This window comes from Alternaria postmessia (assembly GCF_024291825.1).
Source record: "Alternaria postmessia strain BMP 2775 chromosome Unknown scaffold_7, whole genome shotgun sequence".
NCBI lineage: Eukaryota > Fungi > Ascomycota > Dothideomycetes > Pleosporales > Pleosporaceae > Alternaria > Alternaria postmessia.
In genome coordinates, this window is record NW_026260080.1 from 2,791 (window position 1) to 542,392 (window position 539,602).

At 51.2% G+C, this 539,602-nt stretch overlaps 182 protein-coding genes and 3 non-coding genes across 185 annotated transcripts in view; 98 read left to right on the forward strand and 87 right to left on the reverse strand.

Annotated features, from left to right (window-relative positions):
• Positions 1–73: 73 nt before the first annotated feature.
• J4E82_001760 (uncharacterized protein) lies at positions 74–1,147 on the reverse strand (the record flags this gene model as incomplete). Its single annotated transcript, XM_051728068.1, has 1 exon — positions 74–1,147. The coding sequence occupies one exon, from the start codon at positions 1,145–1,147 to the stop codon at positions 74–76; it is 1,074 nt and encodes a 357-aa protein (XP_051591950.1).
• Positions 1,148–2,011: 864 nt separating this feature from the next.
• J4E82_001761 (uncharacterized protein) lies at positions 2,012–3,478 on the forward strand (the record flags this gene model as incomplete). Its single annotated transcript, XM_051728069.1, has 2 exons — positions 2,012–3,073; positions 3,134–3,478. The coding sequence occupies 2 exons, from the start codon at positions 2,012–2,014 to the stop codon at positions 3,476–3,478; spliced, it is 1,407 nt and encodes a 468-aa protein (XP_051591951.1).
• Positions 3,479–3,808: 330 nt separating this feature from the next.
• On the reverse strand, positions 3,809–4,460 carry J4E82_001762 (uncharacterized protein; the record flags this gene model as incomplete). Its single annotated transcript, XM_051728070.1, has 2 exons — positions 3,809–4,345; positions 4,398–4,460. The coding sequence occupies 2 exons, from the start codon at positions 4,458–4,460 to the stop codon at positions 3,809–3,811; spliced, it is 600 nt and encodes a 199-aa protein (XP_051591952.1).
• Positions 4,461–5,333: 873 nt separating this feature from the next.
• J4E82_001763 (uncharacterized protein) lies at positions 5,334–6,626 on the reverse strand (the record flags this gene model as incomplete). Its single annotated transcript, XM_051728071.1, has 1 exon — positions 5,334–6,626. The coding sequence occupies one exon, from the start codon at positions 6,624–6,626 to the stop codon at positions 5,334–5,336; it is 1,293 nt and encodes a 430-aa protein (XP_051591953.1).
• Positions 6,627–6,967: 341 nt separating this feature from the next.
• Positions 6,968–10,194, reverse strand: J4E82_001764 (uncharacterized protein; the record flags this gene model as incomplete). The annotated part of the gene is made up of 5 exons (XM_051728072.1): positions 6,968–8,989; positions 9,039–9,665; positions 9,712–9,898; positions 9,944–10,020; positions 10,072–10,194. The coding sequence occupies 5 exons, from the start codon at positions 10,192–10,194 to the stop codon at positions 6,968–6,970; spliced, it is 3,036 nt and encodes a 1,011-aa protein (XP_051591954.1).
• Positions 10,195–11,018: 824 nt separating this feature from the next.
• J4E82_001765 (uncharacterized protein) lies at positions 11,019–11,987 on the reverse strand (the record flags this gene model as incomplete). The annotated part of the gene is made up of 3 exons (XM_051728073.1): positions 11,019–11,297; positions 11,346–11,747; positions 11,802–11,987. 3 exons carry the CDS (start codon positions 11,985–11,987, stop codon positions 11,019–11,021), a joined length of 867 nt encoding a protein of 288 aa, XP_051591955.1.
• A 449-nt stretch (positions 11,988–12,436) lies between these two features.
• On the reverse strand, positions 12,437–14,341 carry J4E82_001766 (uncharacterized protein; the record flags this gene model as incomplete). The annotated part of the gene is made up of 1 exon (XM_051728074.1): positions 12,437–14,341. One exon carries the CDS (start codon positions 14,339–14,341, stop codon positions 12,437–12,439), a length of 1,905 nt encoding a protein of 634 aa, XP_051591956.1.
• A 1,535-nt stretch (positions 14,342–15,876) lies between these two features.
• J4E82_001767 (uncharacterized protein) lies at positions 15,877–17,431 on the reverse strand (the record flags this gene model as incomplete). Its single annotated transcript, XM_051728075.1, has 3 exons — positions 15,877–16,826; positions 16,874–17,323; positions 17,383–17,431. The coding sequence occupies 3 exons, from the start codon at positions 17,429–17,431 to the stop codon at positions 15,877–15,879; spliced, it is 1,449 nt and encodes a 482-aa protein (XP_051591957.1).
• Positions 17,432–18,098: 667 nt separating this feature from the next.
• On the forward strand, positions 18,099–20,861 carry J4E82_001768 (uncharacterized protein; the record flags this gene model as incomplete). Its single annotated transcript, XM_051728076.1, has 1 exon — positions 18,099–20,861. The coding sequence occupies one exon, from the start codon at positions 18,099–18,101 to the stop codon at positions 20,859–20,861; it is 2,763 nt and encodes a 920-aa protein (XP_051591958.1).
• A 137-nt stretch (positions 20,862–20,998) lies between these two features.
• J4E82_001769 (uncharacterized protein) lies at positions 20,999–23,357 on the reverse strand (the record flags this gene model as incomplete). The annotated part of the gene is made up of 3 exons (XM_051728077.1): positions 20,999–22,834; positions 22,883–23,160; positions 23,210–23,357. 3 exons carry the CDS (start codon positions 23,355–23,357, stop codon positions 20,999–21,001), a joined length of 2,262 nt encoding a protein of 753 aa, XP_051591959.1.
• A 770-nt stretch (positions 23,358–24,127) lies between these two features.
• Positions 24,128–25,207, reverse strand: J4E82_001770 (uncharacterized protein; the record flags this gene model as incomplete). The annotated part of the gene is made up of 3 exons (XM_051728078.1): positions 24,128–24,314; positions 24,366–24,798; positions 24,847–25,207. 3 exons carry the CDS (start codon positions 25,205–25,207, stop codon positions 24,128–24,130), a joined length of 981 nt encoding a protein of 326 aa, XP_051591960.1.
• Positions 25,208–25,808: 601 nt separating this feature from the next.
• Positions 25,809–26,707, reverse strand: J4E82_001771 (uncharacterized protein; the record flags this gene model as incomplete). The annotated part of the gene is made up of 2 exons (XM_051728079.1): positions 25,809–26,042; positions 26,111–26,707. 2 exons carry the CDS (start codon positions 26,705–26,707, stop codon positions 25,809–25,811), a joined length of 831 nt encoding a protein of 276 aa, XP_051591961.1.
• A 358-nt stretch (positions 26,708–27,065) lies between these two features.
• J4E82_001772 (uncharacterized protein) lies at positions 27,066–29,401 on the forward strand (the record flags this gene model as incomplete). Its single annotated transcript, XM_051728080.1, has 4 exons — positions 27,066–27,375; positions 27,429–28,180; positions 28,866–29,136; positions 29,226–29,401. 4 exons carry the CDS (start codon positions 27,066–27,068, stop codon positions 29,399–29,401), a joined length of 1,509 nt encoding a protein of 502 aa, XP_051591962.1.
• Positions 29,402–30,977: 1,576 nt separating this feature from the next.
• On the reverse strand, positions 30,978–32,854 carry J4E82_001773 (uncharacterized protein; the record flags this gene model as incomplete). The annotated part of the gene is made up of 2 exons (XM_051728081.1): positions 30,978–32,731; positions 32,848–32,854. The coding sequence occupies 2 exons, from the start codon at positions 32,852–32,854 to the stop codon at positions 30,978–30,980; spliced, it is 1,761 nt and encodes a 586-aa protein (XP_051591963.1).
• A 964-nt stretch (positions 32,855–33,818) lies between these two features.
• J4E82_001774 (uncharacterized protein) lies at positions 33,819–34,742 on the reverse strand (the record flags this gene model as incomplete). The annotated part of the gene is made up of 1 exon (XM_051728082.1): positions 33,819–34,742. The coding sequence occupies one exon, from the start codon at positions 34,740–34,742 to the stop codon at positions 33,819–33,821; it is 924 nt and encodes a 307-aa protein (XP_051591964.1).
• A 1,153-nt stretch (positions 34,743–35,895) lies between these two features.
• Positions 35,896–36,453, forward strand: J4E82_001775 (uncharacterized protein; the record flags this gene model as incomplete). Its single annotated transcript, XM_051728083.1, has 2 exons — positions 35,896–36,001; positions 36,053–36,453. 2 exons carry the CDS (start codon positions 35,896–35,898, stop codon positions 36,451–36,453), a joined length of 507 nt encoding a protein of 168 aa, XP_051591965.1.
• A 1,001-nt stretch (positions 36,454–37,454) lies between these two features.
• On the forward strand, positions 37,455–38,168 carry J4E82_001776 (uncharacterized protein; the record flags this gene model as incomplete). The annotated part of the gene is made up of 1 exon (XM_051728084.1): positions 37,455–38,168. One exon carries the CDS (start codon positions 37,455–37,457, stop codon positions 38,166–38,168), a length of 714 nt encoding a protein of 237 aa, XP_051591966.1.
• A 466-nt stretch (positions 38,169–38,634) lies between these two features.
• J4E82_001777 (uncharacterized protein) lies at positions 38,635–40,605 on the forward strand (the record flags this gene model as incomplete). The annotated part of the gene is made up of 4 exons (XM_051728085.1): positions 38,635–39,040; positions 39,086–39,291; positions 39,341–40,389; positions 40,437–40,605. The coding sequence occupies 4 exons, from the start codon at positions 38,635–38,637 to the stop codon at positions 40,603–40,605; spliced, it is 1,830 nt and encodes a 609-aa protein (XP_051591967.1).
• A 536-nt stretch (positions 40,606–41,141) lies between these two features.
• Positions 41,142–42,434, reverse strand: J4E82_001778 (uncharacterized protein; the record flags this gene model as incomplete). The annotated part of the gene is made up of 1 exon (XM_051728086.1): positions 41,142–42,434. The coding sequence occupies one exon, from the start codon at positions 42,432–42,434 to the stop codon at positions 41,142–41,144; it is 1,293 nt and encodes a 430-aa protein (XP_051591968.1).
• Positions 42,435–42,781: 347 nt separating this feature from the next.
• J4E82_001779 (uncharacterized protein) lies at positions 42,782–44,498 on the reverse strand (the record flags this gene model as incomplete). Its single annotated transcript, XM_051728087.1, has 4 exons — positions 42,782–43,412; positions 43,460–43,862; positions 43,912–44,291; positions 44,341–44,498. The coding sequence occupies 4 exons, from the start codon at positions 44,496–44,498 to the stop codon at positions 42,782–42,784; spliced, it is 1,572 nt and encodes a 523-aa protein (XP_051591969.1).
• A 1,896-nt stretch (positions 44,499–46,394) lies between these two features.
• On the reverse strand, positions 46,395–47,064 carry J4E82_001780 (uncharacterized protein; the record flags this gene model as incomplete). Its single annotated transcript, XM_051728088.1, has 2 exons — positions 46,395–46,505; positions 46,555–47,064. 2 exons carry the CDS (start codon positions 47,062–47,064, stop codon positions 46,395–46,397), a joined length of 621 nt encoding a protein of 206 aa, XP_051591970.1.
• Positions 47,065–49,741: 2,677 nt separating this feature from the next.
• J4E82_001781 (uncharacterized protein) lies at positions 49,742–50,755 on the reverse strand (the record flags this gene model as incomplete). The annotated part of the gene is made up of 2 exons (XM_051728089.1): positions 49,742–49,944; positions 49,993–50,755. 2 exons carry the CDS (start codon positions 50,753–50,755, stop codon positions 49,742–49,744), a joined length of 966 nt encoding a protein of 321 aa, XP_051591971.1.
• Positions 50,756–51,418: 663 nt separating this feature from the next.
• On the forward strand, positions 51,419–52,168 carry J4E82_001782 (uncharacterized protein; the record flags this gene model as incomplete). Its single annotated transcript, XM_051728090.1, has 2 exons — positions 51,419–51,760; positions 51,818–52,168. 2 exons carry the CDS (start codon positions 51,419–51,421, stop codon positions 52,166–52,168), a joined length of 693 nt encoding a protein of 230 aa, XP_051591972.1.
• Positions 52,169–54,921: 2,753 nt separating this feature from the next.
• Positions 54,922–56,505, reverse strand: J4E82_001783 (uncharacterized protein; the record flags this gene model as incomplete). The annotated part of the gene is made up of 1 exon (XM_051728091.1): positions 54,922–56,505. One exon carries the CDS (start codon positions 56,503–56,505, stop codon positions 54,922–54,924), a length of 1,584 nt encoding a protein of 527 aa, XP_051591973.1.
• Positions 56,506–58,801: 2,296 nt separating this feature from the next.
• On the reverse strand, positions 58,802–60,652 carry J4E82_001784 (uncharacterized protein; the record flags this gene model as incomplete). Its single annotated transcript, XM_051728092.1, has 3 exons — positions 58,802–60,154; positions 60,205–60,533; positions 60,595–60,652. The coding sequence occupies 3 exons, from the start codon at positions 60,650–60,652 to the stop codon at positions 58,802–58,804; spliced, it is 1,740 nt and encodes a 579-aa protein (XP_051591974.1).
• Positions 60,653–61,167: 515 nt separating this feature from the next.
• Positions 61,168–68,391, forward strand: J4E82_001785 (uncharacterized protein; the record flags this gene model as incomplete). The annotated part of the gene is made up of 2 exons (XM_051728093.1): positions 61,168–63,199; positions 63,272–68,391. The coding sequence occupies 2 exons, from the start codon at positions 61,168–61,170 to the stop codon at positions 68,389–68,391; spliced, it is 7,152 nt and encodes a 2,383-aa protein (XP_051591975.1).
• Positions 68,392–70,669: 2,278 nt separating this feature from the next.
• On the reverse strand, positions 70,670–71,848 carry J4E82_001786 (uncharacterized protein; the record flags this gene model as incomplete). The annotated part of the gene is made up of 3 exons (XM_051728094.1): positions 70,670–71,492; positions 71,546–71,741; positions 71,845–71,848. 3 exons carry the CDS (start codon positions 71,846–71,848, stop codon positions 70,670–70,672), a joined length of 1,023 nt encoding a protein of 340 aa, XP_051591976.1.
• Positions 71,849–73,210: 1,362 nt separating this feature from the next.
• INO80 (putative DNA helicase ino80) lies at positions 73,211–78,434 on the reverse strand (the record flags this gene model as incomplete). Its single annotated transcript, XM_051728095.1, has 4 exons — positions 73,211–73,368; positions 73,419–77,658; positions 77,713–77,937; positions 78,051–78,434. 4 exons carry the CDS (start codon positions 78,432–78,434, stop codon positions 73,211–73,213), a joined length of 5,007 nt encoding a protein of 1,668 aa, XP_051591977.1.
• A 1,091-nt stretch (positions 78,435–79,525) lies between these two features.
• On the forward strand, positions 79,526–80,551 carry J4E82_001788 (uncharacterized protein; the record flags this gene model as incomplete). Its single annotated transcript, XM_051728096.1, has 3 exons — positions 79,526–79,615; positions 79,666–79,724; positions 79,783–80,551. The coding sequence occupies 3 exons, from the start codon at positions 79,526–79,528 to the stop codon at positions 80,549–80,551; spliced, it is 918 nt and encodes a 305-aa protein (XP_051591978.1).
• A 205-nt stretch (positions 80,552–80,756) lies between these two features.
• On the reverse strand, positions 80,757–81,611 carry J4E82_001789 (uncharacterized protein; the record flags this gene model as incomplete). The annotated part of the gene is made up of 1 exon (XM_051728097.1): positions 80,757–81,611. The coding sequence occupies one exon, from the start codon at positions 81,609–81,611 to the stop codon at positions 80,757–80,759; it is 855 nt and encodes a 284-aa protein (XP_051591979.1).
• Positions 81,612–82,211: 600 nt separating this feature from the next.
• Positions 82,212–83,285, forward strand: J4E82_001790 (uncharacterized protein; the record flags this gene model as incomplete). The annotated part of the gene is made up of 1 exon (XM_051728098.1): positions 82,212–83,285. The coding sequence occupies one exon, from the start codon at positions 82,212–82,214 to the stop codon at positions 83,283–83,285; it is 1,074 nt and encodes a 357-aa protein (XP_051591980.1).
• A 1,595-nt stretch (positions 83,286–84,880) lies between these two features.
• J4E82_001791 (uncharacterized protein) lies at positions 84,881–86,295 on the forward strand (the record flags this gene model as incomplete). The annotated part of the gene is made up of 2 exons (XM_051728099.1): positions 84,881–84,884; positions 85,463–86,295. 2 exons carry the CDS (start codon positions 84,881–84,883, stop codon positions 86,293–86,295), a joined length of 837 nt encoding a protein of 278 aa, XP_051591981.1.
• A 311-nt stretch (positions 86,296–86,606) lies between these two features.
• Positions 86,607–88,244, reverse strand: J4E82_001792 (uncharacterized protein; the record flags this gene model as incomplete). Its single annotated transcript, XM_051728100.1, has 2 exons — positions 86,607–87,590; positions 87,648–88,244. The coding sequence occupies 2 exons, from the start codon at positions 88,242–88,244 to the stop codon at positions 86,607–86,609; spliced, it is 1,581 nt and encodes a 526-aa protein (XP_051591982.1).
• Positions 88,245–88,806: 562 nt separating this feature from the next.
• On the reverse strand, positions 88,807–89,459 carry ADI1 (1,2-dihydroxy-3-keto-5-methylthiopentene dioxygenase; the record flags this gene model as incomplete). The annotated part of the gene is made up of 3 exons (XM_051728101.1): positions 88,807–88,944; positions 89,005–89,376; positions 89,430–89,459. The coding sequence occupies 3 exons, from the start codon at positions 89,457–89,459 to the stop codon at positions 88,807–88,809; spliced, it is 540 nt and encodes a 179-aa protein (XP_051591983.1).
• A 700-nt stretch (positions 89,460–90,159) lies between these two features.
• Positions 90,160–90,832, reverse strand: J4E82_001794 (uncharacterized protein; the record flags this gene model as incomplete). Its single annotated transcript, XM_051728102.1, has 2 exons — positions 90,160–90,474; positions 90,521–90,832. The coding sequence occupies 2 exons, from the start codon at positions 90,830–90,832 to the stop codon at positions 90,160–90,162; spliced, it is 627 nt and encodes a 208-aa protein (XP_051591984.1).
• Positions 90,833–91,386: 554 nt separating this feature from the next.
• VRG4 (GDP-mannose transporter into the lumen of the Golgi) lies at positions 91,387–92,685 on the forward strand (the record flags this gene model as incomplete). Its single annotated transcript, XM_051728103.1, has 4 exons — positions 91,387–91,626; positions 91,675–91,762; positions 91,812–92,195; positions 92,246–92,685. The coding sequence occupies 4 exons, from the start codon at positions 91,387–91,389 to the stop codon at positions 92,683–92,685; spliced, it is 1,152 nt and encodes a 383-aa protein (XP_051591985.1).
• A 2,097-nt stretch (positions 92,686–94,782) lies between these two features.
• HTZ1 (histone H2A.Z) lies at positions 94,783–95,375 on the reverse strand (the record flags this gene model as incomplete). Its single annotated transcript, XM_051728104.1, has 3 exons — positions 94,783–95,112; positions 95,216–95,298; positions 95,357–95,375. 3 exons carry the CDS (start codon positions 95,373–95,375, stop codon positions 94,783–94,785), a joined length of 432 nt encoding a protein of 143 aa, XP_051591986.1.
• Positions 95,376–96,885: 1,510 nt separating this feature from the next.
• Positions 96,886–102,772, forward strand: J4E82_001797 (uncharacterized protein; the record flags this gene model as incomplete). Its single annotated transcript, XM_051728105.1, has 6 exons — positions 96,886–96,979; positions 97,045–97,329; positions 97,384–99,228; positions 99,313–99,521; positions 100,254–102,595; positions 102,646–102,772. The coding sequence occupies 6 exons, from the start codon at positions 96,886–96,888 to the stop codon at positions 102,770–102,772; spliced, it is 4,902 nt and encodes a 1,633-aa protein (XP_051591987.1).
• A 348-nt stretch (positions 102,773–103,120) lies between these two features.
• On the forward strand, positions 103,121–106,740 carry J4E82_001798 (uncharacterized protein; the record flags this gene model as incomplete). The annotated part of the gene is made up of 2 exons (XM_051728106.1): positions 103,121–106,267; positions 106,381–106,740. 2 exons carry the CDS (start codon positions 103,121–103,123, stop codon positions 106,738–106,740), a joined length of 3,507 nt encoding a protein of 1,168 aa, XP_051591988.1.
• Positions 106,741–107,469: 729 nt separating this feature from the next.
• RPL33B (60S ribosomal protein L33B) lies at positions 107,470–108,082 on the reverse strand (the record flags this gene model as incomplete). Its single annotated transcript, XM_051728107.1, has 4 exons — positions 107,470–107,589; positions 107,641–107,714; positions 107,776–107,845; positions 107,900–108,082. 4 exons carry the CDS (start codon positions 108,080–108,082, stop codon positions 107,470–107,472), a joined length of 447 nt encoding a protein of 148 aa, XP_051591989.1.
• Positions 108,083–109,604: 1,522 nt separating this feature from the next.
• On the forward strand, positions 109,605–111,632 carry J4E82_001800 (uncharacterized protein; the record flags this gene model as incomplete). The annotated part of the gene is made up of 8 exons (XM_051728108.1): positions 109,605–109,651; positions 109,845–109,917; positions 109,969–109,989; positions 110,039–110,383; positions 110,439–110,721; positions 110,770–111,426; positions 111,476–111,544; positions 111,598–111,632. 8 exons carry the CDS (start codon positions 109,605–109,607, stop codon positions 111,630–111,632), a joined length of 1,530 nt encoding a protein of 509 aa, XP_051591990.1.
• A 659-nt stretch (positions 111,633–112,291) lies between these two features.
• SER33 (D-3-phosphoglycerate dehydrogenase 2) lies at positions 112,292–113,799 on the forward strand (the record flags this gene model as incomplete). The annotated part of the gene is made up of 2 exons (XM_051728109.1): positions 112,292–113,714; positions 113,771–113,799. The coding sequence occupies 2 exons, from the start codon at positions 112,292–112,294 to the stop codon at positions 113,797–113,799; spliced, it is 1,452 nt and encodes a 483-aa protein (XP_051591991.1).
• A 481-nt stretch (positions 113,800–114,280) lies between these two features.
• On the reverse strand, positions 114,281–115,723 carry J4E82_001802 (uncharacterized protein; the record flags this gene model as incomplete). The annotated part of the gene is made up of 1 exon (XM_051728110.1): positions 114,281–115,723. The coding sequence occupies one exon, from the start codon at positions 115,721–115,723 to the stop codon at positions 114,281–114,283; it is 1,443 nt and encodes a 480-aa protein (XP_051591992.1).
• Positions 115,724–119,980: 4,257 nt separating this feature from the next.
• Positions 119,981–124,998, forward strand: J4E82_001803 (uncharacterized protein; the record flags this gene model as incomplete). The annotated part of the gene is made up of 5 exons (XM_051728111.1): positions 119,981–120,115; positions 120,183–120,315; positions 120,368–120,557; positions 120,609–124,735; positions 124,796–124,998. 5 exons carry the CDS (start codon positions 119,981–119,983, stop codon positions 124,996–124,998), a joined length of 4,788 nt encoding a protein of 1,595 aa, XP_051591993.1.
• Positions 124,999–126,045: 1,047 nt separating this feature from the next.
• J4E82_001804 (uncharacterized protein) lies at positions 126,046–127,458 on the reverse strand (the record flags this gene model as incomplete). The annotated part of the gene is made up of 2 exons (XM_051728112.1): positions 126,046–127,395; positions 127,450–127,458. The coding sequence occupies 2 exons, from the start codon at positions 127,456–127,458 to the stop codon at positions 126,046–126,048; spliced, it is 1,359 nt and encodes a 452-aa protein (XP_051591994.1).
• Positions 127,459–129,440: 1,982 nt separating this feature from the next.
• J4E82_001805 (uncharacterized protein) lies at positions 129,441–130,643 on the forward strand (the record flags this gene model as incomplete). The annotated part of the gene is made up of 1 exon (XM_051728113.1): positions 129,441–130,643. One exon carries the CDS (start codon positions 129,441–129,443, stop codon positions 130,641–130,643), a length of 1,203 nt encoding a protein of 400 aa, XP_051591995.1.
• Positions 130,644–132,042: 1,399 nt separating this feature from the next.
• J4E82_001806 (uncharacterized protein) lies at positions 132,043–133,274 on the forward strand (the record flags this gene model as incomplete). The annotated part of the gene is made up of 3 exons (XM_051728114.1): positions 132,043–132,367; positions 132,419–132,797; positions 132,851–133,274. The coding sequence occupies 3 exons, from the start codon at positions 132,043–132,045 to the stop codon at positions 133,272–133,274; spliced, it is 1,128 nt and encodes a 375-aa protein (XP_051591996.1).
• A 1,195-nt stretch (positions 133,275–134,469) lies between these two features.
• On the forward strand, positions 134,470–135,843 carry J4E82_001807 (uncharacterized protein; the record flags this gene model as incomplete). Its single annotated transcript, XM_051728115.1, has 4 exons — positions 134,470–134,584; positions 134,667–135,377; positions 135,428–135,741; positions 135,793–135,843. The coding sequence occupies 4 exons, from the start codon at positions 134,470–134,472 to the stop codon at positions 135,841–135,843; spliced, it is 1,191 nt and encodes a 396-aa protein (XP_051591997.1).
• A 1,003-nt stretch (positions 135,844–136,846) lies between these two features.
• On the forward strand, positions 136,847–137,449 carry J4E82_001808 (uncharacterized protein; the record flags this gene model as incomplete). Its single annotated transcript, XM_051728116.1, has 2 exons — positions 136,847–137,032; positions 137,090–137,449. The coding sequence occupies 2 exons, from the start codon at positions 136,847–136,849 to the stop codon at positions 137,447–137,449; spliced, it is 546 nt and encodes a 181-aa protein (XP_051591998.1).
• A 170-nt stretch (positions 137,450–137,619) lies between these two features.
• J4E82_001809 (uncharacterized protein) lies at positions 137,620–138,538 on the reverse strand (the record flags this gene model as incomplete). The annotated part of the gene is made up of 4 exons (XM_051728117.1): positions 137,620–137,756; positions 137,837–138,018; positions 138,160–138,233; positions 138,356–138,538. 4 exons carry the CDS (start codon positions 138,536–138,538, stop codon positions 137,620–137,622), a joined length of 576 nt encoding a protein of 191 aa, XP_051591999.1.
• Positions 138,539–139,236: 698 nt separating this feature from the next.
• On the forward strand, positions 139,237–141,277 carry J4E82_001810 (uncharacterized protein; the record flags this gene model as incomplete). Its single annotated transcript, XM_051728118.1, has 2 exons — positions 139,237–139,604; positions 139,651–141,277. 2 exons carry the CDS (start codon positions 139,237–139,239, stop codon positions 141,275–141,277), a joined length of 1,995 nt encoding a protein of 664 aa, XP_051592000.1.
• A 1,026-nt stretch (positions 141,278–142,303) lies between these two features.
• Positions 142,304–142,375, forward strand: J4E82_001811. The gene has a single exon. It is a non-coding gene; the product is annotated as a tRNA-Thr (tRNA).
• A 575-nt stretch (positions 142,376–142,950) lies between these two features.
• On the reverse strand, positions 142,951–143,827 carry RPS1 (ribosomal 40S subunit protein S1B; the record flags this gene model as incomplete). The annotated part of the gene is made up of 3 exons (XM_051728119.1): positions 142,951–143,094; positions 143,145–143,646; positions 143,706–143,827. 3 exons carry the CDS (start codon positions 143,825–143,827, stop codon positions 142,951–142,953), a joined length of 768 nt encoding a protein of 255 aa, XP_051592001.1.
• A 1,090-nt stretch (positions 143,828–144,917) lies between these two features.
• On the reverse strand, positions 144,918–145,426 carry J4E82_001813 (uncharacterized protein; the record flags this gene model as incomplete). The annotated part of the gene is made up of 2 exons (XM_051728120.1): positions 144,918–145,009; positions 145,066–145,426. The coding sequence occupies 2 exons, from the start codon at positions 145,424–145,426 to the stop codon at positions 144,918–144,920; spliced, it is 453 nt and encodes a 150-aa protein (XP_051592002.1).
• Positions 145,427–148,980: 3,554 nt separating this feature from the next.
• URC1 (putative GTP cyclohydrolase) lies at positions 148,981–150,762 on the reverse strand (the record flags this gene model as incomplete). Its single annotated transcript, XM_051728121.1, has 5 exons — positions 148,981–148,986; positions 149,048–149,118; positions 149,173–149,799; positions 149,852–150,262; positions 150,315–150,762. The coding sequence occupies 5 exons, from the start codon at positions 150,760–150,762 to the stop codon at positions 148,981–148,983; spliced, it is 1,563 nt and encodes a 520-aa protein (XP_051592003.1).
• A 582-nt stretch (positions 150,763–151,344) lies between these two features.
• Positions 151,345–151,841, forward strand: J4E82_001815 (uncharacterized protein; the record flags this gene model as incomplete). Its single annotated transcript, XM_051728122.1, has 3 exons — positions 151,345–151,347; positions 151,401–151,442; positions 151,494–151,841. 3 exons carry the CDS (start codon positions 151,345–151,347, stop codon positions 151,839–151,841), a joined length of 393 nt encoding a protein of 130 aa, XP_051592004.1.
• A 351-nt stretch (positions 151,842–152,192) lies between these two features.
• On the reverse strand, positions 152,193–153,035 carry FUR1 (Uracil phosphoribosyltransferase, synthesizes UMP from uracil; the record flags this gene model as incomplete). Its single annotated transcript, XM_051728123.1, has 3 exons — positions 152,193–152,244; positions 152,295–152,825; positions 152,887–153,035. 3 exons carry the CDS (start codon positions 153,033–153,035, stop codon positions 152,193–152,195), a joined length of 732 nt encoding a protein of 243 aa, XP_051592005.1.
• Positions 153,036–153,684: 649 nt separating this feature from the next.
• J4E82_001817 (uncharacterized protein) lies at positions 153,685–157,022 on the forward strand (the record flags this gene model as incomplete). Its single annotated transcript, XM_051728124.1, has 2 exons — positions 153,685–156,690; positions 156,741–157,022. 2 exons carry the CDS (start codon positions 153,685–153,687, stop codon positions 157,020–157,022), a joined length of 3,288 nt encoding a protein of 1,095 aa, XP_051592006.1.
• A 1,346-nt stretch (positions 157,023–158,368) lies between these two features.
• Positions 158,369–162,033, forward strand: SES1 (Cytosolic seryl-tRNA synthetase; the record flags this gene model as incomplete). The annotated part of the gene is made up of 9 exons (XM_051728125.1): positions 158,369–158,423; positions 158,509–158,648; positions 158,817–158,945; positions 159,000–159,225; positions 159,278–159,413; positions 160,472–160,508; positions 160,575–161,102; positions 161,161–161,788; positions 161,867–162,033. 9 exons carry the CDS (start codon positions 158,369–158,371, stop codon positions 162,031–162,033), a joined length of 2,046 nt encoding a protein of 681 aa, XP_051592007.1.
• Positions 162,034–162,263: 230 nt separating this feature from the next.
• J4E82_001819 (uncharacterized protein) lies at positions 162,264–163,432 on the reverse strand (the record flags this gene model as incomplete). The annotated part of the gene is made up of 2 exons (XM_051728126.1): positions 162,264–163,142; positions 163,370–163,432. 2 exons carry the CDS (start codon positions 163,430–163,432, stop codon positions 162,264–162,266), a joined length of 942 nt encoding a protein of 313 aa, XP_051592008.1.
• A 753-nt stretch (positions 163,433–164,185) lies between these two features.
• SU2 (Eukaryotic peptide chain release factor subunit 1) lies at positions 164,186–165,650 on the reverse strand (the record flags this gene model as incomplete). Its single annotated transcript, XM_051728127.1, has 4 exons — positions 164,186–164,978; positions 165,027–165,370; positions 165,420–165,469; positions 165,521–165,650. 4 exons carry the CDS (start codon positions 165,648–165,650, stop codon positions 164,186–164,188), a joined length of 1,317 nt encoding a protein of 438 aa, XP_051592009.1.
• A 761-nt stretch (positions 165,651–166,411) lies between these two features.
• Positions 166,412–169,991, forward strand: J4E82_001821 (uncharacterized protein; the record flags this gene model as incomplete). The annotated part of the gene is made up of 4 exons (XM_051728128.1): positions 166,412–166,530; positions 166,585–167,606; positions 167,656–168,384; positions 168,841–169,991. The coding sequence occupies 4 exons, from the start codon at positions 166,412–166,414 to the stop codon at positions 169,989–169,991; spliced, it is 3,021 nt and encodes a 1,006-aa protein (XP_051592010.1).
• A 335-nt stretch (positions 169,992–170,326) lies between these two features.
• On the forward strand, positions 170,327–170,781 carry J4E82_001822 (uncharacterized protein; the record flags this gene model as incomplete). The annotated part of the gene is made up of 2 exons (XM_051728129.1): positions 170,327–170,444; positions 170,615–170,781. 2 exons carry the CDS (start codon positions 170,327–170,329, stop codon positions 170,779–170,781), a joined length of 285 nt encoding a protein of 94 aa, XP_051592011.1.
• A 487-nt stretch (positions 170,782–171,268) lies between these two features.
• Positions 171,269–172,031, reverse strand: 60S (60s acidic ribosomal protein P2; the record flags this gene model as incomplete). The annotated part of the gene is made up of 4 exons (XM_051728130.1): positions 171,269–171,599; positions 171,650–171,699; positions 171,793–171,848; positions 172,007–172,031. The coding sequence occupies 4 exons, from the start codon at positions 172,029–172,031 to the stop codon at positions 171,269–171,271; spliced, it is 462 nt and encodes a 153-aa protein (XP_051592012.1).
• Positions 172,032–172,224: 193 nt separating this feature from the next.
• J4E82_001824 (uncharacterized protein) lies at positions 172,225–173,097 on the forward strand (the record flags this gene model as incomplete). The annotated part of the gene is made up of 1 exon (XM_051728131.1): positions 172,225–173,097. One exon carries the CDS (start codon positions 172,225–172,227, stop codon positions 173,095–173,097), a length of 873 nt encoding a protein of 290 aa, XP_051592013.1.
• A 1,544-nt stretch (positions 173,098–174,641) lies between these two features.
• Positions 174,642–175,905, forward strand: J4E82_001825 (uncharacterized protein; the record flags this gene model as incomplete). The annotated part of the gene is made up of 2 exons (XM_051728132.1): positions 174,642–175,456; positions 175,512–175,905. 2 exons carry the CDS (start codon positions 174,642–174,644, stop codon positions 175,903–175,905), a joined length of 1,209 nt encoding a protein of 402 aa, XP_051592014.1.
• Positions 175,906–176,416: 511 nt separating this feature from the next.
• On the reverse strand, positions 176,417–177,050 carry J4E82_001826 (uncharacterized protein; the record flags this gene model as incomplete). Its single annotated transcript, XM_051728133.1, has 2 exons — positions 176,417–176,850; positions 176,900–177,050. 2 exons carry the CDS (start codon positions 177,048–177,050, stop codon positions 176,417–176,419), a joined length of 585 nt encoding a protein of 194 aa, XP_051592015.1.
• A 759-nt stretch (positions 177,051–177,809) lies between these two features.
• J4E82_001827 (uncharacterized protein) lies at positions 177,810–179,836 on the reverse strand (the record flags this gene model as incomplete). Its single annotated transcript, XM_051728134.1, has 7 exons — positions 177,810–178,019; positions 178,068–178,210; positions 178,269–178,388; positions 178,436–178,990; positions 179,037–179,070; positions 179,132–179,779; positions 179,828–179,836. The coding sequence occupies 7 exons, from the start codon at positions 179,834–179,836 to the stop codon at positions 177,810–177,812; spliced, it is 1,719 nt and encodes a 572-aa protein (XP_051592016.1).
• Positions 179,837–181,011: 1,175 nt separating this feature from the next.
• On the reverse strand, positions 181,012–182,848 carry J4E82_001828 (uncharacterized protein; the record flags this gene model as incomplete). The annotated part of the gene is made up of 3 exons (XM_051728135.1): positions 181,012–181,135; positions 181,190–181,975; positions 182,022–182,848. 3 exons carry the CDS (start codon positions 182,846–182,848, stop codon positions 181,012–181,014), a joined length of 1,737 nt encoding a protein of 578 aa, XP_051592017.1.
• Positions 182,849–183,276: 428 nt separating this feature from the next.
• J4E82_001829 (uncharacterized protein) lies at positions 183,277–184,571 on the forward strand (the record flags this gene model as incomplete). Its single annotated transcript, XM_051728136.1, has 2 exons — positions 183,277–183,409; positions 183,475–184,571. 2 exons carry the CDS (start codon positions 183,277–183,279, stop codon positions 184,569–184,571), a joined length of 1,230 nt encoding a protein of 409 aa, XP_051592018.1.
• A 215-nt stretch (positions 184,572–184,786) lies between these two features.
• Positions 184,787–186,570, reverse strand: J4E82_001830 (uncharacterized protein; the record flags this gene model as incomplete). Its single annotated transcript, XM_051728137.1, has 3 exons — positions 184,787–185,658; positions 185,723–186,344; positions 186,409–186,570. 3 exons carry the CDS (start codon positions 186,568–186,570, stop codon positions 184,787–184,789), a joined length of 1,656 nt encoding a protein of 551 aa, XP_051592019.1.
• Positions 186,571–186,851: 281 nt separating this feature from the next.
• J4E82_001831 (uncharacterized protein) lies at positions 186,852–187,890 on the forward strand (the record flags this gene model as incomplete). The annotated part of the gene is made up of 2 exons (XM_051728138.1): positions 186,852–187,004; positions 187,066–187,890. 2 exons carry the CDS (start codon positions 186,852–186,854, stop codon positions 187,888–187,890), a joined length of 978 nt encoding a protein of 325 aa, XP_051592020.1.
• Positions 187,891–191,688: 3,798 nt separating this feature from the next.
• J4E82_001832 (uncharacterized protein) lies at positions 191,689–193,770 on the forward strand (the record flags this gene model as incomplete). Its single annotated transcript, XM_051728139.1, has 2 exons — positions 191,689–191,858; positions 191,919–193,770. The coding sequence occupies 2 exons, from the start codon at positions 191,689–191,691 to the stop codon at positions 193,768–193,770; spliced, it is 2,022 nt and encodes a 673-aa protein (XP_051592021.1).
• Positions 193,771–198,082: 4,312 nt separating this feature from the next.
• On the forward strand, positions 198,083–199,983 carry J4E82_001833 (uncharacterized protein; the record flags this gene model as incomplete). Its single annotated transcript, XM_051728140.1, has 4 exons — positions 198,083–198,165; positions 198,214–198,429; positions 198,477–199,541; positions 199,590–199,983. 4 exons carry the CDS (start codon positions 198,083–198,085, stop codon positions 199,981–199,983), a joined length of 1,758 nt encoding a protein of 585 aa, XP_051592022.1.
• A 1,363-nt stretch (positions 199,984–201,346) lies between these two features.
• J4E82_001834 (uncharacterized protein) lies at positions 201,347–201,768 on the forward strand (the record flags this gene model as incomplete). The annotated part of the gene is made up of 2 exons (XM_051728141.1): positions 201,347–201,599; positions 201,653–201,768. 2 exons carry the CDS (start codon positions 201,347–201,349, stop codon positions 201,766–201,768), a joined length of 369 nt encoding a protein of 122 aa, XP_051592023.1.
• A 274-nt stretch (positions 201,769–202,042) lies between these two features.
• On the reverse strand, positions 202,043–203,096 carry J4E82_001835 (uncharacterized protein; the record flags this gene model as incomplete). Its single annotated transcript, XM_051728142.1, has 3 exons — positions 202,043–202,074; positions 202,125–202,789; positions 202,846–203,096. 3 exons carry the CDS (start codon positions 203,094–203,096, stop codon positions 202,043–202,045), a joined length of 948 nt encoding a protein of 315 aa, XP_051592024.1.
• A 507-nt stretch (positions 203,097–203,603) lies between these two features.
• On the reverse strand, positions 203,604–204,611 carry J4E82_001836 (uncharacterized protein; the record flags this gene model as incomplete). Its single annotated transcript, XM_051728143.1, has 1 exon — positions 203,604–204,611. One exon carries the CDS (start codon positions 204,609–204,611, stop codon positions 203,604–203,606), a length of 1,008 nt encoding a protein of 335 aa, XP_051592025.1.
• Positions 204,612–209,390: 4,779 nt separating this feature from the next.
• On the reverse strand, positions 209,391–210,510 carry J4E82_001837 (uncharacterized protein; the record flags this gene model as incomplete). The annotated part of the gene is made up of 2 exons (XM_051728144.1): positions 209,391–209,902; positions 210,270–210,510. 2 exons carry the CDS (start codon positions 210,508–210,510, stop codon positions 209,391–209,393), a joined length of 753 nt encoding a protein of 250 aa, XP_051592026.1.
• A 756-nt stretch (positions 210,511–211,266) lies between these two features.
• J4E82_001838 (uncharacterized protein) lies at positions 211,267–212,394 on the forward strand (the record flags this gene model as incomplete). Its single annotated transcript, XM_051728145.1, has 1 exon — positions 211,267–212,394. The coding sequence occupies one exon, from the start codon at positions 211,267–211,269 to the stop codon at positions 212,392–212,394; it is 1,128 nt and encodes a 375-aa protein (XP_051592027.1).
• Positions 212,395–212,523: 129 nt separating this feature from the next.
• On the reverse strand, positions 212,524–213,428 carry J4E82_001839 (uncharacterized protein; the record flags this gene model as incomplete). The annotated part of the gene is made up of 2 exons (XM_051728146.1): positions 212,524–212,583; positions 212,634–213,428. 2 exons carry the CDS (start codon positions 213,426–213,428, stop codon positions 212,524–212,526), a joined length of 855 nt encoding a protein of 284 aa, XP_051592028.1.
• A 1,677-nt stretch (positions 213,429–215,105) lies between these two features.
• J4E82_001840 (uncharacterized protein) lies at positions 215,106–215,732 on the forward strand (the record flags this gene model as incomplete). The annotated part of the gene is made up of 2 exons (XM_051728147.1): positions 215,106–215,321; positions 215,406–215,732. 2 exons carry the CDS (start codon positions 215,106–215,108, stop codon positions 215,730–215,732), a joined length of 543 nt encoding a protein of 180 aa, XP_051592029.1.
• Positions 215,733–226,537: 10,805 nt separating this feature from the next.
• Positions 226,538–227,882, forward strand: J4E82_001841 (uncharacterized protein; the record flags this gene model as incomplete). Its single annotated transcript, XM_051728148.1, has 2 exons — positions 226,538–226,544; positions 226,615–227,882. The coding sequence occupies 2 exons, from the start codon at positions 226,538–226,540 to the stop codon at positions 227,880–227,882; spliced, it is 1,275 nt and encodes a 424-aa protein (XP_051592030.1).
• Positions 227,883–228,566: 684 nt separating this feature from the next.
• On the forward strand, positions 228,567–229,139 carry J4E82_001842 (uncharacterized protein; the record flags this gene model as incomplete). Its single annotated transcript, XM_051728149.1, has 1 exon — positions 228,567–229,139. The coding sequence occupies one exon, from the start codon at positions 228,567–228,569 to the stop codon at positions 229,137–229,139; it is 573 nt and encodes a 190-aa protein (XP_051592031.1).
• Positions 229,140–229,656: 517 nt separating this feature from the next.
• J4E82_001843 (uncharacterized protein) lies at positions 229,657–231,717 on the reverse strand (the record flags this gene model as incomplete). Its single annotated transcript, XM_051728150.1, has 8 exons — positions 229,657–230,008; positions 230,067–230,337; positions 230,394–230,486; positions 230,536–230,807; positions 230,867–231,059; positions 231,207–231,520; positions 231,570–231,620; positions 231,671–231,717. The coding sequence occupies 8 exons, from the start codon at positions 231,715–231,717 to the stop codon at positions 229,657–229,659; spliced, it is 1,593 nt and encodes a 530-aa protein (XP_051592032.1).
• Positions 231,718–233,489: 1,772 nt separating this feature from the next.
• J4E82_001844 (uncharacterized protein) lies at positions 233,490–235,833 on the reverse strand (the record flags this gene model as incomplete). Its single annotated transcript, XM_051728151.1, has 3 exons — positions 233,490–234,677; positions 234,729–234,970; positions 235,023–235,833. The coding sequence occupies 3 exons, from the start codon at positions 235,831–235,833 to the stop codon at positions 233,490–233,492; spliced, it is 2,241 nt and encodes a 746-aa protein (XP_051592033.1).
• A 299-nt stretch (positions 235,834–236,132) lies between these two features.
• On the forward strand, positions 236,133–236,948 carry J4E82_001845 (uncharacterized protein; the record flags this gene model as incomplete). The annotated part of the gene is made up of 2 exons (XM_051728152.1): positions 236,133–236,243; positions 236,319–236,948. The coding sequence occupies 2 exons, from the start codon at positions 236,133–236,135 to the stop codon at positions 236,946–236,948; spliced, it is 741 nt and encodes a 246-aa protein (XP_051592034.1).
• A 383-nt stretch (positions 236,949–237,331) lies between these two features.
• On the reverse strand, positions 237,332–238,034 carry J4E82_001846 (uncharacterized protein; the record flags this gene model as incomplete). Its single annotated transcript, XM_051728153.1, has 4 exons — positions 237,332–237,466; positions 237,518–237,824; positions 237,968–237,978; positions 238,032–238,034. 4 exons carry the CDS (start codon positions 238,032–238,034, stop codon positions 237,332–237,334), a joined length of 456 nt encoding a protein of 151 aa, XP_051592035.1.
• Positions 238,035–238,730: 696 nt separating this feature from the next.
• HSP60 (chaperonin) lies at positions 238,731–240,600 on the reverse strand (the record flags this gene model as incomplete). The annotated part of the gene is made up of 3 exons (XM_051728154.1): positions 238,731–240,244; positions 240,298–240,439; positions 240,496–240,600. 3 exons carry the CDS (start codon positions 240,598–240,600, stop codon positions 238,731–238,733), a joined length of 1,761 nt encoding a protein of 586 aa, XP_051592036.1.
• A 366-nt stretch (positions 240,601–240,966) lies between these two features.
• Positions 240,967–241,770, reverse strand: J4E82_001848 (uncharacterized protein; the record flags this gene model as incomplete). The annotated part of the gene is made up of 1 exon (XM_051728155.1): positions 240,967–241,770. The coding sequence occupies one exon, from the start codon at positions 241,768–241,770 to the stop codon at positions 240,967–240,969; it is 804 nt and encodes a 267-aa protein (XP_051592037.1).
• A 5,335-nt stretch (positions 241,771–247,105) lies between these two features.
• Positions 247,106–249,822, forward strand: J4E82_001849 (uncharacterized protein; the record flags this gene model as incomplete). The annotated part of the gene is made up of 5 exons (XM_051728156.1): positions 247,106–247,109; positions 247,168–247,308; positions 247,489–248,169; positions 248,419–249,041; positions 249,088–249,822. 5 exons carry the CDS (start codon positions 247,106–247,108, stop codon positions 249,820–249,822), a joined length of 2,184 nt encoding a protein of 727 aa, XP_051592038.1.
• Positions 249,823–252,860: 3,038 nt separating this feature from the next.
• On the forward strand, positions 252,861–256,279 carry J4E82_001850 (uncharacterized protein; the record flags this gene model as incomplete). The annotated part of the gene is made up of 6 exons (XM_051728157.1): positions 252,861–252,871; positions 253,030–253,621; positions 253,666–254,133; positions 254,184–254,578; positions 254,627–254,663; positions 254,813–256,279. The coding sequence occupies 6 exons, from the start codon at positions 252,861–252,863 to the stop codon at positions 256,277–256,279; spliced, it is 2,970 nt and encodes a 989-aa protein (XP_051592039.1).
• An 851-nt stretch (positions 256,280–257,130) lies between these two features.
• J4E82_001851 (uncharacterized protein) lies at positions 257,131–260,168 on the forward strand (the record flags this gene model as incomplete). The annotated part of the gene is made up of 6 exons (XM_051728158.1): positions 257,131–257,305; positions 257,359–258,279; positions 258,331–258,483; positions 258,529–258,802; positions 258,856–258,923; positions 258,973–260,168. The coding sequence occupies 6 exons, from the start codon at positions 257,131–257,133 to the stop codon at positions 260,166–260,168; spliced, it is 2,787 nt and encodes a 928-aa protein (XP_051592040.1).
• Positions 260,169–260,656: 488 nt separating this feature from the next.
• J4E82_001852 (uncharacterized protein) lies at positions 260,657–261,491 on the forward strand (the record flags this gene model as incomplete). Its single annotated transcript, XM_051728159.1, has 2 exons — positions 260,657–260,715; positions 260,792–261,491. The coding sequence occupies 2 exons, from the start codon at positions 260,657–260,659 to the stop codon at positions 261,489–261,491; spliced, it is 759 nt and encodes a 252-aa protein (XP_051592041.1).
• Positions 261,492–261,738: 247 nt separating this feature from the next.
• On the forward strand, positions 261,739–262,956 carry CWC2 (Pre-mRNA-splicing factor; the record flags this gene model as incomplete). The annotated part of the gene is made up of 1 exon (XM_051728160.1): positions 261,739–262,956. One exon carries the CDS (start codon positions 261,739–261,741, stop codon positions 262,954–262,956), a length of 1,218 nt encoding a protein of 405 aa, XP_051592042.1.
• Positions 262,957–263,122: 166 nt separating this feature from the next.
• On the reverse strand, positions 263,123–264,352 carry J4E82_001854 (uncharacterized protein; the record flags this gene model as incomplete). Its single annotated transcript, XM_051728161.1, has 1 exon — positions 263,123–264,352. The coding sequence occupies one exon, from the start codon at positions 264,350–264,352 to the stop codon at positions 263,123–263,125; it is 1,230 nt and encodes a 409-aa protein (XP_051592043.1).
• A 440-nt stretch (positions 264,353–264,792) lies between these two features.
• Positions 264,793–265,752, forward strand: J4E82_001855 (uncharacterized protein; the record flags this gene model as incomplete). The annotated part of the gene is made up of 1 exon (XM_051728162.1): positions 264,793–265,752. The coding sequence occupies one exon, from the start codon at positions 264,793–264,795 to the stop codon at positions 265,750–265,752; it is 960 nt and encodes a 319-aa protein (XP_051592044.1).
• Positions 265,753–266,519: 767 nt separating this feature from the next.
• On the forward strand, positions 266,520–269,452 carry J4E82_001856 (uncharacterized protein; the record flags this gene model as incomplete). Its single annotated transcript, XM_051728163.1, has 9 exons — positions 266,520–266,592; positions 266,642–266,733; positions 266,790–266,911; positions 266,957–266,993; positions 267,085–267,347; positions 267,398–267,489; positions 267,536–268,334; positions 268,389–268,470; positions 268,850–269,452. 9 exons carry the CDS (start codon positions 266,520–266,522, stop codon positions 269,450–269,452), a joined length of 2,163 nt encoding a protein of 720 aa, XP_051592045.1.
• Positions 269,453–269,578: 126 nt separating this feature from the next.
• J4E82_001857 (uncharacterized protein) lies at positions 269,579–270,841 on the reverse strand (the record flags this gene model as incomplete). The annotated part of the gene is made up of 1 exon (XM_051728164.1): positions 269,579–270,841. One exon carries the CDS (start codon positions 270,839–270,841, stop codon positions 269,579–269,581), a length of 1,263 nt encoding a protein of 420 aa, XP_051592046.1.
• Positions 270,842–271,460: 619 nt separating this feature from the next.
• Positions 271,461–275,207, forward strand: J4E82_001858 (uncharacterized protein; the record flags this gene model as incomplete). Its single annotated transcript, XM_051728165.1, has 1 exon — positions 271,461–275,207. The coding sequence occupies one exon, from the start codon at positions 271,461–271,463 to the stop codon at positions 275,205–275,207; it is 3,747 nt and encodes a 1,248-aa protein (XP_051592047.1).
• Positions 275,208–277,883: 2,676 nt separating this feature from the next.
• Positions 277,884–278,969, forward strand: J4E82_001859 (uncharacterized protein; the record flags this gene model as incomplete). Its single annotated transcript, XM_051728166.1, has 4 exons — positions 277,884–277,930; positions 277,986–278,030; positions 278,083–278,845; positions 278,898–278,969. 4 exons carry the CDS (start codon positions 277,884–277,886, stop codon positions 278,967–278,969), a joined length of 927 nt encoding a protein of 308 aa, XP_051592048.1.
• Positions 278,970–279,183: 214 nt separating this feature from the next.
• Positions 279,184–279,966, reverse strand: J4E82_001860 (uncharacterized protein; the record flags this gene model as incomplete). Its single annotated transcript, XM_051728167.1, has 1 exon — positions 279,184–279,966. One exon carries the CDS (start codon positions 279,964–279,966, stop codon positions 279,184–279,186), a length of 783 nt encoding a protein of 260 aa, XP_051592049.1.
• A 614-nt stretch (positions 279,967–280,580) lies between these two features.
• J4E82_001861 (uncharacterized protein) lies at positions 280,581–283,601 on the forward strand (the record flags this gene model as incomplete). Its single annotated transcript, XM_051728168.1, has 3 exons — positions 280,581–280,797; positions 280,859–283,466; positions 283,517–283,601. 3 exons carry the CDS (start codon positions 280,581–280,583, stop codon positions 283,599–283,601), a joined length of 2,910 nt encoding a protein of 969 aa, XP_051592050.1.
• A 326-nt stretch (positions 283,602–283,927) lies between these two features.
• Positions 283,928–287,560, reverse strand: J4E82_001862 (uncharacterized protein; the record flags this gene model as incomplete). The annotated part of the gene is made up of 3 exons (XM_051728169.1): positions 283,928–285,007; positions 285,056–287,112; positions 287,164–287,560. 3 exons carry the CDS (start codon positions 287,558–287,560, stop codon positions 283,928–283,930), a joined length of 3,534 nt encoding a protein of 1,177 aa, XP_051592051.1.
• Positions 287,561–288,119: 559 nt separating this feature from the next.
• On the forward strand, positions 288,120–291,660 carry J4E82_001863 (uncharacterized protein; the record flags this gene model as incomplete). The annotated part of the gene is made up of 4 exons (XM_051728170.1): positions 288,120–289,319; positions 289,364–290,356; positions 290,404–290,978; positions 291,030–291,660. 4 exons carry the CDS (start codon positions 288,120–288,122, stop codon positions 291,658–291,660), a joined length of 3,399 nt encoding a protein of 1,132 aa, XP_051592052.1.
• A 1,179-nt stretch (positions 291,661–292,839) lies between these two features.
• On the forward strand, positions 292,840–294,630 carry J4E82_001864 (uncharacterized protein; the record flags this gene model as incomplete). Its single annotated transcript, XM_051728171.1, has 4 exons — positions 292,840–293,048; positions 293,098–293,722; positions 293,781–294,580; positions 294,609–294,630. The coding sequence occupies 4 exons, from the start codon at positions 292,840–292,842 to the stop codon at positions 294,628–294,630; spliced, it is 1,656 nt and encodes a 551-aa protein (XP_051592053.1).
• A 747-nt stretch (positions 294,631–295,377) lies between these two features.
• On the forward strand, positions 295,378–295,888 carry J4E82_001865 (uncharacterized protein; the record flags this gene model as incomplete). Its single annotated transcript, XM_051728172.1, has 2 exons — positions 295,378–295,462; positions 295,524–295,888. The coding sequence occupies 2 exons, from the start codon at positions 295,378–295,380 to the stop codon at positions 295,886–295,888; spliced, it is 450 nt and encodes a 149-aa protein (XP_051592054.1).
• A 2,362-nt stretch (positions 295,889–298,250) lies between these two features.
• Positions 298,251–299,339, forward strand: J4E82_001866 (uncharacterized protein; the record flags this gene model as incomplete). Its single annotated transcript, XM_051728173.1, has 1 exon — positions 298,251–299,339. One exon carries the CDS (start codon positions 298,251–298,253, stop codon positions 299,337–299,339), a length of 1,089 nt encoding a protein of 362 aa, XP_051592055.1.
• Positions 299,340–300,456: 1,117 nt separating this feature from the next.
• J4E82_001867 (uncharacterized protein) lies at positions 300,457–301,641 on the reverse strand (the record flags this gene model as incomplete). The annotated part of the gene is made up of 2 exons (XM_051728174.1): positions 300,457–301,207; positions 301,268–301,641. 2 exons carry the CDS (start codon positions 301,639–301,641, stop codon positions 300,457–300,459), a joined length of 1,125 nt encoding a protein of 374 aa, XP_051592056.1.
• A 1,140-nt stretch (positions 301,642–302,781) lies between these two features.
• On the forward strand, positions 302,782–304,382 carry J4E82_001868 (uncharacterized protein; the record flags this gene model as incomplete). Its single annotated transcript, XM_051728175.1, has 5 exons — positions 302,782–303,048; positions 303,102–303,368; positions 303,415–303,847; positions 303,896–304,288; positions 304,345–304,382. The coding sequence occupies 5 exons, from the start codon at positions 302,782–302,784 to the stop codon at positions 304,380–304,382; spliced, it is 1,398 nt and encodes a 465-aa protein (XP_051592057.1).
• A 503-nt stretch (positions 304,383–304,885) lies between these two features.
• J4E82_001869 (uncharacterized protein) lies at positions 304,886–308,188 on the reverse strand (the record flags this gene model as incomplete). Its single annotated transcript, XM_051728176.1, has 1 exon — positions 304,886–308,188. One exon carries the CDS (start codon positions 308,186–308,188, stop codon positions 304,886–304,888), a length of 3,303 nt encoding a protein of 1,100 aa, XP_051592058.1.
• Positions 308,189–309,811: 1,623 nt separating this feature from the next.
• On the forward strand, positions 309,812–310,893 carry J4E82_001870 (uncharacterized protein; the record flags this gene model as incomplete). Its single annotated transcript, XM_051728177.1, has 2 exons — positions 309,812–310,031; positions 310,082–310,893. The coding sequence occupies 2 exons, from the start codon at positions 309,812–309,814 to the stop codon at positions 310,891–310,893; spliced, it is 1,032 nt and encodes a 343-aa protein (XP_051592059.1).
• Positions 310,894–311,507: 614 nt separating this feature from the next.
• On the reverse strand, positions 311,508–313,850 carry J4E82_001871 (uncharacterized protein; the record flags this gene model as incomplete). Its single annotated transcript, XM_051728178.1, has 4 exons — positions 311,508–312,371; positions 312,524–312,834; positions 312,885–313,301; positions 313,472–313,850. 4 exons carry the CDS (start codon positions 313,848–313,850, stop codon positions 311,508–311,510), a joined length of 1,971 nt encoding a protein of 656 aa, XP_051592060.1.
• Positions 313,851–314,488: 638 nt separating this feature from the next.
• Positions 314,489–315,818, reverse strand: J4E82_001872 (uncharacterized protein; the record flags this gene model as incomplete). Its single annotated transcript, XM_051728179.1, has 4 exons — positions 314,489–314,782; positions 314,837–315,498; positions 315,560–315,673; positions 315,785–315,818. The coding sequence occupies 4 exons, from the start codon at positions 315,816–315,818 to the stop codon at positions 314,489–314,491; spliced, it is 1,104 nt and encodes a 367-aa protein (XP_051592061.1).
• A 1,160-nt stretch (positions 315,819–316,978) lies between these two features.
• CBF5 (centromere/microtubule-binding protein cbf5) lies at positions 316,979–318,627 on the reverse strand (the record flags this gene model as incomplete). Its single annotated transcript, XM_051728180.1, has 4 exons — positions 316,979–317,347; positions 317,396–318,254; positions 318,310–318,466; positions 318,519–318,627. The coding sequence occupies 4 exons, from the start codon at positions 318,625–318,627 to the stop codon at positions 316,979–316,981; spliced, it is 1,494 nt and encodes a 497-aa protein (XP_051592062.1).
• A 332-nt stretch (positions 318,628–318,959) lies between these two features.
• J4E82_001874 (uncharacterized protein) lies at positions 318,960–319,955 on the reverse strand (the record flags this gene model as incomplete). The annotated part of the gene is made up of 1 exon (XM_051728181.1): positions 318,960–319,955. One exon carries the CDS (start codon positions 319,953–319,955, stop codon positions 318,960–318,962), a length of 996 nt encoding a protein of 331 aa, XP_051592063.1.
• Positions 319,956–320,873: 918 nt separating this feature from the next.
• On the forward strand, positions 320,874–322,580 carry J4E82_001875 (uncharacterized protein; the record flags this gene model as incomplete). Its single annotated transcript, XM_051728182.1, has 1 exon — positions 320,874–322,580. One exon carries the CDS (start codon positions 320,874–320,876, stop codon positions 322,578–322,580), a length of 1,707 nt encoding a protein of 568 aa, XP_051592064.1.
• Positions 322,581–323,030: 450 nt separating this feature from the next.
• On the forward strand, positions 323,031–323,439 carry J4E82_001876 (uncharacterized protein; the record flags this gene model as incomplete). The annotated part of the gene is made up of 2 exons (XM_051728183.1): positions 323,031–323,304; positions 323,360–323,439. 2 exons carry the CDS (start codon positions 323,031–323,033, stop codon positions 323,437–323,439), a joined length of 354 nt encoding a protein of 117 aa, XP_051592065.1.
• A 481-nt stretch (positions 323,440–323,920) lies between these two features.
• Positions 323,921–326,056, forward strand: J4E82_001877 (uncharacterized protein; the record flags this gene model as incomplete). Its single annotated transcript, XM_051728184.1, has 2 exons — positions 323,921–324,039; positions 324,094–326,056. The coding sequence occupies 2 exons, from the start codon at positions 323,921–323,923 to the stop codon at positions 326,054–326,056; spliced, it is 2,082 nt and encodes a 693-aa protein (XP_051592066.1).
• Positions 326,057–326,353: 297 nt separating this feature from the next.
• On the forward strand, positions 326,354–327,871 carry J4E82_001878 (uncharacterized protein; the record flags this gene model as incomplete). The annotated part of the gene is made up of 3 exons (XM_051728185.1): positions 326,354–326,381; positions 326,563–326,890; positions 326,953–327,871. 3 exons carry the CDS (start codon positions 326,354–326,356, stop codon positions 327,869–327,871), a joined length of 1,275 nt encoding a protein of 424 aa, XP_051592067.1.
• A 776-nt stretch (positions 327,872–328,647) lies between these two features.
• Positions 328,648–330,457, forward strand: J4E82_001879 (uncharacterized protein; the record flags this gene model as incomplete). The annotated part of the gene is made up of 2 exons (XM_051728186.1): positions 328,648–330,316; positions 330,372–330,457. The coding sequence occupies 2 exons, from the start codon at positions 328,648–328,650 to the stop codon at positions 330,455–330,457; spliced, it is 1,755 nt and encodes a 584-aa protein (XP_051592068.1).
• Positions 330,458–332,445: 1,988 nt separating this feature from the next.
• J4E82_001880 (uncharacterized protein) lies at positions 332,446–333,363 on the reverse strand (the record flags this gene model as incomplete). The annotated part of the gene is made up of 1 exon (XM_051728187.1): positions 332,446–333,363. One exon carries the CDS (start codon positions 333,361–333,363, stop codon positions 332,446–332,448), a length of 918 nt encoding a protein of 305 aa, XP_051592069.1.
• A 553-nt stretch (positions 333,364–333,916) lies between these two features.
• J4E82_001881 (uncharacterized protein) lies at positions 333,917–336,582 on the forward strand (the record flags this gene model as incomplete). The annotated part of the gene is made up of 2 exons (XM_051728188.1): positions 333,917–335,140; positions 335,200–336,582. 2 exons carry the CDS (start codon positions 333,917–333,919, stop codon positions 336,580–336,582), a joined length of 2,607 nt encoding a protein of 868 aa, XP_051592070.1.
• A 260-nt stretch (positions 336,583–336,842) lies between these two features.
• On the forward strand, positions 336,843–339,280 carry J4E82_001882 (uncharacterized protein; the record flags this gene model as incomplete). The annotated part of the gene is made up of 3 exons (XM_051728189.1): positions 336,843–337,416; positions 337,468–338,166; positions 338,211–339,280. 3 exons carry the CDS (start codon positions 336,843–336,845, stop codon positions 339,278–339,280), a joined length of 2,343 nt encoding a protein of 780 aa, XP_051592071.1.
• Positions 339,281–339,871: 591 nt separating this feature from the next.
• On the forward strand, positions 339,872–340,483 carry J4E82_001883 (uncharacterized protein; the record flags this gene model as incomplete). The annotated part of the gene is made up of 1 exon (XM_051728190.1): positions 339,872–340,483. The coding sequence occupies one exon, from the start codon at positions 339,872–339,874 to the stop codon at positions 340,481–340,483; it is 612 nt and encodes a 203-aa protein (XP_051592072.1).
• A 1,047-nt stretch (positions 340,484–341,530) lies between these two features.
• On the reverse strand, positions 341,531–342,978 carry J4E82_001884 (uncharacterized protein; the record flags this gene model as incomplete). Its single annotated transcript, XM_051728191.1, has 2 exons — positions 341,531–342,427; positions 342,670–342,978. The coding sequence occupies 2 exons, from the start codon at positions 342,976–342,978 to the stop codon at positions 341,531–341,533; spliced, it is 1,206 nt and encodes a 401-aa protein (XP_051592073.1).
• Positions 342,979–347,877: 4,899 nt separating this feature from the next.
• On the forward strand, positions 347,878–350,201 carry J4E82_001885 (uncharacterized protein; the record flags this gene model as incomplete). Its single annotated transcript, XM_051728192.1, has 5 exons — positions 347,878–347,989; positions 348,045–348,144; positions 348,197–349,726; positions 349,829–349,912; positions 349,967–350,201. The coding sequence occupies 5 exons, from the start codon at positions 347,878–347,880 to the stop codon at positions 350,199–350,201; spliced, it is 2,061 nt and encodes a 686-aa protein (XP_051592074.1).
• A 3,541-nt stretch (positions 350,202–353,742) lies between these two features.
• On the forward strand, positions 353,743–355,103 carry J4E82_001886 (uncharacterized protein; the record flags this gene model as incomplete). Its single annotated transcript, XM_051728193.1, has 3 exons — positions 353,743–354,129; positions 354,194–354,278; positions 354,415–355,103. 3 exons carry the CDS (start codon positions 353,743–353,745, stop codon positions 355,101–355,103), a joined length of 1,161 nt encoding a protein of 386 aa, XP_051592075.1.
• Positions 355,104–363,961: 8,858 nt separating this feature from the next.
• On the forward strand, positions 363,962–365,226 carry DYS1 (Deoxyhypusine synthase; the record flags this gene model as incomplete). The annotated part of the gene is made up of 2 exons (XM_051728194.1): positions 363,962–364,174; positions 364,366–365,226. The coding sequence occupies 2 exons, from the start codon at positions 363,962–363,964 to the stop codon at positions 365,224–365,226; spliced, it is 1,074 nt and encodes a 357-aa protein (XP_051592076.1).
• A 797-nt stretch (positions 365,227–366,023) lies between these two features.
• Positions 366,024–370,305, forward strand: J4E82_001888 (uncharacterized protein; the record flags this gene model as incomplete). Its single annotated transcript, XM_051728195.1, has 2 exons — positions 366,024–366,428; positions 366,493–370,305. The coding sequence occupies 2 exons, from the start codon at positions 366,024–366,026 to the stop codon at positions 370,303–370,305; spliced, it is 4,218 nt and encodes a 1,405-aa protein (XP_051592077.1).
• Positions 370,306–372,066: 1,761 nt separating this feature from the next.
• On the forward strand, positions 372,067–373,389 carry J4E82_001889 (uncharacterized protein; the record flags this gene model as incomplete). Its single annotated transcript, XM_051728196.1, has 3 exons — positions 372,067–372,611; positions 372,661–372,986; positions 373,046–373,389. 3 exons carry the CDS (start codon positions 372,067–372,069, stop codon positions 373,387–373,389), a joined length of 1,215 nt encoding a protein of 404 aa, XP_051592078.1.
• Positions 373,390–375,181: 1,792 nt separating this feature from the next.
• On the reverse strand, positions 375,182–378,303 carry J4E82_001890 (uncharacterized protein; the record flags this gene model as incomplete). Its single annotated transcript, XM_051728197.1, has 6 exons — positions 375,182–375,750; positions 375,828–375,935; positions 375,989–377,433; positions 377,491–377,618; positions 377,683–377,986; positions 378,041–378,303. The coding sequence occupies 6 exons, from the start codon at positions 378,301–378,303 to the stop codon at positions 375,182–375,184; spliced, it is 2,817 nt and encodes a 938-aa protein (XP_051592079.1).
• Positions 378,304–379,611: 1,308 nt separating this feature from the next.
• J4E82_001891 (uncharacterized protein) lies at positions 379,612–382,533 on the reverse strand (the record flags this gene model as incomplete). The annotated part of the gene is made up of 2 exons (XM_051728198.1): positions 379,612–379,787; positions 379,836–382,533. The coding sequence occupies 2 exons, from the start codon at positions 382,531–382,533 to the stop codon at positions 379,612–379,614; spliced, it is 2,874 nt and encodes a 957-aa protein (XP_051592080.1).
• A 704-nt stretch (positions 382,534–383,237) lies between these two features.
• J4E82_001892 (uncharacterized protein) lies at positions 383,238–385,228 on the forward strand (the record flags this gene model as incomplete). Its single annotated transcript, XM_051728199.1, has 4 exons — positions 383,238–383,313; positions 383,366–383,425; positions 383,473–383,968; positions 384,016–385,228. The coding sequence occupies 4 exons, from the start codon at positions 383,238–383,240 to the stop codon at positions 385,226–385,228; spliced, it is 1,845 nt and encodes a 614-aa protein (XP_051592081.1).
• A 623-nt stretch (positions 385,229–385,851) lies between these two features.
• J4E82_001893 (uncharacterized protein) lies at positions 385,852–386,937 on the forward strand (the record flags this gene model as incomplete). The annotated part of the gene is made up of 3 exons (XM_051728200.1): positions 385,852–385,980; positions 386,053–386,235; positions 386,326–386,937. The coding sequence occupies 3 exons, from the start codon at positions 385,852–385,854 to the stop codon at positions 386,935–386,937; spliced, it is 924 nt and encodes a 307-aa protein (XP_051592082.1).
• A 565-nt stretch (positions 386,938–387,502) lies between these two features.
• On the reverse strand, positions 387,503–388,065 carry J4E82_001894 (uncharacterized protein; the record flags this gene model as incomplete). The annotated part of the gene is made up of 2 exons (XM_051728201.1): positions 387,503–387,850; positions 387,904–388,065. The coding sequence occupies 2 exons, from the start codon at positions 388,063–388,065 to the stop codon at positions 387,503–387,505; spliced, it is 510 nt and encodes a 169-aa protein (XP_051592083.1).
• Positions 388,066–389,294: 1,229 nt separating this feature from the next.
• On the forward strand, positions 389,295–391,028 carry J4E82_001895 (uncharacterized protein; the record flags this gene model as incomplete). Its single annotated transcript, XM_051728202.1, has 4 exons — positions 389,295–389,403; positions 389,460–389,839; positions 389,897–390,024; positions 390,074–391,028. 4 exons carry the CDS (start codon positions 389,295–389,297, stop codon positions 391,026–391,028), a joined length of 1,572 nt encoding a protein of 523 aa, XP_051592084.1.
• A 299-nt stretch (positions 391,029–391,327) lies between these two features.
• Positions 391,328–393,127, reverse strand: J4E82_001896 (uncharacterized protein; the record flags this gene model as incomplete). The annotated part of the gene is made up of 2 exons (XM_051728203.1): positions 391,328–392,674; positions 392,984–393,127. The coding sequence occupies 2 exons, from the start codon at positions 393,125–393,127 to the stop codon at positions 391,328–391,330; spliced, it is 1,491 nt and encodes a 496-aa protein (XP_051592085.1).
• A 321-nt stretch (positions 393,128–393,448) lies between these two features.
• J4E82_001897 (uncharacterized protein) lies at positions 393,449–394,185 on the forward strand (the record flags this gene model as incomplete). The annotated part of the gene is made up of 7 exons (XM_051728204.1): positions 393,449–393,499; positions 393,552–393,572; positions 393,641–393,647; positions 393,703–393,783; positions 393,833–393,875; positions 393,926–394,084; positions 394,134–394,185. The coding sequence occupies 7 exons, from the start codon at positions 393,449–393,451 to the stop codon at positions 394,183–394,185; spliced, it is 414 nt and encodes a 137-aa protein (XP_051592086.1).
• Positions 394,186–394,272: 87 nt separating this feature from the next.
• J4E82_001898 (uncharacterized protein) lies at positions 394,273–395,706 on the reverse strand (the record flags this gene model as incomplete). Its single annotated transcript, XM_051728205.1, has 1 exon — positions 394,273–395,706. One exon carries the CDS (start codon positions 395,704–395,706, stop codon positions 394,273–394,275), a length of 1,434 nt encoding a protein of 477 aa, XP_051592087.1.
• A 2,701-nt stretch (positions 395,707–398,407) lies between these two features.
• Positions 398,408–403,787, forward strand: J4E82_001899 (uncharacterized protein; the record flags this gene model as incomplete). Its single annotated transcript, XM_051728206.1, has 3 exons — positions 398,408–398,472; positions 398,585–402,945; positions 402,997–403,787. 3 exons carry the CDS (start codon positions 398,408–398,410, stop codon positions 403,785–403,787), a joined length of 5,217 nt encoding a protein of 1,738 aa, XP_051592088.1.
• A 903-nt stretch (positions 403,788–404,690) lies between these two features.
• On the forward strand, positions 404,691–406,884 carry J4E82_001900 (uncharacterized protein; the record flags this gene model as incomplete). The annotated part of the gene is made up of 6 exons (XM_051728207.1): positions 404,691–405,369; positions 405,440–405,481; positions 405,571–405,859; positions 405,930–406,453; positions 406,513–406,608; positions 406,664–406,884. 6 exons carry the CDS (start codon positions 404,691–404,693, stop codon positions 406,882–406,884), a joined length of 1,851 nt encoding a protein of 616 aa, XP_051592089.1.
• Positions 406,885–407,290: 406 nt separating this feature from the next.
• On the reverse strand, positions 407,291–411,744 carry J4E82_001901 (uncharacterized protein; the record flags this gene model as incomplete). Its single annotated transcript, XM_051728208.1, has 4 exons — positions 407,291–407,845; positions 407,897–410,387; positions 410,491–411,355; positions 411,642–411,744. The coding sequence occupies 4 exons, from the start codon at positions 411,742–411,744 to the stop codon at positions 407,291–407,293; spliced, it is 4,014 nt and encodes a 1,337-aa protein (XP_051592090.1).
• Positions 411,745–412,084: 340 nt separating this feature from the next.
• Positions 412,085–413,864, forward strand: J4E82_001902 (uncharacterized protein; the record flags this gene model as incomplete). The annotated part of the gene is made up of 3 exons (XM_051728209.1): positions 412,085–412,450; positions 412,508–412,654; positions 413,022–413,864. The coding sequence occupies 3 exons, from the start codon at positions 412,085–412,087 to the stop codon at positions 413,862–413,864; spliced, it is 1,356 nt and encodes a 451-aa protein (XP_051592091.1).
• Positions 413,865–416,160: 2,296 nt separating this feature from the next.
• J4E82_001903 (uncharacterized protein) lies at positions 416,161–421,157 on the reverse strand (the record flags this gene model as incomplete). Its single annotated transcript, XM_051728210.1, has 3 exons — positions 416,161–418,832; positions 418,887–420,828; positions 420,921–421,157. The coding sequence occupies 3 exons, from the start codon at positions 421,155–421,157 to the stop codon at positions 416,161–416,163; spliced, it is 4,851 nt and encodes a 1,616-aa protein (XP_051592092.1).
• Positions 421,158–421,720: 563 nt separating this feature from the next.
• On the forward strand, positions 421,721–423,656 carry J4E82_001904 (uncharacterized protein; the record flags this gene model as incomplete). The annotated part of the gene is made up of 2 exons (XM_051728211.1): positions 421,721–421,778; positions 421,828–423,656. The coding sequence occupies 2 exons, from the start codon at positions 421,721–421,723 to the stop codon at positions 423,654–423,656; spliced, it is 1,887 nt and encodes a 628-aa protein (XP_051592093.1).
• A 238-nt stretch (positions 423,657–423,894) lies between these two features.
• J4E82_001905 (uncharacterized protein) lies at positions 423,895–424,899 on the reverse strand (the record flags this gene model as incomplete). The annotated part of the gene is made up of 1 exon (XM_051728212.1): positions 423,895–424,899. The coding sequence occupies one exon, from the start codon at positions 424,897–424,899 to the stop codon at positions 423,895–423,897; it is 1,005 nt and encodes a 334-aa protein (XP_051592094.1).
• A 506-nt stretch (positions 424,900–425,405) lies between these two features.
• Positions 425,406–426,647, forward strand: J4E82_001906 (uncharacterized protein; the record flags this gene model as incomplete). Its single annotated transcript, XM_051728213.1, has 1 exon — positions 425,406–426,647. One exon carries the CDS (start codon positions 425,406–425,408, stop codon positions 426,645–426,647), a length of 1,242 nt encoding a protein of 413 aa, XP_051592095.1.
• Positions 426,648–426,946: 299 nt separating this feature from the next.
• On the forward strand, positions 426,947–427,035 carry J4E82_001907. Its single transcript has one exon. It is a non-coding gene; the product is annotated as a tRNA-Cys (tRNA).
• Positions 427,036–427,645: 610 nt separating this feature from the next.
• Positions 427,646–428,155, forward strand: J4E82_001908 (uncharacterized protein; the record flags this gene model as incomplete). Its single annotated transcript, XM_051728214.1, has 2 exons — positions 427,646–427,730; positions 427,800–428,155. 2 exons carry the CDS (start codon positions 427,646–427,648, stop codon positions 428,153–428,155), a joined length of 441 nt encoding a protein of 146 aa, XP_051592096.1.
• Positions 428,156–430,478: 2,323 nt separating this feature from the next.
• Positions 430,479–432,099, reverse strand: J4E82_001909 (uncharacterized protein; the record flags this gene model as incomplete). Its single annotated transcript, XM_051728215.1, has 3 exons — positions 430,479–431,618; positions 431,685–431,789; positions 431,839–432,099. 3 exons carry the CDS (start codon positions 432,097–432,099, stop codon positions 430,479–430,481), a joined length of 1,506 nt encoding a protein of 501 aa, XP_051592097.1.
• A 1,517-nt stretch (positions 432,100–433,616) lies between these two features.
• Positions 433,617–434,976, forward strand: J4E82_001910 (uncharacterized protein; the record flags this gene model as incomplete). Its single annotated transcript, XM_051728216.1, has 2 exons — positions 433,617–433,982; positions 434,074–434,976. 2 exons carry the CDS (start codon positions 433,617–433,619, stop codon positions 434,974–434,976), a joined length of 1,269 nt encoding a protein of 422 aa, XP_051592098.1.
• Positions 434,977–435,495: 519 nt separating this feature from the next.
• J4E82_001911 (uncharacterized protein) lies at positions 435,496–437,673 on the reverse strand (the record flags this gene model as incomplete). Its single annotated transcript, XM_051728217.1, has 4 exons — positions 435,496–436,419; positions 436,471–436,976; positions 437,024–437,078; positions 437,179–437,673. The coding sequence occupies 4 exons, from the start codon at positions 437,671–437,673 to the stop codon at positions 435,496–435,498; spliced, it is 1,980 nt and encodes a 659-aa protein (XP_051592099.1).
• Positions 437,674–438,564: 891 nt separating this feature from the next.
• MTS2 (26S protease regulatory subunit) lies at positions 438,565–440,155 on the reverse strand (the record flags this gene model as incomplete). The annotated part of the gene is made up of 4 exons (XM_051728218.1): positions 438,565–438,815; positions 438,866–439,937; positions 440,034–440,099; positions 440,153–440,155. 4 exons carry the CDS (start codon positions 440,153–440,155, stop codon positions 438,565–438,567), a joined length of 1,392 nt encoding a protein of 463 aa, XP_051592100.1.
• Positions 440,156–440,842: 687 nt separating this feature from the next.
• On the forward strand, positions 440,843–441,636 carry UBC1_1 (Ubiquitin-conjugating enzyme E2 1; the record flags this gene model as incomplete). Its single annotated transcript, XM_051728219.1, has 2 exons — positions 440,843–441,103; positions 441,157–441,636. The coding sequence occupies 2 exons, from the start codon at positions 440,843–440,845 to the stop codon at positions 441,634–441,636; spliced, it is 741 nt and encodes a 246-aa protein (XP_051592101.1).
• Positions 441,637–441,994: 358 nt separating this feature from the next.
• On the reverse strand, positions 441,995–442,497 carry J4E82_001914 (uncharacterized protein; the record flags this gene model as incomplete). The annotated part of the gene is made up of 2 exons (XM_051728220.1): positions 441,995–442,140; positions 442,224–442,497. 2 exons carry the CDS (start codon positions 442,495–442,497, stop codon positions 441,995–441,997), a joined length of 420 nt encoding a protein of 139 aa, XP_051592102.1.
• Positions 442,498–443,429: 932 nt separating this feature from the next.
• On the reverse strand, positions 443,430–445,505 carry J4E82_001915 (uncharacterized protein; the record flags this gene model as incomplete). Its single annotated transcript, XM_051728221.1, has 1 exon — positions 443,430–445,505. The coding sequence occupies one exon, from the start codon at positions 445,503–445,505 to the stop codon at positions 443,430–443,432; it is 2,076 nt and encodes a 691-aa protein (XP_051592103.1).
• Positions 445,506–446,238: 733 nt separating this feature from the next.
• On the forward strand, positions 446,239–447,945 carry J4E82_001916 (uncharacterized protein; the record flags this gene model as incomplete). The annotated part of the gene is made up of 1 exon (XM_051728222.1): positions 446,239–447,945. The coding sequence occupies one exon, from the start codon at positions 446,239–446,241 to the stop codon at positions 447,943–447,945; it is 1,707 nt and encodes a 568-aa protein (XP_051592104.1).
• A 146-nt stretch (positions 447,946–448,091) lies between these two features.
• J4E82_001917 (uncharacterized protein) lies at positions 448,092–448,940 on the reverse strand (the record flags this gene model as incomplete). Its single annotated transcript, XM_051728223.1, has 2 exons — positions 448,092–448,747; positions 448,799–448,940. 2 exons carry the CDS (start codon positions 448,938–448,940, stop codon positions 448,092–448,094), a joined length of 798 nt encoding a protein of 265 aa, XP_051592105.1.
• Positions 448,941–450,587: 1,647 nt separating this feature from the next.
• J4E82_001918 (uncharacterized protein) lies at positions 450,588–451,553 on the forward strand (the record flags this gene model as incomplete). The annotated part of the gene is made up of 1 exon (XM_051728224.1): positions 450,588–451,553. One exon carries the CDS (start codon positions 450,588–450,590, stop codon positions 451,551–451,553), a length of 966 nt encoding a protein of 321 aa, XP_051592106.1.
• Positions 451,554–451,874: 321 nt separating this feature from the next.
• Positions 451,875–452,741, reverse strand: J4E82_001919 (uncharacterized protein; the record flags this gene model as incomplete). The annotated part of the gene is made up of 1 exon (XM_051728225.1): positions 451,875–452,741. One exon carries the CDS (start codon positions 452,739–452,741, stop codon positions 451,875–451,877), a length of 867 nt encoding a protein of 288 aa, XP_051592107.1.
• A 686-nt stretch (positions 452,742–453,427) lies between these two features.
• Positions 453,428–454,630, forward strand: J4E82_001920 (uncharacterized protein; the record flags this gene model as incomplete). Its single annotated transcript, XM_051728226.1, has 3 exons — positions 453,428–453,444; positions 453,538–454,412; positions 454,461–454,630. 3 exons carry the CDS (start codon positions 453,428–453,430, stop codon positions 454,628–454,630), a joined length of 1,062 nt encoding a protein of 353 aa, XP_051592108.1.
• A 380-nt stretch (positions 454,631–455,010) lies between these two features.
• Positions 455,011–460,042, forward strand: J4E82_001921 (uncharacterized protein; the record flags this gene model as incomplete). The annotated part of the gene is made up of 8 exons (XM_051728227.1): positions 455,011–455,127; positions 455,182–455,246; positions 455,298–455,428; positions 455,479–456,935; positions 457,567–458,010; positions 458,089–458,610; positions 458,820–459,941; positions 459,998–460,042. The coding sequence occupies 8 exons, from the start codon at positions 455,011–455,013 to the stop codon at positions 460,040–460,042; spliced, it is 3,903 nt and encodes a 1,300-aa protein (XP_051592109.1).
• A 541-nt stretch (positions 460,043–460,583) lies between these two features.
• J4E82_001922 (uncharacterized protein) lies at positions 460,584–462,121 on the reverse strand (the record flags this gene model as incomplete). The annotated part of the gene is made up of 5 exons (XM_051728228.1): positions 460,584–461,214; positions 461,269–461,549; positions 461,605–461,720; positions 461,771–461,938; positions 461,995–462,121. The coding sequence occupies 5 exons, from the start codon at positions 462,119–462,121 to the stop codon at positions 460,584–460,586; spliced, it is 1,323 nt and encodes a 440-aa protein (XP_051592110.1).
• A 2,516-nt stretch (positions 462,122–464,637) lies between these two features.
• On the forward strand, positions 464,638–466,787 carry J4E82_001923 (uncharacterized protein; the record flags this gene model as incomplete). Its single annotated transcript, XM_051728229.1, has 5 exons — positions 464,638–464,859; positions 464,959–465,128; positions 465,233–465,359; positions 465,408–465,785; positions 465,834–466,787. The coding sequence occupies 5 exons, from the start codon at positions 464,638–464,640 to the stop codon at positions 466,785–466,787; spliced, it is 1,851 nt and encodes a 616-aa protein (XP_051592111.1).
• A 2,250-nt stretch (positions 466,788–469,037) lies between these two features.
• On the forward strand, positions 469,038–470,743 carry J4E82_001924 (uncharacterized protein; the record flags this gene model as incomplete). The annotated part of the gene is made up of 4 exons (XM_051728230.1): positions 469,038–469,268; positions 469,533–469,676; positions 469,729–470,580; positions 470,630–470,743. The coding sequence occupies 4 exons, from the start codon at positions 469,038–469,040 to the stop codon at positions 470,741–470,743; spliced, it is 1,341 nt and encodes a 446-aa protein (XP_051592112.1).
• A 994-nt stretch (positions 470,744–471,737) lies between these two features.
• J4E82_001925 (uncharacterized protein) lies at positions 471,738–473,918 on the forward strand (the record flags this gene model as incomplete). The annotated part of the gene is made up of 3 exons (XM_051728231.1): positions 471,738–472,132; positions 472,181–472,620; positions 472,747–473,918. 3 exons carry the CDS (start codon positions 471,738–471,740, stop codon positions 473,916–473,918), a joined length of 2,007 nt encoding a protein of 668 aa, XP_051592113.1.
• Positions 473,919–474,394: 476 nt separating this feature from the next.
• Positions 474,395–474,482, reverse strand: J4E82_001926. Its single transcript has one exon. It is a non-coding gene; the product is annotated as a tRNA-Gly (tRNA).
• A 1,259-nt stretch (positions 474,483–475,741) lies between these two features.
• On the forward strand, positions 475,742–477,915 carry J4E82_001927 (uncharacterized protein; the record flags this gene model as incomplete). The annotated part of the gene is made up of 4 exons (XM_051728232.1): positions 475,742–476,187; positions 476,236–476,930; positions 476,980–477,703; positions 477,756–477,915. The coding sequence occupies 4 exons, from the start codon at positions 475,742–475,744 to the stop codon at positions 477,913–477,915; spliced, it is 2,025 nt and encodes a 674-aa protein (XP_051592114.1).
• A 261-nt stretch (positions 477,916–478,176) lies between these two features.
• On the reverse strand, positions 478,177–479,769 carry J4E82_001928 (uncharacterized protein; the record flags this gene model as incomplete). Its single annotated transcript, XM_051728233.1, has 1 exon — positions 478,177–479,769. One exon carries the CDS (start codon positions 479,767–479,769, stop codon positions 478,177–478,179), a length of 1,593 nt encoding a protein of 530 aa, XP_051592115.1.
• Positions 479,770–480,637: 868 nt separating this feature from the next.
• Positions 480,638–482,003, reverse strand: J4E82_001929 (uncharacterized protein; the record flags this gene model as incomplete). Its single annotated transcript, XM_051728234.1, has 2 exons — positions 480,638–481,119; positions 481,169–482,003. The coding sequence occupies 2 exons, from the start codon at positions 482,001–482,003 to the stop codon at positions 480,638–480,640; spliced, it is 1,317 nt and encodes a 438-aa protein (XP_051592116.1).
• Positions 482,004–483,389: 1,386 nt separating this feature from the next.
• On the forward strand, positions 483,390–484,991 carry J4E82_001930 (uncharacterized protein; the record flags this gene model as incomplete). The annotated part of the gene is made up of 2 exons (XM_051728235.1): positions 483,390–483,397; positions 483,761–484,991. 2 exons carry the CDS (start codon positions 483,390–483,392, stop codon positions 484,989–484,991), a joined length of 1,239 nt encoding a protein of 412 aa, XP_051592117.1.
• A 1,245-nt stretch (positions 484,992–486,236) lies between these two features.
• Positions 486,237–490,489, forward strand: J4E82_001931 (uncharacterized protein; the record flags this gene model as incomplete). The annotated part of the gene is made up of 2 exons (XM_051728236.1): positions 486,237–486,326; positions 486,401–490,489. The coding sequence occupies 2 exons, from the start codon at positions 486,237–486,239 to the stop codon at positions 490,487–490,489; spliced, it is 4,179 nt and encodes a 1,392-aa protein (XP_051592118.1).
• Positions 490,490–490,992: 503 nt separating this feature from the next.
• On the reverse strand, positions 490,993–491,897 carry HIS7 (Histidine biosynthesis bifunctional protein hisB; the record flags this gene model as incomplete). The annotated part of the gene is made up of 3 exons (XM_051728237.1): positions 490,993–491,279; positions 491,339–491,525; positions 491,595–491,897. The coding sequence occupies 3 exons, from the start codon at positions 491,895–491,897 to the stop codon at positions 490,993–490,995; spliced, it is 777 nt and encodes a 258-aa protein (XP_051592119.1).
• A 154-nt stretch (positions 491,898–492,051) lies between these two features.
• J4E82_001933 (uncharacterized protein) lies at positions 492,052–492,930 on the forward strand (the record flags this gene model as incomplete). The annotated part of the gene is made up of 1 exon (XM_051728238.1): positions 492,052–492,930. One exon carries the CDS (start codon positions 492,052–492,054, stop codon positions 492,928–492,930), a length of 879 nt encoding a protein of 292 aa, XP_051592120.1.
• A 10,961-nt stretch (positions 492,931–503,891) lies between these two features.
• On the forward strand, positions 503,892–505,220 carry J4E82_001934 (uncharacterized protein; the record flags this gene model as incomplete). Its single annotated transcript, XM_051728239.1, has 3 exons — positions 503,892–504,311; positions 504,362–504,721; positions 504,771–505,220. The coding sequence occupies 3 exons, from the start codon at positions 503,892–503,894 to the stop codon at positions 505,218–505,220; spliced, it is 1,230 nt and encodes a 409-aa protein (XP_051592121.1).
• A 6,694-nt stretch (positions 505,221–511,914) lies between these two features.
• On the reverse strand, positions 511,915–513,386 carry J4E82_001935 (uncharacterized protein; the record flags this gene model as incomplete). Its single annotated transcript, XM_051728240.1, has 3 exons — positions 511,915–513,034; positions 513,111–513,133; positions 513,351–513,386. The coding sequence occupies 3 exons, from the start codon at positions 513,384–513,386 to the stop codon at positions 511,915–511,917; spliced, it is 1,179 nt and encodes a 392-aa protein (XP_051592122.1).
• Positions 513,387–513,715: 329 nt separating this feature from the next.
• ERG3 (c-5 sterol desaturase) lies at positions 513,716–514,821 on the reverse strand (the record flags this gene model as incomplete). Its single annotated transcript, XM_051728241.1, has 2 exons — positions 513,716–514,502; positions 514,553–514,821. The coding sequence occupies 2 exons, from the start codon at positions 514,819–514,821 to the stop codon at positions 513,716–513,718; spliced, it is 1,056 nt and encodes a 351-aa protein (XP_051592123.1).
• Positions 514,822–515,485: 664 nt separating this feature from the next.
• On the reverse strand, positions 515,486–516,874 carry RBG2 (Ribosome-interacting GTPase 2; the record flags this gene model as incomplete). The annotated part of the gene is made up of 6 exons (XM_051728242.1): positions 515,486–516,062; positions 516,117–516,548; positions 516,600–516,624; positions 516,703–516,717; positions 516,767–516,795; positions 516,846–516,874. 6 exons carry the CDS (start codon positions 516,872–516,874, stop codon positions 515,486–515,488), a joined length of 1,107 nt encoding a protein of 368 aa, XP_051592124.1.
• A 684-nt stretch (positions 516,875–517,558) lies between these two features.
• J4E82_001938 (uncharacterized protein) lies at positions 517,559–518,812 on the forward strand (the record flags this gene model as incomplete). Its single annotated transcript, XM_051728243.1, has 1 exon — positions 517,559–518,812. One exon carries the CDS (start codon positions 517,559–517,561, stop codon positions 518,810–518,812), a length of 1,254 nt encoding a protein of 417 aa, XP_051592125.1.
• Positions 518,813–520,692: 1,880 nt separating this feature from the next.
• J4E82_001939 (uncharacterized protein) lies at positions 520,693–522,392 on the reverse strand (the record flags this gene model as incomplete). The annotated part of the gene is made up of 4 exons (XM_051728244.1): positions 520,693–520,872; positions 520,924–522,151; positions 522,186–522,321; positions 522,386–522,392. The coding sequence occupies 4 exons, from the start codon at positions 522,390–522,392 to the stop codon at positions 520,693–520,695; spliced, it is 1,551 nt and encodes a 516-aa protein (XP_051592126.1).
• A 1,529-nt stretch (positions 522,393–523,921) lies between these two features.
• On the reverse strand, positions 523,922–527,179 carry J4E82_001940 (uncharacterized protein; the record flags this gene model as incomplete). Its single annotated transcript, XM_051728245.1, has 4 exons — positions 523,922–526,140; positions 526,186–526,622; positions 526,670–526,799; positions 526,855–527,179. 4 exons carry the CDS (start codon positions 527,177–527,179, stop codon positions 523,922–523,924), a joined length of 3,111 nt encoding a protein of 1,036 aa, XP_051592127.1.
• Positions 527,180–529,131: 1,952 nt separating this feature from the next.
• Positions 529,132–530,670, reverse strand: J4E82_001941 (uncharacterized protein; the record flags this gene model as incomplete). Its single annotated transcript, XM_051728246.1, has 1 exon — positions 529,132–530,670. One exon carries the CDS (start codon positions 530,668–530,670, stop codon positions 529,132–529,134), a length of 1,539 nt encoding a protein of 512 aa, XP_051592128.1.
• A 531-nt stretch (positions 530,671–531,201) lies between these two features.
• Positions 531,202–532,814, forward strand: J4E82_001942 (uncharacterized protein; the record flags this gene model as incomplete). The annotated part of the gene is made up of 2 exons (XM_051728247.1): positions 531,202–531,840; positions 531,900–532,814. 2 exons carry the CDS (start codon positions 531,202–531,204, stop codon positions 532,812–532,814), a joined length of 1,554 nt encoding a protein of 517 aa, XP_051592129.1.
• Positions 532,815–533,696: 882 nt separating this feature from the next.
• Positions 533,697–535,639, forward strand: ALV1 (5-aminolevulinate synthase, mitochondrial; the record flags this gene model as incomplete). The annotated part of the gene is made up of 2 exons (XM_051728248.1): positions 533,697–534,033; positions 534,114–535,639. The coding sequence occupies 2 exons, from the start codon at positions 533,697–533,699 to the stop codon at positions 535,637–535,639; spliced, it is 1,863 nt and encodes a 620-aa protein (XP_051592130.1).
• A 535-nt stretch (positions 535,640–536,174) lies between these two features.
• J4E82_001944 (uncharacterized protein) overlaps positions 536,175–539,602 on the forward strand; it is a gene marked incomplete at both ends in the record, with an annotated part of 7,079 nt that continues 3,651 nt past the window's right edge. Inside the window, one exon of the mRNA XM_051728249.1 lies at positions 536,175–539,602. This exon is cut by the window's right edge and continues 1,231 nt beyond it. Within this exon, the coding sequence (XP_051592131.1) occupies positions 536,175–539,602 (3,428 nt within the window).

The following is a 539,602-nucleotide window of genomic DNA, read 5'->3' on the forward strand; positions in this document are numbered from 1 at the left end:
CTACTAGACATATGAAACTGACTACCAGCACACATCACTCTGCCCTCTTGTATTGTCAACTTCGAAAAGCTTGTCACCATCTATAACCATTCGTCTTTCCAAATCCCTTGCCGTCGCTGCCCTTCGAGATCCTGTCTAGCTTGCGCTTCTTGCTTGTTGTTCGACAATGCGTCGTCCGGTCGTTGTAGCAAGCGTCGTCACTGACATCTCCAATGACACTGTCCACATCGTCTCCAATCACGCTGTGAGCACTGTCTCCAAGCACGCTGTCGCAAAAGCTGGCGACAGCTTCCATGGGTTTATCCTGGTTCTCAGAAAAATCGAAAGTTTGACTGATACCGGTTATGTTAACAAGAGCTTGTCGCTTCAGCTTGAGTCTGACAACGAGTGACTCGTTGTACCGGTGATCTCTGTTCGCAAAGTTCGTTGGTAGAGCGGCGCGATCTCCATCCTCCGGAATTGGGTTCATCACTAAAGCGGCGCTTGGAACCTTCCTCTTCGATGCCGTATCACATAATGCCATTGGAAGTTTGGATTGAGGAGCCTCCGTGGTCTCCAAAGTTCTGTCATGCTGGACTGCTTGCTTCGCCACCGGCACTCCAACGGTGGTGCTGATGTAGTCCAGGGCAGCCATAAGACACGCATCGAATCGCGGCCATCGTATAGCACAATCGCTTGATTCCGAGATGAGCCCATAGTAGAAGACAACTGCGCATAGCATACCGCGCCCGTCTTTGGCGCCCTCATCAAGTTCCTGCTGCAGAAAGCAGAACGGCGGTCGAAGTTGACAAGCTTTTCGTAGGAGCGATGATGCAGCGCGTGGATATAGCTGGGTCGTCATAGCACCTTTGGAATTGATCGGTACCTCATCGCGGAACACAATTGGTGGCTCGCCCCCGGTATGATCGTCGTAGATGTACGCCCATACAGTAACTGTTTTCCCATCACTCTGGTTCCGATATCCGAGAAAGACTCTCGATGCCCAACGACCGGAGAGAATCGAGTGATGAAATTCGAAAGTAGCATGTGAGAGAGCTTCATCCATGGCAACCAAGAGATCGCGCCGCTTCAGCAAAGCCCTCAATCTCTTGATATGACGCTGCGACCCGCGCGGCAGTGTACTCTGAGCTTCGTTTAAACTAGACATCAGTCCTTATCTGAGATGCCTTGTGGTGCTTTGATGATATTAAGGTTGTAGGTAGAGGCGATAGAATGGAGAATTGTATGAGTCAGTTCGATGTTGGCTGGTATAGGTGACGCAGAGATCAATTGTCCATTACACGCCCGAAGTTACGACGACAATCGTGTCATTCTTGATATTCACAACATTCATTTCACCATTCTTACATTACATAAGCTTACATAGCCTCTTCAAGCGACTCTAGCGACCAAACTCCAAATGGCAGTCAGGTTCCTCATGCTCCTGAGAGAAAAGAGGACTTGTAGTGTGCTATAGAAAGTGAACCCCTCCAGCTTTTAGGGAAGGTTCGCCAACTATGCCCCATAGCTTCCATTCGATGGCAATACGTCGAACATGTATGGTTGTACAAAGGGAGTGACTGCTGCGACGCTTCTCGTACTGGTTGGCCGTAGCCACTCGTTTTCACACGCTCCTTGTACCCAATCGATTCGCTAGTGAGGTCTTGATGAAACAACACGAACGGTTTTAAGCTGAGATGATCGGTATGGAACTTCTCGTTATCATCGTTTGTGGATATTTGACTCGTAGGTGCCCGTTATCACTTGGCATCACCAGGGCGAACCATAGTCTACATCTATTGGTCATGAGCTAGGCTATCATAGTCAATCCTGAAAAGCAGTGTGTACGTCCGGGAAAATTCTCAGCTACGCTATCCCACTTGATTCACCCGCCCTCTTCTGTGAAGCGCGCTAGTGTCACGCTAGTCGCGACCCCATCCACAAAGTGCAAACAATATGATCAACACACAACAAGACGCGACTTGTCAATTTGGAAGACTTTGAGATCGCCTGCGGAAAACTCATCGCCACTATGAGTAACAACGATGCTGCTCTTGAGGCGATTCGGGCTGCCTTGGGCGCCAGTGCCCCACTCCTCCAACATCTCCCGAGCGACAAGGTCAGGATTAAGTCCTTCGATGCCAAAAAGGGAGATCGCCCTAATACTATGCCAATTCGTATGCTCTTCGGCCAGATCAAAGAGGGACAAGACAAGGACAGCACTGTGTGGATATTGCTACAGCACAACCACTCTGCTGACCGCTCGCCCTGTCACTTCTTCAACATTTTCGATCGCTTCGACTCAATCGTGGGTCAGATCAATGTGGAGGATGCTGTACGGCGCACGAATCCAACGGCTCCTTTCAAATGTCTCAAGAAATCAGGCGACATAGATGGAGAGCAGCTGCGGGCAGTAACCAAATACTACTTCATCTCGAAAGAAGTGAATACTTCTTCTCCATGGACAGTTGGACCACAGTTCATGAAGTCGCTCAGGGCAGCATGTATATTGGCGAGAGAGTATGGAGTAAAGGTGGCTGCGAACCAGGAGAGGGAAAAGAGTCGAGAGGCAGCTGCCCAGAAAGAATGCGGGATCAAACTGAAGCTCGAGCCTCCGGCATCCAAGGCCTGTGTAGGAGAAGATAACGGTGTCTCGGTCAAGCTGGGTGAAGGATCAGCGAGTGTCACTTCATCCGTCACTAGAGTTGCTACTCCTCTCATCACCAAGGCTAGGAGGACTCCGCAGCCTCCGAAACCGCAACGCGCTCCCATAGCCTCCATGATACCCTCAACTCAAGAATCATCTGATTCATCTGACTTGTTCATTCCAGAGAATGACCATGTTCAGGCTGCTTTCGAGCCCCCCGTCAATAACACCCGAGTCAGAATTCCGGACATCTCCACAGTTCCAAAAGCCATGATAGGTCCATCATATCATATGCCTCCGCTTAATGCAACGGCCAATGTCTCTGATGCTCCAAATTTCAACAGATACTGCGATTTTCTCATCCGCTCAGATTTAGACGGGACGAATGATGACAGCGCAACCATGGACACTTCAAGGTCAACACCTGCGCACACAGAATCTGGAGAGGTACTTGCAAGTCTGATCAGGATACTTCGGGTGAAGGCGCATATACTAACAAGATAATAGACCGAGAAAAGCCCCAATTCCCAGTCGCCCGACAACTTCGTATCCGCTTACCGAAAGAATACTAAGGACAGAGACGCTATAAAGAACGAGATCAAGGCTGTTACGAGAGAGCAGAAGGCCGTACAGGAGGCAATGGAAGCTGAGTTGGCCGGTCTTGAGGATAGGAAACGAAAGCTGAAGGAAGTGCTTCGCTCGACCGGAGTGGCAAAGAAGCGTCTTCGGGAGTCACTCTCGGAGAAGGAACGCGGGCTGCTTGTTCTCGGAATGGAACTCGCAGAGAAAAGGTTGAAGCGGTTAAAGACAAATGCACAGTCAGAGGAAGGCACCAGTGGAGACGAGGACTAGGTTGCTTTGGAATTGTTCGAGCGTAAGATATTGAGATGCACTGTGCTAGTAGCCCTATCTTTGGACGTGCTTTATTGAAGGTCTTCCAGAATTTCGTGTAGTAGGAATTATGAACCAAAATGCTCAGTCCTATTAGGATCTAAATCACATAACAACAAACTCCTCAAAGCATCTGATGTGCTTTGTACAGTGGAACGACAATATAACCACGATGGAGTACTACGATTGGTATCATCCTTGTTGGGATGTCACTGCATCGCTCTTCTCCGCATTGTTTCCTATCGTTGTCCGCTTTCTCTCCACCGTGTCAGCAGCCCATCTGTCGAACCATTATAGCAAGACCTTTACTGGTATACATTCGCGCAAGTCCTCCACTGAAATACTATCGCGCATGCGCTCCAGATTAAGGGTATTCCGCGCTTCGAGTTTCGTAGTCATTTGCTCTCTCAACGCTTGCCTCTTTTTCTCAAACTTATCTTCGTGCCTTTTATTTAGTGCTGCTATAGCATGCTCTTGGTTGTCGAGCTCTGGGTGGAGCTCTGATTCGTACTTGATGTCTTGTTCCTCGATAATCGTTGTAAGCTCCTCAATCTTGCGATTGAGCACAAGCAGCTCTTGTTCAAGTTTCACTGCCTTAGCTTTCGATTCGAGATAGTGATCAATATTCAGTTTCGATAGAATATGAGGGACGGTCTGAAGTGAAGCCTGTTGAGAGGCTTCCGTGGGAGGTACTTGGGGCACCATGGCGGCACTACCTGCGACAGGGAGTTGGGAAATGGATACGGTGCGGCTAGCGGGCTGGACTCCATGATCGGGAAAGGTCTCGTTTTGCTCCAAGCTAGCTTCCATCGGTTCCCTTCTCATTAGCTAGATTGAAATCAGTCTGGGGATCGCCCTGAAGAGCTGGAAGCTCACTTACAGTGGTGGGCTGGGATTTGATACGATTGCGAGCAAGTACGTTACAAGGCTCTTTATCAGCCATGGGGAATGGTTAGTACCAGTTCTCTTCACAGCCGGATGACTGTGAACTGTATTCCAAAACCTGAGCGCGACGTGGAGATAGGTTGGAGGAAATCGTAGAATCGAGATGGTTTCAAACCTTTATATTAGTAGCCCCAGGTAGCGACTACCAGTAACTGTCGTGAGACATCGCTTGCATTGTCTCGTGGATGCGGGCGCCCGTCTTGGCAACATAGATGGTGTGTCCGAGACATGTAATGCAACTGCAGTAGAAGTATTGTAATGCTATGAGGTCGGTCTTGAGAACTCGGATAGCATATGTAAGCTATGTTTGAGGTCAGGACTAAGAGGGCATTAGTTGTGATATCAGTATCGATCAGGACACATGCAGGCGCGAGTAGGGTACGCACAATCACGTGAGTTCAGTGGTCCTGGGTACGGACAACGTACGGTGTAATCATGGTATCGGACCCTTGAGAAATTGGCATCCTGGATCTAGGAGAAGTAGCATCAGAAAATAGCGGCCACTGCGTCATGTGGCGTGGGGCTTACGGCAAGATTCCGCAGTGACGTGTCGCACTCGTCTCCCCGGAACAGAGTTTCATGTGCTGCTCACTACTTGGCCGACTCACTGTATCACATCGATGTCTTAGTAGAAGACACGTTGACTGGTTTGTCGTCCCGCCACAAATGAGAAGTGCTGTCGACATGCTATCATTAGAACCTAGCTGTCTTATAGTAGCTCCCCTACTCGTACATTTCCAAGTAACTCTGCATGCTCAGATTTGCCTAGCCCGACTTATTATTCTTAGTCTCGTACATGTTGGACCAAAAAAGCGTCTGTCTGACAGTACCGTTCGTAAGCGTTGTACCGTATACGTACATCTTTCAGAACTTATTCCATCCTCTGGCGCTTGGCCTCCATTCTTCGTCCTGCTTCGAAGCCGAAGTCAAGATGCTCGTCTTCGTCCAACTTAATCTGTAGCTTCCTCTTCTCCGCTCGCACGCGAGCCTTCTCTTCTTCCAGGTCTCCTTTGCGGTCATCGATCGCGTTCATATCCGCTTGAAGCTCTGCGACCTGATCAGCAATATTAGCACGCTTCATCTCCATGTCACCAATCCTTCCGTCGAGCTCTTCTTCCTGAGCCTTAAGTGCAATGTACTGATCCATCATGGTGTTTCGATCGATGTCGCCCAGATGGCCTTCACCTACTGATTGTTCAGACTCGAGATTGCTCTCATTGACTTGAGCTTCTTCCATATTCTCCTCAAGGGTATGCTCGGGAAGAGGAGGCGGAGCAGTCACAAGGAATGGCGAAGGTGGCTGTGAGTAGGAAGAAAAGCCGCCGGCCTTGTCCTCGATCGCGTTGCTTCGCCCTGGCTGTGTATGAGACTCTCGGTGCTTGGAGAACTGGGGTTGGTCAGGACTTGCGCTATGCCGGCGCTTACGACCCTCGACGCCACTCAGGCTCATAGCCCGAGACGAGCCGCGCGACAGCGCTCTTGATGACAGGCGTGACTGGACTGGAGAAAGCATCGAAGAAGCTGACGAAGAATGACCTGGGAAGGGAGCCTCTGAAGCTGCGCGCGAGGGCTCTTGAAAGCCGTGGGGTCGCGCAGGATCCATCCCATGATTACCGCCAGTAGTCATGATCGATGAACGCCGGCTTCCTGAATCTTGGCTCTTCAACTCATCGAACACTTCCTTGTAATGTTGGCATACGCGTACAAGACTATCTCGAAAAGGTGCGGACGATACTGGAAATTGGAGTTGCTTGTCGATACCTTTTTGAATGAAGAAATATTTGGCGACTGCCTCGACTGCTTGGTAACCTTGTGCATGCTTGAATACCTTTGATGCTTGTGCGACTTTCTGGATTGTACCTGGACGCACGCTCGCCTCGTGATTTGCAGCACCTTTGATAGTTTGAAAGGTCAACATACTCGCATAGTTGCTCCTTTGCTTATGATGAGAATTGAGGGTAAAATAGATCCAGAGCTGATCCTTGTTCTCGAGCATGTCGCCATACAGGAGTCGCTCGGGCGCTGCTTCGGGGATCTCATACTGGTGCTCAAAGGTGGCGCACCTATAAGGTAGGTATCTCAGGAGAGCCGCATCTTCTTCAAGGTCGCGCCAGAGCTTGTCGAGGGAAGGGTTGCTAGCGGGTCGAGGAGGCAGAGCTTCCATGGTCGTGAAGATTGAGCTAGATGTTCTTCGAGTCTCTATGCGGGGCAGAGTAGTTGAGAGTGTGGGTCGAGGAGAACGCAGGCGGTAGTGATCAGTTTTGAGATATTGCCACGTACCTGGCGATATACGCTAACCGTGATTTTGTTGCAGTGCGTACAGGTAAGAATTCACGTGACGAGAGGCTTCAATAGCTCCAGACATGGATGCCCTTGCACACCAAAAATGCTGCGGGTTAACGCTGGTATGCTCCAACAAGATCCATGATCATACTACAACAGTCGTGTATGGATACTACACCGCCATGTCAATCCGTATCTCTTTATCCGTTTCGTATCATATCGCTAATATGCGTTATCCCTTTCCGCCCACTGCTCCACCGGCGCCAGCTGAATTTCACCATACCCACTCTGCACCGGCATACCAGCCACCAACTCTATGCTGGTAGGTTTCACGGCCCCAGCCTCAAGTCCCCAAATACTTACAGCAATGTAGTTATCGCCGCGATAGTTCAATATACCCTCGGGTACCGGAAATCGTCGCTGTGGTCCGATACCGTTTGCGAACTTACCGAATTGATATCCGTTAACCCAGAGCTGGGCGCGCCACCCTCGACCTTGGCCATTGAACGCGTCGCCATTAAAGATGAAAGACAGGGGTATGTCCCAGCCGCCGGGTATATCGAGGCGAAGGGTAGTACTGTAAAAGCCGACGCCAGCGTGTGACAAACCAGTACCTGGACCGGCGCTATCGACCCAACTTGAAGTGGGTGCGGAGGGGAGATGGTAACCTTTTCGTTCGACCCAAAGAGCGCCTTCGTTGAGCGGGCCGCGCGACTTGTCCAAGTAGGCTTCACCCCCAAGATTACCTGTTATCTTCCACCTGATACCGTCATCAAGTCGCGACGCATTGGAAAGAGATGGGGTGTGGCCTGGGAAGCTGTATCCAATGATGCCACGCGGTGTCTTCATCTCGTTGTATCCAGCAAACCAGTTGCCATACTGCCCCATATGGTCGCTCAACACTGTCAATACATAGTGCTCGCCGCGATGCAATACGGGCATGTTTAGTGTCATGTTTGCGATGGCCGCATCCTTAGTTCCCGGCCACGATCCGATAAAGGTCTGGTTTACCCAGGCTGAGAAAGCGAACGCTGGTCCTCCGGAGACATTGAGATGAATCACATCCTCATTGCCTGTCGCGATGAAGTGGCCGCGAGTTATCAATGAGCCCGTATTGTACCCATATTCAGAGCCCCAGAGTACGGTTGGGGTGGTCAATGGCCAATACGTATTGTTGGTATCAGTGTGATCGGCAGCCGTCCACGTTGAATCGTCGTACGATGAGTCGAGTTCAGGTAGCGCATCCGTGTATCTCCAATCGAGAGCACTCAAGCTTGGCAGCTGGAGAGCAGGAGCTTGAAAATCTACAGTAGCCTTCAGGAAGCCATTTCTATCGAGCTTCGACTGGATCGAAACTCCGTTGAAGATGAGCCCCCCACTATGTGCATGGGCACCCCCAAGTACCTCAACGTCTGTTGTTGCATTGACGTCGCCAGAAAGATGAATATCTGCATCTGTCATCGTAGCATTACGAACAAGGTAGCCAGAACGAACGATAAGATCGCTGGATGGTGTCGCAACATGGGAGTAGCTACCTTCCGGTGACGTACTCACGGTCCAGTAATCGTATGCAGAATTGCGGTCAAGTATGAGGATGTACAAATTCGAACCGACGCGTACCGTGCGACGTTTTTCACTAGTGGTCCAGTGCAAGATGGTGTTGCCGTTGCGATTCGAGAACTTGACACCTGAGCCCTCCACTGCTGTTGCTCCACTGGTCTCAGCGACGGCCAACTCATGGGTTTCACCCATGCCTCCATACACAATAAGAACTGTTCTTTCTTGGTAGGTCTTCCATGTAAAGACTTCGGCGCTGGAGTAATGCAAGTTGAAGTCGCCTATGTTGTAGTCTGCGACATGGATCTTTGAGTCACGACCGTTGATAGACAGCTCCCCTCCAAGCTGCGGTACTGTAATGTTGCCCTGGCTGGTTTGAACTGTAAGCTTGTATGTCTCTGATGCGAGGGAATTGTATTTCGTTTGGCGTGCGACGTAAAACCTGGTCTTTTCGCCAATGAGCGGCGTCACCGTGATGGCCTCATTGGTCGCGTAGACTCCTGTCGTATTGTATCCAGGTACTGCTGAAGCTAGCGCGGGCGACGCTTGCACAAAGTGTGCAATCAGCTTGGCCTCGCTGTATTTCTCACGATGTACCTGACGTTCTTCCGTAATGACTGCACCGTAATCGTACGACATGTAGTTGCCAGCACCCGCCAAGTTGCCCCAGTTGGTGCCACCGAATGTCTACCAATGGTTAGTACGAAGAGATATCAAGAAGATGAAGAAGTCTTACCATGTACACGTTCGATATTGTAAGCCCTGCAGCGATGTTGTTCTTGTAAAATACGCGCTCAAACTCTTTTCCTGTGAAGAGGGCACAACGATCAAAACCGTCCTGTCCCCAGCCTTGATACGCCCCGCCTTGAAACTCTGGAATTGTGTATGGTGTATTTGCGCTCTGATTGAGATGTGTCTCCCTCCAGTTCGTGGGCAAAGCATCGTCGATCCAGTAAGTAGGATCAGTACAGTTCATGCCTAATGGATACGAGTCATGGCCGTAGATGTCAACCGGGGCATCTGTGCCAGGCGCGTTAACGCCATTAGGCCAAGCAACATTGTTGATGAAAGGTACCACAATGCCAAGGTCCCGAAATTGGCGCATCAGTGTGTTCATATAATCCGCGTCAGGAAATGTTACGTTGTTCGCACCCATGGAATACTCGTTCTCGGGCTGGAACAATATGACTGGGCCACCGTTGGTTATCTGTGCTTTCGCGATGATGGGTGTTATCGATTCGATATAGTTCTTGGAGGCTGCCTGATAGTCCTCATCTGGCGTCCGAAGATTACCGGAGATGCGCTGCAGCCATCCCGGAAAGCCACCTCCCGATACTTCGGCGTTGATGTATGGGCCGGGTCGCTGCCGAGTCAGTAGGATACACTCACAATGGAAGTGCTTGTCTTACAGCAATGAGATAGATTCCGGTTTTTTTCGCAGCCTCAAAGAAGGGAACCCAGTCAAAGATACCCTCAGCACGGAAGTCTCCCGGCTTGCCTTCATGAATAACCCACGCAGAGTAGAAAGAAATACCATTGTATCCCATGGCCTTGATTTTCTGGAAGACATCCAGCCAAAGGCTCGGAACAGGAAGGCTACCTACGTTAGGACCAATTCATAACGAACAATACTTGACTTACCGGAAGGGATGAAATTCGCCGCCCCAGAAAATGACACGCTCGCCGTGAACGAAGAGCGAATGCTCGTCCCACGTTACCTAGAGCTGCTATCAGATACATGAAAGCATGCCAGGATTTATAGAACCCACGATATCTTGCAGCGGTGCCCGCTCCTCCACGATCAGACTGCGTAAGTCTCCGTTTATTGCTCGTGCTGCCGCATAATGCACATAAACGGACGCGAGCGCAAGGCTCATGAGCCCGCGCAACATCTTCATTGTACTTGATCAAGCTCAAATGCAACGAAGAAAGAATCTAGATCTTGGATCAGGGAAGATTGGTCGTTGTAACCATGCCTACTGAATACTATAAGGTCGATCCTGAGATCGTCAAACGGCCGCTTGCCGTCTTTGGCGTGGCCGTTGTCCGTTTCCAATGGGGTTTAAGTCCATTTTCTTGCATACCTACGTCCCGCCATGTGCACGTTGACGCGACGACATCAGATGTTGGAGATGCAACTTAACGACGGAGAAATAGGTTCCAGTGCGGGGTAAGACAAATATTATTCCGGCAGCATCATAAACCAACTACAGCGAACTGTTTTACGATGTAATTGATGTGGTCTAAGCAGAAGATTGTTCAGGATGGGGAGAGATCAGGCACGAACGGGAAGAAGTGAAGGTGGCCAAGTCGCTTCTAGTTGATGCCGACGCGTTGAGAACGCGTGACGTCAGCGGAACGCGCTGCACCAATCTCGGGTCTAGCTTCCAAAATACCGAAGTCTACCCTAAAACCATTGCTCGTGGAATATTACTAATTGAACAAGACAGTGATCTCATGTAGTCAAAGGTATGTTGTCCATGATGGGTGTTGTTCTAACACATACGGGATCCTCCGTCTGCCTAGTAAAGTGAAACAACCTACGAAAGATTTCGTATTCTGCGGATCCTGCTCCCCCAATTCTTGGGCGAACCAATCTTAATGTATACATGGTACTCTACAGCTTCCTTGAGTACTGTACGGAGCATGCGATGATTCCCTGACCAGCATCTCAAATCTTTCTCATCGCGTAGTTTCCCAAAACCTCATCGAACTTTCAGCGCTTCTTCATCATCTCCCCGCCCAGCTTGTACGCTTCCATGGCACTCATGCCCTCCAATAACTGTTCTCGGCGAGCAGCAATCTTGATTAGCTTCTCTTCAATCACTCGATTCTTCTCTTCATCCTCCTGAAGTGTCTCGCCTATCTCTTGTAGGGCAAGCTTCGTCTCCGCTATCTCTGCTACTATCTTGCTCTGGGAATCTCGGAGTTCAACTTCTTCGTCTTGGAGTTTGGTGCGATCTTCGACCAACTGAGAAGCTGAAGCGCTGTAGGTCTGCTGAGGTGAGCTCCATCGTACGAGAATGTCAGCGTGCTTACTTACAGAAGCAGGTACCGTTGCAGGAGTGATCGGCTGGGCGGGCTCAAACGGATCCTCTGGAGCGTCACTGAGAACGCTATCCTCATCATCATCCACAAGCGTTGCTGATTGGGATCGCGACTGCGTGTCCGAGAGATTGGCTTTTGCCTCCGCCTCAAATTCGCGGCAAGCGGTCTTCAGCGCGTCGATAAGACTACGCGTGATGGGTATTGGTATTGCTAGGTCATATTGGCGTTCCTGTTCCGTCCACCTTGATATGATAATATTAAGGAAGTAGTACTTTGCCAGTGCTATATACTTGTTCTTCGAACCTCTCTTTGGTGTTTTGAAGGCACCGGCAATCGTGGTGATCGTAGCGCTGATGTTACTGTCGTCATGCCTGGTCTCAGGATCTAATGAGTGAAACTGCACCTCCGCATTTCCACCTTCTTTGTTTGGTGGGTATAGCAATATTCAGACATGTAGTAATTTCTTGGTGTACTTGTCGGTGATCTGACCAAACAGAAGCTTGAAAGGGACAGCGCGCTGGTCATGTGTCTGAGGTGCATATCTGATCTTTGAGTGCGGCGCGTAGTCAAGCAGGGCTTGGCCTTCGACGCCTAGCTCTTTGCGTAGCTGAGCCAGGTTTGCGATAGTGACAGTCATGGTGGAGGTCTCTGGCTGAGTGGTTGTGCGTCAGGATGTTGGTGTGATACTGTTTAAGATACTAATGATAAAGACCTGTGCGAGGGAACTATGATGAGATTGCGTCTAACTTCTGGCTGGTCGCGGTTGTGTTCTTATACTGCATGTGCTTTGTTTACGCGGCAGGAGTTGCGTGTGGACTTAGCCCCAAGAGTAGCAAGCGCTTGACTCAAACGCGCTAAGGATAGCGGTGGTGAAGAAGGAATGACGGATAAGTGCGCGCAAGACTTGAACACCATCAGCACACAATCTGTCGCGCATTTGTTGCAGGTATGGCAGAAATGCAGTTATGATATGATTTTCGAGAGGCTACGAATTCTAAATCTCGCACACATGATTGACTTGTCTTCAGCATGATTCTGTTGTCACATTCACTTGCAACATCCCTCCTCGCGAAGACGCCCTAGCCGCTACGCAGATCCACCTAGTGAAGGAGGCTCGCCAACGTCTTCAGTGTCATCCTTGTTGTTTTCACGGCGCTTCTTCTCTGCATGCTCCGCACCGATACTGGCATCCAAGAGGTATAATCGTCTAAGTCGGGCCTTGCTACTCTTGACGGCTTGAATTGCCTTCTCAATACGACCATTCATAACCCTCCTTTGCTCTCGAAGCAGAGAGGGCGATATGAAATCATTGTACGTCGAGCTTGGACGGCGATCGACAAACGAATTGGGAAATTGCAACGTTGACTTTGATATAGAACGCTCGTTGCGCTCCTTGGCAGCTCGTGGAGAAGATGACATTGAAGCTTGGAGTCTTTCCCAGTGTACTGGACGGTTGTATTTGACGGGCATTGGCTCGGATATTGCATAGCACGGCATTTTCGTGTGACTCCGATCCGTCTCTAACGAGTGTCGATCTAGGGAAGAAAGGCCGGCGTCGCTTGAATGTCGGGGGAAGCATTGTAGGCCATATGTGGCGACGAAATCTGTGTTTTTCTTCTCGAGATCGTGACGCATAAATCCATTAGAAGGTCGATTGATTTCATCGATCGTAAACTGGTGAGTTCCACTCGATCTATGTCGATCTGTCGATCTGGATTTGTCTGACATATTATTGCTTTGCAATTCTATCTCTTCAGATATTGCTTCCAAACCTGATGGCGCATTATCCCGCTGATTGAATGATTCACGAACAGTACCTCGATGGCGCCAGTTGTACGGTGGTGTTGGGGACAAAGTACCGCGTGTGTGGGATCTGGACGCTGTCTGGACATAGCCATCTCCCTCGTCATCGTTCCTTCGATAGTCCGGATTGTCAGCATCGTGGTAAGCAGTAGATGGCTCAAATTTTGGCGATCTATTCTCATCTTCTCCAAGCGGGTAGAGTCCCAGTACACTAGTTCCGTTATCACTCTTGGCTGGGTTGAGATTTGATGTGTCATCACTGTCTTCCCGATTTGGTCCAACCCTTGCTACGCCGGGTCGTTCCGCATAGCCTGGCGGACGCCGGCGGTCACGTTCCTTTCGACGCTTCGGAGGTGCTTTCGAATCATCGCTATACTCCGAAAACGAAGACTCCGGTGTGAGCAGATCTGGATCATAATGCTGGCACAAGCTGGTCAGATGCTGTACAAACGACTCGTTTACTGGGATGAAGTCATGTTGAAAGCCCTCCACTCTTGCCTCTACTGCCAGTAGGAAGTAGTATTTCACTACAGCATACAGCTCACCGTGTGTCATGGCTTGTTTGAAGGGAGGTTTCAGTGTAACCTCCTTCCTAAGTGAGCCCTCATCCCAGCTAACGTTCACGATGTTATGCCCACGTCCGTACTCTTCATCGCCCTCCATGGTGAACATGGGTCCTATGGAGCGATTTTTGTTTGGGCGCAGATATGCATATACAGGGTTTCCCCATCTCGTCAGAGATTTATCCGCAAAGGTACCGAGCAACAAGCGTATGTTCGCTATAGCCACTGGCTTACTGTGTTTTGAGAACTTCAGCTCACTTAGAAAGGGTAGCTTGGCAAGTAGACGTGCTGGAATGTGCTTTCGAAGAGCGGAAATTGCATGAGGGCCCGCCGAGATGCTTTCGATGTGAATGATAGGGTTAGTTTCTGGGGCAAACGAGTCGTCCGACCAAACTCCACTATCCGACTGTTGGTCATTTCCTCGGGTGGTCTGCGGTGTAGGAGTTTCCATCCGATCTTTGACAGCTGCTTGCATACCTGCACGGGTGACTGGGCCAGGTCCTACGTCTCGTGGTGGGATATCGATGTTGTCAAAATCTAGATCCCTGACGTCCGCTTGGAGATCAGAATCGTGGTAATCAGGCTCTTCATTCTGACGACTGTGGCGACGGGAGCCAGCTGCCATGTTCTCTGTAGAACTGGTAACGTGATATTGTCGTTCAGAGATTTACCGATGGGTGTGTTCCGGATGGGAGTCTTTGGCGCTCGATGGTTACTTGAAGCCTTCCTTTTCGGTCAGCAGGATAAGCTACAATGATGATGATGGCTTGACAGTTTCGGATTTGGGTATTCCAGCAACTATTCAAGGTATCCAGGCAGGTCAGTTGTGTGTTCCGTGAAAGGTTGAAATAACAACTTAGAAAAGCAAGAGTTTATACAAGAAGTGGAGATTCTTAAAAAGACCCGTGGAAGCCCTCTTCGGGTTCATTGTGCTGGAAGTGGCGAGAATCCTCATATACAAGGTCCGTTCTTTCCACTGGATAGGTCGTGCTTCGAGTTGCCTACAGATACGACCAGATCTGCAAGGTCCGCGTTACGCGCACGAGCCCGAGTTCCGGAATTGCCTAGGATCCACGCTGAGTTGCGAAACTCGCGGAAACTTGCTGAATTCTCTTGGCACGCCTCTTGGGGGTAACGCTGCCATCAATGGCAACCCATTTAGCAGCTTCAGCAAAGCGATCATTCGATGGATGACGAAGCTAACGAAAGTGGCAAAAGATCAGGACTCCAGGATTCGATGAGCGTATGGCCTTACTGCGGGAAACTTCTCTAGGATGTAGCGCGGCACCTTCTGCCTGATAGACACCCCTTCATGGTCGACAAACGAAAGACTTGAACCCTCATTAGGGCGGTTTGAGGGTGCGCTCTGGTATCTGTCTGGCAATATCGTGGAGCTTTCTTTGAATCCGCTGCGCCGGCCGGCATCCATACCATGGGGTCGCTAGGCGCTTCTACTGTAGATGTTCATGGTTCTGCTTCGAAAAACTGCCACGCTTCACGTGTTGAGATCGGTTTGGTACACCAGCATGCGGTTTCGACTACAAGGTAAACTCTTTCAGATATGAATGAGCATCGAAAAGCAATCGATAGCTTGAATCGTGACTAGAAACCCCATCTAGGGTGAAGAGAAGAACTGAGTAGATTGGCCTGTTCTCGCGGGCGTCCCTGGATGTTAAGCAGAGCCTTTCCATTTCAGGCACTAGCGCGATTCGGTAAGATCGCGACATCATTGATTCCGAGATTCGGCTTCGTCGCGTTCTCCTGCATACCTTGCGACATTCTCACCACGATGCGCGGAATATCATCTCCGCCTCCCGCCACCAATATCACCATCATGCACAAAAAGCCCGCAAATGGTTTTGATGATTCTGTTCGACGTGCCCCCTTCACGCAACTGAGCTGTCTCATCTCTCTAACATAGGAAATATAATCCGTATCGCAATGGACGAACACTGTAATTCCAGTTTGTATGTAGCATCTTCGATCGCCCAGAAGGCATTCACTGACTTACCGAAGGACATGTGATTATAGATAGACCGTGTCCATGCAGGTACAATCATTAAAGACATAAGCTACCCCCTACAACCTTCATTTGTACGATCCAACGCACCATGCCACACCGTAACGCGCCGAAGCGCACCGAACCAAACCGAATCACAATCAAGCTACTTCTGCGTGTAGTTTCTCCTCCTTTTCCATAGCCGCCGATGCCGCTGCGGGATCTTGCAGTGCATGCGGCACCAGCTGATCACCGAAGAGTTCGTCCATCTGTTCCAGAGTCTTGCCTTTAGTCTCCGGGTAGAAGAACCAATAGCAAAGGAAGGCGATAATGTTGAAGCAGAAGAAGACGTAGAAATACTTGAACTCTATGGAGCTTAATGCTTGCGGAGAGAACTGGGCGAAGATGAGGTTCACAACCCAGTTTGTGAATGTCGTAATGGCATTACCAAGGGCGCGGCACTCGATAGGGAAGATCTCTGCGGGGTAAACCCAGGATATAATACCGAGAGGTGTGTAGAAGAACGAAAAGAGGAAGTTCATGGCGACCATACTGCGCAGTTGTGGGCCGTTGTTGGGATCGAAGTACTGTCCCTGTACCGCGTTGATGAGCAGGGCTGTCGCTAGGCCAGCAGCTGATATGAGAAGGGGCTTTACACGTCCAACCTTGTCGACTAGCGCAAGCCCAATGGTACACCAGACGATCGAAAGCGCACCGCTGATACCAATGATCATGAGCGATTCTTGTGTCGATATTCCAAGGATCTCGTAGATACGTGGGCCGTAGTAGTTGATAACGTTGATTCCGGATAGAGGTCCAAAAGCTTGCACACCGCAACCGAGCAAGAGACGCTTACGCCATGAGGTCTTAGTGATGATCGAGGTCCAGCTAATGTTGCCCAGAGCCCGGTCCGCGATGATGACATCCCGAATCTCTCGGAATTCGAGGTCGATAGTCTCCGCGTCGTGGCCCCTACGGAGCTTGTTCAGCGAGGCCATAGCATCTTCATGGCGATCTTTCTCCATGAGCCATCGAGGTGATTCCTGGAGGAAGAAGATGCCAGCCAGCAAGACGAGGCCGGGGACGTTCTGGAACGCAAGCGGAAAGCGCCCTTACATGTATTAGGCCAAGCAGCACGTCGTGTACAAAGCGACTTACATGAAAATTGGGTGCTGTTGAAGGAGCAGCCATATCCGAGCCATTGGGCGACAAAGAAGCCCCAACTCAACATCCACTGTAGTAGACCCGAAAGGGTGCCACGATATTTTGCCTCCGAAAGCTCACCAGCATACATAGGAATGGTCGAAGTGAGCTGACCGACTGCGACTCCACCGATAAAGCGACCGACGATAAGCATGGCCATATTGACAGCGCCTGCTTGAAGGGAACTGCCCAATATAGAAATGACAGCCCCGACGAAAATAGTCCAGCGACGGCCTAGCATGTCCGCGAACAGCATATTGAAAATGGTTCCTGCAATCGCGCCACCCTGAAAGGCAGACACAATGCCACCAACGACATCGTCCGAAGGATCGCTGAAGTACTCTTTGAAGGTGTCGAGAGCGATGGTCGAGGTAATGATACCAGAGTCGTAACCGAAGAGGAAACCTGGGTACAAGTTAGTTACTGATCTCAGTAGCCTGCGACCTGCCACATGGATATCTTACCCCCGGTCGCTAGAAAGATAGCGGAGAAGACAGTGACTGCGAGACCCATCTTGAGTAACGATGTCAGATGCTGTGGAAAAGTGGATCTATCGCCATGCGAGACTACGCTTTATGTATCAAAGACAAGCATCGTCGCATGTTGTCTCCAATGCTATCCCGGGCTCTACTACTCCGAAGCCAGCATTGGCTGACACGTGCATGTCTCTAGCCGCGTATCAGGGAGACTCTTTGTCAGGGGCTGAAAAGCTTGTCATGCGCATCTTTAGTCAATTTTGCACGAAGAGATAGCGATGAACAGCAAGGGTTTGCTCTAAAAGTCCGGGGTCGGGATCGAGGTGCAGGCCAAGCGGCGATGCCTCTTGGTGGGGTCCCCGCGTTCGCCTCGGCAGCCTCTTCGGCACACATTTTACAGGTTGGATGCGCGATCTCCACTTCGGGACCACTTCGGAGCCAGATCTAGCTCAACGGTCGCATTAGATCTGCCAGACAGCGTTTGGTAGACGTCGCAGCGAATTCACCCGAGCCTCGCGACGATCTTATCACGAATAGTATTTTGACTGATGAACTGAAGCTGTAAATGACCGGTTGAGCCCTTCCACCATGAAAGCCACCAAATCTCCGCCTTCCCGATATCCCTATCCGCACTCGATTGTGTTTCGCTCACGGGGAGCAGTCTGAGTCCGCACGAAGCTGTTACCTCTTTACGATCAACCAACATGGTTCTGGAAATCACACGATGCGGCATACATGCTTTTCACGAAGTCCTTGGCATTGACACGGACATGATACGCTTCTTCTGGGTCCTGCATTCGGACCGCGGGGATAGTCAGCAAAAGGCGTATCGCATCGACGTTTCAATCCAGCAGTCATTTGAGACCCTGCTATGGGACTCTGGTAAAGTGGAAGGCGATAGGCAACGGAATGTGCTATGTGCACCCGAAGGAGGTTTTCACTCGGCGACTTTTCATTACTGGAGAGTCACGGTGTGGGATTCAGATGACCGGGCGACGACAAGCACAGTGAACGAATTCTTCACTGCATATCCAAGATCATCTGGGTTACTACCACCTTACAGCATGAACCAGACCTACATGCCACATACCAGCCTCATCTTTCGTACATGGTTTGAAGATGAACCAAACCGATGGAAAGGCGTTTGGATTGGCGACAACGGGGACAAGCCGCTGTACGTGCGCAAAGCGCTACGTCTTGATCGAGAACCGTCTCGTGCAATCGCCTTTGCCTCAGGTCTTGGTCATTGCAACTTCGTTTGCAATGGCAATCCCGCAGCGGCCAATGGCCACGTGCTGGATCCGGGCTGGACTAACTACCACCGCACCGTACAGTTCGTTGCATACGACTTGTCAAACATACTGACACAAGGGGAGAACGTAGTTGGCGCACACATCGGCAATGGCTTCTACGCTGGTGACCAAGGCGACGACCGTTTCTTCTGGCCGTGCTACGAAGATAACACATATGTCCGCTATGGGAATGAACTCTGCTTCTTCATGGAACTGCACCTCTTCTACGACGATGGCAGCCGGGAGACAATCACTACTGGACCAGACTGGAATATCCGGAAGAGCGCGACCACGCTGGCGAACATTTACTCTTCAGAAACCAAGGACTTACGTAACTACCCGGCAGGGTGGGATGCGCCAGGCTTTCAAGAAGACGAACAATGGAAGTCTGCGACGCCTGTGACAGGTCCAAGAGGAAAACTGAAGTATCAGAGTCAGCCACCCGTGGTGCTCCACGAGACATTCGAGCCACGATCGAAGAAGACTCTTGAGCCTGGCGTCGTCATGTTCGACTTCGGACAGAACATGACGACGATGGTGAAGATCCAGGTCAGCGGACCAGCTGGCTCAGAAGTCATTATCCGTTTCTCCGAGACCATTGGCGAGGATGGCAAGGTTCTCATGCCAGATCCACTGTTCAAGCAGTTTGAGACAGGCGTTTTCTGCAAATTTACTTTGGCTGGTACTGGGGTGGAGACCTGGGAGCCTGACTTCTGCTTCACAAGTGCACGATACATCCAAGTCGAAGGCGTATCACTCGAAGAAGCACAGGGACTACCGGTCGTACATCGGTTGGTTAGCAGACACGTATCGTCCGCTGCACGTCGTCTAGGCTACGTTAAGACGGATAAAGAAGATGTCAATCAGCTCATCGATATGTGTTGTTGGTCTTTCGTTAGTAACCTCTTCAGCTACCACACTGATTGTCCCCAGCTAGAGAAATTTGGATGGCTCGAAGTAACGCACCTTCTTGCGCCGGCCACCCAATATATTCGGGACATGGAGTCGCTCTACTCCAAGATCCTCGATGATATCTTCGATGCGCAGGAACCAAACGGTCTTTGCCCTACCATGGCACCCGAAATCAGATACATGTGTGGCCCTCTACACGACACAATCACCTGGGGAGGCGCCGTCGCATTACTTCCTGAGATATTGCGCTTCTACTACGACTCCACGCACGTGTTCGAGAAACTGTTCGACCCCTGTGTACGCTACATGGAGTATATCAAGACCAAAGAGCGGGACGGTGGGCTCATTGAACACGGCCTGGGTGACTGGGGACGCGACATAGCCTTTGGCAACAACCAGGCCAACATCGAAACTGCTGTATACTATCGCTGCCTCCGGAACATTCAACGCATGGCCCACGAGCTGAACAAGCCGGAAGCTGAAACGCGGTTCCGCGAATGGGCAGATCGCATATATCGCGTATACAACGAGCGACTTCTCATCACCGATAAGAAAGAGTATCCCTACGCCTTCTACACGTCTCGCGACGACCCCTCAAAACATGACCGCAACATGGTGGCCCAAGCCTTTGCACTTCAGTTCGACCTCGTGCCTACCTCCCACATCGCAGACGTACAGGCTGCCTTCCTAGCGGATTGCGCTTCCGCTGGCAACCGGATTCAAGCTGGCGAGATCGGTTTGAAGTACCTCTTTAATACACTCTCTGACCTGAACCGCCCAGACATCATCCTAGAGATGGCGCGACAAGAAGAGCATCCAAGTTACATGCGCTTTATCCGGAGGGGAGAAACGACACTGAATGAATTCTGGCAAGATAATTGTAGGAGTAAGTGCCATGACATGCTGGGAACGATATACGAGTGGTTCTACGAGGGTGTGTTGGGTGTCCAAGCGGAGACGGAGGCGTATAAAACGTGGAGGGTTAAGCCGCCGTTCGGAAGCGAGTTCGGGATGGTGGAGGGGAGTGTGGAGTGTCCGTATGGTAAGATCAAGGTCAAGTACGAGAAGACAAGTGGAGGTGGCAGCGAGGAAGCGAAGATGTGGCTTAATGTACCCACAAGCACAACAGCCTATCTGCTACTTCCCAGTGCGGACAGTAGCGCTGATCTAAGAAGACTCGGTCAAGGCGGGTACGAGGTACGGAAGAAGGGAACAAGGGTAACCCTAAAGCCGGGCAGTTATGAGTTGATGTTACATGCCTGAGCTTAAATTACTGAACCGTGGTAATGCTATAGATGGTACGAGATTGAATACTACAAATCTTATCAAACAGTAATTCATGGCAAATTGTAGAGACATGATAGCAAACACCCACTAGTGCAACACTAGAAATCCATCAACTACCAGAGCTGGCAAGTAGGTTCCTTAACCTTGCACTGGAAGCTCTCCCTGAACTCCCTTGAGTTCGCCATGGTGCCCAGAATGCGGGCCCACTTAGGTGCATGCGGGTCGGTGTAGATGCGGTTAATTGCGGTATCCTTGCGAGTCTTGCCACACCACCAGTTGCTGTAGCTGACGAAGAACATCTGCTCTTGAGAAAAGTGGTCCAAGCCAGGCAGGTTCTTGTTTGGTGTCTCAGCTGAGCGGCGCTTCCAAGCCTGGAAAGATGCTGACAGACCACCAGCGTCAGCAATGTTCTCACCAAGAGTAAGACGGCCGTTGACGTGCAGAGGCTTGTCGTCTGGTCCGGGGATGGTGAAGTTCGAGTACTGGTCGACAAAGCATTCGACCTTGTGCTTGAAGGCATCCACGGTTTCCTTGGACCACCAATCAGTGTAGTTGCCATTCTGGTCGTAATGGCGCCCGGTGCTATCGAAAGCGTGGCTAAGCTCGTGGCCAGCAACAGCACCGAAAGCGCCGTATGACATATAGGCGGGTACGTTGACATCGAAGACCGGGAATTGCATGATACCAGCAGGGAAGACGATCTCATTACCAGGAGGGTTGTAGTATGCGTTTACTGTTGGAACAGTCATGTCCCACTGGTCGCGATCGACGGGCTTTCCGAGTGCAGACCACTCTTCCTTGACAGCGAAGCGGCGCATCGCAAGGGCATTGGCAAAGAATGCATCTGATGATACATTGACAGTCTCGTAGTACTCCTCGAGTGTAGGCGGGTCCATAATGTCTGGGCTCTTCGTAGGGTATCCAATTTTCTGGACGATGTTGTGCACTTTCTCGACAGCCTTCTTTGTGGTATCCTTGTCCATCCAGTCTGCAGCATTCAGCTTCTTGGCGAACTCGGTCTTAATGTCTGTGATGATAGTGTCACCGAACTTCTTTGCGTCAGCCGAGAAGGCCTTCTCTACGAAAAATCGGCTCAGAATCCATCCTAGCCCATTGTCTACGTGGCTTACGCATGTGCGCCAGCGTTCAGGAGCGGAGTCCGGGTCCTTGCCTGAGAGGACGTTGACAAAGCGACGGTAGGGCTTGACAGCTTCCGCATCGACGTAAGAAGAGAAAGATTGAACCGCCTTCCATACAAAATAGCTTTGGAGAACATCTTTGGGCGTAGCTGCGAGTATTGCTGATAGATCCTTCAGGTAATGCGGGGTCATAACAATGATACGTTTGATGTCCGTACCGTGAGGCGCCTGGTCCGCGAGAAGCGCTTTCAGCTCGATTTCGGGAGCGATCGCAGCCGCTTCATCGATAGACATCGGATTGTAGTACTTCGTAACGTCTTCACGATCTTCTTCGCTAGGGGACGCAGCCGCAAGCTTCTTCTCAAGATCGATGATACCTTCAAACACGGCCTTGTCTTGCTCTGGGTACAGAGCGCTCAGTACTTCAACAGTCACACCACGGTACTTCTCGACAAGCTTGTCGTCTTCGTAACGCTCTTTGGAAGGTAGTCCGAAGTTCCAGGGCGCGCTAACAGACACGACGACGGTGTCTGGGTTGGTTTCGTCCGCACCAGTGCCAGCTGAGACGAGTCCAGTGACACCGTACTTGGCGAGAAGAAGGATGGCGTCCTTAATTGAGTGTGAGTCTGAAGTCACAGCAGGGTACACCTTTTTGATCTTCTCGAGAACATGCTTGAGAGGCTCGGCGCCAATACTCTTGATCTGATCTTCGTTAAGACAGGCATCGTATGCAGCCTTCATCTTGTCAAAGTTGACCTCATCCGCAGACTTGGCAACCGACATGAGCTGCATAGGCGAGAAGTAGGAATGCTATGAGGTATTAGTCCTGTTTCGTACATCAAGCAAGGATAGACTCACCTCAGAATCCTTTGGGTACGGTGCTTCAAGAATATGACGAAGCAGCATTTGTGAGTTTTCTGACATTATAGTCCCGGTAAAGGCATCACCCTGGTCGGCTCGCAGATCATGACGTTCTCTCCATCCGCCGCACACAAGTTCTTCGAAGTCATCGCACGGGTCAAGCTCTTTGTATTGAGGCGAGAGGTTGTAAAGAACCTCGGAAGCCGCATGGACACAGGCAGGAGTCATGCATAGTTCGCTCTCCTCTGGGTAGTTGCCGAGAGTCTCATCATCCACTTCACATCGGTTAGCTGCGACGTATGATTGAGAGAGCAATGTACATACATTGCGGAAGACCATAGAGTATGATCGAAGCCGCCGCAGCGATAGCGAACACCCTTCCCAACGCGTGACGTTTGGAGTAGCGTTGCACGTGGCCCGGCTGTACGGTGGCGGACGCGTCGGATGCGAGCAGTGGCGCCTTTTCAGCCATGGTGGAAAGCTGACAACGCTTGGTCAGAATGAACGCAATGGGGAAACAGTGGAAGTTTGTATGATGCCAGCCAGCTGAACACCGAGATGAACTGGTGATGGAGAGGAGGATTGAGGGAGGAAGCGGCGATGTAGGCAGCAGGTGGCTAGAAGTGGAGATCCGGGGTGCAGCTGACGCATGTTGACGCGGAAACGCTAAGCACGGGACCTTGCAGCTGTATGACTCGCGTATCTCTCCAACGTCATCTCAGATCACTCCATACTGCTCATCACAACACCAGAAGTCCATCACTTGCCATCTTGTACGCGCATCCAGCAATACGTCTTTATCTTCATACCGTACAACCGCGTTGCTGTATCATCCGAGATCCTCTAGGTGCAGCGCTGTGCACTTCTCGGCAACCACCGAATCGATGGCCTATGCGCTTGCGGCTCCGGTCCGGATTGCCTATCGGTGCGCACCCAGTTATCTAGCTCCGACTGCTGACTCTCATGCACAATGTGAACCTGCTCTCAAAAGCAATGTCGGAGTGCGGACGCCTCAGTCAGCTAACGTTCACGAGAAGCTCACATCACCAGCATCAACAATCATTGTTCGAAACAACTGCTAGGACGATCTATCATTCTGCAGCACCTATGGGCTCAACACCAGTCGTAATGCCATTAACCCAACCTAGGCGGAAGCTGCGCGGACCGGAATAGTGTCCGCGCAGAAATATGTACAAGAAGATTTGGGGCTGATTGATCAGCTACCTATGATCGCCAACGAGCTTACTCGCCTGAAGGTCCGGCAATCGTGGTACCCGGCTTCACTGGGGTCCCAAAGTTGGGAGTGCCGTCAGAGTTCCAGTTGACCTTTTGCGCCATTGTGTACCTGTTACCATCACAAGCTCCGGTTGTGATAGCAGTAGCGTGGTAAACGTTCCAGATTTCCTTACCATCAGGGCTGACAAAGAATCTATATATTCGTTAGCATCTGACATCTTGCGGTGTCGGTTATATAGCATACCCATTGTGACCGGGACCATAGTTGCCATTAGCATTGGTGAAAACTGGTCCGCTGCTCTTCTTCCAGCTGGCGGCGAGCGCTGGGTCCCCAGATCCGTTCCAGGTGAGTAGGCCCAAGCTGTAGTTCGGCGTCCAGCAGAAACTCGCCGAGTAAGCGATGAATGTTTTGCCGCCGTGGTACATAGCAACAGGGCCTTCCTGAACAGGGCTGCCGTTCCTTTCCCAAGACTCAGTGGGTGTAGAAAGAATCTTAGTGGCGCCGATCTTTCCAGGTGAGGTCATGGGTGCGATGCAGAGTGATTGGAGGTTGCCGGACATGCAAGACCAGGTGAAATAGTTGCCCCATTTATCGAAACGCACGATAGAGCCATCAATACCCCATACGTTGGTGAGCTGGGAAAGGTAGGTGTACGTGCCGAAGGGGTCCGCACCACCTATGACTTTGTCAGATTACGCTCCATATCTTTGTCAAACTGTCTTACCCTTGAGCACGTAAGGACGCTGAAGATCCAGGTTGTCGACACCATTGCGGCCGGCGGTGTAGTAGATGTACCAAGCACCATCAATGTAGTGCAGTTCAGGTGCCCACATGTTGCAGCATCTGTCTGGATTGCTATCCGTCCAGACTACTTTGGTCTCCCCTGTCTTCAATCCTCCCAACGTCTTCGCCCTCGTAATTGATAAGTTCGTCCACGTCGTGGTCATCATGTAGTAGTAGCCTCCGCTCCACGCAATGTGAGGGTCTGAGCCATCTTTTTGCTTGAGCGGGTTACTGAAGCTTGCTGCGCTGACGAGGGAGGAGAGGGCGAGCACACAAGTGCCAATGGACTGAAGGAACTTCATCGTTGTGGAGAGTAAAGAAACAAACTGCAACTGGTTGGAAGATACAATGTATGATCATGGAAGTTCATCTTATAGAGTTCGCTGACATCGTGGTCTCGTTGCACAAGGAGATTAAGGCTTGCGCCACAAAACCGGTCCTTCCGCCCAATGCTTGGAATGTCATGTACACCCAGCTTTCCACGAATAGATAGAAAGACTAGGAAGCTGCCAAGATACGTATAGTAACAATCCGGGGTAATGGGCGGAATTGAGAATAGACTGAGGAGCGGACCACTGGGTGTTTCAATCTTGGCTGCTGTGAAATGCTCCGATTGGTGCAAATTGCTGTAGCATGCCCGCATCCGGCACTTTTCCGCCCCACACAAAAAGTCCTTTCCATGCGCCGGTCATGGTAGTTTCTAAGACAGCTGTCAAGCGTCGGGAAGGGCTGGGGGCGCTCTCAATGGGCGTGCGGAGGATCCTAAATCCTGGGGCTGAAACGTAAGGCTGCTGCACAAACCAAAAAACGCTCGCCCGAGAAGTGCCGATCGACCGAGGTTTTCACACTTCTCAGCACTCTTCATCATCCTCTACCCGCCACCTAGTCGCATGTGCTCACGCGCTAACCGTTGACACTGGCACTCTTTGGCATACCAATACCCACCGCAGCTGTTGCACCAGCGTCAACAGGCAGTACCGCACCTGTCATCCATCTCGCATGGTCTGAAGCGAGGAATGTTACGGCGCAGGCTGCATCCCATCCGTTGCCCTCTGTGCCGAGTAAGCTCCTCTTCTTCCGAGCTTCGCGAGCTTCTTCGCTCATACCGCCTGCATACATCATGGGTGTGTAAAGCATCTACCTAGTGTCAGTCCGCTGTCGTACGGTAGTCATAGGGTTCATACGCCAGGACAAACACAATTTACCCTGATGCCATCAGGTGCATGATGCGCAGCCATTGCCCTCGTCATGTTTACCACTGCACCTTTGCTGGTCGGATACAACAGGTGTGGTGTTCCTCCTTTGAGCCCGGCGACTGAGCCCATGTTGATGATGCTGCCTTTCATTTCGCCATCATTTCGTTGCATAGCCGGTATGCAGTACTTCGCCATCTGTACCATGCTGGTCACATTGATCTCAAGTCCCTTCGCCCAAGTTTCCATGTCAACATCGACCGCGGTTCCTGTTGCACCAGCGATCCCGACGTTATTGACCAGAATATCCAGCTTCCCAAACTCTTCCAGTGCTTTAGTCACTGCTGCTTCGCAATCGCCAGCTTTGGTGACATCTGCCTCCATTGCGATAGCTCTTCCCCGGTGTGGTTTCGACGCTGCCATCTCTGCGGTCTTCTCCGCCCAAGGCATCTTCAGGTCCAAACACAGGACATGGCAACCCTCATCGGCAAGCATGATCGATATCGCACGCCCATTACCAATGCCGTCACCGTCGCATCCTGCCCCAGTCACGATCGCGACTTTGTCTTTGAGACCGCGTGGGGGAGGTTCTGATGGAACTGCCGCCATTATGTCGGTTTAGCTCAGGCGGGGATATGACGTTATCTCCAGGAAAGTGTCGCAGATGCCGTCCAAGGTCGTTATCTGCAAGAAACAACCTCTAGGTCAAAGATGTCGTGGCCAATGCACAATCTTATCACCGTGAACTAACAACGTTGAGAACTTACAACAGCCAATAGTGGTGTTGGTGGCATGTAGGTGTCAACCTCGGTACATGCGGGGTGACGCTAACAACACGGCGCATATGTCGCAGCTACCTAGGTAGACGTGACGCGTTCATGCGAGGCTCGTACGAAGTCAAATCACTTATTGACATCGTCTCGCTGGAGCATACCCTCTCAACCTCATCACTCTTCTCACATCGAAAATGGCTTTGGATTTCTCGCAGTATGGTGGGCCCTCCGAGGAGTGGCTGGCAGTGGAAAAGACATTGCCCGCGCGAACATACGACGTTACAATGGATCCGCATGTGCTCAAAGAAGCTGTCAATGCCGAAAGAGAAAGCCGAGCCGCAGAGGTGATGCCGCTGTTAGCACCACATGTTCAGGTCAAAGACTATACCATCCCAACTCGCGATGGCTCAACTATCGAAGCTAGATCGTATAGGTCGGTCAAGACAGACGCGTCAGAAAGGCTTCCCGTGTACCTCTACTTCCATGGCGGAGGCTTCATATTTGGTAATGTCGTTTCGTGTGTAGAGTGCAAGATGATATAACTAATGATTACATAGGCACACTCAGCAGCGAGGATCCTCTATGTGCGCAAACTGCCATTAAGACAGGGGCGATAGTGCTGAACGTCAATTATCGCCATACGCCAGAACACACCTTCCCAACCGCTTGGTACGATTCTCAAGATGCATTCGCCTGGCTGCACAAGAACATAGACGAAATTGGGGGAGATCCATCCAAAGTCGTCACGGGTGGCATTTCAGCAGGTGGCACATTAGCAGCATCCCTCACACTCGAGCAACATCTTGGAAAAAGCGAGGTGATTGCAGGTCTGCCCACTCTAGCCGGACAGATCTTGATCATCCCCATGGTTGCCCATCCAGCCACATACGACCAAGGGCCTGGCAAGCTGCTCAAAACCTCGTCTTATGTCGAGAATGAAAACGCACCAATATTGCCGAAGAAGATTGTCGACTTCTTCACAAAGCTTCTGGATACTGCTAAGGCTGCTTCACCAGATTTGAAAGACACCAAGTTCAACATGGTCAACGCGACAGCAGAGGAGGTCAAAGGTTTGCCTCCTACAGTGTTTGGTATCGCGGGCTTGGACCCGCTGCGCGACGAGGCTTTGCTTTATGCGAAGCTACTTTCAGAGGCAAACGTGCCGACAGACATTACAGTATTCAAGGGCGTTCCGCATGGTCATAGGCGATTTGGCAAGGCACTGAAGGCATCTGAACACTGGGATGAGTGTGTCGATGGAGGCATACTCTGGGTACTTTCTAAGCCGAAGGCTACTGGGAACTTTGACGTGAAATTACCGTAGTTCTCATCAGATGACGACCCGAATTGCGGTAGCCGATTGTAGATAGTTTCGTGTCGCATTGGTGGCGTGTACCGTTAGAAAGACATCCAATCGATTCGCGTCGCTTAGATTGCCGATGCATGATCAGGCGTCCTTCGCGTTTACCGAGTTCCAGCTGTAATTTTTGTAACGAGAAGCACACGCACATGCGTCCACAATCTACGGTATTGTTTAGCACTCTCTTCTCGTGACAGACCCCTCCGTGCATTGCATTAGAATTTCGTTCAGGAGGGACTGCGCTCAAGATATGTGAAGGGGGGGTCAAAGGTGCGCTGAAGGCTGAGCTCAAGGTGCAGTCCAGGCTGCAATGCCAGCTCACTGTGGGGGAAGCGCATAGCCACACTGCGCTCACATTTCAGCCTGGGGTGTGCAACTAACTCGCATCTTCGTCATCTCTGGTTCACTCTTGTGTTTCTATCTCTCATATGGCAATCACTTTCGGCTCGTTTGGCGATATAATCGCTGCAGTGCAGATCGTGTACAAACTAATTGAAGTGCTTAATTCCCAAAGAGGTGCCAAACGCGAATTTGGGGATTTTCTGGTGGACTTGAGACTTTTCCATCGCTATCTCGAACAGGTAAGATCCCCAAAGCCCATATTGGTTATCATTTCAGGTCCAACAGAATGCAGCTTCTCACGTTTTGGCAAACACGCCAAGAAGATCCTAGTCTCGAAGGTCTCTTCAATGTTTTGCAGCCATCCATTTCCGATACCAAAGGAGAGATAAGCTCATTTCTGAAGCGTATTATATCTCGATACGGAAAGAGTCTTCTCTCCAACTTGAAACCTAATTCTAAAGATGTGGGAAAGATGCTGCAATGGCATATGCTGGAACGCGACAACGTTGCGCGATTGCAAGACAAGCTTCGGAAGAGCAAGGAAATCATATTGATGGTTCAAAGTCAAGCCAATATGTACGTCTTGCTCCCTCCATCAGCTCTGGAGTGTGGGCAGATAAGATCTAACATAAAATTCCTCAAAGGATCTTAGAGGAGAAAGACCAGTCCATTTTGATTGAGAGAATGAACGCTCTAGCAGACGCTGAAACTGAGACTGCAAGACAGCTCAATGAACGTCTCGAAGATTTTGGAGGAAAGCTTGAGAAGCAGGGCGAGGCGCTCGGCCTAATCTCTCGTAGCATTGGAAGCATTAGCTCAACTATGTAAGTCAAGCTCGCAAAGACCAAATTATTTCTGACAACTTCTTCTGACAGCGCTCCAATCGCAAATCTTGTTGCAGACCTTCCAGGCATGCTGGCAAAGATACATGCCGAGCAGCTGTCTCAAAGACTTCTATTCTTCAGTCTAAATCCATTTGCCCAGAACTCTGCTATTGTAGAAGATGCTCTTGGTTGGAAATTCACGATACCTTTAGAGCTAATCAGTTCTTGGAATGTGAGTACAAGAAGAACATGACGTACATATCTCAATCTAACAACACACAGACACTTCACTCTATCCTCATCGATAGATTTTCGAATCAACCGGGTTACGACCTCGTCAGGCACCACCGCTATGCGATACGAGACGACGTCAGCGGATTGGACATCCGCCAGAATAAACCTCTCACCTATGTGATCCGTCCTGGTCAAAAAGTCAACATGTGCATGATCTACTTCAGCGGTGACAAGGACACGATGACGTGCCCTAGATGCAAGAAGTCGACTCTCCGCGCAAACAACCTAGCTTTCACATGGTGAGTGCTCTGATGGAGATTCCCTCATTCTACGGAGTAGTTCGTACTAAGGTTATATTCAGCTCAGATCCAAGATGTGATATGGAAATACAGCGCCTCGAAGAAGTACATGATGATACTACAGCTCTCAATGGCAAAATGGACGGCAGCGCTACACGAACCAATCTCAGAAAAGATGGCATCAGCACCCATCTTGATCATGAGGATGGATATCCAGCTGATCTAGTTTCCAAGTTCGACACAGAAGAAGGCCCAGAGGTCTTCAAACGAGTGCGATTTCTCTCTCGCTGGGAATTTCGACGTGAATCACGAGGATGTTTGTTTTCCAAAATCGGACATTACAATTGGTGGCTAGCGGATTGTCCCGAAGCCCTGGCAATGAACGTAACCCTTGGTAATGCGTTCAGAGAAAGTTCGGACGTCCCTTTATGGTTTCGTCCGGGGGCTGGCTTTGCGGAAATCATTGTCCTCTTCGGCGTATTCTTTGTTGGGTTGACATTGCAACAGTCGAGACCGGTGTTGGTCATGTTCTCCATGACGAAGAAGGCACGGAGGGAAGCCTGGAAATTCTGCACAGGAATCGACTGGATTAGAGCAAACCCCTCGCTCATCCTTCTCACAAGCTGGCATAGCATCTTCCATCCTGTCATTAGGTTGGCTTGTAAGAGACTATATGGCACACGCTTTTTAGAGGATAGCTGGAAGACAAGCGAAGATTGCGCTAAATTAGTATAAACTCACAAGGTTACTCTAGCGTAGAGATCTGCATCACTACTAGTCCGACCTGGAGGCGATCCGGGAACTACCCCAAAACACAAGCGTTCTTGACCGCTGCCAACAAACTCCAATACGCCCTTCACGTATCCTTCACGATTATCTCCCATCAGTCAGCAGGGGAGATTTCGATAGCCGAATGGGATGATTGTATAGTGGTTGGGAAAAGCAATCTAGTCATTATAAACTCGACACAGTGTTTCCAGATCTTATCAGATCTACTGAGCAGCTGCAGTGCTGCATTGTTCTTGTCATCTTCAAGATGCGCAAGCATTATCCTATCCGAACATCCCGTGGCGTCCAGTTCATCAGTGTGTCTGGGATGAACTTCTTTTCAAAGGATTGGTAGTGAACCATTGAATGGAATGCGACTTCGAAAAAGATTGAGTCGACGCGCTCGAAGTACGAAAAGCCTTCCGGTTGGTACAACACCAGGATATGTATATCGTCATCCCATTGATATGGGATCAACAGCGTGACTTTGAGCGAAAAATTGGCTTTCTGCTTTGGAGGATATGCAGTTCGTATCCGTTGAACAAGTTCACCATTTAGTCCAGGACAAATAGTTTTGATCTGCTCAATAGCACGACCTTCACCATCACCTGTGACGCAGCCGCTCTCCGATATATGTACGTCAAAAGCGGGTCCATGTAAGTGAAGGAATACGGGCGTTGATCCCAAATTCTCTCGATCGTGTATCCTGCTCTTATCTTCACTCCATGAGAGCACAGTTCCGTCGGAATATTCCATGTTGACACGCGCGACTGTCCTATGACCAGGAGATTCAAGGGAGCGTGGTAGTTTAGAGCGGAAGTTAACTCCACGCATGTTCCATCCTAGCCATGTCCAGCTTGGGAACTTCGTGCGCCGCGCCATGATAGGGTCATCTTCTGAGACATGTTTAGCATCCCAGGATAGACCCAGCACAAAGTGGTCAGATTCACTCGAGAGCGGCTCATTGTAGATCATTGGGATCCCGCAGAGAAACTGAATCTTTCCCGGAAATTTCCGTTCAAATGCAGCTAAGACACCCTTGATGGCATCTTGAATGTCGTTCTCGTTTGTAAGAGACCTTGTCAAGTATTCGTTGATACGTTCTTCGAGATCGTACGGGCTTTTCCCGAGTCCTCGAAGAGGGAAGACTCGGGAGACATCGATGCCATCCCGCATTCGAACATTCTTATGTGTATGCAAAGTCTCCAATGGTCCGTGTACGCTCTCTAGGCAATGCATGGCATTACATTGGAAATACACCTGAGTAGTCGTGAACACAAGTCTCCGTCGGGCGAGCAGCCCTTCTTGATAAGTCCAGCCTCGACTATTCCACTTCGAAGATAATATCTCCTCCTTCACGAATGGCGCATACACGAGAGTTCTGTTACCGATTTCTACTGTCGGTTGGCGTTCCCTTAGCACTGCACCAACTCCAGGTAACCCGTAATCAGGGTCAATGCCCGCCGCTGCAACCACCGTGAGTACGGATTGCTGGTAGATAATATCCATACTCTGTATTTGTGTTTGCCTGCTCATGTTGTCTTCCTGAACAATACAGTAACGGTCTATCCAAAGATAACGATAACCGAGTTTTGTCGTCAAAAGAAGGGTGTCTTCGATCGTGCGAGGTACACATTCTGGAATCACACCCTTTTGGAATATGACATCTTGATCTGGCCTACCCCAGACATAGCTAAGGGTTACATATTGCTTGTGGCCGGTAATGTGCTTCCAGAGAATGATCTTGCGCGTTGTGCAATCGATGACATGGAATTCTGCGGGAACTTGCAGATCGAACTTCTGGTTGCACAAAGCCCTGTGATTATTGTTACAGAAGTTCAGCCATCCTTTCATCATGGCAAGGTCAACTTCAGGTTGTATCTGATGACCACGGAAACTCTCTTGTGTTTCAGAGATGTCCATAATCATGCCATGAGGATTCTTCCTTGCATCGACTGAACGCAGGGCGGGAGCAACTCTGAAGCCAGGTGAATTATCGAACTGAAGCTTCCAAGCACCGAGTTCGTCCTTTGCTGGAAGGATGTAAAGATAGTAGCATGGGTGAGGAGAGGTGTTATCCGGTACTGGTTCTCTCACACTATAGAAGAACCGGCACAAAGTGCAACTGCTTTGGGACTTTATGTGAGACAGGTCATGCCGCATAAGACCCCAGATATAGTAGAGCTTTGGATGTCTCATATCTTGGTTGAAGATCTTTTGAAAATCCATTTTCCGACATTTCCGACAGGTAGAGTGAGCGCTACGCGCAGATTCTGCCGAGACCTGGATGCGATTCTCCTCAGAGTTCGAAGGTTCGATCCGTCGATGCTTCTTGGTCGGCAGGTTCGCATCGTGGCTTTGACGCTTCAACAAGCCACGCATAGATGTGTTTTGCAAACGTTTGTTTCTTTCTAGCGCTCGGGTAGCCTCTTGGTGGGGTGCAGAAGCCACACTCGAGGCCTGCGAAGTGGATGGCGCTCTGTCTTGCACTGAGATAACTGATGGAACCTTCGGCATCATTGATCTCCCTGCTTTTCTGTGGGTTTTCTTAGGGGAAACGATGGATCCGTTTAAAACATATGAGGTGCGAGAAGTTGTTCGGCTGGCTCGAGTGATTAGAAGCAGAAGAGTCCAGAGTTACGAAGTTTGAGGCATATTGCTGCCTGCTGCGCAGGCAAATCCAGCTCAGCCTCAGCCCCAGTAGGGTGCGAAGCAATGTGGCTTGAGCTGTAATGCATCATGCCAGTTCATGCGGAACAGTGGTCCTTGCGCAGCGCGTATATTGTAGACCCGAGTCCTCTGTAACCATCCCAGAATTGTTGATCGATTACATGCTCATCCATGTCAATATGAGGTCCTCAAAACGGTATTCTGGTGATCAGCATCATGTTGGCATAGAAGACTGGTTTTTGGGGGTAGGGTGATTCACTTTATTGCGTGTCGATCTATACCAGGATACAGAAACCCTGTCTCTCGATGAAACACACTTATTCCGCCAGGCGGAAACGACACTTACAACTCGCTCTTGGTCTCGAACTTGATTGTTTTCAGGCTTTCTCCCACTCCAGTCGTTGGAGCGCTAGTAGAGAAAAGTGTAAAAGGCGCGATTACTAGCTCATCTCAATACTTTTTAACAAACTCCAATACGCCTTTCACGAAACCCTCAGGGTTCTCTTCAGCGATATAATGCGCACTATCCCCAACAGTTAACATCTCTGCACCTTGATGATACTCCTCCGCCATGCTTGCCGCAGACTGTGCCAGCATGAACTCTCTTCCATTCATAAGCAATGAAGGTACAGCGACCTTCCCATGTTCAGCCACCCAACTTCTGTTCTCCTCTGCGTCCTTCTCAAAAGAGCGATAAACCTCAAGACCGGCTCTGATAGCACCAGGTTGCGAGTAGGCAAGCGCATAATGTTCCAGGTCAGCAGGTGAGATAGCTGCGCTATTGTACGAGATCTTGTCGAAGAAGTGCTTGAGATATTCTCGCTCTTTCCCAGCAATCAGAAATTCTGGTAGGTCAGGTACTCGATGGAAGACGAAATGGAAGACGTCGGGAGTGCCTTTGACGTTCTCGTAGCATGATGTACCGGGCAGTGGACATTCACCCCAAATGATGCTTCTCACGTCGTTGGGGTAGCGCGATACGTAGGCAAATGCGATCATGCCACCAATGTCGTGGCCTACGACGTGGATTTTCTCCTTGATGCCAAAGTGGGATTGGATCAATATGTGTAAGTCCTCCGCCATCTGCGTCTTTTGGTAACCGGTTAAGGGCTTTGAGGATTGCCCGGCGCCTCGGTAGTCGGGCGCAATAACCCGGTAGCCGGCATCTGCTAGAGGCGTGATGACATGGCGGAACTGATACGAGGTTTGAGGGAAGCCATGAATGAGCAATATGACACCCTTCTCTTCAGTCTTAGATACCGCTTGACACTCGATGTAGTTCAAACGTATCTCCTCGCCGGAAGTTGTAGTGATTGAAGCGATTCGTTGACAACAACGTGAGGTATCAATCGCTGAAGGCTGCAGGGTAGACATGATATGTGAAACTGCTTAGAATGAAGAGGGCGTTGAGAGATATGGAGATATCGACAAGGCATGTTTATACACTTGGGTATACCCGGTGGTGGAAATCCATCCTTGGATTTGTAAGACATGACGCTCTTGCAGCGTCATACCAAGATGCGAGATACATGGCTTGAAGCTGGGATCAGGTAGCTATCCTTGGACCACGACCTGAGAGACTATTGTTACGAGAGGGTGAAATTCTACTCGAGAACTGCAGTGGCTTATATCGTAGCGGTAGCTTTACTCAGATCCAAAGCGTTCTTCTTGCGTGGTACACGCCATTCCGTTTTTGGTATGGTATCTCCGGTCTGGTCGAAGTCGTAGACGAATTGATACATTGCTCAAAGACATCTGGCGCTATCATCAGTTCTGCACATTCGAGACTCATCGCACCAAGATGTATGGTAATCGGTAAATTCTTCCTTTGATCCTGGCTTTCCGATGTAGGCTCCTACCTAGGTGCTAAGCCATTAGGCCACGACACTTAACCTCCATCCTTTGCAGCGACAGCAATTGACAATTCGTTCGCTATCCTGTTCAACTACATTCACAAGGCATGCCTAGGCTGGGTAGATGAGATTTGTCCGCTCACGTCTCAGAAGCCATGAGTCAGTCCGAGGATCTCCCTTCCATGATATCCAGGTAGGCTGCGACCGGCATGACAACAAGACGCGGGAGAGATCGGGAGCTGGATAGAACGGCGCGAAGCATTGAACCGTTATGAGAGAAGGAATGAAGGACGGGGATCAATGGAAGATCTGAAGATGCGCCTGCCACACGCTAGGGGTGTTGCCCCACTTTTTGGCGACATGCCTGAGATGCGCCTAAGGACCCTGCCGAAGTGACCAATCAAATCATGCTCGTCCTGGTGCCACTGTGCCGGGAGACGTGGAGCTGCCGTAGAGTCTGTCGCATGTCGTTCTTCCATCAACGCCAATTGTATCAGTTCAGTAAGATGGCGAAATTCACCCCCGCGATGTCGCGACCCTACCGAGATGCGAAAACTACACGGCGCTTAATCAGAGGACAGCATGACGATATATAAGGTCAGAGGCTGTAATCGTACATTCCATAATACCCCCCATCATAACTACCATACGTTTTACTAGCCCCATTACCGACGATGCCGACCCACGGAGAAAGAAACCTGGAACTCGGGAATCAGGCGTATGCTGCCTCTTTCGACCAAGGCCATCTAGCACTTCCACCTAGCCAGAGATACACTATCGGTAGGCACAAACCAACGGTCTCTATCGTCATGTACTGACTTGATGCGACAGTAACGTGCATGGACGCTCGCATCGATCCCACCGCTGCATTTGGTATACCTCTTGGAGCCGCCCACGTAATACGCAACGCCGGCGGTTGTGTAAAGGATGCCTTCCGATCGATCGTCATATCGCAACAACTTCTTGGAACAAGAGAGGTGATACTTGTCAAGCATACGGGATGCGGTATGCTCACATTCGACAACGATATTGCGAGAGCCACGGTCATGAAGAAGAGAGGAGAAGTGGCTGCGAGAGAGGTGGAGACACTTGACTTTCACGCTTTCCGTGATCTAGAGATACAGGTCAAGAAGGACATACAATGGCTTCGGATCAAAGCGATTGAGGAGAACATCAGGTTCAGCGGCTGGATCTATGACGTGGAGACAGGGAAGACAACTCGGATTGTGTGAACTGGCTGCTTGGTCGTTCATTGAGTTTTGCAAATTATACCCAGGATAATGTAACAACATCTTATGAGCTTTCCCAGCAGACGTGCGCAACCGCTCTGTGTTCTTCGAGGTTTGGAGATAATTAATTTGGAGCTGCTCTAACAGCTCGCCCATTTCCTATTGGGGGCTAGCTTCCCCGCGGGCTAAACTCCCCGCAGCCTGACGCGTCGCGAACTCCAGTGACGTGTCGTAGTTTCCAAAGTTTACTCTTACACGCGACGACAACCTTCAATCTCCCCCGCCTGCACTCTCCGGCGTCCGCTCTTCGTGAAAAAGCATTGCATCTTTGTATGGCGGCCAAGACTGCGTCGCTTGGCGGGCTACCAGACGAGCTGGTACTGGAAATTCTGAATCATTTCCATACCATTCGCTCATATGAGACGCAATCCACAGCCTTCAAAGATCAAGAAAAGGAGAGAACACGCCAATCCGAAAATCGCATACTCAGACGATCGCTACGCAATCTCTGTCTAACGTCCCGTCATGTTAGCCGAATAGCCACCCCAATTCTGTACGCATCGTTCACGGGAGCTGTTACTCGACACGGTCTTACGCCTCTCAACCTGTTCCACGAAAGGACGTCGGCCTCTCATGTTCCAGGTCGCAAATGCATAGAGTATCTGCAGTATGTAGAAGTCCGACTCGAAGATGATCAAGGCAACAGTCTTCACGCCGATACTCTTGAGCCGGATGCCGTTTACCAGGCAGCATATTACTTTCGGTTACTAGCACATATTATAAGCTGCGCGCCAAACTTACAACATCTTTCTCTCGTCGTCCTCGAGACTGACAATGTTTCCTTTTGGAAACACATTATAACGGAAGAAGATGCAACGGCTGCGCCCACACAAACGACAGCGACAAGACAGGACTTCCATAAGCTGCGATTTCTGTGTATTCAGATGCATACAGACGTTTCCAACAACCATGGTTCTGGATCGTTCGACCAGATCTGCTCCGTTATGTCGAGGGCTCCCTTGCTTTCTGACTTCCTAGCTCATGGTGTGGCGACATTCGCGCTGCCAGCACAGCCGCTCGAGCTTAGCATCTTCAGTATGCTCAAACGTCTAGAGATCACCGAGTGCATGCTCGAGATAGAGGAGGTCGCCAAGATTTTATCGACCTGTAACGAGCTACAGCATGTTGTTTGCACATGGGCTTATCTCGATGACACGACCGGAACACTTCCAGATCTCTTCATCGCTCTTCTGCGTCACACTGAAACTTTGGAAAGCTTACGTCTCGACTTGCGTCAAGTCAGAACCGACGAAGATTTGGATGAGTCTCAATGCTTTGGTAGCTTTCTGCCGTTTAAAACTCTTAAGACATTGGCTGTATCGGACTATTGTCTTCCTGCGTTCTCTAATCTAATTCATGAAGAGAAAACACCCTGTTACGACAAGACGGTGCCTCCACCTTCAATGGCTGAGCTGCTACCACCGAGTTTGACAAGCTTCACAATGCTAACCGGGGAATCCGACGAATTTTCAGGTGAAAGCACAGATCTTTCGCCCGACCTATGGGTTTGGGTCAAGAAGTATGCTTCGTCAGGCCTAAACCTGAAACACTTCATCGTTGAAAGCCACGACTTCGAGATAGAGAACCCTAGTATAACGAAGGCCTTTTTGGACTTGGGTGTGCAATTTGAGGTTAAGGACATATATGGATACGACTAGACGGGTTTGAAGATGGCAAACGGTTGAAGGGCCGGAAGATTGTAACGACGTCCGCCTCTGAGAGCTGCGACATGTACACTGAATGAGGGAACAAACACGACCGACTCAAACGCACGTATCACGCTGTTATTCTATGCTTAATCGGAGAGGCGGTGTTGGTAACGCTGGGCGGTACAGATGCGGGCAACCTATAGCAAGGTTTACGTGAAGATTTACCTCAATCGCACTGCCGTCGACCCGACGACAAGATCCCACCTTTACTTCAGTAGTGACCATTGCGTCCAGGGACTTTCTCACGTGCCAGTGCCCCTCACTAGTTCCTGCACGTCCATATAAGCCTTCTTTCCTATTTCTCCAGGCTTTCTTTTCTCCTCGCTACCTGGTCAGCCTCCACCCGCTTGGGAAGCAATTGATCTTCGATACAGATCTGACAGCCGCAGCAGCAGCAGCATCAAGAGTTGTTAACATGGCCATTCCGAGCGACCAAGCCGCTCCCTTGGACGTCACTGCATTGTCTGACGAGAAGACAGCTGCCGCGAATATAGGGTCTCCCAAGAGAGAGCCTTCGAGTCAGGACGGCGTCCCGGTATCCGATTCTGTGCTTGACGTACCCGGAGGTTCTGTGCCCAAGTCCGAGAGGTCTGGAGAGGCCAAAGAGCTGGAGCGCGTCCAGGATTCAGCAGACATTGCGAAAGCCACTCTGAGCTCTGCCTTCTCATCACCCAAGCTCGTCGCGAATGACTGCGAGAGCATTGTCTCTTTTGGTGAAGGCCATGTTGTGAAGGACATGCATAGCAAATCAGCTGTAGCGAGCCCTGTTCCTATACAAGACCAGGAAGAGCGGTCTAGTGGAAAGGCAAAGTTAAAGCATGGTACGTCTCGTTTCTATCACGGAAAGCACTGACTGATCTGAGAAGAAGCGTCTCCAGTCGCCAAGAAGGAATCACTCATGACATCTGCCCCGCAAGCTCGGCGCGAGATCGTCGAGGTCGATACCGAGACTGACACAGACACGACTATCGACGCACCGAAGTCCTTCAAGCCGGCCCACAGTCTACCTCCTCACATGCGACCCGAGTTTCAACCACCACCAGCGCGCCAATTCGGTCTTAATGACTCAAGGGTATGCTCTCATTGAGACCTTCAGATACATTTATGACTGACACGTCTAGCACATGGTACCACCAAACGATGTCGCCCGATACAACGAAGGCCCTCGAGCATCTCGCTCCCACTATATGTCATATCAACCTAGAGGCGACCACGTGGATCGAGAGCAGTTTGCCCGTGTCAGCGCCCAGTTAACGAAGATCAAGCATGAACTTGATGTTGAGCGCAATAAGAACTGGCGACTTCGGACAACCATCGAGGCCGAGCAGCAGCAGAAGGTTGAAGCCGCGTCTTCGAAGATGCTTACCAACCTCCTGCGAGAGCAAGCTGAAGCTCTCACGCTCAAAGCCAAGGTCGAAGCTAGGGAGCGTGAACTTGACCTTCGGGAGCAAAGGATCTCACAGCAGGAAGTTTACCTTTCCGAAGGCCAGAAGCAGCTCTGGTTTTCTCTCGAAGCAAATGGCGTTCGCCCTATAAGTGCAGTGGATATACAGCACGCCCGGCAAGAAGCCGAGCTGAACGCTCAAAAGGCCATGGCTGACCTCAACGGAAAGCTTAACATCAAGATCGAAGGTCTACGTCTTCGTGAAGCAGCACAGCAGATGCGCGAACAGCAGTACAAGGCTATAATTCGCGATTCGCTCAAGGACGAACTCGAGAACTCGCTGACCGATGAGAAGGCTGAAGAGATTGCTGCAATTGAGTACAATAACGGATATGGTGCAGGAAAAGAGATCGGTAGCAAAGAAGCACAAGAAAAGTCTCGCCAGCGAGGTTTCTTAGAGGGCTATGGCGCCTGTCACCGTACTCAAATCACCCTGAGCAAGTGTCGCCAGGGTCTGATCGATCGTGACAGCCCCGAGCTGAACTTCCTCTACGACGCCAACCACCCACACAACCTCTGGAACATTGGCGAGCTGGTCGGTCGCCTGGAGCATGAAGACAACCCCGAGAAGATGAAGAACGTGTCAAAGAGGGAGTCTGCGGTCGAGAAGCCAGTCATCAACACCAAGACTGCCAATGTCGCTGATGAGCCCCGCGATATGAATGGCAAGGTCAACGGGTATACCAATGATACCATGATTCACAAGCGAGAGGAGACAAGTAGCAGGTAAATCACCCATCACTCTATCTTTCACTTACGCTTACACTCTGCAGAATGCCATTCGCGCGTCCCACCTTCGCCGCCGAGCTTCGCGGTCCCTCTGCTACACACAACGGCCACATCATTCTCGCTAACAACGTCGCTTCACCAGCCGCCAAGAAGACTGAACAACTCATCATCAAGGGTGAGGAGCCTGTCGTGAATTTGATTGACTTCGTGTAAGTCGGTCGATGGAAGGGCCGGGGCGTGGACGAGGAGTATTGGGATGGCTGGACGGAAGGGTCGTGGCATGAGGTTTGAGGGCGACAAGAGGCGCGTAGGTAACAATGGTTGTGTCCAAAGTTCAACAGGATGGCTACATTGCTCTGGCTACTCTACCGTCGCGTTGCGTATGCTACTTGGATACCTCTAAGCCCCTGCATAGCCTCAACCCCAGCATGCCGCCCGATCGGGTTAGAGTCCGCTTTGTGGATGGCGGGCGGGCAAGGACTAAAGCTTGTGTGTGAAATGAGCTACATGATTGAGTTGGCACCATTTAGGTACTGACTATATGGGACGAGAAGCTATATGCATATCAAGTTTCTAAAATATCCACATGCCAGGTTTGATGCATAAACCTTTCGTCTCATTATGAGCATTCTAAAAGTAGATTCTGACATCTACATTACTTTTCTCCATCTCTATCTTCCGGTCTAGAACATGTTGAATAACCCCCCTCGCCAGCCCAAAACCACACTTTTATGACCATCTAATATACCTCAATCCTGCATAACGCTCCACCCCTCGCCGCCTCTCTTTCCGCCAAGTCCTCTTCCACCCCTTACAACCGGCCCATGACCCCTCTCACCCAACATAGGTTTCCTCAGCACAGGGCCATTCGGTCCCTGACCAAACGCGTCAGCCTGCTCTTGAGCCTCCTCTGTCAACTTCGGTTCGTTTGCACCACCACCACCACCACCCTCCTTTGCCTCTCCCTCCTTGTTAGCAGGCCACTTCTTCGCAAAGTCCTGCGCCCCACCCCCAATAGCCCTCATCTCCTCGTTCTCCTGGCCATCTTCTCTTGCAGCATACTTCCCAACGATATCCAACAACTCCTTCTCTCCCTGCTTCTCACGCTCGCTAGACCAGTTTGCATACTCGTCCCACCACCAGCGATGCGTCTCTCCGTCTTTTCCTAGGTACCCTGCCGTACCATCTTCCTTGACACGCGCAGCCCACGGCTTATCCACAATGTAATGCAGCACAGCGACCTGGTCGTCGACCCAGATATTAGTGTGCCAATATCTCCACGTCTTCAACGCATTTGTTTTCCAGGACAAAGTACTCCAGCGGCCATCGAAAGCCTCGTTTAAGAAATCCTGATCAGGGAACTTCATAGCGCGGAGTCTAGTGTTGCCAATGTCCTGAAACTTCTGGAGAACAAACTCAGCTAGAGCTTTGCTAGGGCGATAGAGAAAAGTCCCCGAGTTGAAGTTGGACAGCGTGTACGGTTCTGGTCGCACTTGAGCGAGTTGATCCGGGGCTGTAAGTTTAGCCATGGCGCAATTCTCCGGGTTCCATTCAGCGGGCGCCCAGGAGTCGTGATCGAGGTTGCAGACACAGGTGTGTACGGCCATTGTTCGCATTCCGTCGCCGCCTTGCAGGTAGGCGTCGTTTTGCTTGTTGAAGATTAGGGGCGAGGGGTTGGAGAAGATCATCATGTCGGCGTCTAGCCAGCAGATTCGTTCAAACTTCTGGGGCATGTCCCAAAGGTCGAAGACGCGCAGTTTGGTCCATGTGTCGATGAAGCGCTCGGCGACCATGCCGGATTCTGTTCCATCTTCGGGAAGGCGGAGGTGTTCTACGGGGTGGAGGACGATGTTGGAATGTTTGGCTTCGGCTTTGAAAGCGTTGACTGAGGCCTCTGGGAGTGTTTCCGGCGTGTAGGTTATGATGAGGGGTGTGTTTGGTGAATGCTTGTTGAGTGTGTAGGCTAGGAGGATTGCGCCAGCGAGATAACTGGGTCGAGTGAGGAGTGTTACATATGCATCTTTTCCCTGTTGGTCCGCCATTATGAGTACCGATGGGCTCCTGGACCGTTATTGCTCTCTGATGTTTTCAGTTTGAGAGATATAATGACAGGGATATCGAGAGGTACATGCAGTCGCAGAGGTCTACACGAGTCCCACCAAAGCAAGAACGCGCTGACGTCACGACTTACGTTCCGAGGCCGGAATGCACAACTCTTGTGATCGGAACCTACTGAGGACGTACACATTTTGGAGAGGGAATGTACTGTGTAAATTGTCGTAGTAGGTTTCACAAAGATATATAGTGTTACAAGTTCAAATTACGGGTATCTCAAGAATCCTACTACGACAACAGCCATTTCACTACTCAAACTTATCATACAATGTCCTCAAATCTTCTTCCCATCCTCTTTCGCTAACGCCTTTCCCCAAGCGCTCTCGAATGGGTCATCCGACTTAGGAGCATCTACCTGCTGTACATCTTGTAAAGCTGCAACTTCAGGCACCACGCTTGGCTTCGTCAATTGAACAGGAGCGGGACGGTCCAAGGCAGTAGCCTCTGGGCTTTCGTACTCGAAATTGCTAGAGTAGACCACAGCAGCGAATGCCTCCAGACCACCAACAGCTTCGATAGCAGCTAAGTACTCGTTGTTCGCTCCGCTTCCGATACTATGCGCCTGTCTGCAGAACACCGCTAGACTGTTGGCGACCTTAGCCTTGACGTCGTGGCCAACGATCTCCTGCACACGAGCGTTGCTATCAGAGACGGGCGGGATCTTGTATGAGAGTTGCGAGATCTTCACATCGACGAGGTGGGAGAAGGCCGCATCGAGAAGCTGTGTAAGGACATGGGCAAAGGCAGGCGATTCGATGAGGTCGGAGGTTTCGTCGATAAGGCGACGAAGAGAGGCGGTTGTTGTGGGGGATGTCGACTCAGATGATGAGGTCATGCCGGACTCTTGAAGGACGTAGTCTTCCTGGTCTTGCGGTGGAAGTAGGAAAGCAAGCCACTTGCATGTTCTGTGGGGAGTTAGCTGATGTCTTTACGCGTTGGAGTGAACTCATACCTTCGCTCTTCCTCGGTCGCACCTTCGACTCTCTTGCGCACTTCCAGTGTAAGTTCAGACAGCCTCTCCAAGGTCATCTCTTCTCTTGGGTTCACAAGGCCGAAGACGTCCTTGACTGCAACCCTCACTTTCTCAATGAGATCTATGCATCCCTTGTGTAGCAGCCACCAGCTCAAACTAAGGTACCTGCGGTTTGTCTCGAAATCATTGCCGTACGCCTGCTCGAAGTTGTCGTCGTCGTTGTTTTCTAGATTGATTCTTGAGCCTTCAGTGGTCGGCTGCGGTGCGGCCAGGGACACGACGGATGCGAGGTAATTTCGACGGCCGAGGAGGTTCAGTTGAATGCGAGTGAGAAGCGTAAGGAGAGACAGGGTGTAGACGAGGGTGAAGGCTCGCGTTATTGCTGGTCATGTTAGTATCGCAACTCCCAATGCCATGTACGGGGCACATACAGCTAATCTTCATCTCACTCCATAGCTGTGCTTTGCTCTTCTTGGACCTCCTGTCCTCTCGGGGATCTGGACTGCCCTCGGCTGGTCCCGTATTGCTATCGCCCTCTGTAGCGATTTGGCTGGCATGGATGAAGCTGTCCGTCTGCAGACTCGAGCTTCTTGCGTCATCCTCGGGCGTGTCGGCTACACTTGGAGGCGCTGTACTCGCAATCTCGCTGGGCCCGACGCTACGTGACAGGCGCTCTGCCTTTTGTCTCTGTAGCTCTTCCAGCACTTGCTCCACGGGGATGGCATCGAGTATGTTCTCGGTCGCGGTCGGTAGGATGGCGAGGACGGTGAAGGTGCAGTCTTCCTGGTTCTGTTCGAAGCGGCGGCGGAGACTGTAGAGCCGTTAGAACGTGCTCCTTGATAAGAAAGTATGGAGCGCACTTCTCTTTCGCGATGCGATCATCGCTCATGCGCTGCCTCGCCTCCCCGAGCTTGCCCAGCACATACTGCCCCGCCAGATAGCCGGCGCCGAGCACTCCGGCGCCGATTGCGAAGTTTGTGCGGTTGCGCCTGAGCCAGCGACGCGTTCCTTGTATCATGTTGATGGTTGAGAGGGCTATGCAGCCCGCGTACTTGGGGGTGGAGCAGGCGTCAGTCGCGTGTGGGGAATGTCGGAAGACCACCCAAGATAACCCAGGGTCCCGGCTGCTGCTCACGGGCCTGTCAATGCACCGATGCGTGATACAAGGAATCTCTTTGTTCAAATACTCCTGTCGTAGCAATTGTCGTAATAAATGATTAGTCGTGACTGATAAAGCAGGTGCAGGCCTTCAACGTCCAGCGCATGCGAGGTTGGTCTCGGGTTACACCAAGGCTTCGTGATTGGGCCGAGGTCCATTGCCCAAAGGGGAGACCAAGCCCAGCGCCGCTTTCGCTCCGCACATGTTGTCATCGCCTCCAGACGCTAATTCATCTTCCCACTCAAAAGGAGAAGGCCTTCTGGCAGCAGTGTATTATGTATCAAACAGTACTATAATAGCGGCCTTCCCCTCTATCGCAGCTCATCGCATATTGCATCCAATTCGTGATAACAGAAAAGCAACGCGTCTTTCAATGTATTTATTGTATAGACAAGTCGAACATAACTGAAGCCAAAACATCAAGTCGTTACGCGAGTCGTGAGTCGTAATCCTTCAAACGTATAGTGCGTCATTCAAGCGGGCGAGATGTCGCAGTTGGTGTTGTTACTGTTGTCTCGGGCGAATCAGAAAGAGAAGTCGTACTCGTGATCGGAGACGAGGCTTCTGAGCTGGACGACCTAGTTGATGCTGACGACCTGTAGAGGCAATTAGAAGCTGTGCGTGGATTTCAATCTCGCTTTGCAGGCTTGGCCATAACATAGGAGAATGCCAGTCGGAACATATGCTAGGTGTAAGTAGCAAAGAAAGTGAGGAAGACCGGAACAGGATAGCCGGTGACGTTGAGCCAAAACATGAACAGGGCGATTCCCCAGCGAGCATACCGAAGACATGCTAGTAGGACTTGTGTCTACTAGCAATGACGGCAGCATGGCCCAGGGCCAAAGCCTAACAGGGAAAAGCCAGTCGGCAAACAGATGTCTGGCAAAGAGGGACAACGTTGAATGGATAGGAAAGGAGCAAAGGTCGGGCGATACGAACGTCTTGATTGTAGCGATGACTGCTTGCTTTTAGCCATTGAACGTACCCATTAATAACCAATAGACAGGTTCACTACTGCGTAGCAGCGAACCTCCTGAACTCTCCAAGACTCAATTAGGTATGCATGTACATCCCGACTTGATGCCCATAGCTCAATGACAGAAACTTCCGTATCCTTGGGCTATTTTTTGGGCCCTGGTATGCTGTGGTCCGAAAATCCTTCCTTGGATCAGAAGTCCTGGAATCAGTCCTCGCACTGGATATAAGAAATAAAGAAAAGCTTCTTGCATGACAAGAAGCAACGTAAACATGAATAGCAGTGAAGATAGTCAGGATAGCCTATCTCACTGTTCCAGTCCGCGGTGAAAGGTCGTGGCACCCAGTAGTAGTTCACCCTTGGTTAGCTGCAGACATGTAGTCTGTAGATGGGTTCCAAGGTCGTTCATACGAGCCTTGTGAATGCAAGAACGCAGAGGAATCTCCGGGTTGATCCTGAGGGTCTATAAAACCATCATAACTGGACTGAAACGACTGAGGTTCGACGAAGGGGGATTGATCGTTCCATTGGATTTCATGGTTGTTGTATGGAGATCTGGGGTAAAATCCAGTGACATGTGAAGGTACGTACCCCGATATCTCTGACTGATTGCCTTGCTGAATTCCCTGAGTCTCTTGAGCCCAATGCGGGCTGCTTGGTGCTGTGACCGACTGCGACAAGTCTTTTGCGTCCTTGCGAGCTCGAGCCAGATCTTGATCGTTGTGCGTGGCCATTGTAGCCGGCAGCGTTGCCTCGGGTCTTAACACATCGGCTTAGCATTATGATAGCTGATTACTGACATTCAACATCACTACTGACCTTTGCAAGGTAATGTCGTCATCCCGCAAGGTCTTTCCTACAGGCATGAGGGTTGCAATGACGTGAGTGCACTACATCATGTTAATTTTGGTCTGCCACGAACGCGGAACTGTCTCCTACCTTGCCCTTCTGGCGCTTGCACTTATCACAAGCACCGATTTTTCTTGTAGTCTTATAGGCAGATCGTTCTGCGGGTGTCATCTTGCGCTTCTTCTTCGGCTGAACCGCAAGGCCCCCATCCACAATACTGAACACATGTTGCTGACCAGTTGCAATCTTGGTGATGGTAGGAGATTGCTGTGGATGATGCTCCACAAGTGCCGGCGACCTATACGAATTGCTATGTGACAGGGAAGGCGAAAGGCTTCTTTGATGCTTGCACACGTCCAGTTCCTCGGGACCCGGATGGGACGCTTGAAGAAGCATAGCTTCGTTCTGCATCGACTCAAGTTCGCGGTTCAAAAAGTCTATGGCGGCCAAATGCTTCCGCTGGCGCATACTGGTACATTGTGGATATTGGCTTTTCAGAAGTTCGTGTAGAGCATCAGAATCGAGTGGCTGAGTGAAAGCCATGCCTGCCCACGGCGGAGTCTCGTCGCTCGTCGGGTGTATCCGCTTGATGGATCTCATATTAAGAAGCCTACAAAGATCACGGCGGTTAAGTGAGATATATCAGGTCGGATTCAGACAGATATCGCAAGACTCCTAGAATATGATACCCGTGTTTCAGCTATGCCGCGTATCAGTAATGTTTAAGCAGGGGGCGCTTGCAATCATACATAGAGAACACTGTCATTTTTCCTAGCCCAAGTGTGCTACTCCAGAGTCAGCATAATCATATTCATGGGCGAGGCTTTGTGGAGTGGTTCTATGTACAGACCGCAAGCCGTCTTCGCCGTGGTCATGACAGGAATACCCCGCTGATGATCACGAGCGAATCGTCGTGATCTCGGCAGACAGCAATCTAGCCTTTCTAATCCACCATATGTACTTACATGATAAGGTATGGTTCGTTCAGGGACGGTTTGTATTGATGGTGAGCTTGGAGGGGAATCGAGTGTGTAAATAAGTCACCGAGGTCACCAGACGTGTACACTACCAAGCCCCAGGCAACGATAGGATATACGGAAGGAACAGAACTAGCCGCACGGTGTCTCGACACGATCAATCGTAGGTTAGCCGGTAGCAGCGGCGTCCTAAACTGGCCAGACATTCTTTCTACTCCGTAGCAGTTCGGATATAAGCATTGCACCATCATAGCAAGCTTGCAGATGATTCGTGCGGAAGTCGGCATCGTGGATCATGTTCACCGTGTAACTGTAATGGCGTCGACTTGTAGGCGCAGCATCACGGAGGACCATCTCGCTTCTAGAATGAGGCGCAGTCAATTGGCCAACGAGCTTCAGCCTGCTGTCATCTTGGGCACTCTGACTTTGAAATTGGGCAGCGATGCAGACTCTGTGATCAACGCATATAATATCGACTTCTCAGTGGTAGCTGTGCTGCTCGTATAAATGAAGCGTGGTGGGTGTATCGTGATGCGCGTGAATCCCGCGGGAATGTGGTGCAGGCCGGGTACGCGTCATGACGGCGTCAGTTTCTTCTACCCTTTCATGGTAAGACAACGAACACCGCGCGATAGTAGAACGAGGCAGCATTTGTGTAGATGACGAGCGTTAAGTGTATGACAGCTGGTGGCAATGAAGAGGGAACAGTTGAATGGGTCCTGGTGACAACTCCAGTCCGGGGCTGGGCTAGACCAAACCAAGCTAGCGTCAGATCGAGATGAAGTTGCGACCAAGAAACGCGCTCATTGTTCTCCCTCCACCGCCTATCCATAAACCTTATCGTCCAGCCTCTGGAAAGATCTCGGACTAAATGGCCTTACAGGCTGCTTCATGAGCATGAGCGATGTGGTGTAACAATGGGTGGCTATCAAAACGAGACTGATCTTCTTCATGCTGCAATACCATGCCAACGTCGGAAGGGCTAGGCAGTATGCTCATAGAACAGGAGGAAGCATATTCTCGGTATCCTTGATCTTGTGCAAGTAGTGAATCAGAAAAATGGCGCAGCGGATTGGCGCAAAGTAGCAATGTTTGGTACCCCACCCACATCGCTTCCATTATATTATTGAGAACGCATAGGTCACATGCTGCGCAGCTCTTGTATTTTCTTTCGTTGATATAAAACGGTGCATCCGATTTAGGATCAGTCACTTCTCCCACACACGGACTACCAAGATGACCACTGCAGCAAGGATGGATACCTTCAGATTTCTCGACCTACCAAAAGAAATCCGACTAATAGTCTACGAGCAACTCCCCTTCATCAGACGACACTCCACGTTGATTATGCCATATACTCCGGACCACAAAGGCAGTATCGTTCTCGTCCTCCAAGTACTTCCTCTTGCTATCCTGAGAGTGTCCAAGATGATTCACGATGAAGCGTACGCCTTGCTCAAGCCTAAGATGTACGAGCTGCTCTATCGGCCGCCTCGACTTATCATATCAGCACCAGATATTTTTAAGATAGGAGCAGGCTTCGCTAAGTTCCTCCAGATCGCTAGACAACTGCTCCACAAACAGTCTATAGCAACACTGAGCTCTGGTGAGATGGTTTATTACCAACCAGGAATGGTATACTACGCTCAGGGAAACATTCCACTGATCATCACTCCCTCGCTCATCCAGTGGGCACAACACGCTGGTCTCTATCTTGGACAGATGAAGGTCCATCCTATCTTGGCTCGATTTGCAGCAGACAACCCGAATCCACCGATGAGGTCCGCTGGAGTCCAGTTGTTGATCAGCCAACCAGGTATGGGGCCAAAGTTATGTGAGACATGTCTCAAGGATCACATACCGCTAATGCACATACTGAGTCATTTTATGTCTGAAAACCTCAGCATGGCCCGAAAGAAGAACCCCAAGGTGAATATACTCCTTCTAGGTACGACTGTGTGCACTCCAGCTGCTCAGAACGGATTACATTATCACGGGTCAGAAGACTTGCAGGAAGAGCTAAACCGTGCATTGTGGTACTGGGACAAGTGTAGGTTGCAAAAGAATCGAGGACATATTGTTGAGCTAGCGGCTTGGGAAGGAGATTGGCAGGCTACACCTACATTGGGGATGTTGGAAATTTCAAGTGATGAGGAAAAGACGGAGAGTGCGACGTACATCAACTTCGTCCAACAACATGTAGCGTCTGATGGGAAACGAACATCTCGACACGATACACTGCCCTCGTATTAGAGAAGCCGCTTGGGCTAGCATTCAATTTGTGATCATTGAACCCAAATTTATGCGCTTCGTCCTGCGGCCGAAACTCCGCCTACCCTATAACCAAATTTGAGCAAGTCTTGTCCCTCTATCTGTGTCTTCTTTCCTAGCAATTCGTCGATATCCCATGTCGCACCCAGCAATCGGCCGTTCAACCACATCCGCTTCTCGGTGCTTAACCAAACACAAAAAGCGCCTCCGAGACCAATATCGTCTGTGAGATCTAGAAAGTCAGTATCCTTCATTGAGCTCATAGTGAAGATACACTTACAAGGTCGAAAGCTATCTGGCGTAGTCTTGTCTGCCATCTCCGTGTTGACGGCGCCAGGGTGTACAGCAACAGCCAATATACCATCCGCACCGTACTGCTCCGACAGGAACTCGACAAGACGTGCCTGCGCAAATTTCGAGATACAATATGCTGTGTTCGCAATGTGCCCATTTACGATACATGCTCCAAAGGAGTTGATAGCGATGAAGGTTTTAGCACCATCACCTTCCTTCAGTATCGGAATGAAGTGGTGCGCAACAAGGTATGTACCCTGTACGTTGACGTCGAACACATCTTGGAAATCTTGTGGATCTCCTTCCTCGACTTTCAGCACTACCGGTCCTGAGTATCCTGAATTGACAATGACAACGTCCAGCCTTCCAACTTCTTGTTTGACATCCTTCGCAAGCTGCGCAACGCTCGTATTTGATGTGATGTCGACCTCCAAGCTTTTGATGGATACCGACGGATTCAAGTTCTTGGCTTCTTGTGCGACTGTCGCTAGTTCCTGGCTTGAAGATGACCTCGCTGCCAGGAGGAGAGACGCAGCACCTGCTTGCGCGTAGGCATGGGCAATACCGGCTCCTATCCCGCGAGACGCACCAACTATGAGTACGTTGAATGGCTTTGGTAGTTTGTTGGAGGCCGGGTCCAGGGCAGCAGTGGGTTTGCTATGTATCGTCTTTGTGAAGCCGCTGGCGAGCGTAGTATCTCTTATTCTTTGTGACATAGTGATCGGTTCAAACATTCGTGATGGAAACATTTCGACAATTGCTGTGGCCGCCCCCTGATATACTGGCGCGCCTTATGTGCATCCTTCAGGCCGACTCAAAATGACTCATATTGAGCCGCATCCTGAAGGACAAACTCGTTTCGAGCAACGTTTCTTGTACTTCGCCATAGAACAAGCCGTTTCGCCATATTTTTTAGATGTTCTTGGGTGCTCGATATTCCGTCTCTCAGAAACATCGTCAGCACAAACGTGAGGTTCTAAAGCGGAGGCAGGCGTATGACGTGCCACGCTAATCTAGCGCGACTGAAGTGTGGGGTTCACCTTTCACTCATTTGGGAAAATGTCGTCTTCCTCTTCGATACGGGCTTAATCTTCTACCCTACACCCCACGACCGATGATGGTTCTCGTCGCCATAATGTGGTGCTGCAGCTAGCTTGGGTAAGCATTGTCGTATGTAAGCCCTATCCAGACATGCATGAACCCAGCCTATGGGATACGGACGGCCTGCATAACCATTATTCATATGCAGCTAGATGGTAGTGAGCGAGGCCAACGGAACTCTTGACGACTTTGTGATTGGAAGCGTGTACTACCACCAGTGAGAAGTATAAAGTCGAAGCGTCGCGCCATAAACAGAGACTAGCTTTCCATCGAGCAAAGCGTTAGATACTCAACACCTCTAGCATTCCGAGATGACACGCACTCTTATCCTTTTTGGCGCAGGACCTGGCATCGGCGACAATGTCGCCCTTCGATTCGCGTCCAAAGGTATCGAACACATTATTCTTCTTGCGCGCAACACAGAACGCCTTCAGAACGAAGATGCGCCTTTCGTCACCAGGAGCACATTCCCCGTCAAAGTCGACACACTCCGTATCGATCTCGCAGACACAAAATCCATCCCAAGTGTACTCAAGCAGCTTGACAGTATGACCTCAGGCGAAGACGTAGAAGTAGTGTTTTTCAACGCTGCTCGCATAAAGCCAAGTGAAGTACTCGGTGTCAGTGTTGAGGAGATTGACGAGGATTTCAAAGTGCTTAACTCCTTTTTCCAATATCAACAATACCGGGTATGCTAATGGAGATCATAGACGAGCAACCTCGCCCTCTACGTCATAGCACAGCATTATATTCCCAAACTCCAGAGCCTGGCTAAGTCTAATTCTACATCCAAACCTGCGCTTTTCGTCACCAATAGCCATCTGCCTTGGGATCCTATACCGCAGCTGCTTTCGTTAAGCTTGACAAAGGCTTCGCAGAAGAATATGGTAGAGAGCTTCAACCGTGCTTTCAGTGACAGTGGTGTGCACATCGGGCTGATACATATCGAGGGATCTGTGGCGCCTGAGAATAAAGTGCTAAACCCGAAGACGATTGCGGAGAGGACAATTGCATTCTGGGAGGGAGAGAAGGGCTTGGCTGTTCACATCAAGGAGGAGTAATGGCTGTGATACAGAATCATTCATTTCGAGGCGACCTGCTGCAGTTGTTCAGGTCGCTCGGCTTATCGTACATCCTTTCTCGACCACTCACTTCAATACTTGCTTTGCATCTTTCCTGCCTTCATCCACTCTTCCAATCCTTCTGGGAATATGATCCTAACGTCATAGCTTCGTTCACGAATCTACTTCAGCCTATCAGTATCCATCGTCTCGCGATCAACTTTGTCATTTGTCAACCTACCTCGTCCTGTTCTCCGGATCGCGAGTGAACAGCGCACAATCATGCAGACTCCTCCTCCTACAGATTCCCAAGTCAGCACCGAGAGGAAAACCATAGTAGGATGTATACTGTCAGGTAAACCAAAAGACATATAGATGATATAGCATAATCCTTGCCTCGGAATCCTCTGTAGGCCAGGTAGCCGATATGCGCCGCAGATAAGCATCATACTGTTGCTGGTTAAGATTTCTGAGATCATCTTCATCATACGTTGGCCGCACGATTGCATTTGAATATCACCGGGCATGAGCACCATAGTTGGAATTGCTCAACTCACATTCCCCATATCCCCAAACCCTTGCAGGATCAAAGACTACCGCGTTGTTCTCTTCTGTAACACCAATGTTATCTTCACTTTCTCAAACAACTTTTCGACCACTTCCTCCATCTCTGCTCATCTTGGCCCACTGATTTCAAGGTCATACCGCAGCAACCTTTCCATGTTTTGCGTGAAATTTCCTTCCCAGGTCGATATCCAGGCATTTTCTTGAGTAAGGTAGCCATCACGTGTAGTGAAACGGTAACCAAGCCTGCCCTCCGCAGGCCGACGCTCATGATCTCGTGCGAGCTCCTCGAAAAATACCGCGCTCTCGATATTCAAGTCTCCCAACCTCTGCATCATCGCATGCATATCCGCGGTGTTGGATTGTTCCATATGCACGAAATCCTCGAGATAGAAGTACCACTTCTCCTCGTCTTCAACCCCATCTTCCTTTCCGGCATCCCTTTCAAGAATCCCCCACCCCACACCACCAACACACAACCCTGAGCGAAAGCTTGCAATATCACCCGCAGCCTCGCATAGCCCCCCTCAGCATACTCATCCCATTTCTTCCCCACGCTAGTTTGACGAAGTAACTGCCTTCGCTCTGCTTACTCCACCCGTTCCATTCACATAGGCCTCCAACATCTCCATTTTCATATTCTTTCTCATCCTCCTCATCTGTAGTTCTACGACCCTGCATCCTAGCATCAACATGCCCACCGTCATTGTTGGTAGTCTTGGTCGGAGTAGAAGTCGAGGTGGTGTCGATGCAGAAACAATCTGTCCAGTGACTTTCGCCGTGGGGAAATATGCTTGTTATATTTGTGTTTGGCAGGAGGACTGGATGGTACAATTGGGATTAGGTATAGGATGTGTAGCTGCTGGGAGGCCTTTGAAGCTGGCTAGTGGTGGAAGATCAAGAGAATGAGGACATACGGTGTTGAAGTGTAGCAGAGGCAGCCATACGGTTTTCTAGGTCAGACAACTTTGTCATTTCCGCGGAAGGGGGGATCGTAGTGAAACACCGAGCGATGATCGCTGACAAAAGTACATGCGTTGTAGTAAAAGATGGCAAAAGTATATATGTCTAGTAAGAGGTTGCGAGATTACCATGATGAACATAGAAAGTCGATCCATACAATCGTTCGTAGGCTCTCAAACCCGTTTGCACATACTTCGTCCGCGATGCGAACAAAACAAGATACGCACCTGAATGCCATGTGAAGAGGCACAGTAAACCGTTTTCCTCAAAGTCAGCAGGGCTCCTTCCACTTTTCGTTCGAACGTGTTGCACAAACAGCATAATTTGACATGTGATCAAAGACCGTGTTCTTGTTACAATCTCAATTCCATCCTACGTATTCCACACCACCTATTCTAACGATATGACTGCCACACCAACAAGGATATACAGAAGCCTATCCCGTCCTCCCCACTCATCGCCTTTTCTCCGCCATCCCATCAGCCGAACGAACAAAAAAGTCCCGAAACAAAACCACCAACACACTCAGAATATATGAATCGAAAAAAAGAAAGATATTACCAATGCACGAACCCGCTACTACACGCCACAGACGCAAAGGGTAAGACAAGGGTGGCTCTCAGAGCCTCACCTGTTCGTCCTTTTTCCCCCACTCCGCTCCGCTCCCAGAATAGTCAGAAACAAGTTTCATGTAGACTCGGTAGATCGAAGCTAGGAAGGAGAAAAAAGAGAAAAAAGACATTTCAAAGAAGCAAAAGGCTTATCAGCTAGTTCATCCGGGAAGCCAAAAGCCAAGCGCTCGGAGCCGAAAGAAGCAGAGAAAGAAGAAGAAAAGAAAAACGAACATATGTGTTGTTACATGTTGGCGTGCGGGTGACAGAGGGACCGAGTCCGGTAGTCTTGGTGATGGTTGTTGATGTTTGTGTGTTGTGTTGCGTAGGATGATGGTGATGATACTGTGTTGTTGCCTCGACAGCCGTGTACTTTGAGGAAGAGAAGCTAAAGATTTGCATTGTTCGAATGGGATGGAGAAAAAAACGCCCTTGGCTTGTCAGGAATGGAAATGCTGGTCAATACGCCTGCTTGAACACATGAAGCTTCCACCCCGCAAAACCCTACGCCTTGCACTCCTTGAATATGTATAAAGTATCCAGCCGTTTCCTTCTAGTAGTAGATCATCAATGGGAAGCGTGTTGGAACGAGGAGAAATGATTATGGCGGGATTCCTATATCTCGACAGTCTTGAGATCTTCTGTTTCGGCGGTCGCAGCGATAGGGCTCTTCACCGACTTAGGGCTTTTCAGTGAAGAAGGCGCTTCAGGCTTGGTGTCTTGGTTCTCCTTGTTGTTCTCCTTATCGCTGCTGAGACTGTCGCGGGGAGTAGGTAGGCGGGCAGTGGGGAGCTCGTCACTGGGCCTTGGTGTGTCCATGGAGATCAGGTTCTCCGAGGGTGTGGCAGCCTTGGCATCGAGGTTCGTGTGGACGCGGATCGGTGCTGGGTTTTCTTCCGCAACTCGGGCGAGCGGGCTTGAAAGTTTGCCACGCGGGCTGACGCCTTTGGGTGGTTTAGAGAGGCGGTGGGGGCTTCGGCCGCGGTCTTCTGGTCCCATTACAGGGCTGTGGTAGGGGCTGCTCGCAGTGCTACTGGGGACGACCATACCCGGCGCGTTGGGGTTGACACGCAGACCGCTGTTCGGGCGTCCCTTGGGCCGCCGGCGACCGTGCTTCTGATCGCATCGCCAGCGGAGGACTTCTAGGTAGGGTGGCTCAACGTTCTGCTTCTTGAATGCCAACAGCTTCAGCTCGCCCGTCTCCTCATCCATGTGTACGTCCTTGGAGGCAAAGTCATCTGCGGCCATGGCTAGTAGAGCGCCCCACGAGCGTGCGACGACATATTTGCAGTCGTAGTCGCGGCCGAAGATGATGATCTGGCCCCATGTGCCATTGGGACCCGGAGCGAGATCGACGGCAAGGTAGTTGCCTCCCCAGTCGCGAGCCAGAGGGATCCATGCTGGGTGGGCGTAGGCCTTTTGTACGGCATTCGGGGGCTGCGAGTCCTGACGCGCGAGGAGGTCTTGTCGCCAGAGGGGGTTGCCTGTGCTCTGGACTGTAGCCACAGGAGGAGCTGTAGAGGAGCCGGCAAAAGCCTTGACTGGGATTTGCGGTGTTCGGTAGTCGACCTTTGTGGTGAGGTATTCCTCAGCGACCTTTCGCCAGTTCTTCCACTCCATGACAATCTCCTCGCAGTCGAGCAACATGAGGCCAAAGATGACACCGGTCGGGAGACCGCCGCGCTCCTGGCCGTCGTGGACCTGCAGCGACTCGCGAATGTCCATGGGGAGTGTCGCATCGAGCTCGTGCTCCAGCTCGTTCACGTCGTTCGATGTGCAGCCCTCGCACAAGTTGTCGAAGAGCTCTTGGTAGTGGTCCTCGACCCAGCGGTCGATACGCCTCCACGAGTGGCTAACAGGCGGTGGCGGGGGCAGGCCCTCGTTGAAGTCCTGCATCTGGATCTGGCCATTGGCGCCCTTGTCGAACGTGTCCGAGTCCATGGTGGCCTGGCGGCTCAGGGAGCCACGCATTCCAGGCGAGTAGGGGGAGCTGGGAGACATGGGGCCTTGGGGGGAGCCGATGAAGCCATTGCTGGTCGCGAGCTCGTCGTGCTGGTAGGGCGAGTGCAGGTCGGCGCGGGACTCGGCGCCGCTCGCCGTGATGGAGGTGAGGGCAGCGTGGCGGCTCTGGGGAATGGGGATGTGACGGCCGGTGCGGTACGGCGAGTCGTGCGAGGCGTGGCGGTCGTACGAGGTCATGGTGTGCCAGAAGTCCTTCAAGGACGAAGTTATTCTGGGCAAATGTTAGCCATGGCTGCCAATGTGGTGGTGGTTGTGTGCGCGGGGGGCGGCGCAAGGGAGGCGTGTGAGGCATGTGAGGCCGGGGTGTCGTACTGTTGTGCCATGGTGTCGACAAGTCTTGGGGGAGCGGAACAGCGAAAAGAGCGTATGGGTGCGCTCTGCGCTGTCAACCTGTGGGCGGTGTTCCGGGACTCAGCGAGTGTCGAGTGCTTGTCGCTAGGAGCAGCGGTCTGGGTCGAGTCTTGTGGTTTGGTAAGCGTTGGCAGGAGCTTGGATTGGGAATCGAGAAAACGGATTCCAGGTGACGTTAAGGGGTGCCGACGCGCCAAGACTAAAGCACGACCGGGATGGCCCTAGACAGATTGACGAGCGTTGAATGCGCAATGCTGGCCCACTGCTTCAGGACAAGGACGAGGAGCAGGTGACAGCCTCAGGGTGAATGCGCTCGAGAGCTTGTCGTGGCCGGCGCCCGCAATTATTATGGTACCAGTCGTGTTGTTGTTATGGTTCGTCGGCTGCATAACAAAGACCTGCAACCACTCACGCCGGCCTCTGGGCAACCGCGACCTATCTACTCCCTCCTCAATCTCTCCACTCTAACACCCCCCTCTCCCTCGACCACGGAGCCAACTTGAACTGACCCCCCGGCCATTGGCGTTTATTAATAGCCTCTTAGCACCCCTATGTATCGCCATTGCCACCCACATCACACTGACTTTCCTTCTACTTAACCAACAGTATCCCCATTTGGTCGCGCAATACCTGTTCGCTTTTGCCGTGGCCAATTCACTCCCTAGCCGACCCCCATGCGGCCTATTTTCGCCGCCTCACATCGGCGCCGTTCGTCCAACCGTGGGCCTGTTTCAGGCTTCGGCGGCGTCGTGCGCGCCAACGAGGGGCTCTACCGGGTGGCTTCGCTTGCCTTAGCTTCTACCGCTCCCTACCCCGTTGGAACTTAGGAGCTGCCTCTGCATCTATGGCGCCCTCAAGGCGGTGTAAAACGAAACGTGCCACTTTTATGCTCTTACCTCGTCTTAGCAAAAACAATCCGACACATGTGCGGCATATTTCCTCAAACACAACGTATCTATTCAATACTTCTGCCACGTACACAAGCAATTCCCTGACAACACCATCAGTAGCTTGACGCGCGCGCGCGCGTTTCTGTTTCGTGATTACATCGTCCATCTCCAATCTTCAGCTATGGAATCCTTCGACAGAGATAATGCGTATCCCCCGCTAGTCCTGCACCAGATCTTCAATTTCCGCCATAATCTCCTAAAGGGTTATGCCTAATCTTGGTCCATGATGCGGTCAGCACAGCTGCCTGTCTTCATGACGTAGACCGATAGTCGGCAAGCACGTATCGCCCGCGTAACGTTGACGACCATGCATGGTGTGCAGCAAACCAGAGTTAATTGCTATGACCTTGGGTATGTTTCATATTAACATGGCGGGCAGTTCCGATCAACTATCTGATCCGTAGCACCAATTGCGACTCGCCCTAAGCTTCCGTCATCTTCTACAGAGCTTGTCCTTGAACTTTGTACCTCGCCAAGTGCGTGTCCCTCCACTAGTAAAGCTTCGTGTTGCGCCCTCTCGGATCACGATATTGCCGCGCATCCGGGAACAGGCGTTTGTGGGTTGTGTGATGTGGTGAGAGCCGGCGGGGTGCGGGGTGTTGCAAGGCTGTTTGCTGATATTTTTAGCCGCCGCGCAACTCTCTCGCCACATCGCATGGTAACCGATGTGGCTATTGTGGAGTAACACTCATGTCCTCATTACGACCCCATCGCTCGACGTTCAGTTTGACTTCGGAGATTTGCTGCACTAGCCTGGCTTGGTTTACCCCAGAGTCGCACGTCGTATTGCCTGGCGCGTGGGTCAGATACGAGGTGATGTGCGTTGAGTAAGCGCCCTTCGTCCCGACCCGGTACTGTAGCGTTGAGGCGCGGCCGTGGTTTGTTTCTTCTAGTCTTTCGCTCGAGTATTGTTATTGAAACTTCAGCTGGATGTTGTGTATCATTTGGTCGCGTGGCGACCATAGTTCTTATGGTCTGTTGTTGGACCTTGAGCATTTTGGTGGTTTAGTCTCGCCATGCAAACATGATCGGAAAACGCCGTGCTGACAGGTTGGGCGCATTTTCTTGGTTATTCCTCTTCTTGTTCTACACGTCTCCAGCATCGTAGACTGAATCTTGCAAACCGATGCTGTGTTGGAACTGCTCTAGTCTTGTGCTGAAAACCTGTAACATTAGGCCAAAGTCTTGCCCAAGAACTGGTTTAGCTCCTCCTGCAACGGTAGTACGATATTCTCAACTGCAGCTTGTAGGCAGTTGGTGTCCTGTAAATTAACCGTGGGATCGACAGACTCTTTCATACAATAACTGACTGCACTTTGATAAGCAGCAGACAGTTCCCCAGCTTCGCTTTGTATCCAGTTATGTACCAACGTAAGGAGGTTGTATTTCTGATCTGCTGAAGCGTCACCAGTTTCGTTTTCAAACTCCGACTGGTGGTATTTTTCAGCAGTCGTCCCAAAGTAAAGCTCGAGCAATGCTACGGCTAAAGCGAGCAAGAAATTGTTCTTCAAAATCATTGGCTTGTAGCTTTTTGATCCGTTTTCAGAACGGTCAGCTACATTCGGAGCGAGGTATGCGCGATCGAGATCGATCGGACACGTGGTATCTGACGTTCGGTGGAAAAGAATGTCTCGCGCAGCCCATTCGTTGGCAAGCCAGGGTGTTGAGTTAAGGTAGAGTATACTGGACGCTAATGTCAACGCTAGGCTATATCTCTCTTTTCTGCTCAACTTAGAGCGTTTTCCGTTGATGACCGGTGGCCTCTCTAGCAGTGTCTCCAGAGATATCAGTTCTGTACTAGGAATCTGTGCTTCTGCTGTGTCGACCGAGTAAGCCCCTCGTAGTTTGCTTTTACTGTCTAACGAGAAGCCGATGGTCGGGGACTTCTTATAGAGTTGTTGAATAGATGCGCAAAGGTCTTTGACCTCCTCATATGAAGGTGGTGAAGTGGTCGCTGGATCTTGAACTGCGTAAGGAGGAAGCGATCCGAAGCTGACATTCCTTTGCATCCTATTCGGTTTGGGGGAGGCCATCGGTGAAAGACAGGCATCGTCCTCCTCGTCGACGCAGATCCTAGCGGCTTGAAAAGTCCACGAGACGCCACTGCTGTCAGGCGAAATGGTCGAAAAAGAGATATTGAAACTTGTCTTGTTATTGCGGAGCGCCTCCCGAAACTTCGGCGCAAATATGTCTCCGCGAGGGTCGAGTTGGAGACTTGCTGTATGGGAAGACTTGCATGAGCATGACCAGCACACACAAAGTGCGTCGTGTAGAATCTTGGCATAGCGCTGCAGCTTCTGCAAGCGTGTAGCATACGAAGGCTTGCTCGGTCTATGGTAGGTTTCGATCTTTTCACTCTTTTCCGTGAACCTCTCGAGCTGCCTGTTGCACTCATCAAGCTTCTCCAGAAGTGCGCTTAACTTCTTCTTGCTCATACCAAAACGAACACGCTTGCGGAATTCGAATTTGTCGTTGGACTTCTTAGGGTTCGCGGCAAGCAACGTGTCGAGATTATTACGAGTAAGCTACAAACGGCGTCAGTCAATGATGCACTGAACATACCATATGTATTTACCTCGGCTGCACCGTCCAAATCTAGTCTACTCGCGATGCTCTTCGTGATTTGTTCGATCTCCGCCATGATACTTTGATACGAGTTGTAAGCGTTTTGAAGCTTGTCTTGAAGCGCCGTTTCCTTGCTCTTCCACAATCCCCGAGATGCCATGGGATCAGTGGTCATTTTTGTCCATTCAGCTTCAGAGGTAATGGAGCCGAAAAGTATCCGGATTGTCAGCTCGTAGTGATCGTACTGGGCCCTGAGTTTCCTGAGAAGGGCAGGATACTCAATGTCTCGATCCCACATGCTCCTCAAAGTACTAAGTCCTTCTCTGTAGCTATCGATTCCTAAGAAAATAAATTAGTAAGCAATTTACTGATTGTTGGTCGAGATGAAAACATTACATACCTTGAATAATCAGCGGCAAAGCGCCAAGTACAAGGCCAGCTACCTCGATTCCGCTCATTGTAGCTTTCAACTTAGGATTCGGGATAAAGGTCGATGTTGCGCGTCATTGGCGAATGGTGGAAGAAACGAACGCCGAGCGGGGTTCGAGTCTGAATCTCTGGACTGGACCTCACGGTAGACACACGAAGAGATGCAAATGAGTCACAACTATTAGCTATGAGAGAACCATCCTTTTGCGAGGGAGAGTGAATGGGACGCGCGAATCTGTTGATTTGCGAAGGACACGAGGTTGCGAGAAGGTGCGGCTGTCTGCGAGGCGCCTGAACTGCGCCCCCCACCAATCTGGAAAGAACCTAGCATCGCCTCACCCCATGCAGTCATTAGGCTGCACAATGGCACAGGCGCTTACTAGCCAAATGCCATCTCGTTGCGGACCAGAATGAACAAAGAACATCTACCAGCTTATACGACTCGACTGTCTGGGTTCACGACACCTTTCTACTCCGATGTCTGAGACCCCTCAGAGCCGCAAGTCCCCGCTCGCTTCCGTCCTCGGCATGCTAAGCTTCCATAATGTCGACCCTTAGGCTCGCAACAGCTGCTAACATACGCGCTTTCCAAATTTTGACCGATGCTCTTAGTGCAAGCGACAGTAAGTCTACGGAAGAAGTAGACGGCGATGTGCTCGAGGACGAGATCGGAAGGTTCAGAGTATGGGCTGGTAATCTGGGTGCGCTGCAGAAAGGTCACAGCTCGCTAGACTACAGGCTACGCGACTCCCCGAATCTGCTTAGCAGTGCACTCAAGCTTCTGAATGAGCTCAAGCACAACCTCAATGAGACCTTCGCAGTCATATCCGGAGCTCGTCTACCTTTCGAGGCGCAAACATCGACGGAAGAAGTTGAGGAAGATGAAAACGACGATGGGTTCTTCAGCGAAGAAGACGACAGTGATAGTGATGGACCTAGGAGCGAGTTGAAGATGAGGTTTGAGGAGGTGGTTGACATCATCGACAATCTCTACAAGCTTAGCGTACGCATCAGAACGCCTAGCATACACTCAAGATCACTTAAAGCTTCCTCTTATATGCCAAAAGATCCAGAGACCGGAGTGGATATCCTTGATGCTTATGCTGAGTTGGACAGAAAGCATGTTCAGGAGCTACTCCTGCAATTACGAAAACAGCATCCTTCGGGGGCTCAAGAAGAACAAGCCTCTCTGGTTGAGAGGCTAAGCTCCTCTATCACGCTACGTAGGCGGCACTTCAAGTACTGGAAGCGACATCGTGACAAACTTGGCGCTTCCGCAATTCCTGAAGAGGCACCGGAGCCTGTCGTACCTGCTTCACGTGAGGCACCTAACACAACCCGTAATGACAACCTCGAAGCCTTTCCAACAACCCCGATGATCACCACCTCGAGACCGACGCCAAGCCAGAAGACCGGCAAGACTCTCTTGTCAGGCACGGAAGCGACACACCATCATCAGTCTCTAGATGACATAGTGGATACCAAGTCGGTGACAAGCTACGCTGTGACAGTGAGGGATCTGCACGGGAAAGGCATTGAATTACCGCCTCCGCCCAAAGCTGCCAGCGGCGACAAAGACTTCGAGTGTCCATATTGTTGGATCGTTTGCCCTGCAAGATATGGCAAAGGACGAGCTTGGAAGACGCATCTGCTACAAGATCTGCAGCCATATATCTGTACATACCAGGACTGCGAGAGCTCTCAACAGCTCTTCCGTAGTCGCCGGGAGTGGGCCGAACACGAAGCGACTCATCGTAAACTGTGGCGATGTCCAGAACACGCAGCGGCCTTGTTTAGCTCTGTTTCTGGTCTTGAGAACCATCTTCGACAAGACCATAATGGCAACTTCCCTGAAGATCAGATAACAGTCATCGCCAAAATCGGGGAGACGACAGCGATGGATACACGCACCAAGTGTCCGATCTGTTATGTACCCACAGATACTGCCGGTCTAGATGATTTACAGAGCCACATCGCAAACCATCTGGAACGCTTCGCTACCTTCGCACTGCCTCACGGGAGGGAAGACGACGCGGACGGGGCAAGCAGCGTCGCAAGCCGTGGGACTTCCAACTCTCAGTCTCTGCCCGACTCAGTCCGCACAGACACAAGCACAGACAAAATCGAGCTAGAAGATATAAAATTGGAGAATTCTTCTGAGGTCCGTCATGTAAACGAGCCTGGTCAGAGTTTACTGTCCGCAGAGAGATTGCAGCAACTTCCCGACGAGAGTCATAATCGGTTAGCGATGATCGCAAGCCAATCGAATGATCTGGAGGATTCGGAAGATGAGCAATCTGATGATCAGCAGGTTGACGAAGACGTATCGCTTTCACACAAGAAACACCTAGACCATGTGGAAGCATTCAGACAACATGTCCTGACCCTTCCAGGGGCCTTGTCCGTTCGATTCTATCGACGCTATGGTTCCTGGCGTGGCTCGATAACTTTCGCTGATGATTGGGTTGGTGAGGAGGCGCTGAAGGTCTTCGATACTCAGCGTTTCCCCAACATGGATTTCAAACCCAAAAAGGACACGACCAAGTGGAATTTCACCAGGATCAACCCACCAAATAGTAAGTGAATGAATGAATGGTGACTAGGCCGCTTGTAACTGTTTGAGCATACTGACAATATTACTCCTACAGAAAAAGAGCATACATTGAATCGCCAGTCAACGGCGGATACACAGGCTACCGAAGATGCTGAGACATTTTCAACTGGATCTGAGCTGTACGACCAAGAAGCTGAAGATTCAGAAAAACAAGCAATCATCTCGACAGCCGACATCCCCACATTGCGTTCCCTGTACCAATCTCGGCGGCTGTTGCAGCGCGATCAGAGCTTTGCGCCAAACGATGCCTATAACCAGATGATCTCGTTCTGTCATTACGATCTGACAAGGCTGAGAGTAGATGCCATCGTCAATAATGCTCCATCTAACTTCAAGGCCCAACCTGATCCAAAATCGTTGCATTATGTTATATACCAAAGAGGTGGATCAGGTCTCAGAAATGAGGCAAGATCAAAGCCTAGAGTCAAGGCGGGTCAGGTCGAGCTCACTCATGGACACGATCTTCCGGCTTCGTGGGTGATACATGCTGCAGCGCCAACATATACCGGTTCCAAAGGTGTCGGTCAATTCAACATTTTGAGCGCGTGCTATCGTGAGGCTCTGAAAACAGCTGCTACTTACGAACTCAAGACGATCGCTTTTCCTTGCCTAGGCACTGGAGGTTGCATGTTTCCGCCACGTGTTGCTGCACGCATAGCGCTGCAAGAGATCAGAGAATATCTGGACGCACATCCTGAGCATCGCCCCGAGCGAATTATCTTTTGCGTAAAAGCAGCGATCGATGAGAAGGCGTACACAGACTTCTTACCGGTCTTCTTTCCACCTACGCATGGAGATCTCGACAGAGCGAGAACATTGGACTGGTCAGCGAATCGCGCCGCGTTATCGGCTCAAATACTAGAGGCACGTTCACAGCTTCAAAAGGCCTTAACTGACATGTCCGATACCTACGTTTTTAGATCGCAGACTGCTGAGACTAACGCATGTGCCCATGATATGGGGAGGATCGATTTTGCGCTGTTGTCCATGCGCAACTATCTTTTGGGATCAAGGGAGCTTAAGCGGAGTCTTGGAGATCTCAATCTACTGTGCTCTGTCATTTCAACCGCATGTAGTACCATATCGGAGATCGCAGAACGAGCGAAAGAAGTAGGCTTCACCAAGGAGGAGCAAAATTTCTGGGACGAAGCCAACACTGGTATGCAAGCCAGCCATGGATTCGATCTTTCGACTCTCTTCGACTATTGCTGGATGTTTGCGAACAGCTTAGATGGCGTCATAGGAGGCGATAGGAAGGAACCGGATTCGATGGCAAGAGCACGGCAAGTCTTGGAGAACTACGCTGTCAAACAGAAAAGTCAAGATGCGAAAGGTATCCGCGATCATTTGGACGAAGTCATACATGTGCGCAAATCCGAAGCACCTATCTCGAACAATCGGGAAATCATCCAAGTTCATCAGATACCTTCCGTTGCGCGGCTCTATCTACTTGGCGACCTTGAGGCCAAGCCAACGATGGCGCAACCGTCCACTTCATTCAACCATACTGTCTGCTTGCTAAGAGAAGACATCACCAGACTTGCAGTCGACGTTTTGGTCAACTCTACTGACGTTTCCTTTTCCGGCATGGGTACCTTGGATCGCACGGTTTTCAAGAAAGGTGGGCCGGGACTACGTTGGGAAGTCGAAGCTGAGCAGATCGGACCATGCAAAGAAGGTGACGTCAAAGTAACTCCTCCTTTCCTCCTACCAGCCAAGCACGTTGTTCATGTCGTCCCGCCTGGTCAATTCAGAAAGGATACCAAGACGATCTTGAGAGGCATCTACCGGGAGATTCTACACACTGCCGTGGAACTGAGGGCGAGATCCGTCGCGATACCCAGCATTGGAACTGGTATGCTGAATTATCCGCGACGTGACTGCGCATCATTAGCCATGGAGGAAGTGAAACGATTCCTTGAATCCGCAGAACGGGCTAATGGTCTCGACAAGATCATCTTCGTGGTCTTTTCCTCCAATGACGAGTTCGTCTACAAGAGCCTTCTGCCGGTCTACTTTCCGCCGCCGAAACGCAGGGTTTCCGATGCATCACAACGCGAGGAGCAGACCTCCGCTCAACACCAGGCAGCGATGACCATAGATGACCACATGCGAAAAGAAGCTGAGCGAGAAGAGAGAAAACACGAGATACGAGGAAGATTTGCACAAGATACCTCACTTCCAGCGTCTGTTCGACAAACTGATGAGACCCGAGAAGACTCGTCTTCATCAAACCCATCTGCTACAATTCTTCCTGCCTCATCTGACTTGCGGAAGCTGTCGGAGGTCAATGAGGAAGTTAGACAGATGCGTTACCGACAAATCATTCAACAGACGCAGATGTGGACCCACGAGTCCCGCCCCATGGATAAAAGCGAAGAACATGCCTTTTTCCAATTCGAATCGCATGTTGATGACTGTGATACGTGTCATAATGGATTGTATGAGAGGCGCCATGAACTCTGCCAACAGGGCTACCGTCTTGGAGAAGATATATGGCAGCGTGTGGAAATGTCTCCACATGCAAACGTCCATGCCAGAAGAGATAGATACAAATTGGAGGTACCAGCGGATCGTTTGCCTAGCTCCATGCTTTTGCTCTCGACTATCGCGCAAAGCGCTACGCAAAGCACACAGATGGAAAGTGGCCTCGGATATCCGTTCTTCCAGACAGTCACACCTCGCGAGGCAAAATCAGAGGACCCAGCTCATGAAGATGAGAATGCATCACACCATTTCGCAATTGAAGCTGAGGGCTCCACTGCGTCAATTACAGAGCCACCTGCGGTAGTCCATGCATCAGTCCTTGCTCCGTTGACATTGGAGGATTGGGTGCCCTCCATTCTCTATATCTATCAGAGCAAGATCGAGCTATATCGTGCAGGTTATTATTCTGAAGGCAATCCGTATGCGACAATAGATCTCGCTGGCGCAAATTCATCTTTGACGCGAGGCGCTACATTGAACTACTCTAATCAGCAGGCGCAGGCTAGAGCCGCAGACTATCAGCAAGCGCTGGCGTACCACCACTGGATGTTGCAGCATGGCCACCCGAACCACCCACTGCCTTCCCTCCAAATTTTCCAAGGTCCAGATGCTTCCGCTGTGCGTCTACCTCCACATGCAACGTCTTTGTTTGTGGTAAAACGGGGAGAGATGGAAGGGAAAGGAACACAGGGAGTGAAGTTGACTCGAATGATGGAACGATGGCATTTTCTCGACGCACTAGATCCAGCGCTGTTCGACGCTCTTAAACGGCTTGTCAAGCGTAACAACAAGACCCAGAGAGATCTGGCAACGCTTTGGACAATCGGAGACGAAACCGACAAAGACTACCTCAATAAGCGGGACAAGGGCCTGCAGCCTTCCGCTCATGTCTCGAAAGATGTCGCGTCCAGCTCAGGCAGTGAACCAGATGATATGAAACCGACTTTAGAAGAGGACATAGAGTCCGAAAAGATTCTGGCATATCTTTCCCTTGATCTAAGGACACGAAGTGGCTCCTACATAGGGCAAACCACCAACATGATTGCTGACGCAGCTGATATTGAGGTTGGTGTGGTCAACACGGTATTGCACACCCTTGCTGCACATGGACGCGTGCACAACACTATCAATGACGATACCTGGGTTATCTCGGAAGAGGCTAAGGAGCTTCCTCCGATTGAACAAGAGCCCCAACCACCAGAACCCGAGATTGAAATCTTCGACCCCAACATCTTCAAGCCTCGCCAACAAGATCGCGACGTCTTACAAGACTGGGAGGACAGGTACTCTGCCGAGCCAGTCTCTCAAGCTGACTTCTTCGCGCCGAAAGAGCTTCTAAGCGATGATTACCTATCCACTTCAGCCAGTCCGCTTACTCTAACTCCAATTGATCAAATAGTATTATGCTTGAGTCGTAAAGGCCAAGGGCTATCTCTTAAGGATCTTGCCCTCGAACTTCAAGCTCCTTCTTCAAGAATTCTGACGATGATACATCGATTAGCACAGGACAGATACATCGCCAGTGGACCTGATGAACACACGTGGATTCTGACCGACTTGGGCGAGCAAAAGGCAGTCGAGATACGAGTGAGAGGGGAAAGAGACGCCATGCGAGACACTGAAAAGTTGACCCCGGATGAGAATTCATCAAGCGACCTATCCGAACGCGCGCTGTCTTACTTGAAAAGCCTGCCTGGATTAATCGAAAACATATCGAATCTCGCAACTACTTTTGATACCCCAGTCGCAGAGCTTCGACCAGTGCTCGACAAGCTGGAGTCTGAGGGTTTGGTAGAGAACAAGGATGATAAGTCCAATTGGACGGCGACGCTCTCAACAAACAACCAAGCTACTGTTCCAGATCCATCGATGTACACCAGGGATCTTCGAACAGCTTCACCGCAACCACAACATACACCGTCGCTGAATCTCATCTTACCTACGCCTCCCGGAAGTCCTACGGCTTCTGTGCATAGTGCATCACCAGTAGCAGATTCTGTCGTGGAGACTAGACACAACAACGACGTATCAAGCAGAGGAAAGTCCAGGGTAAGCTGGGGCGAAAACCAGTTCCATAACTTTGATCTCCCAAATCTACCGTCCTACCGCGAACAGTTCTTTTCTGATGACGACCTCAAGTCGCGCGAATCAAAGCATCCGGCCGACAGTGAGCCTGCTCCAGGAATTGACCGCGAGCAAGACCTCGCAACAATCGATCCGGAACCTAAATCCCCAAAGGTAGAGGCAGGACAGACACGACTAGAAGAGGAGGCTGAGACCCTCGATACGAGTAGAGAGAGTAGCTCAAAAGACGATAGCGGTGCAAATGAAAGAAAACAGACCGAGCGAGTCGCTGATGAGGCTCAGAAACATGTGGCACGTGTTTCGATCGAGACAAAAGGGTCTATAGAAGGATCCAGCTGGAGAGATGGAACGGGTGCGAAACAAAGGAAACAGACCAGATCCACTAGAGAAATAGCAGAAGATATTGAAGAAGATCTGCAAGCAGGTACAGCAAGTAGCTTGAGACGAGCCAGGATGGCAAAGGAAAAGAAACACAAAAAGTCGAGTAGAGCATCAGCAGAAGATATCGACGATGAATTGGAGTGCTACGATGGGCAGGAGGAAGACTACGTAGATAATGAGCAGGAGAAGGTGAAGGGTTAGTGCTGGCTCAATGAGAACTAGAGACCTGGAACTGTTCATCGGATGCATGTTGGTTCTGGGCATCCGTGTTGGTAAGACTCTGGTCCCTTCCTTCGGGACGAAGTATGTGAGACCGGGTCGTTTTTCGAGAATGAAAATGTGTTTTTTGATAAACATTTTCGTGGCCCCTGATACATTTGAATTTTCATCGATAGGTGTCCTTGTCAACCTCACTATCGCACACACACTCACGTAGCATGTCAAATGTAAACGATCAAGAAACAACTGAACACGCAAAGGGATGGACTTGGCGTGGGCATGTATACTCCCGAATTCACCACCTCCTTAACAAGCTGCACCTATAGATGTACTTGCTACAGCACTTTATACGCCTCACTTACGATGCGTTCAAAGAGGTGCATAATATAAAATGTGGATGGCCTTCGTATTGAGAAACGACGTGTAGAAAATAAGCCCAGGTCTACCCAACCACCAAACTCCTATCATAATCGTAAATCCATGCTACCAAATGCCCAAATGGTATACCAAAAAACGCCAATCCCAGATTACCCCATCCTGTCGTCTAACAACCACCACCACCGCCGCCGCCGCCTCCATCTCCTCCACCACCTCCTCCGCATCCACCATCTCCGCCGGAGAAACCACCTCCACCATCTCCTCCACTGAAGAAACCACCGCCGCCTCCGTATCCTGCTGCGTATGCACCGTGACCTCCACCATAAGTACCACCGCCGCCGTGACGGCGCTTGTTACGTTTTGTTTGGCGCATCGGAGGAGGGTATTCAGAAGGTGATTTGGACATGCCGCAGCCCATTTTTGCGATAGTTCGTTGATGTGTGTAGATTTGTTGGATTATGCGAAACTGTCGCTGATTACACGTATCTGACAGTTGGATACGTGTGGTGTAGATGTGTAAGATACGTAGGTTTTCGAGATTTGTATTCGACGATGATGCGTATGCGACGTTGATGAAAGTATCGCAGACACTTTACAATATGAGAAAGTGTTGGTATGACCTTGTAAGAACCGGTTTCGTGACGAGGATGATGATAATGATATCTCCCTGAACCACAGGACACCACAAACCCTATATACCTACCACGACTCCCATCTCACCCAACCATAATCATGCGCACATCATCTGCAAGCAGCCAAAGTCTGCCTTACAGAATGCGCAGAACTAGGCACAAGTCATCAGGCCCCCCAAACACAGCATCCACAATCGTCATATCTCCTACTCCCATCTGGGTCTGACGAAGCGAGGTATCCAGTCGCAATCCACCTTTTTCTCTCTCTAACATCAGCCTAAGCCCACAACGTGACCGGCGGCCTGAATTCACAGCCCGTTCGAAGCGTTGTACCACTACCCGATTGATGCGAGCGTGTCTTGCCCACTTCATCTGTCGCAGCTGCTTTGATTCGCCAACTCGCATAAGGCTCATAAGGCTCACCAGATCGCCGGTCCCTATTTACCCGAAGAGGAAGTAATCGAGCGCGCAGGGCTGAGTGGGAAGCCGAGTGCGGCTGTGCAGACAACATCACGTGGATTGCGATCTTCATCTCTCGGCCCGAAAATTGTGGTTCGCGTGGCTGGAACAGGTTAACGCCTTTTACCGGTGGAAGGCGCGAAGAACATTATTATGGGTTCGATGGCTCGAGTAGCTGGGGACATGTGGCTGTGGTTATTTCCGAATGTTTGGGTGTCGGTTTGTCGGCCGCAACAGTATGTGGATAGGGTACAAAGACCTGCGTAGCGATGTTGTAATGCGATACGAATGCACCTGTACGAGGCATACGACAAGTCTTTCTCCAAGGCCAAGGCAAGGCACACTTGTTCCAAACAGCTAGGGTATCTCAAGTCCATATACGATAAGCTGTTGAACTTTAAGAATTATATCATTGGAGTATATAGCGCCGTATTGATAAACATGATCAAGAAAAACCCCAGATGGTTAGGGAAGAAAAGATGCTTGCTACAAGCATAGAAAATGGGTCTCCAAACTCCCCGCTGCTGACCCCCCTAAGAAGAAGTGACCGGATGTCAAGAAAAGCGCTTTGGTGTCCGAACCGTGCCAATCTATCGTCGTCAAGTTGTTTTTGTAAGAAGGCGTAATCACTCGCCTAGCCCATTCTACGCATTGCTATCGAGCCCAATCCCAAAAAATGCGTAGCCAAAAGCGATGAAGATGTAAGGGAAGCTCCAAACCCAACGAATGCTCGTCGCGCAAACGGCACAAAGATCCGCATACACAGACAACATAGCATCTTGTCTCGCAGCTTACTTTCCGCCCTGCTTCTTCGCCTTGAGAGCAAGATGCGAGTACACCCAGCCACCACCAAGCGCGAGAAGTACACCAAACCACTCTCTGCCACTCAATATCTTGCCTTCGCTGTACCATCCTATACTCAAGATCATGATAGTCTTGAGGTGGCTGACAATGTTGAATGTGAGTGCACTCGTGCGACCGATGATCAAGAACTGGCTCAAGTTGTACATGGAAGCCATGATACCAGAGGCGCAAACGCTCCAGAGGATATCGGTGGGTACGGTTGAAAGATTCGGGATTGTGTCGAAGAACGGGACGAAGGGAATGAGGAGGCAGACGGAGATTGGCGCCTGGTTGAGCAGAAGCTGAGGTGGGGAAACAGCAAAGTCTTCAATCTTCTTGCCAATCCAAATCTGGTACAGAGCAGTGCTGCAGAATGCTAGTGTGGCCACGATGACACCGAAGAGCTGGGTCTTGGCAGCCTCGTTGATGGTGAAGGAAACACCAATGCATGTGGCCAAGATTGCAGCCAGCATGTATCGTGTAACCTGCTTTCGGAAGAGAACGAAGTTGATGAGAACGACGGTCGGTGTAGTCATGACCTTGGAGAGCTGGTAGAATCCGATCGAGTTGAAGGTCAAGCTAAGGTTGCCAAGCACAACGTATCCGGCGAAGAAGCCGCAGACGGGCAGCATGTTCCAGACGTTCAGTCGCACGGCCTTGAAGGCGTGGAAAGGTCGGAGGGTCGAGATGAAGAGGACGAGGCCGGTGGCTGTGAAATGCCACATGACGACCATGAGTTGACAGCCTTTTAGCTGCTTGTCGCTGAAGACTCTATCCGGCTGTCAGTAAAGTCGCACAATGGCTGAACAGGTGTGCTGCCATACCGCTTGCTCAAAAAAATCAAGCCCAGGGTTGAAAGGGTATTGAGCGCAATCCAGAAACATGTTATCAGCTTCTCCTTGAGCGATACTGGCGTGGGCTCGGTCACGGGTTTCTCGAAAGTGGGCAGCTCTTCGAGCTCGTGGGACTCTCGGGGGTCGACATTGTCGACGAGACCCTCGATTGAGGGGCGCTTCTCAACTGCATGTCTGTCAGTCCCTGACGTGTTCCATTTCTGACAAGTGGTATGCCGTCGACACGCGAAGTGTCAAGGGTCTAGGCGGTGTCCGGGGGCTCGACGTACCCATGGTATGCGATGCTGGATGACGAATGTAGCGAGCGACAGTAGACGGGCAGGCTCGTGTCGACTATGCCTTCATGCCAGTGGGAAGGTGCGAGCTGGCAATGCGAGGGGAGGCGTAAGACGAGGAAGGCGCGGGCTGATGGTGTTGTTGCACGGTAGTAGCGGGTGAGCCGGGGGAGGTGCGGCGGTGCAAGCAGATCGTCCGGTGTGGCTTCAGAAGCGACCGAGGTAGTTGCAGCGACGAGAGACAACAACAGAGAAGCCGGAAGATGAAGATGCGGTTGCGAAAGCGCGACCGAAAATGTCGAGAAGGGCGAACGAGGCGGGGAGGGCCAAGGGGGAACACGACGGAAGACCCGAGTGAGATGCTATCCAAAAGGGATCCTCAGACGCCAAGGCCAATGAATGTTGAAGGGGGCGAAGACGATGCAGGGTTCGTTGTTCAGGCACGTGCACGACAAGCCACCAGCCCCAGTCTCTAGGCCAATCAATCCTCTCCTAGCGTCACGCTGTCAGCCAAATCTACGAGGTTAATTTTAGGCCTTGATGCGGTAGCGCTACTGCTTTCGGTTCCGTGCCGTCAAGAATCCAGATGTTGACAAGCAAGAGTGCGCAACTCTGAACATGTCCATGATGCTGCAATGTCGATGTATCCTGCTCACGGCCTTGGCAAACTCTCCTACCCATATTTCCAAGACATGATGGTCGTCACATCGTTTGGGCATTGCTTCTGTAATGCCGACACATCCGGCTCTGCTCCGCCCATCATTCGGACAAAATATCTCCCCCGTCGCACCACTGCCGTTCCCCCAATACGAGTTACGGCGGATACAGCATACGCAACTCCTCCGCATCCACACATTGGTGCTACCTGCAGCTGCACGTAATCTTGTTGGTTGCGCGTCCTGGGCGCATACACCTAGTATCTAAAGCTTTTCAAGTTGATGACATGGCCGACTTTTGAGAGGGTATGCTTGCTTGCGAGCGGAAATTTAGCTGCTGACACCCCAGGGCCAATTGCACCGAGCGTCAAGATCTTCTCTCATCTTGTATTGCTGTTCTCGGTCAAACGAGGTCCCATCATTGCACAACAAACCAACCAACCAACCGCGTGTGACATAACAGTAACGTGTTCTCTTGAATTTTTCAACTCCCCAATCTATGCAGAGAGGCCTCGTAAATACTAGCCTTCAAGTGATCGACCCTAGCGCACAGAGAAAGACGGATAGTGTACACATACATGAATCCCACACCCTACAAGAAAACCAACATAATCGAGTAGCCCATCGGTAATACTACTCCTGCTACTGCCTTCGCATCGAATTATAGACATGTAAAGAAATATGTCGTCGTGGTGTTACAAAAATTATACCTCTCCGTCAGCGACAGCAAGGCGCTGCTTAGCTGTCTTCGCCTTTTTACTCAACCCACCCTTCTTACGCTTGCCGCCCGCAGGCGCTTCAGTGGGTGCGATGGGTGTAGCGGCACCACTTGCCTTTGCGCTCTCGTCAAAGTGTCCTTCGCCTGCTCCTAGTCAGTACATGTTTTCAATCAAGTGCGACGTAATTACTCACCCTCGTGGTACATGTCATCGAGGTTAGCCTCCGCCCGTTGCTTCTTCTTGCTGCGCTTCTTGCCTGGCGGAGCATTCTTCTCTTGCTCGGCCAACTCTGCCTCCTTCTTCTCGATCTCGGCAGCCTGGTCATCGTCGACGAGCCACATGGCCATGTCCTTGGTCCTGTTCTCCCTGGAGCGGGTGTTGAAATCAACTCCAGCACCACCGCCTCCAGAGATAACGACGCGCTGCACTTCTTCCTTCTGGAGGGCACGCTTGCGGATACGTTCTTCGATAGTCCCGCGGGTGATCAGTCTGTAAACAGTGACCTGTCGTGTTTGTCCGAGACGATGAGCACGGTCCATAGCTTGCGAATCAATGGTAGGATTCCAATCCGAGTCGTAGAAGATGACTGTGTCGGCTGATGTCAGGTTGATACCGAGACCACCAGCACGGGTTGATAGGAGGAAGACGAAGATGGAACGGTCGCTCTGGAAGTCGGCAACCGTATCACGGCGGTCCTCCAGCTTAGTGGATCCGTCAAGACGGCAGTACTTGTAATTCCTGTACGTCAAGTACTCCTCCATCAGATCCATCATCCTAGTCATCTGGAAGTACAGCAACACGCGATGATCATTTGCCTTCAACTCCTTCAACAATGCATCTAGCTGAGCCAGCTTGCCAGAGTCGGTAACGAAGCGCGACATGGACGGTGCTTCGATATGAGTGAATCGCGTCCGCTCGTTGGTAGGCGGTGGTAGCCTGTTACTGACAGTCAAACTAGAGCTCTCCTTCTTGCTTTCCAGCAGAGCTTGCTCAGTCGCCTCCGAAACACCGAAGAGTGCGGAACGGATAGGAGCATTGAAGAAGAGGCTCTGGGTCTCTGCGATGACACCCTGGCTAGCACAGTACAGCTCGACTGGAGGCGCAGATGCCTTTGGCTTGGCACAAGGCTCAATGACATTCAAGCCTGTCTTCTCGAAAGCTGTCCTGGCAACGTTGAAGAGACCCTGCATATGTCCCTCGGCTGTGATCTCAGCTAGAGGGGCGCGATCCTGGCGATCAACAATGTTCAACATCGAATGCTTCGGCTCCCATTCGCCGTTGTCATTGTCGTAGAACACGTTAAAACGGCCAACCTTGTTTGGCTTCTGCTCGGCAGCGAGAGCTCGCTGGAAGAGACCGCTCTTGGCGATTCTTGAAGCCTCAGTGGCGGACAAGTCAGAAAAGCGGAGCCACGAGAAGGCACCAGCTTCCTTGGCAGATAGGGCGATGTTGTCAGGGCTCCATACATTCATCAGATTGTCTAGGTAGCGTCCCTTGAAGCCAGCCTTCTGGTTGTCTGGTCCAGCAAGCTCTAGCCGGCCACCCTCACGGCCCACAAGTCGTGGCAAAGGGTACTCGATCAAGTTGCGTGTAGAGTATCCTATCCTGACATTTTGGCCTTCGCGTAGGAAAGAGGCAGTTTCGGCGAAAGAGGCGAAAGAGAATGGTGACCAGGTATCGGCTCGCTCAAACAGATCGGGGTGGTTGCAGACCTTTCTGAACTGCATGACCAAGTTCATGAGGGTTGCACTATCCTGCTCGTCTCCGACTGCCTTCTCGACTAGATCCATGATGTTGATCTTTGAACGGAGATTGGCGTAGTAAGCACGCTGTCGGTATGTCAGGTCGCAGTAGACGTCAAGCTCGATCTTGTCTCCAAGCTCCTTCTGCACATGCTTCTTGACACGACGCAACATGAATGGCTTCAAGATCATATGCAGTCGCCGCAGTTGATCTTCGTTGAGCTTGGTGTTACTCTGTGCGTGACTCTCAATGTCCTTGGAGAACCACTCGCTGAATTCGTCGTGAGAGTCGAACAAGCTGGGCATGATGAAATGAAGAAGAGCCCAAAGTTCCTGCATGTTGTTCTGGATAGGTGTACCCGTCAGCAGTAGCCTGTTACGAGAATGGAAACCGAGTAGACTCTTCCATCGAGAGCTCTGCGAGGATTTGATGGCTTGAGCCTCGTCGAGGATCATGTATTGCCAACGCATCTTCTGGAAGTATTGTGCATCCTGAACGACCAACTGGTACGAGGAGACAACAACGTGGAAGGGAGAGTCGCGGGTGTATGTAACGTGCTTTCTATCCCAGAGTTTACGGAGAATCTTCCGGTCCTTCGCGGTACCCCAGTAGGGGATGACGTTCAGATCTGGCACAAATCTCGTGATTTCCTGTTGCCAATTGTGAAGTGTCGATGCGGGCGCGATGACAAGGAAGGGTCCCCAGATATTGTATCTCTCAGCAAGATATGCCATGACCGATATCGATTGGACTGTCTTTCCAAGACCCATCTCATCAGCAAGAATACCGTTGATACCTTGTTCGTACAAGTTTACGAGCCAGTTCAGACCCTTCAATTGGTACTCCTTGAGCGTACAATTGAGAAGACCTGGTTGGGGAATCCAGTCTTCCTTGTTCTGTAGACCAGACGGGTTCTGGAAGTTCATTTCGCCATCTTCTTCGTCGTCGCCAGATTTATTGAAGGCGCGGGCACGGTCTTGAGCTTGTTGAATAGCATGTTGGGCATTCGCCATGGCAGCTGCGTTGAGGGCGGTCTCATCTTCGTTGTCGAAGTCGAGATCCTCGAAGTTGGTGACCTTGGCGCCTCCTTCCGCAGACATCTCTCCAACATCGATGCTAGGCTTGGCTGCTGCTTGTGGATCAGCTGCAGCAGCGTCGGCATCATCGGTCGAGCGCTCAATCTCATCTGTCCTGGCCTTCTTTCCGATGAAATGAGAGTAAAGTTCAGTCTGTGAGATAAGGAAGTTCAGCTTCCGCTTCTGTCGGTTTGCTTCACGATCGGCTTCAGCCTTCTTCGCATTCTCCAACTCTTGACGCTCGGCATTCTTTCGAGATTCGCGCTCATCACGTTCATTTCTCTTCCAGAAAGCAAGCATCTCACGCATACCTCGCTTAGCCCTAGCTTGCGTGTCCTTCTGGTTTTTGTTTGTACGCATCTGCCATCGGCGAGCCTCCTTCGCGGCCAGTTGGGCGGTCTTTCGGAGGTTCGATTGCTTTGTCGACAACGAGTTCTCCTTGATGCGGACAACCTTGGGAACATCCTTGCGAGCCAAGTCTTTGACGATCTGGTGGTAGAGGTTACGGTATACGGACGAGTCGTAGGAAGTCAAGACAACAGGGCCAAGGTCCTCTGTATAGCTACGGCCGCGTAGAGAGTCAAGGCGTGCTTCCTCGCGCGGCGCGATCACAGGAAGATCGTCTCCACGGTCGATAGCGGCCTGACCGGCTGCGGCAGCATCCTTTTCGGCCTGCTTTTGCTCCTTGCTCTTCTTAAGACGCCCGGTGCCGCGGTTGCCCTTGCGCTTTCCACCTGCGAGGTCATCCGAGGCTTGGAAGGAGCTCATAGTACCTCCCTCCATATTCGGTCCATGTGGAGTGACCTCGCGGATGTCCTTGCTAGGGGCATTACCTTGCAGAAGCTGAGTGGTAGTCTTGGCCTTGCGCTCGGCCTTCTGTGCAGCCAGCAGGTGTCGTTCCTTTTCTTCCTCGTTCTCAGCCTGACCTGCCTTTGCCAAAGCTTCTGCCCGCTTAGCTTCCTCGTTCTGTATGGTCTTCTCCCGCCTTCGCTTGCGCTGCATGTCCTTCTTGCGCTCCTTCTCTTCAGCGATCTCCTGGCTCTGAACTTGTTGCCATGCATCGCCCTCGTGTTCGACGTTGTATGAATGCTTTGCGTAATCGCGGTGGGCAGCGGACACGTCTTGATAGCGTGTTAAGAAAGCAGTGCGTCGCTTCTTGCGCTTATTCGCCTCCGCAGCTCCGACTTCTAGAAGACGCTTTTGGCTCCTCTGTTTGAAGTCTTCGAGATCGCGTGGGGTGGCTGATTCGTCGATGTCGCTCATCTGCTTTGTCTCGATGTGTGCCAGGGCTGCCTCAATTTCGGCTTCGTCTGGCGCAGGCAATTCGCGAGTTGCGGACTGCAGCGGGGGTTGTATGGTACCGACCGGCGGCATTGCATCATATCCTCGCGGAGCATACCCATTTTCCTGATGGGGTAAATCAGCAGGCGCTGGGGAAGGCATTGCTTCTTGCTTGACAAAGTGAGAGGTTGGCAGAGGTGTTGATGTCTGATACGCATCAGCGGCGAGGGGAAGGGGTGGCTGAGCCTTGGGAGGAGGTTCGTTGTCGGCGCCGGAGGACATTATGCTCGAGAGTGACATGGGGTCGGCACGCGTTTGCGTTTGCGGCGGTGCCTATAGTAGTGGTAAGCTGGGGTGATGGAGCGTCTGGATCGCGCGTTTACTTACCTCCTCCTTGAAGGACGGCCTCCTCGCGTAGTCCGGTGGCGGCTGTACGGCTCCTCGGTTCATCGACTGATAGACCGAGGGCGACACGGGAGAGTGAGACATGGCCTCCATACTGCCGACGTGCTGGTGTTGCGAATGGGGGCGCTGCAGCGGCGAGTGATGAGCGTATGTGGTCGTGACGGGTGACTGATAGACCTTGTCGTAGGGGGATTGTGCCGACCGAGTCTATGGGAGGGTTGATGTTAGCCGCGTGTCCCTGCGTTGGGGATGGAGCCACGATGGCGATGATGAAGCAATGTATAATAGGGATGACGGGGGCGTAGTGATGAAAGACGTACCTGTGCAGGATATTGGGTGTTGGTAGTGGAGTCGTAACGCGCCGGGTCCCTGGCTACACCTCGCTCTCCATTGTCAGAGGTCGGGTCGTAGTATCTGGACGTGTCGCGAGAATAGAGGGCCGTGCTGATGGGCGGCAGCTCGGTGGTGTTGGGAGAGTGTTGTGGAGGATGAGGGTGTGGATGGGGATGGTGCAGGTTTTGGTGGAGAGGCAAGGGCGCTGGTGTGTTTGGCGAATGGTGTTGGTATGGTTGGCCTGCCTGTGTCGGCGATCTGTGGTAAGCTGCTGGCGTAGGTTCCCCTTGGTGCCCTGGCGGCTTTCTTTCTCCTCGCGAATGCTCCTCCCCATCATCGACGGTCCGCCGCAGGACCGGATCGCGAAACATCAGGACAGCGCGTACGGGAGACTAGAGACGGCGAAACGGCTGCTCCATGGGCAACTAAATGCAGGCACTGGCGGTGGGGCGCGCAGGGAGCGCGGCGGCGACGGCAGGACGAATGCGCCTTGGGCGTGTGCCTCGAGATGGTCGTCTTGGGATTCGCGATGTGGATGCGACGGCGACAATGAGATGGAAGAGGGAAGATGGGATGGGGGTTGGTGTGGAGCAGCTTGCGCGCTGTCTAGATCACACACGAACGGTTGGCAAGTCAGCGTCTGCTTAGTGCGGCTGCGGCAACTATGTCCTGGAGCAGCTCCGGGCGTGATGCAGACCCGCGATGAGGTTTGATGGAGAGGCTGCGACCGGCTACGAGCAAGCAGATATGTATCACACGAGGCTGCGGAGCGCGATGAGGATGTCTGGCATGGCCGCATTACTCGTGGGGACCTTCATCGCGACTCTGCTCCGCTACTGGGCATGCCTCTTAACAAAGCACCTGAACCCCATCTCTCGTAGGAGCATACACGCCCAGATGGGGTGCATCGACCAATAATTCGCCTGCATGAAAACGGCGCCGTGCAGCGTGCAGCTCCTTCTCGTTTGTGGCTATCTGTTTCCTCTCTATTCCGAATCACCGTACACTGCTGCCACGCGTGTCCACGCCTAAGCTTTTCTTATTTCCAATCTCAGCACCTGCAACTCTTCTCTGCTCCGCGTGCCGGGTTGAGGCGTTGCCAGCTTCGGCTAATCTACCACGAGCCTCTGGAACCTGCGGACGTGCGCATCTCATTTCGTCTCCAAATACATCCGATTCCTGGATGCCGCCTCGTCCCACCCAGTCTTTCGTGCACGCAATGATACCAACAGCCGCGCAAAATGAACAGGGCAGAACGTTGGGGCTGCAACTTCCCATTGGGTGAAGTCTCACCACGACGGTGACGGAAGGCGCGACCATGCCGCGAAGTGCTCTAGCTTCTTCAGTATTAGCGCGGCCCGAGCGTAGATCGCGCTAAAACTCTGGGCGGTATCAATTCTCGAACTTTTTTGCAAAGGCGCATCCACACCGTCGAGCGCAGCAACAACCATACAAACTCGCCATGGCTTCCGTATACAAGACCCTGTCCGGCGCGGAGAAAGACGAGAAGGAGATGGGCGAGAAGAGAAACAAGCAGCGAGTCCTCATTCTGGTAAGATTTCACCCGCGGCGCAAAGTGAGACCCATGCTAATCGACGGTAGAGTTCAAGAGGTGTTACCTTCCGACACCGACATCTGCTACAAGACTTGTACTCGTTGATGTGAGTAATTCTACGCACCGCGGAACATCATTTACTAATCTCATAAAAGGCCTCACAGCCGGAAAGAGGCCAAACTCGACACCAAGACTAAGCTCTACCAACTCAATGAACTGGCAGAACTCTACAATTGCAACAATATTCTCTTTTTCGAAGCCCGTAAGGGTAAAGATCTCTACTGCTGGATGTCCAAGCCACCAAACGGTCCTACTGTAAAGATGCACCTGCAAAACTTGCACACCATGGAAGAGCTCAACTTCATCGGCAACTGTCTCAAGGGATCGCGGCCAGTTCTTTCTTTCGACGCTGCGTTCGACAAGCAGGCCCATTTGCGCGTGATCAAGGAGCTCTTCACCCAGATTTTCGGTGTTCCCAAGACGAGCCGAAAAGTCAAGCCTTTTGTAGACCACGTGATGGGCTTCACAGTCGCAGATGGCAAGATCTGGATTCGCGTATTTCAAATCAACGAAAGTGAGCCTGGAAAGAAGAAGCCTGTCGACGGCGAGGAGATGGATGTCGACGAGGCGCCTAAGAAGAAGAAGGGCGGCGAATTCGACGTCAGCCTTGTCGAGATCGGACCCCGTTTCGTACTTACCCCCATCATCATCCAGGAGTCCAGCTTCGGAGGTCCTATCATCTATGAGAACAAGGAGTTCGTCTCGCCCAACCAGATCCGTTCCGACTTGAGGAAATCAAAGGCCGGCAGATTCAACAGGAGGACCGATGCGCAGAGGGATACGCTACTCAAGCACCAAGATCTGGGACTTACGTCGCACGGTGGACGCAAGAAGGAGAAGGATCCGCTCAGCGACAATGTACTATTCGCGTAAGATTGATGGCAATGTTTCGAGGGAAGGCAAAAATGGCGTTTATGGAATGCATAAATATAGGTCGGCGTCGATTTCTGGCTGGGCACGTGCCTGTATATAGCGATATACCCAAAAGCTATCGTCTAATGGGTAGCTCATTATAGAGCCGCCGTTAACCCAAGTGTGATTGTGTTCTTGACGGTATCAGAATTCAGATCGTTCAAGACTAACCCGTTGCATTTTGCGCTGCCATGCTCTTTTCCAGAGCATCTTTATAGTCGTCATCAACACCACTCACAACTGGGTTCCTGACTCCATACAATGCCCTGAAAGGATCAAGCACTAGCTGTGTTTGCGCAAAATGATTCTCATCCTGTACTCGATGTACTCGTCCACTCGGGAACCTTACGCGACTTATCGCGCCATCTATAAGATGTATGTGCAGCCGATGCAACTGTGGTGCAACAACCAACAAATCAACCAACTCGCGCACCTTACCCCGTATACCGGCTGGCAAGCCCCTTCCACCGCAGTTGTATTTGATCATGCCCGTATAATCATCCACAGATTCAACATTAATGATATAATTCCTGATCCTCAGCAGATTCCTCTGCGAAAAGTGATCCAAGAACTGATACGTCCGATTCGGCGTAAGGTTATTTGCAGTGCGCCAGCGGTACCGAAAGTTGATCGCATCGAACGTCACATCAATCACAAATGTGTTATCTCCATATAGCATATCCGCTGCCTCTTCATGTACTTGTCGTGACACGGCTAGTAGGTTGGTACTTCCGCGTCGCCAGACTATGTCGTTGCCTGTTTCGCGCTCCGCCTTTGGCAGAGTGCGTTGCATGCGCCAGCCCCCATCACCGTTTTTCTGCCGCACGAAGGTCAGATTGTATTCGGATTTTGGGGGTGGGTCGGCGGGACGCTGGAAACGCACTTCGAAAGTTGTCGTGTGGGGGAGGACGGAGCTGTATATAAGGCGTCTGAGCTCGATTGGGAGGCGGAGAAGCGGGGGTGGCTGCGACGGCGTGTTGTTGGAGTAGGACTGCATCTTGCGCTCCTCGTGGACTGGCATTTGACCTGCAGCTGCGGACTGTGAAGCTATGCATGCCTCTGTGCAGTTTACTTCATGTTCGTTGACGCCATCGGTGCTGTCCCGCCTCTCCACGCTGATTGGCCCCCACAATCCGGGTTAGCCCCCCTTGGCGGCATCCATCACGTCCATAGTCGTCACGACCGATGCCTCCTTTCCTTCTCCCCAACCACTAACGATGACACTCGTTAACGACAGCTCATCGGAGCTCGCATTCACTTGCACCATGTCTTTCCAGAATGTCGTCGCGTTTTCTACTCATAGCCCCAACGGAGGGGTCCGATTTGTTTGAACCACGAGATACGTATCGGTGTAGAGGCAAGATAGCTGCACACCGGTTAAATCGATAGACCATACTCGAAGAAAGACTTTGAAAGACTGTGATAATTGATACAAATTTCTCGCTCTGTCACAGGAAAGAGCTCAGAACCCGAACGGGTTGAAACACACGTTGACCTGAAAGTTCATAGGTAAGTTCCAACGGTACCTATGATACTTCAGCGCATAATTAGAGAGACTCAATGCTGATGGTCAAAACTCCAGAAAATCCAACCCCAGATTTACCCTACGCCCGCCCTCAAGATGCTGTTCGAAGACCTCGCAACCGAACTGGTCGTGCAGGTGTTCTTATCATGCCGCTCTGTCACCGACGTAACAGCTCTATCTTCCACCTGTCGTCGTTTCCGCAACATCTTTACCTCGTCTCAAAAGCTTCTTATCCTCGAAAATGCCGCCGAAACGCAATTCGGACCTCTGGAAGACCTCACCCAGCTTCTCACCCATAATGCCAGCCAGCCTGCGCACATTGTTCGCACCGTTCCGTTCTCTTTAGCGCTGCTTAAGCAGATTGTGCATCATGGGCGTGTAGCTGAGAAGTGGTGCGACATATACCCGTTCAAGAAGTGGAAGCACAACTATGAACTACGTCGACTCTTGACCACGGAGGAGCGCTATGTTGTAAGGAGGGCCATATACAGGATTTGGCTTTATTCACGCGCCTTTCACAATCGCGAACACCCACGTGAATTCCGTGCAACAAGACTCGTTCTACTCAAGCGTGCGGCACTCCTACACAACTGGAGTACCTGGGAACTAGCCGAGATCGCCGACGTCCATCGCGTCATACGGGAAGTCGTACAGAGCAACGTCTGCCCATCTAACGGCACCATTGCGCGGAAGTTCAAGAAAAGGCATCCTGGCAACGAGCACTCTCTGCTATTCAACAACATCCACCTCAACTACCCACCCACAGCCCCCCAAGTTTTCAATCCCTTCACGCCTAATCCCCTCTCCACGCACTTTAACAACACACCAACCTACACCTCGCGCTACGCGGCATCGAAGTTCTCTCTCCACCCATCCCACGAAGTCGGCGCTGAAGGCTGGGGTGACGATATCCCCCATTACTACGTTATCGAGGATTACATGAAGCTCGATCCCGCTCAAATATTGTACTTGAAGGAACATGCACCACTAAAGGGCATGGTGGAGGGTTATGTGAGGAGCTTGTGTCCGGAGTATGATTGGTTCACCAATAATGGGGAGACGTGGGTGCAGACGTTGGAGTTTGTGCTCGATGAGCGTGGAGAGGATGTTGGAGATTTCATGGGGGCTATTGCGGAGGGTGAGGCTGGTGTTGCCGTCATCGAAGTGTAATTTCCCGGCATTTGGTGATTCATGAAGAAATGGAAAGTGTACCTTCGGATCTCACACCATCGCACAGTACGGCTTAGGCTGAATAGTATACGGAGATGTAACGAAACTTAGCCAGAGGCAAGTCACTATTACCCTTGTGTATCCCACTGGTTCTATCTTGATTTGGAGGTATTCCAGAGTCTCTAGGTAACTAACTAGTGCACACACATCCAACTTGGTGGCCTCATTCTGCGCTATTAGGCGGGTAGCCGTCAACGTCAGTCTCCTACAGCGCCGGGCGGCGAAGTGATAAAGAAAGCTAGATTGTCGCCTAAGCCTGTACGCTTGTACCTAGGATTGTGGCTTAGCAACGAAATGGGCGACATTTCTTGGATGAAAGAAGACAGATAAGCCGATCTTTTGCAGCAAGTCGCACGACTATTCGGGCCTTAGTATTTGCAACCTGCCTAATTCTGTGCCGGTGAAGCAGACCTTGAAGTCTTGCCAAGTCAGGTGGGGCGCTTTTATACGAACGCGACGTGTTTAAACCCACGCAACGATCTTGAGGTATGCTTCTGGAGAAACTCGTGTTATTGCTGGTACCTCAGTTTTTGTTTCCTCAAAAAAAAAGTTCTGCTACACCAGAGGTAGCTATAGACTGTTTCGCGTTTCTCACATTAGGAGTAATCTTGTCGGTGGCCCCTAGTGTTGGGCAAGCATCAATGACGTCAGGCACCCTGAAGCCTTCCCCAGCCACCACAGAAGCCGTGTCCGCTGCATCCGCAACATGCAGCATATGCCACCACTTTGCAAACGGCTATGAAACCAGTGTATCGGTCACGGCGTTTCTTTTCTCCGTAGGCGGCTGTCAAGGATGTTCCATCATTCTTAAGGCTCTTGATGCCGTTACCGATATTCGGCGACCAGAGTTCAAAACTATCAAGATCAAACGCATAGAGGCGGAAGACCATTGGTCCTTTTTGGACCCCAAGAATGTATTGCATGTACGATGTGAGCAGGAAGGTGAGCCATACGGGGGAAGGGTTTTGTTTGGGAAGCGGTATGTGGATTCAAGGCCAAACGATTATGAGATTTATACTCCAGTTGGTGAGTGCTTTCCATTACTATGATTCTTCTAAAGTTTACCAAGCAAACTGTATGTATATGGTGGCGATATGAGGCCATAAGGCTAAAGACCGAACAGGTGTGGGGGAAGACTCTGCCATTCCATGGCTAGGTTTGCGGAATGGTTCAAGAGATAGGTATCGAGAGCAGTCAAACAGCCTGGAAGACCGCTTGAATGAAGCGCGGATTTGGTACGAGGATTGCAAGGCCAATCATCCGCTTTGTGTGCCGCGCAAAGACGGATGGCCACGCCGAATTCTTGACCTCTCAGCTGACTCTGTTCGCCTCGTTAACACTGAAGCAATTGAGTCAACATCATCGCAACAACAAGAAGGCTACGCATGTCTCAGTTACGCATGGGGAACTACTGGGAATCTTAAAACTCTGAAAGACAATTTACAATCACACATGCAGGGTATCGATGTCCACACACTCCCCCGTACTCTCGCTGATGCTGTTCATGTCTCTCAGGCCTTTGGCTTACGGTACTTATGGGTAAGGCTACAGAACTCTACAAGAAACAGACCGGAGACTGACTGTGCAATAGATCGATGCACTATGCATCGTTCAAGATGATGTACAAGATTGGATGGATCAGATCCCACGCATGTCATCTATTTACCAAGGAGCCGAACTTGTCATTTCAGCGCAAGGTGCCTCCAGCGTCCAGGAGGGATTTCTCAGTCTAGGTTCAGCGGCGAATGCACCCCTGAAACGCATTGAGGTACCCTTCCGCATGCCAGACGGGACTTCTCGCACAGTCAAACTCTCAATTCGCGAACGAGAGCAGAAATATCATAACGTTCCGGCGCATCATTCGTCTCGACCGATGGTCGATGACAATACTCATATTGATGATGTCCTCGTTCCTCTCACAACCCGCGCGTGGGTTTTTCAGGAGAGCTTTCTAGCACGTAGGATTCTATATGCTACGCCATCTGAACTAGCTTGGGAGTGTAGCAACCACGAAAGATGCGAGTGTCATGTCTCTCCAACGGAAGGCTCCACTCGTCTAGCTCTAGATTTCGATGATTACGGACTTATACGCACATTGGGTCAACTAATTCGTGCAGATAGTCTCAGATCGGCTGAGCAACCCGTCAGTAGCAAACTGAAATTATGGGCCGAAGTTGTGCAAAGGTACTCAGACAAGAACCTGACTAGGTGGACGGATCGTTTGGCCGCGATACAGGGTGTAGTTGAGGCCTTGGCTCAAGCCATGCCAGATGATTTCAACACTGAGAATTACTTGTTCGGACTTTGGAAGCCAAATCTGGAGAAGTTCATGCTTTGGGGTCGACATCCAAGGACTCCGGGAGACTCTGCGAGAGCTGCGACGTTGAGACAAATTGCACCATCGTGGTCCTGGGTGTCAAGCGTTGGAGAGGTGTCGTACTATGACTCTATTTTCATGCCCAAAGCTCAGATCCATACACGTGTCATTCGCGTCGAGCGGGAAGAGTCTAATACCTTGGAGACCAACGTCTTCGGAGCTGGCCACTGTACCTTGACAATGTTCGGCTTTTGCATCCCAATTCAGCAAGAACCACTACATCGAAAACTCCACCAGGAACATCCCCTAGAAGAAGACAATCAGGGAGTACCCTTCCTCTTTCCTGAACGCTACACAGCGGAGTGGAACTATGGCCCTCCGATGATCGACATGATTCCGGATGACCCGACCGATGAAACCGTGTTTGACCGCGTGACACATTTTGTGCCCTTGGTCAGCGGTCAGCCATTTGATGAAGACGATCCGGATCCGAGATTGCAGCATCAAGGACTATTCCTGGAGATGGTAGCAGGCCCAGAAGAGGAAAAAGAACCCTACGAAATGGAGCACGAAGGTGTTGATCATGATATCAAGTTTGAAGGCACCTTCAGACGAGTTGGTTTTGGTGAGTAGATGCCCTGTACAAACTGCATGTGAGACATAAACTGACTTTGTACACCGGGTTCAGGCTACGATTATGTCTCTGAGGTACATCTTCACTGGTATGGTACGGAGGACTATATTAGCGAGCTCCGCGCTTTCAAGCTTGTATGAAGATAACGTAAACCGGTCGAAGGACTAAGACATCAAATAAGGCATTACTAGAGAGTATACCCCAATATACCAAGACATATCCCAGTTCACCTCTTGTGTCAAGTTTCGCGGCCTGCATCACATATAGAAAAACTACGTATTCTAACACTTCGATCCGATGGTCCAGTCTATCAGTTTTTTCCTCCTTGGTTCTGCTCTATAGATAACGCGATTTGCTCGGAGAAACTTCCTTGCTTCGCCTTCTTGATCAGTCGTGGGGAAAGCGAAGATGATGAGGCCGAAATCTCCTCTCCACAATCAGAGAATGCTTTCTTCCGCTTAGAACCTCGCGAAGCTGCAGAAGCAGGCGCCAGAGTCGCCAGCTTGAGTTCGTTTCCAATGGCGGCAGCGTGACTTACAAGCTCTGAAAGGGCTTCAACCTTAGCTTCGGCTTCACTAGACTCACCATAGGAGTCTGTAACGCGCCTAGCTAGGCGGTGATACCTAGGCTTCTTCGCCTCTTGAGTAGGGGAAGTAGTCTCGTTGTCTTCAGCCATGTCGATGACGACCGCGAACCTGTTCAACTTCCATGAGAATTTAGTTTCAGGCTCCATATTCTGCACATTGGCAGCGCGTTCACGTCGAACCTGATCTGCGGCCCGGGTTGCTCGAGCCTGTTGCTCCTCCACTGTTGAGGGCTTGTAGCGGTCCAATGGCTCGACGCGGACCCTGACGATATCGGTCAAAGCCCTGCGCTCCTTGTTTCGAGCTACCTTCTCTTCCGCGATCTGTCTAGGCGTCTTCCTCTTCTGTTTTGAAGGGCTTGTTCCTAGAGCTGAGTCTGGCTTTTCGTCCACTTCCGGCGTGTTGTTGTTGTTACGGTTCTTTGCAGCACTACCACGTTGACGTAACCGCTGGGCTGCTAGCCGCTCCCTCGCATCAAGCTTTATGTTAACAGCCTCTTCAGTCTTGACTAGCTTGCGAATCTCATGACGAAAAAGCTGAGAGTACATGTTGTGAACCTCTCGTAAGACGATACTGTGAGACGGTGGTCGTTCCGGCTCAATGTCTTTACGTCTTTCATCACGACCCGTTGTGTGGTGATCCCCCTGCTTCTCGAAAGCTTCTATGATACTACTGGCCATCTCCATGGTTAATCTCTTGACATCAACGCTCTTGGAGTTGCAGCAGGAGTGCTCCGTCATATTAGACCTGTCTTTATGGTCACGTACCCTAGATATGAATGAACCGTTGCGATTGCTAGGATCTTCAGGATCCCAGTAGATGACGAAGGTTGTATGATTGCACATCCTAACCTCAGACTGATTGACCTGATGATTTTGCTTCTTCAAGGATAGGAGAGCAGGAAGTTCATTGCTGTCCTTAACGCCAAGTGGCTCCCGCGAGACATAAGGCTCCTTTCGTCGGTATTGATCACGATCCTGTAAAGCCTTCTGAAGACGACTGAAGTCCACCGGATCAGAGATACTGGCTGGCACTTCTGAACTCGGTGTATCTGCGTGTGTATTTGATCGCTCACGTTCATGCTTCATCACCTTGTCTTCCTCTTTCTCCTCATGCGGCACAAAATCTTGACCACCTCTAGCCTGCGCCATGACATCTCTAAATGAAGATCTCATGTGCGTCTTGCGGACAACGGGCTTCTCATCCTCGGACTCAGATTGGTAGGCAGGCTCGGCAAGGTTCTGTAAGCCTGTGGTGTAGAAAGGTTGGAGCATACTTTTGCTCTTTATAAACGCGGCTTTGATAGCGTTGGGACCTGAAGCTCGGGCGGATTCAGAGCATGGCTCTACTATGTCATCAGGCATACTCGCAGGAGACTAGTGTATTGTGAGAGATCTGTGTTTTTGGGTGTAGCACTAAGTTTTGGTTGAGAATACAAAGAATCTGGATCGCGTTCAAGTCAAGTTTCACGGCATGATATTTGGACTGGTGTAGAAACGACCAGATGTAGCTGTGAAAGCTGAGACAGAAGATGAAGTAGGTGTGCAAGTGAGCGTGTGCGCACGCGAGTAAAGAAGCAATGCGTTCTGAGACAACACCATTGTAGACATCGGTAGCCCTGACGTAACATGATTCAGTTTCGTTTTCACTTCCGGAGGTTGTGTTGGCAAAAGGAGTGCTCGGAAGCATATGACAATGTCGCTGTCAACCATTAGAAAACCGCGGGAACAACTGAACAAAGACACAGCAAAGACTACCGCACTCGGTAGCTGTAAGGCTTCGCATGGAGTAGTCTGTCTTTGATGTACAGAATGTAGGATTGTCACCGGCAGGGACAGGCGAATCAATTGTAAGAGAAAGTCTAGGAAGATGTCATTTGGAACATACCAGAGAAAGAAGGGATCTAGTTCGCAAAGAGCTATCAGACTAAGCTGAGACGCCCTGTCTAGCCTTCAGATACTCTGTCAGATACTGCTTCCTGTATGGGTTGTCATCTGTCTCGCCACCCCGGTTGAGTGGCGTCCACTTTGGGTCTTCCTTGAACAGCCGCATGGCCTTGATGTACTAGAACCAGATATCAACACTCTGCCTTGCTTCGAGTCTTCAATTACGAGCTATACTTACGTTCTGCTCATCAGTGGTGAACCGATGGTAAATCCCAGGCGGCAAAACAATCAAATCGCCCTTCTCGAGCCGAATCCTCACCCAGTCATCACCTTCGCTCCTGACGTCGAAGTAACCCGCACCGTCAAGAATATATCGGATTTCCTCGTCCTCATGTAAATGCTCGTGGAAGAACGACTTCACTTTCTCTTCGTAAATGTCACCCATCTTCTCTGGGCTGACAGTGATTTCGTCCCGGTTCTTGTAGTTGCGGGACGTAGCAATGGGTTCAACATCGGGAACCTCTGGCACGCTATAGTAGAGGACACCAAGCTTTTCTAGGTAGTCTGGGTCGACCGAGCGACCGGAATCATGGGGTTGGCGTTGGTCGCCCTGCAGAGGTTAGGTCATGTGCCGAATGCAGAGACAAGAAAGTGGGGGCTTACGGGGAGGTTGTCGAACCAGTATGCCTTCATTTTGCAGTCGGTGATGTATTTGGGATGTGTATTTCACGACTCAAGCGTTGCCGTAACGTGTTGTGGAAGATGACTTTGCCGTTGGGTACGAAGGAAATAATTTGAGATGCCCAAATGCACGTGGCGAATGGCGTCATCGCGATTACCCAGCCACCATAATGGGGATAAGCCATCGGCTTGAGCGCGATGTTCACACAACTGCCATGCACAACATGGGGTTTTACCATCATACGTCAGCCTTCAAATCATAGTAGCAATACCAATCGCAGCCGCCTTTTGAGTGTGGCCTCAGTTCCTCCACAATGTGAGAGGCGAAGCACAACGCTATACATGATTCTGCTGTGATTAAACAACATATTAATCAAGACAAACGGATTGAGACCTCTCTAGCTATTCGCCTAGCTATTCAGGCCAGAATTGTTCGTCATGTTTGATTCTTTTGTGCTATCTGACCATGCGCAAGATCATTTAGGCGCAGTCTTTTCTTGATGGGATGTTTGTTTGGATGCTGGGCATCTCGAGCGCGTGATGACATGGTTGCTATGCGACAGCACCTTGCGTACTATCAAGATACTGTGCGGCAGCGTCGACTCGCATGTCCAGCCTTCCTTCCAGCGCGCGGATTCGCTCCCTGAGCTCTACATGTTATACAGCGACTCAACCTCGCTGACGCCTCAGCTGATCTGACACATAATGTCTATCAATCCCAGTCTAAGTCCTCATCGTCTTGCTGCTTAGCGCTGATCTTCTGCAGCCTTCGTCTCTCGTCCTCTTCATTGACCTTGTTTCTCGCTAAAACATTCGCACGGATTAGGCGCACCTCCAGGTCGCGAGTAGTGAAGCTCTGCTCAGTGTGACCGAGCCCCTCAAATCCGATGATGCGATCAGCTCCCACACCGTCGATAAAAGCAATGACGCATGGCAGGACTTGGATTCCCAGGCGTGTGACTAGAAAAGGGCAATTTTCCACATTGATCTTGAGGAAGCGGGCCTCATAATGTGATACTGCGAGTGACTGTTCATCTTTAGACGATATCTCCCGCAACAATGTTTGTTCTTACCTCGAGATGTGTGTCCATAATCCGGCAGCGGTTGAAGTCGGGCTTGAAAAAGTGAACGACACACAACTGCGTGCTTGTCGTGATGTCCATCAAGGCCTTTTCGTCCTTGATCTCTGTATACCTTCCATGCTCGCTCTCTTTCAAGCGCCGTGCCTTGTCAAACTCTTGATGTAATTGTTGAAGTCGTTGTTCACGGAAAGCATCTAGGTCTTCGTCGTTCTCCAGAGATGCTATGAGCGCATCCTCATCCGAGTCGTCCTCGCGCGCTGCACGGTCGACAAGTGAGGCGACTTTGGGATCCAAGGCGGCCATTTTTTTTTTTGAGTTTGTCTGGGGTCGCTTGTCGTGGATCAGGGGAAAGAGTACGAGGCTCGATAAGGAGAAGTCACGTGGCGATAGGCTGGCGGAGTGAAGAACGCCTTCGCACAGTCCCTCGCAGTAGTGGTGCGCAAAGCGCTTGGATCGTATACGACACACGCTATGCGCTGTATCAGGGTCTGGTAGTGAAAAATAGAACAAAACTCGTACAGGCTGCAGGGTGGTGCTGACAAGAAGTTGCTCGTGTTCAAAGGCGGCCTAGTGGCCCATGAAATTACCACTACCACAACAGAGCGACTCCAAGCCAGGGGAGAGGCCATCGTTGAGACCCACCCAATTCGCGTCCCTGCGCATCTCTCTTGCGACACCCGTCTCCTTCCTTCTGGTCCCACACTCCTGTCTTTTCTTCTTCTTTCGACTACAACCCCTCGTTTGCAGTCGTACACACGCCGCCACGTATCTGTCCTCTCCTCCGGACCTTCCCGTCGCTGCCACATATCACGACTCTACACACACGCGAGCGTGCACACGTCCCCCTCTCCACCACCATGTCTGACGACAAGAAGAGCGACGACTACAGGGTCGATATGCCTTCGGGCAAGGAGTTCCGCGCAGCGTCACCGATGCCTCGATCAGCCAGTTCAAGCCGCGCCGGTCCTGCGATAACAGAGAACCCCATTGCCGCCGTGCTGGCATACTGTGGATCTTCCATCATGATGACAGTTACAAACAAATACGTCTTGTCTGGCGTCGATTTCAACCTCCCTTTTTTCCTACTTTGCGTACAGGTACGAGCATAGCTCCGTGCAGTAGACCGCCCTTCTAATTCAGCGCAGTCTGTTGTCTGTGTAGCAGCAATCTCGACATGCAAAGCCATGGGCATCATCAACTACCGCGACTTCAACAGCGATGAAGCGAAGAAATGTATGTTTGAAAGACTTGCCGGAATACAAGAGAATGCTAACCGCACTAGGGTTCCCCATCTCCGTCCTGCTCATCGGCATGATCTACACCAGCACCTGGGCGCTCAAGTACCTTTCGATTCCCGTCTACACCATTTTCAAAAACTTGACCATCATCCTGATCGCATACGGAGAGGTTCTCTGGTTCGGTGGCGCAGTCACACCAATGGCTCTCTTCTCTTTCGGATTGATGGTGCTGAGTTCTGTTATTGCGGCTTGGGCTGACATTCAACACGCTTTGTCGAGCATGGGTCACGCTGCGGAGAAGACCACTGAGGCCATGTCGACCCTGCACACCGGATACCTCTGGATGATGTTCAACTGCTTTTGCTCGGCTACCTACGTTCTGTGCATGCGCAAGCGCATCAAGCTCACCAACTTCAAGGACTTCGACAGTAGGTTTACCAATCTACGAGGAACAAAGATGTTTGCTAACCTGAACCAGCCATGTACTACAATAACCTCCTCACCATCCCGATTCTGCTCGTTGCCTCCATCCTCGTAGAAGACTGGTCCTCCGCCAACGTCCAGAAGAACTTCCCCACCGAACAGCGCAACACCGTTATTATGGTCATGATCATCTCTGGTCTTTCCACCGTCTTCATCTCTTACACATCTGCCTGGGCGGTCCGTGTTACCTCTTCGACAACCTACTCCATGGTCGGTGCCCTGAACAAGCTACCCATTGCGCTCAGCGGTCTGATCTTCTTCGACGCGCCTGTCACCTTCGGCAGCTGTTCCGCCATCTTTGTTGGATTCGTCAGTGGTCTTGTCTACGCTCTGGCTAAGGTCCGCCAGAACAGCAAGCCCAAGACCGTTCTCCCCACTACCAACATCCCGCTGAGCGCTAGCAGCCGCAGCATGCAGGACAGCCTGAAGTCATAAAGAAGTCGCTAGGCACACTTTCTTGACACCAGCAGGCACGAAGGCAAATGACTCTCGTTCCTGTATTTCCCATGGCATTTTTGCGCTGTATTGTATACGAACAAATGTCTTTATTCCATTTCGCAACTGGCCAATAGGGAAGCTTCATTTCTCACAGGTCACTTCTTTTGTACCTTTTATGCCTTGGAGCATCTTAACATACACTATTCAGAACTTTAGAACGAGCTTGGCGTTCCGGAGGATCGAAGCAGCGTGACATGGACCCTGCAGTCTGGGGCGGCGGAGTAAAGTGGAGCGATCGGATGTATTAGCACTTTGATCAAGTACCGTTATATTTTCGGATCGTCCTGCCTTCAGATTTTAACAAAACAGCGTCTTCGCTTATACATCACGTATCTCCCATGTCCTACCCCTCTCCCTCTCCTTCTCCCACACCTTGGCCCCTCTCCCGCCCCCTCTCATCTTACCACCGCCCCCTCTCATCTTACCACCGCCCCCTCTCCCTCCAATCTCAATCTTTACTTCCAACTCCCCCCTCTCATTTGATACAAATCGCCCCTGCTCCATGATTTGACTCACAAGAAACCGTCCTGGTTCCTGCCACTCACCCCTCATCTTCACGTACGCCCTAACCTCTCCATGATATCTCTCTGGCACAAGTTGCTTTACAGCGTCGCGAAAAAGCATATCTCCTGCTACGGTAGCATGGAGTGTTTCGCTCGCATAAGCCGGACTCCTCATCTGTACGCGTAGTCGTGTGAGGCTAGGAGGGAGGATAAGGATATCATCTCTGCTAATGTTTTCGGACACTTGTCGGGAAACATTGGCGTACAGGGGACGGAAGCTTGAAGCAATGTCTAGCGTGTTGTCGTCATGTTTCCAACTTCTTCGTCCTTGGGGACGGGCGTTGAAGGGGCTTGGAGACGGTGGGGACATGTGTCTGCGGTAGGCTTCGTCTGGAGTGTCGGGATCCGAAAAGCTCGATTCCATGTCTGAGTAGTGCGAGTAGCGCTTGTGTTGGGGACGGCGCCGGGATTGGTGGGGAGGAGGAGAAGACAGATGATGAATTGGTCGGTGACGATGTTGGTGTATCGGTTCTCGAGCACGTTGGGTGTAGAGGTGGGGCATGGTACCTGGGACTATGTAATTGGAGTAAGAGAAGGCAGAGGCTACGGGGAGACGGCGGAAAGGATTGTGGTTTAAGGACGAAGAGTCGAACATGGCGAAGACACGTAAATGGCGGAGTCACAAAATTGATGGGATCGTGATCTTCTTCTCGGAGCAGAAAGCTTCGAGGAAGAGGTACTAAGCTGGCGTTTGGTCTGCTTACATGCCGTATAGCTTCCATCGGATCAGATGTGCAGTTTGAGAGACGGGAAGATACGTTTCGTGTTACCAAACTCGGTATCGAAGTACTCGTGATTGTCATGCAAGCTTGATGCGCAAACACACCTTGCGCATGTGTGCCTAGTGCCCGCTCCAAAACGTGCACATGCAATCTATGTACGTCTGACCTTTGCGATCCCCCTTTCGGTTGCTCTTGTTGGACAAAGGGCCCTTTCTCCACTTGTCTCGATCTGACCCTTCCGGCTTTCGATGAGACGAGAGCAAGTCTTTGTCCTCTATGTACATATAATAGCCTTGCTAGGCGGGTAGTCGACCGTCATCTTATCAGTTTAACAGTTCCGGGGAGACAGCTGTATGCTATGCGCGAAGACATTTTGTGCGCATACCGCATACAGTTCGAGCGGAAAATGCGATAGACTTCTCTTGCCGCTCAGTGACATTGATTGAGTGTTACTACATACCGCAAAGGACAAATGGACTCCATGACCGTCAACACCGATCCTCTCACGCCTGACTAAAGAAAGTTAACACCGTATCCTAACGTCCTGTATTTCAACAGAAAAAATGAGCCGTCCTCATCAACAAGACAGCGGTAGATAGAAAAGCCAGACAAAGAGCGTGCCTCTTCATACACATGCTAAGGCTAGGCGTTCACCGCCTCTCCTCATCGCCAAACTGAAGTTGGCTTGCGGGTTGGTCAGGTTTGCCGCGGTCGGGGCGCGTGCGCTCGCTGGCAGGATATCCAAGCACCTACACCTCGCCAGCCTTTGCCGCACCACCCTTCTTCTTCTGCTCTACCTTGAGTAGTAGTGCACGGTTAATGTGTGGTAGAACACCTCCGAAAGCGATGGTAGCGCGGATGAGGGTGTCCAGTTCTTCGTCACCTCGGATGGCAAGCTGAAGATGGCGTGGCGTGATGCGCTTGACCTTGAGATCCTTGGCAGCGTTGCCTGCGAGCTCGAGAACTTCAGCAGTCAGGTATTCGAGCACAGCGGTCAGATAGATGCTGGCTTTAGCTCCGATGCGCGTCTTTTGTCGCGTGAGGTTTCGGAGATGACGCTTTATGCGACCACAGGGGAACTACAATGGAAAGGCGAAATTAGCGCGTCGTTCTTTTGTGCGGCGTGCGTAGGTATGCGCGGGGTGGTGGTTGGGCGATGACGCGTATCGGGCAGCTACTCACTTGAAGTCCGGCTTTGGCGGAGTGCGACTTGGGAGTCTTGACTTGCGCATCGCCTTTGCCTCCTGTCTTGCCACCTGTCTTTCCTGCGCATTCTGTTAGCTCTCAAGGCCTTCCGGAGCGCGACGCACGGTCAGCGCGTACCTTTTCCACCGCCAGCCATGTCTGATGATTTATTTGGTGTAAAAGTCGGTGTCGATCGTATCAATAGAGGTGCGCGACCGTGATGCCCGGGATTCCAGGAGGATTCGAAGTGGTGGTGTTTGGCGGTAGGTGGGGTGAATTGGTAAAGTCTTGCTGGGAAGAGGTTCCAATGTTGTGACAAGGTTGTAGCGTCCAACGCCTATGTACCAATCGGGAAGGCTCCACTTGGCATGTTGGAGGTAAGGCACCAGCCCCGTCTTCAACCGTGATACCGTGTGTAAACGAATCGTTCTTCATACTGTGAAACGCAAGTCAATCTAATTCGACAGAGGAGTGATGTTCCGAATTCTTTTTTTGTAGATCCTACCGCGACATGGTGGCCGGTGCAGGTGTGCGAATCGTGATTCTGGCATGACCAGATCAGAAAGATGACCATGAAAGACTGAAAAGCACGAAGCTTGGGATAAGGTAAATCGTCAGACAGGAGAAACGACGAGTTGCGAACACAATACCATTTTGAGTCGCCCAGTGAACAGTCGTCCACTCAAGCAGACAAGCAGCTACCAGCAGCTACTTTTCGATACAAGGAAGCATGTGCAGCTACAGCAGATCGGAAGGTGGCTACAGCAGGAGTCAGGACTATTATAATCGTTAGTGTTCAGTTCGACGATTCGACAAGCAACCAGGTGGCACAGTGTCGCCGGATGCGGCAGTCATTAGCTACCGCCCTTGGACGATGACAAAGAAGACTGAACAAAGCGTGCATCTTCCAACTGGAGATACGAAAGGAATCAGCCTTCAGACGATGAGACCTTGTTCGAGTGCTAGCAAGTCCTCTTTACTCCCACTGGAGTGCTCATAGCTTGTGCAGTGACGTAACAACATGAGTGAAGAAGAGGAGATGTATGGGTAGAGAAACAATTGAATATAGACACTTACAGCAAAGAAGTCATGGAAGAGCTCCCTATCCAAGCGTTATTTGTCAGTACTGATGGTATATCGGATGGCATTGCGAGCCCTTGATGGAATGCTCTGGGGATTCAATGTGGAAATCCCGGCCACGCTTGCTTCGGGGATATAATACCAGCGATAACATAGGATATTGGTACGTTGTTACAGTGTACTTTGGGTGTTTCCGGGCTTCTACCACAAAAGCTGTGGTGGTAACACAGTGAGCAGCTCGCTCGCTCCTCCCGCAGCCTGTGGTGATAATGGGTCCGTGCGCCATCTTTGGCAGGGTCCCGCTTCGGCGCTACGGCCTCCCCTGTGCGACGACATATGTGGATGTTGCCGCAGCCGTGACGAGACCTGCTATTGCGCGTGCGCATAATCCTCACTGCCCATCTTCTCACAGCTTCACTCACTACCCGCGCCTCTTCATCTGTCCGGTGCCCTGGGGTCCGAGCTCTGGAGCCAGATCCCGACACGTCGACCGCGCTGTTGCCGACCCCCGACGCCGCATGCCCACGCTCAGTAAAGACTCACTAAGACGCAACATCGCCGCGACGAGACCCTAACATACGTCTGTCATGGCCTGGCAGTCGCCTTCGGCCATGAACGGCGGCGGTGCCAATGGAGGGGGTGACGGCAATGCGCCCGCGGGGACAGAGTACACATTGCAGGGTATGCAGTTCCCCTGGATCTGCCCTGTACATGGCGGGGAGACTGGCAGGCTGACACGATCACAGGTGTTATGCGATTTCTACAGCTGGAATGGCACAACCATGAACGAGCACGCAATGCATGGGACATCGAGCGCGCCGAGATGAAGGCCAAGATCGCGAAACAGGAGGGCGAGGTGCGGAGCGCGAAGAAGCTGAATGACCAGCTAAACAAGCATATTCGGATGCTGGAGCAGGCACTTACCAACGAGAGAAAGAAGAAGAGCGAGGCAGCAGGAGGCGACTCTGAGGCCGGAGCAGATGACAAGAAGGACCTCAAGGGCAAGAAGGGTGGCGTGAATTCCACCAAGCGTGCGTATACCATACTGCCAGGCCATGACCTAGACTTATGCTAACCTGGCGAAGCCCAAAACAAGAAGCACAACTCTTTCCTCGACGTCGACTCGGAGTTCTTTGACCGCGCAGAAGCCGACCGCGAGAACCTCAGAGAGAAATCCAAGCTCTACCTTACCAAATGCGTCGAAGAAATCACATACCTCCTTACTCCGCCCCCGCAAGCCTCGCAACAACAACAGAACCTACAGCCGCTTGCTAATGGCAACGGCTACTTGAACCACGGCGAGGCCTCGATGGAAGATATCTACCTACAACAACACCGCCAGAGGCTGCAGTCACAACTCCCAACCATGCCAGGCACGTCCATGCCTACTCACCAGCCCCCGAACGTGCCAGTCCCTTCTGAACTTCAAAGCTTAGCCAACCAGCATCAAATCCACCACGCGCCACAAATGACACGAGAACCCTCACAGCAACAACCCCTTGCGCAGAACGCTAGTATGGCTCAGGAACTTCTCGGACAGCAACGTCAGCCCCAGAATCAGCAGCATTATTCGTCGGTACCCGAAGAGCAGGTCGAAAAGGTGACACATGCGTTCGATAGCGAAGGACGCCAAATACCAATTGCTGAGGAAAACGCTTCGGATCCAAGCCAGGCTGCCAACCAGGAGAAAGAGACAGATGATTGGATTTTCGACCCCGCATCGGAGACAGCTCAGGAGGGCCCACCCAGACGGCCAGACACCGAAGAATTTCCATCGGCGAATAGCATCCCAGCAAAATCGCCACCACGCCCTGTAAAGAGGGCCAGCAAAGACCACGTCAGACGACTGAGTAATGATCAGAAAGCTCAACAAGCAGTAGCCCAGCAAGCAGCGAAGACTGACCCGCAAAGTTTCAAAGTCCGATTTGCACTTCGCGGCCATCTCGATGTGGTACGATCAGTCATTTTCACTGGTGGTGGCAGCCCCAGTGAGCCAGAGATTTGCACAGCGGGAGATGACGGCATGATCAAAAGATGGATGATACCCGCAAGTTATGCAAACCAGCACAGCATGAACAATGATCTAGACATTCAGCCATTCTGGTCACATCGGGGTCATGAAGGTACTGTGACATCTTTAGCAGCCTGCCCTGCTTCTGCTCATTTTGCCACCGGAGGAAGGGTCTCTGGCGATGGCTGGATATTTTCGGGTGGTCAGGATGCCACGATCCGCGTATGGGAACGAGGCCGAGTTGACCCAAAGGCCACCCTTGAAGGGCACACCGATGCCGTCTGGACTGTATGCGTTCTCCCTACCACCTGTGCTAATCTGTTCGGCTCCGATAGCAGCAAGTACGGAGGACCAGACCGTGTCATACTCGCTTCCGGATCTGCAGACGGTACTATCAAGATCTGGGCTGTAAGTGCGCCGCCTCAACTGGTCTCACCGCAGACAAACTCTCGTCGTGGTGTTGGAGGCAGCCGGAGACACTCGGTCACATCTGGATCGAACCACCCGTCTTCACCGCAGCCCAGCATCGCTACCACGACACCATTTCATTACATGTTAATACATACCATCGAGCGTGACACGCACCCTTCGCCTACGTGCATCAGCCCGCTTTCCCCTACTGGAGAGAACTTTGTTGTCTCCTTCTCTGACGCATCAATCTTGGTGTATGACACGAGGACCGGCGAGGAGCTGATCGGTATGGCCAGTAACGAATCTTACGATGGAACCCCAGCGACTGGTATCACATCAGTTGTGACAAGCTCGCAGTATCTCGAAAGTGCGTCACAGGAGGCTGGCCGAGGCGGTTCAGATGAGGAAGGCATACATGGCCCGACTGGCTCTGCTAACGGCGGCCTGGAGGGTGTTATAATTAGTGGGCACGAAGACCATCTCATCAGGTTCTTCGATGCCAACTCTGGTATGCTTTCCCAAAATGATAAATTTGACCTTTGCTGACCAGGAACAGGACAATGTACATATAGCATGCTTGCACACCCTGCAGCTATTTCTTCGTTATCACTCAGCAAGGACGGCCGAGAAGCCGTATCTGCTGGACATGACGCCTCTATCCGATTCTGGTCACTCGACAAGCGCATATGCACACAAGAAATCACCGCACACCGCATCATGCGCGGTGAAGGTGTGTGCAGCGTTGTCTGGAGCCAGGATGGTCGTCTCGTCGTCTCAGCAGGCGGTGATGGCATAGTCAAGGTATTCGCAAGGTAGTATCTTGCAGAGCCGATAGTAGCTACGACTTCTCCTCGCATTTCCGAGCCTCCGCCGTTTCGCGTGAACTATTGGCATTTTTAGCTGGACATACCCCCTGATTTGAGCGTGTGTATATGGACACGTAGTTTGATCGAGACGGGCAAAGGAAAGGCATGATTGATGGATATCTTCTGATGGCGGACCATGGTAATCTCTCATTATCTTCTTGATGCGCCTTCATGGGTGGGCGTGCATTCGCTGGCGCGGTGTGTTTATGTTAACTTCCCAGCTTTGTATTATACGATTGGGATGATCGGGCTCAGCGAAGACACGCATGAGCGAACAAGTCAATCGCTGCCATTCTTGATCCTTGTCTATGTGAACATACGCGTTGTAGTTGGACCTGATCTAGACGATATGGGAAAAGGAATGCAGTAATGACGTGCGGAGTTTCTGCCGCGGGAGATCTGTGCATTACGTCGCGTAACACGCCCCCAAATTCCGGCAAGGCGCGAGCAAGGGGGCCTAAGCAGAACTCTCTGAGCCCTGGAGGCCTTGTGAACCCAACCCTCTGTAATGTTGCTTTGCGTCTGCTTGCGCTAGATCTGTTCTTCATCTGTTCAGGCACACATGGAGATGTCCGCTGTAGTCGGTGTTGTATGATCCTCCCCACGCGAAGCGCGTCGACAAGCTTCTGCCCAGTGTATCAAGCTAATGCGCACACTACCACTATAGCTAGTCGCTCTACCGCAGAGCATACAGTCTGCAAAAGACTTGTACGACCTGCGCGCCAAGTACAAAGATGCTTCGGTCCTTATTACCGCCATATACTCCGAATCTATGGTCATCGCAGCGTCCCTGTCCCAAGTCCAAAATCTCCTGCAACATGACGCATTACGAGAGAAACCCCAATTACTCGAGACGTTCGATCGCGCGCTCACGGGATGTCGAGTCGTGTACGGATGTCTCGAGGAGGAAGTAAGAGAGCTGCGAATAAAAGCGGAAAACGACGAACTGAAGTTCAAGGACCGAGCGAGGTTTCTTTGGAAGGAAGACACGTTCAAAGAGCTGCTCACGCAGATCCGCGGCCAGCAATCTGCGCTCAGTCTCCTTATACAAGGATTGCAAATGGAGTCGATTGTGGACATCAAGAAGCTGGTTGAAGACAACAGCGTTACACTCGATCAGGTTGTAAAACGGTCAAGGACTCTGCGCCAGTCGCACCCTCGTTTGAAGGTACCGGAGTCGCTATTCAGTCAACAAAGCCTGGACGGTAAAGATGTCGACGCAGATTCTATCGCGAAAGCTACCGAGTTCACTTTCGATGACGAGGTCGTCAACTCGAAGGCTTATCGTAGGGCTATGGCAATGGCGCTGTCTTCAAACAATGGAGCGATTGCACAAGAGAGCTCAGATACTGATGTTTTAGAAGACTACTCGACCGCTCTTGGAAGCATGTCCCAGGGCGACGACAAAGATAGGAGCGTTGATCCTATAGACCTTCCCCCACTATCGTCAGAGGAATGGAAGACTACGACTAGTGTCCCAGAGCCTGAAGCTGAAGCAGAACCAGAGATATCATCTCAAGTCGCCACAAAAGATGACCACGCAGATTTGTTTGATACTCTCGAGCGCGACATACTTTCCTTCATGCCTCAAACCTCATCTGCAGCGCTTTGTTTGACTCCGAATCATACGGGTTCTGAAAACCCTTCTGCAATACCGAGTCGAACTTGTCCTCTGACTCCAAGCCATACGGGTTCTGAGAATGCCTCTGCGTTGCCGGTCCATTCTACCGACTCTTTAACTCCGGCGCCATTGCGATCGTTCAGTGGAGACAAAGCAATAAACGACTCAGAAGCACCGCCTCCATTACCTCCTCGTCGTCCGAGCGGGCAGCCTGTCGCAACGCCCAAAATGCGTTCAGTGTCTTCTGATGATAGTATATTTTCCTCTGATGCGCCATCCATCCTATCAAAAGTGTCAACCGCATCGACTTACACGGTGTATGAAACTCCGCAGTTGAGCCCCAATTCAACAGGGCAATCGTCACGGAAGCCGCTGCCACTTGGGCACAGATCCTCTTACAATGCTTTAGGTAATGTCGAGTTTGATGTGAATGAAGCTAAAGCACAGGGGACATCATTACTCCTGCATAACATCGAAATGAACAGCATCTGGAGATCACTCGTGGACGCAGAGAGAAAGTTTGTCGACCGCATGGTAAGACTCAAACGGATGTTCTACGACAATATCATAAGGCAATGGCCAATCATCGAAAAACATCTGAATGCGATTCTTGTTGGCGAACAACTTGCCACACTACATCAACAATGTCTGTTGCACACCATGGATCAAGAACTTGCTGGCAATGGTAGTGCTCTCTGCAATCCGTACATCTTCGAAGTCTGGGTTGACAAAAGTCAACGACTATATCGAGAGTATTGCCGTAAGATGCCGCATGCTTCCTCCTCACTCCGTACAACTCAAAACATGGACCCGAAGTTCTCACCATATGTCAACACGCTCGGTCTCAGTATCTCTTATTTTGGCAAGAGTTGGCAGGACTATCTGGAACTTCCCATTATACAGTTGCAGACTTATGTCGATAGCTTGGAAAGTCTCATCAACATCGCTGAAACGCTCCGCGATCCGGCGGCGAGTAGTGAAGTTATGCGCTTGAGACGCGCTCTGCAGGCCGTCACTTGGCTCAAGACGTTGACGCTGGCTTTGTTAGAGGAAGCGCAAGGCCGTGAAGACGTGCAGAACTTGGAGAAACGTATTCGGACAGACACCAGTACGCTTTCGCAACTATACCTACACGATCCCAGCCGGCGCGTCGTGCATCAAGGCGGCATGGCGATGAAGTTCAAGGGTCAAGGACCTTGGATTCCAGTACATGCCATGCTTCTAGATAACTACTTCTTCTGGGGAAGAGTTAAGAAGAGCAAGGGAGATGAAGTGCTGGTAACAGACCCACCTATTGCAATTGCCGACATGGGGTTCTTCCTTCCGGTAGACGCACACCAGTTCCAGAAAGCTACTATGCTTGACCAAATAGCAAGGGGCTCAGTCGTGTAGGTTTGACGAAGACGCAAGCTGTCTCAGAAAACTAACGGGTTACCAGATATACTGTCACACTTACAAACAATGCTCGAGACGGCAAGCCAGATTTGTTGGGTCTGTACGACATCCAAGACAGGAAAACCTGGACCGATCATTTCACGACAGCTCGGACCAAGTTTTACAGGTGAATCACGCCGATCGACTGGGCTTCTGAATATCTTGTCGTAGCTCGCGGGCTGTCGGGGTCACATGTGAGTGTCTCAATCTCAACTCGTGGGTGAGAGACTCCGTCGCGAGCGCACATGCAGAAGGGCCGTTTCGATCAAGTCTGCTGCACACTTGCCTGCTGGTAATCAAACCTTCACCACAGTATGATCGTGCGTGCCGACTTTGCTCAGTAATTAACAAGCACGCGACCATTCCCGAAACTCAACTCTCGCGCCATTCCAACACCGCACCGTCTCCACCGCCCCAGAACGTTACACTACCTATCACGACTCAGACGATCTTCCTAGCTATATACACCGACCGCGACCATGTCAGGTCTACTTGGGGAGGAACTTGTTCAAGCCGGACATGTGCCTATCCCTGATGGACTCTCTGTTGACAACGTTGTTGGAATTGTTACGGTCTATGACCATAGAGCTCACCATGCAAATCGCAGCACGGCGTACAGGAAATCGCGTATAAGGACTCAGCTAGCCGATGGCGAGTGGTCCTTAGATGGCTGCCATGTTTTCCTTGGTGCCATTCAGGGACGACATTGCTACACGATGGGTCGTGCCGACAACAAGAGCGCATCGCCATCGACGCGCGATGTGTATTTCCCTGGTAGTAGGGTCGGGATTCATCAGTTCAACCTCACACCGGTATGGAAGAGCGATAGCTGGCGTTTGCAGTCCGCTACTGAGACCATCGCGGAGGTAAATGGTGCGCCTATCCAACTCAGCACCCCCCGTACACGAAAACTGTCGAGCCAGTTACCACAGGCCGTCCATCTGCGACAAAACCTAGTCAATCACGTTTTGATCAACGGTTTACGTGTCGAGATCTTCATGCTGAAGACTGTACGCGGCCTTTATCCGATCCAAGATTATCAACTTCTAGAGTTACGCCCTCAACTACAAGAAGTCGTCCATCGCCCCGAGACCTGGGCACGGGATCGATATCTGCAACGTCCTGACCGGATTTCTACCAACACGTATCGGGTTCTTGAGCGCTTCACCGGCAATATCGAAACAGCGAAATTCTTCCACCATAACGACAACGGCCAAGATATTCGCGACGCTGAGTTTCTAAAATTGGCAAAGGACAGGGTGGATGCATCTCTTGTTCGCTACCTGCAGTCAGTTGAGATCAATCATATTCCGGCAGTGATCACCGAAACACATGAGGGATTTGAGCCATATGCTGCCCTAGAGAAGGACATCAAGGAACAACATCCGCGCCTTCGCTTCACAATCGCCTCGAAGCTCCTGCGACGGCTCATGTCTGCTCTCACCTTCTTGCATTTCCACAAGATTGTGCATGGGAATGTTACCAAAGAGAGTGCTTTACTTCGTCTGGTGGACTTCAAGCCTGAAACTGTGCTCCTAGTCGACTACTCGAAGTCAACGTCATTCCCCAGCGGCGCGCCTGAACCTCTGAAGAGGATGACCGAAGACGGCCGCGCTGTGATGGAGATCGTCGAAAGCTGCTGTGATATTTGGCAATTGCGCAAGGCAGCTACCAAGGATGCCTACAGCGAAGAATTTATGATGACCAAGACTGAGGCTGCGAGTAGAGAGTTCGAGCTCATGGAGCGCGTAGTCGCAGACTTCTTTGGGCCTAGAGGCAAGTTGCGCGAGTCGAAGGAAGGCAAGAAGATGCTCCGCTTGTTAAGCATGAAACAACATGGTTGGCATAAGGCTCGGAATGACCAAATCCACAACGCGACTCGTCGCGAGGTCGGACCATGCCGATCAGATATGATCAAGGAGATGGAGCTTGACTGGGTGCTTATGCATCCGTCTTCAAAGATAGGCGAAGAGCAGCATATGCTGTTAACTCTTGGACACCCATACCTAGATGGCTTGGCATCGATCGTCTATCACAATCGATGGGAACTAACGCCCCGAGAGGTATGCGCAAAGATACGAGAGCTCGCTGGCGATGTGGAAGAGCCTTGGCAGAGCTTTTCAGTCAAGCGAACAGTGTTGTTTACGCAAAACGGTACTGGCTTCGAAGAACGTGGCATCTTAGATTGGATAGCAGGCTGTTGTGAGGCCTATCCAAAGTGGCATCATGCTTTTGTTCAGGAGTATGAGCGCCAGATCTCGCCCCAGCATGGGATAATCAAGTTCGCTGAGATCAATAGGCTCTGGGATGCTCTTGTAAAACATGGAACTATGCCTGATTTCATGCAAGCCACATTTGCGGGATTGACAACCGGAAACATCACGAACCAGCCGACGACACACTTTGAGGAGACCTATCAGGTGTGGTATCACAAGCCTTCGCGAATGTTCAACCTCACACATTTACATCGACTGGCAGCTCCGGATCTACTTCTCGCCTGCATCAATGAGGGGACCATAGGATGTAACAACTTTGTCGAAGTACGCGGAGAGTCAGAAATAGAGGGTCTATATGCTACTCTCTCCTTGTTAGCCGCCTTCAGTTCCTCACTTCAATTGACAGCGGATATTCCAGATCGTGCGCCGCAGTTCCCACTGTATGATCCAGCAGACTTCAGTCAGGTTTTGTACCATGTCGTTCTTGCTCACACCGGTCTTCTTCCTTGGGCATCAGTCACACGCCAGGGTGGCCAGTACAACTTCCATGCACCGCTAGCTCCCAAAGCACCAGAGACTGCTGGGAAGTTCCTGCCGACTTACTTTGGCAGTATGAAGGTGCTGCCCAAAACTCTGAATGGTAGAGAAGAATACTGGCGCCCCGATCACTGGTCAAAGTTCACGACCGCGACAGAGCTCGACGAGGCGGCGGATTTGGTCAAGCGAACGATCCTGTCGGCAAAGGGCCCGTTGAAGAAGACAGTATCGCGACCAGGGAGATCGGATCAAACTTGTTCGCCACATGTTGATCACTCCATTCTAGTACAGATGCTGAAAGATCGCAAGCAAGCTCTTGCTGAGGCCCAATCACCAGCGAAACGTAATGATGGCGACCAATCGTCAGTTGCGGTCATGCCGGCTGCGAAGCGTCTGCATATCCTTTCTTCCGTCGAGAACGTGACTCCAGATAGCGTACCATCAGCCCGAGCGCCACAGTTGTCGGCCTCCTTCGTAGACCGTCAACTAGACCACATGATGGCCAACATGGAACGCCGGTCGCAGTCCCCATCGCCTGGACCATTCCCTGACATCCCAAGGGCACCGCATGAGTCTTTTTTCCAGCGAGATAATGGAGTAAACACCAATATCCTGGTTAGCCCGCCCACGGCCGAGGCAGCTACAAAGGACTCTTTCACAATCGCATCTGATGGCGATTTCAACCTGGAAGACGACTATAAGCAAGCAAAAGCTTGGCTCAACGCGATGGGAGATGAGGAGGAACCACAAGTTGCTGGCATCTTTGGCGTCAATTTTCATCATAGTCTTCGACAGCGGGGGGATGGATCGGATACCGACGCAGATGAGTCGGAGGAAGACCGGAATGACGAGACGCCAGTTGTTCATGAAAAGGTGGAGCAGGCAGACAATTATTCTCTATCCGATATGCCGACACCAAGCATTAAAGAGAGCAGCTCTTTCACACTTGACCCACGGGCAGCGACAAAACTGCTGGGTTCGAACAGCAGGCGACATCGAAGTCGTTCCCTAGCCGATCAAGCCTCCAGCTGGCGACACCTATGATGAGCAGTCCTCGCTTCGCACCACCTTTCTCGGCACACTCTTTCGGTTCCTTTGGTGATGTTGGGGGTCATCGCCGGAGCGGTATCTCTCTATCAGATCTTGCTAGGGTTAGTATTCGTAATGCGCCCACGGTTTCGAGCCCTCCCCCACTGGCAACAGCGGCAACTCCACCTCGCACGGTTACCTCACAAGCTGCGCCTTGCTTCTCTAGCCCTGCTTGGATGCTGAGGGCGCAGAGCGACGACGACGACGACTTGCCTGACACGGATCAAGGAGAACAGTTTAGCGATGACTCTGACTAGACGTTATCGTAGGCCAGGATAACCGGGTATAGGTAGAAGGGGAACGCAGATGTTGCAACGTCCGGTGAAGATGACAAGGGTAGGGTGAGCAATGTGTTTGGGTCGCGACTGGTTAGATATGGAGGTGCATCATGCAGTAATATTAATACTATACCCGCAAATACAACACAAGAGAAACAGTATCGAGATTCGACTGTCCTTCTGACGTAACTGTGTTGTGTAGTAATAGCAAGCTTTACCGTGTCTAAGAGGCGCAATGCATAGACGGTCTGATCGGGCTGGTGATAGGGCTCCTTGTGAACCTTGAGTATGATTATACGGGGAGTCGTTGACGAGTGGAGTTGCGATTGTGCGACCGTTAGATAGAGTTGAGCTTGCGTTGGACGTTGCGAAAGAGAATCTACACGACTCAGTTAGCAGCACACCAATGTATCATCCAAGTCGCCGCGCTACAATCCCAACATCACGCCAATGCTCTCAATGGCTTTGAACGTAGTATCATTGATCTTGGAAGGAATCTTGATTGAATTTGCCATTGTTATGGACTTTCGGAACCAAAAGACACCGTTGCACCAGCCTGAACATTTACGTGTATGAGAGACTGTGCATGGTGTCTCCCACACTACTGTTTGTTCTCTCGCTCCGTGCCCGGTATTTGCGCCTAATCATCCATCACTCCATTGCTTTTCGACCGTTCGTTCCCGTCGCCAAAGATCGTATCGGAACAGCTTATATCGAAGAAGGGTAAAGCATGACGCGGACGGAGGCACCGAAGGACTTGGGAGGGAGGTTGTTCTTGAACTTGGCGCGGACGACACCGGAGTTGCCGTGAGGACGGGTGACCTTGCCCTGTTTTCATGTTAGATTTCGCTCGTTCGACAAAGTAGCTGGCGTTCATACCCAGATGACGCGGATCTTGGAGCCTTGGATCGCCCGTTGTGCGCGGTAGACGTAGGCTACCCTCTTGCCGGCGTCTGTTGAACGTGTGTTAGCTCATCAAAATTCGTGGTCGGAGCGACATCAGGGCGGACGTACACCACTGAGCTGCCTTGACATCGTCGACGCCCTCAAGCTTGAGCAGAGAAGTTCCGGGGTTGGTGTTCCTCTATCCTTCTCGTCAGAACGGTAGCCACAATACGCGAATTCGGTGCGCACAAACCTTGCCGCGCTGGTAGCTGATGTGCTTGCCCTTGACGTAAAGGCGGTGGGACTTGTTGTCGGCAGACATGGCGAATTTTTTGGGCGGCCTCGGGGGGATGAAGGGGACGTCTGGGTCGGGGTTTGATGCTGTCGTTAGTACAGAGAAGTCGTCGTTGCCAAAGAGAAAGACGAATTGCTTCATGTCCAGTGGGGCGTTCTCGCTTACTAGCGCCACACCAGCCACAGCTGGACAAGCTGTGGCGCAACTGCTTTGCCTCCTCGTTGTCTGAAGAACATCAAAACAAGAGCACGATGGAATGCTGAAATCCAAGTCTGTAGAAAAAGAAATGCTTTGGTGGTTCCAACGCATCCTGTGTTCATGGAAGCAATTGGGCTGTTTGCATGCCAGTGCATGTTGGGCAAAATATGCTTGTTTGGTGGCATTGCGCTTTCGTGACAGTCGAGGCAAGTAAGGCAATGCCAGTATACCACTCACTGCATCTGCATGACGTGCGCTTGAGGACTGTATGCTGGACCTCCTGTCGTTGTATACAACTGTTGGGAGTGAAGGCACAATTCTTCCGCGAGATGTCCCGCCGCCACAAAGGCTATGCTTGTCCTAACTTCCTCTTACCTCTTTGGGTTCTGCCTTGCAGCGGATATGTAAGCCTGGCGCTTCACTGTTGATAACTGTCCCCTTCGACTGCCTACTGAGATGCCGTCGCGTGTCGCCCATCGGCATATTGGGGACTGTATGAGTAATCGAACCGGCCAAAGACGGTTCACTCATCATGTCACGGTCTGGGATGATCCAAATAGCCAACGGCAAAATTCTCACATATCCATCGCGTTTGCCAGTGCTTTCACGTCACGTTCGTAAAGCATTGCTGGGGCCAGTACGCCATGGCTGTTGCCAGTCTTCAATTACGACGCGCCCCACCAAAGCTACTAGCTTACCAGTGCTGTCCGCTCGGTATACTCAAAGAGGGGCCGGAGGATTTGACAGACCCAAGTACCAGCCCGAGACACTGAGACGTGCCGATGCTTGTGTATACTCTAATAGAATTTACACATTGTCCGGACTCGGGGAGCCTCGCGGCGGGGTAGCCGTACATGGGATGCAGCTTCCCTCGGGCGCTGTGACAGTGATGCGACACGACCGAGGGCTTGGAACTCAATTGTAGAAAAGCAAACAGAGTTTCAGAGCCTCAAAGTCTATCGACTTCCAGCCAAGTGCGCACGAAGCCGTTCCACGCGCAGTGCATGGTGATGGTGGGGTTGTCCGCGCATCCCTGGGTACGGCTTTAGCAAGGTCTCCTCCGGCGGGCTTCAAGGGTTTTGACTGGTGCCGGAGATGTTTTGCAAGTCGTGCGGCGGCTTAGTGATGCTTGGAGAATGACCTAGTTGTTTACTGATACCTTTTTAAGGACGTCAGACCTCGCTGTGTGTTTGTGTGAAGCATTCCTGTCTGATACCCTATCACCGGCGTTCGAGCGGCAAATTAAAGCTAACCAACGTCACCACCACGCGAAACCGCTAGAGCAGCTCCGATAACCCCACTACATAGGACTTTTCCTCACACACCAACGTCCTATCCGTAGCTTCCGCCCTTACTTCGAGATCTCTCGTCTAACCTTATTTCCATCACTCCCTACAGCCCTTAATTGAGCTGTAACCTTGCGCCCGCCCCCTCCCGCAAAGCGTTTACATCACATATCAACACAATGGCGGACACAGTTATCCAGCCCAAGCAAGAGGAGGTCAATGCCGGGTAAGTAGCCCTCACCGTCTCTGACCGACTTGCTACAGCCTTTGGAGAGCTATTTGGATATCCAACCAATTTATCCGGCAGTTGTTTTCTGCTGAAGCACGTTGCGCTCTTCGGCGGAGGGGTCGCTCGACGCGCGAAGCGCCCAACACCCTTGCAGCATTCTGAACATGACGGCTGACAAATCTCGCGATAGAAACATGGAGCTCAAGGACAACACCATCATTGTTGTTTTGGGTGCCTCCGGTGACCTAGCCAAGAAGAAGACTGTATGTAAAGAAGCAAATACGTAGAGAATCATCACACTAACGTCATATCAGTTCCCAGCGCTCTTCGGTCTCGTAGGTTGCACGACCAAGACTCGCATTCGATTTCTGACCACCAATACAGCACCGAAACGGCTTCCTCCCAAACAACATCCACATTGTCGGATATGCACGCACGAAGATGGACCGTGAGGAGTACCTCAAGCGCGTCAAGTCTTACATCAAGACCCCCACAAAGGAATTGGAGAAGCAGCTAGATGAGTTCTGCGAGTTCTGCTCGTACGTTTCGGGCCAGTATGACCAGGATGAGTCTTTTGTTGGACTCGAGAAGCACATGCAGGAGATTGAGAAGGGTCGCAAGGAGAACAACAGGATATTCTACATGGCTCTCCCTCCCAGCGTCTTCATCACAGTGTCCCAGCACTTGAAGCGCAACTGCTACCCCAAGAACGGCATTTCTCGTGTTATTGTAAGTAGCTCCTATGCATGTTTCCGGACGAATGCAGCTAACCGCTGTCATGCAGGTCGAGAAGCCCTTCGGCAAGGACCTCCCAAGTTCGAGAGAGCTCCAGCGCGCATTGGCGCCAGACTGGACTGAGGACGAGCTTTACCGTATTGACCACTACCTGGGTAAGGAGATGGTCAAGAACATCCTGATTCTCCGGTTCGGTAACGAGTTCTTCGGCGCAACCTGGAACAGGAACCACATCGACAACGTCCAGATCACCTTCAAGGAGCCGTTCGGAACTGAAGGCCGTGGAGGTTACTTCGACGAGTTCGGCATCATTCGTGATGTTATGCAAAACCGTGAGTGGTTTACTGATAGTAGGAAGAAGCAATGACTGACAATCACAGATTTGCTCCAAGTTCTTACTCTCCTCGCTATGGAGCGACCCATCTCCTTCTCTGCCGAAGACATCCGTGACGAAAAGGTCCGCGTTCTCCGTGGTATGGCCTCTATCGAGCCCAAGAACGTCATCATTGGACAGTATGGAAAGTCGCTGGACGGCCAGAAGCCAGGCTACAAGGAGGATGACACAGTCCCCAAGGACTCGCGATGCCCCACTTTCGCATCTATGGTCGCTTACATCAAGAACGAGCGATGGGACGGTGTACCCTTCATCCTGAAGGCAGGAAAGGCTCTCAACGAGCAGAAGACCGAGGTCCGCATTCAGTTCAAGGATGTCACCTCTGGAATCTTCAAGGACATTCCACGAAACGAGCTCGTCATCCGAGTGCAGCCCAACGAGAGTGTTTACATTAAGATGAACTCCAAGCTGCCCGGTCTCAGCATGCAGACTGTCGTCACAGAACTCGACCTTACCTACAGGCGGCGATTCTCCGACCTGAAGATTCCTGAGGCATACGAATCGCTCATTCTCGACGCATTGAAGGGCGACCACTCCAACTTCGTCCGTGACGACGAACTCGACGCCAGCTGGAGAATCTTCACACCTCTCCTGCACTACCTGGACGACAACAAGGAGATCATCCCCATGGAGTACCCATACGGTTCGTATTGTATTGAAGAGCAAAGCGCACATTTACTGACCATCATCAGGCTCCCGTGGCCCTGCCGTTTTGGACGATTTCACCTCTTCTTACGGATACAAGTTCAGCGACGCAGCAGGTAGGACCTCACCTCTGTAGCGAACTAGAAGAAAAATGCTAACACGATTGCAGGATACCAATGGCCCATGAACGAGCAAAAGTTGTAGGTGGCTGCTCTACACTTTACGGATGCCTGTGGTAAGGTATGCTCGGGATCACAGTGAATATGAGTTTTAGGGTAGTGTGAGCAACTTAGGCACATTCAAGAGAATAGATAATGAATGAATACAACGGCGTCTCCATGTCGTGAATCAAAGCGCTCAACCGTGCATATGTGGTGAGTGGTTTTCCATGACGAAGCACTTGTGCCTGGACCTGCATACTTGACTTCCGAAAGCGGAGGGCTGGTAAGCTAGGTATTCCTGGTGGGGTAAAGGGCCAGAGCGGGATGGCATCATCGGCGACATGAGAAATTTTTGAGGAGCGTCGCGTCAGAGAACGCCGACTGAGTCAACTGTAGGTGTCACTGTAGGGAAAATTAGTTGCACACAGTCATCAAGTACTCTGGAAAAAGTGGATATCAGCTCACATGCGTTTGTTGTTGCTGTGCATTGTTGCCGCCAGTCATGCCTAGCCGCAACTTCCTAGAACCTGCCTTGCAATTGCTCTGTGATTCGTCCAAGCTTGCACAGTTTGGTAAAGGCCATAGAAGAGTCATTAAGTATTAATAGTCTAGAATTCCCAACGTTTTCCGGATCAAACAACCAGATTGAGTTGTCGCATCCCTCCCCCGAACCACCTCCGCAACCACCTCCGCGCACACACCATGAGTCCCGCACAAGACATTGCCGGCAGCGGCATCAGCCAACTCGCACGTCAAGTGTCCAACAGCCTCAACCTCAGCACCAGCCCAAACCTCTCCTTCCACAGCCCGCCCTCCACATTCCGCCAACCACCAGGCGGCAGCTTCAACAGCCAAAATCAAACCAACAGCTCGCATGCGCAACAGCTCGCCAAGCAATTGAAGCCTTTCGATACCAAGGACATCAAGGTCCTGCTCCTTGAAAATGTCAACGAAGCCGGTGTCGAGATTCTCAAGGGCCAGGGATACCAGGTCGAGGCCATCAAGGCCAGTCTGGCAGAGGACCAGCTGATTGAGAAGATTCGCGATGTCCACGTCATTGGAATTCGCTCAAAGACGAAGCTCACCAAGAAGGTGCTGGAGGAGGCAAAGAACCTTATCGTCATCGGCTGCTTCTGTATCGGAACAAACCAGGTCGACCTCCAGACTGCCGCCAGCCAGGGTATCGCCGTCTTCAACTCGCCCTTCAGCAACTCGCGCTCCGTCGCAGAACTCGTCATCTCCGAGATCATCGCGCTCGCCCGTCAGCTCGCCGACCGCTCTATGGAACTACACAACGGCACATGGAACAAGGTCAGCAAGGGCTGCTGGGAGATTCGCGGCAAGACGCTGGGTATAGTCGGATATGGTCACATTGGTAGCCAACTGAGTGTGCTGGCTGAGTCCATGGGCATGAGCGTCATCTACTACGACGTTCTTACCACAATGGGTCTGGGAACTGCGCGACAAGTAGCGACGCTGGACGACCTACTTGCACAAGCAGACTTTGTCTCTCTTCACGTTCCGGCTACCTCTGAGACCAAGAACCTGATTGGCAAAGAACAATTTGCAAAGATGAAGGACGGCAGCTATCTCATCAACAACGCCCGTGGTACTGTTGTCGACATTCCCGCCATGATCGAGGCCAGCCGCTCTGGGAAACTCGCAGGTGCCGCCATCGATGTCTTCCCCAACGAACCCGCCGGCAACGGCGACTACTTCTCCAGCGACCTTAACTCCTGGACTAAGGACCTTGTTGGTCTGAAGAACATCATCCTCACTCCCCACATTGGTGGCAGCACCGAAGAAGCGCAGTCCGCCATTGGTGTCGAAGTCAGCACAGCACTCGTCCGCTACGTCAACGAGGGTACCACGCTCGGAGCCGTCAACTTGCCAGAAGTCAATTTACGTAGCTTGACTCTCGACCAACCAGACTGCATGCGTGTCATCTACATCCACAAGAACGTACCGGGTGTGTTGAGACAAGTCAACGGTATCCTTCTCCACCACAACATTGAGAAGCAAATGTCCGATTCAAGAGGCGATGTCGCATACCTCATGGCGGATATCAGTGAAGTCAAGGAGGGTGAGATTAGGGATTTGTTTACCAGCTTGGAGGAGCTTTCTTGTAAGTCTACATCTACTTCCTTGTGTACTGTCGAATTGACAGCTAACCTTATCCAGCATGTATCCGTACCAGGGTCCTGTACTAGGCGGACAGTCCTTCCCAGGATCGCGAACAAAGACACGAGGATGCTCAGAAGCGTTCTCCATCCTCGGTTGACCTCGTTCAGCAACATCAAAACGATACGGCTTCTGATATCTTGGGTTCGCTGCCGCATATCCGTGACCTCAAAAGTATGGGTACAAGGCTATCGTACGGCGTCTGATTGATTTTGCATATACACTGGCTAGGAAAGAACAGGGATAGAAAAGTAGAGTTCAACACTGCGTTGTTTATTACTAGCATTCTGAATGAGATACATGAGATCCACGAGATAAGAAGAGAAGAGAAACCTCGTCCTTAACCACAACTCTGGCCCTAACCCTACGACACACAGCGGTTACAGGGTTAGCTTACTTACTCCCACTACTTCAGTTGTTCACTCTTCTTCAGTTAGTCACTCTTGTTGTAATAGTTATTTTAACCTTTTTCTTCGAAATATTTCAACCTTTATTCAGCCTGCAATCTTTTTACGCTTTATTCTTAACTATCTCTTTTTTGACCTCTTTTCCGAATTCTACTCTGCCTACTCTAGCACCTCTACTATATTCTAGCAGATCTTCCAACATAGCCTGGTCCTCAATCTCAACCGCCCGATCGAGCAAGCCTTGCAGAAATTCTTTGTCGTAGCTTCCACGCCCTATTAGCCTACGAACAATGCTTCGGTACCCCTTGCAAACCGCTTCCGTAAGTGCATTCCCTTGCTCCGCATTGTACTCCAGAAGCAGAGAAACAACTTCAAAATGTCCATTTTGTACTGCTGTCTCCAACGCCGGCTTACACGCACTCGCACCATGTTCTAACAACACCTGAACTACGTCCTTGTGCCCGTTTCTACAAGCGCCTAGAAGGGGTCGTTGCCTGTACTCGCTAGACAATCCTAGGCCGTCTACACGCGCTCCAAGAGCAAGGTAGCGCTCTGTCATATCTACCCACCCATGTCTTGCGCTATATGCCAAGAATCCTGTGTATTCCTTAATACCAAACGTTCTGCTAACGCAGTGCTCCCTTCGTTTCTCCATCACCACGTTAAAAATCTCCCAACTAGGTGTATTTAGCAAAGCTAGCTCTCTTTCGTTAGAAGAGAGATAGGACGGCCGTTTAATCTTTCTTGAAAATAACCACGGACGCTCTACGGCCTGGAAATCCAACACGAACCGCGTCACGCCTACACGCCCATACTCGGCAGCTTCTACGAGAAAGGATGTTCGCAGTCTTTGAAAGTCATCCTCGTACCGTAGGTCCATCATAGCAGCAAGAAGCTCGTGGTTACCGTACCGAGCCGCATGGTGATGTGCCCTACCAAAGAGATGACTGCTTTTCGCCAAACCCCTTCTGCTCGAGATCCATCTGGAAACAACAGAGAGCGTTTGTGTGTATACGGCAGTGATATAGACATCAGTTTCTAAGTTGCTCTCGTTGAAAAGCCCGTCATACCATCCCACGGCTTGGTCCACCGTCCATAGCTCGTCGAGGCGTACGCGTAGGCTATATGTTTCTAACACAAGAGGGCATAGCTGCCGAACGTAGTCGTACTCGTTTCGTTCGTCATCCGTCTCTTGGCTTAGTCGGTTGGCGACGCTGCGAATCCAGAGTAGCACAGGAGCCCCACCGCGACGCTCGTTCAACACTCGGCGTTCAAGATACGTTGTAGCGATAGAAGGTACAGCCTCGTCGCTGCCAACGGGCAGGGGCTTGAAGTAGGTATCAAGAAGCTTCAATAGCGAAAGCGCAGCCACAATCTCGCTAGCAAAGATCCCTATAGCCGTTGGTAAGCAGAAGATGGCACAGTCGGCAGAGCAAAGCCTACTATTCACAAGCCGTAACCGGAGGCCGCGCTTGATTCCCCGGACTAAAATAGCCCAACCAAGGATTTCGTGCAAAAGCTCTACTGGCAAATCGAGTAGATGCATAGTGTATGGAACGGTTGACTTCGTGAACAGAAATGGCCACTCGCTAGCAAGAGGAGATTTAATAAGTAGGTAGAGGGTCCAGTTGCCATTTTAACCTGAATCGCTATGACTTTTGTAATGTAGCATTAAGGGAAAAAGCGCGCTTACAGGAGACCGTTAATTGGCTACTACTAGCGGTCTAATATTAGGTGTTCGTATGCCTGTGTATCTGCCATGAGGTTGCGATAAACTCACAACTTCTCACCATGCACATCCCCCTCCATAGCCGTAATACGTAGCTATACCAGCTCCATCAAACCCTCACATGCCACGCCCCATCTCATCACCCTCTCTTAATTTCTTCAGTCTAGCATCGTCCCACGCTATGAATGAGGTGTTTGAGGAGAAGACGGATGGGGCACAAGGGTCAGGTTTCCAGGGGATTAAGGTGACTGATGGAAGAGAGCAAGAGTCAGAGTTCGACTGCGAAGGATCTGGAGCTGCCTCTACAGATTGGAGTCGGAAGAGAACGAGGCCGTTGACACTATCGCCTTGAGCTTTCTTGACATCCCCCTCAGTTCGGTCAATCGCTCTTTTCTAAGGCTCTCCGATGAACTCTCTGCTCCACGGCCTCGTCCCAGATCGACAAAGTGAATTCGTTTCCATGCAGTGATGAGTACCATGATACAGTCTGGAACTGTGATATGTTCAATGGCGCGAACATGATGAGGTTCCTCTAGCATTGATGACGGAACGAGAAGCACTCGAAACGGTAGTGATCAGTGCGCTCCACGTGTCGATTTGACCATGGCAAGTCGAAAAGCAAATCAGAACTGAGACTTGAAAGGATCCCTCGTTTGGACGTATATTGCGTAGTCTAGAAGGCTGTTGTGTTGCGAAGTGGACTGATTGAAGAGCGATCTCAGCCGAGAGTAATGGTTACTTTCTCTGTGTCTTGCAGCCAATCGAGATCCTTTGAGTCATAGCTGTGTTCCCGATAAAAGTTCGGACTCTCCCTAGGGCGCAGGGTTGGTAGGCCATTAGTAGTAGAAGCCAACTCGTTGAACCCTGCTGCTTTCATTAGGTCCGGGTAGAACATGCCACCGACCGACGCGAACCCTAAACGTTCGTAATGTGTTCCACAGTCTTTTACTATCATCAGGCATTGAAAGTGCTCATGACTTTGATAGACCACGCACGTGACACAAGTGCTGTCGGAATGATCATGTGGGGTTGCATCCCACTTAACGTCCATGTAATAATTGAGGCCTCCGTAATCCACCTTACTCTCGCCAGTGCCAGCAGGAACCACCAGCACTGTTCTCGGGTGGTCTGAAAGCAAACCTTCGAAAGTTTCCGAATCCGACCGTACTAAGTTTACTATAGGAAGATTATGAACATTGACGGCGACTTGTAAGTACTTTGAGGTCTTGAGATTGTTCCACGCCGCACAGCCATCTCGAAAGTGGTGAGATATGATGTCAGCGTCCTTCTTCGATGGAAAGAATTGATGATCTGGGCTGAAGAACTGAATAGATCCAATCCAACCAAGTGGTGACCAACTAGGATATCCTCGTCGCCTGGTAGCAGGTTTGTCGTGTCTCCAACTTAAGCATATGGTATTCGGGCCGACCATCGATGTTTGGTACGGTAGACCGCATATGGTTCCAATAGACAGGTTTCTTGCATGATGGTAGTTCAGGACGCCCAGCATCGCGTCCAAGGCGTCATTTTCGTAGCTGAGTTGACGTTCCATGTACTGCTCCAGCAATCCTAGGGTTTCGTGGAGCCCGGGCAACTCGTCCCTAACTCCGAAGGGACGTGTTCCCAAGGTACCATCGAGTAATCTGGCACCCCAACGATCACGAGAACGATGAAAGTCTTCTTGTTCTTCTGCTTCGTTGCAAATGAACAAGACCCCGCTCTCGGTAAAGTATAGTCTTCTTCGCGGAACGTAGCCTTCCTGAAATGTCCACCCCCGTGTGAACCACACGGAATCGGCAACAGCACGGTAGACTTCGTCGGGGCTAAATGTAACCCGCACATCTCCAATACAAGTCCAAGCTCTATAGCTTAGCCTTCGCGCATTACTTACGCCCGGTAAGCCATAGGAGGGGTTACTGCCTGCTGCAGCAACCAGAGTGAGCACCGCTGAGGTGTATATCAAGTCCATCTGTTGAATTTGACGATGCTTGTCCTCTGCATCATCTTGCTTTATACACTAATACTTGTATTAGACACGCTTGCTTGCTAGGCGTAGTACTTACGAAAGCGCTGTGAGTTATATTAGCTCAGACTTCTTGAACGACTAGAGCAGAAAAACTCACTCAACCCAAAGATACCGATACCCTATAAGTAGGGTAGCTTTGATACTATCCTCTATAGTACGAGGCAACATGGTAGGCAGAAGTCCGGATTTCAAGTCTGTCTCGACGACCAAGCCACCCCACACATACGACAAAGCCACATATTGGCAGTCTAGAGGTGCTGAAACGACAACTCTTTCTACGCAGTCGATGACTTTTAGATTCTGCGGTTCTTCGTCTATATCAGATTTACACTGATGATGCGAATCGCATTTGTCGAGCCAGCTTCTAATTGTACCAAAATCAACGTGTAATCCCTCGGGGGTTTCGTGTTCTTCCAGACCATCAGCTTCTAAAGACTCTGAAAACTCAGAATACCGAATATGTATGGTTCTAGGTTGCCTACTTTTCCCTCTTATGATACCATTTGAATCTTGAAGGACAGCCGCGCCAAAGTCCTGATTCTCACGTTGCCAACGCAATAGAAAAGGCCCCTCCAAGCTATGCGTTTGATTTTGGTGGGCCAACATCTCCATCCCAAGCATTTGGCACACCTGACAAGCCGACGACAAAAGCTCTTCTGCTTTCTCTCCAATTTCGCAAATATCCGCACTTTTCTCGTCGAACGGTACTTTTGACCATGCTGCCAAACATCGGTCGCAAGTATGGCTCTTTTCCGAATGGAGTTGCCCAGGTCCATGATCAAGGATACCGATCGTTTTGATCATGTCGCTCATGATAGGTAGAGGGGATAGGTATTCGGAAGATCAAAAAGCTCGCTTTTACTGCATTCTACGCAACGGGCAAAGTATTTGCTAAGCATGTATGTTGTTTCCCGTCTTGCAGTGCTGCAGTATTCGTAGGTGACCAGGAAGGCTGCAGCCGCCTGTTGAGAATGATTCATGGATAAGCACTATGGCACGTGATCGTCCATTTGCCCCTCTGGTCTTCCATTTCAAGACAACTAGGCAATTGCCTGTAGAGCCTCTCATAACGCAGCTACGTCCACGAGTTTAAATGAACATGTTCGAACATTTCAACTTAGTCATTCCATCAAAATCCTTGGTCTCATACAGCGGTAATTAATTACTGGTAGCGAGCTCGTGGAGTCGGTGACAGCCCCGTAGACAGGTGTACAAGTGCACAGTCACGTAGTGGATACAGCTGAGCCATGACCTCCCAGCCATCTCTTTGACGATCGGTCAACACGTTGAACGTTGGTGCTCTAGATTTCCCAATGTTGAAGAACAATGAGGTGTTGACGCCCACGTATCATGGTGAGGCGGCACGTTTCAGGCAGCCCAGTCAAGTAAGAACGGATGTGGGAGAAGCCAGATTCCCGAGGGGCGAAACGTTTGCAAGGAGTCTACTTGCATAAACTCTGGGGAAGGACTGACGCTTTAGATGACATGAGTGGAGAACGGGACAGTGCGAGTAAGAATGCTGGCATGCATTGGGAGTGGTACGCAGCACGTAGGAAAGACGAGCAACGTCACAGGCTGCTCCAGAAGTGTCGAGGGAGGATGCCGATCCGACGCAGGCTGGTGAGGCTATTTTGCGTGCGTTTGTGAGGGGGTGCATATGGTGAGACGCCTGTGTGCGCGGTTCCAGTGGTTCCAAGAGGTTGAGCAGTGGTGGTTGGCTCGGCCCCCTGGAGGAGGTCTGTGCGGGCTGGCGGGATGTTGGCGGTGAGAGGCGATTAGCGTGACCAGAGAAAGTCGACAACACGGCGGGCAGCAGTTCGCATATCTTCGCCCACACGATTGCACTTCTCTCCTTTAGGGATGCATCGAGCCCTGTGACTGCAGCGATATCCCACGCTGACAACGCCCACGACAACGCCCACGAAGAAGCCAGCGACCGCACCGAATTAGCGAGCTGAGCGTGCTGTCCACCACCAGGGAGCCGCCTTTGGACCCTGATTCCGCACCGCCATTTGGAGGGGGAGAAAGCAGGACCACAACCACCCACCATGGCACACATCTACGACATCGGCACCCGGGCGTGGCAGCCCGATACCACCGAGGGCTGGGTTGCCTCGGAGGTGACGGACAAGCAGATTGCGGGAGACAAAGTGACGTTGGTCTTCACGCTGGAGAATGGCGAGGTACGCCCACCCAAGAGGACACTGCACTGTTGCAGGACACGGCGGCTGACAATGATTCACTGCGCAGACCAAAACCGTCGAGACGACGCTGTCTGCCATCCAGACGGGCAATGATCCCAATCTCCCGCCGCTGATGAACCCGGCCATGCTCGAGGCCAGCGATGACCTTACCAACCTGTCACATCTCAACGAGCCGGCTGGTACGGCCCGTCCAATCTGCGTGGGAAACATGGCATACTGACGAGAGTGCAGTGCTCCAGGCCATCAAGCTGCGTTACCTGCAGAAGGAGATCTACACATATTCCGGTATCGTCCTCATCGCGACAAATCCCTTTGCGCGAGTCGACTCGCTGTACGTACCGGGCATGGTACAGGTCTACGCTGGCAAGCAGAGATCGTATGGCGCTCCGCATCTGTTCGCCATTGCTGAAGAGGCCTTCGCGTGAGTTCCCCGCTCCCCATACCCGCCGTGGCAGCCACTAACCCTCCGCAGCGACATGTTGCGAGACGGGAAGAACCAGACCGTTGTCGTCTCTGGTGAATCCGGAGCCGGAAAGACGGTCAGCGCCAAATACATCATGCGATACTTTGCGACACGAGAGTCGCCCGACAACCCCCACAAGCGGAGAGGCAAGTCCGACTCGATGAGTGAGACCGAAGAACAGATTCTGGCTACCAACCCCATCATGGAAGCTTTCGGTAACGCCAAAACCACCCGTAACGACAACTCGTCGCGATTCGGTAAATACATCGAGATCATGTTCAACAAGCAAACCGACATTATTGGTGCAAAGATTAGGACATACCTGCTGGAACGGTCAAGACTGGTCTTTCAGCCGCTTAAGGAGCGGAATTACCACGTCTTCTACCAGTTGGTAGCTGGTGCGACGGACGAGGAGCGCGAGGAGCTGTCTTTGAAGTCGGTCGAGGAGTTTAGCTACCTCAATCAAGGCAGTGCGCCGGTGATTGAAGGTATGGACGACGTGGCCGAGTTCAAGGCTACGAAACAATCCTTGACCAAGATCGGTGTGCCTGCCGAGACTCAAGCTGGCATCTGGCGCCTGCTAGCAGCCCTGCTGCACATGGGAGACATCAAGATCACAGCAACTCGAACAGACTCAAATCTTGCGCCAGATGAGCCTTCTCTCGTCACGGCTTGTTCACTGCTAGGAATAGATCCCAACACCTTCTCCAAGTGGATTGTAAAGAAGCAGCTCATCACCAGAGGAGAAAAGATTGTTTCCAACTTGACACAGCAACAGGCTATTGTAGTACGAGATTCCGTTGCCAAGTTCATTTATTCCAGTCTGTTCGACTGGCTGGTTGAGCGAACAAACGAGAGTCTGGCCACCGAGGAGGTTATTTCGCAAGCCCACACCTTCATTGGTGTCCTTGATATTTACGGTTTCGAGCATTTCGCAAAGAACTCTTTCGAGCAGTTCTGTATTAACTATGCTAATGAGAAGTTGCAACAAGAATTCAACGCACACGTTTTCAAGCTGGAGCAGGAGGAGTATATGCGCGAACAGATCGACTGGACTTTCATCGACTTCGCCGACAATCAGCCATGTATCGACCTCATCGAAGGCAAGCTGGGTATCCTGTCTCTACTAGATGAAGAGTCACGTCTGCCTATGGGTTCGGACGAGCAATTTGTCACTAAGCTGCACCACAACTACTCTGGAGATAAGCACAAGTTCTACAAGAAGCCCCGGTTCGGCAAGTCCTCTTTCACAGTATGCCACTACGCCATCGACGTCACATACGAATCCGATGGTTTCATCGAGAAGAACAGAGATACTGTGCCCGACGAGCACATGGAGGTTCTCAAGGCTGCAAGCAACAAGTTCTTGACCCAGGTTTTGGATACTGCTGCTTCGATCCGAGAGAAGGAGACCGCTACCAATGCCTCTTCCAAGCCGGGCACTGCCATGTCGGCTGGACGAAGGATGGCGACCAACCGCAAGCCAACGCTTGGTGGCATCTTCAAGTCTTCCCTTATCGAACTCATGCAGACTATCAACTCGACCGATGTCCACTACATTAGATGTATCAAGCCCAACGAGGCCAAGGCGGCCTGGCAATTCGACGGACCTATGGTTCTTGGTCAACTGCGTGCCTGTGGTGTTCTCGAAACAGTCAGAATCAGTTGCGCGGGTTACCCCACACGATGGACCTATGAAGAATTCGCCCTCCGTTACTACATGTTGGTCAGGTCCTCCGACTGGACGCCAGAGATCCGAAACATGGCTACCGCGATTTTGAAGAAAGCCTTAGGTGCCGGCAAGAACGATGGCACCGACAAGTACCAGATGGGTTTAACAAAGATCTTCTTCCGCGCTGGTATGCTTGCGTTCCTCGAGAACCTACGCACAGCCCGTCTCAATGATGCGGCTATCATGATCCAGAAGAACCTCCGAGCCAAATACTACCGCCGTATCTACCTCGAGATGCGTGAGGCTGTCATTCTCGTGCAATCGTTGGCTAGGGGCTACATGACTAGGGAACAGGCTGAGGAGGCTAGGCAGGTCAAGGCCGCTACTACCATTCAGAGGGTTTGGCGTGGTAGCAAAGATCGCAAGCGCTTCCTTGTTGTCCGAAACTCGCTCATCAAGTTCGAGGCTGCCGCAAAGGGATTCCTTCTCCGCAAGAACATGCTGGACAAGAGGCTTGGAGATGCTGCTCGTATGATCCAACGCAACTGGCGCAAACAACGATACATCCGCGCGTACAAGAAGGAGATCAACGACATCATCACTGTCCAGAAGCTCTGGAGAGGAAGGAAGGCCCGCAGGGAATACAAGGTCCTTCGCGCCGAATCCCGCGATCTCAAGAACATTTCTTACAAGCTGGAGAACAAGGTCGTGGAGCTTACCCAGAACCTCGGTACGATGAGGGAGCAAAACAAGTCGCTCAAGTCGCAGGTGGAGAACTACGAGAGCCAGATCAAATCGTACAAGGAGCGCAGCCGTACCCTCGAAAACCGTCAGAAGGAGCTTCAAGCCGAAGCCAACCAGGCTGGTATCACCGCTGCCAAGCTCAGCCAGATGGAAGACGAATACAAGAAGCTGCAGACAAGCTACGAAGAAAGCACTGCAAAGATGCGACATCTTCAGGAAGAGGAGAAGGAACTCCGTGCGTCGCTTAAGAGGACCACAGACGACCTCGAACAATCTAAGAGGAGGAGCAACGTTACCGAGACCGAAAAGATGACGCTCCGTCAACAGCTCGCTGAGTTGCAAGAGCAGGTCGAACTAATGAAGCGATCTGGCCCCATCGCCGACCTGACCAACGGTCACTCCACCTCTGTAGCCCCCAGCAGCTTGATCAAGCTCGTCTCGTCGAAGAAGCCAAAGAGGCGCAGTGCCGGACCGGATACGCGCGATATCAACCGCTTCAGCGAACAGTACAACCCACGGCCTGTCTCGATGGCTCCTGGTTCCACTATCCACAGGCAGAACCTTTCTGGTTCAACCTTTGCTCAGCTTGATAATGTCGAGCTTGAGCTTGAGAACATCCTTGCTGAGGAGGATATGTTGAACGATGAGGTCACCCTTGGCCTGATCAAGAACCTCAAGATTCCATCGCCCACAACCACACCGCCACCTACCGACAAGGAGGTCCTCTTCCCTGCGTATCTCATCAACCTTGTCACCTCAGAGATGTGGAACAACGGCTTCGTCAAGGAGTCGGAGCGTTTCCTCGCAAACGTCATGCAATCGATTCAACAAGAGGTCATGCAACACGATGCGGAAGATGCAATTAACCCAGGTGCTTTCTGGTTGTCAAACGTACACGAGATGCTATCGTTCGTCTTCCTTGCTGAAGACTGGTACGAGCAACAAAAGACCGACAACTACGAGTACGACCGATTATTGGAGATTGTCAAGCATGATCTCGAGAGTCTTGAGTTCAACATCTACCACACCTGGATGAAGGTCCTGAAGAAGAAGTTGCACAAGATGATCATCCCCGCTATCATCGAATCGCAATCGCTGCCTGGTTTCGTCACCAATGAGAGCAACCGTTTCCTCGGAAAGCTGCTTCAGGGCAGCAACACCCCTGCCTACAGCATGGACAACCTACTCACTCTACTCAACAGCGTCTACAAGGCAATGAAGGCTTACTACCTGGAAGATTCCATCATCACACAGTGTGTTACTGAGTTGTTGAGGTTAGTGGGTGTTACTGCTTTCAACGACTTGCTCATGCGCCGCAACTTCCTTTCATGGAAGCGAGGCCTGCAGATCAACTACAACATCACTCGTATCGAAGAGTGGTGCAAATCGCATGACATGCCCGAGGGCACTCTGCAGCTTGAGCATCTGATGCAAGCTACCAAGCTGCTCCAGCTGAAGAAGGCTACCTTGAACGACATTGAGATTATTCAGGACATTTGCTGGATGTTGAGCCCGAACCAGATCCAGAAGCTGTTGAACCAATACCTGGTAGCCGACTACGAGCAGCCCATCAATGGCGAGATCATGAAGGCTGTCGCATCGCGCGTGACAGAGAAGAGCGACGTCCTGTTGCTCACAGCAGTCGACATGGAGGACAGTGGTCCATACGAGATTGCGGAACCGCGAGTCATCACAGCACTTGAGACATACACGCCTTCTTGTAAGTACTCCCTTTCGGCGATCTATCATTCAATCGAAACACGACTAACATGCACGATAGGGCTGCAAACACCCCGCCTCAAGCGCCTCGCCGAAATCGTCTCTCAACAAGCCATCGCGCAACAAGAGAAGCTCGAGTTCGACGACGACATGCCCAATGGCCAGAGCAATGGCGATGCCATGAATGCCCTGACCGGCGGAATGGGTATCAACGGCGGCGGCATGAATGGACACGGTACGATTGAAGAAGGTATTGAGGCATGAACTTTAGCATCTTTGTAAGCGAGCGAAAGCGAAAGATTTGGTATTAGACATGAAACGACACGAGACGAGATGAAGGAAATAAGCGCCGCAGATGAACCCAATATTCGTAGTTGTAGTAGCAGCTTTTTCTTCTGTGTCTGTCTAGTCGCTGGACTTCTGGGAGGGATGGAAGATGTGCTTCAAACTACTACACGTTTGTTCTTTCTGCAATTGCGGAAGAAGGGGGGATCAAAGGCGTACGACGAATGATGATGTTGGGTATTTAATGCTGGGTGTTTTTTTTCTTTCCTGGGAATGTTATATCTCTTCAAACTTCTCTTTTGTGTATGTGTTGTGTTGTGTTGTTCGCTGTGCGCGGTTGTGATGTTGTCCTTCTGTCGATGTGACAAAGAAGTGGGCTGGACGTTGGAAGCACACCTAGAATCGTGTGCGATGATGGCGTCTAGTGCACCCACCCGGTCGGATTGGTGTATCGTGGCTCTGGACAAGCTTTTCCTTCCTCAATCGTAGCTACAACGAAAAGGTAATCTAGAGGTATTCACTTTGAGATCCATTACATCCATACACTATTGAAGCTCAGTACATACCTATACAGCAAGATGGTCAAAGAATGCGAGAGAAACAGTATTGGAAAGGAATTTTTCTGTTCGATCTATTTGTTGTCTATGGAAAGCGAAAGCACAAAGGAGATGGCGACATCGTTGAGAAGCATTTACTTCGTGTTGGGTAGATTGAGGGTATGCAGAGAGCAGAAGGGTCGGGGCAGGAAGAACACAGAAGGATCGGGCTGCATGAGGGTAGAAGTATACTTGAGCAGTAAGCAACGCGGGAAGCAAGATAAAGCAAGAAAGAGGAAAGCGCGACAAGTAAAGCAATGGACAAGAGACACCGGGAACAGGACGGCACCAGTCAATAACGCTGAGAGTGGGAAAGGGGACGATGGATGTGGAGGTACTGATGGCATTGATTTGATTACAGTAGGCTGTTGTGGCTGGCGGAGAGGTCGATCCGGTTGTCAGCCGTGGCAGCATGTTCGTTTGGGATCTCTCATCTGTTGAACTTGAACGAGATGGTACTCTTCTTGGATTTGAGGGGTCGACCACCTTCCGCTTTCGGCCTACTAGAGCGGGGCCTATTAAGCTCGTTTTGCTCGTCATCAAAGTGTGTACATTGGCATGCGGCAAGTGCCTCGGCGCATTGTTGGTCCCACCTGCATTGATTTTCCCAGCTGTAGTTGCGAAGATGTGATATGGCTGCAGCGTCCGTTGTCTTCATGTGCGCTGACAGCACGATGTATTGGAAGTTAGATTGACATCGGTAACAACATTGTGTCGGAACCATCGACCTGTCGATGGATAGGCCCTTGCAGTTAATGCGCGCTACTAGTCTCTGGTGAGCAGGGTCCTCTCTCAACGTCGCAATGACTTGTCGTCGAACAAACAGCTTTTGGTTCCGGTCTTCTTCTTCTGTAGGGGCACCCATCAGCTCCCTCTCCAGCTCACGTTGGCGGTCATTAGCCTGGTTCACCTGGCTAACCCAATTCTTCCCCATACCTTGTTCTCTCACTGCTTTGTAGAACTCATCGGCCCACTTCCATTTCACCTTTGAGAGGACTCCCGTGTGCGGTGTAGAGCCTCCCACAATCCACTTGGCGACCCCTTCACTATACTCATGCTGACAGATGAAGAACATTGAGGGTTCTGCGGCGCTTTGATGGTCAATACTTTGCGTGAAGTAGTTCGTCCAGTAGCGTGAGGCTTTAGGTAGAAGAAAACGACCCAAATGAATTGAAAGGCTATTTCTGACGTCCGTTTCCGTGGCCCAATTCTCCATCATCTCTCGGGTCTTGGCGGTAGGTGGGCCATGCTCGTGCTGAAGGGCGATTTCTAGTAAAAGCTCCTGGTTCGATCGTGTTGGAATAGCCTTTTTTTCGCGGAGTACATCAAGCTTGTCCAGGGGCCACTGCGACTTGGTCTTCGTGTATCCGATCAGCCGGTAATGACGCTCGATTTCCATCTGAGCCGCATCGTACGTCCTTATTGTAGATCTCAATGCATCTTCCCATGTTTGGCCCATGTGCATCTCAGGGGTTTCGTACTCAAAATGGCCGACTTCTTCGCTGATGAGCCTGTTTACTTGTTGCTGACGGGCTTTGATCTTATCTTCCTCTTCCAAAAACAAAGCTGCCTCTCTCTTCTTCATGTCGGCCTTCTCTTCCTCAGTTTGGATTCGTTTAGGCTCAGGTGAGGTCTTGGTAACTTTCTCTGCATCTTCCTTCTCTTCCTCATCTTGTGCCTGTTTCCATTTTGGTATGGCGATTGGCTTAGCAATTGGAGACTCGATCTGTCGTTTCCTTGCTGGCATAAGCCATTGGTGAACATTTTGCAAGCCAAAATCCTAAAATAATCGTCAGCTTCTGGTCAGCCTTTTTGACTGACAAGGAGAGCCTACCATCCCCATGAGCTCAGGACAATTCTTGTTTATATGCTCTCGAATTGCCAGAAGAGGTTCATAGCAGATGATTCGAAGCTGAATCAGATTAGACATGAAGAACTGCATAGCGAGATCTGTTTTCCCTGGGGGCCAGTGTTCAGGCTTCATTTGTGAACATGTCCAACGGATCTGATCTGCGATGGCGGCAATCGCTTCGATTCTTTTCTTGTGTTGGTTTATCATCGGCTGAGGAAGTTTAGCCTTCTCCAGTGTTGTTGAGAAGTCAGGCCAATTCTGTTCCTCAGCATATTTAAGTGGCTTTCGACTATGTGACGGCGTGGGGATGGGAGCCATATTTTGCGTTTGTGATGAGACTCAGCAATAGATCCAAGGTATTCAAGTGCGGTTGAGAGAGGATAGCCACTGAACACGATGATGATGATAGATGATGATGGATGATGGGGGATGATGAAAGAAGAAGTTGTGTAGGTCGATCTCAGACCTATAAGTATATTCATAGAGATTTGCTTGCTCTCAAACATTAATAATCCTATATGTGTATCCGTGACAATCTCTAACAATATGCACGGTCAGATGATTTGATAGACAAAGGTGCTGACTATCAGACTCAACATCCTCCGCGATCTGTATGCTACCTCCACCACCCTGTATGGTTCCATGGACAGATCCTGTTCACAGATACCATCTAGAGGCAGGCAACTATCTTTTTACTAATTGACAAACACAATCATGAGCTGTCTGAGGATAGTCGCGACTCTTGAACAAATGCGAACTCAGATCTTCGTGGTCTTCAAGGATGATGGGGGCTTAACTTAGTGGTTAGCGCAACGCTTTTTGCTTCTGACAACTGATTTTTGATGTGTCTACTGCCCCATCCAAGGGAAAGACTGAACAGGTATAGAGATAACAAGGCCTACCTTACAGCTTACATTAGCCCTTAGTAAGAAGATTTGCAAAGATCAACAGTATTATAGACTTTAGGATTCTCTATTGATGTCTAAATAACTCTAAATTAGCTCTATTATATCAGGAAGAAGTACACTACTCTACAGAGCTGTTTAGTTTCTCTCTTTTTTGTGGTGTACTGTGGGTCAACGACATGGCGTTGGGGGCGCCTGGCTGACTCGGACCATGATTTTGATGGCTGCTGTACCGACAATTGACTCCGGGGCGGTGATTTTGAGAGACTTGCGGCTGATTGCTTGCCTACAGGATCCGCGGTCTTCCTCATGGTCAGCGTTACCCGATACCAAACAGGCTCCTTGAAAGTGTGGAGGCGGAGATTTTAGTGTTCCGGAAGTGTCTTACAATTCGTTTGTGTCCAACTCTTACATCTCCAGATTGATTGGACGGTGGCCAAACTGCAGCTGTGGTTACATGGTTGTCGGAACACGGCTCCCTGAGGCCACTAGTGGCAAACCTTGGTACGCAAGCCAGCCTAACTTCAAACTTGCTGTAGATACCTACCAAGTCCTTAGCTTTAGCGATTTGGTTACATTTGGTCCACGTCTTTGGTACAAGCACAGCTTATTGTCTGGTCTACATTTCTGGATGGGTGAACACATAATTACCTAGGTAAGTTTCGCTCTCATTACCGAGTCTACCAAGCAAATCAAGAACACGGAAATGCAATTTTGCTTTCGTGATTCGAATCAAACTTCACGTGCTCGATGCGTGAAAAGTTGGTGCTTTCCTAGCCAGTTTGTTCTAACGTCGCAATCACGCGCGAGCTGAATTGATTGTCTTGGTCATTCAGGTGAGAGCCCTAGTGAACGTGAGCGTGGCGCACCTGGACGTGCTTCCAAACAACATGACTGATACCGTCTATTAAGGGCGGAGCCTTCACCTCCGAACCATTTGTCAGCGCTCCGTGGTTCATATTACCCTATCTCCCCACTCAACACAAACACGACCGCAACTGTATCCGCTCACTGAACAGTGTTCATAAAGCACCCTCACATTTCACGTCTCCTCCGATTGTACACACCATGACATCGACACACGCGACAAAAGCCGAGAAAATTCGAGAGGAGCTTGGGAGACAGTACAAAGACAAGGACTTCAGATTCCCCACTGGATACACTGCCGCTGAAGCCGCCGATTTTCTCGATATCCGAAAGAGAATGTTCGAGAAGCGAATGAGACTCCGATCCGACGACCGTGACCAGGCCATCTCACCTGACGACGTATACGCGAACGAAGTCGATCTCCTCGAAGATGCACTACCAACAGCTGAGGGCCAAGAGAAGTTCTGGTTGTGGGTACACGAAAATGATCGCAAGATCCGCACGATGCCTGAAGCTGGGGCAGTTCAGGACTACTTCAAAGCTCTCGCTCAAACTGATTACTCAGACAAGGTTTCTCTAAGGGAACTGTTCACAGTACTAAATACATACGTTTACCCATACATACCCGCGGGATCCTACAACGGTTATCGCTATCGCATCGTCCCATCGCTCACCCCACTGGCCCCTGATGAGGAGCTGGTCGACTGGGACGACCCACGTGAAGTTGCCACCGATCCGATTGTAGCTATCGACCTAGCAGGACAGATAATCCACTCTTCAGACGGGGTTGAGGACCGCAACCGAAGGAGGCGTGCTGACATCTCAGAGGAATCGTATTTCAGTGGCTCCAGCAACAACAGCACCATCCTAGGTAACAGTATTACTGGATTCGTATGCTTTCAAGTTGGAGAGCTTCGTGCAGCCGAGGAGGAGAATTGGTCAGATAACGGCAACCTACCCAAGGGACAGGACGTCAGCAAGATTCTATGGGAGCGCACAGACTGGGTCTTGGTCTTGGTCATCAGTGCTGAGAGTACTGCCGGTGCTGTTTGGCTGCTACAGAATTTCAATCCAACAGTCGAGCACACATCCGATCAGTACACGATCATCCCAGGAGATCCAGAGAACCTTTATGGGTGGGGTTACTTCCAGGGCGAGCGACAGTTGAATCCGGTGCCGATACAACGTGGTGGCGTGAAGATCGCGCACAAGATCACTGATCTCACCGAGACTAGTGAGTGGACCATGGATGAGTACATTACAGGAAAGTACGAGATAGTGCAAGCAGTACTCGCGGACCGTGTTGAGGGCAAGTCGCCTGTCATTGTCAGGCAGCTGCCAAGATTCGAGTCCCAGGATGATTCGTCTCCAGACGTCTCGAGGCTCCGCATTGAGGATGATTAGGAATGGAGGGACGAAGGGTGATGCTAGTGTACCTAGGTATGTTAGAGAAGTCGGCCGGTAGCATGTTCGTACATGTTTTGATCTCCGGATACGTACCAGTACATAGCGATGGTTGCAGGGTTTTCCTTTTATCATAGATCTCCTTTTGTTTATGGGTCAGATGGTTTGGTTTCTCGCGAAGGGTAGGACATCAAGCAATATGTTTTTAACCATGGAGTAATGCTGTGATGTGAGGAAATCTGACTCGTGTAGACTGTGTTCATAACGACCAGGACTTTGACATGACCTACCACCAAAGAAAAAAAGGCAAAAGCAAGCAAAGGAAGCCAAAGCCACGAACCGCAAGAACAGCTCCATGACCGTCGGCCCAATCTGCGCCGAACCACGCGTTCGGGGTGCGCCACACGGCCCGCTCAATCTAGCGCGCTAACTATACTTGGCCGCCGTTTGGCCCTTCCAACGATCCCGACATCCGTAATCATCTCGACAAGCGACACGGCCAAGCCATGGAGCTGACGACAACGTTTCCTCTCCTTTGCGATCCTCTCCTCACGATCCTCCAAACTAGACTCCTAGAAAAGCAGAGAGACAAATACCAACTTTCTTTCGCTCCCTCGATATACCTTTCTTATTGCTTTTCCCTTATCTCATACGTTGTTGCATTGAGCGCGCATTATTCTAGTTGACTGATTACCTCGGACCCTGCATATCGCGAACGTAATACGAAACCTGAACCACACGATCCGGCTTACCCCAATGCGCCCTTCCACGTTTGCCTAAACTACGAGAAAGATTCTGAGAGAAAGCGCACGCGACTGCATCCGCATTGCCGTCAAGGTGTTAGGGAAAGATGCCGTCTGTTGCGCAATGGCAGGGGACGCCTTCAGTCAAGGGCTCAACTGAGAGCATACGCATGGCGTTGCTCACAGCGTCGCTCATAGGCTTGCAGTGAATACGATCCTGGCCCAAGAAGTCTACATGTGTCATGTACTAAGCAACATGCAGGTTCACGTGGAATGTCGAAATGACATATTGCACACCCTACCTCCTCGAACTCGGTCTTACGAAATCGAAAATCTCCCTTGTTTGGGTCGCCGGTCCACTGTCAGGCCTCATTATGCAGCCCATTGTCGGCGTCGTCGCAGATCGTTCTACCTCGCGATGGGGCCGTCGAAGACCCTTTATGTTCTTTGGGACGATACTGGTGGCCATGTTCTTACTGCTGCTAGGCTGGACAAAAGAGGTGGTTCGGTATTTTATAAAGGACGAGGTTGCGGCTAAGAGCGCGACGATATACGTTGCTGTGTTTAGTATCTATGGGATTGATTTCGCCATAAATGCTGTGCAGGGAAGTTGCAGAGGCTTGGTAGTCGATACTTTGCCTATTTCGAAACAACAGATGGGCAGTAGTTGGGCGAGCAGGATGGTTGCGGTTGGGAGTTTGATAGGGTATGGCGCAGGAGCAATTGATCTGAGGAGTGTGTTTGGGCCCATGTTGGGAGACACGCAGTTCAAGCAGTTGACGGGCGTTGCAGCTTTGACGCTGTGCTTGGCCATTGGGACGACAAGCTGGGCGGTTACTGAAAGAGTGCTTATTAATGACGGAGCTGAAGAGGGCAAGGAGCTGGATCTCAAGCAAGTTCTCGGTACCATCGCGCATACTGCTTTGAACCTGCCCCGAAGTATCCAAGCCATCTGCACAGTTCAATTCTGGGCTTGGATTGGTACGTTGTTGATGTGCTGTTTGTGCGGATTACGTACTAATGATTGGCCAGGCTGGTTTCCTTTCCTCTTCTACAGCACGACTTGGGTTGGCGAGGTATACCTACGGTATGACGCGCCAGCTGAGGTCAAGGCAGCAGGTGATCTTACGGGCAAGGTTGGTCGCATTGGCTCCATGGCCCTCATCGCCTTTTCCATTATCACATTCGTAATGTCTGTTCTCCTGCCTTTCTTTGTACAAAGTCCTGAAGACGATGAAAAGGGCCCTGGCTTCTCCCATCCGCCTAAGCGGTTGACTGGGCTGGCCAAATATAAGCCAAGCCTACTCACAGCATGGACAACTGCGCATTGTATTTTCGCAGGAAGCATGGTCATGGCGCCTTTCGTGAGAAGTCTGAGACATGCGACTATCATCATCGCTTGCTGTGGCGTGTAAGTGACCACCGTGAACCCCTCCTCCACGGAGCTCGACTGATGCAACACAGATCATGGTCCGTAGCCTGCTGGGCTCCCTTTGCGTTTCTCGGCGTAGAGATCAACCGCCTCAACACATCGTCGTCGCACTCGACACACCCAAAGCGCTCCTCCATCGACCTTCCTGAAGCGCAATCCAACCTCGAAAAGGGTGCTGCATCTTCCTCTAGCGGCGGAGCAAGCTCAGGCCAATACCTCGGCATTATGAACCTATATACGACGCTACCACAATTCATGGGCACAGGGATATCGTGGGTAGTATTTTCCATCTTGGAGCCCGGAAAGAGTCCCGAGTTGAGTGAGGCGCCGCCCGAAGAACATCATAGCACGGATGGGCCGAATGCAATTGCAGTTTGCTTGTTCATTGGGGCCTGTTCGGCGTGTATGGCGGTTGTTGCTACGAGGAGGTTGGGAAGAATACAGGGAAGGCTGTAGATGGGAAGACGTGGATGCCTGAATAGCCTAAGAAAAAAAGTCCAAACCACCATCGTCATGTCCATGTCAAGACTTTTTCAAGTTCTCTCATCAGTTGGTGGTGTCCCGCTCCTGCCGGTCGGCAATTGTGAGTTGTGGGTATTGTTTGGAAGAATTGAAGTTCTCTCGTCACGACGCTTGTCACTGGGAATAGGGTTCTTGCACATGCCGCTAACGGGCAGTAGAGAACATGACTCTTGGTGACACCCACCCCCAACATGCTCACATCCGTGGTTGCCATTGGCGCCTTGCGGGTTCGGGTTTAGGGTGGTGCCATGGGCCAGAGAGATTTTGCTAAGGGTTTGCTAAGGATTTTGCAGAGACCCGCTTTGTTCTAGAAGGCAGGTGTGGCTACTGATCGAAGCTGACGCTGATCGGGTGTGTAGAGAGATCGCAAAGAGTACCTAGGTAGGATGTGTGCATGGTGCTGCTTAGTGCATCCGTGTCAAGCTCCGAGTCGACTCACGATGGTGACAATGTGCAGTCGGGGCGTGTCCGGGCGTGGGATTGGACAGAGTGGAAAATCCATGCTCTCCCGTCTCCGAGTACCCTCTCCGAGTACCCTCTCCAAGTACCGGCGGCCAAGGTCGGCCGTGGTGCCAGTGCAGGGCAGGGCAGTCGACGTGGTAGACTACTGCGCGCACAAGCAAGTGAGGTATCGCCGCCAGATAAACTTGAATCGCTCGTTTGCTGGATGTCGGAGAGATGCAAGCAAGGGCACACGTGCCATGTCGCTGCGAAAAGACGGTCAAGGTACAAAAACCACCTCGCCCGCCGCTCTGGCTTGATTGTATCCGCCTCCATCCAACGGGCAGTGTCTATCGTCTGGTCGCGCAGTCCCAGTGTGTTGCTGTTTGCCAGCCTACGGTTGCATTTTCCACTAGCCTGCAACTAGCCATAGAGAGGGGCGAAAACAACCTTGCGTAGCGCCTGTCCTTCTCGCTCAACCCGCCGAACAATTCTGCGGCTCACCCACAACATCCACCTTTCGCCCAACAATCTCGCCACAGCCAGACCGACATCACTCATTCGCCAAGATGTCTGAGCCGATCCGCAATAAGAAGATGGATTCCATATCCGCCCCGTAAGTCGCTTCCCAACCCTCCGCCACACAATTTTGTCTCTCCAAAACACCACCACAACAACCCCCCCCATCATGGACGTACCGCATTCTAACGTGCGCCCTGCCAGCACCCCCCAGAACACACCCGCAAATGCTGCCCCGATATCGTCGCGCGCTCAGCAGCCCGGCGTGGGCACCATCAAGGAAGGTATGTCGCAAATTCCCTGCCCCTCCAACCCCGCCTTGTATCGTCGTCAAGTCCTTGACCGCTAACTCGATTTTTCGCACAGAGGAACTAGAGCGCACCGCCGCCGGCCTGTTCGCTGCCAACCCCGCCCTCGTCGCCATGATGCAGAACAAGCTCGGCTCGCTCGTCGGCCGCTCAAGCGGCTACATTGAGTCGCTCCCAGCCTCGGTCCGCCGCCGTGTTGCCGGCCTCAAGGGCGTCCAGAAGGAGCACTCCAAGCTCGAGGCTGAGTTCCAAGAGGAGGTCCTACAGCTGGAGAAGAAGTACTTCGCCAAGTTCACACCGCTATACCAGACCCGTGCCAAGATCGTCAACGGCAACGAGGAGCCCTCAGAAGACCAGGTCAAGGTCGGCGAGCAGCAAGATGAGGATGACGAGGACGAGGACCAGCCCGAGCCTGAGCTCAACAAGGACGAGGGCAAGGATGTCAAGGGTATTCCAGAGTTCTGGCTCAGCGCCATGAAGAACCAGATCTCGCTCGCCGAGATGATCACAGACCGCGACGAGGCTGCTCTGAAGCACCTGACCGACATCCGCATGGAGTACCTCGACCGCCCCGGTTTCCGCCTCATCTTCGAATTCGAGGACAACGAATTCTTCACCAACAAGACCATCACCAAGACCTACTTCTACCAGGAGGAGAACGGCTACGGAGGTGACTTCATCTATGACCACGCCGAGGGCGACAAGGTCGACTGGAAGGCAGGCAAGGACCTGACTGTCCGCATCGAGAGCAAGAAGCAGAGGAACAAGAGTGAGTTTTCAATCGCCGTCACGAGGTGATAGCAGACTAACAGCTTTCAGACACCAAGCAGACCCGCGTCGTTAAGAAGACCGTGCCTACAGAGTCGTTCTTCAACTTCTTCGACCCGCCCAAGCCCCCACAAGACGATGATGATGCCACCTCTGATATTGAGGAGCGTCTCGAACTCGACTACCAGCTCGGTGAGGATATCAAGGAGAAGCTCATCCCCCGCGCCATTGACTGGTTCACCGGCGAGGCCCTTCAATACGAGAACATTGAGGACTTTGACGAGGGCGAGTTTGAGGACGAAGACGATGAGGACGAGGATGAGCTCAGCGATGACCGCGACGAGGAGGAGGAATCAGATGACGAGGTAAGCAGTTATAGTCGCTGTTTGAATAAACACCAACTAACACGATTGTAGAACGACGGCACAAAACCAAAGCAGGAGGCTGCTGAGTGCAAGCAGAGCTAAATGCTCGACGAAAAGTAATCTCGCATTCCCAAGATCACAATATCCCCAGGTCGTTCTAAGCGGCATGTGCAGTTCAAGCTAGCCTCCTAGCCGCCTTCTGTCACACTGAGATGTCTTTTTGAAACGACTCTCCACGTCCGATATTTCACTTCACGATTTCTTACTCGGCGTAATACTGCATCAAAAGAGTTCGGGGGTGTTCGTTCGGCAATGGTTGGTTGGAGCTTCCTCTGGACTAGATATCTTAAGAACTACTCAGTTCTCTACCCTCCCCCACCACTTCTTCTCACCCCTCCAGACATCTGCTCGAACAGGTTCCTGGGCTCTTACAACCACCAATCGCTAGCATCTACGGCGTTGTCTAGGTGGGGTTTTGCAGCATGTTTTCCTTGGGTTCAGGGATGTTTATGTTGACGAGGTATTTTAGACGGCGTAGGTAGTCTTGAGCGCATGTTACGGGTCAATGAAAAGAAAAGTTTGAAGCCTCACTTTTGGTAGGAGCCAGTATAATTTGCTCATGCTGTTGATGCATGTTGATCTGCCTCGGCAGGAGTGTGTGATAACACTCGCCTCATTCCGGATACCCAACCAACTATCAATGCGTTCTAGAAGGATGTTACACATGCTGTGCTTACATAGGTATCCTTGCACCCGCCGTCACACTTCAGATGTTGTGCATTTGCTTTGTCTTGGGGGCCATGTCAGGATGAGTAGTGCGGGGTAGTGGGGGTTGTGCCGGGTGAAGTTCGGGCGCTCGAAAAATAATTCTGGAATGCGATCAGCAGCAGACGCGACTGAGCACCTGAACGCTACACAATACTCTACCATCCTCACCCCGCAAAGTACTACCACAATTACCCTGCAGGATATACCTGTATTTGGCAATAGATTTCAATCGCAAGGCACATACAAATAACGACTTGTGAAAGCCTACAACTCCCAACAGCCTGCCAACTACGCGACCGAGACCGATCACGACTTTGCGACGAGAGACGACGAGGAAATGGCGCGCCAGAACCCAAACATTGTCATCACGGGTACACCCGGAGTAGGAAAGACAACACACGCTGAGCAATTAGCGCAAGCAACAGGATTCAAGCACGTCTCCGTGAATCAGATTGTCAAAGACGAGGGCTTCCATGAGGGCAAAGATGAGGAGACAGGGAGTTGGATTGTAGACGAAGACAAAGTATGTAACATCCTCATAACAATCACGGTTCCCCGGGCTAATGTGTGTTTCATCCAGCTACTCGACCACCTGGAATCCCTCCCCCTAGCCAGCACAGGCGGCTATATCCTCGACTGGCACGCGTGCGACCTGTTCCCCGAACGCTGGATCGACCTCGTCATCGTGCTGCGCTGCGACAGCACACTTTTATACGATCGTCTCACCGCACGGGGCTACAAGGGGAAGAAGTTGGAGGAGAATATGGATAGTGAAATCATGCAGGTTCTGCTTGATGAGGCGAGGGAGAGCTATAAAGAAGAGATTGTGGTGGAGCTGAGGAGTGAGAGTAACGAGGACGTCGAGGGCAACTTGGAGCGGGTGGAGCAATGGATTGAGCAGTGGAGGAAAGACAGGCAGAATGCGGAAGGGGAAGAGTAGGTCGAGTTGGAAATATCTAGAGGGAGAGAGGAAAAAGGTACGACGTGATACGATGGCATGTGTTATGATACCAAGACGATGTTTTTTTCTTAAAAGAGTTCTGGTGAGGTTGACTATCACTTCAACCCTGTTCTTGTGCTCTAGGCGCTACAGCAAATCAGAATGCTCTTCTACGCCTCAGTTTTCTTGCTCGCCAGCCACTCCTTCAACTTGTCCAATGCCTTAGCCCGATGGCTAATCTTATTCTTCTCGCTCTTTTCCATCTCAGCATATGTCTGGCCTTCGTACTCAAAGCACGAGTCCCAACCTTTACATCGTCAGCTCCTCGTACTCCTTCTCAAACCCTCCCACACTTTCGACACAATACTGAAAAGATCTGCCACTTACCGAAAACAGTTGGACCCCGGCTTTCTACCAACTTGCCATCTGTGCGTCCTTGGAAGAGAATCGCTTCGTGGCCTGGTCCCTCGCAGTATCCGAATGTGCATACGGCTTGGGCGGATTTGTCGTCAAAGCCGGAGAGCATTTTGTGGAGGTTGGGGGCGCCAAGGGAGAGCATGAACCATTTACTGGCGGATCAGGGGTGTTAGAGAGGCGGCTATTCAAGGGAAATTATTGGGGAGGAGTTGAGAGGATGTGCCAATGGAACACATGGGATAGAAGATAGGGAAAGGAAGAAGAGGAGGGATTTGAAGAGAAGGACGACATACATATACGGTCCCGGAAGATCGTTCATAGCTTTGAAGCAGAGACATGTGTCTTCTACTAGGACAGGGCCTTGAATCTGAACGATGGGTCCGTTAGCAACCAACAAAATCCTAAATGTACAACTCCTGATTTCGCTTCATGAGAATTCTGTGTTCCCATACCAAAGCACGAAGTGGGTTAGATTGTTGTTTTACTTACCGCTTCGGCTGCTCTCCGTGCCTTGTCTTTTGTGACTTCTTCAACGGTGCCTTGGATCTCGACTAGATCGACGTTTTGATTCCGCAGCTCGATGACACCGGAAAGAATTGCTTGGACTTCGGCGAGCTTATTCTTGTTGCCCGTTATGAAGTTTAAGACCGTGGGAATGCTTGAGGGTGACATTATGAGTGTACTTGAGAGCGTAGCTCCGGAATTTTTGATTGTTCGTCTTGATGGATCTTGATGCTATGAGGATCGTTAGTTGGGATTTATATGATTTGTTAAGCTGCTGAGTGGGATTGATGTTTTCATGTTGGGAAGGGCGCAATGAGAATGATAGCGGTCTGAATGACAGTCTCGGTTGACAAAGGGCGCTTGACATCACAGACTGGTGTACCGCGAGGGCTGAAAGCACGTACTTTTTAGGGTTGATAGCTTAGTACTCTTCTAATACCACAATGTGCAATGTCTCCGTCTCACAGTATCGCGATAGGGCTGAGGGGTCTATGTTTAGGCCCTTTCATAAGCGAGCTGAGCAGGGATCCATCTCCTAGCGTGCATTGAATGTTACCGTGGCCTACAAAACATCACTTTCAGCCGCATCAAATCACACCCTGCAAGGTTCTTGAATCCTTCATAACGGTTTTAACCGTTCTTACCGACTGGTCGCAGCTCCAAACCCCCGAGCTCGCCGAGCAAGAGCCTCATGGCGTGAGGCTGAACATCATTCGACTGTTATTCACGACCTCACCGCACGCAACAAACCCTCTACAGCTATTCTCCGGAACGCACCGAGAGCTGGGCATTTTCCTTTTCGTCATCTCAGGACAAAGTGATCGCCGAGCACGCGCGGGGAGACCGTTGCTTTTGTCACCGCCAACATGGGTTCCCTCAGGACTCTGTTCCTGAGCGTATATGCCTCGAATGGCATTATAAGGACGTTGTTTCTACCACTATGTTACCTCACACTATTCAGTCCATTCATACTTGTTCTAGCTTGGTACTTTGGTCTTGGTCAAACTCTTGAAAAAGCTATACCCGAAGACTTCTCCTGGTTCGATCTATTACCTACGTTTGCGATTTCGGCGGTCTTCGTGTTACTACCTACGAGGCTGCTATCAAGTTCGGGAAAAGTTGTCAAAAGCCAAGATGGGAAGAGACGGGTACAATCGCTGCCATACTGGATCCCGGGTGTACGTCATCTTTGGAGCATTGTTTTTGGAGGCGAGGAGTGGTTGAACGGCGTCCGGTAAGCGTGTTGATAATGCCCGTTGGGTTGATCTGACTGGCAATAGGGATTCTGCAACTGCAAGCATAGTGGCATACAAGGCAGCTGGGACCAAACACAACATCTTGCTTTCAGATTCCTTGCTTGGCCAGATCTATAAGAACTTGCATAGTTTGGAGCTGCCAGACAGCAGCCAACTCGCTATTCTCCGAAACACTTTCAACCTCCCGAAAGTAATGGAGAGCCATTATCTTGAGATTCAGAACGAAATCAATCAGGTCGTGGAGACGGAGCTATACAAAGGTGTGGCCGAGGAAGGATTGATCAAAGCATCGCTGCGCATATTAACCGAATCGCTTCCGGACTTCGTTACATTCAACTCATCTATTGTCGACCAGATGCAATGGGAGCGCGTCTCCAACGTGGAACTTACGGATGGCACCTCTGAGGCCGAATGTGATCTGTTCACACTGCTCAACGAATTTTGTTGCAATGCTATTTTACCCCCAATCGTCGGAGCACAGTTTACAGAGTCTTATCAACTGCTTACTACTGATCTGGCAAGTTGCAACGAACGATTTTGGGCTCTCGCTCTCGGGTTGCCGCGATTGACGCCTGTTCAGGGCTTGCCGGGAGCAGCTCTGGCAAGAAAGAGATTGTTGAAGAACTTTGCAAATCTGTTTACAGAGTTGACACATCCACCAGTAAGGAGGGTACCAGACGATGACGAGAGCGTGAGCGGAGAGGAAGACACGGACGCTGACGTAGTCACTCCCCTTATAAAGCTTAACGAGCTATTCACCAAACATGAACTACCAGCCGAGTTACGAGCTTCTATCGGTCTCCATCTAGTACATGGTATCTACTCAGACGTCATACCACTTGTATTCTGGACGCTTCTTCACATCTACTCGTCATCCAACGCGCAAGACGTAAAGGCTCCAGAAGGGTCACCTCTCGAGAATATCAAATCAGAATCCAAGACCTGGGCTCAAGCTGTACAACCCCCATCAATACATCCGTCTTTTCCGGCACCACCGGAAATTCGCTTCGGCTCAGTGAAGGAAGCGCTGACTTCAAGTTCTCTACCTTATCTTCGCTCATGCATCAACGAAGCTCGACGTCTACATACCTGTTCCGCCAGCACATACAGAGTCGAGAAGCCACTCCATCTACAGGAGGACGGTCCTGGTGGGAAGGAGCAATGGGAACTAGAAACGGGTACATATATCGACATGGGTCTCTCTCAATCACTCATAAACTCGTCGTCAGCATTTCATGCCTCCCCAGAAACGTTTCGACCCAACCGCTTTCTCAACACTCCCGTCTCGTCGTCTGTCTTATCGCCTGCCGATAGCTCTCAGTCCTACAAGACCGATCTCATCATCTCTATCGTATCAGGTGTCACCCAACTTTGGGAAATCGCGCCTGCGCCAAAGAAGAGCTTCTTCGATCACATCCAAGAAGCAGGTAATGAAGCGTCATTTGGTGCCGAGGCCCTTACTGCGGAGCAAAAGGCTGCTAAAGAGGAAGCGAATCGGGAGAAAGAGGATGCTAAGAGGAAAGAGGCCAGGTGGGTGTTTCCAAAAGCGGTTGATGGAGCGGTCACAAGGGTTCCTAAGGGGGATATCCGGGTCAGGATCAGAAGAAGGGAGGGTTTGCCTACTAGCAAGGTTGTGCGGAGGATTGGTTAGCGTTAAGACTGGGGCTTTCACCGGAGCCAACGTGCATGCATGACCAGCATACGGACGTACATAATAGCCGCACGATATGCGGCTGGCGGTGTCGAGAGAACTATATGGAAGACGTTGCGGAGCCGCGATAGTATGTGTCCGCGACTATTTGACCGGGGCACGGGCCGGTAAGGTAGCTACATGAATCGGACCGCTGTATATACGTACTCGCAAGCAAGCAAGCATCTAGGAAACAACAACATTGGACAAACCATCACCATCGACGATGAGAACGCATTCTGTCCCATGTTCGTGATCCACCCAGTCTTACAATTCACCCCAGCCCAAAGCCGAGCCTCTCCACCCAATATACCCACTTAACCTCAAGCTAAACTCTCTCCCACATCCCCATATCACATCCCTCGTACCTTCTACAGTTGCGATCGATCCCGATGTCCATTCTTTCGTACCGTGGTATCGCTACTTCGCAAATGCGCTGACGTCTCCTCCTCGTCAAAGTAGCGGTGAGGTGCCGCTCAACACCAACACACCACCAACGCTGAAACTTGAATCGTCTTCCCGCTTCCACGCGAAAGAGAAAACGCAAAGCCACATCATCATAACTGATCATCAGAGTCGAGACTCTTCGATGTACACGATAATGTATTGATTGTCACATTGGCATTTGTACACCGCAGGGCTATGAACGAAGTAGGACCGCAATGGGCGTTGGTGACCTGGTGTTCTGTTATCAGAGTTTAGAGTACAGATCGAAGTTTATAGCTTGGAGATCGTGATGGTGACTAGGGAGTACATCGGAGGTTGGAGACGTAGTCGGAGACTTTTGTGCATGGGTGTTTGGACGTTGGAAGGACGTTGTCGGAAGATGACCTCCGATCTTGGCTAGTTCTAGTGAAGTGCTCCAACCCCTGAACCTGAACGATTGTAGACCAGATGTTCGGACAGACCACGGGTTGCACGACGTCCAACGATATAATATGGCCTACTCCACAATTCTTCAACAGCAAGCACAACAGCTTCAGATCAGCCTTCCTAGCTCAGTGGTAGAGCGCGTCACTAGTAATGACGAGGTCGTCAGTTCAATTCTGGCGGAAGGCATTACTTTTTGTTCATATCACGGACGTAGCCTGTCCGAGGACAAGCATGAAAGTACTGTGCGGATAGTGGTGGTGTGAATCTCATCCGTCGAGGCATTCCTCGACTTGACTTTGAACATTTTTTTTTTTCAAATTTGTACCATGCCACTATACTCTCGCATGTTCACACTGCTCATAGAACACCATCTTCATGATCAAAGGGTGCCATAGCTCCACCCCAATTCTATAGATTTCACGATGCGCGAATGTTGACTGCAGCATCCAACGCACGATGTAGGCATGGTCACGACTGCAATCCAGTCGTCAGGATTGGACCGCCATACCACAGACACGATCAAGAACGCATGGCAGTAGGTATGAATTTGGAACTCATCAATGTCATTTCCATGATACTTTTCCCGCATGACCTGTTAACACCAGATGCGGATCGTACCCCATGCACGCCATCACTGCCGCGGGATCGCATCAAGGGCCATGTTTATCTTTCATTTGTAAACACAAACACCTTTGGAATGCCGATATCATGCCGCGGAAAGTTGAAAAGACCCAAGAACCCCTTGCCTATCCAACAAGACCTTAAACCTGCTCAAGGACGGTCTCCTTGAACTCACGCTCAACCTTCTGGCCAGAGTCATCCTGGCTTGACTCGCCGTGGAGACCGAGGAGGGCACCAAGGTCGAACTTGGGTGCCTTGAGGAGCTTGACCTTTCGTACGTGTACCTGTGTTACGTTAGCCTGTGTCATACACCGTTGTGCTGTAGACCACATACGTTCTGGAGAGGGTAGATGCCCTGGGTGGCCTTCTCGATCTCGCGACCGATGACCTCGGGGATGAGCTTCTGGGTAAGCTGGGCGAGGGTGCATGAGCTGGCGTCGCGGGCCATGATCTCAACCATCTTCTTGCGGATGGCCCTGATCTGGGACGACTGGGCGTATGTGGTCTTCTTGACCTGGTTCGGTCGTCGCTTGGTGAAGGCAATGCAGAAGAGGCGGAGGAGGTAGTCGTCGGTGGTCTTGACAACGACGTTGGCCTCGATGAGGGATTGCCACTTGCGGACGAGGGAGCGGAGCTTGTCGGAGGTGAAGTCGAGACCGTGGAAGTTGGTCAGGCAGTTCTTGCCCTGGACCTCGTCGACGCGGAGCTTGACCTTGCGGAAAGCGTGGTCCTCATCCTTCTGGAGATCGGCGAGCGAAACCTCGAATATCCGGCCCTTCAGAGCGTCGTTGGCGTTCTTGAGACCGGTGGTACGGTTGACGAGGGTCTTTCCGACACTACAAAGAGCGAAGAGTAAGCATTGAGTCCCCGTGTACAGCGCAGCGGGAATTCTTACTCTCGGACGGCGAAAGTTCCTGGGGCCTTGATGTTGTACCAGTCCTTCTTCGCGAAGGTGTCGGTCTTCTTCTTGAGACCCTTCTTTCCCTTTGAAAGACGCTTGTTCTTGCCGACAGCCATGATTGCGAGTCTTGTTGTCGGTAGTCGGGAGGGTGGTTGTCGCTGTCGATGTCAAAAGGCTGAGAGTCGCAAATTGGTGGTGTTCAAAATCCGTTAAGCGAGCCCAGTAGCGCATCACGTGTGCCAAGCCCCAAAATCGAGCGCGGTGATCAGCAACACCAACCTCCAATCGAATGCACATCATCTAGAAGATCCGTAGTGAACGGGTCCTTTCATGGCTGCTAAGCTGCTTGATCTCCTATGCGTCGCGATGCATGTGGAAATCCTGGAGTTGCGCCTTGCAAATTTGCAAGTAAACGTGTAAAGTGCGTGCGTGTTAATCATCACAGTAATGAACAGGGCACAGCAGAGAGAGGTGCTGCAGTTACATCATGGCAACGAAGCACTATCATAGTCGTCGTCGTCGTCGTCGTCGTCGTCGTCGCCGCCGCCATAGTATGGAGAACACATGGGGCACGACCAACTTCACGCCACAAATGCCTGGCAATGCAATGGAAACCAACAACATCGTTCACGGCAGGTCTCGGTCAAATCGGACACGTTGAGTAATGTACATGTGGTTACATTGTAGTGGCTCTAGATCCCTTTACAGTTCTTTCAGCTGTAACGAACAGACTAGACTACCCTTCGCACACGCTAGCGCCCCCATCCAAATTCGAGTCGCACTCATTCTCAGGTGTCCTCCAGGCAGTGCCAAGCATTCCACTCCATGTGGCAACAATGCGATCATGGCCGCAGCTGAATCGCTGCGTCTAGCATGACGAGACATACCCGCGCACACCACCCTCAATGATTCCTTCCCTCCTCTTTACATCTCGACATTTCACTGTCGTGACATAGATCTGCTGATCTGATCCCTGTTCATTCTCACTTTTGCTGACAGCAAAGACGATGCAGTGATAGTCAGATGGACTACCAGTCAAGCAGAAGATAGAATACTATCAACTTGCGATGCTCTGGGTCCAGATTACGGTACTTCAACTCATGGTAAGGAGCGTAAGCCTGGCTGGCGATTCGGTGATGGGGTTGGTGGGTGTTGTTGAAAAGACAAGTCCTTGTTGCATAACATCAAAGACTCATGCATGTCTGTTCATGTCCTGACATCAGATTGCTGCTGTTGCTCGCCATATGGATTCTGGTTTTGGCAAAACTTCTCAAAGTCAGGAAAGCTGATGTAGCCATCTAGAAGAATGTTAGCTTGTGCTGCTTCGTAGCAAGTGATTCGGTTCAGTGCTTACCCTGCTGCCTGTATTGCCTGACGTAGCGGTCACTTTCAGTCCTGGACATCGATGGCCTCTCAGAAGAATAGGCCGGTTCTGACTGCAGCCTCGACCGTGGAGTGAGCATTGGGCTTCCAGGTGGCGTCTCGCCTCGAGGTGTAGTAGGCGATGAGGCAACCTTAGCCAAGAGGATAGAGGCCTTGGTCGGGCTGCCCGATGTTGATGTGCCAGAATCCCGTCGAGAAGTTACAGGCACGAGTGTGGTGAGGCATGGCGAAGAAACAGTTGACGGTGTTAGAGGTGGCCGCCGACTTGCTGAGCGGGATCGTTGTGGCGCCTCGGTAGGTAGTGAGAAGTAGTATCGTGGGTGGCTAGACATGGCGAAGATGTGCGTCGATCGACAACGAGCGAATGTCAAAGTCGGAGAATTAACTGCGGTTTGGGAATTGAAGGATGACGGAGTGAGCGGGAGGGTAGTATAATAATGGTGTCCAAATCGCCTAGACGCTATTCACCCCATACTACCGAATGCACGTATGTATAGTGACGCCTCTGGCTGTTCCAGGCACCCTGGTCGACGCCAAGTGCATCAGCAGCCCGGAGCTCCCCACTCGACATCGCTGGCTTTTTGGGCTAGTTATGCATGCCGAAGTGGGTACCGCCAGAAAACGTGGACGTTCAGAATTAGTGTGTTTGCAAGGGAGGTGTGCTGTCATGCTTTGACTCGCCCTGACTCGCCCCTGGTGCACACAAGACCACCTCACGTCCATTTCTCTAGTCTGGTAGTCTGCTGCGAGCTGCTGCAGGTGTGAGTTGGCCACCGCCGACGACGAGGCGGATGACAGACCTGAAACACTTTGTTGTGATGAAGCAGACACTGGCATTGTACCTAGGTAGCCAATTCGGAAAGGTCGATTTCGCCTTGGAGTGCGCTTACGGTGTGGCAGGTCATTCGTGTCGGCCGTTCCTGATTGGCATCGCGCAACTCGATCCAAGGCCTCGCCGGAAGAGCGGGAGTGCACTGCCATAGCGGCGCCGTCGCATCCTCAAACCATGGCATCGGCGGATGCAAGCCGCCATCCCAATGAACATCCGTCATGGCTGCGCGGTGATGACAGAACCAGCTCTGCCTTGTTACTCGCCCTGGAAACTGGGCGAGCCTTCCTTGCTGTGTATCAGGAACGTTCGAGGGGCACACGTATGCTTATCCGTAGCCTAAGTTGTTATCGAGTTCCAGACACCTCTACAGACCACCCTGCGGTTTGTGCGACAATGAGACAGGTACCGGACCTGCAATGAGCCTCATTCATATCGGCCACTTTGCTGGTGACGACATTGCCTCAGCTGAGGTTTCTATTTATGCAGTGTCATGCAATGCAGATGACAATCCCTTGTCATTGAAAGTCGAGAACGTTGCACTTGCAAGGGCATCCTTCCAACGCCTTCGTGCGATCCGGTTGGAGCATAAAGACACGCGAGGACACCAACGCGTTCGACACCGGTCGCTATTACCCACAGCCCTTCGATAATGGTCTCTCGTGTTGTGGATGTCACATCGGTAAAGTCCCTCCGTTGCATAGCCATTGAGGGGGAGACGCGTACCCGACATTCTACCGCTTAGGGGTACACGAGGGGTCGCAAGTCGCAATATATCATTAATACTTGAGACAATCGCAATCAGAGTGATATCCCTTGCACAACTGAGCATTCACTCATGTAGCAACAAACAAAGGGAGTTGGCGATGCAATAGTGAACGATTGCGAGTATTTTCTGGGGATAATTTCGAGCCATCCTGCTATCCCCGGATCTGCCCCTCACACTTTTGACTTTGCAACTAGAATGCCACAAAACGTAACTCTGTCGGCAATGCTTATGTCTGACTTGGTTCTGGAACGATTGTTACCTCGTCTCGCTCCACCTCCGCGTCAGCTGCTCTCACATGTTGCCATGCTTTCCATGAAGAGCGGGCAACGCTCCGATTTGATAGTCCTCATCCCAACGATGCCTTCTCAGCTGGCCGCCTAACACCGGACGTTCAACAAAACGCTGATAAGGGACCATGCCATATCTCTTTAGAAGCACAGTGCGGCCCTTCTTGTATATACACGAGAGATCCCATAGGCAGACCAACAGTTCACCTGTCCGTCCAATTTGAGAGGCAGATGCAGGAGCCGAAAGTTGTCTAGCATCATGCCGTGCTGCCCAGTCCGTCATTGTGTACATGCGATGTGGTTAGCCATGCCGACGTGCATGTCAAACCCGGGAAGCGGGTACCCCTCCACGCCGTCATAGCCGCGGCCGTTTACAGCATCTTTCCAATTCCGCATCCTCATCGACGATAGATTCCCATGTACTCTTTTCGGACCGGGTACGATCAGCCACTACAACCAAAGTTCGCATACCTTAGCTTTCCATGTTCCGAAGAGAACTCCCAGGCGTTGGTGTTTTCGTGACGATGCCGGGCCCCTCCTCAACATGACCCCTCACCACCACACCATCAGCTCAGACATCTTTGCCCCAAGTAATTCTCCGCAAATCCAGACACGCTTCGACGGCAGATCTCGCTGCCGATCCCTCCCGAATACTGAAACATATACCCGCTCACCACCATGCCGAGTAATTGCAGCTTCCTCCTTCTCGAGCGAGCGAGTAGAGAAGCGCTTGTCACTGCGGCAACGCAGAAACGGTCGCCGACAATGTGACGGGTTTACCGCCACTATCCAGACTGCACCGCACTCCACTTTGTTATTTCTTACAACTGACCAACCAACCAAATGGCACATATTTCTTCCTTCCACACTCGGGCAAATAAGAACACAATCTTCCCGGTCCACCTTGCACGATGAACTAACAGAACTACGGCGACATCATGGCGAAAGCAAAATTATCCACCACATTAAACCTCCATTTCCCAGAACCTGAAACATACCAAGGCATCTTAGTGGACATGTATCCATTTACAAGTGAACACATCCTCGCACAATCAAAGAAGCGGTCTGCAATAATGGTAAACTAGAAGAAGAAAAAAACGTGTACCAACACCAGCGGTCAAACTTCATAGCTAGCGGGCCGCTCCCGGCAATCAATCGGTGTCCTTTGCTCCGTTCACATTACCCTACCGACCAAGCTACCCTATTCCCCCACTTTCCCTACACCACTCACACGTGCACACAGCCCACCCACAAAATCCGACATCTAGACCCTGGATTCTACGTACGCTTATCCACATAACTCGTGTAACACACCGGACGGTAGATCCTGATCCTACCGTAATGCCTTTTACATGCATACGGTATCTGTCACACGAGACCATGCGCGGTAGGTGCGGGTAGGGCTTCGCGCGGGTGTCAAAAAAACCAGGGGACAAGGGCGATAGGGACCAGGCATGCTTGTATAGTGACAGCGATCACAATAGCTAGTAAGGGGATCGTTTGCGCAGACTGGGCTTAGTGTTGTAGAGATGCAGAGATGATGTGGGCTTTTCTCACGTGCAGATGCGAGTATGACTGGAATGGTGAGGTGGATACTGGGTCTTGGTGGGGGAGGGGGATGTGTGCGGTGAACGGTGGGAGATTTGACAATGGGAACGCGATATGCGTGCGTTTGTTTAGGTGGATACGTGTGCTGAGGGGGCTTGACAGTAAGCGATTGGTTGGAAGAAGGTGTTGTTCGCTTGTATGTTGTAGATTGAGCGTAAGCCTGGTGATTACTGTTTGAGTATGAAGGTGATGTAGATGATAGCAACGAATAGTCATGGTTTTGGGTTGCTATATTGCACCAAGAAGCATGAATGGTGGTAGAGCAGTGTGATCTTTGTTCTTTATTTTGTGTTTTGGCTGTACGGTTGGAGCCGCGATTTTCTTGACTATCATCACATTTCTTGGAGTAGACTTCTACAAAACAGCACTTTTTTCATTCGATGAACTGGTGCTTCAGTGCTGTAAATTGAAGTTAGTATCGACTCGTTCATGTAGATGAGGTTCACATGATTGCACTTACATCGACATCATCCCAACCACGACCCTTTACATTTGCCAACTCGTCCATCGACATGACATGACCGGTTGTGACTGTAAGTCCCATGTTAGCAATGCACAAGGGTATGAGAGTATATAAAGACTTACAGTAACCAGCTTGGATCTTGGCATCGATCTCAACGCGGCTATCCGCCGGAATCATGTCATCAGGAATAGGCACGCGCTCATGGATTGGAATACCTTGCTCGACAATAGCATCGTGCTTCATGTTGGACATGCTGAGCATTCTGTCAATCTTGGTGATACCAAGCCAGTGCAGGATATCGGGCATCAGAGCCTGGAAACGCATGTCCTTGACACCCGCGATGTTCTCAGTGCGCTTGAAGTACTCGCTGGCACGATCCTCGCCTCGCTTCCTGGCATTGTAGACAAGATATTTGGTGACCTCGCCAAGAGCACGACCTTCCTTGCGGAAGTAGATGACGACACCGCTACCACCCTTCTGGGCCTCCTTGACTGCTTCTTCAATACCGAAAGTGAGGTAAGGACGGCATGTGCAGATGTCAGATCCGAATACGTCACTTCCGTTGCATTCGTCGTGGATGCGGAGAGCGAGCTTTGCGCTGGGATCGGACATCTTTGCTGGGTCACCAAAGATGTAGACAGTCATACCGCCAATGGGAGGAAGGAAGAGCTTGATGTCGTGACGGGTGATGAGCTCAGGATAAGAGCCACCAGTCTCTTCGAAAAGTGTCCGGCGAAGAGTTCCCTCATCTTTTGGGTCCATTAGTCAGAGTAGAAAAGACTCCGCGATGATACGACTTACCAATATTGAAGCGCTCAGCAACACCAGGCAAGTACCATACAGGCTCAACTGCAACCTTGGTGACGGCAACTTCACCTGTCTCGTTCATGCAAATCTTACCGTCGGGAACAAGTCTGCCTTTTCGTACGCTCTCCTCAAGTTCTGGCACCTTCATGTGCGCTCTGGTAATGGCAATCGTAGGTCTGATCTCCACATCATCCTTGTCCATGGTCTCCTTGTACAGCCATGGTGCAAGATGTCCGTATGGATCCATGGCTACGATCTTCTTTGGATCACTCCATTGCGGGAAAGGACCGATCTTTGCAGCAGGCTCGGTGTTAGTGAAGTCTGGCTTGTGAGTGATGTCGAGGTTCTTGCTTGCTACAGCCAGAGCATTGTAGATGGAGTACGAGCCACCGTGAGCACCGATAGCTGAGATACGTTAGCTATAAGCCAATTTCTAATGCATTTCCTCTTTACGTACCGTTGCGTCTTCGGATAGTGTTCGCATGTCTTGAAACAACGACAGGGCCACGAACAGCAGGGTCCTTGGCACCCCATTGCATGGGCAACGGGTCGACACCAGCTTGACCAGGATATGAAGTCAAGATGATCTTTGAAATCTTGGATACACTCGTGCGACGTGGTTGAGCATCAGCATCTGAAGGTGGCTGCTCATACTGCTCGCTAACGGCTTCTACGGACTTGGACTTTTCTGGTTCGACACCATTGGCCTTCTCGCCGTCTAGCTTTCCACTAGCAGCTGCATCTGCTGCCTCATCCTTGATTTGCTTGATGCCTGCCAGCATGTTCACACGGCCGTTGATTTTGTCAACTGAAGCTGCCAGTACGGAGTTCTCCGATCGAAGGGCCTTGAGCCCTTCGAGGATCTCCTTAAGGACAGCATCGCTGGTAATGCTTTCAGAAGACATGTTTGCTATTGTTAATCTTTATACAAAGCAGTGCAAGCTCTCGGGTCTTGGGGAAAATAGCAATTGTGATTGCCGGGTTCGTGTCGGGACGTGAAACAAAGACCGGTGAGTGCCGATGGTGCGACAAACACACGATGATGTGGACGTAGGTAGCAAGGAGAGGCACAAACGCAACTTTGAACAGATATCAAAGGGGATCAGGAAGATCCAGAGAAGAGAGGAGAAGAAAGGAAGAGAAAGAGCAATGTGGTCAGATATTAGGAGCTCGCCGGCGGTGCCAGCACCACAGGACAGCTGACTATACACGTGCATGAGGCTCGGAGAGAGCGCTGATAGGAGCGGGGACGCTTATCGGCTATCGACGTATGCGGCAGCTGCAAGGGAAGCGACAGGGATCTTGGCGGTCGGAACCACGCGAGACTCGAGACGCATTCACCCCAAACTCGCGATTTCGCGTCACTGCACACGACCAGAGCGCGACAGTCATCGAATCCGCGCCTTGATATCCACACCGCAGTCGCTAGATAATAGCCACGTATTCACACACCTTCTACATTCGGCGACTCGAGAGACGACGAGAAAATGGCATGTCTTCTCTGGCTTCACCTATCGCATTCGCAAACTAATGGCAATGACAGGGCAAGCGCAAATCCTCCAGCAAGCCTCAAGGCCCCAAGAAGGCACGCCATACCCCATGTCTCTAGAGGTTCCGCTGACTAACACCCTTGCAGAAGGAGAAACTCCCAACCACGTTCCAATGCCTCTTCTGCAACCACGAAAAGTCCGTCAGCGTCTCCATCGAAAAGAAGTCCGGTGTCGGCAACCTGCAGTGCAAGGTCTGCGGCCAGACTTTCCAGACAAACATCAACTACCTCAGTGCGCCCGTCGACGTGTATGCCGACTGGATTGATGCCTGTGACGCGGTTGCGAAGCAGGCAGCCAAGGGCAATGTCGATACCGCGCGGAGTACGAATCGCATGGGCAGAATGCCGACGGCACACAACCAAGAAGACGATGATGGCGACGGCGGCTTCATCGAACACGACGAGCCTGATGCCGAGGGTGAGTACGCAGACTAAGTCGCCTGTCGGCAGGAGCGAAGGAGCAGCAGGACACGAAGGCTTAGGGCCTTGTATAACACATGGGAACATGGGAAGGGGCCACGGCTTGCACGGCGTTTAGGATACCAAAAAGATCCACAGATTCACAATGGCGTTTCATTATCGTCAGCATCAGGCTGAGACGTGTTCACGGTTAGCTGAGCAAGATCTATAGAAATTTGTAATGAAGCTTGCACATCAGAGGCTCCCAAATTGCTCGAAATCATGCATCTTCGTCTTAACAGCCTTATGCTACCATGCTCAAGCAAAACTGAGCCGCTCTACGCCCAACAAATGCGCTTGATGAATCGGACATGTTGTTGACTACTCTTACATTGTGTAGAATCGGTCGCCAAAGTCGCCCAGCCCAGGGACGATATAGCTAGATATCTTGTTAGCAACGGATACTCAGATTGGGTAAGGGCAGCTTACTTCTTCTCGTCCAAACCCGCATCAACAAATGCGGTAACTACCCTCACCTTGGGAAACTTATCCGCAAGGTTCTGCGCGCCTTCTGGACTGGCAATGAGGTTGAGGAAGAGGATGTGCTCCTCTGGTACGCCCCGCGACTTGAGCACATCAATAGCCATAAGTGCTGAACCACCAGTGGCCAGCATGGGATCCAGCAACAAGACCCACCTATCGCTAATGTCTTCGGGTAGCTTGTCGTAGTACAGTTTCGGCTTGCTGGTCTCCTCATCCCTCTGGATCAAGATCTTTCCAATGCGTACACTTCTACAGCAGTCCCTCAATCCTTGCTCCATGGACTCTCCCGCACGCATGATCGAGACACCACAGATCTTGCCTTCGAACTTGACACCAGAGTAGGTGCGGCCTACAGGGGTAGTGATCTCCTGCGACTCTGTTGGCAGGTGGTTGAGGCCTTCCTCCACAAGCAGACGGATAATGCGGTTGCTGTAGAAGATAAAGTCTGCGCGGCCAGTGTTGCGATCTCGTATCATGCTTTGATCTTGTTAGTCAATTACCCTTTTATGGTAGTGACCATGGTTCATGGGGCTCTTACGTGAGCAATGCTATCAACTGAGGGGACTGGGGTAGAATATGGACATTCTTCTGTTTGAGAGGAGTTGAGACGGTAGCTGTTGGCTTCAGGGCCGCGGGACGATATTCGGGTCCCAAGCATTCTGAGGGAGGTTGAGAGTCGGAAGACATGTTTGAGGTAATAGGCTGATTACAGTCAGCTGGTCAGTCATTCGAATTTTTGCCATGTTCAAATCCAAAGACATGTCACAAATCCATGGACAGGGTTTGCACGGAAGTTGCCATGAAAACTGATGTGTGCTGAAAAGGGCTCACCTGAGGTTGAATATGGGACTAAAGATTTGTGGTGTTGGAAGGTAATTTGATATTGGTGGGGTAGCGAGAATGGGGTCGGTTCAAGAGTAAAACCAAACGATAGAGGGGACTTTTATTAACAGATATGACCTCTAGATAAGAGGCAAGAAAGAGGAGCTGGAGCGTAGGTGGAGTAACAGTCTAGGCTCGTGACCGTCGGCGAAGTCCTTCACTCTGTTTGGGAAGGAGGAACCCTTGCCCCGCTGTTTAGCGTGCCTTGCGTTCGGGTCCCTGCTTCGATCACCAGCCACCATGCAAACCTCCGCTTTGAGCGTTTGACCGTGATGGTGATGATGTCGTTGCAATGAGGTGAGGTTTGCGGTGAATTAACGCGTCGGCCCGCGCAATGTGAGCGTGAATGGTGATTGCCGAGACATCACCCACGGTTCACCCAGGTACTGCTACCTGCGAGATGCGCGTCTAAGTCACCTTGTGCAGCGTCGCCACAACACATCTTCTCACAAACATGGCCACGACCATGTTCGCCAATTTCACCTCTAGCGACCGTCGCAAGAGGGTTTATGGCAAAGCGTCGCGTCACTCCGCCCTCCCGCCACCTCTACCCGATTCCAACGACGATGCGCCTCCATCGCCAGAGCGACCGCGGAAACATACGGCAGCCTCAAACGGCTCGCTGAACAAAGCTGGAAGCGAATTGAATGGTGGATCTGGTTCCGAAATTGCGCGCGCAAAGACCGACGGACTCGACATCTTCGACGTGCCCTCTGAAGACGAATTCTTGTCGCGTCCGAAGCCTACGAAGAAAATAATACCGAAGCGTCGCATACCTGAAGTGGACTTGGAAGCTACAGCTTCCTCCAAAGATGATTCTCTCAAAGAATCCAAGAAGCCAGCGAGAGCCGCACAGCCGTTGCGCAAGCCCGATGACGCAAAGCCTATCGCCGTGAAGAAGAAGAAGCTTACTACGCCCGCGCATATTCCAAAGCCCGCACAGTCGTCGCTGCCTTCATCCTCCAATCCGGCCGTTCCTCGAACAATACGCGAAAAAACGCCTAAGCTCGTACAAGCACCGAAACAGACCACACAAGACCACAAGTTATCACACAGGCCGGTGGTCAAGGCGAAAGCACCTTCAGAGGCAGCGACGGTTGCGTCATCACAGGTCAAGGTTCAGAAGACTGCAAGGACAGCACCGGCACTACCCGCGAAGAAAGCGTTAGGGAAGGCGCCAGCCAAACCAGTGGACGATCTGGCCGTATTCGACGTTCCAATGTCGGACGAAGAGGCACCACCAACGGTCAAAAAGATCTCACGCCAAGCTCAATCGAGAGGACCAAAAGAGGCTGCCAAAAAGTCCAAAACAACTTCTGAAGCATCTCACAAGGATACGGTCGAGTCTGACGATTCCAATGCCTCCAAAAAACGCAAGCGCCAAGGGTCCGCTTCTTCCACTGCCACCGTAAATCGACCAATAGTGCACCAGAAGCCTGAACAGTCGGTGCCTCAGCGGAGTCGGAAGTATCAAAAGAACGAAGATGGCGCTTCACCGGGACATGGGTCATCGAACCGGCCCATCACAAGCTCGACTCAGAAAGTGCAGCCACCGGCGCCAACAATCAACAAACCGACAAAGACAAGGCAGCGTACTGTACCTGTGTTAGCGTCGCGAACGATTACCAAGGGTCAATCCTCTCCGGCTATGCTCAACGGCATGATTCCCGGCCGCCAACCATCGAGGCCATCTCCTGTTAAGGAAGTCTTTGAAGTTGCCGAGTTAGAAGATGAGACTATGTATGACATACCAGATCCTTTGACTACGCCTGTTCGTCAGTCGAAAGCCTCCATGCCAGGCTCGATAACACCGCGACAAAAGGACCTTTTTGGTGGTTTGCTAAGCGACTCCTCATCCTCGACTACGCCCATGCCAAACTTCTCCAATTTACAGTTGACGGATCGCAAGCCAAGATCACTCATCGGCAGCTTAGCTAGGTCAAAATCTGATGTCACACATAGTGCTAAGGCTCGTAAGACTAGACTCATCGACACCCTCAAACCATCAGAGCCCAGCTCAGATGGCGATGAAGAAGGTAGCAGCCAGGTTGGAGACGACTCGGAAGTAAGCTCAAATCATTCTTGGACTGCGGGGAAACCTTTGCAAAATTCCGGAGAAGCCCGTCTCTCAAGTACGCATCCCGACAACATGGACGTGGACAATCAGGGCAAGGTTGACTCTCAGACATCACAAAACACATCTGGATTTGGTGTGCGCCCAAAACTTACTTACGCCATGGCACGGTCATATCTGAGGGAAGACAACCCGGAAGATGATTTACTTATATCGATGGATTTGGACGACGGCTTTGGGTCGCAGTCCCAAAGGGAGACTAGATCTGTATCTGAGAGTGACGCAGAGAACAGCCAAGCACAGGCTCAGCAGGTGCATGAGCTTAGGACTCGGGGCCGCAACGCGGTCCTCCATCATGAAGCGGAGATGATGATTGAAGAGACGTCCGCCACCACCAGTAAAAACATACGACGTAGTGCCATGATTGATCTATGCACCAAGATGGCGGACGAGAAGTTTTGCGATCAGCTTCTCGACTCAGCTCTTGCCCACCAGTTCTTCCAGAACATCTCTGTCAGCTGCGAGATCGTCTTCGACTTTGTCGCTGCTGTCGCAACCGTCTTCGTCTTGCGTACCAACCCTGCCTATTCTGTCCTGGGCCAGCTCTATGAGACTGGGAGTCTCGCCAACCTAATCAAACTTGCTGGAAACGGTGCAGACATCAAGGAGATTGCAAAAGATCGGAAGACAAACCTGTCAAAGATCGCGAAAGAGTCGGTCCTTTCATTTCGCGCCTTGGTCCAGCAATCCTATATCTGGTCGCCCGCAGTAACAGAGAAGGTATCACCACAGCTAGTGGCGTTGAAAGCCATTGAGTTGCTCATTATTGGGCTGCGGAAGGCTGGCAACGCCGATATGCTTCTCAACCAAACAATGATATCTCAGATTGTTGAGATTGCCTCAGCTTCGAACAATCGATCGGAGTCGAACAATGCAGCGCCAGAAGACGATGCGACACTGGAGATGGTACTTTCGATACTGGAGTCGACCTCAGCTACGAGACAAATACAAGCTACTTGGTCAACTGGTGTGCTTCAACAGATTGCGAAGTTCATGCCTAGGTTCTTTCAGCCTGATGCTGCAGCATCGACCATGCTTGCTGTTAAGCTCTGCATGAATCTGACCAACAATAAACCAAAAGCTTGCCAGCCATTTTCAACGAAGGCCTTTGTCCAGCCACTCATGCAATCCATTGTTGAAAAGTTTCGTTCAATCAACACAGATTTGGCACTAGAGGAGCGAACAGAGATCTTGGATAGTCTGATTTTGAGTTTGGGTGCCGCCATCAATCTTGCAGAGTTGAGTGATCAGATGAGGCTGAACGTCGCTGATGAGACTGACACATTGGTCGAAATCTTCTTGGACGGACTGAAGCGTGCTTCTCAGGTATGTTCTTTTTACACGGTGATGGTTCAGCGATGCTAACTACTTCACAGGCTGCTTCTGTGGAAGAATCTCACTCTGGTGTGGCCACCGGGTATCTTGGTGTCCTTATTGGTAACCTGAGTCTCAACGAAATCATAAGGACAAAAGTCCGGATGCTGCTACCGAACAAGCAACTCGATACGCTGGTTGATAGCATCAAAGACTTTGTTCGTGTGCATCAGCACGTTGATCAGAAGGAAGACTTTGATGGAGCAGAGGGTCAAGAGGCCTTGCAAACCTATACCGCGCGCCTCATGCTCGTCGTGGAAAAGCTGCAGAATGCGGGTGTTTGATAATCTTGCGGATTGATGGAAGCTTGACTTTAGGGTGCAAGCTTGGGCATTGGTTCAACATTGACCCATGTACCCAATCTCTACTTGAATTATTCTCAGAGTGTTTGCCATCAGGCGAAGACTTGTGCCCTCCGTCATGGCGGGCTTCTTACTGGTTTGGTCTCTGGCGACTATGGCATGATACCCTGAATTACGATATGCAGTCATCACTGGGAACGATTCACTTGTATTGTCTTGAAGATCACGATACCCTAGCACTTTGGAAGAAAAGATGGATAGTACGGTCGTGCATTGAGGCTTTGTAGGCTTAGGAAGTTCCGGCAGCGATTGCATTAACGGTATACGAAATGACACTAATCGAGATATATATCGTCTATCCGTCACTGTTTTACGCTCGTATCCCATCGCGTAGGCAGTAAAGGCTAAATGAAGGCTTGTAACCACGCACGCACCACGTTCGTAAGGCTGCACCCGTCCCAGAAAGCCGGTTGAAGTGACGCAACTGGCGGTAAGTGGAGGGTCTCTGCCGTCGGGACAATTTACGAGATTTCTTCTATAGAAGTTCCATGCAGCGGCTGTGTAATATCCGGCGCAAGCAACTTTTTTCCACTTTGGCAGAAACCCGCATGTGATTGTTCCGCCTTGAGTCAAGAACGCCCGACATCATTTCGGTTAAGTTGTATTCTCGGGGCGTCGGGAAGGGCAGCAAGAGTTTCTGACATTTCGGACGTTCTTGTCGCTTTAAGTGGTTGTTGGTGAATTGTTTTGTATGCGGGTGGTGTGCTAGACAGCTTCGCGCTAAACTCGAGACGATTGGCAGTACGTAAAGCAATGCTTCGAGAAGCTCTGGATTCGCCGGCTTCGATGTGCACTGTTCGGGTTGGATGGCTAGAACTCGGGAACCCAATACCACTCGTTCGGTGCCATGCCCAAAGCGATATATCATAGTTGCCCAACTTTGATATGCAGGTGCTATATCGAGAGATGAGCCGGCAGACATGACGGCATCAACACGCGGTCGGGGACTTTTTTTTTCTGAGCCACGTCCACTCTCTACCTACGACTCTTGCCGAAGCCAGCATCTCGATCTTCTTAACAGCAGCTACAGCGCTTGGGCCAGTGACCCAGCTTGTTCGTCCCACACGCGCATCCATCACCTGCAGCTAGACGGCGTCATTCCGGGCTGGGAGCTAGCTCGTACAGGCAATTGGCAGGTCCGGACGACCAAACGCAACCTAGGCAGCTACGTCTCAGCGGTCAACTGAGACAACCAAACTTCAAACCTGGCGAGTCGTTCAGCTTCCTCACGACCTCCTACCAAACCCAGCAACAGCAACAGCAAGAAAATGGCACCCCCACCAAAGCAGAGGAAGGTGGCCATTGTTGGCAGCAGAGCCGTCGGTATGTGATTGTTGAGTGCAGCTTGCGCAAGCTTGCCTTCACATGCAAGTAGCAGCAAACAACATGCTGACCCAACAATCGACAGGCAAGTCGAGTATGACGGTGCAATTTGTCGATGGGCACTTTGTCGACAGCTACTACCCGACTATCGAGAATACTTTTAGCAAGATGATCAAGTACAAGAACCAAGACTATGCGACTGAGATTATCGATACGGCTGGCCAGGTACATGAGGTTTTCTTTTCCCCCGCGTCGCGAAGCAACGCCCAGGTCCACGCCCCACCTTCGCCCTGCTTCACGCGCGTCTCCCAGCTGTGCACGCCTCGCTGTATACCTCAACTCGACGGTTGAGGCTCTTTTGAGGAACCCGCTGACTCGGGTATTGCTCTCCAGGATGAATACAGTATACTCAACTCGAAGCACTTTATTGGCATTCATGGCTACATGATTGTCTACTCGGTCGCTTCCAAGCAGAGCTTCGAGATGGCGCGCATCATTCGCGATAAGATCTTGAATCACCTGGTAAGTAGACATGTGACTCTCTCAGCGCCACTGCCTAACCAAGATCCCTACTAGGCTGTCGAGTGGGTTCCCCTCGTTATTGTAGGCAACAAGTCTGATCTGCGCCCCGAACAACGCCAAGTTACGCCCGAAGACGGTCGCGCCCTCGCCGCAGAGTTCAAATGTGCCTGGACCGAGGCCAGCGCGCGCTACAACGAGAACGTACAAAAGGCCTTCGAGCTCATAATTGCCGAGGTGGAGCGGTCTCAGAATCCTGGTGAGCCCGCTGGCGGCAGCAAGTGTACGGTCATGTAATTGCAAGATTCTTGACTGATATGAGTGCTTCTACCAAGGCGTCAGCGTGGACAAGTACCCAGCCCTCCAGCAGGAGCGCGAGGACAAGGAGAAGAAGCGGTGGAACAGCACACACTTCTTGAAGCATCCGTTTGATCATCTGGTCAATATGCTTAAGAAGACGTCCACGGGCGGGTAAGAGGAGGTGTACTTTCTTCTGGTTTGGTGTAGATGGCATAGACAGTGGCTGATTTTTTGCGAACGACATCTCATTAACGGGTGTGGTTCTCGCCTAGCCATGCGGAAGGCAATAGTATGTACTGGCGTAATGGTGTAAGCGGCGGTGTAAGGGCGTCATATCTGGTATTCTGGGGTTCAATTACGATGTTTCACGGCTGTAGTACTACGTATCACCTTATGTTACTTTCAACAATAGACGACATACGTTGGTGTACGACTTGTTGGTGTGTACATGACCGCTCGTAGACATATTTGTGTAGACCCTGCATTCTCGACTGGCAAAAGCTGCTCCACATTGGTTTGCCTGGCTTGGATGCACCGACCACCACCCACCATCCTACCCACAGACCTTGATTAGGAAGCTCTGAAGCTTTGACGGAAAAGCCACTGATTTCAACGGCAATTGTGTGCAGTCTGTGCAGCCTACTGTATTTGGTAGTTTGCGCTTTGATGCTCCCAAATGCTGCAATATGTGTTTTGGCTCTTCTCAGTCTTCACGAAGTTGAGATTCAGTGCCATACCATCTCAAATACATAGATCTACCTGATACCCTCGTCCCCACATTACTTACCTTTCCTACCCAAAGAGGCAAGTTTGCAGTACATCTGTCGAGTGCAGTACTTCCAATTCCCGTGCAGCCTGGCCAAAGTGGTAAGCGCCAAGCCCCGTCCCTTTTCGATCTAGTGCGGGCCTCTCAATCTAATCCCTGTCGGTGTTTGAGTGCGGTGCGGGACACTGATGAGTCCCGCGTTTTGAACATCTTCTCGACACGAGACTACACGACCACACGCGATCAATTCTGCCCAGCCTATACTCGCTGAGAAACAGTGAAGATGCTCGACATGTATGTTGCTTTTTATTTTACAGGCAAAGAGCGTTGGTTGCTTGGACGCGCGCTAGAATTTGGGTTGGAGGGGCTGGACTTGGAAGTGGTAGACATGGAGGGCGCAGAGCGAGATCAGGGGAGGTGGCAGGGTAAGAAAGAATAATGGCTGACATGTGTGTCTATACAGAAACGACTTCATCAAGGAGCGCGGTGGCGACCCAGAAGTAAGTGTTCCTCAACTCCGTCTCGCGCGACCTTCAATCTTGTGCACATGTTAATCCTACGAACAGAAAATCCGCGAGTCCCAGAGGAAGCGATGCGCCCCCGTAGAAATCGTCGACGAGATCATCGCCGACTTTGAAGACCACCGTCGCACACAATACGATGCCACTCAGTTCGGCTCCAAGATAAACGCGGTCCAGAAGAACATTGGTGCTAAGAAGAAGGCCAAGGAAGACGCTTCAGAGTTACTCGAGGAGAAGAAGAAACTGGAGGCTGAGAAGAAGGAGAAGGAGACCGAGGCTGCGGAGAAATTGGCGAAGCTGCACGCAAAGGCGAAGACGGTCGGAAACTACGTGTACAAGGACGTCCCGGTTAGTGATAACGAGGACAACAACGCGGTTCAGAAGACGTGGGCTCCCGAAGGAAGGAAGGCCGAGTTCAAGCAAGATGGCATCCCACACCACGGCGTACTTGCGCGGTTGAATGGATATGACCCGGAGAGGGGTACCAAAATTGTTGGTCACAGAGGATACTGTCTGACTGGATACGGTGTCTTCCTTAACCAAGCGCTGATCAATTACGGCCTGGAGTTTCTGGTATGTATGAAAAGGGCCAAGTTCTGGGGAGCACTGCACTGACTTGATTATCCTATAGTTCAGCAAAGGCTTCACACCCAACCAACCGCCCTTCTTCATGCTCCGCGATCAGATGGCCAAGACAGCGCAACTTTCTGACTTCGACGAGGAGCTCTACAAGGTCACCGAGAGCAAAGACAAGCCTGAGACCGACAAGTACCTCATTGCCACTTCAGAACAACCCATCTCCGCTCTTCACTCAGAGGAGTGGCTACACGACAAAGAGCTACCCATCAAGTACGCCGGTTACTCAACAAACTTCCGAAAAGAAGCCGGCTCGCACGGCAAAGACGCATGGGGAATCTTCCGGATACACCAGTTCGAAAAGGTTGAGCAATTCCTCCTCACAAACCCCGAGAAGTCATGGGAAGCGTTCGACGAGATGCTGGCCAACTCGGAAGAGTTCTACCAGAGTCTGGGTCTGCCTTACCAGGTCGTTGCTATTGTCTCGGGTGCATTGAACAATGCTGCGAGCATGAAGCGCGATCTAGAGGCTTGGTTCCCCGTCACCGGCGGTGGAGAGTACAAGGAACTTGTCTCCATCTCCAACTGCACTGACTACCAGACTCGCGAGCTGGAGATTAGACATGGAATTAAGAAGTTGAATGCTACCCGTAAAGAGTACGTTCACGCACTCAACGGCACTCGTAAGTTCATTTCTGTTGCTCTAGCCTTCCCATGGTTTGGATGGAAATTCATGAAAGCTAACACATTTCTGTACTTAGTTTGCGCAACCGAACGAACACTCTGCTGTATCCTCGAGAACTACCAGACACCTGAAGGCTTCGTTGTCCCCGAGGTCCTGAGGAAGTACATTCCTGGTCAGCCTGACTTCTTGCCCTATGTCAAGGAGTGGAGGGCACCCAAGGAGCTCCCTGACCGGACAAAGTAGGCGTCCGTCGTGTCAGGTTTGGAGTGCGAGGATGGACATGCAAAGAGGATATCACTGAGATAGTTGTAAAAGGAGAAACTAGATTTACACTGGGCTATGATCCTGGTGGACTAGGGTGTTGATTCACGAGCGATGAATATGGAAGTGAGCTTTTTCACGCGATTATGCAGTCCGAAGTTGTGTAATCGTGATCTGCGCGTTGCTTGATGGCTGCATGTCGACAAGAGACCTCACTGAACCCCTTCGTCCTCAACCAACCTGTTCTCCCAACTCCCCAACCATCTCCACCCCCTACAAACCTGATCCAATTCCCTCAATGCTGCATTCACCTCCCCTTGCCCATTCTCCGTCTTCCTCCCTTTGAACTCCACAAAGAAGACATAATGCCAGTTTCTCACGCCACTCGGTCGTGTATTTATACTCGTCAGGTTGATTCCATGAGACGAGAAGACCGTGAGACAATTTGCCAGCGCACCCGGGTTGGAGTGCTCAATCGTAAACGTGATGAGAGATTTCCAATTATCTCTGTTCGAACTCGTCTGGGCAGTTGAATTGGTTGATGTCGTCTTGTCGTCCTTCCTGCGAATGACGAAGAACCTTGTACTATTCCCCTTCTCGTCGTTGATCTCTTTGGCCAACACGTTCAGGCCAAACAGCTCCGCAGCGATGAAACTAGACAACGCAGCAGACTCGCCACTCTTGTCTTTACTCGCAATTTCTGCTGCTTTACTCGTAGAACTCACGTCGTGTCGTTCAGCCGTCTTGAGGTAACGCGTGAGGAAGTTTTTACACTGACCCCAGGCCTGGGGGTGTGAGTAGAGTTTTTTGATGTTGGAGTAATCCGGGGTACTGGGGTTCGATGAGTAACCCAACAAACAGTGTTTGACATGCACATAAGCTTCGCCGCAAACGAGGATATCGGGATATTTGTTGTTGAGGTCGGCGAAGAGGTCGAGGGTAAAGACTACGCTACCATTGCTGCTGTTTTCAAAGGGTACGACGCCCCGGTATGCAGTCCCGGATTGGACGGCCGAGAAGACGTCTTCGATTGTGATTTCAGGCGTGAGGGAAACTTGGTTTGTTGATGGGGGGAAGGCGTCTAAGGCTGCCTATGAAGCTGTTAGATGTATATGGTGTGCGCAGTGCGCGTTGAGCGATTGATTTCATTCTACGGAAGAAAGGAACAAGTTATGATCTTGTTTTGAAGAGAAAAGTCGGGTGTGGACAATGATCATAGTACGGTGATGAAGATGCGGCGAGTCATGCCTGCATGGGAACACAGAATAGTGACGGGAAATCTCAATCATGGCTTTTGTAAGTCTGTAGAGAAACTCACTTGATGTGTATAGCTGCCCTCTGGACCTAAGAATGCCACGGTTGGCTTCTGTTCTTCTGCCATGTCTGGTCGTCGCTTTTGGAATGTTGAAGGTAACTCGATAAACGAATTAATTGAACGGATAGTTCATTAAATCTCGGAATGACGTCGGAACCCGGTATCGGCGCTATACTAGCAAAAGCAAAGGCTAACTTGTAACTTGTACACCATGGGGCGTGTTACGCCCTACTGTAAGTATCGAGGCTCTGGACCTTGTGCATGTGCACAATACAAGGTATCGAAAGTATCTTCATAGTAATCAAGTGATTTATAAAACAATTTTTCATTCAGCTGGAGTTGAGCGAGCGACGAGCTGACGCATTTCTGAGCGAACAATCTGCCTATCCTTCTTCCGTCAAGGACTACTTTTCAAGAGGTTCGCAATCGACAATTGACGATAGCCATCCTTCGGGATCCCTATGCTTTCTAGTCCTTATTGTAGCTAAGATAGAGCTTTTCGGACCGAGGTTTGGAGAGGTCAAGCCTGTATGAGGCTGCTGCCTCTCCGTGCAAGCGAGAGCGGGTCGTGGTAAGAATGGTGTTGGTCGACCTTGACAGAATTAGTGAAAGTTGTTGTTGCTGGAAATATCCTACGTACATTGCAAACCCTCCGTAGGCACTCCCATCTTACAATCTGGAAAGGCGAAGCGTCTTTGCTTCGACTGCTCCGGCCTTGATCTTGGACACGTCATTTTGACTTATCACGCGGGTAGCGGACGTTCCGTCACTCGAAAGGAGTGGGGACGCTACCTCGCAGTCAGCGAGGGCGCACAACCGTCAATCATCGTAGAATTCGTCTTCATCGTCGTCGAAGTCGGCGAGTTGCTCGAAGTTGAGGGCGTAGCGGAGAATGGCGCCGATGCCACCGAAGCCCTTGACGAACTGGTTACCCTCGGAAGAACGGTCGGAAACAAATTCAAGGTTGGCACCAAAGTCACGGTACTTCTCGGCGAGCCACTCAAGCATGGAGCCTTGGTCGATGACTTCCATCTCCTGACCGGTTTCCTTGTCCATGAAGATGCTTCGGTCTTCTTCTTGCAATTTGGTGGTATGAAGAATGATCTCAGAACCCTCGGAGCTCTTGAGGACCCAGCGAGTAATCTCCAAGTTCTCGAAGACGATCAAAGTCTCAGCAGCACCAGCCTCCAGAGCCTTGAGGGTGTCGTCGATACCGTAACAGACCTTGCCAGAGTCCTTGGAGATGTGGTCGAAGTACTCGTTGATGAGCTTCTTCTCCTGGATGAACTTGACATTGCTGAGGGTCTCACCAGCCAACTCTATAGCCTGGTTGAAACCGTTCTCGCCTCCATAAGATACGTCGACAACCTTGATGACCTTGGACTGCAGACGGTTGTCGAAAAGATCGGACTGGTTGAGATCGTTCTTGAAATCGGCGGAACCAGCGAGAATGATGCCAGCTACGTTGACCTTGTCGGCGGTGATGAAGTTTTGTACCGCCAGTTCAGCGACCTTGCGGACGTAGTTGTGGCGCTTTTCTTCACGGAGACGAGCAAAACGCAGAGCGGATTGACCACCACGGCCGTGCTTCTTGGGAAGATCGACGGAGAACCTACACCTGTTAGTTTCGTGCATGGCGAGGCATCTTGGTCGCACTTACTTGTGGACAATCTCACGGGTGTTTCCTGACAGAGTGCCGAAGAGCGCACCGTTTCCGTCCATGATGATGAAACCGAACTTCTGGTCCGACTCGAGCAGCTCGCTCAATGCCTCGGTGTGAAATTTGTTGTCGCAAAGGTATAGCGACGTGTTGATGGGCTTGAAGGGTTCGAAGTCGATGTTGATCTTGCGCTCCTTGCCTTCAGCGGTGATGATTTCACCACAGTAGACGACAAGGCCATTGGGTGGAACCTTGGAGTAGAGCTTGAGACGCTGCTGGGTGGAGGTAATAGCCGACAGGACGGAAAGACGGTTGACGCGCGACTTGATGTTGGAGGCAGTACCCTGGGAAAATTAGTTTTGGCCATGGCACAACTGCGGGTGGAAAACGCACGAATTCTTCAGCCAACATCTTCGCAGCGCGGGAAACCTGGTCCTTGGGCGCTACATGTGGTCAGTCGTCGGCGCGTCGGCAGGCGAGCAGGCGTCACGTACGGATGATGAGCGAAATCATGGAGGTTCCATTTCCACGAGCGGCTTCAAGACGCTTGATCAGCTTTTTGACCTTCCAGATCTCAATGTTCTTTTCAGCCTCGTTGGGCTGCTCGTTCTGCCCGGGCGCCATGGTCGCGGCGGTGATGTCGAGAGTTGAGAGTTTGGTGTTGGTGGGGTCGAGAGATTTTCTTGTTCAGCGAGGGGCAAGAACAAGCGACGTAGCTGCCGACTGGCGGCGGGAGGAGGGTGGAGAGCGTGCTATGCGGCGGCCTTTACTGCTGCGCGCCTCCGCTTTTCGATGATGCTTGAGTGAAGAGACGGCCAACCGGGCTGGTGTGGATTTATTTGTCGATGACTGTGCAGCATTCACAAGGCAGCACACTCGCCATGGCGCGCGAACAGGAGGCTGACACAGGCTCGCTTGCAGGGCCACTAAGCGGGCAACGGGCATGAAGCAGCTGCAATGGCCCGTTATCAGACTCGTGCCTTGGGTAGCTCCCCGGCTATGGGCAGCTATGACGGCAGACCTGCGGGGCCGCATGATATCCTCGTGATAGCCATCTTGCGCTTCTCCGTCTTTCTATGGGAGAAGTGCCATGCTCGGCGCTTCTTTATATAATCAGGACGGTCATGGATAGCGGCTATCATCCGCAATCCACAAGGCGCAATCTCGTCCCGACGATAACCAGCTATCGACTCAAGTAGCTCCCGCCTCCCTGCAGGGTTTGAATCAACGGATTTTATACTTCTCATCACCTGTCCTGCTGCACATGCACATGCACCTTTTGGTCGCGCCTTCTCTCTCTGCCGTGACTGTCGCTACTCACCATGGATAACAGAGGGAAGCAGCCATCCGCCTGGGATGCTTACGAGTCGGGGAACCGCCCATCCATGGATTCAGACACAGAGAGCCACATACAATGGGACGAGCTCTCGAGACGACCGAGCGGGGAGAGCAATGCCGGCACGGGCAGGTGGACCGGCACGGTTGGCGAACTGCGCAGGCGGAGGTGAGCTCATGACGCGTTTCGCGAGTGAACGACGACTAACAAAAACAACCTCAGGTCTTCAGTAGGACAGCAATTCAGCGCATTGGGCGAAGTCGGAGGCGTCAACAGCATCAACAACTTTGCGCGATCGTGGCAGCGTGCAGCAGGCTTCTTTGAGATCACCCCCGTGCGACCCTCGTTCCGTCTCGAAGACGAAGACGGCGACGACACCGAAGAGTCCGACTTCACACGCAGCGGGCTTCCGACGCCAGTACCAGACCAACGGTCGGCCCTGCGACAGGCGCTGCAAGAAGGAGGACGCCGTGCATCCGATAATGCCATAACGGACGAGGAGAATGGCGCGACGGAGCGGAGCCAGCTGTTGCCCAACACCGTCGAGCAGCGCTTGAGAGGAAGAGGGTCGAGCATATTCCAGATCGAGCCTTCGCTATCCTCGCCTTTCGGGGCCAGCTACGGCACGGGATACGGCAGTCTGAGTTCGCGCGTCAACGAGTCGTCCATGCGCCATGCTGGCCGACTCTTCACAGAGCAGCAGATGAAGGGCGTTGCAGAGCCAGAACAAGAACGAGAGCCACTGCTGGTCAAGCAAGTCGAGGAAGACGGACATATCATCAACGTAGTCGTCGGTCAATCTACCCTGCCACAGACGATATTCAACTCGGTCAACGTCTTGGTCGGTGTTGGACTGCTTACCTTGCCACTTGCGCTGAAGTACTCTGGATGGCTGATAGGCATGGTTTTCCTGGCGTGGTCGGCCATAGTCACTGGTTATACTGCAAAGCTGCTTGCCAAATGTCTCGATGTTGATGGTTCACTCATCACCTTCGCTGACCTTGCATATGTCTCCTTTGGAACTAAAGCACGGGTGGCTACTAGTATTCTTTTCTCCCTAGAGCTACTTGCAGCATGCGTTGCATTAGTCGTGCTCTTCGCCGACAGCATGGATGCTCTCATTCCCGGTTGGGACGTTTTTCAGTGGAAGATCGTCTGTGGGTTGATCTTGATACCACTGAGCTTCCTACCCCTGCGCTTCTTGTCCTTCACATCCATCTTAGGCGTCATGTCTTGCTTCGGAAGTAAGTCAATCACTGCACGCATATATCCACATCAGCTAATGCCGAATAGTCACACTCGCTATCTGGATCGATGGCCTTGCAAAGCCCGACGCTCCCGGCTCAATCCGTCAACCCATGACACAGTACCTGTTCCCGGACAACTGGCTTACCGTACCGCTCTCTATTGGTCTGCTCATGTCTCCCTGGGGTGGTCACTCTGTCTTCCCAAACATCTACCGTGACATGCGACACCCATACAAATACAGGAAGGCAGTCAACGTAACCTATATTTTCACCTACATCATCGATGTCGGTATGGCCTGCGCAGGTATCCTCATGTTTGGGGACGGTGTCAGGGAGGAAGTCACAAGCAACATCTTTCTTACCCCTGGATTTCCACCAGGCATATCGGTCTTTATCGCCATCTGTATCGCCATCATTCCATTAACCAAGATCCCACTCAACGCAAGACCTATTGTCAGCACGCTGGAGGTTCTCTTCGGTCTGGATACGCGCTCTCTCGCCATGTCCTCGTCCATTGATGGCATGAGTGGCCTTACACGAGGAGCGCTGAAGATTACTCTACGCATTGTCACCATCCTTGTATTCGTTATCATCGCCATCGTTTTCCCTTCGTTCGATCGCATCATGACCCTTCTCGGCAGTGTCGCCTGCTTCAGCATTTGTATCATCCTCCCGTTGGCGTTCCACTTGAAGCTGTTTGGAAAAGAGATATCGAGCGGGGAGAAGACGATGAACTGGGTGTTGATTGTTGTCAGTACTCTCATGGCCATTGTCAGTACTGTTTTTGCATGCCTCCCTAAGGAAATGATTGGGGCTTAGAAACGAAGATGTGGAGATCATGACAATGTTGGATGAAAAAAAAGTTGTCTAATAGTATGTTTTCATTTTGAAAAGGGTTTGATATCCCCGGGTGTAATAAGCATGGCGTTCTTGTTTGCATTTGGTAGGCTGTTTCAGCATCAGCTACTCACACTACAATGTATATCATTCAGTGAGTCCGAGTCCTCCAGAGTCTTGTAGTGAAGTCAGCCCTGGCTCAAGCTAAATCGTGCCTCGTATTCCTCTTTCACTCGCGGCTGCACTGACTTTTGCTTGCGATCTTGCTTGTACTAACTCATCTAGATCACCTATCGTAATCCTATCCACGGCTGAACTGATCCACTCAGACCATACACCCATTACATGTCGTCTGCAGTGAGATCTCTACTGTTGTTCGCAACATCCGCATTAGCCTTTGCCGTCGAGAACACCCTTTCCAGCTCTACCACCAGCGCTGGACGCCACCCTACTTTCGCCAACGACAATCGTTTCAATGGCACAGTCAAGACTACCGATGACGACCCATGGACACTGTCTGTCGCCCGAGGCACGAAGCTCCTTCAAGGTATGAAAGCCAGCGACGCTGAAGCCGCAGCTCTCTACAACCTAGGCGCCAGCGCAGAGAGCGCATTCGATGGTGACCTCATAAACAAGCTACGTGAGTGGGGTTACAACGATGCCACGGATGCCCTCGCCAAACAAGCAGACCCCGAATGCAATTTTGACAGCTCGAATGGACACATGCTGAAGAAGGTCTTCAGCGACCTTGCCATCTCGACCAAGCCCAAGAGCCAGGGTGGCCCAAACCAATGTTTCCTAATTGAGCATTACGACAGCCCAGCTGTGAAGAAAGGCGATGACAGCAAGATGCCTCTTAGAGGCGATCAACGATACGACGTCTGCGATAAAGAATATCGCGTCACCGGCGCTGAGCACACAATCGGTGTCAATGCAGAAGCGGGCGTCGTGTACGCTATCAATCTCTCTTCTGCCGCTAAAGCTGCTCGTCGTCTTTGGAAACGCGCTGCTCTTACGGACGAACTCCCTGCTATACGCAGCGTCTCGGATATCGCATGGGCCTTTTGGAACCGTGTGCACAGTGACGTGGAGAGCTTACAGAATATCAGGTATCTATTTGTTACGATGATAATCAACAAAGAGACGAATCAACACATTACACGTGCGTTGGGCACGCTGAATCCACCGAAAGAGGATGTGGAAGTTTGGCCGGGACATGATTTCGACATGGAGACAGATGCGGGGAAAGCTTTGCTGGGAAGCCCTGTTGGACGATGGGCTGGGTACTTTCTCATGCAACATAAGAGGCAGTTGGGTGGTAGCAAATGGATCTCCAAGGTTAGAGTGTTCAAGTCTGAGAAGGAGGGTAGTTGGCCATATTTCTTATTCTATGTTGACATTCCCCCCGCACCAGGAGTAATGGTGGACAGATCAAGAGTAGCGGGTTCGTACGATCGGTCAAGAATAGTACGAAGGAGTGAGGACGGCAGCCATGTTGTTCGAGAGCATGTTATGAGGATGAGGATACCAAAGTCAAGAAGTTGAGCTTCCGCCAAATATCTTGCGTTACTCTCATCTATACCTAGGAACTCCCGCGCATTCAAGTGAACAAACAAATGGTCTCAAGATTTTTGCAATACTTCTCAAAATAACCAAGTTGTACCGAGAAGACATCGTGTTCCGGAAACCGATCCAGCTGACTAACCAGACTAAATCGGTCCCTCCGCCTGAGAACCTCCGATGCGCAAAGCTTCGAGTACGTCAATCCAGTAAAAACTACAGCCACAGCGCAAGCCGTCACAACGTCCACCTTCACACACTACACACCCTTACGGCACACGCCAAAAGAGCCTCGCGATTCAATTCTTCACAAAAACATAATGGATTCTCTAGGCGGCGGCATCGCCAATGCGGACCTGAGCAAGCTGTCCGATCGCGACAAGCAGGAACTCCAGCAATTCGCCATGAACGAGGGACAGAAGGCTAGGATTCAATCTTGTATGTTCTGGTTCCTCTTCCTCTTCACATCACATCACATCACCCTGGGGTCACCTTTGTTTTCCATCATGTCTCGCAGCCCAGGTTGCCTTTTCTCTTCTACACCTACTTTCCAGATCAAGCGCGCACGACATGTAACAATCAGCTAACCTGTTGTGTGACCGATATAGCCATACACTCCTTGACCGACACATGTTTCCGCAAGTGCATCCCCGCGGGGACCGTTAAGAACGGCAAATTGGATAAATACGAGGAGCCATGTATGAGGCAATGTGTGGACCGATTCTTGGATGCGAATATGGTTGTGCTGCGGGAGTTGGAGAGACTGAGGGGATAAAGGAAGACAGACCATATCACAGGAAGGGAAGTCAATGGGAAGAGGGACATGCATATGATCGCTCGGAACAAAGGTGACGAGGAAGGGTGTACGATAACGAGGCGACTTATGATCTGTACAACACTGTATGACGGGAGATATCGTTTGCATAGCATTGCAAGTGTAGAGATAACATGCATGACGAATACATATATCAAGCGTAACATGGTCTCTATAGAATGTACAATTCAACGACCAGCAAAAGCTTGCATTTGAAACCAGATCACAACACATTAAACAAGCCTCACAAAGCATCACAGGTCAAAAGTAGCGGTATAGTTAAGGACCAAGTCCAACTTGGCGTCATGTGGAAATCTGATTCATTCGAGTCACCGTGACTACGTTTATCCCATGAACGCCCGCCATGCATATCACATCGCTTTTCAATTGCCGGGTATAACCAGACCCCATCATAACCATGCCTTCCCTTTTTACAGAGACCACCTCTTTAAACGATGGCGAGCTTGGTAGCCGCAATGTCGAGAGCGTCGACATCGGCGGTGAGGCGGCAGAAAGCCTTCTTTGAGCCGTCGGGGCGGATCAGGGTGTTGATCTTGACGCAGCTGACGTCGTACTGCTTCTTGAGAGCGGCGGCGATTTGACGCTTGTTGGCCTTGACGTTGCAGATGAAGACGAGGGTGTTGTTCTCCTCAATCTTCTTCATGGCGGACTCGGTGTTGAGAGGGTGGATGAGAACCTTCTCAGCGTCCATGCGGGGGGCATGGGGGACCGACTTGCGAGGGTACTTGCCGGCGCGGGACAGCTCGAGGGTCTTGGGGCTGCGGATGTGTTAGCATGCAAAATTTTGTTGTAGTGGGATCGGGCATACCGGTGGAAGCTGGTGTTCTTCCTGATCGCGCGCTTCTTGTTCGCATACGACTGTCATCTCGTTAATTGTGCCCATCACACGAGAAGTACAGCCCGTCAGAGGTATGTTTCTGACACGACTCAAGAGGATCAAGGGAGGCTTACGCCACGGAGAGCGGCCTTAGCAGCAGCATTGGCCTGCTTGCCAGTCTTGGTAGGGGCTGCGATTGATGTTAGCCATGAGCGCAAAATGAGGGTAGCTAATCGAGGCGCATCCGCAAAGTTCCCCTTCCGACAGGCTGCTGCCACGGTCTGGTGCCACTTTACGACATGTACGATCGTCCTCGATTTCGCGGTTGTGATGTTTGCGTAGACATACTCTTGGATACGGCCTTGGGTCCCATTTTGGCGGTTTGGTTGGTCCTGGTGTTAGTGTCGAGAGTCGCAGTCGAAAAGTCGTGGTTTTTGCTCCACGCGAAAGTCGTCTGTGGGAGGAAAGCACGCTAACGCACTAGCGCCAAATCCTTGCATCTGAACTCTCGGCACCTCTCAACCATTACTTTACCTTAGCCATGTGACTGCAACACCAAAACAGTCATGGCCGTCAAAAAGCGCCAAAAGACTCTGTCGCATGGCCGACCACCCCTCAGTAAACCGAAAGAGCGGATGACCTCCGAGCGTTCCAGGACTATCATCCGCACTCATCACCGACTGCAGAAGGAGCACGCGGCAGCTTTGAAAAGAGGAGATGTGAAGTTAGCAGAAGAGACTGCACGAGCTATCGAGCGGAACGGGGGAATAAAGACTTATCAGGCTGCAAGCAAGCAAGGCCAGGCGAAGGACAGGGGAGGCGACTCCAGCAAGTTGTTAGTTGAATGGCTGCAACAATCCAAGGTCTTGGACCCGAAAGCACGAGATCGGCGCAGTACTGGCAATGCCAAACTCAGATGTCTCGAGGTTGGAGCTTTGTCCACCAAAAATGAGATCTCCAAGTACTCAAGCGCCATCGACATGACCAGGATCGATTTGAACAGCCAAGGTCCAGGTATCGAAAAACAAGATTTCATGGAGCGACCACTTCCTACGTGTAATAACGAGCGCTTCGATATCATTTCCCTATCATTGGTGCTCAACTACGTACCGGATGCTGTTGGTCGAGGGGGAATGTTGAAACGCATCACAGAGTTCTTCAGAAAGAGCAGTGTGCCAACGGAAACCTCAGAATCATTATTCCCAGCATTGTTCTTTGTCCTACCGCTACCATGTGTCGACAACTCGCGTTACCTTGATGAACAGCTACTCTTGCGAATCATGGGCGACTTGGGTTTCACGATGAAGTTGAGCAAGAACACTTCCAAGTTGTGTTACTACCTGTTCACCCTAACGAACGAGCCGAGAGTCACAAGGGTCGAGAAGAAGAAGATTAAAGACGGGCCAGGAATGAACAATTTCTGCATTATTGTGGAATGAATTTCCGAACGGCAATAACAACAACGGAATGAAATTGGGCATATTTGGCGGTCGTCTAGAGATGAGATATGAGTACATTACAGCAAGCGCTCAAGAAGGATCAGTGTGCTCTCGAGCGCAAGTCATTTGCCGGACTATTTGTGGTCGACCAGACGAGAAATGGAGACAGGCGTTGAAGCATACGATCAAGATCGTCAGTGAAGGAACCGAGCTGCATGAACTGCTGAAGAGGGATCCAAGATCTGGAGAGATGTCCCTGGTATCATCCCGTGCTTTGCGAAGGGATATAATTCCAAAACAAAAGCTGGTCATAGCCACTAGCGATTTCCTGTAAGCTGGCGTTCCGATTGGAGCTTTCTTACGGCGCAGATGATGCATTTTGACACATTGGCCTACAGGTTGTCATCCCGGCGAACGGGCTACATGACAGCGGATTGATCCAGGATGACAGGCATTCCAGCGACGACATTGCGGCTCCCATGGAGATCCTTACATCCGTTCCGTCGTTGGGTGGATACTGCGGCTCTGGCTAGTGGTCTACAAATGAGGTTTGGCGAGGAAAGTAACGATATGAAAGTTGGAATCATACTTGAGAGCTTCGTCGCTCACAATTTCACGGGTATCTACCGAATCGACAATATCCACCGGACCATCACCGGACCACTCTCGGTATCTTTGTGTAATAGACAGGTTCTAGATTTTGAATTAGGGACCATGTGTATTACCCCACCGAAGAAGACCCGAAGTGCCACAAAACGTTTTCTTGAAACGCCTCCAGGGCTTCGTTGCCGAGACAGTAGCGCATGTCCAAACAACATCACCACAGCATGCACTTTCATCAGCGCACCATCGTGCGACTGTGTAAAGTCGTAGAACGTCGCTTTCAGTGTTTGACATGCCAACTCGGTTCTCGGCAGCGCGTCTCAAATTCGCTCGTTGTGTTGTCGCCTTCTCATTTCGTTCATGTTTGATCTCCATTTAGCGCATCCTTCGTCTTAGCACCTCATCACCCACGATCCCTTCAACCCATCATACCAAGCATTACACAAGCTTTTTCTGAAACGCACTCAGACCTGCTCAACCCCAAACACCGGTCTATCAACGGACGCATATCACTGGGGTAAGACCGGCAACAGGCGAGATGCGCGCAGGCTCGAGACCGGCTCTTCTCTGCAGTGTTCGGTGGGTCCAGACACCGGAGTTGAACTTGAGATGAGCTTGTTGCCATTCCTCCCGGGCGCAAATTTCCACATGTCGGCTTCCTGCGTGGCGCTGCGTTAGGTTAGTAAAGTAAAATGAGATGTCAGCGTTATTTGAGGGCTTTATCTAGTCGGGCGGGTACGCCCTTTGGTATTGTTTCAAGCTTCTAAAAACTCTCCTCACGAAGTCGAACTTCAATCACTTCAGTCACTCTTTCTTCGCAAGCCGCTGAGCTGCTGCCATTCATCCCTAAAAGTCGTTGATACGATCTTCCACACTCATTTCCAACAAGCCGTCACTGCATATCCACCTTCCATCATCTAATCAAGCATCCACTAGAAACCATGAAGTCCACTTTCTTCTCTCTCCTACCCATCGCGGGTGTTGCTGTTGCTGAGTCAGTCTGCACACAGAAGACTGTCACTACAACCGCATACGAGACAGTCTACGAGACTGCAAAGCCCGCCCTGGTTGCGGACGCTACCGCCAGCCAGTCTGGCGCTTGCTCTTCCAGGAGCACTGTCTACACTACTACTTACGAGAAGGTGTACGTCACTGTCCCTGCTGGTGCCGCTACTCCCGATGCCGTCGATGAGACGTCGACCTCGACAAGGACCACCGATATCTACACGACAGTCACCGTTCGCCCGACAGGTGGATACTTTGGCAACTTTTCCACCTCTGCTCTCTTCAAGCCAGAGGCATCATTGAGCGCACCTTCATACCCTACCATGAGCGTCGCGCCGACCACTTTGTTGGACTACTCTTCGCTGGCATACACACCTGTACCCCAGAGTGAAGCCTCCAAGTCTTACGAAGCCGCACAATCCTCCGCCGCCATGGTTCCTACATCGGAATCCAAGTCTCCAGCTGCCTCCACCTCCGCTGCTCTGGCACCAGCAGCTTCCAAGCCGGCATCAACCGTCGATGAGTACGCCAGCTCAGCTGCAGGCTCCAAGCGTGGCGAGGCCACTTTCTACGGTGGTAACACTGATGGTGGCATGTGTTCCTTCACTGGCTACACCATCCCCGCTGGTATTTACGGTACCGCGCTCTCCGATTCCAACTGGGACAACGGCGACAACTGCGGTGTCTGCGTTAGCGTAACAGGTCCGGATGGAAACAAGGTCACTGCGATGGTTACCGACCAATGCCCTGGGTAAGTGATGTCTACGAACAAGCTAGATATAATATTATACTAACTTCATTCTTAGATGCGGACCCAACCACCTCGACCTCTACCCAGACGCCTTCGCTAAGCTTGCCGAGCCTTCCAAGGGTGTCATCCCCATCTCCTGGGATGTCGTACCATGTGGAATCACCACACCCCTCGTCCTCAAGAACAAGGAGGGAACCAGCAAGTTCTGGTTCAGCATGCAAGTCATGAACTCCAACATGCCCGTCTCTAAGCTCGAGGTCTCCACCGACGGAGGTGCGACATGGCAGGCCACCACTCGCAAGGAGTACAACTACTTCGAGAACCCAGCTGGTTTCGGTGCGGACAGCGTTGATGTCAAGATTACCAGCAGCAGTGGTAAGAGCATCGTTGTTAAGAGCGTTAGCATTGCTGCGAACAGCAAGAAGACTGCTGGTAGCAACTTTGCTTAAGTGTTAGTTTAAGATGGGGATTTTACTTTGAATTTGGCTGACGGGTTACTCTTTTGATGATGGATGATGTTTGATGGATACCTTTCTTCACACCTTGTTGATTCGCTTCTGAGTATCTTCACGGTACATACTTTTCGCAGCGTAGACTGCCGTTGCTACACGATTTCTATGAATGAAGTGGCACTATCCTTACACTTTTCACTCTTTGCGTGCTATCGTGTGATCGGTTTTTCACCATTCGTTCTACTATTTTCAAATGACTCGAGAAATGTCTCGGGACCACTGGTGTCTCCTTGTCTAAACTGCCCAAGAGCGGCACCAAACGTTGGAAGGCATGATATTGACAGGGCATGATTAGGTAAGATGTATGGTATTCCTATCTATAGTCATGAGGACTCTTCAAGCCACAATGGTATTAGCTAAGCTACAACAGCTTCGACACCCCTCCCTCATGATCGTTTAGGCACATGTCCATGATAGCCATTCCACATTTCGTCGTGGTATTGTCGATTTACAACATACCAAGAGCGAACCCGAGAGCACCAAGACCCATGGCAGCGCCAACGGTGTTGATGGGAGCAGGGTTGTCGGTGTTGGTGGGGACAACAGTGTCGGTGTTGGTCTCGGTGCGAGTAGCAACCACGCCATCGCTACCGGTAGTGACGATGATAGCAACGGAGGTAGTGGTAAGGACACTGGTGACCGAGACTGTGTTGGTGACCGAGACGGTGTTGGTATCAACAGCGGTTGTTTGAGCTGCACCTGCACCGCCTGCGGCAACAGTCGTGGTGGTATAGTGGCAGTCGGTCAAGAGGCGGTACTGGTCGCTGTCGTCATCGTTGTCGTTGTCGTTGTACTGTCTGACGCAGGCTTCGCAGTTTGGAATCAGTGTGTTTGCGTTGTTGGCTGTGCAGATACACTGTAGGACCTCGGATGAGTTGTCGTCTGTGGAAGGGTCAGTTTGTTACGATTGAGTGGATAATGCAACACTTACTGCTGTCGTTCTTGCAGCCATTTACGGCTTCACCAACTTGGCCGCAGACATCGGTGCACTCAGCAGGGATGTTGCTGAAGTCAAAGCTGGTGTCTTGAGCAGCAGTCAGGGCCGCGAGGGCGGAGACGAAAGCGATCTTAGTGAAGAGCATATTGAATGGTTGAGATTCGACTTGTTGGAAGTGGATTTAATGAGCTTAGAGTGGCTGGATGTGTAGTAGAGAAGATGAAGACAGACCGATTGTTGTTGTGATGGATATTAAACATGTCGAGCGCAACGACTCTTATACCACATAGGTTCTGCATCACATCCGCCATGTCCGATCATGTTTGTGTAGAGCGAGCAGGTACCAGACTCTCAAGCCGTCGTACCCGGGTTCGCTCATGCACTTGATGAGTTGCTATACACTATCGATGTCTGGCGCAGATTCTACAAGTTCCTCAAAGGATACCTATGGGAGCGCCGAGAAGAGAAGGGCCGATTGGAGGGTGACATACCGTACGCCGTCTGCCTATCATTCAGTTCATAGTCAAGTGTCAGGAACAGCACATCTAGACTGCGCCAAGCACGTCAAGCTGTGTGAAGGTTTCTCTGGGCCACGCGATGGTCGTGGAGCCTTAATCGCTCGATGTCATTGGTGCTTGGCGCTGACAAAGTGAACCGTACCGAGCAGCCGAGCGATCATGACGATCTTCCGAAAGCTTGTCATTGCTCCAGAACGCGCCGAGTTTGCGGAGAGAAAACTGGAGAAGGGCGACCTTAGACTGCATGAAACGTAGACTACCCGGCTGTACGGCAAACGTCAATGGGGCCGCGGCGAATTTCTGTATGGTATTTGCGACTCCTGCATGACGTAAACATGCAAATGTTCACTCGTATGCAGTAGATTTTCCATGTTTTGTACTATTTCTCAAATCAAATGGTTAGCCTGACATTCGCTTCCAAACGGCTCGTTGAGGAACCAGAAGTCATCCAGCATCCACTCTGATGTCTCGCCGAAGTCGAAGGCATCAATGCGCAGCCCAACGTCAGCGAAAGAATCTGTTGATAGTGCTGCAGCGGAATAGCCGGGGTGACTATTGATCTGTTTGGCTATGCGTGGCGCATCTTGAAGTAGAACCTATCTTGCGTCAACATGACAGAGCTATCCGGACTGTCAAAAACCTACCTCATTGGCTGGAGGCTCTTCACCAATATCCTTTCGAGAAAGCATCCTGTACAGCAAGCGTGATACGCGATCTATCGCCTGAAGCTTGACCGCGTCAGAATGTGATGGTTCAAACTGCACACTGGCCAATCCAACTGCAGCACCTATATATCGCTCGTGAGTCTCATAGAAAATAGAAAGCGTGTCAGGGGCGATTCATACTTAGTACCCAATGCTGCTGGCTTCCACGACCTACCAGCATTACTCTCTCTTCTTGGAGGCGAAGTGCTTGTTGTGCACAACTATCCAGTGTGCTCTTGGCAGCCTGCGCTACCATGGTATCTAGATTGATGTTAGCCGCATACGCTAGCGGCGAGAAAGGAACATACCGTTGACTTTATTCGCATGGCAAGCGACATGGCAAACCAGTAGCGCGGCTCTATAGTAGTCGCTGCGGGTGCAACATAGTGCGAGGTTAGAAGATGCCGTCAGAGCCGTGTGCAAAGCAGTTGTTGCAGCTGCGGCCCCCATCAGTGCAATTATCGAGTATCGACGCTCCGTGTTGAGTGTGGCTCCTACATCAGCAGTTTTCGCTGCGTATAAGATCACTAACAGCTGTCGAAGCTGGAGGTCGAGAAGTGTGCGCGCCTGGAGAGATCCCGGATCAATCCAGTTGGGGATACTCTGTATATAATCTTCGATAGTGTTTGCATGTGACAGGGTATCCTGGAAGTCGAGCCTTGACTGCAAGCTATTCGTTAGAGCACATAGACTCGAGCGGAAATTAAGCGATCTCGTGGAGATGAAGAGGAAGGACGTGTCGGTAAATACCTCCACCGGTTCTGATGGCGGAAGCTCCTCCAGGCTAGGAGAAAGTTGCACATCATTAAAATTACCAGGTGCTGCACAATCCGCTTCGAGTCTGGAAACCATTGACGGAGTACCTGTGAGGATGTTAGAAAGCTACATCATCGTTCAAGACGCCTTTACCTTTGTCTATGGATGCTTGTAGTTCTATCTCCACCTAAGTAAGTTATTCGAATCAGCATGGTTCTCACATTGTCTTGCGCAAACAAGTTACTGACAGATGTTGCCCATAGCCTTCGCCGCATTTCTCCTTCGAATGTAGAGCAGCGGTCACCAAAGTGAACTGGATCCCTGTGCATTCCACAGGAGATCATAATACCCATATGTGCTTGTACCTCATGATAGTAATCTTTCGCCTTGTGTGAGGTTGCTGCAAGGGCCAGCAAACGCAAGCATCTCACCTGGAGTGAGGCAAGTGTTCGGTGCTTGCTGCTCTGTCGCCTGAGCCAAGCTTCGCAAGCTTTCATCCACAAGACCGCCTGCGTGTGCAGCGTTGAGCCGTTGCGACTATACTGTGGGCTTCCATTGGTACAAATACAGATCGTACACGCTAATATTGAGAGTACGACAGCATCCATTTCTGTAGAACCGGGCTTATCAACGTCCCAATATCGCTCGTATGCATTCTGGAATGTTGGTATGTGCAAGATCCTGTACGTCGTCTCAAAGGTACTGAGATACTTTTGTACCAGCCGATCGGTGATCGATCGATCAGGAAGAAGATCTCTCAAGCTCGAAACGGTTACAATCCGATATGATGATCCGTTGGTGCTGGTCGCTTTACCAACGGCCATCATATCTTGAGCTAATCGCTGAGCGGTCGAGTTGTGGTAGACATTTTTCATGAATGCGCGAAGCTCTGGGAACTGTCCAAGTCAGCGGAGTCTACAACCCGGTGTTGATTATGCTCTCACATAAGCCATTATTGATGTCGGTGAAGAAGGTCCGTAGTAGAAGCTTCCATAATGACGCCCCTTAAGAAAACCTCTCGGAGAAGTCGTACCGGACAAGGTATCAGTTGTTCTTCCGGTGAAGCGTGATGCTTCTAGCGAAACACTCTTCTGGACTAACAACTGCTGCTCTAGTAGGGCGACTTGTCGTTCGAGATGCTTTACTCGGTCTTGAGCTGTTATATCCGATCTGGCGAACTCCGATGGGTTGAACAGTTTCGGAACGTCAAGGTACGACCGCGGCGCCTCTTCAGTCCTGGCAGCTGCTGCACAGGGTACAGACTCTCTTTGTCTCTTGGAAGGTCGCTCAAGTAAGCAATCCGAGGGAGGAGTCTGGTTATCTGTCTCGTAAGCGCATTCTTCTGCGATACCACCCTTGATGCATCTGTCACAAGGTAGTTTCCTGTCGCATCTCAACTTCCTTCTTCGACAATCGTTACATGAAAGAACAGCTCGTTGTCTTCTCTGAATTCTCGGTTTGTTCATGTTGTCTGATGCAGGAATTGGAAATAAGCAGAGTCCACATTGGGAGCGAGAAAGACACGCTGAACGGTCATCTCGGACTTTAACCTCGGAGATCACTACTCAACACCGAAGGGGCCGGAGATGGCAACATCAGGCGCTCAACCATATCTCGTGGCTACTGTGGCTAAGATGCGACAGCCGCAATGACTGGTGTTGGAGGTGACTTGAAGTTGAGTGGGGGAATCCGGGTTTTCCGCCGTTAGGGATCTCGCGCATGTACTCTCTCGGGAATATCGTAATCAGCGCTACACTTATCCCCGCACATCACTGCCTTCGCAGTCTTCAGGCAGTAACAAATCACTGCGCTAATAACGTAGCTCGACGCGTGGAAGTCCCCCGAGCACATTCAGTTTGCTGCAGAAATGGTAGGGGTGATGGATGGATTGAATTCGCTACCCAACTGTCATCCCGAATCGACACTCAATATTGACGCCATACGTTCATGAGTCGTATCCCGGGTATCACTGCTGATCAACAACTACATACACTACCAAAAGAGCATAATCTAGATGGTCATGCTCCTCTGACATATTGATCGAGTATGAAGGTATGATCTTCGTAACCCATGTCATCATAAACTATAAGCAAACAAGCATGGAACAGAGGTCTAGAATGACAACTCCTCATCGAGGTTGCACAGCCGGAAAGTAACGAGGGCCAGAGTATCCATAGAACTGGACGCTCTCAATATCGATATTGCCATCATGTTTTGGGCTCCAGAGCTTGAGCAAGACATTCCTACCAGAACTGCCGGGCGCGTTAATGATCGAGGGACCTTTAGCACTATCTGCTTAGACTTACATTGCAGGGTGGAACTTGATTGTGATCTTGTTCTTGTTCTTTTCGATGAAGAACCGGGCATGCGGAGGGATGAGTGGCTCGGCGTTGGGCTCGGAAGGCTCGATACGGCTAGGTGTAGCTACACGAGCGGCTCGGATGGGCTCGATATAGCGCTCTCTTCGCTCTCGCCATTCGCTGTATGTGCTGTAGTCGAGAGCGGGTGCGCGGCGCAGTGGGCCGAGGCGCGGAACAATCTCATCGTCATCGTCGCTGTCGGCCTCCCAACGGTTATTTCTTCGGATGCGGTCGGCCATGATAGCAGCACTAGGTTGCTCTTCATTCGAGCCTGAATCTTCATCCTCGCTGGCAGCGGTAGTGACAGTGAATGGTGGTGGAGTGGGTGCAGAAAAGCCAGCGGGACCGCTGTACGTGCTGTCGGGTACGTGATCGCAGTTGTCACCGTCCGCCTCATCTTCATGCTCTACCATCTGGCGCATGATGCGCCGCCGTTCTGAATCAGAGCGCAAAGACGATATCCAATTCTCAGATTCAGCGTTCAGCCTTTCACTGCGAAGACGAAGATTCTCGATGCGCTCCTCCATGTCCTCTTGAGTGCCCTGGCGCGAGTACTGCCACACCGAAGGGTCTTCGAGAGCTTCTCTCAACGATATCTGTTCGTTGGCCTCGATCGGAGAGCTGGCAGCAGGAGACGTGGGCGGTGAGCTATCGTAGCGGAGGTTGTAGGCCGAGGTACCAGATAAGAGTTCGTCTGCAGACATGGATACGAAAACGAGACCTTCCTGCACACTGGTGGTAGGTTAGCAAAGATCAAACATGAAATGGAGACACATACGGAGCCGTAAATCCACGGTCCGGTGCTCGAATGACAACCTTCTCTAAAGCAAAGGGGGCCTCCCCGATATGCTTCAGGAGAAGGTTGCACTGCGAACTTTCGCTGCAGTATACACTTTTGTCGTTCCTCAACACGTTCTGAACCTTGTACAGGCCAGGCGGACTGTCCCTACGATGCTCGCCGCCGTCGCAGCTCACAATTTCCATTCGCAGACGCCCAGGCACGACCTGGCCCTTGTGGCCGTATTTGAAGCACATGTACTCATTAGCCGCACTGGTGTCATGTTCCAGCTTCCTCCGCTTATGTCTGCGCTCGCTGTTGATGTGTACTACGGGGCTACGGGGCCGCGTATGCGTGTTCAATGTGGCAAAGGGATCGTTGATGGGCAGGCCGCTCAACGAATCCAGGACATCGTTAGTAGCGTCCATGTCGGCTAAGCGCTGTTCTCTTGTGCGGGCTTGAGAGCGGCGGAGGTAACGTTCGCTTGGGGTAGCGCGAGGTCGGTTGGGGTTTGCAGTGGGAGGCCGCCTAGAGAGATTATCTGCGGCATCGTTGTCACGTGGAGGACCAAACAGGCGGTGGAGTGGGCCTCTTCTGTTAGATGTGCGAGTGCGCACGCGCCTGGCAGTGTCTCTGGGGGACGACGTCGCATCGTAAACGGCTGGCGTCGGTTCAGCTAGGGAGCGCAGCGCATTCCTCGCTGCGCTTGTAGACGCCGTACGGGAGACATTGGGCGGAGAGGTCGATGCATGAGGGAAGTCAAAACCGCCGGTGGTGAATGGGAATGCCGCAGGCGGTGGGGACGGAGACGAGGGCGGTCTGGGCATCGGTGACGTCGACGATGCTCGCTCCCATTGAGGAGACGAGAGACGGCGCAGTGTTTGGGTGGTGAGCAGAGTCGGGGCTAGTAATTTACGCTATGTAGACAGGGCAGAGGATAGCGTGGACGGCACTTGTCGAGGCTGAGGGAACGAACAAGCAAAGGCAGCCTGTCGGTCCCGTGTAGTTGGCACATGCAGTTGACGCGGGGCGAAGCTAGCAGTATGCACGGGCCACAGCAGAGCCTCAAAGGTACGGGCAAGCTACGAGGTAATGCCGTCACCGCTAGCCCGTCTTTACTCGGCCTCTGCTGCCAGACGGCGCCTCACTCCGGATTGGTCTGCTCTACCACCTGCACTGATTGCGCAGTCGTCGAGTCACTTCCGCTACGCGACTTTTCACCTCCAAAGCACACCACTGCGCGTCTTACAACACCATGACCGATCTCACCGAAACCTCCGCGATACCTCCGCCCGCGACCAATGGCGCACTGCCAGGCGCATTGCCAACCGAGGATGCAGCTGGACAGACAGTAGCCGCCATTGCTGAAGCCGACAACATCTCCGCAGGTAAGAGCGACCCTATTGAGAACTACAACAACAACAACAGCAGCAGTACTAAACATGGCGCCTAGATGAAATCGCCCTCTACGATCGCCAGATCCGCCTCTGGGGCGTCCAAGCGCAACAGAAGATCCGCACCGCCAACATCTTGCTCGTCTCTATCAAAGCCCTTGCCAACGAAATCGCGAAGAACCTTGTCCTCGCCGGCATAGGCTCCATCACGCTCGCCGACCACGAAGTGGTGACCGAAGATGATCTGGGCGCGCAATTCTTTATTAGCGACGCCGACGTAGGCAAGAACCGCGCAGAAGCAGCGTTGCCTCAAGTGCAGAAGCTCAACCCGCGCGTCAACGTCAAGGCTCTCACCACGGATATTCGCAACGAGCAAGATCCCAACTTCTATGCCGCATACGACATTATCATATGCACCGACATGGACTTTCTCTCCACCTCCGCTGTCAACGCTGGCGCGCGTATAGCACGCAAACCCTTCTACGCAGGCGCATCACACGGCATGTATGGTTACATCTTTGCTGACCTGGTGGAGCATAACTTTGTCATTGAGCGCGAGAAGAGCAACCGCGACACCCAGGTTGGCGCTGAGAGCACAACAAGGAGCGTCAAGGGCGTCCAGATCAAGAAGGAGAACGGAAAGGTGGTTGAGCTAGTCAGCAAGCAGGAGCTCTACAGTCCTTTGATGCTGGTCAAGGACAGTCCGCTCCCAGCAGAGATCGCGAACAATGCCAGGAGACTGAAGAAGGTTCACCCGCTACTCACTTGCGTACGCGCGTTATGGGAGTACCAGCGCAACGGCCACGGCGTCTACCCTTCGCATACGCCGACTGATCTACAAATCTTCACGACCCTTGCCAATATCAAACACAAGGAGCTCCTCCTCCCCACCGACTCCCTCAAAGCCGAAGTCCTTCGTAGCTTCCTGCAGAACTTGGGCAGCGAATTGGCACCCGTTACAGCTTTCTTGGGTGGTCAGCTAGCACAAGACGTCATCAACGTACTTGGACAACGGGAACAGCCCATTCAGAACCTCATGCTTTTTGATGGCGAGGATAGTGCAGGACCAGTATATGCGCTTCATCCCATCTTCCCTGGCACACCGCTACCGATCATATCGAGCATGCCTGTGAGTGCGCCGATCACGATAGTTTAGGCTTTAGCGGCAGGGAAGCAGGGCGAGATTAGCAGAATACTGCATTGCACGACTGTACAACAGTGCCAGGAGATACATATGAAGAAAAGTGTAGAAGCATGTGGGGGCGCAACACATGAGAGATACCCAATTGAACCCGCTGAATGACAGCCAAAGATCGATAGAGATCTGAATACCTTGAAGCTTTCCCAATACGTCGTGATAATTGAGTCTATTTACTGCTTCTTCTTCTCCTCCTTCACAGCCCCCTTTCCACTCTTCCCAAACAACACCCAACACAACCCCGCAAAGGCAAACAAGACCACTCCCACAGTGCCCACTTCGACCCACCCAGCCTTGCTCGTATCAAGCACCGGCACATCAATCCACTCCACCAACCCATCACCCTCAGCTGTCTGATTCCTTACCTCAGGCTGCACATGCATGAACCTAGTCTTCGGCCCAAACAGACCCTCATACCCCAGATGCTTGCGATCAAAAGGATTAGACGTATGCTGCGCGCCGCTCTCAGCCCGACAAGCCCAGAACACTACCGGCCACGGAACCGGCAGTCTAGCATGCGACGACGCCTCAGCAGGCATGTACCGTAGATGTAACGGTATACTGACATTCCAGTCCCCCTCTGATATCTCACGGTGCGTCGGTAAGCCTTCCCATGCGTTTTTGCCTCCAGCACCAAGATCCACTTTAGGATAGTCAATCTTTTCTGGTTTGGGTACGCCAAGTTCGAAGAGCGCGGCGGAACCCCAAGCTGGCACAGCCCAGTCTGGAGCTTCGAGGTCTGTAGCGCCGGATAGACTGCGGAGGCGCTTGAGGTTCTTGCTCTTGAGGAAAAGGTTGTCGGAGAATTGGTATTTGTCGATGAAGAGGTAGGAAGGGAGGGTTAGGTGCGTGTGGAGTTTACAGGAGCGGTCGGGGGGCGTGAGATCTTGCGCAGGGAATGTGAGGGTTAGTGTTGGATGGAGGCCTGTCGGTTGATTGAAAGAGGTGCTGTATGTTAGGGGGTGGAGTTTGGGTTGTGCTGTTGGATTCTCCGAGGCCTGGAGAAGGGGGTAGTGGCGGGTTGGGGTTTGGAACCGTGTGGGTTCTGTTTGTTGTCAGTGTTTCGTTGTTACGCTGTGGAGATAATGTAGCAAGATGGAAAGGCGTACTCGGTTTCTCGTCTTGTCCTAGCACTGTCAAGAAGCCCCCAAATTGGATATCTTCGGGATCTGCGTTTCCCTCCAGAGTCAACACTCCGATTTCCACCGTTGCATCTTTCGTTGGCAGGTCGATCGTTTCTACCCAGGGTTTGTCTCCTTCTGTAGCCTGTGCCCGTTCAGCTGTCAGGACTACGCTTCTCGAAATAGTATCGTAGTCGATGTCAATATAGTCTGACTCGAAGAAGTCAGTGACCGCCTCCCGACAACGATCACCTATCTCAAAAACTTTAGGGTTGCAAATAATTTCCCAGAATTCATGCTTCATCTGATTGATGCTGCCTATATAGCTGTAGTACTGCGAGGTAGTCGACATTGAGAATCGTTCCGAGAGGATGGGCATTTTAGTGGAACTAGTGGATGTCGATGCACATTTAGGATCCAAATTCGCCCATGGAGGGACAAGGAAGCGGACAACGGAGCATAGTGCATCCTCAGACGTATCTGATAGAGGCGTGAAGAAGACATGTAGACCTGGCGAGATACGTGATGTGAATGGTGGTGTGGACTTGTAAGGTCTTGAGGATGTCCAGCGTATATGTAGTTCGTGCCATTGTTGGAAGAGCTTGCTTATCTGTATACTGTTAATCAAGCTGTTGTTGAGTTGCGGATACGAATGCTGGTGCAATGGTACACACCTCATTAGGCAGCTCATCTAGACCGAGTGTGATACGGTGTTCCTTCGCAGCATCGACATCTGTCAAAGCGAACCACGGGCCTCTTAAGTCTTTATCGACCTTGATTTGCTCAGGAGTGAACTCTTCTGGGTTCTTGACAACGTATGTTATTCGTTGTTTCATGATTGTTGGAGTGAGGGTTTCGATGTTGCTCTACGCGTGATGCTCGCGACGGCATGTGAGTGAACCACTCTAGTCCAAAACCGCGTTAGCGCGTCTGTCCATCTCTGGTGGTGCCTCGGCGCTGCGTCATTGGCATTCACTGGCGCCGCCAGCTTCTAGAACTCAGCCTCAAGGCACAGAGACATCTCCACCGTGTTCTTTCACATGCTTTCGCCACTTGGGGACTACTTCAAGTGCCTTAGTTGTCTCTGTTGACGATCTTCTGACCTATCGTGCGCAACATGCATCTCGTCAACTTTCTCTACCCAGCGCTGCTGGCAGTGAGTGGCGCTGAAGCCCTCCGCTCTGACAAAGTCAAGCTCGCGAATATACAGAGTCTCACGCTGCGCAAAGACCAAAAGACTTCTGCGCGACGCGTTGATCCAATACCGCAGGTACGACTTCATCCCGCGCATCTTACTGTGCCCCTCAATGCAGCCTATTAACACGTTCTAGCTGAAATGCATTGGCGGTTCGGCACGCGGCCTCTATGAACCCGATGTGATGCGCTGCAAGAACAGCGGTTCCGACTACGACGAAAACTCGATACAATGGACATGCACCGCCTCGCTTCCCGAAGAGTTCAAACTTGGCTCTACCGACGTCATCTGCGAAGGCTACGATTACCCCGAAGACCCCTATATCCTGAAAGGCAGCTGTGGTGTCGAGTATCGCCTCATACTCACGGAGAAGGGGCGGGAGAAATATGGAAAGGGAAGAGGAGGATGGCATGGTGACGACGACGAAGACCGACGTGATGGGCCCAAGACCATGGGCGAGAAGATTGCTGGTGGACTGTTCTGGATGCTATTCGGTGGTGTTGTACTATGGATGATATACTCTGCGTTGAGAAACCGCGCGCAAGGTCCCGATGGCGGCGTAGCAGGCGGCAATAGACCTGGCTGGGGAGGCGGCGGTGGTGGATGGGGAGGAGGTTACAACGATGATAACGACGACCCACCTCCACCGTATTACCCGAACAACCCGAACAACCCGAACAATCCTAGCAACCCCAAAGCAGGCTACGGCGCGACACAGGGCTGGCGGCCTGGCTTCTGGTCTGGTGCTGCAGGCGGTGCTGCCGCCGGATGGGCTGCTGGTCAGTTCGGGAACAGAGGGAACAGGAACAGCCAGACTGGTGGCTGGGGCGCTGGAAGCGGTAGCGGTAGCGGCAGCCGCTGGAACAATGGTGGTGAAGGAAGCTCAAGAAGTTCATCTGGTGATAGTTTCTCCAGCCCCAGGCATGAGAGCACTGGGTTTGGAGGGACGTCACGCAGATGATGAGTTGATTGAAAATTTTCTATTGGCCTAAGAATGATACCCCTATTGAAACATTTCGAGAATCAGTTTTTATTCTCTTAGATCAACGCATATGAGGTGAACTATGAGTAAGGATACAAGCCCCAAGAATCCGCACGAAGCAGCTCGCTTCTGCTGAGTCTTAGTGTTCCCTAAAGGTATTCGTCGTATCACCTGTTAGAATACTCGTGTCGTATCGTAGGTGCATACCTTCAGGGCACTTTTTCAGCACGAGCGTATAACTGGGAGGACAGCAGGTTCTTTCCCACCTCGCCATGCTCACAACTCCCACGTGTTCCAACCGCCCCAGGTGGCACTCCTATACGCAGAGGTAACATCCAGGTTTCAATTCCATTCAGCTTACCCAGCGGCAATGACACTCATCCCCCAGTCCCCCAAGGTATATCCTCCTCCTCGATTTTGACAAAAGTCAGCCACCCCACCTTCTGCGCCTCGACATCAAGCAAACACTCATTTCGCGCCAAGTCCTCCACATAAATACTCGCCTCTCTCGTCATCATTGCTAGATCCTCGCTCAAATTCTGCACTACAGACGGCATAACCTGTTCCATCATGCGTCTCATATCTTCGTATGGCATGTACCCTTCTCCCTTCTTAATCTTCCGAATCATGTTACCGCGTAGGAGAGATTTCTTACGATTGTTGTCTAGGCTCGTGAGTTCCTGACCAAGGACGGAGCGGAACATCGAGACTATGAACCAGGTATCGAATTCTGAGTTTGTCAAGGGGGAGACGGCGTGATTGTTGGTGCCGCGGCCGACGTGGATTGTTAAGAGAAGGAGCTCGCGCTCAACTTCGGCGCATCGTTGATTGAGTTTGGAACTTTTTATAGTTATTAAGTGACGGATTCCTTCGGGTAGGCTGGAGCGCAGTGTAGGCCAGGGCCAGCAGGGGTGGGCACCACACGTGTGGATTAGGGACTCTTTGTAGATAGATTCGTTCTTCAGTGAGAGAGATAGAAGAAGCCATCGTGCGGGATCATTTTTGATTGCACGGAAGAGTGTATGACGGTGCTGGAAGAGTGTATGACGGTGCTGGAAGAGCGTTGCGCTCATCTGGGAAGTTAAGTTCGGGAGTTTGTCTAGACAGCCCAAATCATCGGCAATTTTGGTGAGTTGCTCACAGTGGTTGATTGAGACCGCAATGTTGGTGGTTGGGATGTTTATCGCAATGTTATAGAACGCGCTGAAGACCTGATTGTATATATCAATAATGGTCGTTCGATCTGGAGTGATCCATGGAGCAGCCCCGGAATCCGAGTCTTCGTTCTCAATTTTGATCGCAATATCGCTGAGTACATCAGATTTGTTGTCTCGGATAATCGACCACTCTCCAATGGCTTCCTTTTGTGTTAACAAGATTTTGCCATCAACCTCTTCAATAGTGTATGCTGCCCGTGTTGCCCCTACAACGGCAGCAGCCATGCCTGATAAAGCTCCGGCGAACCATGATGAGAATCGCGCAAGTACCTCACTATGCAGTCGCCATTGTTTCGGTGGAGTGACCAGTTTTGTCTCGATGAAGACATCGCCGGTCTCAAAAATGGGAAAGAGATCTTTTGGTGCATAATTACCTAACGCTGTAAACGGAGGATGTTGGAAACCATTTGCGGCATATGGAAAAATCTACAGGTATGTCAGCCAAGTTGATGAAGTTGAACAATGGGTGTATGTACCATTGTGCCATTATTAGACGTCTCATGATCAATAGATGGAGTCAAAGATCCCTTTGTGACCATGCCCGCAAAGGTGGCCACTGCTGGTGGGGTGTGAATCGAAACCCCCTCAAGAAGCTCTGAACGTCGTTGATGAGAGTGGTCGGGTGAGAGGGAACTGTCGGTATCGTTGGCGAGCTGCGAGGAATTAAAACCAGAATCGAAAGACGAAGATCTCATTCTTGATGGTTGTTCAGATGGGCCTAGAGTTGAAGCCTTTTCTTCCGTATCACTTTTAGAGTCACTTGCAATAGTGTCTTGCGAACTTGTGAAACTAGAGATTGGTGTTGCCGAAGCATAGCGTTTACGTGCTTGTGCCGGGGACTGTGAATGGTTGCGCTTGTCCATGGAGATATAGCAAAGGGTTGGAGTAAGACTTTATGCAATAAGTGTCTTGGCTATTCTCAGGTTTGCAGTGTGAAGGTGAAAGTAGGTGAGTGGGGGTGAACGTAGTCGCGAAAAGAAATATGTATATATATATAAACATATACTATCGGTAAGGGTCAGTTGGGCGGACTATGGGCGGTAAGTTGTCGATTTAGTAAGTCCGCGATATAGTCGCTCAGCACAAGTATACCACTTGTAATCAACTCCGCTATTACAGCTGCAGCGGTCACCGAACAAAACCGCACAGGAAGTAGTGGTCTCCAGCTGGTCAGCCATGACAGGATGAGAGGACGACTCTTCCATGTATTGTGTACCGGCGTATCTTGTCAAATGAATCTCTGATACAAAACTTTAGTATCCCAAACAAGATAGGACGAAGAAAGTACCTAGGTACAAAGACTACATTGCAGCTTCATCTTCGCAACTTAATTACCTCACATATCTGTAGGCGTCCAGTTACCTTTTTAGGTCTCTCAAGGTGGTGTTGAAAGCTTTGTATTGTGACAGGATGTCGTGTTGAAAGTGTTGGTGATTGTGGGTGCAAAGAGAGCAGTAGATACGACCTCTCTTATACCATGTTTGACGATTTAACAATAAGCTTTACATCTATATTATAGTGATAAGCTCTCGTTAGAATTAGCTCAAGGAACTATTGGAATAGCTCCCGAAGAACACAAAATATAACATGTGTAAGGAAGGATAGATCGCGGCGTTTATGTTTCATCGCATCCAAGTTTCGCTTCAATGTGTCAAATGAACATAGAAGCTTATATCCTCGATATCCGGTATACCTCCCGTCTGATTATAGAAAACCTACGTCGTTTCTGGTATTTGTGCGAGACCTGAAGGTCCTCTAGCGGGAGTTTTGACAGTGTGCTTCGGGTGCGGTTTCCGGGGGTCATCTGAAGTGGTCTAGCTCTTTCGCGTTCGCCGAAAACTACTAATCGTTCGGCGACATTCTGGAAAGTATGCTCCAAATGTTGTTTGCCTTACCAGCCAGGCTACAGTACCCATACGTTGGCCACTATTATCTCTAATAGTCTTACACCAGCATGCTTCTTGCAATGCATCAATGTCGGAGGGATGTAGGTACTGCTCGAGTACCAACAAAGCAAGCCCCGCATGCATCTTAGAATGATCGCTTCTTTTGTACTATTGTATGCCGTCGCTGGTGATGGTTTTTCGGATGAGTGAATGTTGTTGTCGATGGAAGTTCTGGATCACAGCCCAATGCAGGGGAAACAGCGCCGTAGCGTTCAGAAGAGTGGGGCTTACCAAGTAACAGGTGTTCGAGTGGGCGCATGGCTTTGATGCAGCCAATCGAATTGTGTAGATGTGGCGAAAGCATGCATCACAACAAATTGGGCTTTCCCGCGCATTGCCAGTGTTTTTACGAGGTGGGAAACGCATGGGTAGCTATCGGGCGAGAGCTGAATGTGACGTCACACTGTCGCTGATTCTAGATTCGTCTGCCGCTACCGCGGAGGTCACACGAATTGCATAGTAAGAGAGTCGTGAGCCACAAAAGCCTGGTCTGACCCCGGCCGTTCAATTCCTCGCCATGCAAAACTCGTACGATTTCTCTTGAACACACCATACGTCTCCACTGTTAACCTAGTGCAGTCTAGCTCACCTGGCTCGGAGTGATGGCCGCGTCCATGAGAGTGCTGCCAACACCGCTGTCACCTGCCGCGCTTGACGATCTCCCGTCCCTGAGAACGCACGACGACTACACTGCCGGCAGCCTTGCATACGACTTGATCAGGTTCACACCAACGCCGACTGTCATTCTAGATGCATCGCTCTTCGTGCGCCATGTCTCAGATTCGTTAGTACAGCCTAAGATAAGCGATGTCGGAAAGTTTGGTGACTTACTAACATATCTAAGTTATGTGACCGTTTCAGAAACAAACGATCGCGTCAAGCTTGTCGGCAGACATGCGGACGACATTTTGGACCTCAACTCTACCATTCCAGCATTCGCTCCAGCTCGTGAACTTGTGAGGACCGCATGTCGAACTGGCAAGCTCCAGCAGACAACGGTTGTGACAAACACGGGTTGTGCCTGGAACTTACGAGCGGTCCCAATTTTGCGTCAAGGAACACTACGTTGCATTCAAATGGAGTTTCTCGACATCACGGAGGAGCACAAGCGGCAGCTTGAGCTCAGAGAACGCTCCTATCACAATGAGACATTTCAGTTGTTGGTAGCCACTATCAAGGACTACGCCATTTTTATGCTAGACCCGACTGGCCATGTGGCAACATGGAATGCAGGAGCCCAGGGCTTCAAGGGATATACACCTTCCGAAATTATTGGCAGACACTTCTCAACCTTCTATTCCCAGGAAGACCGCGACAACGATAAACCATCAAGAGAACTACGAGATGCCCTCCGCGACGGACGATGTGAAGATGAAGGCTGGCGTCTTCGCAAGGATGGCTCAAAGTTTTGGGCAAACGTGGTCATCACCCCAGTATACAAGGACAACGTTCTGCTCGGATTCTCCAAGGTCACAAGGGACCTGACGGAGAGAAGAAAAGCAGAGAACAGTCTTATTGCCGCCTATGAAGAAGCATCGAAGCTCAAATCTGAATTCTTGGCCAACATGAGTCATGAGATCCGCACACCCATGCACGGTATGCTGTCTGCATTGACGTTGCTTCTTGATACAAGGCTGGACAATAATCAACTAGAGCTCACACGGATCATCCAAGAGTCGGGTGACGTGCTTTTACAATTGATCGACGACTTTTTGGATTTCAGCAAGCTCGCTTCGGGTAGCTTCTCCATCAGCAACGACATTATAAGCGTGAAAGATGTTATTCAATCCGTGTTTCGAGCACATCAGACCTGTCACAGCCCTGACGTCGAATTGGAGATCGAATTGGACGACAACCTACCAAGCTCCGCCGAAGGAGACTCTTTGCGTTATCGGCAAATAATCCAGAACCTTTTGTCGAATGCAACCAAATTTACCGAGAAAGGCTACGTACGCATTGTAGCTCGCTTGCAAAACGAAGACGAGGACTATGCCACTATCCTGACCGAAGTGATAGACTCTGGTATTGGTGTACCAGCAAGCGGTTCACAATCTTTATTCACCCCGTTCACGCAAATTGACAACTCCGCCACTAAGAGATACAAAAGCACAGGACTAGGTCTGAGTATCTGCAAATCTTTGGCAGAACTCATGGGCGGGAACATTGGCTTTCATCCTAATCCCGAAGGTCCTGGCAGTGTATTCTGGTTCACTGCCAAGCTTAAGAAATGTAAACAGCTAAAGGCTCTCGAAGTTCTCCAAGAAGGTATGGCCGGATTAAAGATCCCATCACCCGCAGTGGTCGACCCCATGGAAACACTAAGGACGGTGGCTGCCGACAAACGTCTTTTACTTGCGGAAGACAATGTTATCAATCGGAAGGTCATGACACGGATGCTTGCAGGTCTGGGGTTTGAGAATGTAGATACGGCACCGGATGGTAAAGAAGCAGTCACTAAAGCTATAGAAGGACCAGGATACGACCTGATTTTGATGGACGTCAACATGCCTATCCAAGATGGTCTCAGCGCTACCAAAGACATTCGAGCGAAAGGGCTACAAGTGCCAATCATAGCTATGACAGCAAATGCGCTCAAGGGACAGGCCGAATCTTACATTGCTAAAGGCATGACGGGATACATTGCCAAACCAGTCGATAGGAATCTTTTGGTAAAGCTATTGCTCGGATGTTTGTAACAGCACGCCGCCGGCTGAAGCAGTATTTGGAAGAAGAAGAAGAGGAAGAAGGAGAAGGAGAACCACTCGTAACTCACGGGTGTTAGTAAGCTACGGCTCGACGTTATGCATATAAGCAGTGTTGTGGGACACGACCGGCGCACTGCGATGATTCGCACGATGGGGGATGCCGGCAGCATCCATTACCAGTAAACCGACTATGGTCTGCATGTCGAGACTCATTCCACTCACCGATCAATGCGCGGGCTGCACAGCGAAGTTGGCACTGCATGCTCGATCCGCAAAACAGCAGAGATGATACTCCAACATCCAAGATTGTATATCCGTCTGTTGTAGCTATACATGGGTCTCAATCTAAGCGTAGCTTAAAACTTTCCCTGCTGCCAGTCGGAATCCAAGATGAGAGGCGTCTCATGCGAGACTGCTTTTACATGTGCAGCAACGTGCCTACGCCGACCGGCCGCCCCGCTGAGAAGCTCTCCGATCGTACACACCAACAGTTTCGCGGAATGTTTCTCTTCGTCGCCGGATTCTTTTCAAGACGCTACAGATCGTCTGACAGAGTCATAGTGTCGATGCAAGCAGATATTCAGTGCATGTGTCTGGCGTTGTCATGTTCAACGGTTATAGAGCCTGCACCCCTCTTTCCTGGGGTTACAGTCCGCACCGGGCTTACCTGTATTCTCTCACCGCCTGTACCTATTGTTCTTTCTCTTACGCAACGTCTTGTATTACAATAAAGAACGTACGTAGCTATAGCTGTCGATTGCTATAAGCCCTCAATCATCGGCTCGTAGCGACTTGTAAAAGTGGAAAGCACGCTGCAGGCCAAGCCGTTGCCAGCTTTTTAATCGTACCAATTCTGTGTCTATCGCTATTACTGTGGCTACATCCAGTTCATACTAACAAGTTAAAAGCGTATTAGAGATCGGACTATTGTATACAGGTGGGGCATTCATGCAGGGATATAATACATCGGGAGCGCGGGTAACCCCGCCCCGCACTCCACACACCTTCAACCTGCATAAGTTTGCTCACAGTACAGTGGAGACTCTATGTGCAAATACGATGAAAGATTTGTGGACTCACACCTGCACGGAGATCTGCGCCTTGTTGCATGTTGCCCAGACGGTGCCCATTGTCTACATCCAGTACTGAGTACGAGTGCCATGCAGGTGGCATGGTGGTTGCTGTAATCCACCTTGATACGTCTTTCGGGTGACTGAAGCCAGGCCTAGGTCATTTATGCAGTCTACTAAGCGGTCTTTTACTCGTATCTGTTATGGGCGGAAAGAGGCCTGCTAACGAGTATGCATTTGTCCTATATACAGAAGAAGAAAGATAGAGAAAGAAAGAAGTAATAGTACTTTTCTCTTCTTATAGCGCAAAGCGTTTGTACGCTACTTGCGCTAAGAGTGTACGGAGAAAGGTTCCTCCCTTCCTGGCGTCTGTCGTACGACTCACCGGCGTAGCCTCTTACAGTATCCAGCTTCATCAGATGTTCATGTAGAGCAGACATCGATGGATGCGTCGAATATGTATGTTGTTCTCATGCGTACATCATGCTGCTAGCCGTCAGTTCCGTATCCTCACTTCCACCTTCCAGCATTTCCTCCACGGCTTTGTGTTGAATCCCTGGCTTGTTTGCAAGGAATATCATGATTAAAACATCGACCGTAGAGGGCTACATCTCTATACTCTCTGCTTAACAAAGTCACCCTAAGTGTAAAAATTCTCCTAAGGTTGTTATTGAATTTCTCGCATAAATGAGTCTTTCGATGCTTTTTGTGCGAACAGACTTACAGACCACGCACATGCAAAGAGACATCGCGAGAGCTAAGCGCAAAGAGTGAAATGGGCAGTCTATATCCTACCTAAGCGAAGTAGATATACGTAATGGTACATACCTTCAGCAAGTAGGGTTGTATCTTGTGCGTGCGCGACGGATGCGAAACGGTTACAAGAACTATAAAGCTTCACTTGAATGCATCGAGTTTGATAAACTTGTCATACACATACCTTTCTATCTTCAACATCACAACATACTACCTAGCTACTATCATGTCTTCCTGGGTCGGACCAAGCATTTATCGTATTGAGAACCACAATGTTCGCAAAGCCGCAGTACAACTGAAGAGCGGTGACAAAGCTGAGAAGGCTAATGTCATTTTACAGTACGTCATGCAACTTTAGCTCTCTTCTTCTATAGTTGCCACGGCTAACATGACACCCTAACAGCTCTGCCAATGATAAGTTCAGTCACTGGCAATTTGTTCACGTGGGCTCTGGAACGTCTGGGAAGGATGAGTTCATGATCATCAACGTCGAAACAGGACTCCACCTAACAGCTCCCGGTACACCAGATTCTTACAAAGTAGAAGCAGTCGCTAGCACTAGTCCTAACTTTGTTGTAGACAACTGCAAGGCGGGACCAACGACTGTAACTCGCGACTCGCTCGCATTACAACGTACTCACTGGAATGTCGTACCAACCAGAAATGGTACTGGCACCTACTGGTCAGTATAACCTTCGTTTCGCTCCTACGCATACTTCAAAGCGCCTTTGTCGTAGTATGTTAACAAGCATTTTAGGATTCTGTCAGCGGTAAGCTCGAATATGCTACTACTAAAAGTAATGCATGACATGTATTTCTAATCTCTCTCTAGGGTAACAAAGACATGAAACTTCTCACAAGCTCTTACCAGACTGCGGATAACACCAAGTGTGAAATATGGAATGGCGGGAACGCGGCAACTGGAGCATGGTGGTATTTAGAGCTTGTTGACGGTCAAGCTGCCACTTACCCTGACATCGGAAAGGCTCCTAAGCCTGAATGAAGGCTGATTTGAAAGCCTCTTGAGCGCTCGGTTCAATTCCAGCGGTCGTGTTGAGGTCAGAACTATAGAATACACGTTGGTATTCTCACTGTCGTGGCAAGGGCTATGAGAAGCTAAGACACTCTTTTAAACAGTAGAGAGCTCTAGAATAGACAATTCAACATCTGTCTCAGGAAAAACGTTTGACATACGTGAACACTGTGTTTTGAAGGTGAGCGGATGAGCGAACTGTAGGGGGCTACATACGCACGGACTGTAGAACACGAACCGTGCCTCTACCGGCCCCCAAAGGAACCACTTCGGCCCTTCGTCGCGCCAGAAAACACTACACAGTAGAGCCGGGCGTATGAACATTACTTACCAACAACAACCATCTATCGCATTGAAGACGGGTCATCTCATGTCTCATATTCTCTTCGTCCAATCAACATCACTAAGAAGTCTCACGTTGCATCGGGAAGCTTGATAATTGGACGCTCACTGTGACACGAGACCATCCTAGTGGTCTTCGGTACTTCGCCCCGTCGCAATATATTTTGTGCCCCAAATTGATGTAGGAGCTGCTCTCTTCCCTCACCTGAGGGTGGCTGAGCGTCATCGCTAACCCTTGCTGCAGGTACCCCTCGCCGTTAGGCCTCGATGGTTGACAGGCACGAACTCCCCACGAATATGGCACGATACTGCTCAAGACTGTGCCGATGGAATTCGATCCTATGTTTACCTGCTAGATAAAGTCGGCATGAGGTTCTCACATTTACTGCACCTTACCGTGGAAGCCGACCCAGATAAGCATCGTCACTAGAACCACAGCCTCTTAGCACCGTTACAATGATCGTATCTCGATATGACTTCCGAACTTTCACGAACGCCAGGTCAGTGTTCCTGCAGCTAACTCTATTGCTATGTCCTGAGGCTAGGCACATGCAAGCAGGCATCTACTCACAAGGGTGTCATCGTCTTACTCTTTCGACTCAGCCTCGCTCCTACTTTGTTTGCACACGGCAGCCCTCACCGGTGTTCCCATGGTGGGGAGACTCCCCAACAATGTTTAATATTTGGCAGAGGGACAGCCGCCACTCGACCATATCATACACTCTGCTTTTGCTTTATTTTGATTCCATGCGACACTCTCCCTGTGACTGGAGGTAGCAGGCTAAGATCGAGATTTTACGTGATTCTTGACAACGATCAGTTCAGTGTGTCTGCCTGGGTCGGAGGAACAGTTTGATACAACATTATCATGGAGAGCCCTAGACAAGTTGAAGCCAGTTTAATGGAGAGGCCAGAGGTCCACGATGATAATCTTTCCACGCGATCCAATGCGCGTCTAATCCCAAACCCGCTGTCATCGCCAGCAACCAGATCAGTAGCAGAACATCATGGTCCACGGAGATTTTCTAATTGGGAAGCGCGTCGCATTCATACATGGAAAACTCCACTTCTCATGGTTCTGTTTTTCCTTGTTGGCTTAGCAATGAGCATGGCGCATTGCATCTTTTACCCGAGACTCAAAGACCAGGTAGTTGGCAAAGCCGACCAGCAAGAGGAGAAAACAAGGTAGTATAGTGTTATCACAAATGTCCTGCAGTTAGCTGATGGCATCAGATTTGGCACTGGCTTTGCCTTCCTCGCTCAGATATGCCTGGGGGCAAGCGTGTGGACTGCGTACACTCAGTGGCTTTGGAGGACCCTCATGAAGAAGGACATGACTTTCGAAGTCCTAAATTCGGCTTTTGGAGCTGAAACATCGGTATTGTCTTTTCTCAACTTCGAAATGTGGAAGAGGCTAAAGGTAGGGTCAACAATCGCTTTCCTCGCATGGTAAGTAGCTCGCTCTACCTGCTGAGCTTCCTCTAACATGTATCCAGGGGTCTATTGATACCGCCATTCTTTACGCCTGCGACTTTGTACATATTCGAAAGCACCCAAGTTGAACACATCAATGCAGCTATGCCGCACCCCTCCATCGCAAATGTAAGCGCAGCGCATTTGTTTACCTATTCGCCACCTTCTATACGCGGAACAAAACAATACGAAAACGATGTGAATCGAATCTTCACTGGACCGAGGACCGTCATGAATCTGTTGGCTACTGCCACGTCGTCTCTCGGCGAGATACTGCCACTAGATCTGCCTTTCAACAATTTAGCCTATTCCATCAACTTCTACGCTCCTGTCATCAAGTGTGGGGATGCCAACGATACGGAAAGATATGCCATAGACGGTCTTTTGAAAGAGGAGATGAATGCCATACATGGTACACTAAATGAAACGGCTAGTGCATATTTCAGCTTCGTTCCTACCTACAACAGCACTGGGAGTCTTACAGCAGTGTCGCATCCTCGTCGACAGATACCTTCAACACCGATGAACGAACTCTGGATGACATTTCTGCGACCTGAAATCAACGGCCAGGGCGAGCGAGTCAAGACACGTCATTATCAGATCTGTCGCCCGCACAACGCATCCTACAATCTGGAAATCTCGCAATATCATGGCCTCCAGAATGTATCAGTCGAATACGAAGTCGGCGAAACGATTCCTTTCCCGAATGAGAAGCCGAACGAGATATCAAACATGACCCAACACGCATATACAGCATTCATGTGGACTGTGTGCGATCAACTTGTTGGGAAGCTTGCATGGATGGATGATACGAGTATTAAAGATGAGCAACAAGCAACAGCTCAGTTTGGTATCATCGATTCGCCCATTCAGCACACCAGTTTGCTGGGTTCCGTGGACTTTGATGCATACTTCGAGTTTGACGAAGAGAAAGAATTGTACAAAGATCAAAACATGTCGACAGCATTCGATTTGAGTGACCAGCGACTGAAGGACAAAGCCATGGCGAGAAATCGGACGCTAGATATCCTGATAGAAGAGTTGAGCTCCAATCTGACAGTCAGCATGATGCACAACCGCCTACTAACGTAAGTAGAACGCCATTCTCCAAGCAGTGCAGATACTGATTCGTCTAGGGACATGGCAAACACGACCATTAAGCTTACCACCGACGTAAACCGCTACAACTATAAGGCCTATGGCTTATTCGTCCCTTATGCTCTCGCTAATGCATTCGCCCTTGTCTGCGTCATTCTTGGCTTAACATCATACGTACGCGACGGTGCCATGCCGGGAAAGAAAGTGCAGGATTACGTGCAAGCTATGCATGATCCAAAGTTCCAAGGGAGCCCTGCTGTAAACTCTAGAACACCAAGCTTCAGTGCTGTTTCCGGTCCAGATGAACCTACAGAAATGAGGCCATTAGGTGAAGGTTCGGGAGAAGGGAGAAGCAACGAAAGAGCGAGATATTATCAAGATACAAGGTCATCGAGTGATGCGGGCAGAGTCGAGGGTGTTGGAATCGTATGAAGAACGAGAAGTTTCGATCTCCACTCGGATGTATCATAGTCGTGTTCACCACGCACACCTCTTCGCATGCGAACCCACTAGTCCAATCATAGGGTATACGTGCCACTGTACACATACTCTGCATCTATGTGTCGACATTCTTTGATGGTTATCTTTCAATCGAGTATCGGGCCGACGCTGCTTTCCAATCGCAAGGTCCAGAAAGCGAGCTCAATAAGCCTCCTGCAACCTGTATGCTCACCAGTCTTGACTCCGACAAATCACAGCTTGATCTAGACTAGGAGCGGAAGGTCGCGGAAACTATACATCCCACGCGGTGTCAGCGCGATGGGCCGTGGACATGCATGCATCTTGCTTAAGCGACTGCGGCCCGCGTTTTCAGCTCGATGTTCACCCACATTGTCGTTGCCACGTTCTGGTAGCGAAAGTCTTTCTACTGTTGGCACTGGTTCAGTAATCCTTCCATCGTGGGGTTTGTTGGGACGATGACCATTGTTGGTGTAGATGCGGCGATAGGAACTGAGTTGGTTCACTGGCTGTAATTCCGGTGAGCAGCCACGTGCACAGGTAGGTCTGTATACCAATGAGCTCAGATTTATCCATGTCAGCTTATACATAGCCAGGTGTATGACAGATGCACGCAAGTGCTGCGTAGAATCAAGAGTGGTTGTGGTGATGATGTCTATGTAACTCATGTACCAAATGAAGCCAGATGGATGCTGCATGGAGGTATCATTTCCAGGCTGAAGTTTTCATAACCAGTTCGGGCGATTGAAAACCAGCATATGGAGACTGGGGTAGAAGTGCGAGTGCTGTAGGCCAAGGTAACCGCGAGTCAGTCTTCCGTCATATGTGCGAATGACCCTTCCTTCCATCATCCACCAACATAAGCGCAAGAACCAAGGTTTCGTTGGTAGAAAGCATTGGTCTTGGAATACGAGTGATCCACCTAATACCATTGTCGCGTACAAGACACTGCATGTGGATGCTAGATCGCATCTCGTTCTACGTCGTGGGATACCTGCATGTCCCGACCCACCCTTCACTTAGCGAGGCATAGACTCGAGGCTCGTGGGTTGTCAATAGACCTCACAAGACTCTAAGAAGCGGCTTGGAAGTGTATGACCTCAATGCTGATAGTTGGTGGCGGAGTGGGCCGACTGACGGAGAGCTGGAGTTGACCTAGGTCTTACCAGATACTATACCACTAACGTAGTGCCCAGAAACTGTGTTCGACTTTAAACCAGCACCAAATATGTATAAAGAGCAGACTCAATACCTCACATGTCTCCTCATCTTCCCTCTTCACCACTCCAGTCCCGCATCGATCTCTTGAAAATCTCATCCTCGACCAGCATTCACGATGCAGCTCACAAACATCCTCGGTCTTATTGCCGCCCTTGCGGCCACGAGCGCAAATGCTCTCCCCAACCCCTCCACCATTGTAGAGCGCCAGTCACCCGGCATCGGCATAATCCGTTTCTACGCGGGTTCCGGCTGCGAAGAGCCATGGCTAGAGGACACTGTCTTCTTCCAAGGTGACAAGTGTCTCAGCAATGAGTACACAGCACCGTATGGTAGCTTCAGGGTACAATCAAACGGATTCACTAGAACAGGTATGTAACAGCGTTCTTGTGGAGATTAGGCAGCAAGCTAATGTGGGGAACAGCCCGCTTCTTCGTTAACCCAGTCTGCAATGGCTTTGGACCTGGAAATTACATTGACGTTCTTCCCGGAGAGACTAAGTGCTTTGCTGGCAAGGTGACTTCGTATAGCTTTCTATAGACGCAATACCAGGCGGGCGGTGGATCGTGAGGAAATCGTGAGAGGGTGCGCAATGCAGGGCGAGAGAGGTTCGCAGAGGGATGCGTGGTGCTATATAAGTTAGCTGTAGGTGTGCCTGTCGCTCATTAATAATTGAAATTTGTTTCCGAAACCACGCCCCCTTATTCTCTTGTACTGGGTGTTGTACTGCTCAACATAGAGGAACACGATTCGCCTTGCTAGTCTTTTGATCAATGGCAAATGATATTTCCTTTGTTGTATCCTGCTTGGGTATCTATTCCTTCTCCTGCAAGAACTCCACAACCGCTGTGAGGTGTTAGCAGAGTTCGTGATAGGAAAAGTATATGCCTGCATACCTTTGATGAACTCCTCAGGCTTCTCACTAATGACCCAGTGTCCGCAATCTATGTCGACCAACTCAAACCTTGGGAAGAAACGACCGATGATCGGAAGCGTCTCGTCGCTAACATAGTGGCTCTTGGTGCCTCGAATGAAGAGCGCTCTCTTGCTGAACGACGTCTCGTCCGGGTTGGTGAAGGGGAAGTCTGCCATATTGTCGAGCGCCTTGGTGAGAATGCTCACAGGTATGCGAAACTTGAGGGGTGCGCCCGGTTCGCCTCTCATGAGGTTAGTCAAGAGGAACTGACGAACTGGAAGGTCCTTTGCGTAAGGCTCCATAAGCTTATCGGCCTCTCTTTGACTCTTAGGCTGCGACCTCTCGACATGCTGCATGCCTTCTGCGTACTTTGGGAAGTCGCTCGACAAGGCCGCATCGACTGGTGCATTGTCCACGGGTATGATGTTGGCGCAGCAGTCTGGGTTCCTCAGAGCCATGGTCATGACTGCCTTTGCTCCCATCGAGTGTCCTATGAGCGTCGCATTCTTCAGCTCGTGCTTCTCGAGGAAGGCTTCTACGTCTTCGGCGAGTGCGGTGTAGTTGTGGACCTTATCGTGCGGGGATTCGCCGTGGTTTCGTGTATCGATGGCATATACGGGCCGCTTGAGGACGCGCGCAAGTGCACTGGAAGCGTGGTGTTAGTCACAATCCAGAAAAAAGGTCTCAGGGGAGAGTCCTACTTTCCAACACCCTGGTTGTTCCTCTTGCTTCCGAACAACCCGTGTACAATTACAATCGGATCTCCATCGGCCTTGCCAGAGTCATCATGAAGCCGGTACGCAAGGTCGACGACTCTCAGATTCGCCGATGCATGGAATGACCGCGTCCATGTCGGCGCTAGAGTTGCACTCGAAATCTGAATGCGATTGCTATGTTTTGGAAGAGTAAAAGCTGCCGAGAGAGGTTGTATGCTTCTGGTTAAGACGCGCATGTTGAAAAGTTGACGATCGTGAATTTCGGAAAGCTTCCGAACGTTTTGTTTTGCCAAGCCGAACGTCATGCCGCATCTTGCCGGTCTGGAGCATCTCCTTATTGCTTCCACCCAGCAATCTCATTACTCTCTGCTTGCATTGAACAGTGTATGTCGAGCCCATCTTTGAATCAGGCGTGAGCGCCGGTTAGCGTAAGGCAGCCGTACAAGATGGGAGCCGAACATCGGCCTTGCGCAACGCCCAAGGGCTTGTGCAATGTGCTTCCAATTTTGAAAATGACCTATAACATATTCATGGACTCAAAATTAGTATGTGTTGCTTTGTAGACTCGAAATGGGTCCCCCCTGATCAATGCGGTATGCAGTCACTCTGTATGGAATGACCAATTGGATAAACAGAAGATCTTGATATTATTCATTAAGTCTATAAAACACAGCTGAACTACTGAAACCGAGAAAGTACAAAACCGCTCAAATGAGATCTATGTGCGTACGCCCCCAGGTGTCTCAATAATCTTTGACATGCACAACAACTTTGCCCTTCGCCCTGCCGGTCTTCAGCTTCTCATAAGCTTTCGGTAGTTCGGAGAACTCCCAAGTCGAGTCGATGATCGCACGGAGCTTGCCTTGCTCCATATATGCCGCAAGCTGCTCAAACGTTGCAGTGCTCGCATTACCGGCGACGAAAATGTACTCCCTCTTCCCCCAGCTGAGGAGACTAGACAATTTGTTGCTGATAAATTGCACCGCGGCGCTGAAGTTCATGCCAATACCTACTTGGATGAACTTGCCCTCTGGTCGTAGGAACGCGCTCGACACCCGATATAAGTCTGCTGGTGCTCCGACGTTATCAACAACGAGGTCGAAAATCGTGCCGTTGTCTTTTAGTTGTTGGACGACCGGGCCTGTCGTATAATCTATCACCTCATCTGCTCCCAAGCTCTTGACTAAATCGATATTCTTCGTGGAACAGGAGACAGTGACGTGGTAACCGAGTATCTTCGCGAGTTGTATCGCATTTGTACCAGTACCTCCGGAACCGCCATTTATAAAGACTTTATTGCCGGGTTTAGCATAGGGTTCCAGCGCGGCGTATACTGTCATGGCCACACTCGCAATGGATACGATATCGTCGCCCTTCAGACCTTGCGGTACTTTTGCTAACAGATTCTGTGGTACAGGAAGGTACTCTGCCAGTGCGCCATGTTTGCCTCCAGGAGCAAGGCCTCCGTATACTATATCGCCTTCCTTGAAGCTTGTGACACTGCTACCGACTTTCGCAACACGACCATAGACGTCTAGACCTGGTGTGATACCGGAGAAGACCAAGCGCGCTACGACGGGAAGTTCAAGAATCTTGTAGTCGATTGGGTTGAGGGCTGTCGCATGGCTCTCCACGAGAACTTCGTCTTTCTTGATGGATGGAATTGGGATGCCAGACGATGGGATTGAGAGGTTCTTCTCCATTGGTCCGGATCCGGAGTTGAATTGCCATCCGCGCATTGTGGCCGCCATTTGGAAGGTTTGAGGAATGATGTGTAGTTGAGATAGTGTAGAGGATAATAATTATAGGTTGAAGTCTCACTGAGAGATATTAAGATATATGTGAGCTGTATGATCAGAACGTGTTTGCTGTATGTGAGTGATGATGATGATAATGTGCAAGAATGATGATGCTACTGTCGTATATATACTGAGTTGCACACTACCATGCAGGCATTTTCGCCCTCGTAGCATAGAGTTTGGAGGATCATAGCCTCGCGTTGAGTGGCAGAACCGAGCAGGGCGAGCTTGGTCATCCCCATGATTGTCAACTGAAAAGGCGTCAAGCACCGAAGCCGAGCGACGATAAGATGGAGATTGCGATAACAGCTGCTGCAAGTAAGCAGCCTCGTTGTCGCGCGAGAGCGAGAGCGAGGGGAAATCTCACGTAAGACCAATGGTGACAAATGGTCAATGCTAACAACGCTAGCCGATTACGGCTAGAGACGGACAAATGCGGGGTTTGCGTCCGTCCGAGTAGTGTCTAGATACGCACCACACGAATGCAAAGGAAGCCTGCACAATCCTTTCTTCAAACATAATACTCAGCTTTAGAAAAGGGTCTGCGAGGATTCTCTATCACTGGACGCGGGATGAAAGATGGATGTTGGCGCAGGTGGCTGTGTAGCGTCCTATCGCCACGGCGCTTAACACTGTCCACCTGCGCAGACCGGGAGGGTTGAGCAAGCACGCGGTGTATTGAAAAGCCCGAACTCCAAAACCTCCACTTTTTACAGGCTTAAAATACTGTAATAAAGTAAAGTAAGTGAAATTCTAAAATAGCAGATCTATAGAGAATTGTCTCTTTTATTTTTTTAACTACTTTTTTTCTATTATACTACTAGTATTGTTGTATAATACAGCGAGAGAGAGAGAGTACATATTACTATATCCTGCTGCAGCTCGCTTATTTTGGTGAGGATTTGGGGTTTTAGAGTTCGGGCTTTTTCGTTCACCGCGTGGCAAGCCCCATCAAGGAGCTTGTCCAACCTTCCGCCTCAAGAGGTTTTTTCACTCTATCTTTCTCCCGCTATCATGCAAGACGACAGAGCATTTACGTTCCGAGAGATCCATGGAAGCAGTGAAGCTCTTCTTGTCGTAGTCGAAAAGGTTGAGTGCATTGCGCTGATAGAAAGCAATGACCCAAGCCCATCCTGTTTTCTTCTACTAGAACTCTACCCGTGAGGTGGATTAAAGTATGATTTCATCCTCACGCACACTCATGACTATGAGAGGAGCACGTTGAGCAATTGCATTACGGTGCCTTACGGATGGACACATGAACTGTCTCTCGACGAAATGCAGATGCCCGCTTACCGCATTTGGGACGGTATCGACTTAGACAAGCCCTCTCGACCTATCAGAAGCTCTTTAGTCGTCTTCTATCATGTTGTACAGTTTGCTCGATCTCAGATTATCCAGCGGATTTGGATAAATTAAGAGTGCACTGATCAAGGAAATCCCTCCGATATGGAAAGACATCTACAAGACATGCACAACATCTATCAATCCTGTAGATTGACCATCGCTATGATCCTGAAGGTTGTTCAAAATTGGACGATGGCGGCAAGACTTTTGAATCTTGGCTGAGCCGTCGACAAGCAAGATTTCGAATCGCTGCAGCACTTGAAGTCAGACTCATGGTTTATTAGATCGTGGTAGGCTATCGATCTACCAATTCATCTACAAAGAAAACTGACTTTGTCGACTCCTCCCAGCACGTTTCATGGATGACGAGACGCCACGGTCTTTTACTTACTACCTGTACAACGATCACTAAGAAGTAAACTTGCTAGAGTCACGCCATATACAGTCTTCGGTTGTGATGCTGAGATTGACCATGAGATTGTGGGTCATCGTCTTACCTCGACAACGAAGCACGCTAGATATTATTCACTACTCCAGTTTTGCTTCTCGAAATACAAGCAAGGCAACTAGGTATCTGAGAAAAGTCATAATACTGGTAAAGTCACCTACAAGAAGACACCGCAAGGTTACAATCTTGTGTTGTTACATCAAATCCAGGTTTTGGTAAACGCGTGCGACCTTGTGGAGAAGCCTAGAGCGACGTTGTCAGATAACCCAACGCTGAGCTCAACACTAAGCTCCCGCTTTTGGTCGTAGCAGATGCATGGTCGAATATCGTCGCTCGAGTGCATCAATCTGATAGCTTGGTGTTTTTCTGACGAAAGAAGGGACTGGGACTTTCATGCAAGATCCGAGCCGCAAGAAGCATGCAAAGTATATCTCTGAGCTTGAGAAGCTTTTAGATCCAGATTTCCTATCAATCTCGGTTCCATGAATAGTCGTACTGCTTGTTTTGAAAGCCTTGATAGAGATAGATACTAAGAAAGAAAAGCTATAGAGCTCGGAATTGCTTTTGCTTTGTTTACGAAACCAATGCGTGTGATATTTGCATATCAAGTTGGACAGCGCCAAGCCAGCAATCAACTGAACTATCCTGGGCCACTGAATTCTATCGTCACGGCGTTTCGACGTGGCAAGGGCTGTTGTTACCCCGACAGAAGTTCCCGTTGAAAAAGCTTGTTCGAGTTTTACTTCTTCTGTTTCGGTCGGAAACGTAGTCTTGCCAGCAGTCGTTAAGGCACTCCTCATCAAAGAATCCTTCATTGCAGCAGCGGCGTGGATGAGGTACTCATTCTTTCAACTGCCGTGTCGTCGTCCGAAAACTCCCATGCGGTCATGCTTCCTGGTTTTTCAAACCGAATCTGTTTCCATTCTTGCATCAAATAGCGCATTGAACTGTCGTCTCGAAGGCTTAATTCGCTCTCGCTCATAAAAAGAGGGGGAGAGGTAAGATACTCCTCACGCCTGGCATCTGTGGATCCGGTTTCAAAAGTGAGGTCCACAGCAGCCGCAGTAAGATTCGTATATGCTATATCAGGGTGACAGCTGTCGTAGGCAAACCGTCCGCTCATCGATTCGAGGCTCACACGCCGGGACACGGTGCGAGGCTGTGCCTTGTATAGCGACCTGACTCTGTTTGGATCTGCTCGGTGTCCATGGTATCTCTCAATATATGATTCGTATGCATAGCGCTCTGTGCAGATTTCACTGTCGTGACCGTCGATGCTGACCTGCCAAGCCAAGTACGACAATAGAATGCCAATCGGTGCATCCATGAGGTCATTTGACAACTCCTTATATCTCATTCGTCGCTTCTCCCGATCCGGCCATACGTTCGCGAATATCAGAACCAACAGACATGTGCTATAACTATATTGAGAATGATTCAGCTTTGTCGATGCTAGCCTATATGGGAGATCGCAGATGTTTGCCAGGATTGCAAGGCGGTCTGCTAGCACAGAATTCTCACACTGCTCCATCTGCTCGTAGATGTCAACGATGCTTTCGAGTATTAATCTCCTGGGTGCTGGCCTCGACCTGCTGTTGTTCATATGGTTCGTCATCTCTATCTGCTTCTCCACTGACACCGCGCAAGTGATAGAGCTCCATCCAGCGATGGTCCACATCCTTGCCATGTCGATACATAGATCTTTGTAGACAGTCAATACTTCAGGAAGATGAGCTATGATAGGGAGGAGTAATTCTATGTGCCCTGCGCTAAGCTTCTCTTGGAAAGCCCATGTGCGAGAAAACCATCTATCATCGGACACGTTGCAAAACCATTTTCGGAAGGCAATATGCTGAATAGATTGATTCGTGGGTTCGCAGGAGGTAGAGTCCAGTAACGACTTAAAGTGATCAATGGTTGGCAAGTCGATTCGACCACTGCTTGTAGCTAGAACGACAATAGTAACTTTGCTGTTGGAATAGATGCGATGCATAACTTGCAGATGCCTCTCAACATCTGTCGGATCATCCTGGTGTATACACTCTTGGTCGATCCATACGTTTGTGTAGCCTCGCGTGCGCGCATATTGCATCGCTCTGTGGAAAACTATAGGCGGACGTCGCGGTGGTCGTGGAACATTTTCATTGTCGGAGAGATCCTTGATTCGATAATCCGGGATTGCGAGGCCATCCGAAGACTGTTCGTGCAGCCACGTATATGAGACAGTAATATAAACGCTCCCAGTTCGATGTGTAGTGGCATCTGTGATGACGTAGTCGTGGCCCGTCTTGCTATCGGGGCTTGGTGTAATGAATCGGAGGCGTATAGGTATATGGAAGGGCCGTTCGATGAGGGCGACGCGTTCAATCTCTTCAACGGCAGCCAGAAATGCGTTCTCGCTTTCGTGGATCTCCCGAAAACCGAGACCTGTATCTCTCTGCATCATGGAGTGATGTGTAGACAGGAAGGTGCGCAGGCGGCAAGGTCTGAGGTGTTGTGCGGCTGATCTTACTCAGCCCCCAAACATGTGGGTAGCCTTCAACCTTTCCCCGGATTGGACGCCACACCCCCCTTCGAGTTACAAACCTAAGCTTCAAGGTCACAATGTGCTCAATCTTTGCGAACTGTCGTCACTCCGTGAACACGTCCTCTGAAATGGGACCCTGTCTTCAGCAGATTGCAATGCGCGTCGCTGTTCGGGGTTAGATTGTTCTGTCGTTCAGATTTGCACGGATATCAATATTGGAACACATGCAGTTACAACAGACCCGCATGTATGCATGTAGAAATTCCAAGGGAGATTGAATTAATCCTGACCCGTTGACGCCAGCGCAAAACATAGGTATAATATAGCAAACTCCTAGGCCTTAACATATCCTTGTCTGTATCTCTCCCAAATCCGTGAGCTGAAATTCACTCCTCGTGAGACATGATACTCATTTCTTGGTCAGAATACCACTGAGCGCACCTTCGGCAGCCTTCTTCAGCAACTCCCGATCCTCGTCGCTCATATGATCCACTTTCTCCACAAGCAACTTTTTCAAGAACATGTTCTCCTTCTTTAACCCATCGTTCTCAGCTTCGAGCTTCTTGGTTCGGTCTTGCATTTCGCGACTGGTCTCCATGAGTTGCATCTCGCGCTGCTTTTTCTTCTGGCGGAAACGTGCGGATGCAGCTTGGTTGCGTTTTCGCTTATCTTCTTCCGCCTCGACGACAATTGGATCGTTGAGGAGACTTGCGTGGGTGGGGTCGGGTGATGTGGCTGAAGATGTGGATGTCGCGTTGCTGTCGGGGTATGGCGTGCGATAGGCGTTGATGCTAAAGCCCTGTGTAACGGGGGAGAAGCCCTGGAGATCATCGAAGCCAATCTGAAGTGTAGAGTCGTGCTCGAAATGTTGCGGGATGTGTCCGGTCATGGTCGGCATTGTGGGCGAGGTGTATTGCAGGCCTCGAGATGATGTTAGTGACCATGGTATGCGGGGAACAGAAAACAACACAGAATACGCGGTGATCGCTGCGTATTTGATCGATGGAAACCCTCGATGCAACAACAGGCGTCTGTGCACAACTTGCATACACACCTCCCTAGGCGGGTATGCAGTCGTCGCAAGTCCCGTCGCCGCGATTGATCACGTGCAGCTAGCGAGAGCACGCCATTCCATCCTGAACAAACGTCATCTAGTCCCGACAACTCAGAGACACGGGAATTACGTCCACAGGGAGCAAACGGGCCTAATGGGAGGTACAAAGAACTCGTTGAGGATGAAGTACATAGAATATGATGAAATGAAGATAAATAGAGGGGTCGCGCTTACCTGGAGCCGACACACCGCTGGCGTGCAATGCATACGCAAAGTGCTGATTTTGCGCGATATCATTTTGGGTAGGAATTTGCAGCGGTTGTAAGTGCTGTCCACCGGGATGATATTCGTGATCGTGATAGAGATTGGCGGCGTCGAGGATGTCGAAGAGATCATGTCCAGAGGAACTCCCACTCGCATGTCCGTCGGTGAAGGTCGGCTGCCCAAAAGCTTGCTGACGATAAGTTTCCGACATTACTCTCCATCGGCAACATGCGTTCTCGCGCAATCGCGTCTTTCCTTTTGTCGGTCGTGTTCTGATCGTCAGTCTCAAGGTCTGGGTGTATGTTCGTTGTTGAGCTTCGCGCCGGCCTTTTTGGGGGTCGAGGATTGACGTTCCTCCCTGCAGGAGCGGCTATGGTGTGCCGCCCTATAAGAACCACACAAATGCCCACCGGCATGCGCTTGTGGGCAGCGCACCCCACTGCAAGAATCGCCTTCTGGCAGCCATGGGAATGGCGATCGCGTCTGATTGCGCCATATTTCTGATACGATTGCCAAAGCCCTCCACGCTTTTACCTAAATCGCGCCGCAGAAAAGCGTCGAATTGCAGTGCGCAATATTCCCGGGCTCACCTCGTGTGCCCAGAATCATGACGACCGGTGCTTCGGTGGGGCGGGTAATGCATGAGGCGTGAGTGGGTTGCAGTGAGCTCGCAGCGCTGTTCGACCCGGGTCGTTGGGCAAGGTCCAGGCTTCGTACAACACAGTCCTGTTTTGCTTTTCATCGACGCACTACGGTCGGCAGTCTCTGCGGCACATCGTGTGTTTCTCTCCAGTCTCTTCTTTTTCTACGATGTGTCTGAGACATTGGTCGACGTATGTTCGAGTAGCGAGCACATAGCTGTGTCTGATGTGTCGTCAACACACAATGTCTGCGCTGTTTGCAGTGTTAAGAGTATAAAAGGGTATTGCCAGGCTGTTCCGATACTGGTATAGAACGTTTGCGCCATATGAAGAACTGGGAAGACAACATATATCCCAACATGAAGACGCAGACACACTATGCGAAACTCGGGCTGGCCCCGAATGCGCCTCGAGAAGTGATATTAGCAGCGTACAAAGCGCTGGCGTTAAAACACCATCCCGAGAAGACCCTTGAGCTAACTGCGGCTGAACGTGCTGCGCATGCCACGGCGTTTAGTGATCTTCAAGAGGCGTTTGACGTGTTGAATGACGATGTCCGTAAGACCGCCTACGATGCTGCACTGGCCAGGGATGAAAGCGAAATCGTTGACGAAGTGTCCGCCTTCCAATATCATACACAGCCTATGCTCACGATGCAAGAACGGTACAGCTCGATGCGCGCCCGCGCACGTCAACGACTCGAACACTGGAGAGTTCTACGCGAGAAGCGACAGGTGGCGGAGGTATGTTTGAGCGTGGCTGACCTTGAGAGCCTAGTGAAGGTCTGGGAGGATCTTGAGAACGAAAATACAACCGATCCCCCAATGAAGGCTCGATGTGCTATTCTTGCTCACGAATACTCCGTGGAGATCGATACTCGCCGGCGGAACCATGAAAACTCATTGGAGAAGGCGTCAAGATCTGGTCGCACACCAGTATTACTCACAACGCCGGTCGCTGTGAATCATCATCCAGTGACGACAAACGCGCCCACGGAATCTACCACGGCCGTACCTGCACCGTCGCCGAAGACATCGGACGTGGCCGCACGATGTACCCACTCTGACATCTCGCTTACGCCTACGCCATTCTCTCGCTTGAAGGCGCGAGCCGACGAGCGTAAAAGGGCCGAAGAAAAGCGGGCTGAGGAAGCTAAGGCCCGAGCCAAAGCACGCAAGGGAAGAAAAGCTCAAATCGAGGTAGCCAAGCAAATCCAGCTTGAAGAAAAGGCTGCCTTTGTCCGCGCCGAGAAGGAGAAGCAGAAAGCGATGGCTGAGGACCGAGCCCGTCTGAAGGCTGAACATATCGCAAAAGTTCGAGCCAAAGTGCGTGGAGCGCCGATTGGCATTGATACGGTCGATGATGACTTTATCGTTTCTGGGGTACAAGAGGAGTCGTTGTCGCATGGGATTGATGCCTCCAACGAAGGCATGCAGGGAGAACCCAAGCTGTAAACAGACAGATGTTCTGGTAAGTATGACCTCAAACATAAGCACTGCCGTGGGTAGATGCACTGAAGATTGCGAACAATAACGCTTGATGCAAACGCATCAAAGTAGTTTGGGTGAGCGGATTGCAATGGGCTATACCGTGTATCGCATAGTGACGCGTATGCCATGGACGTGATTCTCCCAACCTCGTCTCTAATCCATGAATTAGTCAATGCGAACAACGTCCACATAGATAGGCTCACCTTGGCTCTCGCCCACACACAGATCCAATCACCATGTTTCAGCGAATCGATGAAATCGTCGCCACGGCCAGCACCTTCGTTGCCTTCCCATGTTGGATTATCCTTACAACCCCAGACAACGCGGTACCGGCGAATGTAATCGCCTTCGAAGATTGAAACAGCTCTTGCGACCTCGTTGCCTTGCAAGTACCAAGCATGTTGTCCTTCGATACCCATGGGGCGTGAAGGATCGTCATGCAAGAACGTCATGGCCTGCATCTCATCGCAGTGCAATCTCTGCGGCTCTGTTGTCGAAGAAGGGCGCAGCGCATTTCTAAAGCCAACGTTACCGCACATATCATCTATCACGGTGTGGATGTTGCTTTTTGGATAATCGTGGTCGTCGAAGCTATCAGCGACCATATTATTTATTATGTGGTCCTGCGGAGAAAGTGGGCGCACGATGGAAACCTCAAACCAAGACGAGGTGTTGAACGTGCCAATCGTATCTTCTGTAGTCCAACCTTGGTCGTGACTGACGATTAAGAACTCGATCTCTCGGAGTTTGCTTGTTTCGCGATGCGCGATTTCGGGCCTGTCAATTACTATCCTCAACATGGGCAGCGCAGCGGAGAAATCGTCGGAGAACTCTTCGTCAAGGAGTATTGAGGTCTGGTCATTAACGTGTTTGACTTCGACCCAGTAACGGGCTTTGTCCAGGATGTCGAGAACGAGTTCATTTGGGAGACCTAGGCGGTAATGGAGGAGGGCACGGGTGCGATGAACATCACGACGGCGGGGCGCGAAGGGCATCATAGGGCTTTATCAATTGGCGCTTTCGGTCGGTCGCAGCGCAGTGCGATTAAGGTTGAGAGAGTAAAGAGGGTCGCGTTGGCATGTGTGCGAGGGCACCCAATGGCAGATGGGCTAGTCGAGAAACCGGTTTAGTGTCGCCCGCAAATTTGCCCCGACGAACCGAGAGTTACCACACGGATCGGCATGCATGACAGTTGTCATTCGGCCCTGCTGCCCTTGTTTAGCTGGATCCTTATTTGGACTTCAGAGGAGCAAGTTGAAGGTGGAAGTATGTTGGTACTACATATTCGCCAGTTCTTGTGGTCGCCATGCTGCGCGTAAGGGAGCTTCGGTGACTCACCGGAAGAATCGCATGGACCACGTTACAACGCACTATCTCCAAAACACATCGGATTGTGTGCTTCCTTTCTTATACGCCAAGTGACCATACACCATATGTAACGTGTCGTAAAATATATTGCGCCGGGCTTGGCCGAGTCGGCAGACGCGACAACATAACAAGTCAGGGGATGATCCGGCGTCTCCTGCTGTCCTTATGCAGATCATCATAACAAAGCCAAAGGGTACTCACTTGGACGCGCAAAACATTCCCATCATACGCAAAATAGCGAAGAGGCTTCCAAATGTTTTCGTTTTCTCCCAGAGGCACTTCTACGTGATTGTGTCTTCCGAATTCATCCGTTCCAAGCCATTTCTCGACCTTCACAAAGCAATATGATCAGCATGCTTCGTGTATCTCACGAAAACAGAGGGTACAGACCATCCTGAAAGTCGTCTCGATTGGGTTGTATTTTCCAATGCCACTAAGGCTTCGATCGAAATTCTGCTCCTCTGTATACGTAAGATCGTTTCGTGCTCGCGAGAATGCATCACTAGTCAAGCTCGCCCAGTCGAAGAACACGATATCCACCGCGGTGGCGAACACGACGCTGTACGTAGACGGGCTGTTCAATCGCTGAAGTCAAGGTTGCAAAGATGGATCAGATCCGTAGAGGGAGGTCATCGAAGATGGTATCGACTTGAGGGAATTGACCGTGAAATGATTTGCTAGCGACACAGCGGATTTGAGAATGCTTCGTTGTTTCGTGATGAGGCGAGGAGTATCTGGACGGTGTCGTGATTTGGGTTTGGCAGGGTCGGTGCGTCAGCTGCGTCAAACTGTTGATAACTCAGAAATCTCCGAAATCCCCAAAGTCCCCAAAATCTCCACAACATAGCACTCAGAGAGGACGCGTGAACAGCTCTTGGTTTCAGATACGACAGGAACATCAGCATGCTCTCGACCACATCGTCGGCTTCGACTTCTTCTCTTGCGTCAATCCCGCATACCCATACGCCTCCATCACCACAACCTCATCTCTTATGCGACTGTTTCAGCAGTTGCCGCGCTTCCTACTGCGTAGGCAGATACTCTCGTGCTTTCACGGGCTTTCATTGTCATCAATTAGCTCCGCCTCGTTCCGACTCCTCTTCCCTCAACCCGGCGCCATTGTGAATCCAAGAAGCGTCCGACAAAATGGCTGCAATTGCCAGGAGCAACTTTCGCAGTATAGAATCTCCTATAGATAAATCACTAACACCTTCCCAGTCTTTCGATCGCGTTTCCTCCCATCATTGAATCGACAAAGACAACTCAACCGACCCCCGCAAACGATCGTCATACCAACCTCCATTGAGATGTCGCAGAACGAGACGAATGAAGCTATACGAAAACGATGGGAAACCATGAAGCGCAAGGAGAAGGAGATGATGCGACTCTGCGACGATATCCAGGTCAAAACTCTGGCCCAATACGATAACGGCAAATACCTGGATGATGAGCGTGCCTTCCTCGAGACGTGTGGACGTAGCTTGCACAACCAGACTCGTATACAAGATGCTTGGGACGAATCTGTATGTACCTTTGAGGATTGAGATCCCTGAATCCTCCAGTACTTGCTGCGGAAAGAATAACGACTTACTGACTCTCTATAACAGGAAGCCTGGTTGGCATTCGCATCGGACAATTACGAAAAACTTGTAGGGCAGGTTGACAAGCTCGAGAAAATTACCACCGTTCGCAAGAAGCTCCAAGAGCAGCTGGGTATCGCTCCCACAGAAGATGGATACTTTGCTTATGGAAAAGTCGCTGACACGCACCGTGGTGATGGCGCGCAGAAGTACGTGAACTTTGTGCTCCTCGATCACAAGCTCAACTCGACAACCAGCATTCGACACTACATAGCGGAAAACATGGGAGGATCTTCGCTACTTACGAATGAGGAGTGGCGGCCGCAGGCGTGGTCCGCAAGGCCTGACCGATAGGTACCAGGAAGCCCTCTGTCATCCAGCGGCAAGCACCCTGACCCTACCTCGTGCTTTCTCTTTTCACTGGCTTAAGGGCAGCACATTCGGGCCCGCCCTGTTGGTACTGGGCGACGGGAGAACGAAGCAAGACTAGTTCATGTATAACAAGGAGAGGCCAATCCTACCTTTGCAAGCATATGTACATAGCCGGGTTTGAGGAATGTGAGGTGTACGTGCCGTTATCGTGTATCCTGAGCCTTACGTGATGTTTGTGCATTCATATCTTGCAATCTATGAGACATCCGCGGTCTGCTGGAGCAGCTACAGTGCCGACGAGATATAGACGTGACGCTGCTGAGCCTAAAAAGGCAGGTATCGCGACCTCGAGTCGTGTGACACTTTTAAGACGTCAATTATCATATGGCAGTAGTGTTGTCCGAAGTGAGCGGATTGCAAGATATCAATACCGCACTTGGAGGATCACAACCTGCTGGTTCGTCGCGGCATACAGCCACCCAATCTTGAACTCTAAAGTTAGCATGTTGCATCAAAGCCAAATTGCTTCATGTATCATCTAGAGCTCACGAGAGGGTGATCGTCACAAACGTGGCTTGCACCCAAGCAACGTAGCCGGCCCAGCTACATCTCTTCCTGGGCCAACCCGTTGTAGCAGAAGGGGAGAGTCTGGACACATGACCTGCACTGATGACTGCGCGGCAGTGGCGGAAACAACTGAGGCGTGCGGGGGTGCTACAGCGGGCCTGCTTCCATACAAAAGCATGGAAAGAATTCTACGCAAGCACAAAGGCGTACACCTACCTTGGTACCTCTGCACCAGCGTGATGCCCTGTTTAGATCTCTCGGATAGAGAAAATGCAAATGCGAATGCCTATGCATCTTATCTAGAGACATACGGTTTGATAGAGTGCCGAAGAAAACAGCAAAAAAGATGGTATTGCTTTCAACCATGGGACTTCAACCCGCCTGGGACTCGAACCCAGCCCCGAAGGGGATGTGCATCCTAGATGATGCACTTGTTAGCACTGTTTAAAGATACTTCGGTGGCTGCCGACCGCCACCCCGCCGCCGTACCCCTCCGCCCAGGGGCCTAGGCGAAAGTTTGATGAATTAGAGTGTATATATAGCCAAAGGATATGGAGGTTGCCTGGTGAGCCTTTGTTGATTTTGGAGGCGCGAAGGGGAACGTGTCTGTGCAGGGATAACGCGGGGCGAGGCGGCGGTAAAGAGTGCAGAGACTCCCTCATGTGGTCTATGGCGACGAGGAGGTCAGGGCCTGCTGATAGGGTAGAGTTTCGTTAAGACATCGAATCTTGCTTGCTGGGTCGGACAGATCCCCAGAGCTTGACTTCAATGGTTTGCAACATATGCAACATTCGAGACCATGTACATGGCTGACCACGATACGCAAGCCTGCGACTGCAGAGGCGAGCTTGCATATAAGTCGCATATCTTCTGACGTGGCTTGCAATTATTCTCATGCGCAGCGTTGCTCGACGTGGTTGAAGGATAGCATCTGGTGTCCGCAGTCTGTCGCCCACATTCAAGACCCGTGGCGATTATCCCTCTCGCAACGCGGACTGAATCTCGCTGACATTATGACGGTAACGTTAAGCAAGCATGTTTGGAACTTGCAGAGGCTTGGGACTCGCAATCGTGTTCCATACTTCGGCCGGTACCTAGACCGACATGAGATGGAGATTCAATGAGGGCAGCGCCCGCGGCGGTGACTTGATACACTTTGTCCAACTCGAATCGAAGTCGTCGCGTGCTTGTTTTTGCCAGGGCTCACAGATACTGAAGGTGGGGAATAGCGATCCGTAGCATCGCTTGACCCTATCTTCGTAGTCCTCGGCTTCGAGACTCCCTGACATGCGGTGAGGCGTTCCTTTTAATAGCCAGTGTTTGTTCATAATGGTGATTCGATGGCTAGGGTCCGATCTTGCTGAGCTGTATCTTCGGAACTGTATAGTATAGATGATGCATGCATCGGAAGAGAATATCATCTTGGAATTGCGTATTGGGATTGTGATATCGGCCAAGCCAGATTCTGTCGGCGCTCAAGCAAGAACGCATATCGACAAGGCCGAATGTTGATCTTAGAGACTTCGACGAATTGCAAATCGTACTATCCTCAACAAGGAGCTGACGGGTTATCCGTTTTGAACGCACGTGCCTCTTGTGAGATTCATTGGTGTTGTACCATGGCTGATATCGCGCAACAGCGCTTCAAAGGGAGAGCATTACTCACCCTGGAACTGCATGATATGCGTCGGTCCAATAGAACTGATGAGAGACCTACTGGTAAGGCCGTTAAAATGATGCATGCAAGACGCACATTAATCATAGAAATCTGTCGTGACATGTTCCCACGATGTTGAACAACCGGTAGCGGCCTTGTAAGAGTTTGCAGCCAGCGCATTTGGCGAGCACGCGTCCTCCCAGAGTACCGCTAACCAGCCAACCCCTGACATAGCTGTTTACCTCAGGTGTCGCTAGCGGGTATCTTTGCATATTGTCGAACTTCCCAATGAAAGCACGCAACGATGCATTGAATGCCAACAAAGGATCTTGAAATCGGAGCAGTACATACCGGAAGCATTCGGAACCTTGTAGACATAGTGAAGCTTTGTTATCCAGCAGAAGCAAGCGGAGTGCATCTGAGATGTCGCGAATAATGGATAGGTTCGCACACGATTCGTGACTGGTGTCACATGATGGCAGTATGCTGACTCCGGATACTGTGTTGACACCAATGCGTAAGTCGCACTGATGTCTGTAGTTTGGCGCTGGGTCCCACCATCCCCAGCGATGCTTGCTAGCTGACAAGCGATATGGATAGATGAAATGGAGCATCATCTTTGAGGACCCGCATCTTGGAGAGAGCATTTCATAGCCAGACTCTCCCCGGAGCCTGGCAACAAGAGGCGTTTGTGTACAACTCATCTTCGGCTGTTACATTACAGCGTTGGCATTCCATAATGATGGTCGTCCAGACTTTGCTAACAGATATAGCCCTTTCGGCAACCACGCAAGCCAGTTGAAATATTTGCTTTGTTGCACGCTTTCGCATACAATGCCTCCGTGGTGAACGCATTGCAGAGATTTTGTCGCCAACAAGTAGGCGTTAAAGTATCATAACCATACTGGCATCTCTTCTATAGCGGTTGCTGAGCAGTCCGAATTGTGGTTATGCTGAGAAGCCCACTTATAGCCATGCGATCTATGCCTGCACCACATACCAGCTTGGTTCTTTTAAAAAGGTTGACAAGCAGACGTGCATGCGGAAGAGATGACCTGCAAATCCTTACTCTTGTGCGGGAGACTCCGCTGTTTGGGTATGCTTTCTCTAGGTGATGTGTGCCGAGTGGGCGACGAAAAGAAAGGCAAAAAAAACCTGACTACCTTAATGGTAGTCATTACTCCTTCAATGGAGAATCGAACTCCTGATAAAACTGTTTGTTGTCAGCCTGTGGTACGAACCCCAACCATGAGTCCAATAACACGAACTCATGTCGCACAGGGTCGTACCACCACCGAAAGAACTGCAATTCTTGTAGGTATATATAGCCACTGAATCTCTATTTCGGAGAGTCTGATAGATGATTTTGGCAACAATCATTCCAGCAGCATCGCGGGGGCGTGAGATGAACGGAGCGACGACAAGGGTCTCAATGTAGGCACCTTGCGTGACCAATGAGAAAGCCGTCAGCGAGCACTTCATCGTCTCACATTATCCTCAGGCACGGTCGTTTTCGCTCATTGGGGATGCTGTGATGGACCTTCTGGAAGGGGGCCTGCGAGGCATAACCTCCATGTTGGCATTGCAATCTGCAACCCGACATACGTTTCCCTTACAAAAGGTCCTGCGTATCTCAGTCTCGGATATGGCCTGTCCATCCAAGCTGCAGCTTCGTACAAGTCTCTCGGATGGCGTTTGGTAAAGAAGCTACGTCAGCTAGCGGCACTTGAGATCCTTCAACATTTGTATAACAGCGAAACACCAGCGCTATACTATGCTTATCTGGAGAGCGCAAGACTGGTACCATACGCCATATTGCAACTCTGACTGTAGTGGGAAGATAGAGCTTTCTCATGTTTGCATGGGTACTGCAAGCGCACAAACTCTAGGGGCAGTCTTCAACCTCTGACATCACTGTCTTTGTAATGTGCGCATAGAAAAGTATGATGCATAGAGAACCAAACGCGCAGCTGCCGTTGTTGTGGCGCTCGCATCCTGATTCTCACGTCCACGAAGAGCGAGTCTTGTTGACCCCCGCGGTGCACACGCCCCATTCTCTCGGCCACCTCAACACCAGCTACTACCACGACGTGACAGCAGTGCTATGCGAAGATAGGCGTCTACCATGGACGATACGAAGGTGGGACGAACGACAGCCGTTTTCCGTTGGACTGACATCATCGCGATACCTGTAACTGTCGAAGAATACCCAAGACATCCGCGAAGACCTCATCACCGCGGTCAACCCCATCACGACGGCAATCTTTGCTGGCTTGTCCGCACATAGAACATTTGAAGAAAAGCACTTCTATGATGCGCTGCCTCATCGCGACAGTAGAACTGTACGCAAGCGACATCGATAGAGTGCGTCGCCCCGCCAGGCGCTCCCCAAACGTATCGTACATCCGACGCAACGACCTGCGAAAGACGGCACAAGAGGAGAGAGCAGAGAGGACACCAGGGCATACGATTACGCAGACTGCCTGCAGCATGTCTGTAGCATGCAGCAGGCGATCGTGTCATCCCGGCCTTCTTCTTCCCTGGGGCAGGCGCAAAGGCGAAGGTCAAATATCGACATGCAGACTCGCAACCGACGACCAGTCGCGCGACATGAGCTTCTCACGACTCGATGACACCTATGACGAACGTATGCCACGGCTGCCTGAGGTCTGATCGCACTTGAACCAACCTCACGAACCGCTGCGCATGCAGTCGCGGGCGCCAGACGAGCACGATACGGGCAATCGAACGCGACCCCCAAGCTCCGCAGCTTGCTCCCAACTCCGTTCTCTCAACCTCGGTAGACGTTCGAATTTAGGGCCATTACACAATCAACCTGAACCGGAGATGCCTCACGCGACACTCTGGATCGACCATCTGAGGAGATGCGTGGCGAAGGGGAGAGGTCGAGGCAGAAGCTTGGAACAGGCCATAGCGAGGTGCTGGCCATCATAGATCGTACTCAGTGGCGTCGGAAATTACGAAAAGACATCTCGCTGGTGATTGGATTGTGACTCGTCAACCGCTGGACTTCAGGATCGAACTGCCATCGACACTTTGTACCATCTGGGACTGCGACTGCAACGTTCGTAGCCCTACAGAACGATGCGTACAAAGATCCATCGTCCCTCTGGTTCCCGGAGGTTGATATCTCCTCACTCAGAGCAGGATATCGCATGAACACCTTGTAATGTTTGCCATAAAGCCAGCCTTACTACCGTTTCCAAGTAAACGACACGTCAGAACGGTACTTCCGACGACCGCGTACTATCTTTGGGTGCAATAGACGACCAAGTTGCTAGGTTTATACGCCTAGGCAGTTGAAGATATTGATGCTTGGTCGAATTGGTAACATCACCAATACACCGGTGGAAGAGTGAGATCAAGGAGGTTTGCTGAGTATGTCAGCCTCGCTGAGCCTGGAACCAGGACAATTGGAACAGATTAAGATCGACCCCAGCGATTGCCAACACTCGTATGTGACTTCGACATATGCCTCCTGCATTTGTCGAAGACTGCATCCTTATAGCATCTTCCAACTAAGTAGAGTGTCTACTTGGCATCGAAACATGAGCATTGCAGCCCTTATTGCGACAGGCACCTTATGGAGTATACCATCGGTCCGCCAATGAGTTCTTCCCAGATGATGCAGGTCGATGCGTTCGGACGCAATGATTATGGCTGTCGAACAAGACCACATTTTCGAAATCAATATCCTTTGAGCCGGCAACGTTACGATGATGACTGTTGATTGGATCCGAGGATGTGACCCCGACTGCCAGACCGTAGTCTTATTAAGGGCCCAACTGTGGTGGCACGACATCGCTCGTGCTGAGTCAATCCACTGGGCTTGGTAGCTCCACAATAGCGTATAAATGGCTGGATGGAAGCCTCATAACGCAGCCGAGTTGGCAGGATGTCTTCGACAAGTCGTGCCTACTCAAACTCAAGGCAAAATCACAGGAGCACTTTCGCCGCCAGATTCTTCTCGAATCCTAAGTTGGCGCGGGCCTGAAGATACCAGTAGGTCCGAAAAATTCGTCAATAGAGATGTCGTTGTCGTCGCAACGGTGAGGCAGTTCGCCAACAAGGTCACATCATGTTCTAGACGTGTCCTACTCTCTCCGCTCGACTGATTTTGCTCAAGCAAAGTCATGAGCTCTTGTTCCGCTCACTCCTTTCATTGTCAGAATCTAGTGCCGAAAGATTCTTGCAGCATAGCTCTTGGTAGGCAAGAAGCTTCGACTGGGTATGGAATTGCCATCAGCTGCAGGTTGCGGCCGAGAATGGGAAATATGCCATGCGGTGTGGCAATACACCAGATAGGCAGTTACGAGAAGCTGCCAAGGTCTGCTCACGATCTGCAACGTGCCTAGTATCTTCTCTTGCCAGACCCTCTATAGGACATGTCCGTACGTTGTCGCTCCACGATAGCCGAAGTATTGGATGCTAGTATCCGCCCACTCGATAGTGGATGACCAAGAAGGCTGAATCTCTTGCACTTCCATACGTATAAAGTTTGTCGCGAGGCCCAGTATGGCAGCCAACGTTCGTACAGATGATACTCTTATGGTAGTGTATCGGGAGTATTGGTGCACGAATATCGCTGGAAGGTTTGGCGAGAGTAATGGCACAAAGCGGAGCGTCAAGTGGTGAGCATAATCAGCACTATGCCACCGCCTCGCTTGTAATCCTCATCAGATGCTCATACAGGAAGGGGATACGAACAGGACTATTCAGCTAGTCAAGCAAGCCAAAGGTAGTGACTGTCTGTTCTACCAACCACCCTTGCAAGTTGTTATAGCTTCTTGGGTGGAGGTGTTTGTTCTGTCCTGGCAGGCCTAGGAGGTTGTCTCTTCCGCGGAGATCTCAGGCCTTCAACAGTAGAACACCTGAGCAGTCAGAGCTTCCAACATTATACGGGCTTTGCGTCGGGATCGCAAGCGTTCAGAGGTTCTGGAGGGGTGTTCGGCAGACGGGTTGCGTGCGATGGAGGCGCCCTTCGGAGACGCTCGAGGCCTTATCAAGGCTCGTCGAGTATGGAGCTGCAGACCTAGAGTCACAAGTGAGGGGCGCAAGCAAGTCGCTGTTCGCCTGCCTGTATCAGACCGTCCAGTGATATCGCTCATGAGCGATTCTAGGAGTGAGGCCAGGAAGCGCGACACAGCCCGTCGCGTGAGGCAGAACGGCGCGTTGAAGCACATCGGCCTGCCTCGAAGTATGCACTCTCAGAGCCATCCTATCATGCCCATTCCGTATCCGTTCATCGTGAAGGAGATGCGAGTCGTGATGGAGGTCATCGTGGTCGTCGTAGTGGACGAATTGGGCGTAAGAAGAAGCTTGCTGGCGTGAAGCCGTCTCAGCGGCTGGGAGGTAGGAGCGACTCGGGAGTCATATCCATCTGACAGGCTCGAGTCTTCATGACGGTATAGTATAACGGACGCGTCGTGGCAACACGGAGTCGATTTCGCGGAGCTGGTGGTAGATGTCGGGTTGGTGGGTGGGCTGAGGCAAGAAACTCAGGAGGGAGGCGCGATCATGGTTCAGATTCATGCGGACATACGGACTTCGAAACAAGAAAAGCCGCACGGTACGCACCACAACTGCGAAAGTAACGACTCTGTCATCGAGATGTCTCGCGCAGAGCTGCTGTGTGGATGTAATTCCGTACGTCAGAGGTGTTCGGGCCGATTCCTTCGCGCAAGACTTAGCGAAGCCCCGCGGAGCCATGATGAGGCTGCAAAACTATGGCATTACAAGTAGTAGGCTACGGAAATGAGTATCAGAATTCGGATACTTTGCTTTTCAGCCCAAATCGACAGATCTAACATACCGACAAGCGGGCTCAGAGTAAAACGCATACCACACGGCTTGTGTGCAGGCAAGTCCACCCTACTTCTACAGACACAACACTTGCTAACATTCAAGCAGATCGTATCTTAGACTTGGCAGCATGTTCATAGTCTACCAAATCCACTTTTCCATTCTTACAATGTTGTGCAACTTCCTGCCTTATGGGACCAAAGATTGCCAAGGCCATGAACTGATGGGGCATCGTCCCTGCTGAACCACTTCCTTAGCGTCTGAAACCTTAATTACACTTCTGTCCACTCCCCGCAGACCCTCCCGCCTACTGACCACTACTGCCCCAACCTCTTGTGCAATTTAACCCTCCACTGAGTTCCTTCGCATATCATACGCGAACGTACGAGAGCTCTCACACAAGTCATATCCTTTCAGTCCTCCTGGGTATCCTTCTTTGGGCAGAGCGCGTCAGTTCCGTACATCATAATGTGAAGTCACTGCGAGCGCGTCAGGGTACTTCCACATCCACTGCTAAATTCCCTTATCAGAGTATCGGTCGCCCAGAGGGACCTTCAGACTACCGCAAGTTCGAGTTCTGCGCCCGTTTTCCCTTCGATATATTCCCTACAGCCTGTTGTGCGCGGAAGCCCGATGGCGCTTCATACACAATCTGTAAGCAAACATTGCACTCTAATGACCAACAGGACCGCAGCTGGCACATTACCATGCATATAACACGATGCAACTATGTTCGACTCGATCTCCATTCTTTCGTCGTCAGAATCAATTCCACGCCGCCTGACATCGCCTTCCATCAATGGTGACGAGCGCACCTCGATGAAACGACTCTGGTCCGTAACAAAAGCTCATACTGGTCTTTCATTATCCTGCATGAGCTATGTCGGTGTTGGCGTTGAGTTCGCTGATTGAATATCGCCATGCAATCGATGCCAGTACAAAGCCCAGAGAAAATACTCTTGCCGTCTTCGAGCGCGCTTCCAGACTGACTCATCACCCGAAGTCATCCCTTATCCTAACACGTTCCGCATGGTCTTCCCTTGCAGAGTTTCAATCCTAGTGACCGGCCTATATTTGGTTGATGTCATTACATCAGTTCTCAAGAGAACATAAACGTCCAAGAGCTATGATGGTAATGATTAGCTCTACTGACGTGATGGAACTGCTCATGCGAAGGAACAAGATCAAGCTTGCAATTTGCTCTTGTCTATTCCTCCTTTGTCTAGTTCCAAGACTCATTTGTTCCCACTGCTGTCCACCACTGGATGTGAACTCGGGCACCAAGGCAGCATTTCGTCCATCTCTGCTAAACTCTGTAGCTACCTATCCGAAAAGCCACCTACGCTTTTAAGTCTCCAGGATCTTCAGCCGCTTCGGTCAAGACATAATCGAATACAACTGGTATGTTGCTGATCGGGCATACTACGCAAGGAACATAAAGAGCCGGGAGTCTACAAGAGGATCACAAATACCACATTGGGAACTAAACCATCCAAGGCTCCACATCTTCGGAGACGATTCGCCATACGGGTCCAACGAATACCTGTTACCTGTAGTCTCCATGGTAAGTAGCTTGAAACGTGACGCGGACCGTGACATGCTCTACCTCAACTCGAAAGCAACTCCACATCAAACGTCACCGCCGGTTTGCCACCCTGATTCCCACGTCACCAAGACTTGTGAGCGCGGGGTAAGGGCGTAGATGTGAACACCTCGTCACGTGTTTGTGGTTCACACAGACTTCGCGCTATCATCTTTCCGCGCCGATACCGCTTATATCAAGCGTCACAAAGATCTCGTGGATATATAATACTCGTCCTTTAAACTTACCCGGCTCTTCTCTACAAATGCTCTTGTGATTAAGAGATCACGATCTCAAAAGCTCAAAGTCGCTCTCTCACTTGAACATCGTCGGCCACACCACCCAGCAAGCCAATTGCATGTTTAACTCTAATTGACTGGTCGGAGCTCGCGAGTAGTGTTTCTATCTTCGCACACAGTACTTCGCAGTGCGCTTTCAAGCTGGTCGAAAGTCCGGTCCCTATCCCATATCTCAACCTATCCTTTAGCCACTTGGACTCAAACGAAAACAACATCGAACTATCTTTCCATAATCAACATCCAAATCGAAACGTATCAAGTACATTTGGCCTTACAAGGTCCATCTGGACCACTTTGGGTTACCTATACTAGGTGAACGTCGTCCCTTTGTGGCTTAACTGCGCGGCTTCAGTCACTACGCCCGCGAACTCTTAGTAGCCTCAACCGAACAGAAGGCGGCAAAGACGATATACAGACTGCAACGGTTAGGAACTTCTTTGTGTACGTTCTTCCGGCGTCTCCCGTACTTCAAGCCGTCTTTCTCTGTTTGCAACGAGTAAAGATCGTGTTGCTGAGGTCTTGGCTGAGCGTACCCTGAGCACGTCCGCGCTACAAACAAATTGGTCGCCTGTGTTACTGGGTTTTCCAGGAGCTCAAAGCCGCTAGCGCCTCGTCTGCCTCCCCAAAGGTCTCCTCTTGTAGCTGGTTGACCTACGTCTCTCCACCCGCATCACACTTACGAATTGCATTCTACTATCAGGTACGTACCGCAATGGCTTAACTACTGCTTCTCCTATATCTCCCCTACCTGCATTTATTCAAGAGACACGGATGCAGCCTTTCTGGGTCGCTGTAGCGTGTGCTATTGATCGCCCTCCGCTCCTAGCCCGAACACAACACGCCATTTCTGGCGCTCAGTATGAACCGTTGTTTGACCCCACACTAACAGCGAACAGAAAACCTTTGTGACACTTGGTCTCTCGCCGCTTCTGGTAGCTAAAGTACTGGAGATCATGTCCTACTCTCACAACAACCAGCTAAATATGGTTAGCCTGTTTGACGAGGAACATCCACAACCCTTCAACAAGCGCAGTTACGACATGACGCGTCTTCACCCCAACAACCCCTACCACGGCCTCCCTGGTCAGGCTGCCGCCGTCTCTCCCATCAAGATCGAGGAAGGTGCTGCCCCTGTGAGTTATACCCCCACATATGACAGCGACTACGTCGAAAGCGATCGCGACGACCGGCGACCATCCAAGATCCCAAAGATCAACAAGGATGGTGTGCCCCGCAAGCCACGCCAGCCTCGTCCCAAGCTACTCAAGTGGAGTGACAACGATTGGAAGAACGTAGTCCTCGGTATCGTCTGGGCCTGCGGTGAGACTGGCGTTCAGATACCGTTCGACCAGGCTGCTCAGGTTGTTGGAGAGAGCTGTACTGCTGGCGCACTCCAGCAGGCTATCTTGAAACTGCGCGGCAAACAGATCGACGAGGGCTACGAGATTCCGTCGTTGAGAATGGCGTGGACGCGCAAGAACAAACGTGCATCTTCTTCGGCGTCCAGTGCTAATGCAAAGCCTCAGCAGACAACCGGTCAAGGTCAAGGCCTTACGACTCAGTCCCGTCCGTCTCTTATCGTCAAGCTCAAGGCTCCACTTCTTACTGACAGGAACTGTCACGGTGGTGTTACCATTGGCAAGAACTATATTGCACCCATTGAACCTCAGTTCTCCATAGCTGATGATATCCATTCCACTGGTGGCCGAGGCATCACTGTCGTTAGCGGTCTTCCAAATGTTCCCAGTGACTCCGGTCCCAAGTACCCCGATATTGTCAAGCAAGCCGTTCCAACTCAGTACAAGCGCGGCGCTGGTATGGACTTCGACTTCGAAAAGTACATCAAGGAGATGGAGGCGCAGAACTACGAGGAGGATGTCAAGGACCATGCTGAGTATGACTTTGTCAGTAACGACTCGCATGAGGATCTTCTTGCGTCGTCCGAGGCTGAGCAAGCTGCCATGAGTGGGTTCCTTCCTGAGATGTCTTCTCCGTTGGACCATACTTATGATTCTCCTTATAGCTTCTTCTCCCAAGCCTCGTCCGGTATTCGCCCGTTGGATCCAGCTTCCTCCTCGCAGCAAGGCCTCCAGGAAGCCTTTCCGCTACCAACTCATCTAGACACCGGCCACTTCCATGACTTCTTCGCACACGACGCATTTCCCAACTGCGGATATGAGTACGAATTCAACGCAGGACACTAGTAGGGGTAAGGCGGCGATGTGGTGACGGTCTGGTTAAATTCACGGTGTATCGGGTTCTTTTGCGAGCTACATGGCTTTGGTCAGTCCAGGTTTGAGATAGGATACCATAGCTTGACGCATACCATAGGTAAAAAATCAAAAGTTTGGGTTACATACTTGACCTCCTGTTCGAAGACCACGATGGTTAGTTTTGAGTGATTTGATAACGGTGATATGTCATAATCATGCCTACATGGTGAATCTAGAGTGCGACCTGGGTGGCATTACCCCCTCTGACCGACTACTAAGGTACCTGCATGTGGCTTTTGGTGTTGTTGATGACACCGATCTTGCTGTCTTCATAGTCAGTCTCATCCATGATATCAGAATCCATCATCTACTTGGATAATCGCCACACGGGTCACATTACACGTATTCACATGAACCCGACCGCTGTAGATCAAACTCCTGCCTTTCACATAGTGTAGGTCACACAGCATAACGCACAATACTGACATCCGCTGTCCTCGGTTTCTCCCACCTTCAAGGCTCAGCTAGTTCTTTAGCTTCTCACAACCACAACATGGGTATCTTCGGCAGAAAAAACAAGGGCCGGATCGTTTCTCCTACCACTCTCATTCCGCACAAGCAGATGCAGCCCGCGAGTTATGCGACCTGCTGAACGCAGGAGGTAGACGCATGCCCATGAAAGCACGACAAAGAGGACCGGGTTATCATTTCAAGTACCCGGATCCTAACGGCTTCGAACACTCGCTTTGTATCGATGAGAATGATAGGGTAGTACCAGTAGCTGATATGCATGGAGGAGGTGGCCACAGAGGCGGCGATTTTCAAGGATTGGGGGGAGTCGATCCGCGGCAGATGATGGCGATGCAGAGGGATCAGTTCCAACATCCCGGACAAATGCATATGATGCCAGCGCAAATGCAACCAGGAATTCAACAGCGACGACCGTGGGATATGCAACAGGCACAGCAAGTGGCAGAGCACCAACAACGCGCACGACATCACAGCCAGCCTCATGCTCAGCCATTGGCACAGCCTCAACAAGCGGGAGCTCACGATTCCAACCGACCCATATTCCAGAATCCCTTCAAGGAGCCTTTGCCTCAAGGTTCCTACGGTAAGCGCGAGTACGTGCCAGGTCAGGAAAAAATCAAGGTTAGCGACTATGGGCCGCGCGCCGATAATCCGGGGACGGGTTGGGATTTGATGCAATTTTTGAACCAGTTGCGGAAGCAGGACGGGCGAGGTTGACGAGAGATAGACGGAGGGGACAGCTACGCAAAATACGATATGAGAACCAAATGATGGGTTCCGTTCCTAACCCACCTGTAGTTACGCATGACCTAGCTGATGTTCCTAGTCTTAGCATGTCGAGATGATCCATGCTCGATATGTGTATCAAGGTCTCCAGGCTTTCCAGTAGCGAGATGCAGCATTTCAATCAGAGATTCGACCGTGGTATATTTCAACATGCTAACAGAAAATTCGACTAAGCCGTTCGTGACCATAGGTAGACTCGATTGACCTTTTTGTACCAAAAATGATATTTGGCAAGAATGGACGCGATAAGTAGCAAATATCGTGTACATTACAAGATGTTATACGACTATGGCAGCTAAGTCTTAGCATATCATTTTGTACTCATGACATTCCGCTTAACGACCATCTCTTCACATATTTCTCCAGCCACAAACATCCCACTTTCCGCCCCTTCCATTACTATCCATCACTATATCCACCATACACTTCCCCCCTTCCCCATCGCATCCTAGATCTCAACCTTGGGCGGGACAACCGCCTCATCGTGCTGCACGCTCCTCTTCCTCTCCTGGTTCTGCGCCACCTCGCTCAGACTCATACTACGCCCAGTCTTAGGATCCATCTCCGCGAACTGAACCGCAGGGCGGAACTCCTTGCTCTTCCACGCTTTGCCGATGATACCGTAGAGCTCGTCGACTTGTTCGAGAGTAAGACCTTTGGTCTCGTAGATCATGAACCAGACGAAAGCGATGCAGACGAAACAGAAGGAGCCCCAGACAAAGAAGACCTTTGATTGGAGGTTGGCGTGGTCTTCGTCGACCATGTAGGGGGTTGAGTAGGCGATCGCCCAGTTGAGCAACCTGTAGTATATCGTTAGTCTTTGGAACTGACACCAGTCTAAGAAGCATCTATACTTACCAGTTACTCGCGGTGGTCATCGAGAGACACTTGGCGCGTGCCTTGAGGGGGTATAGTTCTCCAGTCACGACCCAAGCAACAGGACCCCAAGAGCTGGCGAAGAAGAAGATATAGATGCACACGAAGGCGATAGCAGCTCGTTGAGCGGCGAGATCGGAGGTTCCGGCTACTGTTCCTGTGATAGCGACGATGTACTGGCATACACACATGCCGATCGCTCCGAGAAGAAGAAGGTTACGTCGTCCGAGGCGCTCAACCATGTAGAGACCGGCTAGAAATCCGAGAGTTAGTATTTCGCAAACCGAAGCTCAGACATCATAAGCTTACGGAATGTAGATGCGACGTTGACGCAGTTGGTGATGACCTGGATGATGAAGGGGTCGCGGAAGCCAGCGTTCTGGAAGTATTGTGTTCCATAGTCTGGATAGGTCAGAAGAAGGCCACGACAGCGCTGATTTGAGGGACATACAGAAGATGAAGTTTACACCAGTAAGCTGTTGTAGCGCCTGGAGCAGACATCCAGTCGCGAGACGCTTGCCAAGTGTTCCCTTGAAGCAGTCGGCATACGTAGACTTGCCCAACGACATCTCGTAGAGATGGTTCGCTTGAACCTCGCCCAATTCCTCAACGATAGCTGGATGGTCGACTGGCAAGCGACGAAGCTTGCCAAGACTGCTTGCAGCCTGCTCGTATTTGTCCATCTTGATGAGATATCTCGGTGTCTCGGGCAGGAAGAAAAGTCTAGTGACGAATTAGCATCGGCCATTAACTGTCTCGTATTGAGGCTCGTTCGCACGTACCCGCCAACAAGAATGATAGACCAGAGGAATTGTACCGCAATAGGAATGCGGTATGATCCAGAATCTTGACGATCCTTGGTCGAATTGTTCACAATAGCAGCGAGTAGTAATCCGATCGTGATAGCAAGCTGGTAAGCTCCGACAATCGTTCCTCGAATCCATTTTGGCGCAGTCTCACTCTGGTACATAGGAACTGTCGTCTTGTTAGCATTAATCCAAGTGAGGTAGATGCCCCGCAGAGCCTCAAGGATGCGGGGCAAAGGGCGTTCAAGCCACCATTGACGATCAACCCCACATCACATGTGGTGAATTGAACGCAACAAGCGATGGGTGCACTTACTCAGAGCTGAGATGAGACCGACACCATAACCGGCGAAGAAACGACCGGCAATGAACAGCGGTTGCGCTGTCGCAGCCGTCTGTAGAATAACTCCAAGGTTGAAAACGGCGCCGGCTGAAACCATCAATCCAAGACGTCGGCCAAGCAGATCGCCGAAGGGTGCAGCCGTCAAAGCGCCGAAAAAGGTACCAGCTGAGAGAATTGACACGATCAGGGAATCTTGCGCAGCTGTGATGCTGAGGTCTGGCTCAGTGGAGAACTCCTTCTTCCAATAGTCCATGGCAATGATGCCAGAAATTGTGCCTGTATCATATCTAGGCAAATCAATATATACTCTTGAACGTTGCAATAGTACAAACGTACCCGAAGAGAACACCACCAAACGCGACGAAGAGACCGATTACAATGGCAGGCCTTGACAAGCGTTAGGCAAGCACTCAATGTGGAGAACGTATGAAGCTTACCATGCCTTACCAGCAGTGTCTGGCGGAGGCTTCAGCATAAAACCCATGATGCCGAGATGCACTTGGACAATGTATAGGTGTTAATTGAGGATATTGCAAGCTCGAGGCGCGCGGTGAGGCCGTTCAGAAGAGCGCGCATTCACTCTTTATCTCAGAATGCTAGCCCCGAGTATCTCTCCATCCAGCTTGCTATGCCGACGAATCCTTGTTCCATGCCGCTGCAGCTTCAGTGCATCATCACAGGCTGCTAATCCTAGTATGTTTCCGATGCCAGGTATCATTGCATGGATCGTCCCCGCATGGCACCATTGAGCGTACCCGAGCTGGTTATTACCCCGTGCTCGACATGCTGACTTGGCCTCACACCACTTACGTCGGCGGCTGATATTGAGACAGCGATCATGAAAGCCTGTGTAGTCATCCAATAGCACATTGTCAGCAGATCAGACAAAGGCTGATGTAGTGCTCAAGTCGGGCGAGTTTGCACATGCACTAGCATGTCAATGGTCATTCCGGTGTAAGCGCGTACAGGTAGAGCCGTTATGCAAGGAATGCACGTTCTCTGCAAGCAGGATAAGGCCTTTTTCCAGAAGGTTGACTTTCCCCAATAATCGGGTCAGGCGTTCGGCATGTCGAGATGGAATGGGCCGATTGTCTCCTTGCAACCCCAGGAACTGGAGTGGAGATCTTGTCGGTAGGATTCTCGGTGCGATGTGAGCAAAACATTTTCAGGCATCTTTGCCCCGCGCATCACCAAGGTGCTGACCGTGGAGTTGGATGCCCCAGATTTCGGTCGCATGCAGCGCCACCCTGTCTTGTTGTCAACGCTATCAGAAGAGGCATTGGAACATGTGCTCGTGATGTTTGTCTTGCTCAGGCGTATAGTTTGCCGTGCGATCCTTCGAGCCAATAAGCCTTCGCTTCCTTTCGCTTTTCAGAGCTCGGCATTGCTTGGACCGATGCGGTGACTCGAATACACTCTCGGCGCAGCACCTGGATAGCGTGATCGATGATGAATGGCCGACTGAGCAAGCATGCTTGACATGTGCCGTGCCGTGACTTCGGTCTTACTGTATCCATGAATGTCTCTACTGTAGGGATATTCTCGGGGCATGGAAAGATGGTTCAATCAACGGTTGAGGTTGATGAAATGTGGAGGTACTCCGGGGTTAGTTGCGGAGGCTGACAGGCCCGTTGGTGGCGCCGGCGGCCCCTAAGGGCACTGATGCATCGTTAGAAGCTGCGAGGACGCTTTTTTGCGCCATCACGACTTGATCGTGCCCTCAGCAATCTTTTTGCCTGAGGCTGCAATGAAAGCTCTCCATCGATCTCCAGTCCACGGCGAGATGATGAAAAATTGGTTGCGAAAGCGCGCCACCGAAAGTGCAGCGATGATTGATGTTCGATCGCGAGAACTATAAGACTAGCAGCTAATTTAGTAACTACGGCAGCACTACCAAATCGAAAAGAGCCGCTCATTTGTTTGAAGAAAAACGGCGCGCACCTCACCACGACGTGACGATCACGGTAGTAGTGGTGATAGTCTACTGGAGATTGCAAATGCATAGCATGGTCAGTCGCGACCCACCTAACAAGCTTCCCTGGTAGCCTTGTTAGGTGGGTCACAACTGCGATAATCAGTTCAAACAGGCATCTGTCCAGATAGTTAGGAAGTCGCGATGTGAGAACTGGATTGAGAAACACATAGACAGATAAAGACACTGATTCATCGACGATAAAACTCTTCTGATCATGCATTGGTATCTAGTAAGAGCCCAAAACTCCTGCTTTTGTCTCCTCTGTTTTGCACTTCAAATCACTACGCCTTGTTCTTCTTCTCACCACTCTTTCTCCGCGCCTTCTTCGATTCCACCTTGGTTTCCTTTGCGCTGACACCATTCGAGGTAGTAGCGACTTCAACGCCACCGCCCTTCTTCTCCTTCTTGCCTGACTTATCCTTCACGCTTACATCGCCGTTCTTAGCCTTGGGTGACTCCTTTGTGGCCTCCTTTGTGGCCTCCTTGGGCGCCTCCTTCGCCTTCTTCTCTGGCGTGCCATTGGCAGACTTCTCGCCCTTTGGTACGACAGCCCTAGGATCCTTACCCTTCCTGCGCATGGTCTTGGCCTTTGCTTTTTCAATGTACTTCGCGTCTTCCTCCTCATCGAAGCCACCAAAGTCTGATTCCTCTTCGCTGTCAGCACCGATAGGTGTGCGGTCGACCATCTCAACTTCAGTAGCTGCGTCCTTGGTGTTGGCGGTGTTGTTGGTCTTCGCAGTCGAAGCCTCGTTGACACCAACGGCGTTGGGAGGTGTGGGTCCGATCTTCTTGAACTTCGCGACGAAGAAACCGTCGACGTTGTAGGTGTGAGGGTAATATCTCCTTGTCATCTTCATTGAGGGGTGGAAGATCTTGCCGCCGATGTTGGTGAATCCTTCTTTACCAAAGGTGAGTCCGGTCTCCACGAGCTTGACGTTCGATCGCTTGTTCAACGCATATTGTACGACTTGCTCGTTCTCTTCTAGAGTGATGGAACAAGTACTGTAGACAATGTAACCTCCAGTCTTTGAGTGATGGTTAACAGAGTCAATGGCCGCGAGCAGCAACTGCTTCTGAAGATGGGGCAGCCTCAAGAAGTCTGCCTCGGTTTTGTTGGTCTTGACACTGGCATCCTTGGCGATGACACCAGTACCAGAGCATGGAGCGTCGAGCAACACACGGTCGAAACCACCCATAACCCTAGGGAATTCGAGAGCCGAGTAGTGGGACACGATGACGTTCTTTGCGCCTAGACGGTGGATGTTACCGATCAAACCCTTGGCACGATCTTTGTTGGCATCGTTGGCGAAAATGCATCCTGTGTTCTTCATCAAAGCGGCCAAATGTGTAGTTTTTCCACCGGGAGCAGCAGCCATATCGAGCACGCGCTCGTTTTCTTGAGGTGCCAAGGCCATGACGGGCAGGAACGAGGAAGCGGCTTGGAGGATGTAGTGTCCAGCGAGGTATTCCTGCGCAAATTAGTGTCGGATGTCATTGCATCTGTCGCATATAGAACTTACGGGTGTAGCACCCAGAGGCACTTGTGCATCGAAAATCTGTAGACCGACTTTAGACCACTTTCCAACGGGTTCAAGTTGTACACCACGGTTGATCAAGCTTTGCGCAAGCTCTCTTCGGTGTGTTCGGAGAGTGTTTGTTCGGATGACGACTGGTCTTGGGGTCTCGTTGGCTTCGAAGAAAGCTTGGGCTTCGCGGGGAGGGAAGAGGTTCAGAAGCTTGTCTGCAAGGAACTCGGAGTAGCCTGTTCATAATGTTAGTATAGCTCTAGACGATAACTTCAAACTTGGACGTACCGTAGTAGGCACATATATCCTTCAGGAGCGACGCTCTGTACTCTGCTCTACTCCGACCTTCCTCGGCAAGGTTCTTGAAGTCGTCCAGCACACGGATGGTGTCTGTAAGTCTTGTGCGCAGCAGCTGGATATCCTGGTTGACAAGGTTGGTGATCGGCCTGCCATCCTCGTCCTCTTCATCCTCCAGAATCTTGGGTCGCTCATTGGCAATGTTTGTCTGCATGTTGTTCTCTTCCAACTCAGCTTGCGCCTCCGCTTCCTCGATCGCCTTCTGCATATCCAAGCGTGTGGACAATCCGGCAATGTTAGCGGCTGTGAGCTTCTCTTCAGCATCCTCCTCATCGTCGTCGTCTGACCACATGGCCGCACCCCTTCTGATGTCGTCGTCCGAGTCCACAACGTCCGAGTCGAATTCGTCGTCGTTCATCTCCTCGTCGTCTTCGTCTTCGGACGCGCTACCGAGGGCATCGAGCCCAGTGACGTTGATGTTCTCCATATCAGAGTCGTCAATGTCTGAGACATCCTCTTCGTCATCCGATGGCGGCTGAGGTGCTGACTTCTTTGACTTTGCTTTCGCTCCGTTTACGACAGCAGCAGCCGTCTTGAGAGGCTGCTTGACGGGCTTTCCAGCTACTCTCGTCTTGGGTGTCGCCTTCGCCTTGGCTTCCTTAGCTTCTCTTGCAGCTGTCCTACTCCTCTTCTTGCGCTCTGGGTTTACGGCGACGGGCGCATCTTTTCGCTTCCTGGTTACTAGCGATTCGTCGAGGACATCGGGCATGCCCTGCTTCTTCATGCGGCGACCTTGACCCATGGCGACAGATTTATCGCTTGATTTCTGGTGGGTAGTATGGAAAAAGGTCGAATAATTTGAGAGTTGGCGACGTGATGCCTGCGCGAACTGCGAACTTTCGCTAGCAGATGGGAACTTTTTCCACGCTACGGACCTCCTTTGGGTCTAGCGTGGTCTTGCCCTGGTCGAGGTGCGGTCCACTCAATGCTGTCCCGCAACACCAACAGCGTCATCGCATTGGAGCTATACACGTCTTAACGAGCGCGACAACCACGAACCCACTTGCACGTCATACGAAAGAAGGTGTCAGATATCCCACCATGTCAGAACTCGCATTCTGCAAATCATTTCTCAGCGCACTGGACGCGCGCCCAGCGAAGCTCAGCAGCGACCACATCGCAGACGCACGACAATATCCCGCACAAGGCGCCGTAAGACTCCCCCCCATATTTCTCATGGAACATCCCCCTGTATAACATCATGACTAAAGACTGACTGCTCGCCAGTACACACTCCCCCGCCTCCCGCACCCACCCCACCCACAGCGTCCAAACCCCAAGCCAGTCGCAGGCGACGATGCCACCACCTCTTCTTCGTCCACGATCACCGTAACACTCAAGCCCATGAAGCCGACCACCTCAACCATTCCTCTCTCCTCCATCGATCCCTCGAAAACTTCCGTCTACGACCTCAAGCAACAATACGCAACACAAGCCTCGTTACAACCAGCCAAGATAAAGATTCTTTACAAGAAGAAGCCAGTTACAGATTCCAAGACACTGCTAGAAGTTATAGGTACAGATGCAGGCAGCGAGGTAGAGTTTGGCGTCATGGTTATGGCGGGCGCTGCGCTTGGCGGGGCTGCGAGTCCGGCAAGTGGAAGCACGCCAGTGACAAGTCCACCCGCTGTTGCGCCGCCTACGGAAAGTGAGAAGGGGCTTGCTAGTGCGGGTGAGACGCATGCGGGTACGGCGACTGGGACAGCAGGTGCGACGGCTGGAAGTGGGAAGGAGGTTGTTGCGACAGAAGAGTTCTGGGGCGATCTGAAGAACTTTGTGCTGCAGAGAACCAAGGATGCCGAAGAGAGCGAAAGGCTGCTGGGTGTCTTTAGGGGCGCATGGGAACAGAACAAGTAGTGGACCGACATAGTTGCTGGGGACGAGCAATACACGTTGCAACATATCAGGCACAAACATTACAAACAAGTTCGCACACGTCACGTCATACGAGCTCTCGGTCTCAAGAGATGGTCATCGAAGACAATTTGACCAGTTTTAGCCTATCAAAAGCATACCAAGCCTGATAATGCAAGTTGCACCCGGCACTATCACTGCCCGCACATTCGCATGATGTATGCGATAACCATCATTCGCAAAAACTCGCTATGCCATGATCGCTGCCAATCAACCGCTCGAGTCGTTTTCGTCATGTGTCATTACCAACCGCTATAGTTTCCTTCCTCCATACTAACAGGTGCGCAAAATCGACAGGTCGGAAGCGGGGGAGGGAAGAGAAGCGCTTAACGGCCCTTGGCGACGCGGCTCTTGATGTTCTCGAACTCGATGTCGTCGGCGTCGTTGGCTTGGATATCGGCGGCGAGACCGTTCAGAGCGCGCTTGATGGCTTCCTTGGAGGACGAGTACATCATGCGGGGCTATTAAGTGTCAGTGAACCTTTCTTTCTGAATTATGTTTTCGTAACATACGTATTGTGGCGCATCATCTGGTGTCCAGCTGATGAAAGTGATCTTGCTCCTGGAGCCCTCGCCATTGTCAAGCTCGTACTGGACATCGAAAACGGCGTAGCGACCACCAATGCCCTCCTTGCCGCGGCGGTCCTTGCTCTTTGCATTGAGCAGCTTCTCACGGAAGACGTCAAAGTTGGCCTCCTTGGAAGTCTCCTCGACGACAATCTCCTTCCAGTCGTCGCTGATCTTGTAGATGATCCACTTGATGTCCTTGCCAAGCTTAAGCTCGTTGAAGGTGCTGATGCACTCAGGGGAGACGGAGACACTGCGTGGCTATTAGTATATGCGGGTCCGAGCTAGGGGTTGGCGGGATGGGGGTCGAGGATCGAGGTATGGGGAGGCTATGCTGGAGCGGTTGTTGGGCAGCGACAGCTGTTGGTGCCCTCTTGTTTGTTTCGCAGTACGTACCCGGATTGAGCCTGCAAACATTGTCAGTTCAGTCGTTCTAGCTGCGTATCTTCAAGGTGCTCACCATGATGTCGGATGTGTATAGTAGAGGATGCTAGAGAGAGATTGAAGCACCAGGTAGCTTTATCAGTTCTGTGGTTGCCTGTCAGCGTCGTCGTCATCGTCGCGATTGCCGCATGCGCAGATGCAGCAGTGGATCAACGGCTGCCTGCTTGGTGATGGAGAAATTGCGGCTTACGTCAATAGAGAAAACTGATTGTGGTGGATAGTCGATGTGAATGCGGGAGAAAGGGCGGAGGCGGAGGAGCGGTGTTCTGAGGCTGAGGGAAAGTAGTGGGGTCTTTTCAAGCGACGTAGTGGGGTGCAACACGGCACCCATTCCAAGGTTTAGTTTGTCCCTCTGCGGCGCCACAGCAACCGTGTGCCCCAGTTATGACAGGGTATCGGCCAATCCTATGCATCACGAAATTCATAAATGGAGCATGGACTCAGGCATAGTTGTGCATGGTGATTACATGTTTGGCTTGTTCGTATTCCTTCATCGCTTTATACATCTTGTCCTTCCCAGGAGATCTTTACACAATATTGTACAATAAAAACCAAATATCCAATAATGCTGCGCTTTTGAGAAACCATGAGTGAAGAGCGGAGACCAACCCAATATCGTGTACATAAATCATCACCGGGAAAGGCATAAGACTAAAGTCATTATAACGGAATGGGGGTATAAGAAGAAGAAAACAGACGGCTAGGCTTCATTTGCTTAGAAGCCCATTCCGCCCATGCCTCCCATACCTCCCATACCGCCAGGCATGCCGCCTGGAGGACCAGACTTCTCCTCGGGTGCCTCAACAATGGCGACCTCAGTAGTACCAAGAAGCGAGGCAACACCGCTGGCGTCAACGAGAGCAGTGCGGACAACCTTGAAGGGGTCAAGGATACCAGCAGCGATCATGTCAACGTACTCGCCCTTGGCGCTGTTGAATCCCTTGTTGAAGTCGCCCTTGTACTCGTCAATGAGCTTGCCAACAATGACGGAGCCCTCAGCACCGGCGTTCTCGACGATCTTGCGGGCGGGGTGGGTGATGGCGTTCTTGACAATGGTGATACCGAGCTGCTGGTCGAAGTTGGCAGCCTTGACGTTGCCGAGAGCGTTGGCAGAGGCCTTGAGGAGACCAGTACCACCACCGGGCAGGATACCCTCCTCAACGGCGGCACGGGTAGCGTTCAGGGCATCAACAATGCGGTCCTTCTTCTCGCCGACCTCAACCTCGGAGGAGCCACCGACCTTGATGACGGCAACACCACCAGAGAGCTTGGCCAGACGTTCCTGGAGCTTCTCCTTCTCGTACTCGGAGGTGGTAGCGTCGTTGATAACGCCACGGATCTGCTCGCAGCGCTGGGAGACCTGGTCCTTGCTTCCCTCACCGTTAAGGATGACGGTGTCTTCCTTGGTGATGGTGATGGATCCGGTAGAACCGAGCATGTCGGGGGTGGCCTTCTCAAGCTTGATGTCAAGGTCATCGCTGAAGACGGTACCGTTGGTCAGGACAGCGAGATCGCCAAGGATGGACTTGCGGTTGTCACCGAAGCCGGGAGCCTTGACAGCGGCAACCTGGAGCTGGCCACGGAGCTTGTTGAGAATGCAGACGGCAAGAGCCTCACCGTCAATGTCCTCAGCAATAATGACGAGAGGACGGCGGAGCTGCTGGGAGGCCTCGAGAGCGGGGACAATGTCCTGGACGGCGGAGATCTTCTTCTCAGAGAGAAGAATGAGGGGCTTCTCGAACTCGACCTTGGCGGTCTTGGTGTCGGTGATGAAGTAGGGGGAGATGTAACCACGGTCAAACTTCATACCCTCGGTAACCTCAAGCTCATCCTCCGTGGTCTTTCCCTCCTTGACGGTGATGACACCCTCCTTTCCGACCTTCTCCATGGCGTTGGACAAAAGCTTGCCAATGTGCGTGTCGCCATTGGCAGAGATGGTGGCGACCTGTGCGATCTCCTCGCTGGTGGTGATGTCCCTCTTGTTCGCCTTCAAGTATTCGACGACGGCCTCAACAGCAGCCTGGGTTCCCCTCCTCAGGTCCATGGGGTTGCATCCGGCAGCGACGTTCTTGACAGTCTCGGAGAAGATAGCGCGGGCGAGGACTGTGGCAGTGGTGGTACCGTCACCAGCAGCCTCGTTGGTCTTGGAGGCGACATCCTGGAGCAGGCGGGCTCCGAGGTTCTCGAACTTGTCCTGGAGGGAAATGGCCTTTGCGACAGTTACACCATCTGTGGTAATGTTAGCGGGCAGTGCTGACAACGAGGACAAAATTTCTACATACCCTTGGTAATCTTGGGCGAGCCGTAGCTCGACTCAATCAATACATTGCGACCCTTGGGACCGAGTGTTGTTGATACAGCCTTTGCAAGTGTGTCGACACCCTTCAGTAGTCCCGCTCGTGCCTCGACGCCGAACTTCAATTCCTGTATGTTTGTTAGATTTTGCCTTTCTGCATACCGAGGGCATACGACTGCCGTACCTTGTGCGCAAACCTCTGTTGCTGGAGGTTGTAGCTGGTGGATCGGAGCTTAGAGCTCGAGTTGAGGGCCGAAGTCCGCGCCCGCGATGCGAAAGCTCTTTGCATTGTGAGGGAATTGGGGATGTGTGGGTAGAGGAAAGGAAGCTCAAATGTTGCTCCTAGACTCCAGCTCAATGCAAGATAACCAGGAATAAGATTGATGTAGAGGAGGATGCGGAGAAGAGTGGTCGCAGATGTTCGATGCCTCTAAAAATTTGGGTCGGTCGACCACTGGAATCATCGAGAAGACGCTATGACCACATCCGCGAGCTAGCCTCGGCTTTGCTCCGTAACTCCATCTCCAGCCTCACCTTTCCATGTTTGTCAGCATCTGAATTTTTACTATGTTGTGGGCTCATAAGATATTGTGTACAATTCCTTTGTGGAGAGTATCGTGTGTTGATCGCACACCCAAATCATCACATCAGCTACCTAAGTAGGTACTTTAGCCTTCTGACTGACCAGCAACATATCGCCATTGATACTTTTGAGGCCAACACCAAATATCGAAAGTATTTCCCGCCGGTCTGCACTAAGGCTCACCGTTCCTGTCACCTTCTGAACTACCTCGATGCATCTCCAGATATGTAGATGTCCTTCGTCAAGCTGCCAGATCGTTCCCCTTGGTCCGCTGCTTAGTTCCTTCAGCATCTTCGTATTCCTAGCCTGTAAGATTTCCATCTTCGCTTCCGGGGCTTCTTCCTCAAGCGCTTTCTGTTTTGCAGCTTTCATCTCTTTCTTACTTTTTCCTTCTTTTGATATAGACAAGGCTAGCCCCTTTTCTGCATAAGCAGCGGTAGCTTGAGCCTTCAAAGGTCCTTTCCAGAAGTCCGCCTGAGGGGAGCTGTTTTCGTATACCAGGTGATAATACATTGGCTTCTCACCTTTTTCACTCAAGAGATGTAAGGGCTTGGATATCGACACGTTAGGCGGAGGCCAGCGAGCATCGCCGAACGGACACTGGTCCTTCTCTTCTGGTGTCAAGATTTTTTGACCTGAGTCAGTGCTGTTGCCGCTGCCGCTACCACCTGATTTTGGAGGTGTAAGTCGTGTTGGATCTATATGTTGAAGGGCCACCCCAGGAACTGATAAAACCTTTTGATCAAGCGCAGTTACTTCGTCATCGTAGACGGTCCTGGCAAAGTCGTGGATTTGTGGTTGACCGGGTTTTGGTGCCGCGCGGTTCTCTCGCCCATAGTTTTCGAGCGGATCTCCTCGTGGCGTGTGCTGCGGCATGTTTACCTATACGATAATACGGAGGAATGTAGCAGAGCGTAGTGCTGCATAGTCCTCGCATGATTATTGATTCAGCATGCGCGGCCATATGTCAATGTGTGGGAGTGAATGTCTGGCGCGCCAGACTATATGATGATGCTCTAGCGCATCACAACCACATCCTCGCAGACATGGTTTGCTCCTTGGTGTTGGATCGTAGCGAAACGCATCTTGTATGGCTGAAGCTTCGGACCAATAGTGAAGCTGTGCGACCCTCCATGCATATCAGGCAATAGAGCGCCTTCAGATAACAGGTAACTAGCTGAGGACTTCTCGATGGCCTTGCAAAAACACTGACGTGTAGTCTTCTAACTGGTACGTCGCTTCTCCAATTGCGTCTTCTTCAGGCACAGTGTGGTGTTCACCGGTCAGTCAAGAGACGTAAAGCCATCCGCATCGCCCAACCCTTAGCGCGGGGCACAAGTGGGCGCAGCACAGCTGGCTCCAACCTTCCACTCAACATGCACAAGGCATAGCCCATAGCTAACATCAAACGGTCCTGTAATAGTCCCTTCAAGACAGTTCCGTCAGGCCTGAGAACCATGCATCGCCGACCCATCGATCCAGCTTTGAGCAGCGCAAGACAAAGCCAGCGCAGGCGATTACTCCCATCTGACAGAAAAGGAGGTAAGATAACGGAGAGGTTCTCGGCATACTTCGATTACCCGTGGGATAAGATTGAAGAATATCTCAGAGGGAAAGATGGTCCAGCCTGGAAGACTTGGGATTTCAAGCCGACAAGAGTGCGCATTCACTGTCATGCGACATACTGCTTCAGGCTAACAGATAGTGCAGCTGAACGACAGTTGGGTTTTTGAAGTACCCGAGAAGTTGACTGAGGTGTGTTCATGATAGGTTTTTGCTATTGTGCATGATCTCACATTTCGCAGAGCGATCGAAGAGAATTAAGGAGTCGACGTGATGCACCGAAAAGGACCAGGCGACCATCAGTATCTTCGGAATCAGATGTTGCAGAGAACACTGAGACCTCTTGAGGCTCCAATATTTTGTGGATATGTTTGCACTGGAATCAGAGGTCTCGGGTGCTGTTGCTTCGATAGTACCTAGGTAGCTGGCGATCAGTGGAGCAGCCATTTCTGATGGGGAAGAATGATCTAGACGAAGGTAATTTGGCCAATCCTTGCAACTGCTCGCATGTTCCGTAGCTTCGCATGCACATGCATATGCATGCCTCACTCAAGCCCACAGCGGCTGAGCAAAACAAGCCACCTGGGGCCATGCCATCATCACCTGCCCTCGCCTTTGGCCTTGCGCCCACCTCCTCTTCCCTAGTTCACCCAAAATACTTTCATGACTGCAATTGCAACTCAAGTCGCTGAACAACCATACAACATGTTGCCGCCCACACTACAAGACTGTTACCTGAATCATGCAGAATATCCCATGAATCTTATTTCCAGCGAAACTGCGACTTACAAACACATGCTCAGATCTTACAAAGATCGGCTGGACGAGGCCGAGGCGGACTTATGCTTGGTAGATGAGGAAGACACAGTGGAGGAGATCTACGAGGTGCCGATAATTGATATGGCCACCAGCGATGGCAGAGGTACTTACTTTGCTGTCTGTAAAGATTTTTCGTGATCTGACCACTGTAGCCCTACACAAACGGAACATTCATAGCCCGTCCAAGCTTGAAAGATGGCTTGGGGTATCTATCATGGACGACCCCAATAGGACAGGCACGCAGCACGTACATACCACAAAACGAGATCCAAAATGCCGCTTCATGTAAGCAGACAATGACACATAGCGTGTCGCCCTGATCCAGAGAGATTGACCTCGTGCAGATATATCTACGGCGAAAATTCCCGTGACAAATTGAAAATTACACGCGCAAGCTTGACGCAGATACTGACATACCACCAAGTAATGCCTGTATATCTTGACTTCATGCTCATATTTGGGGCGCAAATCAGTGCGAAAGACCCTCACTTCTTTGGATTTCGCGAACGAATACGCTTTGAAAGTCCACCAATTCATCACACGGTCTTGGACTTGGGACGAAGCGGAAAGATGTTTCAGTTGTGCTTCAATCTTAAAGGTGTTGGCTTGTTCGAGAACAAAAGCAGCGAAGAGGCTGAGCTCAACGATTGGTCTATCCGAACCGTGTCAATTTATCACCGCTTTGATGTTGAAAGTGGAGCCACTCTTTGGATCGTGACCAAGGGTGGACGAGATCTATGGCATCGATATGAACAACTCACTGGATCAGATGGACCACAGGAGGCGCGATGCTTCTCGGACCCTATGTCATGCTTTCGTGCGAGTCTCACTGTTCAGCTGATGTTCTGTCATTGGTCCACAGAAGACTGGCGTTGGTATGTGAGCTGGCTGGAAGACAAGTTGGATTATGGGGTAAGCCCAGTATTTTCTGGATAAGGTTCACGCTAACGAAGCATCATAAAGAGCGATTCGGCATATACAAGGCGCCATGACCAAAGCCAAATGCAGTTGCAATACGAGCTTGACGACATCGCAGATTTGCAGTACTGGCGGGACAAAGCCAACGAAGCTGTGATGTTCTTAGAAGCCAATGTCGGGATCCTCAATTCTTTACGTGACTTTTATGGGAACCTAGCAAAGCGAAGAGACTTCCCTCATTCACTCAAGACGGGTTGTGAGCACGAGTTGGATGTGTTCCTATCACAAATGGACGAGATCATGAAGGACTTCCAGAGACAGCTCGCGAGAACGAGGTTGATAATTAACATTGTCAACGACAGGAAAGAATTGGTATTGCAACACTTGCAGGCTCAGACTGAGCGGCTCAGTAAGAACATCGGAAGGGAGACCGCTGTGATGCGTATCATTACCATTGTGACTTTATTGTACCTCCCATCCACTTTTGTCTCTGTAAGCCACTCCAATTCCCTTCTATCACCCGTTGCTGACGATTGATAGACATTCTTCAGTAGTGATGTTGTAAAGTATCAGAATCGGGACGCAGAGGGCGCAGGTGGTGACACAGAAAGCTTTTCCGCGCTGGCTCTCAAGAGGTGGCTTCAAGTCGCATTGCCACTGACTGCTTTGACGCTTTTCTGTGCATGGATCTCGATTAAATTCCATGATCAGACCCCAGGCGATCCCGTTGTCGGAATGCTTGGATATGGTGCTCTCGAATGGATCAAATCTTCTGCGGTCATATACTATACCCAAGTACAGGGGCGTTTCCGTGACGTGCCACGGTGGAGGGCATCGATAAAGATAGTGGCAGCAGTAATGCGTGTTCGCGTCCACATAACCTCGCTCTGGGTCAGAAACACCTCTAGTGCTGGGTTGCCGGTCGAGAGGAACAACTTGCAGCAACCTACACGTTGGTATCGTTCCCGTAAGAAGAACGCAACAATCGCTTGAATAGAAAGGCGATAAATTTGTCAGACAAGTGCTTGGCTGGTACAGAGGGCGCAAAACGATGGTGGTGGCTTCAACATGGCTACCTATGTGTTTGTCATCACCAGTCTCACGGCCCTGGCGGGCTGTATTACGATGTTGCTTCCCCAGTTACTGTAGAAAAAGCATAGGGAGCTTCAATATATAGACATCTTCGTAGTTGATATGTGCTCCGAAACAGGATGTATAAAGATCGTTCCAGTGTACTGCGGCATCTCGCACGACCCAGGTATAGGAAACAGAGCTTTGTTCGCGCGTGTGAGAACATGAATATACAATTGCCCACTGAGCATACAGCTATCGCAAGATTTTACCCTCTGTTGGCCGCTACCGACGTCTTGTTCTTGCATGGCTTGTTATCGCGACAGCATCGAGGAGTCGAAGGACACCAGTTAGCTATTTGTTCTCAAGAAGCCTGAAACGTAAAGGAAATTCAGAGACGGTTACTTACACCATAGTAGTAGTCCAGCGTTGCTAATTTACGAAATGTCAGCTCGCCATGCCAAAAGAAATGATATTCGATCTTATTGGCGCTTGGTGTCAGCTGCAGGTGCCTTGGCTGTTGACGTGCCCCGCGTTCAGCCTACCCTCTTCAGGCGCTGGCATAGCCACCGTAGGACCTCATCGCAGGAAAGCACCTACTTTAACTTACATCGCTCCCGCATCGCTCCCGTCCTTGTTTTATGATGCCTTGGTCACCCGCATGGATGATACCTGATTCGCACCATACACTTACGTCCTCCGACAGCAAGCACGTATTGTTCGGCATTTACAGCACGTCACCATGTCTGCGCTTTATGTACAGCATCACTCCGGGATCTTAGCGGAATTTCTGGACCTTTTGGAACATCGCTGGTCCTACCAAGTAGCGTGTCAGAATGAGTGCGACGTCGATGAAGGTTGTGATTGCATACGCCATATTGTCCACGTCCAGGCAGTCGTAGAGTGGTGGACCACAAAGACGCCCGACTTCCTAACGCACACAAGACTGCAGCGTCTGCTCGAAGACTTCAAGCTTCTTGGACCACGTTCTCTGATTGTGGAGCAAGGATTGATCTCGGGAAGCCGTGCTTACATTCTAGTTTTCAGCATGTTACTGGAGCTAGGCTATGGCCATCTTTTGGGTCGATTTATCGACTCTGGTATAGACGATAGAAGCCTGGCCAGTATGCAAGAAAGAGATGAACAAGTTTTACGCAAGAGTCTATCCGAATGTGGTAGCAGCATCCAAGTGGAACAAGTCATTGATGACTTTCAGAGGGCGAGGTGGGCCTATTGTCCATTAACGCTGAGCCTGGGCATGGAGGACGACTTGCGCGGAACCAAGACCATTCCTCCATTTTGCCAAAAACTCCGACTAGGACATACCGGAGGTACTGCATCTCTTTATTGGATCGCTGTTCAACAAGAATTGATCACCGATAATAAGCTTGCATCTGCACTCCGAGATTCAATTTATGCTGACGAGATTTATGGAGAGGTGAGCTTCTGGGCCCAATCATTTTTTTGAATGCGCTAACGAATCTGGAGTGTTATCAAATGGTTCTCAAATCCTATAGCGGGAAAAGACGTTCTGAGTTCGAGATAGAGAAGACGGCATTCTTGTATCTGAGCTCGAGTGAACTAGTTCCTATTATAAAATTCCTGGGGTCTTATACACACAGTTATGGCGAAGGTAAAGAGATGGGCGAAACTTACAACCTGCTCTTAGAATTTGGAGAACGAGATCTCTACGAGACATGGGCCGACGAGACGAATGTTCCTCCTGTGCGAGCGGAAGAGATCCTTCAATCGTGGAAATCTCTCTTTGAGGTTGCTAAAGCTATTCGTCATATTCATAACCTCGAGATACGGAGAGGCAAAAGTCTACCCTGGAGATATCATGGGTACGTAATCATGGGTTTGCCAGTTTCAGACGACTAACTTAGACAAGTTGGCACGCAGACATCAAACCAGACAACATACTTGTCGTTCGCGGACAGCTGAAGCTGGCTGATTTCGGCTTTTCCAGCTTCGCTCCCGTGGTCGAGCGCCGTGACGATTCAGAACCAACGGAGTTTATTAGGGGCTACACTGATACGTATGGTGCGTCTACATAGTGTTGAGGATACTCGAATCAGCTCTAACTACCTGCAGGTGCACCTGAAGTGTTTCGTATGAATAAACCGAGTGGGACTTTGTCCGGGGTCTCGCAGGCCATCGACACCTGGTCTTTTGGTTGTGTACTATCAGTAGCTGCGACATGGTTAGTACTGGGATATCAAGGGGTGCGTCAATACGAGAAGCTTCGACAGCTATCTCCAGAGAACGACAAGGGCAACGTTGTGTTAGACCGATTCCATGATGGCTTCGATGTACTCCCTGAAGTTGAGAAATGGCACAATTTCCTCCGCGGACACCTTCGAATATCAGATACGGCAACAGAGCTGGTATTGGACTTGATAGAAACAAAGCTGCTACGAGCAAATCCAGCAGCACGGTACAATATGGAGGAGCTTTGCGACAAATTACAGGAGTTGAGTGCCTGGGCCGAACATAAGATCAAGAGCCTCCGGAAACAATCAAGACATACAGATGCCTTGGTTGCCAGGGCCCTTATGGATGTTGAGGCATTAGCCGAGATGGAGAGATCGTCGGAACGAAATCTCAATCTATCGCAACGGTCTTTTGTCCACATCAAGTCTCTGGAGCCGGTATCGAAGCGAGCAGATAACAAAGATTTGATCAGGATCAAACCTCTTGGCCAGACAGCACACCGCAAACAAATCTTGGACACAATGCTTGAAGAGCATTCAATCATCGAGAGAGATGATGCGCCAGACGCAAGTGGTATTCATAATGGTGCAATAACAGACAGCCCGATTGATTCAGTTTCCCCAATGGAGCTGCAATACCATGGTCGCAAAGCTAAACCCGTGAACCCACAGCTTCGAGCACCTGACCAAGGTCAGCAAAGTAGACGCCATGACACACCAAACACCTCAAATCAACATGTGATATCGAGCCTCCTCAACATACCACCACCATATAGTCGTCAAAGAAGGACCTTTGATGCTACTTCTCCATCTCACAGCGACGACTCCTTTGCAGGAAGACCTGGACTGCATGTTACAATACCATATTCACCCTTGGTGCGGTACCCTGCCAGACGCGCACAGTCAAATGATACTCTAAAGCAACCGCCTCCATCTGAAGATGAAAGAACCATGGTTCATGATCCCGAGTCATCAAGCGTATCAACGTCAGAGAAGACTGCTGACGCGGCAAAACCTCATGCGCAAATGACCGAACAGAGCACCATCAACCGCCGCTTGGAAGATCAGAACTCATTCGCACCGAATCATCTAATCTACCATCAACGAGGGGACCTTTCTGGCACGACTAGTACAAGTCTTATGCAATCTGCAGTAGACCATAAACGCATACAAGAGCCAACCATTGAGGCAGCTGATATGTCTGCACATACTCCAGAGATCGTTCCCTCGATAACACTATCACAGAGTGAGAATACCGAATCATCGCAGAATCAATTAGCGGTATCTCAATCAAGCTCTCACGCTCACGAAAAGCAGCTTGCAGAGGAAAGTCCCAACCCGCACGCATACAATTCATCAGGATACAACAGTCCTCTCTTACTAACACTCCCAACAACTGTATTATCCTTGCCCTATGACATCTGTCTCAGGAGAAAGGATTTGGACGAGAAAGTCACAAAGGGGTTGGCAAAGGGAGTCGCGAGATTGAAGGGCAGTTTTGGCATCGAAACCAGAACCCGAGATTCTAGTCTTATATGGACCTTCGGTGATCCGCGCGAGCTGGTACGTTCGATCCAACGTTTTCACATATTCAACTAACATGACTCAGATCTTCGTTGTGGACAACGGGTGGACAATGTCCAAACACTGGCCGATCGTCATATTCGTCGCAGAAACGCTCGCCAAGAACGCCGCTGGCCTGGATAGGAGTGGTTTCGATGTCAAATTCACAGTTGATGGGCATACACATAACCAAGAGCGCCTAAAGGGTGACTTGGGTCGAAAGAAGTTAAAGAAGGCTTTGAGGGCAGCGTGGCCAGAGTACAAAGAGAACAACCATGTCACCACAGACATGGCCCGAGTCTTTAATGACATTTCTCAGGACTGGCACCGTGGCGGCCAACCCGCAACGACATTACTTGTTTTTACTGACGGCGTTTGGTCCAACACAAACCTCGATTCTTTGAACAAGATCATCCTCGATATCGCCGAGAAAGACCGATCGCATGTGGGAAATCGTCACTTTAGCATACAGTTCATTCGATTCGGCGATGAAGAAGCCCAGAAAACTCTACTACAAACGCTCGATGACTGCCTATGCGTTGCTCATAATCTGAGGGACATCATCGACCATTGCTCATGGCGTGCCAAAGTCGACAAGATGTTCAAGGGGAGCATCGAAGGCTACTTTGACGAACAGGATCCCGATGAAGAACCCATCTTGTACGATTATAAGAAGCTTGTTGATCTATTTAATACTTTCAACAGAGCCGAAGATCCTACGCGAATATCGCATCGCTCTTCTACCTCCCTTTCCAATAAAGGGGGCTTCGCAAGAAGATAATGATGGACATCGTCCTCGATACCATGATTCGCATTCTTTATTTTGTCCCTGCGCATGCACAGCTCGTGTCTGTTTGCGCATAAGTCTTTTTCTTCTGCTCACATGCGCTACGATACTCAGCGCTTGTCGCTACCTGCGCTTTTATACCATTCATTGTACATGTCTTGTATCAGTTTCTAGAGTTTGGCATTTCGCGGTTGGAGCACTATACCCATGGCATCGGCGTTTTAGAGTCCAATACTATCTTTTGTTGCGCAAAGGATCAGTATCAAGGCATATTCCTTCTGCAGGCGCAAGTACCGTGTCGCATAGTTCCCATATGTCAAACAAACTTACATGCGTGCGACTCGTTTCTACAAGACGTCACCCTCCTTCACTTCACGCTCTCACAAGATTCTGGGACATATAAACAGCGCCTATGAAGCGAAGACTCTATTTTGAGTAACGTTTTATAACCACCCTCCGTCTTCCTGTCTCACGATCAGATGGCAAAGCAACGTGGCGAATCTTAAGCCTTTCCATCTTCCTGACGCCTCTTTTCAAATATCTGCTATGCCTCGCAGCAGTCCGAACAGGATCTGGAGTATACGGCCTCGCATCAAATCTGCGCACCAACGGGATAGGATCAACCTTAATCTTGGCTAGCTTACGTCGGCGGGCGCGGCGCAGAAGCTCCTTCGCCCGTACCGATAGCGTCGGTTTTACGGGCGTGTAAGAGTTGACGATACGGGCAGGTGGCGGTTCGCTGGGAGGAAGGGTGATGAAATTGTAGGCTTTGGTGTTATGGGCACGTTTGCGGCGGTATGCTCGGTTTGTTTCGTGTGCGATTGCGGAAGTTACTTCTCTAGACGGTGGTTGAGAGGTAGTTCCACTGGAAGTAGACTGGCTTGGAATCTCACCTTGGTTCTGAGTAGAAGGCTCAGAACTTGTCGAGGACTCGGAATTTGCAGAGGTCTCAGGGTTTGTCGTAGGCTCTGAGCTTGGAGGCGCCGGCGAGTCTTGCGATGGCCGCTGGTCCCCTGATGCGACGTGAACCTGAGTACCATTCTTAGAGCTCTTAGCCATCTTCCTAGCTCTGTTGGTCGTGTTGAGTAACTTCCTTTTGAGCTTAGGGTGTTCAGGCCTTTTGAAAGAAGGCCATTTCGTCTTCAGCTCATCAGTTGGTGTGGCGCTATGTGTTTGGGCGATGCCGGTATCCTTTTTTGCCCAAGTATCATTTGTTGTGGTGCGAAGAGTGCCCTTGACAGCAACACCACCAGTGGGTCCTTCAATCCACACATCGTATATACTGCCATTCTGCAACTTCTTCTTCTCCAAACAGCATATGCGCATTTCCTCGTCGCAATAAAGCGGTGCTAGGTTGCGATATTCTATGGACTCTACAACTTGCTTGCCTTTCGTTTGTTGGTGCACGTAATGATTCACCGTTTTCAACATGAGGGTCAATGAAAGCGGCCCGTGAACTAGCAGATTACGGTGGCCCTCGACGTTACGAGCGTAGTCGGGATTGAGGTGGATGAGATGGGCGTTAAATGTGAGAGCAGAGAAGCGGAAGAGAAGGGCGCGGTTCGGCGTGAGGGTGTGTGAAAAGTCGGGGTTTCCAGGGGCTATTAACAGTCAGTAGATAACCTAATGGTCTGCGAGGATACGCACGATCTAAGTACTTGACAGTCGCCATTTGGCCAGCTTTGACAGCCTCGAGTTCTGCAGCGGTACGTTCCTTGAAGAAGACCAGGTTGCGCTCCTCTTTTAGAACAGCATCGCCCCAGCCATCGTCAACCTTAGGGCGCAATTGCTGTGTGATATCTCCCCGGGCCTCTTGAGGGTGCACACTGACGCCCGGTGGTCTCTTGCCATGCTTCCCCTTGTCGACACCTCTCTCTGCGTCTTCAAGGCCTGCGAAGCGCCGCTCGATTGTGACAAAGATCTTGGCGGTATCGCCCTCTCCATGTAGTCGTACATGCTTTATCTGCTCTGTACCAGCCATGACCGTGCCTGCTGTACAGCAGCGAGCGTAGTCGAGATAGCCATTAGGTTTCAGCTGTATCGAGCCGCCAGCCCACATGCGCCGCACCCATGGCTCGCCTGGGCTATGTGTTGCGTCTGTCCCGTCTGGAAGTAATTTGGAGGTCGCCTCCGCCGGATTGAACCATACCAAGTGATCCCCAAAAGTCATCGGTGAACCGCTGTAGTTCAGGGAACGGCACCATGATCGAGGTAAGAATCCCGCTAGTGTTTGCGAGAGCTTGATCCCGTGCGTGTAGGTGAGTTGGTCACGAATATGAGTAACGTCTCGTTGCAGCAATTCGCTCTGCAGCTGTTGGAACCATGGCGGATCGCCCGAGTTGGCTGAAGAATAGCATCGCAGCGGTATTCGTCGCCATTGTATGCGATTTGTGTGTATCCTGGCGATGCGAGGTGTGCACGGCGTCCGGAGCAGCATTGGGAAGGAAAGTTTGCGGGCAACGCCAAATCCGAGGTAGATGCTATCCTTGGGCGGCTCTTGGCGACGTCATGACGTAGGCGACGAGACCCTCCAGATTCCACCATGTATGCACACTTTCACGATCAGACATGGTCGCACTTCAGACTTCGCATGCTCGTCCAAGATGGGCGTTTGCAAAGCTGCCAACGTCAAACGTTCCAATTCTTCTATTTGCCAATGCCATGCGAGGCTGACCGCTTCGCTGTGACCCACTTGTCAGCAACAAATCCATCGTCTTCACACCGACATGGCATCAACATATCTTAGCACTGAATTTGCATCGGTTTGAGTTCGCATCACGCGTCTTGGCGTGTTTGACTGGCTGCTTCTTTCGGCTGTACACGAGCGTCGCACCTTCTTCACATCAGTCTTGCCTAGTCTTCACCGCCAACACCGTCATTCACTCGCGAACAACGTCTTTATCTTATAAGTCAGTCTTCAGTATGTGTGATTCTTGCCAAACTTGTGGATTGCTGTCTCATGTGCGTCTGTACCGCGTTCGTCATGCTAAGCCACGGAAGCCAACAGCGACTACCACGGCAGAATCAACCGCATGCGCATGAGGTGACGGTTTCCATACATGTGAACAACGAGACGCCGCACACCGTCACTCACTCCACGTGTCTGAGACCAGAAAGTGCTGGCCGCCATCTTCACGTTCGCAAGCTCACCTGCACAGGAATGATGAGCCAGATGGAGCTTTTGGAGTGCCCCATGTGCAGGTTCACTGTGCTTCCAAAAGATGACTACATGCTTCAATTACACTTTGAGCAAGCGCATACTGAGGATTCTCCTTTCATGATCGAAGACGACCCTGAACCGTTACCACCAACCTTGGTCCCTAGACCTTCCTCAACTCAGCACGACACCGAGGACACGCCTTCCTTTGACGACTTCGAAGAAGAGGAAAGCGCTGTAAAGTGCCCTGATCCTGACTGCGGCGAACTCGTTCCTCTCTCTGACTTCAACGACCATATCGAATACCACAACGCAGAAACTTTATCATTTGACGAGACTACAGGGAAGTATCATTCTCGGCGTTCATCCGCTACTATGCAAAGCTCGACCTCCTCTCGTCGTTCACATGCGAGCCGAGCAAAGACAACAACATCTGAGCGAAGTTTCAGCACAGAATTATCAGATACGTTGAAGACCGAGGCTCATAGCCGCAAATCCAAGAGGCACACCCATCGTCAGAGGCGTGATACCAATGATAGCGAGAAGAGCACTATTGGAAGGAGCATCCTAGGCTTCAACCCCTTTGCGAAAGCTGACCGAACCATCAAGCCACCAATCAAAAGTGCCCGCTTGGGGGTTAGTTCATCGTCCTGACAGTAAAACATAACTGACTCTTCCAGAAATCCGAGCTCGGACCCTATGCCTGGGAGAACCGAATGCCTAGGTGGCTGCACGACCAGCTTGAGGCGGGTCCGAAGATCACTGCGGTTAACCGTATTGGCCGAGATGGCCGTCTCATCAAGTATGACCAGGTGCAAAACGAGACGCCAGGCATTATACCCATCCTTGCTCAACTATCCGCTCTCGATCGTTCCGTCAAACAAGCTTACTACTGTCACCCGTCGACACTCCATGTTGGCAAAACGCCCCATGAAGGTGGCTTTTGTGGCTATCGGAATATACAAATGTTGCTATCCTACATTCAAGGCGCAAAGGCTCAGGGCTACGAAGAGTTTCCTGGGCGGCTCCCAACAGTTCTGAAAATGCAAGACCATATTGAAGGCGCTTGGGACAAAGGAATCAATGAGATTGGCCGTGTTCAAACTGGCGGTATACGTGATACTAGAAAGTATATCGGCACACCTGAGGTAATAACCTATATCCCTATGCCTCATTGTGTCCCACTGACATGGTCTAGGCTCAAGCTTTCTTTTTGAACTCCGAGATTAATTGCGCTGTCGAGCAGTTCAGCGACAACAAAGACCGCGACGTTGCAGCCCACGAACTACTTCTCGCCGCCATGGAGCGATACTTTGCCCGAGCAGCCGCCAGCGATGGGTCTAACGTTAACAAAACTCTTCTACCCCCCATCTATCTTCAACAACCAGGTCACTCTATCAGCGTCATCGGTTTTGAGCGTCACTTGAACGGCTCATGCAACCTGGTAGTCTACGATCCCATGTATCACACGAGCCCTGCTATGCATAAGCTGCTTGGCCGAAAGAATATCAGGACAGCTCGACCTGAAGTCTTGCATGCATATCGTCGTGGCGTTGGAAAGCTCAGGAAATACGCTGCTTATGAGATCTTGATGTATGCCCACTAGTCGATAGCTGATTGTTACATGCTGACTCTGCGCAGGCTTACAGCGACACCGCCTTTGTTTCCTGCTTGGGATGTATGAGCATCCATCTCCAAGTCTTTGCTCCTATATAATTACCTACTTGGCACTTGTCAAATGCACAGTCGAACGCTGACGCCTCTACGATTCCTCCATCCCTCCCAATCTTCTTTTACAATGACTTTCACTAAAGATCTTCTCTTTAGGTGCTTCGTCAGTTCCCCGACTGTCGCTTCGTGTACGCCTTCTTCCGTGCTCGTACCCTCGGATACGATGTCTACCCAGAAGATCACTTCCTTCAAAATTTCCCGTGGCAGTTGTATGGCGGACTCTGGTCGTGTGATGATGCTCGCTTTGCCAGAGCGGAGCCGATGAACGCTCTCACGGCTTTGGCTTTACGTCGAATCACGAGCGAAGGGTCCTCCAGCTGCAGTAATAACAACAGTCCTACAAGTCCTACGAATTTCTTCACAAACAGCAGCTTCCAGCACACGCCAACGAACGAAGATGACCGGCTTCCTTCTTGGGTGGGTTCACTTGATGGATCTGCGAATGGCTTTGTGAGCCGATCGCAGTACGCTAGTAGCCGCCCTGTCTACGATATGGGTGCTTTGAGCGCTGCGTTGCCTCAGCCCAGTCCTATGAGACCACACCTATCACTTCTGACAGACGTCGGAAGGAAATATCCGGGCTTTCCTACACCATTATCTCCTACTTTGACGGCAAGAGAAACCTACCCTTCACCCGCATCCGATGCCGGAAGCGGGGTTGCAACACCTCGCGCTCTGAGCTCCGCAGTGCGTACGGTGAGCCCGATGAGTACCAACAGCTCGAACATATGCGGGCCTTTTCGCCGTTACGACTTAGACGGATACGGCCAATGCTCACCACAAATGGGTCTCATTGATGAGGTTCTCACGAAACCGGAAACACGCAATGGCTGCCGCACTCCATCAGCATCGTCGCAGGGTATTGAAGGTCTTGCAACTCCTCCAACAAGTCCATCAAGATGTGTATCCCCACGTACCGTCATGCTGAAGAAGATGGCTGCAAAGCAAGGTCTCCCGGAGCTGTCGCCCAATTCCATGCGCAGTTCAGGTTCTAGACTTCAGTCTCACACCAGCACTCGCATTCCCGGCGCATACCCTGCCTCTCCGCCTTCATCTATCCGGTATTCCCAATCAGCGCCGTACTGTCAAACAGCGTGTCCGTCTTTCCCTATCGCCAACGGAGTGGAATCTGAAGCGACGTCACCCATTGATCCTTGTGGTACCATGCTCTTCTACACGTCCAACCGCAGTATCGACTCGGGCCTTCTGGGCGTCCACCCTCTCTCTGAGCCTCAAGTCGCCGAGTACCGATTCTGGCGTCCTTGTGGCCGGCGCATCTGCGGATTTGGGTGTGGCGGCGTGAATGTAGGAGAGACTGCCGCTGCAAGGAGGCTGTTCAAAGAAGTCGAGGAAGTCAGTCCTGTGGTCGAGCAGGAAATAAAAGATGAAGGAGAGCTAGAGAGAGACGTGGACTATGAATACGGTCTTGACGGCGCGAGCGATGGTGGCTATGGCAATGAGGGGGGCGAGTTTAGCACGAGTACCTGGGCTGGCCGCCGGCTAGTCATGAATTGGAATCAGTTCTTGTCGGGTTGTGAGAGGGAAGGCGTCGCGCAGTTCTAATTGGGTATAGATGGAGCGACGGGCATCATTGCGACTCGAGCGCATGGACAAGGTTGTTAGTTTCCACTAGGACAATCGCTTTTTTAGTATTATGAATGTTGTTGCGCTGCTTCTTAATCTTGTCGTGCTTTGTGAAGCGCATGGTGCCACGTTCAGCTGCTCAAAGGAGAAGGCGGGGCTAGGCGTCCCGCTATTGTGTCTTGCAGGGAACGGCTACCAACACATGCATGTTATAGTGTTTTCATGTCAAAATCTATTACTAGGCTAGTGACGTATCTTGCCGTTCGCGAATCCCCAGTAGAGTTAGACTGACATGCCCCAATCGGCGATGATGTTCAGCTCATCACCCGATGCATGTTCTGCCAGCACCCACGGCGCTGCAGAGATCGCAATCGAGTGCGATCTGCCGGTCTAGACCGCGTAGACTCTGCTACCTCATGTGCCCTGTTCCTCGCCCTCAGCAGTGCGACTCGACGTTCCTGGCCTCAAATCGCCTCTTAACAGGCACGTACTCGTAGGGTTGTGGTCTTTGAGCCCTGATATGACGTCACGCGGATCTTCCGTCTCTAAGCACGCTTGTTCCCACCAGCTGCTTTCGCTTTGAGACACGCCGAGCGCATTCCCCGGAACCAGCGCCATGGAGAACCTCGACAAACTATCTGCGACGGGCCTGCCAGTGTTCGACCTCAATGAGGAGAATCTGCAGCGCAAGGATTGGTGAGGAGACCACGGCGATGCAAGTGCTCTCGTTGTGTTCCAGTACTGACAGCCCCAGGACTAAAACACCCATAGGCGCACGCGAGTCGTGGCCTGTTGCCTTAACATGTCTCGTCAACACGTGTGTGCTGCCCATGCCCCACTGCGCCGCCATTTTCTGGGGCAAGGACATGATAGTCATTCACAACCTGGCCTGGGAAAAGGCCAGAGGCGGACTTGACGGCCAAGCCACGAGCGCGCGCGACAGCTACGACCATGAAGCACTCGGCACGCTGCGGACGGTGCTGAGAGGACGAACGGTCAAGGTAGGTAAGCATCACACCATGATCGTGTACGTATTATACAATGTACTGACCGTCTAGCCGCCAGGTACTTCCTCGAGAAATTCGCGGAAGAAAAGAACAGGCAGCTTCTCCTCAGCACTATCTTAGACGAAAGCGGCACGCGACAGGGCGTACTGGCCCAACTACTCGAAAACCAGAACGTGGACCGCTACATGCCCATCGAGGGCATAGACGAACTTTCGCGCCAGCATCCAGGAAGACAAGTCAAGGAGAATGAATACCAGCACAAGAGCAAGGACAAAAGCACGCAGCAGGCCGATTCTATGTCGACCAACATGTTCCAGCGCTTCGCTGAGCTGCTGCCTAATGGCTTAGCCATTCTTGACAAGGATGCCGAAGCAATTTTCGTCAATGACGGCTTCTTCAAGCTGACGACTAACAAGGGCAACAATGAGTTCCGCTCGTGGCCAGAGAGCATACATCCTGACGACTATGAAGACGTCATGACCGCCTATCGCAAAGCATTCGAAAGCCGAACAGAGTTGCAGATAGAGTTTAGATGTGATGTTGCAGCGCCCGAAGAAATGAAGTCCAAGGGAGAGCAATGGAGATTATTCTTGTTGAAGCCTCTGAGTGAGGAAGCCGATGCCGGTTTTATTAGCGCTGTAATCGACATCACCGACATCAAACAGGCCCAACTAACTCAAGAGAAAGCCGCCAATGACGCCAAAGATCGCAAGGAACAGCAAGAGAGATTCATTGACATGGTTTCGCACGAAATTCGGAATCCTCTATCGGCTGTCTTACACTTGGCTGAAGAAGTGAGAGAAATCACGAAAGAGATTGGGGCCGATCACGAAGACGTTCGCGACCAGGTAGCCGATATATTGGATGCAGCCGACACTATACTTCTTTGCGTCTCACATCAGAATACTCTTGTAGACGACATTCTATCTTTTTCCAAGCTCGACTCTATGATGTTATCTTTGGTACCCCGACGTGAGTGTTCCCACAACTATGCTACGTTATTTGTTTGCTGAACTGTTGTAGCAACAAAACCTAAGTGGGAATTCTCCCAAGCGCTTCGAGTTTTCCATTCCGAATTCAAGGCGAAAAATATCAAGTTTCACTACGCTATGGATGTTTCGTATGAGGAACAGAAAGTGGATAGTGTTGTCGCAGATCTCAATCGCATGAAGCAAGGTAAGGACCACCTAATGTCCCATTGAATATTAGTAACATCTCTAGTTTTGGTCAACCTGATAACCAATGCTATAAAATTCACCTCCAAGAAGAATGGCGACCGTAACATCACTGTATCCATGGGCGCATCCATTGAGCGACCTACATCTTACCCACCCAACGTCATCTACTTCAGTGAAGAGAAAGAAGCGTTTCATCTGGATTCAACTATGACGTCGGAATGGGGCTCCGGGGCCGCCATGTATCTGATGGTAGCTGTTAAAGATACTGGCATAGGCATCAGCAAAGAAGGCCAAGCCAAGTTATTCGAACGTTTTAGGTACAGTGCGCGCTCTTGGACACAGTCGGTTCGCAATGCTAACCATGCATCAGACAAGCGACACCGAAAACGCAAGAGAGATATGGCGGCTCAGGTCTCGGTCTTTTCATATCACGCAAATGTGCGTTACTGTATTCACCGCAGGTGTTTCATAGCTAACTCATCAACAGTATGCACATTACACGGTGGAGACATTGGCGTGAGTTCGAAAGAGGGAGAAGGTTCAACATTCGGTTTCTTCTTCAAAGTACGTCGCGCGACTGGCGGAAATGATGAGGGACGACCTTCAGGACAATCGCGAAGTAACTCGGAAACATCCAATTCTTCTTCCCGTCCAGGCGAATCTGGGTCGCGACCATCTCGTCCAGGGATTAGTCGTGCAAATTCGAATCTCTCGAGCATAAAAGAGCGAAACAACGAGCGCCCTGAAGCAAAATCACTGGCCAGCCATCATGGTGTCGACACCGACGAGATAGAGCAATCACTTAAAGATCCACCAGTAGAAGATCGACCGGAAGCACACCCTGAGTCGAACGAAGATGCACGCTACAAGGAGACGCAGAAGGCCACAGAGGAGATCAAAACAATCAAGCCAAACGTGGAGAAAAAGCTGCCTGATTTGAGGAGAGGCGAAACGCACCGGCAAGAAGAGGACGCTTTAGAAGTCACGAGATCTCAGAGCGATAAACGTTCTGAAGCTACACATACTCTTCTTCTTGTCGAAGATAATCTAATCAACCAGAAGGTTCTGCGGCGGCAGCTTCAATCCCGCGGCTTCCAGGTCTTCACCGCGAACAACGGTCAGGAAGCGATCGATGCAGTAGCCAAGCGTGGACAGAGGGCAGATAACGGCCCCGACGACCGCAACTATTTCGACTGCATACTCATGGATCAGGAAATGCCTATTAAAGACGGCAATGCAGCAACACAAGAGATCAGGCAGCTACAAGATGAGGGCAAGGCTGGATACAGTCATATCCTGGGTGTTTCTGCAAATGTACGAGAGGCGCAGACGAACAGCATGCGTGAAGCTGGTATGGACGACGTTATTTCCAAACCGTTCAAGGTAGACGACCTTGTCAAGAAAGTCCGTGGCTTGGTTTTGAACGGTGGCGGCGGCTCGAAGCACGACAATAGACCAGACGGTGCCTCAAATACCGAAGAAGATGACAAAAGTGGCGACCAAAAGGACACGGACGGCGGTCTGCATCCACGAGATGCAGAAAGACGGGAGGAAAACATACATCCGGACAACGAACGAGAAAATCGAGAGCGAGGAGGCGAAAGGTCGAGATCCCGAGCTACCATAAGGACAGGAAACGCAACACATCAGAATGAGTCTATAACGCACGAAAATCAATCATGAGCTCGATAGTCATTGCAGGCGGGAGGAAGAAACACCAGCATGGTCACGTTTGGGCTACATGGTGTTATTCTAGGCGGAACAATCGATTTAGGATTGCATTGCAAGGTGTTTAGGATTCGTTCATCTAGATAGATACGAGTGGCATGACTGGATGAGAAATGAATGTATTGTTTGAATGGCATTGTAGGAATGGTCGAACGTTCGGGCTGTTGACTGGGATATTGCTAAATCGAATCTCTACACTGCTTTCGTAAATAGTCGCAGTGGTTGTGAGGCTCTGCAGGAAGGTGGAGGTTATCATGCAAGAGCTCCTCTGTTACTCGAGTCATGTACAGTACATCCCACTTCACCCCACCTTTACCCCAAACATCCATCATCACAACCGTCGTCATGCCTACCACGCTTGTGTACGCGTGCAAGTATAATCCGCAACCTATTCTCTGCCCGTCTTAGTATCGCGACAAACATTCTACAACTTCGCACGCAGCATGTCGAAAGAATTCCAGGATAAAGTCGTCCTGGTTACAGGTGCTGCAAGCGGTATCGGGTACATCTCTGTCTTCTTTCCCTGTCCTCTTGTCACACGAATCCAAGTATGAGCATTCCACTAACACAAACAAAAGCCGCGCGACTGCCCTCAAACTCTCCTCCCTCGGCGCCTCCGTCTCCCTCTGTGACGTCAACTTCCCCAGCCTCAGCGCCGTAGCTTCAGAATGCGAGACACCCACCCTCATACGAAGAGTCGACGTGAGCTCCGCTGCCGAGGTTCAGGAATTCGTTGACAGCACCGTCAAGGGACTGGGTCGATTGGACTACGTTTTCAATTGCGCTGGCGTAAATCCCACGAGCATAAAGCTAGAAGACACAAGTGAAGAATATTGGGATAAGCTCGTCAACACGAACCTCAAGGGCGTGTTTCTTGTCACGAAGGCCTGTCTTCCGTATCTGAGTCGCGGGTCCGCTATCGTCAATGTGAGCAGTGTATCTGGCATACGAGGTTCAGCTTTCCAATCCGTATACTGCACGACGAAATTCGGACTGATCGGCATGACGAAATCGCATGCTCTGGAATTTGGTCCCAGGGGAATCAGGGTCAATGCTATTTGTCCGGGCTATATTGATACGCCGTCGAATGCGGGTATCGTGAAGGGAGGCGAGGCAGTGGAGAGGATGAGGAATGGGAATGCGTTGGAGAGGTTGGGAGAGCCGGAAGAAGTGGCGGATGTTGTTGCATTCTTGTTTGGAGAAGGAGCACGGTATGTTAATGGAGCTGTTGTGGAGATTGATGGAGCAATTAAGATGAGTAGTACTACGAGTAAGTGAGAGGGGTCTGTAGATGCAGAGAAATGGTATCTTGCATATTTAGAGACGTTCCATTATGGTGTTTCAAGTGTGGAGTTTGTGCATAGAGTTTTGTATACTGAGGCTTGATATCAAAGCCATCCAATGGGAAGTCGAGGTGGAGAAGCAACCCGGTCACGTGCTATGGAGAGCCGCACGCTAGTGCAAGGTTGTCGCATGTCGAAAGTTCCGTCGCGACATCTCTCACCACAACTCCAACATCACAACCATGACAGAAGTACAAGAACACACACAAACGTCGCTCGCAGCAGACACATCTCTCGAACCGACCGCGTCGACCGAGCTTGTTACGACGACAGAACAGACAATCATCACGACCAATGCCGAGGGCAAAAAGGTTAAGAAGATCATCCGTCGCAAACGGAGACCGGCGCGTCCACAAGTCGATCCTGCGACGATAAAGCCCCAGGAAGTTGCGCAGACGGGTAACATCTACAACGTTTGGTACAACAAGTGGTCTGGTGGTGACAGGGAGGACAAGTACCTCTCCAAGACAGCCGCCCAGGGACGCTGCAACATCGCAAAGGACAGCGGATACACAAAAGCCGACAAGACGCCTGGATCCTACTTCTGCCTCTTCTTTGCGCGTGGTATCTGCCCCAAGGGTGTGGACTGCGAGTACCTCCATCGTCTGCCTACCGTCACCGACATCTTCCCAAGCAACGTCGACTGCTTCGGGCGCGACAAGCATGCCGACTACCGAGACGACATGGGTGGAGTAGGAACCTTCCAAAGACAAAACCGAACCATCTACATCGGACGCATCCACCCCGCCGACGACATCGAGGAAATCGTCTCGCGCCACATGCAAGAATGGGGCGAAATCGAACGAACCCGCGTCCTCACAGCCCGCGGCGTGGCCTTTGTTACCTACACCAATGAAGCCAACTCGCAGTTTGCCAAAGAAGCGATGGCGCACCAATCTTTCGACCACAACGAAATCTTAAACGTCCGCTGGGCAACCGTAGACCCCAACCCACAAGCCGCGAAACGCGAAGCCCGCCGCATCGAAGAACAAGCCGCCGAGGCGATCCGAAAAGCCCTTCCCGCAGCCTACGTCGCCGAACTAGAAGGCAGAGATCCCGAGAGCAAGAAGCGCAGGAAGGTCGAAGGCAGCTTTGGTCTACAAGGTTATGAAGCACCGGATGACGTATGGTACGCAAAAGAAAAGAGTGACTGGGAAGCAGCCAAGCAGCTGGAATCAGGCGGCATGGGCGAGCGCATGATGATTGAGAGTGCAGAGTTGGCCTACCAAGACGGCGATAATATTGTTCAAGAACAAGAGAGCTCGACTGCACAGCAGGGCAATGGCATTTTGTCAGGGTCTACACTGGCGGCGCTCAAGGGGTTCAAGGCTACGCCGACCAACAAATGGCCTGCGCCTGTTGCGGGGCCGCTTGTAGATTATGGCAGTGATAGTGATTGAGTGTGGGGTTTGCATATTGGAGTCAATGAGATTGAGAGAGACAAGCATGTATTGTATGTATCGGTGCACAAAATTTTGGGAACATGGAAAGGAAGCATCTCATGGCGTAGGCATAGTTAATTGATACCCGTTCTTTTGCGTGTCACAGCATATGCAATTGACAATGCTACGGTGGTCCTATCCTCAGTTTCTTCGGCGCGCCTGACTTCTTCTTCTTCTTGGGCGAGGGTGAGCTTTTTTTCGCCGTCTCTCGAGGTTTCTTGCTGGCACGTGTAGCTTTCTTTGTCGCTGCTGGTGCTTGCTGTGTTCGAGTTTCCGGGAGGGCGGTGGACTTTGGAGGACTGGTCTTCTTCGCGACCTCAGCTGGTTTCACGACATCAGCCCTCTTCACGTCAGCATTCTCTAGAGCCTCAATCCTCTTCGCAGCATCAGCCCTCTTCTTCTCCGCCTCCTCCTGCTTCTCTTTAGCGTTCTTGTCCATCTCAAACTTCCTCTTCGCCCTTTTCAAAATATCGCTTGTCTTTGGATAATTCCTTCCTTCCACTGGTTTCCCGTTCCCTTTCTCCCTGATGTACGCCTCCACCATCTGCAACCCATACCAATCTTGCTCGACGTTCGCTTTGTAGTCTTCATGTCTTGCTCTTTCTAACCTCCAACCCTCCGTACCACATTTGTATCTCAACTGTGAGTCTTGCTTTTGCATAGAATCAAAGTCACCAACAACAAAACAGGCGGGCTTTGCTTTGAGATCAACAAAGATATTCGAAGGCTTGATGTCGACGTGTACGTAGCCTAAGGAGTGTATATGTCGAATGCCCTGTCTGATATCCTGCAGACATTTTTCGGCGTCAAAAGTACGTTTCTCAGCTACCAGTTCGCCTAGAGTCATGTCGTACTTCTGGAACAATAGCGCCACGATGCGTTTACTCTTCAAGTCGTAGTCTACACCACGATATCGACATATGTTTGGATGTGGGTTTTTACGTAGCGTCTCACAGTTTTCAATCTCCCTCATCACGATGTCTTTGAGCCAACATGGTGTCCCGAATAGTTCAGTGGAGTAGCGGAGATAATCCATTGTTTTGGCATATAACCTGTTGTTTTTAAGATATTTGGCGGATGTCATCGTAAAATTTGTGTAAGCTGGTCGGATGTTCAGAATGTTTATTAAACGCGGCGGTGTGTCCCAAGTGTACGGGTCGGGATCGGGAGCGCTTTTGTCGCTGGGCTTTTCGGTCTCTGCGTACCAAAGGCTGTCGGGAAAGACTGTTGAATAGAAGATTGCTCGGATGGTTCCATCATAATTTCGCCTTTTGTGAAGTACCAGGCCGTTCTTGATGGGTCGCGCGGGCTCCGCTAAGCTGCACGCCACAGGGGGACGAGACGCTGGAGCCATGGCTTTTTTGGCCTTGGGACCACAACAGGAGAAGTCAGGGAAACAAGTTGTGGGTTGCTGGTGTACTTGGTGAGCGTATGTACTGTGAATTCACGTTGGCTCGTAATAGTGCAGTGTCGTTAGCACAGCATTTCACTATTTCACTGTGTCGGAAGTGGCAGTGTTTTCTGTCTCGACGAATCTAGCACCGTTCAATCATTTGTCCTTGTGCTTATATCGTTAAGCTTTATAGTCACGGTACAAGACAACTATACCTTTCATAATGCGAGATTATTTCTTCTTGCGAGCCTGACGTTTTCTCCCTAATCACCTTGAGCGCTTCCGTTACATCAAAAGCTCTAGCATTGACCACGAGAACTTGACATATCGATCATAGCATTATGTTCAAGTTCATCGGCGAACTCGTGGGCGTGGATGAGGAAAAACGGCCATGGCCATCGATGCAAATAGTAGGCCACCGTACTTACCACGAGAACTCTATTCCCCAGACATGGGTATTGGCTTACCAAAACGGACGACTGTATCATGGAATCAAGGAAGGCACCATGTCCAACAGCCAAGCCGATTGCACTGACCCTTCGCTCTGGAGAGATCCAGAAACCTGTTTGCCCCCTCCCGAACTCGATCCCGCCAACTTAGATCCAAAGGTTCTGCCTCGTTATAACCTCTTCCACCCCCATAAACATGTGGCAGGGAACACGTACAAGAAACAAGGTGCTATATTGAAGCCGGATCGTCGGTATCTTTGGCAGGCCCTCAACACAACTTTTGTAGCACATACCACTGCGCGGGAAATTGATGCTTGTCAGATACTCGATTTGCAGCCGCATAAGAGCATTTGCAAGTATTACGGTGTGGAGACTAGCAGTGTGCTCCGATTTAAGTACCGCGACGAAACTATCGACGTGACTATGAACCAGGAGCGTGTCTTGAACCTAGTGTTCGAGAATTACGATTGTAACCTTCGGGAAGCAATCGAACGTGGCTATCCTGTACAGATCCGGGATTGCTTGCAATCAATAGCTGCGGGTATAGAGCACATGCACTCCCTGAAGCTCGTTCATGGGGATGTCAAACCCGAGAACATACTTGTCAAGTGGTCAAACAGCGCACATGATGCGATGGCGATGCGGTATGTTATAGGAGACTTTGACAGCACCCAATGGAAGGGCTCAGTGATCGGTGGCAAATACGGGACTCCGTTCTGGTCGCGAGACAAGAAACCTGGAGTAGACATTGTGGAAGAAGACGATGACTGGTTCGGTTTTGATCAGCTGAGGAAGTGGTTGGTGTGTTTTACCACTGACTCGCGTCAGAAATCGGAAGACTATAGGGGAATCGGGAAAAAGATTGGAGGAACGGATGATAGGGAGAACACAATTACCTATAGCTCTGTTTGAATGATTTAAGTACAGACTGAAGTAATGTTTCCGAGAGAAATGATTCGAAGTGAGAGATGGTCGAGGAAAAGGAATTACGAAATGAGTCCTTTGTGAAGTCGTGCCTGTGGACACCAAACTCGAAAAGATCTTCGTATGGCACTCTCAGGGGGGGCAAACATTGAGCAAACAGAATCATGTCCTCTAATACTGCTACCGTGTAATGGGTAGAAAAGGATTGAAGTATGGAATATATATTGGATCAAAAAGCCGGTGTAAATCATCAACGGAATGGGGAGTTGCATGTGACCGACGTGCTAGATGTGAAACGCGTCATATCATGTGTAGCAGTACCGTTCGCGTTTTGTTGCGAAACCACTTTAGCGGGCTGCACCTGCATCGCTTATGTGCTATCGGTATGTTGTTGTGGGGTTTCTTAGCGCTAAGCACCTGTATGCGTCCAGATCAGCTCAGCTCAATGAACAAACCGCAACGCAACCTTGGAAGTCCAGAATCGATGACTTCAACAACCTGCTAAACTACAAATCCGGTGAAAGCGATATTACTATCTTTGTAAAAACTCGATAGCCACCTGACAGGATTACATGGGCCGTCGCCCTGCAAGACTTCGTCCCATGTCTATGGGTAATGCGTCGAGTAGTTCGTGGTTACCGTTTCCACTCAGACGATATTTCGCACAAACTGAGCCTGCAAGCTATCGATATCATCAGACATCCACAAAAGATTCCCAAAGAGAGCCAAAGTCCTGGTACGGTTGTTGGAGAATCATGGTTCCTGGGTCTTTTCTCGGCATCTTGATCATTGGGGGCGCAGTGTATTTCAATCGACAACTTGAGCTCTGTGGGTTTCCAGATCCAAATAACGAGCGCCTTGACCAATGCAATTCTAGCCAAACCACTACCGAGCTTGTACGAGGCAGATATTGACGCTGTTGCTAATGGTTTGGAACGAAGTCTTTTCACAAGCTTACATCTAGTCAAGGCAAGTACTTCCGGTAAACCAGACGCCATGATATCACGACTAAAACCGTTCAAAAGACCTACATCGCCCGCATCGAAGAAGTGAATGACTTTTTGAGGCCAGTCACTGAGATCAATCCCGATGCGCTGATCATAGCCGCTGCACTTGACAAGGAACGTTCGGAAGGCATGGTACGGGGGTTAGTATGCAAGCTCGGGTCATTACGATATCCGCTGACGGATAGACCATTACATGGCATACCCGTACTCATCAAGGATACGGTACGTTGGACCCCATCAAAGCTAATGGCTCCCAATCGGCCACTCGGAAATTGAGTTTAGGAAACCAGACTGACGTTGGAGTCGCATGTAGATTGCCACGAAAGATAAGATGAACAACACAGCTGGATCCTACGCCTTAGTTGGAGCCAAAGTTTCCGCTGATTCTACGGTCGCGAAGAAACTCAGAGAAGCAGGTGCTATAATCTTAGGAAAGACAAACCCCAGCGAGTGGGGCAGTTTTCGAATATTCAATTCGAGCAACGGCTGGTCAGCATATGGGGGTCAGACATACGGACCCTTCTATCCCCATCAAGACTCCTCTGGAAGCTCAAGCGGAAGTGCTGTGGCGGCATCGTGAGTCATTCTATCCTTGATAAGTCTGAGCTTCGTCCTGATCAGCCCAGTCTTGGTCTGGCTACAATTACGCTAGGTGGTGAAACGTGTGGATCAATCATCGATCCTGCCAGTTATAACAATGTTGTAGGAATGAAGCCAAGTACATAATCCACATATCAGATGAGTCATGATCTAACTGAGCACAGCTGTTGGGTTTACATCTCGACATCTTGTAATTCCAATCAGCGAGCACATGGATACTATCGGGCCTCTTACAAAAACCGTGAAAGATTCAGCGTACTTGCTGCAAGGTATTGCAGGTTTCGACGTTCATGACAACTACACCTCTGCTATCCCAGAAGAAGTGGATATGGACTTTGTTGGCGCCTGCAAACTCTCTGCACTTAAAGGTGCGCGGCTGGGTGTGCCTCGTAACGTCATTCAACTTATGTCAGATGAAGTCACATGGTCGATGGTCAAGGCATTTGACGACTCTTTGGAAGTTCTACGCGCGGCTGGTGCCGTGGTCGTAGAGAGCGACTTCCCTGCAGCGCGAGAGTTTCTAGACGACAGTATGATAGGTGCGAAGATCATGGGCGCGGACTTCGTTGTCAACATCGAAAATTACCTGCGGCAACTTGCTTACAATCCACACAACATCAAGAGCCTAGTTGAGCTACGCAAGTGGACGCAAGACAGTTCACTAGAAGGATATCCAAGCAAACCAACAGAGCTCTGGGACTTTGTGTTGCAAAATTGGAACAATACTGAACCTGGATTCTGGCAAGCATATCAGCAAGGTCTCTACTATGACGGTGAAGGAGGCCTACTGGGTACCATCAAGAGGCACAATCTCGACGCCGTCTTACTGCCATCACATTTTTCATGGAACTTTGCTGGTATTGCTGGTGCGCCGATCGTTTCTGTACCGATTGGGGCCATGCAGTCTGACCAGCCCATCGTCTCTGACGCTGATGGATTAGTGTCGTCGGCGCCCAATATTCCGTAAGTGGTTCGCAAATAACGGTTGCTTGTGCGATGCTGACTATGACGGAATAGATTTGGTTTTAGTTTTCTAGGTGCAAAATTCAATGATGCAAAGATTATCGGATTGGCCTACGCCTTTGAACAGCGGACACTTGTAAGAGCTACGGTGAAGCCGTATATCACACCGCGCACTGAGCTCTGGGATATCATGGGAACATAGAGTAGCAGTCATATGTACAGTATGCCGAAGGCCTTGGCATAGAAAAGTGTTGTTACAATGTATAGATGAAAGAAGACTAAAACATGGAATGTATACCCGAAGTGCGCGCTGCAGTCTCGTTTCAAACGTGGAGCTAGACAGCGGCACGACCCGACTGCCGGCTGTCGTTGCCCCATCGGAACAGACAGCCGCCATCGTCTTTGTTTCGACTTCCGTCTGTCGCGCCATTGACGCGTCATCCCCTATCTTCCAGACCCGTCTTCTGGATATCCATAATTTACATGTGCTATATGTGAATATTCCCTACCTATAGCCATCCCCCACCGAAGCGCCCTCCATGTCGCACTCGTCCTCGCAATCAACCAACAAGATGCTCAACACACTCCCCAAACCAACACGCGACCTGACCGAACTGGCAAAAGAGGAAAGGAGTTTCACCTTCAATCACTTTACATGCGAGCATGCCTGGGTCATTGGAAATATCCTCCGAAACGCGTTAAGAACCGCCGAATGCCCCGCGCTTATTCAGATCTCTTCTGCGAATCAGACGCTGTTCCACTCGCCGAGTTTGCCTGGCATAATGCCCGATCACGAAAAGTGGTCGGACAGGAAGCGCAACACTGTGCTAAGATGGGGGCATTCTACCTGGTTCATGAGTTGCCAGTTTGAAGGAGACTACAAAAGGTTCGCCGAGCACAACGCCATGAGCGGCGACGAGTGGTCAAGATACACCATTGAAGGTGGCGGATACCCCGTCTTTGTCAAGGGCGTGGAAGGTGTTGTTGGTGCAATTGTTGTGGTCGGTCTCGGCGTAGACAGTGAGCAGGCGCATGGCGTCGTCGTCAAAGCAGTCGAGGAATACAAGGACCTCCGGGAAGGCTTCCGGAGTCCAATGAGGAGCATGACGGTGAAATGACTAGATGGTCTGGGCAAAGGAGACGGACTTGGTATAACACTTGGTATCGATCAAAGGGCGGGAAGAAGCAAAGAGAGAAAGACGTGAGCACCCAATGTGATGCCTGCTCGATGGCATGGTTGAAGACTACAGTACAGATGAAGAGCCATGATTGCCAACCGGACGAAAGCCAAAACGCCCTCCTACCGCATCGAAAGCTATCGAGTAGCCAAACAACAAGTTCCGACCAGTATTGATATACGGAGGATGTTCTGGCAATTGCGGAAACACATAGTTGGGTTCGATAAGCGATTTCTCGCCAACGACGAACGAGTATGATGTCGCTGGTTGGTCTAGAGATGGGAAGCCAACGGTGATGTTGGTACCAGGCTTCACGCGCTTCACCATCTTTGTGTGACCGTTTGGGTTGGGGTTTGGGATGACAACAGTCGGGATTGAAACGTCCCGTTCGGCTCTGATGTACATTTGCGCTACGCCAGTATCGACAAGAAGAGTACCGTCATTACGCCCTTCGTCGTTGATGCTAAAGCACATCTTTGCCATCGCCCAATCCCTCGCATCCTCGCCATGATTTAATCCTGGATCCAAACTAGAGAACGCGAAGGCTTTTGTGTTCCTTGGCGTTAACCCTATCTGGATGCCCTCGGTCGATATGATATATCCAGCTCGCATCGTTCCGTTTTGTATCGGTTCCCCATCGATCGCATCGATGTTCAAGAACGGGTTAATGCTCGGTGTCGCGAACGGCATACCGTCTTTCAGGCCGTTTCTTCCAAAGCCTACACCCATGTAGGTGATCTCCGAGGTGTCCCTCTCTTCAGCCTGCTCCCCGTCTGGACCTGGTGGACATTCGAATCGGTCTTTGCTGGGATTGTACCAAGGGCATCTCCAGCTTCTGTCCACAATCAAAACAGGCACGTTCGCGGTCGCGTAGGAGCCAGCCTCACCAACAAAATCCATTGGCAGCTTCACCAGTCGGCCTACATAGAGAATCTTGCTACTTGTGAAGAAGTGGTGTGCTGGCTTGCCCTCAGTAGGTGATATATTTGGAAGTATTGGAGCTCCTATCAACGTGCCGGTGGACCCCGTGTCTACAGGCATCTTGACGTTGACCCCTTCGATGCTACACGTGACTTGTGGGACATGTTTGGGGCTAAATTTGTAGATGAATGGGATGAAGATCGAGCTCGTAGACCGTGACAATCCGTTGGCCATGGGGCGCAAAGTAGCTAGGCCGTTGTACATAGCGTAGAGAGCGAGGCTGGTGATCAAAACCAAGATGCGCCAAGAGAGTGTTGAACTCTTCGGCTTCCGATGTGTAAATGTTGAAGATGGAGTTGGTAGACAGACTCTAGATGCCGATCGCGGTTTATAGTCCTCGGTCTTCATAGCTGTTTATAGGTCAAGGAACCACCTGCATTATCCGCTGGCAAACGGCTTGACACACGCTAAGAACGCGTCTCACGGTCGCGTCAAAGGAATCAACGGTGTGACACTTGATGGGAAATGCATACAATGCGGTGTCGAGTCATTGAAAAAGCACAGTAATAGCGCGCCGACGTCAACGCCGCGCTGTGAGTTGGCGTACCGTCCCCGCAGTACCCGGATCTCCAGGCACAAACCCCAACCCGGCGATCGTAAGCTTCGGTTCTTCCACTTCCTATCGCTAAGTCCTCAGTAAATACCATCTACCTCTTACCTTGACGAAAGTGTTCATTTCGATGCACGAGATGCCGATCATCACGTGTGCTCATGCACGTCGCAACCGGGGATGTTCTTAGCTTGAATTAGGCCTGCGGCTGATGCGGCCATCCACCGCCATGAAGGCAACGACTGCAAACCGAAGAATCAGGGGACTCCAGGGAAGAATGGCTTTTGACGACAAACGCGACAGACCTCATCGACATTGAAGCATCTTCAATCCCATCCCAAGTCGAACGTACATCCACCCTCTCACCGTTACGCGCATGTGAACGAATATTTGTTGCAGCCAGAGCATGTAGCCGATATGGGTCGTTCACCATCACGATCGAGCGATGGCGCCGACTCTGGACAGAATGCGCGCGTTGAGCCGCGTCTTCTAAAGGTTATCGAGGATAAGAAACACGACGATGCGATCGCGATTATCGAGCATGCGAAAGCGAAGTCGCAACCCGTCGATCACCTCCTACGCATAGGTTTGATGCGCGCAGCCGAGCGCGGCAACATATACATCACGGAATACTTGCTCAAGAGTGGTGCGAAACCCGACGGCGCGCCAGGTGGCCGGGTTTCGCCTCTGTTCAAAGCAATTGAGAAGAATCATGTCGGGATTGTACAACTGTTGTTGAAGTTTGGAGGCAATGTGGATGCGCAAGACAAGCAGGGACGGACTGCACTCATGACGGCTGCTTGGAAGAATTACTTCCACATCATGCATGAGCTGCTAAGATGTGGTGCCGATGTCAACAAGAAGGACCATACAGGACGGAACGTGCTTCACAATTTGGCGGCAGACAAGCACTGCAACTGGGGGCGCGATGTCATCGCAGAGTTGCTGAGGCAGAACATCGCGATCGATGGACCGGAGGGTCAGGACGACCAGAAGCGAAGCCCGTTACATTGGGCTGCCAGTACTGGAAAGAAGGAGCTGTGCGAAATGCTACTAAGACGAACCAGGCTTCCGAGGGCGAACGTGAACGCTATTGAGATCAGGCAAAAGACAGCACTACACCTGGCAATCGCACACGGCCGAGACGACATCATCGAGCTTTTGCTCGTCCACGGCGCAGACGTGGGGGCAAAGAGCGATGGAAGCTGGACACCTTTACACAATGCTTGCCAACAAGGAAGTGTAAAGGTACTAAAGATATTGATGGCCGCTGGAGCAGACGTCAACGCGAAGTTACTCACTGGTATGACGCCCCTGCATGTCGCGGCGCAGGCTGGTCATTTCGACATAGTCAAGTGTCTCTTGGAAAGGAAGGATGTCAAACGAGCAGCCAAGGACAATTCTGGTATTACGCCATTCTTGCGTGCCGCACTAAGCAAGAGCCCTGCGCGCAAGGACATTATCAATGCACTAGCACCCCATAACCAGGTCGAAGCACTTAGCGAAGACGCCCTTGGCGCTACGAACGGTTTCCATGCTACTGTTGTCGACTTTGGCAATTTCCATAACGAAAACAACGTCTCAAGGAAATCTGTCTTCGAGCTGCTGTATGCCCGTGATGCTATCAATCCAAGGAAGCCAGCTGTTTCAATTCTACCCAAGGAATCCAAGGCGACAACCTTCCGATGGATCCATCTTCCTGCAAATAACATGGCCTGGATCGAGGCATTGCTCACAAAAGCATTTATTGAAGAAGGTGCCAGTGACGTGGAGGGCTTCAAGGCGCTTGAACGGTCCTTCAGCCACCAGCATCGAGGACAGCAGATTCACTCACACTTTATGCGACCACTATGTCAGAGCACACCGCGTGCACCGAAGCACCACGACGACTCAGACCTTTCTGATGGTGCCGATCAGATACCACAGATCATGGTAAATAGTGGTTTGGGCCTGGGTATTGATGCGGTAGCTGGTTCGCAAGAGCTATCGTCGTCACCATTCCCTCGCACACCTATGCGGACCAATACCCTAGATACAGATCAGACAGATGGTACTGCAGGGACGGGCTCTGGGCACGCGACTGCCAGGGAAGGGAGAAGTAAAGCAAAGGACAAACCCAAGAAGACACCAAAGTGGGGTGGATCCAAGCAAGCTGGCAAGCGATCTGGTGGAACAGAAACACCGACTAGAGGCCCAGAACACTATGCAAAACGAACAAATACCAGCTCTTCTCTCAACAATAGTGGCCACCTCAGGTCACCTGGTAGTCCAGGACGTAAAGACCCAACAGCCGTAGCGAAGGGCAACATCTTCGCCTTCATGCCCTACCTTCATTTCGAAACCGACCGACGGCGACAGGAAATGCAAGCTGCGATCTCGAGAACGCAAAAGATGAAAGAGCGCGAGAAGAATGAAGGAGGCACGTCCAAGCCGCAGTATTACCGCGCGTCAACTTACGATGAGATGCTTTTCAGAGCTCACTTGACATCCTCACAAGTCTCGTTGCACGTGCGACGCACTTTGGATCAGTTCTTCTACCACAACATCGATACGCAATCGCGAGATCGAGATCAAGTTGTTTATCGGTACCAATGCAAGTCGAACGAGCCGCAGCATGTCGACCCAAAAATCTTCATGGTTGACCAACTATGGATGTGGACACTCGGAAAAGACTTGATAGTGACGGCGTTCCCTCAACGATGGCAGCAGCCTCGTAACGACCCGCTCAACGTTCTTGATGGTGTCATTGAAGATATCAACAGCAAGACAAGAGATCCGGTGCGCAGTGTATATGACCTTGCGATGATCATCACTGGCCGCTGTAGTGGTGTTTTTGACAGACATCGCGTTGGCGACGAAGACTACCAGTTTCTGGACATGTTCGAGTCAAGTATTGGCGATGCTACTGAGATGGAAACCATGCTTTTCAAAGATTTCAACATTGCGTCGGCACAAGCATCAGAGTGGCTACATCATCACAGACGGCCCAATCGCTTCTCGAGACATCTAGAGGCTGAGGGAAGGCAAAGAGAACATCTGAACCGTCGACACTCGTCGCATCACTCACACGCGCATGCATTGGCTGATCCTCCGGTTCGAGAAGAAGCATTCGAGTACGACAACAGCGATCGAACAGCTGCTCATGCCCCACTATTCGTCGACAAGCTATTGGATATCGGCGCCGAAACCGACCTGCTAGCAGAGACCAAGGACATTCGTGACGAACTCAACATGATAGCGAAGGTGCTGGAAGACCAACGCAACGTATTGCCAGACATGGAGGCAAGCATCACAGACATATATCGCGAAGAGCACAAGAGTCAGCAAGACCTCAAGAGGCGGTTCAAAGACATGCTTAAGACGATTGACACACATGTCAAGGATCTCGAACGCATGGACAAGCAGGCCAAGCGCATCTACGAATCCATCACTGATCTGCTCGATCTGAAGCAGAAGCATGCCAACGCTTTCGAAGCACGTTTCGCTCGAGACCAGGCTGCTGGCACTGCAAGGCAAAGCCAGACCATTATGGTGTTTACGATTGTCACCATCATCTTCCTTCCTCTGTCATTCATCGCAGCCATGTTCACTATCAACATCCAAGAGTTTCCACATGAACCAGGAGGTGGTGAGCCTTCTCTCCCTCTATCATATGTCAGCAAATACATGTTCGGCATCGGCTTCGCAATCTCCATACCATTTATCGCCATCGCCCTTTCCTTCGATGCGATTGGCGACTTCTTCCGCGAATTAAAACAGCGTTTCCGCAAGCGCAAGACAGAAAATCAGCGAAGCCGACGCGAGGCCAATGACCCCTACAGTGGTATTGAGAAGACCGATTTCGAATACCCCTTTGACACACGCACAATCGAACAGGCACTCAGCCGCGGGCGCAGTACGGCATACCGCCCGGACGGCAGGCGTAGCATTGAAAGCTACCTCGGCAGTGCAAGGAGAACCGACGGTGGTTCGTTGCTTCCTATCGCTAGTCGCAGTACTGGGAGGAGCCCTGAGAAGGGTGTTGCCAAGGGCTTCAATGGCTTGACTGGAACGACCACGATGCCCGATAGATTGAGTGTAGACAGAGCTGAGAGACAGAGTCCGATCGAGAGGATAAGCACGGGGTTCAGGATGAGAGGAAGTGTGGATTTTGAACGTACTTGATTGGAATGAGGTTGGGCATTGCGCGTTGCGCTCGGAGTGTTGGAAAGGTTTGAATAAAAGCAGATACCCTAGCGCTGTTATGTACCAGTTTACTGATAGATGATTCAAGTTATGTTACGCATCTCGCAGCAGATCGCTTCATCAAGTTTTGCAGTCGCCTGGCACAGGCGAAACTTCAAATGTGGCAACCTCGATCTCATTCCGACTTTCTTGGAGGAGACCGCTTTCACCAAGAGCCTTCAGTCAGGTCTCCTCGTTTAATGCGTCCATGCTCATGTATGTCGCTTGCCTATTGAACTCAAGACTCCGCCTGGCTGTGTCCTCATAAATGTAGAACGCCGCATGCATAGAGGGCGCGTGGATATTCCACCGAATAGGTTCAACCTTCTTCTCTTCGACAAGCTCAGGTCCACACTCAGCCAAATCCAGAACTAGAACTTCAACTTGTGAACTCGGAGTCGCTACTTCCACGATATACTATGCCTGCATCAAGCACTAAAGAGACTCAGTACGGTCGTTTATCAATTGCGGGAGGAAGGGTTCGGTCGAATCGGAGTCCGGTGTTGCACAGGTGTTGAAAATTGCACTTTCCTGTTCAAAAGGAAGGAGATACTGTTTAAAGACCGCTCGATACCCCGTTAAATGCACAATCTGAATTTGATTAGTAGTGCGATAGGAGAAATGGACGCTTACGGCCGCAACCAATTTTTGGACAGGGTTACCCCACACAGACACGTTGTACTTGTGTATCACTTGGCTACAAGGTAGTGGCGTTGGACAAGGTGCCCAGCATGATCCGGGCTTCACCAGATCGCTATCTCTATGTTGAAAGATTGAAGAGTGGTCCGTGCCGGGACACGATCCGACAGTGTTGCGGACTTTTGGAGAACTAGCGGAGTTTAAGAGCACTATACATTGGAGCAGAAGCAGCACCTCATCTTGTTCAATTTCGTCCGGTCGTCTCTACGAAGTCCCTTGTTCCTCCGAGTGTCTCGGTGGTTTTCATATCTTGTCTTCAAAGCGCCATGTTGGGTCGTCCGTGGTTGCCGTTCTCTTTCGTCCGCAGCATAATGCGCTCGGCACTATCTAGGTACCTCAAATATATCCCACAAGCAGCTCATGCGGTGAGCCTATCTTAGAATACGTCAACTTCTCTCTCAAAAGTCTATCATTATGTTATCTTCGACCTTCAACCCAGACAATGGCATCCCGGATTTATCTGGTAAAGTCTATGTCGTCACAGGTGGGAACAGTGGAATGTAATGTGCAATGTCATACCGACGACATCCTTTAGCTAATCTATACCAGTGGGAAACAAACAGTGCTACATCTTGCTCAACATAACGCCAAAGTCTACCTAACTGCAAGATCGTCGGAAAAGGCACAGCGAGCTATAGAAGAGATCAGAGCACAAACCAAGCGGATGGATCTCAGAATTGCTGTACTGGTGATGGATATGTTGGACTTGCAATCTGTCAAGAGTGCTGCACAGCAACTTCTCTGGTACTCTACTTCGTCCTGCAATTGAATCGCTGCTAACTCTCATCTACAGCGAAGAAGACAAGTTGCATGGAATAGTGAACAATGCTGGTATAATGGCCGTCGCAAATGAGATATCTAAAGATCGATATGAGGTCCAATGGCAGGTGAGGTCTTCCTTTTCCATTTTGATGCTTAGCTAATTGAATGTGTCCAACAGACAAACTACATCGCTCACTGGTTGTTCACCTACCTCTTAATTCCGCTTCTCCAGTCTACGGCTGCTACAGAGCCGGTAGGTGCCGTCAGAATCGTCAACGTGTCGTCCGCAAACCACCGCATGGCGCCGTCTGAGGGCATTGTGTTCGGAGACATCAACCTCCAAGGCTCCGGATACAGTCCCTGGGTGAGATATGGACAAAGCAAACTAGCGAACTACCTCCATGCGCTCTCTCTTCACCAGATGTTGAACACAAAGGGAATCTGGACCTCGTCGCTGCATCCGGGTATCATTGACACGTGAGTTCGAGGTACTTCTTTCGCTCAATTCCTTTACTGACTGGGCCCACCGTCTAGCAATCTTACTGATCACGTCGATATGCCCGGCATTTCAATCCTATCCTCGAATCCCATGAGATGTTTATTTCGCGCAGTCGGCTTTATGATCAGCGCTGACAAGGGAAGCTGGACGCAGCTTTTTGCAGTTGTTGGAACAGACTTTACTGCAGAAATGTCAGGAGGCTACCTAGATCCAATTGCTAAGAAAAGCAAGATAATTATGCCGCGCAATGCACCAGAAGATTTGGGCGAAAGACTATGGAGATGGACAGAGGAAGAGATGAAGACGAAAGGCTACATTGGCTAAAAGACATACGATACGGAATTGCTCCCTCCGCCATTGCTTTCGTCTCAGCACAGACAATTTTCGTATATATTTCGCAAAGATAGTCACCGAAAGGCTGATCTCTTGCCTCCCTGTACCTGTGTCATGACTCATTTTGAGTCAGCGCCATCCTTCGCGTATTGTGGCTTGGACATCAATGACTCCGCCGTGATCATTCTCCTGGCTCTCTTGTATAGAAGCAATCGAATCCATGAATACTCATGATAGCATACACGCTTTTCTCAACGTCTTAAGTTCAAGTATAAGACTCAAACTCCACGCAACTAGCTTCTTCCGGTTTTTGCTCGTCCACAATGAAGGCTGGTCATTCTAACTATTCGCATTCAATGCAGCACGAGATGTAGGTCATGCGATATAAAACCAAGACGTATTTGCAGGTCACTAAGTGTAGCAAGGAAAAATCCACATCGCACATCGGATGCTGGGTATCTTCCGGTCGAGTGAGCTACGCACACTGATATCAGCGACGTACGACTAATCGAATCATCGCAGAATAACCCAGGAAGAACGCCTATTCGAATTCTACGAGCGGCATCGTCAATCGCAGCTTGAGTTTTGCTCTGCATTTCATGCAGCCCTGCCTCGTGAGCTGAGAGATATGGTTTATGACCAGATCGTTACCCCACACAAGCAACATTACGTTCTGAAAGCGCATGAAACCTTCAACGATGAGACTGGAAAACTAGAACACCCTTTCTTCGATGCTGAAATATCCATGCCAGAAGATCCTGGTATGCGTAGCGACGTGTGGAAGTTCGTCGAGTACACGGGCGAAGCAGTGGGCAAAGAGATAGCCGAGCACTGGTATCGTACCGGTCGCTTCAATTTTGATCCCGAGGATTGTCTGTTGAAGAGATTTCTTACGACAGATGTCTGGCACCGAGGGATCGTCCCTGCAGACGTTGTTCATTGGCTCCTCATGAGTTTCAACCCTATACCGTACATTGTCCCTACTGATTCCATGGAGGCCGACCTGGAAAGCTTGTTCACGATATCAAACAAGAATAGTGTCCTCGTTTTCAAAATCGACAAGCAAAGATATCACGCTGCGTCGGGGAGTCGCGGCATGTTATCCATGTTAGCGTTAATCGCACCATACGTTTATCGTCTGCGCACTGAGGGCTTTAGCAGAGTGGCAGCGTATCAAGACTTGATCGATCTGGATAGCAAACCGTTCCCGTGGAAGTTCTGTCCATGGGATATCACGTATCTCTTTGAGATGGAGCAGGAGGAATTCGAAACAGTGTTTCGCAAGGTAAGCCATCGTAAAACTGGTGAGAGCGAAATTATGTACTGACATTGGTTAGGAGTTTGGACGCGATGATGAACGAGATAAAAGGATCGCCGAAGTGATCTCTAGACGTCCTGGTGTTGAATAAGATGGTGAAACCGATTGAGGGTAGTCTATGATCATGAGAGAATTCTCTTTGGACGGCTATCAAGCTGGATCGTATCGATGTGTACAGATTTTGGAAGACCCGACTTGGTGTACACAAGATGTGCAGTCCCCTTTATCTCATAAACCTCGCTGGTCATTCACTCGTCGAAATTCTGCCCATCAATATCTTCGATAGGGACCTTTGATAACAACCTTCAGTTCGAGGACTGCGCATCAACGACTTCCATACACGCTGAGATAAGAGCGTCAATGTAAAATTGTCCTCTCAGCCAGACCGAATCGCATAGCCGCATATCTTCATCCTTAGCATGCTCGTGAAAGTTGCAAGGATCGCCCAGGCCCTCCGCAAACCCTTGGCCTCGCTGCTCACCAATAGCCAATAACTCAGACTTGAACTCTTGGGGCTGTGACTTCGCGACCTTGTCATTGTAGTGTTTCAGGAGCCCGTGACTTGCCGTTGATCTGACGATGTACCTACAGAGCGTAGAGGAAGACGGAACGGATCCAAAAATCAAGGGAGCCAGATCGAAGCCCATATTAGAATTTGATCGTGTGTCGAGACGCATGAAAGCACTCATGATGTCGTTTCGCAGGGCCATACACTCATAAGCGTCGGCGAAGATGTAGAGGCCAATCAAATGACGCTTGAGAGCGAGTTCGGTGTTTTCAGAAATCAAATCTTGGATCCAGGTACCAGAAAAGGATGCTGGGTCAAACTTTTCAAAATTCACGACCTGTCCAAGTTCTGCCAGGGAAGGGGCAGACACGGGGTGCAGCGAACGAGCAGTTTGTAGGTAAATCCAAGACTGAAACAGAAGACAGGAAGTCTCATCGGCCTCGGCAAGATACAGTGTATTTTCTTCGCCTTCCTTGAACCTGGGTCCAAACGCGCGAGAGAAGTATTCTGAGTGTCGGCGAATGAGTTTCTTGTGGAACGTGAAAGGCTTTTTGTCGGGGCCTACGACCACTTGCACCATCTCACGGCCGAGCTCCCTGCCTGTTTTAGTATATATGCAATTGATAGAGGGTGTACGCTACATGATATGTGAGTCTGTCTCGGAATCGGCTGCACGTGTGCTACTGAGGAAGATGTAGTGGAGGGAAAAAATTCAAAACTAAAACACACAAAAGATGAAAGTCGAGTAGCCTGATTCGCAAAATGAAGGTGAACGAGCGTGAGCACATGGGCCTCATGGTGAGGCCATTGTCGGTATGGCCGCTCTCACCTAGGTGAAGAGACCTCCAGCCTTTGGCTATTTGGGGGTTAGTTCAGACCCGAATACTTCTATTACATCTTAGTGATGAGCATTATAAGGCTTTGCAGAACTTTCTACTGCTAAGATGATGAAAAGGTCGCAGAAGAGCATGAAGAGCGAGGACGCGAACTGACATGGTGCCATGCCAACCCCGGCTTATCTCCGCTCCATCGCCGAAGTCCAAGCTCCAAGCTTAGGCGTCACCAACAACCAGATGCGCTCGTAGCTGTAGCGAAACTCAGCAGCACGGTGAGGAAGAGTACAGGGGCTGTGAATCGTCGCGCGAATAATGAGTACGAACCTACAATAGCTGAGAGCTGCACACCAAGCCCACCATGGCTTACGATACCTCGAGCGGGTATGCGCCGCCTAGCACGAGCAACATGCAAGAGGATGCGTCGGGCCCTATGTTCAACATAGAGCGCGTCACTCTACAGTTCAACATCTCCTCCGACTTTGTGGCCGCTGCCGTAGCGAACAATGTGGTGGTACTGGCCTTGTCCACTGGGCGCATCCTGCGTATAGACCTTGATAGTCCCGCTGATATAGACGGTTCGTAGGGCAAAGCCGCACAAAGAAGGAAAATGACGGACAATTGCTTACTTGATTCAAGACATCGACCTACCGAAAAAGCCGTCAGAAGTCGGCGTCATCAGACGACTTTTCCTCGACCCCTCCGCGTCCCATCTCATCGTAACCACTACCCTCGCCGAGAACTACTACCTCCATACACAATCACGGACACCGAAGGCGCTATCACGGTTGAAAGGTGTCGTCATAGAAAGCATATCGTGGAATCCCTCTCAACCTACAGCGTCGACGCGCGAGATACTTGTAGGAGCATCGGACGGCAATGTCTACGAAGTGTATATCGAGCCGTCCTCCGAGTTCTACAGAAGAGAAGAGAGATACCTGAAGAGCGTGTATAGGACAAACGATGGCCCTATCACGGGGCTCTGGACAGATATGGTGCCAGGAAGAACAGATCTGCGGCGCATCATCGTTGCGACACCTTCGACCTTCCTGCATTTCGCAGGCAAAGTCGGACGTCAAGGATCCGAAGGCAGCGGATCTATATTCTCGAAATTGTTCGAAAGCGAATCTGCGACAGTGCATGAGGTGTCGAATGTGGCCTCTACAGCAACTTCACTACTCTCTGTCTCCCCAGAGAACCAGGAGAACCCAAATCGCGAGGAATCGAACGCGGAGAGGATCTTTGGTTGGCTTACGTCACAAGGCGTGTTACACGGCAAGCTGTACTTATCGCAAGATACCTCTGAATTGGGCAGCAAAGTTCTAGGAGACGCGAAGATGCTGCCCAGATCCCAAGTACCACCTTCACAAACTGCTAGCGGACGGACACGACGAACACAAGACGCAGTCAGCTCGATGATATTGAGCCAGTGGCATATTCTACAGCTCGTTGAAGGCAGAATCGTAGCCATCAACCGCCTGGACGATACTGTGGTCCTTGATCAGGTTGTGCTGGAGCCCGGACAAAGTGCGCTTGGCCTGGTGGTCGACTTGAAGAAGAATACTTACTGGCTCTTCACAACCCAGGAGATCTTCGAAATTGTTGTGACCGACGAGAGTAGGGATGTCTGGAAGATCATGCTCAGAGCACAACAATTCGAAGCGGCTTCACAGTATGCCAAAACGCCAGCTCAGAAGGATGCAGTGGCAACAGCATCTGGTGATTATCTCGTTGGAAAGAGCCAATGGATGGAGGCTGCGACAGTCTACGGCCGAAGCACGAAACCTTTTGAGCAGGTTGCATTGACGTTCATCGACAACGGCGAGCAAGACGCTCTGAGGAAGTACTTGGTCACGAAGCTCTCCACTCTCAAGAAGTCGTCAATCATGCAGAGGACCATGGTCGCTACCTGGTTAATTGAGCTCTATATGGCTAAGCTCAACACTCTCGACGACACTATCACTACAAAGGCGGAGCTGTCAGAGAGTATGAACACTGCTGAAACCCATGATCAATTGTCGGTCATCCGTAAAGAGTACCAGGACTTTGTATCGAAATACAAGGCTGACCTGGATCGCAAGACCGTCTATGAGATCATCAGCAGCCACGGTCGCGAGGAGGAACTGCTGTACTTCGCTACTGTGGTCAATGACTATAACTACGTCTTGTCGTACTGGGTGCAGCGCGAGCGATGGCAGGAGTCTTTGGATGTCCTCAAAAAACAGACAGATCCAGAGATCTTCTACAAATACAGTTCCGTTCTGATGGCACATGTGCCTGTCGAGCTGGTTGACATTATGATGCGCCATTCGACGTTCGACGCCCAAAAGCTCATCCCAGCTTTCCTCAACTACAACAACCACACCAAAGCCTCACTTGCCCAAAATCAAGCAGTCCGCTACCTCCTCTTCGAAATCAACCAACACAACTCTACCGACGCGGCCATCCACAACACTCTCATCTCTATCTACGCCTCGCACCCGACCCCCGACGAATCCGCCCTTCTCGCCTACCTCGAAGGCCAATCTCTCGCCCATGAACAAAACTACGACGCAGACTTTGCCCTTCGCCTCTGTATCCAACACAAACGTGTCCAATCATGTGTCCACATCTACAGCTCCATGCAACAATACGTGCAAGCCGTCGACCTCGCCCTGAAGTACGATGAAGTAGACCTCGCGTCCACCGTAGCCGACCGGTCCAACACATCACCCCCTCTGCGCAAGAAGCTCTGGCTCGCCATTGCCAAGAAAGTGATTTCGCAATCCAGCGGCATCAAGACGGCTATCGAGTTCTTGAGAAGAGTCGACCTACTCAGAATAGAAGACTTGATTCCCTTCTTCCCTGATTTCGTCGTCATCGACGACTTCAAAGAGGAGATTTGTGCTGCGCTAGAGGACTACAGTCACAAGATCGATAGCTTGAAACAGGAAATGGATGATAGTGAAGCGACGGCTACACACATCAAATCCGATATCAAAGCCCTGGAGCAGCGATATGCTATTGTGGAACCGGGGGAGCGATGCTACGTCTGTGGTTTACCCTTGTTGGCTCGCCAGTTCTTTGTGTTTCCCTGCCAGCATGCTTTCCACAGTGATTGTCTGGCTAAGAGGGTGGTGGAGCTTGCGGGTATTGCGAGGGGGAAGAGGATTGCGGAGTTGCAGGCTGAGGTGCAGAGAGGAGTCAAGGTGGGCAAGGGCAGTGAGAGGGCGATTAGGGAGTTGGATGCTTTGGTTGGGAGTAGCTGGTAAGTTCTTCTTGCTGTATCTTTTGAGAACGGATTGCTAACGTGAATAGTGTGTTGTGCGGTGAACTTGCTGTTAAACTCGTCAACGAACCTTTTATCAGCGCGACGGACGACAAGGATGAATGGGCGCTTTGAACAGATTACTACTACGTTGGCATCACAAGCAGTCGTTTCAAGTCAAAGTAGAGGATTTCGAAGAAAGCTCTATTGTACATTTACTTGACTTGCTACTCTATTCCGCCCCCGTGCGTGTGGTATACAAATTTTAGTGGTGCTATAGAATAGACGAGCTGATGATGATTCATGTTCCGTCCCCAAGACGCCGTAGCGCTGATGCAAGAATGTGAGATGGAAAACTATAACAGTGCAGAAGATTAGACAAGATATTTCAAACGCCGAATGCGAGCCTTCCTTCAGCTCCAAAGCTATGAGACTTGACCATGAGTTGACACGAGACGACTTTACTCGTCTTCGTCATCATCCATGGCAACGTCGCCATTCGCCTTCGGTGCAGCGACAGCGTCGTCATCTTCGTCTTCGTCGTCGACGACGCGGGCTTTGCGGGGACGGGGAGCTGCAGTTGCGGCACCTTCATCGTCACTGCCCGCCGCCGCGTTAGCATCGTCGGCAGGGCCGGCAGCCTCTTCGTCGCTCTCATCGTCGATGAACTCTGCCGACTTGTATTTACCGGCAGGTTCGCTCTTACGAGCCAGCTTCCTCTTCTTCTTCTCACGGGGTCGCTCTTCGTCGGATAGATCCTCGGTGCCACTAGCCGTAGTCCTCCTGCGCCTTGAACGCGGTTCATCGTCGTCAGAGGGCAGACCATCATCGGTGTCAGAGTCAGCGTTCTTCTTCTTCCGCTTCGGGCCCTTAGGACCGCGCGCTTTCCGCTCTGCCTTGCGGACTTCCTTGTCCTCATCCTCTTCCATGCGTCTACGCTCTTCTTCATTGCGTTTCTCCATGAGCTCGCGGTCACGCTGGAGGAGGCGCTGTTGCTCTTCGGCGTACTTGCGCTTCTTCTCCAAAGCCTCTGCCTCCGCGCGTGCCTTCTCTTCCTCACGGCGACGTACTTCAGCTTCGCGAATACGACGCGCTTGGTCGAGCTTGGTCGCGTTCTCCCCCTCGTATATTGCTTGCTGCTCGCGATCACGCTCAAGCTGCTTTGCGATGGTGTTGCGACCCATGTTTGCACGAGAGGTAATGTCTGCACGTGGGAAAGGTGGTGTCTCCTCCTTGGCGAGCTTGTCGAGTGCTTCGATCGCCTCAGTCAGACCTGTTGCAGCCTCATCGACTTCTTCAAGCGTGCGCTGCGTCTCTTTGAGCTGGTGAACCTGTGAAGCAATCTGGAACTGGACAAAGGCGACATTGAACTGGGAGTTGAGGTCTGCAGGAGCGGCCTTGAGGGCTTGCTTTGAGTAGTCGAGAGCTGTTCGGTATCCGGCAAGGCTTCGTTCGTGTTTCGCTCGGAGATACCAAGTTCGTCCTAGACAAGCCAAAATCTTTGGGTCATTATGCCTGTTCCTGGATAGGGCTGCTTCGTACTAGGATGTGTTAGCATGACATATCAGGGGGAAGTAGGGTAAGCATACGTTTTCGATGGCTCGCGCGTACTGCCTAATCTCACAGTATGTGTGACCCAAGTTGACAAATACACTGTGGTCCTTGAGCGTCTCCCTCACCTTGGTGAAGATTTGCAAGGCTGTCGAGTAATCCTTCTTGTCTTCTACCAGTGCGATTGCGATACCCTGAGCAGCGTACGCGTTTTTGGGATCGAGTTGCAGCACCTTGTCGAAGAACTCCACTGCTCGCTCGTAGCCCTTTCGTCGCTTCTCTTTGTCCTGTTCTGAACTTCGAGGCATCTCACGCGCGATGGCGAGATGGATGTTGCCCATGCCCATGAGCGAGTAGCGGTCATGTTTATCAGACTTCTGCAGAGTGTGTTTGTAGAGCCGCTGCTCGTCATCCGCAGCGAAGTTGGACGTCCTCTTCTTGGATTTGTTGACGTACCATCCGTACAAGGCGCGCACCTCGACATTGTCCTCGTTCTCTTTGAAGAGATGCTTCATCGCCCTGGGGCCCTCATCTTGTGGGTTCTCCCTTAGCGCAATGTAGGTCAGACGAATGCGCGCGTCGACGTAATCGGGGTGTCGTTGTAGCAGACTGTTGTACACCTTCTTAGCTTCCTCCGCTTGGCCCTCAGCTTCATAAGTTCGGGCTAGGTTGAAGCTGATAGAGGTCACAAGTGCGTCTGTATCGATCGTATCGTCGCGGTTCTCTGCGTTAACACAGGCGTTGAGGGCTACCTGGAAAAGCTCCTGAGCACGTACGTAGCGTTCGGCCTGGAAGTGGAAACATCCCATGTTGTTGAGTAGTTGTGGTGGTAGGAGTTGGCGAAGTGCTGCTGTGAGTTCGGCGCCCTCTTCGACTCCTTCTGGGTAGTCTTCCTCTGGAATGGCCTCGATCTCCATCTGCTCTACCTCCTCAAGACACTTTAGGCTCTTTTCAGGGTGTTCCGTCTCATAGAGCCTGGCCAGGTTGAGCAGTACCGACTGGTCAGGAGTGACCTTCTTCTTGGGGTCCTTCCACGCGCTCTGTACGCTCTCGAGATATTTTAGTGCCTTCTTCAGCTCTGCAGATTTGTCTTCGGTGGATTTGTTGTTCTGAGCGGTAAAAACGTCCTCAGCAAACAAGGTACCAAGGAGGGTCTGCGCTTCCACGTTGGGCGATTGCTGGAGAATCTTCTCGAGACGGAATTTGGCGCCGTCGTAGTTGTTCATCAAGACGTTCATCTGAGCCAGTCCGAACTTGGCTGGTACGAAACCTCGCTCCTCGCCTCCTCGAGCCTGGTCAGACTTCTGATAGTATTCCGCGGCAAGCGAAGTGTTCTCTTGTTGATGCGCAACCTTGGCTCGTAGGTACCAACCATCGCTAGCTATGGCATTGGTGTCGGTAAGCTCGATGGCACGCTTCGCAACGTCTTCGGTTTTGGCAAGGTCCCTCCTCAGAGCAAGATAGCTACCAACCGTGGCACAACTCAAGGGGTACTGGTTGTCAATCTTCAGTGCGGGCTGGATGTATTCACCCGTTGCCTTCTTGATCAATGCGGCGAACTTGGGATCGGACGTGGACAGGTTGGCAGTCTGCTGAAAGTTGTAGATACCCATCAAAATCAAGGCAATCTTGGATTTTGGATTCAGCTCGAGAGATCTCTGCCAGGCGTTGGCAGCTTCGTCCTTGTGACCAAGTTGCCAGAAACAGCAGCCAATACCGATGCGCGGATCTGGATCGAGGAGGTCGGGAGAGCTCTCGAGGATGTTCTGGTATCCCTTCAGAGCGTCTGCCCACTTGCCCATGGAGTAGTGAACACGGGCCTTTCCCATCTTGGCCATGAGGTTCCTTCCGTTGGATGCCCTCAGCGCGTCTTCGAAGCATTTTGCAGCCTGTTTCAGCGTCTCCATGCGCTCAGGGCTGACTGTGGAGCCGGCAGCGGTCGCAGGGCCCTGGAGCGAAGCCTTGAGGAGGTATAAGACACCACGAGCGAGGAACAGCGGGGGATGCGAGGGGCTGATACGGGAGGCATCGTTGAGTACGCCAGTAGCCGATTGGATCCAGTACTCCTTCAGTTTGACATCTCCATCTGCGTTTTCTAGTATGTGTCAGTCATGAGAACGTACGTGGACATGATATGATGGCTTACGAGGCCTGACGCGCGGTGCTTCGCGACATTTGAGCAGGTACAGCCAGCAGAGACCGTTGAGGATGCTGAGCCTGTCCTCGCCGCGCGCGCGATTGAAGACCTGAGTGGCCTGTCTCAGCACATCTATGGCCGTCTCTATCCTCTTGCGCTTCGCATAGGCGACGGCGACCTGGACCCACGTCGATGTCGCGCTCTTCTCAGCCTCCAAAATGTCGCATAGCTCGGTTGGGTCGTCCTGGATCTGCTCGTCCAAGGGGATTTCGACATCGAGCTGGCCTCCCTCATCATCGGCGACAGAGATGGTGATGGAGCTGGGCACATCCGAGTATCGTGGTGGTGGGAACATGCTGCCAGCGCCGTTCACGCCATTCGCGCCATTGGCGTAAACTGCAGCCATGTTTGCGGACAAGTCGCGGTCGGGGGAGATGGTTTCGCGATTGATTCGGGGACGGAGACGGGATCAGCGCGACATAGCAGGGGGGAAGGCGTGAAGAGGTAAAGGCGCGAGGCTGATTCGTGCCTGCGTTGGTGGTTGGATAAAGAATCGCGAGTGAGAGCTTCCAGGGAGCGCGGAACGGCGAAACGTGCGGAATGGGAGCCTTGGCGCGACGTTGATGCTTGACGGCAGCAACCGTGGAATCGCTTTCTCTGTAGAATTTAGCTGCACAACTAGACTACATCATATCATGTCATGTATCATGTGAAAGGCATTTGATATAATAATCGCCTGCGCACCTCGCGTTGTGTCGTCCAGTTCATCTTCGGTCCTTCCCTTTCCATTGCATTGACATTCGCGACTTCTGGGATCCCTGCTACTCCAACACCCCCGAGCTCCCCGCAACAGTACACATGCACCACATAGATACCCGATGACGCGCAAACCTCACTATTGCGCGCCATGAATGTAAGGACAAGGAACACAAGGAACACAACACTGCGCGACATCTGAGTGCACCATGTCGCGCAATCCAGGCTACTCGCGGGCGGGAGCCAATGGAGGCTACGCCAATGGCAACGGCAACTACGCTGGCGGAGGATATAATGGATACGCGGGCGGTGACGGCAGCTACGACGACCGACCGAGTGGTGAGCGACCACGAAGACCGGGCGGATACGGTGGCATGAGCGCGCAGCAGGACGACTATGCACCACGACCGAGCAACGAGCGCGAACGTCCCCGACGACCTGGTGGCTATGGCGGCCTTGCTCAGGAAGATGACATGGAAAGAAGACCCAGCGCCGACCGCGAGCGCCGGCCAGGGGGCTATGGAGGAGGCGGCTTTGCAGGGCGTGACGAGAGCCCTCGTCAAGTCACACGGCCTACCAGCATTGAACGCAGCCCAGCGAAACGCCGTAGCGGAGAGCGACAGAACGGGAGCCGGCCCAGGAACGCAAACAATGGACAAGGTAGCCAGGCGATCGAGGAGGTTCTTCAATACATACAACAAAACTGGGAATTCATGACCAAGGACCAATGCGTCCCTATCGAAGTCGCCCTGAAGCTCATGGATTCGAGTTCGCTCGGCCTGGCAAACCAGGCTGGTCAGTTTCAGCAAACACATGATCAGCTGCAGAACGCTCTGAAAGGCATCGTCAACGAACACCATCAGGGATTCAACAGCTCCATTGGTACCTTCCATCAGATTCAGTCCAGTCTCCAGAGTTCCCAACACCGTGTCAGAACTCTTAAAGGTTCACTTGTTGCGGCCAAGTCACAACTCTCCACGGCCAAGCCGGAACTTAAAGAGTTCGCTACGACCTCCCAGAATTACGATGAGATGTTGCAAATGCTTGATACGATTGAGAAACTCCAACTCGTCCCCGAGAGACTGGAAGCTCGCATATCAGAGAAGCGTTTTCTCACAGCTGTAGATATTCTACAGGATGCTCTACGAATGATACGAAAGACTGAAATGGAGAAGATCGGAGCCCTGTCTGACTTGCGCACATATCTTAGCAACCAAGAAGTATCCTTGACCGACATATTGATCGAAGAACTTCACAGCCATCTCTACCTCAAATCGCCTTACTGCGAAGACAGATGGAAGGAGTATGCTCAGAACCAGGTCAAGGGCGATCTGTCTCAGCGCGCTCAGACTGACGCAAGAGGCCGCTTGCTCTACTATTTCCTAGACGGTCTCGATACTTCAGAACCGGTATGTGTGCCCAACTCTACCATGTATCCTACTGACATTTTCAGATGACGGACGATTCCACCCACAATCCTGAGACAGACACATTCCAGTACATACGACTGGTCATAGAGGCGCTGAACAAGATGAGCCGTCTAGACATGGCAGTGGATACAATTGAACAGCGGTTGCCAGTCGAACTCTTCAAAGTTGTGGACAAGTCCAACAATGAAGTCGCGCAACGACACCCGAGCATACTACGAGCCTACTCGGCTAAGAAGAAGGGCAAAGCAAAGACTGAAGTCGAAAATGAGGATGTCCGGACGACCCTCCTGAACGATTTGATGTGGACTCTGTATGCCCGGTTCGAAGCGATTGCAGAAAGTCATCGAGTCGTGCATGACGTTGTGGCTGGTATCGTTCGACGAGAAAACCGAGCTGCATCAAGCGCAACATTGACACGCGGTTTCAAGGAATTGTGGAAGTTGTACCAAAGCGAGATGCGATCACTTCTCCACGACTATCTTGCTACAGACGGTGAAGCATCTTATAGAGGCGGTCAAGGTCAGGCCTCCACCAGCAGTGCGTTCTCGCGCGCTCCTCGAGACCGGAATAAGCGCATGTTCAAGCTGTCGGACGTGGATACGAAGGCGACAGAGCTCTCCAAAGAACGAGAGGATCTAGAGATCATTCTCAAGACATCCGTGCCTGGACTCGTGTCCGACTCAAAGAGACCAGAGGATGTCAATACTAACACGACTACCAATCTTGATGGCAGTGCGACCGGACACAAACTTCTGGTTGAGCCCAGTGTCTTCAACATGGGAATTCTGTTACCGCCATCGCTAGACTTTTTGAACCGACTAAAGGAGGTTGTGCCTTCAAATGCTGATATCAGCATGAGTACTTTGACTTCTTTCCTAGACGATTTCTTGGTCAATGTCTTCCATCCACAGCTGGACGAGACCCTTATCGAGTTATGTTCTCAAACTTTCATTGAGATCGACTCATTCAACGAGGACCCACATTGGTCGAGACATTCCAAGAAGCCCATCTTCAAGGTACGTCATGCACTGATGATGTGTGCATCATATACTAATTTGACCAGGGCACTGCGCAATTCTTTACCCTTATCACTGCTTTCTGCAAGATGTTGGACAACCTTCCCCATGATCAAGCTTTCTCCCAACTCATCGTCAACCAAATGGACACATACGCCCAAAAATGTAGTGGCTGGTACAAGGCTCTTGTTAGTCGATCGCAGCCTACGGCAAGTGGTCGTCTTATGAAGGCTCCTGCCGTGTGGGCGGAGTCTGAAGCAATGGAAGAGCTCATTGCCCGCCTCGTGCGAACAGACCCATCAGATTATGAGGAGTTGAACAAAGCCATCGAGAACGAGGTTGATCTTCTGATCGAAGCAGTAGAAGCTGATGAGCCTCTGGACCAGGCAGATATGATCCAGGATAGGAAGAGTATTGTCAGCCTCTGTTTGCTGTACACAAGTATGAAATGGCTGGCTACCAAGACGGCGCAACTACGGCATATCAGTGATCGTGCGTCTGACCCGATTGCCGCGGAGTCAAATGGTCAGAGGCACAACAGACGCTGGACTCAACTTTCCTCGGCCGATCCTAGGCCACAGAGCGCCCAGGTGTATCTCCCATTAAGTGCAGACACAGCTGCGTAAGTATTCTTGGCGCTTGCAAGAACCCCCTTTTACTGACCAACATACAGTATATTTGACGCAGTAGTACAAACCTATCATGCTCTCAGTACCCGCGTCTTACGGACACTGCACTTGTCAATCCGTTCGACCATCCTACACTCGCTAAACGCGAGCACACAACCCAATGTCTACATCGACACTCTACTCAGCGACCCCGACCCCGCCATCCTCGCCCTGAACGCCACACTCGTCTCCTTCGATACCGAAGTATCAACCTACATCCCGGTCGCGTCTTACATGCACATAACACGCGGTCTAGCAACCCTAATGGACACCTACCTCCTCAACCTTTGCACTTCCAAAATAACACGCATGAATACCAACGGATGTGCATTGATGCAACTCAACATCCTGGTCCTCCAGCAGAATCTCAAGAACATCGAAGACGGCGCTACGTTACCTTATGCAGCCCTTTTCTTCGACCTCTTCACCGCAGGCCCAGATGCGATTGTCGCGCGAGCGAAAGAGTATGGTAAGGGCTTTGGTGTGCCGGGTGACGTGTTTGGGGAGCAGGAGGTCAAGAAATTGTTGCAGATGATCTATGAAGAGAGGCTTAATGATCAGAATAGGGAGGCTAGTGTGCAAGCGAAGAGGGCGTTGGATGCGCAATTACTCGAGATCAGTGAGTTCATGTATTAGAATTGCGTTGGTTCTCGTCTTCTCAGTACCCCAGCTGGATAGTAGCGACCGTTTGTGAAAGAACAAAGGCGGAGTCATAGTATTATATTATCCTTGTGTTGAACGAAATGGAAATGCGTTTTACATCAGCCGCTAAAGGCGCCTCTCATCTGCTGACTTTTTGTGTAGCCGCAACGTGCATCTTCAGCCTTAAATGCAGTCGGCGACGTCGCACCAGGTGGCGTCCGTGCACTCCACAACGTCGCCGAGATGACAGGGGTGGAGATGCAAGCCACCCAGCTAGCTTGCGGGATAGGGCTTCAGCTGCACACCCCGAGACAACATATTCGCTGATCCGATATGACATGACGAGCACTTTCGAGATTTCCCACCGCTACTTGTTCCGGATCGCCACGTCTCAGGACTTGGAACGCCGGGTTTCTGGGCTGCACTAACCAGATCCGAATAGAAGTGGGCGCGATACTATACTACCTTTCAAAACAATGTTCTGGTGAAAACCCCGAAAACCGGTGTCTGGCAATTTTACACGGACGTTGTTCTCCAGGCGTGTTCCAGAAACCAATAACGGGGAAGTAAGCTGCATGTCACCCTCCAGCCGCTCTGCGCCAAGCGCAACAACACATTGCCAAACCACCATACCGGTACCGTGGGCTGAACATGATTACACAAACGATTGGTTGATCTGAGATGCTTACTGATCTCTGAACCTTGGCTTCATAGGTTATGATGATCTCTGCACAGAATCTTAACAGCCTGGCTTTGTGAATAAGGCCACCCCTTCCGGTGACTTCTCGCCGATGACAGTAATATCGGACCGTCGGGGACTTCTTGGTACTGCAGACCATCGGCGTTCACGTATGTCTGACTGCTTGGGAAGGAGATGGAGGTGGGTTTGCGGGTTTCATAGAGTTTTTGGCCCCCATACTTTTGCTCCTATCTAGGAGCTGTCTTTACATAGTCTTGACATCTTCCACTCCATCTCGCATTCAATCGCTTCTTGAATAGATAGTTCATCGAAAAGTGTGGATTTCGGTTTCATTCCTACCCCCCTACTACACCAATCCTTTTCTTCTACATCATTTAGTATATACCGCTGTTCTTGCCCACTTTTCCAGTCAGATTACTTTGATCGTGTAGTGAACTACACAAAGCACACCGCTTAGACTTGATCTCTCAGTCATGTCATCATCTAGTACCACAAGAGACGTTGAGAAAGGCAATGCAGGCTCAGACTATGCGCATCTAAGCAATGATGAAGTGAAGAGCTTCAGTTGGGAAGATGTCACGGTCACAGTCAAAGACAGGGTGTCGAAAGAGCCAATTGATCTTCTTTCCAACGTTAGCGGAATGATTGAAGCAGGCGAGATGATGGCTCTGATGGGTCCCAGGTACGTTCATACCATCCTCACCCAGACTATAGACAGACATCTAACGTAGTAACTTCAGTGGCTCTGGAAAAACTACCCTCCTCAACATCCTTGCCCACCGCGCCGCGATACCTAAAGCCACCATTCAACAAACCCTCCGCATCAACGGTGCCCCAACAGCACTATCGTCGTTTCGCAAAATGAGTTCTTACGTCGAGCAGGAAGACGCTCTGATCGGCTCCCTCACCGTCCGCGAAACACTCTACTTCGCCGCTCAACTCGCACTCCCAAGTTCCGTACCAGCAGCTTCCCGCAAGGCCCTTATAACTTCTCTCCTGTCATCCTTCGGCCTCACCGCCCAAGCCGATACACTGATCGGTACGCCCATCCGCAAGGGTGTGTCTGGCGGTCAGAAAAGACGTGTCAGCGTCGCCAGTCAACTGATCACGTCCCCAAAGATACTCTTCCTCGACGAACCGACAAGTGGACTTGACTCTGCGGCTAGCTACGAAGTCATCAAGTTCGTTCAGGGTATCGCGAAGAAGTACAAGATCTTGGTGATTGCGTCCATTCATCAGCCGAGTACTGCGACCTTTGGGTTGTTTGACAAGCTGATGTTGTTGAGCCGGGGGAAGTGCGTTTACAATGGCGAGGTTGAGGGAGTCAAGGAGTGGTTCGAGGGACTGGGATATGAGGTAAGTCTACATTCTATTGTGTTGCGAAGGCGACGACAACTAACATGATTACCAAAAGATGCCGTTGTACACTAATCCAGCCGAGTTTGTTATCGACCTGATCAACACTGATTTCTCCCAAGACGACACCGCCGCATCGCAACGCCTCTCCCATCTCCACACTTCCTGGGCCACATCCCCTGCAGCAGCAACACTGTCCGCAAACCTCCGCGTCGCCGCCAAAATGCCATCCAGTTCCCCCCAATCCTCTGCGCCCACTTCTTCCAGCACACGCGTATCTGCTCTCTCAACCCTCTTACCCCTGGTCCACCGCTCTTTCATCAAATCCCACCGCGATATCGTCGCGTACGGCATCCGAATAGCCATGTATCTCGGTCTGGCTATCATGATGGGCACAGTCTGGCTGCGACTCTCTCCCACCCAATCCAACATCCAAGCATTTACCAACGCTATTTTCTTCGGTGGCGCCTTCATGTCCTTCATGGCCGTCGCTTATATCCCCGCGTACCTCGAAGACCTCGCTATTTACTCCAAAGAACGCGCGAATGGGCTTTACGGACCTACGGCGTTCATGCTGGCTAATTTTATCGTGGGAATTCCGTACCTCTTCCTCATCACCGTGCTGTTCAGCGTGGTGAGTTATTGGCTAGGGGGTTTCAGACCGAGTGCAGAGGGGTTTTGGATGTGGGTACTTTGGCTGTTCCTGGACCTGCTGGCTGCAGAGTCTTTGGTGGTGTTGCTTTCGAGCCTCATTCCTATATTCGTTGTGGCACTTGCTGCCACGGCGTTTGCGAATGGGCTTTGGATGTGCGTGAATGGGTTCATGGTGCAGCCCGATACGCTGAATGTATTTTGGAGGTATGTCTTCCATTACATTGACTACCAGGCGTATGTATTCCGCGGGATGATGGTCAATGAGTTTGGAAAGAGGAGTTATGCTTGCGAGAGGCTAGAGGGAGGTGGGTGTCAGTGCATGTATCCGAGTGAGTTGCAGGACCAGTGCTTGGTGGACGGGAAGGCAGTGTTAGGCGCGTATGGGTTTGGGACGGGAAACACAGGGAAGTATGTGGGGTATCTTCTGGTCATCGTTGCTGTGTACAGGTTGTTTGGATGGGTGGTCTTGTATTTGCGCAAGCACTGAGCGTTGTGATAGTACTGAAAATCTCTGGGGACACGGCGTAATAATTGTAGTATGTTTATTATAATTGAAAGAACATGCGCGATGCATTCTTAATGGTTGCCAAAATCGTCTTCTTACCACTAATCATTGTTTCAGGCGTGGCCGCTTTTGGTATCTTGATACTCCGAACTGTCGACCCGGCCATCTGCTTCCTCGGGTGCTCGCCTTCAGCTGAGTAACCTCGCTCGCTCTTACAGTCCGAAGCCAATCCTATTCCTCGTTAGTGTATGGATACCAGGGCGCCTTATGATATCCTCGGATCTACTCCAGAGCCACGCTAAGCCGCTTCGGACATATAGACGACAATGTTGAAGTGCAATATAAGAACAAGATGAGAATGCAAATTGTTTGAATCTTCAACTTGAACTGGCCAATGTTCAGAAACATCCTACAAAACTTTCCACACCAACTCCGCTCGAGCTCGATAGCATCGCACATTCCTCAAACACGACCACAATTCACCTCCGCGTCCAACATGTCTGCAATTCCTATTGTCTTGTGCGGTAGAAATCCTCCACTCGCACAAGCGGTTCGGCAATACCTCATGCCTGAGTACGATGGTATGTCTTTTTCTTGCCATCCTCCTTGCGTTTCCCTACTACGGGAACTAACGTCTCGAAGTAATCCACATAATCTCTTCCCCAACGGTTGGCACAAGTGATCTTCCGCTTCTTCTAGTCTCTCCGTCCACTGTACCGCCAAACTCTCAATCCAACCTCGGATCTCAAAACTATGCCAAGCGACCTGCTGCAGTTGTTGTAGGCGGAGGATTTGACGACCAAATGTTCAATCAGATGAAGGATGCTTGTAAAGAAACAATGGATGTACCTTGGGGTAAAGCAGATCTTTCAATGAGTGGGGGGATGCCTAACTACAACAATGTCGACGCGTTCGGGAAAGCTGTTGCACAGAGGGTTAAGACGCGCCTGTTGGAGTTGGATATTGGCGGGAGGAATGGTGTCGAAGGTGGTGAATTCCGGTATTGATTAGCCAAAACAGCAGTCTATATAGCGACAATATCGAACCAGTATCTGCGGTACTTCCTTCCCGCAATACCTTAGTTAAGGCAGAAATACTGACGTTCCTTGTGCCCTTCTTCAATCTCTTTGATGAGGTCTCCGTGCCTAATCTCATCCATGTACACGTCACCTAACAGTAGGTAGGTGTCGCCCTGTGGTCGCAGCGCACAGGGATTATATGCCCCTTCCAGGACTACAATCATGTCGTTCTCTTTCAGACAAGCTGGTCCAAGGCCGAGGGAACCATTCTTGGTACGAAAGAACTTTCGTCGATAGCAACAATTTCCCATAATATCCTCAAACAGCTTCCAACTATCGTCATCCTCGCTCAAATGTTGTGTCGTTAAGCCGCCTTCACTCTCGTTGTCAGCAATCGTGTGGAGGAGGCGAATATAGGCTAAAAAGCTTTGGGAATATGCTGCTATATTGTCTTCAGTTGCGCACTCGTACAACGTATCATCTTGAAGTACCACTCCTGTGGTCAATGTCCGTGCCATTGACATCATTACGGGGCTCAGATCACGGCCTAAAGGTGACCCTGTGGGCACCTTCTCGTTCCAGTACTCTAGGACAATCCGTCGCGGATAGTTTCTAAAAGTTATCCTCTCATGCGGCAAGTCGGCAAGGGACCCATTTATCGGCGGTCCTGTATACAAGACTGTTTGATGGGCCAACCCGGATACCATTAATGGTCGGTCATAAGGCTGTGCAGTGTCTACGGGCGGAGATACCGTATGATATGTCCCGTTTGGTAGAGTAGGGGGAGACAAAAGACTTCCTATTGGAAAAATCGGCACATGTATCGTCTGATCCCATTGAGGGATCCAAGATCTGTATCTTGGGTCACCGTCGTAGTGCGCACCATGATGTACATGGGCAAAGAGGGCAAGATCGCCAGTCCATCCTATGACTGCAGTGGCCAAATCATGGTAAACATCCTGGACTGACTTATCATAATCGATTCTGATGATATGTCTTTCCTCATCAAGTTCCATCAAACCAAGAATGCCATAGATCTTATCTCGAGGATCTGTAGCTTCCCATTTTCTGTAGGTTCTCAGAGCTGAAAGAAGACTACATTTGTCGTCACGGAATGGCCCGTTCATATAATAAGCGTATTGTTCGAAGATTGCGTATGGTGAATGTTGTATCTCGCCTTGGCAACGGTCCACCGTCCATCCAGCTAAGCGCACGGGAACGTACCTCGAAAGTTCCTCAGCTCCCCAATAGAACATTGAGTCAGAAGCTAATCTGATCTCTTGTATACACCATATCCGCCGAAACCAAGGGGTATTAAAGAAATGATTTAGCGCATTCCATGGTAGCGATCCGCCAAAGACTGCAGCTACATCCGGGATACGCCAATCAGAAAAGTGGTGCTCGGGATCACCTTTGAAGGCTCTGACGCATATCAGAGCATCGAAAACACGCTTGATATCCAAAGCATACTCCGTTTTGACGTGACCCAGCCAGACAACGACGCGTTTGGCGCACTGAAAGATCGAACCCATGCGGCGTACCTGAGAGCTCTTTTCTTCTTCGTCAGACTGCGCAATGCACAGTGCGTCTGCCCAGACAATCCGTGCCTCATTTGTTAGTCGCAATCTAACAAGCGCATCTCGCAGGTTCATCGTGACCCAGTGTGTTGCGCCATTACAAACTATCTCACGACGTTCAGCTGAGTCGCCCCAACAGTAAGAGAGCGCCTCATATGCGGGGATATCATCGATCTTGTACTGCCGAAGCTCACACGATACTAGTGACTCCGTAGACTCAGAGGGTAGTATATGCAAGAGGCGGATTTCAGTGTCCGATAGTCGTGTGGGATACAGCGCATTCATTGCGATTGTAGAAGCGGCTTCGCGTTAAGTGAATGCCGGTCGGTGGTAGATAACGCATAACCCAGTAAAACGCAGCGAAGGGCTACCAGCCGGAAGCTTGGTCAAAATTGCGATCTATTGCGCCCAAGACAAGAATACTGAAAATCTTCTGTATGCGTTCATGTATCATTAATGGAGCTAGGTGTGATAGATGTATTGCGTGGAGCGGGGCAGAATCGATGCCGCAGGGAGCAGGGGCGAACGCAAGCAGATGCTATTCCACTTCCGGTTTAATGTGAGAGCACCAATACTGTCCACCTCCAATGGCTGCGCCCAGGTTTTCCCTCACTGCTCAGCTCTTGGCACATGACTCATATAGAATCATGTCACTACTGCGTCCAGCTTCACCGATCAGCATCTCTGTCATGAGTCAGGAGAGAAAGTCACGATGCAGCAATTGTTTACAAAAAGCTATGTAGTAGGCTTGTCTCCAAGAGCCTTCTACCGGCATGTCTTCACACGAACTTACCAACGAGAAGGGGGTCAGAGAATACCTCGAAGCACATCAGTCTACACCTATCAGCGTACAACTACTCTCAGGAGGCAGTGCCAACTATGTCTACCGTGTCAAAAACCATGATGGCTCGACACGCATCTTGAAACACGCAGAACCCTATTTGCATAGCAACAAAGACTTTGCATTCGACCCTAAGCGTATGGACTACGAAGCGCGAATCTTGCAGGCTCTATCTTCCTCTGAGAGCTCTTTGATCGCAACTCTTCCCGGATCGAACGTACACACGGTGCGGCTGTTGAACTACGACGAGACCAACAAGCTGCTTGAACTCGAAGATGGGGGTAGTCGTAATCTCAAGGACGCTTACACAGACCTGAAGCTTGATATACCATACATTGCAGAACAGATTGGAAGATGGCTCGTTGCACTGCATTTATCCGCAAAACATCTCTCGCTCGCTTCACCGGATCAAGACCGAGGCATCGACAATAACCCTATTGCGGTCGATATTTATCGGTATCCGTACAATGGCCTACATATCGCCCTTACACAATCTGGTTATGACCCTCAGTTGGCTCACGTTATCAACGAAAGATTCGGAAGTTTAGTCGCGGTAGATGATGAATGTATCTGTCACGGCGACTTTTGGCCTGGCAATGTTCTCGTGCGGGACATTGAACAAGAGCCAGTCGAGCTGACGATTGTGGATTGGGAGCTGGTGCGCCGCGGTACCAGTGCAACCGATGTTGGTCAGTTCGCTGCCGAATCGTTCCTTCTTGATCGCTTTCGTGGCGGTAGGGGTTTACTTAGTGCATTTCTGAACGCCTATGTTATAGCTCGGGAGCAGACAGAGACGCTTGGTAGGTCGTGGCTGACACGAGTGGTAGTGTACTGGGCAGTTCATGTTGCGTTCTGGCCTACTAGAGTTAGATGGTCGAACGAGGACGAGACTAAGGCCCTTGTTGGAGTGGGCGTTGCTACTTTGGAAAACATCCTGAATGAGGATTGGGAGAAGGTGTTGGAGTCACCATTGTTGAGAGACGTAAAGGAAAGGTATGCTACGTTGTTAGCGCGACCTTAACGACTGCGCGTAGAGTAGGACTGCATCTCAAGTCTGAAGGTATCTGGTGTGCAAAAACACTTCGGTTACTTGATATCAGACCTCCACCAATTCTACCAGCTTCCTAAGACACCTTCTGCCATACCGGTAATCAAACATCTTGCTCATGGTCACATGTGGAGACCACGAAGAATCCCCTAGTCACATCACCATCATAACAATGGTCACCAGATACTTGGTAGCTCAACTAGCATCATTTGCCCATGCATATATAAGCACTCAACTACAACACCACTAGCCCAGCATCAACCGCTTGATTAGTCGATACAATGGCTACCTCATCCTCATCGAGCAATACTACTGAGTTCAAAACCATTATTGAACACATAACTCCGATACTAGCCACCGCGGTGGCTGAGAGACTATTGCCTAATCTCAGAGAAGAGATGGCGTGCATGATACCTGGAATCGTGTCTCAAACACTTTCTCAACGAGGGGTTGCTGACAAGCATAAGAACAACGACAGCAAAGGCAACAAAACAACCGGAGAATACTTGCAGGCCACTACCGATACTAGAATGCCACCACCACAGCAATATCTGCAGGAACCGTTACCTCGCCCTCTACCACAACCTCCCTTGGCTTTACAGCACCAGAGTCAAGCGATTGCCATCACACCAACTCAAAACAGGCGAGTCTCGGACAAAGAGATACTCAAGAGGGTTCACGAGTATAAGATACGTGAAGGCATAGCACAGACCAGAGAGGTGACGAATGCGGGTGTGGCGGTTACTGTTGCATTGAAACCAGACGGTTCGCACTTTGGAGTACAGGATGAAGCGGCTGTCGACTGGAGCGGCAAGGAATCAGACATATCTGGGATGAGTTTAAGTGGTCATAGGGTAGACAAGAATAATGGTGGGAGCGGACAGGTTAAAAAGAAGGAAGGATAGCAGATGTAGGAGGAGCTGCGATGCAATGCAAATCGAAATCCGGATATCATGCAACGTTTCGTGATGCTGGCTTACATTGCCATTGGTCACAGGCTGCATTTTTACCACATTCTTCATAGCTAATATTGTGTAATTGTACATTTTTGCTGATGGTACATAGGTAAACGTGCATAAGCTCTCGATCTTTACTGCATCTTTCTCGCACCCGATGTATTCTCAATTTCCGCCATCTTGCCCTCTCGCCAAAACCAGACTGCAGCAAGCGTCGCGCCTGGTCCACCCATAGCCGTCACCGCGGCGATGACGAGAAAGCTCTCAAAAATGTTCTCGAGTGTGGCTTCTCCATTCTTCACCCGCTGCACATCGCATATAGCGACCCAAGACGGAATGATGTACATTGATCCGATGATGAGCCAGTCCCACTGGAAGATAAACAGAAGGCCCCACTCCATACCCTTCTTCCATGTGTAGGTACTGGGGATGAATACGCGGGCGTAAGTCACATCGGGATTGTCGGATAGGGAGATACCACGGATGGTGATCCAATGCGTCGCCACAGAGAGAACGAAAGCGAAAGCATAGAGAACCTTGAGACTTCGGACGTCCGCACTCTTGTTCTTCGTGGTGATGACGGTCGAAGAACCTGAGAGAGCAACGAACCATAGCGGGATATTGGCGAGAATGGGCGTGAACTGCCAGAATGCGAGAAGGTTCTGGAGCATGTCTGAATCTAGGCCGGGGATGAATAATGCGATGGTAGGCACAACGTAGAATAAGAGAATCCCTGGGAGAATCGCGCGCGCATAAGGTAATGGAACAGTGCGTCCAGTCTGGAAGTATGATTTAGGGCTTGAGATGCGATGCAAAGCTAGCCACCAGAGAGTCACTATGCAAGCTGCCCCCACATTCTGGTAGATGAAGGCCCAGATAGAAATACTTCATATTATCAGCAACATGCGGCGACTTTCGTCAAATCCCTCCTGATGGTTCACTTACTATTTTACCCAACTACCCTGGTTCCGCTCCCGGCATGCCTCGACACCATGCACCGCAAGAAGGGGCGTGATCTGGATGAGGAAATGGAGCTGTTGCCAGTAGAAGGTCTCGCTCCATCCTGTGGGCCCATACAAGAATGCAGCCACCAAAAAAGACAGTCCCTCGTCTAGAATCCGGATACCCGTATAGTGCTTCTTTAGGGACACGCCGTTAGGCAGAGTACCTGATGCAGCTACGCCCAAGAAACCAACAGGAACTTCATTTTGAGCAGTCGTAATGCGCATAGTATAGAACCCAATCCCAGCTAGAACTGCCATCACAACTAGTAGCGCATTGTTGTTCGGGCGGCCGACGCGTGCTGTTGATGTTGCCATGATGGGTGGTTGCTGACGGTCAAGGGAACAACGCGCAGTAGCAGATGACCGCGGTTTTATTTGTCGTTCCTCGGCGCGCCTTGGACACAACTTGGCGAGCTTCGCCTCTTTTATCCAGCCCTGGAAGTCAGCTCGGACAGGTATTTCATCCGGTGGTTGCGGGGGTTGCTTATGTAAAGCGACACGAAGCGAATCGCCTCATCATAGCTTCTCAGATACGATCTCCTCACTAACAAAGAAGACTGCTCCATGTTGATATTGATGAAATGTTGCAGAAAGGAAGAAATCATGACCAGAGTCTTCCCTAGGCTCACCGCAAACTAATCGGAGGTGTCTAACGTGACCGGTAAATAACCCTACCTCTTCGGCGAATTCAATGGCAAAATCGAGATAGGCATTGGCCTGGTGACATTTGAAACTCAATTCGAGCTGGAATCTGACGAAGACGAGATCGGATGTTTGTCTTGCGATTCGTCGATGGTTGATCCCAGGTAAGTGTACCGGACGCTTGGTTCGGCCCTTTCGGCTAAGCGGCACATTGCGATGGCCGGAACGTGTTTCAACGGCGTTGGTGGTGAGAGGCCATCCGGTTTTGGGGGCGTGACGTCAACGCACCGCCTCATCGAGTGGCTCACATTTCCATGGTTTTTATCGCTGTTCGCATAACAGTCCTAACGGTGTCGAAAAAGCAAGCCGACTGTCTAACTCGATAGATTAGAGCTTGTACAGTTTTGCGGGGTGATGTGCCGCGACGGTACCTGCCAAGGCGATGCAACCTCGATGGTTGACGCGGAGGCGCCGCGATCGCGTCCACCACGCGACGCTAGAGAGGTGATGTCATAGCACCCATTCAGCGACGTTTGACGCAGCCTGGAGCAAGCACTATCGACAATATATCCCTCTGATGCAGGGACACTGCCACATGTGGCATAGTGTCTCCAGTTTATGATGCGCTCTCCAACGCTATTACGCATTGGCGTCTTCCATGTCTCGGAATCTTGGCTGCCATGGTTTGACAGCGCGTCGCGTCTTCCTTCTTGTAAGCTTGGTTTTCTTGTCAGCCCTTGTCTACAACCTCTTTCTTTCTCAAACCTTACATCGATATCCTAGGAGTTCCGGAAACTTCGAAAATTACGAGCTATGGTCGGAACCAGACGCAACATTCTCAACAGCCACAACAGCAACGGCAGCATTAACAGCAGAAGCAATGCCAACGAGTTCAGTAAATACCAGCGTGTCGACCTGGAAGGCGGATATGGAGGAAACAATCCTGTCAAATCAAAGAAGCGATTTCGTGATGCGATCGACCAAACCGTAAAGGACAATCGCGCCAATGAGATGAAAAAGAAGTTGATCGATAATATCGACCATGAAGCGCTGGAATTTTTCAGGAAGAGCGACGAGAGTGTACGTCTCAATCCATACGTCTACTTGCAACGATGCTAATATGTGTTCCACAGCTCAAATCCATCAAAAATAAGAAAGTACGCGGCTTCTACGAGGAGCAGAACTCGCGCTTGGACGACTGGGCAGAAGTAGACATGGTTGTTTCTTCGCTTGCCGATGATATTGTGGATAGTATGAATCCGCGAGACACCGATGGCGACGGAGTAGCAGAAGACCGTGGACCATTGGGCAATAGCGGCGAGGAATTGGAACCTTTTCTCCCCGAAGAAGAGCGTGACCGAAGAGCGAGATCTGCCAAACACGCACGGTGGGCGATAAACGTAAGTCCTAAAAACGGAAAATGTAGCCAAAGCTGACAGTTTTCAGATTAACGTTCTTGTAAACGTCCTTCTACTCGCGGCCAAGGGTGTAGCAGCAATTTGGTCCAGCTCTTTGTCGCTGATCGCGTCCCTTGTTGATTCAGCACTTGACTTGCTATGCACCATCATTATCTGGACCACCAACAAACTCGTTGGCTGGCGTTTGCAGAGTCTAAAAAAGAAGTTTCCCATCGGCCGACGACGCCTCGAACCCATTGGAATTCTGGTCTTCTCTATCATTATGGTTATATCGTTCCTCCAGATTCTCCAAGAGTCGGTCAAGAAGCTCCTGCCAAGCGGCGACCACAGTGTATCCCAGTTGCCACCCGCTGCTATCTTCGCCATGGTAGCTACAATCGTCGTCAAGGGCACTATCTGGTTCGGATGCGCAAGGGTCAAGACAACGCAAGTACAGGCCCTCGCCCAAGACTGCAAAACTGGTACATTCGTGTCTTCCGCCTACCACGTATATCTGCTAACCAACACAGATGTTTATTTCAACACACTTTCCCTTCTTTTCCCTCTCATCGGCGGCCACGTCGGCGTCTGGTGGCTCGATCCTCTCGGCGCAGCTTGCCTTTCGCTATACATCATCTACGACTGGGCTTGCACTTGTTTCGAAAATGTCACTCGTCTGACCGGTGAAGCAGCCAATGACCGTGTGGAGCGCAAGATGATGTACATGGCGTACCGCTTCTCACCCCTCGTTGAAGGGTTCAAGAGTCTCAAGTGCTACCACGCGGGCGATGGTGTCTGTGTGGAGATTGATGTGCTCATGAAGGAGGAGACACCGTTGAGGAAGTGCCATGATATCGCAGAGACCCTGCAATACTGTCTAGAAGGCTTGAATGAGGTGGACCGCGCTTTTGTGACAATGGACTGTGAGTATTTCGATCGAGAGACGAGCGTTTTCGAACTTGCAGCTAATCTTTTGCAGACACTTCACAAGGTCCCACAGGCCATGCTGGTAGCTAGGTTTATGCCTGCCAGTGATGTACATTCGGAACCATTTCTTCTTCTTAGCATAGCATGCCTGGCGTTCGGTCAGTATCATAAACACTTACTTTTTTCAATTCAACTATTCGGTAAAACCTTTCCTCTAATACCTTATCGCTGCATGATCTACCCGGCGCCACGACTTATGAGGTTCGCGAGAAGCGCGTTGTGGTCAACACATGGAATGGATGACCAAACCTGGACAAGCTGAGACTCAAAATATCCCGCTCATCACCGCAAGCCCAGACTTGTGCAGTACTTATTCAGTCTCATAGGTCACAACGATCAACTTAGTCTGAGCTTTTATTTCCCTGGGTATCTTGAACTTAACGCCAAATCGTACAATAGTATCCCTGTAGAATGCTACGCGGGAACTTGAAACTAAACCAATGACACAAATGTGTGCCATATGGATCAAAAGAAAAACAAGAACGCTCACAGAAACAGACACTCGCTGAAAACCCCGCTTCGGCCCTAAAGAATCACTCACGACTCCGCTTCATTCGATCGCTTCCACCAGAGTCATCAGCTCTACGCCCCATCTTCTCCTTCATCGCAGCACGTTCTTCCTTCTCAGTGAGTGCGATGCAAAAGCGCTTCGAAGCTGGGTCGTTCGCTTCCGGTACATTCGTTTCATCATCATCATCGTCATTCATTGCATCAGCATCTTTCTCTTTCGAAACCTTGTCGTGATCGGAAGAGATCCCTGCGATGTTGCGCTTGGCCTTTGGTGAACCTGTGAGTCCGGATGTAGTTTCTTGGCCGGTAGCCATACTCTGAGCCTCATTTCGATCAACAATGAAATTTTTCATGTTGTCCTCGACGCGCCAGTACTCCTTCAGGTTTCGCATGTAGGGGACATAGCGCCCAGGCTTCTTGTCCTTGAAGAAACTAAGCTCTTCTGTCTTCGCAAGATTCTTCATCTCGTCCCACGTCAGGCAACCACTCGGGAAGACTTGTTTCATGAGCCCAAAGTTCGTGGCGGAAATACGTCTGAAGAGTGGCCCAAGCTCTTTCTGGCGGTCGGCGCAGGTTGCGTACGATCCGGGTATCTCTTCATCGGCTTTGACGTCTTGAGCATTTAGTGCTTCGTTGCACGTCCAGACCAAGATCTCGCAGCTGGAGGGCGCCGGGTCGGCGACCAATTCTCTGATCACGTCGATAGTCCATTCGATATTGACCCTCTTTCGGTTGCTGCTGTCAGAACCCTGGAACCTGGGATGTTTGATGACATAATCTAGCACAATCTCATTGTCTGATGGTTTCCGCCATGAGTAGTCGAACATGCCCGCAAAAAAAGACCAGGCTCTGTCTGTCTTGTTCATCATCTTCCTTTGCGCCTCAATCAGCAATCTAGTCAATTCCTCTCTGCCCGATTGTGGCCCTGATGTTGCCGATTCTCTCCTGAGGGAGCCAGCTGATATTGTAACGCTGGTATTGGCCGTCTGAGAAGGGGCGGCGAGATTGGTTGGCTGCACAATAACATTGGATGCGGCTTGAGATGAAGCAAATGGCGTGAAGGGAGCAGCTGGCTGCGCATTGTCTTCATCAGCGGCTTGAGATGGAGCAACCTGCTTGTTTGTCTGCGGAGTGTTGCCCGTGTTCTGTATGGCGATGTTCCCTTGCGCCTCCCGCCGTCTAGCATGTTGTCCATCGTGTGCATGTCTTGCAAGCTTGTTGAAGTCCGCATTGGTCAACATTTGATACCTCATTGCGTAGTCGATCTTTTGAGCCAGCTCAGCTGCGGAACCCGCATTGTCGATATAGCCAAGAACCTCGTTCCGAAAGTGATCCCTGGGTCCTGGACCGTCCGTCTTTGAGAGAGCCTGTTGAAGAGCGCGGTGTAATTCAAAGACCTGTTCAAGTAGTACTTGGGCCTTTCCGTTAGCCCAATGGTTATGTGAGTTTGCCTGCGCCCTCAACTTCGCCCGTGACTGGATAGTGCTTTCAGCGCCAGTCGGACTGGAGAACGATGAAGTCGCCGAAGGCTGCCCAGCCGACGATGGAAATGTTAGAGGAGCCACAGGAGGTGTGAACGTGGATCGCTCGGTTCGATTAACAGACGATATGGTTGTGATAGTGGGAGCTTCAGAGATATGGCGGCCGGACCCGACTGTAGACTGCTCTGGGAGAGGTGTATCGGTCATATCCTGATCCTTAGTGACCACGGCAGTAGTAACAGGCGGAGCTAAGTTGGATCCGATAGCAATACTGAGCATGGGGCGCGTTGTTGGAAGCACGTCAGGCATTTTCTGATCGTTCGTCTCGTCGACAGTGATGCTAGACGAAGCTCCAGTTGATTTGGTAGTAGACTCGAATGCAACCTTCGTAAGTGGAGGCGCATCGGGCATGTTTTGGTTCTCATTTTGCCCAAGACTTGAAGCGGGTGCAACGACAGTCGGTTGATTAGTTTGCTGCACGCCATCCATGTCATCATGTCCAGTGTTGGTACCATAATTAGAGGCAGACGAGTTCTCTACCCCGTCCATAGTTTGAGAGAGCCCCACGCGTGAGTCTGTTGTGCCGAATTGCTGGCAACGAGTAGGCTCTGGGATACAATCTTCCACTGCATCACTCGGCGGGAAGGCTACATGGATGGTGGGCGGGCCATTAGCGTTGACATTGCGGGTTGTGGCGCCTACCAGCTGTGTCACTTGGGTGGTGATGGACCGAGGCTGGATGCTGAGGCTCACAGCGTGTGTATTTGGCACGATGTGTGTTGTAAACACCGGTGTCGTATGCTGCAATACATTCGTGCTTGACGCCACCGGTACCGATGTTTGTGAATTAGGTGCAGCGTCAGACCTGGATTCCAAGGTATCAGATGTCTGTTTTGGGGTAGCCAGCTTAGGTTCAGCGATCTGAGTGACGGATGCTGAAGCAGCAATGGTATGTGGGGAGGCTACAGGGCTCGCACTACGCGCGATGTAGGTACCGATACTCATGTTACCCTGTCGAATGAGCGCGCCCGAGCGGCTCGTGTCAGGGACAGTAGGCATACGAAGGTTGTTAATGATCTCAGCTATGTCTTGCGCACTGCGACTGATCTTATCGAGATAGCGAGTAAGGCATTGAAGTCGCACGGTGTAGAGACGCGCTCGATCAACAAAGAAGGGAGTGGGGCCGAAGTTCGCACACTCGCGCTCCAGAATGAGACCAAGTATGAAACGGGCGATTGGTCGCTCTAGTTGCTTTCCGAAGCTGGTATCTTTGAAGAGATGGCCAAGGGTTTTCATTGCGACACGAATCATCTTCTTGAACGCACCCCCAACGCGAATTGCATGACCAAGTTTCCTTATTCTGTCAACGATAGGACACACCGCGACATGTCGCAATGGCAGATACGTTGATGGAGTACCGTGCTGACGCTGAAGAAGCTGGAGCAGATCGGGGGAGGACAGAGCTTGTTGGAATATCGCGGCAGGAGTCGAGCGAAGATTGCTCTGGACGTTGCCTAAGAATATGGATATAGTTGTATAGGAGAGAGGCTGACCAGGTCGAACTAGGTATAGCCTGCATCGCGATGCCCCAGTTTCCGCTCTCGATGCTGTGTTCTGGGCTGCATGGGGTCGTGACGGGGATGAAGAACCACGGAGACTCTGGAAGAAGGCATCGGCGTGCTCTCTGATGATGTGGCGAGCGTGGTATACAGATACGTCGCCGAACTGCTGAGCATAGATCACGATCTGCTGCTGGAGCTCGGCTTCTAGGCGAGGGCGTAGGGAACGGGCGAAGAGCTGTCGCTGCGACTCATCCACTCCGACAGGTAGAAATTTGCTTGACATTATAGCGACAGATCATCGAAGTTGCTGGGTATGATCGTGGCTGACTATATCGGGGTTGGATTGCGGAGTACTGCTGGTGCATTGCGGAAGTGGGTTAGAGGTCGCTGAAAAGTCTCAAGCGCTATGAATTGTGGTGAACAATAGAGAATCGCAACGGACAAGCGAGAGTACAGCGTCACAAAAGCGCTCAATAGAGCTTGAGAAAGTGAAAGTGAAAGGGAAACGGTCATAACGCTAAGCCATATCGCGCAACTCGCAAACGACCTCGGGAATGACACTCAACGATTGCATCACCCCATCAACTTAGAAGCCCCTTGGAACAGTAAGGGATCTCATTGCAACAGAAGGTAGAGAGGACATCCAGCCATAGCCTGCCACACCACTGAAAACATGTCATACTTGTCGATCCATTTCTTTGATGTAGCGGATTGCGAGGGAGAATCCCGAAGTCTAGAATGCAGAACAGATAAACTACATGCAAAGATGAAATATGATAATGGGTGATGAAAATAGAAAATACATCGAAGACGGGTTTCCACTTAGATACCAGTGGAAGTGTTACCCGGAGAGGGTCTTCACAGCCAGCTCTTGCCGTAAGTATAGAGCCATGCACTCGGTTGGGCACTCATAATGCCATTTGAGCACCACTCCTGTCACTACCCATAAGGGTATTTTCCATTGTCATCCACGTGTTCTCTCGCCATATCATAATACGCACTGTGAGACACCGTGCCCGATTTGTTGTCAGTTTGCCGAGATGAATTCTGTCACTTCAGTGTCAATGGAACCAACAATTTGGCGATGAATAGTGAAGCTTGGAGATAGCTTCGTCGCGCGAAAAGATGTTCGAAAGAGCGTGGCTGGGAAGGACGCGTCGTTGTGTCTTTAGTCCGAGCATGACATCATGTCTGAATAATCAGCCTCGGGCGTTCTCGCGTCGCGTCCCTTGCCCTTCCTTCATCCCAATTTCCAGCGGCCTGCAACGCAAACAATCGACCACGTGTAGCTGCTTGGAAAAACATTCGTTTTGAACACCGCAGCTTGCGGGATTCTTTCCTAGCCGGGGCGTGCTATGTGCTTCACTCCCGCACTCTCAGCTCTCAAACCACAATCATCTTCATCGTACGCATAGCTCTGTAGAACCCCCAGCCTTCCAACACCAAATCTCAGTCAATGTTCCAGTGCTCATGAGGCGTACAACATTTCGTAAACCACGATTTGAGAAGGCTAAGCATAGCGATCGGGGCCAGCCACATAGCCTGGCCGGGGTTCCCTTCCATCTCCCCGCAGCACCTACAGCGATGTGTCAGCCAACGCGGCACGATACCTACACTACCCCGTACTTCGACAGACGGTACTGGTTTGTGTGCCTATTCTAGACTATCTAATGTCGGCGACCGCATATACAGCATGTAGTACGAAAATAGCGATACGTGATGACGCTAAGCTGGATTCGACATCGAACACTACGCTTACACATGCTTATGTTGCACCGGTGACTACTATGTCGCATAAGCCGTGCAGACGGTACAATCACTGAAGACTTGTATCTTGTAGTATAATGCGACGTTCCCAATATGCATTCTAAATGTTCTAGTTCTGTCATACGACAACCTCAACAACATGGCAAACGTCACCGGTACCAATGGCATCACTGGCGCCAACTTCGACATATACGGTGCGAACCGCGTACTCCCTCGAGCAATGACCGCGTTCACAGCTATTGCGTGGTACAATTCGATCGAATTACTCATCCTCGTCTTCGTCATATTCAGGAGGTACTCCGGCTTGTACTTCTGGAGTCTTATAGTCAATGCGATCAGCATTGTGCCGTATGCGACTGGTATGATCAGCTTATCAAATCGAATACGGCTTGGCTGACGAGGTACACAGGAGCATGGATGAAACAAAACAACGTTGCACATAATCCTTACGTTTACAACACCCTCCTTACGCTCGGGTGGGTTTTGATGGTTCCCGGGCAATCAGTCGTATTGTATTCTCGCCTGTACTTGATCTCCCCGAACCTCAAGCTCCTGCGTTTCATCTTTTGGATGATCGTTACTTCGGCAATATGCCTGTGTGTACCTACTGTCACGCTGAATCTACGGCAATACACCAAGCACCCGGAATCTTACACACGCGGCTACATGGTCATGGAAAAGATACAAATGACTCTTTTCACTGTTCAGGAGATCTTCATATCATGCGTCTATCTATTGGAGACCCGCAAGCTAATGCGTGTCATCTTCGACGGCAAAGCCAGGAAGTGGATGTGGCAGCTTGTTGTAATGAATGTGCTCCTACTGATACTAGATATCGCTTTGCTCACGACAGAGTTTCTGGATCTCTACATGATACAGACAACCTTCAAATCTCTTGTATACAGCTTCAAGCTCAAGATTGAGTTCGCAGTCCTTAGCCAGATTGTCCGCGTCATTCAAGATCGTGCGCAGTCTGGTAGCTCAGTCGCCGCACTTCCGTCAACTCTGGTGTGTCAATCGTGCGCAGGTAAACCGATATCAAGTCAGATCTCAGAGGTAGAGGATATGCAACGCAATGTGCCACTCGAGTGGCGGCTATCGAAAGATACTACAGCTTTGGTTTCGCCAGTCGCGCTCACTGTGGCGAGAAAAGACGACGTCGAAAGTGCCAGATGTAGCGTCGTTTCCGTAGACGCGATGTATCCTGGAAGATTGGGATGACTGTAGGACAGGTATATGATCAATTGAAACCAATGATGAGCGCAGACCGATGAGTCAATGGGTGATGTCACCAAGCATTTGCAACATCATCACTGGGCCCATAGATTCCTTCCCAGCGCCGCTCTCTAAAAGTCGTCTTCGCGCTGACTACCCAACTATCCACATGTCCACAGGTTCATTACTATTATAGCCGTAGCTGCGCACACGTGGTCTAGATACGCATTTTACCATAATCTTTCAACCTTTACTTGACGTACTGCCAACAACTTGACTTCCAGGAAACCCGTTCTGGCAGCAACCCAAAAGGTAGTTGAGCCAGTGGGCGAGATTCGCAACAAAACGATGCACCGAGCGTGAATGAGATCTCGGTCGATTCGCTGTTTTTCCGTGGAAGGGCTGAGTATGCTAGCAACGCTCCGTATCCATATCATTTTTTGAACGTCGATGGGAGCAGACACGTAGTGTTCGATGCGCAGGTTGATCACACAAAGTTGTTAGTGGTGATTGTAAAGAATTTCTGAAGGTCGGTGGGTCTCGTGAGACCACATCGTTGTAGTTCGAGCAGCGTGTAGTATCCACTGACCGAAGCAAGCACCCGGTCCCCTACCATCTCATCAGATAATCTTGACCTGTCGAATTGGCAATGCCTCAACGAATTCACAGATCCTCCAAGTCTTTTGTAGAGTGGTCATCTCCGACTGACAAACGGCTTCAATCTCGATAGTTCCTATTCTCTCGAAGACGCCGTCGGTGACCTCTTTAAGAATGAGCCCCACATAAGAGGCTGATCCTGACAGCAAGTTGATAGGTAAAACGTCGAAAGTATCTCCAACCATGACCGGTCGATCACCCGTAGACCAGTCGAAGTCCATATGTGTACTCCAATCGCATAACCTAACGTCCGAAATTGAGCGAGTAACTATTTCCATGCACGGTTCTAATACAGCTGTCCTCCGCTCGACGTGTCGTGTTAACCGAATGGTGTATAGATGACCTTCCAATGAGATGCTAGCATTTGCGACTTCGCCAACATGCGCCGGTCCAATACAAGTGTAGGATAGGTCCACCAATCTCAAGCATGGTTCAAGTGTTCCGCTCAGCCAAAGAACTTGCACTTGTGAAGATGGCCATGCCCATGTTGGAGAGCGCATTCGGAGACACCACGCCCGCGGCGTGCAAGATGCACCTGGCACCCAGGCAAGATCCGAAAGCAGACTACTCTTCCACATACCGGCAATGTATACATCGTCTGGGCGTAATCGCATTTCACGTTCGACTATGGCAGCGACTGCGGGTAACCGATCGCTTGCATAGGTTAAGTCCAGGCCAGAATACATGTTTACCAACTTGTGCCAGCGGTCGACCGGATCTCCGATGACCTCAAAGAGGTTAAAACTTGGATTATTGCTCCATTGGTAGATATCCTTGTAGGTCATCCCACTCTCCGAGATAAAGCGAGTGGGACATTGCCAATACATCTATTGGTTGAATTAGCCACTTGATTCATGTGTTTGAAACGAGCAAAAAGACATCGTATCGTGCAAACCATTTTCAATCTCAAAAAACTTCGGGGGTGCTTTAACATCTGGAGATTGCAAATCTTCAGAAGAAGCGAGCGTTGGGCGCTTACTTGATCCTTGCCAAAGTGGACCATCCGTGACGACAAAAGTCGCTCTTGGTATACCCAAGCCCTATTCAGCAGTGGAAAATCATCCAGCTTCATGCCATGAGATGGATGTGGGAAAGGGGCGCAGCTTTCCTGTATGTAGAACTCATGGTCCTTTAACTTTCTGGCCTTGTATCTTTCTCGCTCCAACACAAACAAACCGCAGTCGCTGTTTTCGGCCCAAGTACCTGCGATGGTCAAATTGGCCCGTTCATAGATGATTGCCATCATTGCTGCTGCTTCTTTCCAGTCATCCTCGTCGTCTTGCATGATGCCTGAGTGGGCACCTTAGTTACATATACATCATCTAATAAAAGCGACTTACAGCAGGCATCGATCCAGATAAAGCGAAAACCAAGTCTTGAACATAGGCGAACAGCGTCTGCAAAGGTCTTCGGCAATCGACTGATAAGTATACCGTCCATGAAATCACCGGAAGTCGTCTTGTCTAGCTTGAGTGCTGGGCCTGACGGGCCCCAACAATGACTTAGACAAGCATACATGGTTAGTGTTTTCAAGTGCTCACGAAGATAGACATGCTCTCCATCTATCTCAAGCACTCGTTTTGGTAATTGGTTGACATTTCGTCCAGCACAAATCTCATGATGCTCAACACAGGTTTCGATCCAATTGTGCAATGTTTGAAGAGCTTGATCTGAAGATGTGTCTCCTGAAAGAAGTGTCCTGGTGGGAATGTGTAGTTTGGAAGTTAAAAGATCGGGCAGGGTGTGTAGCTCCTGACCTGCAGGAAGTCAGACTCTGTTCTTGTAGTTGGTTCATTCGGTGCGCTCTCTCCTATGAAGGCAAGGGTATCTCGAATCAGTTCGTACATAGACGGTGAGATGTCGTCGCCAAACATTCTTGGCTGTCCCAGCTATTGAAAGCAAACAAAGCAACACGTGTATAACTTACCTTCTAATCGAAATAGCTCTAGGTTTATTCTTTCACGTTCGTCGTTATCAAGCAATATGCTCCAGCTACCCGCTAGCATACAGACTTCTGTTATGCTATCCATGCATAGTCGCTCGCTACTATAGGTGGTAATAGCATCGAGCACAATACTACACTTTTGGCAAGCAGCCGCCACTCCACGTCGAAGTTTCGTGATACTTGTATCAACCATGTAACGTTCGCGTTCATCCGAAAATAAGTAGCAGGGCTCATGGCCTTCGTCTTCAGTTTCGCTATCGGTAGCTGAGTCCAGATCAGCTGTAGTGTCGGATGTGCCAATAGGTCCACTGTTCAAGGATTCGATATACGTGGCGATAGAACGCCACAGGCCAAAAGTCATATCCAAAGTTGAAAGATGTAGATGAAGCTAGGACAGATTTCACCCCGTTACGCTCAGTCAGGCTGCAGCTAGGAGGCTGCCAAGACGTGGGGCAGTGCGCAGCCTTGCTGTCACAGTTGGTGTATCTTTGTGGTGCATAGCGGTAGGGATCTCTAAAGCCAATGGCTGAGCTAGATGCGAGTGCTTATGTTTGGTGTATGTGAACGGTTGGTGTATGTGAACGGTTGGTGGCTGGCGAGTTAGATGGAAAGAAGTTTGCTGCGAGCCGCGAACCCTAAGAAGTGTCGTTAGTCGTTGTTCTCTCGTCACAGGATGGACAGTCGCAGTCGCTAACTATCACCGGAATGGAATCACGCATAAACAAACCACATCGTGCACAGTGTACTAGTTCATCGATTCGTCTATCGTAGACGCGTTATTTCATATATCATCCCCATCATGTCCACCAGCATGCCATCCAACTGGTCATGCCTGCCTCATCTCTCCTCCCAAATCATAATAAAGATAATAAAACTCCACCGACGCCTTCGTTGGGCTCGCTTGGAGCATATATAGGCTTCTGCCCGATGTAGTAAATAAAGAAATACAAAGGATATACGAGAATCAAAGTCGTTCCATCGTCATGCCCAACGAGCCCACTACAGTATCTCCTTCAACTTCTCCTTCTGCGCGCTTGTCAAGCTTGTAGGGAACTTGATCTTCACGCCAACGATGAAGTCGCCGCGATCTGAGGGTTTCTTCGATTTGGGCATGCCCAAGTTAGGGTATCGTTCTGTCCAGGTCGGACCTGTGGGGCCGCCGCTGCCAACGCTGAGTTGTTTACCGTCGATGGTTTGTACGGTTCGGCGCCAGCCGGTAAGCGCTTCTTTGAGATCGATTTCGATGGTGTGCTTGACGTCGTCGCCCTCGCGGGTGAACATTGCGTGGGGTTTCTATGGTGTCATTAGTATCGGCTTGCATATAATGGATGAGAAATCGTGACTTACCTCAGAGACAATGAAGTGCAAATCCTGTGTGCCACCTTCCACCTGGTCGCCCACGTCTGAGAACTTGATCTTGCTGCCAGCCTTCAATCCCTTCTTGATTGGTACCTCCAGAATCCGGTCTTGGGTACTTTGCTTGCCGGTACTCTGGTCGTATGTCTTGCGCTTGATCTTGAGCTTCTTCGTGGTGCCATTGTACAGCTCTTCCAGGCTCACGGCGAGCGGCTTCTCCACAACTGTGACTTCGGGTTCTGGTGCTCGTCGTCCGCCTCGGAATTGACTGCCCTTTCTGCCTCCACCGCCGCCGCCCATACCGCCCATTCCGCCAGGCATACCGCCCATGCCGAAGCCACCGAAGTCAAAGTCATCACCGCCGCCGCTGCTGCGCATGAATTCGCCAAAGATGTCGTCGGCGTTCGAGAAGTTGAAGCCGTTTCCACCGCCGCCTGTCGAGAAGTGGAACGATCGTGCGCCACCGGGCATACCACCGCCTGATGCGAATGGGAAACCTCCACCGCCTCCTGCGCCTGCGAACGGGTTTCCACCAGCACCACCGGCATCTTCAGGGTGTGGTACGCCGCCGCGTAGTATGAACTCGAGACCGTATTGATCGTATGTCTTGCGCTTCTCGGGGTCGGAGAGGATCTCGTAGGCTTGTGAGCATTCTAGATGTGCTATTAGTATTCTCATTCCTATCCAAGTGAGCTGGGTATGCCTTGTACGTACCTTTGAACTTCTCAGCAGCTTGCGGATTGTCCTTGTTCTTGTCGGGGTGCCATTTCAACGCCGCCTTCCGGTATGCCTTCTTGATCTCGTCTTGCGTCGCGGTCTCCGACACGCCTAGAAATAAGTCAGTAACAGTTCATGTGCCTACCCGAGCACCCCGGGCCCTGGCATACCCGCTGTCTAGCAGAGCAAGGCGGTGGAGGGGTATATCCGAGGCAAACGTACCTAATGAATCGTAGAGCTTGGACTCCTTGACCATCTTGAAGTCCTGTGATTACAAGAGAAAGATATCTCGCGTATGCGCAATTAGTGTTTGTAAATGTCCTGCGTGGTAGCTTATGAGGTTGGGTCGCATTTATCACTCGAGCTTTGGATGTCTCTCCACTTGTCAAACGGCGCTAGCAGTGACGTCGAGCCTTGATGCGGAGCGAACACAGAGAAGGTTCGAGAAGCTTCAACTACAATGCCATATCCATACGATCACAATCATTGATGTCGTGTATCAAGCGCTCAGATTCAAAATTAGAAACCTGAATTTGTATCACAGGGGTTGCATCGAATCGACATCCACGGGTACCTAGCAATGTGCTGTCGCGCTCCACCCGACGCGCGCTTGTTGTTCCTCGTGGTCTTCCTTGACGCGCCCCGCTTTTACAATCCTAAAAGCTTCACTTTTACAGAGCAGCACATCGCAGCTATCGTGGACTCTTCATGCATGGTGTTGGATGAATTCATCCTCAATTTCCGAAGTGATATGCATGTGCAGCCGTGTAGAGGGAGAGCAAGGTGGCTGGGACATGTACCTGCCCGATCCACAGAGTTGCTTGATAGCGCTGTGCTACTAGTAGTAGCGTTTAACATGTTCATCATATCTGGGTAGCAATGCATGACATTAGCATCTTTTTATGATCACGAACGTGACGGCCAGATTGCATGTCTGTGAGCTTCTGATACTCAATACAGGACTGGGGCCGTGACACATCAGCAGCGATTTGCATCAACATGACAGACCCATCGACAGCTCATGGACACGCTGCAAGAGTTACCCAATCTCAATAGCTCGTGCAGAGTCAGTACAGCCTACACGCACCACTGCACATCGTAATGACCATGAGGAAGAGTCAGAAAGATGAAGTTTAAACAGTGAATTGAACATGTCTAGCAACAAGCTATATCGCACGTCAACACGCAATCGACCACCTTTGTCGCAGAAAGCTTCGACACGCCAAAAAACGCCGGCATGCCCATGATCCCAAACGCCATTTTCCGGTATGCTACATTTGAAGAAGCTGGTATCCAAGGATAGAGTAGTAGTAACTATGACATGTACACGATTTTGTGGTGTACAGCGCTTTTACAGGCAAGCAGCGATGCGCGCTGTTGCTTTGTCCGGACGTCCATCGTTCAGATATTGATCGTTTAGTCGGAGTCGCTGTCAGAATCATCCTTGCTCTTCTTCTTGTCCTTCTTCTCGGCCTTGGCGGCCTTCTTCGCAGCCTTCTCCTCCTTCTTCTTGCGCTTGCGCTCGGCCTTGTCTTCATCACCCTCGTCGTCGCCGTCACCACGGCTCTTGCGCTTCTTGCTCTTCTTGTCGGCGACCTCGGCTTCCGCCTCAGCCTCTTCGGCAGGTGCGAGACCAGTTGCGGGGACAGCAGGAGCGGCGAGGACCTCGGACGTGGAGGTGGTCTCAGCGACAGGTGCGGAAGCGCCATCGACGTCGTTCCTGTTGAAGTCCTTGTACTCGGTGTTCCACTTAGCGGGAGTCTTGTCATTGGGGCGGCCGAATTTCTGGACCCGTTAGTATAGCACTCGCAAACCTAGCGTTGAATAACTTACGTCGAGAGTGCCAGCCTCCTTCATCTTCTTCTTCTCGGTGGCGACTGGGCCCATACCCCACCTCCTGGGGTAAAGGTCGCGCTCCATGATGACACGCTTGATCTTCGCAACAACACCGTGGTCGCATGATGACATCTCAACGGCAGACATCTGCGCGTATGCGAGCGCAATAGCCTCACCCTTGGTGGTCATGAGGACAACCTCCTCGTGGATCTCAATACCCTTCTCGAAACGCAGCAGACCGGGAAGCATGAGCTTAGCACCGTAGCAGATAGCGTTGACAGAGCTGTCCTTGACGACGATACGCTTGTAGCTCATCAGAAGACTCTCGAGAGGTGCGATGACCTTGCGAAGGTAGGCCTCGTCGCGGTTGTTGTCGTGCAGCCACTGGGCATCGAGAACGTCGTGCAGAGTGACCAGGTCCTTGGTCTCGTCCATAGCTCCAGACCTGACACGGCGCAGCTCCTGCATGTGAGCGCCGACACCGAGCAAAAGACCAAGATGCACGCAAAGAGTACGGATGTAGGTTCCGGCCTCGCAGCTGACCCAGAAGACACCGAGCTGCCTCTCGTTGTCAAACTCGTAAAGCTTGCTCTCGTGGATAGTTCGGATACGGAGTTGACGCTTGACGGCGGAAATGAGCGGGGGACGCTGGAACAGAGCTCCGGTGAGCGTCTCAAGGGCACGCGCAAACTGCGCCTCGCCTCCAGGAAGCTTGTCGTGCATGCGAATGACGCAAACGTACTCCTTTCCGGCTCCCTGCTGGGACTTGACGAGACGGGTGGCACGATCAATGCAGACGATGAGGCAACCAGTGACCTTGGGGTCGAGAGTACCGCTGTGACCAGTCTTCTCGACTCTTTAGAGTGTGTTAGCTGACTGCGCCTGAAACAAGTCACGAAGTTTCTTCCTACCTCAGCATGCGCTTGATCCATGACACGACTTCGTGAGAGGATGGGTTGGAAGGCTTGTCGAGGTTGATGACACCAGAGCTAATGTACGACTTGAGGTCTCGCGATAGCGGCGCGCAACCGTTGGGGATGGGAGTGTAGTGCGATGTGCGAACGAGCACTGTACGCGCATTAGCAGAGCATTCTGGAGCTATGGGGAAGCTGCAGCATACGGTCGCTGTAGTTCTTGAGCAGCAAAGGCCAGTCGCTGGTGTCGATGGCAGGCGCAGCCGCCGCTGGCTTGATCACATACGCGTCGGGGTCGGTCTGCACGAGAGCCATGGCGATTATTGTGTTGGTTGGTGGTGTTGCAATTGGCGATGCGATGTTCTCGAACTTTTTCGCAGTATTTTCGCGGCGTCCAAGCTATTGGACGCATGGACCACCCCACACGGAACTTCTGTCGGGCCGTCATCTAGTCCGAACACGCCTCAGATGTGCGAGATGGCTGGACTACAATATTCGGTGGCGCGGCAGTGGTTATACAGCATAACACAAAAATATACCAGACGTCGAATCATTAGAAGTTCATTGAATTATCTATACAGAAGGCGGTTGACACCAGTGGAATGTGACTATCCTACACAGCACCTATTGACCAGTGACTAGCTATCCTAGTTCACTACTTGACCATACTCGTTACTACGTAAAGTGCTAATGTCCCCACTGCGGACCCCCTGATTGTGGTTCAGTATTTCGTTGTCTCCAGTACTACGAAGAGTGGTTCCATCCATCTTGCCATCGACACCCCGTTGAACACCAGGTTCAATCAGACTGCCGTGGCTGCTGGGTACATCCGGCCAGAACGCCTCCTCAGCATCGAGCAGCGCTCTCCAAATAGGGTCAACCCTAGCCTTGACCTCTGCCCATTTTCCATCATCTCGATCAACGGCGTCGCTTACTCCTTCATTGACGATGCGCTCAAGCTGCTCGACGAACATGAGGAAGTCGCGGTTTGACCAGTTGGGAATGAATTCTCTTCGCATCGCACCGCCATCCTGGTCGTTGTCGTAGTTTCGAGGAGAAGACTGAGCGTCTTGTCTGCGAGCCCAGGACCAGGCCTCGTAGTATACCTTCTCGGTTGACCATAGCAAGATGGCACCTTCGAGCCAAGGTATGAATGTGTTTGGTTGTTGAGAAGCGACACTGGCGAACAGCGCTTCGTAGCGACGAAGGCCTTCTGACTTTACGTTCTCTTGAAGTGGTGTAGCTGGGAGGTCGATTTTGTAGATTTCAGCAACTTCTTGGAAGAATCGTAACTCCCTCTCTCCGTTCTTGATGGCAGACTCTAACCACGCGATAAATCGTGTTGGAATGTCTGGCTCGTCACCAGGCGCAGTTGTTGATTTGTGTGTACTGCGAACAAGGTTCAGGGTGTGCTTAATAGTAGAGAGGTAACCTTGAAGGTATTGTCTATCGTTTGCAAGCCACTGAGCGATCAAAGGTTTTGGTAGGGTACCCTTTGCGGCACGCTCGAGGAAGGGGTGGTTGGTAACGCGGTGCAGTTGGTCATTGTTGATGGCGAGGAGATGAGCTGTGACTGCCCAAGGGAGGTTGGTGGGGTCGAGTTCGCTCTTGCTGGCCCAGGTTCCTGGGTGGTGGTGAGGCATGGTAAATATCGTTCGCGTAAGATTTGTGATATCTGTATTGAACGGTGTATGTATTCGATGAGGTACATAATGGGAGTCGGGCGGGGTAGCAAGCTACTTATATGCTAGAGTTACAATGCTTGCCAAGCGAGACGATGGCTCCGAGGAGACGTAATTACGTGTTGAGGCTGAGGGTACAAGGAGCATGAAGCTATCGCCAAGGAGAGTGGATGGTGCCCAGGTGTCGAAGTGAACGCATGACGTCGGTTCGGAAACATCGGAGTTTGGAACGCTCTGAGTGGTGCAGAAGCATGGCAAACCGGAATCTAGAATCACAACACACAACTTGGCAGACCATTTCTCAGCGGAGCTCTTGGCGATATGAGGCTTCTATACGCTAAAATACTTGTATATGCGGAAGTTTGTGGCTGAACCATGGCGGAGCCGCTTGGCACATGACGATGCCGCCACCCGTGAGCTGCTGCTGGTGTGATCTTTGGAGTAACCCGGACAAAACTCGGATAGCGATATTAGTATACATGATCACCCGAGCAGGCTGCTCAGTCAATGAACGTTGTGTGTGCTTATTGATGCCAGCATAATGCCGGTCGTTTGACGTTTACATGACCTTTGTCTGGCGTGGACGCTCGTCACGCCTTCACATATGGCATGTCGTGATGCGTAAGACGAGCGGGGTATGAGAATCTAGGCAAACTTTAACTTGTTTCTTGAGGGGTACTTGGAACACCAAGACATTTTGGTATTGGTGTTGGTGTTTGAGATGAAGAAGTACAGATCCAATGTGTGAAGGCAGTCCCGACAACTCGGCCACTGCCTTAGCGCGGCGCGTCATACCGCCGCCTGCACCTCGAACTTTCTCGCGACCAGCTGTCGACTCAACAATAACCGAAGTTACTGTGCTTGACGTACAAGACGACAATGGATTTCTCCGCAGACGATGAACAAGCTCCCAAGCAATACCTCCCAAGTGAGTTTGGGAAGAAGGATGGCTCCGTAAACGTAGAGGCGCAAATCGAGCGCGCCCGAAGGCCAGTGGTCGATGAAAGCAAACAGGCGAAGAAAGAGGCCGGTTCCGACGACGACGACAAGGATTCCGACGACGATGACAGTGATATGAGCGATGAGGAGGACGAGTATCCAGTTTCTCACGAATTGATCATCAAGACCCACGACCGCGCAGTCACGACGATTGCGCTCGATGCATCTGGAACACGGCTGGTGACCGGAGGAAACGACTGCACACTCAAGTTGCACGACCTTAGTGCGCTCACGCCGAGTACCATCCGCGCATTCAAGACGGTAGATCCCTTTACAACAAAACCCTCTCAAACCGCAGAATCGCATTCGATACATCAAGTCTTGTTCGGCCCACACTCTGGAGGCCAATTCCTATGCATTACCGCGACTTCACAAGCAAGACTTTTCAGCAGGGATGGAGAACTTATATCGGAGTTCGTCAAGGGCGACATGTACTTGAGAGACAAGCACAACACAAAAGGACACACAGCCGAAATCACGAGCGGCGCATGGCATCCAACGAATCGCGATCGTTTTGCTACAGCAGGCACAGACAGTACAGTGCGGATATGGGACGTGAACAAGAGGATGAAGCAGGAAGAAGTTATCGTACACAAATCGAGAGCTTCCGGTAGCGCAGGCATGACAAGGATGACGGCCATCGCATGGGGTGCGGCGGCCGAGGGAGGAAGCAGTATGCTTGTGTCAGCAGCACTAGACGGAAGTCTGGTCATGTGGGGTGGTGAAGGTCCATACCACCGACCAACAGCAGAAATTAAAGAAGCCCATGCGAGGGATACTTGGACAAGTGGGCTGGATATCAGCGCAGATGGCAGGCTGGTCATTACAAGAGGAGGAGACGACACGATCAAGTTGTGGGATACCAGGAAGTTCAAGACGCCTCTTAACACCACATCACATCCGTCAACGTCTTCGCAATATCCGACATCGAACATTAAGTTTGCGCCCAACTCGCAGAGCATAGTCACAGGATCAGAGACTGGCCACCTCCACATCCTCAACCCTGCAACTCTTCGCCCAGAGCTTGTAACACCAGTAACTCCAGGGTCTCCTTTAATCACAGTCAACTGGCATCCCAGGCTCAACCAGATTCTCACAGGTTCAGCCAACGGTCAGACAACAATCCTCTTCAATCCCAAGCTCTCCAGCGCTGGCGCTCTCACAATCCTCAGCAAGGCACCTAAGAAGCGGCATCTCGATGATGACCCATCTCTCACTGTAGATATGGATCCTCTCGGAATGGCTGGTGAAGCACATGATCCTTCTGGCAACGCAGCCTCATTCTCAGCGCGCCATCCCACGATCGGTCTCACAGCATCCGGCAAAAGCAGGGATCCACGGAGACCGCATATCCCAGCTACGACGCCTTTTGCAAAGTCAACGCCTGATCAGAAGTATGTCATGGAGCAGATCGAAGGCAGTGATATGAGAGACGAGGACCCTCGGGAGGCGCTACTCAAGTATGCGCTGAAAGAGGGAGAGAAGGCTGTCTTTACAGGTGCGTGGGAAAAGACTCAACCAGTTGGAATCTACAAGGATTACGACAGTGAAGAGGATGAGAGGGAGAAGAAGAAGGCAAGGCGATAGTCAAAGCGGGATGAAGCCCACTGGATGAGAGACTTTGAGGAACATGGGCTGTCCACAAGAGGCGTTTGGATCACAAAAGCATATACCCTGTAACAAAAGAGACTATAGACTAGTTAGGTTTCTCTAATAAGCAGATGATGACCAATGGCAGACGAAAGGGAGATGATGTGCAGTTGAACGGCAGAGACGCACGTGTGAGCGTCCCTTAGCGTCCAAGCCCAACTTGGCCCAAACCGCGTCGCGCCCCAACACCCCCACCCGCCTCGCATCACAACAACGTCCACCCCACAGCCGTCAATTCGACCACCGAAAAGTACGCAACCCGCCAATTCTGCACCACAAAAAACAACAGCGACGATGTTTTCCTCCACATTCCGCGCCGCAGCTCGCGCTCCCACCTCGGCCTTCACACGCAGCTTCTCCTCCACCCGACCCTCGCAAGTCGCGCGCATGACCGTTATTGGCCGTCTAGGTGTTGCACCCGAAGAAGTCACCATATCCGGCGACAGGACACTAGTTCGATACATAGTAGGAACAAACTACGGCAAGGGCGATGACAAGAAGACCAGCTGGTTCCGGATTGCGAGTTTCGTACAGGGAGCACAGAAGGATTTCCTCATGAACTTGCCAAAGGGATCGCTACTCTATGTTGACGCTGATGCGCGCATGGAGACGTACCTTGACGCTGAGGGCAACAAGAAGAGCAACTTGAGCTTGGTTGCACGTATGTTTTTGGAGTGTTGGACTAGTGAGGAGATGGATTGCTAATTTCGATGCAGGCAACTTCGACGTCTTATCTCGCCCTCGTGCTACTGAGGAGACGGAGACTACGGACGAGGGTCTTGTTCAGGAAGGTTAGGTTAAACGAACGGTTTTGCCTGCTGTTTCGACTAGGATATTACCCAACGGCGATTCTCTTATAATACCCGCAAGTGGAAGATGTTGTGTGCTGGATCGATGGTTCCTGATGAAGCATATCTTGCTCGGCGCTGTAGGATCTCTTTACGGGACTTCTCTTTACGATATTTGAATGTACCACTATGGACTGAAAGTTCACTTTGTATGATCTCTACTCTAGGAGTGGCGTGGCTTGGGATTTACGGAATGATACCTTTTTTCTTCAGAAAACTTGGACATACACTAACATCCAGGAAATCCTGGTAAGGAAATCTCTCTTGCCCAGACGCCGATCAAGGCATCGATTGAGCAACCTAAGTATTGCGTTCTTACAAACTGCCCACTTGTGCACGGACGTGATGCGGCGAACGAAGACCTCCGAGTTGGCCCATCCCAACTTTTTGTAGTACGGCATCTAAAGTCCAACACAGCAATTTTACACAATGCACAGAGTCGTGCCACTACCAGCGCGTCAGCTCTGGGGCCATGCGCCCCGGGTACGGTCGTTGAATCGCTTCACCCGCCATCCACGCACATTTGCGACTGTGTCTGGCGCTGATCGGTACGCCACTACACTTTCAAACCCACCATTGGACCAATTCTGACTTTTATATAGACCATACGATGTGATAGTAATCGGCGGCGGTCATGCAGGATGTGAAGCCTCCGCAGCAGCAGCCCGCTCCGGCGCACGAACAGCCCTCATAACGCCTTCCGTCCACAACCTCGGTGTCTGCTCCTGCAACCCTTCTTTCGGCGGCATCGGAAAGGGAACTATGCTTCGCGAAATCGATGCGCTGGATGGTGTCGTTGGACGTATTGTGGATAAAGCCGGTGTACAATTCAGGGTACTGAACAGGAAGAAAGGCCCTGCAGTGTGGGGTCCCAGAGCGCAGATCGACAGGGCGCTGTATAAGAGATATATGAAGGACGAGATGCTAGGATACAAGGGGCTGGGTGTCGTAGAGGGCAGTGTGGCGGATATCATTGTGGACAGGACGCAAGAGGAGGGATCGAAGGGCCAGTATGGGAAAATTACTGGTGTGAGGTTGGAGAGTGGGGAGATAATACCGACAGGCAATGTTGTTATAACGACTGGCACGTTTCTTGGTGGCGAAATACACATCGGGCTGGAGTCATATCCATCGGGTCGCATGGGCGAAGCTGCGACTTTTGGACTGAGTAAGAGCTTGAAGGATGCCGGTTTCACAATGGGAAGACTGAAGACGGGAACACCACCACGACTGGACGGAAAGACGATCGACTACAAAGTCCTAGAAGCGCAAGAGGGTGATGATCCACCCATGCCATTCAGCTATATGAACGAGCGAGTACAGGTCGAGAACCAACTACTGAATCACGAGACACGAACGAACGAAGCAACCCACGACGTAATACGAAACAACCTTGACAAATCTATACACATTCGCGAAACCGTCAAAGGACCGCGATACTGCCCTTCCCTAGAATCGAAGGTAATTCGTTTCGCAGATAAGACATCGCATATCGTTTGGCTGGAGCCGGAAGGTTTCGACAGCGATATGATTTATCCCAATGGAATTTCCTGCACAGTCCCTGCAGATGTACAGAACACCATGCTTAAAACTATCAAGGGCCTTGAGAACGTCACCATGTTACAGCCTGGTTATGGCGTAGAATACGACTACGTTGATCCACGACATCTTCGCTCTACACTTGAAACCAAGAATATCTCGGGGCTCTTCCTAGCAGGCCAGATCAACGGTACAACCGGCTACGAAGAAGCAGCAGGACAGGGTTTGATTGCTGGTATCAACGCCGGCCTGAAGAGCTTAGGAAAAGAAGCCATGGTCTTGACGAGAGCGGATGGATACATCGGCATTATGATTGACGACCTCATCACCAAGGGTGTCTCAGAACCGTACCGTATGTTCACCTCTCGCTCCGAATACCGTATGTCTGCTCGCGCCGATAACGCCGACACACGTCTCACGGCCATGGGTCGAGCCGCCGGCGTAGTTGGCGACTCGCGCTGGAAAGCATTCGAAGACGAAGCCGAGCAAATGGCTACTTTAACACAGGTCCTTCAATCCAAGACTATGGGATGGACAGACTGGAATAACGAAGGTTTCCCTGTTAGAAACGACAGTACCAAACGTTCCGCATACGACCTCCTCCGTCTACCAAACACGACCCCATCAAGTCTTGCAAGTCTCCTCCCTGAGATTAGAGAATTCACACAGCGCATACAAGACCGCGTACACATCGAAGCCACATATGCGCCCTATGTCGCCGCTCAAACTGCCTCTCAAGCCAGGTGGCTCAAGGACGAGAACCTGAAATTACCACTTGACCTCGACTACGAATCCATCTTTGGGTTGAGCTTTGAAGAGAAGAGAGCGTTGGAGGTAGCCAGACCAGAAAGCGTAGGCATGGCCAGGCGGGTTGAAGGTGTCACGCCGACGGGTGCGCTGAGGTTGCTGCAGTATGTCAGAGGTGTGGGAAGGGAAGAAAGACAGGCCAGGATGAAGGAGGAGATCGAGGCGAGGAAGGAGAAGTATAGAGGTGCGACTCCGGGATTGAGTGTGGAGGGACTGTAGGCTGGGTGACTGTGTAGGGAGACGTTTTTGTATTATATGGCATTGGGCGGCGTTTTTGCACACATAGGGCGTGCTGGGACGGGCATAACATGGAGGCGGAAATATCTAGAGAGGGATGTTAGCATATCAGTCATGCTTGGTTTATTGTTGGTGATAATTCACCACGCCTCCCCCACTTTCTCACATAACATTTCGATATACGCTACGCAACTGTTGCGCGTTTGCGCGTTCTTCATGCCTCTAGCCAATCTTACGTCCTCTACCTATCATCTTGTTCCCAGCATTTGAGGACTTCATATGTCGACGCAAGCTTGGCCTACCGTAAGTGCGTGTTTAGTTCTGTCCGGTTGTGCCTTCTTCAAGATGGCGACAAGCTGATGCGTCGCGCCTTCCCGCTATACCTCAGTGCTCACCTCAAGACGTCACTGGAATTCCCTGAGAACATTTGACGTCTTCAAGGTAATGCTTCTTCTCTACTCTAGACATCAGCATGACAAAACGAAAAGGACGCACACCACCGCTGAGACCAGCAGAATATCTCAGCTATTACAAATACGGCATCCAACCCGGCGGTCAGAATGCAGACCCGAGCATTGGCTTTTCGAAAGTACCAGTCTGGGATGAGAGGACAAGCGATGAACACGTCCATAGGGGACCCGCCTTCACTACACTTCTCTCGCTTAAAAGCGAAACGATACGATATAATCATATCGCACAGGTCAACTCACATCCACCATCCATCGAGAATAGCCACCACACTCAGCGCAGCTCAAGTCTAGTCATCGCGATGGCCTCTGGTCATACACCTAGCGGCAAGATGCTCCCAAACTTTCTGTAAGGAACATGACATACCGACAACTCCGCGACTTTGGAGATAAAGCTGACATACATGACAGAACCATGAGTTTCGAAATGGTCACCATGCGTGTCGGCGAAGCAGATGTGGCAGTCGATATTCCCGTCTACCGCGATCAGCTTTCGGCTGTCTCACTGTACTTTCGCGGCGCGTTCGAGGGTCCTTTCAAAGAGGCTACGGATCGCATTCTACCCTTGACAGACGTTTCCGAACAGACCTTCCGGATATTCCTGCAGTGGACACACTTCCAAGCCAATTCTCAGTCGAGTGCTGCTTCCATGCGTACACATGACGCCGTCCTCCAGAAACTCATGACAAAATTGAGGGATGAAACCACTACCATTCCTGGAATCGACGAAAAAGGCTACCATGATGAAAGGAAGAAGAACGATTCGCGTTGGACGAATCCAGAGTCGGTGGTCGATTGCCAGTTGATGCGTGCTTCGTTCCTGCGCCTCTACGTTTTCGCTGACAAGTACGACATTCCCCAGTTTCGAGATGACATATTGACTGCCTTGATTGCACAGCCGCATGTATGGAAATGGCCTTCCAGTCCTGACCAAGATCTGATCGAGCATGCATACGCAAATTTGCCGCAGTCTTCCAAGTTCATCCGCTTCTTAGTACTTTCCGTGGCCACCTGGTACATTTGGGATTCTTCGTACGAGGACGCTACCAGGCTGCTGTGTGACCTGAAAGAGACGCATAAAGACTTCGCTCTCGAGGTCGCTATTCTGAAGGTCGAGATATATAGGGACAAAGTTTTCCCGAATAAGCATGGTGCCTCGTCTCAGCGGGAATTAACTCTGCCCCATTCTTGCATCTTGCACGAGCATCGAGTCCAGGACAAGAAGCAATGCCGGGAGCGCATACGCAACCATCCGTATATATTTAACATACTCATTGATGCGTGCTTGCAAGATGCCTTGGGCATGGAGGAACGGTGCAACAAGGCATAGGCATTCTGGAGTACGCGCTAGGGCAGATTGGTGTCAAGGGTCCAAGATACTATGCCGGGCTCTGAGATGTGATAGACAGCCAAGACAGGAGTTTGAGACCTGGAACAGCGCTACTGTACCACCGTGGGGACGAATACATTACTTGAGACTGCCGGTCAATGTGGGTCCTCAGCAGAGCGGGCACAGAACGGCTAGATGGGCTAAATTCGATGGAGCAGGGTTTCAGCGGAAGATACCGTAGAGAAAACGAATCAAAATGGCCTTCTAGACGAGCTATATGTGACTACGTGAAACATAAGAGACGAAACCATGGCCAAAATCTTGTGATGGCGTCTCGGCTCACGAACCCCAGATTGTTAGTGAGAAGCTATGGCCATAGCTAAAGTGGATGCAGGTGCAAGGATTTGTGGGCCTCAGATATGTCGATCCCGTCTCCGGTGCAGGACCCTCTTGTTTCGGCGAACCTGCTCGTCGCATTCCCGCACGCGTCGGCGGCACCACGGTCCATATAGTCCCTTGGGCTTTTGACACGGCTGAAATGCTTCACAACATCTTCTTTTGACGCTCCGCATCGCCCTTCATCTCAAGACAATTCAGCTGGCGCACGCATTTACCTGTTCAAGTTTTCTGCAGTAGTTCATCGCGCTGCGCTATTGAGATAAGAGGACGGCACGAGATTGGCTTATTCTTTTCGTCGCGTTTACGCGCAGGACCTTGATTCGAAGGAATTGGCCCTCTAATCACGCCTCTTCAGCGACAGCATCCCAATCGCAGCCATGCCAGACTATCCATCCACACCACCGCCCAAGTCGCCCTCGCCAGTGACTGTCCCGCGCTCATCCAGCCTCCCACGTCTAGCAAGTTCGAAGCTCTTTCTTCCTACCCAGAACGAAGCTTCCGCAATATCTACGCGTGGACATCACCTTCCTTCGCTACTCAACAGCGCGCGTCGGCCGTCTACAATACGCAGCAGTGAGCGCCGAGGCAGCGACACGGACGATGAAGACTTGGAGGCATACAGAAACGGGCTTATGATGCCTTACGATCGCGATTCGGATCGGAGGAGCAGCATAGGCGCGCATGTGCTCAACACACCGCAGATGAGGAGCCAGCGCTTGATTGGCAACTCCAATCCCAGGTACAAGTGGGAAAAGTACTACAAGACGGAAGAAGAGCTGAAGGGCATGAAGAAGCCGATACGGGAATACTATGAGCGTAACAACCAGCTTCTGCAGCACTACTTGTACATTGACCGTTTGCTCGATTCCTCACTCCCGCACAACCTCATTCAAGAGTACACGAATCTTGAATCCGGCGCCGTCAAGATCCCCACTACCATTACCGAAGAGTCTTCGGCTGTCAGCACCCCACTCGCTGTTACTCCCGGCTACGGTACAAACGGTACAAACACACCTGGTTATTACAGCGAGAACGGGCGAAGTGGTTCGTCGGGTAGTCTGAACAACGGCAATGGCGCAAACAAACCTATGGTCAAGCGCACACCCAAAAACCTCTACAAGGTCCCCGAAGCAGACGAGAATACCCCGCTCCTAGCACACGATAACGCTGTAGAAGACGAAGAAGATCTAGAAATCGCCAACTCCAAGTTAAAAGACTGGGTTCCCGAAGAAGACGAAGACACCGAAAGTCCGATTGTCAAGCTAGCGCTATACGTCAACCTCAGTGCAAACACTGCCCTCCTGATCATGAAGATTGTTGTCACAGTCTTGACTTCGTCGCTCTCCGTGGTGGCTAGTTTGGTTGATGCAGCCCTCGACTTCCTCTCCACCGCCATCGTCTGGTTTACATCCTGGATGATCGCACGTCAAGACAGATATGCCTACCCGGTCGGTCGTCGACGTCTCGAACCTATCGGTGTACTCATCTTCTCCGTCATCATGATGACGTCCTTCTTCCAAGTCGGCATCGAAGGCATTTCCAGACTCTCTGGACCTGACCATACAATCGTACAGTTAACTATCCCCGCTGTGGCCATCATGGCCGCTACGGTCGTCATCAAAGGTCTCTGCTGGCTCTGGTGCCGCCTCATCCGCAACTCCTCCGTTCAAGCACTAGCCCAAGACGCAATGACCGATGTCGTCTTCAACACCTTCTCCATCCTCTTCCCGCTCGTGGGCTACTTTGCGAAGATTTGGTGGCTCGACTCACTCGGTGGTATCTTGCTCTCCGCGTACGTTATTATCAACTGGAGTGCTACATCCGTGGAGCATATTCGCAACTTGACTGGCGCTAGTGCCACGGCGGATGAGCGTAACATTCTCCTTTACATGACAATGCGTTTCGCAAAGTCTATCAAGAGGATCCAAGGACTGCAGGCTTACCATGCGGGCGACAAGCTGAACGTCGAAGTAGATATCGTGGTTGATGAGAACCTCAGTTTGAGGGATAGCCATGATTTGGGTGAGAGTTTGCAGTATGTGCTCGGTAAGTTCTCGTCCTTTTCTTTCCTTCCAAGGTATATGAGCTAATGACGATACAGAGAGTGTACCGTATGTTGATCGCGCGTTTGTACATATCGATTACACGGATTACAACTTCCCGACACACATGTCGCAGCAGGAGTGATCTGAAGATGAGCCTGACAATTGAGTCGGCAATGTATTATAGTATCGAACAAAAAGTCCTTGGGTAGGATAAGCCTAGCTGGAAGCTGGAAGCGTATTATTTCACAACTCAAGTGTATTCGCATCTAAGAACGCGTATAAGGTTTTCTCAAAAGCTTGTAATACGCGTCGATCTAAAAGAAGAAAGAAAAGGTCTGCGGCAAGGAGTGTCGGAACAAGAGGGGCTTACAAGAAGAAAGTCACGACTCCAAGCAGACGAGACCGGTTGGGAAAATAAGGCAGGAAAGGCAAATCAAGCATTCATGTCGCCGTTGTCGCAATTGAATTTCGGCCGCTTTGGTTTCAAGGTCTTGTCTTCAGGGATTACCCGCATCCAGTTTATCGTGAAGTCAGCTGAAACATCCTTGATCCGTTCTTTTTCTGCCGTCACTTCTTCATGCCCAGCCTGAAGCGTACATTGTAAGCCTCAGACCTTGCGCGGTCTGCGACTCTACGCAACGTTTGACATGCATGTTCGTGCAGCGTCACGTCGCAGAGCCAAGTGCAAGCGGCAAAGGCTGAACTCAAAGCTGAGCCTCTCAATAGCACACCATTCCAGTCACATCGTTCAGTGTCATCGCATTTCTTCGGATAATTCAAGGCTTCGCAGTAGCAAGCCTCCGATGTTGTTGCATAAGAGGTGATAAAGACAGTAATGACGCTAGAGCTCCGCTAGCGCACCCAACACAGCCTAGCCGGTTTTGCTTGCCGCCTGCCAAGCGCACCAACATCGATCAATATTCTGGCTTTTTTCCGACAACGACAACACCTTTCGACATCCGACTACTCACAACAAGCAGTCAAGATGCCGGTATGATATCACTCTCCGCGGTTGCGAACATGTCTAGGATCCGTTATTGACACATTCATAGTCCCAGAAGTCTTTCCGCACCAAGCAGAAGCTTGCGCGCGCGCAGAAGCAGAACCGCCCCATCCCTCAGTGGATTCGCCTGAGGACCGGCAACACCATCAGGTACGCACCACTCACGATACGCACATCCTCGCCGCTTCCGATCGTCGCTACTGGACACTACGGGAATCTTACAATATGATAATGGGAGCACGAGACTGACATTCTACTCACAGGTACAACGCCAAGCGACGACACTGGCGCAAGACCCGTCTCGGTATCTAAGCGTATCGCCCCCGACAAACCATCCCTCACTCGATTCTCGATTCCCAATCACTACTTGTTCCTGCAACGACAATCTTCTCTACACGAAACGAGCGATTACATTGGGAATTTCGCATATGGCGGGAACCGAGCGACCAGTCTTCTAAGCGAAGTACATCTGCAAACGAGGGATGCTATGGGTGGTATTTCTTTTCACGTTACCGGATACCTACCTACCTCTCATTCATGGCGCTTTGGGTCTGTAAATGGGAATGAAGGGAATCGATTCATGATGGTTTAGATCCTAGGCAGTGATGAATGAAAGCACATGCTGGGTCGCAACAAACAATTGCTGGAGTACTGATGATCGTGATGTGGAGCTTTAGTCACCGAGGAGTTCGGTGCGGAATGCTTAAGGTGTCGCTCTTGTCACGAACGTCAAATGCGGGGTGACACTAGAGTGATTTTCGGCTCGTCATCACGTATGAGCCTGAGTAGACTGCACATACACAACACTCCCGTTAAGACTGTATATTACTGCGGTATTCGTATCTAACAATGATGCTCATGACATTGACGTCGTTCCAGAACTAGTCAAGCATGGCCCCTCCAACAACACCTTAAACACTTCTGCCGCCATCTATGCTCTTGTCCGCTCCCGACGGTGCCAGAACACCCATAGCCACTTCTTTGAAGGAATGTTCGTCAACGACCACCTTTAAAGAAGTTTCTCCGGCCAAGAACTTTACGAAGAACGAACTCTGAACCCCCTACGTAAGTCTGGATCAACCAAGCTGTAAAACGAAGCCAACCTCAATAATAACCCCTCTGCCCCATCACCGTCCGCTTCTCACTTGGAATTTCGGCCGCTCGGTCAGATCCACAATCAAACACGTCTCCTCGCTCTTGCCCGCTGTTTCGTATAAACTAACAACTCCCTTCTCGATCCGCAAAACCGTACTACTACCCGCATAGCAGACACCCTTCTCCATTCCACACCGGTTCGCCAAGATAACAAATATAGGCTTCTCCCCTCCAGCGTCAACGAGCGGTTGGAAACGTTCGACCCAATATGCCACTGTTGCAATATCTGGTTGTGATGGGTCCTGCATGAGTTCCGTGGGCGTAAGATGACATAACCAAGCCATGCTTATGCAAACAATTGGCGATTGCGACGACAGGGCGAGAGAGGAAAACTCGTAATCAGACCATGGAGAGACAAACTTGTAGGGATTGATATCCATACATATCCCCATAGTGACTTTCCCCAGATCACCTAGTTGGCCAGCGTAGAAGGGCGAGTCTGGTGATGAGGTATCGGATAGTTTGTGTGATCTTGACCCCGGGCCCTCAGACGCCCATGTTTCGTCTGTATAGTAGAGAAAGGATTTCCGGTAGTTGTGCAGCACTTCTCCTCTTGGTGATACAGTGACAGTGGAGTTATACTGCGTTTGACTGTCCTCGGGATTGGTATCCGGGATGGTGACCTCTGCATAACCAACTGTCACGTGGCAATTGTAGTGTTTTGCTACTTGCTGTGCCCATTGCGTGGAGATTCCGGATGTGGTGGGCTCGAGAAATGGTTTGATTTCCTCGAGCGATTGGAAGTTGTAGCCCGAGAAGGCGAGTTCAGGTAGGACGAGCCAGGTTAGGTCGCTGGGTATTGCGGCGGATCGGAGGATGTCATCGGCTCTTTTGATGTTCTCTTGGACGCGTCCGACTTCTGGAGCGAATTGGAGACAGGCGATTTTCATGTTTGCTGTTCGTTCTCTTGGGTTGGCTTCGGTTGACTTGAGATTCTGGAGTGGAATTTCCGAGGCGAGTTTTGGGTATTTTGAGGGCTTCTGAGAGAACACTTGTATCTTTCACTTGAATCAGTCCAGACTGATAGGCCAAATAGTCGCTATCTTCCCGTGCCGTCTGGAGTGTACCGATTGGTGCTACCAGGCACGAGTACTGGTCTATTCGTGTTACTAGATGGATACGCTTCCTGATTGGTGACAAAAAGCAGCATAGGGCCGGGTTCAGCGACTAATAAGGACGGTGGGTTTTTAGGAAATGCGATCGCGTGAGTATGACAATTCAGGCGGTCGCTCTGTTGAGGGTATGAATGCCCCACCAGGCGATCAAGACCCTTGCTCGGAATGAAAGCCAGCCAATCGTGCCATTTCCGCACTTAGGCCTAACTTGATGCAGCTATGACGCGCATAACTTTGATGGATTCACGACGGCCTCCACATCTTACGCACCGCTCTAGCACTTCTCGTCATGTGTCATATCTCCCGGTAGTTCTTTCATCCGATCGCAATGGCAGGCAGACGGCTCGTTGATGCCGCCAAACTCTTCAATGCCTCGAAATCCGTCGCACAGAAGCACATCGCGCTTCGATCGAGCCAGTGGGATGCCTACAACAAAACTTCGTCGTTAGCGAAAGCCGTCAAGAGTCAGACGGACTGCGTCACCCTCACAGCAGCGGCTGCCATTGCCCTCTCACAACGCTTCAGCGAAGAAGCTCCTTCCTACGCGAGAGCCGCAGCGGACCGGGCGACGAATACACAATGGACACGGCAGTCCGACATACCTAGAAGAGGGACGGTGGAGAAGGAAAAACCAGTAGATGATGTAAGAGAAGGCGTAGAGCAAGATCACCACTACGATCGATCCGCTCAGAACAGCGCCCAGGAACCTCCACCCACCGACGAGCTGGAGGTTGAGCAGAAAAAGGCCCCCAGATCACCACTTCCAGACGGGACAATACCGAGCCAGGGTTTGACCCTCGAACAGGAGGAGAAGGGTCAGGATACATTCTCCGAGAGGCCGGTACACGAAGCGCCGAAGGAGCCTCTGGCTGAGGACCAGGGTGAATCGGTCCGTCACAAAGACGAAGGCATCAAACCGGTAGAGTCCACAGAGACTACGATACCGTTACCCGGAAATCCCAGAGGTGCTTCGACTCAAGCCGCTGAAACTATCCCTGCACATGCGAACGACCCGCAACAAACTCCCATATCACCACAAACCGAGAAGCTTCAGAAAGGTCACGACAGAGACGTCTTCTACACGAGATCGGTCGAATCACAACCAACAACCGCCTCACACCCTCAAACACAGATACCAAAGACCTCAGGAACGAGACAGCAAAGTGATGAACATGTAGAGGACAAGCAAATAAATCAGGATGTGTTCTATAACCCTCCGAAGCCTGGGCAGGGACAAGTGGAGGATGTACCAGAGGGTATCAACACAGACGTCTTCCATTCAAGAAAGGTTGCAAGGATGTTAGGAAGTGACCCCTTCTCGAGGAAGGAATTTGCGGAACGAAAGAGCAGTGGTAGACACCCGCTCGACGACAGGCCCATACCAAAGACCAGCGGCAGACATCCACTTGACGATAGGCCCGTAGCGCCAGTGCAGCAGCAGCAAAGCCAGCCTTCGACACAAGAGCCTCAGCCGGCAACCACCTCGAAGGAGATGGAAGATCTGGCATCTCAATTGGCCCAGGACGTGCAGTCAAACGCGGCTATGTGTGAGGTATGAAATGTATATCCGCTTGCCTGAAGCCTGCTGATTTGCTGACAGATGTACAACAGTCACCCAATGAGGTAGCCACACAACCAGAGAAGGCCTCTTATGCGCTACGAGAATCGAGAGTCCCAGCATCACGGTTCGGTCGCATATGGCAGTATGCTGGTCTAGGCACAAGCATGGCTCTCGGAGCTGTTGGTGAAGGTCTCCGACGAGCGACCGGCGGCGCTGCATCAGCAACTGGGTCGCTAATGCTCAGTCCTGGCAATATGGAAATACTAGTTGCAAAGCTCTCGCGCATGCGAGGTGCCGCTCTCAAGCTGGGGCAGATGATCAGTTTCCAAGACATCAAGATGCTGCCGCCTGAGATCCACGACGTATTGCAGCGAGTGCAGGATAGTGCAGACTACATGCCAGCCTCACAACGGAATAAAGTCCTGAGCAGCAACCTTGGGGAAAACTGGCGTGACCTTTTCGAATCCATCGAAGATGTGCCTATCGCAGCCGCTTCGATTGGGCAGGTACACAAAGCAGTACTCAAGTCCAACGGCCAGGCAGTTGCTGTCAAGATTCAGTACCCTGGCGTTGCCAACTCCATCGACTCTGACCTTAGCAATCTATCTCTCCTGCTGACAGCATCTCGTCTTCTACCAAAAGGTCTATACCTAGACAAGACCATTGCCAACGCTCGAACAGAACTAGGTTGGGAGTGCGACTACACACGCGAGGCTGAATGCCAAACTCGTTTCCGCGACCTCCTCCAAGATGACACAGACGTCTTCACTGTTCCCAAGGTTTTTCCTGAAGCCTGTGGTCCTACCGTGCTGACCGCAGAGCTGATGCAAGGCGTCGGCGTCACTAAGCTCAAAACCCTTACTCAAGAGCAACGCGATTGGATCGGCACCCAAATCCTACGTCTCTGTCTACGCGAGATCGTAGAGTTCAAGTTCATGCAGACAGATCCAAACTGGACAAACTTCCTCTACAACGCTTCCGCCCAGAAAATCGAGCTGTTAGATTTCGGCGCTTCACGAGACTACCCAGACAAATTTGTTGAGCCCTACATCAAAGTCCTCATTGCAGCCTCTAAAGGCGATCGCGACTCCATCCGCGACCTCTCCCTCGAACTCGGCTACCTAACCGGTAGCGAGAGCCCCGCTATGCTCGACGCTCATATCCAGAGTGTCCTCACGCTTGCTGAGCCGTTCAGTGGCAGTGGACCTGAGATCTACGATTTCAGAGACCAAACTATCACGGACAGAGTGCGTGGTCTGATCCCAGTCATGGTCAAGGAAAGGCTTGCGCCGCCTCCCGAAGAGACATATTCGCTGCATCGAAAACTCTCAGGAGCGTTCTTGCTTTGTGCGAGATTGGGGTCGAGGGTTCCGTGTAAGGAGTTGTTTAGCAAGGCAGTGGAGACGTATGAGGGGAAGGCTGTTTTGAGGTAGAGCGGACGATGGACATGATGATGTGTAGTATAGTGTTATGTGTTGTATATTATCATTGTTAACACCATCAATACTTACGAATATTTTACGAGAAAATTTATTTTGCTTCGATTGCATAATTCACTTTGATGACCCCATCGAGACGGAGTGCACGGACACGGTACCCTTTACGCTCTAGCGCTGATGAGGCGACAAAGGCGCCGACTCTGCCTGCGCTCTTCTACACACTTCATCGTGTATGTCTGGCTCCTGTATCAGCGATGGCCAACCTCACCGAAAACGAGTTTTCTGAGGATTTTGGCTTCATCGCGCCATCTGCATTGCTACTGGTTAATCCAGCAGCAGCGCCATCAGACTTTGAGCTCCCCAGCGAGAACCTACACAGTCATACTAGCACGCGATATGCGTCCCTCTCAATCGGCCCTGCGACCAATCGTGCCATGCCTTCAAAGAAAGGTGCGCGTATTAACAAGGAAGGGATTCGCATTCTGAAAACCTGGTTCATCACCCATGAGAACAAACCCTATCCTCGTCACAACGACTTACAGTTCTTGCAGCAGCAAACCGGCCTAGAACACAAGCAGATCACGACCTGGTTTTCGAACGCTCGTCGTCGAGGCCTTTCTCGTGACTCTGGATCAAGACATCCGCAAGTCCACGACACTCAAACAAGCCCAATTGATATCATTGCGAGACCTGGTACACCTGCAGTGCAGCTTGGACTTCAGCATAAAGATCCTTTGCAACGATGGGTTGAATCGCCACCAGAAAATGAGGCTGCATCGTTTGGTGATATTTTCCGCGCTGTAACTACGGGTTCAGATTGCTCCAATAGTATGTCTCTAGTGAAAGCATGCACGCAATCAAGCTGACCCGACCTCGAAGGTGAGCACGACAATTCGGAAACGCTGTACCCATCGTCTTCTGCAAGCAGTGCCAGCACATCCTACTCTAATGCGCGGTCGGACTGCAACTCATCTGGATCTCAAACGTCCAATGGGCCGATTCGACGATCGCGCAAGCGGGGGCTGAAGAAAAACGACCGCTCCAAGAGAGCCTTTGCTGCACCCGATTTACCATTCCAATGCACCTTTTGCGTCGAGACATTCAAGACAAAGTACGACTGGCAACGTCATGAAAAGGCCCTGCATCTCTCATTAGAGCAATGGATATGTGCACCAGAGGGTCCAAGAATCCCGGTATCGGCCAGGCAAGAAGACCAATTCTGTACTTTCTGCGGCAAATTATCTCCTGACGATACACATCTCGACGAACATCAGTACTCTGCTTGTCAAGCACGAGATGAAATCGAACGCAGCTTCTATCGCAAAGACCACCTCGTACAACACCTAAGGCTTGTTCACAAAGTTGACACTACATATGTCCCACTAGATCGATGGAAGACCTCTACGCTGGATATACAATCGAGATGTGGGTTCTGCAGCCTAGTCATGCATACTTGGACGGAGCGAGTGAACCACTTAGGGGAGCACTTCAAGGCGGGTGCAACAATGGCGCAATGGCAAGGTGATTGGGGGTTCGAGGACCATATATTGCAGCGTGTGGAAGATGGCGTGCCGCCATGTACGTGTTCGACTAATTCAGTAAGTTATATATACAAAAAACAGTTAATCTGACCTCCAGAGTAGACTTCATTCATCTTGAGAAGATGACGCCTTGGCCTTTGCGCGCATGCGACACGCCAACCGCCACGTCTGTCAGCGCGTACGAGCTCCTTAAGCTTGAGGTCAACTTTTTTCGACAGAATTATTTCGATCTAAATGGAATACCGCCGGACGCTCGTACTCTTCAGCTAGAAGCATGCCGTATCATATTCGCATCAAATGCGCTGTCAGATACCGGGCCTTCGACATCGCAGCGAGATGATGGAGAGTCTTGGCTTCGCGACATCATTATGTCGAACTCAGATATCGCCACGGAAGCTCTTTTTGGGCCACTGCGTACCCCTTCCGAGGGTATTTCAACATTGCGAATCTGCGGCCGTAATCACCTTTTCGAGCGATGTCCACTAGAGACTCAACTTCGTGCTTTCGCACAAGCAAAAGCTGACGCATCCGTTGGTCTGCCGGACTGGACACTCCAGCAAGAGGCTTGCGAGATCATCCGCCGTATCGAGGATGCTCCCAATGCTACCCTAGAAGGCTTCGCAGGCTGGCTTATCCACGCGATCGGAGTAAACAACATTTGGCTGTCAGCTTTCAAGCTACGCACCAGCTTACCTTCTGACAATCAGAACCCACCCGCAGCTTTTCCAGCCCAGCCAATCGATGACCAAGGGCTGCTTGCTCCCTTTTCCATGGAGCCCTCGTCCATTGCCGGACTCCTCGAGGACCCTTTCCACACGACAGCTCATGGTCCATCTCCGCTTGTTCCCACCACTGGTCTACCTGATAATCACTCGCGAAGCCACATGGCCATGGGCACGAACTTCTACCGCCTCTTTGCCAACGACCTTAGGCGCTGGGTCCTCGCCACCATGTCCCCATCCAACCCAGGCTGCCATGTCCCATCTGATGCGGAGATTCAGCATCACGCGCGCTGGATCATATACGAATCTGATGATCCGTGGAACCAAACTGCTGCGGATCACCCTGAGTGGCTGTGGCGGTTTAAGAAGGATGTCGGTATCATCGGTACTGAAGATTCCACTGGAACTATGGGGCTTCAGAAGCTGTAGCGCATTTGGAGCACTACAGCCAGGTGTGAGAGGAGAATGTGGGGCATGTGTCTGGGCATGCAAGGAAAGGAGAGGAGCCGTGCTGCGATTCAATGTCGCTTGTGATCGGTTCGCAGGTCTCGAAGAGTGGGACCTCTTTCCTCTACCTATTGTGGTAGGGAAAACTTTCTCCTAACACACAAATACTCGTCTCTGATGAACTGTCGTTTATTGGGGGAAAAGGCGAGGCGTCGCAACAACCCATGGAGCGGCGTCAAGCGTTTCCGATCAATACGCCTTGTGATCCATGAGACTACACCCGAACTTCAATCAGCTCCAGGCGAATGCAACATAACAAATGAAAGTCTCAGACCGGTGGAACTAAGCTAGGTGTCGCGGTCCCGCACATGAAAATTGCTCATCGTCAACATACTCACGTCCTGCGCCTCACGCCCTGTGACGCGATCTAGCGTCTTGGCTCGAACGGATCGTAGGAAGCGCTTGAGTCTCCAGCGAGCAGATCAAACAGTATTTAAGCCTCAAAATGGCTCAATACAGTCACTTCGCTATCAGCCTCAATCTGTTTTTACACCCAACGCTTCCTTAAGCATCATGCCCACCATTCCCGCCCGGTCTAGCGCCATACAGCATTTGCGCGCTGGTCAGTCCATCAAGATCATCAACACAAGCGGAGGTCAAGTCATCGACACCTGGGCCTTTGTTCCAACCTCAGGCTTCCCTTCTTATATGTCGATGTCGCACACGCGATCCACCCACCATAAACTGGAGCTTGCAGTCGGAGAATCGTACTTGGACAATCACCGCAACCCCATCCTGACAATCACTGAAGACACTTCTCCCGGACATCACGACGTGCTCTACTCCGCCTGCTCTCCTGAGCGGTACATCCAACTTGGTGCTCCAGCGAACCACGACAATTGCGCGCAGAATCTGCGGAAGGTAGTTGATACATACCAAAACCCTTCAATTCAGAAGCTAGGGGAGCTGTTGGAGTATGGTTGGATCCCTGATCCTTTGAACCTGTTCATGAGTGTTCTTGTCGCGGACAACAAGATACCTTGCGAAGATCCAGCGGGCAAGCCAGGCAGTTACATCGTCTTGAAGGCAGAACAAGAATGCGTTGTCGTAATGAGCGCGTGCCCGATGGATGTCCACATCTGCAACGCAGGTGCACCGACTAGTGCAGAATTTGAGGTATTATAGACAACTTAAGAGATTTCCTAGTGGAGGCTTTGGGAGTTACGAGTAAACTTTGAACGTTATCTCTGGCCGTCAAGCACAATCGCCCATGTGGATAAAGCGAAAAGCTCCACTGGAAAATTGCTATAAGCGAGTTAGTAACCGTTCGTCAAACGTCTGAGCTTTGAGATAGTTTCAAATTGCCTGTGATCAGATAGGCGAAACCATGCCATGGTATATCCTCATGTAGAGTAGGAACGGCGAGTGATAACCGTTTCATCATCAGGAATAAAATTTTGTGTAGAGAATGGCTAGAAACTTACAGTTGCTTGTCGTTCAAGGAATATTCAGAACAAGCGGTGTCATGCAGGGCGATAGACGAGCGACTCCGGGTCAATCATGACAGACTTCCGTCACAGGAATGACCCATCCTTGTCCATGTTGTAGAGCGAGATGGGATAGAACTAAGGATTTGCTCATGCGAAGGTCGTCATGGCTTAAATGTTGGCTCATGAACGACCTATGATTGTTAGAGATGATCCAGAATGACTCATTTTGATTCACTTCATATCGATGTACGAACTTAGTGTATGTCGCACGTGCAGTTCGTACATGGGAAGATTCAAACCAGTAAGATTTGGCTGGCAAACAAGTTACAGTCAAGTTCGCTGAAGTTGACTATGGCTTGATTGTATTATGGCTTGATTGTATTATGGCTTGATTGTATTATGGCTTGATTGTATTGTGGCTTGTTGGTTGGATCGGCTGTTTGAATGCAAAATTATGGTAATTTGCACCAGCATGTCTACGAGCGTAATGTAAACTATCGTAATAAAACCACGCGCTATGCTTACCCTTCGAGACACTGAAAATCTAGGTACGAGCTACAGAACGAATAGGTTAATAATGGAGAGGGTAACCACAAGGAGATGATTGCAAAGCGAAGGACAATTGATATTCGGGGAACGTAGAGTATATTCCACGTATTTTTTCTTTCTGTGTCGACACATTCGATGTCCACTGTCAATACCTGCTATCCAGGACGATATAACAATACTGTTATAACATCAATCATGCACTTTTGCTACCCAGTTTTTTGTTGGCTTCCTTCTTCAGGTCCTCTTCAGCCTCGCCGTTGAACCACAGATATGCTGCAAGCGCAATGAAAGAACCGTATCCACCTGCCATGATCATTCTACCACGGAAACCTTGCTTCCTTTTCAAGGCCTCATCTCCGCCCAAGATAACCACTGCTTTCTTTGACCATGTATACTCGAGGCCGCTGTACAGTGTCGTACTAGCGACGACAGCCGAAATTCCCTGGATCATCGTCTTAACTCCTTCTTCACCTCCTAGCGCATCTTGGATCGACATGAGCAAACCCCCCGCTGCAGATGTGGTGGCGGAAGGGTCGTGCAGCAAATTGGTGCAAAGCAGCGTGCCCAGCAGACTCAACTGCAGGAATGTGTTGAACTTGGAGATGGTAGTGGGATGTACCTCCGCACTCGGCAAGCTGAAATCCCAGTATCTCGCCATCGTCTTGGGCGCCGGCAGACTGGCATACCGATAGTAGAATGCACTGAGCGCCAGACTGACATCTCTTCCTAGAATTAGTGCGGCTAGTGGCATCGGCAGACTACCGTTCACTGCCAAACACGTTACCAGAGTTGTCATCAAGAATTTGTCGGCCATGGGGTCAACGACACTTCCAATAACAGTTTGGAGATTCCAACGCCGGGCAATCCAACCATCGAGAAGATCGGAGAAAGCGGCATAGGTGAAGAGAGTGAAGGCGTATAGATGGTGGTTGTGTATGATTAGATATCCAACAACAGGAGTTGCGACAAGACGCGAAAACGTAAGAATGTTGGGGATGTTCCAAATCTGCTCGTGGCGCGGTTTGTCGAGTTTGAGGGTGGATTTTAGGGTCGAAGCGAGTTTGGCGGAAGTTGAGGCGGGCGAAGGGTGCTGTATACAATCAGCCATAAGTTCCGGTAAGGCAACCTGGTGTTCTCTGTCTATAATTCAATCTAGTATTTCAAATGAAACAAACGAAAACGTCGAATTAAGGAAACCCTTGTGATCCATCATTTCCGAATAGAATGGACATATGTAAGTTCGAAATACACATCGGATTTGGGAGGCGACATATCATCTTCGAACATAAGTGGAACATAAGCTGTTGTTGGAGAAAAAAAGTGCGCGCTTACCTCAGTGCTGCTCCTTGAAGCCGAAGAATTCGGTACTTCATCTTCAAGTTTCAGTCTTCGCGTGGTTGATGTACTGAACAGACTAGCGGGCCGAATACCACATTGCCTGTAGGGTTTGTATACTAAGGGATGTCGGCTTGCTTTGACGTCATCGCGAGTCCAGGTACAAGAGGCACGTGAGGAGACTGAACACAGCGTTTGTCGACGCTGTGTAAGCCGCGAAAGTGTTCTTAGGTTGACAGATGCGTCCGAGAGAGCTGCAATGGCGCGAAAAGGTACATTGGCCCCCGCCGTGAATGAAGGAACCATCGATGCTGGTGCCTTCGCGTGTGCACCGTCGCGCTGAGAGGTCAGCTTGAGGCTCGCGGCTGCCGTTGGAGTTTGCCAAGAACCGCTAGCGACAAAAGCAGAAGACGCCTCACAAACACTGTTTGCACTTCCTGTCTGCACTCACATTAACCATCAAGGCGAATGTCTTCAATTCGAATTGTATGAGCATGAACTACCGATTTTGTACGAAATGGCACGCGAACATTCAGCACGAACTAACCTTCACCACTTACCTTGTGTTCGCCAGATGAACGAAATGTATGGCGACTGAAGCTACACTGACCATGAAAACCTTGAGGATAATCACAAGCAGACAGCACATTCATGCACCAGATAGTGCTTTGCCACCGGAAAATGTTGGTTCGAGGCTACGGGCCGTCTATGCAGGCTCGTCAAAAAGAACGCCTAGCCATCACGGCGACACTGCGGGCAAAATACTGGAGATGGCGATAGATGCATCTCTAGGGTCTTGTAAACTTTCCACACTGAACGATGTGATGCATCCTAGACGACGCCACCGGCATCGACAACGGGGTCTGACACTTGGTGGTGTTAACGGTTGCTCAACACAATCTTGACAGCTAGTCTACGCTCTGGAAGAACTGGAATCACGTTAGCAGCTGTTGAAACCGCTGAGAAAGCATGGTTAGTGAGAAGCTTCAGCTCGGCAGAGCTTCCCTGGTTTCGAGGCTCAGTTCAAGCGAGACTCACTCCGATCCTCCGGTACCCAGCTGGAAACCTATGCTTGCAGGCTTGCGCTCTTGCCACCACACTTCGACATCGCCGAAGACAATCCGCGCTCGCAGGGAGTATCATGCGTTCAAACACCGCCAACGCCTGGTTCAGCTGTTCCGCCGCTTCTCCACGCATCGTCAGTCTCAGACTGGCCCGCGGGACTTCCATCAAGTTCCGCACTCAGACTTCCCTGCTGCAAGGTTATCATGTGTAAATCGCTTCTCTTGTCTCCCGGTCTGATTATTCCCAGCCTCGGCATCGTATAGCTCTCATTAAAACTAACCACCAGTGATCTCCTTTGATTACTATGTCGCGATAGCCGCAAGTCGTCACGAGAACGGGATCTACTGATCGCCCGGGTCTTACCGAGCGATGGAATGAGCCGTCGAATCAGGCGCCACGTGTGAGGTTGGAGATTCGCTATCGTGAAGTTGCAGAGTCCAAAAACGGAGGCAAAGACTATCGATTCCAGCGGGGTTGGAGTCCCTCTGCTAATCTCCGGGGCATACGATCACTAGCTTACATCTGTAGTATGTCTCTGAGACAGGAAACTGCCTGTAGCCTTGCCCCTAAGCCCACTGGAACAGGTGTTGCTATTTTCGCCACTCGAAAGGCTCAGCAATCCTGGGTGAAATCGCACACCTTCTCTTCTCTACGTGCTACGGGCCGTCCTTCTGAGTGGCTGCAGTAGCTTGTCTCCGGAATTGACTTTGGGTTTGCCCTGTGTCATGCGTTGTGCATCAAGACACTAGGAGATAGTCGGTGGCTTCGCTTCGTTAGCAGCCCACTGTATCCGCTCAGGAACTTTAATCGTCCTGCGTCCACGCCATAACCTCACCTGAGATTATTGCGCAATGACGACGAGCGGAGTGGGGCTCGGTAGGAAGGCACGTAGAAACGTTCCAGAAGAACGTAATGCCAACACAGGATTCAGCTCTTCACAGTTCACCGGAAATGTTCGGCTTACACAACCAAGGTACATTTCCCATGTCTGTCTAGCGTTGGATCTTCGTCGAGCACTTACTGATCTCCAGATCACCTCAGGCTCGAGCCGGCAAGAACTACCCACGGTCAGTCTGATCATCCCGCGATGCGCTGATAATGGCAATGTCGTCGTCCTCGTGGACCCTTCTGCAAAGTGACAAATTGACGTGAAACTGCCGACAATCTGATACCCAGCCTCCGAAATCTGATACACGGATGGCAGATCAACGACCTAAACGCGGAAACGACCCTGCTTCGGCTGTTCTGCCCACGTTGCCATGTGCATAGATGTGCACTGACTTGCCTCGTTACGCCTGCCAGAATCGAGCAGCCTCAAGCATGCGACAACGGTATGGAACTCTGCTTGCGCAATGGGCGAACTTCAAGCTTTTGACATGTGGATTCTGCCCAGGTTGCTTGATGCAGACTGAAAGGGGTCTATCAAGTATCCATGCGGTTGCAACGGCTAAACTTGCCAGCCTACTCCATTGCCGTCGGCTGCTCGACCAAGTCGCCAAAGCAGATTACTCAAAACACGTTATCGACGGAAGTGCACACCCGCCATCCCTTTTCCTGGAGGATACTTCCTATCTGTTGCTGCAAGTCATGACTTGTCAATAGCACTAACGGTTATTCAATATTTCAGGTGGTGGTTTGCACCGCATGCATCAGATCTAGTTCTGCTATAACATGGCATGATAGGACAAGCGCAGATTTTTGCATGCAGGTCCTCATCACAGGCGACGTTGAAGCGAAGGCCATTCCACTTTTGACCGGCATCTCGTGTCCCGTTCCGGCAGTTGGCCTGAGGGCCATGAGTTTCAGGAGTGCGACTCCAGCCTCCGCTAACGCAGGTACACTTTCCCACCAACCCAAAATGTTGTTTACTCCGTCAAGCGTGTCATCACTAGTACACTTGTATCCCCGCGATGATTTGTTTTCGGCAACGGCACTGCAGGTCTACGATCGAGCACGAGTCTCCGCAGAAACGGCGCCGATGTTTGTGTCGTGGATTCAGATATGGGTTCGCCCGATCATCGTGTCGGACACGAGTATACCGAAAGCATCGCACAGTCCGCAATCGGTGAGGAAACGTTGATTAGTGTGGAGTTGCGACTCGTTGAATGCATATGGTGGGGTGCTATGAGTCCAGCATTCATGTGCAGCTCCACCAGCAGACATGCCCACCTTGTGAATTGCAAGCAAAAGCTTGGAGCGCAAGTATGTACGCGGTGTCTGTGACATCAAGTCTTCATAACGCATGAATGTCCAGGTAATGGTGCCCTATTACATTCCGAGCGGGCAGCGCTTGTACGCGAGAGGGAATGCCGCCGAAGGTTTTGATTCGTTCCCCGACCAATGAGCGAAGACAACCGGTGGGTAACGGCTAGTCAAAAGTAAGTTCTGAAACGAGTTCCGCTATCTCACTGGCTTGCGAGCGGAGCGTGACGCCGCGCAGAGAGGCTTCAGTGCATGGCAGAGGGCGCGCTCTTAATGTGTGGATGACAAGTCCGGACGTGAGTAGGTGACGAGCAAACGGCGACAGATTGGATGGGAATGCAGCTCTGCGATGACATGGAGATTTGCAAGAGCCGATGGCCGCTCCCGCAGACTGGCTAAAGAGCGTGTTTCAGATGGAGATCAAACGATGCCCAGTGTGATCCTTCTGCTGGTTCCTGCATCTAGACGCACCTCAGATGGACACTTGACCAGCCACAAGTGATGACTTCAGCGACGAGGCTGGGTGGTGTAGTCATTGACGACATGTACCCGTGACGCTTTGGCCGAATTTGCACGAAGGTGCAGCGAGCAGAAGTTCAGGGTGTGTGATGTTCCTGCATCCGTAGCGCAACCTTGTTGATGGATGCTCTGCGCGTCACGATTGCCGGCCATGGCAGGCAGGCAAACATGGTTCACAACAGCACCAGGGAAGTGGCTAGCAGCAATGAGGGTGTGGGCGGAGGGCACATTTGACAGCGGCCGGATGCGGCAAAAAAAGGAAATGTCGCAAGCAAGGCAGGTCGACGGTTGTGCCGAATGCGAGATATGATATTGTGTTTGCGACCATGGGACGAAGAGAGACGGCGGGCTTCCAGGTGGCTGCAAAGTTGCGCCTCTGGGACTAGAGGCACATGACGATGGCCGCTGGACGTGGACATGGACGACGGTTCCTTGGCCGGATCATCGAGCTAAACTGACGCAAGAAGCGTGTTTTCCCATGGCATGAAGCAGCAGCGGCGGCCATCGGACCGCGATGATCAATACTCAAGATGGGCAAACTGGACGTCTGTGTCTCGAGGGCCTCGTGGTGGGCTGCAAGCGAGGCTTAAGGTTTTCGCGCGTCGTGGAAAAGGCGGGGCTAGACCGGATGTGGCCTCTGCGCCGAGGGCAGCGCGCAGGGCAGGTGCGAGCGGCGAGCAGCAGCAGGGAAGGCAGGAGTGAACAAGGCGCGAGGAAAGGGCGACCCAGGCACGCAGCGCACCCAGTGCGCGTCCCAGTAACATGCGCCCGGGGAAATGAGCCAGCGCAGCAAGGAAGCATCCCAGAGCAAAAAAAGCCGCTCTCCACCTTGACCACCTCGTCCGCCAGCAGCGTCCCAGCGCATGGGCGGCCAGGCCAGCACATTAGCCAACCTTTCGCGCGCCCTCATCACGGCAGGCATGCACGGGCGTCCCACACGAGTCGCCAACACCCCTGCCGACCAACCTGGCCTTTGCTCTCGCCTCGGCGCCCCAATTGGCCGCACTACCTGCACTGGCCAGGCCGCTGACTGGTGTGCGGAAATAGATCAATGTGAGACCACTAGTCTCCTGTTTCACACGCCCTCCGACACCTAAAGCTGCCGCTGCCCCCTCAGATTTGCGTTTCGTATCCCCCTCCCAGAGCTGTACCTTCTTGGTGAATTCTTGAGACTGCTATCTGAGGCAGGTTCCTCACGTTTTTATTATCCGCCTCACAGTCGCGTTTTATTATCGTATCCTTTTAAACATAGCCTGACACTCTTTCGTTTTCGATCCTGGCAGGTCCTCGTCGAGCAAGACCCTCGTGTTCCATCATCAACCCATCTTCGGGCCACCGCGTCTGACGTTCCCACTTCAAACACCTGTATAGAGGAACGTGTTGCAGCGCACCATGTATCCATCACAACACCACCAACAGATGCCGCCGCCTCAGGCACGATCTGTCGCGCCCGAGACTTTCTTATTAGACCAGGACGCTCAGCAAAGCCTCCCGCCGGACAGTGTCGTTGCCCTGCAGCAGGTCGACAACCGTACGTGCCTGCGCCGCGCATGGACCTTTTGTGTAGCTTGCTAACACCACCGCAGTCAAGTACTTCCTCATATCAGCGCCCGTTGACTGGCAACCCGACCAGTACATTCGCCGCTTTCTTCTACCAACAGGCGAATACGTCTCGTGTGTTCTATGGTAAGTCTAGTATTTATTTCCCTACTTTGCTCACGACTCTAACAATGCCTAGGAACAACCTTTTCCACATCTCAGGCACAGATATTGTACGATGCTTGTCATTCAGATTCCAGGCCTTTGGCCGCCCAGTGAAGAACTCGAAGAAGTTCGAAGAGGGTATCTTCTCAGATCTGCGCAACCTGAAATCCGGCACAGATGCATCGCTCGAAGAGCCCAAGAGTGCATTCCTTGACTTTTTGTACAAGAACAACTGCATTCGAACACAGAAGAAGCAGAAGGTCTTCTACTGGTACAGCGTACCGCACGACAGGCTTTTCCTCGACGCCCTTGAGCGCGACCTGAAGCGTGAGAAGATGGGCCAGGAGGCAACCACCATGGCAGTCAGCGAGCCTGCGCTCTCTTTCGAGTTCGATTCATCACAGTCGCTCTTCGAGCAGCTTACCAAGGCACAACAAACAAACTCCTCGTCGTTCAACAACAACGTGCAGCCTTCGTACCAGAGCACATCGCCTGACATGCGCGAGATGTCCATGCCTCCACCAACCATGGTCCCTGTCCAGCAGCCCATGCCCCAGATGCAGCAGCAGCAGATGCAGCAACCAATGCACCACGAGGACCCAATGGCCCAGTACCACCAGCAAATGTCAATGCCTCCTTCCATGCAAAACACAGTCGTCAAGAGCCGAGAGCACCGCGAGCTCAGCCAGTCTTTCCAGTACGACCGCAACGGTATCCCCTTGTCGCAAGTCCACCAGCGTCACAGCTCGATGCCTGCGTACATGGAGTACTCGCCTGCGCCATCTTTCGTCTCTTCTCACTACGAGGATTACAGCACTCGCGGCATGTCCTTCGAGCCATTGACCCCTCCTCAACACCAGATTGGCCTCGGTGCTGAGCCTGCCTACATTGCGAACGAGGACACTGGTCTTTACAGCGCCATTCCAGACCTTCCAGTTCCCAACACATTCAACCCTCTGATGAACATGCCACCATCGAACTTGATGGGATCTGGCTACCCTGGTGTCTCACGACCATTCGCTCCTGGCAACGTCTACTCCGTCATTGAAGGTTCGCCTACCTACAAGCAACGCCGGAGGCGTTCGTCCCTCTCTGCGGGCATCGCCGCCGCTGTCACCGCTTCCGGTGCCGGTGCTCACCAGGTTCACCGCCCAAGTGATCTGAGGCGATCAATGTCAAGCTCCGTCGTTCCCCTTGCTGAGGTCGACGAGTCAAACCACAACTCGCCCAACAGCCAGAACGGTACAAGCTACCCTCAGATGCCTGAGGCGAAGCCTCACATGGACATGTCCCGACAGGGTACCCCACTCAACACCGTCGAAGAGAGCCCGGAGCCACAATCGGCTTCGCTGCACCACGACGACCTGAACACCCTGGTCAACGGCGAGCTGTTTGAGAGCCCCCTCCAGCACAGCGCAGTCGCTCGTACCGCTGGTGCAGGACCCGTTTTCCGACGCGCCCGCAGTGCTACCATGATGGAAATCGGCCCGTACCCCCAGAAATCGCACTCCTGCCCGATCCCCACATGTGGTCGTCTCTTCAAGAGATTAGAACACCTCAAGAGGTAAGCGCTCACAATCTCCCCGTCATTCTATTTTTGTGACACAAGGTCACTTGAATCTCCACTATTTTTGTTGTTTTGCATAGACGCTGACCTGGCGCTTAGACACGTACGCACCCACACACAAGAACGACCATACGTTTGCCCGTTGTGCAACAAGGCCTTCTCGCGCTCAGACAACCTTGCCCAGTGAGTACCCATGTTGACATCCAATTATAAACCACATACTAATTAATTCATCAGACATCGTCGCACACACGAGCCCCGCGCTGACGGCGAGCCGCTGAGCGACTACCAAGATGAAGAAGACCTTGAAGGCGAGGATGACCACCTCAACTCACTCCAAGACGAGCTTTCGCCCGAGTCTGGCAACGAGTACCTCGGCCTGTCGCACTCTATCAACGATATTCCCGGTCCAGGACTCGGCATGACCATGGCGCCACCACAACACAGCCTCATGGCCGGCAGCCACTACTGAGCATACCCTATCACGACGTTACACACGTGACATGAGCATTTCGGCGCAATCAAGGGCGCAGCCATCTAGAAGGATACCAGTCTGCTGTTTTTTGTTCAATCTTCTTGTTCCACTTCGCGTTTAATCCTCTTAGACCGATGTCTGTTCTTGTGTTACCGGCATACACTTTCCATGTCCGCGCTGCATCTGTTTTCCTTTTTCCTTTCCAACCTTCGGAGCTAGGGGATGGTGTGATACCACCGGCTTTTGGGGGATTGGGTGACGACACAACACTACGAACATGAGTACCACTTCTTTTTCTCGTCTCATCGTTTCACGTTTCTTTCTCTTTTTTCTTTTCTTTTTCTGCCCTTTCCGATCTGTTGCTCAGCGCTTGTTGATGGATATATCCTTGGTGGCATGGTTTGCTTTGTTGCAAAAGTTGTTTGATGGTGGACTGGGAAGTTTGGATACCATTTGAAGCGCACGTATACGCATATCGTTGCTGTTTTATCTTTGAAGATATGCAGGTAGCTTGGTGGTTTACGTCAGTCCTCTTCAAGAGGCGGCGTGTGTATAATATTTGAACTCAATGCAAAACGCATAACTGCAACCTTATCTTTATTGCCGTGATACTCGCCTGCCCTTTGACCATGGTGACCATCGCCGTCAATACCCACTTCATCCTGCATTGCATCCTCAGTCACATCACATCAATGCTTTCACAAAACAGCACTCAAGATGAAACAACACTTCATCTCGTCACACTTGCCATGAGCACATATCTTGATCCCCGTCTTGCCCCACTGAACAGCATAGCACAGCATCAGCATACAATACCCACCTCGCGCACTTCGCAAATAGTCATACCGACAATTCGCCTCTCACCCCTGCCCAAACCAACACTTCACCTTACCTCGCCTCCTGCACATGTTTACGTCATATATGGCCAACGCGCTTGTTTCAGAAGTACTGCGCCGTACATATGCCATGCCATGCAGCAGATGTATAGTACTGTGCCGCAACTGCACCGTGCCGCAAAGCAAACTTAGGTAGAATCGGACGAGGGACTGAGGGGACGTGCTGCTAACATATGGCTCGCGTGTGGCTTGCCGGACAAGGTCGGAGCGGTGGTGGAGAGAGGCACACATACATATCTTTTTGTTGGTTTGCGTGAACGGTGTCTGTGCAGATGATGTGGATGAGTGGAGATGGGAATTCGTGTGGTGGGTTTCTGGATGGCGGACACGTGGGGGGTGGGGCTGTGCATATGGGCTTTTGGATAGGCTTTTTAGGTGGGCTTTTTGGATGGCAGTGGTGGCACTGTACGTTGAGATTATCGGACTTGTGGCTGTGGATGGCAAACTTGGGGCGGTGTGTAGTGTAGGAGTTGGCTTTTACCGACGCGGTCTCGGAGTCCGGGAGGGATTGGCTGATGGATACTATTACGGCTTACGAACACTGCCTGATTCTTTTGCTATATTCATGATGTTCAGGCTTAGTGCATACTTGCTACTTAGTTGCAGTAAGATGATATTTGGCATGCAATCGGTATGGACACATGGTGGTATGAGTGTTGAGCATTCGGGGAGACTCAGTAGGTCGGAGGGGTCCTAAGCGGTACTTCTCGCTAATCGCCGATTCAAAGTTTCTATATTCACAGTTGGGCAGGTACCTCGAAAAAGCCGTGGTAAGAGCACCTGTTCGGAGGGCTGCCGACTGGTACACCTCGCTTATATGCCGATCAAAGTGCAACCGTATTGTTCGATCTCGCGATCGCATAGCGCGAAGTGGAGGGAAAAGACAGGGTGCATGTATAGCCCCGCGCTAGAAAGCGCGAAGAAGTACCCCTATGGTCTGTTGACATGTTTCTTTTTGACGGGAACGTTGCTGCCGTGTGTAGGCGTGCTTTGTGGTACGCTTACGGGAGCAGCTTGCTCATGCCGTATGTTTTCTCTTTTCGGGAGTTTGTGCCGCCGTTGTAGGGATACCATGTACATTTGTCCAGGAGGATAACGCGCGGTCTGTGAGTGGTTGTGTGTAAGATGATGTTGCGGTCTTAGTTCGCCATCGCCAAAGGTAGGGTAATTTGCTTATCCTTGTTCATTTCAACGTACCGATGCTACCTCGAATCAGTCGGACGATTACGTGATCACTTCTTGAGTAGTTTGTGTATAGATTGTTTTTCTTTTGAAGTACTAAGCGGTGTCCGTAGTGTGTGCTTGTGGGGAAATACCCTTGAGTCTTGCAGGGTAGATGATACCTAGGTAGTAACAAACAGCTCAGACCTCACATACCTACACATGCGAGATTTGGTCTTATTGCCTAAGTACGGCTAAAGGGTCGGAGTGATGAATAATTCGACCGTGCATCCACTTTTCTTCGAAGTTCAATGTGCTAGATCGACGATGAGTCGAGGCACTTATCTCAGGATGATGCACTTAGCTTCCTACCTAGATACTTTTGGGTGCCCCTTTCCTGGGAAAGGAAGCGGGGCCAGCGAATTTACCAGGTGTCAAGGTGGATACATTCCGTTTCCTTCAAGATTGGCTATGTGCGCAAGCGACACGACATAAGAGCTTTGTCTCGATCGAATCTACGGGGTAAATGAAGCCTACATAGGTTATAATCACTCTGCTTAGCTGATCTCGAAGGTATAATGCTACGCTATACATAGATGCATCTTACGTGCTTACAGCTTGACATGTGTTTGCCTGGAAGTTCTTGGCTCTGATGTAAGATTTGTTTTGATGTGTTCCTCGCCTTCGTGTCTTTGCAAACGTGTCCAATGTGCCTTGGTTGAGGCAAGACATCATGACTTGTTGACCTTCAGAGACTGCACACAAAATTCCCAAAGCTATTGTTTGACAACAACATCTCGATGAGATCACTGTTAGAAAACTCCTCATCTCGAGTTGAAATTCTGAAGCAGCATGTCTGCGATGTTGTCAATCTCGATATAGGCCCACTCGATGTCGCGGGTGTCAACAATTGCGGAAATAATGTGGGTAATAGCATCCAGGCAGAATATGCACTACTACAAGAGAGTCATTGGATGATGTTCAAGAAAGCTGTGATTTCATGGGCATCGGAATAACAATGGGCAGATTGAGTGCCGCCGACATTAAACATTTGATATGCAGTTCACATGAACCTTTCGCGCAACGTGTTCGGCCTTTTAGCCTACCATGAAACACAATGCTAGGCTAAGAAGGAAACTATAGATATGAAGAACATGAGAGCTAAGGAAGAGACCAAAAACTGAAAGATGGAGGATAATGTAATCTTGAGTTTCTGACGAAGACAAAGACATAGGCCAACAGCGGTATCGGATTACCGGATATAGCAATTGAATTGTCTGAACATCGTTGAGAACCCTCTGAATGTATCGGGATAAGCGCTGGATATTCTTCTAACCAGGTACGGATCATAGCTCCATTGGTAGCCTACCGTCGGTTCACGAGGTTCACTCCACGAATAACCCCACCTTCTCAAACACACGTTCTCCAAACGATTTTCTGCTCAGACTGTAGCCTGCTTTAGCCGGCTTTAGAGCAGAGATATGGCAGAATTTGCCCCTCCAGTCCGCCGCGGCGACTTCGTTTACTCCTCCGTCCTCTACGCAGACCCTGGCGGGAATCACCACACGCGCGCCAGTGTCGCTGAGCTTGCGGCTCTCCTCCGTCCGGAAGCACCCAATCTATACAACAAGGGTAAAAAGCCCGAAGTCGCGACACCAGTAAAGGATCAAGTGTGGCATTTCTATGCTGCCCAGCTCATTCACTATGGTTTGCCGGTCACAAAGGACAAGAACGCGGCGAAAGTGCGACTCCTGAATGCCATGAACCAATTCAAGCTTGAGGTATCAGCGTGGATTTTGAAGTTGGAGAGCGAACTAAAAGCCGAGTGGGAGGCAGAGAATAGGAAGTTAAAGAAGGGTGCCAGTTTGGTAAGTTGTCACTATACGGAAAACATGTGAGACATACACTGAATTCGTATCTTTACCTCTGTAGGGCAAGAAGGCGACCAAATCTAGCACTGTCGGCAGTTCAAGTATCGGTAGTTCTCACGGTGTGACTGGTGGGGTCAACGTCTCTGGTAGGCTTACAACCCTTGATACCTAGGTATCTTCCCCGGTGCTGACGCTATACTAAAGTCAACCTGACCTTGACTTCCGGAGAATAACCATACAGTCAGTATATGTACACACAACAGGCTAGCCAAAACACCCCAGACAAGTCATCACGAGTTAAGCGTAAGCACGCGGACAGCAACGTATCCAGTCCGGTAGCGACGCCACAGAAAGTAGCAAGGGTCAAGAAGGAACCCACAACAAAGCGATCTGTCTCCACCGTCAAGAAAGAGAGCCGCGTCTCAACATCGTCATCAACCTCTTCACGATCTCGCGTCAAGCAAGAGCAGTACGATCCAACGCCGATGCGCTCCTCTCCATACATCAAGTCCGACCCACACCAAAACCACTATCAACGCGAGCCTTCACTACTCCTCAGCGGTACTTACTCCATCGATTGTGCGACTGCTAGCTCCGTTTTCGACGACTATAACCTCGACCTCACGCTCGCTCGCGATTCCTCCCGTGGCTTATGGTGGGCAACATTTCGCTGGGGCGCTTGGGACGGTATCATCCAGATGAACCCAGGTCCAAGTGACTCCAATAGCCTAGGTCTACCTTGTTCACTGGGATGGCGTCTTCGTGATCTAAACACCGGCAAGCTGACGTTTGGTCGTAAGTGTACTGGTACGATGACGTTCTTCAGGGATGGTATGGTGGATGGTTGTCTCTATGAGGTGCCGGGTGTTGGCGATTTGGTTTTCGAGGGCACCAGGATGGCTGGTGGTAACTTGGAGGATGATTTGAAGGAAGAGTGGGATGGCTTTGTTACCGAGGCTTATCGCCGTTGAGCTCTAGGTGGTCTCGATGAGCGAAGACGTATGGCCAGTGATTCTTAGGGCTATTGACGTTAAGAAAGAGTGATCAACTTCTCAAGGACGGTTCCACCAATTTTGCACTGCAACCATCAGCGCTGGAGAGCAGAAATCTCATGTTTCTTATAGTTGTCGCATTTAGCGATAACATTGACTATGACTTGTTAGAACATCAGATACACGCACAAAGCAAGATCCAAGTCAACCAATGAAGATGTTCATCCAAACATTTCTCAATTAGCCTGACAGCTACTTTACGTATAATACACTACAAGTTTCTACAAGAAAGGTTCGAAAAACCTTCTCTTTCTGCGCTCCAATCATTCGCTCTGATATGACGAAAGGCAGCGCAGGACAAACACCACCCAACGCCAAAGCATGACTACCACACGGTATCGTCATCGGCTTCTTCTTCAAACATGAGAAAGCAAGGCGTCTAGAAACATGACACCGAGACGCTAATATATCTATCAACACACAAAGGAAATTATATGCGCAGAGCATGTAATATCAGAAACTCCCGTATCTAGCAGATTTCCTATCGCTGCTGCCATGGACCACGATCCTGTGGATGTCCCTGCGGATGTCGCACTCCGCTCACCCAGTCCATGGGTCCTGCAGGGGGCCGTGAATCGTGTATTGACCCTGGTCCTGAGCTGGGGGCTTGTGGTGGCGGCGGACCCCTCATCTCAGCTCTTCCTCGCATGATACTTTCCCTGTAATGCGCATCTCGTGCATGGCTTTCGCGCATTTCCCGTTCCCTCACGTCTCGCTCAGCTTCTCTTCGCATGTGTTCATCTCGATTCATCGCTGCCTGGTGTTGAGCTTGAGCTTGCTCTTCGCGGATACGATCTGTCATGCTGCGATCGCGAGGATCGCGCATGAAACGATGCGGTTCTTCGGGAGGACGTTGACCATAGAGCGCCTGATTTGCTACGCCAAGTGACGAGTGCGGAGGATGTTGCAAAGGTGGAGGTTGACCATGCTCCGACCTAGACAGTGGGGTCTGGGAGCGTTGAGAGAGATACCCTCGATCTTGAGGCTGAAATCGTATATCTTCATGCATTGGAGGACCGTTCGCACGCAACGCAGGATTGGAAAGTTGTTCACGTAGATATTCAGTCCTTTGAGATAGTTCTCGACTGGTGTCGCGGTCTGAGTGACGAGGATCAAAATCGTGTGTGTCACGAGGATCGCGAGGGCGATAGGGCTCAGTCAGTCTGCTCAGCCCTTGGAAAGGATGCGCTGGATGCTCGTTAGGCGTCTGCGGGTTTGAGTACGACAGATTGGCGTTGGAAGCTTGGGAGTGGTCATTGCGACTAGGTGCGTCTCTTTGCTGTGCCATGTGACTTGTCGACAGATGTGGGCTGGGCCGCATGCCCATAGGTCCGGATGGCGGTACACCACTTCCTGGTGGATCGACCTGGGCATATGGATTTGGCTGCAAAATCTGCGCTGATGCACTCATTGCTTGGGCATGCTGCGCCGCAGTGGTGCTTGGGATGCCGTGTCGAGGCAACGGCCCGGGCGGTCCACTTATGCTTGACGTGCGCGAATGTGGGTTCGGAGAATTGTTGAAACCGGCAAGAGGCGGCGGTGTCGGATTCTGGCGCGGAGTATTATGCTGAGAGAAGACGGCACGGTGGTTGCTAAAGATCCTCTCGTTGACACTCGGTGGCTGAGGCAGGCCCGACGGCGTTGACGAAAGTGGCGTGAGCTGTGGGGTCTGGGATAGCCCTCGGTGGAACGGCTGTTGGGTTTGCCAACTGTCACGCAGACTCGGCCTACTCACTGGTGGTTTATCATCGGTTAAGTCGATTGGCCTGTTCGGTGCTGCATTGGGAAGCGAGGTTTGCTGAGCATATGAAGATGGACGAGTATACGGAGGTTGAGCAGCCATGGGATCCTCGTAAATCGAACGTCTTGACGAAGATGAGTAGCTTTGCGTTGTCGGAGGAGGTGCGATTGGGGCTGATTGCAACGGGGTAGAGGTATGCGACGGTGGGCCTTGTTCGCTAGGTTTCTTACGCCTAGGCTCCTCAGGGTCGGTGTCATTGAGCAACGACATCAGGTTAGACTTGCGTGGCTCTGCAGCTGGCTTTGATGCTACAGGTGGGGGCGTATTCTGCATAGGTGGTGGACCACGCTGAGAATGTTGCAACTGTGTATGCAGCATTGCTTGGGGTTGCGCTGGAGGAAGGCTGACCGGAGGAGGATTTCTAGGCTCCTCCTTGACAGGCGGTGTAAGAATACTCGACCTGGGCGGCAGTTGTTGCGCACCATGACTAGTGCCATGGCTCGGAGAGTATACGTCCGCTGCAGCTTGATTGAGTGATTGCGCTTGTGATGGGTGCCGGGAATGTGAGAATGGCAACGAACGACGTTCTGGCGACCTCATCCCAGAGTTTGAACGTACTGGCGGCATAATTGGCGGTGCCGCACCAGGAGCAAAAGGTCTATGTTGTGACATCTCCTGTGATATCTGACGCCTGTGTTCATGTATCCGGCGTTGATGCTCCTGCTCCTGCTCCTGCTGAACTTCGGACCTACCCACACTGTCTCGTTCTTGATAGTGAAGCCCACGATAGAGAGGCGAATGATGTTGCTCCTGCGCACGAGGCTGGGGTGGGGCATGCTGCTGCTGTTGCTGCTGCTGCTGCTGCAGTGGTCTATGTGGTTGTTGGTTATTCGATGGTTGCGAGGGTGGTCGTGCCTCAAACCTTGAAGGCTCTTCTGAGAAGTATCCAGCTCGTGGCCCTTGTGGCTGCGGCTTATGCTGCGACATGGAGTGCTGGTGATGATGTTGTTGTGGTTGCGCACGTTGAGGTGGAGCGGGCGGCGACTGCTGTGGTGGTATTGAGGGTACAGACGCAAGGCTAGTCTCTGGTAGGGCAGGATATCCGGGTGGAGGCACCATCGGCTTGCTTTGCATAGGTGCTTGAGCAATGGTGGAAAACCTCGAAGAGGGAGTCGAATGCGGAGGAGATGCTTTGGGAAGCGCAAGCGGGTTCGGAGGTGGAGAACCATGTTCAGGCGTGGGTGCGATGGGACGGATTGGTCCCGCCTGCGTACTCTCATATCGTCTCTTGGGTGCTGGAGTTGGCGTTGGCGGTGGTCCTAGATCATCACCTCGTTCTCTTCGGGCATCTGCCTCTTTTGCTACCTGCTCCAAGTCTAGCTTGCCACTCTCAACGAGACGCAGATATTGGTTCTTGATCATGGTATGCGTTTTTGTGCCCATGTGGTTTGCGATTGCTATCCAGTCAGTGCCAAAGTGTGCAACATTCTTGTCAAAGTCTTGCAACTCGGAGACGGACCAATAGCTAGACGGACCGGGTCTCGCGCCAGGCTGTGTCTTCGGTCGGTCCATGAGGCTGCCTGGCAAGCCAGATAGCTGCTGCAAATCACCAGGCAGCATCAACTGGTCCTCCATAGGGATGAGGGGCATAGGTATGGGCATATCGCCCATCGGCCGTTTGCTGAGATCATCCTCCATCTTGACTCCCAGGTTCTTGTCCTTACGATCAACCTTGACAGGTGAACCCACGGGAGCCGCGGCAAGTGGCATATTCTTTGCCTTCCGGCCGAGCTTGTCTTTCGCAGCCTTTCCGCGCCGCATGGCCTTCTCTTGTGTGTCGTCGGCATCAGTCGGCCTGCGTGCACGGCCTGGAATGGGAATTCCTGTGATCGGGTCGAACTCAGTCTCCATTGCGCCAAACTTGGGTGCTGCTGAGCGCCTAGGTCGTCCAGTATCAGTAACAGGCAAGGGCAAACCATCCTCTCCCGGTCCTTCGGGTCGGTCCATGTTGGCAATAGCTCCACGGCCACGACCGACCGCTCCACCACGTTTCCTGGAAGCCCGCGGTTTCCGAAGTTTGCCTTTGTATTCTCTGCCCCATTTGGTAGCATAGTAGTGATTGATACAGTCTTTGTATGTACGTTCGGTCCCGACTTCTTTGTATAAGACTTCAGCCAGCTTACCCCATTTCTTAGCGTACTGATCCTTGTAGTTCTGCACCATGACGCGGTGTTCGTCAGGAGTGAAGTCGTCCTCTGGTGGCTCGTAATGGAACACGAAGATGCCTTGGCCGGGTTCGCGCTGGAAATTGGTGTCAATAAACCTTCTCCGCTGAGCCTCGGCCTCGGTAAGTTCCAAAGGTAGATCAGCCTCCTTTTCCGGATCAGCCATGGCTTTCCTTGGTTCCTTGTTCTTCCCTAACTTCTCTTCCTCTGCAGTCTTCAAAGACTCTTTGATAACAGCTTCTAAATCAAGCTCAGTAGCCCACCGACTTGCATGACTTCTCCGGCCTGTAGGTGCCAGCGATCCGTCCAGGATTCCAGTCATCGCAGCGTTCTGCACATCGGGGGTGACGGCTTTCAGTGTGGGCTCAGCTGATGGCTGCCTGTCCGGATCATCTTGATCGCGCTCTTCGTCCAAAGGACGGATTGCAACTCGCCACTCTCTGTATGCAGCTGCGTATCTTTCGAGTATCTGATCGGTGTTTAGTTCAGGCTCGATGCTTTTGCGCAACTTGCTTCGAATGGCATTCATGACATCGTCAGAGAGACTCGGCCGGTCTTGTCCAATGTCGGATAAAGGCGTTGGAGGACCTGATCCTAGATACGGCAACGAGCTGAGGTCGGGTAGAGTCTCCTGCTCGGCAGAAGTTTCACGCCGCAAACGAAGCGCCATTGTCGCGGGCGCAGCCGACCTTTCTTCGGTCTCCTCTTTGTCTTCCATCTCGACGTCCTCTGACTCTTCAGCTTTGGGAGTCGGTAAATCTGCCGTAACGCTCTCTGGAAGTGGCTGGACGGGAACTGGCTTTACAGGGAGTTCTTGCGCAGGTGAGGGACGTGAATATTCCTGCTCCTGTTCCTGTCCTAATTCCTGATCCTGTTCCTGAAGCAATGGTGTGCTTATTTCCTCGGTAAGCTCCACATCGGGCTGCGTTTGTGGGAGATGGTCGACGTTCAAGCATGAAAGCAAAACGATCTCTTGCAAGGGTGTCGTAGCTCGGAGGTGTGGAGCACTCAAATCAACCCGTTTGGCTTCCAGGCGCGCTCGTTCTCGGTTGTATTTCGCCTCAGATTCAGCGAAGTCTTCCTCGTCAAGATCAAGATCATCATCAGAGTCTTGCAAAGCCTCCGGAGCGGATGACGCAGCCGACATAGGTGGTTTGGCCATGCGAGGTGACGCTTCTGCCATAACTACGTCAGAGTATCGCCTGGTCTCGATCGGAGTAGGTTTGGGTGAGGGTGCCGCAGGACGCTCCGCAGACACTGCACGTTCTCGTGGCCGCTCGGGTTCAGTTGAGATGCGCGAGAACGACGGTGACACTGATTTGGCTTGTGAGTTTCGTTGAGTCTGCGTTGCCGAGATACTGTTCTCAAGTCGGGGGGCTTTGGGAGCAGTGCCGAATGGTCGTTCCCGATCTTCCACCGGAAACTCGCGCTTAGTGGGGACCGAAGGTCGATTGGAATTGAAACCAGGTCGTACCCATTGCATACTCTTGGGTCCTCCATTCAATGGACCTCTAGCTGGGGGGAAGCCAGGTCGGTCAGATTGTGGGTAAGATGGAAGCGGCCTAGGAGCCATCGGTGTTCGGTCAGCCTTTGGTCCTGTAGGAATATTCGCTGGTAAACTTTGCGGTGATGTGTTCATCGCAGAACCTCCCCCACTACTGCCACGTGGACCAAAACCTGAGGGGTTTGCACCAGGAGATGCATCTCGAGGGGCGTATTGTGGTAAAGTCGCTCTAGAGAACGAAGGTGATACGTTGACACGTAGAGCTGCTTGAGGGGCTGTGGGTGGCGCACGCGGTCGTGGAGCAGGACCCTGAGGAGGGGATTTCGCCGGACCTGATGGCGCATTAGGAGCCGTTGAAGGAGCCGTTGGCATAACGGATGGAGCTTTAGGTGGTGCAGGCATTTGTGGCGACATTGGAATCTTGGCAGCCACATTGTCTGAAGCTGATGCATCAGTGGGCTGAGATGGAACAGTGTGAGGTGGAATGGAAGGTGGTTCCATACGTGCTGGAGCTGGATGCGCCATTCTGTTCTCTTGTTTCGGAGCGTCTGTAAGCAAGGGACGATCCGGCGCCCGATCGGCTTTTGGTCCAGTAGGCGGTAAAGTTGAAAGGCCTGGGGGTATAGCCGCTTTTGGTGCAGTAGGGACTACGGTGGCCTTCACTGGGGTGACGGGAGTAGCGGGAGTGAGTGGAGCAGTAGAGGAATTAGTAGGAGCAGGGGCAGGTTGAGCAGGTTTCGATGGCGCTACTGGGGCAGCACTTGATTTACTGTCCGAAATAGGCGCCCTCCAAACATTGGATCCGCCAAAGGCTGGAATGGAAGCAGGAGGCGACGAAGCACGCGGAGCATACCTTTCTCTGGACGCTTCTGCGCGGCTGGCTAGGAGAGCCTCGTCTTTGCCTGGCTCGCGGCGAGGATCCTTGGCAGAGAGAGGATCAATGGCGAGGGAAGATCGTCTCGAGTAAGAATCACCTTGTGGTCCTAGTCTATCAGACGGAGATGCGTGATGAGCAGAGTGCGGTGTTGGACCTGTGGGTGTACCGGGCAGATGTCGCAGATCAGAGGGACCTGGACCTCGATGTGTGTCTAATGCCCGCAGTCCAGGCTTCGCAGCACCTGCTGGGCCAATGTAGGAGTCGTATTCTCTGGGAAACCTTCTGTCATCGCGGTCTCTCCTGTCGAAATCACGATCTTCGCGAACGTCTCTCTCTAGGCGCCTTGGGGGCGTCCGACTACGCGGTCGATATGTTCGTTCTGGAATGCGATCACGTGAGTCGTGATGTCTATCGCGGTCGTCGTTGTGAAAGTTTCGGCCGCGTCCAGCGAAACCACCGCGTCCACGTCCAATTCCACTACCACGGTAAGATGACGCTGTACCAAGAGGTGGGGGATCAGAGTAGGTTGAGCCCGCAGAGGGGGGGCCGTCTCGTGAATTTCGTCGGGCGCGGTTGACATCTAGATCTCGCGGTCCAAAATCCCTCTGGTCGCGAGAATCTCTTGAGTCCCGGATAGGTGACCGCCTTGGTGGAGTCGGCCGTCTCTCACGCCGATCAAAGTCGCGATCTCGGTCGCGGTCTGCCCTCCAGGAGTTTTGAGAGTTATGCGGAAATCCAGGACCGCTACTCAATGGAGGTGCAGTTCGCAGGGGCGTGGCTTCACCACGTCCAGCGAATCCGCGACCTCTTTCATCGCGTGGCGCTGCAGACGCGCTTGATGGCGGACCCACCGGCGGGCCACGTGGCGGGTCAGCAAGTGATTTTGGACCTTTGGGGATCTCTCTTTGAAAGCCACCTGGCTCTGCATTTGGCCTGAAGGTCTCGTTACCCCTTGGGGGGTATCCGCCGCCAAAGTTGGATGGCCTTCGGTCTCGGTCCCGATAGGGCGGAGACCTGTCGCGGGCATATCTGCCGTTCTCCGGGTACCGTGAGGCAGACATGTCGATGATTTCTTACTGTAAAAGGAACTTGCAACTGCGGCATGGGCACGGGTAAAGGTCGTATGTCAGAGCAGATGACGAATCTCCGTCGTGATAGCAGGTCTGAATCGCGTGCAGTAACGTCGTAAGGGAAGCTGTCGCAAAGAGAAGAGAAAGTGGCCGGGTATAGTGTCTTATGTCGATCTCAAACGGTACAGTACAATTGGTCGAGCGAATCGCGGTGTCCTAGACTGACGTTGGCCACAGGACGTCAATCGAAGTTCGTGTTTGCAAGCCGTGGTAGACGAGGCGCTAGCGGCAAGGCCCGTGCTTCGAGACCAGGAAATTAGGGAAAGCGCCAAACCCCCGATCCGCGGTGGAACAGGTGCAGCTTCTCGGCGCCGGGAGCTGAGATTCGATCTGCTATCGTCGCCTTTACGCCCAAAACGCCCTTTTCGTGCTGCAAACGCGTCAAACTGGTGCTGGAGGTCAGGAAAAGTCGTCCAAAGATGGCCGTGAGTGTTAAGAAGCGCGTGGTAGTCAACAAAAGCAGTCCCGTGCCGTGTTGAAGATGTTCTGCAGCCCGTTGACGTGGCGCTGGGTCTCTTTGTGAGGGAGGCCCGGGCACGTGAGACTGCACCTTGTTGGTGCTGGAAATGAAGAGTAGAGCGACTCTTTAGCCAGGCAGCGCGCCGGTGATCAGTGGCAGCATGGTGTTGTGTCGGGTGTCGTTGTCGCAAGGTAGGAGAAAGGGAACGTCGAGGAGACCAGACACGAGAACGAAGCACTGACCTGCACCTGGGCAGCCATGACGGATGCCTGCAAGTCAAAATGGACGCCCCGGCTGGCCTGCAACGGCCTAGCGAGGGGAATCCATTCAAGCATGACAGCCCGTCTCTGATTGGACCCAGATTTGAACATTCTCGATTATCTGCAGGGGTGGCAGCCGCTGGTTTTGCTTCAGATTCCAGCCCTGGCTCCACTAGGGGATTTGATGACGATCCCACCCGCGCCCTTCACCAGCACCAGCAAGACACCGATGCATGGCAGCTGAAGGACACGACGCACGACTGAAATGCCGCCTGTAGCACCGTGTGACGACGCGACACTGTGGCACTTCCAGACGTTGATGACAGAAGGGCTGGCACCCTCCTTAGCAGGATCGACCCGAGAACTAGCCACACAGTGGCAGGGATTAGACTGCCATGCGTTAGTCCCAGTCCACGGGTGTGGGGGCTTCCTTTTGTCAAAATCTGCCGCCGCACCGACTCACAAATAGCACATTACGAAAGCTGCAAACGTCGAGAGTGCGCCGAGCAGTCCGAACACACGTCAAATTATCCAGGCAGTGCTGCTCCATCGACCGTTCACCACAAAAACGCCTATCACCATGGCTAGCAGCTCTTCGGCCCCTACCGGCGCCACTGATGCAGTCTTGAAGCCATCCGAGCCCGTGCCTGAGGGTGCGCAAGAGGTGCAGGGCATCGACTTCAACCAGTATACGTCGCGCAGCATCACAGTCGAGGAGCTGGTGGGCGGTTATGCCAACATGGGCTTCCAGGCAACTTCGGTGGGAGAGGCTGTGCGAATCATCAACGACATGGTAAGTTGCTTCTGCCCGGAATATCCGAATGCGCGTGCTGCGGCGTGTCAGCGTCAAGTGCGGAGACAGCACTTGCGTATGCCGGGAAGTTCCCGTCCGTGCACTGTCCCGAAAGACGAAACATTTAGCCTGATTTGGCGACGCGACACCACCGTATCGAGAAGCCTGGGGTTCCTGCTAATGAGAAACAGCGCGCATGGAAGGACACTGAGACAAATGAGCCCACGACGATATTCCTTGGATACACGTCGAACCTCATATCTTCGGGTCTGCGCGAGACACTACGGTACCTGGTCCAGCACAAACACGTCTCTGCCATCGTGACAACTGCAGGCGGTGTTGAAGAAGACTTCATCAAATGTCTTGCGCCAACCTACCTCGGCGCTTTCTCTACTCCCGGCGCCGGGCTGCGAGCGAAGGGCATGAACCGCATCGGTAATCTTGTCGTCCCTAACAGCAACTACTGCGCGTTCGAGGACTGGGTAGTGCCTATCCTGGACAAGATGCTGGAGGAGCAGGAGGCAAGTAAGAAGACAGACGAGCCATTGCACTGGACACCAAGCAAAATCATCCACCGTCTGGGCAAGGAGATCGACGACGAGCGATCCGTCTACTACTGGGCATGGAAGAACGATATTCCAGTGTTTTGCCCGGCGCTGACAGACGGAAGCCTGGGCGACATGTTGTACTTTCACACATTCAAGTCGTCGCCAGAACAGCTACGCGTCGACATCGTAGAGGACATCAGGAAGATAAACACGATCGCAGTACGCGCGAAGAGGACCGGCATGATTGTCCTAGGTGGAGGACTAGTGAAGCATCACATCGCCAACGCGAACTTGATGCGCAATGGAGCTGATAGTGCGGTGTACATCAACACGGCGCAAGAATTTGACGGGAGTGATGCGGGAGCGCGGCCAGACGAGGCTGTCAGTTGGGGGAAGATCAAGCTAGATGGAGATAGCGTCAAAGTATACGCAGAGGCGACGGTAGTGTTCCCGCTCATCGTTGCGGCTACGTTCGCACGGGTTCAGCGGTCGCAAGGGCAATGACAAAATGCAACTTGTAGCACACCAACAGCTCGTATAATGGTGACGGAGACACTGCTGTTGACCGAAATAAGTGGGCTGGTATGGGAGCCATGACTGCTGTATGGAGCAACGTTGTTGGCGCGGAGAGCTGACGCAGGGAAGGCGCGGTCGGGCCCACCTTCCCCACTAGTCTCAAAGCTCTAGCGTGACTGCCTAGCCGGTCACTGTGGAGCGTTAATCGATAAGGGGAGCTGAGCTTCGTGTTGATGATGCTGATGACGATGGCGCCATGCCTGCGCAGCCTTGTGCTATGAGTCAACCAGCAACTTGGGTATTCTGAGAGGCTGTGAAGGGCGCAGAGCCTCCAGGTTGAAGGCGTTGATGCTCAAGCTCCATCGGTTCGGGATAGCGCAGCGCGTGGGCCAGCCGATTCCCAGGTAGCTTTACCGCCTCACTCTGTCCCTCTGTTGGCCATCGTGCCGCATGCTGGTAGGCTGCAGCCTTCTTTAAGCTCCAGCCACGCCCAGATCCAATCTTCCCTTGTCCAAACCAACTTTCTAATATCTAGCCATACCCCTAGAAGCACCCATCGCTTGCTGTTTCTATTCGTAACTATCCATACACTTCATCGACGCGATAACGCTACTAGCTTGGTACACTTACCGATCAAAAGCAACACACCACCGACGTGCAGCCTCGTGCATAACTTCTCTCACCAATCCGTCCATCTGCACTTTTACCCAGCCATACCTTCACCTCAAACTGCCCAAACGCTCTTTCTCTCCACTTTCACATGCGCCTACACCTACAGAGCAAACATGAGCGTCAGCGTAGAGCAACCGCTACACTTTAGCCAGCAGCTCTCCAGCCCACCACATTCGCCAAACCACGTACTTCACGCGCACACGCCAGCTTCTCCTCAACCTCCGCAACCACCACCGGCTGCTGAACTAGACATGAATACCTCAACCTCTGCTGACACGATGCCGTCTACAGGCCAGAATCATGATCGGGGCGATGCAGAAATGCAAGATGGAGATGAGCCCGCCCGTCGCGATGCTTCCACAAACACCATCGCTGTTGAGATATCGGCTATAGACGAGGACGCCATGGACGTCACACCGGATGTCGAGGCGGAGTCGTTACTGCCAAATGGCTCATCTGAGGCGCAAGAGGCTACTATCACTACACCGGCATCACCTGCGCCTGTGCCAGACGATACCGTGAGTCAGACTCTACCATCATGAGAGCGCTTCAACTTGATTGTTCATTACTGACGCTGCCTAGACAGAGACAATCATTCCCACAGACCCCCCTCCACCCGTTGACCCCGACGCGCTACCTCCACCTGTCGATCCAAGCACACAACCCCCGCCTCCTCCTCCGCCAGTCGATCCCCCGCGCTCCGACTCAGGATCTTCTGACGACGAAGATGGTCTCCCACCATGGCATCCGTTACCAGAAGACTTATCGTCGCCTGACGAGGGAGAATTGAAGGAGATCGAGGAGCGGGGAGAACACAGTGCTCTGGATCACGAATACTGGGAGGGCGAAGCGTTCAAGCCTCTGGAATACCCAGAGTACACTGCTAGCGAAGCAGGGCGTATTCACTGGGCGATCGATGCATACAATGGCACGCAGGACAAGCAGAACCATGAAGTGGTCATGAAGTCTGAAATCGTCACTATCGGAGGCCATCAATGGCAAATCAAGTTCTATCCTAAGGGGAATGATTCGGATTATCTCAGCGTCTATCTCGAATGTCTAAGTGTCCAGGACACAAAGGACAACAAGGATAATGAGTTCACCAAAGACGTGTCTAGCGACGAAACAGTTGAACCAAGGGGAGAGAAGAAGGCAGATGAGATTATGGTGACCGCCGAACATGCACCAACAGACAGCGTGACCGAGGCATCTGCTCAGGTCGTGAAGCTTGCGCAAGACCGACGTGACAGCGCCAAATCAGCATCAGAAGACGTTGAAATACCAGTAGTCACTCAGCATACACCCCTTCCGCTTCTTGGGTCGAAGAAGATGCCTAAGCGAAACAGTGTTGCCGCGCAGATATCGGTTGTTCTGTACAATCCAACAGAACCTCGGGTGAACTACTCGCGGAATGCTTTGCATCGTTTCTGCAAAGGCTCTCCTGACTGGGGTTGGACGCGTTTCCATGGACCGCACTACGACATCTCTCGTCGCATACCCGGCCAGCGCATGGCACTCCTTCGTGACGACAAACTTGCCTTCACTGCCTACATTCGGGTTGTGGAAGACCAAACCGACTGTTTGTGGGAGCATCCGATCAGGGAGAACCCGTGGGACAGCTTCGCGATGACAGGACTACAAGGCCTCATGCTCGGAGAAAACGCTAGTGCGCCTGGCGGCAACATGATCTCTGCAGTCTCCTCATGGATGCTTTTCAAGCCCTTCCGGAATCTCTTGTACAGCATCAACGTTCCAGATCCCAACGATGAGCCATTCACTCGGCCTAAGCCACTCACCAGTGCTTTGCAGCAAGTCTTATACATGCTACGAACTCAGGTTGAGCCTGGGGCTGGCCCTGTCGCTCTCGATGATATCATCGATGCATTAGAGTGGTATCGTATACACGAGGGTCTCGACAAGTTGGATGTGATGGAGACATGGGAAGTCTTGCGTCTCAAGCTTGAGGAAGAGCTCCAGGGTACACCTTACGCTGCACGACTGGATGCTATCTGTGGACCGAAACGCGACTATTCAACCGGTAGACCAAGTTACCGTGTACCTGTAGAAGGTGTGGACAGCATGCAAGATGCTGTTAATCAGTCACCTGATCTCACCATTTCGGGGCAGCATCTGCCAGAATTGTTGACGATTGAGCTGGATCGGCACAAATTCGACAGTGTGAAGACACGCTCGCACATCAAGGTTCTGAACAAGGTGACCTTGGATGATCAAATAGTAGTTGCCGATACTCCGTACACACTATACGGGTTCGTGGTCCACAAGCAAACACTTCAGTCTTACGTATACCAACCGATACTCCGACCCGAAGGACCAAATTCACGCTGGTACAGCTATTCTGACAGCAAGGATGAGAATCATGTCAAGTGCCTTTCCAAACACGAAGCAGTGGACGCGCATGAAGGCAAACCTAGCAGCACTCAGATCATTGGCAATGACCCCGTGGCATACATTGCCATGTATATCCGAGACGATGTAGCTCGCTCAGCATTCATTTCAGACACTGAGTCAGAGCGGTGGAACGTCCCAGAATGGCTCAAGTTGGAGGTAGAATCCAAGAAGAGTTCAACTTCCCTTCCTCCGATGCCGCCACCACCGATCGGCGAGCCAAACTCTGTGGTCGATCAAGAAAAGGGAAAAGAAGTAGTCGCAGAGCCGCCAAAGTTGCTTGACTTCCGTGTCATCGATTCTCGAGCATACCTAGAACATGAAGGTCCGGGTGTCTTCGACGCTTTTGATGCGCGTTGGGAAGCTGAAAACTCAAAGCACGTTCATACATTGTCGCTATCAAGCAATGACGGGTGCAAAGACATTCGTGAAAAGTTGATGGGTGTTTTGACCGATGTCAAGGATCCGCGACAAATAAAATTTTGGTTCCTTGATCCTACACGTGGAGCGTTCGATCGACCGAACTTTCTCAGCACTGGAATTATTGAGTTCTCTGCTGGCAGCTACAATAGATACACAGAAACCAATGGGTGGACTCTGGAGGTGCCGCCATCTGCCTGCCGGAGGATCTGGGTGCATATCACCGACTTTGAAAAGCTTCCTGAGCTTCCAAAAGAAGAAGAGAAGGGTCCGGAGGCCTTCCACCAAAGCACTTCTTCTTCGTCTCTACCGGGAGCTGATGCTGAGATGGATGCGATCCAAGTGGTTGAGAGTGCTGTCGAGCCATCTTCTAGTGCCTCACCACCGCAGATACCTACACCATTGGAGGATACGTTTATGAGCGGTTCCGACGAGCCTACTGCTGCACTATTGGAGCAAGCATCGCCTCGCGGGTCAGAAGTTAATACTCCACCACCGCCGCCACCTACAAACAACACGGAAAGCAATGATACTGCTATGTTAGAAGTGGAATCAACTCCCGCCGTTGACCCACCGGCTGTTGATGTCATAATTCCAGGCGCCGGCCCTGGTGATACCGAGATGGGTGGTACACAAGAAGACATGCCGCCACCTCCACCTCCACCAGTTGAGACCCCTGTACAGCACCTGCAACCACCCCCGCCAATGCGGAGCCCCACACCTGAACCACCTCCCGACGAGATCTACTTCTTCCTTAAATTCTGGAACCCTGAAAAGCAAGCCCTAGAGGCACGAGGATCGCACATCGCACTCAAGTCTGCTAGGGTAGATGAGACACTTGTGGTATTGCTTGGCCTGGAAGACAAGAAGAAGATGGAGATGTGCGAAGAAGATGAGTTGACTAACACACGGTCTCTAAAGCATCGCCGCACCTTTGCGCAAGTGGATTTACACAACGCGTGTATCATCGTCGTTTCGTTACCACTCTCGGCTGAGAAGCGTAACGCACTTGCAGCCCGCGCGGCATTTGCAGACCCCCAGAGCTACCTCCAATTCCGCGCTTTCGCACGCAATTTCCCTCACAAGCTGCAAGGCCACTTCACCTACAACTACTTCTCTAGCGAATACTACAAGGGCGAGATTGTCAATGGTTTTGCGCACGGTCACGGTACTAGGATATACCACTCTGGCGCCACTTACGATGGCTCCTTCCGCCTGGGCAAACGCTACGGCCATGGCCTGTACACTTTCCAAAACGGCGACACATATGACGGTGACTGGGTCGACAACCAGCAACACGGTACTGGTACCTATGTCGAAGCCGCAAACGGCAACACATATGTCGGCGGATGGCAGAACGACAAGAAATTCGGTGAGGGTGTTACGCACTGGAAGAACGCCCAAGAATCTGAGCGACTGTGTAGAATCTGCTGGGATGGGGAGGCAGAAGCGGCTTTCTACGATTGCGGTCACGTGGTAGCTTGCTTGACGTGCGCACGGGAGGTGCAGAATTGCCCTGTGTGCAGGAAGCGTGTGTTGAGCTCTATGAAGCTCTACTACGTGGCTTAGTTTTCTCAAGGGCAGCTTCTACCGAAAAGGTATTGCGAAGTCTCTTGCAGGACCACACAGCATCGATTCAAGGGCGCGCACGCGATATGTACCTTCAAGGTCGGGTTCTGAAACACCCTTCGTTCAAAGACATAAATGGGCCGTATAACTTGGAGATGAGAATCAAGGAGTTTTTGGTTACGGGCATCACAAGAACGAGATAAGGGGTATCGTGATAAGTATTGGCTATGTATGAGTTAGGAGTCTGGATGGTTTGGGTTCGGGCGTTTTATTCGGTACTCTTTTATTTCAATTTCTTGTATCAGGGTGCTAAGGCGTAGTCTCTAGACGGCTTTACGATCACCATCAGATCTTCACTTCTCGACTCTGTGCTTCAACCAATTCTTGATTTGACAGAACGAAACAAATAGTTGAATGCATATTGGTATCGGAATTTACGTCGCTTCTGCAAGATCAATGAATTCAGTGTGTGTTGGACTGGATGCAGGTGGCCTTTGCGCAAGGTCATAAATGAACAGGTGAGTGCTTAAACACCATAGTCTGGGCAGTCGCACACCTCTATCCACTCGCTTTGCCATACAGCTTTGAGTGCACTATAGTTCTCAGCCTGGGTTGACTGAGGTGTACCTCTTGTTCCTGTAAGTACGGCATTGCTCTCAGTAGAGGGATGCATGATAGTCCTGCACTACAATTCTCTGCGTGAAGATGTACGGACATGGCTATGCCGACGCGATGGCACATTGACAATCTTTCGGAGTACACATATCCTGTGGATATTAATAGACAAGACTTCGGTAGTTGTTCTCTTGGCTGTTCAGGTCATCAAATGTGTCGCGCAAGTGTATCCATAGAGCCCGGTGTTAAGTATCGACGCGTTCGAGCGGTTCGGAAGTGGGACTTCGGACTGCGGTATACAGGTTCGGGATCCGAGCGATCGTTGTGATTGAGACGCTGGTCGCATTGCGATAAGGAAGATGCATGCACTAGGCTGTTTCGTTAAATCGAAACGCTGGATGGAGCTGCAGCAGGCGCGGACGCGGTGGTACAGGCAGAATCGCTCGACACGCGACACGCGACGCGCTGTTCCCGCAAGCACGGCATGTGCCGAGCGCATTACGTCAACTGCCAACCCGACCTCCTTTCACCACTTGCAATCCTGTATGCAGCGTCAGACCGATCTTACACGTAAACACTAAAGCGATTTCGCAAGACGCATATGCCAGCCTTGACAACGAGCGACGGCTCTTATCCAGCTTCAAGCGCTCAGTGGTGATGCACGTCACCCAGTCTTTCAACACGTTTGTTTGTATAAAAGCTCGTCAGAGGGCACTACTGTCTTTCGCCCAGAGACTGGTTTTAAAAGAGTACACCAGATCCTTCCGCCTGCAGTAAGAATTGGGGGACACTCTTGCCCGTTGATAAGATGGGCTGCATATCATGCTCAGGCAATTGGATAGAGCAGCAATCTTGCACGGAAGTGCCATGATCGTTTCATTTGATATCTGTTCGTCTCAATTCCTACCGTTGCCTCTTTAGTTCGATACTGAGCATTGACTTTTGGTTGTATGAGTGCACTTCTGCGCATCGCATACTCACCGATAGTTACGTTCATTCACTACCACAGGAACGTGCGAGAGGCTTCATAATCATTCAGGCGGGGTAAAGGTCCGTGTCTTTGGCTCATCCTCATAAGACCTTCTGATCGTACACACAATTCTACTCATTGCATACTCACCACGACTAACTGCTAGAACAACAAAAATGGCCCCTTCAACCCGACTACGATCCAGGCCAGAGCGCCGCATCAACTATGCCGACACTTCGGAAGCAGAGCTCGAAGCTGGCACTCAAGTGCCGTCTCAGCCTGTCGCATCAACTCAAAAGCGTGGGAGTAAGCATGCTCTTCGCGTGAATAACATACACGCCTCATCTGGATCTCCGGATGCCTCTCTCATAGTTGCTCCCAAACGCGCCGCTCGTATCAAGGCTGGCGCGGTCGTCAAACCGAAAACAGGACCGAAGGCGCGCAAGAAGGGTCCGATACCGCAGAAGAAGGAGCGGCCGTCAAAGCAAGAGTGCTCGATCTGCGCGACACAAAAGACCACTACTCGTTCATTCAAAGCTCCTCGTGATGCTTGTGAGCATCTTCAGTCTATCTGTAACTTGTGCGTTGCAAAGATGCTCAAGACAAAAGTCGCTGAACGCCAGCTTGAGGAGGCTGAGCTGAGCTGCCCCTTCCACGAATGTGGTCATCTGCTAGACTATACGGCTCTCCAGGCCATTGTCAGTAAAGCTGCGTTCGAAGAGTAAGTCATTTCCCATGATGCGACTGATCTATATGCTGACCCACTATAGCTATGACAAAGCCGTTACAAAGCACGCTCTATCCATGGGAGAGTCGTATGTGTCCTGCCTTTCCACAGCCTGCGGATTGCACTTCTCAACTCAAGACTGCGAGAACAACAAGCATGGCAAGCAGCTGGTCGCATGTCCCTACTGCGACTACGAGATCTGTCTGAAGTGTAATAGGCCGTGGAAGTCGCATGGAAAAGGCAGCTGTGATCAGGCGAAGAAGGCAGAAGAAGAGCTGTGTGTGAATGCTGTCAGGAAAATGGGAGCCAAACCATGCCCTAACTGCGGTGTGAACATCCAGAAGAACGGAGGATGCGATCATGTGACTTGTAAGTGTCAAAAAGGCCTATATGCAAGCCGCCAAGTTCGATGCTAACAGACAGTTTAGGTGGAAAATGCCACCATGACTTCTGCTGGGTGTGTCTCGCCGGATACACCAACAACATTCGGCACCGCGACGACTGTCCTCACGCGCGGGTTTACGTTGCTGCCGAACCTGGCAACTGGGCTCAGGACAATTTGACCGATGCGCAGATTAACAACTTGATCGCCCAAGCAGCCGCTCGCCTCGATGATCCTACTCATACTCCTGTGGCTGCTCCTGCACCCGCCCTCCAACAGCCACCAGTGCCAGCTCTACCCGCAATCCTACCTTTCGCTGGCATCATCGTTGGAGGGTTTCTGGATGTCGTTAGAAGGGCTCGCGACGGCGGCGGCGAAAATGCAGGTTGATTGCCTAATCATGGTCCTTCACTCCTTCTGGAACTTAGTCCCGGTCTTGATGTTGGCGTACACGTAACGAGAAGGCGGCTAGGAGTATGGGTATAGCGTGTGTTATGGAAGCCATGAGTGACTCGTCGTCAGTAATGGGCTTTCGCGATACCACAGGTTAAGGTGAATGGCAACCGTACCCGTGCAGGAGAGTGTACTCTAAGTATATACTCTTATGAAATACAGCAAGTATTGCAATAAACAATGCAGTGAGGCCCTTTGGATATAATCTAGTAATGCCGTGATGCACTTTCCCGGGTTCGAACAACGAACGATAGCAGTAGCGCTCCACCCCCAGGCATGATTTCTTCACGCGTGACAGCCTGTTGTCTCTTCATATACACTCGCTACCGGAACCAGATATTGCTACACAGGACTATGATCTATCTCGACTAAGGCTACATCATGAGCGATACCAACTCTGACGACTGGGTTGACTCACCTAACGACTCGCCAGAAGTAGATGAGGATAGACAAAGGTAAGACAGGTCTCGCGCTGAGCTTTAGGCTTCGCAAACACTGACATTCCTCACTTTAGCGAAGCGGACAACGTGAATGCTAGTTCAGTTCAGCAAGATGAGCAGCAATTTCCGCGAAGGAGCTTGGAAGAAGTAGAGGAGACTGCGTACGTATCTGATCCTCACTGTCAGACTTCGTGAGACTACTGCGACCTCACACATCTATGTTTTGATATTTCAACTAACACATTTTAACAGCGCGAACGCACGCAGACGCACCTCATCCCTATCATCAGGCATCGCAGCTATGTCACCCACCGAACTCGCTTCTGCCCAACCACGCCAACCCACTCCCCCACCTCCACCGCATAGTTCTACTCTGCCCAATCAAATTGAACATGCGCCCGATCACGACCGGAACCGCTCCCCCAAGGTAATTTGAACCCATGCGAAATGCATCTGAGACATACACTGACTTCGTATCTTCACATCCACAGTCCTCTTTACCAGACTACCATAACCCGGACTCACCGACGCAGAAACGGGGGAAGGGCGTCTTTCGCAACCCAGTAGCAGATACATGGCGCGAGGACGCGTACATGAAGAAAGAGCCGACTCATCAGAAGATGACCGCTAGAGAAGCCAGCAAGGTGCAAGATAGGTGGAGATGCGAGTACTGCGGTCGACTGAATGAGAGAGGGATTGAGACAACTACGCCGGAAAATCCAGCCACTACCGAGCTGGAAACACTGAGACGTGACACTGGGAGCATAAGGATCGGTGCTGCTGGGCCATCGCGAGCGTACGTGTATCTTCTGGGGTCATACAACTATCTAACACTATTTCAGATCAACAGATCCATTATACGCCCACGCACCTTCAACTTCCAGCGTGTCTTGCGCAAGATGCGAATACTGCAAAGAGAAGCTTCCTTTCAACATTATGACGTACGACGTTCGTGAACTATTCGAGGACGGTATAATATAGGGTAGTGTACATCGGTCTGAAGCGGTCATACAGGTGTTGAGACCAAGAGCTAGGGCTAGAGTAGCACGCAGAGTAGCGTTTAGGCGAAGAGTGAATTTAAGGAACGAGGAGGCAGAAGCAAACGATCAGGAAAGGGAAGAGAGCATGAATCGAAGAGGGGACCAGAGTGAGGGGAATGATGCGAGGAATGATGAAGATGAGTGGGAAGACGACAATGAATAAGCGGATTGCGGGGATGGCGAGAAGACCTACCCACACAGATGTAGCAGTACGTTTCTGGGCCGATTACCATTATATCATCAGCCATTCTACCAACTACCCAACCACCAAACCAACCCTCCAACCCCTAACGTGATCCCGCCATGCCATGCCAAACCCCAAGCCATCGCAAACAGAAATTTCGGACTAAATACGGTCCAAATGAAAAGATGTTGTCTCAAAACAGTACAAGCCAGCATGACAGCACCCAGCATAGCTCCAGTCCAGAACGTCAACAAGGCAACATGTCCCACCCACTCCTTCTTCTCCTTCCTTATCTCTCTACCCTTCTCTTCTTTCCTTGCAAGCTCGTTCAACCACTCTCGTTCCCTAGCTACCCAGTCCGCAACATGAAGTTCGCTAGTATCAATGTAGCGCTCAGTACGGCCATGAGAGCCTAGGAGGAGGATTCCAGCTAGAGACCAGTATACGGGTCCAGCCCAGTTTGACAGGAAGACTAGAAGGCCGACGGCTAGGACGTTGTAGCCGGAGATGCCGTTGTAAGAGTTTGAGAGGTCGATAGAGGAGATTGAGTTGCTGTTTCCGAGAGCAAAGAAGGAAGTTTGGGTCAAGAGAAGCGTTGTTGTGGTTACAGCTGTGGGAGTGAGGTCGAGGAGGGCTGTGAAGTGTGGATTAGTTTCGAGAATTCAAAAGTGACGAGACTGTGTGATCTAGGTATGGAATGTGATGACCTACTGAGGAAGAAGTATTGTAGTCGGAAGAGAAAGTAGAGAGGTATGTTCTGTGCCTTTGTTTGCGTGAGGAGGAAAAGCGTCATTAGGTCGAAGAAAGCGACAGCGAGTTCTGCAAAAATGTTAGCAATCTCCTGAAATCCACGCACGAGGCTGTCAACATACGACCGTTGCCCTGTTTCCCGCGTTTCTTTCTCCGCTGCGACCTTGTCCACTCGGCGAAAGCGACCCAGGTCCCACTCAGAAGCAGCCCTCCAAACACCATGCGAGCAAGACCAACAAGCTCCAACGTCTCGACCTTCTCTACCAAGCCTGCGCTGAGACCATAGGTCAGCTCTGGCGCGTCTTTGACGGTGAAGGCAAGTTTGAATATCAATGCCGTTCCGCAAAGTGGCAGTACAGCAATCGTTCCAAACATGCGGTTTTGATCCGTGGACTCAATCTCTACACTGCGATGTTTCTGCTCTGTATCGAATGTCGCAATAGAACGCGCAACGTGCCTGGCTAACCGGATTGTGATGTCCATGTACGTAGCGCTGATCAGAATCCAGAGGAAGACCGAGGCGTTTCCGTGGAAGATGCCACTGTTGACAATGTCATCTGCGCCGGCGTACTTCTGCCCGGTCTGGTTCCATCGTCTGATGATCCTATGTATAGCTAGTGCCATGATGGCAGGGTGGAAAATCCAGTTGTTGTACCACTCCTTTCGCATGTTGTTAAAAAAGAGACATAGGAACCAACCAGATGTGGCCCAGTACCAGAAGTTATGTTCTTCTTCAACGTATGAGGATGCGAACATGAGTATCGCATACAAAACGAGAGCGAAGCCATAGTAAAGGCCAGCCGGTGTGGCAGGTCGGAAAGCAGGAAGCGTGAAATAGCTCAAGGCGCAGATGAGGAAGGCTGAACCGGTTCCCAATAAGAGGCGAGCGACGTTGTAGTTCGAAGCTGTGCTAGACATCATTTCCTGGGTTTCGTGCATGAACTCGTAAACCCGATCTTGGAATTCAGCACCGTTACTAGTCGCACCAACAGCTGCTTGCCAGAGACATGCCAGCAACTGACCGTCTGGCAGATGCGAGCGGCTTTCTCCAGACTCGAAGCACGTAAACCCCAAATCGTCTTTCGTCAGTGGCTGTTCGTCGAATCGTAGACTAGTATACTTGGCTTCGACAATTTTCTTCATCTGCTTAGCATTGCGGTAGAGAAGTTGCATGCGGTCCGACGGCTTGTCCCAAAAGCCCAAGAATTCTTTCAGAAAGACGCCCAGGTTATTCTGTGGAACTGGAAATCCGAGCAACCCTGCCAGCGTTGGAGCAATATCGCTCTGTTCAACCAACCGGTAATACTCGAATTCTCCTTCATTCTTGGGTTTGATTGGACTCCGCTTATCAGCAGATTCAGTGACCTTGGTGAGCTTCGGGCTCATGAAGACGAGTGCTGGAGAGGTTTCGCCTGGCGATGAGCCACCGTGGTTACCGCCATCGTTCATGCCGTGATCGCCGCAGAGAACAAACAGAGTGTTGGACAGGTGGTCTTCGTTCTCGATGGCAGAGTAGATGTCGCGAACGATGCCATCCATCTCGATCTGTTTAGGAACCATATTCGGACTAGACACACATCAGTACCCTGCATCGAGTCGAGTTTATTTGCCAGGATTTATGCACCTCTTAGGACCAGCCTTATGCCCAATGTGATCCAACCCCAGGTAATGCATAACCATGGCATTCCAATCACTATTCAATAACTCGTTAGGAATATGTCTCGTCACGTTGTTGTCAACCTCTGTGAAATCCTGCGAATTTGAAAATCAACATTTTATTGCTCCTATATACAGCAGTGGGACGCTTATGACTGACCGAAACGAAGAAGCTGCTTGTCCCATCGGCGCGCTCAAACATGTTCGGAAAGAGCTTCAGCCAGGTGTCGTCGCCGTACATGACCAGCTTGCCTTTCTCGTTACCATAGTCCTTTGCCTTGATTTGCGCAAGCCATGTGTCTTGCGTAGCGAGTGTGGACGTGGTATCCGATTCGGCGAAGTTTAGAATTACGTCTACGAAGGAGGGTATGGAGCCTGTGGTTATGGCTTTGACGCGGGGCATGGTGATGGTGGGAGAGGTAGCGTGGGCCGTGAATGGAAGCGCAGTGCCATCTCGAATGAGGCTAGCCATTTGTCAGTCATGATATTGTGCGCGACGTTCGAGGAAAAGGACGTACCTCTGCACGAAAGTCATGCCGCTTTCCTCTCCATACACAAAGTCGCTTCTCAGCGCATCGACAACCATGAAGACCAGCTTGTCAAAAGGTGCCTCTGGTGGCTTCCGCCAACCCTCACCCATCTTGTCAGACGATGAAAGCTCTTCATACTCGGCTAATCCGGGCATGAAAGGTTTGTATGGGAAGAAGCCAGTCGCGAAGACCAGTATCGCGACGGGGATGAGCAGGTTCGCAACCGTGAGAAGAACCGTTCGAAGCGCCATTGTGACCTATGTACCTCTGGATTAGTTGATGAAGAGTTCAAGGCGCGTTCATAGCATGATGAGCAATTCCAATGCCAGAAGGGAAAGTTCACGCGTCCAACATGGTATCTAGAGACGCGACGTTACGTTTGTGGCTCTGAGAACTCAGGGTCCAAGCTCTAGTCCCAAGAGGATCTAGTGGGTAACGCTATGGAGCCAATGACATCACTACCTCGGATGGTGAGCTTCCCAAATGTCAGCATCTGCTCCGAGCAAGCATCCATGTATCCAACGCCATTGGGACTTGCTGGTTTAACGAGAACGAGCTTGCCTGTCTGCATCCCGGCTCCGCACATCTACTTTGCGATCCGTTCTTTCCGCTCCGCCAGCCGCTTCCCGAACTCCGGCCGAACTTTCGAAAAGCAGCTCTTCGCGTACCTCCAGCAACAACACGTTTCACACACTCCTAGATCATCGACTACAACATCCAACATGTCATTTATTCTTCCTGGCCTTCGTAGAGGCTTGATGCTCAGCACGCCACTTATCTTGTCGACACCTTTGCTGGTATATCAGTTCCGAAATGCACAGCCCATACGATGTGATGGCCCGGATCCGATCACTAAAATCACAAACGACCTCAAAAGCAACTACGTAACCGAAGCGAGAACACCAGTCATCACTCAATCAGGTGCTATGAATCCGAAAGCAGTCCGTCAAATCAGCATGGGAAGCATTCTGGGTGTGATCGGAGGGCTGGGAATTAGTGTTTTCAGCAAACCTCTGGCTGTGTTGATTGGATTGGGAATATTTGCTCTGCAGGTACGTTTGTTGTTTCATTTGTGAAAGTTGGACTGGAATCTAGGACATGGGACTGGGATATCTATATGGTATATGCAAGACACGCTACCGTTTACCATGCTTTAAACTTTCTAGAGAACGGAGTTGACATATGGCAGTTCATCGAGTCGCGAGGTATTCACGTCATACCATATTCATTCCTGGAGCGCCGGGTAAAGTCGATGAATGTCCGCTCACTAGTGCGCGACAATGTGGCCTTCAAGTTGTCCTTCGGTCTGACTTTCGCGATGGCAGCGTTTGCCGAATTTTAAAATCTTGATTTTGATGTCTTTGCTCAGTACGCATTCGGCTGGTGGAAGCCCTGGGCGAAACGATGTGCTGGATTCATTGCTTGGGGCTGCAGCTGCATTTGCAGTTGCTTGCAAGTCTGCCAAAAAGCTTTGACAGTTTCCTTGAAAGCTGCCCCGCTTCTTGCATTTCTGTACATATGTCAGCATCAAATCCAAAACTCGCAATCATGGACAAGTCTTACCTGGTCATGCTCTCGATGAGCTTGCGCACCATATCCTGAACGCCTTGGTCTTGCTGAAGGCGCTGCAAAAGCGGTTGCTCTGCTAAAGAGTTTGTGATGTACGTCCTTGAGTTCTTGTCGGCTCTTATTAGAGCACGTAGGGGTGCGATGATATGCTCTAGACTTGTGAAATCTACCTCACCGCATATATTAGCTATGAGAGCAAGCGTCACCGCTGGACCAAAGTGAGCTACGATCTCCTGCGTTGTGGCCTGATGAGGGCTATGAGTATTGCCTGCCAATTCGAAGATATCCTTCCACAATTTGGCGGCTGCGCGTTTTGGTAGCACTTCAGGCGACTTGATAGACTCAACCGTGAAGCCGAACATGCCTGATAGATTCTCTGGTGACTCTTGCGTCATGATTGTTGGATCGGTGTTGATGAAATTCTGAACGAGTTCTATGCAGCCGACGGCAATTTCGGGGTCATTGCGTGGATGCTCCAGTGCTTGCATGATTCTCAGATCGTGTTGAAGCAATCGCTGGGCCTGAACCTGGAAGCCTTCCGGTTTATGATGCTTGTGTGACGAGATCCAGCAGCATGCTGTCTCCAAGACAAATGGCAGTCGCGGCGTCTGCACAGTGGTCTTGGTGATGAAGTCGATAGCAGCAGAATGTGGTAGTACGAAGGGACCGGAGACAGTTTCCTTGAACCCTGTGCGAAGAACAGAACACGCCGCTTCGATCATCTCGTCGTTACCAGGAAACATCGAGGTCATGTAGTTGATGAGGTTGATGACCTGATTTTGGATTTCTTTGCCCGGCCCTTGCTGCCAGAACACCGAAGGCTCCTTGTCAGATTCCAGGTCCACCACTTCTTCGTCTGAGGCTTGCATTGATTTTCCGACGCTCGCAAGGCACTTCAAAGTGGTCAAAGCAAGTACTTGACCTACTTCTATATCTCCTCCTTCTTTGGTGATGTTGAGTGATTGCATGGCATCGCGTGTAATGTACTGAAAGAGCTGTCGTACACCTTCAAATTGCTTCTCTTCTGTGGGCTGAGCTTGTACTATAGCGGCGATACCTTTCAGAACCATACTCTTGGTGAACTCTTCGGCCGTTGGATAGGTCAGGAATTGCTCGTACATCTGGAAGAAAGAAGGCAATTCTCCAATCAAGGACTTCCGGCACTCGGAGCAAAGTGAAGCAAACGACTTCGCGGCTCCGTGAGCGATAGCTGGTTGAGCAAGAGCGGTGAGCAGAAAGGGTAGAACTTGAGGGAGGAACTGAGGGTTACGGAGGAAGAAATGGTTCAGAGCTGCGACGAGCTCTACTGCGGTCCTTCGAGTGATTGCAGGAACACCAGGGGTATCAGAAATGGTTGAGAAAACTGGTTGCTCGAACAATCTGATCAGACGATCGTCAGAGCTTCGAGTTAAAGCGTCAGCGATGGCGATCAGACCAAAGAGCCCAGTCTCGAGCTCCAACCAATTGCCAGCACTCAGTCCACGTAAGGCAAAGTCGACGAATTGATCAGTAAGAACGTCGCGTAAAGGCTCATATGCTTCCATGATGATGTCTCGGACATCGATTCGAAAGACTTTAAATGTCTTTCTCGCGTCAGAGTCCCACGATTCAGTGACATCAGCGGGTGGATAGATGATCTTCTGCACAAGCTCAGAGACGGCCTGAAGCACATTAGACTTTGCAGTGTCCATCCAGTCTGGTGGTTGCTCTCCCGCAGTATACAAGAAGGTCTCTTCGGCGATAGCGCTGACATAATTACTCCAGAAGTCGAGTACCACCGGCGCGACTTCGTCTTCGGCGCCTACTGGCTCGGGGTACTTGAGAAGATCATGCAAGAAGGACATGACCTGCTGATGATGTGTACTTCCTGGCTGGCTGTAAATGACTTTGGTGTCAAGCAGAATCTGTCCATATGCGACGATGATCCGGGCGAGGGAAATAGTCTCAGCATCAGAGTTCTTGAGTATCTCTAGACCCCATGGACCCGAGATTGCTGACCACAGCATTTCCTGATGTTTTGTTTCGAAGAAGGTGGCATAATTTTCGAGAATCTCAGCCACCAATTCCATGGCATCTTCGACGTGATATTCCAGACATGTCAGAGCGAGCTCATTTACCGAACGGAGGTGTTGTAGCTTTTCTAGGTCGTCCTTGAATTCGGATTGGGCATAGAAAATCCATCCTGTAAAGCACTTCAGAGCGGCCACGCAAATCTTCTCCCCTTGCTGCACTGATTGTGCGTAGTTGGGGTCGTCAATGGATATTGACAACCATTTGATACCACGACCGAATGCTACATGGAGAAGAACCTCGACACTCTCTACGTTTGCTACCATTCGCTTCGCTGACTTCTGGTCTGGAAGATTTGATGGTTTCTTAGCTTCGTCAGCTAAACTCATGGTAAAGTCAAGCATAACTAGAAGCTGCTCATCGGAGAATTGGGGTAAGAGATCCCATGTCGAAGGATGTTCATCCAATGCTTCGTCTAGAACTGGACGTTGGGCGGCGAATGATGCAGCCAGGCCCCTGATACAATGGGTCCATACGGAGATGGGCTTGGTAAAGTACTGGGCCAAGGTCGAGCTGACCTTCCGGGTGGCGATAGATGAGCCTGGGCGTGAGACAAGATGGTGAATTAGCGTTGACAGCAGTTGCTGAGATTCCTCTTCGCTCAATTCAGCCGAATCGGCGTTAAGCTTGACTGTGAGAGTAAGGGCACCGAAGAAGCGAACTTGCTCATTGTCGCTCTTCAAAAGAGCATCTGCAATCTCCCAACCTTGAGGTGAGCGCTGGAGGACACGAAGCGTGGCCTCGTTTTCGGCGATCTTCTTTGCTTGACCAGGTTCGTGTATGGACTTGACCAGGCGCTCGATCTCCTCATAGGGCAGAGGGAAAGTGCCGTTGCTCGCCATGCTGAGGCTGGTATGGAGGCGCTATACTACGGGGTGTCGTTAGCTATGTTGTCAGATGTCAGGGTACCCAGAGACCAGGTTGAGCATTACCGAAAGTGGGAAGGTGCGACCAGAGAAGTGCAAGGCGCGAAAAAAGGGCGCACAGAGGCGACTGCGAACGTGTTTGGGTATGCCTAATACAACGGCGCTGTGCCCTCTATGCAGTTGACATGACTCGCTGCTATTTTGAAGTTGAGAGGACAGGCTGCTCTAGGCGGCGCAGGAATGTGAAGGTGCAGGACCAGGGCTTGGGGTGAGGCTGCGCGAAGTTGCCTCTACCGTCGCGTATGGTGGGGCTAAATCGATAGCTAACCACGACGACGTGAGCTCATGTTATGAGCTATCAAACTTCGAGGGATTTGATGCTAGACTAAATACACATGTGCCTCTCCTTGGTGCCTGAGCGTAAGAGTTCTTGCGCTTGGCAAGGCTTGATTGGAGCCCTGGGCGATTGCGCTTAGTGCGGGAATGGATGCGGCGCTGGAGACGTGTAGGCGGGGTGTCGTGCATGTACCGATCGTAGGCGCGAAGCAGTGCTATACCTTATGCTCCTCCCGCGTTTTCTAGGGCGCTCCCACGCGACAGCTGCAGCATACGTAGCCAGAAAGACGCCTCCGTTTCCTGTCAGACCCTTTTACGCCTCTGCTGCCCTGCGTGCTATCGATATGGCCAAAGTAGACACGACCCAGCGGCTGGCGGACCTCCGCAAGCTCATGAAGGAGCGCAATGTCGACATTTACAGTGAGCGCGCTCACGACTAGACATGTGAAGACAGGCAACTAACACGTGTTAGTGGTACCGTCTGAGGACAGCCACCAGAGCGAGTATATCGCGCCATGTGATGCACGACGAGGTCGGGCCCCCGCTTCCTATCGCGTCGCACCCGTTGACACCACCTAGCATACATCAGTGGCTTTACCGGCTCTGCTGGATATGCAGTCATTACGCACGAGAAAGCCGCCCTCTCCACCGACGGACGCTACTTCAACCAGGCCGAGAAGCAGCTGGACAGCAATTGGGAGCTCCTGAAGCAAGGCATACAGGATGTACCTACCATCCAAGAGTGGACCGCAGATCAGGCTGAAGGGGGCAAAGTCGTCGGTGTAGATCCGAGCGTAGTCACTGCAGCAGACGCTCGCAAACTTGCTGAGAAGATCAAGAAGAAGGGCGGCGAGTACAAAGCCATCGACGACAACCTGGTAGACTTGGTGTGGGGGGACCAAAGACCAGCACGACCGAGCGAGAAGGTTATCACTCAGCCTGAAAAGTACTCTGGCAAGAGCTTCGAAGACAAGATTGAGGATCTGTGCAAGGAGCTGGAGAAGAAGAAGAGTCTGGGCTTCGTCGTATCTATGCTGGACGAAGTCGCCTGGCTCTTCAACCTCCGCGGCAGCGAGTATGTACTTTGTCCCCACATCAGAATGCACTGCTAACAAGACGCAGCATCCCATACAACCCAGTCTTCTTCTCCTACGCCGTCGTTACGTCCACCGCAGCTACCCTTTACGTCGACGAGAGCAAGCTACCCGAAGATGTCAAAAAGCACTTGGGCGATAAGGTCACGATCCGACCATACGAGGCTATCTTTGGAGACGTTACAGCGCTGAGCCAGGAGCTGTTTGAGGCGAGCGACAAGTCAAACGCACAAAAGAAATTCCTGACTTCAAACCGGGCATCATGGGCTCTTAACAAGGCTCTTGGTGGTGACGAAAAGGTCGAAGAAACCCGCAGCCCGGTCGGAGACGCAAAAGCGGTCAAGAACGAGGTCGAATTAGAAGGCATGCGACAATGTCATATCCGTGATGGAGCTGCATTGAGCGAGTACTTTGCTTGGCTGGAAGATCAGCTCATCAACAAGAAGGCCACGCTGGATGAGGTTGACGGTGCTGATAAGCTGGAGGAGATCCGCAAGAAGCACGACATGTTCATGGGTCTCTCTTTTGATACCATTTCGTCAACCGGCCCGAACGCAGCTGTTATCCACTACAAGCCAGAGAAGGGGGAGTGCGCCATCATCGACCCTAAGGCTATCTACCTATGCGATTCTGGCGCGCAATACCGGGACGGCACCACTGACACGACACGGACCCTACACTTCACTGAGCCTACCGAGATGGAACGTAAAGCATACACGCTCGTGCTCAAAGGCAACATGGCTCTCGAGCGTGTCAAGTTTCCCAAAGGCACAACCGGTTTCGCGTTGGATGCATTGGCTCGTCAGTTCTTGTGGGTGGAGGGTCTCGACTATCGTCACGGCACTGGACACGGTGTAGGATCCTTCCTCAACGTACACGAAGGCCCAATCGGCATCGGAACCAGGGTGCAATACTCCGAAGTCTCGTTAGCTGTAGGCAATGTGGTCTCCGATGAGCCTGGTTACTATGAAGACGGCAAGTTCGGCATCCGCATTGAGAACATGGTTATGGTCCGAGAAGTCGAGACGAAGCACAAGTTCGGTGATAAGCCATATCTGGGTTTTGAGCATGTAACGATGACTCCACACTGCAGGAACCTTGTCGATATGAGCCTGCTTACAGAAGACGAGAAGACTTTCATCAACGAATACCACAAGGAGGTCTACGAGAAGACGAGCAAGTTCTTCGAGAATGACTCTTTGACACTGGAGTGGTTGAAGCGCGAGACAGCGCCCTACTAGAGGATTAGGGTACCAGTATCAAGGTAGTCTTCGGTATTGGCACGGCGTTGGCATACTTACAGCGTTAGTAGTGTATACAGCAGCATGCATGGAGCCTGGCGTTTCCAGCGTGTCCCAGGGTTCTCTAGGGTCCAGGATGAGCTATTGCCCCACTCGGCCCGAAATATCATCAGATGACGGCTCAGCTTGTACCTATCTCAGCAACGGCCACTGCAGACCAAATGAAAGCATACAAATCATCTGACTAAGCGACGGCAATTCACGGCCCTGGTTCACACTTTCCCGACGGCTGATTGGCGTGTAGACATTGCATGTGTCAAAAGGCGCGTAGCGGGGTCTAGATGTTGTCGCGCCGCCGCGGACAATGGCGGGGCAACCTCCGAGCTGCGAAGGCGGGATGGAGGGACCTTACAAAGGCAAAAAAATATTGCGATGCCGCGGGTACATGTACAGGTAATACATCGCGTTTGACTTTGACTCACGATCTTACCTCGTTTTCTCTCACTTAGACTTTAATTCTTCATCGTCTGTGATAACACTCTACTCTACGACACTACTAATTGACTTGACCTTACCTCCCATTATTTCCGAATCACTTCATTCACAACACAAGACACGTCACAATGGCAACTGAACTCCCCACCACAAACGGCCACAGCGCACAGGATGGCGAGAACAACTTTGCCGTCAAGGCCGGTCTGGCACGCATGTTGAAGGGCGGAGTCATCATGGACGTTGTCAACGCTGAGCAAGTAAGTCTCTCCAGTGCTGACGTCTAGCAATTCGAGCAACAAGACCAATTGCTAACCAATGTCGTCCCACAGGCGCGGATAGCAGAAGAAGCCGGTGCTTCAGCTGTCATGGCCCTCGAGCGCGTGCCCGCAGACATTCGATCCCAGGGTGGTGTCGCACGTATGAGCGACCCCAAGATGATCAAGGAGATCATGGACACAGTCACAATCCCCGTCATGGCCAAGGCGCGAATTGGACACTTTGTCGAATGCCAGGTACGACTTGACGACTTCCAACTTTTCTGTCTTGAGGCGGATCCGCACTTTCAGCATTTGAAAGACCCATTTGCTAACGCTTACGGATAGATCCTCGAAGCCCTAGGCGTCGACTACATTGACGAATCCGAAGTCCTTACCCCCGCCGACGCTATTCACCACGTCTCCAAGCACCCCTTCCGCATTCCCTTCGTCTGCGGCTGCCGGGGCCTCGGCGAAGCCCTTCGCCGCATCTCGGAAGGTGCAGCCATGATCCGCACAAAGGGCGAAGCCGGAACCGGCGACGTCATTGAGGCCGTCCGCCACATGCGTACCGTAAACAGCGAGATCGCCCGCGCAAAGAGCATGTCAGAGGAGGAGCTCCGTGTTTACGCAAAGGAGCTTCAGGTCGACTATGCGCTGCTCAAGGAGACGGCTAAGCTTGGTCGTCTGCCTGTTGTCAACTTTGCGGCGGGTGGTGTCGCAACACCCGCTGATGCTGCGTTGATGATGCAGTTGGGTTGCGATGGTGTCTTTGTTGGTAGCGGTATCTTCAAGTCTGGAGACGCAGCCAAGAGGGCCAAGGCCATCGTACAGGCTGTTACTCACTACAAAGACCCCAAGGTGCTCATGGAAGTCAGCATGGATTTGGGTGAGGCCATGGTTGGTATCAACTGCGGTACAATGGGCGAGGAGGAGAAGCTTGCTAAGAGGGGATGGTAGAGCAGGAATATCATTTCAAAGGCGTCTTTTGGAGGCAGCCATGATTATTATTTGGCGTTCGGGAAATACAGCTCAAGCGTGGGCTACGAAAATGTATAGAAGAATAAGCTCAACTCGCAATGACGATCAGTTCAACATGCCATTCTACCCAGCTTTCGTCTGTCATTATCAATCGCTGTGACCGAAACAGAGTTGAGCAATTGCTGTGGTGCGACACGAGAATTCGCAATGTCGTAAATCACGTCATTTGTGGAGCCGAGGTTCCGCGCGCAGTCACAATAGTTTGGAAACAGACAACGTATTTCAGATTTTGATTGGGCTACCTGCAATGGGTTGCAAATAGACGTATCGATTGCACCGTACAGTCAAGCCACCGTGATGTTCGTAACCTGCTGGCGCCCACTAGTCCTGCACCAGGGACAGCTGCAGCATCATGCGCTTGCAAAATAATCATACCCATGAACTCCGCTGCGCCGGAGACTAAACCCATCAATATATCCGCGGTCCGTGAACCTATGCGATACAGACGTACAGAGAGAGGTCAAGCAAGAGAAGGCGCATATTTTTAGCGGTCCTCGGCCCACTCGTTCTCGCGGCGAATCTGCTCCTCCTCCTCGGGGGTGAAGTCGTTCTGGATGTTGAAGGTCTTACGGATCTCATCGGGTGACTTGCCCTTGATCATGTTCGCGACGGTCTTGCATCCTACGTCAAGGAGAGCCTTGATGTCCAGGTAGTTGGCGGCGAGGATGATCTCGAAAAGCATCTCCTGGTCGACCTGCATGAACTTCTGGTCCCACTCGTCGATGTCGGTGGACTTCTTGCGCGAGTCGGAGTCGTCGTCCTGGGTGGCGGGAGGGTCGTTCTTGTGGTGGCCACACCACTCGACAACCTTCTTCATGACTGCCTCGTTTACCTGCGACTTGTTAGTAAGCGTTCTTGGAAGGTTCTGGGGAGGTCAAGACATACGTTGGGGATGGGGATAGACTCCTCGGATTCACCACCGAGATCCTCGAGCAAGTTCTTGATGAGGATGGAGCGCTCAGCGACAGGGCGCTCGACCTTCATCTCGACACCATCGGAGGTGGTAATGCTGATGAGCTTGACGCCCTCGGCAGTAGTGGAAGCCATTGCGGTAGCTAGTTTGTGTGATGTTAAGGTGGTTATAGAAGTGGGGTAAGCTGTCGATGGAGTCGAGCGGATGGACTGGATCGGCAGTTTCGATTGAAGATAGAAAGGGTGCGTTGGAGGGAGGGTCTGCAGGCTCGGGAAGTGAGGAGTTATATATGCACAGGCGTTGTGCTTTCACGTTTGCGCGTGGGTGAGTGAGGAAAGGCAACCGCGGGCGAGCAGCTCCGCCGCACACCAACAATGAGGCTAAGCTCAGGCTGCCAAGCGTAACCGATTGGGGAAGGCGCAAGGCTACAATCGACAAAGGTACCCTTTAGTCACGCGAGAACCACGGTTTGTCCGCAGTCTCAGGTAGCTTTCTTAGGCATACACGCTTTGCTAACAAGCCAGTGATGAAAGACATTGTGATTTCGCGCTGTTGTTTGTGGGCCAGCCCAGCAGATGCACCATGTTTGCGCAACTGGAACGGCCTATGGCGGACCCCCGCCCGCGCAAATAGTTGAAGGATGACTCTACGCCGCATTTGGGCCGGCAGAAGTTACCAGAATGCGACATAGACTTCGAGTCACTGGGGCTGGTGCCTGAGGCTAATATTGCGCGCATCAGATATCTGTCGTTGGTATCGACACATGTTGGCTGTGATATCTGGCTACTAGATATGCAGGGAACTTGGGTGCACTGCAGTCGCTGCTAGTATGCCAACGACGAGTGGAGATGGACGCGTTGTGACGTAGCAGAATTCTTTCATTCATCATGCGTCGGCCCTGTAATGCCAGATATGCCTGTAACGAACCCATGGACTCGAGATGCAGTCCCACGTATCTCGAGACAGGTACTCCATTGATGTTCCGCCACGTGACCTTTCAGCCTGCATAACGGATCCGCAGCGGCAGCCTAGAGCCTAGACAGCCCTGGCGTGGGCGAGTCCGAGATATCATCGCTTGCTGCCACATCGCATCTGATCAGGCCGCATGATAAACGGCCGATATATCAACCATGCTTTTCCGCCAGATGTAGTTCGCAGATCATCGCCGTGCACGAGTCGCGAAACTCTACCCACCATTCGCTATTGATAATCGGCCCCCCTATCCGCGTGCAACTGATGTTTGACGTAGGCCAGCACTAAAACATTCGCTGGCCTCACTTTGTGCAAACAAACACACAACGACAGATATGCGCCTGCGCAACCCCGCCATACTCGACAACGGCGCACCTCGACTTTCACCATCATGTGGCGGAGAGTCTACTTCTTTCTAATCCTTGTGCGCATCTACTTTGCCCTGTCGCCCAGCTACCTGCACCCGGACGAGAACTTCCAGGGCCCTGAGGTCATCGCCGGTATGTCGCGACTCTGTCTGCGTGTCCTCCCACCACCACGACTGACCTGTTTCTAGGACGCGTCTTCTCCTATCCCGTCCACGAAACCTGGGAATTCACCTCCGAGAACCCTATCCGCAGTACCTTCCCGCTATGGCTCGCATACGGCTGGCCCATGTACATCTTGCGCTGGCTATGGGAGGGTTTCGGCTATGATGTCTCGCCGTCGGTCATATACTGGACACTGCGAGTACTGATGCTGTCGTTGAGTGTCGTCATGGAGGACTGGGCCATCCACGAGCTGGTCGCTTCGCCCCGCGCGCGTCGCGTTGCCGTCATGCTCGTCGCGTCTTCTTATGTGACTTGGACGTTCCAGACACATACCTTCTCGAACAGTCTCGAAACACTGTTGGTGCTCTGGAGCCTGGTGTTGATCCAGAGGATAACAGACGACAAGGTAGGTCTGCTTCGGTCCGCTTGCCGATCTAGGATATGCGGCTAACGCAAGGTGCAGAAGCGCTCCGGCATACTGGCCTCATCCATCCTCGGCTTCATGGTCGTCGTGGGCATTTTCAACCGCATTACCTTTCCAGCATTCTTGTTGCTTCCTGCGACGACCTTGCTACCTCATTTCCAGCGCAAGTAAGTCAAATCCGGTTGTCGTCTTCTCAACTCTTACTGATATCGACAGACCATTCTCTTTGGTCTTCTTGGCTACATTCGCTCTCTTCACAGCTTTCCTTGCTATCTGCGTGGATACGGCGTTCTATACCCCTGGCGAGTTTACCTTTTCAAAAGTCTTCAACGGGCCGGTTATTACGCCCTTCAATAATTTCCGCTACAACTCCGATTCCGCAAACCTTGCCCAGCATGGCATACACCCACGATACCAGCATTTCCTGGTCAATCTTCCTCAACTCCTCGGACCAGCGACGCCGTTTCTGTTCTTCTTGCGCAGGGCGCATATTTCTATGATTCTGGTCTCAGCTATTTCCGGCGTTGCCTTTCTCAGCATCTTCCCACACCAGGAAGCACGATTCTTACTGCCTGCCGTACCGCTAATACTATCCTCGATACGCATACCTACTCCGCGTGTCAGAAAAAGCTGGATTATCACCTGGGTCGTCTTCAACGTCGCTTTCGGCATATTGATGGGCGTGTACCACCAAGGTGGCATTGTTCCAGTCCAAATGAACATCGCCAAAACGAATGAGACAGTTTCTCATGCGTTCTGGTGGAAAACCTACAGCCCTCCGACATGGTTGCTGAATGGCAAGAACGAGGAGCTGCAGACCGTAGACTTGATGGGCTGTCCAGCCGAAACAATGATCGAAAAGGTCAAAGAAGCATTACCGCCTTGTCGAACGCGGAAACCACCAAAGGCTGATCGCGGCGCTGTTTACGTGGTAGCACCAAGATCAGCACATGCTTTGATACCATATCAGAGCCCCACCACCTCAAAAGAAGTCTCGTTGCAGGAAGTCTGGAGCTACCGTCAGCATCTCAATCTTGACGATATGGACTTTGCCGACGATGGCGTTTGGAACACCATTAACCGCGTTGTCGGCGATCGTGGATTGGTAGTGTGGCGAGCTACTCGGAATTGCTGGTCTACACCTCAAGAAGGTGAACCTGTCTCTGAATAGAGACACACATTAGAAAGAATCTTGGTAGTTCGATTTCTTGGATTTATCGTACAAGATATCAGAAATCTGGCAGCGCAAGCTAAACACTCGATTTGTTTTCCCCTTACCTTCTTCTGCATATATACCCAACAAATCTTTTACGTAGTTTCTCTTAATATAGAATCAAGCAAAAAGACCATGTCACATAAGTGCTCTTTCTTCCCACCGTGACGGATACAGATTCAGTGGTAAGTTTTTGATAATTGTTGATACATATGTCACCCTACCTGACCCTGTCTATACAGACCCAAAGCCCTCCTTCACAGCGCCCCACCCAACACCCTAACAGCCCACATGGCCATTCGAACATTCATCCCAACCTTCCTCTCCGGCTTCTCGAACTCTTGCTCATTGACTTGCTTCGCATGCTCACCCAACCACTTGACTTCCTCACCCAATCTCCTTCTCAACCCGGGATCCGACGTCGCAATAACAACATTGGCCTCCAAATCAAGCTCATAAGAGCGTTTAGTATAGTTGCTACTTCCAACAACCGTCAAACTAGGATCTTCCTTCTCCACCTCCGAAGAAGAGGAAGAAGGAAAGGTAACCCACAAGCCCTTGGCATGATACGTCCACCCGCCTTCCTGTCCGACCATACCCTTCTTCCACTCCTTCAGGATGATACTGTCGGCTAGACCCTCGTGTTTGACTTTTCGAAGGAACGATTTCGCGAGATGTGTGTATGCGCCTGGCAACAGGCCGCTTACGCCTTTTGAGCCGTAAAAACCATTGGCGTGGGGGTGCGCGGTCAGCACAGTGCCAGAGGAGGGGCGAGTGGAAAGAAGGAGACGGCGGAATGAGGGTGTCATGTTGAAGTAGCCGGCTGTGAAGGTCCAGGAGGAGTTTTGGAGGGGAGGGGTCGTGAGGTGCGTTAGAATTTTGGTCAGGGCGGGCAGTTCTGTTGAGGATGGGAGAAGGGGGACGAGGGAGAGAATGGGGTAGATTGTTGTTTTTGAGGTCGATGATGAAGGGAGGGCGGCGGGAGAGTTTGATGGGACGAGAAGGTGGGCGAGGTGTTTCTCCGCGGCGGATCTGTAGTTTGATGGTGAGTCCAGGGGTGAGGGTGCGGCGTTTGTTGTTGGCCAGGACATGGTGTAGCCTCCACTTCCTTCTTGAGTACTGGGCTGAATGTCGAAACTCAATTTTGCAACACCATCATGTATCCTTTTGAAGTAGTCTGTTAAATCTTTCGATCGGAATAGGTGATACCGATCCTGTCGATTCGTGAAGTAATCTTCACTCAGATTCGCTCCAGACATGATGATCTCGTCATCGACACCATACAACTTCATATGTTGCAAACCCCAACCTTCGTTGATGCGTTTAGGGATGTACTTCTTTCGGAGACCAGTTAGATTGGGTGTATGGTACATGCGAACTTCTACGCGATCTGGCCCGAATTCTGAAATAAGAGGTGTCATAAGAGAGGCGGTTGAAGGGTTTGGTGTTTCCCTGGTTCCACGGAGAGCGTCAGTGAGAAAAGACACCTTGAGGCCTGGATTATGTTGAAGAGCATCCCGGATTGTGGAGATTAGTTCGTGTTCGGTTTTCCCAATGTAGAGGGTTGATAGATAGATGCGGTGTTGAGCTTTTGATATTTTGTCCTGATAGATGTCAGTATAAGGTCAAGTCGCTGTGAGTGCGCTTGCTCACGTGGCTTGGAGAATCGGTCGTCCAATGGTCATGATGCATTGACTCTCTGTTCCCAAACAAAGTAGAAAGGAGTAAAGAGCAGATTTAGACATCAAAGACAAACACACAACACAAGACTGATGGTACAACAGCGAAACGTGTGATGGGTAGAGATGAAAGCACTATGAGCATCTTTGGGGATAGAGACGGTATAGTAGAAACAGATAGTGAATCATGTATCACGGACAATGGAAAGGACTCAATAGTGAAGACCAACCTACCTTTAACGTTTGATAAAACTCAGCGGGCGTCTGAATAATCTCAATTTGATCTGGCTGAATCTCAAATCGGGGCGCTATCTTATCCAGATCTGTTGTTATCGTTGCAAGCATAGAGGCTTGACTCTGAGGTATCGGCGACGCCATCTCAGCATTCGAAGTCGAATATCTTCTCGTTGTTCTGAATGTCCGAGTGGGGATGCGGAAAGTTCTTCTCCCCGCGATCTTTGGGGCTTGGGCACGTAATAAGCTTCGTATTATCATGTTGGACCTTTGATTTGATATGACGCCGACTGCTGGTATGTGCTTCGACTCCTGAAGTTTTGATGCACTTTGGGGTTGGGCGACAAGGATGACTTGAAAACTAGCGCGTTCTTGGTAAAGCGTGAAAGCGGGGCTTGGCACCGTCAATCGCGAAGCAGCAACATCCGACAAGCATCACAGACGCTGAACAGACCAACCGCCGCCATGTCTACGCTTATGAGAACACTGCGCAACCTGCGCCGAGTCGGCCTCAAGGTAGATCCCAATTGTCGTAATAATTGGCCTCGCAATGCTAACACGTCCGCAGGAATATGGCCATCAAATGGCGGTACGCTCGCATCCCCGCGCCCTCACCTTAAACCGCAGATAGACTGATCGAGTCGCCCGCACGTATAGAACATCGGTACGCTCGGATACGAAAAAGCAGACAGGATGCGGGAGGTGCTAATATGGCCCAGGTGATACCAAAGCCGGAACCCTGATCGGCCAGGACAAGTACGGCAACAAGTACTTCGAGAACTTGGAGGAGGAGCTTCCCCGTAAGAATCAGGAATCTTAGAGATCAAGGCTGTCGTCTGACCGGTACAGTCCGAACCCGCTGGGTCGACTACAAGGACAAGGAGTTCGATCCGTACGTTATATTGAATAACGGGGAGCAGAGCAAAGCTGATTTTGTGACAGTTCTCAGATCGAGCCTGGATGGCACGCCTGGATGTCATACATGGTCGACAAGTCGCCAGCCGCAGACAAGCTTCTGCAGCGCCAGGTCCGCGTCTGGGAGCCAAAGGAGCACAGGCCAACCCTTACATGGAGCCGTTCAGGATACAAGCCTTACAACACGTGCGTTAGAGAACTCGATTTGAAGTGATGGTATGCTAATGGTAAACAGCGTCAAGCCCAAGTACTCTCCATGGACACCTGTTGCCAAGCCCCGACAGTAGGCATTTCATTTCCTATATTAAGCATTGTATATACCAAGAGAAGAAATGGATGTTCCACATGCTGTCAACCCTTCCAGACGTCTACACTCAGAGCCCCTTCGTCAACATTGGTAAAACTACCTCCTTGTTAAATTGCCACAGCGCACTGCTATCATGTGCCCTAAACGCAGCTCCATTCCAATACGTGCTTTTCAAGCCCTGTAGCGCGTTCATCTCGTCGTAAATCCCAGCCTTTATATCCTCAGATGTAGCCTGGACGTAGAACGGCGCATGCGACGTGTAAACGACAAATTCTGGCTCTGTTGCATTGAACTTGTCAGGGTTTGCAGCCTGTAGCCTCTTGATACTAGCAACGAGTTCCCCTTTGATGAAATCGTCAGAGAGAGGATAAGTCGCATTTGAGACATCAGCACCGTAGTAGATTGCCTTGACACCAGGGATAGCGGTTGGTTGCATAAGGTAGATGCCCGGAATTGCAGGCAGATTGTATGGCGTGTCTGGTGCGTAGTTGTATATGAATAGGTCTTCCGGTACGCCCGTGTTCTTGATTAGAGCGGAGTAGTAACCAGCATTGATAAACCTCGCAAAGACGTCACGTTCTTGCTCTTGCAGATCGAACGACGCAAGGAGATCTAGTTTCGGTGGGATGGTAATGAGGAGTTTTTTCGCACAGATCAATTTCACGCCGTCCGGTGTCTTGACAACGAGTTCCACACCATCGTCGTGGCGTACTGAGTTTATCACTTCAGAGGACAACAACAAGCTATCGGCGTCGAGGAGTTCAGCCTGCGCTTTGCCGTATAACTCGCTGTTGTTGCGTTGAGCTGTAGAGATGAGACCGTTGGCAGCGAGTTGCGCTACTAGACTCAATCCGTTGACACGCGCCTGCTCCAATACTGGCATGCTGAGGATGTCCCCAGTGCCTTGGTTCGTGCTGTACAGTGTTTGCACGATAGCTTCGATACCGTACTTCACAACGAAGTCACCAAACGGCATGGTCAAATCTTCTGGAACAGGGTCCGGTAGGAACATTCCACTGTTCAGCACCGGGTACTGGGCCAGAAAAGCGCCATATGCTTGCAGTCCGGCGCCTAAAGCTTCAGGAGAGGGAGCACTGATGTTGACCTCGATGCCGGTGCTGAGGTCGTAGTTTGCGCGATTTGTAGCGAATTCCGGAATGGCTAGGGGTATATCGAAGCGGGCGAAGTAGTCCAGAACGGTACTCTCGTTGTGAAAGACTAAAACACCGTAGTCTTGTGCTCGACCAGTTACAGGGTCGGTGTAGGTCTCCGTGTGCCCTCCCAGACGGCCCTTGACCTCGATGACTACCAGGCTTTTGCCGGCATCTTTGAGGCTTATAGCGGCGTGGGTGCCAGAAGAGCCGCCACCTATTATTGCTACATCACGAGTGATGATGTCGTTGGGACTGAAGGCTGAAGAAGGGTATTTGGAGGGAATTGAGAGGACAGTAGATACGAAGACGGAGGCTACGAGGCCCGCTGAGGGAAGAGAAGAACGCATTTTTGGGAGTGCAGAAGCTTCTTCCTAGACACTGGAATAACCGCAGGTCCTTCTAAGCTTATATACTATGTTTTTAAGATCCTGAGCATCCACATCGACATGCCTGGGTCACATCGCGAATGTGCAGATGCATGGCTACGCCTCTTGGGGTCCATTCTACGTCCATGACATTGCATCCAACATTCCTTCATGTGCCGAAGCACACAGTAGCTCTTTCCAATACGTCCTTTCCCAATAGAAGAATCCAATTGAAGCGCCCAAAAGCCTCGGAAGCATGCAACCTAAAACCCTTACATAGGGGCGTAAGGTCAAAAAGCGATTCAGCATCGAGAATCCTACATATGTTTTCACCTACATGTGTTTGCACCACTTACCATAGCCGTCCTCCAGCTCACCTTGCTTACTTTTGAATAGTTGTGTGGAGTCAGACTGTCTCTGACTGGTCGGAAGAGGATCGCGGCGTAGCATGTGGCGCCCACTGATGTTTACTTGGCAAAGTCAGATCTTGTATAAGACGCACATCTGCCACCTGCAGCGATTCGACATGTGTCTCGAATGAAAGAGGCTGACTGAAACAACCTGACCGGTCAATACGTTGATGTTTGATGGCGCTCTTAGGCAAGTGAAGCGTCCATGCAGCCGTCGCATTGTCCTCATGGCCAAAGGAAGAGAGAATCTCAGTAGCAACAGTAGCATTGTGTATGCGGGTCAATGACTATGAAGGATCGTGATGGTAGCTTGGAAAGGTGGTGTGAATGTAAGGAAGCGGCGTGTGTGCAGTTAGTGCCTCGTCTGTATGCTGCGGACAGTCCCGACAGCATTCCTGTGGCCCGCCGCCCATAGGCTGTGTGGCCCTCGGAGCTTGAAGCTTCCTGTGGCAGCTCTGGATATGTGGGTTGAAAGCCAGGAGGATGGGTCGACGCGAAGTTCGCCGTGGATGAGCCAGTCGCTGCTTTTCGTCTGCGTTCGTACAGCTCCTCTATTACGTGTTCAGCCAAATTGCTCAGGCGGGCTTTCAAGATTGCCATGTCAGCGGCATGGACTATCCATATTATGGTCAGCGTGGTCTCCAGGTCATGTCGCATTTCACGGTGCGTCCTCTCATTTCAATTTTGAGAAGGAGATTTGTACACGAATTCTTCTCCACACGTGCGAGCTGGGTGTACCTGGGTACTATGGGATTGTGAATGAAGGCTTAGTAGCGGTGTCGAAGTCTTGGTGCCATGGTGCGAAAATTCCTAAGACGTTTCCAGTATGACGGCAACAAGCACAGCGGTATCGAGACATGTTCACATGTCGCAAGACTCGAGAGCAGCGCGTCGTTCAACGCTGTGTTGCTTGGCCAAAGCGTTGAGCGCGCTTGGGGGAGCCGGCAGTCCTCAGATGGCGCCAGCAGGCATCTTAGGGCGAAATGTGTGCGAGGGCTTCACCGACTTGTAGGACGCACCTAACAAAGGGCCTATTGGCAATGTCAGCAGCGTTACAGGCCGCATGCACGGCAGATGCAGATTGGTAAGCTGTGGGGGAGCTAACGCTTGGTCCCACTACCCATGGCCCGCGGAGCTGGTCGCAGGCAGCTTGCAGCCACCACAGTACCCCGGACTTTCCTAAGTCCGGCAGCCGCGATAGAGCTGTCGTCGTTATAGGAAGGTCACAGATGACTCTCCGATGTCAGATACGAGGTACAGATAGAGTTTGTTGATGCTTATCGAATTCTGGGGCGGACGTGAGGCTCTTTAGCTCGGGACTCCAACAGGCACGGGCAACCATGGCATTCCTGGTAGTGAAGAGAAGCATCAGGCCAGACGTTGCGCGAAGTAAGACGCCGTTGGCATATGGGCATTGCCCAGCGTGCACAAGACCTAGTTACACGGGCGACATGAACGATGGCCCAACATGGAAAGCGGGAGATTCACAGCTAGTCTCAGTCTGCGCCCTTTGACCGGCTCTTTCGCCCTCGGGGACATTAACGACTCATCCTGATTCAACAACACGACACTTGAGAGGTCTGACGAGGCGGTCAGGACATTGCTGTGACTGTGTAGTGTGAAGCTGCAGGGCGGTAAAGCGCGAAAAAGCCGTAAAATGGATGCATTGCTTGCTCCGTGACACATGCGCAGCGGATGCGTGTGCTGCACAACCATGTCGCCTTGAGTCAAGCGGAGACGAACCCTGTCAAACTATATGTCGTGACGATCTAGCTCTCTTGTCAAGACTACCCTCCATTCCGCGAGCAACCACCGTAACGTTTCGATATAGGAGTTTGTGCTTGGTGAAAGTGTGCTCCGTTGCACCCGTCGTCCATAGAGCAGCAGTTATCTGATCGTCCGCTATCTAATCAGATCAGCCCGGCCTCGGTTGCACATCGGCTGAAATCTCTAATTACATCATTCGTCGATTCGCGCACGCGCGTGAACGTCAGTGCGGATCTGGAAAGGCTCTTGCGGCAACTAGAAGCGCAAACCGAAGAAGCAGCATCTTTCTTCGCAAACCACCGTATCCTGGACGCACCTGCCTGGAGGCCCCTGTCGAACGTTTGTTTACTTCGGCGCAATCGAGCAGAAGGCGCGAATACACTCCCCGGCCCCTCTTCAGGTCCCAATGCGCCTCAACAGCCGTCAATAACGAGTGCGAGTGCTGGAGGGTTTGAACACCACCACAGGTCACAACAGGTCTCGTACAACTCGCAGCGGCAGACAGCATGTTCGCCCACTGTCGAGGCCCGCTCTGGGGCAGAGACGACTTTTCCAGGTGTTTCGAGCAAGAGTAGGTGCTTCTTTTTGGCTTGCGCTATCCCACGCGCTGTCTCAGATGCCACTGCAGCCGTCCGATTGGCGATGCGCCACCACGAACGACTCTGAAGGCTAACACGTCACAGCTATCTCCAAACATTGTTCCCTCTCATCGTATGCGGAGTATCCGTCGCTTACCTACTGGTCCAACTCTACTTCGCCGCCACCGCCTCCAAGTACTACCACGCCTACAGCGTCCTCGAAGATCCCGGCAATGTCTGGTCCTACCGAAGTCGCCACTACGATGGCGACGAAGCCGACAGCGAGGCCGACGACGAACTGGAGCGGAATGAAGACCTTGCGCTCCAAGCAGTCAACACGGTATCCACCATGGCTGTAGATAAACCTCGCGGAGAACTCACGGTCGTTATACTCGAAGAGCTGGCGGTCCTGGCACAGCTTGGACTTCATGTCACTGTGCTGTTGACCAATGTATGGGGCAAGCACGGCAAACTCGCTGCCATTGCCAATGTCGCTGTTTGGGCCTACATCGCCACTCTAGCGTCCCTGCGACTGCTCCTCTCTAGCACGAGCAGGTTCTCATTCCCCCATCTCTGGTACCACACTGCCTTCATCTACGGCTTCCAATGGGTCTTTAGCGTCCTCCTGTTCCGATCAGCCATTATCCATCCGCGATCGTCTCTACACCAGAAGCTTATGATTGGTGATTTCGTCCTCGTTTCGCTACTGTTTCTCATCTCTCTGTGCTCTAGAAAAGGCAACAAGGCAGTAGAATTGGAGTACGAGGGCGACATCGCGCCTGCTCGGGAACCTGTCGCCAGTGTTTTCTCCCTTGCTACTTTCAGCTGGGTGGACCCAATCGTTTGGACTGGATACAAAAAGACATACGAGCTTACCGATGTCTGGAATCTGCCTTCCAAGGACAAGGCCGCAGCGGTCATCGCGAACTACCGTCAAGTCAAGAAAACCTCAGGCTTGGCCTACCACCTTCTAAAGCACTTCAAACGAGGCCTACTCATCCAGGCAGGTTGGGCTGCCATTTCCGGTTTCCTTACTTTCGCCCCGACACTGCTTCTAAAGGTTATCCTGGAGTACGTTGAGAAGCCCGACTTGACACCCGCCAACGCCGCATGGTTCTACGTCATTCTGCTTTTCGTCTCTGGCAGTTTGTCCGCACTTGCAGATGGTCAAGCGCTATGGCTCGGTCGAAAGATTTGCATTCGTCTACGTGCCGTTATCATTGGAGAGATTTATGCCAAAGCACTCAAGCGTCGAGCAGCAGCTACTACTGAGAAGACGTTGGGCGAGGAAAAGAAGAAACAGGAGCAAGACGAAGAGCCAAAGGGATTGAAGCGCATGTTCACTTTCGGCAAGAACAAGAAGAAGGCGAATGGAGCCGCCAAAGAAGAAGACGCCACAAAGCCTGTGTCTGACGCTCAGGTCACAACCGGTGCCATCATCAACCTTATGGCTGTCGACGCTTTCAAGGTCAGCGAAATCTGCGCCTATCTCCATTTTCTCTGGGCGAACACTCCAGTCCAAGTCGTTGTGGCTGTCTTCTTACTTTACCGCATCCTGGGCTACAGCTCGATTGCTGGTATCGGCATGATGGTCTTCCTGCTTCCTATCAACATGTATGTCGCGCGTCAGTTTTCCAAGATTCAGAAGCTCATTCTTGCGGCTACCGATGCTCGTATCCACACCACAAACGAGGTTCTTACCAATATCCGAATCATCAAGTTCTTTGCTTGGGAACAGCGTTTCATCGGACTGGTTAACGAGAAGCGATACACTGAGCTCAAGCATCTGCGACGGCGCTATATTCTGTGGGCGGTGGCAGCTACGATATGGTCGGGCTCACCAGTCCTAATCACGTTCCTATCTTTCTTAGTCTACACGAACGTCGAACATAAAGCGCTCATTCCGTCTGTCGCTTTTACTGCTCTCTCATTGTTTCAAATCCTTAGGATTCCGCTGGACCAACTCGCAGACATGGTTGCTCATGTTCAAGAATCCAAGGTCTCGGTCGATCGTATCGAGGAGTATCTCTCGGAGCCTGAGACCGAAAAGTACGCGCAGCTTATCACCCAGAAGAAGGACGAAGATGGCCAAGCCATCATTGGATTCGAGAATGGTACATTCAGCTGGGGCGGAACGGACATGGCGGACCAGGCCTCAGCTGATGCCTTCAAGCTTATGGATCTCAACTTAACTTTCCGCGTGGGGAAGCTGAACGTTGTCGTTGGACCCACTGGGTCTGGAAAGACATCATTGCTGATGGGCTTGCTTGGTGAGATGACGAAGCTCAAGGGAAGCGTCTACTTACCAGGTGGACTCAGCCGAGAAGACATGACTCCCGATCCCGATACAGGACTCACTGACAGTATCGCTTACTGCGCTCAGCAAGCTTGGCTTGTGAATGGTACAGTCAAGGACAATATCGTATTCGCTAGCCATTTCGACCAAAAGCGCTACCAAGATGTCATTGAGGCATGCTCTCTGAAGCGAGATCTCGAGATACTCGACAACGGTGACGAAACGATAGTAGGAGAGAAAGGTGTAACGCTATCTGGAGGTCAAAAGCAACGTATCTCGCTGGCTCGTGCACTGTATAGCAAGGCCCGTCATGTTCTTCTCGATGATGTCTTGAGCGCTGTCGATGCCCACACCGCCAAATGGATCTTCCACTACGCACTTCATGGACCGCTCATGGCCAATCGAACTTGTATCCTGGTCACACATAATGTCAGTCTCTGTCTGCCACATGCAGAGTTCGCCGTCGTACTCGAGAACGGCCGGATAGTCGCACAAGGAACAGCAGACGAAGTCATCGCCTCCGGAAAGCTCACAGAAGATCTCACAAAATCACGGCCCGCCTCACGAGGTGCTTCCAAGCCTTCTTCTCAAGAGCCTTCCTCGGATGCAGGTGAAGAGGCGAACGGTGATGCTAATCACGCCAACGGATCTGCCAATGTCACTGTGAATGGCAAGCCGGACGCTAAGAAGACAACAGCCAGCAACAGCCAGGAGGAAAAGAAGGCCGAGGGTGGTGTCAAGCTCAGCATCATCACAATGTATCTGCGGGCTATGGGCCCGTGGTACTACTGGCTTGGTGCTACTATCGCTTTCGTAGCCGCACAAATCTCCTCGGTGTCCACTAATCTCTGGATCCGCACGTGGGCAAACGCGTACGCAGAAAAGGGTTATGCTGTCATGGGTACACACCATCAGACTCCAGTGACACACGCGCCGACTCTGAGCGGTATGGGCACATGTATGAACAGTGGCACCTGCAGCTGGAACATTCCTTTCTTTGCAACCCAACCGGAGCAGCAGTCGTATGCCTACAACAGTATGCAAACCACTTTCAGCGCTCCGAACCCAGATGTTAACTCGGCGTACTTCTTGGGTGTCTATGCCATTCTTGGACTCATCTTCATGCTTATCACATTCTTACGAGAGGGCTTCCTGTTTGGTGGTTCTCTAGCTGCATCCAAACGCATACACGAACGCCTCATTCAGAAAGTTACGCATGCCAAATTCCGCTTTTTCGATCAGACCCCGCTCGGCCAGCTCATGAACAGATTCTCCAAGGATATCGAATCTGTCGATCAAGAGGTGGCCCCTGTCGCTATTGGTGTTGTCCATTGTTTCGCTTCTATCATCACCATCGTCATCCTTATCTCGGTTATCACGCCTGCTTTCCTGATCGCGGCTTTCTTCATTTCAATACTTTACTTCCTTATCGGTCGTTTCTACATCAACTCGTCACGCGACCTGAAGCGATTGGAGTCCGTACATCGAAGCCCGCTGTATCAGCAATTTGGTGAAACTTTATCTGGTATGACGACCATCAGAGCTTACGGTGATGAGCGCCGCTTCATTCGCGAGAACTTGAACAAGATTAACACTCAGCATCGACCTTTCATCTATCTCTGGGCAGCTAACAGATGGCTCGCATTCAGAGTGGATGTCGTTGGTGCTATGGTCGCATTCTTCTCCGGAGCCTTCGTTGTGCTCAGCGTTGGACGCATCGATGCAGGTGCCGCTGGTCTCGCGCTCACCTACGCTGTTACCTTCACTGAGAACGTCTTGTGGTTTGTTCGTCTTTACTCCGCCAACGAGCAGAACATGAACTCGGTCGAGCGTGTCAAGGAGTACCTCGATGTAGACCAGGAGGCTCCCTCTGTTATCCCAGAGACCCGCCCACCTTCCAACTGGCCAAGCAAGGGATCCGTAGAGTTCATCAACTACAGTACACGATACAGGACCGACTTCGACCTTGTCTTGAAGGACCTGACCTTCAAAATTCTTCCAGGAGAGAAGGTTGGTGTAGTGGGCAGGACAGGTGCTGGTAAAAGTTCAATGGCTCTTGCCTTGTTCCGAGCGTTGGAGGCCGAAAAGGGCAAGATATTGATTGATGACATCGATGTTGGTACAATTGGCCTGCATGATCTGCGGGAGAATGTCGTCATGGTACCGCAAGGTAAGCAAATATATGGTCTATCAAGATTCAGCAAGTGCTAACATCCAACAGATCCGACCTTGTTCACGGGCACTATCCGAAGCAATCTTGATCCTTTCTCAATCTTTACTGATGAGGAGATTTACACTGCACTACGCGAAGTCAACCTTATCTCAACGCTATCACGTCCGGCATCTGGCACTGTGACACCTACCGGAGCCGCCTCCCCACCCCGCGCTGTTCAAATCCCTGTCCCTACATCAGGCGCCGTGACTGCAGATGTCAATGCCAGCTACTCAGCCGCTACTACCAATCCTGGATCCATTCTCGCAAACCGCGACTGGGAGCGTGGTGAGACACAAGAAGACACCGTCTTGGTGATGCCCGATGGGCGTCCCGCAGACCAGGACGATGTTGCGGCACAAGCTGCGATGGAGGCCGAAAACAAGAACCCTTTCAAGAACCTGAACTCCCCAGTATCAGAGTCCGGTTCCAACCTGTCGCAAGGTCAAAGGCAACTGCTCTGTCTTGCTCGAGCGCTACTCAAGGCACCCAAGGTGCTGCTGATGGACGAAGCCACGGCTTCCATCGATTACGCAACCGATGCGAAGATTCAGGAGACTATCCGTCAGATCAAGAACACTACTATCACTATCGCTCATCGTCTCCAAACGATCATCGACTACGACAAGGTCCTTGTTTTGGATAAGGGTGAGGTCATCGAATATGGTCATCCGTACGATCTTGTTCGGAAACAAGACGGTTCTTTCCGGTCCATGTGCGAAACAAGCGGAGAGTTAGAGACCTTGACCAGTACCGCGAAGACGGCCTACGAAGCGAAGCCTAGAACAGCTGCCGAATAGAGGTCCCTGCTTCGAACGTACGATCGCGCACTTATTTTCCTTGTACATAGGGCTCAGAGGATGAACAGGGTGGGTGAGAGTGATGAAATTTAGACGGGGTTTGGAAAGAAAAAAGTAAGCGATCAAGAGCCGCTTCTCATCAGGGCGCAAGCATATTTCCTTTTTGTTTCATTGTCTCGGCGTATACCAGAGCCTATGGGTGGTTGCCTGCTCTTAGTGTACACATAGTTAAGTCTAATCGGCCTTTTTCGCGCTGCATAATCGACACGTTGACGTACCAAAGATCCGTAAGTCGTGATTTGCCTAAACTTGCGCAGATATGATGAGTTCCAGTCAGCAGTGCTCGTCAGCAAGTGCATGCCGGCGCTCGGAGATGTTGTATCGGATCTTGGCGGATGCTTGAAGCTGACCGAATGCATAATCCATTGGTGACCACCGATCACTAATTCAAGCCAGAGGCTGGGAAGTCCGGTCTGTCCAGCTAACCTACCATAATCCAACATCTGGTTCCGATCGGTCAACGAAAAGCGATATATACTTCGCTGGCTGCGTGGCTGCCTCAAATGTACCAATCACGTGGCCGAAAGTAAGCTTCTTCCGGATCTTACATGCCTTTTCCGGCGTTTCCTCACACTTGCCTTATCGAACATTCTATGAAATCATGACACCCATTCATTGATATCTAATGGCTTTTTTGCTGACAATTAAAAGGGCGTTTTTGTACGAGTGATTCATGTGAAATTGCTGGGAGCAAGGGGACCATCCCTTGCAGGAGCCCTTGGCGATCAGGCTGGAAGTAGCACCTGTCAATATAATAATAGTATTGGTGCGCCTAGAAATTCGAGTAGATTTTCTGATAATCACTTTTTCCGCTGGAACTTCACCCGCTAGCATTCAGATAGTATGGAGACCCTCAGGGAAATAGTGCGCGATGCACCGTTTGGTCAGCTCGTTCGCTACGCAACACGTAACCGCGTCTTCAAGTATCCAGAAGAGTTACCTGGCTTTGAGATTCCTCCTGCATACACTGAAAGAAACACTAGAGCCTCGGGCTCGACGACTCAAGCGCACTCTAACAACTCCGCAACCGCCATCAGCCAGCCAAACCCGGACCAGACCACTAACGCTCCCCTTCCAGACGACCTAGAGAAGCTTCCCTCTCGAACAGAAGATATTGAGAAAGCCCATTCGCGTAACTCAACCTCAACAGACCACGAAGAACTCGGTGTCCCAGCAGCCACAATCGCTTCGCATACCCTCCCCTTCAGTCCTGAACGCCTTGAAGCCGAACGTCTCGAAGCCACTCTCTCACTCCATGGCACGCGCTCAGCACCTCATGCTATCGCTCCTACAAAGACAGCCGACGGTCTCATATTGGCAGAATGGTACACCACTACCGATCCAGCCAACCCTCACAACTGGTCTCGGGGGAAGAAAGCTTGGACGGCGTTTCTGATCTGTCTGTATACGTTTATCGTGTATGCAGGGAGTTCGATTTATGTTAGCAGTCAGATGTTGGTTATGGAGAGGTTTGGAGTGGGTGCTTTCAAGGCGAGTTTGGGGTTGGCGTTGTATGTTTTGGGTAAGTCCTTGCGTGTTCTTATCTGTTGATATTGTTTTACGGTATGATGAGGCTGACAACGTATCTACAGGTTACGGAATTGGACCGTTGTTGTTTGCGCCGCTAAGTGAAGGTAAGAGCATACCCATACGTCTTCACCCATTCCTCTCCGAATAGGTCGCTACCACCACGAATACGACGTTTGACTGACAGCTCTTGTAGTCCCGCAACTCGGCAGAAACATACCTTACATCACTACCTTCGCTCTCTTCACCATCTTGACTCTACCTGCTGCACTAGTGGACAACCTCGGCGGTCTCCTCGTCCTCCGTTTCTTGCTAGGTTTCTTTGGAAGTCCGTGTTTAGCGAATGGCGGAGCAAGTATGCAGGATCTATATGCTCTGCTGCAGTTACCCTATGGTCTTGCTTTCTGGACGGCAGCCGCATTCGCTGGACCAGCACTTGGACCTCTTCTGTCCGGGTTTTCTGTGTATGCCGAGAATTGGCGCTGGTATGTCTCTTTCCTTCAACAATTCGTGATGTGCACTGCGTGTTGTCTCATGCTGATCACATATCCATAGGTCACAGTGGGAACTCCTATGGATGGCCGCCCCAGTATTCCTCCTATTCTTCTTCTTCTTGCCGGAAACACAACCTACTACCATCTTGCTGCATCGCTCTGCTCGCCTTCGTGCACTAACAGGCAACCCAAACATCCACACGCAGACAGAGATCGATCGCAAAGGCATCAAGTTCTCCGCCACACTCGCAGATGCTATCATCAAGCCCTTGGAAATTTGCGTAAAAGACCCTGCTCTCTTCTTCATCAACGTCTACTCCGCTCTAACCTATGGTATCTACTACTCCTTCTTCGAAGTCTTCCCCTTGGTGTATCTTGAGATATATGGATTCAATGTTGGCGAGATGACGATAGTCTTCTTAGCAATTATTGTGGGGTGTTTCATCTCGATTACGATTTACTTTTCATATCTGAAGTTCTATCTCACACCGGATATTTTGAAGAGAGGGTTGAGGCCACAGGAACACAGACTTGTGCCAGCAATATTCGCCAGTTTCGGTGTGCCGGTTGGATTGTTCCTTTTTGGTGAGTTTCAGACGGCAATTTTGAGCAGCTAAAGTGGACATGAATGCTGATACATGTAGGCTGGACGGCTCGTCACTCCGTACACTGGATCGCTACAGCCATCGGTATCACCATATATTCGACCAGCGTTTTTATCATCTTCCAGGCTGTCTTTTGTAGGTTTTCTCTTGAATTTCATGTTTTCTGCTCACTTTGCTAACCATTGTATAGCATATGTTCCCATGTCCTACCCAACCTACGCTGCATCTCTCTTTGCAGGCAACGACTTTTGTCGCTCGGGTTTCGCTTTCGGTTCCGTGCTCTTCTCCCGCCCCATGTATATCAACTTAGGTATAGGGAAAGGCATTAGTCTTTTGGGTGGGTTGAGTGTTATGGGCATTGTAAGTCTGAACGAAACAGAGAATTGGCGAACGCAAGCTGACTCGATCTAGATCGGGATGTATTTGATCTGGGTATACGGTGCGAGGTTGAGAGCAAGGTCTAAGTTTGCTGTTTAGATGTGCGATGGGCTACGGTCGAAGGATTCTGAGTGGCAGTGGTAAATATGGGAATGGTTTTGGTGCTGCGTTATGCCTGTGAAAGAACTGGATACCTGATGACGCGTTTAACCGCTATGCTTTGGATTTGAAGAATGGAACAGCACCAAACAGAGAACATACTATCGTGTTGGCCTTTTGGGCAACACGTAGCTAACTGATATAGCTCCACAGCTAAACTTGTGCCTGACTCACCAGTTCACTGCTCCGAACCTTGTAGTTGAATGACGGTATCACTCTTGCCTAAGCTTTTTGCATGCTGACAAAGATAGGACGGTATCTGAGACCCTATTCTGTATCTTCACTTCGACCAGAATACTATAAGATCATCGATGTCCTCGTCATCAAGCTCGCTCGGCCTGTCTTTGATCTTCGGTCCATCGCCTTCGCGCTTGCTTCGTAATCTAACATAAACCTGATAGCAATTTGCCAACTCGCTTTCTGCTTCATCTGTCTTTCCAAGCGCACTCAACGCTTTGGACCGCATCCAGCACGCTCGCATCTTCTCTGGGATGTAGGTATGAGAAATGGAAAATGCGCCAAGAGCATGATTGAGAAGAGCGAGTGCCATGTCGTAATTTCCAAGTTTGATGTGGTGCTCTGCAACTTTGACGAAAACGTCGGCAGTACGGTGATGACGGTTTCCAAGGGTCAACTTGTAATGCATGAGTGCGCGGCGATGATAGTCTAGACTGGATTCGACGTTTCCCAAGGCGTGAAGGAAGCGACCTGTGATGAAAGAGACCCGGTCTTCCTTGCCGAACTCATCCTCGCGGTCTTTCAATCCCTTTTTGAGTGTGCTTGAAGCTAGCTCGTTGTTCCCTTGTAGCCAGTACGCCAGACCCAGGTTAGCCAGCTGCAACGAAGTTAACGCTTATTACATATATTGTACACAGATAGTACTCACGGGTAGCGAGATCATAGTTTCACCAAACTTGTGGTATTTGCGCATCTCCTCAATGGACTTGAGGAAACATTCTTCGCCCTTCTTCCAATCACGATTGAGCATGTGCGCATTTCCCAACTCATTCCAAGAGATGGCGAGACGCATATCCTCAGGGTTTTTCTTTAGGCTTTCCTTGACCATTTCCTGGTTGAACATCGTGAGATACTGTAGGGCGTCGCTTGGCTCGTTAATCTCAAGGGCTATGCATCCTCTGTTGTGTGCTATCTCGAGAAGTGAATAGTTTAGCTTTGAGAGTGTCACAGGACTGTTCTGTGCAAATTCGGGATGCTCCAGTAAGCGAAGCTTGAGGGATTCGCATATTGACTGAGCCATGTTGTTGGAATACACAGCATCGAGAGACTGGCCACGTTCGTGTTGGTACCAACCACTATCTATGAGTAGTCTGGCGAACTCGTAGTCGTCAAATGAGTCAGGAGATGGTGTTATCGATGGATACATAGTTTTAAGGCGCTGTACATGGGGGAACAGCTCCTCACAAGTTTCCCATCGAGCGATGCCATGTCTCCAAGTGAGCTCTTGGAAAGTCCACCTGTCGTTGATCAACTCGACACAGGCCAGGAAGTGACACCTCATCTCAGACTGGCGTAATCTGGCTCGAGCCACATCTTGCACAAGCCTGTGTACTGACAAGGTTCGTTTGCCTTTGTTGCCGGTAATCAAAGATCGCGCGAGCAACTCCGTACGTGCTGCAACATAGTTGGTTTTAACAAACTGAACCAAAACAGAATCGTCTTCTTGTACTGGCGAAGTGAACACTGATTCTGGGATTGAATCAGGGTCGAGCATAGAGACGATATTGATAAGTGTTGAGCCTTTCCCAAGGCGGTCGAAAGCCCACACTGATGCGACGTTGGATTGATAGTTACTGGGAGAGCGCAATTTGTCCGGAGTTTGCCAGTCGAAGAAGGCTTGTGAGCCCTCACGCTCCTCGAAAGAGTAAAGAAAATCCGTAAATGAGATATCCTTAGAAGCGACGATGGAGCCCATTTGGCTGAGGGCCAGCGGTAGACCACCCAGACGATTGGCGATTGTAGTTGCAGCTGCCATTTCGGGACCAGGAGCTGGTTCTTTTCCAGTCACACGGAACAGATAGTTCGTGGCTTCGGATAGGCTGAAGGGCTTCAGCTCGAGAGATGCTGACCATGAGTACGGGTTGCGACTGGTAATGAGCACAGAACCTGGCCCGTTGTATGGCCAAAATCCATTCAAAACATCGCCATCCTCCACACCGTCGAATACCAGCAACCAAGAAGCCAGTTCCGGGTTTTTTTCGCCTTTTTGAGATCTGTTTTTCCGGGGTTTAACGAGCCATCGCTTCAACACGTCCTTCGTGTAATCGAGGTCCATTGCATTTCGGGAATCAGCTTCTACCAAGCCTAAGCCGATCGCCAAATCCTTATAGTCTTGTGCAATCTTTCCAACATCTTCTGCTTGGACCCATAGAACAGCATCGAACTCGTTTCTATGTTTGGACGCAAAATTCGCTGCGATCTGTGTCTTCCCCATACCTCCAGGACCATACAAGGCATAGCATCTTGGCCAGCTTACAGGCTTATTGTCCGTCGACTCATTGTTGATAGCCGTGCATAAGGCCTTTTCCATTGCATCTAGCGCGTAATCTCGGCCGTAGAAATTTTTATCAGGGGTTACAGGCACCTGGTAAGCAGGAAGTGATGGTCCAGAAAATGCGTTGGTTGACGAATCTTCAAGAAAGAGACGCTGTAGAAGAGGTTGCAGGGTCTCATCTCTATCATGGCCGAAGTAAGGTTGCCTTTCGATGAAACTCCAGTCTTCCTCATAGGATGAGCCGAGAAGTGGTGTTGTGTCTCCACTTCTAGTGGGTAATTCGAGTGAGCTATTGCCATAAGAGTCCTCGGAGAATTGCAGACCTGCTGCATCGTCTGACGATAGGACCCGAGAGCCGTTCTCACTTTGTACAGTGAAATCGTCGGCTTTGCCTGTTTGAGAGTGGCCTTCTGGATGCTCTTCGACTTCGTCTTGCCATGGTAGAGCCTTGACTGCAAGGAATTCCAGATGAGCCGCTAGGTGTCTTACTATGCGTTCGGATATCGATCTGTCTTTCTGCATCTGACTCGCACCAGTTGAATCTCCGATATCGTTTTCGGTCGGTATATAAGAACAAAGAGGACATTGTGAAAAGATCATGGTCGTTGGCACTTTGCTTCGATTGGCTAACACGGGCAACTGCGAATCGGTAAACGACTTTGCGTGCTGATCTCGCATGTGTTCAAAGTAATCTTGTTTACTTGTGAACAGTGTTGCCGAATGAGCTTTGGATGTGCACCTCCAGCGGGTTTGGTGGCCCTGGAGGTGAGCTTTCCAAGTAGCTTTATCCTCGAAAAGCTTTAAATCATCTGGACATCCTGCAAAGAGACACGTATAGGGCTCAAGATCCTCCAGAACATGTTGTCTATATTAGAATCAGTTTTTAGCTTGTGTAAGATATTTCCAATCTCAAGCGAGGGAACGGGACTGCTATGGGAAGTAAATTGATGGAGTTCGCGATCACATACCTCCAGCGAGAAGCTCTTGATTCTTTGATAGGCAATATGAGACAGCAGTATGGGCATTCAAATTCCTTGCTACCAAGGGCGGGCTTGGGTGGGCGCGGCAAATCTACTGGTACACTCGCGGAGGGCGTAGCAGTGAAGGATGTAGTCTGGTTCGACTTTGTGTCCTCCAACACAATACTAATTGGAACAGACTGCTTCTGAAGCGCAGATGCAGAGGTATGTGATGGGTTAGATGCTCTAACCCGCAGACGCTTGGGCGCCAGCGTGTCTACTGGTGAGGCTTCATTCGTCAGTGGAAAAGCGCGTACTGTAACATCCATCTCTTCGGTTTCGTCGCCATGCTTCAAATCCTGTCGCATAGTCCCTTTCGATATATCCACGCCAAACAGCTTTTCCTGATGGCGCCTTCGGTACAAGAAACGTTTGCGCCGAATGACTATGCCGTTCGATAGTTTTGCGCGTAGAAACTCAGGCGCGTCTGGAAAGCAGTGATCCACTATCTGCCGAGCGAACCCTGCGAATGACTCGTTCAATTCGTTGCCATCGTCATCTCTCATGATGAAACGTTCGGCTTTGTCATTTTGAGATGATCTTGAAGGTTGGCGGATCAACAAAGAAAATCTGAAGAGCCGGTCAATCGCTCTCTCTATGCCTGGTAATCTCTTTTCTGGCGATGAGTTCTCGGCCGAGGTTTCAAGTGCCAGTTCTTCCTGAACCGACTTCGTCTCCGATCCCTGGAAAGACGATATTGCAGAAGACGTAGAGTCATCGAAGGATCCATCTCCGATTGATCCGTTCGCTCCAGTAAGGCTGTCAATACGTTCAAGCACATCGGATGTTTCTTCTGGTCTCAAGCTTACGATGGCTTAGAAGATAAAGTTAGCGAGTAATGATACACGACAAAGCCTGATTCTTCCCGAGGCCCCAAAACACGTCGCCTGATATAGCACATCCGTGAAGGAGGATTCACTTGCCTCTGTGTACAAAATCTGCCAGGGCGATAAGGAATTGAAGCATGAATTTCTGCGTGCTTAGGCTATCACGAAGTCGGTAGTCGAGTGATGCGTGTCCTTCAGCAAAAGCTCCGATATTGCCAGCCCATATCTTGAACCTTACATACTGTTCCTCAATCCAAGTGGTACCGTAAGTACCATCGACTTCCTCACTTGCAGATTTCAGCTCCGCGCTGATTTCGATCAGCAGCTTGAATTGTTCGAGGCATCTTTCAGCAGCCGTGCGAAGCTCACGGGACATGCTTGGGGACAGACTGATGTCTCGAAACGACTGAAGAATGATGAATGGGGGATAAAGAGTGAAGCGACAGCAGAGCCTCGTCCGGTGGGAAACACCTGAAGTGATGGCCAGTAGAATTGCCGATGCGATTCATCCGTAGTTGATGGTGTGCGGTAGGTAGCTGGTATTGGTAGTTTAGGATCGCAGATACGCGGGGTAGAACGCCCGTCAGCCCAATGACGCCCTCATCAGTGACAGCTCACCGGATCTATCGTTGGCTGTGCTGTCAGAAACTCGGCATTCCTCAGATAATAGTCTCTCCTTCGCTTGCAAAGGCTCTAGATCTATCTTTCGTAACACAATGTCTGGTGCTGAGCTTGCTTTGGCCATTGTGCCACTCGTTATCGTACTGGTTGAACATCACCGCACCGTCTTTAGAAAGGGCAAGGCTTTGACCTTGTCCAGAATCAGCAACGATCAACAGTTGGACTTTTACCAAGACCTGCATGGAGAGCTGACTCTGCTCAACATGATCTTGGAAAGAGTGCAAAGTAAGGCCGCCAGCGTGAGGCTCAGCGGAGCACAACCAGAGATGTCGCAGGCCGAATCAATCAAGATTTCACTTGGGCACAGCGCAGACGATTTCCAAGCCATTCTGGAGCGGGTGTTAAAGAGCATAAACGATCTCGTACGAGAGAAATCAAGTGCGCTGACAAAAGACGATACTGTAAGTACTGTACCGTAAATGCCCTTATGTTTGTACAGCACAGGCTAAATCTTTTAGGGAACTCAGCGTGCTATGCTTCAGAGGCTCCGTCGCCTCGAGGAAAAGATCAAGAACGGCGACGCATCGAAATCAGCCCGTGAAAAGTTCCGATTTACTCAAAATGACAGAACTCGCAATGTAGCGATGAAACGTATACAAGAAGGTGTATGGAAGCTAGAGCGTTTGCTCGGTTCTTCAACTGAGATCTTTGAACATCAGAATCGTGCAGCGCGGCGGAAGACTCCCGCCAACAGGATGAAAAGACTCCCGGAAGAACTGTTCAAGAAACTGGCGAGTAAATGGCCTTGTTCCTGCAACGCGCGGCACCTTGCAAAATTGTGCTTATGGAATTGTTGTTACGCTGGTGACAACAGCAATGACTCCGAAGATAGTCTCGACATTATCGTATCTGTGCCTGTCGATAAGCGAGATTCACATCACTGGAAAGAAACAACTATCCGTATCACGGAAGTGTGAGTCGCAAATTTACAACGGGTACGGTGTTTAACTCTACTGACAGTCTGTTAGCCAGGAAAATCAGATCAATGAGAATAACCATAGCGAGCCCCATGTTCGATTCGCAGGCGGCCAGGCACCACCCACTTCTCATGCAGCACTGCCGGGTCGCAACATCGAATCTGAGTCACTGTGCGATCTTCTGCAGAGAGCAAAGACTCCCAACATAAGCCTTCAAATCTTGTTTGAAAATGGCATGCTTTGGCAGCAGAAGGCCAGGCTATCGCGCTTACAGATTCGCCATCAGTTGGACGCATCTCTAAAAAGTTTGCTCGAAAGTGACCAGCGCTGGAAAAACTGCAATCTTCGTGACAAGTCGATCTTGGCTGTGACTCTAGCACATGCGGTCATGCATCGCTCAGAAGGTCCTTGGCTGCATGCAGAGTTGAACAAGGATGAGATCTTCTTCTTTCGGAAGAATAATGGTCATCATCCTGATGTTAGTCGGCCGTTCCTTGCGATGGACTTTACAAAGCAAGAGATAGTGCCCGATGAAGAGCATGATCTGTTCTCAATCCATCCAAACCCTATCCTTTTGTCTCTGGGTGTTCTGCTACTCGAGATCACTAATGGAACTTTGATAGAGGATCATTGGGATACAGACGACCTGACGGATGGTTCGACGCAGAATGATAGCACAAACTTAACAGCAGCCATCCGTTTGCTGGAGAAGTCCGACGGTAAAGTGGTGGTTGGGCTACAGAAGGCGGTAAAGGCTTGTCTCGAGTGGGACAGCATGAATGACGGAAGGGACGATATGGACTTTGCGAAGCGAGTTTACGAGCGCATTGTTGAACCATTAGAGGACGTGTTGTGGCATGGCTTTAACATAAGACCAGAACAACTAGGATTTGATTGAATGCGCATGGGCCGGAGAGTTTGAAGCTCCGCACGTAACGTAACAACAGCTTGCCCCACTTTTCCCATGCAGGTGACGTGACGTATGCACTTTTGATTGGTTGTGCCACGGCACACTGCCAGCTCAGCCTCCATCCCAGGAGGAAGCAAATATTGGAGGCGCACGTACGATGCAGCGCGTTGTCAGCAATCTCCCTTTACCTTCCACGCTCATTTGAGTAAATTTACAAACTGGCATGTATTCCATGTCTCATACTGTAGGCGAAGGGTTCACCTTGCGTCAATTGTGAATGCTCCGTTCCAATTCACTAACCAGCTTTAGTCCTACGCTAGATGGTCCACCCGCCGAACATTCCTACAATGACAGGCTCCACAACTGGTCCTGCCGCCGATTCTCAAGTTGCTGCCCCTTCGACCCACACGCTCGCCCTTAAAGAACCGAAACGACAGCCATGGCGCGAGATCTGGCCTGCGCCTCGCGAGCCTCAACAGCAGGCACAAATCTATGGCTTTGCCAAAGGGGAAATAATGGTGTTTGATGGCAACGCCGGCAATTTTTTCGCCAGAGATGGCTGGAGCGTTGAACAAGAGAGCGACACACAACCAAAATAATCGTAATATATCAATTGGGCTGGAGCGATAGGCTGCAACAAGACTGCGATACACAAGCTTGGAAATTCGACGCGATAATTTAAGGTTAGGGCATTAATTAGCCATTTAGTCACGGCGAGACGGTCTATGATATTCAATACGGGGTCAACTGAGAGGATATTGGACATGGCATTCGAATGCATATACACTGGCGCTGTAAGACAAGGTTAGGGGTCATAGAAAAGGGCATTGTCGCAAGAATTGCTCTGTACTTTGACCTCGCATGGTTTCACGATACGTATCTCTATCCTCGCTCCAGGCTACAACACAATATATTTAATTGTAAGATGAATTACCAAGAGATCAAAAGTCACCGAAATACGCAAGCGCCCTTACTTCAATACTCTCCCGGGGCTCTCCCTTCTCACTTCTAAGTTCGAAGGCGGTGTGCGGCACAGGTTTTGTTCCCGCGTCCACATCAGTATCACTCTGCAAAAAGATCCATGCCTCATCTTCCCTTTGATCACTGCACCACCACCAGTCCAATCCTTCACTCCAATACAGCTGTCGATTTTCCACCACATAATCGGGGTAAACTAGATCACACGGCTCCATATCTTTCTCCGTATCGACGGAGTGTGGATTGCAGAGAGCAAGTGGCCAGTCTTTCACGGGGCCGCGTAACGGTTTCCAAAAGCTATAACGCTTAGTTCAAAGAACAATTGACAAAAAGTTTTTGATGATACGGGAAAACACGTACTTAACACACTGGATTCTTGCCTTTCCGATATTCGAGTTATCAGGATTCAGCTGCTTTGCCATATCCACCGCCCAGCCCATCGTAGTATCCACATGTGCTATACTCGTCGGTTGGTTCCACCGATAGCTTTCTCCAGTACTGATCGGGAACTCGGAATGTCTCTTTCTAATGGTATGCTCGAAAATTTGCACTTTCTGTGCCCCAAGGAAGTCTTTGATGATGTTTGCAACCTCGCGTAAGTAAACACGTTTTACAGCATCATCATCGTCAAATTGCTCATATGGTAGTTGAGATTGGAAGGGTAAAAGTTGGAAGCCATGTTCGAAGAAGTCCAGCGGCTCATGGCGAGTGCGTACGTCTTTGACAGTAATGTTGTGATTTGCTAGCTTGATGTTGGAAGGTGGGAAGGCTGAGGGTGGGGTGAAGCGGAGAGAATATGGCTTTTCGACATCGTATAGAGCGTTGCGCTGCAGAAAATTGGTTGTAGAAATCGTAGTCATTGCCTTGAGATTGGTACAATATAAATGAAGGACTATTCATGCTCGAGGATTCTAGTGGCGCATCCGTTCGAGAGCACATGTACTGGAATAAGCATGGCAGTAGTACCCCTCACCACGGCACACAGGCCCCCTCCATTGGCCTCTCGCATGCCACAGGAAGGCTGCAGATAGGAAATAGCCTTAAGCTATTAAGGTAAAACGCACAAGCACACGTCCGCGTAGTCTCATTGAAATGGACTCAACAAGTAGGGCAAATGTTTAGTGGAACTTCCGCAAGTCGAATCATCGCTGTGCGCACAAGCTTGCTGTTACTAGTAGAGACGTGTTCTCAATCCACATGATCCATCTTGATTTGTTTGTTGAAATTTGCGATAGGATTCAGCTTCGTCTGGCTAAGCGCGATAACGTTCCAATGTGTCTACATCGGCGCTCGCTGCTTGCGTCTATCAACTCTCCAGATCATAAAGTAGACATCCTCCAGTCCTGAAGTTGTACACAAAAGCCTTTCCCACAGGTCCTTCCCCGTTCGCTCCCCCTTCGCCTTTACTTTCTACCCACCTCGCCCTGTAGCCTAGCAGTAGGTCATGCAGCTCTTGCAGGTACTTCCTCTCAGCAAGCGGCATCTTCTGGATGAAGTAACGCCATGAGTCCGGGTCGCTGAGGCGTGTTTCCTTGAGAAGGTTCATCACCTCTTCCTTCGATTCGATGGCGGCGATGGGTGCAGACTGGAAGGCGGAGAGCAGATCTGTGGAGCGCGATTGCGCAGCCTCGACAATAGACCATTTGTTGCTCTTCTTCGATCGGTGCTGAGCTATGAGGACATCAACGTTCGCTTTTGGCGCACTGGTGGTGTTGTTTGAGCTTGGCGGGGCGGCTTTGATGAGGCGAGCTGCACTCCCTTCGCGCTCTTCACGGTCTCGGAGTTCGTTTCGGAGATAGTTCAGAAGATCTGGACTGCGCAGATCTGTGTCTTCCTTCTTTGCGATGGACTTGACTTTCAACTCAGGCTTATCGGGCGCAACGCCGTGCTTGATTACGATGACCCAGCTGTGCCTATCGTCGCGATAGTGACGTAGGATGTCTTCAATAGAGTGCGCATCGACAGCGAGTTCGGCGGTGTAACCATGGGCGATGAGGTCTGCTACCATCTTGATGCCCGTAGAGCGGAGAACATTGGGGTCGAAACTAGCGACGAGACAATCGCAGCGTCGTGGCATCCATGATATAGATGGGGTATCTTCTTCGGCATGTTTCCGTAGAAACGTCGACTTCTCAGGTTTCTTAATGTATCGACTCATGGAATTGACTAGCCGATCCCATCCTAGATTCACGCCCACGGCATGAGACGCAGCTGCTGGGTGTGCGTGACTGGAGGCTTTCGGGCGATATTCCTCGATCAGTTTGTCGTACCTTCCGCCTGCAGCAAGCACCTCTTTCTGCTTCGTATCGAAAAGACATTGGAAGAGAATGCCACCAGAGTAGAACTTCTCGTTGAAGCTGCTCAGCACGCTGATGTAGATTTTGCGCTTCACACTCCACAGCTTCGTGTAATTGATAACAGAACTCAGATGTGCAAAGATGACGTGCGTTCGTTCAAGGTACTTGGTGCCCTCGAATAATCGTCGCAGCTTCGCGAATGCCTTTTCCGGTGTGTCGCGCCAATCGAAACGCGCCAGGTCGTCTAACGAGGTCGATGGGATGCCAATGTCTGACGATCGTAATTCGTTGCGAATCAACTGCCAATTGTTCTTCCCAATATTCAGTTTACTGAGGGCCGCCTTGACCGCTGCGCGCTTTGGGACGCTGATCCTACAGAAATCCATGATCATTTCTAACAGATCGGCGTGATTCAAGTGGAAACACATCTGCGTCGACCGGAACGAAGGAAACTCATCAATGATCTCGTCAACAACCTTGAGAACCTCTGCTTCCTTCAAGGTAAGGTCGAGCGTGTCATAAGACAAGATATCGAAATCCGCCTCGCCGTTACTACGTGGAGCACTTCCGGTGTAGTTATCACGGTAGACGTGACCGATCGTGAATGTCTTCTCCAGAAAGACTCCGCCGCGACCGATACTACGCGCGTAGGGCAGAGTCAGATCGTAGGGCAGCTGGACCAAAGTTCCAGAAGGGTCGAAAAGTTTTACGACGTGGCTGTCTGCATAATGATCAGACCAAGGTAGTAGTACCTGACGTTGTATCTCAACAGCACCATGGCTCCGGAAGACCATGGCTAATCTGTCTCTAACAAGATTCTGCAGAAGCACGTCGTTGGCTTTTATCGTCTGGGTTGTCGCACTGAGGTCCCAAGCATGATCTTTCGCTTGGGTGTCAGGCTTCTGTGAGAAGAGAGCAGCCATCATTTTCGCGTAATGTGGCGAGTTGCGATCTGAAAGGGCTTTGAGAGCTTCCTTGACGGCTTCGTCCTCCATCTGGGCAGGTACCTTACCGCTTCTCAAGAGCTCAGTGCATCCTGGTCGCTCCGAGGGGCGATGGCTGATAAGCGACTTGATGATGCCACCTTGCAACGACTTTTCGGGGGTTTCAAATTCTTGTGGAAGATCGTGTTTTCGTTCACGCAACGACCGAATAACCTTGTCACGCTCCATGGCAGTCCTTAGGGGAAAACACATCTCGAAAAAGATGATGCCCATGGAGTACATGTCCACTTTGTTGTTGTAGTCGCCGATAACACTAGAGCTCAACTCGGGAGCAACGTAAAGTGCAGTGCCTACGCTTCGCGTCATGTCGCCACCGTCCTGTGTACCGCTGGAAGACTTCGTATCGGATCTCTGATATTGTCCACTAGTAGCTAGTCCGAAGTCGCCGATCTTGGGGACTTTAGCCATATCAATGAAGACATTGTCGGGCTTGAGATCACGATGTATGATACCATGACCATGGATATGAGCGAGCCCTTCGAGAATTTGCCGAAACAGCCTCCAGTACTCGTCTGGATCGTCGTACAGACCTGTACGAATCAAATCTCGTAGGGTTTGCTTCTCACAAAACTCCATTTGAATATACAAGATTGATCTTGACGACTTGGTAGGCATCGAATCGGACATGGCGCGTTTTTTGACTGCCGGCGAAAGCGATCCCAGGCTAGCCTCATCTTCTAAGCTAGGTCAGCCTATGATATGTTTGTAAGCTCAGATGAGATAAAACTTACCTGAATCGGAACCAAAGATTACTGCACCAACATCATCTTCCGACTCGTCGTCGGACCCGAATTCAATCTTAGGATACCCACTGGAGCTGATGAAGTCTAACCCCCCACCGCTTTTCCCGTGACCGCCACCATCTGTTGTCGTCGTGGTTGGAGAAACGTCCGATTCCCAGTCAGACTCATCTCCATCTGATGATGCAGAGTCGTAATCGTCATCGGCTTCAGCTTCTGGCCAGGCCGTGTAATACCGTACCACACAGCTATGGTTGAGCCGTGACAGAAGCATGACCTCTGAGAGGACCTCACTCAGTGCTGCTGCAGACTTTTGCTTAATCTTCTTGATGGCATAAAGGCGACCATCGACTTTGTTACGAGCTTTCACGACTTCACCGTATCCACCCTTGCCCAGGCGCCCTTGTTCGACCCAATCATTGGCGTATCGTGAATATGATGGAACAACGCCGGATGAAGACTCACGCCGTAGCCTATAACGACCCAACGACGTCGATGAGTTTCTAGAACGTACAGGCGTGGAAGGTCGTTCGTATACATCCACGTCGTCGCGCAAAAATTCGCATGGGATCAGGTCGAAGGCAGACGGTCGCTTCTTGGGATCAGGTTTGAAGAATTTGCGCAAGACTTCTTGCAATGGTTCCGAGCAGCCAAGGATATCTGACAGCTCCTTAGGCGAGTTGTACTTCCCAGGCGCATCGAACCCGAACAGCATCTGAAGGAAGGTGACTCCCAAGTCCCATACATCAGTCTTACGAGTGTGATGCGCATCCTGTGAGAGTTCAGGTGCTATCCAGTAGAACGATCTTAGTGGTTTTGTCGGTTGCACGTCTTGATACAGGCTTTGTAGGTGGTATAAGGAACCTTGGAAGCTAGCATCAGCCAGAAGCACTGTTATACCACCGCCAGAAGATCTCTTGAACAAGATATTGTGCGGATGAACGCGTTTATGGACTATTCCGTTGCGGTGATAAAAGTCTAGTGCTTCCAAGAGCTCAATGGTCCAGGAGCGAACTCGTGCGACCGGCAAGGGTCCATCATCGGCAAGTCGCTCGCCTAGGGACCCTCTGTCAGCGTGTTCCATCAGGACACTGATTTCCCACCCGGAGTCAGGAAGGTGCTCAACTTTGAAGTCCAGGACGGATAAGATGGCGCCTTGTCGTAATCTTTTAATCTCTTCCATCTCGTCTTCGAACCCCATAATAGCCTTCTTCAACTGAGGGTCAGCAGCACTTCCACCTCCTACTCGAGCCCGCTTCAATACTAGCGTAAGGGTCGTTGAACTACCAGCCGGTTTGACCAGTAGCTGTTCTGTTAGAGGGCCAGAACGGAAAGGGAGTGGGTTCTCAACACCGTTGCACTGGATTGTAGTATCTTCATGCTGAACGGTAATGGTCCTGTCGAAAGAAATGTAGTTGACATTCTCGCCGCTGGGGAAGTACGAAGGCGGAGTGATGGCAGATACACGATGCTTCTTGCGCTTTGCCATCAAGTCTTTCCGGCGCATTTCGTCGCCTACCATCTGCTGCAACAGGCGCTCTTCCTCGGCCTTTTCCTGGTCCCGCTTCTTCTGTAACTCTTCTTCTTGCTGTTTCAACTGTTCGACTGCAGCAGCTTCTTGCACTGCTCGCTCAGCATCCAGATTCTCGTAAGCTCCGTCCGTCTCGCGGACTGCGATCTCGTCCTCGAGTATCTCTTGGATGGCGGTCGCAATGTCGTAGATCATTACCTCGCCTACTAGTTCGCGAGTTCGGTTCTTTAGCAGGCCATAGAGCCTATCCCAGGTGCTTTTTCTTAGGCTGCCACCATCTTCTAGAGTAAGTTCGGGTAGCGTTTTAGGGTAGGTGGCAGTGAGTTTAGCACAAAGTGTAATGGAAATCTTCTCGTTGGAAAAGGATGACAACTTCAGGCGCAATACGCGATCTGTAGTTTTCTATGCTGAAGTTAGCGCTTGCCCTGAACTGAGATCGAGTCATCGTTGAGCAAATTGATATGTCGTGGTAACATCGAAACTCTGTGACTTACGCTCCATGCACCTTTGGCTTCTGATTCTTCATAGTCGTCCATGAAGACAGCCTTCAAGACTTCGCGCTCATCTTCTTGTGCCTTCTCGTAGGTTTCGGAGGTTTGCGACACCATCGGAGGTCGCGATTCTCCGAACGGGCTGGTTGGGCCCATCTCATCGTCGCCAGTCGGCGTACCTGTCGGCGTAGATGCATTATGCGTTTGTTTCTTATTCTTTGGTGTTCTTAGCGGTGCCATAGTGGGCTAGTGGTGATGATTGAAAAGGCCGTCATATAGGGTATCGACGGAGAGACTAGCAGCCGTAGCCGCTGCCCTTCACACTGCAGACATCTTCGACTGGTAAAAACTGCAGTGAAAGATGTTGAGAATGACGATAGAGACTTCGTGGCCAGCGCAGCGCACGTCAAGTAGCGGTCGGTGGGGGCGATATGTTGGCGAAGCCCCGCCATCCATGGGTCCGTTCCGCGCTATCCCTGCAGGCACAGGTTGAGCCGCCGGACGCGACTTTCTCATGTCTCGAGATCGACGAGCAGGAACAACAAACAGCATCGCACCTTCTTCCATTCCGGCAATGCGCTAGCAGTCTATCGCATGGTACGTCAGACGTGTTTGCGAACCATTCGCGACGGTACAGAGTCCACGAAGGCGCCTATTCCACTCTCAGCCCTCGCTCTCTGCGAGTAAACAACCCGCCAAACAAACACACGGATATACCCACCCAGCGCATTCGAAATCGCCATCACTTTCACCACCACGCCTGGCCCACGACTCTCGCCCCGAACGGCGATACACGCTTCATCATGTTTTCTTGGATTACCGGCCCGCGCATCACCAATGTGATCGAAGACCTCCAGCCTGGTACGTCGCACTGTGTTACGCGCCTCCTGCGGTTTGCTAACAGCACCAGAAAACAACTACGAGTCCACTTTTATCGAACCTCCAGAGACACCGGCCCATCAGTTCGCTGTCAAGGCTTTTAAGCATGCCATATTCGGAACACCCGCACCTGAGGAGGCAAAAGATGCTTCAAAGAAGAGCGAAAGGAAGGCAAGGATAGATGCAGCAAACGCAAAGTTCGAGCTCCCCGCACCGAAACAGAGCCGTCCACCCATCTCGCCGTCAAAACAGCCAGGCGGCATCCTCATGACGCCAGGCACCGCAAGCAAGGGAAGGAAGCAGGTGTCATTCGGATCGCAGGTGGTAGATAACGAAGGCAAGCGCGACAACATTGGCAAGACCGGCATACCCAACGACTGCCCTGGGAAGTTCCCTAGTCCTTGGACACCTGGCACGCACCTGAAGCTTGACCCCGAAAGTGACAAACGACCGCGTACCCGCCTCACCGAAGCCCTACTCGACGCGCGAACGACCACGCAACCAAAGTCGGGGCAGAAGCCCAAGGCGAGGGACGACAGCGACATCACAATAGATCTGGGTGCCCCACGATCCGAGTCTGGCAAATACTGGAAGGAGCAGTACGAAAGCTACGCGGAAAACAGCGAAAAGGAGATGAAGAAGGTCATTGCCAAGCAGCAGCTTGCTAAGAAGTTCGCCATGAAGAAGGATGGCGAAGCCACAGAACTATCTACCAAACTTGAGCAGGAACGCAAGCGGTACAGACAGCGAGAGCGGGATCTAGAGCAGCAGAACAAGGACCTCCAGGAACGGCTACGTCAAGCGATGGCCGAGAGCATGTCTTCGAGTATCGAAATTGCAGCGCTGAAAGCCCGAATCACGGTCTTGGAAGCGTCAGGCTCAATATCTTCCTCTGAGCTTCAACAGAACAAAGCTCCATTCGAGATATACGAGGATGCCAGTAGAGATCATGCACGATCGCCCACGCGTGGCTTAGAAATGGACCTTGAAGTTTCGTATGCTGCGAACAACAGCATGGCTTCTTCTACCAAAGAGAATTCGTCACCTAAGCCCCGCCGTAACCGCCGTGGTACTATCCCCGATACACTGAACCGACCAGTGCTTCCGTCCAGACTAGGAACAGCAGAGGGCGAGGCCTCCATCATCCTAGGCAGATCACCTCGTGCACCGGCACGTCCATTTGAAATCACTTTAGAGAAGGCGCTTGCGCAGCCTCAGCAAGAGCAACCACAGAGATCGCCACTGAAAATCCGCAGGCCAGATCCAGCCGACGAGAACAATGCGCCCACCGCAACTCTGCCCTCCAGTCCGTTGCCGATGCCATCGCCAGGTCTCGATCCCTGGATGGATATCAACAACAGTTCGATAGCGCAGATGGACAAAATGGCTCTACCAGTCTCTACTGGTCAGCCATATTCACGACCTGAGTGGAATCCGCCACCAAAACAGCATCGAGTGTCGAGATCTGTATCGCAAGTCAAGTCAACGGAGACAACTAAGTCAAGCGAGAAGACTACCGTGCCTGAGAAGAGCGACAGAAAAGCCGAACCCACTCGACGCAGAGAACGTGCGATGGAGAAGGCCACTCACGTCTCAGAGCTTGAGGCAACATCGGTTTCGTCGAAGAGAGCTGAGAAGCAAAAGCTAGAGGAACCCAAGACTGACGCATCCTCCCGTTCCGCTCGAAACGATGCCAAGTTCGATCTCTCGAAGGTCACCGCACACCATGCAGAAGGTTCTGCACAAGTGAAGCATGATCGTAGCCAGATGCTACCTGTCGACCGCAAAGAGCAAGCGAGAAGACGGCTCGAAGAGAGGAAGAAGTTGAGGAAGGCCGGTCCTTCGATTGTTGCATCTTGATTGCTAATCCGAATATTGGATACTAGAGTGTTTTGTTGCATTTTCTCCGGAGTATAGGATTACCATGGCTATTGGGTTCTGGGTCATTGCACGATACCTTCACATGCTTCATCGTTTACAGAATTCAATTGGATATTCATACATTGCTTCATGTACCTCGTACACAGCGCTCTACTATGCAAAAATGGGGTATCATCCCAAACGCCATCGAAAATGCTCGTTCGCTTATGCCAAAACCTTATTTCTTTCCCGCAGCAATAAGCTCCAACGCCTTGTAAACCGGCACATCAGTCTTCTCCAACTGTGCTCGTTGATAAGACGTCATCTTGCCTAAGACATATTTGCTTACGACATTCGGATCCCTACTCTCTGGTCTCCCAATCCCAACGCCTACTCTCCACCACTTTACCCCTCCAAGGCTTTGTTGACAGCTTTTTATGCCATTGTGACCTTTTGCGCTGGCGCTACCGTCGCGGACTGTCACTTTGCCTAGCGCAGATTCAAGTTCGTCGTGTACGACTACTAGTCTGCCTTCTAACGTCGCACTTCCAGAGGCCTGCCGTAAACCACGTAACCACTCATTGTATGCCCGGAGTACGCCACTCCCACTGACGTTCATCAATGACGTGGATTGCCAGAACGTCCAGTCATCTTCTGTGCTTTTGTCTGTTGCTACTCTTCGGTACCCGGTCAGACCAAATGCCATGTGTGTAGTCGGAGGCCGTGACACTAGGCCTGATAGGCCTCTTTGAAAGCCTTCATAGCGTTTTGCTTCGGAGAGTGCTGAGGTGACGACGTGACCTGCGGAGTGTAGTGTATTGGCATACGCTGAGCCTGGGTTGCCGATGGAGGCTACGAGGAGAGGGTAAGCGGTTTGAGCAGCGGGTTTCGCCATTGAGATTTCTGGCGGTATTGTTATGGATGAAGCGTCAGATTCTGCAACAAGCCTGCGATTCTGCTTCGGGGACTTGTTGGAAGGTTTGCGGGGTTGGTTCGCCGGAGTCTCGGTATCGGATTGCGTGGGCGTTGGAAGGGCGGAGTCGTGCCTTTGCTTCTCTTGTTTGCGTTCCTCTTTGCGAAGCTGCTTCCGCTTTCTTCGTCTGGCGGCTGCTGTGGTGGGCTCGTCGCTGCTGTAGTCGCTGTCTTCAGGTGGTGAGGCTTGGACATTTTCGTGGAGATCGGCGGCAGGGATTAGCGAAGCCGTAGGGCTCGCCACGTGCGCACGTGTGGTCGCGTCTGACATGATATGGGATGAAGAGAGAGTTGTGACGGTGATCGCGACAAGATTATGCGGAACGAGCTTCTCTTAATCCAGTTAATACCTTGTGCTTTGACTTGCTCTGTGAAGTGAGCCGTGGGACGTCATAACAGGCGCTGTGAATTGTTCCGATCACAGCCACACGTAAGAGTCATAGTGGATTGGTAAGGGCGCTGCATCGCAAGCCGCCCTTTTCAAGATGATACGGATATGTCATCATAGGAGAAGTATGGCTTTTTGCAAACTTCTCGGGTGATTAGCATGTGTATAGTGATTTGAGACGCGAATCGGAAGGTACAGATCGTGGGATCTCTTGGCGTACATCATTGCTCAGGAACAAGGGTCTCGGTGCCGCATTTCACCCTAACTAACCCCGATAACATCCGCCACCTGCGCGCCGACAGCCGTGTAATCAGTAACTTCTTCAACCACTCGCTCAAAAAAGATCGTGCACATCAAAACCTCATTTTCTATCTCTTCGTCATCTCAACATGTCCGAGCGGCCGGCAACACCACCACGAGCGACTCGCTCAGCGGGCAAGCTTCCGCCTAATCCTCCCACCCCCGAGCAGATCAGGCGCATGGAAGAGGCTCGCCTGAGAGCAAAGGCGCAGGCGCAACAAGCACAAGCATCGAAACCTACACCAGCGCCTGCCGCCGGTACCAAGCGAGCATACTCCTCTATCACAACCGCGCAGACTCCAGCGACCCTTCGCAACGCTGCAGCGGCATCACCCGCCAAACGCGATCAAAATGGCTTCATACAGCCACCATCGAACGACTATATCCAACCGGCAAAGAAATACGCGAGATCGGACTTCATCGAATATGATTTCAGTAAAATGACGGATACGAAGGGCGGTTTCCTAAGCACCGTAGACGACCCGCACAACAAGGCTATGTGGAAAGGGCAACAAAAGGAAGAGCAAAAGCCAGAGGGCGTATCAATGGCAGAATGGGAAAGGGAGCGTATAAGACGGAAGCTTCGTGCCAACAGGGCCGGTCCATATGAGCCTGGTATCTCCATCTTGGACACGGTCAATGGCAAAGAAGAAGAGGATGAGGAAGCAGCACTGCTTGAGGCTGCTGAGAACGCCGAGATCGAGAGTGGGACATTCAAAGGCAAATATGGCGATGGCAAGCGTGACGTCAAGGGCAAATGTCGGGAATGTAACAGTCTCGAGATCGATTGGAAGTGGCAGGACATATTCGGCATCGGCATCTGCAATATCTGCAAGGAGAAATTCCCAGACAAATACTCTCTCCTCACCAAAACCGAAGCGCGAGACGACTACCTCCTTACCGACCCCGAACTCAAAGACGAAGAACTCCTACCTCATCTTGAACGACCGAACCCGCATAAACAATTCTTCCACCCCATGCAACTTTTCTTGCGTCTTCAAGTCGAAGCGTATGCTTTTAGTCCGCAGAAATGGGGCTCAGCAGAAGCATTAGATGAGGAGTACGCGAAAAGGCAGGTTGTGAGCAAAGAGCGGAAACAAAAGAAGTTCAAGAACAAGTTGGAGGATCTGAAGAAGCGGACGAGGGTAGAAGCATACAAACGCGCGCGATTAGCGGGTGACGGCGGTGACGCGCAATTTGGGCAAAAGATCAAAGGCAGGTACGATAGGCATGAGCACGAGTGGGGCAGGAGCGTACTTGATCCTGAGACGGGTATGACAAAGAAGAGGTGTGAGGAGTGTGGGATGGAAGTTGAAGAATTGGAGTTTTAGATAAGCTCGAGTGGCATGGCAATGCGTCGCGCCAGATGATACCCATATTTGCATTTCTTGTCCTTTACATCCATGGGTTGGTAGCAAGCGTTATGTAGTGAGTCCTTATACCACATTACGTCTAGCGTAGAATGTGGAATTGACTTGCATCTTGTCATCGACCCGCAAGACGAGCCGCACTTCGCCTCATCCCTGGCACCTGCCCTCCACGCCATGAAGCATTGTGGTCCAAATTCCATGACCATTCAACTTAGTATATATAATTACATATCGAGCTCTTAGTCATCGAAACAGCTTAAGGGCCGGTAACTCAGTGGTAGAGTGTAGGACTGCAGTTCACCAATAAACCGCCTTCCCGAAGTCACCGGTTCGACTCCGGTTCGGCCCTTCCTTTTTTTGGACTATGTCCTTTTTGCTCGCTCTGACAATCTCTCTTCTCTTCCAAGAAGGCTGGAGTTGGTCTGCAATTTCTCGGTTTGCAGTTGCGACAATCATTTTTGCTTCGTGGGCGAGCACAGTGGGCCAAAGCTGTGTACTCTGCTCTATATTGCAGGAAAATGATAAACACATAGTCTACTACAATCGACTATGGCTTGGTCGAGAACCGGTACTGGAGTTGCAGATGCCGACAAGTCCGTCTGATGCTGTTACACACTATCTTTCCAATTGGTATAGTATAGGAACAGTGCATAGCGATAGGAATGTTTGTGAGGACGTTGGAATACAGTCAGACAGCTCGTCGATCGTACAACATGTTCTCCGCACCGAGCTGACCTCCAGGTGCCATTTAGTACTAGCGTCGGGTTTAGACACAATAATGCCGAAGCATTACAACACGAAGCGCAGCATATATGTAGACACCCTTGGCTCATGCTTTCGAATATTTCGATTTGATGACCGTAAGACTGCTTTCCCGTTTTGTACCCCGATCAGTCTCCCTCAGCACTGCACCAAGGTCGTCGTTTTCACGAGTGCATCCAAGATACTACGCGTCCGCAATGTCGCCTATTCCCATCGTCGTCTGTGGCAGAAACCCAAATATCGCAAAGGCCGTAGCTGAGGGCGTCAAACCAGAATACGATGGTATGCTTGGATATCTTGGTCGAACTAGTATGTGCGCGGGGAAATGTAGCTAACCTCATCATCTTTCAGTAATCCACATCAACCTCTCTGTCGAAGAAGCAACATCTTCGATACCTCTAATCATTTCGTCCAAGACCCCACCCAATAGCTCCTCCAACATTGGCTCCCAGAATTACGGCACCAGGCCTGCTGTCGTAGCTCTTGGGGGTGGTTTCAACGATGAAATGTTCGAGGAGATCAAAGGTTCTTGTGGAGATGAGAAGATGGTATGGGTGCGCACAGATAAAACCAGAACCGGCGAGATGCCGGATTTCAATGATCACGAGGCGTATGGAAAGGCGACCGGGGCGCGGCTGAAGAAGTGCTTGGATGAGTTGAAAGTTGGGAGGGACGGCGGTCAAACGGAAGGGGTGTGGTTCTTCTAAGTAAGATTCGAGTATATCGACACGAGCAAGTGCATGGCGTTCCTACAGTCATTTTTGTTGTGGGCACTATTCCAAGGGGCGTGCGCTAAGGTCTCTTCCGCATCAGCCAGTACGTGTCGTTTTTTGGTTCCGTTGAAGAGAAAGAACGTGGGATACTAAGGTCAAAAGAGAAGACTTTGCGTACTTCTACAAGTACTTCAGTACCGCTGACATGTGATGATTTTGGCTATTTTTCAGCATGATCCTTCTACTCGTATGTTGCTCGGTCTGCGCTGTGTTTGTATCGCCACATGCCTCTGGATGAACAAAATCGGCCATGACATGTACTCATGCAATTGATGTTTCAGGGAAGCGCTGGGGCTAGTTCGAAACCATATGATACTTGTATCTAGACTTCGGAGTACCAATTCCAATGGACCTTCTTCATTATATGTCTCGCAAGGGCAAGAAGTCGTCTCATACGGCGTTGTGGGCGTAATTTCGAAGAAGTACAAAGTGGTTCATAGTAAATTTTGGAACATTTTTTTAGAATGCGATATTATAGAAATACAAAGAGGGCGCAAATCAGGATGCGTTTTATACCCCGAGTACCAAGGACAGTACGGACAACGCATAGCGCTGGTATTCGGATGTTGAAATCTCTTTCGTCAATCAGGTCATTCTTTTACTGGCATTCGTCTTTCGAGCTCCTCAATCATGACATCGAGACCTCTCATCTTTGGTGTAACGATTCGAGAAACGAAATACGTTCTTTGAAGACACCAAGTCGTCTCCAGGCATACACCGTGAATTGAGTATTTTTGTTTGGAAGAAGAGCAAGATTCACACACATAGAAACTTTGTTTCTACATTTTGGGAAAATCTAAGCAACTGAGTATGCTATGAGAAGGCAAGAATCTTCATGAGAGAAGGGAAAGATTTATATGTTCACCGATCTAACCCAGTCTCAAGTACTTAGCACGACTATGCAGCTTGGATACACTCGATTCAATAAGGAAGTTTTGTCAGAACCATGTCTCCTCGCGAGTGCCAGCGCACATATTGCATCTACGCTTTGTGTTCTTGGTTGTGTTCGAGAACTTGGGGATCTCACGCTGTATCTAAGACAGTCGCAGCAACACACCAACATCGCGTGTGATCATAACCATTTTAGCTCGTTCCCGTGAGTGAGGCCGTTTGGAATTTGGGCGGAAAAAGAAGGAAAAGACATGCATGTTGCTGTGGCGCACTTTCAAACAGCAAACATACCATAAATCTTCAGCCTTTTCGTACTTGTGTATTGCAAGAGGGGCTGATAGAAATAACTGCTCACGAGACGTGTAATGTGCCTACAGTTAAGAACCAACTGGAGAGAATCAAGGTCCATCCTTTCTTTGAACACGTTTTTGAGAGGCTTGTGAACGTGAGAGCAGGTTTACGACTCGTGTTTGGTTTCTGCAACATGGAAGAAACAGTATTGGTCTTTTGAAAGTCAAAACGAACAGACATACAGCATAGACATAGCAGTTTTTGGTGTTCATATCTTTGTGCAGAGATAAGAGCACTAAACCACGGCGGAAGATTTTAGGTCCAGTCCTCAGCGCTGAGACCATAGTAGCGGTCCTAACAACATTTACAAAGAGCACGCTAAAAGCTCATACGATGTTCGTCCAGTATTTTTGGGATCTTGAAACATGGTTGAGTAGAAGCCTGAGCTGTCGAAGGTGTAGTAACTTTTTAAGATTCGGTCGCTCACACCACCATGGCTTGAGTTGGTCTCTTTTTTTTTTGGTACCTGTGCCTTGACATGTTCTCCGAGTCCAACATCACACCATCTTCACCATCGCTGCGAGCTAGACCAGCCATAACCCAGGTCGTTTAGCCTTTTTGTCCTGCAGCAGATCGACTCCCTATGGCCAACCTTCGAGTTGTTTTGAGGATTTAGACTTGATTATGAGATGATGCTGTGAAACCTCCAAAAAAGGAGACCTTGATCCACGATCGGAGTTGTTGCAAATGTTGAGCGAGGAAATCAGAACAGGCCATGCCCCGTATCTTATGTCGTTTTGGTATTATGTGGGAAATGGTTGATATGCGAACAAGTAGAATGGGAAGGCGAGCGTATGGTTTTATACACTTTTTAGTACCAAGCTCGGAATCCGTGCTCAATCTGTACAGTAATGTCAGCCTTAAAATCATCTCAAAGAACATCCATGTGTTCACAAAAAACCAACACCACGTGGTCATGGGAACATTCGAGAATTTGTTTAAATCTTTCATTATTCTTCATTAACACTTAGCGCTTTTACCGCGCAAGGTATCTATCATTATCCACCACATTGCTCTAGTACTTGTTCCAGTACTGGCCGCGACCCCTCCTCTTGCCCTTGACATCGGCCTGCTTGACAACAAAGACACCACGGTCAATGGTGTTGATGACAACGTAACCAGATTCAAAGGTGTAGGCAGACCAGGTACCAGCGTCCCAGAGAGCGTCACCGCCGCCGGGCTTGACATCATCCGGAGGGTAGACATCGAAGTAGGCAATCTCCTTGACCTTGGAGCCGTCAGGAAACTTGGGGATGCTGGAGACGTCAAGGATACGGAGACCGGCCTGGTAGTTGGATTGGTAGTCAAGACCGTCGTAGACGTATTGGTTGTGGTCGACAGAGCGGGTGGTGGTCTTGTAGTAGCCGGTGACGACGGGCTTCTCAAGGTTCTGGATGTCCCAAATGTAGGTCACAGCGAAACCATCTTTGGCGGGACTGTCAACAGCAGTGCGGTTGGGGTCGATTTGGCCCTCGTCAAGCTCATCGTCCATCACGATGTGAGTTTGCCAGTAGGGGTCGAGAACCCAACCCTGATGGGTGTAGGAAGCTCCAACGTAGGGTGTGCGAGAGATGATGGCACCAGCGTTACCGAAACCCTTCTTGTTGGTGACGTCGTAGATGGTCAGAGTGTCCTCGTTGTAACCGTAGCAGATGTCACGGCCGTAGTACTTCTTGTGAGGTCCACGGTAGACAATGCATTGAGCGTCGTGAGTGTAGCCGTCCTGGCCGTTGCAACCCTCGACGTAAGGCTTGGTGGGATCGTCCATGTTGATGAACATGGGTCCACCAGCACAGGTGTCATTACGACCGGGACGACCGCCAGCACCGCAGGCGACGGCATAGTTCTTCTCCTCGTTGGCGACGACAGTGTGGGTACGGCCCTTGATACCCTGGTTGATGTCGACAAGGGCAGTGTCCTTCTTGATATCGAAAGTGTAAGGCTTCTTGGGAGAGAGCTTGAGCAGCTTCTTCAGGTCAAAGACCTGGACGTGGTGACCAACACCCTCGGAACCAACAATGAGGCTGTCACGAACGACCTTGATCTCACGCCAAATAACGGAGTCGTTGTTGGCGGGAAGGCGTCCAAGGTACTCCAACTGACCGTCCTTGGTAACTTCGGAGAAAGAAGCACCGTAAGTCTGACCGATGGCAATCTAATTGGAATTAGTTTTGGTTCGCTTTTATCCAGAGGATAATCCGGTATAACAGGGATTACTTACGAAGTCACGGCCCTTGTGCGACCAACCCCACGAGCCACTTCCCTCGCCAATGGCATCACCGAGCTCCTCGTGCGTCTTGAAGTCGTACAGATCGATGTTCTTGCACTGTGCTAGTGTTAATTGGGAATGGTTTTGGTGGAATGATCTTTCTTACCTTGTAGGTTTGGTCGGCATCTCCCTTGACAGCCTCAACACGGCCGTGCTTGCACTCAATCTTGTTCTTGTTGGAGCGCTTGTGGGAGAAGCCATTCCAGCGCTTGCTGTCGTAGTTGCCAGCAGCGCGCTGCTTAGCCCATGCCATCTCCTTGCCGGACATCATGAGGTCCATGACCTCTCCAGAGGCATATTGCTGGTGGGTAAAGCCATGAGCGGCGACCAAAGGCAGCAAAGCCGTGGTGATAGTAGCCCACTTCATCTTTGCGAACAAGACTGCGGATTGACGGTTGGCAGTTGATGATGATCCGAGAACCTGGGAGCAGGTTACAACACTTTATATATCCTCCCCTCTCTGCACCACCCTCTCGGAAGCACCGACCTGCCATGATGCCGTCGCGTGCAGGACGCCGTAGATGACTATCATGAGCAGACCTTCCTATCGCAGGTACTCCGAAAAGTTAGTATAAGCAACCAAGGCCGTATAGAAGCAACGACAGCGGCCGTTGTATGCAGCAAGGTCCTGGGCGAACCTTGGTGAAGTCTTGGGCGTGATTTTTGCAGGCAATCGTTCATGTACGCCGAGAATAGTGTGGTGCTTGGCAAGCATTCCGCCTTGGATTCGAGCATGGGAGCATGGAACTACGGCTGGTGTACCCCAGTATACTGCAGGGCATGCTGGTCGAGGCCATGGCGGGGCTACACAGACGCAGTGCAACCTAGGGTGGGATCTTCTTGAGCGGAGATGGGGATTGGTAGATAGCGTAGCCTAAAGAGGAAGCTGCTTTGCTTGCCAAGAATGACTGGACCCCATGCGCGCCACGACCAAATAACCGTGAGGAGCTTTGAACCTGACTATTGATTCTAGAGAAAGTGGTGAACTGGATGGTGTAAGCCGACGATAGACTTTAGCCGGATCGATGCTGTGCGTGGATACACGAGGACATTCCAGGCAAACTTCCGTCAAGAGGATGCTGCGTGTCAGATGTCGCCATTCCGGTGCTCAAGAGTGTGCTTGAATCCGACTAAAAATGGAAAACCTCGCTCTTCCGATCTATGCGGTAGGCAACGGAATGCAAAAGAACGGAAGTGGAGTTGAACCGAAGCGCGCCTATCGGCAGACGTTCACCCAGGCACCAAGGTCCTTATCTCGACTAATACGAATTCTGGGAAACCGAAAGGGCGATCTCCACGGTTGGCCTTGGCATTTTACTCGTTGAGTCGAGCAGCATAGGTAGCGGAGATGAGGCGGAGTATGTGGTGGCGACTGGCAGAAGAAGGAAATCGATGTGGTCAGGAGCGCGGAAGGGACAGCCTCTTGTAGCATACTCCTTCAGTGCCCACTGAGCATGATTGAGGTACACTTTGAGCACAATTGAGGGTATTCTAGAAGGCCTACATATTGACAGGGTCATTGGCGCAGCGCATGACGAGCCGCATGCTTCGCGTACTTCCAAGCTCTAGTAACTTGACAGGACCACGGTCATGGTACTGCCATGCCTTTGTGCCTAGGTGATGGACAGGTACCGCCAAGATCTAGCAAGACCGTCATCTGGGATATTCGAATCTTGGAAAAAGCTCAAGTAGATGAAATATTTGATGTTATCAGGCAGAAGAGGGTGAAGGATGCGACGCTGAAGGACCGAAAGGCAGAGCGGAAAGAAGGCGCGCGAGGCGCCTCGGCTGGACTTGCCCTGCAGTCGCGACATCACGTCCCTTCTCACCACCCAAATCCTGGTGCCACGCTCCCAGCCCCAGCTTCGGCCAATCACCACGACCATGCAGCTCACCGAAGACGACCTCTATCGCAACTCTACGCAGTTTAGAAATTGGTCTTTCACCGCGCCACAACTAGCCGCCCAACGGCTGAAGATCAACGTTCAAGCCACCGAGCGCGTCAAAGCGAATGTTGCGCGTTTACGAGCCCAGCGCGGCAACGACGCCGTGGACAATGATACTGTTGGATCTGGCATAGACAAGGAGAACGGGAGCGGGACTAGCGGAACCAACACTCCAGATGGGCGAATGCAAAGCGTAACAGAAATAAACTGCCTCACCGCAGAGGAGGAACTGAAGATAGTAAACGAATTCTGCGAACGCGCAGTCGCCCTGGGGAACCATTACAGCTTCCCCTTGAACGTCGTCGTATGTCTAACTACACTTCTCCTGCTCTTTATACGCCTCCAGCACTTCATACTAGGAAATAGATGAGAGATGGTCACTAATGCATCACCAGTCAACATGTATCCAATTCCTCCGCCGCTTCTACCTCTACAACTCTCCCATGACCTACCACGTTAACAACATCCTCCGCACAATAATGTTTCTCGCCACCAAAGTCGAGCTCTTCCCCATCCACGTCTCGCAGTACGCTGAAGGCGCTGGCCGCAACGTGACCGCCGAAGACGTCCTCGCCCCCGAATACATCATCGTCCAGAGTCTCCGCTACAACCTCGACGTCCGGCATCCATTCCGCGCTATCAAGGCTGGTCACATGGAAATGCTGGAGATGGCGCATGGGAAATACCAGGGGCCGGCGCAGGGACTAGGATCGAAGGAGATCCAGGCTAAGATTTGTTCTGTTCCGGTAAAGGTTGGAGGTCCGGCGATGAAGATGCCCGAGAAGAAGGTTGAGGAGAGGATACATAATGCGTATGGTGTGGCGACTAACACCCTCCGCACTATTGCCGTGTTGACAGATGCGTACTTCCTGTACACGCCCTCTCAGATCTGGTTGTCCGCCCATCTCCTCGCCGATGAACCGCTCACGTTGTTTTACCTGTCACTCAAGGTGCCTACGTCTAATCCGGTTTACGACAAACTCCTGAGCACATTGCGGAAATGTGCATCTCTTATTTCAAGCCACCGTCTTTATGTCAATAATACACTACCAGCGCCAGAGCGGGAGGCGAGGGACGCGAAGCATAAGGCGGAAATCAAGACATTAATGCAGAAGCTTAAGAACTGCCGGGATCCAGACAAGGCCGATTTGGTCAAGTTGAATCAGGCGCAGAAGAGGGATGCAGTGCAGGGTGATGCGCTAGAGGAGAGTAAGGCCAAGAGGAGAAAACTGGCGAGGGAGGGGTATGAGAAGGAGTCTGATGCTTTCTGGGGGCCTGAGCTTAAGAAGGCGGAGTAGTGCGGTCGTGATGGTCAAGGATATGCATATAAATTTGGCGTTCACTCGTATCAGGCGACATTGGGTGGCGTTATAGGTGTTCCTAAAGATACCAGTGTGCTCATCAAGCGAGTAGCACAAGGAGTTTCAAGAGGGTAAACAAAATCATTTCACATTCTTGCTAATCTGGCTATGCAAGATTCCAGATCAAAGGCCGTGGCGTGCTGCCTCCTATTACCAATTACCCCGTCATGTTAATAAACCGACGTCTAACCAACACTTTGCCTTTTGAAGGCCTTTGCATGCTCCCAGTCATTAACCTGTCGCGTGTATAAACCGACGCCTATCCAATGTCTCACCAGTTTCGTGAATATTCAACCAAATCGATGCCACCAAATGCCCACACCGTAGCAAACTACCCAAATCTCGCCTGGATTCCGCCCGGAGACTCCTCGTGTCAATCAACAATGCGTTCAACGTGATTCTTCAAAAACTTGTAAGGAATCCTCTCCCTCCGAGGCGCACCCGTTCGGTTTAGCATCAGTTACCACGCCCGTAAGGAGATGTGTTGCCTGTCCTACCCTGTGCAACACCATTCCTCGGATCTCTTCGGCTGCCGTTCGGAAACATTGGCGCCACCGGCGCGATGCTTGCTGGTTTCTTCGCTCCTAGGACAGAGTTGCCGAGATGGTTGCTGGGAGATTTGCCAGTATAGTTGCCGAACATGCCGCCATTGCTGGTACCCGGACGTCCAAACTTTCCAGAGGAATCGCTCATTTTGTTGGCTTTCTCCTGCGCTTCATCTTTCTTACGACCCTCAAGCAGAGCCTTCATCGACTCGAGGGCCTTGCGGTGCTTCTCCGGGACTTTGCTCATGTCGTTTTCGAAGGTAGTCAGAATGTGAGCCTCGCGCTCCTTATACTTCTTTTCGAGTTCGACGATGGTGTAGCTAGAGATGTCGCGCTGCTTCTTCTTCCTAGGTTGAGGCGATGAAGCAGAAGTCGGGTTTGCGGCCGGGCCATCTTGCAGTTGTGGCGTTTGTTGATCGAGCTCTGAGTGGGAATCGGTCTCCGCAGAATATGCCTTGGTGCTGGTCGCGTTCTGTATAGTCTTAGGAGTAGCTTTATCGACGGGCGACTCTTCGTTACGCTTCCTTTCAACGGAGGATGAGTACGCCTCACGACGAGATCCTGATCGTAATGTAATGAGGGGAAGATCTTCAGCATCGTCGTCGTCGACGTGCTGCTCTCGAACTTTCTTCACATGTGCGTGATGATGGTGAGCGTACTCTTGGCCTCCAACATGGGTTTCTGCCATATGATGTGAGCCAGGTCGGCAAACTTCGCTGGGATATTCGGTCGTGGGAGCCAGACCTGGATCCACAGGAGGTACTTGGTCGTCTTCGTCATCGTGTCCGTCTGAATCTTCCGTGCCGTCACCTTGTTCAGCAATGCCCTCTTGCACCTGCGCCGCTTTGTTAGCAGTGGTAGCGCCAACTTGATTAGAGTCACCAACTCCTCCCTGTCCCAAGACAGGCACATGATTTTCGAAGAGATTCCCATGATGATCAACGTCATCGTTTTTGCAGTCCTTGTAACGCTCCTGATCGCGCCTCCCGTTACGATCTTGGGTCCCATCCTCATCCGTACCGTCCCGAGAAGGTCCACCAAAGTCGTCCCTGTATTTAGGCGGGGCTCGATCAACGTGCTGACCAAAAGACTCGTCGAAATCCTGGAGGACTCCTTTGAGATCGACCATCGCCTTGTGAAGATCTGGAAAGTCGCTACCGCAAGCCGTATAGATTGTGATCACGTTCCAGGACGCAATCATCAGGTTGTTAAAGTTTGGGAATGCCGTATTGACGATAGAGTTGAACAAATCAACTTTGACGTGGCTCGAAATCGTGTCGAAGGTCTTACGCTTCGCATCTTCAGGGATTGCGTCGAGACCAACGCATTTGCGCTTGTTGGAGACATGTTGAACGATCTCCTCATTCAGTGCTCGCTTGCGTGACTTCGTCACTACCATTTCGTCAGTGCTGTATTATCATAATGACTAAAATGATTACCACGAGTAAGAGTCCGGTCCTGCTCAGCCTTCGCTGGATCGAGCCTTGCGAGTGTCTGTACCCAGTCAGCAGGAAGTACTTGGTCCACGCAACTTATGTTCGAAAAGATGTCTGCAGGGGACCTGACAGAGTCCATAACATGCTAACGAACATACCTCTCCTTCATGAAACAAAACTGGCGCCTGGTTAGGCATGTTGTAAGCGGCCCGCCTAGCCTCGTTGATCTTGTTCATCCTCGCGAAGATAACCTGGAATTTTTCTTTGAACATTGGTACCATAGTCCTAGCAATGAAGCCATGAATAGGTTGGGAGTCAAGGACGTTTTCATCTTGTGGCAAAGGATCCTCAGTCTGCATCTGGATCTGGCCATCTTCTACCACTAGGTAAACGCGGTATATGGAGTTATGCTCTTCCGGTAGTTGTACGTTGCCAAGATCGAAACGTCTGGCTTCTTCTTTAAGTGTGGCCAAGACCAGTTCAGGCTTGATGATACCGTTCACTTTGGTGTAAGTAGGTGGCTCATCGTTACTGATACCCTCAATGAACAAATCCAGGTGGTGCGGATCATGAAAGCGAAGTTGGTCGCGGAGAATGAGCGCGCGCTTCTGAGCCTTGTTGAGCGAGATGAAGGTGGGTGCCTCGATCTCCATAGCGAATGAGGTGTCGAGGTCGTGTATAGTGGAAGCAGTCGTATTCTCTTGGGAGACACTGAGCTCAATTGCCCCGAAGGCGGCGACAATGTGAGGTCGTCAATCCAGAATCCAACTTTAACTGGTTATTGTGGTGGGGGAGACAAGATATCGAATTGGGTTTGGTAAGCGGTTTTTATATCCCTGGGGAGACGAGCTAGTACCGGTCTCTCACTTTTGCGGACTGTATAGCTAGCCCTTCTACTTAAGTGAAGGCAGTAACACCGCGAATGCTGAGGGTTTTAGTACATTAGATCTCGGCTGAAATTTGCCTGTGTGATGTGTCGCCAATGTGATGACGCTCCTTCCTAATACTGAAAGACCATAACTCAGTCAGGACTGTGCGATGAGGAAGACAAGACTATATAACCAACCGAAGCCTCTTTGCTGCCCAATTCGACAGAGCCATTTACAGAAGCCAAAGAAGATAGCGCAACATGGCGAGAAAGATCGCGAAAGGTATGCGACGAGGTGACTTCCCTTGACCCAGATCGGATGACACAAGCGGTGCACGGTCACGACTGAGACCAGGAGCATAGAAGGAAGGTGCTACTTACTAGGCAACTTGGAAAGCTTTATTACGACAGCGAGGAACTGTCAATGGTGTAGATGCGTCAAATAGCTAGGTCTGGGGTTGTTGTAGTTGCCAGTCCATGACAGTTCTAGCAAAAGAACAAAGTTTCATTGTCGACAGGCTCACGAAAACATCACAACAGAAGGAAAGGTTTGACTGACTGTGAGTACTGTAAACCTGTCGTGATCAGGTCGTTCATACGTGCAACTTCTACTGATATACTTGCAAATAGCTCTTGAGTGTTGAAGATGATATCAGACCTCGCATGCTTCCTACGCTTACAAATACAAGCCCTCGGGTTCACCCTCAGTCTTCGTCTTAAGAACACGCTCCCTTGCGGTACGGAAGTCCTCCATGTTGACCCGCATACGACGCTCGCGGAGCGCCATAAGACCTGCCTCGGAGCAGATGGCCTTGATGTCAGCACCAGAAAGGTCGTCCTTCTGGTTGATGAACTCGTCAAGATCGACATCCTCGTTGAGTGACATCTTGGAAGTGTGGAGAGTAAAGATCTTCTTCTTGGTGGTTTCTGCATGGTGGTCAGCATCTGCACATTTTCCAATATATTGTGAAACTCACGGTCGGGGTTCTCGAAGAGAATCTTTCGGTCAATACGACCAGGACGGATAAGGGCAGGGTCGAGCGTCTCGATCTTGTTGGTGGCCATGATGACCTTGACGTCTCCACGATCATCGAAACCGTCCAGCTGGTTAAGCAGCTCCAACATAGTTCGCTGAATCTCACGCTCACCACCAGATGTTGACTCGTAACGCTTGGTACCGATAGCGTCGATTTCGTCGATGAAGACAATAGAGGGCGCGTTCTCGGCGGCGGTCTGGAAGAGCTGTCGCACTAGCCTGGGTCCGTCTCCTAGGTACTTCTGAATCAACTCACTACCCACGATACGCAGGAAAGTTGCGCTAGTCTGGTTGGCGACGGCCTTTGCGAGAAGCGTCTTTCCGGTACCTGGCGCACCATAGAGAATGACACCCTTCGGCGGCTTGATACCCATCTCCTCGTACAGCTCCGGATGTAACAAAGGCAGCTCAACAGCCTCGCGCACCTCCTGAATCTGTTGCTCCAAACCACCAATATCCGCGTACGACTCTGTCGGTGCCTTGTCAAGTTTCATGACTGACACTATCGGATCGGCATCGTCTGTGAGTACACCGACTACTGAAACGGACTTGTGGTGCAATAGGATGCTCGCTCCGGGCTCTAGCAGGTCCTTGTCAACGAAAGACATGATGGAGACGTAGTACTCGGGGCCGGTGGCGCTAGATACGATGGCGTGGTCGTCGTCGATGAGTTCCTCTAGGTTGCCGACACCCATGGGGCTGCCTCGCATGTCGTCGACGCGCGAGCGCTCATCAGCGTTTCGGTCTTCGCCGTCCCCGGCGTTGGCAGCAGCAGGCGCGTTGCCTTCCTTGACCGCCTTTGCCTTGCGGAGGCGCTCCTGGTTCTCGACGTACTCCTCCTCTAACAAGAGGTGATCGTGGATTCGCTGCATTCGGAGGTACCGTAGCTTGCATCGCGCAGTTGGGTAGACGGTCGGGAGCTTCGCGGCGGCACTGGGGCCAGCGGCCTTCTTCTTCTTCCTGCCGATGCGGGTTGTGGGTTGTGGCGGTGGCTCGTACTTTGGCTTCTCCTTCTGCAGACGCCGTTGTTAGTATCTGTGAGGTGCGGTGAGGCGACAGATAGCGGACTCCCGAGAGCCATCATTCCGTGTGTTCTGGACAGCACATACCTTGTCTTTCTTGTTCTTATCGTCTCCTGGAGGTCCGCCGCCTCCAGCACTCGATTGCTGGTTACCCTGTATGTCTTTAGCATGTTGCCGTGGTGGCTTCCGATGAGAGGCGATCTTACCATGACACGCGATCAGGTGAGGAAAGGCGAATCGGGCGCTCAACAGTATAATAGGATTAGAGGAGAGATTACCACAGCGAGGGTGGTGGTAGAGGCGATGGGGGCAGTGAGGCGGTGGTTGTTTGTAAGAGGTGTTGATGCGCTGATTCCGAAGCTCGTGGATGTCGGAGGATCGGGGTTAGCGCCTTGTGGCGTCACTGCCTCGAACCGCTGGAAGCCTCACCATTCCACCTCCATAGAACATCAGACACGTCAGGCCCGGTCCGATAGCTATACACTTCTCACTGAGCAACTTATTTCACGGTAACTTCTCCTTCCCCCAAAAGCTTCTCCAAAACTCAAGTATATTTCACTCTCTGAGCTCTGACCCCGCCGGTGAGCCACTCCATAGCTCCCCACGCGGGCTAAGAGGTACTCTCTATCGCAAAAGCTACCAAGACTAGAGTAAGTCTAACCCCATTACAGTCGCTGTTCAGGTGAAGCAAGAAGCCTTTTTCCCTCCTCAGACCCCCAAGACTCTGTATGACACATCCCCGCACCACAACTTAGTGGAGCCCGGATCACGTTGCGGAGCCTCAGGCTGACCCGTCTACCCAGAAGCAACTTGGTTGCGCCCTTCTGTTGCCTGATTCCAATACTTATACAAACGCGCCCCCTTCGATTTCAAGGTCTCAGTCATCATCCACCACAATGACTTCCAACCGTAATCGGCGCATCGCCAAGGAGATTGCCGACATCCACAACGATCAGCACTCCAAGATCGTCGTCGAACCGGCAGGCAACGGGGAAGACCTAACACATCTACGCGGTCAGTTCTTCGGACCGCCTGACACACCATACGAGGGAGCTACCTACCATGTCGACATCCGGATCCCGAGCGAATACCCCTTCCGTCCACCGCTGATGAAGTTCGAGACCAAGATCTGGCACCCTAATGTCAGCTCACAGACGGTAAGGGACAAGCAAAGTTCTAAGGCACGCTTCAAGATAGCTAACAGCACTAGGGGGCCATCTGTCTAGACACGCTCTCCTCGCAATGGTCGCCGGTTCTGACCATCAAGTCCGCTCTGATCTCGCTCCAATCTCTCCTCAGCACACCCGAACCGAAAGACCCACAAGACGCAGAAGTCGCTGGAATGCTCATCCGTAACCCAGCTGAGTTCGAACACAAGGCACGCGAGTGGGCAGTCACGTATGCTGGTGCGCCCAAGAAGGAGATTGCTGAGGGTAGTGGGGGTGCCACCGCTGCGTCCATCAAAAAGAAGGCCCAACAGGCGAAGCAGAACGAAGAGAAATCAAAACTCGCCGCATACAAGGGCTACAACAAGGACCTGGTCGACCGCTTTGTTGCAATGGGCTTCGATGTCGAAGCTGTTGTTGCTTCGTTTGAGTACGTCGGTATCGATCGTATGGGCGGCGAGGATTACGAGCTAGAAGAGGCCTACATGGGAGACATCACTGCCCGGCTGTTTGGCGAAGCGTAGTAGCCTACTGACATGTTCTCATTCAATCAACCAGCACTTTGCTGACTAGGGTCTATTCTTAAAGTGGAACCGGGGCGAGGACCACGATTCTATGACGGAGCATAGGCGTTCCTCCTTGGCAAACTATTCAAATCTTTCGATTCATTGCAGACGGCGTAATGTCATGGGTTATCACGAGGGTGTGGTGTACATGAGATCATGGGAATAGTATAGTAAGGCGCTCTTCGTGAGTAGCCAAAGTAGTTTCAATTGAAGTTGTTACATTAAACCTCTAGTTCATTGTGTCGTTTGGTGATATGTACAGTCATGTCCTCCTTTTGTATTTACAGGTCTACCGCGGATGTTCATGTTGCGGAGCTTAAGCAATGGCACGGGTGGCATCGAAAATGGCGTTACCCTTGTAACCCCTGCCATTGCCGCCGGGCTGCATAGTTTGTGTAAGGGGAGCCTCGCCGAAGACGGTCATGGGGTTGGGCTTCTCGATGTTCTGCTGAACCTTGACAGCTGTTTTGTTGTTAGCATATTGTTCGGAAGAACACACATCCTGGTACTTTAAATCCCGGACGCTCGGAGGAGAGGACACTTACTTGTGCCATCGTACTCGTAAGAGAAGGTGTTGGGCTCGCAGCTCTCTGTCTCCTTGGCCCCGTCGGCACCAGGGATGAACTCGTACTTGCAGACGGTGCGAATAACGTCGTCGCCAGCATAGGCGTCGGAAGCAAAATCAGCGAGGACGGTGCGCGACCTATAGCCGTTGGCGGCGCTGTTGCTCTCAATGGTAACGTTCCAGGCACCAAGGTCGGAAGCGGCATTCGCGGCGGTCGCGGCAGCAAGAGCGAAGAGAGCGGTGGTGAACTGCATTTTGATGGTTGGTTGGAAAGGTTGTTGTTGGTGGTAGTTTTGGTTGGTATAAAATGAGATTGTTTCGATATTGAGCTTCACAAAGCGATGTCGACGACCTCTTATATAAACTCACTACTTCGTATCAAGACGTCAAGGGCGGTCTAAGAGACGTCACGTATACCCACCGCCTCCTGCACCGCCTCGTGTTGGAACCCTAGCATGGGCCTAGGATCTAGACAGTGCGCTCGTATAGAGCACTACCACTGACATTGGGTGAGCTTTTTACCGTTGTGTTTACGTTCATCCATGCACAGATGCAGCGGTGGTAAGCTCGGAGGAGCAAGAAAAGCCGACCCACCGGAGCGGATCGCTGCTGGGGTCCGGATGCCGTGGAGATACGACAGTAGACAAGACGGTGTAGACAGTTAGTCTGGTGCTCACTCGCAACTGCGTAGCATTCGTAGGCGGTCAGGTGTAGGGTCGGCTAACTTGCTCCCAGTAGTCTCCGTCTATGCTCGTTTGCTCTTCCACGATTTACAATCTTCTCTTACAGACATTTATTCCGATGGGCAGTCGTGCCATCACCGAAATCTGCTCGCCCGCCAATACACATCGGATGATCCTCACATTGACGATTGAGATGATTACTCATGGACAACTATTAACAGTACCTCGGTGAGGTAGGTGGAGATGAAAATCTCCGAGCTAGGCTGTGCGCGGAAGTGGCGCCGCATCATGCGTTACTAAATGGGGAAACGACGGGTGTGCCGGACAACACCCATGGCATGCAGGAACACGAAGATTGCGGGTAGAACATGCGGGAAACTTTGGCATATCCCCGCAAGCACCCCTATTCGGTCATTAGCTGCAGGAATGTGTATGAGGAGCAACAGTACAATGTAACCGACTATTCAACATTGATTGAACTATGTATAGTTCTTGATATCCTACTACCTGCCTACGAGCACCCTCTCGCTCTTGCGTGTCTCCGTCGCGTAGTTGCGTTTTTCTCCTGTCACAAGCAGCTGGATGTGGCCCTTTGCTGTAGGCGCATACTTGACGCTTGCTCCTTGTTCGACGCTGAAAGCTTCGCATGCGGGCTTGCTGTTCAAGATCCACTGTGCGGTGAGCTTGACGCCTGGATCCCATCGTCCAACACTTGCAGTAACCTCTTGACCCACCTTAGCCTTCTTGTCCTGGATGCTAGGATCGGCTTGACGCTTGACAGCAGCTTTCCGCCCACCATACTTGATGACATCCTCCCATACATTTCCACGGGTGGACGGTGCAGTGGCAGAAGGAGAAAGTGGCGAAGGACCGTCAGGAGCGTGATCCTTGACCCATCGGTCTACCAACTCGAGGTAATCCCAAATCTCGCGGGCTTGATAGTTACCACCATGAGGTTTCTCAGGTAGGATTGTGACATTAGCCCAACCAGCTCCTCCAACGGCATCGGTGCGCTTCTGGAACTCCATGACACCTTCGTTGAGGAAGTAGTTGTCCCAAGTTCCTACGTAGACGAAAATGCGTCCAGCGAGGGCGGCACCGAGGTTGCGGGAAGAGTTGAAGTTGGTAACGACGTAGTCGCTAAGATCGAACGGCTTCCAGTACTCAACAGCCTCGGGATAGATCTCACCAGTAACCTTGTCCCAGGGCTCGAGAGGATAGTTGTTGTAACCTTGGACACTAAAAACGGCATTCCAGACATCCCATTGATTGAATGAGCGTGACGATGTGCCGAAGGTCAACTCCCAGTGGTTTTCTTGCGCGACAGTGGCGAGAATTACTTCCGTTCCATTAGTGTGAGTGCGGATACTGGGTACAGAGCTACCATTCGCGCGCGTGTATGCGTTGGCAGCACTGTAGAGCTCGATATCCTGGTGACGGTGGAAGTCAAGAGAGTCGGGGTAGGAGGAAAAGCAGACACCAAAAAGATCTGGACGGTAGATGACGTTGGCAATCGACTCCCAACCACCGGTTGAACCTCCATCCTGTACGCGTGCGTAGGGCGCGCGGATGGTGTTGAAGGTGTCTTCGAGATGAGGAATGAGCTCCTCGTTAATAGCATCACCATAAGGACCCAAGTTTGCTGTGTTGACAGCATAGGAGTCGTCGTAGTATGGAGCTTCATGACGGAATGTTACCATGATGAACTTGGGTGCTGGTCGCTCTGCAGTGGTGTTGGTTGCAGGAATGATACCAGCATCCCAGGCTGCCGTAAAGTCCTCATCATCGCCGTAGTTGTACGCACCTTCTCCAGCTGGCCAATGGCCTTGGTTGTAGATGACAGGGTATCGTGTCTTCTTATCGTTGGCGTCGTAACCAGCAGGAAGTACTACGTTGGCTCCAACGTACATGTCGCGACCCCAAAACTTGCTCAACTTCTTGCTTCGGATCTTGACATGCTTGAGTGTGTCTGTGTCTTCGTAGTTGCCCTGGTTGCATCCGCCAATCTCCTTGCCAGCGAAATTCTCAACAGCAGTGATGTTGTTGAAAGTCAGTTCGAGAATTTGCCCACTTCCCGATATCTCAATGTCTTGGAGCGTTGTAATCAAACTTCCATATCCATTGACATTAGGCGCGCCATCGCCACATGGAAAACGGATAGAAACTTTCGAACCGTCGCTCCTCGTGACTGTCTCGTAGCGAGTGAGAAAGGCTTGCACACTGTAGGTACCCGGATCGATGTCACTCAAGCTAACATTTGGCCAGCCATACACACCAGTAGCAGTACCGTCGTTGTTTCCGCCTGAGAGAGTGACTGGTTGCTTTGGGCCAAAGTCGTATACATTCTTTCCAAAGATTTTGTTCGGAGAAGAGGTGACATCGGTATCATCGAGAGGATCGGTTCCGTTGGGGGCGAACATCAACACAATGCGACCATCAGTGGGTGCATCCAGAAGACCATTTGCGACAGAGAGCTTGACACTGAGACTAGTGTCGTTGTCACGTTGGGCGTAATGCTTGGTGGTGGGGACAGCCGAGGCGCCCAAGGCGAGTGAAACAAGAAAGAAGGTCTTCAACATCTTGCCTGTATGAACTGTCGTCCAACTCAGTCAAATGCAAGACAATCCTGTCGATTGTGCTTAACCAGACTGCCGGTGGGACGACAAGCTTTTTGATATGAGTCGAAGCTTTGACTGGTGAGTGGTGAAGGCTCTAGCTCGTGGTGTACTAACCGAAAAAAGAAGGCGCAAAAGATAGTATAGCCATATACGGTATGAAAAGATAAGTACCCGCATACAAGGCTTCTCCCAAGCCATGAAATGAGGGTCGGTATTATACATCTCTCGAGTTTTCAGACCGAGATTTAGCAGAGGTAGAACCGTGGTGGTGGTAGCGTGATTCCGCCATACTGGTTTCTGGTTTCGCTTGCGCAGGAACGCGCACGTTATCTCTGGAATTTACGATGGATTCGACCATGTATGTTTGATAATCGGCAGTTCTCCAAGTTCGATTGAGATTGTTGGGATACTGTGCGCGCATCTCGAACTCCAAAAAGATCCAGTGGCTAACCGGATTGGGTGAGCAGCAACAGGCATTTGTGCTCCATTCTAAAGTGAAGAGGTCTTCGTATTGATTATGAGTTGATAAAATCTAGGGTTGTTGATCTGGTTTCAAGGCAGAGGGATCGGTATATCGTAGTCAGAGGGTAGACTATGAGAAGTACTTTCTTGACGTCACCACTCTTGGGAGCCATGTGCGTACCGTACTCTTGACGTAACTTCTTCACCAAATGCTCAAAGCAACACAAACAAAATGACCAACATTATCTTCAATCATGCGAAACTCGGTGCGATAAGGTGTATTCGAGAAACAAATAGCTCGATTGTGAAGATCTTAGGTCTGCCATATGGTAAGATTGCCCAACGATTCTCACGGGCAGAGCTGTCAGAAAGGCTGTCTGATGGCGAAAGCAAACGGTACCACGATGGAGTGTTCGACGCGACAAGACCAGGAGCATCCAGCATCCAGCCGTGGGGTAGCGTCAAGTCCGATGCATCTAACATCCCGTTGCCGATCGATAATCTACCAGAAGACGAAGAGCAATCAGAGGATTGCTTGAACCTCTCCATACACTTGCCAGAGGGATGTGTCGATGGAAGTGGAAAGATGCGTCCGGGTGCAAAGTTACCAGTCCTCGTCTTCATCCATGGTGGCGCATACTTTCTCGGTTCCGCGAATAGACCATACTACAACCCGGAGAACCTTGTGCGTCATGCTATTGAGCACAAGAAGCCTATCCTCTTCGTAGGTATCAATTATCGACTTGGTGCACTAGGCTTTTGGCATTCAAATCGTGCTGGGGATCTAGTACCGGAAAACAATGGTCTCTATGACCAGAACATGGCGTTTGAATGGCTACGCGAGAATATCGAAGGATTTGGTGGAGATGTCGATAATGTTACAGTCATTGGACAAAGCGCAGGTGGCGAAAGTATCTCGGTGCAGACGATGCGTAGGCCGTTGTTCAAGCGTGCGATCATGTTCTCTGGAACGCCCGTTACCATGCCGGCAATGACGCATGACGAGCATCATGATAACTTCCTCAAGTACGCCGAGAAGCTGGATGTTCGTATCAAAGAAGACGGTGGTAGTGAGAGGGATACTGAAGCTATCGCTAGAGATGTGATTGGCGTCGACATATCGAAGATTCGAGATCTGGCCTGGGTTGGATTACCGTGCACGAACAGCGAGTTTTTCCCATTCGAACGACCGACGATGGACTTGGCTAGGAAGGGAAAAGTTGCTCCTCCAGACTGGAGAGAGTGGGCGAAACCTGTTGAAGCCCAAATCGTCGGATCCACCACATACGATGGCGGCATCTCCTACAATATGATGAAGAATGATTCCGGCCGCAAGAACCATGCGGAGGCCTTTCGTCGCATCGCTGTGGACGTTCTGTCTTCGGGACATGGCGCGGAGTTAATGGACATCTACGGCATCGAAGGTGTTGCTGATGATGCGGACGCGCTCCAGCGTATCTGTCTTTTCGAAAGCGACATAGGTTTCTTTGCTGCCGCACTTAGCATTGCGGAGAGCGATCTGATCAAAGAGACCTATTTCCATGTCTTTGACCTCCCAGACCCTTTCCCGGGACCGATCCGTGAGCGCGGTGCTTTTGCAACCCATACTTTTGACATCGCAACACTACTTGGTGGTGTGCATGAAGATCGTTTGCCCTCGCATTATCGACCTGTGATTGCCCAATGGCGCAACTCGATCCTGGATTTTATGGTTAGAGGAACGCCACCTTGTGCGAGATTTGTTGGAAGTGATGGGGAGAGGCGAGGCTTGATGGTCAGCGAAGATGGAGTCAGAGAGGTCGGCAGCGAAGCTTGGATGGAAAATGATGAGAAGAGAAGGAAGAGGTTGTTCGAATTGGCTCAGAGAATTGACGCTGATACTGGGCTGGATGTTCTCTGGGTGGAAATCTGTAGGCGCTTCTTGATGCGTGGGGAGTGAACGAAGAGAGTCGCGAGAATGGTGCAGACCCAGGACAGTGCCCAGCGTTTTGGCATCTTGTCATTCCGGAGTATTCGATGTGTGTCTGATAAACTATCATAAGAGATTAAGAAAATTCAGGAGTTTTATTTCGTAACAAAACATACCTAGGAACCTTCCTGCCTATCCTTAAGGATGCTAGCACCTTTCGTCTTGCACTTTGACAGTGGTCTGATTGGCTTTCTGACAACTTTCGGCGCAATCACGCAAGGAACAGATGTTTCTGGGTCGTCATACTCATCGCTTGTCTCGCCTTCATCATCTTGGTCAGTGTTACTACCATCGCTGCTGTCATCAGATGCCTCCACGTTCAGGTCCCAGCCGCCCAACTCAGCGAGCTCACCTTCCAGCGCCAGATCAAGTTGAGGGCTGGATACCTCAGGCACTTGATCTGGTGATGATAAAACTCGCGGCTCAGACACGTGTTCTTCCATGCCGTTGATGCTGACACCACCTGAGTTGTATGGATGGTAGCTGGATGCCCATGAGCTGCACTCAGACGGCGAAGACTGTACCAATGGTGTAGCCGGAAAGTTCTCAGGGGTAAGGCTGCTGATTGAGGCACGCAGGGCGCCCATGTCCTCCATAGCCTTGTCGTATTTCTCTTCCAGTGTCGCTATGCGAGCTTCATGCTGGTGCGCCGTGTCGATGGCTTCGTCAAGTTGGCTCTCGCGCGCCGCCATGCACCTCTCAATGATCTCCACTTCGCGTCGTACACCCTTTCTCACGAGCTCCTGGAGCTCTTTCTTGGTCATGCCGATCTCTGGTATAAGTTAGACCTTTCACCCGGAGAGAAACAATTGTGGAAACTTACCTGGGCTCGACTTGGTGGTCATGCCATACGCTGCCACTTTGTAACCGGCGAACACAACGAACAGGGCGAAGCTCACGACGAGGGCGAAAGTAAGGAGATCGCTCTGCGGCTCGTAGTACCTTGGTGGGAGGTAGGGTTCCATTTTAGTGTTGGCGGGTGCAGGTTTGCTCGTGCGGATGAGTGTGTAGTGGATTGGGGAAGCTGCTGTTGTAAATATCGAAAGATTTGGTTCTAAATACGAGAAGAGGTTTCAGGGAGAGCGTTTGAGTTGACAACGTTGTCAATGTAAAGGGCAAAGGAACGCACAAATCTTAGCAATAGAGTTCACCTTCACTCTGGCAAACAACTGCTCACCTTGTATGTATGCAACACGATAAGCCTTGGAATACTACCAAACACCATAACTAACTCGAGAACTTTGAGTATTGTGGCCAAATACGTCACCGTCGACTGAGAGCATGGGCTCGGACACCATCTTGATCAATCCCGCCTTCTCAAGGCATAGTGTCGGGTCGTTCAACTCAGAGGTTCCGGATCTAGCGGTGGCTCGATCTGGAAATGCGGAGAATCGAATCTTTTGACAAAGAGTATCTTAGAAATGAACTGTGGCGACTAGAAACGAAAAGACCTTTAGGGCATGCCATTAGGGCATGCCACTAGGGTTGACGCTCGGGTGTAATGATCGTTGTGATTGGAACTTAAGTTCTCGATATTACTAGTCTGCTCTTCGTGTTTCACTGAGGGTAGACAGATCCAAGAGGTTCATGTGATAAAGTGAAGTCGCTGGGTTTACAACGGGGACATTTTACGCGTCACGCTAGCATGACTCGTATAACACCATCCGAGACGCGTCGCGACGCCTTGGACATCCGCGTGGAGCTCTTTCCCCTCACGAACCAGCTATCGCCAATATGTCCTATCGCTCGATGTTATACAGCTATCCCGAAAACGCGTTTGAATTATGGACACGATGGATGTTCTATGATGATAAATCGTGGAACGAATTAGTTCTCATTTTCACTCGCTCGTAATCTTTGAAGCTACCTAGCTCCGCCTCAAACTCTTCTATAACGAGAAGCAACGCTTCGCAAGACCACACGGTTTACTCAGCATACCAAAAATCGATATTGGGACAGATTCCATCGCGTATAATAATGTCCCGGCAGATCAACCCTGCCCTGTCACGTTCTGCTCCAAGGTCTCAGCATGTAACAGTGTAATCATGGCGCCTGCATACTACTGCCGAGCGAGAGCCTCCTGCAACAACAGAGCGCCTACGTACAAATCAAGCAGCCCCAAGTCGCGTACAACGTCTAGCTGTTCGAGCCACCATTTGATCGATCGCATTGTATCTCAGCTGACATCTCGAGATGCCAAAGTCAAGAGTTGGAGAGATGACCATCAAGAGGCTGCTGAAGAACCCGAGGCTTTCTATAAGAAGCTTCGAGCGGAAGGCCGCGCTTTTTCCAAATTTGTTTGCAAATGCACATTAGTCGGCTGTAGACTGATCTGAGATCATAGAATCAGCTACACCAACCACGAACGACACCAAACAACCATGAACACCAATTCGCAAGCCTTTCTTCCCTTTGATGTTCGAGTATATCATCGGTCTCGTTACCCCGCATTCCGATAGCATGTCGAACTCATATCTCACTTCCTTGACGTGTCCGGACTAGCGTTTTGAACCTCACCGTGAACTGATATCACTGTATCTTTTCGGCCTCACCACCTCCGTGTCTCTTTACCTCTGGACATCTAAAACACCCCCAAATCAACCATAATCAGTATGAGCTACCCTAGAAAGCGTTTTCCGCTGGATACCTCGCAAGAACAGATGCAATATCCTAATCGTATCGAGAGATGGCTAGAGAAGTTAGAGAGCAGAGACCCCGAGACAGATGAAAACGAAGGCCACCGAATTTCCCAAGATGAGATACGGGTTTTGGAACCGACGACTCCAATAAGGCAAACAAGCGCACGTCCGACACAGGATGAAGTTTCGCCCACTGATACTACATTCTCAGAGCCGAGCATTTTCGATAGGCCTCTCCGCAAAGGCTTGTTTAGCAGCCCAACTCCGAGATACGGGACACGAGATGACGATTCTGATACCACGAGCATCGGTAGTGACGATTGGGAGCTAGCAACCAAGACTGAACGCCCAGCTGAGCGGCCGGTGCCACCCAACTTTTCTCTACCACCGAGCGTGCCACCACCCAGTCTCGACTTCTCCGTTTCGATTTCGGATGCGGATACCGGTGAGCCTACGACTGTTCTCGATCCCAAAGCTCAATCGCCTCTTTCGACACAAGAACCCAACGAGCCGCGACCTGTTTGGATTACCTCTTGTCTCCAATGCATACTCGCCGGCCTCCCATGTTCAAGGACCTATCCATCCTGTAACAGGTGCAAGCGGAACGACTGCGCTGAAGAATGTCTACTCCATCGCCGGTGTTTGATTTCCGAAACTCTCGATCTTACCGAAGTAGGAGGCTGTAAGACTCCCATTCTGCTCAAAGTGAAAGGCGAGAATGACGAAATCTGGAAGCGGAAGGTCGAATTGGCTGAGGATTTGTGCAAAGAGTGGGTTGCGAAACAAGAAAAGAGGAATTGGGTGTTACCAGACATCAACAGTCCGAGAGGTGGATGGCGCACCCGCCAGGGCAAGGTCAAGAAAGAGATGATGTTACATCCTGGTGAAGGGATTGGACGTCTGTCTTTCTGTGAATTGATCGTCGACTCAGATGCTTGAGAGCGCTTGGAGACCTCTAAGTTTGTCGACGCTGCCTTCATCGCGAACCTTCTGGTCGCATGTCTTTTCAAGCCTTCATTGTAGTATCGGAGGATGACATGTGATCAATAGAAAGGCTCCTCGTTCAATGGTGAACAACATGTATCGGATATGAGAAGTTATATAGCGGCACCATCCAGCGCAAAGCTCCGTATCAGCAATCTCAGGTTATATTGCAGACGAAGAAATAATACGCGTATATACAATGTTTACGAGTGCATTCGCACTGTACTACTTTATCACTCAGTGTCTGTAAGATGATCTTCGGATTAGAACAGACCCTCACAGCTTCGCTCCGCCTTTACCTTCCCTCATCAACTCTTCAATCGCGATCTCACTCGTCATGAGAATGCATGTATCTCTCAGACTGGGCACACGATGCCTATGGTTGACCTCTTGATAATCCTCACTCGCCAACATATCCCTAAAATGCAGGATGCTAGGATAATGCGCCAGTGCAATCTCATCCCAGTCGTCTTTTCCGCCACCTACTTCACCGTTGGTACCAACACTGCTGTTCGAAGACTTGGCAATGGCCGAACCGTTAACGTGTGTCGCATTTCCGACAATCTTTGCATTGCCACCGTGCTTCGAACCGATTGATTTGGCGAATGCGGCGCCGTATTTTAGGTATTCTTCTTTCATCCCGGGATTGAAAGCGAGGAGGTTGAACATTGATACTGCGCCTTTGCCTTCTTTAGCACCGCTGTTGACGAAGGTCTCGATCCATTTATTCAGCTCATCGCTGAGTTCCAGACTTTGGCTCGACTCAGTAGTCTTGTTGCTCTTTTTTGTTTGGACTTCAGGCACGGAACTTGGATCTGGATGTAGAAGCTTGTTGTTCTTCGATGGGAAATCTTGGACCAAACGAGATGGTACACCGGCTGTTACGCTCCAGTGGTGTTGGGCCAGTTTCTTGAGCTCTGACGGAAGGGCATCGGTGCTAGGTAGAATGAGTAGGAGATCCCAGTGGATGTTCCTAGCAAGGAGATGTTCAGTCGAAAGCTTAGAAGGAAGAATGATCCAACGTATGACGCGTGAGACTACGAGAGGTGATAGGTTTGTGGACTTGAGTGTTGACAGGAAAGTCAGGACTGGGTTAGGTGTGGTGCTATGAAGAGCAAGTAGGTGAAGCGTACAGAGAGGCATTTTGGTAGCAAACGAGTTTAATCGGTTATGCCAGAAGATCAGTTTTGTCGACTTAACAACGTTAGATGGTAATCCAGATGTGACAATGGTGTTTGTATGGTTAGGTGATGACGTAAATTGCGTCTACTTTACCGAGGCTCAATCGTGAGGAGCTGCGAGGCCTCGGAGACTAAATCCAGCGACAAAGCTTAAAGGCTTCTGTGCGCGACTACTTCACTGGCATATTTAGCATAGCTCAGCAGATATTGAAGCTTGCATATAACAAGGTAAGTTTCCAGAAGCGCGTGCCCCACTGCGGGGCATTGCGCCAGACAGGCGTAGATGAAGGCTATTCAGATGAAGGCTATTCGAATGAAGGCTACTGCTTAGCTAATTGTCGATGATTAAGCACCAAACAATACTTCGACACTCTTCTATGGATTGTAGAGCTCATGGTTGTTGTTGGTATGCGTACAGTAAGCACTGTAGCCTTGCATGAGCAAGGCGCTTGTGTTTGGGCGGATAAGTCCTTAGCAGCCACCGGTACACATCTGTGACGTACGTTCCTGCTAGCTGTGGATCTATAAGCCCACACGATTTCAAAGCGACAGCAGCCTGGTGATTCCAACATATATTGTCACTCCAAGCAACAGTTTTTTTTAACCTCTGCTTCGTCTTCTCAATACAATCACATCAACGCTCCAAACATGCCAAAGCTCTTCATGTAAGTCTGTAAGATACCTCATGCAAGCACATGTGAACCACCAACGATACTAGGAAGCATTAAGGTTAGCATTTAGATACTAACAGGGTTCAGCACAGGTGCCACCGGCTACATCGGAGGTGATGCCCTCTATGCAGTTGCAAATGCCTACCCAGACCTAGAGATCACTGCACTTGTTCGCAACAGCGACAAAGGAGCCAAGGTTGCCGCGCAATATCCAAAGACTCGACTTGTGTACGGTACGCTTGACAGCACCGAGTTGCTCACCACCGAGGCTTCAAATGTAGACATTGTTCTTCATTGCGCCGACTGCGATCACGTAGCCGCTGCAAATGCTATCGTTGCCGGACTTGCTCGAAGTGGAAGGAAGACATACCTTATTCACACCTCTGGAACTGGTGTCTTGTCTTTCCCGGATATTGAGAACAACACCTTTGGTATCAAGCGAGAGAAGACCTTTGATGATTGGGACAACATTGGTGAGGTCACTTCAATCCCTGATGTAGCGCTCCACCGCAATGTCGACAAGATCATCCTCGCATCGAACGAGGTATCGGCAGGCAACATCCAGTCTGCTATCGTCTGCCCACCGTGTATTAATGGCCCAGGACGTGGTCCCGACAATCAAAGGAGTGTGCAGATATATGATATGGCCAAGGTAGCACTGAAGCGTATGAAAGCTTTCGCTGTTGGTGATGGCGACAACATTTGGACTCAGGTCCACGTCCAAGACCTCAGCGAAGTGTTCCTGGCACTGGTAACGGCTGCTCTCTCACCAGATGGTGGAAAGGCGACCTGGAACAAGGAAGGGTATTATTTCGCTGAGAGCGGAGAGTTCCGCTGGGGTGATATCAGCAGCAAGATCTCTGAGGTCGCATTCAAGAACAAGCTCATCAACCATGAAGGCGTCGACAACGTGAGCAAGGAGGAGGCTGACGAGCTGAGGCCAGCGGGCAGCTACCTTTGGGGTGAGTCACGCTATACTTGGGAATAGGACACATGCTGACATGCTCCAGGCACCAATTCTCGCTGCAAGGCCATTCGAGCCAACAAGCTGTTCGGTTGGACCCCTAAGCAGAAGAGTGTGTTCGATCTGATGCCAGAGATCCTCGATACTGAAGCGAAGGCGCTTGGTCGCACCAGGACACATGCCGAGGAAGCTGCTGAGGGGCGCATCTTGAAGTAGTCGCATACTGGACTAGGTTGGCTGTGTTGAGAAGTTCAGCAGATATCAAGGTATCTGACAAGTTCAGCTATGTATTAGGCAACAAAATGCAACACGTGACTGTTGAAGTTGGCGCATGCCTGGGCGCTGTATCTAAAGCAAATGCACGTTGTCGATGAAGACAAAGTATAGAGGCCGAACATGCAAAGAATCGTGGTTGATGTAGAGGGGTTGCGGAGGGTGCCTTGGCGGCGTCATGTTCCTGAGCTCTCGCGCTTGAGCCACGTTCCTAGCTTGGGCCGACCAACGACCGCGTCGACATGGAAGAGCAAGCCACACGACGACTCTGATAATCTACGGTCACAAGTTTATAGTGGCTTACAGGCAATTCCTTCGCGACCATGGATATCATACAAGCCGTCTCCGGCTACATCACCAAGATGGTGTCGGTCGGGGACACCGCTGCGACAGGCACCTCCGCGGCCAAGATGAAGATCCTCTTACTCGACAACGAGACTGTGGGTTTGTCTCCTCTACCAGGTGCTCTTACACACAATGCTGACAGTTGCAAGGTGCCTATTGTTTCCACGGCGACGACACAATCCGCCCTCCTCAACCATGAAGTCTACCTTACTGAGTACTGCGCCTTCACAATGCACCATGCGATGCACGGCTAACACGTCGGTAGCCGTATCGACAACCCAAAGCGGGAGAAGATGCGCCATCTTCGCTGCCTATGCTTTGTGCGACCGTCCCCAGAGTCTATACAGAGCCTGATAGAGGAGCTGCGAGAGCCCAAGTATGGCGAATACAACATCTGTACGCGCTTGGAGGAACGCAAAGCCACCAACGATTGCTGACACGTACAGACTTCAGCAACATAATAAAAAAGTCCTCGCTGGAACGCCTCGCCGAAGCAGACGACCACGAAGTCGTACGCGCCATCCAAGAATACTTCGCCGATTTCCTCGTCATAAATCCCGACCTCATGTCTCTCAACCTCGGCTTCCCGGACCATAGGATATGGAGCACAAGCCCGGACTCGTGGAATCAGGATGCACTACACAGGTCAACAGAGGCAGTCATGGCGCTGCTTCTGTCGCTGAAGAAGAAGCCTTTGATAAGATATCAGAAGAACAGTCTGCTTGTGAAGAAGCTGGCGACCGAGGTCCGATACCACATGACACAGGAAGAGCAACTCTTCGATTTCCGCAAGACTGATACTCCGCCTATCCTTTTGATCGTAGACCGAAGGGACGATCCCGTTACCCCGCTATTAACGCAATGGACATATCAGGCTATGGTTCACGAGCTACTCGGAATACATAACGGACGCGTGGATCTACGTGATGTGCCGGAAATTCGTCCCGAGCTCAAAGAAATTGTGTTATCGCAAGATCAGGATCCCTTCTTCAAGAAGAACATGTATCTCAACTTTGGTGACCTAGGACAAAACGCGAAAGAGTACGTCGAACAGTTTGCATCAAAACAGCAGGGATCGCAAAAGCTCGACTCAATTGCCGATATGAAGCGCTTCATCGAAGACTTTCCCGAGTTCCGTAAGCTCTCCGGCAATGTCACCAAACATGTTACACTCGTTGGTGAGCTGAGCAGACGAGTTGGCGAAGAGAGTCTGCTGGACATCAGTGAGCTCGAACAGAGTCTAGCATGTACAGACAATCACAACAACGACGTCAAGTCGCTACAAAAGATCATCCAGGACCCCAGGGTTCCGGCGAACAACAAGCTTCGCCTTGTTGCCATCTACGCGTTACGGTACTCAAAGGCGTCTTCGAATTCGACAGCCATGCTCCTAGACTTGCTCGCCGTCGCGGGCGGACTGTCACGGCATCGCATCAATCTTATCACAAAGCTACTGACCTACCATGACTCGCTACAAGCGACTACGGCAGCAGGTGGGGTACCGGACCTGTTCCAGCCTGGATCCTTTTTCGGGGGTGCCCGAGATCGACTCAAGGGCCTGAAGGGTGTTGAGAACGTCTACACACAGCACTCGCCTCGCTTAGAAGCTACGTTGCAAGACATGATCAAGGGTCGCTTGAGCCAGCAGCTGTATCCCTTCGTAGAAGGTGGCGGCTCGACCAAAGATAAGCCGCAGGATATAATCGTCTTCATGGTCGGCGGCGCGACATACGAGGAAGCCAAGATGGTTGCGCAAGTCAATGCAAGTTCGCCTGGTATTCGCGTTGTGCTCGGTGGAACGACCGTGCATAACAGCACCTCCTTCTTAGAGGAAGTCGAAGATGCCGTCGACTCGTGGCCCGAGCCTCCCGTTACATCAGCTGCGGCTCGCTTGAAGAGGGAAGTAGGTAGATAGCTGATGTAGTCTTGCGCAAGTACAATCAAGGTCCTGGAATTGGGCGTCGAAGCGAGTGGCATGATATGCAGGTTCAGGCAATACAGGTCGATAGGCTTCCCATGTGAATACAACCAATATCCCAATAGTGTTCGTCAGCCAAGTACGCAATGAGTGCAGCAAAGTGCATGCCCCGCGCTAAGGGTCGAGATGCATCCCACCAAGGCCCACATCATTCGTTTCAAGCCGGCCCTGGATAGCAGCGCTGACCTATGGCCCGTAGTCAATAAATCAGTTGTTGGGCGGTACCTGCATGACTCCGAAGGCGGCGAAAAGTCTGCTAATCTGCTCAGAGCCAAGAAGACGCGACAAGGCTGAACACGTGCATCATCACCAGCTGGTGTTATAGGCAACACGGTTCCCTTACGGGCCGACATCCGATCGCTCTCTCCACCATCAGCCTCAGCCACCTTCCCAACATCACCCACATATGGCGCGAAAATGAGGATTGCGAGACATGCCAGAACAAGGACAGGTCTTGCAGTCTCGAGTGGTCCGCCGGAGAAATCCACGCCCCATCAACAGCTGCGTTGAATGTCGAACCCGGAAGTCGCGATGTTCCAAAACCCATCCTTGCCAGAACTGCACAGCCTTCGGACGCGAGTGCGTCTTTATTACCGTTCCTGAGAGCGCTGCACGCAAGAAAGAAAGGGAGCAGCGAGAGCGTGCGCAGAGCAAGAGCGGTACTGGTGTTACCATCCCGGACTGGACCAAGAATCTCCCCGTGCGCACACAGAGTAGTGCGAGTGTACATGATGGATACGACAATGCGGGATCCGTTGACACCACGACGCCTGGCACGCCGCCACGAGATTACGAGTGGGAAGCTTATCAGCAAGATGTTGAGCCCGAAACGGATGCTTGGGAGAGACTGCCTGCAGAGCCTGAAGAGACGCAGGACGACGTGTATGAGGACGAGAACGACGACGAAGATCAAATCGCAACTGATCTCACGATTCGAATCGGGAGGATGATCATTTGTGAAAATGTCACTGGATTTTTCCGACCCCAATATGCCGAAGAGGTACTTTCTGCCCTGTCCATGTGCTTTATGTCGCATTTGCATTGCCTTTCCATGACCGCAGACTGAAACGTTGTGTAGCTCGGCAAGCTTCTGTCTGAGAGCTTCACGCCTTCTTCATCAGTCACAGGCCAAAGAGCGACACAGTCATCTGCTCTTCTATCAGCAGAGCAGATGCCATCGCTTGCGCCGTCGCTGAATCTGTTGCTAGGCGGTTCGCTGCCTATACATCAGAATAACGAAGTTGAGGCGCCACAACTGCCCACCAAGATGGAGGCCGAGGGGCTACTACAGCGGTACACGGAAGCCGTTAGCCCGCTTGCGCACGTGTTGCATCTTCCATCGTTCAAGCGCATGTTTGATCGCTTTTGGATGAACCTTGAGATTGGGAGCCCCAACCAGAATTCCTGTACTGCCTTGATACTGGCAGTATGTATGGCTGCCGCTGCTTCTGTTTCACCGTTACAAGCCAAGTCGCAGTTTGGGATTACGAAAGAGGATCTTTTCCTGCGCCTACAAAAGGCTACGGAGCGGGCATTGCTTCGCGCTAATTGGGCGAAGACATCTAACATACGGACTTTGCAAGCTTTGACAATCTACCTGGTACGATATCGAACTATCCTGAAAGTACTCTTGCATACTAACATACGCAGATACCCCTCTGCCGGGCGCAAATATCGCGGGCCACTTCTGTTGTAGTTGGCGCATTGGTCCGCCTGGCACAATGCATAGGCATACACCGTATGAGCCACAGCTCGGCGAATAGTCTAACACCACTGCAACGACATGTTCGGTCGCTCTTGTGGTATCAGATTTGTTTCTTGGACTTCAAGACAGCAGAAGCGCAAGGACCCCATCCTTCGATCCGGTCGGATGACTTTGACATTGCTCTTCCGTTGAACGTAGATGACGATGTCTTTGAGTTCGGCAGCCCGAAGTGGCAGCAAAATCCAACCTCCAATACCGGCTGGTCAGACGTCACATTGTCGTTGATACGCTACGAGTGCAATGAGATACACCGACTCATATTCCGCGGCAGGATTGAGATGGATCGCAAACACATTACCCTCCATGATCTCCGCGCCCGCGTAGAAGCCAAGAAACGCCAGATCCAGAGCAAATACCTCCAATATCTGGATGCCAACGTGCCTATTCAACGATACGCAGGCCTAGTTGCGACACTCCTAATGTCCCGTTGTGACTCTATGCTCCTATACCGCCACCTTCCACAAACCTCCTTGCAACCCCGTTCGGAATCCGAGAACCGCCTTCGCGACGTCCTCCTTACCGCAGCGCTCACCACACTTGAAATCGGTGCAACACTAGACACACTGCCCTCTCTCTCCTCCTGGGCTTGGTACTCGACCACCTACCAACAATATCACGCGGTCCTGCTTCTCCTCACCGAACTCTACCGTACACCCGATCTGCCCCGGAAAGAGCGCATGGCGACCATCATCGACCACATCTTTGGCCACTGCTATGGCGTCGGTGTAAGAGAACGTTGCTCAGATCTCCTCTTCACTGTAAAAGAGAACCTAGAAGCCTTTTATGTAATGAAGGGTTTCAACAAGAAAAGGCAGCAGGTTGCTCCCCAACAGCATCCCACACTTCAACCGTTACCCTCCTTTGGTGGCTCGGTGACTAGTCCTGGATTCGGTGCGCAGCAGACGCCGAATAATAACATTCACAGTCAATTGCAGAGGACGCCCACAACGGGCACACTAGATGGGTTGAATGTGGATTTCGATAGTATACTTGGTAGCCTGAATGGTGGTGGTAGTGGTGGCGGTGGCTCGGACCAGGACTTTGATGTTTGGGGCGGAATGAACGGTGGTGCTGGTCAAGATACGGGTGCTATTTTTGTGCCGGTGGATACTGGGCATCATGGCGAATTTGGAACTACGAGTCCGAATGGGGGGCTACAGCAATGGGTGAGTGAATATTTTGGTCTGGTGATGGAAAGTTGATTGTGCTAACGTCCATGTAGGAAAATTGGAATTTCCCACCTCAACAGGCGAAATACGAACAATGATGGAGCGTGTACGAGACACGGAGTACGATAGTGTTTACGAAAGGCCCACAATTCTTGAGCGGCCGAGGTATGGATAACCGGCCTTGACTTGTTGAGTAATAGACACGAATTGCTTTACTTTTTTGGAAAATCGCTTTCGTATCGATGTTTCGCCTACAGCTGACATCCATCGAATGCATACATTGGAATTCACTCAATCGCTACAGTTGTGTAAAAGAGGTAGATTTAGAGGTAGAGGCCTAGCATGAATGCTACAGTTGAACTTGTTTCGTGCATAACAGGTGCTCGCTGAGAAATGCTCCACCCAACCCCAAAAACGCCGCGGCACTGATATTCAATGAACCCGCAAATGTAACGCCGCATACGCCAGACCGCACTGCGGTCGATAACGCAGACCCAGTTTTCTGCCAAGTGAGTCCTGAACAACATGTCGACACGTCTCATATCAGTATTACCAACTAGCAACTCTGATAGAGGAAGACATGGGTTCTACGAACAAACTCATTAGCCAAGAAGAAGACGAAATGAAGATGAAAGCGGGCTAGTAGCGTGCTACTTGAGATTCACTCAACGCACTTCGCTTCATTGGTGGTGGAGGTGGCGGCGGCTTCTTCGCCCTTGATGGAGGTGGTGGCGGAGGTGCCTTCTTGCCATTGCTTCCCTGTCCCTGCTCGCTCGCTGTCCAGCTCGCTGCCCGCGACATGTTGCCACCGCGTCCACTGCCTACAGATGACGACGTATCGGGACTGGGCGGCGATCGATCACGCCTGTATCCATTTCCGTTAGATCGCTCATAATCGTCCTCGTAGTCATCAGCAAAAGTGTTCTGTTGGCTAGCACTAGCCTGGCGGACTGGGCGGAGGTTGGTACGGCCGGAAGATATGACAGAGGAATCGGTGGGGACGCGGGACAGTCGGCGGGCAGGGGAGTCGTCTCGGTAGCCATTGGCGTTATCGTAGGTCGAGGTTCGGCTAAGAGAGGGGCGTAGAGAGTAGCCACCTGGCGACTGCTCAGGGCCAGGGGAGCGGCTGCGCGTGGACGTAAGCTTGGGAATAGTCATACGAGGGACTTCGGGCTCGGGTTCTTCTTCGACCGGGTTGAAGCGCTCTGCATAGCCGTGTGCAGTGTTGGATCGGGAGCGCGCGGGACGGCTAGGAATAGCCCTGGTGTCTCTGTGTCATGCGTCAGCAATGTACTAGGTCTTACGCTGATGGAAAAGTCCTCACCGAACCGGCCACTCCCGCTTGACGTTGAGGAGGATCTCACGACAGCGGTCGTAGTAACTGAGCTCTGCCTCGAGGAAAGCGGTCAGGTCCTGGACCATGTCGACTTCTGACTCCTTGATGTCCTGCATCCTTCTGAAGACCTCTTCGCTGGTCTCCTCGTATTTGGCCTTTTGGGCGCGTAGTTCCTCCTCCATGCGGAAGTCTTCCTTCTTCGTCTTCTGCATCTTGGCTAGAGAGGTATCGTAAGCCAGACGACGCGTCTCGAGCTTCTTGCGGGTGGACTGAGGCCAATTAGCTTCAATGGTTACGATCATGTTCATGCAGCAGCTGTCCTACCTGATACTCTTTCATTTGGATCAACGAGCGCTCAAGACCCTCGAGCCATGATGACGTAGCACTTGCGACATACGTCTCCTGCACTCGCGCCAGACGTTCGTTGGCACGTCCCAGTGCTGCTGATAGTTAGTGGGGTGTAGATGAGCCGATTGATCGCAAGACGTACAAGATAAGCAATTGCCAAATTCCGAGTCGGGCTCGAAGTCCTCGCCGTGGGTGACCATGGACGAACCCAAATGGCCACCTGGAAGCTGCTTCTCCTTGTCGGCGCCCTCTGCGCGCTTGGATAGCGATTTGACATAGACAGCCATGGCGGCCTGCATCTTGTCCATACCTACAGACGTGGTCAGCATGCGAGACAGGAGCTGCAGGGCTCGGATTCGTGCATACCCTCATGACGCAGGTTCATTTCTACCTCGAGCGCCTTGAACTCGTCGGAGAGCCCAGTGCGGGCCTCTGCGCCCATCTTCTCGTTGGTCCATTGCTTCAAGCGATCGAATTTCTTGGTGACATTCATGACTGCGGTCGTGTGTGAGGAAACGCAGTAAGGAAGCGTGGTACAAGCAGAGTGACGAGGGGGGCTGCGGCGTGCGTAATAAGATATGGGCCGTGTGCAGGGTACAGCTATCGATACGGGCCAGGGAGGCAGGCGCGGGACGATCAACACCCAGCGACAGACACGGAGAAAGGGGAGCAGAGAAGAAAGGAGGAGGCAGATTCGCCGCGGGCAAGAACAATAGTTGAAGTCAGGAGAGTAGGTTTCGCAATAGTGGGCGACCTACGGCAGAAGTTGAGAGCCAACGCGTGTCAATATCGCAGGCTAAGCAGGCGCGACCCTGACCCATTATTCCAGAAACCACAGACCGTCTAGGTGTCTCCAACGGTGATCAGCGTCGCCCAAAGACGCGGCCCAGCCAGTCCTGACATGGGCGGGACGACTGTCGCTATTCCGGGGTTTGCCGCCCTAAGGCCTTTCCGCCGGCGCTCCGTCTACTCACCACAGCCAACCCACCCACTATCGCCCTCTGTAGGCATGCCCTCCGTTTCACCCGCCCTGCCACACATTGCATCCAACTTGCTACCGCAGACCGTCCCCCTCGTTCTATTCTTGGCACAGTCCATGTCATGGTTTGCGCAAGCAAGCGCAACATGATGGATGTGCAGTTTCACCGTCGCCACCCGTACCAATGAAGCGTCCCTCTTAGCTGCTCTCTGTCCTCTGCGCAAGTCACCGAGCAAATCACCGGCATCAGCAGTAGGCTCCTACTCGGTTTGTCTCCCTATCGCGCGCCGCCATGGGATTTACATGGACCTACAGAAGCGCATGTTGGTAGTCTAGTGCGCCTTCCAGACTCCTCAATATGCAGCCAGGAACAACGCGAACTCCAATCTCCTTCCCTTATCAGGTCAAGCGGTCTTGTCTTGCAGACGCAATATATCACCTGGCCTCTGCAATCGCCGCGACAGAGCTGAAAAGCCTACCTCTATATCGTTGAACAGCCTTGGCATATGCGGTCAATGTAGTCGCTATCTCCCCTCGATCGACTCACGGCGAATACACACTCCATCACAGTCCCAGCGTCTGCCCACGTTGCCTTGCTTTCCTCAATTCCTTTTGTGTAAGTTGCGACCATGATCGGAGAAAAAGGAGAATATTGAGATGATCCAATACTGGCTCTGACATCATCGTCTAACTGCTCGCCCAGCAGTGCATAGTGCCGCACGTGACCTGGTAAGCGCCATCTTTTCTGCTTGGGTGGAACACCAACCTCAATTTCGCGTCTCTACTCAGCCAAGTCAACACCACATCACCTGCGCTATCGCGTTCCTTTGTAGCAAGTTTCATATGTCTTTTCTGGCGCATCTTTGAAATGGCCTCTTTTTCTTCGTCCTACGAAAAGTCTCTCTCACTCGGTCCTACATAATCGGAAATAGTTTCTTTCTGATTACGACACACGCTTGCGCAATATTCTCATTGCTAAGGCAGATGTTGTCATCATGTATGTGACAGGGAGTGGGCAGATGTGCGCTGCAACTTCAGGATTGCGCGGGCTAGTTCCAAGTTCCGACTAGAAGCCCGACGCATATGTGCACACCTGCAGCCAACACCGATCCATTTACGCACCCGGAGAAACACCCTCTTCGGCAGGCTCACTCTAGAACATCATTTCTCAATGTTTCGCTTCATGCCGCTCATGCGGGTTATGAAGATGTCAAGAGAAGGACCCAATCAGTAGGGGTTCATGTGCCATTACAAGCATTACCAAGATCCCCGCGCAGGATTCCACGCTCTTGTTGCGATTTGCCTATGTGGAGTTGTAAAGCATTCTCCGCATGACCGGTGGTCTCGAGGGTTCACCTGCCCGATCAGCAAGACGGCCCTAAACATGAACACTAACGTGCATTGATGCGCTATATAGGCAACGGAGGCCTACGATATACACAATCCCATCAGGACAATCGCATCTCCACGTCTAGTTGTACAGTCCGGGATAAAAAAGGTTTACGAAATGATACAGGGCGCAAGGCTGATCTCAATGGATACAAGGTATGCTCAAGCTACCATTACTTCGTATCGTGGAACTCTTGAACCTCGGCAGGCCGTGTTCACAAGGCAGACCTCAATAAAGCAGGTTCTGGGATAACGGATGAAGAGCGACGGTAAAATTGATAGCTTTCCTTTCGCTCTTGTTTCGCCCTATGCGAATCGAAACACAATTGCAGCACTACGCGAACATCAGGTCTATAGACAAACGATACTCTCAGAATACAAAGTTTGCCCTGACTGCACCTCTCCTTTCTCGTTGCTGTCTACCCGACACTCGCTTTACCAAACAAAGGCGCTCTGGGTGGCCATTCTCATTGTCTTGATTACCCCAAAGTTACAGGGATCCATATAGTCGATCTCTGTGCTAGCGAAAGTAGCATTACCTCATGCCTGCCTAACCGTGCTCTGTTCGTAGTTCTCTCCTCGTCCCGCAACTGCAGCCGCAATTACAACCACCAACATCAACCCCCCAAACAACCGCAACCATGGCCGACTCAGACTCGTCTCTGTCTTCTGCGCCCCCGACTGACGATGAGATGGAGCTTGAAGTCCCAGAGGCTGCTGCTGCGAAGCCCGCACCTCAGAAAAAGAAGAAGAACGGCACAATCCTGACCTTTTTCAACAAACGTTCGCCCTCGCCGCCTCCAAGAAAACGGGCGCCGTCCCCGCCGCATGAGCCTGTACCAGAGGACAATCCAGACATTGCTGTACGTATTGGACGCGTCCGTCGCGTCGTGACGCGCTGCATTGCGCCGCAGTCGCGCACGACTCGTCCGCTCAGGCGTCGCTAATGCCATGTGCCATAGTTTATCGTAATGTTCCGGTCACGTTTCAACGAAGCATTCCCTCGCGGTTCCCCTTCTGTAGGGCCTCAGGACATCGAGCAGGGTGTCGCGGAAGACACACCGTCCGCCGACGTCGAAGGCTTACTATGCGCCTTGCTCGGCCTCGTCCTCAATCGCAAGAAACCTGTCGAGTCAGTCTGACCCCTTCGCTCTTCACAAATACCCGTTCCGCGGTCGCGTGGGCGTCACACAGTAGATGGAATAGTGCACAAGCTGACACGTGTGTGTTCTACAGGAAGGGTCATTACGGTCGCGCTCTCGAGGAAGCCATCCAAACCCAAAAATCGCAATGGCCCACCAAATGGACTGGCAATCCCCTCAGCGGCGGTCGCAACTTCAACACAATGACGGCAGTAGAGCGAGTAAGTAGTCATCTATCCTGATACCGCCAAATGCTTACCGTCGCATAGATCACCCTCCTCCACTCACTCTGCCTCTGGAGCCTCAATCAAAACGAACAAGTCAAGGCCATGATCAATAACGCATACAAGTCTCGCACTACCAAGGACAAGCAAGATACCAACATCCCATTATCGGTGCAAGCATGGGGCCGTGATGGTGACAAGCGTCGATACTATCTAGTCGAAGGACAAAACGATACCCACTTTCGCATCTACCGCGAGACCGACCCGAGCCGCAAGAACGTACAATGGATCAGTGTCGCCGGCTCCATTGATGAGTTGAAGGCGCTTGCGACGAAGCTGGAGGAAGTAGATGGGCACAAAGAGGCTAAGGCACTTGGCGAGCGTATGCTTAACGCCGTGCCACGATTCGAGGCCTCAGAAAATGTACGCCTCGTCCATTCTACAAGTCATCCTATGCTAACAGTCATTTAGAAACGTAAGCGACGAGAGTACACACGCCAGCGCAAAGATGCCTTCACCCGCCCAGAACCTGGTTTCTCCCTATATGAAGGCCGCACCCGTGGCAAGCGCCAACGATACACATTTGACGAAGACAACGACTTCGATTCAGACAACACCTCCGTACGCCGATCAGGGCGACAGTCGGGCCGCGACACACCCGCTGCACCTTCTGGTCCTACTGTCACCGCCAGTGGTCGACAGGTCCGATCTCGAGCAACCGGTTTATATGGCGAAACATTGCTCAGTGGACAAATTGCAGACCATGCATCGCCTGCGACTGGCGACTATGTCAGATCTGATGTGTCGGAAGAACCATATTCAGGCCATGGCCGATCGACTCGCGCCGCCAACAGGGGTACCACAAACGGTCGTTCATTCAACCGAACAGTAGATTCGGAAGACGAGGAGGACGCGACCTCTTGGGATGGTGGAGATGACGATGAAGAGGAGCCAGATCAGATGGATCTTGACGACGACGACGACGAAGACGATGCCGTGGAGGAATCGGAAGAGGAGGAAGAACAACACAGCCTCATGGTCACTCTACGCTACCGGAAAGGTGCATCTGATGGCGCTCCTGCTCATGAAGAAGATGCGCCCATGACAAATGGGGTGGATCGCGATTCTATTGCTGCGACAGTCGCGTCGTCGACCAGCACCAGCGCACCAAAACAGCCTGAGCCTGCGCCTGCATCTGCAGGTACTATGAACGGAATCTCTACTCCAGTAGTCCCAGTCGCACAGCAACAACAAACTTCTACCGGCAACCCAGAAGCGCTGCCTAAGCTCGATGGAGTTTTCTCTGCACCAACTCCCCCTGAAGAAGCACCAAAGTCCCAGGCGCCAGTGGAGGCTCCAGCTAGCACATTCGAGGCTCAACCACCACATCAGCCTGCACCTACTCCTACTATCAACGGGCGATAAATGTGTATGCGTACCTCCAAACGCCGCTTTACTACATGTTGTCTTGAGGATCCATGTTTAACCATCTTCACCTTCTTGCTATCTACTTTCCTGTCATAACTAGAGAACGACAGATACCCATGGCGTTTTTCTCGATCTCTGCCCTCATTCTGTTGTGGGATAAATGCATCGTCCGTCGGCTTAGCGATGTATTACGAGGTGTGCTATTGACGAATAGATCGCCTTGCTGGCTAGAATATCTAGATGAGTCGGTGTAATCAATACGACTTACCTCGTTGAAGTGAGCATCAGTGATGGCCAGTGTCTTGTGTTGTCTGGTAATGTACGCACATCGAATGTATGTCTGTGAGAGATGACCATTGGTGATGTTGAGCTTCATTACTATATACACGCGTATGCTTGTAGCACGCTTTTCTCCAAGACGCCACCGCTCGTAACATAATACACATCTAGTCATGTCATCATAAGGATACTCATGCCTATCCTCTCGGCAAAGCGCCAGGTATAGCTCCCGCAATACCAGTCGTGGTCCGACTCTGTAATTTCGGTCGACCATGCGGTCCCTTCGGCCTATCTCGATCTCTCTGCTCACCCCGCCATCGCATACCATCTTCTCGATTATTCCTGCTCCGGCTACGAGAGTCACTTGCACTGGGCTTCCTAACCCCAGCTCTGATCTCGGCTTCCCGCATTTTCTGGCCTTCAGCTTCTATACGCTCTTCCAGAGTAGCGTTCTCAGCAATCGGACTGGGGATGAAAGATGTTGAACCTGGAGCGGTACCGTTTCCTTCCATGACGGCGATCTCATCATCCTCGTCATTTTCGTTTTCTCCGGCTGCAGCGTCGGCGTCTTCGGTGGCGCTTCCGCCTCGCGTGTTGTGCTTTCGGGGCCAGAGTGAGGGGAGCACGATTTGTTGGAAGCGGGGTTCTACTGCCCGCTCATCGAACCAAGCGTGGACGCGAGATTCGATCAGCTGGGCGATTTTTGGTACGTCTTGTAGGCGGGATCTTGAGCCAACTAAGGAACGGACAGAGAGGTCGAGGCGATAGTCATCTAGGAAGGTGAACGCTAATGTTGTAGGTCGGTGTGGTGGTGCGCCAGATGATGATGCTGGACGGCTTGGAGAGGAACCTCGGTGGGTCTCGGACGTTGGCGAGGTCATGGGCGCAGCGGTAGGTGGAGGTGACGAAGAGGGTATGAATGACACGGCCAGTGTCCCAGAGAACCGTACAATGCTCACAGCAAGCGCGACGGGCAAGACTGCAGACATGGGCTTCGGCCAGTTCAAGTTCAGTGTCGTCTCAACGCCAATGGTAATGACATCGCTCAAATCAACGTCCATCCGTGCCTGTAGTCTCTCTTTCTCGTTCCCTGTGTTTCCCGGCCCGTACCAAAACCCGTCTTCTGCAGGCATTACTCTGCAATTGCTGAAGATGGGGAACTCATCGCCCAACGCTATCTCCGTTACCCTGATCTCGCCAATCCAGTCTGGCTTGCTGCCCGTGTTCAAGACTTCGGTGAGCGATGTGAGGATTGCATCGTCCTGCCGCGCGTCGGCTCTCAGCTGTGCGATTGTTTGCGCAATGAGCACGTTGAACCAGTCTAAGCTCTCCGGTTGGTGTCCCTTTACGTTGTAGTAGGTCTTCGCGAGGATAGTTGTGATGCTTGGTCCTCCTCTGCTCTCTTCGCCCTTTCGTATTATGCTTCTTGACGGTTTGTGGCGTAGAGACAGGGACGTTGAATTTGCGCGCGTCCTTAGTTGCTTGTACGATTGTTGGTGTGCTAGGGTTCGAGCTCGGCGGAGGGAATTGAGGTGTAACGCGCGATCGTCGGCAGATGGTGGCTCTCCAAAGATGAAGAACTTTATGAAACAAAACATCAAAATCGCGATTGAAAGCTGGCCGAGCAGGAACCCTTGCGTGAAGGAAAGTCTACAGCATGTTAGCGGGGTCCTCTATGGAATGAAGGTGTAATTACGAGGACGAGTTGCCCTGTGTGACCGGCAGCGCCACAGGTGTGGGCACTGCTTTGACCATGGTTGATATTGCTATCGGTGGAACAATTGCATGTTGGTTGTGGATTGAACGGGCTCGAAGAAGGCAGACAGACGTAATTGTGCATCGGAAGGACGCCCGCGCAGGGACCGAGCTCTATCGATAAGAGAGCCTCCTAATCATTCCACCAAGTCTCTCCGCAACCCCGAGGTCTCCCCAGACTCAGAGCCGCCTGAAACCTCGATTCTGCCTAGGATGCCCCTCCTTTCCAAGGTTGTCACCTTCAAAACCCCTACCAACCGCGCCGCTGCTATCAAGGCAAACAGAGTCATCCGATCCATCAAGAGCAGATACCGGGCCCAGGCCTTTCTGTTCCTCGCATACCACTTCTTCCTCACTTCGCCTATGCACCTTGATATCTTTGTCATGTTCTTCATTCTGGTCAGCAACTTCATGAACCGACAACAGGCCTTCCCAGCCCACCTGGTTATCGAGGGGCTGCGCTTCCTCATCGACGAGAGAAGGTTCATCATGCCTTGAATGCTAAGTCCAGCTACGATGGTCATCCGACATGTTTATTCCGAGGCGACACGATACATTATGCGCATCAATCGCGCAACGAACCCCGTCCCTCCACGCGTCCTCGTTGCTCCTTCACTTGAAGCACACGGAGATAGCGGCAGTTGCAAGTCCGATTGGCTGCCAAGCTCCCCACCTTCTGCACCGGCTCGACATCGCATATCATTGTAGAGATTCCTCAACGTCGCTATGGATTTCGATACCCAAAGCCAAAGCCTTTCGCCAGGCGCGGCCACTCACAATCCCAATCTCATCCTGCCAGCAACATGCGACCCACCATCTGAGCACAATCCACCCAAGCGAGCAGTATGGATTGTAAGTCACTGAATAGGCCACCTGGTCATCGGTAGCTAACTCCGGAATGTAGGTCTTCGGGGCGACCGGTCATATGGGGCGTTCCCTCGTTCGAGCGATATTAGCGCATGGCGACCAATGCACTGCAGTGGGATGGACCGAGGAGAACACACCAGAACAGATGGACAAATGGCAGAACAGGAACTGCCTGGGCCTGTTGTGTGACGTAAGAGTGCGCGAGACAGTAGATCAGGTCATTAAGAAGAGCATCGAATACTGGGGTCAGGTGGATGTTATAGCGAATAGCACCGGCTACGGCGTCATAGCAGCATGCGAGGACCAGGACGACTACGACCTGCGCAATCAATTCACAACAAACTTCCTCGGAACACTTCACATCTTGCAGTTGTCCCTCCCGTACTTCCGCTCCCAGAACTCTGGTCGATACCTCATATTCTCGTCCACGGCTGGAGCACTTGGCGTGCCGGGACTCGGCCCGTATTGTGCGACCAAGTACGCTGTTGAGGGTCTGATAGAGTCCATGTTGTACGAGGTCGATATCTTCAACATCAAAGCAACATTGGTCGAGCCCGGTCATGTTCGATTGGACGAACCAGACGATAACATATTACCACCCAGCTATACTTCGGCGCCTACTCCTGGAACAGGACCTCCGAAGCCGAAGCGTTATGGCCACTTCTTCGTGAAACCGAATCCTAGCGAACCATATGCGGGGCTGACAAGTCCCGCGCAACACGCGCGACGAATGGTACAATGGCTGAACGACAGACAACCAGTCAGCGCTGTAAAGAGTGCAGAGTTGGTATGGCAATTAGGTCATTGTAGTTATCCTCCGCTACGATTGATCTTGGGTAGTTATGCTGTGGAGAGCATCCGTGACCGTCTGAAGAGCATCACCGAGGAGGTGTGTAATATCTTTCTCTTGCTGCACTAGAGTTATTAACTTTTCGCAGATTGAAGATTGGAAACATCTTTCGTTCCCTACGTCTATGCCTCCAGAGGAAGAAGGTGGGAAAGATGATGTCAAGGAGGAGCAAGAGCCAGACGATGAACAAATGCAGGACTGAAGGCAAACTTCCGGCATTGGCACTACCAACCCCGCATGCCCCGATGCATGCATCCGCTCCTGCAACTATCGCACAGTCCAAACATTGCCGCTCAAATATATGCAAAAACGGCAAACTGGGACGCAAAGCGTTCTTGAGATCTTAATGTGACAGCGCATCATTTGCGTTTCCGGCAATGGAAGGTTCGGGGGGCCAAATCCTTCTTTGAGGTTTCGCGAAAACACCTGCTTTAAAGACCTTATGCGAATTCTATTCTTGGAACTTACACTTGAAGGAACCAGGCTAGTGTTGTACCGCTCTACCATCCGAGCTGATATGCCAACAGTATGTGCATTAACCAAGACTTTTGTGGCTGCTGGGAATCACCGACCATCTTTGCTACCGACTACTTTGATCCCTTTTCGGCTATCCTTTACCGTGGTCTTATAGAACACAAATTCAGAGGATGCGGGGAGGGGAAAGAGCTAGAACGTTGCCTCTGAATGTAATCGCCTGTTAGCAATCGACTCGTTCTTTCCAGCTTAACGCGGAGGGCGTGGCTCAAAGACCGTCCGATCTTATTCTCTCCGCGATTGGACAATCTCGCTTCGTGCATCTGTGATGGTTCAAAAGGGTAAGGCGTGTGTTGGCAAGCCTCCTGCGGCTGACATCCGCGTCCCTTACGCACTCACAACCAATCGTCAACTACGCCAGCATGCACGTCTCTAAGCCTTTGTGGGTTTCCTGGTGAGCTTCAGCCCCCACAAATAACTAAGATGCAACATGAACATTGGGCTGGCTGACGGCAAGGCCTGTGCTGATATACCGGCATCCCGTGCCACATCGTTCTATATGTACTACGACTGCCAGGAGCACGCGACGCGAATTGTTTGCTTCTCTCTTTGTTTCACGAAGTTTTCCTATCATCTACTTATCGCTTCTCTAGCTTCAGTGGTCACTGGGCTTCGTTTCTTCTATTCACCTGTGGTCTTGCTGCCACATGCTAGATCGCCCAATGGACAATGAGATACGCGAAGTCCCGCAGTCGCCAGTTTTGGTCAACAATGATTCTGGACACAACAGGGATAGCTGGAAGACTGCTCCCAGTTCACCAAAGGAAGACTTCAAAGTCATGATTGATGCTATTACCGAGGAACGCGAAAATTCCACCAGCTACACAGGTAGCTCTAGCGAATCTCCAAACACGTCTCGACAAGATTATAGCGAAAAGTTTGATCATGTCGAACACAATTCGGATATAGACGGTATTGACTGGAGACCTGGCTTTAAGCATCAATTTCCATGGCTCGGCTTCGCGGGACTTATGGTCATCCTCGTGGCCACTGCCGGAGCTGTAATCATTCTGACTACGTCTAACGAAAAGCGAGTCAATGACTGGCCTTTTACGAAGTTAGTCAAATTAGCTGATTAGACATGAAACAGAGACTGACAGACTAGATTTACCGCCCAACCCAACGTACTACTCAACATTGCGAACCAAGTTCAGAACCTGGGGCTGGTTACATTGATTGGTCAGGGGCTGGCTATCGCATGGTGGAGGACAGCCTTGCGCGGAAGCTCACTCCGGAAACTACATCAGAATCACGCGTATTCTTACAGCTTCTATGCGATTATCACTTCCGGCAGACACTTCAACATTATCGCTCTCGCCGCTCTTATGACGAAGTTCGCCGTCATCGACAGTACGCTATTTCAAAAAGCGACAAAAACTATCGTCACCCAGGAAAGTGACTACATGAACCACACTATGACTGGGTTTATCGAGAAAGACTGGCCAGCGAATTCTGGTGGTATACCCGGAGGGGACGGCAATATCAAAACCGTCGATAAGGCTTGGGCTAACGTACTGGATGCGTACAACGGCAAGATCGCAAATGGTAAGGTGCATGACACTCTTGACCAAACAAAGTCTTTTTGGGATTGCCCTTTTCGGCAAGAGTGTCATGGCGCTATCGAGGGCTTAGGCTTCTCATTCAACTGCACCAGTACATCCAGGCAGGTAGACTATGGCTATGAAAGACGAGAATCAGAGCTACAGGGCATACCTCCATCGGACAACTCGTATGCGCTGTGGGATGTCAAGTTCAATGCCTCGTGGCCAACGGAGACCAAACCATACGCCAGCATCGATCTCGAGATGCTGTACGTCGATAGCAAAGCTGGAGAAGACGAGCACTCTTGTCCGGGTACTATGACTATCCGTAGGTGCGAGATCAAGCCCGCCCTCGTTCAGTATCCCGTCACTGTTATGGTACCAAGCGAAGAAGAACTAAAAGGCAAAAACATTGTCACACACATCAAGTTCTCTAATGATTCTCTCCCCGACAACTGGGAGGTTGGTGAGAGTCTCGACGACATTACGCAGATCGACCAACTTGAAGTAAAGGAGACTATCAATCTCGAAGAGCAGTTCGGTAAACCCTCTACTATCGGCGCTTTAACATACATCATGAACAACCTCTATGCATCCTCAGCGAATCTTACTTACAACAACGACACATGGGATATTGTCGCTCGAGGCGCCTCGGCTCAGACTACCTTTTATGCCCAATCGGATGAAACGCTCAATCGTTGCTGGTATAATGTCAGCCAACCAGGTAAAGACGATCCCGCCGTCGAGGTGTTGCGCAAACTCAACACCCTGAGCTTCGTGACAGCGTTGTACATTACAGGCGCGCCTTTTTCCAACAAAAGCCTAGACGGCGACCTCGGGATGGCCAACCAAACAATCATCGCATCAGTCACCGGTATCGTTGAGCAATACAAAACCTCCTACGCCTACGTCGCCGGCGCCCTCGTAGCAACTTTCGTCACCGTTATGCTCGTCCTACCCGTATATTGGGGCTTCTGGCAGCTCGGCCGCAAGGTCACTCTTGGTCCGCTTGAAATATCGCAAGCCTTTGGTGCGCCCATCATCGCGCCTGACAAGACAAAAGCATATCATGGCGATTTCGATCAGGTACTTGAGGATGTTGGGAAGAGGAAAGTGCAGTACGGCCAACTCAAACATGCGCCGCCGGGACAGATGGGCCTTGCAGAGCCAGAGAGGGTCGTGGTGCCGAAAGCGAGTCACCGATGGCGAGTAAGTGGGCAGAGGGAGAATAGGAGGATCGGGCTTGGTGCTGCTATTGGGGGTGTGGTGGCTGCTACTATCGCTGGAAATGCGAAGGGATGAGGAGCAATTTTGCCAGGTGTTGGATGTGCTGTAGGTGATAGGCATACCATACCAGCGATCAAGGCCATTCAATCAACTCATCTACTGAAGCACAAACTGACGACCATTGCCATACAAACTAGGCCTCCAGTAGACCTAAAGGCACATATTCCATCTCTATAGCGTACGAAACAGCGTCCATGTGTAGGCAATAGTCTTTGTAATTAGAGCTAAAGCGAGCGCTACGTATTGGAACTTCTGAGTATAGGCCAGATGGTACTGTAAGAACAAAAAACCAAAGCCGCTGTGCATGTTTTGTTAGATAATGTCTACCACGTCTAGCAAGCCGCTGCTGGTGCGGAGGTAACCGGCGCTAGTGCCGCTTGCCAGCCACCGCAACATCGTCACGTGCGCTTCCAACCACCCCTTTAAAAACACATCTCTGTTCACCACAACCACCACACAACGTCCACGAGGACAAAAAGAAAATTGTTAGTTGCATCGGCCGGGAATCGAACCCGGGGCTAGCCGAAACTGTCCTGTGAAGGATGGCAACGGCTAATTTTACCACTAAACCACCGATGCGAGGTTTGAAACAGCTGAGATGGGTGATTTGATGGAAGAAAGTGAAGAAAGAAGCTTTATATTCCTATTATTGTTCCACGAGATTGAGGAACTGGCGTGCCTCCAACCTCGTCTGTGGGTCTTCGGTCTGGCTAGGGTATAGTGTCATGCACGAGTCGAGAGCCGTAGCACTAACGAAAACTGTCTGAAATGATCGTTAATCTCCACTACCGGCGCCTAGACGGTTTGCTGATGCATGTTCTCACCTAGGCATCAATATTGCTATTCAAGGAAAGCCTAGCGAATACTGCACCACTGTGATTTCGTCCGCAGGGCAATAAATGCCGGAAGAATATAGGCTAGTGTATCGTACAATATGTTGATGTTGAAGCAGTTTTACTGTACAGCATGACACCGAATGTACGGCTAAGAAATCTTCCTAGTCCTGCGGAATACCTCCAGGGCTCTCTTCATAGCGACCTCGGGATCGTCCTGATGTACAACTCGAGACCCATAGACAATGTACGACAAGCGTACACAGACCCAGCCGATTCAGTACAAGCCTACGTAGTCTTCACACTACCATGCCAAGCCGGTACATTGTTTCTGTCACTGTTGTATAGATGTCTTCCGAGATCGCACTCCTTTCGTGATTGAATCTTGGTATCATCGATCTCCTTGTATGCTCTAGATCACTCGTTTACATGATACGACTATGAATCCGTTGCAAAGATTGGCAAGACCCATCGCCCAGCTTGTTGTGGCAGCGCAATGGCAATGTTCCGCTTAAGAGAATATCGCGTCTCTTCCCAAGCCAGTCGAGTAACCCGACCCACAGCGGACACAATTCCGCTGAGCGGTTTGCTCTTTTCACACGCAACGTTCCGCGAGAAACACAACAACAGCGCATGATTTCCAGTTCATACCCATGAGTCACAGGAGTTGGGATAGATAACACATCTGTTTTCGTGTATTGCTTGACAGGGCGTGCAGGACTCGATCACCATTATGTCGCACTAACCAGAAGTGGTAGGTACATGCGATATTCCGCCAGAGAGCATGACGGCGGTACAGCTTTACGTGTTTGGACTTATCGCCACGCTCTATCATCCAATGTCCCCGCTTCTACGCTTTGGGACACGGGCTCGGCATCATGTATATGCCTGTAGATAAATTGGGTGGTATCCCATCGGACTTGATGACCTCCCATCTACACTTCACTACTCTAGGGTGAGCATAGGATCACATCATCATTCTTTATTCAGGTTATACGTCTTACCATGGCACCTCACCCCTTCAAGATCCTCAACGTAGAGGAGACGCGTATCGCGCGTGACACTGTCCTCTCCCTCCACAAAGACTGCGTTGTCGACTTTCGAGAGATCTACCTCCAAGAACCCGAGAAGGAGCTCATGAAACAATACCTCGACCTAGAATATGCAGCAAAGCCAGGGCAATCACCAGCTTCCAAGCGACCAGCGCGGTTGGCGAAGTGTCAATACGATGTCATCGGAACCGACAAGATACCAGAGTACCACGAGTCTGTCATTGATATTGAACAAAAGAAGAGGGTACGCCATGAGATTGTTGGAAAGGAGAAGCAGGCCAGCTTGACCCTGTGGGAGTTCCAACACCTGGTCAAGGCTTGTGAGGAGAGCGACATGTTCAAGGATGCCATGAAGGAGCTCAAGCTACCTGATGGGTTTGAGTTGGTTGTTGAGCCCTGGTAGGTACCTACTTCTCAATTGTCGATGTAGACTACTAACGACACAAGGCCATACGGTGGTCTTGACATTGGCGCCGAGAACCGAAGATACTTCCAAGGATTATGCTTTGCACAGGACACACGAAATGGAAACGACGATTCCAACTTCTACGCCTACCCCTTACCACTAATTCCTGTCATGGACGCGCAAACGAGGAAGATCATTCGCGTTGACCGCTTAGCCACAGGTGGAAAGGGCGATAGCCTCACCGGTCAGACACATTCCGAACGCGTTCTAGACCATTGCGAAGGTGCGGAGTACGTCCCCGAGATGGTCGAAGGTGGTCTTCGACAGGACGTGAAGCCTATCAACATTACACAACCAGAGGGTCCTTCCTTCAAGGTTACAGACGAATCGCTAGTCGAGTGGCAGAAGTGGAGCTTCAGAGTATCATTTAACCCGCGTGAAGGGGCTGTTCTACACAACGTCAAATATGACGGTAGAAGCATCATGTACCGGATGAGCATTTCTGAGATGTCGGTCCCGTACGCAGATGCACGACCACCCTTCCACCGCAAGCAAGCATTCGACTTTGGTGACGGAGGTGCTGGTAACTGTGCCAACAACCTTTCCTTAGGTTGCGACTGTCTCGGCGTGATCAAATACTTTGATGCGGTCATCGTTGGTTCCGATGGCGAACCAAAGGTCCACCCCAATGTGGTCTGTCTTCACGAGCAAGACAATGGTATTGGCTGGAAGCACAGTGAGTCTCCCCAAACAGTTTCTCAGCACGAACTAACGTGAGAAATTAGCCAACTGGAGAACTGGACGCGCAGTAGTAACACGACTACGAGAACTCGTCGTTCAGTTCATCATCACCCTAGCTAACTATGAGTATGTGTTTGCCTACAAGCTCGACACCGCTGGTGGTATCACTCTTGAAGTCCGAGCCACTGGTATCGTCTCAGTCGTCAACATCGACCCAGGCAAGACATCAGACTACGGCAATGTCGTATCAGGAGGTGTGCTTGCCCAAAACCACCAGCACATCTTTGCCGCTCGTTTTGACCCGGCAATCGACGGACACAACAATACCGTCCTCTATGAAGAATCCCACACCGCTCCCTGGAACAAGGAAACCAACCCCAATGGCAATTTCTACGAAATCCGCAAGACAACCATCGACAAGTCCTCTGGTGTTGATGCCAATCCCTTCGACCACCGCGTCTTCAAGATCATCAACCCATCCAAGAAAAATCCAAAGTCTGGTAACCCTGTAGGATACAAATTCGCACCGCTCCCTACGCAGAAGATACTTGCTAGCCAAGGTAGCATCCAAGCGCAACGAGCGCTCTTCACAAACCACCACGTGTGGGTGACAAAGTACCAGGATGACGAGCTATACGCTGCGGGTAGGTTCACGCTACAGAGCCAGCTCGAGCAAGGTGGTGTGCATGACATGGCTGCACGAAAGGATAATGTCGAGAATGAAGATCTTGTTCTCTGGAACGTGTTCGGACTGACACATAACCCACGGTAAGATTCATCGCCTTTGATTAAAGTCGGCGCATATACTAACGACAAGCAGAGTCGAAGACTGGCCCGTTATGCCTGTCGAGATTTACCAAGTGCATTTCAAGCCCAGCGACTTCTTCGAGCGCAACCCGGCTATCGACGTACCAAGCACGAAGAACAATGCGTCGGTTTTGGTTGAAAAGGAATGTTGCTCTGGAGAGCAGAAGCTTTAAGTACTGTTGAAATGAGTCGTTATTAGTTCAAGGATACCCAATGAGTTCCCACGTATGCCGCTCGGTCTGTCATATTGCAAAAGTGATGTCGAGGTTTTGTACACATAGTGGTACTGTGGTGGGTAGTAGTTGATGCTATACGATACTCTATGTATGCGTTCTACATTCCAAAGACTGAAACCAATCTGATAGTCATCCAATCGTCAAACAGTGGTATACTAAACGCCAATATACGCCAAAGTCATGCCCGTACACGAATATTTACATTCCCCAAGCGCCAGTGACGGCATTCAAAGCACCATCGACGGCCTCCTCTAAGGTTTCAACACGCAGTCTGAGCGTGCGGTTCTCCTCTCGCTCCTTCGCTAGGCGGCCCCAAACAGCAGATTGTGCGCCGCCCTGGCAGTTGGCGCATCCCCATCCACCTTTAGCGATGTCGACTTTGCCTTCTCGGGGCTTGTCATATGTGCTTCCCCGTTGTAGCGATTGAGGCTTTCGGCCCTTCGGTGTGATGTCGTGAATATCGTTGTCGAGAATGGATGAGCGGTCGGTACCGGTAGGGCTGAGGCAGCTTCTTGAGAATACGCTCGCAGCGTCGGTCTCATTCTCAGACTCGAAACCAGAATCGACGCTGATTTCTGAGCCTGACACACGGTTGTGTCGACGGGCGGACTCCTGGCACGAAGTGTGCTCACACTGTGGTGTTGCTCTAATGAGGGCCAGACTCCTCTTACGAGCAGCCTCTTCTTCTTGACGAGCTTTCTTCTCAAACGCGAGGTCTTCCATGAGGACGCGCATTTGCTCGTCCTGCTCGGCTGCTCGTGCTGCCATTGTCTCCAGTTGCATCTTCAGGTGCCTTGCCCGTGTCTCGGCTTCATCAAGCTCATCGTCCTGCGCGCTTTGTTCGGCATGTGCGTCTCCCAGGGCAGTAGAGAGTTGGCGGTAGGCGGTCTGGTAGCGAGAGAGGAGGGCTTCGGCGTTGGTAAGAAGGTCGTGGAAGGACGAAGGTGCTAGCGGATCGGCGGGTCCGTGTGGGAAAAGCGAGTGTGATATGTTCAAGTTGAGTAACTCGTCGTCAGGGTTGTGGTATGTGGGCGACTGCTGTGGAGGGGGGACGGCGGCATTCTTTTGTGTGGACAACAGCCATGCGAACTTGCTGCTAGCGGTGGGCTGGCTCGGTGCCTTGCTCGGTGTGTGGGTATCATCTGATCGCATCGGGCTCTGCGACGTGCCCCTCGTGAGGGAAGAGCCACGGTTGAAGAGGTTGGTCATCATGTTGCCCCTCTCCTCTTCCTCCTCTTCGGACTCGGAATCGTAACTCTCTCCTGACTCGGAGCCGGAATCCGAATAGTCGTCCTGTTGCTGGACACCTAGCTTCACGGGCGCAGAGGAGCCGTTGAACCAGTTCTGTAGCGCCCTAATCTTAGGCTGGCTAGCGCTGGATTCGATAGCGCCTCTTGAGGGAATGAAGCTTGCCAGAGATTTTGTAGGTGAAGATGCTCTTGAAGTATGCTGTTGGATTGTCGATGTTGCGCGATTGAAGTTGTCGAAGATTGTACCGGTCAAGGTGCGCTGGTGACTACTTCGGCCAGTCCTAGGGAAGTCCTCTAGTGGGGAAGGTGCATGTGGGTCATATGCAGTTGCAGTAGTGGGTGTTAAAGCGGAAGGTGGTGGTTGAAGTCCGGTGATGTCCACGTCGTCGAATTTGTTCACCTGTTCGCTGACCACAGACGCAGACTGCTTGCGAGTGTGATACGATGGGGATCTCACGCCAGTATGCTGCGAGGTATGGGTCGCATAAGGGGCCTGAGGTGGCTGTTGCAGCTCCAAGTCGTGAGGGGCGTTGCGGCTCATTCCAAACTACTGCAGCTAAACGTCCGGTGCCGGGATTGCTAGACGGTACGCTGTTTGGCGGTCGAGGACTGTGTCAGTCGCCCAACGATTTGTCGAGCAGACGGATGGAGATGTGTGAAACGCGAAAGCACTTCTTTCCTTGCTGCTCGGCGGGGCGGGTGCTGAGGGTAACCCGGCCAACACGATGAATTTATCGATAAGAGCGAGGAGCGAGAGTCGTGGGAAGGTAAAGCGGCGGTCAACGAGTGTCTGGTGGTAGAATGTGTAAGATGTGCAGTACGGCAGTTGACTGCAATCGTGGTGTACCAAAAGGCAAAAAGAGGGTTCAATGTTTCGTCGAGCAAAGGGCGAGGTTTTGTCCTCGATGGCTGTTTCGTGTGGTTGGCAGGAAACAGCGTGGCAGGGAATCTGGATTTTGTGAGGCTGGGAGGGCTAGCGGCCCCGTCATGTACGCAACGCACACCGCAACACGTAGCCGTCGTCGCTTAGAGAACCCAATAGCCCCTTGCGAATTGCCTTGGTCTAATGCAAGACAAGCTGTAAGATGCACTCGACCCTGCTTTCCATCCGTTCTGTTTGCGTTCGCGTTTCAAAACATCTCATCGTGCAACTTTAGCGCACGGCTAGTACGCGTTACAACCAGCAGGGAAGACCTCTCCAGGCAAGCTCTCTCAACAACAAAAGCCTCAGAGACTGCGACACTAGTTGCGCGTCTCTTGTAATTATGGGATCATAGACCTGTCTCCTCAATCAGTGGGTTACCTACACTCGCCCACTGCACTACCCCACAAAAGTTCACACCGAATAATGGCGTACCCTGAAAAAGTTCACCGCATTTTCTTGCGCCTACACCTCCATTACAGTTACTCTACTTCTGCATGAGCAGGTGAGCATCTTCCGATGTGCCCCAACGCTCAGTCCCATCTTCGGGCAATACCACCCACGGCGCCTTCTCCCTCAAAAAGATATGCTTCACAACCTTGGGTGCCACCTCAGTCTTGAGACTCTCCAGATCGACTGTGGCCATGCACAGCCCCATGCCGTCGGGATCAGATGTGTAGACCATGGATATCGGGGCACCGCAACCCGAGCAGAAGGTTCGTTCTACAACGTCCGATAGTCTTAGAACCTGGCGCGTGTTCGAATGCGTGAAGGAAAGACTGCCTCGGGGTACATGCGTGAATGGAAGGAAGCCAGAGCCTGATACTTGCTGGCATGCGCGGCAATGACACAGCGTGATATCTGAGGGTGGAGCACTCGATGTGTATTGCACCCCACCGCAGCGGCATCCGCCCTTGAAAACCACATCGTCCTGAATGACTTGCGGCACGTATCTCGAACCGTCTGCAGCTACATAACACGTCAGCTTTATGTCAATATACCACTATGGCTTACTCACGTCTTCTTGCAATACCGAGGAAAACAGAGTCGATCTCCTCAATCTTGCCATCTATCGCCAGCTTTTCCCACTCCTCTTTGTAAATGCCTTGCGCTTTCCTTCGGATGTCGTTGTTCGCAAACGTTCTCGCAATGTCCTTGACAATCACATTTTCGACGAAGAAGTCGTCCCATTGCTCCATATCGTAAAAACGTCTGCCATATCCAGCTTGGCTCTCGACAGTAAGAACTTGGTCTATCTCCAGGCCCGCGGACTCCAGCATCTGCTTCAAGGTATCTTCTGATTTGCTCCATGATCGATTGTATGGAATTGGAAGCTCCAATCTGCGAGCTACCCTCTCGAGAACCATACCGGAGACCAAGTTCCTTGGATGTGTTGCGTCCATTGCAATGACCCCTCCAGGCTTGAGGAATTCTGTCCAGTGCTCGATGGCAGTCTTTGGGTTGGGGAACAAGACAAGGGCAGAAGCCACTGTTATGACGTCAAACTGCTTTCCCCTGAGCTCTTCTGTTTCGTCCAGATGTAAAGCATCGCCCTTGAGGAAAGTCGTATTGGCATATTTGTCGCCTCCTTGAGTCTTTCTGTGAGTAGCGACTGCAAGCATACCAGGGGTGACATCAACTCCGACAACATGTCCTTGCGGCCCTACAGCCTCTGACTCACGGAAAGTCAACAATCCTGTGCCACACGCCAAATCCAGTACTTGTTGGCCTGGTTGTATGTCGAGATAGGAAATGAATCGCCTTGTGAAGTCGTTGTGCCAGGTAGCATCGTAATCCCAGGACTTCGAGTCATAGAATCGGATAGCATCCGCCGCTTGTCTTTCGCTTGACATTCTGAGTGATTTGGAACTATCGGTCGTTGTGAAATCGGAAGGTCGCTTCATAAGTGTTGGTTTGGTTCAGTACATGGATAGGGCGTAGAGGAGAGTGACCAATGAGTGGCGGCTTGGTCAGCTTGACTTGCTTTAGATGTAGCCAGTTAAACTTTAGAACGTGCTTCCTTCTCTTCTTATCGACGATGATGCAAACTTGACGACAGCAAAACTCTGAATGCTATCGCGCAAATTCGTATTTATAGCTTTCCTCAAGATTTCGCGAGCCTTGCTGAAACTCCCGTGATGAGGGGTGCCGAAGCTGTGAAGCACTAGCGCTGCGGCTGGTAAGCGCGAGCGACTCAGGACTCCATCCAAACTCCAAGGTGCAACTCCTCCTTCCTCTTCTCCAACGTTACACATGACTCGGGTCTCCGTTATGACTATCTTGGTGCGCGTCTTTGTGTGAAGTTATTCTCAACGACAAGCCACGCTAGACTTGTCTGTAGCCTGGAAACGAAACTCGCCGCAACTCACACGGACCGTGTAGCTTTTCAAGCTCACCGTTATCGACTGTTGTTAATTTCATGACGCTGCGGTTCACCCATCCAGGAGCTATTTTGGAGCATGAACTGTGCAACTTCACATCCAGCGTTCTGATATCCTAAGCGCATGCAGTCCAAGCACTATGCTGCAAACCTCAAACCAGACATAGAGTGCGACACTAACCCTTGCATATCACCATATCCCGAGTGGATGCTGCAAAACCAATTCATGTCCCTACCATGACATAGCGTTCTCGGTAATGGAACAAATGCGACCGAACTACCAACTCGTTGCGTACGAGGAAATCCCCGAACAACGGATAGACGAGACAAGTAACAACAAGCTTCTGCGCAGGACATATCAAGGCTACATGGAGCTGGAAGGATGTCGATCATCTAATACCGGGTGAACTTGCGTGGTGACGAACAGGCTAAACGGCACTTCAACAAGCGCCCCACTGCACCCCGCAACGTGGGGAAGCATGGAGAGCCGCCATCGTGGTATTAATATCCATTAGACGGTGAACCAGGGTTTCTAGAGTGCGTATATCTTGCTATGCCCAATCGATCGCCATGTTCTGACGAGATCCATTTGGAAGTTCTGGAAGAGCATTCGCTACACTGCGCCATGCCAATACCAGTCTACAATACCCGGATCTGAACATAGACTAAGTGGTCACGTCTTGTTTTGGGGAACACGGCGGGCCAAGGGCGCTATAGTGCGATGTGGTTTCCTCACGGCTCAAGGGAGCTTTTGCACTCCAATCGACGGTATTGACTGTACAAATCACGAACAAATTTTCCATCAATGAACTGTCAACGCAGGGTAAGCCTGTACTCTGTGATGATAGCAGTACCGTAGATGTCTAGGTAGGTTACCTGGAAAACATCAAAGGTCCAACACTTCTCATGTTGGACTAAGTCGATAATAGGAAAACAAAAGCATGTCAGCTTTTGTGAGTTGTGAACGTAGGATACTAGCATGTAAAGTCAAATGATGGTTACCGAATATGGTGATTATGAGTCTATGCCATTCTGTTGTGACGGCTCTTGCTCCACAAGTGCGTGGCGAAAGTAGAGGAGACCAGCATGAGCCAAGGCGTTATGCCCTGATTGCCCCATAGTCACGCTACGAAACACACTTTGTCATCTCCACGGGTTCATTTAGTGGCTATATTTCGCCGTGAGAATGCGGAATGCTTGCGGAGGCCACGATCACTATATAAGAGTTAGGAGTACCTCAGCAATCACCATCCTACAGTGTCTCGAGTACCAAGGTCCGCCCAACATGAAATACTCACTTGTACTTCCGCTCCTTGCTACGACCGTCCTTGCGGCGCCAGCCATCGAACAGCGCCAGGACGCCACATGCAATGTTCCAACTACCTTCCCTACTACTGCCAACGCCAAGTTGCCAAACCCCTTCAAGTTCTTTGACGGAAGGGCTGTTGCCACCAAAGCCGACTTCGCATGCAAGAACAAGGAGGTTAGCGCTGCTATACAGGCACAGGAACTTGGTGACTTCCCCAAGAAGCCATCAAGCGTTACTGCTACCTTCTCTGGATCCTCGCTCTCCATTACCTCGACTGAGGGCGGAAAGTCGGTTACTTTCTCGGTCTCTATCAAGAAGCCTAGCGGGACTGGACCTTTCCCAGCCATAATTGCATACGGCGCTGCCAGTCTCCCTGTTCCCAGCAACGTTGCGACAATCACCTTTAACAACGATGAAATCGGCCAGCAACAGGGTGGTAGCAGCCGTGGAAAGGGCAAATTCTTTGACTTGTACGGCTCCAGCCACAGTGCTGGTGCTCTCACTGCTTGGGCATGGGGTGTTGACCGCATTATGGATGCTCTCGAGGCTACTCCTGGTGCTGGTATCGACCCGAAGCGCGTTGGTGTGACTGGTTGCTCTCGCAACGGCAAGGGTGCTTTTGTCGCCGCTGCGCTTGTCGACCGCATTGCTCTGGGTCTTCCTCAGGAGTCTGGTTCTGGTGGTGCCGCCTGCTGGCGCATCTCCGACTCTGAGAAAGCCAAGGGAAAGAACATCCAAACCTCTAGCCAAATCGTTGGCGAAAATGTATGGTTCTCCACAAGGTTTAACTCCTTCAGCACCAAGTCCAACACCCTGGCCACCGACCACCATCAGCTCGCCGGTATGGTTGCTCCACGTGGTCTGCTCGTCATTGAGAACGAGATTGACTGGCTTGGCCCTGTATCCACGACCGCTTGTATGAAGGCCGGTCGCCTCATCTACAAGGCCCTTGGTGTACCAGATAACATGGGCTTTACAGGCTCCGGCAACCACAACCATTGCCAGTTTCCATCCAACCAGCAGGCTGACCTTACTGCGTTCATCAACAAATTCTTGCTCGGCCAGAGCTCAAACACTGCCAACATTGAGAAGGGCCCATCAGGCGCTGATGCGGCGACATACATTGACTGGACTGCCCCCACGCTTACTTAGGCTTAGTACCTTACGGTACGAACCTAGGGAATGAGTGATACGGAGTTGGGTTTGGACATGTACATAGTTAGCAACGCGTTCGTAGCTAAATGATTATTTGCCAGAATTATGATCCTGTGGACATGAACCCTGGCTATCTATCTGGTACCGAGGGGCCAACTTTACAAAGGTTGAGACAGATGAACGTGCGAGTAAAGTGTGACGTTTCGCCAGACAAGATTCAGTGAACACTCAAGTGAAAAGCTGTTCAATGGCCTTGCTGTTAGTTCGCTATGTACACAGTAGAGCGTTATGGACGGGCTAGAGCGCGCGCTGAAAGCCTCCCACCGCCATTCAGCGCGGGTCCAGAATTCTCACCACCAAAGGCTTTTCCATCTGATAGAGCGGCTACGGTGGGCATAGTATCGGGAAAAGGCGTCTAGAACGATGAAAAAGTAATAAGTACGAACCATAGCACTGGAACTAGGTTGGGAAGGAAAGTAAGACGGGTTTGATGTTCGCTGGACCGTGGTAGCAGGTTTGGAGGGGTCGTTGGACGTGGCACGCACTCCACTCGTTCCTCCGCCTCCGATGCGGTGGCTTATTGCGGCACTAGTCCACGTCAAGCGCGTTGTTTATCTCCCTACCCCACAGCGCAACGACTCCTGTAGAAGAAGTCGATGAGGGCGACTGGAGAAGAGTGAATAACTGCAGCAAGCAGACGACTCCGCGCTGATTGGCCCAGCCCCAATCGAGCCATCACATGATCTTGCCAAGCCATTTAGCGCTAACTTGTTTGCGCGAACAACGCTCAGGCTAGAGTGGACGTCCGCAGACGTCCAACACCACCCATCCCGATATCACGAAGACTTGCGCCCGCATCTCAACATCCCCGCAACACGCTGTCCACGACGCGTATAGCGGTTTCCGACGCTTTTAGAGCGCGTCTGCGCCTTTGCCACCCCCCACACCGAAATTGCGCGCTCCCCCTTCAGCCTCATCACACAACGCGACTCTGTCAACGGCGGACCCCCGAAGGTCTTTCATCGGCTTCATCGACCAAAGGGCCTCCACCACCACCACGCCCCACGATAATGTCATAGAACCGCTGCACGCGCCACCAACCCTCCCGCGACTGTCTTTCCCTTCTTAATTGCGCGATCTTCGCCGACCCCGACCCCGTACGGCGACCGCGTTCGAGCGTGGATATCCCGTATCTTGGCTGTTTACTGCACACCCCAACCAACACACTGAACCACCATCACCATGGCGTCGGTTCAACCCAACTCAGAAATGCCTGGGCAGGCACCGCTCGCCGCCAACATCACGCGAGAGCAGATCCAACATGTCTTCCAGGTACGTACCTCTCTACGCTTTTTGCGCTACTAGACATTATCTACGCATCGAAACATCGCTAACAATGCCCTCAGCGCTACACCGCGATGAAGCAGCAAGGCGTACCCGAGACCAACCCCGAGTTCATCAAGGCGCGCAATCTTCTCACCATGGTGCAGAAGCAGAACCAGTTCCAGCAACAGCAGAAGATGCTACGGCAACAGCAGCTGCAGCGCCAGCAGGGTCAGATGGATCCTCAAGCTGCTCAGCAAAATGGCGCCAGCATGGCTATGTCCAACGGCACCAAGCCTGCTGCTGCTAGTGATGGCAAGGTCGCTACGCCTGCGCCTGCTTCTAGTGGTCCTTCATCTACCATGCAAATTGCGACTGCTGGTGGGCAAGCTCCTCCTTCCGATGGACAGACTCCCACATCGGCCACCAGTGGTTCGATGGCGCTGTCCAAGGACCAGCTGCTTATGCTACGTGCTCAAATTGGAGCTTTCAAACATCTCTCCAAGGGTCTGCCATTGCCAACCAACATGCAACAGCAGATCTTCGGTCATCATCAAGCCAAAAAGCCCCAGAATGCCGCCGAGGCTGTAGCTGCGGCTTCCCAGATGCTCGATAATGCCACCCGCGCAGGCAGCACCCCGGGCGCAACTGGCGGCGCAGTACAGGAAACTCGAACTCTACCTCGCCTTCCAGACACGTTCATCGATCCCTGGAGTAGCGAAGCTTTCCGCGATGTAAACTACATCTCTCACACTCAGCGCAAAAACCGACCATACCTCGCGACTATCATGCCCCAGGGTGTGGACATTGATGCGGTTCAGGAGAGCATGGCGGAAATGCGCAAGGAGCGCGAAATCCTACTTTACAACCGACTCACGGCGAGAAAGGCCGAGTTGGAGAAGGTTCACGCGAACATCGGTTCCTGGGATACCAGCAAGACCGATACGCCTGAAGACGATGGAAAGGTCAAATTGGCTCTGGTCATCGAGCAGAAGAAGCTCAACCTACTGGAGAAGCAGCGCAAGCTGCGGAGAGAGATTGCCCAGCAAATGATCCATGCTGACAACCTTGCCATGACAGCGAACCGAACAGTATACCGACGCCTTAAGAAGCAATCGATGCGCGAAGCCCGTCTTACCGAGAAGCTAGAGAAGCAGCAACGCGATGCACGCGAGACCAAGGAGAAGAAGAAGCATCACGAGTTTATCGATGCTATCCGCAAGCACCGCACAGAGTTGCAGGAAGCTGGCGCCGCTCAGCGCATGCGTCTGCAGAAGCTCGGCCGTACCATGATCACAACACACCAGAACATCGAGAAGGAAGAGCAAAAGCGTATCGAGCGCACCGCCAAGCAGCGTCTGCAGGCTCTCAAGTCCAACGACGAAGAGACCTACCTCAAGCTTTTGGGCCAAGCCAAGGATACTCGTATTTCGCACTTGCTCAAGCAGACCGATGGTTTCTTGAAGCAACTCGCCGACTCCGTCAAGGCACAGCAACGGTCTGCAAACAACTCATACGAGCCGGAGGAGCCGGAAGAGGAGAGCGATGCCGAATCTGGCGATGAAGACCGCCCAGGCAAGAAGAAGACCGACTACTACGAGATTGCTCATCGTGTCAAGGAAGAGGTTACACAACAGGCTACCAACTTGGTTGGAGGTACCTTGAAGGAGTACCAGCTGAAGGGTCTGCAGTGGATGATATCCCTGTACAACAACAATCTGAACGGTATCCTTGCAGACGAAATGGGTCTCGGAAAGACTATTCAGACCATCAGTTTGATTACCTATCTCATCGAGAAGAAGCGACAACCAGGACCTTACTTGGTTATTGTGCCGCTTAGTACGCTTACCAACTGGACGAACGAGTTTGAGAAGTGGGCACCCAGTGTCACCAAGATTGTTTACAAGGGTCCTCCAAACTCACGTAAACAATATCAGCAGCAGATTCGTTGGGGCCAATTTCAGGTTTTGCTCACAACCTACGAGTTTATCATCAAGGACAGGCCAGTTCTCAGCAAGATCAAGTGGGTACACATGATTGTTGATGAGGGTCACCGTATGAAGAACGCCGGTTCAAAGCTCAGCATGACCATCACACAGTACTACACGACGCGTTATCGTCTCATTCTTACTGGTACCCCGCTGCAGAATAACCTTACGGAATTGTGGGCTATGCTGAACTTCGTCCTTCCTACCATCTTCAAGTCGGCTACTTCCTTCGACGAGTGGTTCAACACTCCTTTTGCGAATACTGGAGGTCAAGACAAGATGGAGCTTACTGAAGAAGAGCAGTTGCTCGTCATTCGTCGTCTTCATAAGGTTCTCAGGCCTTTCTTGCTCCGTCGTCTCAAGCGTGATGTCGAGAAGGATCTTCCCGACAAGACCGAGCGTGTGATCAAGTGCAACTTCTCGACGCTCCAAGCGAAGCTGTACAAGCAACTTGTCACACACAACCGACTCATGGTCAGCGACGGCAAGGGCGGAAAGACTGGTATGCGCGGATTGAGCAATATGCTGATGCAGTTGCGTAAGCTGTGCAATCATCCATTCGTATTCGAAGAGGTTGAAGACGTCATGAACCCAACCAAGGGTACAAACGATCTTCTGTGGCGTGCAGCCGGCAAGTTTGAACTGCTTGACCGAATTCTGCCCAAGTTCCAAGCCACAGGTCATCGTGTCCTCATGTTCTTCCAGATGACACAGATTATGAACATCATGGAGGACTACTTGCGGTTGCGAGGTATGATGTACCTGCGTCTGGACGGAGCGACTAAAGCAGATGATCGATCTGATCTGCTGAGGCTGTTTAACGCTCCCGACTCACCGTACTTCTGCTTCCTGCTATCCACGCGTGCCGGTGGTCTTGGACTGAACCTTCAAACTGCCGATACCGTTATCATCTACGATTCTGATTGGAATCCTCACCAGGATTTGCAAGCCCAGGATCGTGCCCATCGTATCGGTCAGAAGAACGAGGTCCGCATTCTGCGTCTTATTACCTCCAACTCTGTTGAGGAGAAGATTCTTGAGCGAGCCAACTACAAGCTGGACATGGATGGCAAGGTTATTCAAGCTGGTAAATTCGACAACAAGTCCAAGGACGACGAGCGAGACGCCATGTTGCGAATCATGTTGGAGTCTGCTGAAGCCGCAGAAAGCCTTGAACAGGAAGAGATGGATGATGATGATCTGAACCAGATTATGATGCGACACGATCACGAGTTGGCAACTTTCCAAGAGATGGACAGAAAGCGCTTGGCGGAAGATCCATATGGTCCCGGCAAACCGCTTGGTCGCTTGATCGGCGAGAGTGAGTTGCCAGACATTTACCTGAACGAGGAGGCTCCCATCGTCGATGAGAAGGATGACACACCTGCTGGTCGTGGTGCTCGAGAGCGTACCCGCGTCAAGTATGATGATGGTCTTACCGAGGAGCAGTGGTTGGAGGCTGTCGACAACGATGAAGATACTATTGAAGCTGCTATCGCCCGCAAAGAAGCTAAGGTCGCCAAGCGAGGTAGGAATAAGACTGGAAGGGCAGGTGAAGAGGATTCGCCAGTTCCATCACGCGCCAGCTCAGAGGAACCTATGCCGAAGAAGCGAGGCCGCAAACCCAAGGCTGAGAAGCGCAAAGCCGACGAAGCCTCTCTCGATGCTGACCTTGCACCTCGCAAGCGTGGCCGGCCCGCTCCAGCCAAGGACATGCTACACCCTGACCAGAGAGCGTCGCTTCAGAAGGTTGTTAATGTTGTCTACGAAGCTCTCAACGACCTGGAGGAAGAGTCGCAAGATCCCAACATCCCCAATCGCGGTATCATCGACCCATTTATTGAGCTTCCAGACAAGTGGGATTACCCAGATTACTACCAGCTGATCAAGAATCCCATCTGCATGAAGCAGATTGAGAAGAAGATCAACAAGAAGGAGTACCAGTCTGTGAAGCAGTTCCGTCAAGATCTAGGCTTGCTGTGTAACAACTGCCGCACATACAATGAGGATACGTCACTGCTCTTCCAAGATGCCAACCTGATAGAGCAGACTGCACTCGACAAGCTTCGGGAAGCGACGGCAGAGTTTCCAGAGTGGCAAGATTACGACGATGGTGGTAGTGTCACTGGTGGTGGTATGAGCACCATGACGAGTGCGGTTGGCACACCACGGGCTGGTGTCTGAAGAAGGTAAGTTGCCGCATTGAAGATTATTCATTGGGTATTCACTAACAGCGACAGATGAGAACGTACGTCTTCAAACACGACGCGTGATCGACGATATGGTTTGATCGGCATAACACTCAACCACCTTACACCTTCTTTACATGTAGTTTTTGTCCTCCTGTACAACTTGTAAGACCTGGAGGAAGATTGGAGAGGTTTAATTCCAGGCATTTTATTGCGCGCGCACTACACGTCTTTCCTCGCTCACATCACATTTTGCAGCGAGCTTCCCATGGTTCTAGGATGCTTGATTGAGTAACACGATTCTGGGGTTAAGGGGTTTTCTTCTTCAGTGGGAGTTTGATGCATGCATGGCTACTGTAGCTAGAGCGAGCTTAGCTTTAGCTCGCCTTTGATAAAAAAAAGGCAATTTGATGTTCGAAGAGAAGGAAGAAATGCAATAGTTTGCACTTGTTCTGATTTGTTCGATGTGTTGTGCGATACATGACATAGTCTTGTCATTCATGCTTGCTCCGCATTCCACTTGACGCAATCTTGGAACTTGACGCCTGACCCGCCAAAGATATCCAAGGCGCTACCGATGGTCAGGTCAACCTTGCCCTTGCTCAATTTCTTCACCAACTCTAGGTCTTCGAGTGAACGACCTCCACCGGCATATGTGACGGGTATGCTGCACCACTCTGCTAGCTTAGTGACGAGTTCGTGATCGATACCGCGTTGTAGACCTTCGACATCGGCGGCGTGGATGAGGAATTCGCAGCAGTGCGGTTCAAGGAGGGATATGGATTCTATGCATGTATGTTAGCCACATTTGTTGGGCATTAAGATAGACATTGGGTGTATGTACCCTGGTTCAGCTCAAATTCGGTGATAGTCTGCCACTTGTTCGTCGCAACGAACCATTTGTCGTCTTTCCTTCGGCACGAAAGATCAATGACGAGTTTGGTTTTATCGTTGCCAATGGCTTGGAGGACGGCTTGCAGGCGGTCCATGGAAAAGGTAGACGAGGGAAAGAGGTACGACGTTATGATCACCTACTGCGCTTCGATTAGTCCAGTTTCTTGTTCATAGTCGCCAATGTCGTTTGATTGTGTAAAGCTCACCTTATCCGCACCTCTCTCGATCCACTCGGCTGCATTCTTCTCTGTGATTCCTCCACCGACTTGCATGCCACCCTTCCATGCTTCCAATGCGTCCTGAGCTGCTTGGTCGTTTCCAGGACCGAGCATTATAACGTGTGCGCCTGTCAAGCCATGTTGTTTGTACAGGTCAGCGTAGAAGGCGGATGGATGTTCCGAGGTCCAGTTTGTCTTCAGGACGTCGGGGGTTGTGGTGTTGAGCGTGCCACCGACGATCTGCTTGACGCTTCCGGCGTGCAGGTCTATACAGGGACGAAAACGCGTCATTGTGTAGTCTACGGGATTGTGATGCGTGTAGAAGGATGCTGCGGGGGAGGGGTTGAGTGAAGGACGGGGGTCCGAGCGAACAATTGACGCTAAGAATTTCCCATGTCGAACTTTTGGATCGCCCATCTTGCGCGCTCAACACCACGACGCAACCATGGCGCCCGCACTCGGAAAACGGAAGCGCGTAACGCGCGCAGAACTCGAGCAACCGTCGCAATCTCCTTCTCCCTCTTCCGCTTCTGGCGATGACTCCGGCGCCGAAGACCTCCAGGCGATATTCCGGCGCGCATTCGAAGCAAAGTTCAAGCCTCTACCCGTAGAGCCCAAGAAACCCAAGATCGAGGAACCACCCGTACAAGAAGAACCAGACGAGGAAGAATCAGACTGGTCAGGCATAAGCGACAGCGAAAATGGCGTCCAAGTCGTCGAGTACCAAGACCCACGCCGGGAACTTGATGAGACTGAACGGGCAGAGATGAAAGCCTTCATGTCGTCGAAACCGCCTACCTCAGCTTCCGCGTCCTCCAAAAATGTGACAAACAACAAGAAGAAGCAAGAAGATCCTGACTCCAACGAAACCACAAATCTGAAAAACGACATGGCACTCCAAAAACTCCTTCGTGAATCACACCTTCTCTCCGCGTCCTCCTCCGGTACCTCGACACCCACGCTCACCACCACGGGCGTCGCACGCCATAAATCGCAAGACCTGCACCTTCAAGCCCTCGGCGCCAAGGGCTCAATCTTTACGCAGAAGAAAATGCCAATGGCACAGCGGAAGCACATGATAGACAAGGCACGAACGACGGAAGAGAAGAGGCGGAGAGAGGCCAGGGAGGCTGGTATCGTTCTAGAGAGGGAAAACAGAGTCACTAAGAAGGCACCCGAGAAGAAGAGGGAGAGGGGTGTTGGAGGACCCAGTATAGGAAAGTTCAGGGGCGGTACACTGAGTCTGAGTAAGAAGGATGTGCAGAGTATCACAGGCGGTGGGGGTTCCAAGGGAAAGGGAAAGGGCAAGAAGGGGAAGAGATGAGAATGAAGATGTTAAGATACCCAATATGAGTTATGCGACTCGAGTCGAGATGTCCCGACGCGCCCGTGTTCATGGACTTGCTGTCATGCACGACGTGTCACGAAGCTTGTTCATCAATTACCCCAAGGCACTCGAAAGAACCTGCTCTCGCTTCTTAGGAAGACTCTCAACGGTCGCATATGGGACAAGTGCTCCTTGTGACCAGAAGGAGCCCCGACAAGCAGCGACTAACATCAAAGCGTCTCCCGCGGTAATTGAGCATTTGCCATTTTACCTTTCAGTCATTGTCCAATATCAAATTCCCATTCCCTTTGTGGAACAAACTCACTACAATCGGCCTCCTACATCTGGCCGACCGCACCAAGCAAGCCTCAATTACTGTCACTCCAAACCCTGCTATATAGCAATCTCAATACCCTCACCCAAGCTATTTTGTTCATCGATGTCAGACAAGGCTTTCCGGCTCCTAGACCTTCCTGTAGAGCTACGATACACAGTACATGAGCAGATTGACATCTCTGCTTGTCACCACCGGCTCAAGGACCCGACCTTCAAGTGCAAATTCGAGGAGAAAGCGATACCATGATCATACATGGTACTTGTTGTCAAAATGCTGCCAGTGTGGTTCCTGGCCATTTGCCGTTTGATTTGTGAAGAGGCAGCACCTTGCCTCGTGCTCAAGCTGGATACGCTACCTGGTGAGATCTCTCGGTTCATCATCGATTCGAGAAGCTTTTACAGTTTCGTCTGTCAGAAGCACAGTGTTCGCACGATGTTTGAGAAGTAAGAATCTGACGGGTTCATACAATAATGGGACGGTATTAGCAGTGATGGAGATCTTCTGGCCTGAATTCTCCTCAAGCCATGTCTTGAGGACCCAAGCCATGGTACTATCCAAGTGTTCTTACGTGGTTTCAAGAAACACACAGCCATCGTGGTATTCTCCAAGGAGTGCATCAAGATTCGAAGACGTCGACTCGATACGAAGACAGTCTCCAACTTTCGCTACTGTATTGGGTCACACGATGATTTCGCCAGCAATCTCCTTTTCGTATTGTGACTCAAGAATTTGATTCAAGACGGTGTCGAACTTAAATTGAATGAATTCGAGGCCGATGATATCCAGTCTGTAATTGAGGAGTTTAATAACATAAAGTCTATGTACCGTCTCTATAACGGTTGGCTGGTTAGAGATTTTTCTGACGCAGAGGGAAAGGTAGTTTTAGCAAGATATAACGTTACGCTGGATGAAGAGGCTGTCACAGTGCTCGGTATAGTGACAAGCAGTTTTTCACACTATTGATGGATATGTTCGTTGTGTTCAAGTATGCAGAGTCAAGCTCAAGGTATGTCAGAATATGTTGGTAGATGTATTTTGGTACGTAGTACAGGAGATGTTCTCTCTGTAGGCAGAGGAGATGTTCACAGTGATACCAGGAATAAGCTGGGAGCCAACAAAATGTGACACGCATTTAAAATATAGACATCATGCACTCGCAAGGCACCTTGATGCAACATGTTGATACGTTGTACCTATCGCAGAAATCCTTCGGTTGTCTACATTCATCCGAGAACTTCCGTATACATAAATTTACCAGGAGTTACGGGTATAGAAATCCGGACGGTTGACTCTCCTGACTACTGAATATAGCCGCGCGTTACTCGAGTAAAGCGACAAGTTGCTCAGTAGATCTTACTCTTATCCATTATAACCGTAGTCCTATTAGCACGACCACAGGATTAAATCACGCGCCCCGCTGTAACCGCTGTTACCGAATAACACGACGTGTCGTGACAGCGTGTGCAGCGTGTGTCAACACTTTGGTCGATCGAGTATCACAAGGCGTTTGCCCTATAGAAACTCCGCCTAACTTGCCTAATTTGCCTACGATCTTAGCGTACCGGCAACCAAAATTTGGGTTCTTGGGTACCGGTCAGCCCTATTTCAGATAGTACTCCGGTAGTGTTTGAATGGTCTCTAGAGCTAATGATAGCCGCAAATTGTATCTAGACGTCATGTTGTGCTGATGGTTCTGCGGGTCCAATCAGTTATCATCACGCTTGCTATCGCGCTTGTATGAGCCAAGTTGTCCAGCTGAATGGCTCAAGTACGATGCTATTGGTAGCGGAGGGTGGGTCCGATGTTTTGTCGCATGTCGACTTCCGAGCTGGAGCTACCCAAGTATAAGCGCTTAAACGGTCTGTGGAGTGGGGAGTATTGGGCTGAGGGGATGAGTGAGTAGTCTACGGGCGCGAAGTATTAGGTTACCAGGTAACTCTGGAGATTGAATCTATCCAACTCTCGGGCTTTGGGGCCGAATATCCTGACGCCTATCAAAGGATGAGAGAATAGCTGCTTACGCAGGTATGTGTATCGGAAACAGCTGATGGATTGAGTAATCAAGAGAAGGAGCGCAGTTAATCCACAGCCATAACATGGAGGGCAAGATGAAAACTTGTCCGTTCATATTTCGGTTGCTGTAGAACATGTTGCAGTTGTATCTGATGACTATTTCCTATCATACGTCATTTCGAAGAATCACGCTCTCCCGCATGCAATCCTGGCGAAGTATTTGAGAAATATGTATCGCAGTTATTACCGTTACAAGTCTAGTGGTCCGTCAACCCTTCTCTCAGAACGAGGCTGAAGCTGATGATTAGCTTCCGGTTGTTGAAGTCATCAACCAAACTCCGTTTTATGGTCTGTGAGCGTATACCGAGCAAGTCCGTATGTCTTGCGTGCTGCGTACAATGCATCTAATCTGAAGCTAACATAGTCACTGCTAAGCACCGTACCCTACATGATCCTATCTTCGTTGTGCATGAAGAGCGCACCTTGGGTGCAAATTCTACCATCACGCTTGTCACAAAGCCTCCCACTGTAGCTTTACTGTAACCAAAAAGTTGTGAAGTATCCGGCTCTCCAGGATGGGCGAGCTGGATGTGAAGCTGAGCCGTTACGTCGTACATATGGCGAGCGTAGATACATTGCTCAGTCATTGTGGCCTTCTAAGATTGATCGAATAACGAAAGGCGGACTCTAAGACTGAAAAGGCTACGATGTGCCTGAGGTCCGACCGCCTAGGATATGACACTACAAGGCCGAATGACGCTCACTGCAATACTGTCCTCCGCGTCATAGGAAAGAGCACGTCCTGATCCTTACACGCCGAAAGCATTTGGGTGAGTATAACGTGTCTCGAGCGCTCATTAAAATTCGACATTGCTACGCGCGGCCTACTTTCCCAACAGAGTCTCCTTCACGGTCCAAGCACATCCCTAGTGCCTCTGAAGTACGTATGTGACAAGATTGTGTGATAGCACTCGATCCGGCGGTTGAAGACTCGGTAGCTGCGGGTTTAAGGAGCCGCGCAGAGGCTGATGGACTGCCTTGCACGCAATTAGACTCATATGAGTATGTGGAATTGAGTGGTCGACCAATGAGAAATGAAGCACTGAGTGGGAAGACGACGAGATAAGCTAGTCAAATAATCCATCCTTTCTCATGAAACGTGGCTTCATGTGGACGAGGCCTAGTCCTACCTTATGGGCCTAAATGAAGGAATAGTGTTCTGCATACATGACCGAGGCTTCCAGTTAGAAGTCTCAGCCTCGTCAATTGCAAATTTGACGTTGTCAGATCTGTAACATCAGATATCTCCACTTGCAGGGTACGACGCAAGCACTACTTCTTTCAGTCAACGTGCAGAAGGATTCTACTGCGAGCAGCGACCGTTACGTTTGAATACGACAACGATGTTCCGAAATAATGCTAGCATGCAGTAAGCTGCCGTTGGATGATCATATACGAACGTTCTCCGGAAACACAATGCCACCGGCTTGTCTGCTGAGCGTCGTGCCAAAATCCGAGTTGCTATAGCAGGGAAGAATGCAGTAAAGACAGAATACCGATTAGCCTCCGAAGGCCTGCGCTTGGCTGCAACCGTATATGCTGACAAGATTGACATCAAGGGCCATTGAGTCGCAGTGAGGATTTTCATCAGAAGCCGCGCAAGAATGTGATGTTGGTGGCGATGTATCCTTGATAGGATGTTCAGCCTCACTCCAGCTCCATAATGTTGGGAAACGCTCGATCGGTGGCAGAATGGGGCAGTGGCGATCAGCATGGGTTTGAAAAGGGGGATCTCAGCAGAGCGATCCATCCCATTCTTTTGCAGTTTGGCGATGCAGAGAAGGTCTATTCTTGGGAGGGAAGGGTGCAAACGCGTCAGTGAGGCGTGCCCCCGAAACCCCTCAAGGGTGGCGAACGGTTGCAATATGGTCCTCACACAGCGTTGTGAGACTCAAGTCGTATGCTTCGCCAATGCACAGGTTTATATCATGTGGAAATTCCGTACCTCTCTTCACTCACATTTTTTGATGGAGGTGGTCCGTTACACGATGCGCATTCCCTATTGACTGATGCGGAATCTGACCGGTCGCGGATTCGACGTCGCCCTGACATGCTGCGCGTACATGACGGCCTCGCCGGCAACCCCACGTGTTAGGCCACAGTATGTGTCGACTGATTTCCACCGCCAGAAGCGTCAGCTTGCACAGTTGATAGATATGTTGGCCTGAAACTCGGTTGGTCGGTACATTACGAGCTACCGAGATCTAGAGGCACGGCTGTCATGCAAGATTGACGAAATGCGGAAGCGGAAGCGGGCACGCTCACCGATGAAGATCTGGAGGAATATCGAGAAGGGCCGAATGCTTGCGATGGATCCATCGTCAAGGGAAACGCAAGATCTGATATTTCTTTTCAAATCTGTGTGGGTGGAAATATTCCTGGTTGGAGTTGGGGAAGCGGCTGGCGGGGCGGACTGGGTAGCTGGGAAGGGCCGGAATGCTGCCGACGTATCTCGTTGAGATGCCGCTCGGGAGCCCGCCTTGACGAGGGCGAGCGTCCTGGAGTAAGTCTCCAGACACGCCCACCACTACGAACGCAGGTGCCATTGGTGGGTATGTGTTCCGGCAGCCAGTGGCTTCGCGTAATGCACACAGCGTCCCTGGTGGCGTCGCACAATTGAGCCCCACCCTATCACAACTCTCACAGACCACAGGCGCAAAGACACAACAGCTCGCCTATCTGCAACAACAATGGCAGTATCTGGTCTGGGTCAAGGAGGTTAATAGTACCTCTCTGCGGTCCATCACCCCGCCATCTTGAACTTTGAGTTGGCAGATACAATTGTGCATATAGCAACGAGAGGTACGCTAGGCTTAGTACAGTTCCGTTTTGAGCGTTGTGCATACAATCCTACGGCGGCTACAGGCTGCCGTTCCCTAGATCTCAAGGGCACGGAGCGTTGCGTTCTGATCGGTGGGGCGCATCAAAATACCTCGCCGACCACTCTGATACCAGCGGCGCGACCGAAAATGTCCTTTACTAACAATCGTTATAGCTGGGGAGATGTGATCGGTCTTGGGTCGAGGATAGATGTTGCAAAGAGATGGATCAGGAAGTCTTTAGCACAATCACGGCTACTACCGGTGTCAAACTGTCACTTCAAACTCGTCATATTGACACCCGGTAAATAGGTTATGCCAAGGTCCTCAACTGGCCTCCACATGCCGATTATCGACCAAAGGATCGCTTGGTCCCTGACGCTTCAGATTCGTCCTTGCAACTGGTATAATGCAACATGATTGCGAGCTATCCAGCTAGGACGGCAGCACACCTCAAGTATCGCATTGCATGTTCACACTCACGACTCGATTTCTTGCTATCTGTCTGACGCCACTCTATCGACCCGCTGTAGCGGAACGCTCAGGTACATCGGAATCGCGTTCTCAGATCATGCACGCTGCGTTCGAACGAGTTAGTTTCAGTCAGCTGATCCTGGAAGTTCATGCACCTCCCCTGTTTGCGCAATCTTCATTCTGTCATCATCGCTTTCCGGATATACACTCAGCACCCGTCCTTCACGCCAAGTCGACTAGCGTGTAGTCGGCCATGCAGCAGTACATGGTTCTAAATGCAGATTCTCATTCCCGGGCGCAGGGGCGATGAAGGTGCATCAGATCCGATGAAGACTCCGATACGAACTGGCAGGGAAACTGACTCAAGCTACACACCATTACAGAACACCATATCGTGGCTGGAGATTTTCGAACTTCTGGAATCATGGCGCCTAAGTCGCAGCGAGTGATCAAGATTTTCTCGGAAACATGATGACACTGTGTAGTGATATGCATGTTGTACGTAGTGATCGACGCGTGACTTACTGTATACATCAAAAGTCAAGCATCTCCACGCTACCACTTTGGCATGCACGTAAGCCGGTAGTGTACCAGACTCTTCTAGACCGATTTACCGCCATTTCGAGATTTCAAGAAGAGAGTGGTCTTGGAGTCGAAGTACGGTGTATCGCTTGCGATCTCATCTGTATCAAGAGGCGAGCGATGAGAGATCTGTACGTTACGCCACTGAGGTGTAGCGTGTTTGATCATCCACATCGATGTTTTCTAGAAGGCGATCAAGGTGGCAATAAAAAGGAGATCTGCGTGGGAGGCGTACGTGCCGTGAGCAGGAAGATGGCTGGGGCAGTTGCGCACAATGAAGCTTTGCTGCCAGGGTGTTCCAGGTATCACAGTGTGATGTAACATGTTGAGAGGCACAGAGGCTGGGAATTCACTGCTAATTCTCTACAGGATTCAACCGTAGTCGGTGCATGTCAGGGCCGGCTTATGTACCTCTTCCGTGGTTAGCTTTGACGGCTGCATTGCATCGGTACTGTTGGCTGCTACTACCGAGCTCAGCATTCGCCTTGCCATCGTTATTAGCCGCTGTTGGACGAGCATCCTATGTCTTGCTCCCCTGTTGGATATGCCTTCGTACTTGCGGTGAGTGTTGTTCAAGCATACTGCTGCACTCCGATGTGAGTGTGTCTGCTGGACATGAATGATGGTGTTGAGCCTACATTCCAAGGTTTCAAAATGCGGTAGCTCCAAGTCAACAGTTCTGAGACGTCTGGCGGTCAAGCTCAGTTGCTTCGTTGTCTTTCCTTCCGCGGAGGATCTCACAGCTTCGCGGTAGAGGTGTTGAATTGCGATTGGGGTTTGGAGCGTTAGTCGCGCTAGATCAGCTTGTTGCGATACCCCATGGTATATTCCGGAACATAATACTGTTGTAGCGCAACCACATTGCACCTTATCCATTGAAACCATATGTCGATATCGGTAACCGCCAGACTGCAAAGCATCTCTCCTCTTCACGGTAGATACCGAGATGAGAAGACTGCAGGACAACTTGGAAGCGAAGCGCTGGTAGCGATGCTTGCCCGCCGGATAACCGTCAAGGTTGCTAGAGGTAGCCCAGGAGCTAACTACACCGTACAGCACCTTGTTGCTGACCACTCAAGACCCAAGAAGTGATCGACGGTGAGCCCTGGAGCGTGAATAGGGTGATGTCTTCCACACTCGTATACAATGCGGTGTAGATACGCGAGCACCAAGCGATTTGGAAGTATTCAGGGGATTACATGAGCAGCCGTGGCTGTACGATGGTATCGAACGCGATCTGATGGTGAAGGCAGGGAACATGGGATGAAACACATCAGCGGCCCCGGGGAAGCGATCGGGCCTATCCGTTTGGTCACTGGCATCTGCGGCTGACCTGTCCGCCTAACCAAGGTGGGTCTGACAGGACGAACTGTGCGTCTTTGACCCGCGGGCCTAGGATCTTTGCTCGGTTAGCATCACGCACATGCATGCGTCATTTGGCTAGCATAAGGTTCACGAACCATTCGCTTCACTCGAGAGTCGATATCTTGTGAAGCGGACACTAACACAGACAGACCACTAGGTGGCGATCGCAGTCCAGTACCACCGAACAAGGACCGCGGCCTGCTGCCGCTGGTTCCGTGCGCCGCCGCCGCTGTTGCCGTCCGCACAGCCAACGCCTGTCAAGAAAGTATCAATGAACCGGACGCAAACGGGAAATATGAGCGATGGGGGTTTCTGGCAGCTCGGGTTTCGTACAACAGAGAGAAATGAGTGAAGTGGCCAAGTGATTTTGGACGATATCCGATATCTTGGCACTACAACAATCTTGCACAAAGACCGCTCGATGAAGGACAGAGACTAAGACAAGTCCACACTGCTGCGATATGAGCTCCGTTGTACACGAGCATTCCATGGTGGTCCATCATTTTTTGGAGGTTGAAGTGCGAGATTTGATGCCGCATGATGGTGTCCAGCACTCGTTTGAGACTACTGCAGGTCCACGATTTCGGAAGAAGAATTTCTTAGTATTGCAACCCCTCCAAACCTCACTTACCAGCATCAACCGCATCGACCTTAGGTCGAAGAGTTGTCCCCGAGCCACGCGGCTCAACGAAACCCTGCACTTCGGATCTTTGTGTCCCAGTGTGGGAGGTTGAAGCAATCGCCCTCTGCACGAGATACCTTAAGGGTCCGCACGGATGATCCGGTGAAATACTACGACGCGATCGATACACCCTGGCACGGAAACCTGCCACACAGATTACTCACATGCAAGTCTCAACCTATCTGGTCCCGGTCACCAAGGACTAGAAGTGGAAGGAGGAAGCATCGGTCCTCGGGAGGTGTAGATTGGTCACATCCGTCCAGCATTCAGCTCTGCTCTCTTGGTAGGGATACCCCAAGGGCATGTAATTGAATCTTGGACAGTGCTTCCCACTGAGGGGCGGAGAGACGGGTGTACTGCCATGCCATCTCGGTATGTTGCAATCCCGTAGTCGCCTACGCCGCTGTTTGGCATGTAGATCAATAGCACGATCTGAAGCCCCTGCAGCTGTTTGAGCTCCTTTCAGCATTGACTCTGTATTTCAAATACATGTCGAGAAAACGGTCGTCAATCGGGCTGTCAAGGATGAGAGACTTTAGTCTGGTCGATACGGGAAACCTAAGCTGCTTAAAGATCCGAGCGCGTCGTTCGAAGTTAATTTCCAAAGATGGCGTTTTGAATTGGGGTATATGGATTAGTAGTACTAAGGGCCGTTGGTGGCAGGTCTAATGGCGCAATAGAGACTGTGGATACATAGGGAAGCACGCGCCGTACATAGCGTCGGCCTAGAGACATCGCCGACTGTGACGCCACGAGAGTCTGAACTCACTGTTGGGCCACAGCATGTGGCGGGTAACAATAAATTTGATCGCCCTTAACGCAGGGGCGCCAATAGCAAATACAGAGGCGGGCGGGGTCATGGATACCAAAGGCAAGAACTTTGATGGTACCTTTTAGCTGAGAGGATACATGGTGAAGTGCCCCAATAGATCGGAAAGGTTCCACATAACCGCTGAAGTGGGATGAATTTCTCATTGCAAGATTGCCGTAATCGCGTGAGCAAATATTTGGGGCTAATGCCCGAAGTTGTGCTAGCGCCATCTGCCAAAGCCACGTGATTTGGTGCTCTTCACTCCTTCATGTGCGGGCAGAGACCCTGTGAGAACCGTGATGCTATTCCAGCACGTCGATCTCCAAAAACAACTGTACAAGTCGACAGTACCATTGGCATCTGAATTGCGATTGTTTTCAGCTTCGACCACTGCGATGCTCGAACTCATAAGCTTTGAAACAAAGCCGAAGTGGGGCGGCATACCCGTCTGCTTCCCCGATGACAAGCTGGGACTCCCATACAGACTAAGGCACGTCAAGATCTGACCTATGCTGCGTCCGGGCGCCGCCTCTTATTACCTAAGGTACTTCGGGTTTGAGGCGTTCCATTCGTAGGTGGAGGTAATGAGCTTGTCCAGAAACACCAATGATTGGCGAGTGTGGGCTTCATCTACGGTCCCGTCAACGCCCCGGGTAGAAGCGTCGACCGCCACGCCGCCGTCGATTATCGGATGCAATAGCGCATATCTGCACCCACGTGTGTATGTTCGGAAGACCAGGAGTCGCGCTTCACACTACGCCGAGGACCCAAGAAATTGCCAGCCACGATAAGCCAGTATGCGAGGATCCTCACCGGGATGCCGGCTGGCCTAGCACACGAGGAATTCGTACTTGGTCGAATGCTCGTGGAATGTACTGTACGTTTCTGTTGACGACGCGCAAGCCCTGTATGTTTCACGATCGGCCTCGAATTCGACATTGCGACTGCTGCTATCCGTGAGGCAATCGGACAGCCGACACCCGATATGCAGGGAGGCTCAACATTGACTCCTGGGGTAGGCCGCACGGTGAATTTTGGCGGTGATTAACGTATCGACAAATGGGGTGTGGCTTGGGCGTCTTGTCCTATGGAACCCCCACACTGCACATGAGACGGCGAAGCCATGTGTCCGTTCACACCTGGGACCGTACCCCGGTTCCGTCTTCAGACTGCATCCTAGTCGGCTGTCGTGCCCCGTACATCCACCATTCTCTGCTGGTTAGCCTTCCACTAAAGCCTCCATCCCAGTAACTTCTTGGCTGCATGCGAGAGCGATATTCCCTGTTCGTCTTGCAACCATGCTCTGGCTTCTAACCCTAGTCCCTTCGGCTTGCTCCACTACAAACACCATCCTTGCTTGCGGGATGCTCACAGTGGTAGTGTATCGAGTTGGCCCATTCATATGTAAAGCCCCAAACGCTCCCCCATACCACAGCCAGATCGATCGAGCACATCTACAACACTCCCACGTCATCTGACCCTCTATCTCCACCGCATCTTCTTATTGCAGTCTTGATAGACCTGTTCCCGACAGCACACGGCCCAGCCCATACTTGCTTCCTACCTTCGCCCTACCAACTGCAGGGTATACCACCATTGTACCCTTCTGCCCATACCGTGGCAACAGCTTCTCCATCTGCCATGGCTACCGTGGTTGCATCTCACAACATTGGACTCTGGCAAGACCGACGAGAACCCTCAATGCACATTCCTAACATGCATCTCAACAACATCATGCCTCCCTACGACACTTCGCGGAATGTCTCGAACGCTCCTGTCTCTCGAGAATATCAACCCACTTCAAACCACATGGACATGAACAACATGCCTCTCTACTCAGCAAACACTCTCCCTACCTCCGTCCCCTACCAAGCTGGAGCATATGCATACGACGTTCCCACATCGGTACCAGTAAACCCATACAACATGCAGCAAGCTTCCTACTACGCATCGAACATGCCACATCCCGTGTCATACCCTCAATCACATGATATTCAGGCGCTTCCCACTCTGCCAGATGTCCGACATGTGTTCAACCCAAACGTCAAGTCCGAGGGTACATCACCGGCGCAGTCAAACCACATGTATGCGGATCCGTCCTATGGAACCGAATTGAAGCGATCTACTTCAGAGCCTACAGAAGGTAGCGGTGCCAACTTCGCTACTGATGTGGACACTCTTATGAGGGCCATCCAGGCGAAGCAGACAAACCCGCCTCCAGAGAATGAGCAGAAGGTATGTTATTCACTCCGAGACTTCAAATTCGACCTTCTAATGTTTCGCAGGACGACGCATCAAAGAATGCCCAGAAGCCTAGGAAGCGTTATCAGTGCACTGTGCCCAACTGCAACAAGAGCTTCTACCAGAAGACACACCTTGAGATCCACATACGCGCCCATACTGGTGACAAGCCATTTCCTTGCAAAGCACCTGGATGTGGCCAGTCCTTCTCGCAGCTCGGTAACCTCAAGACACATGAAAGGCGTCACACCGGAGAGCGACCATACAGCTGCGACATCTGTGGCAAGACATTCGCCCAACGTGGCAACGTTCGCGCACACAAGATTGTTCACCAACAGATCAAGCCCTTCAGCTGCAAGCTAGACGACTGTGGCAAGCAGTTCACTCAACTAGGCAACCTCAAAGTTTGTTTCGCCCAAGAAGACTCCTCATTCTGTCACTAACTAGTTGTAGTCCCACCAGAACAAGTTCCATGCCGCTACTCTCAGGTACCTTACCACAAAGTTTGCCACTATCAACCCAGGCGACTATGTCTCCCAAGAGGACAAGGAACTCTGGGAGTACTTCGCATCGCTATACAAGAACTCCAACAAGGGTATCAAAGGTCGAGGCAAAGACAGGCGCATCTCCGCCATGTCATCATCCGCTTCTTCATACCCTTCTTCATACCCTTCTTCCTACGCCTCTATGTCAATGGCTCCCATGGCCCGAGGCTACTCCACCTCTTTCCACCAGCAAAGCAGCGACCGGGAGAGCCGCTGCTCATCGATGTCTTCCGACACCATCACAATACAACGAACAGACAGCGCATACGACTTCAATGCACCAATGCACAACGGGTACCACCACCCTCAAGGCAATGGCTACGACGATATGGTCTTTCCTGAACGGAAGATGTACTGAGCACTGCTCAAAGCAAATGAGCAACACTATAGAAGACTTCGGTTCAATCCGTGGGAGTTCTTGGATATCGGCGCTTGAATCGAGTAGGCATCGGGGCACGGGCGATAAGTACCCAAGCTAGCGCAGCGAAGGGTACAATCTCTTTATTGTTTTCTATCATCTTGTTCACACGGGCGTTATGGCATAGTTACGCTGCATCAGTAATGTCTTCTCACGCATTCTTGTCCACGCCCATTATGTTTGGCGTTTAGTGTCCCATGTATTGTTGTCCCATGTACGCTTGTTTGTCAACCAGTTGCAGAAAGATCTACCATAGCGCCACGCCCCGGTGCGCATCACTGTACGAATAGAGTAGCATTATGAAGCAAAGAACATTTATCCATCCAGTCACTGTCCTCTGTCTTTGCGCCGCTACAGTATCAACAGAACGCAGTGTGGTGCAAACTGACTCACCGCTCAACTGTACTCAACATCTGGAGCGTACGCGACTGGTTCGCTGCAATATGCAAGATGCAAGGCGACTGCGCAGTTCATTCACCGCAGCTTTCTGCTCGCAACACCCACTCGCTTAGACTTGCGCCCAACAGGCCAGTAGTTTGAAGTGACAGTGTTGTAATTGCATTAGCTACATGTCTAGGCACATCTTCAGATCTAGCTGGGTTGTCCATGACTGTAGTGCAAGATAGGAACTGACGTTTCTGAACTACGGCTGACTGCCGCCGATTGCCGACAAACTACGCACTGGCGCAAGTAAGTGGGTTGTGGAACTACCTACAGTATATGCCGTGCAGCACCTATACAAGCTTGCACGAAGCCGCAGGCCCGCAAAGTGGACCACTTACTATTAGGCATGCCGCCCAACACTTGAGCAGTGAGATTCATGATTCTGCCTTTGGCCCCATTTACCCAGTCATTTGCCTCACCCTCAATTTTCCCATCTCGCAGCATCCTCATTGAAGATAGCAATCCTGTCAACGAATCATATCTTGCGCAGAGCTTCTCCGCGGGTCAGTATTGGGCAGGTAAAGAGATGCACATCCCGCGCTTCCGCCGCCGCCAGATCGCAGACCGGGTTCCCCAACTACCACCATGCGGGCGTTCTGAGGACGTAAGACGCGTCGCTAAGCGGCCAATGGCACCATCTTTGGGCTCTTATGCCCGGAGTCCAAGGCGCCTTCGCCATCCTTCAAACAGCCAAATGATGCCGTCGCCATCTCCGCGAACGATTGAGGTACGTAACATCGCCGTCTTGCGTTGCAATATGACGTTGAATACGGTGCAACCATGCTAGGAATGTCCAAAGCCTCACTTCTACGCGCTGTCAGGCTATAGAACACTCGACACTTGAGCCCGGGTGTGGGGATATTTCCGTTGATTGGGTAGGATCTGCATTCTGCTAACTGTCGATCTATTTGTCTACGCAGGTCCAGAATTCTGGAATGTTATGACGTATATCCGCCAACTTTGCTCGACATTTGGGCTTTCCCTGGTGAGGCTTCACGATAGGAGAAATTAGTCGCTTTAGGCCTGTCACATGGATAGGGGGCGCGATGCTGATGTGGATGGGAGTGGGAGTTGGGATCCGCCGTGGGGTGCCACGCCTTATCATCCGTGGAAACCGAGGCATCGACTCACGATGGATTAAACATGGCGTGAGGGAATCGATTGGGCTGAAGGAAGCGTTTCATGTCAATGCATCTCGACTTACAAGGTAAGATACTTGGGCATTTGTCTGCAAAGCGTGGGGAGGACAAACTGTTGGTCGACGCCTCGCTGGTGAGCAAGGTCGTGCTTGTCAGCATGTCACTGTTAGCGCACGACTCGCTCCCTCACGCCCAACCTCCAACTTCACGCTCTCGCCTCCACGTTCTCAACGTCCGCATCCAGACACGTGGAACAAAACACTCATATTCGCACGGTCTTCGTTCTCTGGCTACGACACTGTGGTTGTTTTTTTACGTTGACCCGCGTTCGCAGACAGCCGCAAAGGTAGCCAGCAGCGCCCAATGCTGTCTTAGCCAACTACAATCGCGTATAGCCCCTGTAAGGAGCACTCCCGTTCCTCTCGTCAAAATGCCGGTTCTCAGCTCACAACCCCTGGACCGCTCGGTTGAAATCTCCCGGAAGCGGCTTACCGTCTTGCCGGGACCCTCTTTTGATGTTCCTGGAGTACCTGAACATGGTAATTCGAGTCAGTTCATGTAGGCCTGACTGAATATGGAAAACCTTATGTCTCCAGGGCTTGCTGATGAGCTGGCCTGTCTCGGTGACCAGGCATCTGAGTCGTGCGTACTACGGGTAAATAAAAGCGAAAGAGAGGGATAGAGAACACGAACGCGAATGAAAGCGGGTCATGCAAATTCCAGTGTTGATGAGGATTTGCAAAACTCTTCGGTGGGGGCGTTAGAGACTCCGCTATATTCGCGTCCAGAACGCTGCAAGTTGGTGATCACGACAAGGTGAATGGCTAATGAAGGGCTGTAGATGCACACTCCTCACAGCACGCAGAGACTGCCTTGGAAGAGAAGAAGTCTCCTACTATAGGTCTGCCCAGTCATGACAACGTCCGTGGAGCTGACCACATTCATCATCATACATCCCGATCCCAGCACTGCTCAGATCTCATCCACCCATTTTCCCCTGAGATCTCTGCCGGAACATTGCATATGCAATGTATGTACCCGTTCCCAGACACATGACTATGTATCCCCACTCACGCGCTGCGAACCTCTGGTCTGAAACATACGTCAAAGTTACACGGCATTAACTACGTCGCTAAATTGGGCAGCCTTCCATGCTGGATCGAATCGCAAGTGCCGCCTGCAATATCGTTCTGCGGTGCTCTTCGGAGAATTTTCAGAACAATGCAGGGCTTGTATGGTGGCGGAACTTTTTCCTGCATACTCGTCACAGCACTCGAACCTTAAGCGCGGAGACAGGGAGCAATATGGGGCGGCCGTCTAGCGGGCTTGTATTCGTCACGAATAGGCGACACAGGGCCTATAGCGCATGTATTCGGACATCACGCCTCCATATGTGTTGGTATGTACTGCTCGCATCATTAATGCATGTCTCACTTTGACAAGCAAGCGACCTCCACCTGTATCCTGTCAGATTTCTGGTGCTTAGGCGAGATGAGAAGTTCACACGCGAACGTGGTGGAACACTTCCCCTTCGAGACCGTCATACATTCGTACGCCTGCTCTATCCAGTGGCTCGGTCTCACCGGTCTAGCTCGTAAACCTGCGGCATCTGAACGACAAGACGAGGATAGCTCGGCCATGGATGTCAATGCATCCTGCAACCATCTCCCATCTTCAAAGTCACACAGTCTCGTGGGCGCTTCAACCCTGGCCCTCGGCTCTCCATACTTTCGATCAGAGATTATGGTTTCGGGCATGTCCGTCTATATGCATCTCCCCCTGCATTGTAGTTGCCCATTCGCTCACCTCACGTTCGATGGTGGATTCCGACTGTTCGGCATGCCGACGTTCTCGTATGTCTTGCTTTTCCCGCCATCACCATCACCACTCCCGAGCCTGTTCATTTCTAATACTACCATATAGAATACGCCTCCCGTAAAACCTAGTTCAGCCTCCCTGCAAGCTCGACTTCATGTGGCAAAAACAAGCGCAGTCGTACAACGCTTGCTATCAACCCCTAATGGACCGTTCGGATACGAGTAAAACATGGGAATATCGGGAGCCAGGGCGCCCTGTCTGCATATGAAAACGTGTGCATATGCTCACAACAGCTGCCCGAGAGACCTTGCTGCATATGGATGGGGAGCTTCTGGAGAATAACGGGAGCCGGGGCGACATATTGCTTCGAGGTAGACCTGCAGCCGATGCAGGGAGCCAGTCGAAACGGGACTTTGGTGCACTAGAAGCAGAGCTGTATTACCTCAGCATAGGAAAAGTGAGAGGCGAGCTCGGCCTTGGCGAGAACGTAAGTATTAGAAGCGTGGGGTTTAGGTGGCTGTGAGTCCAATATTGATGACGATGAATAGCTGGCTGGTCCAACGCGCGTGACACTATAGTCTCCAGCTCTCTACGCCCCGTTTCAAGGAACTTGCAGATCAGGGGATGTCAGGCAATATCCACCAAGTGTCAATGTCAACCTTCAGAACTGTCATGTTAGGGTCGTTTAAGCTGTCATATCGAAAATGCCGAGAAATGTATTCAACCCATGCCTTCTTCAAGAATTTTATGGAGTTATCGCAGGCGGGGTGAGCAAAAGCTCTACAGGTTATCTTCACTACCAAACTATCCGAGACTGCTCGTGTATCATCATCAACCCAAGGGCCATGTCTGGAGATTGTCTTGATGGCACCCGGTTAAAGTTAACACTCCTATGCTCGGTGGCTAACATCGGACGGGCAGCTTCGTTTCCTTGGTCCGGAGTCAGTAGCCACTCTCCGTTCTTCGATACTTCCGCGAAACTTTCACGACAGTATTTAGAAGCAATTCATGTAACATGTTCAATGTTGCAGAAGTTCAATATTCTCCTTCTTTACAGTCATGGCCGTTGTCGCGTCGACTAGTACACCACTGATCGTATATGCAGCTCCACAGACAGTCGTAGTATATCACTTCGCCACTAGCTCTGTCGGATATAACGAGTACCGGAAGTAAACTCGAGGGCGTACTTGCACGAATATCTCGCATTTGAGCACCCCGCTACGAACAACACTGCAGCGGCAATGGTGCATCGAGAGTTTCACGATGCGAGCGTTCGATGCTGTACCATTTCGCATATAACACGGCATAAACACGGATTACAGGAATGAGATGAGCCGTAGAGAGATGGGATCAAAGAGGTATAGCATACAGTGACGGCCGGGGAAATGTGCTGCAGCCTGGGCTTATTGTAAGCCAACCAGCGCCTGGATTGTCTCCTGTTAGCTGGAAGTTGCGGTAAAGCTCAAAGACGGGATCATTGGTGCAAAGAGCGAGCAATTCCGTTTGACGGCTGATCGGCTGTGGTGTACACAACAATGACGACACCCTACATGTACCTGTACATGCATGCAATAAGGCAGGCATACTCTTGCGAAAACACTTCACGTATGTACAAGTATCAAGGTATCTGATCCATCTGCTACTACGTACGAAGTACTAAACCGATTCCAGTAAGCTACAGTAGGTACACCGTTTACAATCATGTATGTTCAATTCGAGACCGTGCGCCACATACTTGCCTTGAGCATGTAGTTAAGGTTTGGCTAATGCGACTACCTTCAACCCTGAACCAAGATACGTGAAAGAGAGTAAATCAAAACGAGATACGTGTCTCATCGGTGATGCCGATGTAAGTTGGAGGACTGGAAGATCATCTCAAGGTGCATCTCAAAGGTACCGGGGTGATTGTGCACCCTCCAATTGACTTGTAACACACTTGTCACTCGATCATCTGACCGGACAGTTGTCAAGTTCAATTTCTCGAGATCTCCCCCAGAAGACGATCTCCGAGTATCTGGTAGCTGTCAGATGTCGCGCATTACCATGGTACCCGCAAACCTAGTGGGTAATCAGCGCTTCGCCACATCATCCCACCTATGCAAACATATGTCCCAGTCAGCCGGCAAACTAGCCTTGGTTCAGCTTCAATTGCACCCATGTAAACGCACATTTGGTAAACTTAAAAACTAGCCTCGTAGTTTGCTGATCCATACGGCGGTGAGAAGGCAGCTCTATGGTGTGGCGGGGTCCACTCCCATTTAGGAAGTTGGTGGGTGGAGGTGTGGATGAGAATTGCTTTTGCCCCATCTCTCGCCTCGGTCCCGTCCCAACGTTGGTACATGCTAGCGAAGACATCCCTGACGAGCTGGGCGCTTGGGATTATCATCGAGGCGAAGAGCGAATTGGTGGTTTTCTCACCGCTGGTTTTATATGCGAAGTCTGTAGCGCGCGCATCCCGTTGGTTGAGGGGGTTGGAGTTTTGGGAAGGAAGCTGATGCCCCTCGTTTTTGAGATTGAGAGACTGTTGAATTTTGTCTTTCAGCGTTTTGAAGGGGCAGGATTGCTTCAACGTAGCTTCGACACTTGATTGGAAGATGGTAGATTTGCCGAACTTATATGTTAGTGTGCGGCTTTTGTAAGCACATATGTCGACAGCAGGTTCTAATTGGACTAAAATGCTAAATTGTCAATGCAAGAAGACTTTCTTTTACCCATAGACATGTATGTAGTCGCGACTTCCGTAATGCAGGTCTCTTCTTTGAGCGCATCGTTCGTCTGGTAATGATACTACTTGTGCGCAACCCTGTAACGTCCCGTGGTACCATCAACGATCAAGTATGGAAAGCTCTACAAATTACGCAAACAATAAAGTTCTTCATAGCGTTTCTTGGTTATTCGAAAACGGTAAGGCTTGGAGGCGTATGAACTATGTGTTACTTTGCAGCACTTTCGAACTGTGTGATATCGACTACCTTGGAGCTGTTTCGGGTTTCGTTCAGAGTCGGAGAGGACAACAGTGATATCAATATGCTCCGGTATGCATCGCACCCCTCTCCTTCCGGCGTATGTTGATCGAAGTCGCTCGTGAAGATACTGTGGCGCTCTAGTAGCTTCCAGTGTTCCTTTGCCCTTTTAACAGGAATATCGGAGCGTCTTCTAGTATTGTCGGCCATGAAGCCCTCCATCTCTTCACAATATTGCTCAATTCTTCGAGTTTATCTATTCGCTCACTCTCAACACTCATCCATTCCCCAAACATCTCCAACTCTAAACCCGACCGGAAAAGGATCACCGTTATCCATCAAGACCTGCCTATACCCTGTAATCCATCCCCTTCCCTTCACCCTTGGTAATATCGCTTCGTACTTTCCAACCTCCGTCGTACCCAGTATGCTACACTGAAACTCCGTACCAATTATGCTCTTATGCACGAATTTCTCCCCAACCTGCAGCAGCCCCTTCTTGTGCAACACCGCCATCCTCGCCGAAGTTCCCGTACCACAAGGACTACGATCAAATCGGCCTGGGGAAACGACAACAGTATTGATAGCACTCTTCGTCCCATCTCCCTCCTCCACAAGTGGCCCTGTCCACCCCAAAATGCTAACCCCCTTGATCCCCTCGTTGAGCGGATGGACCGGCGTATAAACTTTCTGAACCGCCCTCATAATCTTCTGCCCCAACTCCACCAAGTCCCTACCATACTTGTGCTCGATAGCCAGGTCAAGCGACTCAGCATCCACGAGCACAAAGTACATACCGCCCCACACGATATCCACTTCCACTTCGGCATTCTGTAAACCAGGTACGGAGACTTTGTAACCAAGTTCGTAAACGAAGGAAGGTACGTTGTCAAACTCAACAGTCTTGCACTTTCCTCCCTCACATTCAGCTCTCACGCGCACCAGTCCCGCCGCCGTATCTAACACGACTGTCGTGACCGGTTCCTTCATCTCTAGCCTGCCACTCTCGAGCAACACTGTAGTTACGCAGATGGTATTGCTGCCACTCATAGTGGCATACTCGTCGCTTTCCAGGATAAGGAACCCAGCATCGGCTGAGGGGTCGCATGGGGATAGGAGAATGTTCATACATTGGGAGACACGGCCGCGAGGCTCTTGCATGAGCATTTGGCGGTAATGGTCGGCGTTGTCGCGAAAGTGACATAGTTTGGCGTACATGGTGGGGAGGTGGGTAGGGTCCGGGATGCCAGAGGTTATTACGTCGCCAATTTCGCCTTCGGCATGGACTGTTGTTATGGAGATCATGGGAGGGGTGTTCTCCTTAGAGGTGGCCATGATGATGATGACGGAAGAGTACGTAGCTATTGGGGATGAGAGAGGGGGTGGCTGGCTTTGTCACAGAGGGTCAGTCCAATAGTGAACACGTTGTACTGCAATTACGCAGCATGACTTGTTTGTGTACTTACTTTGGATAGGGCCGATGGTAGTGCTGTATAACAGAGTTTAAAAGACCAGGACTTGACGAAGACGAGTTTTTGTCAATTGTTTTTCAGTCGACGCCTCTTTTCTTAATTCAAAGATGAACGGATTCGTAACATACGACATGATACGTATGACTTCATTCATGCATGTATTGGAAAGGGCGCGGACTAAGGCCAAGTGACACGAGTCAGGCCCCGCTCCGTACGATGAGGGGTCAAGCTTACCAACTTGTCCAAATAGAGCTGTTTGCCTGATATCATGATGCGATTTGCAACTTGTTCGAGCAAAGACGAATGCTACATGCCAGCCACATTACTATTAATATTCCAGGAAGCGATTCTTCAAACTCCCTATGCTCCATTATATTACAAACAAGGGCTCTGCTCCTCAAAGCAAAACCGGTATACTCAAAGTCTTGATGCAACGAGCGCAAAGAACGATATATACACACACAGAAATATTCAATCCAAACAGCCAACGAAGACCGGCCCGCGATCACATGGGCATTTAACTCTTCGCTCCAAAAACTTTTCGTAACAGCGTTTCAACATCTTTCCCACTTGCAATGTACTTGAGACGAAAGGAACGTCTAGCGGACCTTTTTCGTTTCAGAAGCATATGTGCGGTTATTCTCATCGCCCTCGACTTGTTGTACCATTTTGTCGACGGCTTCGGCCTGCTTCTTCCACTCGCTTTGACACATCTTGAGCTCCTTTTGGAAGAGCTCGTCGTTGGGCTTCCTGTAACTTCCTCCAAGGCGGTCCCAGAGGGTAGTGTACTGTCCGTAGTTGTAGTTGAAGTATAGATGGTGCATGGTGTGGCAGGCGGCACCGTTGATGATAGGAGAGTTGTGCGCGTACTCGCCGTCGTGGATCAGGACAGTCCAGATGTTGACGAAGACGAAGAGGAAGACGTATGCGAACTTGGACAGGGGAAATACGAAGGGGAAGATGTGGTAGGGCAGACCCTGAGCGTAGCCGTCGGCGGGGTGGAACGCGTGCGAGGCGAAGGGAGTCGGCATAATCCACTTGTGGTGTGGCTTGTGGACGTACTTGTAGACGCGGGGGTGGTGCAGACCACGGTGGATCCAGTAGATGGCCGAGTCGGTGAAGAGGAAGAAGAGCGGGAACTGCAGGTAGTTGTACCAGAGTCCCGGGCCCTGGTCTACGGTATCGTACAGCTTAGAGTATCCGCGGACCTCGAGCAGGAACCAGGGCACGGTGAAGATGGCCATGATGGGGAAGGCGATGTTGGCCTGTTTCATCTCTTGCTTGATCTGGTTTTTGAGGTATCGTGGGTGGTTGAAGGTGGCCTTGTCAAAGACGAAGTAGTACGAGGCGCCTGCGAAAACGTAGTAGACGAGTACGCCAAAGAGCCTACGGGATTGTTAGGAGAGTTTAGCCATTGCGTCTGGGGCAGTGCATACCATGTGATAAGGTACAATGAGAGAGCCTGTCGTCGCCAATCGTCACGCGTCCATTGGCTCATGTAGGCATATTTGGAGGGCTCCACGGAGAAGAACTGCGTCGAGGGCTCGTACTGCCAAGTCGCATGTGGCACGGCGAAAGCGGTGGGCTCCTCTCTGATGCTTGAGACGGTCGCATTGCCGGCAAAGGACGATGTAGAGGCGGGAAGGAGAGTGGCGTATAGAGGGTCGAACAAGAACGTGTCTGCCAATTCGAGGACGACGTCCATGGCTGCTGTGGCTGGGGTGAGGGGATGCCTCGGCGATCGGTGGATTCAGGTACGGAAGGGCTGCGATTCGTGGTGTTTTGGATGAGCAGCAGGCGCATGCAATGCAGAAACGTATTACTGTGTCGCACTGAGAAAGAAAGGCGACAAGGGCAATCCAAAAAGCAGTGCCAAAGCAGCAGGGTATCTAGGGGAATACAAACGAATGTGGCGAGGCGAATGCTCTCGGTCAAGTAGGTAGCAATAACGGGACGCAGTGCTTTATCGGCAATAACTTTTCAGCGCGCCGAGTACAAGCGTCCCTGAGCTTGAGGCACGCCAGGGTCCATCCTAACTGCATTTGCTGCTCAACCGGCTGCCTCTGTGCCAATCAAAAGTCGCGACCCAAAGACTAGAGACCCTCACGTGACTTCGCATCATAATCTCGCGCGACGGATATGAAGCATCCGCTCAGGCCGGAGTGGACTGACAGCCTTATGGGGGACGTGCAGGGGCGGCCCCTTATCAGATCTTCTCGTCCGATGCTCGGAGCATCTCGGATGGCAACAGCACGGTAAACACGCCACTGTTGCGCTTGCAAGCCGTGATTGCGCGGTTAGCCTATCTAATCAGAGCCCTTTCGGTACGACGTGAACAGCTGATGGTCATTCCTCTCTCGACTACAGCATTACTTCGCCACAATGCTGACAACATCCTCGTCGGCCACTACATGTCCAAGACCGACCTTTTGCGGCACATGCCTAGCACTCGCACCCCAGACCAAGGCATGTTTGAACGTCTCCTTCAGCGTTCGATGCACCTGGTCGCAAACATCTTCAATCGTACTTCCGTGCCGTACAATCAGCGCCTCGGAGAAATCCGGATCATTGCCCTTCCTCTTGGTGTACACCCTAATCAACCTCAACTCTTCCCAACACCTGTCCACAACATCCTGAATACCAAGGTCGAGCTCACAGCTCATGACGACCGTGTGTGGCTCCCTTGCCAGTTCGTCCAGATGAGGTAGACCGATGCTGTCGATCTTGTTGTATACATATAGACACTTGATGTATTTCCTGTGGTCCTTCATGATGACATCGATGAAGTCGTCAACCGTCGCGTTTTCGTCTCGGACAAGTACTTCGCAGTTGAGCATCTTGTAGTCTTTGAGGATGTTGTAGACCATCTTCTCATCGAGATGCTTAGGAGGAACCTGGAAGTTGATCTTCATGCCACCAGCCTTTTTAGGTTTGAGATAGATGTTTCTGCATGTCGGTCAACATCTTGCTACGCTATACCGCGAGTCAACATGAACTTACGGTGGTTCACGGTTCAGCCTGATACCCACAGCTTCCAGTTCTGCTTCTAGCAACCGCCTCTGCTCTGCTTTCTTCGTTGCATCAAGAATCATGCAGATGAGATCACTGGTTTTCGCTGCACTAATGACCTGCCTTCCTCGTCCCTTGCCCTCTGCAGCACCCTCAATGATACCCGGTAGATCCAGAACTTGAATCTCGGCACCGCCATATTCCAGCACACCAGGAATCGCTGTAAGGGTGGTGAAGGCGTACGATGCGGCTTCTGACTTTGTTTTTGTGACTCTGGAGAGAAAAGTAGACTTTCCTACAGAAGGAAAGCCAACAAGTGCTATACGTGCATCTCCAGACTTAGACACGTCGAATCCGCTTCCTCCGCCACCGCCTGCACCTGCAGCGGGCTCAAGGAGTTGTGCGCGAAGACGAGCAAGTTTTCTGTAGCCAAATTAGCACAAATGTACTGGTAAATAAGGACAGGTTTGGTACCCTTTCAGTAGACCAAGATGATATTCTTGACTTCAATGTTAGCACGTGATACTGAATGACCCCATTGCCACTGGATAATGGAGCCAAATTTGCGTAGACATACCCGTAGCCTTATTCTCTGCAAGACGTTAGCTTGGATTTTCACATTAACTGTACTTTTGGCTCACTCTGCGTCCTCCTCATCTCATCCTCAATCCTGGCGGGGCGTTAGCGCAAGGCCACATCAAAACTTCGGCGCTATCCCACTCTTTGATCTTCTCTGTGATGTTCACCATCTTGGCGGTTTATTCGAACTCTTTGCGCTCGGTTAGAGAGGGACTGGGGTGAGGATACGGTGTCGCACTTCGTGGCGGCTGCAGTCCAGCGATATCACGATGGTAAAGGTTTGGTGTTGCGGCGCCCGCAGTCCAGCGCTATCACTCTTTCAGCCTAGCGCACACGCAAGATGCAGTGCGTCATCTAGAATGCCATCAGCATTTCGCGCCACGCTTGTTTGTTTTGTGATTTCAAGTGCTTAGTACATTTTCTTTCTTTCCTATGTTGTCTGTTTCTTACCAGTGCGCCGTTTTTTGTTCCTTACCGCAAGCATGTTGTTCAAGTCCTCAGACCCTTGGCCGCACTCGCATCACGATTTGATAAATCACTACCACGCTCAGTATGACAAAGCTGTCGCATCTGGAGAATACCAACCCTTTCTATATCCCTGGGGAACAATCGGTGCGCTTGTTGTCATTATATATCTTCTTGTCCCACATCAGAATCGGCCATGGCTCAAGAGGTCTCGATACTTGGCGTTTGCATGGATGACGGGCTTTGCAACGTACAGTAATTTATACACAAGGACGAGGGCCGTAGCACCAGCTTTGGGAATTGGCCTAATCAATGCATGGAGCGTGGCGTGGGTGGGAGCAATCATAGTGTGCAACGATGCACAAACGGACTTTATGCGTATTGAGAGAATGGAAGGCGTTTTCGGATCCGATCGAAACCAAGCAAAAGAGAAGAACAGACCGAATAGCAGTGCTGAAAATGCCAAAGAGGATACGGAACATGCCACAGAACAGGATGTCGTCAATAGTTCAGCCGGACCAAGAGACCGCCATGGCCAGTTCGCGTGGCAGCCTTATCCGCTCAGGCCTTTCGCCGAGCGTCTCGACTGGGTCTTGGATATATTCTGCAACTTCCGCGGCATGGGCTGGAACTGGCGAACTTCTGCTCTCCCACCGCCTCCCAAGTTTGTCCAGGAGCAACTACACGCCAACTCAGGTGACGTGGTGCTAAAACACTCGTACAGGATCCACGATGGACAAGTAAAGCTCTATACAGACAGGAAAGAGTTGCTCAGGAATAACGCGTGGACATTTGTTAAAGGCTACTTCATCATAGATGCACTGAAGACGACAATGATGTGGGATCCTTATTTCTGGGGCTATGTCGACAGAGCACCACCGACATACCTTCCTTCCATCCTTACAAACAGTCCGGTCCTAACTCACATATACCATCTGGCACTGTCTATGCTCGCTGTCAAATACGCGCTCCAAACCATCTTCTCCCTAGGACCGCTCGTCTTCTCTGGTTTGCTCTCTCCTTCTCTCCTCGGAGCGCGTGCAGAACCGTGGATGTACCCCGAAACCTGGGCACCATATAGCGTCGTTCTAAACAAAGGACTAGCCGGGTGGTGGGGAAGTTGGTGGCACCAAACTTTTCGGTTTGCATTCCAGGAACCAAGCCGCAAGCTTATTGAGGTTTTTGGTATGGATAAGAAGAGTCCTGCAGCAAAAGCTTTACAACTGTTCATCGCTTTCTTCTTGAGCGGCTTCGTACACGGTAGTGGGAGTTGGACTTGTGCTGGAGACACCCGACCACTTCGAGGACCAATGGCATTCTTCCTTCTCCAAGCGCTCGGTATCTTCGCTGAAGTCACTTTAACACAAGCCGCGAAATCCGCTGGACTAGGTCGCAATCTACCTGGTTCACTGAAGCAGGGATTCACCTTCCTCTATGTCCACGTCTGGTTCTACTTCACAGCCCATCTTCTCTGCGACGACTTTGCGAGAGGTGGTGTATGGCTTTTCGAGCCGGTTCCTCTTTCCTTGTTCCGAGGTCTAGGATTCGGTCCTGATGCAAGAGACGGATTGTGGTGCTGGGGTGGGCAACTGGTACGGTGGCATAGCGGAGATACATGGTGGACAACTGGTATTGCATTCTAGAGTATTAAAGATTCGATCGTCTTCAAGTTTTGTATCGCATAGCTTTGAGTGTGTGCAAGAAGCGTAGTAGACTGTATTGATAAGACAATGGATTCAGGTAGAACGTGAAACAATGATTTTTACTGAGCTTAGAGTCGTCTACCAATGTCTCCGTTTGCTCTTTCACAGTCACTACCAAGACTGGTTGCCTTGACTTTCGTGTTCAACCAACACCCATTCTTCCATTTCACAAGTCACCTCCACCTGCCAGCGCCCATTTCTTACCCCGACGAATATGCTTGCACGTCTACACAGACACTCTAAGCCTTTCACAATACACTCTCGACAGAAACCACTGCCGCGACTGCAAATGATTACTTTAGCCCGTACCCTTCGCTCCCTATCATGATCCGAGTTGAACGGCCATCGAGAGTGGAATCCGGATTTCCTCCAAGACGAACCATGGAATCCAAATTCTCACCAACAGAGATAATGTTCAACATGACTTGGCGCACACTCTCCTATGCCGCCGTTCCTGACATGCTACCCGCTGCATCGCTCGACGCGAATGGCCTCATCCCGCGGTCATTCTGTCCACAAGTATACGACGGCGTGATGAAGCATGTGACAGACATGCAAGAAGAAGCCCAGTTCGCGGCGTGGTATTGGGTCACCGATGAGCAGTCTCAAGAAGACGTTGAGAGGGGATCAATAGGCTGGCATCCGTGTTTCACTCTACCTGCGAATCGGTAAGTACAATACGTCTTGTTATATCTCAACGTCCTGTCTTATTATTTGCTTACATCAATAGCCGTATCGTAACCCGCAACGTCAGCCTACGCGTCGTCGCCAATCCAGAGCCCTTGAGAGATGGCAGAAGATCAGTATCTTCCCCCATTACCTCTACCAACTACAGCCACAGCTACAAATGATATTAGGAAGCAGAGGTTTGGATAATGCCTCATAATCGAAATCCAAGGGTAGCGGAAGAACGGCTAAGCGTATGCGTTGAACTTGCAAGGACATATGCTACCATATCGCGATCAATGATTCAGATTCAACCGTTCACTTTTTATTTCCAACATGTTACCATTTCCACAGGACTTTGTCATCATGCACATACACCAAATCACGTCCTTCCCACTTACATTTCCTCCCCACTCTCTATGTCCAGGACTTAGCTCGGGCAACCCTGAGTCTCTACCCTGCCATGGCGTCAACATATAAACTTTGTAAATCGAGTCATTACACCAACACGTCATGATAGCTGAAACGCGTACCGCCGGGATCATGCAGTCAGCTCCAACAAGGGCAACACCAACGTTGGGAAATGACGGTGTCAATGCGAGGCAATGCAAGGCTGAGGCGAATGTCGAGTCAGTTGCCTCGCCACACCAAGAAGATGTAGCGCTTCAAGTGCCGCCGGATTGCTGAGGGAAAAGCAGACGATGGGTGGCACGGTGTGACGGTAGTAGCAGGGAGGATGATTAATAATAGTTGATATTTGCTTACGCCACAACAGGGCGTCTATCAGGCACTAAGCCAGCACAAACAAAAGGTCGCGATACGGTATCGCGAATGAATACGGCAGCAGGGTATCGGAAGGAAAATCGGAAAAAATCGATCGCGCAAAAACAAACAGGAACAAGAGCCCAACAGGCGAGTAACGAGGAAAAAGAAACATTATGACTTGTGTGTTTTGCGTCGCCGCAGATGTGTGTACTGTATGTCGTGACACGGGAGAAAAGAAAAAAGAAGAGTCAACAAAATGGCCCCCCAAGCAGACGTATGGCCAACAAACTCCTCAACGACCGGTGCTGATGCCGCTAAACCCGTGGTATCGTTCCTAAACTGTTATCCTTGTTTTCTCTGTCATCATATGCTATGTGTGTGTATGTGTATTACGACTGCGCTTCGATGATGGGTGGTTGGGAATTAACCTGTAGGGTAGGTGTAATGGGGTATGGTAAATATTGGTCGTGCTGCTGCCGTGGCGCTTCGTCGGAGTGATTTTCTTCTTGCGTGTGTGGTCGCGTACCTGTGTCGGGACCGAGATGAGGGTCTGGTATTTGCACGTCGAGCTGGGGGAATAAGTTAGTCTAGCTCTATGTGGGATATGCGTGTGCACATACTGTCAGATATCCGGTCCGCCGTAATGGGATGATTTTGACGGCTTCTTTTGCGCCAATGTCCCGGTTCCAGTCTTCGATCCAGCGCTCCAGCTCTGCTAATTGCTTCTTCACACCTGTGAACCCCGCATCTTCCCACAGCCAGAAAGTAGCGATGCCCATGACGGTGTCGAGACAGGCGCGGAGGGTGAAGGGATCGAAGGCGTCAATTAGGGTATCGTTGATCTTCTTGATCAGTATCCGGAAGTCGTCTTCGGTGACGAGTGGGTCCAATATCTCGGGGTATAGGTTGGCAAATGTTGGGGCCAGGTCACCCTTGGTCATCCAGTCGCGCTTTATGCGGATGATACGCGTCGTGTTGTACAGCTCGGAATCCAGTGGCACATGCGGGTTCGGATGGGGAAAGCAGGGATGCGAGGGACCCCACGGAAACTCGGACGCGGCGTCAGCGTCGTCGTCACCTGCAGACCCTGATCGTCGGGAGCCTAGTGAGGTGCGTCGGGAGCTGGGCAGGGAGACGCGCGACAGCATGCCCGGCTGCTGCTGCTGCTGCTGCTGCTGCTGCTGCTGCTGCGGGTGCTGGTGGTTGCGACCGGCTTCAATGTCCTTGTCGACGTGCGGCGCGGGCGACACGCTGTCTCTTGGATTCGCACCGGAAGCCATGGCAGGTCCTGGGGTGGGCGGCTGGGAAAGCTGCTGGCTTCTTCGATCGCGCGGAAGGGCGATGCTGGTGCGACCGCTGATGCTGTCCTCGGCCGTGGAACGTTGGACAGCGAGGGAGCTCGGCACAGGGCTCTGGCGACTGAGACGCTGCTCTGGAAGGGACAGCAGAGGGTACTCGTCGCGGCCGTCCTCTCTGGCGCCGACGTCCCTCTCAATGGGTAGGTTCGGGTAGTGCTCTTCGCGCGGGGCAGTTCGCAGCGGCGGGTACAAGACGCCGGTGGGTGCTGCGTGTGCTGCTGCGGGGGCGGGATTCTCGACCTGGAGGGTGCGTGGAGAAGAGTTGACGGGGTTCCAGAGACGCGAGGCGGGCAGGCGCGGCGGGCCCTGGTACAGCGAGCGCAGATTGAGGTTGAAGATGCGGTTCGTCAGCGACCAGCGGGCAGGCACTGGCGACGCAGAAGGCGGCGGGTAAGCAGCGGCGGGCGGGCGTGGAGTCGTCGTGGTGACGGTGAACGGGGTGAAGGCGTTGGTGGTGAATTCCTTAGGGGTCCCAAGTGGTCCATGCTCACTGCATCGGGCCTGCAGCGACGGCCGGTCAACACAGGCGGGCGGCGGGCGGATGGGCGACGATGGCGATGGCGAGAGAGGGCGTGTCGGTGGTGACGATGGCGAGAGAGGGCCGCTGCTGTATGTGACGAGCAGCAGGTGACGTTCGCAGGAAAAGTCGCTGGTGGTGGTCTTGTCGCGTGTCAGTGTCTCACAATGTCGCAATGTCCACAGTGGTAGTAGCAGAGACAGAGACGGGCCATGGATATAAACTTTGGACACGCATCAGGAAAAAAATTCGCTTCGGAAGGGGAGCAAGGCCGGGTGCTTGCTTCTTCTTGTACAAAACACGCGCACGACACATGGACACGAGCAGGCCTGCCACCAGATCCCCCTCCGCCTCGTCCGGCCACACTTGGACTTGGGCACCACCAGTGCAGTGCTGCTCCCATGCTTCCCCGGCGCGACATTGCTGGACCGTGGCTTGTGCTGCCCTGAGGACTGCCCTGCCGAATAACGGTAACCCCTGCAGCTGAGGCCCTTCCGACAGAGGTGCCTGCATCAAGCCCTGCAGCGACCGAACCGAACAACCAGTCCTACATGTTATATCACATCACATTGACGACCGCCTAACCCACCCTGCCCGGCATTGCCTGCCAAACTGATCCATGGCTGCAATTAAAACTACTACTACTACTACTACCCACCAGACGTTGGAATACGTACGTCGCGGGCACATCCAGGCGGCCAGCCGGCCAGCCGTTGCCAACCGTCGTCCGCTGTCGCTGCCCGTGACGACGCACACAAAATGTCTAGAGCCAAAGTTATTCTCAGCCCGCCCACAGTATTCCATATTCGCTAGCACTACCTCGGTCCCAGTGTCTGCCGGCCTCAAACACGGCCCAGCGACCATCGTCATCGTCCATGTATATGTAACCATCTCACACTTTATGCTCGTCCTCATCAGACCCCCGTCGATCCGATCAATGCCTACCCTGTCCATCTCACTACACACATGACAACATCTCACCATCTCTTGCCCATGAGTAGCGAATAAGCCCTGCAATCACCCACCACACAAGCCACATCCCACCGCCGCGCCGTCAGCTCTTCCCGGATCCGTGTCGCCGGATCGCGCACTTGCTTTCATCTAGACAGGTTCGTCCGTGTGCCATGTTAGCTCCATTGCCTGTCAATCACACTTGCCCCCTTTTCACACTTTGTTCCGATACTAACCCACGAATGATGTCAGCACCTGTCTGTGCAGTGGCTGCTACCATACCAAGTCTGCCTGTTGTGCTTACCTCGAGACGTGTCGCGAGACAGGTGGCTGCGGCACAGCTCATATCTAATCAATCCTCCAGCCTCACTTTGACAGGACTCCAAGCATCGTCATAGTCCAAACGCCTGTGACTTCGTCATCCCAGATATAACTCGTCGGCTACTTTCGACGATCAATAGAGCACACACCCATCACCACACATTGCTGCCGAAATGCTTGTTCATATGTTATGGTTATGATATTGGTATAGCGCCGCAAGTTGTGCCGCTTGCTTGTATATAAAGACAAAATCCTCCCTCATGCAAATGGTATATCACTGGTATATGTACGTCAAAATAACGCGTCCCTCATGTCCATCCCTATCCATCATGATTACATGACCTAGTCGCAATGCTCAAAGGCTTTGCATAATAATAAGAAAGAAACCTACTACATTTACCGAAAAATAAGGTCGTACGGGCCCGCCGGCTCCAAACTCTCGCGCATTCAACTCCAAGGAAATATTCACAGTTAAGTGTGTCGGTTGGCATTCGCCTGCATCTTCCTCATCGCCTCTCTGTGTGCATCCATCATCTGCCCGCTGCGCATCATGCTGTCCATCTGACTAGCACGCTGCTGCTGCATCAGCTCGCGCTGTTGCTTCTCCATCTCCTTCTGTCTCCTGTCCATGATCAACGCTGCGCGCTGTTGTTCTGCAATGTGGGCCGCTGTCTGTGGCGGTTGGATGTCGCGCATAGTATCGCGCCAGCCTGCGTAGAGTTGTTCACGCTTCTGCTCCGATTGAGCGCTGCTGTTCGCGCGTTTGGGCTGATGCGAGTCGAACCCTGCTGGAGCACCCTTGGTGGCCCAGGGCTTCTGCTGCCACTTCTGCGAAGCCGATGGTGGTGTTCTTCCTGGCGACCTCAATGATGTTTGATGTGAGAGAGTGGGCGACAACAGTTGCTGCTGCTGGAGCAATTGACGGCGTTGTGCCAGTGTCATCTCTTCTTCTTCATGTTGTGCTAGGAGATTTGTCGATGAGGTTTGGGGGGATAGTGCTGATGCCCGGTTCTTGATTAGACTCTCGCGCTTGCTCAACAGCGTGTTGCTGGGCAGAGGCGAAAGAGTGTCTTGTCTTATGTTGGAATTAGACCGGGAGAGAATGCCGGGAGATGCGATAGAAGGCGAATGCGTCATGGAACGCTGGTTGGTGAGTGACTCCTGAGAGAAGGTGGAAGTGTTTCGTCGTAGTCCGTTGCTGCTGTTCCGTTGGGTCCTGCTTCCAGTCGACATCCTCCGCGAGTCGCGCTTGTTGTCATATAGATCAGCTGCGAGCTCTTCACTGACAGGTGCCGGCTTCTCCTCTTGCCCATTCGCTAGCATAACCCCTGGAGACGAAGGTCGGAACATGTCTTCGTAATCCGGTTTGTCGGCGGCCTCGAGATGCTTCGCCCATTCGTTCGTGCGGTAAGATAGGGCTACCTTTGACAGTTTCTCAGGCAATACATTGTCAGCAAGACTGCCAATCTGTGATCCGCCTTGTTCCAATGGTGAGCCTTGAGATAGCGATTCAGATTGGTTAGACTTCGAGTGTTCACTGTTCGCTTTAGAGTTGGATAAGCTCTTTTCAGCCCCGACTACAGAGTCCTGCTTGGTTAGCTGCTTCTTATGTGGCAGTTCCACCTTGGGGTCGGTGCTGGTAGTGAGAGATGTTGGTGTGACGTTTTCGGTCGATGCATTCTTCCTGGACGGTACTGTGTCGGAATCTTGCCTCTTAAGTCCAGGTCTTTCTAGTGGATTGTCGTTCTCGGCTCCGACTGGTGATGGCAATGGGGAAAGATCATGAGAAGACAGCGCATCGAGATCATCGTCCAAAGTGGCGGCAAGAGACGAGGCGCGGTCATCTTCGTCAGGTCGCATTCCCATCATAGCCTCTTGTGAAGCAACCATGTCCCTGGAAATCCGCTGTCTCATGGCAGAGACATCGGAAACGCGCTTTGACAGACGCCGCGACTCTTCGGCTTCGAGATCGGACTCAGGAACAGCAGATACGGAGGCATTATCGTCGTCGTCGCTACGCGCATCTTCTTCGCTAGGAACTTTGAATGGGAGTGGAACGACTGATGGAGGAGGCGGTGGAGCTGAAGGGCGTAGGCTGTTACTCTTGGCCAGAGTAGGCATCGAGCCATCCTCTGGAGCCGCAGGCAAAGCCTTCTCGCCCTCATCCATCTGGATCCCAAGTTGGTTTTCGGACATTGGTGTTTCCGGGTCAAGCTGTTCGATTGCGTCCTCATTCAAAACACGGATAGTAACGCTAGCACCAGGGTTCGGGCTGTTAGTGACTGATCGTGTCAATCCGGTGTTCGGTACGTTGAGTTTTTCCACGCTGTCATTTCCATAGACTTCCTTCTCTTCGATATGGGTGGAGCCTTTGGGACTTGAGACGGAGGATCGGACGCTGGTCTCGGGTGCATCCTTTCCACCATATGCGGCCTCCCATTGAGCACGTTCTTTCTGGAAGTTGTCCTCCACTTTGCGTCCTTGTTCCTCCTCTTCGCGGTCCTGATCTTGCTGTCTCTCAAGCTGTTGAGCGGCGGCCTTTTCGCGATGCTGTTTGACCAGCTTCCAAACGCGCAGCTGGGAGACAATGCCGACTACTGTGATGATAACAACACCAGCCAGCTCGGCTTTGATGTTCTTAGTGACCGGATAAGTGTTAGTGTCCAGAGGGAAGATGTTATCGTTCAAGTCTGTGAATGTCAGTAATAGTCTGCAGGGACCGTATAAGTACTCACTCCAGAGGTAAAGCCAGAATTCCTTCCACCCAGAGCCAGCCAGGCAGTCGATACCAAGAATGGTAGCGGTGGCACCCGAGAAGGCGATTGATGCGATCAGACCGTAAGTGCGCGTGTAGTGGCTGAAAGCCAGCGAGTAACCTCCAGCTGACATGCAACCAATGAAGATTGCCCGACCAGTTCCCGAAGTGATTAGGCCGCCGTCTTTGACGCTGAGGAACCACATGCTTAGGCAGAAGCCACCGAGCAAGCAACCAAAGCCTTCGGTGATGTCTGAGAAGACCAGTGATAGTATACCGAAGATCACTCCGGTAAAGAAGGCAGCCACGAAGAAGGCTCCCTGGATTGCGTCGGAAACAGGTGGGTTCATAAGATACACAATCAACACAGTGACTGCGAGGGCGGTCAGGTAGGCCGCAGACCCGAACACGTACACCCTTGAACTGGTCAGCCTATATTGGAAGATGAGTATCAATGTACATACCATTTATTTTTAATACCAACGATGGCATACCCTATCCCAGAGAGTAGCAATAGCACTCCAGTGATACCCATAGCAGGGGTGAGCTTTGGGTGGATAGGCAGTGGGTCTTTTGAGTCTGCAGGCTCGCTCTCTGAATCCAAGGTCAGTTTGAGTTTGTCATAATTGACCCAATTAATTTAACTTACCCTCGGAGCTCACTGGTGAGGATCCATCAGTTGGAATCGAGGTGGGAACATCGTTGGTGGTGCTTGATACTGGCGTCTCTGATGGTTTGACCGAAGATACTGGTGTTGATGAAGGACGTTCTGACTCGATCCGTGATGAGATAACTTCCGATGGTCTGGGTGTGGCAGAGGGATTTCGCGAAGCACTGTCCTGGCCTTGAGGTGTCGATTCCGCGGAAGGGCTGTCATCCTGCCTGCGGACTGCAGCATGGGGAGCTGCTCCTGCTAATTGCAGACATAGAATAAAGGCCAGACAGAGAATAAGATAGTGACATGAGAAGCGCATGGCGACCGTGTAGAGAGCGCGTGTCTAGCAACACAGTGAGTCCGATGCCATAGAGGAATTACGATTACAGAGGGAGGTTGCGACGAACAGTCCCTGCGAAGATACTCGAAGAGGAAAGCGCGACTCCTGATATGGTCTGAAGGGTGGGCGCAAAGATGACGCACGAACAAAGATTGAAGAAATAGCAAGTTGACTCGTGGTAAGGACTGTTTCAAAGAGCGAGCGTCGATAGCGAGAGCCGATTACTAAGAGTGATAAAGAGCGAATAGAAAGGAGTGTGGTAGGCACGAACGGCCAATACGCGAAGCTGATAATGCAAAAGAATGCAGGAAACAGGTAATGAATGGTGCAGGCGCACCTGAGCATATATCAGACGACAGAAACCGTAGGTCAGCGGCAGCCCGCCTGGTTAGGAGATCTACGACTCCTCCCGCGGGTCGCAAAAAGCGAGAGGCTTAGCGAGCAGGGGTCTGTTCCTGCAATGAGAAAAAAGCATTGCCATAGAGCTCGGCGGCGTCAGAAACGGCGGGCTTTTTTGGGATGACCCATACTGCAACAGGTGTGGTGTGGTCCTTTGCAAAGTTGAAATTAAGATTGCGACGTTAGCCATAGCCATTCTAACGTTTTCCGAGCAACGCCTTCCAGCCACCTAGAGTAAAACAAGTCTAGTTTTTTATCTAATCGTCCTGATCCAGCGATGACACCTGAGGGCGTTCGGACGGTACCCGATGCCATGCAAAAGACACAACGATGAGGCGTTCAACGTTGCCGAATGCCGTCGATAATTCGATCGGGAGGCTTGCGCTGAAGGTTTCCAACAAGCGAACGCGTACGTATGCGAGATGAGCCGTGATTACTTGAGCCAAGCAGGCATTTGGCGCTGACGTCCAGTGAGAGGTTGATGAAGGAGAACGTATCATGAGCTGAGGTGCTGCCATTCGTAGGGCTGCCATCTCTGTAGACAGGGATCGTGCTACGCATCCATGCATAAGCTGCCGCAGTATGCATAAAGACCCTCCACAAAGGAGCTCCTCACATCACCAACGTGGAGACTCAGCCGTAGTACGGCCGCAAGGTTCAAGCCTCAAAGTCTCGATAAATGTAAGATCTTTCATTTTTCTTCAGCTGCGGAGATCTTGATTCTAGATCGAATCAAAGATACAACATCGCGATGTCCGAAGAGGGGGGATCATGGCCTCGGGAATCAACTAATACGGCAACTCCTGCAACCGACAATGCAGCTCCTGTAACCGAAGATGTCCGCAGCACTAGATCTGCAGGCAGCCGTGCGCAGTGCCGACGATCCAGTTCTGACGAACATCAGCGTGGGAATTGTCTCCGTGCTCCCTCCCTGACGTTAGCACTAGCGATTCGATCGACCTGCCAACCTCCTTGCCACTAGCTTCACCACGTCTACAGACAGTTCTCACAGCTGTAATTCGAGTCCAACAGATCTGACATCTGCTCGCACCTTGCACTCCGAAGTATTCCGAAGCATCGCACTGCCATCTCTGTTTCATATATGTCGTCGCACAGATTGAACTTGAATCTTCAACATGGAAGGCTGGGCTCTGCACGTTCTCCCAAGATCATAGTGGGTCCGTTAAGATTGCCAATACAGGCAAAAAGCTTCCGAATTTGAGGCGCAAGCATTTCCGCGAGTTACACGACGGAGGCTCGATTGCCGTCCTCGATCACGCACGATATTAATTTGTTGAAAGAATTCAGTGATGGACGCAGTGGACATGCAGTCTGTGGCACATTGAAGGTGGGTATGTATTGATGTTGGTTGCGTTGCGAGAGCTCGGCGCTAACAGTGTACAGCACATCGCGTCGCTTACCCTTGGTTTGAGCTCGATCGAAGATGCGTGCGAACGACTTCAGAATACCGTTTTAACCGAATGCTCCTACCAGTTTGGCAGCGAGCTGCGCATACGTGCTCAACGGCGTGTTCATTCGTCCACCAGACATAAGCTGTCCACCGCTCCGAACCCCGCGGCCACACCACCCTCCTCGCTTTGGTCGCCCTTGGTGCGGAGAAGATATCCGGCTTCCCAGTTCTCCAGGATCTCGCCCTTTTGATCGTCCCCATTTCCATTTCTCCAGAGACACACACCGTATACGCCAAGCTCGCAAATGACGCCACCCCTCTGTAATTCACCGTTCCGAAGAATGGCGTTTGTGAGTGGAGGCGGCTCGATCATCTCCATAAGGATGTACGCCGGCCAATGAGTCTCGGGCAACTTCTGCAAGAATGGTGGAATGGCTTTCCGGTAAATGTTATTTCCGCCTCCCTCTCGCTGAGGTTTCAGCACATACTTGGTAGCCGACGAAGCGTCTGTCGCAAGTTTCTTCGCTTCCTCGCCAGCCTCGCTGTTATCTAGGGGATAGATGGGGGCGAAGGTTTTCAGCACACGCGAAGCGACTTTCTCATCAGGGAGGAATCGCTTAAGATGCGGAGAATGTGGCGTAGCAAGCACTTGCTGGACCTTTTTGCAGCCAGCGAGCTGAGTCAATACGCTCGGACACTTGATGGCACGGCTTTTTTCAAGCTGAACACGGGCATGCCAGTCTTCGTCTTTTGAGTAATCGTCCGGTGAATACCCCGCTCGGAAGTAGATTGTCGTCACTTCATATGATTTTGATGGCGAATTTGGTGGCGTGTAGACCAAGGTACGGTCTGTGTCGAGTTGTGTGTGAGACATCGTCTCGCCGAAAGGTAATCGGAAGGCGCGGACGCCACTTTCTTCAAGTAAGGCGTATTCGAGATGTCTCTGATCGAACACGTTTCTCTCCGGGTCTTGTACAACGAACAGGACACACAATGGACGTTTGGTGCGCGAAGCTCCGTACGCCTTGTGTGCTGCAGCCAGACCCTTTGCCAAGGAAGAAGCAGATTGGCTCTGTCGCAAAGCCTCGTGCTTGATAATGGATGACGTTGAATTAGGATAAGCGTCGATGGTAAGAAGGTATTTGTGTAATGCGGAAACTTGGGAGGATAGTCCACCAAATGAGGATGCAATAGTATTGAACTCGACCTGTTTCAAGCCAGGGGATGAACTGGACTGCGAAGGGTCTTGATGCACCATGTAGTCTGAGCGAAAAAGACCCAACGAGAGGTCTTGCACATAGCCTTCCTTCTTGACTTCAAGATGGGTCTGCCATAGCTTTGCAACGAAGTCGTCAACATGTACAAGCTCCTCTACGATGCTCTTCAGCCACGACTCATCTCTAGCAATAGCTGAGTACAACTCGTTGTAAGCGTTTTGTATGGAGAGTCCTTCGTCAAAACAGGAGCGAGGGAACAAGCTTGGAAACAGAGTGACTGGTGCTGTGCTTGCGAGAACCCCAGATGGATCCTGTGATGGCTGGACGAATGACGGAGCTGGGCGAACCGCCAAACCATGCGCTATCGACCAATCCTTGAGATTGGACAGTAGATACTCCTCCTCCTGTTTCGATAGCTCCGGCGGGTAGTCGGTAGGCGACATAATTCTTTTGATTGCTGAGCTGGTTCGGTTGTTGTCGAGAGGGCAAACGGATTAGGTACGAAAGACTTACAAATGCTATCCGCGCTAGAGCAATTGCCTCATCTTGCCCCGCCAAAGCCCGAGACACACCGATTGGCCTTAGTCATCTATTGTAACAAGTCACCAGCAATTATTCGATAGGACAACGCTCGTTTGCTCTCTGCCTTTACTTTGGATTGTGAACTTTGGTGGTGTTTGCCCCTCCTCGCGTGGTCAAGTGATGGCGCGCACTTGCCTTATTGGCTGTCCTGCCTCCACCACGCGTTGTCCAATCCGCTCCACTTCAGAGCCGGTTCAAACATGGTCGCATCGTCCACTACCATAGCCTTCCTACCCTGTTAGGTGTCGCGAAACATCGACAAATAACAGCAGTCCTGCTTGAGGACTAGCGAAATGCCCGCGAGCGATACCTGGCTGTGGACAGTGGATGACCTTCACACAAACGCACTATACAGAGATACAGGCTATTCTGATGCACAAATTCCTCATGCTATGACGCTTCATACCAATAGCGCAGACAACTCGCCCTCTGTACGGCGAACTGGAACCTCCGAAGGTGTTGTCATTACAGACGAAGCAGGTAACAAGCGGAGGAAAATCACTAACCTCTCAACAACGCCGCTGCGCAGTGTACCCTATGGTTCTCAAGTGAATTTGAATGCGGCAGCCAGCGGACCGTTGCGGCAAGCAGAGTCAAACGAAGAGGCCTACAGTGATCTGCTGAAATGGCAGAACATTGCTGGAGGCGACCAGATCGTAGATCTACCTGACGAGGACGAGCTGGAAGATGATGAAGACTTTGGACCGATGGATTCTGGCGAAGAAGATACGCAGATAAATGAGGATCAGCATGATGATGTAGTCGAAGAGACGAACAAACGGACCAAGCTGAGCCAGGATGAGATCGTTCGGATCATCAACGAGCGAATCGAGTTTTATACAAATGCTTGGGTACCGAACAAAGGCGTTCCCAGTAAAGAGAGGGTAGATCCAGAAACTGTGTGGAACGAGGCTGAAGCAAAAGGCGAGCGAGAAAAGCTTGCACAGCACTATGAAACAGAGTACGATTATTTCAGTCAAAGATTGAACATATGTTGTGACAAGATCATAAAGGGACCAGGAAGCAATACGGTAAGCTATCATACTTTCCCGATCACTCTAACAACATAAGCTGACAGTAGTCTTTGCAGAAACAAGTACGGCAACAATGTGGCAACCTCGAAGGCACTGTGGATTGCATGGAGCATGCGGCTTGGTTGCGCGATATTTACAAACTGAAACCTGTCCACGACGGCGAAGAAGAACACGTACTGGACGATCAATCAAGACTACGACAAGATACGTCAACTCATGGAGGCGAGCCAACAAGTGAGGTTATCGATCTAGGCTCACCCTCGTGCTCATCTGACATTGAGAACGGGAACGTATTGCCCTTTGACAACAATACTGGGACTGTAGCCCATACAACTGAAGACCAGTTTGATAATCGTGTCCGGTCATCTACGCGAGACTCAGTCATCGCTGACAGCGTGGAGCTAGTTGAATATGCACAACTAGGGCCTTTTGAACCAGACGGCGCCTTTCCCACACGTACACCTGTTAATCACGGTGATGGACCTGAGAGCGCCTCCATTGCTACAGTTCGCCGCTGGAGATGGGAAGATTTAGTCGAGCATCTTGACCGGAAGCGCGTTGTATCCAAAGTCATCCAGGAACTGAAGTCCAACGACCGCGAAATGATTCGTGGTCGGGTTCAGAACATTGGAAAGACCAGCCTTATCAGAGAAATGAGAGCATGCGTTAACATGCTATGCAAACGAGAGACAAAGCTGCATGGCATCCTTCCTCGGGATATGCCCAAGATTCTCACATTTACCACCCTATTCCTTTCATGGTGGTTTTGCTGCAATTATTCAAAGGGACCTGAAGCATCTAACAGAGATCTTGGTGACCTTCGGGACTGCATGGATGACGGGACTGCTGAAACAAGCACCTTTTATGACTATGTGTATACGATCATGAGAACGACTTTCAGCGAGCAAGCTTTGCGACATCCTGATCAGCCATCTCAGGCCGAGATCATTGAAATCTCAGACGATGACTGAGCCGGCGGCCGTTGGAAGATGCGGCATGTTGTGTTCAACTACGTGTTCTCTAGGAAGGGCCGTTTGGCTGTGAGGTCTAGGCCTTAGGCCTGACAAGCTGCTTATGGAATGTTCAAAGATGCCGAAGTGTGAAAATATCGAACCACGTGCGGCGTATTTCGGCAAGGCTCTCTAGTCGTGTGCACTGTACGCTAGCGAAGAAGCGCAGTTGGGGGCAAGCCGAGGTATCCAGACCAAGGTTTTGAAGAGATGTACTACTCAACCTGATAGACTGCAGATCCTCATGAGCTTGTCGAGATCAACCTCACAAAAGGGAACGGTGGCGGCTCCGGAATAGAGGTTTGAGACCAGGTCGCTGGGCAAAAGGCGGGGTACGCTAAAGCCACAATGATGACTACTGAACAGTACAGGGAGTTGCAGTTCAGGTGTTGAATGATGGAATCGGAGCACCAACAAATCTCTCTCTATGACATATGACATGTACAGAGATTGTGGTTTAGTGCAGAGAATGTAGCGTGCAGCTGTGTCGAGTTGACGGTAAAGGGTCTTACGGAGCCGTCCCTGGACCCTTTGTACGCGTATAAACAAGCCATGGAACTATCCGAGTATTTACTCTCCGGAGTACCGTACCGCTGATTAAAACGGCATAAGCAGCGTTGGAGGCTAATATAGATGAACCAATCATGACGAGTGCATTTGATGCCGAAGCCCGGCATACTAGAATCCGCGCTATTACCGCATGTAAATCATGTAGTACATCTTTGACACATTTTCGAACCGACTTTCCCTCTCTCACGCCCGTCTTCACCCTCAACCACACTCGATTTGCTTGCACTCCTACCACGCACACCGAATCTCATACACGCCGCGCATTTGACCAACATGGAGGCTCTTTTGCGCCAGTCGAAGTCCATGTGCCCGTTCCTTCACAAGACGTCACCCGCCACTCTGCGCTCCCTCTCCACCACGACGGCCGCTGCCCGCCAGGAAGTCTCTCCTGGCGCCGGAAGCATGTCGAACCTCCAGGTTCTCGCTCGTCGCTGCCCGATCATGGGCAAGGCGCTTGCTGTGCAGAGCTCCCGCAATGGCAACAACGCTCTTGCTGGTGCTTTCGGTGGTGTGCGTGCTTACCACACGCGCGTGAACCGAGCCAGGCTACACACGACAGCGTCCAAGGAAGCCCAGGCTGTCGACATCGAGAGCCTCAGAGGCAAGCAGGGTACGCCAATTCCTATGAAGCCGAGACAGCCGCATCTCTGGCACGGAGTGAAAAGCAGAGCATAAGCTGACATCGCGCAGGTCCACCATTTCCCCACGCTGCTTTGAAGCCCGCCAATGTTAAGCCCTCCAATGTCGCATCTCCGTCCGCCCCACGAGCCGCGACGTTCGACTACGAAGGCTTTTACCACAATGAGCTGGACAAGAAGCACAAGGACAAGTCGTATCGCTACTTCAACAACATCAACCGATTGGCCAAGGAGTTTCCGCGTGCCCACAAGGAATCCCCGGAGGACAAGGTGACTGTCTGGTGCTCCAACGACTACCTCGGCATGGGACGCAACCCACACGTACTCAAGTCGATGCACGAGACCCTGGACAACTACGGAGCTGGTGCCGGAGGTACCAGAAACATCTCCGGACACAACCAACACGCTGTAGCATTGGAGGACACAGTTGCAAAGCTCCACTCCAAGGAGGCTGCGCTCGTCTTTTCGTCGTGCTATGTAGCAAACGATGCGACTCTTGCGACTCTCGGCAGCAAACTGCCCAACTGCGTTATTCTCTCGGATAGCTTGAACCACGCCTCTATGATCCAGGGCATCCGTCATTCAGGCGCGAAAAAGATGGTATTCAAGCACAACGATGTCGCGGACCTTGAGGCGAAGCTGCAGTCAATTCCTGCCGAGTACCCCAAGATCATTGCCTTTGAGAGTGTGTACAGCATGTGCGGTTCCATTGGACCTATCGAAGAAATCTGCGACCTTGCTGAGAAGTACGGTGCCATTACCTTTTTGGACGAAGTCCATGCTGTAGGCATGTACGGACCACACGGCGCTGGTGTCGCTGAGCATCTCGACTACGAAGCACACAAGGCAGGCCGGCCCCAGGGCACTATTCAGGATCGCGTAGACATCATCACTGGTACACTCGGAAAAGCTTACGGCTGCGTTGGCGGCTACATTGCCGGCTCCGCCAAGCTTGTCGACACTATCCGATCGCTCGCTCCCGGCTTCATTTTCACTACTTCCCTTCCACCGGCGACCATGGCAGGTGCCAAGACGGCCATCGAGTACCAGGCCAACTACCAGGGTGACCGACGCCTGCAGCAACTCCACACCCGCGCTGTCAAGGATGCTTTGAGCGAGAAGAACATCCCCGTTATCCCGAACCCTAGCCACATTATTCCCGTCCTTGTTGGAAACGCCGAGGTGGCCAGGAAGGCGTCTGACCTTCTCCTCGAGGACTGGGGCATCTACGTCCAGGCCATTAACTACCCCACTGTTCCTGTAGGTCAGGAACGACTACGCATCACGCCGACCCCAGGTCACATCAGGGAGTACCGCGACCACCTGGTCGAGGCGGTTGATGCTGTGTGGAAGCAGTTGGGCATCAAGCGCACAAGCGAATGGGCTGCTGAAGGCGGCTTCATTGGCGTCGGCGAGGCTGGCAAGGAGGAGGTCGCTCCCCTCTGGACTGACGAGCAACTTGGCCTGACTGATGTCATCAACGAGATGAAGGCAGGCCAGGGCGCGACCGGCGTGCTCGAGGCTGTGCTCGAGAACGAGCGCAAGGCTACAGCCCAGGCTGTTGCTGCTGCTGCTTAGACATGTAGTCAGGTGCTTGGTGATGAGGTCTGGTCGCTCGTTTAGTTATTTGAGGCCTATGTAGTTGGATGAAGCGTTGATAGCGCGGAGAAATTTACACATGATTTGTCCGTGCAAACACATGTCCATGGTACCGCGTGACTATCTCGATACAGTAGTAGTGTTGTGAGGCTCAAGTGAAAGTGAAATGGTGCCTTTGTATTGTCGTGTGTTGGTGGATGTGGAGTGCACGGCCGCAGCGTTAGGTTCACGTCAGCCATTGCGCTAGCGGACAGCTCCCAGGGTTTGAGCCTCACGAAATCGAGACACGCTCCATCATCAACCGCGCCCGCCGCAACGCGACTCTACCATCCGGCGCTGCCCACCCCCATCTAATCGCCGCCTAATCCAGCATTCACTGTAATTGCTGGCTGCAGGGCGCGCACATATCACGAGACCGCTACCCATCACCCTCACGAGCAACCACCGCATGCTCCCCACACATTTCATCAACTCTTTGCTCGCGCCGGTCTCTCGATCGTAAGAGGGTACCATTATGCCTCCTCCACCCAAGCGCAAGCGACCCGAGCGCACTTACTCGCAGGACGACGACCGCAGTGGACGCCCGTCGCCGCACCGCCCCCAGAACCTCGGATTCGCGCATCACCAGCAGCAGCAGCAGCAGCAGGCCAACAGCCCGCGCGGAGGCGGCGGCGGAGGTGGCAGGCGGCAGAGCAGAAACAACGGACGCGGTGGCTCCAGCGTTCCCCAGAGCCCTAACAACGCCTCATCACACGCATCGCCGACCGCCATGTCTCCGCCTGCGAACACCTTCCCGTTGACTCGGCCGTCTCAAGCCACACCGACCACCCCGGCCCCAGCGCCGGCTCCCTCACAACCTTCGACGCCCTCCACACCGCGCGAGGTTCCCGAGAGCAATGAGTATCTGACGCCAGACCGCGTCGCTCGCTGGAATGGCGAAGCACGCGACGCTGTGGTCAAGGCCGCCATGGCTGCTCAAGGCACAGGCGACGTCCTCACCCTCTCGGTCATATTTCACGAGATCATCGAGGCGTCCATGGACCAGCTGCTAGATGCCGGCGAGTTGGGCTCAATAGTACGCGACATCACATCTGCCCCGGCCGACGAGCATGTCGACTCAGTATCGACGTTCCTCGACACGCTGAGTTCGCTCACACAAGATGAAGGCAAACAGGCGCTCGTGCGACAAATGCTTGTCGCGACAGACATCGACGTGTCGCGCATGCGAGCCGAACTAGAAAACGACCTCTTGAAGTCCTTGGGCCTTGTTCGCGATAGTTTCTCAAAAATGGCCGTTCGCAAAGCAACTCACGCCCTGTACCGACAGTCCAACTACAACCTGCTGCGCGAAGAGACCGAGGGCTACTCCAAGCTCATGACCGAGTACTTCACCACCGTAAACAGCGAACCGCCCTCACAGGAAGTCGTCGGCGAGACCTGGCAACGAGTAAACGCTCTCATTGGCGCATTCGACCTGGACATTGGCAGAGTTCTTGATGTGACGCTGGATGTGTTTGCCAACCTCCTAGTCAAGCATGGAAGGTTCTTTGTCAAGATGCTAAGGTCGAGCGCATGGTGGCCCGAGCTACGTGGTTTCGATAACATCAAGTGGGAAGAGCCCGAAGTACCGACATTGCCCTTATGGGCGCGACCTGATGCGAAGCAGTGGTATTACACCGATGAGGAGAAGGACGAACAGCTGCGCCTGCGAGAGTCGCGCGACTGCAAATTCTGGCAGCGAGTGGGTGAGTTGGGCGACCGGGCAGGCATTCAGGCCTTCTTTGAACTTGGAGGCCGTCGCATCACTGCGAACAACCGACAACCCAACCAGACCTTACCTGCCGAAGGCGCGCCATTATCGAAGCAACAGGCAGCTCGGAGATGGGCCGACGAGTGGATGGAGCAGACCAAGACACTCCCTCCGTCAGGAAACGACATCGCCGCCCAACTGCTTGGCTTCAAGCTCCAATTCTACGCGTCAGATGTCCGCGATGCCACCGACGAACTTCCTGACAATCTCATGTACCTGATTGCGCTCCTGATCAAGATTGGCTTCATCTCTATTCTGGATCTTTATCCTCATCTATATCCACTAGAGCCAGACATGGGTGCACACAAAGAAAGGCTCCTCAAGGCCAAGAAAGAGAAGGAGGAAAGCGAACGAGGCGCAGTTGTCAACGCTCTGACTATGGCCGGTGCACTGCCCGACGAGACTCCTGGCCCGCCAGCTGTTTCCCGCCTCCGAGACGCCGACTCCAGATCCAAATCCGACACTGGACGGAGCACGCCTGCCAAGTCTGATGAGCCCGCGGACAAGGAGAAAGCTTTACCCGAGCCCAGGGACCAGAAGTTCACGCTTTTGAAGAGTCTGTTGTGCATCGGCGCGCTTCCAGAAGCTCTGTTCATACTCGGGCGACATCCTTGGTTTCTGGACGTTTACCCCGAGCTATTGGACCTCATCTTCCGCCTGGCACATCACTCTTTGACCAAGGTTTACGAGGAATCCAAACCGACCTCAGTTGAAAAGTCCGTCGTTGCCACCAAGGGTAGTAATAATCGGGGCATCATGCGGCCTAGCGATTATGTCCCTCGACGGACTCTCCGATGGGCCAAACCGGACCGGAAAGACCAAGATGGAGGAACCGACTACAAGTTCTATTGGGAAGACTGGGTTGACAACGTCCCCGTGTGTCAAGAGGTGGATGATGTCATCAAGCTTTGCACCAGTCTCCTAGGCTTGGTGGGACCAGAGTGTGGAAAGGATAGCGTTCTCCTAACCAAGATCATACGTATCGGCAAGAAGAACCTGGCCGACGATCCTTCCGAGTCGAATCGCAAGCGATGGGTCAACTTCTCAGCAACTTTCATTGCACCTGCGATTACTTTCACAGGCAGAAATCCAGGAGTCATCAACGAGGCATGGGATCTGTTCAAACATTTCGACACAGCCACACGATACACCATTTACCAACAGTGGTTCAACGGAATGCTCAAGCCGGTGATCAAGACAGCTTTCAAAGAAGTCGAAACTGAAACCAGGAAGACTCTAAGTCGTATCTCTGCAACCAACACCAAAGAATATGGTCGCAAAATCGCCAAGATCTCGTATGCTAGCCCAGGCATCGTCTTCCGAACAACAGTCAAGCAATTGGTCAACTACCCAAACATGATCACTGCCTTAGTCGAATGCAGTCGATATCTTACTTTGCTTGGGTATGACGTCCTGACCTGGACGCTGGTTACATACCTTCTCAACCCCGACAAAGGATCACAGCAGGATGACGGTATGTTGTCTGCGCCGTGGTTAAAGAACATTGCTACCTTTGTCGGCAAAGCTTACGCAAGATATCACTTGATGGATCCTGTTCCCGTTCTACAGCTCACCACACACCAGCTCTTGACTGCTGAAGGCGAGCTATACATGTTGGATGTTCTTGAACAAATAGTGAAGTCCATGGGTGGCATTAGCGTCAGTGGATCTGTGTCAGAGTCAGTGACTCTGGCGCTTTGCGCAGGACCTGCCCTTCGTACGTTCACTTTACAGTATCGTCTAGCGGATAACCGTACCCACGCTGCTTCTTCAGCAAGACGTCTAGTCAGGTGTCTGAAGGAGACGGGACTCGGGCCACAAATCCTCATCGCACTGGCGCAGCACGTGGAAGCTTATGTTCACCGCGACGACCAGCTGGAAGTACCCGACAAGCCTGTACTTTTCAACGTCGACAAATTGCGCTCCGTCATGCTTCAATACCTGGAGCTTCTCCGTACATTCCTCTCTGTGGACGACTTTGACGCTCTGTTCCCTTCGCTGGTAGAGATGATTGCGGATTACCACGTCGAGCCGGACGTTGCTTTCACGATTGCTCGTGCGGGCATAACAGCCAAGGCCAATGCTTTCCGAGCTGAACAACGCTCGAAGCTACTTTCCGATACACAGACGAA